This window comes from Cryptomeria japonica, chromosome 5 (genome assembly GCF_030272615.1).
Source record: "Cryptomeria japonica chromosome 5, Sugi_1.0, whole genome shotgun sequence".
NCBI lineage: Eukaryota > Viridiplantae > Streptophyta > Pinopsida > Cupressales > Cupressaceae > Cryptomeria > Cryptomeria japonica.
This window is the reverse complement of record NC_081409.1, coordinates 101676276-102252991: the sequence shown is the minus strand read 5'-3', so window position 1 is coordinate 102252991 and position 576716 is coordinate 101676276. Positions and strand designations below refer to the sequence as shown.

The 576716-nt window shown below is 37.6% G+C and overlaps 1 protein-coding gene and 2 pseudogenes across 10 annotated transcripts; 1 reads left to right on the top strand and 2 right to left on the bottom strand.

Annotated features, from left to right (window-relative positions):
- Positions 1 to 56485: 56485 nt before the first annotated feature.
- LOC131067880 (LIM domain-containing protein WLIM1-like) lies at positions 56486 to 57164 on the bottom strand (annotated as a pseudogene).
- Positions 57165 to 120610: 63446 nt separating this feature from the next.
- On the top strand, positions 120611 to 122398 carry LOC131067897 (carbon catabolite repressor protein 4 homolog 1-like; annotated as a pseudogene).
- Positions 122399 to 135426: 13028 nt separating this feature from the next.
- On the bottom strand, positions 135427 to 422861 carry LOC131067594 (probable LRR receptor-like serine/threonine-protein kinase At1g06840). Of its 10 annotated transcripts, none has more exons than XM_058002693.2 (22): positions 422621 to 422861; positions 421684 to 421730; positions 356980 to 357067; positions 356234 to 356348; positions 354851 to 354994; positions 344554 to 344625; positions 342830 to 342901; positions 273172 to 273243; positions 272924 to 272995; positions 233707 to 233727; positions 233350 to 233421; positions 233080 to 233145; positions 232865 to 232921; positions 232538 to 232632; positions 232144 to 232323; positions 231679 to 231980; positions 231431 to 231482; positions 214929 to 215020; positions 170873 to 171021; positions 169577 to 169721; positions 136183 to 136329; positions 135427 to 136073 (listed from the first exon to the last, which is right to left on the bottom strand). In XM_058002693.2, exons 2-22 carry the CDS (start codon positions 421711 to 421713, stop codon positions 135900 to 135902), a joined length of 2217 nt encoding a protein of 738 aa, XP_057858676.2. In that variant the 5' UTR covers positions 421714 to 421730; positions 422621 to 422861; the 3' UTR covers positions 135427 to 135899. The 10 variants fall into 10 exon arrangements, with proteins under 10 accessions (XP_057858676.2, XP_057858653.2, XP_057858657.2 ...); XM_058002670.2 differs by having other exon boundaries at positions 233656 to 233727; positions 422621 to 422859; XM_058002674.2 differs by having other exon boundaries at positions 233656 to 233727; positions 356980 to 357064; positions 422621 to 422859.
- Between the last annotated feature and the right edge of the window lie 153855 nt (positions 422862 to 576716).

Sequence of the window (576716 nt, the reverse complement as noted above, 5' to 3'; positions counted from 1 at the left end):
TTATTTCCCAACAAAACAAAGGGTGGGTATCATGCGTGAAAGTAAGGAAACCAAATGAATATTGAAACCTAGAGGAAAATATAGATACATGGAGCACAAATAGGAAATCAAACCCTACAATAATATGACACTAGGATAAAGCACTAAAAAATAGATCTAAAATCCTAACTTAGAAGATAACTCCCGAAGGTTGAATCCTAGATTGGTGTACAAATGTATACATTCACCAAATACGTAAATAAATAAATATGTTTTTTACGTAAACTATCTAGGCTAATTAGATAAAATAACAAATTAAGTACAAATTTACCAGGATAATAAAGATATGGCATATTATTAAAATAAATTTATGGAATTTAAATGAAAGGATTTGGTGTACTTGGCTTGAGGATCAATAATGTATAAGTGTCATTACTTTTTTGAGTCAAATTTGCATTGCAATTTTTTTCCCCTTGGTTTGATGAATGCATGAAGGTTTGAATTGGCACAAAACGATGCAACCAAAGTTTGATCTCCATAAATGTTATCCTAATTATCACCAAATTGATTTGACATGTGGAATTGATCTTAGTCGTGCATTGAACTAATTTGATTGAAAGTGCATTAAAAGATGTGCTCATCTTTACTTTCAATGTATCTAAATTAGTCAAGACAATTTGTTTAGAGACATGATTGAGGAGCATGTGTAATTGATAGGTGAAGGAGTTTTCCCAAGTCAAACCCCTTAGTGCATCAAATTAATGATGATATGGAAAATCAAAGGCAACATTCACAAACATGCAAATGACCTATATGATGATGGTACACATGTGATTACTTAATTACCCCTTTAAAATTGAAGTGTTTTAATTGTCTCCTTTTGAATTCTAAAATCACACGTGTTGAAGTGTAGAATGAATGTTTTTCAATATCATGTCATAGTAACATGATGCATGAAATGTATGCTAGGTTTGTTCATAACAACTTGTGGAAGAAAGGGGGGGGGGGAAGCAAAAATTGAATTTAATGACTTGAACTTTGGAGGTAAAAAATATGCTTCTTCAAGTTAATTTGGATAAATTACATGTCAGGTGTAATCATGCTTAAGTGCTTAGGTGGCTTGTCCATGTGGCAAGTTAGGTAGTGTGGTAGGTAGGACATTTTCCTTTATATACCTCCGTTGCTCTCCTATGTACTAACTCATTCTATGCAATCATTTTAATTTGTTTGCAATCTTGATTTTGAGGTGGGATGTGTGTGCAATGAAATGTGATGCTTAAATTGGCTGAAATTATAGCATTAAAAAACTTGAAATCACAAAACAATAAAACAATCAAGATTAAGCTAAAAAGAGGTCAAACACGCATATAATTTAACAAAATCAAACTATGTTAAACCTTTCGTTGAGTATATTCACTCATGATAGTCAATTGGATGTGTGCTCACTTGAAAATCTGACAACATAACAATGCTAGAATGCAAAAGTAGTGAGAGGTAAAAAATGGCTAAGTTATGTATATATAGGATTTTGGACGATATTGAATGGATGGTTGAGATTGGAGGATAAAGATAAAAGGTGGAGGATGGAGGAGAGGAATAAAGGAATTAAATATTCCTTTTGAGTATTTGAGGAAGCAAGACCCATGTGCTTGTGTAAGGGGCCCATGTGCTTGATGTGATAGGAGGAGTTGACTTCACTTAATCAAAGATTAAGAGTGTGCACATGCTTAGTGGAGAGGGTTAGGTGAAGATTAGGATTAAGATTTGGAGGCAAGTGAGAAAAATTGGAGGATGTGGCATGTGAGGGATAAATTAAATAAATAGAATTATTTATTTAATGTATTTGGAAGGAGACTAAGGATGGGTAAATAACCTTGGGTCAAGACTTAGGAAGACGAGGAAAATGCATAATATTAATTAAATAATACGATATTATTTAATTAATATAGATAATTGGGAATTAGATGAAAAAATGGTAAATTGATCAAATGACAATGGTCAATTTTAGATGTGTACAGGATGAAATCTCAAAATTAGGGTGATTAAGAGTAAAATAGAAATAAGGATGAATAGTTGTGAAGATGTAAATGAAGCTCAATACAAGATCATATCCCTTGTCAATATATTATTCTTATTGCATTAAGATGTTCCGATAAAGATGACTAAAAAGTAAATAGAAAATGTTACAAATATGCTAACTTCCTCATTACGAAAATATATATTATTAATAAAAAGACAACCTTGACTAAATAATCTCGTTTCAACATTGATATTTCCACAATCTATCATAATTATTAAAGAGCTTCTAATATAAAAATATAAGTAAAGTTTGAATCCATATATTTAGGTTAGTCAAAAGGAAAAGAAGAGAGAACCCTAGAGGGTCAATAGTCAAATTTAACATAGAGCATCCCAACCGGAAGTAGCAAATCAAATTTGCTTGCAATTTTAGTGACAATATTTTTTTACAATAATTTTAAAAGGTAGAACGTACCGTACTGAAATTCTTTAGAGGGGAAATTGCTTTTGAAGCAACTATTTTATTTCGAAATCTCCCATGGGACCACTTGGCTGGAACGGTTCAGATTTGTTCCAGACAGTTTGGAATGAATATACGCGGTTGCTATAAAAGTCCAAGGGGCGACAAATACACGTAAGCAAACGTGTCGTAGGATCCAAGCAACGCGATTTATCGACATTATCGAGCCGTGTTCGACATAATTTAACTACCTCGGACAGGTGGCAACAGTAATTCCGTACTGGTGGGGGTCACTGAGTTGAATAGTCCTAGGGATTTAAATTTGATGGTAGTATGATCATATTTAGTAATTGAATGATGATGAAGAAGAATTTTTTTAATGTTCATGAAGCTAAAGATTGTCTATGGAACAATCGTTCGTTCGATCAAACTGACTTCTTCAATTCAATCTTTTTCTTACACAAAGTGATGATAAGCGTCTCCAATTTTCTAATGGACGTCTTGTTGAATAAATTATACAAGGAACCAACTATTGAGATGTTTATATACTGGTCATTGAGTCTTTGAAGACATTATAGTCTAAAATAAAATGTTTTTCTATTTCTACTTTTTTGGAAGTGCAAAAGATATACACTCTTTCCAATGAGATTAAATAGTCTAAGGAATGGAGAATATAAATCTTATATTATCTTCAAACTCTAAAGATTGGCAAGATTGCCCTAAATCTAATAAAGAGACAAAAATAATTAGGTGTTGGAAAAATTCAGGATTGTCACGTGGACAAATTAGAATGGGATTTCATCATGGGGTGTGCAGCTTATGAGGATATTGTAAGTAGTTTGAAAACAATTTGAAGGTGGACAATCTGAGCTGCACGACAACTTTCTTAGTCAAAATTCATAATAACAGAGCTGATCCGAAATTGTGTTGTTTCTGGAGCTCTTGATCCATTAGACCGTTTGATTTTATAGACGTTAATTCTACTCTTTTTGATACCATATCTTTTAAGATAGAAACTTAATCGTCTTGTCAATCTTTGTTTCCTCACATAACTCGTCTGTAAACTAGTATGAATATCCTCATAAACTATACATTCTATGATAAATTTTGCTCGACAGAACAAGTTGACTGTCAAATTGAAACCCTTGATGAGACCTGCGGACAAAGAAGCGGTGGTCACATGAGAAAGCGCAGGCGCCATTGACCGTATTCATCCTTCAAATTGGATGGTCGTCATTCGGTGGGACAGTTCAATTAAATTCTATCCCAACAAAGGGAGTTTACGCGTGATAAACACTGTTATCTATTTTCCGTAGTAACAACAATACTCATGCGCTCTAACTTCTTCTTCCTTCTCATTATGATGAAATAATTGTGGTCGTTTACTGCCCTCTTTGTCTGTGTGAACAGATCTTGTGGGTCTGCTTCTTTTCTTCTATATAAGCAGGGGCGCTGCAGAGTTATGAGGAGCAGGAGTTCACTCATAATAATCAGTTAAACTCTCTCTCAGTTTTGTGAGGATTCTCCATGCAAAATGTGGAGCAGGAGTTCACTCATAATAATCAGTTAAACTCTCTCTCAGTTTTGTGAGGATTCTCCATGCAAAATGTATGAAGATGGAGAATCTTTAGGATGTTTGGCTAAGCTGATAGAGAGTTTTGCGGATTTCTTACTTTTGTCAATCATTTTTATCTTTTGAGGATTCTCTGTCTTCATATAATATGAGATAATGGATGATATGAAGACGGAGAATCTTCAAAAGACAAAGATGGTAAAACTGAGAGAGCGCTTTGCAGATTTTCTGGGATATGAAATTGTTTTGTGGGGAGATGTGCAGATTTCTTACTTTCATCAGCATCTTTATCTTTTGAGGATTCTCTGTCTCTATATAATATGGGATAATCAATGGTATAGAGACGAAGGATCTTCAAAAGATGAAGATGGTTGGTGAAATTGAAAGGAGCATTACAGATTTTTTTGGAACGAGTGAAATTGTTTTGTATTATATAATGATTGAAGTTAATTTAGATTTATATTTCTGATTTGATATCTTTAATCTTTACAAATTTTGATATGATTGAAATGTAAAATTATTATTGATTATTTGATCTCTTGGATGCAGTGAGCTGCTCCCAGACTATCTGATTAGAGATATTAAATTTCCACAATCCATGTTGACAAATTTGTACTGTTTTTGTTTCTAAATTATGAACTGTGAAAATATAATTGCATTAACATTGCTTCTGGACTGATTGGGTGTTTGAGAATTGGGCAGATTAGTGGATCTGATGATGCTGAGAAATTTGATATTTTAGCTGAAATGTTGTGAACATCAATGCTGTGATGGGATATATCTGTAAGAGGTTCAAGGCACAATCTGCATGCTGCCATTAGCTTAGTTTTGGGTATCATTTTTTATTGCTATGTAAATGAAATTAGTTTAATGGTGTCAATTAATGAGATTATTTGCACTACAAAAATGCTATGACGTATTTGTTTACAATTTTTTGATTTCCACTGCATATTGTTTATTCTTGTTTTCTTAATTTTCTACTGTTTATTGTTACTTCTTTCTTAGGTTAAGTGATTGTTGGATTAATAGAAATGTTAATTTTTAATTCTTTTGGAGAGAAGTGTAGGAAAAAGAAGACACTTTTATCATAATGTCAAAGAATATATTAGGTAGAAAAGACGGTGGAAAAAAGAAGTCTGATAAACTTGTAATAGAAGCAATGTATATAGAATTTGAAAACTTAATAGAATGAATGAGAATAAACGTGAAGTACACAATATTTTATCTAGGGTAAAAAGTCATGTCCAATAACCTTCTTCACTATTGCATAAAAACTCCCAATACAATAATAAAGTTCTTACTTAACTCTTATGATTGTGCAAATATTGATGGACACATCAAAAGTGGTTTTCTAATTTCAATGTTATTGTAAAACTATAGGTGAAAATATAAAACCCATAAAAACACCCAACTTTTCTCCTTAATGTAACTATAAAATATGAAAAGTATACAACACATTTCCAACATTTTGTACTATTTAACCAGGGAAAATGTTATTTTTTTATTCTATTGTGATAGGCTCTCAACTTTGAATTCTTATCATTTTCTTAATTTCAAAGAATAATAAAACTAATCATTTCAACACCTCAGCTCACAAAAAATTGTATACACAAATTTCAACGACATATTTTATTTTACACTTATATGCTTTCACCTATGCAAAGCGAATAGGTGGCAAGTTCAAATCTTAAATGTTCTTTTCATAGCAAGACAATGCATCATGAAATAATAAAAAGACCTGGTGAACTTAAGTTTAGTGCTTGTAGTAAATAATGGCTAAAATCAATGACAAATGTTGACCAAACCTAAGATCAAAGTGTTAGGATGACAAGAAGGATGTTGGCTAAGGGCCTAGCCAATGGGTTGTGGTACAATATATAATTATGCCATGCCATCTTCAAGCCTTGATGTGCATTAAGATTTGAGAATGTAGATAAAATGCACGAGCACACCATATTGACATGGTTAATGGGACACATGGAGGCATTTGATTTAGCCCTTCCATAATGTGAATACACAAGTGTACCCAAATAAGAATCAAATAAGAATATTACACCAACATGTTAATTTTTTTCATGATCAACAACTATCATTACATGGTATTAAAATCTAGAGTCATAGGATAATTTGAGGGTGAAAATTTATAGGCTTATAGCTTGATCAATGAGTTACAACCAAATATAACTAACCACATCATACTTAAAGAGCCTTGGAGCATTCAACATACCTAAATTAAAATAAAAGAATATGTTCACTATTGATGAAATTAATAGGACACATGGAAAATGAAAATAAATGCTTAATGTATTGACCAAATAAACATTACCACAAATACCTATGGCCTACAAGATCTTAATAAATTAGCTCCATAGAGGATCAAATGAATCATAATAGCATTGATTTGTTTGTTATTAAATCTATGGTTGTGGAATAATGGGAAGTTGATGAAGGTGTAAGGCATAAATTGGGTGATGGGCTATGATGAATAAAATGTTGTGTCACCTTAAGTCTTTTGTGAGGCACATTAAATATTAAAGTTAAAAGGTTTGAGCTCAACAAAAATAAAAAGATGACATCCAACTAACATGATCATGACACATAACACCTAGGATGAAAGATTAATTGCAATAGGATAATAGAGGGGAGATAAATACCAAAAGAGAATAGGTGAATTGACAACTTGACACTAATTTATGGTCACCTTCCATGCTTTGAGAAATGATTCAACCCATAATTAATTTGTTATCTTAGGTCAATGTAAGAAAATATATAACATAAACAACAAGGATTATAAAAGGAAAGGCTCTTAACATTAAAATTAAATCTAAACCATGCATATAGTTTTGAGTTCATGCACCCACCATTGGAATATGAATTGAACACATACGATTTAAAAAGGGATTGTGGCAATAAAGTGAAGAAAATATAGAATGTGTAATATTTGAAAAAAGAGATAATGAACATGACATGTGGAACAACTTTATGGTTTATAAAAATGAGAGATTCAAGTAATCTTGATTATCTTAGTATAATTGTCACCAAAAACATAATACAATATCCAAAATAAATATCAACAAACATGAAATTTGAGTTTGGAGTCCAAGTATATAGAGCTAAGAGGTCTTAACACAAGGTTAACATATATATGAACATGAAATCTTGAAATAGGGTCAATCATGTACATGAATAAAGAGGTTTGTGACATGGCCAATCATATGCGATAAAAAGAGTCGATAGAGCCATACAAAACATATAGATTATAATTTAAGTCCATTTGTGCTAATTTCACAACTAGTACAAGCACACAAGAACAACATATATGAACTCTTGCACTCATTAACTTGAACATGGGCTAGGAAATCAAATTTGAACCACAAAATTATAGTGAATGGATTTTGATTGATAACACAATAATTATGCTAGAGTTTGAAAATTCTGATTATGAATAAAGAAAATCATGATGCAAGAGTATTAGGGATTGGATAATCTTGCATCATGAAAAAATTCCTTTCTATTTTTTATTTGGAAACATTTTAGATTTCTACATGCATAATACTCTTTCTATTTCCAAAACAATTACTAGAGATTTTTTTTTTATCTCTATTCCAAATATATTGCACATTTATGTAGTTCTTTAAAAAATTCACCAAAATGTTTTAATAATTGAAAACATTGATTTTTCTAGTAATTCAATTCAAATAGAAAGTTATAATCCTTTTAGGATTCATCACCACATCTCTATTTTTTGATCAGTACTTAAATAAATAATTAATATAGTGAATTCAAACCTAATGCCTTTTGTAGATATGGTTGATAATATCTATATTTTGGTAGTTTGGATGACATATCTCCATCTAAGTTGAGAACATAGTATTAATTTACTCTCTAGCTTTGATTCTTTGTTTAGCCCTGTAGCATCATAAATTGTATCCCTATACAATTTCATCCTCACCTAGGCCTCACCTTGGCGTTCTAGCCTTTAGTGCTCAATGCCTACTTTGATGCTACTCACGACCTCTTGAAATCTGCATTTTTAACTCATTATCGAGCCTCTATCCAATTTTGAGTCCTGATTGATGGGACCAAAATGCCCTGGATGCCTTGGTCTTGGCTCAAGACCAAGGCACCCTGACAACCCTGGTTCTCCCAAACAAAACCCAAAATAGGATCTCACAATGGTTACTTCATGTGGGCAATAAATTTGGCTCCATGTTAGCCTGCTTTGAAAATTTAAAAAATTAATGCACAGTTGGGTATTTTAGGAAGTTTGCCCCTCCTCATTTGGTAACCTCTAGATACATGTAACCTTAATCAACATCACAATGGCACTCTAGCAAAATCCATTCAAGTTTATGTGAGCAAGCATTCAAGCATTCATCAAGCATATAAGGAGATTGAGAATTCAAGTTCAAGCATTCATGATCATCAGTTTATGAAGACATTCTACATGATCTACTAAACCCTTGTGTGAGGATTCAAGCAAGCTTCATCAAGGTATCAAGTTCAATTTCAAGCATTTTCAGATCAGATCTAGCCCTTCCCTTAAAAGGAAAGCATTCTGGCATTTCAATTATCATTTAAATTTCAAGGTTATTTCCCAAACTGGTGTTTGACCTAAGTCAAACCCCTATTGAAATAAACCTATTTCCTTCAATTTGTGTGTAGGGTATTGTCTCAGGAGCTACGAGTGAGGAATTTGACAGTGTAGATGACAACAATCAAACTCATCTTTTCAAGGTGCAAAATCAGAGGACTAAGATGACCGACTCCACTTGGTCCTGGGAATTTTTGACGACCTTCTGATAGTGAATTCTGCATCATCCTAATCCAAAAAACATCAAGTTTCTCTGTCCTTGATATTCGAAGGACCAAGGCGACCTACTCTCCTTGATCTCAACAATTTTGCATGAACTTTTTGTCATAGGTTTTGATCTATTTTCCATCCTCAAATATAGGTTTATAACTTTTCATGATATCTCGAACATTCTATTATTGATATTTATGTCAATTTCTAATTGTTTGAACTCGATTTAACATTGCAATTTAACCCTAATTAAATTTTGTTTCAACTTAAACAAGGGAGGAATTAATTTGATCTATATTCTATCTTTTGAGGGTTGGATGCATCAAATTCAATCTCCTCCCTAATGTGAGGTACTCCCAAGCAAAATTAATAGCTTTAACAATTTAGGTGTTGAAGCCCTAATTTTCAAGACCTTACATTTTGGAGATCTTGTCATAACTCATGTTTATTTTTTATTGTTTATGCTTAGATCTATTTTTTTAGGCATTTAATTCAATTTACCTTTTATTCATGTACTTGAATCACATCAATTTAAAGGTTAAATTGACAAAACCCTAGATATTGTGTTAAAATTGATTTATGGGTTACATAATTTTTTAAATTATATGCTTAGATATGATTTTTATTATATATCCTTTTTATTCTTAGAAGAATTTCATTTTCAAATTCATAATTCACATTGCTTAATTCATTGGTTAATCAATCATTTTATAAAAAAGTTGCATTGTTTAATCACACATATAACTTTCATTATCAAAAAATTTACGATTTCAAATCTTTGTATTCAATATTTCCTTGTTTGTGCATGAGTTTTGTTACCCTTAGTCCTATTCCATGTGACCATTGGTACTTCCTCTAGTCCAACACATGACATATCTAACATCATGGAGCCCCATTCACCTCACACTTCTCATGATTAAGATGATGACTCACTAAATAGGGTTACTAATGCTCAATTGGGGAAGCTTGACATAGAATTTGACAATCTTCAACAATGGATGGGCCAAGAACACCCGAATAGTGAGGCAATCTCTTTTATTGAAAGGTTGAAGTGAATGGTTCAAAGTGATAAATTAGGTTTGGAAGTGTTACATGGAATTTCTCATATTGTTGATACCAATATTATGCCTATCAAAAGTTGCATTCAAGCTCTTGTTTATCTCATCCTACTAGTCAAGTTGAGCATTCCATTCCTATGACTACATCCTTGCCTAGTGTGCCTACATATACATCTCCTATCATGCCCACCTCTACACAAAATAATAATCCTACACATGTTAGTAATGGGGACAATCCTATTAATTCATACTCTTACATACCTCCTTCTGTGAGTCTTCCATTTTTTTCCCGACCATCTCCTCTACCAACATATCATAATGTTCCTCCTCTGTATTCTTAACCTCCAACTACCTACAATAACATTACTCCTCCATCACAATCTAATATGTCCAATTCTAACCCATTCACCAAATCCACTATCAATAACCTATCTCAAAGTGTTTCATCCTTACAACAACAATTGGATTCATTAACCCAATCCGAGTTCAATTTTCCCACTTATGATGTAGCAAGCTCACTATCCGATGAGATTGTTCGTGTAGTTTCTCTTAAGAATGTGGAGATCCCTTAATTAGAGTTATACAATGGAAAATGTGACCCCTTGACTCAAGTGAAGATATTCCAAACCTTGTGTAGTGATTTATCTCATGACCAAAGACTCATGAAAAAATTATTTACCCAAACCTTTAGAGATAAAGATTTGCAATGGTATTGCTCTTTGCCTCCTTATTCCATCAATTTTTTCAACAATTGGCTAATGCTTTCATTCAACAATTTCAAAATAACATTGGTCCTAAAAAGACTTTGACTAATTTGATTCATTGTTAGCAAGGAGTTAAAAATTGCCCGATTTCATTGGTAGATATAAATATTTGCATTCACAGATTTCTTATCCTGTGCCCGATCACGATATTCAAAGAATTTTATTAGTAATTTACAAAAGGATATTAGAGTTAAGATTCTATTTTTTGAATCCACCTCTTTTACACAATTGTGTGTATTGGTTCATAACTATCAGCTTCAATTGAGCCAATTTGAATCATCCCCTTCAATGACTCGAGTTGATAAGAATGAGAGCCCTCAACAATCATTTCCATAATTTAACAAGCACAACAAAAGTTTCACTGAGATAAAAGATAACTCTTCTAACAACATCAACACTCAAGTGATAGCCACAACATAAGGTGTAGCCCCTTTATCCAAATACTTTGGAACATAATTAACTCCTATTTTTTGAGTCTTGGCATAGCATAATGTTGAGGTTGATTAATTCTTATGTGTTGCAACTTCCTCCCATCAAACTTATAGATGACTTTAAGCATCTAACACCTTCCTTTGACCACAAAAACTTTTTGCCAATACCATCACCAAGAAGGTCATGATACTGAGAAGTGTTATAAGTTGAGGTATACGATTCAACACCTTATTAATAATAATGTTATATCTATAGCTGGTGTGAATGATAAAGGGAACAAATCTGTAGCACCTCCTAATCAAAACCTCTAAATCTTCACCAACCCTTTGCCTTCCCACTCTACCAATGTTGTTGAGACTAAGCCACTTGCATTATTTCCCAATGAATTTGGTGTTGAGTTCAATAATGTTGTGAACCTCATTGAAAAACCTTAACCTAAAGATGAATCATGCATCACCTTTGATCCTAGTGAGACTATTGTTGCACTTGTTGAACCATTATAAATTTTGCAAAGATTAAAGACAAAATCTCACGAGGGGTGCTCATTGATCCAATATGTATGGTGAATGTTATTACTAAAGAACATCTTTTTATTTAATAAGTGCATCAAGTTACATATGATAAATTTGATGTTATGATCAAGGTGTATGATGGTTTTTATTGTTCTACTATTGTTTCTGTTACTCTTCTTGTTGAGGTTGGTACTAAGTGCTGTAAAGGGGAAAATTTGATTTGGCAATTTACAACATAGAAGGAGAAATCACCAAATCAATTTTCTCTTTGGGGGAGGATTCCTTTACATTCAAAAGAGGGAAGGAATCCACTAGATTCAATCACAAATCAGATAAGGACTGAATACTATGTGGATTGAGAGAATATGATGTGTTTTTCCCTCTTTTGTAAGTTAAAATGCTGATTTAGGGTAAAGTGCTGAAATTGAAGACAAAACTGAGAAAATACTGAGCTATAGGCTTAGAATTTTTTTGTGCAACTGGATATGAGAAATATGAGCTTATTCAGATCTGCCTTGTGAAAATTCCCTGAAAAAGCAGGGACCGTGGCACTGCCTCTTGGTCCTTCGAATTTTTTGCATGTCGAAAAGGGTTTTTCCATCTCTGTGTCTAAAGCTTATTTCTAGAAGTATAGCTATGTACTTGTTTCCTGCACACAAAAAAGAAAGGGAAATAGGTTGGGAATAGGGGCTTTCCTTTGGTCAAACCCCAATTTTGGAATTAACCATGAAATTGAGATAAATGTAATTGAAATGACTGAAAGGAAATGTTCTTTTGAGGGAGATGTTGAATTATGACTGAAAATGAAATGATTATACCTCCTTATATATGTCGCAGTCCCACCTCCCACCTATTCTAAATGAAAATTCCTAGCATCCTATATCTCTTAACCTAATGTGGTTTCTTCCACTCCCCCCCTACAAGGGAAGAAAAGAAGCCTATGTTGATTGATCCTCAACCTTTGCAAGTCTTGTGTAAAACTAAAAGAAACTGTTGTGTGAGAGAACACTAATAGAGATGTCATGCCAAGGCTCATGAAATTTATTCTCAAACCATTTACTCCTTGAAGATACCAAATGTTGACTTAGTCCTATTTGTCCAACCTTCACCTAACCCTAGGGAGGAAGTTCAACTGAAATCACCAAAGTTAAAGATGCTTAAGAAAAATGATGGTTCAATTTTTTTACGTGTTTTAAAGATCCTATTGTGATTAATTTAGATGATGATATGGATGATGACAATAATTTTGTTCACGCTAATAATGTTGACCCTAATATTTTTGATGATGTGTATGAACTTGTTGAGATTAATCATGAATTATCTTCACATCTTTCAAAAGTATTATTCCTAGCTCCCAGTGACAAAGTGACACATCATTAGAGAATGGTCCTTGTTTGGAACTTGTAGTAGCTCTATCTACTATGCTCACTATTTCTCCTCTTTCATATTGTCCACCATTCCTAAATGATGTTAAGCAAGATTAGGAGAAGGTTGATTTTCTCGACTAGCTTCATCTGTGCCATAGATTCTTATTTGTTTTTGCTTGTACGTAATGTGCTTCTTGATATACCTTTATGTTGTGTTAGGTTCACTTTAGATGACCCTTGTTTCTTTTTTGGTGCAAGGTAATAAGAGGTTGAATCTATTGTGAAATTCCTTTATTTGTATCTCAATTGTTCTATATATTGTATCAATCTTATGTCATACATGTGCTATTGTTTTTAAATGTGCCTTTGTGATGTCTACTTGGGGACAATGAAAAGTGTTGAGATCTCTTTTTTGACTCTTCCATGTTGACTCAAAAAGAGATTTGGTTTTTTTAATCTTACGTGCTCTTCTTCTATTGTGTTTGTAGTTCCACCACCTTTGGGGGATGAGGTCAATTTAATTTATTACTGATATACATTATTTATCAAACCCAGCTAGTGGATCTCTTATGTGCTTTTTCTTTATGTTTTTTTGACCATTTACCTTTGATTTGTCCTTTCTTGGGGGCATCTCATTGTGGTAACGTGCTTGTTTTTTTGGATGAATGCACGCCACCTTAAAGCAACTGCTCTCGGTAAGGTGTACACAATCTCTTTAACATGGGGGCATACACTTTGATCAATGTTACACTTCATGAACACACCACAAGACTTGGTTTATGCACTTTGTTCACACACCATGACATGTTTGGTGCATGTTGCAGTACCCGTTTTCCAATTAATTTGATTCAATGTTCAAGTTTCTTTGCAAACTGAGCCTTTTTCTTTGTAATATTTTTCAAAATTTTCAACTTAACATGACTCATAGTGAGCACAAGCCTTGCTAGGCCAAGAATAGTTATGCTCTTTCTATCCTCTTTATGTGTTGCTCATTTTATCTAGATCTTATATTTATGAGATCCTAAGTCCCTAGGGGCTTAGTGTGTCTTGTCTCTTTGGTATCTTGATGAAAGTTTTTCAATGTGACTTTATACTTTACCGTGTGTATGGGCATAAGTAAATACTCCCACAAAAGTGGGGGCTAAATGTAGCATCATAAATTGCATCCCTATACAATTTTGTCCTCACCTTGGTGTTGTGGCCTTTAGTGCTCAATGTATGCTTTGATGCTGCTCACACCCTCTTGAAATTTGCATTTTAAGCTCATTATCTAGCCTTTGTTCAATTTTGAGTCCCGATTGATAGGACCAAGGTTCCCTTACCACCTTGGTCCTCCTAATCAAGACCCAAAATAGGACCTCAGAATGATCACTTCATGTGGGCGGGGAATTTGTCTTCATATCAACCTACTCAAAAAATTTAAACATTTAATGCATGGTTAGGTATAAAAGGAAGCCATCCCCCCTCATTTGGTAACCTCAATCAAGATTCAATGACATTATAGAAAAACCAATTCAAGTCTATGCAAGCAAGCACTCAAGTATTCATCAAGCATTGAAGGAGAAGTCAAGTTCAAGCATTCATGATCAACATTCTATGAAAACATTCTACATGCTCTCCTAGACCCTTGTGTGAGGATTCAAACAAGCTTTATCAAGGTATCAAGTTCAATTTCAAGCATTTTCATATTAGATCTAGCCTTTCCCTAAAAAGGGAATAATTCCACTTCAATTCCATTTCAATTATCATTTCAATTTCAAGTTTAATTCCTAAATCGAGGTTTGACCTAAATCAAACCCTCATCAACAAACTGTAATGGTGAAAATTAAGGTTTCACCAATTAAGATAACAAAACCACTAATTTTACTTGAGAGACCGCCATATTGAAAGAGGGATGGACCTAATAGATCCAGGCTTAATCCGAATTGGAAAAATTCTAAAATTTTGATTAGGTTCACTTGGTTAGGGTTTAGTTCCTCTTTCTAAGTTGAATTGTGAAAATGCTGAATTTAGGGTAAAAAAAGTGATTATTGAAGAGATTAGACATAATTAGTGAGCTACAGTCATCGTACAAAGACACAAACATGGATAAGGGTAAAATAAAATGTTTTGGATCTGTTCCTAAAAGTTTGGCCTAATTTTTCTGGACTAGGGCTCATCAATTCGCCGTGGTCCTCCGAGTTTCTCACCGTCAAAAGGTGAACCTGTTCGTCTCTACGAATCTTGTCAATCCTCCCGGACATAGATCTATACCTATTTACTACACATAGAAATAAAAGGGAAATTGTTGGGAATAGGGATTTGCCTAAGTCAAACCCCAGTTTAAGAATTAACCTTGAATGAAATAATACAAATACTAGAATAAATGCTAGATAGATATACCCCAGATCTACAATTGTTGATGATGATGCTTTTCTCTTTGAATGTAATCACAAATGTTATATGAAATGGCATGGACATGAAAAAACCCTAATCACACACACATGATTGCGTAGGAATGATGTAATTTTTCTCCAAAATGGTTGAAGAATGAATATGCAGCCTTGTAGATATATAAAAATTCTTGATAATGGATGCTTCACGGATGCCTGAATGATAGGAATGGAGACTTATATTTCTTAGGTTAATTTAGGTTGATAAAATGTCTTTATATAGGGGTTTCTAGGTAAATTATTGATTAGGCCAACCTCCAATGGTCATGCAGAGCCACAAAGATCAAAAGTTAACATTGAGATATAGCCTTGAACCCATTTTAAATTGGGGCTTGATTGAGCTAGACCATGGCATTTTGGGGCACTATGTTCTAGACCAGGGCATTGGTCCCACCTCAAACATGACCAAAACAAAGCTAAAATGGGATGGGTATCCCATGGTAGGACCCACAAAAGGTTGTTCATGGCCTCAAAGTTGGAAAATAGACACAAACAAACCTAGAAAGGTGATGTTGATAGGACACATTAAAGTAGGGGCACAAACATGAGATGTAAATTGGCCCAGTGACAATTTACAATGCTACATTTATCCCCCACTTTAACGAGAGTATGAGCCTATGCAAATACTTGTGGTAAAGTAGATGAAAGATGAAAGAGAGGAGCAATTAGGAGTGCAATCACAAGGAGATAAGACATAACAAATTTTGAGGAACTAAGCCCCCAATCTTAGGATCTTAACTCACACAATCACATGGAAGGGCACACAAAACAAGACAAAAATGAAAAAGGCAAACAAAGACAAAAGGGAAAAGACTCACAATGCAAAAGATAAAAAATTAAAAAACAAGACCTCAAGTCAAATAGCCGAAGAGACCTTGATAATAAAATGTATCAATAACTAATATCATTCTTGAAATGTCATCACAAAGACATAAGCAATCACATAAAAAGAGCAAGAGCACACATCAACCATGAACTACAAATAGAAAATCTATGAGCTCATGATGAGAAGAAAAGAGAGAAGACATGAATATCACACTCTAGAGTTGTGTTTTTTATAGGTGATCCATGAGAAGAAGAGTGAGAGAAGACATGGATACACATTCTAGTTGTATTTTTCTGGGTGATCCATTTTGGGGAGGAGAATAGATATAGTCTATCCGTGTTTTGCTAGTTCCACTCATCCTATTGTGTGTCCAACTATTTGGTTTCATGTATTAAGAATCTCATGTAGACATTTGTTTTCTCTGGTTTTGATCATGCAACAACCCATGTAAGACATGAAAGGAAAAATGCAAACATGTGTCTGGTATCGAGAACATATCGTGTACAAGTTTGTTTGCTCTGATTTTGAGAGTGTATAACCCTGTGTAAGACAAATATATGCTTGGTTTCAAGGAAATCTTATGTAACTCTAGTTTCAAGAATGTGCACCCCGTATAAGACATATATAAATTCTATGTATAGTTTTAGGCATAAAAGATTTTATGTAAGCGTTTGTTTTCTCTAGTTTCGAGAATGAACACCACATTTAAGACATGCAAAAATATAGTACAAAGAGGGCAATATGTATGCCTCGCCTTCATATGTCAATATAGCCCAATGTTGGTGTTTTAAGAAATCTATAAACAAGGATACCCACCTCCAACATCAAGGAGATATCCTTTGAAACAACACTGTTCATAAATCCAAGCTAAAGAGGCAATACTCTTACAAGCGAGGATAGGATAGTTGAAAAATAGATATCTTGCAACAAGTGTAAAGAGGATCCTTGGAGGAGATGAGATCTTTTCTCAAAAGACATCTACCTCCAAGAGGAGATTTTGAACAAATATAACATCTTCTACCAAAAGAAGGGAAGGAGAGTAAGAACACCTACCTTTCTCCTATTTTTGGGTAAAGGGATTCTTGATGAAGGATGACACACTTTTGACCCAATGTGAGGGGTTTGTTTATAATGCATATACATGGCCAAGTGAAAAAGAGGTTGTAGTCAAGGATACACACCTCTTGCATAAGAGAGAATCCTTGAGAAAACAACTTCACACAAGGAATGACATCAAATCATAAGGAAACATTTCTCAACATTGGAAAAGTGGAGCCTCAAAAAGGATAAGAAAGATCAATGTCCCTAAGTGTAGGGACAATGAGACGAATTACACAACCTCCAAAGAGATATTATACATAAACAAATGCATAATATACTCATATAGATCCACTTGGTCTTGGAAATTTCTAATGACCTTTTGACAGTGGATTTTGTGTGTCATCCTGAAACAAAAAACATCAAGTGTTTGCCCCCAATATTTGGAGGTGTTGAAAGTATGCATTGATGTAGTGTTGTGGTTGTCATTGATGTCAAACTTGTTGTTGTAGATTGGTCTGGAATGTCTATGGTTTGGAGTATATGTGGTGCAAAGTTATATTGTTGTGTTGTTTATGTTGTGATTGTTCTATTGGTTGTTTCGAAAGTGTTTGGGTCCAGAATTTGTTGCTAGTGTCGAGTGTTGTTGTTATCTTCATTGGATATGATTTTGATATTATGAATATGCTAGTTTTGTGGTCTAGAAACATCTTTGTGTTCTCCAGGTTTTGTGGCATTAATCATTATTGGTTGTGAGATTCTATGTTTGACCTATCCTTAGGTTCGGATATGATTTATGAAAGTATGTTTGATATGTTATGGGTCTCACCATAGCGTGTGGAGATTTGAATTTGAGTTATTTACATTGTAAAGTATGTTGTTAACTGTTAATTGCTTATATGGATGCGTAGTGTGTGGATATGTTGTTGTCTATATTTTGATGATTGTGGATTGGTTAATTGATCTTTGGAAGATGTGTTTTGGTTCCCTGTTTCTCTTGGAGTGGATCAATGTGTATACTTTCAGTTCGGAAAGTGTATCTTGATTCAAGCTGACCTAATTTAAGCTTTGATGATCTATCTTGTATATAAGGATGAGTGTGATTGTGTTAGATGATGTGTATGATAGAGTGTGGTGATGATGTTGAGGTGTGGAGTGTAGATGTATGATGCAGAGATAATCAATGAGGTTCAGTAAAGAGCAGAAGAAGAGTTGTGTTCCAATGATATGCAAGTCGTGCTGAGAATGTAACAAATATTTGAGATAGAGTGTTGGTAGTTAAGATTAGAGTTGTGAGTGTTGATGTTGTTCACTTGATGCATAGTTCAAGGACAACTTCATGATTGGGATATCCTTCTTGTCATATCATTCTTGTATCTTGCCAAGAGTACAATTAGCTTCAAGTTTTGCAAGTCCTCTTTTGTATCTTGTCCCATGAGTAGTTAACCTTGGTGTGCAAGTCCGGAGCAGTTAGCTCTTTTCTTTGTAATATGATATACACAGTGGATATATTTTTGTGGGCTGGTGCTCACCGTGATTTTTCCTTGTTTGGTTTTTCCACATATAAATCGTGGTGTTCATGTGTTGGATGTGTGTTGAAGTGTAATTATTTATGTGGTATATTCAATATTTATTATAGATTGATTCACCCCCCCTCTCAGTCCTACCTTGGGTTCACCAATTGGTATAATAGCAAGATTCCTCTTGAGTAATCTTAACCACACTAGGTAGATTCGGTATGGTGTAGGATGTGCACTACAAAGTTCCTATATTTAATGGTATAAATTTTCCATACTAGAAGGAGAGAATGGAGTCACATTTGGAGACATTGTAGAATGACATTTGGGAAATCATTTAGACTAGATATACACCTTTGCAAGGTGGTGCTCAGACTGAAGATGAGATAAAGTTGAAGGAGGCTAATGCAAAGGATAGAGTGATAATCCTTAGTTGTATAAGTGACTCAGTGTTTGAAAGAGTAAAAGGATTGAGGGAAGCAAAAGATGTATGTGAAAAGCTATGTTCGGCATATGAAGGAGATCCAAAGACAAAGCAAGCTAGGTTGATGAATTTAAAGTAAAAGTATGAGTACCTGAGAATTCTAGAAGATGAAAGCATTGGGAACTACATTCATAGAGTGACTGATCTTGCTAATGGCCTTAGAGCTGTCGATTGGCATTTAGAAGAATGTGATGTTTTTCATAAGATCTTGCCAACTTTGCCTAGTTCCTACAAGTTGTAAAGATGTGATATAAAAGAGAAATTATTTGAGTAAATATACTATTGATTAGCTTATTGGTACTTTAGCAACCTATGAGATTTTAGAAATGGAGAAAGAGAAGAGAGAAAAGAGAGAAGCATCATTTAATGTTTCAAGACTTGATGATCCAGAATGCAGTGGAGATCTAGATGAAGCTGAAGCAGATTTTGTGACAAGATTGAAATGAGGCACTGGAAAATACAAAGGTAAGTTACCTTTGAAATTTTTTTCTTGTTGTAGAATTAGAAATTATGCTTCTAGTTGCACTTACAAAGAAGAATAGAAGAAATCAAATGTTGATGACAAGAAGAACCTGTTTAAGAGACACAATTTTAATAGAAGAGAGAAGAAGGGCTTATGTTCTATTAAGGACCATACATCATAAGACAAAGTTGATGAAGATTCAAATGAAGAATCCCTATTTCTGACAATTGAAAATAAGGAGAACACTAGAGAAATCGGAAGAAGAGAAATCAGTTAAGACTACATTGCATGCTAAGATAGAACCAAATATATGGATTATTGACTCTAAATATTCAAATGATATGACCAATGATAAAGACAAGTTTATTAACCTCGAGAAGTATGATGGAGGATCAATGAAGTTTTCTGGAGAAGATGGTATAGCTATTTGAGGTATTGGAAGCGTTTCTATTGATGGTAAGGATAAATTGACAATGTTTGTTATGTTGAAGGATTAAGACACAGTTTGTTAAGTGTTAGTCAAATGTGTAGAAAAGGATATGAAGTTTTGTTTAGTAGCACTGAATGTGTGATAAAAAAGGATAAGATTGGTAAAAGAGTTGTAGAAGGAATAAGAATAGGTGTAAATGTATATGATATCAAGGATAAAGAGGAGAACAAGTATTTGCTAGTGTAGAAGGTTGAGATTGTTCTAGTTGTTCCAGAGAAGACAATTGATCCAAAAGAAAACAAAGAGAAGGAATCAAATGAAGAAGAAAAAGAAGAAGAGGAGGATTCAAAGAAAGTTCTTGCTAAGTATGTTCAGAAGCATCATTCAAAGAATTAGATAATTAGAGATAAGGCAAAAGGTGTTCGGACAGGAAGGAAGATTGTAGAAGCTCAACGTCAAGCTAATTACTATTTTATATCTATGATAGAGCTGAAGACTTATGAGGAAGAAAGCAAATATGAGATTTGGGTAAAAGCAATGGAAGAAGAACTAAATCAAATTCAAAAGAAAAAGACTTGGGAATTGGTACCTAGACCGATGGACAAGAATGTAATAGGAACTAAGTGGGTATTCAAGAATAAGTTGAATGAGCAAGGATAGGTGATCACAAGGAATAAAACAAGGCTGGTATGTAAAGGATAAATTCTCAAAGGTATAGACTTTGAATAAATTTTTTCTCTAATAGCAAGAATGGAAGCTATTCGTATGTTTCTTGCATTTTCTTCTTACAAGAACTTTAAAGTTTATCAAATGGATGTCAAATACACATATTTGAATAGAGATCTAGAAGAAGTTTACATTGAACAGCTGGATGGATTCAAATTGATAGAAGATATGGATATGGTATGCAGACTAAAGAAGGCATTGTATGGACTTAAACATACACCCAAATCTTGGTATGCAAGATTGGATAGGTATTCGTTTCAACAAAATTTTAGGAAAGGTACAACAGACGATAATCTTTATTTCAAGATTGATGGAGATAAATTGTTAATTGTTATAGTTTATGTTGATGACATTATATTTGGAGGAGATGATAGTCTATGTAAAGAATTTTCTAAGAAGATGCAGAATGAATTTGAAATATCAATGATTGGTGAGTTGTCTTTCTTTCTTGGGTTGCAATTCGTTTAATCAAAAGATGGAATTTTTATTTCTTAGAGCAAGTATGTGAAGGAAATGTTCAAGAAGTTTGGTTTTGATGATTGCAAACCAGTTACAACTCCTTTAACTATTGGATGCAAGTTGAGAAAAGATGAATAGTCTCTGGAAGTTGAATAGAAGAAGTACAAATTAATGATTGGTGGATTATTGTATTTGACTACGTCTAGACTAGATATCATGCAGGTCGTGTGTCTGGTAGCTAGATTTCAAGAAAATCCGAAGGTAACACATGAGCAAGCTGTAAATAGATTTTTTCAGATATTAGAAAGGTATTGTGAATTATGGACATTGGTACAAAAAAGGTGGATATTTTATTTTGAAAGCCTATAGTGATGCAGATTGGGCTGGAAGTGTTGACGAACATAAGAGTACTAGTGGTAGTGAATTATTTTTAGGGGACATATTGGTCTCTTAGTTCAGTAAGAAATAAGATTCAATTTCCCTATCTACTGCTGAAGTAGAATATATTGTAGCAACATCTTTTTGTACTCAGGTAATGTGGATGAGACAAACTCTTAAGGATATCAAGGTAACATATGATGAAGCAGTTCCTATTATGTGTGATAATACTAGAGCAATAAACATTTCAAAGAATCTAGGTATGCATTCGAGAACACAACAGATTTCAATCAGATATCATTATTTAAAGGAGAAAGTTGTTGAGAAGGAAGTTAGATTAGAATACATCTCTATGAAAGAGTAGGTTGCAGATATTTTCACTAAGGCATTGACGAAGGATAGATTTGAGTTTCTTCGGGAGAATCTTGGGGTCATTGCCCCTCTTTCTTATAGCTACATACATTATGGGGATGCATCTCTCCAGTGGGAGTTTTTATGCCTATTTTTTTTCTTGGATTGATGTTGTGACTACTCTCAGGGGGAGTAGTCGTGTGTGTAGTGTTGCTATGACCTTTGTCCTTGATTGAAAAGGGGGAGAGATTGAGTAAGTCTTGGAAAATGGGGAGAGATTGAGTAAGTTATGAAAAAGGGAGAGATTGAGTAAGTTTGATATGTTGGGAGAGATTGTGATTGAGTTAGTAGTTTGGAGATTGAGAGAGATAGTGCAAAAATGTGATGTATATTTTTGGAGAGATATTGAGCAGTATTATTCTTCTTTGAGGTGCATGTGTCATCAAGTCTTGCTATCAATGACAAAGGGGTAGATTGTTGATAGTATGCATTAATGTGTTGTTGTGGTTACCATTAATGCCAAACTTGTTGTTTCAAATTGGTTCAAAATGTCTATGGTTTGGAATGTTTGTGGTGCAGAGTTATCTTGTTGTGTTGTTTTTGTTGTAGTTGTTCTAATGGTTATTCTATAAGTGCTTGGGTCTGAAATCTATTATTGTTATTGAGTGAAGTTTTTTATTAAGGCAAAAATAGGTTTTTTAGGGACCCGAAACCCTTTTTGAATGAATATGGAACCCTCAACTAGAATGTTGTCATAAAAAAAGGAACATGAAAGCACCAAACAACCATGGGTTATTTTGGCTCCCATAGCCATATACATGGGTTTTAAAAATAGGCTCCCACAACCTAAAATAAAATTTGCAAGAAGAACAACCAACAACCAGCCTAAAACCAGCCCCCAACCTAGAACCATCAAGATTTACATTTAGAGCTACTCTTGTGGGAGCGAAGAGTAATGTCAAAAGAGGGCTTAGATAACTTAGATTTCTTACCCTTAACAAAAATCTAGCTCTCTTCCACTTGCACTGCCTTACCATGCCAAGCCAGCGAAAGACCACCATTATCCTGAGACTGAATGCCTGTAGAAAGAGTCTCCACCGTCTCAGAGATAACATCATATTTCCTCCCTACAGGCATGACATTGTCAGAAAATCCACCAAAATTGATAGCCCGAATGCTATCACAAGAAATTGCAGCCTAAGGCCCATTCCCTCTCTCTTTAGGGGTTTCAACATGAAAATCTTGCACAACTTCAACAACCCCACCATTTGTGACATCTAGAGAGGATGCCACAAGACCCTATGAATCCATCGCAACCACTTGAGAAAAAATCCTATGTTGCTCAGATTTCTTCTCAACCATATAATGTTGTTCAAAAGCACCTTTCCACCATGTAGCCGTCATTGGTTTTTTATCAAATGCATATTGTGCGGCCGAATGACCTATTTTAAAACCTCTTCTACACCAGAAGGGTATCCCTTCATAGTCCAAAGATTGAAATCAACAACCCTTAGAAGATTTAAGTAATATCTCAGCAGACAACCCTTTTGAAACATCCATTTCAACTAGAATGCGGGCAAAGGTGGAGCGAAAAATATCAGATGATTCATCATCCACCATCAAAAAATCTTCAAGGGCTTCACCCACTTCCTCTAAAAGAGAATCAACCCATAAATGGAGGGCAAGATCAAGAAGCCGAACCCAAATCGAGATCTTGTTAAACGTTTCAAGAGAAGGGTTGAAATCAAAGTGTCACGGTTTAATGATCAACAAAAATATATCCCCCTAGCTAAAATAATGATCACATAAGATTTTATTTCTATTCTGAGCATTCTCAAACTTTACAATAAAAAACCCTTTACGCATGAGGTAAATATGAAATTTACCAGTAATGAGAGGCTCCCAATGTTATGAGATTCAAGTATGCAACTGGGGGAGGGTAGGCCAAAAACCCCTAAATCGACATATCACACCTTGTGTGGAAAAACAAGGAAACATTATAATCTATTTCCTCTTTTGTCTCCACTTTCAGTGTAATGGAAATGGAATTTGCAACAAGAATGAATCCACCATCAAACAGTCGTCTCCCTTGCCGTGAGCTCAAAGCCTCACTAGTCCACCTCTGCCTGACATACGTAGCTGCACTAGAACTGGTGGCGGCATTTGGAAAAAACCTAGCATCGGTAGATGACAAATTCTTCAAACCCCTTTCAGAGTAGATGACTGTGTCTCCTCACTAGAAAACTATTGTCCTTTCCCCTTCTTATCTAGCATGTTGCATGCCCTGCGAACTACTAGCAACCTGAGTTGTAGACTTCCCCAATCGATCTCTCTGCCCAAAGCTCCCACCTAAACTCCCCATTCGAACTGGTGTTGAGTGTTATTGTTATCTTCATTCGATATAGTTTTGGTATATGAATATGATGGTTTTGTGGTCTGGAAACATCTTTGTATTCTCTGAGTGTTGTGGGATTAATCGTTGCTGGTTGTGAGATTCTATGTTTAACCCATCCTTAGGTCTGGATATGATTTGTCGAAGCATGTTTTATATGTTATGGGTCTCATCGTAGCGTGTGGAGATCCAGATTTGAGTTATTTGCATTAGAAAGTATGTTGTTAACCATTAAGTGCTTATATGGATGCGTAGCATGTGGACATATTGTTGGCTATGTTCCGATAATTATGGATTGGTGAATTGATCTTTGGAATATGTGTTTTGGTCCCCTCTTTCTCCTGGAGTGGATCAATGTGTGTATTTTTAGTTTAGAAAGTATATCTTAGTTTAGGCCGACTTGGTTTAAGCTTTGATGATCTATCTTGTATATAAGGATAAGTGTGATTGAGTTAGATGATGTGTATGATGGATTATGGTGATGATGTTGAGGTGTGGAGTGTAGATGTATGATACAAAGATAATCAATGAGGTTTAGTAAAGAGTAGAAGAAGAGCTATGTTCAAATGATATGCAAGCTATGCTAAGATTGTGACAGAGATTTGAGATAGATTGTTGGTAGTTGAAATCAGAGTTGTGAGTGTTGATGTTGGTCACTTGATGCAAAGTTCAAGGACAACTTCATGATCATGAGAGCCTTCTTTTCATATCATTTTTGTATGTTTCCCTAAGTGCAGTTAGATTTAGTTTTGAAATTCCTCTTTTGTATCTTACCCCATGAGCAATTAGCCTTGGTGTGCAAGTCCAAAGTAGTTATCTCTTTTCTTTGTAATCTGATATACATAGTGGATATATTTTTGTGGGCAAGTGCTCATCGTGGTTTTTCCCTGTTTGGGTTTTCCACACATAAGTATTGATGTTCACATGTTGGATGTGTGTTGAAGTTTAATTATTTATGTGGTATATTTAATATTTGTTTTAGATTGATTCACCCCTCTCTCAGTCCTACCTTGGTTTCAATAGGAGGACTAGGATAACCTGCTCCTCCCAGTCCTAACAATTTTGCTTGAACTTTTTCGTCATAGGTTTTGATCTATTTTCCATCCTCATATCTAGGTTTATAGCTCTACATGATAATTGGAACATTCTTTTACTATTATTTTATGTCAATTTCTCATTGTTTGTCCTAGATCTAGCATTGCAACTTAATCCTAATCCAAATCGATTTTCAACTCAACCAAGGGAGGAATTAATTTGATTTGTATTCTATCCTTTTAGGGTTTGATCCATCAAATTCAATCTCCTCCCTAATGTGAGGTGGTCCCAAGCAAAATTAGTGGCTTTATGAATCCAAGTGGTGAAACACCAATTTCAACACCATACAAGCCCCTTCTAGACATTTTTTGTATTAAAAAAATCATGTTACAACTATGTCAACATTTGTTATCATTGCTTCCAATGTTGTGGAAAGGGATACATGATGTTGGCTATATATTGAAGTCCTCAATCATGCCACTAACTCAAAAATTCTAGCTTTGTTATCTTCTAAATGCCCTAATAGATCATCTTGGCTAGCTTGTTGAGGGTTTCTATGAGGGGCTGGAGGGTCGGTCATCCTAGGGTTTTTTTTGGCCATATCTTCATTCAAATTTTGTTGAGGATCAAGATTCACATGATTTTCTTGCAATTTTAAAAAAAAAATGAAATTGATAAAAAAAAATCTTTTTTTTGAAAATTCAAATCAAAATTGAATATAATGGATAAAATCTGCCCCTTACCTCATTTGTGGCTTGGTATATTTGCAGGGGAGTGAGATCTTCTTAGAACATGATTATGCTTTAGGGTGTTTTGGGTGAGAAAATCTCGCAGAGAATTGTGGGGCATGAGTATAAAAAAGACCGGATCATTTTTTTAAAAAATAAAATTTAAATCAAAATAACCTAATCAGGTTATTCTTATTAAAGAAAAGCAATTAAGTTTTGTTTATTTTGATTAACTTGATTGCGTTTTTTTAATTTTCAATAACCTGTTTGGGTTTTGTTTATTTTCAATAACCTGATCATGTTTAGGCTTAGATTTTTTGAGTCTTAACACATATGCAGTTTTTGAATTTTCTAAAACCACATACGTGTTTTGTTCATTTTAGGTATTTTTTTTATGAATGGTCACTAAATTGTCTATCATCTTGGTGCACTTACCCAACACACGTGGTTTATATGTTTCATTCATTTTAGGCATTTTTGATGAGTGACCACTAAATTGTCTAGCATCTTGGTGCACTTACCCTTACCTATAAAATTACTCAATGGAAAAGATGTAGAGATTTTTTTCGTCAATATATATGTATTGGGATTGTCATACAATATTATGAAAAGTGAAGAGATAAGAAAAGAACAAATATGTGCTCTTTTTACTGATCCTATAATCAAAGACCCTCTTCTCTCAAATTCAAAGAGGTTTCCAACACATTGGTGTAACCATGATGCTATAAAAAGTTATTTTTGGAATAGGTGGTGGATGGTATTTGACAAACCTTCTTGTAATAGGTATGACGTGTCACTCTATTTCCGTAGAAAACTATACTATGAGTTTATCCTTAATCAAATGCCCAGTTACTTTGATATGATGGTCTTCCAAGGTAGAGGTGAAGGATTTTCCCAAGATAGACCACGTGCTCAGTAGGTTGATAGTGTCAAAATTGAAGACCACTAGCACACAAGCCTATTCATCAGGTGATGGTTCCAACAAACGTCAGGGAGAGTATAGACATACAAACTTTACATACAGTTTTCAGCTTGATTGACACCATCATCTAGCATGACACATGGTTATCCCAACCTCCTACCTTAGATGATGGCATAACAACTTGTAGACACCTAAATTTGACTAATTAATTTAATCAAATGTAAATCTTATTCTTCCAATTAATTAATTCCTAACTGATTAATCCCCCAATCCTATTCTTCCAATTAATTAATTTCAAATTAATTAATCCCCCAATCTTTTTCCTCTAATTAATTAATTCCCCAATCCCTTTCCTCCTAACCTATTAATCTAATTGATTAATTACCTTTTTTAACCCTTTTCCGTTAATTGATTTAATTAATCAAAATCCCCTTTTCCCAAGTTCATGATTTAATTAATTTCATTAATTAATTAAGTTCTAATCCTACTTGAGCACTTGGCTCCTCACCTTAACACCCCCTATCTAACCTAACCCTCGTCCTAACCCTAGAGTGCTAATGAACCTTATCTATCCAAACCTTCCCTAGCCTAGTCATCCTCCAAACCTCCCAACCAACCCTATCCTATTACTCCTAACCTCCATGTATGCACATCCTAACCAATTTCATAAATATTAAAAAATATCCCTTATTTTGGGGTGACTTCCCCCAAAACAGACATGTATCCTTAGGGACACATGTCACTCCCTTCCTAGATATGTTTCCTTTGAGAAACATGTCATTCTTCTTTGAGACAAGTGTCCCATCCTCCACCCTTTCTCCTTCCTCCTTTCTTCTATTTAATCCCCCGTTTTTAGACCAAAAGGATGCACTTTTCATGTCAATGCACTGTTACGCTGTTGCAATCATTACTCACATCACACTTTTCACCAAATCATCCATCATCATTCACATATACCATCATGGAGAAAAATTGAGCATTTGTTGACGTTATGAGCACACATCGAATCGAGGAATAATCAAATTAAGGCGGGAATTATGGTTTGCATTGTTTATCATTTTGTTCTCCGTTTTAGTTTTATCATTCTAACCTTGAGGTGTTTGAGTTTAATGTCTTGTTTGGTTGTTTTCTTCATTATTTCAATTTTTTAGTTTAGCTTGCACATTTTACCTCACACATTTTTTGGCACACTCGGTGGGACCCACTTCACGGGTCTGTAGCGTCATAAAATTGCAACCTTCACAATTTTGACCATGTTTTAGGTCCTCACCCTAGCGATGACATTTCCCTACCCAATTGGGGACCCCTTTTTGCCCTATTTCCTCAAATTTGCCTTTGTTTTAACCCTGATATCACCTCAGGACCCTATCCAGGCCCCAAAATAAGGCAGGATAGGGGCGTGGCGCCCCTGTCCTCCCTCTTTGGGTGGCCCTAAAATGGGTCCATCTAACCCTTGACCCTAATTTTCTCTTCTTGACTCAATTTCCCCTATGTCGATCTTCGGTGAGATGAAAATTAATCCTCTTAGGCAAGTATAAAAGGGGATCTAATCCTCTCATTTGCATAAGCAAGATAAGCGAAAAATTGGGTAAAGAAGCGAAAGGTCTCAATTATCCTCATCAAGTATTCAAGTGTTCAAGTCTTTAAGCATCCATCAAGTCTTCTTCCTCATGTGTCTTCTTCATTCATCCATTGGAGAAACATTACAACACTAATTTGCAAGCATGTGTGTGTGTTAGGGTTTTTTCATGTTACATGCCATTTCATGCAACACTTGTGATTACATTCAAGAAGCAAAGCAATCATCATCAACAAATTGCAGATCTACAAGGTACACATTTTCATTGTCCACATTTAAGCATTTGAAATTACTTTCTTTCAAGGTTGATTCCTCAACCGAGGTTTGACTAAGGCAAACCTCTATCCACAACCCTTATTCTCTTCTTTACTATGTGTAGGTTGTAGGTGCGTGACTGTAATTGCCGGTTTGAGCTTCATTTTCAGAGACGGAAAAACCCTTTTCGGTGCGCGGATTTTTTCGAAGGACCAGGTGCAACTTCAACTTGGTCCCAATGACTTTTCTCTAAATTTGTAGGGAATATCTGTATTAGTCTTAACATCCCAAATCCAAAGTTACAATGCGATCCCAAATCGGTAGCTCTTTATTTCATCCATTTTGTCTCCCTTTTCTACATAGTCAACAAGTCAACATATCTATTTATAGAAGACGGAAAATTGCATTCCAATCCTTACAATCCACTTGGTATTCACATCCTTATCTCCCTTGGATTTGGATCTATTCAAGCCCCTCTTTTGAATGTAAAGTTTCTCCCAAGTGAAAATCATCCTAATGGTTTCCTTTCTCTCTCTTAGGTGGGGAACTACTAGAATCCAATTTTCCACTTTACAGGGTCATTTAAATTTTTTCTTGTTGTTTGAGTGTGTTTTTTGGTATATTTTGAGCACTTGTAGGCAAAAAAGTGAAGCTACACTTGGATTTCCTCCACGGTGGAGGTCTACTTTCTCAATCCCACGATTTCACGAACTAGCGAGTTCACTTCCTGAAGCAGTGAGTTCGCCATTCAAACTAGTGGGAATGCAATATCATTTCCAAATGGAAGATAAATTTGGCCATTTTTGTGCTCAGGAAAAGTCATAAATGTTTTTTAACTTTTTTTACATAGCAGCGGGTTTGCAATTAAAACTAGTTGGTTTGAAGTCTAGGATAGCAAGTTCGCATCCAAGCTTTTGGGGAAGTTTTTTAGGCTCTGTTTCTCAAATTTCATATATGATTTTTTAATAAACTAGCGGGTTCATATCTTGTTATAGCGGGTTTGTCACTTGAAATAATGGGTTTTATACTTAGTATGACGGGTTTGCATATAGTTAGTTTGAAATAGCGGGTTTGTACTGTGATTTAGTGGGATCGTGTAATTATCATTTACATAAATTTTCCATAATGCTATTTTTTGAATAATCAATGAACTTGTATGTTTTTGTATGACTTTGCTAATGTTTGTGTAGACAATCGAGTGATAAGTAGACCCCTATGCGTTCAACACTAATTGTTTATTGTAGGTCTGCTAAAGAAAAAGGGGCGTCGTTGAAACAAATTTTCATTTCCTTTATCACATTTCAATTATCGCATCTTGTGACTTTTGAGTAGTTAGGCACACTTCAATTCAATTAAAGGAATGGACATGTGTCTTTTGGGTAATTAGGCACACTTCAATTCAAGTAAAGAATGAATCCCATATTTTTTCGTGTTTTGTACGTTTGTGCATCTATAGAGTGGTCCTACTGCTAACACACACTATCCTCTCCCTCTGGCTCTTGTGGTCATAGGTGCAAGAGATAAGTATTAGCGATGCTCGATTTTATTTTCTAAGAGGTCATGTCCTCTCGAGTAGCCCATAAGGCGGGTGAGGGGAGAACGACCCAAGGGGTAGTTTCTTTTGGTCCACTATATAAATATTTGTTATTTTAGCAAAAGCTATAAATCAACTGGTGATGTGTTATACTAATGGTTTCCTTCAATATCGCCTTACAAATACCTCTGTGATCTTGATGAAAGTTAAAATACCTTGGTGCTTGTGTGGTAGATGTGTAAAAACCTGTGTTGTATAGGCTATGATATCTCTTAAATGAGATAACCACCGCATGTATAACCACCTGATTTACCCCAAAAGTTCCTCCACTACGAACCAAACTATTTTTAGTAGCTCCAATCCTTCTATGTGTTGACCCAGGTGTTGTGATATGCGCATACTGAAGATACTCCTCATGTACCCCTCAATTTGAGATAGAAAATTCACTGGGAAGTGATTACCCAGGAATTCAAAGCTTGGCATGCTCGAGAAGTGTGTGCTAAGGGTGGAGCCAGTGCTATGAGGCTTCTATCTATCCGGTTGAATATTGTATTTTGGGCTAGGAGATTCAACACCTAATGTCTTTTACTATCCCAGGGAAGTACTTGACTGATTTTAGTTGTTTATGGTCATATCTTTATGCTTGTTGTGTTTGGTGTCAAAGTATTTTATCGAAACATCAGTCCAGCGGGTTAGCAGTCTATTTTAGCGAGTTTGTAGTTTGTCTTAGCGGGTTTGACATATTGTCTTAGCGAGAATGCTATCATATGTGAGTCAGACTTGACATACTTAGTACAGTCAATATCATTCTATATTTCCGTGAGTTTGCATCTCAAACCAACGGGATCACTTTCTGTTTCAACGGGTCTGTCTGTCTATCTGTTTTATATTGTGGAGTCTTCCTATAGTGGGTTTTCATCCTTTGTGTTGTCCACCTGTTAGTTTCATCTTATAGCGGGTTTGACGTCTATTTTAGTGGGTTTTCCATCTATTCTAATGGGTTTGCATTTCTCAATGGTGTTATGCTACCCGATTATTTTTTAGTTAGTCAAAACATAGCTTGAATAGTCATAGAATAGCGGGTTTCTACCGGTTATAACAAGTTTTCTACCTCTTATAGCGGGTTTGCATTGTCCTATAGCAAGCTTGTCATTTTTGTCTCGTTATGCTGTCAATTTTTGATCCTATCATTTTGCATTTCTCAAATTTTTAGTTGTTAGGGGTTTTACCTGTGTGATTTCAATTTGAGACGTCGTCAAGCTGCCAAAATGTTCTCTGCATTGCGTTAGAATTTCTTGATTTTTCAGCAGTCGTTATCTATCCTTACGTGTTCTCAGTCGTAGGCATTATTGAGCTAGTAGAGTGTTGTCCCTATTTCTTTTATTCACTCTTTATTGATATCTTTGATCATTCACTTTGTGTGTGAAATTGAGTCATAGTATCTCCATTTGTGTCCAGGTGATTTTGGTTTTTAGTTAGATCACATCTCTTTCATATATCTTAGCATTAGGGTCATCATCCCTAGCATCACTTTTCTTGTGGCAATTGGGCATCTCCTTGTATCCATTTGGTCTATTTGTCAGAGTAGTTGTCTTATACCGCTATCGATCTGATACTATCTTACTTACATGTGTCCTTAAGCTGTCTTTTGTGATCTATAAGCTGATTTTTAATCACATCGCTCTTCGGTCTTGTCCATCCTCCATTCATCGATCTAGGTTTTATTGGTCTTGATTCCAATTAGGTTAGTCTGTATCTCTCCTCGTGACAATTATCATCTTTCCTTGGGCTATATCGTGTCCCAAGGTTCGCATCATGAATCATCTTGTGATCTTATCACCTCAAGCCAGAGGTTCGATCTACCCTATTGGGTTTTGTTTTGGTGTATCCTCTTGATCTATCCCAATGTCACTTTGTTCTTCATCAGAAAACATTTGGTCCTTGTCTAGGTCTTCATTATCGCTTTTGTTTGATTAGATCATTCAGATAACGTAGTCTCTTGTTGCTCTTGTTCACAACATCTTTCTTTCGTCCTGTGCGGTTCATGCCCATCACTACTCGGTCCAAGTATAGGCAAACTATGGAGCAATCATCCCAATTGGGATTAGGATTTTAAGACCCACAACAAAACCATGAGTTTTTTGTCAATCCCACCATGGCAGGAAATATTCCCCTCATGTATGAGACACTTAATCTAACCATCTTAGATGACTCCATGGTAAATCAATCTGATGACACAAACCCCCAAATCAATCTCATTGACCAATTCTTAGCTAACACTGATAATGCCCAAATGATTGATGAGATCACTAAAGCTCGTAAGGACCTCATATTTGCTAACATGGTCGCTAGTGGCATGACTATCGCATCACCTAATGTCCCTGTAGCTGCTAGTCAACGAGAATCACCTCAGCAAGTCACGTTACCCTCACTGACGTTGTTGCAAAATGACATATCCACATCCTATCTGCAAGTGCCTATGGATTCCCTTGCACGACACTATCAACCGTTTTATGCTAAGTGGCAAGGGCCTGCATCTGCAGGAGGTAGTGTTTATAATGCACTGGTTAATGTTTTGTCCACACAACTCCCTACCTCGCTACCATTGGTAGGACAAACACCCATGACATCAAGTGTGATGCAAGTCACACCTTTCGCCAATCCAGTCTCTCAACCCATAAATGTGCCTTCTGCCCAAATGCCAGTCTAGACCACCAGAATGCTAGGCTACGCTTCCTCCTTCACCACACAAGTCTTGACTGGGGGCATGAATTAGATGATGCCATCATCATCATCATCATCATCATCATCATCATCATCATCATCATCATCATCATCATCTATACCCCCACTCGTTCAATCAATGCCACAAGTTGTAGGTGACACCATAGGGATGTCAGGCTATCCCCTCACATCCGCTACACAGGTCTTGACTGGGGGCATGCATTCAACAATGTCGTTATCATACATACCACCACCTATTCAATCGATGCCACAAGTTGTTGGTGTAACCCAATATCAACCTAAAGTAACTGTCCAACCGATTGTTTCACAATCGTGATTCAGTTAATTACAAGCGTCACCTACCTCCTATGTGGTCACGAATGTCCATCATGTGCAAAGTGGCACAAACCAAAATCCCCCAATAGGAAATTCTCAATCTAATATATATCCCAATTATATAGGGGGAGGTTATCCACAATGTAGTATGCTATAGATTCAACAGTTTCATAATCTACAATACCAACAACCACTTGGCACCCCGCAACAGAACACGGTGACCTATTCATAGATACCTCAATACCAACAACAATCGATAGGTCAACAACAAATCCTGGGTTATCAAAACATGACAAGTTATCAAAATCCACCACACTAGCAAGACTATCATCAATCTCAACAAATCACCCTCAACTCATTACATGAGAATAGCTCTGAACGGGTCTTCAAATTTGAAGAAATTTGTCCATATCCATTCAACAAATCTATCATAGCTATGCCTTTTACTAAACACTTTGAAACACCAAGATTAGGTAAATACAAAGGAAAAGGAGATCCACGACATCATGTCAAGGAATTTTTCATGGCTTGTCAAGAAGTATCATTGTGTGACAACTATCTTTTGTGGTTGTTTCTTAAGATCCTTAGTAGTCCTTCGTTAGAATGGTTCTCCAAATTTCCATTTGGTGTCATCACCACCTTTGCGGACTTTTCCAAGCATTTCATGGCTCAATATCATTATAACATAAAAAATGACACCTCCATGCTTGACTTATGTCAAGCTAAATAAAAAGGTGGTGAAAATATTCTTGATTATACCCAACAATGGAGAGCCCTAGCTTGTTGCCTCCCATGCATAATACCAAATAGCCAATTGATACCTATTTTCATCATTAATCTCCATCCTAAACTGGGGTATCACATTCGATTAAACTATGATAGGACATTCAAATATATAATGTCTAAAGGACCATTGGTAGAACAATCTCTAATCGATGAAGGAGTCATCAAGCTCTACAAAAAGTATTCTGATAAGTCTAACAACGATAGGTCATGTTATTGAAACATGATCAAGAATGTTGTTAGTGATGGGGTCACTGATTCCAAGAGAATGCAAATGATCGTGGTTGCCAAGCCGCCACTCACACAAACATATAATAATCCCTCACCATAGGCATATGCTAATCCTCTCCCACAAACACAAACATTAAATGTTTAGGCTAGTAGGACTAACACAATCACGATATCTCAGGATCCCCCCAGTCAATCAGGTAACAATGGTCCTCGACATCATTTCACACCTATGGTTGAATCATTAGATATCATCTTCAAATGTATGGAACAACACAACATGGTTGTATATCCTCAAACACAACCTTTTGATGAATCTAAGCCTAAACCTAATTGGTATAAGGAAAATGGATATTTCACCTATCATCGCGTCAAGGGTCACAAAACAAACAAGTGCATGAAGCTAAAACACCTAGTTCATGACTTCATTGATCAAGGAAAAAATGTTGTTGACCTTGCCACGGGAAAATCACCCAATGCCAATCTAGGAATGTATAAAAATGCTCTTCCCAAACATCAAGGGGAAGAAAGCACATCCACTGCAAATCAAGGTGACACTACCAATAACATTAATTACAACAATGTACCATTCGAATATGGACCTACCATAGGGTGGATTTCTTAAGTAGATTATCATATTTACATGATCCGTGTTAAAGGAGGTGATACTCATTGTGCAGTCACCACTAGAAGAGTTCACATGTTAGTCCAAGGAGCTCCTACATATAATGTTCCTCCTACAACGTTAGTGTCCATGCAATACAATATCCTCCAACACTTAGGAAAAACCCCTGCACATATCTCCATTATTGACCTCTTAAAAGCCTCACATACTCATCAGAAGCTCCTTACATGAACCTTACAAGAAGCTCACGTTCCAAGTAACATTAACATCACCCAGTTTCAAGCTATGTCAGCCCATTTATCTTCTGCTTATCACCTCAGTTTCACACAATCCGATGCTATGGTCCTAGATCTCGATCACATTTTCCCATTGAACATTGAAGCCATAGTTAAGCTACACAAAATGAAATGAGTCCTAATTGATAATATTTCTACCCTCAATCTTTATACATTAAGATTTGTCACTCAAGTGGGGTACACTATCTTAGACATGCACAATCAATGCATTACTATCAAGGCCTATGACAATGCCGAGAGAAATTCAGTAGGGATGATTAATCTCCCTATCTAGGTGGGCCCAGTAATACAAAGCATATTGTGCCACGTCATTGACCTTGATCTCCCATTCAACATACTTCTTGGTCGCCTATGGATCCATGCCATGTAGGCTATCCCGTCCACCTATCACCAATGCCTAAAATTTCCATTTCAAGGATGTGAAATCACTATCCATGGAAACACTTAACCCTTTGAGTATCGTCACATACTCAAGGCTTTATCTCTATATTCCCATCATTGTCTTGGCATCAATATTGGAGCCACACCTACCGCCACTTCATCCTCATATGTTGACCCTGATACCATACTAGTTGTTGTTAAAGAAAATACTTCTATCTCTTCCTCCTTCTCCCAACTCAAGATCAATGACGTTGGGTGTGGTGAATACTCCTTGCAAGGTACCTTTGCAGTGGGCACTCTACCTTTAGATCCACATGCCCATGAGAAACCAACTAGAGAACAAAAAAATAAGGAACCAGTGATCCGACAATGTGGCTCCACCACATTCCAAGCTCAAGGGGAGCTTAATCATGAGATCATAGAAGGAGACATAAATTAGTGGCTATACAAGGAAATCTTTACAGATAATGAGACTCGTCTCCAAGAATTTAGAGAGAAATACCCGACTGCTCATAAGTGGGCTACTCAAAAATGGAATTATCAAGGTGGTGGATTAGGTCAGGAAGAGCAGGGAATCAAAAGACCTATTGATCTGACTCCCAATATGAATCATCAAGGGCTTGGTTTTGGACGTCCCTCCCATGAGGCCTCAAGTTTGGTTGGCACTTCTAGAAAGAATGAAAATGCTTCACTCGATATCGATGACATGCCTGAAGAGGTTGTTATACAAGCGTATGATGATATAGATAGCTCCTCTATGTTTGGCACATTTAACCTATTCGATACATCCATCCTCTTAATTGACCTTCCCCTTTGCCACCCTAAGCTCATTGATTGGGACCAAATTGTTGCACATCTAGACACATTTCAAGATGATACAATGCTCCTATAATTTCTAGGGGCAACTAAAGCTACACCATATCATCATCCTAAGCAGGATACCGTTTGCAAGCTTGATCCTAAAGGTTACTTTGGGGAAGAAGGAATCCTTAACTACAAAAGTGACAAGGAAATAAAAAATCAAAGGTCTTGTGGGAAAAATCTCTTAGAGGCACTTCTTGACTAAAAAATAGTAACAACAAAGGGTGTATCTTTTGGTGAAAACCTCATTGAGGCGCTAGAGGATGAGGATTCCATTCTTCCCCTCACCAATGATTATGTTCCTAAAAGGTTGTCGATTCTCATAGATCAAACCACATAAATCAATTTGGGCACAACAAAAAACCCACACATCACGCATATCATTACTTCCCTAGCTGAAGATGACTTTAAGGCGTTCTTTGACATTCTTCATAAGTGGCCTATCAACTTTTCATGGTATTATGCAGATATTCCCGGTCTCGACCCTGAGCTGGTAGTTCATCACCTAGTTGTTGACCCAAATGTCAAACCAGTCAAACAAAAACTACGCAAGATGCATCCTAGAGTAGCACTATTAGTCAAAGAAGAGTTGGAAAAGTTCCTGGAGGTTAAGTTCATCTGACCGATTGATTATTAAAAGTGGATTTCTAACATGATACTTATTTCAAAGCCTAATAGTGATATCAGAGTATGTACAGACTCTAGGGACCTAAATAAGGCATGTCCCAAAGATGATTTTCCACTTCCTAACATTAACATCCTTGTCTATCTAACAAACATGAAATGTTATCCTTCATGGATGGATTCTTAGGATATAACTAGATAAAGATAGCAAAAGAGGACCAACATAAAATTGCCTTTACAACCCCATGGGGGACTTTCTGTTACCAAGTCATGCCTTTTGGTCTTAAGAATGCTGGCGTCACATATCAACGCGGTATGACAATAATCTTCCATGATCTAATGCATAGGATATTAGAAGATTATGTGGATGATATAATTGGTAAATCAAAGACAAGAGTAGAACATCCAAGTATCCTAGAGAAGATATATGAGGGTCTAGCAAAATACAAGTTGCGCCTAGATCTTAAGAAATGCGTGTTTGGGGTTACATCAAGTAAACTACTGGGATTCATAGTCTCTAGACGTGGAATTGAGGTCAACCCCAAGAAGGTCAAAGCAATAATGAAGATGCCTCCCCCCTAGACACTAAAAAATCTACGTAGCCTACAGGGAAAATTGTAATCTGTCAGGAGATTCATTGCACAATTAGCAGAAAAATTCCAACCTTTTATACACTTAGAAAAGGTGTTGATTTTAAATGGGACACCCAGTGTCAACAAGATTTTGACAAGATCAAAGAATATTTGTCTCATCCACCAATTCTAATGCCACCCATTTCGGGTCATCCCTTGATCTTGTGCATTTTAGTAATGACAATAGTTGTGGGGGCATTGCTTGCCCAATAGGATGATCAAGGTAAAGAGAGCAATTTATTATATCAGTCACACTCTAGCTGGCTACAATCTTAATTACTCCCCAATGTAAAAACCATGCCTAGCTGTCATTTCTTTGTTCTCAAAATTTGCAGCATTACATGCTAAGTCATACAACGAAGCTCATCTACAAAATTGATCCTCTTATGTATCTAATCTCCAAGACTACCCTAGCAAGACTCATAGCCAAGTGGGTTATGTTACTCAGTGAATTTGATATACACTATGTAGATCGAAAAGCTATCAAGGGACATGTCATTGCTGATCAGTTAGCGGAAACACCATTGGTTGATGCATATCCCCTCATCATAGAATTTCCTGACGAATATGTCTGCACAGTTAGTGCACAATTTCCTTGGAAATTGTACTTTGATGATTCTCATACATAAAAGGAAGCTAGGGTAGGGTTCTTATTTGTAATTCCCCAAGGGGATCTCATCCCAAAATCGTTCAAACTATCATTCTCATGCACCAACAATATTGTTGAGTATGAAGGTTTAATCACTAGTTTAAAGACACCCATTCAGTGTAACATTTCAGACCTCTTGGTTTATGGGGATTCACAAATAGTCATCCACCAAACTAATGATGAATACCAGACTAAGGATGATAATATTCTACCCTACAAAATGCTGGTTGATGATCTTAAGAGTAATTTTCAGAATATCAAATTTGTTCTGGTTCAAGAGCTCAGAACAAAGAAGCTGATGCAATGGCCACCATTGGATCCCTCCTGGCTATTAGCTCAGATAGTCCCAGGTATGAATTCTTAGTTGAACAACTTCTTCAACCAACCTTTGAGACATCACACATAGAAATGGTGTGCAACATTGTTGGATCCCAATCTCCTTGGTACCGTCACATCCATGCCTATCTTAAAGATGGTACCCTCCCTCAAAACATAACCTGTAACGACCACTGAAACCTTATCCATTGTTGTGCCCAATTTACCCTTATAGGATAAAATCTATATTGTCGTGGCTATCATGACATACTTTCTTAGTGTTTAGATTTGAATGAAGCTAATATTGCGATGAGAGAAGTGCACGTCGAGACTTGTGGTGCTCATACGAGTGGATACGTTCTTGCCAAACAACTCTTAAGAGTCAGTTACTACTGGCCCACTATGGAACATGATTGTTGTGAGTTCGTCAAGAAATGTGTGCCTTGTCATCAACAAAAAGGCTTGATTCATGTTCCAGCATAGGATTTGCGACCTATTGCAACACCATGGCCTTTTTCTATATGGGGCCTTGACCTTGTTGGTAAGATCCATCCTCCCTCCTCAGATGGACACAAGTTTATCATTGCCGCCATATAATATTTAACCAAGTGGGTGGAATCCATTCTCCTCACCCTTACTATTGGTGTCCAAGTTCATCCTATATCATATCATTTGCCACTATGGGATTCCCTCCACCATCATTATCGACAATGGAACCCCATTTAAAAACCAACACATGCATGATATTTTCTCCACATTATATATCCAACATCGTTGGTCTACACCATATTACCCGCAAGGGAATGGCCTAGATGAGGCAACTAACAAAACATTGCTCTGTATCCTAAAGAAAGTTGTCAATGACACTGGTCATGATTGGCATCTCAATCTTAATTCCTCCCTTTGGGCTTATAGTACCATCATTCAGACTCCCACAAGAGCCACCCCCTATTCCCTTGTATATGGTGCAAAAGTGGTCTTACCAATTGAGGTTGAATTCCCATCACTGCGCATCTACCTAAAAGATTTTGTTTCTAATGAAGACTATAGAGTAGCGAGGCTAGCCTAGCTAGATCTTCTTGATGAACAATGTCAAAAATCCTATGATCATTTGAACATATATTAGATTCACTTGAAGAGCCAATATCAAAAGAATGTCCACCACCGTGAGTTTGAAGTGGGTGATCTAGTCCTGAGAGAAAATCAAAGAAATCAAGAAGCCCGAGAAAAGAAAGAAAAGTTTGAAGCTAACTGGCTTGCTCCGTTTGTGGTCATAATAAAATATGGTTCAGGAGCATATCAATTATCTACTCCAGAAGGGGAGCCACTCACTAATCCCCTCAACATCTCGCACTTGAAAAAATTCTATGCATAGTCTGTGAAAGTGTATCTCATGTTTCAAAAATTTGAAAACGCCAAAAAATCTTAAAAATCTGAAAATTCAAAAAAATAAATAAAAAATTATGTGTCTGAATGGTGAAAACTTGACAAACAGGCGCCTTGGACACGTACATAGGGTGAAAACCTGGAAACATGCGCCATGTGTACAAGAGGGCAATCCCATTATCTTTTGGCCCTTGCTTTTGACTCTTCCTGGTGCGGTATTTGTCACTAGCCACCATCGTCTATCTTGTTCTTGCATGATATCTTATGATACCCGCCCTTCCATCTTCATCTCTATCACATCCATCTCCTTTCGGTGCAGTATCTTATGGTACCCACATCTCTATTCGCCACTATCCGCTTCGCTTGTACACAATCCTTGTGAATCCCTTTTCCGCACTCGATCCTTTGTGCAAAGTGTCAGATGTATATAGGTGTTTATGGTCAAAATGGAAACAACAATATTGAAAGACTAAATGAATTCAACCACAAAACCCTAGCCTAACAATCACAAAGATCCACCATAACATATGAAGATTACCTAAGACAATGCAAATCAAATAAAATCACAAAGATTATACCATCACATGTCCAATAGGGTTTGAATCTCCATCGATCTTGCTTGATATATTTGCTCTCAGATTTTATGTGTGCACAAGAGCTCAACAAAGAACGGAAATGTGGTTGCAAGTAGGCTTGATCGCATATGAAAGTTTGAATGCTAGAATGCTTGATTAGCTGATTAGAATGATTAGGATTATTGAATGATTAGGGTTGATAATTAAGGAAGCATCCTCTTATATAGAAGACACTATAAGAAATGGAGGGATAAGATTGATAGGTGTAAAACATAATGGTCGGCTAGGATTAGAGGGTAGGTAGAGGAAATAAGAAAATAATGAGAGGGTAGGTAATGTAGGAATTAAGAGATGAATGACATGTGCCATGGGTGGAAAAGGCTAATGAATTAATTAAATAAATAAAGATTTATTTAATTAATAGAGGAAGTGGGATCAATTAAATAAATAAGATATTTATTTAATTTAGGAAAAGGATAATTTAAATAAATAAATGTATTTATTTAAATGAGAAATAAGGCTAGAAGAGGATAAATGAATTAATTAAATAAATAAAGATTTATTTAATTAATAGAAGAATTAGGCTTAAATAATTAAATAAATGAAGATATTTATTTAATTAGACTGGACAATTTTAGGTGTCTACATTTTGCCCCTCTTTGAGACAATGCAGCTTGTCGCGGTGTTTCAAAGAAGATAAGATAAACTGATACAAAGTTGCCCAAAGATGGGAATGATATGCCCCCTCGAGAGATTGGATGAAAATGTCTAAAAGGATTGCAGACAATCTCTCGATAAGAAAGAAAGGCTGGAATGGACTGACCAGATAGGATAGAGTGACAGAGTCATGGGATAAAGGAGACCGACTCAAGAGACTAGGGCTAGGGTAGTCTATAAGATAGACTACTAGGGAAAACATCCTCATTGTCATCCAAACACCTAAGAGATCAGAGTGTGGAGAGAGCAAAGAGCAATCAACAACGATGGCATTGGTGCACAGATTCGATCGCGTTCGTCAATATCAGAGGCTAGTAGATGCAGGAGAGCCGGTAAGTACCGTAAAAGCTCCTTGTACTTTGGTCACATTAAATGTTGTCATAAATGCATGCTAGGTAGGGTAATAAATGCACATTAGGTATGTCTAGAAAATGTCAAGCAGGAGGAAAAATATTAAGGCGTGTCTATGTTGGTGCCAAGCACATCTGAGAAGGCTAGGCGCGTTTGTGTCATGAATGCGCATTTATGTCTTCAAGGTCGAATCGACAGTTCTGTGATAAACATACACTGTCGATTGGATAAGATGCTGAGAGGATACACTCAAGCAAGTCCTCTGGGGAAGACTAGGATAGAAGATAGGGCTAGGATTGACAATTCAATGATAGAACATACGCTGCCAATCAGGAAACTACTCAAGAGGATACACTCAAGCAGAGGCCCTAGGATAGGATAGAACAAGGCACTTTGTGATGAATAGGGAGTACCAAAAAGATTGACAATTCTATGATAGAACATACATTGCCAATTGGATTAGGCTGGAATTGACAATTCTGTGATAGAACATACATTGTCAATTGGATAAGCTACTCAAAAGGATACACTCAAGTAGGTGCCCTAAAAGATAGGATCAAAGCAGCACTTTGTGATGAACATGGAGTACTACTAGGACAAAAAGCAGTACTTTGTGATGAACAAGGAGTACTAAAAAGAGTAGCACTTTGTGATGAACAGGGACTACCACTAGGATAGAAAGCAGTACTTTGTGATGAATAGGGAGTACCACTAGGATTGACATAGTTGATTTGCTTGACTGTAGGAGGACCTACCGATGTTGGAGTCACAAGAGAGATTCCCATCAACTCAGAGTTTGTGAGAAGAGCTGATAGTCGAGGAGAGAGCAACAATTCAGGCTATGGGCTTGCGATATATTCTGTATGTGCCTGAGCTTCGGGTGAACATGGGATTGCTGATTGTGTTAGCTGGGAGATGGCACTCAGATACTTGTATGTTTCATTTTCCAATAGGTGAGATGACAGTCACCTTAGAGGATGTATATAGGATATTGAGGATACCGATCGATGGGGATTTGGTTCCTTACGATTGAGACAAAGACAAGGATGCACTGAGATGACTGTTTCAGGATCCAGGACTGGAGATGAGGGCTGGACATGGACAACCATAGGAGCAACCATAGGGAAAAGGGGAGGGTGGAGGAGAGGAGGATGAGGTAGAATCCTTGAGGGAGATCTGCTAGGGACATGCAAATGAGATCCAGGATCTAGAGAGGGATACAATTGAGGGACACTAAGCGGGAGAGGGATCAAGATATTCAATGCTATACAGAGGCTGAGACAACTTTGAGGGTAGGGAGGCAGGCAACAGAGGACACAGGGGCCAGATACACCTATGTTTTGTGGGCAAGGGAGGAGATAGCCTACTGGCGAGACCTGTACTATGGAGTGGTGCCACCAGATCAGCAGGCTAGGAGCTTCTGAAGACCATCACAGATGATGACGACCACTGGAGGGAGAGACAGGAGAGATGCGTCTAGTGGTGGGGTCATGGGTCCTCCACCACCACCAGATAGAGGGGGCATGAAAGATGATCCTGGGGTGGGTCCTTCCAGGACTCAGACTCCATCGAGGCCAGCCGGCTCCGAGGTAGGGAGTTCATCATAGCCTACCAAAAAGATTGACTTCGTCGAGGCCAGCTGCCTGCGAGGGAGGGAGTTCAACATAGCCTTGGAGGGCTCCCTATGTATCCATTTTGTATGATGACACCTTCAGGTGATTTTGTAGCCATATGTATTTTGAAATCATTATATCATGACACTTTTATTTTATATATATATGTGAGATGATTCATCCTTGTGGAATCTATATGCATGTCTACTTATGTGATGCATGTTTCTATATGATGCTTATGATATGGATGCAAATATGTACATGATGAAATGCAATATTTTTGCTCTTTTATGTTTTATATGTTATGGAAATACAAATGTGAATGTATAAAATATAGATGAATATGATAATGCAAATAACTATTTACATAATGAAAATTTAAAATGTGCTAATATGTGTTGTGTGCAGGATGTGATGCAATCGTGATATCTATATGTATGTATGAAATGCTAATATGTGGTAATGCAAGTGCAAACTACATGAAATGCAATTTTTTTTGGTGTGTCATTATTCTTAGTCATGTGATAGCAGGCTACATGGACTCAGGAAGGACGATGGACGTCAAACAAGAAAGGGGGATGGAAGATAGAAGATATGAAAGTGAAAGAGCTTCTTGTGCGTTATCATCATTTAACTTTTATTATGGAAAATAGGTTATGACAATCTAGATATATGTTCGACCCAGAAAGTCATTGTACCTGTTTGCATGGAGATCAGACAGTTGCAAACAAGGAATTCCCCAATTCATACTAGACTCATGATGTCCTCATATCCTTGGACAAGTCATAGCATTACTAAGAGACAATCCACATACAACAAAGAAAAATAGGTGATGATACCCCATCCTCACCTTTATAGTCAAAGACATCCTGGAGATAAATCTCTAGTCAAAGACATCCTGGAAAAGCTAAAAGATATGTCACCAAAAAAATAAATCAAAAGAAAACCAAGACTCGACACCAACATCCACTGTAGTCCTCAAGTTTAGTGTCTCTTGTCACTTGTATAAGTCTTATTTGATTGTGGTCACAATGTTTACTTTCACAAAAGGATAGATAGCATTGAACCATAATGTTGTCTGAGTCTGTTGAAAGATTTGATTTGTTGAAGCCCATTATTGTTGTGTCTCATCTGAAACTGACTGAATCCATGAAACTGATACTTTATTGCGGAGAAGATGAAACTTTATTGAGGATTGGTGATGCAAATTTTGTTTTATTGTGGATTGTGTGCGGATAGATTGAAGAAGGTTGGAAGAAACTATACTCCTCGAAACATGTGATGCTCTCAGTTCCACACCCATCACTAGACGTAGGATTTGCCTTAGCCACAGATAGGAGCTGATTTATTATGGATGGAAAGGGGTGAAAAGGGAGGTTTATTATGAATGGCTAACCAATCTTAGGAAGATCAGTAACAAGCCATGATGGGAATGGGTAAGTTTATTATGGATGGATAGGTTGTGAGTGTGTGCAAAAGTGAAAGGATGAGATGGAATCCTGAAGGAGGGAGGAGCAATGTCTCTACGCATGGTGTCGGTGACCCAGTTTTCACCATGGTACTTGCCCAGGGCACCACCAAAATGGTTTTCACCGTTGGACGAAATGTTTTCCTTTACTTTTTTTAATTTTTTAATTTTTTTGTGTCACAAGGCGCCTGTTTGCCAGGTTTTCACCGAGTAATGATTTTTTTTATGTTTATGATTTTTTTGTATTTTTGAAATTTTTGATACTTTTAAGAGCTATGTGTAAAACCTGCGAAGGTGCATGTTGTTGATTGGATCTTCCAAAGGTTCACCATCTGGTGTTGAGAGCTGATATGCACTGGATCCATAGAGTGTTGTGATGATGTAAGGACCAAGCCAATTTGGTTCAAACTTGCCCTTCTTCTCTTTGTCTTGCTGATTTTTTAGATTTTCTTTGAGAACTAAGTCACCCACCTCAGATGTACGAGGCTTAACCTTATGATTGTAGCTGTATTGTTCCTTGACTGAATAATGTGTAGCTCGAGTGACTGTCTTCCTTAATATAGGAGCTGAGATAGAATTACTAGTGTGTGGACTACAATGGCCCATATGAATGTCACCTAAAGAAGTTTGGGCATCTCTGATAACAAAGTCCTTTGAGGAAGATCCATTAAAGGTCCATGATGTATCGCCAAAAGGGAAAGGATGTGCAGAACAAGTGGATGAGTGATGAAGGCTTATGATTGTGAAAAGAAGTGAAAGTGGGATGGCATGATGGAGACTTAGGATCAACAAGTATGCTTTTTGACTTAAAATTGTAGAACTTTTACCCCCAGTTATTTTGGTATTAGGGGAGATCAACTCTTGTTCTTTTTCTTTCATAGGATTTTTATCCTTGACCTTTATTTTTTCAGACTCCAATAGCTTTTGATTTTGATTTGGACTAAAGGACTTCTCTTTATTTTCAACTTTTAGATTTTTCTTTTCAAAGCTTGATTTGTGATCCCCAGTGAGTAAGGGATTTTTTAATTCTTCTTGATCCAAGTCTAGGAGAGGATTGGAAATGGAAGGAGTGGATGAAATGGTAAGGCTATGTGAGTTCTCAAGAGGGATAGTGATATATTCAACAGATTCTTTGTTGGAACCACTCTTAGGACTATTGATATCAAGAGATGCTTGCACCACTAGAGGATATTTGCATTTAGACTACGTAGCCACAACACTAGGTGGTTCACACCCAGTTCCTTGGCATTGCAAATTGTTTGTAGATTGTTCCTGTCGACTAAATGTGTTAGGAGATAGTGGAAGTTGATCAACATGAAAGATATACTCACCACATCCCATGTCTTTAATCTTGAAGTTTTCTTTGATCTTTGTTTGTTTTGATGTAAAAGCTTTCAAGGATTTTGGATCAACATATGCTGAAGAAGGAACAACTTCTTGATTGACTGGGATTGTTATTTCTGATCTAGGTCGCATATTGTTGCAATATATGAATGGCTTTGGGTCAACTTTGACTGTCATTTCAACTCCATTGTGTGGGAACTTGATACATCGATGATATGTTGAGGGAACAACTCTCATTTCATGGATCCATGGGTGTCCCAAGAGTATGTTGTATGTGAGATCTAGATCAAGGACTTGACATACTACATCCTTCGTAACTGGCCCAACTTTGAGAGGTAAAGTGATTGTGCCTTTGGATGAACGCTCTTCATCATCATATGCCTTGATGGTAATTGCATGTGTAGAATTCATACTCTTTTTAGAATATCCCAGTTGTTTAAGAGTATTCAATGTACATATATTGAGACCAGCTCCTCCATCTATCAGGACTCATTTTCTTTGATGTTTGTGTAGGAAGGCTTCAATGTCTAAACATGCATTATGTGGTTGGCTTATGGAGGCATCATCAGCTTCTGTGAATGTAAGAGAATGTGGAATGGAAAGGTATCCCACCATGGATTGAAATTGGTCCACGTTTAGATAAGTAGGGATGGAAGTGTCTGTCAAAGTTTTGTCAAGAATGGCTTTATGTGCAGGGAATATGCGTAAGAGCTCAAGGATGGAGATAAGCGCGAGTGTCTTCCCTAACTGTTCTACAAGGTCATACTCAAGTTTGGTTGATGAGGAAGTGGTGTTTTTAGCTGGAGCACATTGTAAAGTGACTTTACCTCGATGAGTTGTATGAATTTACCTCGATGAGTTGTAACATTACATTCAGAGGTAGGTTCAGAAGAAGGTCCAATGCCTTTTAGGACAACCTTGGGTCTCTGGGTAGAATTTTCAGGCGTTTTGTCCTTTATGATAATGGTAGAGACATAATTGTCCATTAAAATGTGATTGACAGTTGAATCATAGTTAGAGGATGCTTTGGTATAGTTGGTCTGGTCATCTGTGGCTTTAGCTTTTCCCTTGTCATGTTTTGGGAATGGTTCTTTAAACATTTCATGTTCCTGGTTAGATGAGTGTCGCTCGATCTCAATGTCACCTCTATCAATAAGATCATGTATAATGTTCTTCAGTCGATGACAATTTCCTGTTTTATGTCCTTTGCTCTTGTGATATTCATAGTATTCATCGTCATTCCACCAATTTGGTTTGACCTTGGGCTCATATGGAGGCATATCTAGAATTATTGTTATTTTGTTTGCCACTAGCTTCTTGAAAGCTGACTCAAGTGGTTCTCCCACGGGGTGTACTTCCTTCATGATTTGGAAGTTGTTTGAGTATTCACTTGATTGTTTGTAGAGCTTGATCCCAAAAAAATGATTTTGGGTCATACTATATTGGCATCAACAAGACCATCATTGACTGTGTTCTTGTTTTTATTCAAAAATCTTGGCTTGTCTTTTCCTTTATAGTCCTCTTTATTTCCTTTGAATATTTTGATGATGCCTTGCTCAATTAGGACCTTCTCTATTGCTAAGGATTTTTCAATGACGTCCTTGAAAGTGGACAAACAAGCTTTTCTCAGGTCATAACCAATTTCTCTATGGACATTCTGGGTGAACATATCTACCATTTGTTTTTGTGGAATTTTACAAGAGCATTTGCTGGCTAGATTTCTCCATCTTTGTAAAAATGATGAAAAATATTCTCCATCCTTTTGCTTGGTGTTGCACAAAGTGGTGACTGATATGTCTGTCTCTATGTTGTATGAGAAATGCTGGATAAATGCCTCTGCTAAGCCACCCCATGACTTAATTCCAGGTGGGAGTTGGGAGAACCATTCCATAGCTTGATCACCTAAGCTTTGTGGGAAGAATCTCATCAAATATGTCTCTTCTACTGCTACCTCAATGCAAGCTGTGAAAAAATGTCTTATATGTTCCTTAGGATCCCCTTTTCCTCTGTACTTATCAAACTTAGGTGTCACAAAGTGTGTAGGAAATGGAGGCATTGGAATGCTTTTGTCAAATGGATAGGGACATATGTCTCTCATTGTGTAAGTTGGCTTCGGTGTATTTATGTCCTCCATTTTCTTTTGTAAGTCCTTTATTTGTTGTTCCAAATTGTTCTTAGGTGGAGACCGACTTCTTGGAACATACCCCATGCCTAAAGCAATGGGTGAAGGAGGAGCATGTTGCATATATGGATGGTATTGATCATACACATGTTCATATGGAGGAGGTCTATAGTGATGTTGTGTGTAAGAACCATTTGGTATAGAGTCATGATGAGGAATGGAATATCTGTTTTGTCCATGTATACCATACTCTACAGGTATGTCATGAGTTTGTTCTAATGTGTTGCCCCCAAATTTGATGCGGGGTTTCCTTGTGTCCAAATTTTGAACATGCCTTTGGATATCCAATTGCTTCGGTGGTTGGTCATTAGCATTGGCATGCGATTGAGTATATTTTTTTGTATAAGACTTCCATAATGGTCTGCGAAGGTGAGTATCATATGCTTGACCATGTGTATGTAGGACCTCAGTTTTTTGAAACAAAGATGATGGTGATTCAGGCAGCATATGTGGTTCTCTATTGCCTCCACTATTAGGCCTCCTTTGATCCATGTTGAGTTGAGGTTCTTGCAAAGGTCGATGTTCCATTATTTGAGACATGTCAAAATCATCAGGGATCTTGGCTCCACTTTGTGCCATCACTTGTAAGAAATATTGTCTATCTCTCCTCATTATTTTCTCAACCAATCGATTAAAACGGGGATCCATAATGGAGTCTTCCACTTCTGCTGAATGTACGGAAAAGTTGTCCATATTGTCATTGTGTGTATCATTGTTGTTTGTAGTGTCCATGTTCTCAACATTTGGAATGTTTCTATAGGCATCCATGTTAGGTAATGTGGTATGATCAGAATTGAAAAAGACATCATTGTCATACTCATAGGCACTCATGTTTGCAGACTCTTGAGCCTCTTTAGCTTCTCTCCTAGATTTTTGGGAATATGTATGTAGTAGAGTAGGCATGACTTCCAAAAAGATGATAGTTTCTCTTGACGAAGTAAGTTGACCTTGATTCTAAGTAAGACCAAATGAGACCCAAAGGTGATAGACCTTGATGAGGGACCACTTAGCAAAATGTTGTTGTATGTAGTGTGTTGACAAAGCAAGATGAGGACAAGAAAGTGACCTTTTGACTCAAGTTTAGACAAATGTGAATGTAATGTAAGGTGTAAAGCAATGATGAAATTTGTGAGACCCAAAGATAGGTTGAATGCTAGATGAAAACCTAGAGAAATAACTTAGGAAGCTCAAGAATTTTGAAACTGATTGCTCTTGTTTGGTGGATTGTAAATTTTTCCAATTTGTGAAGTTGTTTGTTGTTACCAAATCTAAATTTTTGACTACTTTTCTATGACAAGAGGACACAATGTTGATGAAGACTCAATGTTTGCAAGTGTTTAGACTCAAAATAACTCAAAGAAAAGTGTGTTGTTTGATGTAAAAATGTTTTGCATACACTTGAAGACACAAAAGACACAATGTTATGATGTTTGGTCTTGAATGTTTGAATGTTCAAAAGAAGACAAGGACAATTCTTATGGCTGGCCAGGACAATAGTTGTTGATCCCACATGGGGTTTCTCCCGAGGCTACGCTATTTAGAGTGGATACTTAGATGCTTGACCCCACTGGCTCCACCCTCGATACTCACTTCTCCAGGGCAGCCAAGCATCAATCTCCACGAAAACTCCCCGTGGTGAACTTTGTATCTCTACTAAGAACCGTATGTGTGTGAGTCGCTCCAGAGGTCCGACCTCCTGACCCAACAACTAGAAGGATTTTGGCTTTCTAAAACAAAAAGGTGCTAGTAAGGCCATCCGCTCGTGTGGCCATACATGCGAGACTTTTAGCTCTGTAAATACAGAAGGCTCCCAGCCGGTAGGGGTTATGCCCTACAACTGATCAAATAAATTTGATCAAACGGGTTTATGGGGAGACATAGTGTCAGTATGAACTAATCAGCACACGTTACCCATGGTTTTCACCATGGATACAATTGTTTATAGTGGTTCAGAAGAGGTGGGTTCTCCTCGCTACCACTTGGGTCATTCTCTTCTCACTAGTAGCCCTAATGACCACACAGAGAGACAGACCATCTAAAGATGAAACAAAAAGAGCCTATTGACCAAGACACAAAAGACACTAGTTCAATTTTAGTGCACCAATTGAACTGTTTGATAATCTACGAAAACAAGGTGCACAATGAAGATCAAAACCCTTGCCAAAATTTTGCACAAAGATTTGTTATTAGTTTTGCAATAATACCCCTCCTGCAAGCACACAAGTTAGGTAAATTTTAGATCCAAAAGACTTTGTGACATAGGGGCCTTCAACAATGCATTTATTTTACCAATTCAAAGATCTGATTCATCATAAAAAAAGACCACCTGTAAAATTTCAATAAATTTCTAGAAATGTAAGAAAATTTAAAAAAATTGCTAATTTGCTCCAAAAATTAATTTTTTATGAAATATCATAAAAAATTCATATAAAATGCAAACTTGATCCAAAAAATCTTTAATTTTTATCGGACACTCCTTATGGTCTTCCAAACTTGCATAAAAACAATTCTGTAAAAAATCCAAGCAGTTTGTGAGATATGAGCAAAATAATGCAAAATCCTAATTTTCAAAGATCCAATTTTTTTAGGAATTATTTTGCATCAAATTTAAAATAACAAAGAATAGATCTTGTGTATAATTCTGAGAGATTTCCAAACATGTAAGAAAATCCGAAAAATTCGCTAAAATGCTCTCAAAATTAAGTTTTTATGAAAAAACATAAAAAATTCATATAAAATTCAAATATGTTCCAAAAAATATGATTTTTTTACTGAGAATTTCTGATAATGTTCTTGACCTGTAAAAGTTTTTTTTATATCAAAATTCAAACTAGTTTGTGAGATCTAATCAAAATAATGAAAAACCCTAATTTTTAAAAATACAATTTTTTAGGACATATTTTACATCAAAATTAAAATCACAAAGAAAAGATCATGTGTATAAATTAGAGAGATTTCCAAATATATAAGAAAATCCAAAAAAATCTCTCATTTACTCTTACAATTAATTTTTTTATGAAAATTCATAAAAAATTCATAGAAAATTAAAATATGCTCCCATAGATCTGAATTTTGGTTTGAGAGCTCTTGATACTGTGTTGAACCTGCAAACAAAATTTGATGCAAAAATGCGCCGTTTGTGAGATCGGATCAAATCTCTCCAAGATCTTGATTTTATGTCCGAACCCTAGTTGTGCAAGGTTATTCTCCAAATTTTTTACAAAACAACAATATAGGGTTAGAAAAACCTGCAAAAAACAAAGATCTAACAAAAATCCATGTCCCACCAAGCGTGCCAAAATGTTTATGGTGAAAATGGAAACAACAATATTGAAAGACTAAATGAATTCAACCACAAAACCCTAGCCTAACAATCACAAAGATCCACTATAACATATGAAGATTACCTAAGACAATGAAAATCAAATAAAATCACAAAAATTATACCATCACATGTCCACTAGGGTTTGAATCTCCATTCTTCCTATCTCCATTGATCTTGCTTGATATATTTGCTCTTAGATTTTATGTGTGCACAAGCGCTCAACAAAAAACGGAAATGTGGTTGCAAGTAGGCTTGATCGCATATGAAAGTTTGAATGCTAGAATGCTTGATTAGCTGATTAGAATGATTCGAATTATTGAATGATTAGGGTTGATAATGAAGGAAGCATCCTCTTATATAGAAGACACTATAAGAAATGGAGGGATAAGATTGATAGGTGTAAAAGATAAATGGTCGGCTAGGATTAAAGGGTAGGTAGAGGAAATAAGAAAATAATGAGAAGGTAGGTAATGTAGGAATTAAGAGATGAATGACATGTGTCATGGGTGGAAAAGGCTAATGAATTAATTAAATAAATAAAGATTTATTTAATTAATAGAGGAAGTGGGATCAATTAAATAAATAAGATATTTATTTAATTTAGGAAAAGGATAATTTAAATAAATAAATGTATATATTTAAATGAGATATAAGGCTAGAAGACAATAAATGAATTAATTAAATAAATAAAGATTTATTTAATTAATAGAAAAATTAGGTTTAAATAATTAAATAAATAAAGATATTTATTTAATTAGACTAGACAATTTTAGGTGTCTACAATAGGTTGTCGTGTATATATGGTTTCTCCTGTGCATAGTTAGTGTCCTTGTCCCGCGTGTCGAGATCATGTCCTCTTAGCTAGTTCTTCAACATGTATTTTGGTATCCTAATCCTTGCTTGGTTTCCAGGTTCTTTTGTTGGTTCTATTTTTTTTACCCATCCATCATGTAGTTGTTACTTTAAGATATATCATTCTCACATCTGCAATAATTGTCCCTCTGTCTGCACAAGATGTATCCTTCCTCTAGTTAGACATCATCATTAATCCTCATCCATCTGTCGTCCTATCGACAAAAGACATACGTGACACCTTGTGTTGGTTTTGGATTATTTTCTATCTTTATTTATCTTTCAAATCTCCTTGAGTCCTGTTTCCTCTTGGTCGCCACGATCTTTAATATCATGGTGCACTAGGAATAACAAGGCTTGGGATGTTATCTTGTTACTTTTTGTTTTTTCCTGGCGTGTCTTTCGGATATGTGCCTTTGTTGTTCCTCCTAAGTTCTCTGTTATCTCATGTTACATTGGGGCATATCTTCTTGCTTGTGGTTGATCTAGCATCATTTCCTGCAAGGTCTTTGTAACTTTGTGTGATACTGGACTGGCCTGCGTGTCTGTTTATAAGTGTCAATCCATGCATCGGTTGTTAAATTCCACCTTGGTTAGCTCACAGACAATCCTAAATCAAAATAAGTGCTCACTACATGGTGTTTCATTTTACCTAGATGCTCGCGCTCCATGATATCTTCATCTTCATTGCATCTCATTCGCTTTTATTTCCTCATGTCCTCTTTGGGATGTGCATATGTGTCTTTGTCTCATTCCTCCCTCACCATCCCGATCTAGTCTCCCTGAAGGATTATCCATTTGCATCCTACATCACATATGGGTTAGCACATAATCCATATCTACCATCATATCACATACATTGCATTGTCCACAACATCCTGCATATCACACATGGGTTATCACATCATCACTACACCAAATCACATCATCTATACATCAAATCACATCATATGCATCCATAAATCACATCATCCATACATCAAATCACATTATATGCATCCATAAATCATATCACCCATACATAATATCATCACATCCTGCATCACATCCTGCATCACAAGTGCATCAGTCTATCATATGGCATGGAATCATACATCCATGTGTTGTATCATCCTATAGCATAAGTCATCCATAACGGAAATCATAAATCCATACATACATGCATCATAAATCACATAAAAGTACTATATGTCAAGAACAAAACATAATGTGTATCATAATATCATCATGGTCCCCAACAAGTATGTAAATACAAGTATACAAGTATCAATGTGTACATCATTTGTTGTATATGATCAAAAAAAAATGAATCAATTATACATACAATATCCAAATGAATGATGATCACCTACCATGCTCATGAAAATTGCATGAGGTGCCAAAAAATGGATACAAGGAATATATGTGTGTGTGTGTGTGTGTGTGTGTGTGTGTGTGTGTGTGTGTGTCCGCTGGATGGTAAATAAAAAAATAGCACTCATTTGCACTCATCTGCACTCATCTGCATGGTCTGCACCTAGCCTCTCAAAATGTTGTAGAACGTCTGGGTTGGTCAATGTCCCTGTCCCTATCCATGCCCTTGTCTCTAGGATCCCTATGCGAATCTTGATGCTAACCCTGTGTTGTCATGTGTCTGGGTCCTCCTACTAGATCCACTTGTGCTATAGATGGATCTTCTTGAACTTGTACCCCCATTAGATCCTCCACTGCGTGAGGAACTACATGAGGAACTAGATGCTCGAGCTCTAGGAGGCGACACATGCTACTCCCTTTGATCTATTGGTACCGCCTACTCGTACCTGGCCCGATACCAACCTACCTGATGAGATAAGGCCTCTATCTTGGCCATCCATCTCTCCAACATCCCTACCAGTATCTCTCCCCCTCCACTATTGGACTCAACCTATCTCTTGGCCTCATCCCTCTCCCTTTGGCACCAGGCCACTGTCTCCTCCATCCTCCACCGTGCGTGCTCTAGGACATCCCTAGATGCTACTGCTGCATATCTCTTGTTGGAACCCTAAAATTTGAAAATTTTAGAGTTATAGATTCATGCCAAAAAGCGGATTTCTCAATACAATTGTATGCTCTACCTATGACCAACTCCTGAAAACTTATGAACACGTTAAGAGGTCGATTTCTAGGTATGTATATGTATTCAAAAGTTGAATTTTCAGGTATGCCCTTCTGAACCATAATTCATTTCATCTGAGTGTAATTATGTCAAATTAATGATTTCTTTGCATTTAGTGTACATTCAAACACTACCATGTCAGATTTTAGAGCCTTATGATATTATTTATTATATCATTTTTAAATAAATTTAAATAAGTTCATTATGTATGATTTTGAATTTTCTTTAAATAATGGCATTTGGATATTAACAGTTCTCTTTCTTGCAGGGTCACTACACTAAGCCAACCATTTCCTTGAAATGATTATGATTTAATCAACCTAATGCAAAATTTTGGAACCATATGTGTTCATGTCATATGAGAGTCATTTTATTCACATCTTATTTTAATTTTTCCTGCATAAAATTATTAATTTAGATATTAGTTTTTTTTAAATTAATATAATATTGTTATAACATATTCATTTATTTGTGTTATAAGATTCCAAATGATTTTTTTTTTATTTAACACAAAATTTTAATTAGCATTGATGTGTTATATGCAAGATTACTATAAAAGTAAATAAAAGTTTATTTTCAAGAAGGTAAAATATGAATGCTCGGATTTCGATCTTTACAAAATATATAACAAGTTTTATGCAGAGCCTATTTTGTAAATCTTTTAAATACAAGATTTAATATATTTCTAAAAGAAATAAAAGTTTTTCCAAAAAAATAAATCATTTTAATTAAAATGACATTTGCACAAGGTGGGGCCCGATGGGTGCATAGGTGTTTCTGGCCTTCCCGATCACCTGAGGGATTCCCGCCTGTGGCACTCAGGAATTATCTGCAGCAGTTTCAAAGGAAAACACAGAAGTCCCGTTGTCAGATCCAATAAAATATCAATCCATTGTAGATGAAGAATGGAATGATATAAATTGGGTAAATGTGATATGGCTGGAGCATCTGCAAATTCAAGTTTTAATAGAGGACGCAGACAGATACAGATTTCTTGGGAACAAGTGCATGATGCACGATATTTTCGGGGCAAGTTTTGTCCATATATTCTCCCGATAATTCAAGGAAATATCCAATACAATGGAGCAAAATTATGTGCTCATTTTGCAGAACCACACATTGGCGAGAATCAACCCAGGTTACTGTTCAATTGAACAACCGATAATGGGGACCTTACTTCAGCACATTGTTCTACGGGGTGGGTTCTCCGATCGATCCTATCTTTTTGGTCCATAGAGTAGTAGGGGCCTTCGGAGCATGAATCCAACCTTCCATCCGGATCCGAGGACAAGGAGAGCTACTAGTATTAGTTACTCCTTGGATCGGAGCATATTGCTATGAAATGATCCTATGAATGAATCAGAGAAAGAATAATACTCATTCGAAGCTGTCGAGCAGGTACTCATATGTGGCGACATTCATGGTCAATTTCATGATCTAACAGAGCTTTTCCGAATTGAGGGAAGGTGTCCAAACACCAATTACTTGTCATGGGCGGTCATGTTGATCGTGGATATTATTCAGTTGAAGTTGTCACTCTTCTAGTAGCATTGAAGGTCCGTTATCCTCAACGAATCACTATCCTAAGAGGAAACCATGAAATTCGCCAGATTACACAAATACATCCCTTGGCCAAAAGAAAGGCTCTGCTGGCTATTTCTTCCATTGTGTTCTCAGTCACCCCTTTTACGGGTGTACTTATCGGTGTACCTTTTGCAAGCTGACTGAAGTTACCTTTCTCCCTAAAGAGTTGAGAATGGTGGTGTCTACAGTAAAGTTTGTCGTCATATGCAACATAATTTGAGGGGCTTATGACACAACCACCACGGCTGCACTTAAAGCAAAGGTTTGTGGTATGCAGTGCCATCAACTGCAACCTTCTTGAGGGGATACATAGTCTTCTTGCAGGCAACACATTTATCCTGTGTGCCTAAAAAAAGTGCAGAGATCCTAGATGGTGTTTTGTTCTCACTGTCAACGGACTTGTCATTTCTTGATGGTTCAGGAGTCCCTTCAAAACTTTTATTCAAACTTCTCATTCTCTTAAAAAGTTGGTCAAAGTGAAACTTGCAATAGAGAACTCCTTCAAATGATGAGTAGTTACTAAGCTTCAATGTGCCCTTGCAGTGATGACATCGAAAGCATGCCTTGTGATAAACAGAATTATCAGCTGTCAATTGATCGACCAAGTACACAATCTTATCACATGCCTTACTTTTTTGTGGTGTACCAACAAATGACATGCCTGCTAATGTGAATGAATCTCCACAAATATTTTATAAAACAGAAGAAATTTGAAAGGCTAGATTGTGAGCAAACCGATAAAACCCAACTCAACAAAAGTATTAAACAAAAGTATTAGAGGATTTTATTTTGGCCGAAAATAGCCTTCCCCGATAGCCAAAGTTACCCCGATGAAGACATGGGAGATATCATATTTTCATTTTAAGTCATCGGGCATCGGGGTAATAGAAAAACACCTATCCTGAGAGTAGAGAGCTAGAAAAACACCTATCCTGAGAGTAGAGAGCTACGTCGATGGATAACCAACTATTGAGGTAATATTGTTTTAATTTTTGCAAAAGAGGGTAAGTTAATATATTTTAATGTTTCACTTTTGAGTTAATGTTTGAGAGTTAGAATTTTAATTTTTTCAAAGAGAAGATTAATAAGGTATTTTTATTTACTTTGGGAAGTTTTGTGACTCAAAAGTAAAAATATTCTCAAATGATATATGCTTGATATGCTTATGTCTTGAGATTTTTTATTATCAAAATGATTTTTTTGTCACTTCTCTTGGTAAAAAGTATTTTTGTTCCAATGATAAATGGCTATACTATTATGGATTAAAATCAATTTTAAGGGCAAAAGTTTTTTTTTTAGGGATTATATTACTGAAGATTTTATTTCTCTAAAATATCCCAAATGCAATTTTTTGATTTATTACAAATGTCTAACTATACCATTCTTGTGCAGATAAATAAATTATATTCCCTTGGCACATATTGCATAGGAAGTGGTTTTTACCCAAAGACTCAATATAATATTTGGAGATATAATGATTTTTATTTTTGCAAAAAAAACTTTAAATCATTGTCTCAAATATAACATTTTGCAAAAAATTCTTTAAATCATTGTCTCAAATATAACATTTTCTTACTCATTGTTATTTTGTAATATTATTTACTAGCGAGGAATATTTTGTCAAGGGAATTACATTTTATTTATAAAAGCCTTTTGACATATAGTGAAAATAATGAATAACATTTGATTATCAAATGGTTGATATTTTCTTTCATCAAATATATTTACCCTAAGTAAATAAATTGAACATATGCATTAGGGTAAATCATTTATATCATATGGATAATGGTTTGATTGGTTTTTGCAAGTATATATTTCATATGATAAAATACTTCCAAAAGAATTGAAGTTGCCCTAAAAGGTGAAAATGTATTCTTATGAATGTTTGTCCATGGATATCATTTCAAAAGGGAAGTATATTCTTTTATGAATCATATTAGATATGATATTTTTTACCTTATGTTATTATTTGAAAATCTATACTAGGGTAAATTAATATTTTCCAAAAGGCTTGAAATACTTTGATTACTCTAACCAAGTATTTATATGCAAGAAAACGTTATTCATTTTTTGAAGGCAAACCCTAATCAAGGGTAGAATAAGATTGATTCTTAAATCAAGGAATTTGATTGGCTTATCTTATGTGCAGGAGATCTTTGGGTAATAATGAATATTTAAAGAACTGCATGATCAAGCCGAGGAACTTTATCAAGGCGGAAAATAAAAGAACATTATTTCATTTGTAATTATTTCATAAACCAAAGGATGTGTCCTTTGGGAATGAAACTGTCTGCAACTATCCCTTATGTTTATAAAAGGGAAGTCACACAGAACAAATGGGGGGACAATTTTTCCATCTTTCAAAGAACCCACTAGAAGGGCTGCAAGTGTTATATTTTAGAAAGGTCTAGTAGGAATAAGAAGTTTATTTTGTGCAAACTGAATGTATTGGAGTATTTGTAAGTGTAGTTATTGTGTACATTCTTATTCCAAAAGTTAATATACAAGATTTCATGGTTTTATCTTCAGATCGTTATGTGTAATTTTGTGTTTGATGAAATTATATGTCCTCTTGATAAATCTTTAAGATTTTCTATGATGTGTCATCACATGATGTTGTATTGAATGTAAAATTGGGTTTTTATTGTTCATGCAACACATAATGAAACCTTCACAGTGATGGTCTTATAATTGTCTCTTGAGTTGATAGTGATTCTTGTCCACAAAGTTGTTCATTAACTATTAGATAAAGGCACTGGTTTGTTATTAATCTTTGTTGAATAAATTTGTATGCATTAGGTCCTTATCAGAGAAACAAATCTTCTAATTTCTATAAGTACTGCTCTTTTTCATGATTGCTTAAAGTCCTAACAACAATCTTTTGCACAATACAACTATACTCACACTTATTTTATCAGTTTTAAAGGCATTTATTAAAAATCACTTCTGTTAGCATAGTTGCAGAAAAACCTTTTGCCATCCCCGCAATTGCTAATTCCCACAGTTTAAATTCACTCAAAACAAACCTCTTTTGTGCTTGAGAGTGTCAGGTACACCCATCTCGGTTTAGTGGAGCCTAAAGTGTAGAGGGATTTGGTCTTTGACCATCCCTGTTCGTTGGCCAAGGCTGATTGGATCAACTCAGGATTAGGCAAGTCTTTGGTTTTCCAATTTGTGGTTTTGGGCACCAACACCTCTCCTGAAGAGGCCTGCCCCTCTCTACTTGTAGCTATGCCCTGGAACCCTCCGCTGCATCTCTCTCCCTCTGTAATTTGTCCCTCTCTGTTGTGACCTCCTGTAATTTGTGCTCTGCCCTGGTCATTGCATCCTCGAGTGAGCGGATTTGAGCTGCTAGATCCTGTGGTTCTCTTGAACCCTCTCCCCTCTCTTCTCTATTGACTCTCCTAGTCGATGGAATAGGTCTCATCGATGTCTTGCCTTATCCCTGTCCCTCCTCTTCATGTCCCTCTACTTGTGGGCCTACCTCCATCGTTGTTGCCTCATCTTCTTTGTCTCCTCCATCCCCCCTCTCTCCTCTCCTTTCCTCCTCTCTGGCCCTATCTGCTCACAGTTGATCTGGATCTTGTTTGAGCCCCTGCCTCTGCTACTTTCTCAACTGACCGCTTGACTGGCTGATACTATCCGACCCTTCCTCCCTTGGCCTGAAACTGTACCCTCCTAACACCGAGGGGTTCCAATCCTGCACTGCCAACTAGCCTCGGTCTCACCTCTGCCCACCAAATGTCATATGCTAATGTGACTCTGCATTTGCAGGTCCCCCTCGTGGATCCTATTGTATTGGAGCCAATCAAGTCCACCCATTAATAATACCCTCCCTGTCTTGTAATGAGGGCCCAAACTCTGTCACCCTCTCTCAGGTAACCCACTGAAATCTGTGTGGTGCATCAGACACATCCTATACCCGACTAAATTGTATTTGCACCCGGTCTGGCTAATACATCTCTATCACATACTCCCATCTGCCTATGATGTAACCTGTAGTAAGCATGTAGAGAATGTTCCTCAGATCCTTTGGCCATGCTAGGATCTCCATATATGGTCTTCACACGATCGCATCCATTGTCAACCTGTCAAATATGACCCTCCAGTGATCAATATCGTCAGTGACCTCATATCTCAAGGCCCCACGCTAGCTGAATACCACTAGCTATGTTGTATCTCTATCCTGCCTACCCACTAGCCACATGACAACAATGGTCTCCCACACCCGTACCTATAGAAGTGTAACAAATCCGAAGCTCAGGCCAGGATGATAAACTGTGTCGTGCAACTCTCTATACAACTCTGCCAGCACCAAGGTACCCCAAACCATCAATCATCCGCTGTCTACTACCTCAATCACCACTAGGATCATCCCTAGTATAGCTAATCTCACTCTGTGGTTCAGTAGAATGTATCCACTCACCAGTGCATAGACAAATAAGTAGATCCACCTAGCAGGTGGTGCATGTGCCAATGCCTTCTCTAATGATAACTGACCATGATGAAGAGGCATGTCTATGCCAACTAGCCGTCTCACAACCTCTAGGCTATGCATCGTGCCCCTCATATTGACAATTTGAAAATCTGATACACATCCTTAGGAGTCACTGTGATCTCTCCTATGGGCAAGTAGAAGGTGGTTGTCTCTCTCCTCCATCTCTCTACTAGATCCATGACCATCGCCATATGAGATCCAATGTGGGGCATCCGCGCACATATCTTAAACCAATCACCTCGGTGTGTGCCCAATCTGTGGCACTCAACTCTACTCCTAGCCTCAAGACAAGAGATTGTATCTCTCAACTCACCAAGATATCCATGCTCCATTGCACAACAAAACAACAAAAACTTGTCAGTTTTTGGGCCTCTTTTCTTCCCCAGTCGTCTTTCGACAACTTATCTTACCCCTCTTTCTTCTATCTTTTCTTTCTCCCCTCCCCTAGTCAGTGGGTTTGCTAACCCGCCATTTATTCTTTGGTGGGAATGCATTCAGGCCACTTTGTTAAGTGATCCCACCATATTGAGATCGTGATCCAGAGGGTTCTCGGTGAAAACCCTCTTCATTTTTGGCAGAAATGTGTACCCGCTTGAGCAAGACCGCCTTCCCACCCCCTTCCCCAAACCAGTATCTCTTTCATGATCTCTCCATAGCGGGATCAGGTTCCCAAGATTTCTTAGTGCGAACCCATCGGATACAATCCGACAGGAACACGTTTTCTATGGCAATAAATGATAAAAATGTGAATGAAATAAAAGCACAAGGACGTTTTTCAAAGCATACCTCGCAATCTGGCACCTGATGTTGCTTGACGTTATGTACCACGTCCACTCGGTGCCTTGATCGTGCTCCCTCTGCCATCTTGACTACATGCACTATGAGATCTGAAATGCACTAAAATAGCTCAAAATCTCTCTTAGAGATCTAATTTTTCACATTCTACTCACATAAATGAGCATTCCTAGGGCCATTTTTAACCTTATATGGTGCCCATATGGCTCATTTTGATTGTCTTGAGCCCTCTCGGACTATTTTTAGTATATATTCTTCCTTGACTCTCTTTTTTGGATGTCGTCTTTGCCTTTCACTACCTTTTTTTAATCCTCCTTCCTTTTGTCCATTGGGGCAATGTTTCTTTCAAGCTGCCGCCCAGGCCCCTTTTCTTGTGCACCCTCTCGAGGGGGCATCCCTAGCTGCTCTGTCCGTCTAGTGCGTTTTTGCTTCGTCCCCCTTTTTCTTCCAGTCGCAGGTGTTTTATTTTCTTCGCAATGACGCTATTTTAGTGCCAGTGCGAAGAGGGGCAAAATGTAGACACCTAAATTTGACTAATTAATTTAATCTAATTTAAATCCTATTCTTCCAATTAATTAATTTCTAATTAATTAATCCCCCAATCTTTTTCCTCTAATTAATTAATTTCCCAATCCCTTTCCTCCTAACCTATTAATCTAATTGATTAATTACCTTTTTCACCCCTTTTTGGTTAATTAATTTAATTAATCAAATTCCCCTTTTCCCAAGTTCATGATTTAATTAATTTTATTAATTAATTAAGTTCGAATCCTACTTGAGCACTTGGCTCCTAACCTCAAACCCCCTATCTAACCTAACCCTTGTCCTAACCTTAGAGTGCTAACCAACCTTATCTATCCAAACCTCCCCCAACCTAGTCATCCTCCAAACCTCCCAACCAATCCTATCCTATCCTTCCTAACCTCCATGTATGCACATCCTAACTAATTTCCTAAATATTAGGAAATATCCCTTATTTTTGGGTGGATTTCCCCAAAATAGACATGTGTACTTAGGGACACATCTCACTCCCTTCCTAGACATGTGTCCCAAAGGACACATGTCATTCTTCTTTGAGACAAGTTTCTCATCCTCCGTCGCTTATTCTTCCTCCTTTCTTCTATTTAATCCCCCCCTTTTTAGACCAAAAGGTTCCACTTTTCATGCCAATGCATCGTTATGCTGTTGGAATCATTACACACATCACACTTTTCACCAAATAATCCATCATCATTCGCATCTACCATCATAGAGAAAAATCAAGCATCTGTTGATGTCATGAGCACACATCAAATCACAGAAAAATCAAATTAAGGTAGGAATCATGGTTTGCATTGTTTATCATTTTGTTCTCCATTTTAGTTTTATCATTCTAATATTGAGGTGTTTGAGTTTAATGGCTTTTTTGGTTGTTTTCTTTGTTATTTCAATTATTTAGTTTAGCTTGCACATTTTACCTCATACACAACCCAACTATCCAACTCTACCACCCCTATCTCTCATATTTGTTCAAATTGTTACCATCTATGCTTTAGGAGAGATAGCGATGTAGAGGGTATGGATGGTTTGACCTCCCATGTGTGTTTGCGTTATCATTTTAGATGTTATAAGAGTAGCAGGGGTCAACAAGGTGGTACATCTGATGATGTGGCATTGAGAAGTGACTTGCTGGATTAGGTGTACTATGGTGTTCAAATGCTTAACTAAGTGCTCTTGAAACTAGGTTAAAAATAAAATTCCTAATATATGATAGAGGAGGAGAGTTCAATTCAAATGCATTTGAAAATTATGAGAAAATGAAATAAGAAGACAATATTTATCCACAACTCCACATCAAAATGGTGTTGTTGAGAGGGAAAATAGAACAATTCAAGGAATTGCAAGAGCCATATTAAATGAATCCAAACTATCCAACATTTTTTGGAGAGAATTAGTTAATACAATCCAATCTAAATTTTGAATTGAGCACAAACAAGAGTGAATAATATAAAAACACTATATGAATTTTGGATGGGAAGGTCAACATCATTGAAGTATTTGAAATTTTTTCTTGATAAAGAACTATATAAAAAGAGATGGTGAATATCTGGTAAATTTTGATTCTAGGAGCCACAAAGACTAAAGCTTACAAATTCTATAATAAAATATTGCACAAAGTTATTGAAAGTGAAAATGTAAAAGTTAATGAAGAGAAGCATTATAAAAAAATGAATCAAGAAGATCATCAAGAAGAAAAAAAATGCAAATAAGATGGAGTAGAGGAAGAAATTGAAAATGTAGAAGTTGAGAAAAGAGAACCAAACACACCATCAAGGGCACCATCCAAGAATCCATCAAGATTAATCCAAAATAATCATCCAAAAGACTTGATTATTGGGGAAAGATACATAAATTCATACAAGGAGATTTTCTAGTACATCACAACATGCAAATTTGTGCTTTCTCTCCAAAATAGAATCAAATTACTTTACATAATAAAGTGAATGCAAGCATTGGATAAAGGCTATGGAAGAGGAATTGGATCAAATAAAGAAAAATGAAACTTAGGAACTTGTCCCAATACCCAAGGATAAGAATATGGTTGACACTAAGTGGTTATTCAGGAACAAGCTAAACGAGGATGGCAATTTTTTGAGAAACAAGGTAAGATTAGTATGCAAGGGATATGCTCAAGTTAAAGGAAGTTACTTTAAATAAACCTTTTTCCCTATTGCTTGTATGGAGGCAATAAGGATGTTTTTATCTCTCGTCAGTTAAAATAATTTTAAAGTCTACCAAATGGATGTGAATTTCACCTTTCTTAACAACAATCTAGAGGAAGAGGCATACATTGAAAAACATGAAGGATTCATCCTTTTAGAGAATGAGGACTATGTTTGCAAGCTAAATGTTGCCCACCTTTTAGTTTTTGAGTTTAGCACATCTCAATTCAAATTCTTTAATCCACCAACCTTTGGTTGCTCAATTGGTCCTTTTCACCACTTCGAAACCAAGTCCTCAACCCCCTTAGTTCTTGAGACATCCAATCGACCAATCTGGTGCAGTCAGTGGTTAGGAGAGACCTCAAAGAGATCAATCTGGGTTGGTCAGCAAGAGTAAACACAATAGAAACACAAGGATATGGTGGAGGTAATGCAAAACTGAATGAATTAAATCATGAAAACTGTTTACAATCAATCGGTAGCAACTGGGTTACAGAAACGGTTCACTGACATGCTCAAACATACTTAATTACAAAACAGGTTACAACCAGGACCTCAAATCTTTAGATCTATCTTCTATGTTCTATCCCTTAGTTTATCTCTACTTATCTTCTATTGTAATGCTCAATTACAATGATTTATATAATCCAAAGGGATCCGGTCGGCCCAAAAGGGATCAAATGCCGAAGAACAAGACCTAACATGTAAGAACAACAAGGTCGGCCTCCGCCAAAGAATTTCCTCTAGAAAATCCAAAGGATGAAGTGTAGATCAAAGGGAAGGTTGACCACATGCCAAGGAACATCGGAATCAATGCTTAGGGCTCTGCAAGCTACGAAAGGGATCTGATAGATCCTGGTAGATTGCAACCAGGCAACTGGTACCAGAAAACTGTCTCAAAAACCGGTAGCGATATCTTGTCGGAAAATGATCCAAATGCTCCACAGTTTGGGAATAAGGTAGATGATCAAGTCCTTAAGAAAAATCCAACTCCATGAGATCCGGTGAGCCAATTCCAAAAAATGCAAAATGAAATGCAAAACATAAAGGAAATATTTTTGGTTGATGCAATATTGCCATGAACTGGGGATGCTCCTGATTAGACATTCAAGGTTGTTGAAAAAGTGAGTCTCACTTTGCTAGGGTCAGGGGAAAACCAAGGCGGTCTACCTCTTCCTGAGAAATCCAAGATGAATCTTCAACTAGTTTGTCCTTCCACTTCACAAGATACTCCTTATGCTGACTGCTCCAGGTACTATGCACAATCCTACTGTCCAAAATGTCTTCAATTTGATCTAGTTCCTTCCAAGGAAACTGTTTCTCCAAGTCTAAAATACTATCCTCACTAAATTCTAGTTCATGATACTGATATAGATCTGCAATGTTAAATAAATGTGAAATACTCAGACTATCTGGTAACTCCACTTCATATGCATTTCCAGAACTGAGCTTTCTCAAAATTTTGCAAGGTCCAAACTTCCTCATCTACAACTTGTTATAAGATCCAATCGGGAATATTTATTTTCTCAGATACACCATCACTTCTCATCAACTTCAAATTCCTTATGTCTCCTCTTCTCATCTTCTTTCTCCTTATACTTGTTGTTCATGTCCTCCAAATGTTGCTTAACTTGAATATGTAAGTCCTTCATGTGATCTAAAAATTCTTCTACTTCTGCACTTCTCTAGTCTTCACTTCTTATATCTCTTAATTCTGATATACCTCTAGGGTGTGCTCCATTAACAATATCAAAAGGTGTCCTTCTAGTACTCTTGTTTACTAAATTATTGTAGGCAAACTCTGCTTGTGTAAGAATCAAATCCCAACTTCCAGTTTTGTCTCCAACTAAGCATCATAAAAAATTTCCCAAGCTCCGGTTAATTACTTTTGTCTGTCCATCAGTCTATGGGTGAAAAGTAGAATTGAACTTCAAATCCGTCTTCATCTTCTTCCAAAGTGTTCTCCAAAAACAACCAACAAACTTAGTATCTCTGTCTGTAACTATTCTTGTAGGCAATCCATACAATTTGACCACTTCCTTGAAAAATAGGTCTTCTATATGTACTACATTTAATGTCTTCTTACAAGGTATGAAATGAGCCATCTTCAAGAATCTATCCACTACTACAAATATAGAATCATTCCCTCTCTATGTTTTAGGAAATCCAAGTATAAAATCCATGCTTATATCTTCCCAAGGTATGTCCAGTACTATCAAAGGTTTATACAATCCCACATTCTGACTACTACCCTTTGCAACTTGACAAACTCTACAACTTTGCAAATATTTCCTAATATCCTTATGAATCTGGGGCCAAAATTAATACTCACTCACCACTGCTATTGTTTTATCAACACCAACGTGTCCGACTAATCCTCCACTATGTTTCTCCTTTATCAGATTCTCCCTCATAGAACTCTTAGGTATGCACAACTGAACTCCTTTCAATAACATCCCATCCTAAATGAAGTTATCCAACCACTTGCTTCTGTCTACTGTCACCGGTTCTCTACATTCTCTCCAAGGTTCTACAAAATCTAGGTCATCATCATATAAGGTTTTCAACTCCTCAAATAATAATATTGTCACTCTGATCTCTATCAGTAAATTCCTCCTCCTACTAAATGCACCAGCAACTTTGTTATATTTCCCACTTCTATGCTTCAACATAAAGGTGTAACTTTGCAAAAATTCTACCCATCTCATATGTCTCTTATTCAACTTACTCTAACTTTTCAAATACTGCAAAGCTTGATGATTCGTGTACAACAAAAACTCCTTAGGCAATAAGTATGTCTCCATTTCTTCAAGGCTTGAACTATGGCATAAAACTCTTGATCATACATTGAATATCTCCTCTGGGAATCATTCAATTTCTCACTAAAATAAGTTGTTGCACTCCCTTCCTGACTCAACACTGCTCCTATTGTTGTTCCACTTGCATCAGAATCCACTTGAAATACTTTATCTAAATCTGATAAAGCTAACATAGGTTGCTCAGTCACTTTCCGCTTCAACAGTTCAAAACTTTTGTTTGCTCTGGTGGTCCACTTGAATTCCTTCCTATCTTCCCTCATTGTCTCAGTCATAGGGTTACAAACTGAACTGAAATTTTTGATGACAATCCATGAAATGATCTTACCTCTCCAATGCTTTCTGGTGTAGGCTATTCACCAATTGCTTTTACTTTCTCAGGGTCCATCTTCAAACCATCCTCAGATATCACAAATCCCAAATAGACTAACTCATCCTTCATGAAAGTACACTTCTTAAGATTTATCAGCAACTTTTCTTCTCTCAACCTCTACAAAACTTGTCTCAAATGCAACAAATGCTCCTCTTTTATCTTACTAAAAATCAAAATGTCATCCGAATATACAATAACAAACTTACCCACTCATCTCCACTCATAGTCCTTCGTTTGTCTTGAATGTTGTCTTCCACTCATCTCCTTCTCTGATCTCGATCTGATGATATCCACTCTTCAAGTCTATCTTTGTAAAGTATTTGGCTCCACTCAAACAGTCCATTATGGCATCCATCCTATGCAAAGAAAACCAGTATTTCACTATGATTTTATTTATTGCTCTGGAATCAATACACATTCTCTACTCTCCATTCTTCTTAGGTGCTAATATTGTTGGTACTGCACAAGGGCTCAAACTTTCCCTGATCAAACCTTTCTTCAACAGATCTTGCACTTGTTTATTCAGTTCTTCATTCTCTGCCGGTATCATTTGGTGTGCAACTTTGTTAGGCAAACTAGCTCCAAGAACCAGGTCCATGCAATGACTGATACTTCTCACAAGTGGCAATCCATCAGGTACATTATCTAAAATGATGTCTTCATATTCTGTCAGCAAGTCTTTTATCTCTTTTGGTTGTTCCTCTTCATGTTCCAGATTCTCAGTCTTCCTAGGAATTAAGGTAAAACACACATTCTCATGTCTCAATCCATCCAGGAATTTCCTTCCATCTACCAAATAGATTCTAGCATTCATACAAACTTCATTCTTCAAAGGTTCCTCCAAGGACAACAAGGTTTGCTTCATCCCATTGGCCACAATAGTGTACATATTCTTCCTCCTATCATGTACTGCCTCTCTATCAATCTGCCAAGGTCTACCCAACAAAAGATGACAAATATCCATAGCCATAATATCACACAAGACTTCATCATGATAATTCCCAAATTTCAATTTCAGCAAACATTGCTCACTTACTAACAACTTATGTTCATGATAAGGTTTAGGGTGTTTCAATCTCTCCAAATTCAACTTATTCACAATCTCTTCTGAAACAAGATTATTTGAACTACCAATGTCAATAACAACTTTACAACACTTACCAGATACCTTACATCTAGTCTTGAACAAATTCTTCCTTGCAAGGGCTCTTCATCTCTCTCGGTATGACACAAAGCTCTCCTCATCATCAACAGTTCTCCATCTTCTGGTTTATTATTTGATTTGGTGGGGTTTTCTTCCACCACTTATTCTCTTCTGGTATTCTCTATCTTCTTACACTCAAAAGTATGATTTCCTTCTCCTCCATACTTATAGAAAGTTCCTCTAAATGTTCTCCTTTCTTGTCCTCCAAAATTCTCATTCCAATAGCCATCTGGTTCTCTCCTCTGGTATAAATTTTTGTCATCTTTTCAGTATGAATTACCTTCTTTGCTTACTTCCTTGTCCCTTATCCTTATTCTGATTTGTATAGGTTCCTCTACATTTGGTATATCCTCTTCCTCCTTGAAATCTTCCTTCAGTAAACCTTCCACCTCTTCCTCTCTACCTCTGCTCATGTCTTTTGTTTAGCTTCTCTTATGCCTTTAGGGCATATTGGTAAGCCTCTTCAACACTCTATAATTTGATCAAACTAAGTTCATCTTGTATAGACACCCACAATCCATTCAAATATCTTACAACTTGTTCAACTTCATCATCAACATGTCCAGATTTGATATTCAACCTATTAAATGTTTCGGTGTATTCCTTCACACTAGATTCCTTCTGTCTCAAATTTTGCAACTTCTAGAACAAGTTCACTTGATAATCAGCTGGCATAAATTTTGATTTCAACTTAGCAATCATTCGATCCCATGTCTTGATCTTCTTTTTACCTCTCCTTTGTCTATCAACCCGCAAATGTTCCCACCAAAGAGATGCATGACCTTTCAGCTAGGTACATGCATATTTCACCTTCCTCTCTTCTGCAGTGATTTCAAAATCAAAATATTTCTCCATCTCCAAGATCCAATCCATCAATTCATCTGAATCCAACTTTCCATCATATTCTGGTGGGGTAAAATGAGGTTTAGTATTCGCCCTACTCAAAACCCTCAAAAACCTTTCCTCATCCGGATCAACCGCTGGTGGGTTTACTTGTTTTGCCCAGTCTTCTTCTCCTTCATCTTCACTTACATCTTCAATGTGTCAGCCTCTTCTCTGGGTTGTCTCCACGGCTTCCAAACGGGTTGCCATCCCTCACAACATTTCCATCACAGCAGGGTCTACATTTCCATGGGCTCCACCATTCCTAGTTCCTTTTCGCTCCATCGTTTACGCCAGTCCTCTAAAGTTGTAGGTCGGATCCATAGTCTGCCACACTACAAAAAAAATTCTTAGGACAACGCAATCTCTGGAATGAAAAATCGCTCTGATACCACTTGAAGCAGTCATCGGTTAGGAGGGACCTCAAAGAGATCAATCTGGACTGATCAGTAAGAGTAAACACAATGGAAACACAAAGCTATGATGGAGGCAATGTAGAATAGATTGTTTTATTTCATGAAAACCAATTACAACCAACCGGTAGTAACCGGGTTACAGAAACCGACTCACAGGCCTACTAAAACATACTCAAAGTACATAATAGGTCACAATTGGGACCTCAAATCTTAAGATCTATCTTCTATTCTCAGTCTAACTACTTGATTACATTCTAATACTCATTACAATGATTTTTACGATGCAAGGGGATCCGATCAGCCCAAAAAGGGATCAAAACCCGAAGAACAAGACCGAACGTGTAAAACCGACAAGGTCGGCCTCTGCCAAGAGATTCCTTCGAAAAACCCAAAGGATGAAATGTAGATCATGGGAAAAGGTCGGACACACACCAAGGAACATCTGGTATATCACAAATGCAAATAGATCCAGGAAACTGCTAACAGGAAATTGTCAACTGGTAATAGGAAACTGTCATGGAAACCGATAGTGATAACTTACCAAAAAATGATCCAAATGCTTCATGGTTTGGGAATAAGGAAGATGATCAAGTCTTCAAGCAAAATCCAACTCCACAAGATCCACTGAGCCAAATTCGAGACACACATAAAGAAATGTTGAAACTACAAACAGAAAGGAAAATATTTTTGGTTGATGCAAGATTGTTATGAACCGGGGATGCTCCTGCATCAAGGAGGCAGGTTCGAAGATGCAACTTGTTTCTTAGTGAATTTGTCAATTACCATAGCCATAGGGCACACTAGGGTATGATTGGGTTCATATTGTGTTTACTCTTGGTTCCTATAAATAAGCGCCCCATGACAATACATAGGGTTGATGTAAGTTTCATGTAAGTTTTGCCAACTTTCATGCACTGCCATAAGTTTGACTCCTAATTCCAGGTTTTACCATGGCCAACACAAGGTGACTAGGAGTCTATAGGAAAGAACTATGATCTTAATGTAATGGAACTCATTAGTCAGTTTTCCATCTTATCTAGCTTAATGAAACATGAGCAGTTTTTGCATGTGGAGTTTACCAAGCATGGTACAGGTTTGAGTCTTGGCCTGACTGGCAATAGTGGATTCCTCTACCAAGGACTCCCAAAAAAGGGAATTGCCCCTACAAAAATGAAATATGAGTATTTTAGAGTACAATATATTTTTTTTGCTATCTTTCTTGTGTAATATTTCTCATTAACATGTTACAGTACGATATTTTTTAGATTAGAGCAGAAATTATAATCTGTATTATCTTGTAATAATGCCCAATTTTTTTTGACTCCTTTAGAGTGACTCAGATGCATTGATTGTAATTAAATATGAGCATATTTATTTCTTCCAATCAGTGCAAGTACATAAGGGCAAGTATGCTACCTGCTATGAGGTACACTTATATTTGTATTGAGCATTTTCTATGTGTTATATTTTCCTTCCCCAGGAAGAGTACATGGACATTCAAACTTTGGAAACACGATTGCAGGCTTTGGCCAAGTGTTCCCAATGTGGTAATTGTAACCAAAGGTTTGTCCCACATTTTGTTTCTTCCAATGGCACTGTGGGAACAATGATTCCAACTCCAGGTATGCCAAATAATGGATTTGAATATCTAGTGATGGCAACTTCCATTGGGGATATTTCCATGATGCCAGTTCCTAGCTCAAAATCTTTGATTTCTAATCCTTCTGGCGTGGGATGTATGCTACCTGTTGGTAGTGGGTCTGATCATGTACATTCTAACTCATTTATAACAGCTGATGGTAATTCCAATAAAATGAATGTTTTTGTTGATTCTGGAGACAACTTGTCATCTGTTCTAGGACCCCTAAGCAACATGCCTCAATGTCAACAGGGAGTTGGAGGCATGTCCATGGGTGTAGAAAATCAGATAATTCCTACAATAGGTTTCAAGAGTCAGATGATTCCAACATCTGGGTTAGGAAAGTATCCCTTTGGTGGAATGGGTTATTCAAGTGCTAACTACATAGGTTCCTCTACCTCCGATATATCCTCTTCCTCCTTGAAATATTCCTCTAGAAAACCTTGCACCTCTACCTCTCTATCTCTGCTCATGTCTTTTGTTCAACTTCTCTTCTTCTTTCAAGGCATTCTGGTAAGCTTCTTCAACACTCTAAAATTTGATCAAACTGATTTCATCTTGTATAGACATCCACAATCCATTCAAATATCTTGCAACTTGTTCAACTTCATCATCATGTTTGGATCTAATATTCAACTTGTAAAATGCTTCGATGTACTCCTTCACACTAGATTCCTTCTGTCTCAAATTCTGCAACTTCAAAAATAGATTCACTTGATAATCAGCTGACATAAATTTTTATTTCAACTTAGCAACCATTTGATCCCTTGTTTTGATATTCTCTTTACCTATTCTCTGTCTATCAATCTGCAAATGCTCCCACCAAAGAGATGCATGAACTTTCAACCGGGTACAGGCATATTTCACCTTTCTTTCCTCTACAGTGTTCTCAAAATCAAAATATTTCTCCATCTCTGAGATCCAATCCATCAATTCATCCGTATCCAATTTTCCATCATATTCTGGTGGGGTAAAATGAGGTTTAGTATTTGTCCTACTTAAAACCCTCAAAAACCTCTCTTCATCTGGATCAATTGCCAGTGGATTTACTTGTTCTGTCAGGGCTTCTTCTCTTTTATCTTCACTTACATCTTCAATATGTCGGCCTCTTCTCTGGGTTGTCTCAATGGCTTCCAACCGAGCTGCAATTCCTCGCAACATTTCCATCACAATAGGGTCTGTATTCCCACGCACTCCACCATTCCTATTTCCTCTTTGCGCCATCTTCATGCCAGTCCTCTGTAGTTGCAGGTCGGATCCACAGTCCACCACCCTACAACAAAATCTCTCAGGATAACGTAATCTCCAGAATGAAATCTTGCTATGATACCACTTGGTGCGGTCATTGGTTGGAAGAGACCTCAAAGAGATCAATCGGGGCCGGTCAACAAGAGTAAACACAATAGAAACACAAGGATATGATGGAGGCAATGCATAATTGAATTAATTAAATCATGAAAACTATTTACAATCAACCGGTAGCAATCAGGTTATAGAAACTGGCTCACTGGCATGCTAAAATATGCTTAATTGCAAAATAGGTCACAACCGGGACCTCAAATCTTTAGATCTATCTTCTATGTTCTATCCCTTAGTTTATCTGTACTTATCTTCCATTCTGATTCTCAATTACAATGATTTATATGATCCAAAGGGATTCGGTCGGCCCAAAAGGGATCAAATGTTGAAGAACAAGACCTAACATGTAAGAACAACAAGGTCGGCCTCCACCAAAGAAATTCCTCCAGAAAATATAAAGGATGAAGTATAGATCAAAGGGAAGGTCGGCCACATGCCAAGGAACAATGAAATCAATGCTTAGGGCTCCACAAGCTACAAAAGGGATCCGATCTATCCTGGTAGATTGCAACCAGGCAACCATTACCAGAAAATTATCTCGGAAACCAGTTGCGATATCTTGCTGGAAAATGATCCAAATGCTCCATGGTTTGGGAATAAGGTAGATGATCAAGTCCTCAAGCAAAATCCAACTCCACAAGATCCGGTGACCCAAAGCCAAAAAATGCAGAACATAAAGAAAATATTTTTGGCTGATGCAAGATTGCCATGAACCGGGGATGCTCCTGCATCACAATCAATTTGAAGTGTTTAGATGTTAGTGATGTCCAAATTTGTTTTAAATTCCTATCCCCTTCATAGTCGACACATTGTAGCCCATTAGAATGCACTCACTCATAGTATTTGTGGTTCCCAAGTTCTATCTTTCCCTGATTTCCCAACATACCAATGTGGGTGAGTCATTGTAGTTAGTAAAGGGCCTTCACTTATCTTTGTAATCTATCGATCACACCATTTAGGAAATTTTGCGCACACTTTAAATTGTTCCATGGTTTCGATTTTTGCTGATGGCCTGACAACTAGTAGTTCTTGCTTCCAAGGAACGTTTCCAATTGTGATGTCAATGAACATAAAGCATTAATGAACCTTGAATGCAAAAATAAAATCACAATGTGGGAAAAGTGTTGGCACTCTTCACGAAGAGAATATCATCTCATTTTTGCAAGTTGGACCTTACAATATGCCGCCCCAATCAGGAAAGTTTTAAATGCTCTAGGCATGTATAGAGCTACCACCTTTTGGTTGAAATTTTATTGCCTGTTTTGGGTGGCGAACAAGAGATAGTCTGAAAGATCATATTAATGGTGAATTCGCGTGAACGTAAATAACAAGTTTGAGCCAATATTTTTCCTTCTCCCCACTACTTTGTTTAATATTTAGGGCTTCGTGGGTGAAATTAGGAAGGGGTCTCCGTGACCATGCTCATGAATTCATATCTCTACCCCGCTCTACATATTCTACCAATGAATTCAGTCCCAATTATAGTTACAAAAGACCTAGCCTATTTTCTCCTATGTAGGATGAAACCCGAAATGTCTCCTACTATAGACCGTTTCTTAGATGATGTGAGAGACATGGACATGGGGGATACTTACCTTCATGAGGTCTTTAGAAGATTGTAGCATCATGATAGGTCTCACATTGCACAAAAAATCTTGGATTGAGGGCTCTTACAAGATGAAAGTTTCCCACCAACTATTGCCTATCCGGAGTTAGTCCTTACATGCACTCAAAATTATCACCCAGATTCTTGAGAAATCAGGACTTTAAATGAGTCTGTAATTTTGAGAATTGATATTGAATTCGTAGCCTTGGCATTATGAATTCCAAGAAGGGAGCAATATGTAGACATAACTGTACAATCTAGGTGGGAATTCTTTCAAAATCAGATAGATTATTGTTTCAGTTATATTGCTCAAAGCTGGTTAAAAATAGAAAGGAAGGGAAAGTCCAAGCTTCCTACCAAGATAAAAAGATACTTATTCAAGGAGGATATCTCAGACATGATTGTACTTCTGCACCAAGTAGCTGGAAGGACTTATTCCGAATACTTTAAAGAATGGATGTGCCAGTTTGTGTTGACCATTTGTGATGAGAACAAGTATGTGGATTGGGTGAGATTGATTAGCAAGTTCACCTACATAAGAAATTGGTAGGTAATTAGAAGAATCCATGATTCTATTTGTGTTCTCTATTGTTCTATGTACTTGTTGGTCGCAAGCTGGTTTGGCCAGGCCTAAAAGTTGAAGGCTCTCTTGCGACGGGCTGACCTATTTACAATCGTTGCCCTCAATTGCAAAAGGATGTAGGTAATAGAAACTTCTCATGCATACATGACACATTCTTCATGACCTTGGTGGAAAGGATTAAAGGGTCACTAGAGAAGAAATTTTGCAAAAGTTGTGTCCCTGGTCATGCAATTTGGCAGCTATTACATCAAGTTCAACACATTCACTTATATAAGAATTGCGGGCTATTAAAAGGTACCGCTAAATTATTGAGGTATGCATCACACAATCTTGTTTTCTTAGAGCTTTGTCTCCAAAAGGCCTTTGTCAATATCAAATATGTGAATTCGAAGAAGAAGGGGTATTCTTTTCCCCTAGCTCTATCTAGTTATTCTTGTAAAAACAATGAGTCCGCCAAGAGTACTGACAAACTATTGAATGAGTTTGGTTTTCACTCCTTTCCTCTGAGATTTAATTTGGATAGAAAGGGTTTCATCAGATACAATATCTATGGACAGAAATAGTATCTTCATGTTCCATAATTGAAATATTTTTGGGAAGATTGTGTAGACGAGAGAGAAGTCCAAAGAAGAAATTTGATGAGGTTAACCATATTCCAAGTTACAGCCTTTGATTTTCCTTTGCTAGTCCCAAAAAATATAGTTTATGATAGTTTGGAGCTGATTGATGAATCATATCAAGATGCCACTATTTCTCTACTTTCCCAAACCCAACGGCAAGAAGAAGAAGAAGAGGAGAAGACAAACATTAAGTTTAGGTCCTCAGATATGCTAGAAAGAACAAGTGGTTGGAAACAAAAAATGAGGGAACATGTTGGCTCTTCCTCACAGAAAGGTACACCTAACGTAGAGAGTAACTCTTCCCAGAGTTCCCAGATCATATAAAAAACATCTAATACGGGGGCAACTTCTCAAAGGGCTGGTTCACAACCCAAAGGCAATGAAGAACTGTTAGAAGAAAATAAGAAGTTAAAGTTCATCCGTGAAGGAAGCGTGTCCAACTCACCATAAAGGAAAAGAGATGGGAGACCACTAAAACTCGTATCTCCACCCAGACAACAATTGCCAATTCCCACCATGGCCACTCTTGATAATGAATCTTTCATCTTCGCCCAGATCGATGGAGATAATATTTCAAATTTCTTGTTTGAAAATCCTAACCCTTAGACCCTAGTTGAACCAATACCCTTAATTGTTCATCCTACAACCAAATATGGTACCATTACCAATGTTGTAGAAAAGAAGAAATGGTATACCCCTATGGAAGAAGTCCATGTAGACATAGTAGCCAAGCTACTAGGGGATACACCAAAACCAAAGAAAGCCAGGCATATGTCTAGGATGATTGTCGACCTGAATATCAAAAATCATGTATTGGAGATTGTTGATCCTTTAGTGAGAAAACATGAGCATGAGATCATTGAAACACATTTCAAGTTGATTCAGCTTGATATGGTCCCTCCACCACTAAAGGGGATATCTATCATGCAAAGTTATCAATAAGTAATTTGTCAAAGAGAATAAAGGTAGAAGAATAAAAAAACCAAGAGCTGACACAACAATTGAGTGCCCTAACTACCTTCATTCAACCTATCCTGCAAGCCTACACTTCACCTACAGAAGAAACTTCAAGAATAACAACATTGGAAGGTATTACTTCCGATAAATTAGAACAAATCAAGAGATGTAGGGTTGTTACAAGGGTAGTTGATGCATGGGCAAGCAAAGTTATTCTAAATGACATGATATTTATTGAAAATGGTTTATAGGCTTACACCCTTCTCACAAAGAAGATGAATGCCCTTTGTACCGATTTGAAGAATGTGAAGAGGGAAAGGGGAAGCCTGGGAACAATTTTTAAGGAGTTCGAAGTTATCGCAAAGAGGCCTCCCAACCTTTTGATAACTGAGGAAATTATCAGTAATCTTGTAGAAAACAATTCTACAAACTGGAAGGAAATATTGGATTGGAAGCTGAATGTGCTCAGAGATTTGGAAGCAAATATTATCAAATCTATTACCCAACATTCCACAAAACTTAAGGATTTGAGGGGTGACTTCTTCACATTGGGGGTAAACATTTTTAGAGAGGGCATGGAGGAGTTATTAGAAATTAACACTATAAAGAGGGATTTCAGAAAAAGAATTGACGAAGAGTTTTCAATGGCGAATGTATGAGTTGCGGCCTTGGAATGACTAAAGGATGCAATGCTTTTTATCAATACTGTCAGAGATAGTGCCAATGATATATTGGAGATAATAGTGGAAGTAGATTGTGATATCAATGGGTGGAGAATCAAAGTCAAAATTATTGGCACTCCAAATGTAGACATGTTATCCCTGATCATCGTAAAATTTAGCGCATACAAGAAAATGAAGACACAAGTAACACAGGAAGCTCAAGAAACACCAACAAATGTGGAGAGAGAAGAGGGATCACCGGTAAGAGACAAGGTGGAAGAAGCTGACATTACTCTTTAGATTGACTTTTTTATGCTTTAATCTCAAAACTATTGGCTTTGGGGAGCTATTTATTTATTTTAAATCTTGTTTGAGACTCATGTTTAGTCAGCCATTTTGATGTGATCATTTTGGTTTTAAAATGGTTATGCTAAGTTTGGCTATAAATGTTAGAAGCCAATATGTGTATAGGATCTTTTGGAAAACTTTGTGTTCTTAGAAGTAAATATACTATTTAAATTACTTTCAGTTACTTCTAAAACTTCAATGAAAACTATTCAATTGGTTTCCAAAGATCAGAGACTTTGTGCTATGGTGTATGGATGTCATTCTTCTTATGTTGAATGCATAGCTATTTAGATATTTTTGGTCGTGTGTCTCTAAGTGATTGAAATCTATTCATTAGCCCATTGTTGTGAAATATTTATCTTTGTACGGATGTTGATAACAATCGTTGTTTTAATCATGAAGATGTTAGATTCATTCTTCTAATCCCCATCATCCTTTGTAATCAAAGAAAAACTCAATTGGAATATTTAGTTTTATTTGTTATTATTTTAAATTTTTTAAGTATTAGCGATCCTTTAAAACTTTTTGAGTAAAAGTTACACCTTTTGATTGCTTCTTGTTTAAAAGAACACTTGGATTTAATTCATTGTGTATCATCAAAAGGTTGCTGCTCCTTGTAAAATAAGCAAAGAGTAGGTATAGAAGGTCATCATATCTATCTCAACTATCTGTTCAGATTGTTACCTATGTGGGTGTCAGAATATAGAGCTAGGTAGCAAAATCTGTAACAAACACTAAAGAAGGCACTTTATGGACTCAAGCCTCAAGGGCTTGGTACTCAAGACTAAAGAAGTATCTTCAACGACAAGTCTTCAAAAGAGGAATTGTTGACAACAATATATATTTCAAGAACAAAGGAGATCACCTATAGATTTTTGTGGTCTATGTAGATGATATCATTTCTGGAGGAATTAGTGACAATATGTGTTAATAGTTTGTGATGGAGATGCAAAAAGAATTCAAAATGTCTAGGCTTGGTGAGTTATCTTCCTTCCTTGGGCTACTGATTTCTCAATCGAATAAAGGGATATTCATTTCACAAACAAAGTATGTTAAAGAAGTTTAGAATGGAGGATTGCAAACCTATGAGTACACCTGTAATGTCCTCTTACTGGTTTTTACATCAGATTTGATATTCCTTTTTATTTTTAATGCAATACAACAAAATTTCCACCAGATAAAGATTTCTTTGAAAACCGCCAAATCGGGTATACCCGAAACAATGCCAAAAGTAACACAACTTTAGATATTCTTCATAAATATGAGAATAAAAATTTCCAACAAAATTTTGGTAGCATAACGGCCTATAAAATGACACTTCTAGATCTTCAAAAGAGTTTTACAAAATATCTCCAAAAATGGAGTTCAATACAAAGCTCAACGGGCTCCAAAACAACACAAAAATAGCCTGGAAACACCAAAATCACTATCAAACTCACACAGAAAAAAGAATCATGACCCAACACACTTATTCCACTCTATTTTAAAATCAAAATGGCTACAATACAGCAGCAAACCAAACTGATACATTAAACTTAACTAAAAACACAAACCCTTGCTGAAACACACTTGCGAACACACCCAAAACACACACAAATCTGCACTGTTTGGCACAAAGGCAAACTCTGCATGAGCTTGCACATGGAAGAGCCTCAAACTCCCATCCTTAGCCTTCCTAGAAACCTGCAAACTCCCATCTTTGGGTCTCCTTCTCCACAGGTTTAGCAACCTCTGAAGAACAACAAAGCAATGAGCAAAAATCAAGTCCCAGAATGAGCCCAAAATGTTTCCAAAACCTCTAAAAAGAGTGCATAACCCTAACTCACGACCAAGAGGGTAGAATAATTATATTTTCAATGATATTTAATTCCTCTCATCCCATTGGTTGCCAAAAATTAGACACTTTTCCCAAAAATTTATTTAAAACACCTCACCGCCATAGGAAAAGTTATTAATTTGAATTGTTTTGAAAAGGGGACATGACAAGTCCTCCCTCCCAAATATTGCTTGTACTCAAGAAATGAAGGTTGGGATGTTCAAGAATATCTACTCCTTCCCAAGTTGCATCCTCTAATGGTAATCCCTTCCATTTGACTAGATGCTCTGTGATGTTTCTATTTCTCAATCTTCTTTCCCTTGTATCCAACACCTCCTCTAGTATTAAAACTAATTTCCCTTCATCATCAAGGGGTGGTAACTCTATAGATACCATGACCTACTGTCCAATAACCTTCTTTAGGCAAGAAACATGAAAAACATTATGTATTTTTCTATTAGGTGGAAGCTCCAATTCATAAGCTACCTCTCCTATCTTTCTGATGATCTTATAGGGCCCATAAAACCTTGGCTTGAGCTTCTCTACCCCACTCCTCTTCAAGGTAATTTGCTTATATTGCTGCAACCTAACAAATACCAATTCTCCTACCTCAAAAACTCTTTCTGTTCTCTTTCTATCTGCATACAATTTTTGCTGATTTTGTGCATGTTGTAGATTATCTTTGAGAGACCTGAGTATGTTTTGGCTTTGCTCAATAAAATCATGTGTTGTGGGTACTCTACTATCTGAAAGTAATAGATCAACAAAGGAAAGGGCATCATAACCATAGAGAGCACATAAAGGAGGCATACCAATAGACATATGATGAGAGGTATTGTAATAATACTCCCCTAGATGCAACCATTTTACCCAAGCATGTTGCTGATTTGAAACATAGTTCCTCAAGTATCCCTCTATCCATTTATTAACTATTTATGTTTGTCCATCTATTTGAGGATGATAGCTAGTACTAGAAGTGAGTTCTATCCCTGTCAAATGAAAGAGTTCCTTCCAAAAACAGCTGAGAAATCTACTATCTCTATCACTAACAATGTTCTTAGGCAAGCCATGTAATCTGAAAATTTCTTTGAAGAACAATTCTGCCACTTGTGATGCCTCGAAATCAGATGCAATAGGAAAGAAATGTGCATACTTGGTTAGCCTATCTACTACCATGTATATGCAATCCTTACCTTGAGCCTTAGGCAAACTAGTAATGAATTCCATGGAAATACTTTCCCATTTTTGTTCAGGAATGGGAAGTGGTTGCAATAACCCAGCTGGAAAAATCTGCTCACTCTTGTTTTGTTGGCATACCATGCATTCCTTAATGTGTTTGAGAACATCCTCCTTCATACCCTTCCACACAAAATTCTCTCGGATCTGCCTATATGTTTTGAAATATCCTTGATGACCAGCCAATGGTGTGTCATGAAAGGCCCTCAATATCTTTTCCTTAATCTTTGATCCTGGCACCAAAAATATCCTATTCTTGTAATAGATCAGCTCATCAATAACTTTGTATCCATTATCATCCACTAACTCATGCAATATATTAGTGGCAAAGGAATCTTTAGCATACTCTAAAATTATGGAAACCTTCCAATCAGTAGAAATAGATGTTAAAGAACATAGAGTGGGCTTCCTTGAAAGAGCATCAGCAACTACATTTTTCTTTCCTTTTACATACTCAATCTCAAAATCATAGGCTTGCAATTTACTCACCCATTTTTGTTGACGGTCATTCAAATCCCTTTGGTTTAAAAAGAACTTGAGGCTATTATGATCTATCTTCACAACAAATCTCCCACATACCAAATATTGTCTAAATTTGTCAAGTGCATGCATGATAGCTAGCATTTCCTTGTCATCGATGGAATACCCTCTTTCTAGTTGATTCAATTTTCTACTCTCAAATGCTATTGGATGTCCCTTTTGAGTTAGGACAGCTCCTATACCTTCTCTAGAAGCATCACATTCAACAACAAAAGGTAAGGAGAAATCTAGAATTGCAAGTACGAGGCATGAACTCATCACCTCCTTAAGTTTATCAAATGTTTTCTGTGCCATTTCTATCCATACAAAGGCTCCTTTCTTAGTCAAATCAGTCAAAGGGGCAGCAAGCTGAGAAAATCCTTTGACAAACCTTCTATAGTAGCTACACAACCCAAGGAACCCCCTCAATTGTGTAAGACTGGTGGGTGGTGGCCAATTCAAAATTGCTTGAATCTTTTGTTGATCAACTTGTACTCCCTTGTAGCTTATAACATGTCCCAAGTATAGAATCTCAGTCAAACCAAACTCACATTTGGATAATTTAGCATAGAAGGATTTCTGCTCCAAGATGCCCAAAATAGTATCTATATGCTCTAAATGCTCTTTCCATGTTTTACTATAAATCAAAATATCATCAAAGAACACCAAAACAAATTTTCGAACATGCTTGTTGAATACCTTATTCATACAAGATTGGAATGTTGCTGGTGCATTAGTAAGACCAAAGGGCATAACAAGAAATTCAAAGTGCCCATAGTGACATCTAAAAGCAGTCTTTTCCACATCTTCCTTCCCATGCGAATCTGATGGTAACCTGATCTCAAGTCAATTTTTGAAAAGTATAACGCACCATGTAACTCATCAATGAGCTCATCTATACAAGGTATAAGATACCTATTTTTTATGGTCTTCTTGTTTAGGGCCCTGTAATCTATGCACATTCTCATTGTACCATCCTTTTTCTTCACAAGTACCACAGAAGATGCAAATGGGCTAGAGCTTGGCCTTATGAATCCCATGTCCAAGAGTTCCTTAATAGTCTTTTCTATTTCCTCTTTATAACCCCTTGGATGGCGGTATGGAGTAGTTATAACAAGTTTTGCACCTTGTTCTAATTCTATAACATGCTCAAATCCCCTATCTGGTGGTAATCCTGGGGGCAAATCATTGAAAACTAGACTATGCTTATCAAGAATTTTCTGAATTTCAAAATGGAAATTACCTTGTCCCTTGGAAGAGCTCGTGGGATGGATTATGATTCCTGCTGCCCATGCTACTTGTCCTCTTCAAAAGGTCCTCTCCATCCTCTTTGCAGTGACCACCCTGGGTGCTCCATTTGATAAGCCCCTTAATAGGACTTCTTTCCCATTGGACTGGAACTTGAACTCCATTGTTTGATGGTTCATGTAATAGCCCCCAATAGAGTGTAACCATTGAACACCCAATACAATATTTGTTTCTCCAATTCCAACAACATAGAAGTCATCACAAAGCTCATAGTCTCCCAAAGTCATCTTGAGTTGCTTTACCACACGTGTGCAAGGCATAGTGAATCCATCAGCTACAGTAACATTGAACCCTTCAAAATCTTCTTCTTTAAGTCCTCTTTTTATGACAAACCCCTCATCTATAAAATTGTGAGTTGCCCCACTATCTAGAAGGACTGTCATCCTCTACCCTACTAATACCCCTCGGATGCGAAAATGATGATATCTCGGGACTCCTGATAATGCTACCAAAGTGCCACCCTTGCTGATTTCTTTTTCTTTCTCTTCTTCTTCTTCTTTCTTAGTGTCATGAAATTCCTCATGCTCATCTGAATCAGATTCTGAAGCAACCTCAATATAGTGCACTTGACCTTTTCCCAAACACCCATGTCCTGGAACCCATGGCTCCCTACAGGTAAAACAAAGCTTTTTTCCTTCGAAGTTCACTCTTAGTATCGTCATCTACCTTCTTGTTTGTTGTATTTGTCACATTCTTTGCTGGTGGTGGTGGAAAAGTCTTTTTCTGAAAATTTCCCTTATGTTGCCAAAGATTTGGAGGCTTTTGATTTGTCACTGGTTTCTTAGGCATGGAAGTTGCAAGCTACAAACTTCTTTTGATAGTTTCCTATAAAGTTGAGGGTGAGAAAGCCTTAACCAAGCCCTTAATTGGATCTTCAAGACCATCAAGGAAAAGATAAATGATTCTCTTTTCAGATATATCAAGTACCATAACAACCACCTTTTGAAATTCTTCTACATACTCATTAACTGATTTGGTTTGTCTCAACTTTGACAATTCTTTAAAATACTCTTCCTCATCCTTGAGATCAAATCTATCTATCACTCTTTGACTAAACTCATCAAAAGTAGTTACCTGACCATGGCCTTGAGTAGTCATTCCATGATACCACCAATCATAAGATGCATCTTCCAAGTGCAGTGTTGCAAACTGAACAACATCATGCTCCTTCATAGGATTAAGAGTGAAGAAGGTTTGTAACTTTTGTAACCATGCTCTAGCAGAAATTTTGCTTGTTCCATCAAAGGTAGGGGCTGCGAATTTTCTTATTTTATTTTTGAGTTCTCTTCCACTTATGTCCTGCTCTCTCCTATACTCTTTCTTGGGTAGCAAAGTGTTCATCATGTCCACATATTCTCTGAAAGGAACTGAACCCTTAAAGTCATCATCCAAGCCATTATAAGTGGCCCTCAATGCAATTAGATTTCCGGTAACCTCTTCCATAGGATTAATAGTTGCATTTGATACTGGTGTCTCATCTGCAGGTAAGAATATACTTTTTTCTGATTTAGAGGATGTAGGTTTCAAACCTTTTGGCCCCTCTGAAATGCTTCCTCTCTCATTAGTAGACCCTACTTCTTGAAGTTTTTCTGTCAATAACCGCAGGGCTTCTCTAGTCTCAGCCAAACTATCTGCAGTTTTCTTTTGGTTATTCTGGAGTTCTAAGAAAAATTGTTTATGCATCTCATCTGGGTCAGCCATTATTATCTTTTCTTTAGATTTTATATTTTTATCCTCAACCAAAGATTTGTACAAAATCTCCTTGTTCTTCTATCGCTGCAAATACCTTTTTTCTCGTTCACTTGGTTGCATGCAAAATGGTATAAACCCTCAGGCTGGCAAGATATTGGCTCTGATACCACTGTAATGTCCTCTTACTGGTTTTTACATCATATTTGATATTCCTTTTTATTTTTAATGCAATACAACAAAATTTCCACCAAATAAAGATTTCTTTGAAAACCGCCAAATCGGGTATACCCGAAACAATGCCAAAAGTAACACAATTTTAGATATTCTTCATAAATCTGAGAATAAACATTTCCAGAAAAATTTCAGCAGCATAACGGCCTATAAAATGTCACTTCTAGATCTTCAAAAGAGTTTTACAAAATATCTCCAAAAATGGAGTTCAATACAAAGCTCAACTGGCTCCAAAACAACACAAAAATAGCCCAGAAACACCAAAATCACTATCAAACTCACACAGAAAAAGAATCACGACCCAACACACTTATTCCACTCTATTTTAACAAAAAAATGGCTGCAATATAGCAACAAACCAAACTGATATATAAAACTTAACTAAAAACACAAACCCTTGCTGAAACACACTTGCTAGCACACCCAAAACACACACAAATCTGCACTATTTGGCACAAAGGCAAACTCTGCATGAGCTTGCACATGGAAGAGCCTCAAACTCCCATCCTTAGCCTTCCTGGAAACCTGCAAACTCCTGTCTTTGGGTCTCCTTCTCCACAAGTTTAGCAGCCTCTGAAGAACAACAAAGCAATGAGCAAAAATCAAGTCCTAGAATGAGCCCAAAATGTTTCCAAAACCTCTAAAAAGAGTGCCTAACCCTAACTCACGACCAAGAGGGTAGAATAATTATATTTTCAATGATATTTAATTCCCTTTCATCCCATTGGTTGCCAAAAATTAGACACTTTTCCCAAAAATTTATTTAAAACACCTCATCGCCATAGGAAAAGTTATTAATTTGAATTGTTTTGAAAAGGGGACATGACAACACCCATGGTAAGATGATGTAAATTGAGTAAATATGATAAATCATCTGAGGCAAATCATATTCTTTACCGATCAACGAATGGAAGTCTATTATATAAGATAGCTACAAGGTCTAATATTATGCAAGCAGTTGATTTAGTGACATGATTTAAGACAACACAAAAGGAAACTCATGCACAAGCTATTAAAAGAACATTCAAATGTGGATTTTGGGTTGTGTTATTGAAGAGGTGAATATTTCACTCTTACATCATATACAAATGTAGATTGGGCTGATAGTGCTTATGACAAAAAAACACTAGTGGAAGAGAATTTTTCCTTGGTAACAATCTTGTATCTTGGTTGAGTAAGAAACAAGATTAATTTTCTTCATGTGTAACAAAGAAATAATATATTGCAGTAGTAGCTTGTTGCACACAAGTTCTATGGATGAAACAAACCTTGAAGAATATCAAGGGTGAGTATGAGCATCCCATATACATATTTTGTGACAGTATGAGTGTAATCAACATATGGAAGAATCCAATTATGCACTGTAAGACAAAGCATGTTCCAATTAAACATCATTTCTTAAGAGAGCAGGTGGTTGTGTTACCAGATTTTGCTACACCTAAATTTGGTGGCCTGTTACAGACCCTATATATTGCAATTAAAAAAGTAAACAATTTTTTTTTCAGTTCCTCTATCTTTACATCATGGTTTGAAAGTCAAAAGTTTGTTTCAGATATGCAAGGATTTTAATGTAATAACATCAAGATTGCATTGGATACATGTGAAAAATATAAAATTTTTGATTGCATTCATAAATAAACATGTATGCTATACAAAGTACTCATTTTCAGATATGCATTTTTTTAAACCAAGAACAAGAGACATTCAAGTTTAAGATTGCATAAAATACATCTTTATTTATGAAAGAAAACTATTCACAAGATCCCACACAAGCTGTGGGAATAGCTGAGAGAAGTACATCAACATAGAACTGTAAACATATAAGAAATAAGAGAGGTATGTGAAGAAGAGATAAGGAACCCATCATTGCCTGAAAAAGTTGACAAGTTCCTTTTGATAGTTGATCGACATCTCTTGGAATCCAAGTGCCTCGTTGTCCGCTCCAAGGAATCACCTGAAAAGTGAGAGAAGAAAAGATTTGCTAGAGCTCAGGGTTACTTGCCTTGACCTAACATACATACTACTATTCCCAATATGCTTACAATGCTACATCAGATTTAGTTGACAAAGGAATCAATGCAGAAAAGAGTGCCAAGAAATAATAGCATGTACTATGTTTTATCTAACTTGTTTGTTTCATGTGCAGATATAGATTTTAGGAATATCAGGTATGTGGGTTAAAATGGGCTCCCACAAGGGTTGAGCTCAACATACCAGTCATCACTCATGAGGTGACTCTAATCATCTTGTTAAACAAGGAATACAACATTATCCATGGTCCCATGTATTGTCACTCAATGACAGTATAAACTGCCATTCAATGACAACACATACAACAATGAATAAGACTGCATTCGATATCCAACGATTGACTAGAGCCATCACAATTGTGAAAGAGAAGCCTTTGAGTAGAGCAAAAACAATCACAGGACAATACAAAGCAATAAATGAAAATAACAATCATACAATGAAGATACAATCAGAACAGTCAAAAGAGTTTCAAAGCCAACTTATAAAGCAAAGTTCAGTGATCATAGCAACATTTATAATATGATTGGGGCCATATGAGTGAAAGCAATCAAATCTTTCAGTGATCATAGTAGCATTTAGAATATGACTATGCCCAGATGAGTGAAAGCAATCAAACCTTCCACAAAGCACATAAAAACAAATGATTCTCATGAATTTCTTGATATAAAAACCATTATATTGTTAGACTATAGTTTGAGAGGAGAAAGTAACAGTAACCTGCCCTCAATGCAAAAAAATAGAAAATAGTCTATATCACTACTTCAGTCAAGAATGATGATACCATGAAGGCATCATCTGTAGCCATCAGACCAATGAGGATATTGACAGTGATATCATTTGCAGCTAATGAACAATATACATGGTCATAAGATAGGATGTTGCAGTCCAAAAATGGGGTTTGACAGTGACAAAAATAAAGAGACAGAGGCCACTACTATTGAAAATGAAAACTTAATGACAAGAGTATAGTATTTCAAATAGAATGAAATCATGGAGCCACACAATGACCATATGACAGGCACAATCCTTATATGCCTAAAAGATACATTATAATAAATCTCTACCATAAGAGTTCATAGTATAGTCCAAGGAGGGTGTAAATGTATTGCAATTTCCAAATTAATGGACAAGTTATATGCAGGATGGTGTATTTACGTTTTGATATTATGACTATGACGCTAATATTGTTATATTTCTTTTACTGCTAGTAAGGAGGATGAACATGTATCGATTTCAATGTCATCTCCTTTAATTTGGATGATGTATAAATAGTAAGATAGCCACCATCAAGTGGCACCTTGATCGGACATGTCTTTTAGACATGTCCGACCAAGATGTCACTTGGTCATGACTCTTACAACCATCAACTGATCCATAATGATAACTAATCAGTGCTATAAACATACCCGACAATGCATCGGTATCATTGTTAATGGTAACAGATCTATAAGCATACCCGATAATGAATCAGTATCAAAGCAAATGATAATGGATCAATATAAACACACCAATAATGAATTGGTTAAAGTAAACAATAATAATAACTGTTAGCATTATATGCTATCGGGTTAATACCCCGATAGTATATTAATGCCGATTCATATATGAATAGACATTAATATGTTATCGGGTTAGTAGCCCGATAGCATTTAGATTGACGCTTAACATAGTTAAGTAGATCGTCAATCTAATCCATCATTATCCAATATCAATATTATAATTATGATCAATGTTATAGTCTGATAAACATAAAGCATGAATGAGTAAACTAATAACAGAATAGAGGAGATTAATGAGTTAGGAGAGTCTTATCTTGCAGAAGCTACTAATGCATTAACACTCCCTCTTAGCTTTTGGAAGATAGATAAAGTAACCCGCATCACATTTCTTTTCCATAATGTCAATCTCCAAGAATATATATCATCTATACATATGATATGAAGTATCATCAGGACATAAGATACAAATATAAAACATCACTCTAAGTATGTGACATAGAGTATCACCCAACCATGTGATATAAAAGATTCATCATTTTATTATGACAAGATATCACCTAAACACGTGATATCAGTATTGCCTAGACACGCAATACTAAGGATAAACATATGAGGATGGTTAAATTCTCATCTTATCCAGATTGTGATATGTGCACAAACATTTTATACAAATGTTTTATCACAACACCATCATGGCACATCCATGACATACCAGGGATCCAACATGATGACTAGTTTGAGAATCATAAGATCGTCACCTTATGATGTTTGCATACAAGTGTTCATAATCTGAGAGATCGTCACCTCTTAGATATGAACACAGGGGGCAAAACCCAAAATGTCTTAACATGACAAAAGAAGTTTACATTTTCAACATCTTATTTACAAAGCAGATTACCTTTCTATCATACCTAAACCCTTTATGAAGTGATCAACCTTCACTCTGGAAAGTGGTTTGGTCAGAATATCTGCAGTCTGATCTCCCGTACTAACATATTCTAATTTGATCACATTTTTGTCTACCATGTCTCGTACATAATGGTATGGGATCTCAATATGTTTGGATCTATCATGGAACACTAGATTCACTGAAAGTTTTATGCAGCTTTGATTGTCACAATGGATGATAGTAGGTTTCATCGTATTACCAAACAATCCCATAAGTAACTTTCTAAGACACACCGCTTCTTGGGCAGCCATGGAGGCTGCAATGTATTCGGCCTCGGTGGAACTTTGCGCTACAGAAGACTGCTTTCTGCTGATCCAGGATATCATGGCTGATCCCAAACTGAAGCAGCACCAAGAGGTGCTTTTTCGGTCAGTCACACTTCCAATCCAATCTGAATCTGTGAATCCATGTAGATTAAGATCAATTTTCTCATACTTGAGACCAAGATTTAAGGTGCCTTGTAAATATCTCATAATGTGTTTTACTGCTACTAGGTGTATCTCCTTTGGCTCACACATAAACTGACTCAAAGCATTTACTGCATAGCAGATATCTGGTCTTGTATTTACCAAATACATAAGAGACCCAATCATTTGCCTGTATGGAGTGGGGTCAGTAGAAGGTGATTCTGCTGCTGCTTCTTTAATTTTATGAAGATTGGTTTCCATTGGAGCGGTCATGGGTCTGCAGTTTAGCATTCCAAATCTCTTCAGGATGTCCAATGTATACTTGCCTTGGTTTAGAACAATGTTATCAGAATTCTGCCATCCCTTTGTTGCTGCAATGGCTAGTACAATCCTTACTGAGGTATATTTGGCTACAGGAGCAAATGTTTCTTCATAGTCTATTCCTTCCTTTTGAGAAAATCCTCTGGCTACAAATCTTGCCTTATATTTTTCAATGCTGCCATCTACTGCATGTTTGATCTTGAAAAGCCATTTAGAAGAAACAACAGATTTCTTAGTTGGCCTAGGAACAATTTTTCATACATCATTTTTCATTATGGATTGATACTCTTCAGACATAGCATCCTTCCATACTTGATGTTTAAGGGCATCTGTTACATTGTCAGGTTCATTTTTAGATAGATCATTCATAAGAACAACATAGCTAGTAAATTTATTAGGTCTTTTGCTTTCTCTGAAAGTTCCAGAAGGAGCACCAAACCTCTGAGCTTCTTCTACTGTTTTGGTGGCCCATAGTGGTCTTTTCTTGAGATTTCTAGGTGAATGTTCATTTTCATTTTTAGTTTCATCTAGATTCTCCCTCTGAAACTCAAGGGCAGGATTTTCATCTAAGTTAAAGTTAGGTACATAGATTTCGGGTTCTATGAAGTTCTGAGCTCTTTTGAAAGCCAGGTCCTCTTCAAAGACTACATCCCTACTTAGTTTAATATTTCTTTGACCAGGTACATAGATTCTGTAGGCTTTGGAGGTTTCACTATATCCTACAAGCAATCTTCTTTTTCCAGAAGGCTCTAGTTTTAGTCTCTTTTCTTTAGGTATATGGATATAGACAAGACATCCAAATATCCTAAGGTGGCTAATATCAAGCTTAATTTTAGTGAATACTTCCTAAGGAGTTTTGTCCTCAAGATGGGAGTGAGGGCATCTATTCTGTATATATACAGCAGTGCTGGATGCTTCAGCCCAGATATTTGTATTAAGGTTTTGATCTAGGATCATGGCCTTGGCAGCTTCAACTATAGTCTTATTTTTCCTTTCCGCTACCCCATTTTGTTGGGGGTTATAAGGTATAGTGAGCTCCCTCTTAATCCCATTATCTCTACAAAATTATTTAAACGAATCTGAGGTGTATTCTCCCCTATTGTCGGTTCTTAGGGTTTTAACTTTGTTTCCTGAGTGGTTTTTAGTTAGTGATTTAAATTCTTTAAACCTAAAGAGGATCTCTTCTGATTCTTTACTTTTCAGAAAGTAGATCCAAGTCTTCCTAGAGTAGTCATCAACAAATATTACATAATACAAGAATCCCCCTAGAGAGGATACAGATATAGGTCCACATACATCAGAATGAACTAATTCTAGAATTTTACTAGTTTTCCTAGTACTATTTTGGAATGCACCTTTGGTATTTTTACCTAGGGCACATCCTTTGCATGCCCCTGAATGATCTTGCTTTAACTTGGGTAGACCTGTGACAAGGTTTCTCATTGAAGATAAAGCCCTAAAATTTAGATGGCCTAATCTTCTATGCCAAACTTCATTTGCATTAGTGGCTTCATGGATTAGGGCTAGGTTGGGTTCCGTGCACACCTCATACAAATAGCCCCGTCTCTGTCAAATGGTCATTGCCTTCTTGATGGAGGAGTTCCTTGGCTAAGCCAATACTCTGTTGTCCATGAATGTCACTCTGTATCCGTTATCTTCCAGTGCCGATATAGAAACTAGATTTCTTTTGATGTCGGGGACATATAGTACTCCTTCGAGCTGCAAGGTTATGCCTGTCTTCAATTTGATGGTGTAGGTTCCTACTCCTCTGACTAGATGTGTGGAGTCATCTCCAATGGTTACGTCCTCATCACTCTCCTCTGTCATGGAATCAAGTACTTCTCTAAACCCAGTGATGTGCCTAGATGAACCACTGTCAATCACCCATGAGTTGATTTTGTTAGAAGCTTGGCTTGTGAGTGCTGAGTAGAATACGTATTTCCCAGAGTCATCTTCCCCTTTAGTCTTTCCTGCTTTGACAAATGTAGCATGTTTCTTGGTTCTTTCCAGGCACTTTGTAATAAAGTGTCCGAATTGATCACATCTGTAACATTGAATGTGAGATAAGTCCTTCTTTGAAGTATTCTTGCCTTGACGACCTTTTCTCTTTCTAAACTGCCTTTTCTTGTTTTGCTTGGTGGAGTTGGTTTTTAGAACTTGTAGGTCTTCATCTATATTCTTATGTTTCATTCCCATCTTGTTCAATCTTGATTCTTCTTGGAGACAATCATCCCTTAATCTTTCAAACTTGGGATATTTGGACCTTGCACTGATGCCTTGGACGAATGTGCTCCATCCACTAGGCAACCCATCTAAAGCAATGAGTGTTAACTCTTTGCTTTGGATCTCGTAGTCCAAAGTTGCTAGTTCATCTTTTAGAACTGATATCCGCATAAAGTAGGCATTGATTGTCTCCCCTTTGTTCATGGTGATATGATTTATTTCTCGTTTTAATGCGAGAGTTCGACTTGCATTTGATATCTCAAATGTGCTTTCAAGAGCTTTGAACATTTTATAGGTTGTTTGATGTTTTCTTATGATGGGCATTATGTTGTTTCTCACCCCATCAACTATTATTTTTATTGCCTTTTCATTTCCCTTAGTCCATGATGTTTTGTCAGGTTCATTTTCGGGCTGATCATTTTTAGTTTGAACAAACGAATCCACTTTGTTCTCCTTTAAGATCATTTGAATTCTGAATTTCCAGGCTGAAAAATCATCGCCACCTCCGAGTCTGTCTTCGAATCTGATAGCACTGGCCATTTGAAGAAATGTGATGTAGTATATAAACTTGTTCTTAAATTTGTTTCACGAAATTGAATAGCCTCAAGTTCGATCAACTTGGCTCTGATACCATGTAAATGTATTGCAAATTCCAAATTAATGGACAAGTTATATGCAGGATGGTGTATTTATGTTTTGATATTATGACTATGATGCTAATATTGTTATATTTCTTTTACTGCAGGTAAGGAGGATGAACATGTATCGATTTCAATGTCATCTCCTTTAATTTGGATGATGTATAAATAGTAAGATAGCCACGATCAAGTGGCACCTTGATCGGACATGTCTTTTTAGACATGTCCGACCAAGATGTCACTTGGTCGTGACTATTACAACCATCAACCGATCCATAATGATAACTAATCGGTGCTATAAACATACCCGATAATGCATCGGTATCATTGTTAATGGTAACAGATCTATAAGCATACCTGATAATGAATCGATATCATTGTTAATGGTAACAGATCTATAAGCATACCCGATAATGAATCGGTATCATTGTTAATGGGAACAGATCTATAAGCATACCTGATAATGAATCGGTATCAAAGCAAATGATAATGGATCAATATAAACACACCGATAATGAATTGGTTAAAGTAAACAATAACAATAACTGTTAGCATTATATGCTATCGGGTTAATACCCCGATAGCATATTAATGCTGATTCATATATGAATCGACATTAATATGTTATCGGGTTAGTAGCTCGATAGCATTTAGATTGACGCTTAACATAGTTAAGTAGATCGTCAATCTAATCCATCATTATCCAATATCAATATCATAATTATGATCAATGTTATAGTCTGATAAACATAAAGCATGAATGAGTAAACTAATAACAGAATAGAGGAGATTAATGAGTTAGGAGAGTCTTATCTTGCAGAAGCTACTAATGCATTAACAGAGGGAACACACCACTGTTACAAAGGGTATGATCCTTATATGATCATTCATACCAAGGATTGAATAAAAAGAGAAAAATAATATTGAATATCCTGACAGAAATCAACTTCAAAGTACAGTCACCACTGTCATGAAAATAGCGATTTGCATGTCACAGTTGCACAAAAGTTAAAGGAGATCACAGTCATCACAGACATGAGCATGAATAGTTCTACATCACAGACATGAGCATGAATAGTTCTAGCCATAGTGCAACCCTTAAAAAAAACACAGTACAATCAGTGCACAATGATAGTAAATAGAAGACTTTCATCTTTGTCCAGACACAGTGAAATCAAAGATATAAAGTGACAAGGACAGTCTCCAAAAGGCAGCCATACACAATAGAGAGCAGTTTTTTTTGACAAAGAAATAGCAATCACAAGTACAATGATTTAATTCACTGTCAGAGAAAGAACAAATGGATCAGCCATGTCCAGAAGTTAAAGCAGTACCGAATTCATATGTTTATGAGTTTATGAGAGTATGCTCTTTTGCTATCTCTGCTACAATAATGCTATAACTCAGAGCAATTAAGATGTGTCAGCAGTTTTCAGCAATCTAATGGATGAAATAAACGATAAGCTAATGTATTCAAGCCAAAGGATCATCCATGAACACTCATCAAATCCACCACAGAGATACATTAAAGACAACCAATATGCATGAATCGGTCCTTTGAAGGACATTTGGTACTAAATCATTCACAACGTTTTTTAGAGCATAAAGGAGCATCTCATCTCACAAAAAGTACATATAAGACAGATAAGCATGTACAACCTCATTATCATTGTTGCAAAGTATCAAGATAACATGGACAAGCTTCTCAATAAAGATCTCAAGGGTGATGATAAAATAAAATACATAACACTCTGCAAAAAGAATATAAATGATAGTTACTGTTAATATCTCATGAGGAACAAGTTCTTTTGAGAACAAAGCACACTCATCAGCCACAAACAATGAGTTACTACAAACATGATAGGGAGCACAATCATTTCTTAATATGATGATAACATCAAGGTGAATGAGCTCCTCATCACAGTCAAGACTATCGCGAAAGAGGCAGAGTCTTGAAGATATGATGATTCTTTAAGAATCTATACATTTATTCCATGGTTGAAGGCAGAGATAAATGAATACACAGCCCATTGGAGACTGCAACAACCAAAAGATAATAAAGCATGACAGGTTTCAACTTGAGTCTCTAGGATAGTCCCAAAGTATTATGAACAAAGACTCCATATTCAAAAGGCTGTAGCAAATGACAAGACTTAAAGCAGTATTGAATAAACTCAAATCATCCAAAGGTTTGTCAAAACCAAGGAGTCATAGTCCATGATGCCTCATGAACAACAACCAAGGATCACAATAGAGGTGTATGAAGATTAATAACTCAGCTAAGTGTGAACCATCAAATCTGCTACAAAAGAATGCAAAAGAGACCACATTCAACAAATAAACAAGGTATCAAGAGCATCTAGGTGACTGTCCTACAATCAATAAATAGTGATATAAGATTTAAGAGAAGATGACTGTCTTAAGAACAATTAGAAGGCTATTAAGGAAAGAAGATACATTCCTTATGACAGATAGGAAAAGGACAATTCAAAGATTTCTATTCATGAGAACAAAGGTCTTCCAAAGACCAATACACAACTGACAAAATGGTTTCCAACAATAATGAAAAGGATATTCAACCTCAATGAGAAATCCTAGTGTTCAATAAGACAATGTTCTAGGCAGTGAAAGATGAGCAGCCCCGGAACAAAGATAAGGACAGTCTTAAAGGGTTTGATTAATAAAATGGACAACAACCCTCTCAAGAGCAATCACAGTCCAAAACATAGTGATCATGATCAAACCTTTGAGTTATATAAGTCCCAGTGATAGGTGGTAGTCCAAAAGCCAGCAATGTTAATGATCACAACATATATAAATGAAGATACAGTAACATGATAGTCACAAGCAGCCTATAAGAGCTTAAGACAGTGATAAAAGTAAACACACAGTATCCAGAGATGATTTGAGCATCAAGCATCAAAGTGCGAAAGGAGTACAAAAGTAATCACAAACAGAGAAACTACTATGTCGATCAACCCATAGTCTTCCATGACCAGCACACAGGAAGAACGGTGATAAGTACCATTCATGAGTAAAAGAACTACAATGATCATAACAAAGTCAAAGTTGCATGAATATAGTCAAAATAAGACGACAATGTGCAGAAAATAATAAAAAGGGAAACATGATAACAACATCATAATAGTTCCTATTGCAAATAGTGAGCAGAGAATATAATCTAAGGAGCATCAATGACCGTGAGCAGCCTATATAGAAAATCTAAGAAATTTTTTAAACATGGACAAAGACTCTGAAGGTATATCCTAAATCTTCATACATAGTAATAGCAGTGAGTTTCAGCTTGTAACAGTTAAAGACACAAGGGTTTTCAATGCAATCATTAATGAAGCATAATGATTACAATGACAATAGCACCTTAGCAATGCAAAGACAATATTCAAATAAGCTCATAAACACAGTGATATGCAACTATAGGCTATATGGTTACCATAAGCCCAGAAATACAGTCATACAAGGGTACAAACATTGTCGCAGTAGATGAAAGACCAGTCATAATACAGGTTATGCATAGGTTATTGATATCAAGGTAAATATTAACCATCAATAAGGCCAAGGCACAAAAAGGGAAGGATTGGAAGTTTCTTCACAAAGAACAACAAATCATTGATATGAAAGACAGTCACAGGTAATAAATCTGCCATCCAAGTAACAACAATCATAGTAGCTTCAATCACCAGCAAGAGGGTTTTTGCAGCCCACGATTACTGCCAATAAAATAAATAATTTATTTTACCTTCTAAAATAAAATGAATTGTTTTATTTTAATTGATAAAATAGAGTTATTTTTTGAGAGACAAAATGAAAAAAGGACGTGCAAATTGTCAAGGGAGAGGGAATATTTTTATCCTTGAGCTATTTTATGCAGTTTATGCAAAGACAGGGGGTTTTCTTTTTTCTTCAGAGCTATATTTGGCAGTGATCATGCAGTTTTCAGTGGAAGGAGTTTTCTTTATTCTTGGATCTATATTTAGCAAGAGAGCATGCAGTTTCAGCAGAGGGGGTTAATTTTTCAGTTCATCACCTATTTTTTTCACACAACATGGCATGCAAAATTTAGCAAGATGAGCTATTTTTGGCAACAAAGGTGATAGTTCCATTTTTAGCACAGCGTGGGTCTTTTTCATGCAGTATCAGTGGTAGACCTATTTTCAGCATTGAAGGCTATTTTTGGTAGGGTTACACATGAGTATTTTAGGCTATTTTGGGCAAATTCGCCCAAGGCTTTTTCTCATGTAGATTTTCATATTAGGGTTTTTGAAGGAGAATCTTCTATATATTCATTTCTCCTCTTTTTTTTCCCTCTGGTTCTTTCTTTTCTGCTACACACATAGCAGAAAATGCATTGTATCTCAACACTTTTTTCAGTTTTCAGCATTGTAATAGAGATTATTTTTCAGTATGCAATAGAGAGATTTTTGATTTCCTTGTCAATTATTCTTATTTTTCTATTGTCAGAGGAATGATTTGATAGAGTTATTGTGATTTAATTTCGAATCCTCTGCTCTGTCTTGTTTATGCTTTGCAAAAATAAGAAGATTTCATAGTGTTTCCAATTCTTTGCATGTTGTGAAAAATCACTTTTCCTACATGCAGAAATTGGATAACTTTGAGCCTTCGCATGAAATGTTGATGAATTTCATGATCTTATTTGATTTGTGAAATAATAATTGGTCTTTATTGCAATTGGATATAATTTTAGGACAACAAGTAGAACTGCATCATCTCGGTGTATCACCTCCATTAGGATAGGTTTTTCATTACATACAAGCTTTTAACCCTTTTCTCACAAAAAGTAAGTTGTAGGAGATTCATCAAGACAGGAAGCCGACCTAGTCTCCAGAGGTCTACTTTCACGATAGGCATACCCACAAGCCTGAAAGTATTCCCATGTTTCACAAGATTGCTAGGTTTCACACTTAGTGTTTTCAGGCGCAATCCTTCATGACAACAGGTTGATCAACAAGTGAAATTGGAGTACATAGCCACAAAGGAACAAATTGTGGACATTTTCATAAAGCCCCTTCCAAAATAAACTTTTGAGTACTTTAGGGAAATACCGGGAGTGATATCGCTCTGATCTAGTCACTAAGTTCTTTAGAAGATGCATGTGTTTAGGGGGAGCTATTCATTGTCTTATCTTTTGACCCTGGAAAGCCTTTTCCATTGATGTCAAAGAGGGAGGAATAGAGTAAGGGGGACAATTTTAGTCAGAGGGAGATGTATGGTCATATTGCATTAACAGTTTATTTTTTTTATAGGTTTGTCATCAATGAAAATGAGGGAGATTGTAATTTTTGTTATTGATGTCAAAGAGAAAGACTAAAATATTAAAGGTTAGATTGTGCACTATTATCCAAATTTTGTTGAGAAAGAAGGATATAATTAAATTGTGTATATAATAGTTTATTACTCAGATGGGTTGATCCATTCCTAGCACCCTTTGGAAGAGTTTAAAAATTTCAAAGTAATTCTTTTATTGATGTGGCAAACCCCCTCCTTGTGGTACCCAATTTGGGGTAATTTAAATTTAGAAAATAAATATAATTTAATGGAGTTATCCACTCCTCATGTTGGTAGCCACCTTGGAGGTTTTATAAATTAAAATTAAATATAAAATCTTTCTATTTGGGGTCGACCCTATCTAGGTGCCCAATTTGAAGGAGAAAATGTGCTTTTAAGTGAAGTGTTGCATCACTTTAAAAAAGGCATGTATTGTTTCATGAAATTGTAACCCATGGTGAAGATATTTGAAGAGGTTGAAAAGAGATTTTGAAGGTAAGCAATTCATTAAATATAATTTGTGTAAAGAACTAAATTAAAACACATTTAAGTGCATTTTTTTGAATATATATGAGCATAATTATAAGAGACATATGAGTAGATTTATCAAAGCTTTATGGAAAAACATATGAAGAAATTTTAAGATATTTTAAAAAGTCATATTTTGGTCAAATAGTGAGTAGATTTTTTAAGGTGATTTAGGGTAGATTCAAGAAGTCGCAAATAAATTTTCATATTGTTCATTACGAGGTTGGTGTCTTCTAATTAAGTAGATCGGGAGGTTGGTGCCTCTCATTGAAAGAGATTAATGTATCTTGTTGGGTTGGTACCTAGTTGTTGGGGATTGGTGTCTCCTCTAAGTTGGTGCCGATGAAGGAAGCTTTGTTAATGAAATAGGTTGGTGCCTACAAGATCTATATAAGAAATATTTTTCCATGGTTTTCTTCCACAAGGGTTTCCATGTAAATCATGTGTTTATCTTGTTTTCCTTATTGCTAGATTTTGCATGTGTGTTATTTATATGAATGATTAAGTTTTAAAATGGTATTGCTGTGGTTGATAGAGCTTTGAAAAAGTAAAAGATTTTTCTTATACTGATTTAGTACTCCCCTCTTAGTATAATCGAGTGCTCTTCAAAGCACTCAAGTTTTATTGAATAAGTTTGTTAGGAATAGGGGTGAGCTCTTTTGGTGAGTAAATTCTAATGAAGAAGTTAAGAACATTGTAACATTTGAGGGTTCAATGCTTTTGAAAAGAATTGTTTATTAAGGTGACTAAGTGCTTTAGAATCTCTAGATGTAGTGATGTAAATTTATTGATAATTTGAATGGTAAATAATACATTTGTGAAGCATTTTGAATATTTTTTTTGGCGAATATTTGGAGCTTGAGTTTCACTCTAAACATAGCTATACATATGTGTTACAAGCAGCTTGAAGGTTGGACACTATCGTTTCTTGAAGTTTTCAAACCATCCTTGACCAACTCAAGGTATTATTTTCTAGGTGAAGATAAATATGTTATTAGTTTGCTATAACAAGAGATTTGGATGTTTTAATCACTCATTTCAAGTGTTGCTCAAATTTAGAGTTAGTCTAGCATCTTTGGCATTCATCATTACAAGCATATTTGATTACATATTTGTAATTCTTGATTTTTGGAACAATGGCCTATTGTTCATTTTAATTGTTTCTAGATCTATAGAAAGATTTACCAATTGTTTGAAAAAATACCTCGAGTAATTAATGAATGATGGCATGATCTTATGATGTATATGATTTAGAATTTTAGTTACAATGGTTGTAAGTGATTGCAATCAATTTTTCTTCATAATAGATTGTATACAAAGTGTTCAATAAAATGTCTACAAGCTAAAATCATAAATATTACAAGTGAAAGACAAAATTTGTAAAAAAACTTTACATTTTTATGTGATATATAAATGACTATCAAATTTAAATTTAAAATATATTTATAAATTATTATTTGTAAATCCTTAATACCAAATAATAATAATAAATAAATATTTATTTAAAAAAGGATTTCAATCAAATTTCAATTAAATATCATCTAAATTATATCAAATAAATGAATATATAATTTATTAATTTTAATTTAACAACATTATATAATAATTCCTTATTAAATATATATCTTAATCTATAAGAAAATATAATTTAAACTTCTAAAATATAACAAGAATTCAAATTCATTGTTTATATAGCTATTTTAAAAGTTGTAATCATGAATGAATGAGGATTAGCTCTTATCTTTATAAAGATTTCTCATTTCTCTTAAAATAAAATCTTTTGATGTAAAAGTATCATCATTGAATTGATAATACTTATTTCTTCAATATTTTGATTTTTTATTGTGTTCTTTATTAAAATATTGATAAAATTTATTGAAAAAATCGAATAGAATTAATTTTGAGAAGTATATGAATATAATTTTTAAGCGATTTTTTATTAATTTTTCTTCTTGTTATATCAAATTTCTTGTATATAAATGTACTTAATATTTCATTAACAATATATTGATCTAGATAAATTTATGTGTGCAATTATTAGTGCAATTAAATATAAAAATAAAATTTATTAATAGTATCAAATATATCACTTCAATAAAAACTATCATATACCACTATTTTGAAAATGACAATATACATCTCTTTTATATTTCTGCTTGTTTTAAATTGAAAGTATCAAAACCCATACACCATCATCTTTATAATCACAATACAACTCTTTTATATTTTTCTTTGTTTGAACTGAAAGAAAATTATCACATATTGCAATTGTTATTCTACTTTTTATATTTATTATAAGGATAGACAAAGCCAATAGTAAACAAAGTAGAAAACATGAACATGTTTTCATTTAGAAGATTTAATTTTATATTAGATTTGATTTGTTTCTTTTTTTTTCTTTTGTTGCAAACATGATATTTATAAATTAATCTCAATAGTTTTAAAAATTTTATAAAAAAATTTAAGAGGAATATTAAAATATGATATTGTTGTATATATTAATATATAATAACAATCCTATAATAATAATAATAATAATAATAATAATAATAATAATAATAATGATGATGATGATAATGATGATAATAATGATTGTTAGAGTTATCTTTTATTAGCTAATAATTATTTATTTAATTATTAGTCTATTATACTCTATGCTTAATCTAAACTTTGGAATCTTATAATTCTTTAGGGTTTTCACCTTTAGGGTTTCGAGTATCCTTTTATAAGGATTCTCTCTTTGTATTTTTCATAACAATTGTAATTATTGAATTGCATTCTTGTTGCACAATCAATATGACTCCTCTTTTCCGGATCTCCGAATTCTGACCTCCATAGCTTTTTTGCTTCTCTCCTTCTGTGATAGGTTTGCATGTAGGTGATCTTTGGGAGTTGTAGAGTTGATTTTTCCTCAACTCCTATATGGTATAAGAGCTCCATATATGCATGCCCCTATTCTCTTTATGAGAGATTTTGGGCCTTGTTCTTTAGATCTATGTATTCAAGGGTTTGCGCAGTTGCTTTTTTCCATTTCTGGGGGTAGCTGATTTTGTGGTACATTTTGGTGCCAAAAGGACCTCACGGTTGGATTTAGGAGGCCGCTTCCACGAATTTTGATATAAAATTCGATATATTTTGGTGTCAGGTGTTCAGGAGGAAAAACAAATTTAGGCCCCAGGCCGTATAGCCTTAGGCATGCAAATTGAGGCGATTTTTTATCCAATTTCGTTTTATCAAAATTTGGCAAAAAAATTATTAAAACGTTTTTTGTTTAAAAAAACCAAAAACTTTGGAGGCGATTTTTAAAAAAAAAGTGGGCCAATTTTTGGTACCCGTAGGGTACAACCCTGTGAGCCCCTTGTCCCTTGCCATGCAAGTGTGGTCCCCAAGTGGCAGCGTTTGCAGGGCCGTACGACCTCTGCAGGCTCGTACGACCTGCATAGGCTGTGAACCCCACCCCGTACTCTATAGGCCCCACCTGTCGATCGCCTGCCTTCCATTGCCACCCTCAACCCCCGTGCCTTCCGGCCTTCCGCCCTTGGACCGCCGCCGCCGCCGGCCACCAAAGCGGCCCCACCGCCCGGAGCACCGTTGCCTCAGCGCCATCGGCCTCCACCCCTTTTTTGCCCCCCTGCATTTTTTTCGACGACTTGGTTTTTTCCGGCACGGAGATTTTTCCGACTATCGGATTCTTTTTTCGACAATTTTTTCCAGGTAGATTGGTTTTTTGGCGGTGAAGGCCATACGACCATCAAATTTATGCTCGCAGTCAGATGACGTCGGCACAGTGTAGGCAGTCTTAAGGCCTCTTCTGGGCCCATCTGGAGTACCTTCAGTCTTTTGGCCATATCTTGGGCTCATGAAGGCGTTTTCCGACAAATCTTATATCGTCAGAAAGCTCTTTCTGAGCTCTATCCAAATCTGGAGGTTTGATCTTCTAATTTTTCTTTTTTGATGGTGTATTTTTCTGTTAAAGCCAGAAGTTCCTTTTTGCACTCTAGGAGACATAACTTGAGCATCCAAACTCCATTTTTCAAAAACTTTATATCGTTGGAAAGCTTTTTTTGTGCAATTTCCAGTAATATGAGTTTTCTTTCCAGATTCTTCTCCAGGTACATTTTATTTAGTTTTTTGTTTTTCAACATTCTGGTGAATATCTTGGATGTTTCAGGTCCTGAGATCTCTTTCGTTGGGTAGGATGTCTCATCTTTGGATGTTCTTTCTGTATTTCCAGCCTTATGTCTCTTCTGATCTTTGGGAGCTGTAGAGTTGATTTTTCCTCAACTCCTATATTCAACACTCTAGTGAATATCTTGGATGTTTTAGGTCCTGGGATCTCTTTCTTTGAGTAGGATGTCTCATCTTTGGTTGTTCTTTCTATATTTCTAGTCTTCTGTCTCTTATGATCATTGTAACATTTTATTTATGCAAACGCACTGAGATAAAGTGCCAATATGCATTGTATACTTGGGATCTTGCACATCTTGAGCCTTATTGTACATGCACTCCATTATAAAATGCCATGGGGGGGGTTATGTTTACCTTTGTTTGCCATCTACCTTTGTCACATGAGTGTTCCTTCCACGACATTAGCCTCATGATGTGTGCCAAGTGAGTGTTCCTTCCACAACACTATGTACTTTCTCTGCACCTATGATGGTCCTCATTCTTCGTCATGCAGTTCTTGTTGGTCATCATTTTTAGTGTACCTGTCCCTCACCCTTGTCCGCATTATGGGGGGGGTTTCTCCTATTGGTTCTAATGCTTCCTTGGTTCGATTGATCAGCTCTTCAGGCTTTAGTGTTTTATGCCATCTATATCTTCGAGTTCAATTGTTTGCCTTTATTTTCCATCTGATTCGAGTAGTGTCATTTGAGGGCATTCATGCAGATTACAATCTTCTCTACCTGGTCATGTTCTATTTCAGTGGAGGTTCTTCAAGTCAGTAGTTACTCTTCGACGGTGTGTGCAGCTTCTTCATGCTTCAGTGGTGTTCTTCATGATCATCCTTTGTTCCTGTTTTCTAGGACATTCTCTTGTTTGGAGGCTTCTTCAGACCTTCACTAGTCTTCATCTCTTTTTGGAGTAGATTTTTTTTCACATGTGGTTTTCTCTATTTCTCCGCCTTACAGAGAATCTTTTGTACTTGGGTACCTCATTAGGTCTAGTTGTCGGGACCCATTGTTTCTTTCATGCATTTTTTACATGCTTTTTTAGTCCTCAGTTGTTTTTCAGCCACTCCCCAAGTTCATCTTAAGGGGGGGGTGTTAGAGTTATCTTTTATTAGCTAATAATAATTTATTTAATTATTAGTCTATTATACTCTATGCTTAAGCTAAACTTAGGAATCTTATAATTCTTTAGGGTTTTTACCTTTAGGGTTTCAAGAATCCTTTTATAAGGATTCTCTCTTTGTATTTTTCATGACAATTGTAATTATTGAATTGCATTTTTGTTGCATAATCAATATGACTCCTCTTTTTTGGATCTCTGAATTCAGGCCTCCATAGCTTTTTTGCTTCTCTCCTTCCATGACAGGTTTGCATGCAGGTGATCTTTGGGAGTTGTAGAGTTGATTTTTCCTCAACTCCTATAATGATGATAAATGATGATGATGATAATGATGATAATAATGATGATAATTGTAGACACCTAGAATTGTCATGTCTAATTAAATAAATATCTTTATTTATTTAATTATTTTAGCCTAATTCTTCTATTAATTAAATAAATCTTTGTTTATTTAATTAATTCATTTATCCTCTTCTAGCCTTATTTCTCATTTAAATAAATACTTTTATTTATTTAAATTGTCCTTTTTCCTAATCGTATTTATTTAACTATCCCACTTCCTCTATTAATTAAATAAATCTTTATTTATTTAATTAATTCATTAACCTTTTCTACCAATGACACATGGCATACATTTCTTAATTCATACACTACCTACCCTCTCATTATTTTCTTATTTCCTCTACCTACCCTTTAATCATAGCCGACCATTTATCTTTTACACCTCTCAATCTTATCCCTCTATTTCATATAGTGTCTTCTATATAAGGAGATGCTTCCTTCATTATCAAGCCCCTGAACATATACATTATAATCAAGCCTACTTACAACCACATTTTTCGTTTTTTGTTGAGCTTTTGTGTACATATAAAATCTAAGAGAAAATATATCAAGCAAGATCAATGGAGATAAGAAAAATCGAGATCCAAACCCTATTGGACATGTGATGGTATAATCTTTGTGATTTCATTTGATTTGCATCGTCTTAGGTAATCTTCATATGTTATGGTGGATCTTTGTTGTTGTTAGGCTAGGGTTTTGTGGTTGAATTCATTTAGTCTTTCAATATTGTTTATCCATTTTCACCATATACATTTTGACACACCCGGTGGGACTCTTGTTCCTTTTGCATTTAACATCTTTTGTTGTAGATTTTGTGTTTTGAAGTTGCAGATCTGACATTTTCGACAACATTTTGATATTTTCGCATTTGCGTGCTTTCGGGCCGCATTTTTGATTTTCTGCCACGTCTGTGACATCTGGAATCGCCTTTGCATCTTCAACAGTATTTTATTTTTTTGTAGATTTCGGGAAACGCGTCTGTGTTCCCTAATCGCGTTTATGAAGTCTTCAGGCGTGTCTGCATCCAGGAGCCGCGTCTGTGTTTTGGAACAGTGTCTGTGTCGGATCTAAGAACATCTGCAAAGTTATATAGCGTTTGTGTTTCTGATAACCACGTCTATGTGAAGTTGTTACATTTTGGGTTTCTTTGATTCGGTTTTTCGTCATTCATATTTTCAGATCTAGTTTATTTTGAGCTAACATCTTCAGATCTAGCTAACGAAATTGGTGTAGCTTGTCTTGAAAGCAAAATCGTTTTGTCGAAGGTCCCTATTTCACAAAGTCTTTTGGATCTAAAATTTACCTAACTTGTGTGCTTGCAGGAAGGGGTGATCATTTGAAACAATCCAAACTACTAATAAATCATTATTGCAGGACCTTGGCAAGGGTTTTTGATCTTTACTGTGTGCCTTGTTTTCATAGACTAGCAAACACTTCAATTGGTGCACTAAAATTGAACCATTGTCTTTTGTGTCTTGAGAAATAGGTTCTTTTTGTTTAATCTTTAGAGGGCCTGTCTCCCCGTGTGGTCATTAGGACTACTAGTGAGGAGAGAACGACCCCAGTGGTAGTGAGGAAAACCCACCTCTTCCGAACCAGTATAAACAACTGTTTTCATGGTGAAAACTATGGATAACGTGTGCTGATTAGTTCATACCGACACTATGTCTCCCCATAAACCCATTTGATCAAATTTATTTGATCATTTGTAGGGAGTAACCCCTACCAGCTGGGAGCCTTTTGTATTTACAGAGCTGAAAGTGCCGCATGTATGGTCACACGAGCGAATGCCCTTACTAGCACCTTTTTGTTTTAGAAGCCAAAATATTTCTAGTTGTTGGGGAAAGAGGTCGGACCTCTAGTAGCGACTCACACACATACGGTTCTTAGTAGAGATACAAAGTTCGCCATGGGGAGTTTTCGTGGGGACTGATGCTTGGCTGCCCCGAGAAGTGAGTGTCGAGTGTGGAGCCAGTGGGGTCAAGCATCTAAGTATCCGCTCTGAATAACATAGCCTCGGGGGAAACTCCATGTGGGATCAACAACTATTGTCCTGGCCAACCATAAGAATTGTGCTTGACTTATTTTAAACATTCAAACATTCAAGACCAAACATCAAAACATTGTGTCTTTTGTGTCTTCAAGTGTATGCAAAACAATTTTACATCAAACAACACATTTTTCTTTGAGTCATTTTGAGTCTAAACACTTGCAAACATCTTCATCAACACTGTGTCCTCTTATCACGAAAAAATAGTCAAACATTCAGATTTGGTCACAACAAGCAACTTCACAGATTGGAAAAATTTCACAAAGTTTGCAGAAATGCGTCTGTGTCTGACAGAACCACGTCTGTGTCATCTAACTGCGTCTGTGAAGGGCAGAAACGCGTTTGTGTCTTTTGAGCAACTTTGTGTTTGCAACATCTTAGAAACGCATCTGTATCTAACAGAATAGCGTCTGTGTCATTTAAACGCGTCTATGAAGTATATAGGAACGTCTGTGTTCAGAATTGAAAATCTTTTACAATCCAGCAAATAAGAACAGTCAGTTTCAGACTTATTGAGCTTCCTAGGTATCTCTCCAGGTTTTCATCTAACATTCAACCTGTCTTTGAGTCTCACAAAGTCCATCATTGCTTTACACCTTGCATTACATTCACATTTATTTAAACTTGAGTCAAAAGGTCACTTACTTCTCCTCATCATACTTTGTCAACACATTACATACAACAACATTTTGCTAAGTGGTCCCTCATCAAGGTCTATCACCTTTGGGTCTCATTTGGTCTTACTTAGAGTCAAGGTCAACTTACCTCATCAAGAGAAACTATCATCTCTTTGGAAGACACACCTACTCTACTACATACATACTTGGTCTTACACTTTGGACATTGCAAGTACACTTCAAATTCATTTACATTCCATCCAACTCTTGGTCTTCCATACTCTTTCCATTTTCATCTAGTCTCACACATCTTGGTCAATACCTAGTTCATGGTTGAAACCCGTTCCCAAAAATCTAGGAGAGAAGCTAAAGAGGCTCAAGAGTTCACAAACATGAGTTCCTATGAGTATGAAAATGATATCTTTTTCAATTCTGATCATACTACATTACCTGACATGGATGCCTATAGAAACATTCCAAATATTGAGAACATGGACAATACAAACAACAATGATATACACAATGACAATATGGATAACTTTTCCGTACATTCAATAGAAGTGGAAGACTCCATTATGGATCCCCATTTCAATCGATTGGTTGAGGAAATAATGAGGAGAGATAGACAATATTTTCTACAAGTGATGGCACAAAGTGGAGCCAAGATCCCTCATGATTTTAAATGTCTCAAATAATGGAAAATTGACCTTTGCAACAAACTCACTCCAACATGGATCAAAGGAGGCCTAATAGTGGAGGCAATAGAGGACCACATCTTGTGCCTGAAACACCATCATCTTTGTTTCAAAAACCAGAGGTCCCATACACACATGGTCAAGCATATGATACTCACCTTCGCAGACCATTATGGAAGTCTTATGCAGAAAAATATTCTCAATCACATACCAATGCTAAGGATCAACCACCAAAGCAATTGGATATTCAAAGGCATGCTCAAAATTTGGACACAAGGAAACCCCATGTCAAATTTGGGGGCAACACACTAGAACAAACTCATAACATGCCTATAGAGTATGGTATACATGGACAAAGCAGATATTTGATTCCTCACCATGACTCTATACCAAGTGATCCTTATACGCATATGAAACATCATTATAGACCTCCTCCATATGAACATGTGTATGATCAATATCATCCATATATGCAACATGCTCCTCCACTCGGTGCTTCAGGCATGGGGTATGGTCCAAGAAGTTAGTCTCCACCTAAGAATAATTTGGAACAACAAATCAAGGACTTGCAAAAGAAAATGGAGGACATAAATACACCGAAGCCAACTTACACAATGAGAGACATATGTCCCTATCCATTTGACAAAAGAATTCCAATGCCTCCATTTCCTACACACTTTGTGACACCTAAGTTTGATAAGTATAGAGGCAAAGGGGATCCTGAGGCACATATAAGACAATTTTTCACAGCTTGCATTGAGGTAGCAGCAGAGGAGACATATTTGATGAGATTATTCCCACAAAGCTTAGGTGATCAAGCTATGGAATGGTTCTCCCAAGTGCCACCTGGAATTAAGTCATGGGGTGATTTAGTAGAGGCATTTATCCAACATTTCTCATACAACATAGAGATAGACATATCAATCACTACTTTGTGCAACACCAAACAAAAGGATGGAGAATCTTTTTCATCATTTTTACAAAGATGGAGAAATCTAGCCAGCAGATGCTCTTGTGAAATTCCACAAAAACAAATGGTAGAAATGTTCACCCAAAATTTTAACAAAGACATTGGTTATGACTTAAGAAAAGCTTGTTTGTTGACCTTCAAGGACGTCATTGAAATAGGCTTAGCGACAGAAAAGGTCCTAATTGAGCAAGGAGTCATCAAAATATTCAAAGAAAACAAAGAGGACTTTAAAGGAAAAGACAAGCCAATATTTTGGAATAAAAACAAGAACACAGTCAATGATGGTGTTGTTGATGCCAATATGATACGACCAAAAATCATTTTTTCTGGATCAAGCTCTACAAACAATCAAGTGAATACTCAAACAACTTCAAAGTGATGAAGGAAGTACACTCCATTGTGAGAACCACTTGAGTCAGTTTTCAAGAAGCTAGTGGCAAACAAAGTAATCACTATTCCATATTTTTCTCCATATGAACCAAAGGTTAAACCAAATTGGTGGAATGATGATGAGTATTGTGAATTTTATAAGAGCAAAGGTCATAAAACAGGAAATTGTAACCGACTGAAAAATATCATACAAGATCTTATTGATAGAGGTGACATTGAAATTGAAGGACACTCATCCAACCAAGAACATGAAATGTTTAAGGAACCATTCCCAAAGCATGACAAGGGAAAATCTAAAGCCACAGATGAGCAGAGCAACTATACCAGAGCATCTTATAACTATGATTCAACAATCATTCACATTTCGATGGATAATTATGTCTACCATTATCATCAAGGACAAAATGCTTGAGAATTCTACCCAAAGATCCAAAATTGTCCTAAAAGGCATTGGATCTTCTTTCGAACCTACCTGTGAATGTAATGTCACAACTCATTGAGGTAAATTCACTTTGCAAGGTGCCCTAGCTAAAAACACTGCTTCCTCATCAACCAAGCCTAAGTATGACCTTGTAGAACAGTTAGGGAAGACACCCGCGCTTATCTCAATCCTTGAGCTCTTACGCATATCCCCCGCACATAAAGCCATTCTTGATAAAATCTTGAGAGACACTGTTGTTCCTATTGATTTGAACATGGACCAGTTTCAAGCCATGGTGGGATACCTGTCCATTTCACACTCCTTTACATTCACAGAAGTCGATGACGCCTTCGTAAGTCAACCACATAATGCACCACTACACATTGAAGCCTTCATACACAAACATCAAATAAAACGAGTCCTGATAGATGGAGGAGCAGGTCTAAACATTTGTACATTGAGCACTATTAAACAATTGGGATATTCTGATAAAGCTGTGAATTCTACAAACAAAATTACCATCAAGGCATATGATGACGAAGAGAGTTCATCCAAAGGCACAGTCACCTTATCTCTCAAATTTGGGCCAATTACAAAGGATGTGGTTTATCAAGTCCTAGACCTAGATCTCACATACAATATATTACTAGGACGTCCTTGGATTCATGAAATGAGGGTAGTCCCATCTACATATCACCAATGCATTAAATTTCCTCACAATGGAGTTGAAATAACAGTTAATGGAGATCCTAATCCATTCATATACTGCAATAACTTGAGACCGAAAACTGAGACGATCATTCCAAGTAATTGAGAAGTTGTTCCTTCTTCTGCATACATTGATCCTGAATCATTAAAACCTTCGACATCAAAACAAGGTGAGCTTAAAGGCAAATTCCAGGACAAGGGCATGGGTGAAGACACTTTGAATCAAACCATGTACTTACAACAAGTCATGAATTCACCAAAAGAATATGGACGACCACATCCTACTAAGCGGGTATCCATCATTACACTTAAATCGGATCCTACAATCTTCCAAAAATGGGGTGAAGTGGAAGAAGAAGACTTATACAAAATGCTTTACAAAGACCCTGAAAATGATACACAAGATCATATCAGCATACCATGTGAAAATTATGGCAAAGGGTTCAAGATCCTACAAAAATTTGGGTATGATGGCAAAAGTCCTCTTGGATTAAGAAAATAAGGCATCATTGAACCTTTACAACCTGAATTGACATTCAAAAAGGAACGTTCCAAAGGACTTGGTTTCATGAGTTCCAAGGTAAATGCTCAAAAGACAGGAGAAGCATTACAAATCAAAGCTGCCAAAATTCAACAAGAAAATCGCTATTCCACAGACTCCAATGAATGGGAATGGGGTTTAGACAAATCCACTAGTGACTATGAGTTCACAGAGACATTCAGAGAACTAGATGAACCCACAGAAGAAGAGGAATTTTATAGAAAATTCAAAGTTGGTCAAGAAACAACCCCGGAGGATCCCATACAGTCCTTGCCTCTAGGTCCTAGGTTGAAATCACATAGAATGAGAACACCTGTCCCAGAATGCGCTACTAGTGATGATAATTTGGATTCGTTCACGATCAAGACTGATGAGGAGAGTGCCAACAATGACCTTGATAACTACCTTGACATACCTGAATATAACTGCATCTTCACTCTTAACCCTGCTAACTTCGAAGACATCAAAGGCCTTCCCCTTGTTCACCACCAACTTATTGACTGGGATCATGAAGGACCTATACAGTTTGACACATTCCAAAATGATGAAGCTTTTATTGACTATCTTGGCACACGAGATGATCTTCCCCCGGGGACCATAAGGCAAGATACACTATAAAACTCAATAGCGTGGCATATTTTGGTGAGGGTGTCGGGCCTTCCAGTCGCAAAAATATAAAAATAAAAACAAATCAAGGGTCTTATGGCGAAAACCATGTTGTGGCGCTGTCTGACCCCAAAAAAGTAAAAAGAAAGGATGTATCTGAGGGCGAAAACCTCTCTGAGGCACCCAAAGATGGAAGGCTCGACATTCTCCCGACATCATATGAGGAAAAGTCATCCATGTTGGTAGAGGAGACTATCAAAATAAACATTGGCACATAAGAAGTTCCACACAACATATTCCTGGCTCAATCTTTGACAGAGACAGAAAGGTCAAAGTTCATAAGTTTCTTCATAGAATGACAAATCAATTTTGCATGGTCATACGCTGATATGCCTGGATTGGATCCGGATTTGGTAATGCATCATTTGACAGTTAAACCAGAGGCAAAACCAGTGAAACAAAAATTAAGAAAGATGCATCCACAAGTGGCATTATTAGTCAAAGCAGAACTTGAGAAATTATTGGATGTCGGATTCATACGCCCAATTGATTATCCTGAATGGATCTCCAACTTAGTGCTTGTCAGTAAACTAGATCGTAGCATTAGAATATGTACAGATTTCAGAGACATCAACAAAGGTTGTCCTAAGGACGATTTTCCATTACCAAATATTGACTTAATCGTCGATCTCACAGCAGGTCATGCGATGTTATCTTTGATGGATGGATTCTCTGGTTATAATCAAATAAAAATTGCATCTGAGGATCAACACAAAATGACATTTACTTGTCCTTGGGGAACTTTCTACTGAAATGTCATGCCCTTTGGGCTAAAAAATGCAGGCGCTACATATCAAAGAGCCATGACTACTATCTTTCATGATCTCATGCACGTTACTGTGGAAGATTATGTTGATGACTTCTTGGGCAAATCAATAGACAGAGATACACATTTGGACATACTTTCAGTCGTCTTTGATCGGATGGAAAAATATAAAGTAAGATTAAACCCCAAGAAATGTGTCATTAGAGTAACCTCCGAGAAGCTCCTAGGATTCATTGTCTCGAAAAGAGGAATCGAAGCTGATCCAACAAAAGTCAAGGCCATCCTAGAGATGCAACCACCAAAAAAATATCAGTCAACTTCGATCTTTGCAAGGGAGACTCCAGTACATACGAAGATTCATAGCGCAACTTGCAGATAAATGTAATCCTTTTCAGCACCTGCTACACAAAAACATTAAATTCAAATGGGATGATAATTGTCAATGAGCTTTCCAGACACTCAAAGATTATCTTTTGAATCTGCCAGTTTTGATGCCACCAGTTCCAGATCAACCTCTATTACTATACATATCAGCTACTTCAACAACACTGGGGGCACTCTTAGCATAACAGGTTGTCGAGGGCAAAGAAAAGGTAGTATACTACATCAGTCACACATTGGTGGGATATGAGCTAAATTACACATCAATTGAGCGTGCATGTCTCGCTGTGGTCTTTGCTTCGCAAAAATTATGACATTACATGCTAACTCATAAAACTAATTTGGTTGCAAGGATTGATCCATTGAAATACCTTCTCAATAAAGCAACGCTTACTGGACGACTAGCCAAATGGGTGATGCTCCTGAGTGAATTCAACATTGAATATGTGGATAGAAAAGCAATTAAAGGATAGGATATTGCAGATCAGTTAGCAGATGCTCCCATGATAGATTATGTTCCTCTAATTTTAGAATTTTCAGATGAATCCATTTTAACAGTGTCACATGCAAAACCTTGGCAGCTATACTTTGACGGCTCATACACACAGAATGGGGCAGGAGCTGGCATCTTCTTCATAACTCCTCAAGGGGATTCTATACCAAAATCACATCGATTATCATTTCCCTACACTAATAACATAGAAAAATACGAGGCATTAACAATTAGATTATGAATAGCAGTTTAGTGGAAGATCCAAGAACTTCGTGTTTTTGAGGACTCTCAACTTGTAATTCGTCAAGCAACTGATGACTACCAAACAAAGGATGAGAAATTAATGCCTTACAAAAGAATGGTGGATGACCTCAAACAACATTTCATGAAGTTAGACTTTGAGCAGATACCAAGAGAGCAGAATCAAGCCGCGGATGTCATGGCTACAATTACTTCATTAATCGATTTACCCCCGAATGAGACCCGCTATGAGTTCTTGGTGGATAACCTTTTGGTTCCCTCATATGAGATCACTCCTACTGAGACGATATGTGTTGTCGGTCCTGAGTCCCAGTTATATGGCTCCATTTTCACATACCTTCGTGACAATACCCTTCCTCCTGACCTATCCAATAACCAACGTCGCACTTTCATTCGCCAATCTTCTTGATACGTCATTTTAGCCGATATCCCATACCGTTGAGATCTAAATGGAACTCTTCTTAGATGTTTAGAAAGAGACAAAACTCAGATTGCATTACGTGAAGTACATGAAGAGATATGTGGTCCACATTCTAGTGGTCCTACCTTAGCCAAGAAACTCATCAGGACTGGATATTACTGGCCCAACATGGAAAAAGACTCATATTGGTTTGTCAAGAAATGTAAGCAATGTCAACTTCATGGAGACCTCATTCATTCGCCAGCACAAGAACTTCAACCAATTGCGACTCCTTGGCCCTTTTGTCAGTGGGGACTCGATCTCATAGGCAAGATTCACCCTCCTTCTTCCAATGGTCATAATTTCATTATCACTGCCACAGAGTATTTCACAAAATGGATCAAAGTCGCACCTCTCACACAAGTCACTAGAAAACAAATTGTTACATTCATCCTCAACTATATCATTTGTCGATACGGTATTCCTATTTCTATCATCACTGATAATGGGCGTCCCTTCAAAAATTAGGATGTTAGGGAACTCTGTGACTGCTTCCATATTACCCATCATTTTCCACACCTTATTACCCCCAAGGTAATGGTCAAGCTGAGGCGTCTAATAAAACAATCCTTAAAATCTTAAAAAAGACAGTCGATGACGCTGGCCATAATTGGCATATCCAACTTAATCCCGCACTTTGGGCCTACCACACAAGCGTCTGCATGCCTACATGAGCTACACCTTATTCACTTGTATACGGCGCGGAAGCTATCTTGCCTATTGAGGTTGAGCTACCCTCTTTATGAGTCTCTTTGCAAAACATTATCAGTGATGAAAACTACAGGGTCTCTCGCTTACAAGAACTTGAACTATTGGATGAACGAAGACAAACTGCTTTTAATCATCTCAAGGCTTATCAACAATGAATGAGTCATAGCTACAATCATAAAGTCAAGCCTCGCACATTTGAGGTAGGCTACTTAGTTCTTAGAGAAAATCCTAAGAATCAGCAAGACAGAGAGAAGAAGGGCAAGTTCGAACCAAACTGGCTTGATCCCTACATCATCACAGCAGCATATGGATCTGGTGTGTATCAGCTCTCAACTACAGAGGGTGAACCTTTTGAGGATCGTATCAATAGCATGCACCTTCGCAGGTTTTACACATAACTCTTCCGAGTATCTCAATTCAAAAATACAAAAAAATCAAAAAATTATTAAAAATACAAAAAAAAAAAAAAATAATAAAAAATACAAAAATAAATAAATAAGGGTTGAAAAATAGAAAAACATTTCGTCCAACAGTGAAAACCTCTTCGGTGGTGCCCTGGGCAAGTACAATGGTGAAAACCGGGTCACTGGCACCATGTGTAGAGACATTGCTCCTCCCTCCTCCAGGATTCCATTTCATCCTTCACTTTGCACACACTCACAGCCTATACATCCATAATAAACATACCCATTCTGGCTTATTATTGATCTACCCAAGATTGGTTAGCCATCCATAATAAACATTTCTTTTCATCCCTTTCCATTCATAATAAATCAGCTCCTATCTGTGGCTAAGGCAAATCCTACGTCTAGTGATGGGTGTGGAACTGAGAGCATCACATGTTTTGAGGAGTACAGTTTCTTCCAGTTTTCTTCAGTCTATCCGCGCACAATCTGCAATAAAGCAACATTTGCATCACCAATCCGCAATAAAGTTTCATCTTCTCTGCAATAAAGTATCATTTTCATGGATTCAGCCAATTCAAATGAGGCACAACAACAACAATGGACTTTCAACAAATCAAATCTTTCAACAGTCTCAGACAACATTATGGTTCAGTGCTATCTATCCTTTTTGTGAAAGTAAACATTGGGACCATAATCAAATAGACTTATACAAGTGACAAGAGACACTAAACTTGAGGACTGCAGTGGATGTTGGTGTCGAGTCTTGGTTTTATTTTGATTTTTATCTTTTGGTGACATGTCTTTTAGCTTTTCGGGGATGTCTTTGACTAGAGATTCTATCTCCAGGATGTCTTTGACTGGAAAGGCAAGGATGGGATATCGTCACCTATTTTTCTTTGCTGTCTATGGATTGTCTCTTAGTAATGCTATGACTTGTCCAAGGATATGAAGACACTGTGAGTCTAGTATGAACTAGGGCATTCCTTGTTTGTGAGTGTCTTATCTCTATGCAAACACGTACAATGACTTTCTGGGTCGAACATATGCCTCGATTGTCATAACCTATTTTGCCATAATAACGCTTAATGATGATAACGCACAAGAAGCTCTTTCACTTTCATATCTTCTATCTTTCATCCCCCTTTCTTGATTGACTTCCATCATCCTTCATGAGTCCGTGTAGCCTATTATCACATGACTGAGTATAATGACACGCCAAAAACATTTCCATTGCATGTAGTTGCACCTGCATTACCACATATTAAGCATTTCATACATACATATAGATATAACAATTGCATCACATCCTGCACACAACATATGTTAGCACATTTTACATTTTCATCATGTAAACAGTCATTTGCATTATCATATTCATTTGCATTTCATACATTCACATTTGCATTGGCATAACATATTAAAAACATAAAAGAACAAAATTATGGCATTCCATCAAGTACATATTTGCATCCATATCATAAGCATCACATAGAAACATACATCATGAAACATCTCATCACATAGGTACACATGCATAGTTGTCGCAAAGATGAATCTCATATATACATATAAGCATAAGTGTCATGATACAATGATGTCAAGATCATATGGCTGCAATCACTCGAAGGTGTCTACATCATCATACAAAATGGTACAAAACTGATACATAGGGAGCCCTCTAAGGCTATGATGAACTCCCTCCCTTGGAGCCACCTAGCCTCGACGGAGTCTAAGCCTTGGAAGGACCCACCCCAGGATCATCTCTCCTATCTCCCCTATCTGGTGGTGGTGGAGGACCCATGACCCCACCACTAAATGCCTATAGATCCACTGACTCCCTCCAGTGGTCGTCGTTGTCCGCAATGGTCTGTGGAAGCTCCTAGCCCGTTGATCTAGTGGCACTGCCCCATAGTATAGGTCTCACCAGTAGCCTATCTCCTCCCCTGCCTATAGAACATAGGCGTATCCGGCCCTTGTATCCTCTGTCGCCTGCCTCCCAGCCCTCAGTGTTGTCTCAACCTCAGTGTAACGTTGGATAGCCTGATCTCGCTCCTGCTCAGTGTCCCTGAGCTATCTCCTGAGTCGATCCCTCTCCCTCTCCAGCTCCTAGATCTCATCTGCCTGTCCCTGGCAGATCTCCTTCAGCTCTAATAGCTCATCCTCCTCCTCCTCGACCCCCTATACCTGTGGCTACCCCTATACTGGTGATTGTACCTATACCTATACATGTGGATGCTCATGTACCTGCCCCTACCCCTGTCCCCGTCTCTATACTTGTCCCTACACTTGTCTGGGACCCTATGCTGTTGGCACCTGTAGTGGCAACCCACCGCGACCTCTCACCACCCGAGCCTGTCTCTCCTCTCCACCCTCTCTCCGTGGAGCCACTCTCCTCTCTCCTACTGCACCCCGCCTCCTCCATCGGCCTCTACCCCCACCATCTCCATCATCATCCTCATCCCCTCTGCCATCTCCATCTATCAGCTCTCCTGGATCTGTCAGGCGTGGAAATGGATGCTCTGCCCAATATGCAGTATACTCTGCATCCATCCCTGCATCCTCAATCTCAGGCCACATATCCCATGGCAAGGGAATCATCTCCACCAGCTGCATCATGGCCTGATCATATGATAACAGTGGCCCAAAGTGTGCCTGGTCTCGCACTGTCCGCGCATACATACCGGAACCCTGTGGCATCCACTGGATCCTGCCAAATTGCCTGCATACCTTGTCTACCAACTGCCTCTCCAGTACATAGGGTGTTCGCCCAATCAGATATCTGCTCCTGAAGGTATAGGGTACCTCCGCCGCGTCATCCTCCCACTGCTCGCACTCTCGGTATGGCCTCCATATAACAGTGTCAATCTCATCAAGGACTCGACGCCAGTACTCCAACTTGTCAATCTGTGGCTGTGATGTAATCATATCATACAAGTGCACAAAGCTGCGTCCATGACCCCTGCCTCTGAAATGTATCGGTCGTGTCACTGGCAGATGCTCATATGCCCACACCTGTAGCAATGTAACTCTGCAGCCCAATCCTACGGATCCATGGTAGACGAACTGATGGAGCTCATAATATAAATGCGCCAGCACGCACGGTCTCCAGGCATATCTGGTATGCTGTGTCACTGGTGTCTCCAAGGTGCTCCCACAGCCAACCCTCGTGTCGCTCTATCTAGACACAGGAACCCATTGATCACTCCTCCTAGCACTGCTGGTAGCGCCAATCCTTTCCATGTCATGGTATCCCAAGCCACGTGTCCTGTCCTCATCTCCAGTCCCGGATCCTGGAACATTTGTCTCAGTGCATCCCGGTCTTCATCTCTATCGTAAGGTACCAACTCCCTATCGATCGGTATCCTCAATATCCTATATACATCCTCCAAGGTGACTATCATCTCACCCATAGCCAAATGAAAACTACAAGTCTTTAAGTGCCATCTCTCAGCCAGCGCAGTCAGCAATCCCATATTTGCCCAAAACTCAGACACATACAAAATATGTCGCAGGCCCATGGCCTAAACCGCTGCTCTATCCTCGAATTGTCAGCTCTACTCGCAGACTCTGAGTCGATGGGAATCTCTCCCGTTACTCCAGCATAGGTAGGTACTCCTGCAGTCAAGCAAATCAACTGTGTCAGTCAAAGTGACACTCACTGTTCATCACAAAGTGTTGCTTCTATTCTAGTGACATTCACTGTTCATCACAAAGTGTTGCTATTTATCCTAGTGGTACTCCCTGTTCATCACAAAGTACTACATGTTTTTGCACTCCTTGTTCATCACAAAGTGCTGCTCATATTTGTACTCACTGTTCATCACAAAGTGCTATTCATATTAGCACTCCCTGTTCATCACAAAGTGCTGCTCATATTTGTACTCCCTATTCATCACAAAGTACTTTATCTTGGTACTCCCTGTTCATCACAAAATGCCTTGATCTATCCTAGTCTTCCCTAGAGGACCTGCTTGAGTGTATCCTCTCAGCAGCTTATCCAATCGACAACGTATGTTCATCACAGAACTGTCGATTTAACTTAGAAGACATAAACGTGCTTACATACTGCATAAACGTGCCTGCTCTGCACAGACATGCCTCTGCTCTGCACATACGCACCTGTCTTGCACAGACGTGCCTACATAACATAAACGTGCCTGCACAATGCAGACGCGCTCGCATTTGGCACAAACGTTTTTTTCTGGCACAGACGCGTCTGGCACCAACGCAGACGCGCCTACACATTTTTGACATTACCTAAGCGTGCATTAAATGCGCTACCTAACATGCATTAATGACAACAGTTAATGCGACAAAGTACAAAGGAGGTTTTAAGGTACTTACCGGCTCTTCTGCATCTGTTGGCCCCTGAAATCGGTGAACGCGATCAAATCTATGCATCAAAGTCATCGCTGCTGACTGTTGCTGCTTTATTCTCTCTCTGCACTCTGATCTCTTGGATGTGTGGATGACAATAAGGATGTTTTCCCCTCGTGGTCTATCTTATAGACCACCCTAGCCCTAGCCCTCATTTCCCAAGTCAATCTTCTTTACCCCATGACTCTGTCACTCTATCCTATCTTGTCATTCCTTTCTAGCCTTTCTTTCTTATCGAGAGATTGTCTGCGATCTTTCTAGACATTTTCATCCAATCTCTCGAGGGGGCATATCATTCCCATCTTGGGGCAACTTTGTATTAGTTCATCTTATCTTCTTTGAAACAACACGACAAGTTGCATTGTCTCAAAGAGGGGCAAAATGTAGACACCTAAAATTGTCATGTCTAATTAAATAAATATCTTTATTTATTTAATTATTTTAGTCTAATTTTTCTATTAATTAAATAAATCCTTATTTATTTAATTAATTCATTTATCCTCTTCTAGCCGTATTTCTCATTTAAATAAATACTTTTATTTATTTAAATTGTCTTTTTTCCTAAATTAAATAAATATCTTATTTATTTAATTATCCCGCTTCCTCTATTAATTAAATAAATATTTATTTATTTAATTAATTCATTAACCTTTTCTACCAATGACACATGTCATTCATCTCTTAATTCATACACTACCTACCCTCTCATTATTTTCTTATTTCCTCTACCCACCCTCTAATCATAGCCGACCATTTATCTTTTGCACCTCTCAATCTTATCCCTCTATTTCATATAGTGTCTTCTATATAAGGAGATGCTTCTTTCATTATCAAGCCTCTGGACATATACATTATAATCAAGCCTACTTACAACCACATTTCCGTTCTTTGTTGAGCTCTTGTGCACATATAAAATCTGAGAGCAAATATATCAAGCAAGATCAATGGAGATAAGAAAAATGGAGATCCAAACCTTATTGGACATATGATGGTATAATTTTTGTGATTTCATTTGATTTGCATTGTCTTAGATAATCTTCATATGTTATGGTGGATCTTTGTTGTTGTTAGGCTAGGGTTTTGTGGTTGAATTTATTTAGTCTTTCAATATTGTTTATCCATTTTCACCATATACAATAATAATCATAATAATCATAATAATCATAACAATGATCATAATAATGATAATGATAATAATAATAATCATCATAATAATCATAATAATAATCATAATAATGATCATAATATCAAGCCTTCTTGCAATCAAACAACTTCACAACCACAATCCGTTTTTTGTTGAGCTCTTGTGCACATACAAAGTCTGAGAGCAAATATATCAATCAACATCAATGGAAATAAAAAACAATAGAAATCAAACCTTACTTGACATGTGAATGATACCGTATCCAAAGTGACAAAAAGGTTGTAGTTTGCAGTGTCCATCCATCTGAACTCGCTACTCTACAGTGTTTGGGTTGTGTAAAGGCCAAGATACCTGCTACAAAGAGTTATCACTGCTCACCAAAGTGCTTCTCAGACTCATAGCGTCACCATCGTCAATTACATGCACGTGCAGCCAGTGTAGTGCATGAAAATGGGGCGGAGGATGATGAACTATTTGGGCGTTTTGGCAGTACTGGTTCTGCCAGTATTGGTACAGGGGGTTTAGTTGGGTCAACCTCAAACGCAGGAGTTTAAAATGCAAGTCTAAGCAATGGTAATGCACTGTTAAACCCTGCTACTGTTTCAGAAAAGGGTGAGACATGGTATGAAGTGGGGCGTTCAAAGACACATACACCTACAGCTGATGATGTGGGCCATGTTTTGAAACTGGAATGTGTGGTAGTTGAAGCAAGCACAGGAACACCAGTAGGTCCTAACAAGACTCTCCTTACTTCAAGGGTCAATCCAGCTCCTTCACCTACTCCACGACGCATGGTCCCAGTAACTCAAGTTGATGGAGTTTTAAATCAGGAACTTGAAGGACGCACTGCAGCATCTGGAACTTTTACGGTTCTGTCATATAATGTACTGTCAGATTTATATGCAACTAATGACATGTATAGCTATTGCCCTCTCTGGGCTCTTTCGTGGCCATATCGTCGTCAGAATTTGTTGCGTGAAATTGTTGGATATCGTCCGGATATTCTTTGTCTTCAAGAGGTTCAGAGTGATCACATCGAAGAGTTCTTTGCACCCGAGTTAGAGAAGCATGGCTACACTGCTGTTTATAAGAAAAAAACAACAGAGGTTTATACTGGCACAGTATATGCAATTGATGGTTGTGCAACATTTTTCCGTCGTGATCGCTTTTCACTTGTTAAGAAATATGAGGTTGAATTCAATAAGGTTGCAGAGTCTTTGACAGAAGCAGTAGTGCCACCAGCTCAGAAAAAGGCTGCCCTTAGTCGCTTGCTTAAGGACAATGTTGCACTTATTGTTGTTCTGGAAGCAAAGGATGCGAATCATGGAGTTGATGCACCTTCACCAGGCAAACGGCAACTTCTTTGTGTGGCAAACACACATATAAATGCAAATCCAGAGCTCAAAGATGTCAAACTGTGGCAGGTGCATACACTTCTGAAAGGTTTGGAAAAAATAGCTGCCAGTGCAGACATACCCATGTTGGTTTGTGCCGATTTCAACTCAGTTCCTGGAAGTGCTCCTCACTCTCTTCTTGCCACGGGAAGGGTTGACAGTACACGTCCAGAGCTAGCAACAGATCCTCTTGGTATCTTACGTCCTGCAAGCAAGCTTTGCCATCAGCTTCCTTTGGTAAGTGCTTATTCATCATTTGTAAGGATGGTGGCAGTAGGCCAAGAGCATGAACGGCGACGAGTGGACCCTTTAACAAACGAACCTTTGTTTACAAATTGTACTAGAGATTTCCTGGGAACTCTGGATTATATTTTCTATACAGCGGACTCACTCACAGTGGAGTCTCTGCTAGAGCTTTTGGACGAGGACAGCTTACGTAAAGATACAGGTCTTCCTTCTCCTGAATGGTCATCTGATCACATTGCACTTTTTGGCAGAATTCCGATGCAAGCACAGGCCTCGACGCTAGCATAAGTATGTTGGCAGAGTATACATTTTCTTTGCCCTAGCAAAACATAATATGTGCCAATATGGTATTGATTGGGACATTTAGTGAGTTATCATTTGTCCAAGCAATGGTCTAAATGATAACAAGTCCACTTTTTCTTGTTTGTATTCAACAAATTACCTTTATCTCTACCTTGGCTGAGATGGTAGTACGATGTATCATGAAAAATTCCTGGCAACATTTTGCTTGCATGTTTTAAAAGTAGAATGTCCTTAAACCCTTTGAATTGCAAGAATACCACACGTGTACATTTTATAATAGAGGACGGGGTTCAAGAAAGATTGCAGTGATAATGTAGTGACAAATAAGGTCTGACCAACATTTATCTGCATGTATGACAGCAGCATTTATCAACGGAAGAGTAATGGGAGTTCCCTTTAGGTTTTCTGATCTTTTTTTGATGGATCATCATTCACAGTGTCTTGGAAGAAGGTTTCCATTTAGCAATTTTCATAATAGACGTCTAACACGTGCTCATTCGCATGTTAAGCCATTTAATGCATTTTAGAGGTTTAAAAAAATAAAATAATGATCATAATAATGATAATAATGATAATAATAATAATCATAATAATAATGATCATGATAATAATAATGATAATGATAATAATGATCATGATAATAATCGTAATGATGATAATGATAATAATGATGATAATGATAATCGTAATGATGATGATGATGATGATGATGATGATGATGATGATGATCATGATAATCGTAATGATGATGATGATGATGATGATGATGATAATAACAATATCCAATGAGCCATGCGAGATTGCCATTGATATCGTTGTGTGATGGGCTTTATCACGCATGCATACTTGATGTCTGAATATGAAGAGTAATCCAGGGCAAATTTATCTCCTCAATAGAATGTCTACAATATAAAATTCAAAGAAAATTCGCAAAGAAGGCCTTGCACTCCAGGAGTTTTTGAAATTGAATAGGCCCGAGGAGCAATCGGGGGTTTTCCGATCTCTGATATTTCGAAAGTGGATGCTGCAGAAAAGTAATGTAGTGTCGTGTGGGAATAGAATTTGTACTTGAGGTGTAGATTCAATCTCCAAACGTTGAGAGGAGCGTGCCCTAACGACACTCAAATTGCAGATTCAATCCTTTTTTTTATGAATAACTATCTAGATTGAGGTTGTTTCAGCAACTCACATTTTACAACATTGTGAATTTTGAAAGGTCCGTGGTTACACGCAATACCTTATTACTTGCTCTGCAGGTTGGCCGGTGCGCTATGGCTATTCCGGGGCTTATTTTGACTTCTTTAGGGTTTGAAGAATCGACCGAGGGGCGCATACACAGAGTAATGTGACTTCATGGAGAACAATTCTAGAGGAGAACCATCAACTCTTGATAAAAATGGAAGCAGTGGATAATGTGAAAACCAAAGGCATGAAGAAATCCTTCAAGGAAGTCGTTTCTTAACTGCTTTCCACTATCGCAGAAGGTGCTAGGTTTGTCTCTGTTGAACCCTTGGCAATAGCTGATAATGGCAACTCCAGTGGGAAAGGTAAGGAACCTAGTTTTTCCTTGGACTCCCTTTATGTCATTCTTAATGATTCAATGTGCAATGAGATTGCTCTTGAAAAGAGTAGATTAAAAGATGTTGCTATTTTTTTCGTTGGTGTTGATGTTGATAAATGTTCAGCCCAAAAATTCCTTGATGATTGGTTTAGAAATGTGTGGAATATTAAACTAGGGTTTCATGTTTCCTTCTGTAGATTAATTCAAAAAGGATTATTTGTTATTTTTTTCAAAGATCATAAGGCCCAATCTGAAGTTATTAATAAACAATATTGGACTGTTGGTAGATGCACATTTCGTGTCATAGGATGGTCTCCTGAAACCATTAATGAAGAAATCTTGGCACTATCATGCCCTAGGTGGCTTCTGGTTAAAATGTCCCTCCATTGTTGTGGAGATTCATACCCCAATTGATTGAGCCAATTGGCAAAACCATTCATATGGATAATTCGACCTCCCTTATACCGCATTTGGATGCTAGGGTTCTTGTTTCGATTAACCCTGCTTTAGATGTTCCTAAACTTCTCAATGTTAAATTAGGGGATGCCATTGTCTCTTGCTCTATCAAAATTCTAGGAGGAGTAATGCTTGCTTCCTCTACAGAAAAGGGGGGCATATTCGAAAGAATTGTCCCATTATTAATCGGAAAAAAGGTGTGGAGAAACCCCAAAAGGGTGCTCACGACTCCTCGTCTGCCTCCAAGAATCTTTTGCCTGTATCGGCCTCTGTGCCTCTTATTGATAAACTTGACTCCTTAAGTAAAAATCTTAAAAATGCTATGAGTGGAGCTAATAAAACGCTTCCCGAGTTTGACAAAAATGTAGATTTTGGGAAATTCAATGAAGCTCCCCTGCTCCACTCTGCAATTGCAGAAGCCCTAGAAAAGATGGATAAAGGTCAACAAGAGGGTTTTCAAATGGTTGGAAAAAACCCTAGAAAGAGGAGGAAAATTGCCCAGTAGTTGGCACTCGAAAAAATTAGAGTGGCTAACCCCAATAGCAATGAGCATAGTAAAGATAAAAATGTTGGGGAGAAAAATTTTCCTTCTCCTATGGAAGATGATGCGCAGGAGATGCCCCCCGAGAGGAGATTCTCAGGTACGAATGCAAAATGTTTGGTTAAGAATTTTGAAGGGAGAGACAGAAACAAGAGTGAACCAGGCAAGGGAGAGAGCTCTAGTGGGGCACTCATCAAGCTTGCTGCTCGTAGGGACTCTGGAGATATGGATGTATCCTATGAGATCTCTCCATCTAGTGACCTTGGATTGGATGAGGGAGCCCCCCCTCTTACAAAATTCACAATTGAGTTGTCTATAGCCCTTCCCCCTAAGAAGTTTATTGAGATTGCAGATAATTGCATTATAGAGGTCATTGTTGCTGACCCTAATAGAGATGACCCCAACCCTAGTGAGTCATCAATAGATGGTTTTGATGCCATAGGCAATAGTGATAGTTTAAACACATACGAACCCTATACTAGGGATGAGGTGGCCCCCAGTCAACCTGATCTCAACAAGGATTCAGATTGTGGAGATGACTCCCAATATGATGAAGACTTTGTCGAAGAAGGTGATGAGATGGTTGATAGTGAGAAAACTGATCATAAACCCAAAAGAAGGAGGGGTAGACCATTAGGGTCCAAAAATAAAGAATCTTCCAATAGAAGGAAGGCAGAAGAGAAAAAAGATCTCCCCAAATGCTTCAGTAGTTTTAAGACTGCCAAAGAGTTACAACAATTCTCCTAGATATGATGAAGTGCATTTCATGGAACATTAGAGGTCTGGAGTCGCCAGATAGAAAACAGATTATTAGGAGGTTTCTTAACCAACATAGAGATTCAGATTTTGTGATGCTACAAGAATTGAAGGCAACTAAATTTACTCTGGAGGTCAATCTTAATTTCATTTGGAGAGACTCTATTAAGATCTGCTCGGATCATGATAAAGGGAGAGGGGGAGTTGGGATACTCATCAACCTTAAGTGGAAAGATCACATTATTAGTCAGAGACACTCTTCATGCAATAGAACAGTTTGGGCTTCATTCAGCTTGAATAATTCTATCATAGGTGTTTGCTCAATTTATGCAACCAATGATTATAGGGAGAGGATTGAACTATGGGACTGGATTGCCTCTCTTCTTGACATTCCTTGGATTATTGGGGGTGACTTCAACATGATTGAAAACCATGAGGATAAGGTCGGAGGTGTTTCTATGGAGTGGAAAGGGGCTGAGAAATTGCATTGGGAAAGGATGAAGAATTGTAATAAGCTCTTTGACCCCTTACTTGGTAATAAGCAATCTACGAGAGGGATATGGTACACTTGGTGCAATTATCAGAAAGGAAAACACAAAATATATTGTAGGTTGGATAATTTTATGCAGACATAAATCATTTCTCCTTTACACCGGATGATCAGGGCAATGCAGTAACAGTTTGGCCGGTTTCCCTCTCTGATCATCACCTTGTTGTTTCTCTCATTAGGCTTGGAGACACACCGACCAAGAAGGGGAAAGGTGGAGACAAACTCATCCTCAACACCAATCTCCTTAAGGATCAGGATGTGCTAGCTGCCATTAACATTATTAGGTTGCTCAATAAAAGAAATAAGAACACACAATCTCATATCAGCAGATGAAATCAAAATATTAAGAGTTGGCAAAACGTACTTCAGACAATTAGGAAGAAAAGAGCTAAGGATAATAGATTTCAAGAAAGAGCACTTGCTGATGAGTTGCACCGGATTGAAGAGGATATTCAGAGCAATCCTAGTAGCCTTGAGTTATCTAGCAGAGTTGCACGGGCTAGGGATGCTTTGAGGAGGCACCAACAGGTTAAGATTAAAGGTGCAATGAATAGGGCCCAAAGTCAGTGGATGCAATTTGGTAAGAAAGGGTCTAAGTTCTTTTTCAATTTGCTTAGACAGAAGCAGAACAGAGAAAAAATTGATAGACTATGGGTTGATAACAAGGAGGTAGTGGAGGTAGAAGATATTAAAGAGGCCTTTTCCCTATTCTACAAGGACCTCTTCTCCTCTGAAGATTCTCCCAATTCACAAAGAGCTAGAGAAATATGCAGAGCACTTATTCCCAATAGAATAATTGATGAAGACTCCCATTCCTTGAAACAAGCTATATTTGTGGAGGAAGTGAAAAATGCCATTAGAGCCCTTAATAATGACAGCCCAGATGGATTGCCTATTGAGTTTTATAAAGCTAATGAGGAATGGATTAGACAAGATCTCCATGAGTTGTATGTTGAGGCTCTTGAGAAATGATCCCTAGGAGACATCATCAACAAAGGGATTATCAAGTTGTTACCCAAAGAGGGGGATAAGACACTTATCAAAAACTGGAGACCTATTATGCTTCTCAATGTGTCATATAAGATCTTGGCCAAAGATCTTGCTCTCAGACTAGAAAATGTGTTGCCTGAGTTTATCTATCCTACTCAAACAGGTTTCATTAAGGGAAGATTCATTCTGGAAAACCTAATAACCAGTTGGGAAGCGATGGATTGGGCTAATGCTTCCGGGCAAAATGTTGCTATGTTCCTCTTAGATTTCGAGAAAGCTTATGATAGGGTTGAATAGGATTTTATATTGATGATGTTAGAAGCCTTCGGATTCCTTACAAAATTCTGTCAATTTGTGAAGGTTCTTCTCAAAGATGCTTCCACATAGGTTGAGGTTAATAGCTCACTCACTCAGGTCATTAAACTTGGAAGGTCCATCAGGCAAGGGATGCCCCCTTGCCCCAACCCTGTTTGTCATTACTTTTGATGCATTGTACTACATATTGAGAGACTGCACCATTTCCCCTAAAATCGGAGGTGTTGTGCTTTTCGATGGGTCAAATTTGGTTAATATTCAGTTTGCAGATGATACTGCATTATTTGTAGAACTCACCAAGCAAAACATGGAAGCCCTTGAAAGAAAAATCAAGTTCTTTGGGGAGATCTCAGGGGCCAAAATCTCTCAAACTAAATCCACCTTGCTTGGGTGGACAGAGGACCCTGCGGATTGGTTACAACAATTGGGGTTCCAGTGGGGGGGTCCTAACAAGATTGTCAGATACCTGGGGATACCCTTCTCTATCTCCCCTTCTCTAAACGAAATGTGGATATAGGTTAGAGTTAAAATAGAAAAGAAAATAAATAAGTGGAACAATAGGTATCTGTCGCTTGCTGACAGAGTGCAAGTTTGTCAAAAGATTCTATCTTCATACAACATTTATTATTCATCTGTCTGGATATTTTGTAACTATCAGATCCTTGAAATCTAGAAAGTTATAAGAAAGTTCTTATGGTCTAATGGGAAAGGAAACAATAAGTTACATTCAGTTAAATGGGGTTGGTGTCATATTGAGAAGAGATCGGGAGGGCTTGGACTAAAGCATCTGAGACTCCAAGGGATTGCACTTGCTGCAAAATGGATCTTTTAGGCGTTTGAAGGCAATGAACCATGAAAAGTCTTGGTCAGAAGCAAAATTATGAGGGTTGTACCTAAGGGGGCTAAATCTTGGAAGTCTTTACCCTTTTGTGACTTGGTGGCTGGAGGTTTCCTAGTCTTAGTATAGGGTTCGTGTGTCTTTAAATCTATCTGAAGGGCCTGGGAATTAGTTAGACCATTCATCACCAATAGTAGGGCCAACAACAATGATCACATTCATGGAGAGAGATCTATTTGGTGGAACCTTTTCCACTCCTATAAACCTCTTGCGCTTACACAAGGCTATTCTGCCAAAGCATGGGCTAACAAAGGTATTTGTTGCTTTAAAGACATTATTGATAGTGATATGCTTAGGAGTTGGGAAGCACTTAGTGCTAAGTATGATCTTTCGGCTTCCCAAAAAAGAACTTACAATATAGTTAAAAATGCTTGTACTGTTCTTTAGTTGCTTGAAAATTGTAATGTGGATAATAACTGATTATAAATGGAATAATATCCTTATTTCTAATGTTAAGTCTATCATTGTTTATAATACTATCTCTTATGATGATTCTATTATCAATCATGCTAATACTTTGTGGTATGCAAATTTATCTTTAAAGCAGTGGCAAAAAGTATTCACATGATTATGGAATAGTCCTATCGTTCCTAAGAAAAAATGTTTTAAATGGCTGATGTTAATTAACATGCTTCCTTTCAAGAAAGATCAATCCATTATTGATATGTGCATTATATGTAGAGTGCATGAATATGTTAGACACATCTTCTTTGAGTGCATTATTGATATAGAAATTTGGTTGATGTTTGGTATTTCTATTCCTGACTAGGTTAATATTATGGAAGTTCTTACTGGTTGCATCCATGGTTTGAAAAAATATACTAATCTAATTTGGCATATTCTTTTTACTGATATCTTATGGTACATTTGGAAAATTAGAAATGAAGGTAAATTCCAAGGTAAAACTAGGGCCCTTACTGAGTCGTTTCGTGGACTCACTCTTCATTACATTATTTTGTAGGTCTCTGTAACTATGAGGATAGAGAAGAACAAACTTCTGTGGTTTCTCAAAGATGATCATGCTACTATGTTCATATATGAGTTGGAGAATGGATTTGAATGGAAGCGAGTTATAGGATGCCACACCTCTTTTGCCACTGCAATGGAGAATCTTGGTGCTGAGATTCAAAAAGTCAAAAACCTAACAATGAAACAAATCCATATGTTAACTCAACCGCATGAGGGAAGGAAGACAATTTGGATGGAAGGCCTTTTGGGGTGGACAACTTGGATGGAGCCCTATCGAGATCATCTTCATGAGTGTTGAGATGCTTTTTGGTTCTTTTTGTTCGAACATGATCATTATCTATGTATACTCTTTTTGCTTGGACACATCATAGAATAGGCTATGTATAGGATTATGTTGTTTATAATGTACATGCAGAATAGTCATTGATCAGATCTATGTAAGTCAAGATTGTTGGTTTTGAGACACAACCTCACATTACTGCTGAAGCTATACTTTTTGTAAGTTTACTCTATATTTAATATACAAATAATAATAATAATAATAATTTAATAATTATTTAATATTAATTACAATATCATAATATAATAATAACTTAATATTAACAATAAATATAATAATTTTTGAAACAGAATAATGAACAAATAAAATAATTACCTTAATAATGAAATCTATCCCCTTTTTTACATTTTTTCAATTCTAAATATAAGTATGCTAGTACCTTAATAATGAAATCTATCCCCCTTTTTACATTTTTTCAATTCTAAATATAAGTATGCTAGTAATCTTTCAATTTCAGAAAAATAACATTTTTCAGAATTATTTTTGTTTAAGTAGATAGATAAAATTACCACTTAATAGAGACTTTCACAATTATTATTATTTTTTGATAAAAGTGGATATACCACTAAATTATATTAATATTTTAATTTTTTACATGGTGCCTGGTTTAACGAGCACTGGAGGGAAAGAGCTAGTAAGAAAACCCTCCAATATTGCTCCAAAAAACTTAAGGCCTACCTACCCATTACAAAGAGGCTTTCTGGGCACAATTCAAAATACCCCACCCCATATTACATAATCTTTCCATTAGATACAAAAGAAGCTGCCATTAAAAGCATACAAAAAGATATCAACAACATAATCATCCTTTCAGCTCACTATGAAGAATACCGCAACAATGGAATATAAGAACTGCCAATTACAACTTTAGAACAACCAAAAAAGAACATCCTCGAAACACCCCTGGCTACATAGAACAATTCTCCAAACCATTTATTAGCATGAGACAAAAAAAAAATGAAGCCACTGTAAGTGAGCATGTCATAATAAGAACCGTGATCAAACAGAGAATAACCCAAATAAGAAGGAGAACGGGATGCTGGAATCCTGATGGAATCAATATGAGGCCAAGCCAAAAGATTACCCATAAGAAGAACCAAGCAAGCAAAAGAAAAATAAGAAACCACCACATATACCACAACACCTGTAGTTTCCAAGATCCAAAACACAACCACCACCTTCCAAACCTCAATAAAATCATCCGAATGAAGCAGATTGCACTCCCACCCAAAATCCTCATCTTAGAACGTATGAGAATGACAACCACCGGAAGGAAAGAAACACCAAGAGGAAGGAATGCTAAGAACAGAGATATAACAAACCCGTATATATCGCAAACCAAATGAAAGAAGACATCATAACAAATATAACTTAAAGCGATGCACAAAATCTCACAGAAGCTAAGATAAACAACTTGCTCGATCATAATTACCAAGCCAATGATCCAAAGAAATGATCAACAATCGAGATAAAGAGCACACACATACATAATAACCAAAACCAATCACCCAAGATACCATCCACGATAATAAGCAAGGCCAATGAACAATAATGATTACAGTAGAACCGAATGGAAAAAAGAGCATGATAAACAATCATATTCCAATAAGTAACCAGAAAAACCCGATCCGACTACCAAAGGAATCATGAAAGAGACATACCGCGCGGATAAACTCCATCAACACCACCTTTCGTAGAGAAAACACTTGACATGTATCACATCAGCAAAAATGTTACCACGAGATGAACAAGTGGACAACACCCTCCCTAATGTAATACATACAAGTATGTCCATGACGAAAAGGGTGTGTGATAAAAGTATCAAACCGTCAACTTTTAGAAAGGACACCACCAATCCTAATGAATAAATTAAACTGTCTAAGCTCAGATTTCACACCTACAAGACCAAAAAAACACATGCCAAACCAATTCAAAATTGAAAAGCACCCCCAAGCCCATGAATCAACATAATAAGCAAGAAATGTCGACCAAACAAAGCTAATATAGAATGCTAATGCAAGAAGAGGGAATATCCATAGGGGAGACCTCCAAATACTCCAAGCCCTCAATTGCTGCCTTGTTAGCAAGAAAATCAACAATACAATTAATTTCCCTATAACAATGAAAGATAGTAAAGGAGCTAAAAAAGTTTAATTGACCAAGAATTCAGTCTAAAAGGTATTGTAAGTGCCAGGAGGCACATTTCTTATTGGAAACCAAATTAAAAGTCAACATAGAATCCCCTTCAATTACAATATCCTTAATGTTCAGATAAATAGCTAAATCCAAACCGAATGATAAAGCACAGAATTCTATAGAATTGTTAGAACCAAAACCAATATATTTACAAGCAGCCTTGACAATTTTCGAATTATGATAAAAAATGATAGCTCCAATCCCAAATTTGCCCGGGTTGCCCTTGGTAGTCCCATCAAAATTTAATTTAAAAGAGAATTGTGGAGGAGGGGACCATTTAGCAAGCCTACGCTTGACAACATAAGATAAACCTAATGATACAACCCCATGAGAGGGAATGACTCAAAGAGCCTCCCAATTCCATGTCACCCAATTATCCCAGTGGGAAAAGGAACACAAATGATCCAAATTTTTATAAATATAGGAGAGCACCACTTCAGAAATGGAAGATTGAATCCTGCCTATCACATCCACCAATGAAGCAAATTTGTGTTTGAAAATCCTATAGTTCCTCTCAAGCCAGATATTCCAAATAACAATAGACGAAGCAACAATCTAGAGACATGAATAAAATGAAGTCAAATACAACAAAGACCAAGCCATGAATTGAGATAATAAATTCGAACAAACAACAGATGACTATCCAAGCTTACCAAATAGCCAATACCAACAATCCGAAGTATAAGGACATTGTAAAAACACATGGTCCAAAGATTCCATGAAGAAGCCACAAAACACACAAGGAAACACAACTGTAATCCCAAGTCTATCTAATGTCATCCCTGTAAGAACTCTATCTTGAACTGCTAACTAGGCAAAGGAATCGGCTTTAGGAAGACAAGCCGAATGCCAAAAGAGCTGAGAAGGCCAAGAGGGGAAAGAAGAAGGACGAGACAAAGCCTTATATCCCTCCCTTACTGTATAAGAACCTGATACATTCTTAGTCCAGATCAAATCATCCTCCATGTCCTAAAATACTAGCAATCTCTTCTTAAGCTCTTGCATATAAACATCTTTAAGTTCTTGGTCTATCAACACAAAATCAATGGATTTCCAAAGAAAAACGGGATAGGAACTTGAAACATCAACATAATAGTAATCAACAACAAACACACCCCAATGATCTTTGAGGATATCAGATAAAGGGGACCAATCCCAAATGGTAGTCATAGCAGCAAGGCCATTCCAAACTTCATCCCAAAATCAAGCCTTTCTCCCATTATGAATTACCCAAGAAAGATGGAGAAGGATAACCGATCTACAACTAGAAATAAAATTCCAAAAAACTGACCCTTTTGGAAGAGATGAAGCTGTGAATAACCGCTCTCTAGGAGCCCCCCTCAATACTTAGCAAACATAAGAGAGACCCATTTACTTGAGGGGTCCTTATAGAGTTTCCAGACTAGTTTCGCCCCCAAAGCTTTATTTTGAATAACTAAATTTCTGATACCCAAACCCCCTAACTCCTTAGGGAGACAAACCCTATCCCAAGCCAAGAGAGGGATCTTCTTCTTGCCCCCAATATTGTCATTCCAAAGGAAGGATCTTAAAGACAACTTAAGCTCATGAACAACCTTGGGAGGAGTTTTCAAAACAGACATCAAATAAATAGGAATAGCATTAACAACTGACTTGATCAGAAGAATCTTACCAGCTAAAGTAAGCCATTTATGGTTCCAAGAAGAAATTATGGAAGACACTGCATGAACCACCTTGTCCCAAAACATTGTCTTATCGGAACAAACAAAAAAAGGAATGCCTAAATACTTACAAGGAAAGGATTCCACCTCAAAACCCCAAAATTGAGTCAACCTATTCTATACTAAAAGGGAAACATTCAAAAAAAAAACCTTGCCCAAAAAAAGAATAGTCGTTTGCAGTAATTTTCATTAAGTTTCAAATATTAAATCATTAGGATTGGTGGTGTCCTTTTTGAAAGTTTCAATTTTTATATTTTCTTGGAAATTTCTGTTATCATTTTATAATTAGATTTAATTTTCTTGTAAATTTCTGTTATCATTTTATAATTAGATTTAATATTTGAAACTTAATTAAAAATATTAAAATTTATTATCAATGTAAGTTTAATTACATATAAAAATAGAATATCACTGAAATAATAAATATTTAAATAAACTTTAAACATATGTCATTCTAACAAAATTACGTAAAATCTTTATATTTCATCAAAAATGACCGATGAATTAATGGTAGTGTAACTCCACAACTATCAGAAGTTTTAAATCTAAATTGTAACCACCCCAAAGAAATTTACCTTAACCTGGAACTCCTATCATAAAAATGCAGATTGAAGTAACAGAGGAAACTTCCATACTTACTATTTATAACTTATCTACATAGATGAATTAATGACCATCAAAACTATTTATCAACTAAAAGTACAAGAGCAAGTTCAGAAATCTCACGATTTCCTGTTTAATAACTTGTTATGATGGGAGTTGATTTTTAAGGAACAAGTTTTACTCTTTTAATAAATTGAACTATTGAATAATGTGAAGAAGATTTAAGATGCATAACTAACATATCCATGATTTTTAATAAATTGAATTACGGAAAGGCACCATCACCATGGCTAATTTGCAAAAGATTTAAGATGCATGATTTTTTAAAATGCTAGCCTAGTCATTTAAAGTAAAATTTCTTTCGATTCTTGGATAGAGATTAGATTTTATATTAATTAATAAATAGTATCATTTTTTTCTCTATTCAATATTTAGAACTTTTGGGCTTTAAAAGTTCTACTGTACTTTCAGTTAACTTGGCTGCAATAAAATTTGAGAAATTAAATAAATTAAAGTATTTTTAATTATAAATTAATAATTTAATGAAAGATTTTAATAATATTAATGTAATTAAAGAGTCTATGGGATTAAGAGTAGTGATAAAAATGTTGCATGTTGACATATTTACAAAATATAAGAGTTGATAGTTTTACAGAACTTCTAATCAAAGTTTTTATGTTAAAGTTTCTATTGTGAATTTTGATCAAAAAGATTTTTATTTTGTCTAGTCTAAGACAATTAGATTGTCTACTCTCAAGTTATGTAAACTGTACTCTATAATGTAGTGTCATTCTGTGCCCAGCATCTTCTTGTTACAAAACAAACATTTTCTCATTTCACTCATATTAAATCATATAAATCACTAAAATTCACCATTGTATGTTTCAATCATTGAACATCATAAGTAATAATGTATATGTATACTTTATATATCCATCTATTAACTCAAGGTTGGAGACTAAAGACAGAAGAGTTAAGCGAAATAACCATGTTCAAAATCCTAAACTTCAAAAGCACTCAACAAAGAAAATGAGAAAACCATAATCATACCTAAGAACATTCTTTCCATTAATGAAGTAGGAGCATACCAATACGAAATTTGCTTGAAAATTGCATCCACATTAGAAAGCAAGAAATGAAAGTATACTAATAAGTAATATCCATTAATGTCTGAATCAGATTGTGCTCATTAATACCAGTCTTTTCCATGTAAGTTGTAAAGAAAACAGAAATTTCCAAGAAAATACAAAAATTGAATTGCAGAATTTTGATTATATTTCAATTTCATTACTTCTACATCATTTGAGGTTACTCACTAAATAGAATAAACTACACGAATATATCCAGAAACAGGTTACGAATAACATGATAACAATAAAATATGCATAGTTTGTGATAAAACTTCCTTGCATATAACTACGACAATATTTGAGGCCAATAACAGTAGGCTGTGATCGCAGCAAGCTTGCATTTAACCACTGGTTAAACCTACTAATATCTACGAGGATATGAATTTAAAAAGTATTGTTAGATTGCCTTTCATAGCTGATGACCTAAAATCAAAATTGAAACTGAATGAGAGATTTGTAACCTTGAATAGGACTGATTTTCGAAAGTTTATTTAGATACTAACTGTACAAATCAAATATTGAATGGTAGGAAGAAAGTGCTGAGATGAATATTTAAAGCAAAAGGGCTACTGCACATAGGGTTTTCTAATGAATGTCAACGCCCAGTGAGGGTGAAGGTCATATCATTTAATGTAAATGTTTCCTGCGTTGTAGAGCTTTGGGAATATGGTATAAGGCTACTTTCAATAGCTTCAATAACAGGCGGTTTGTTTTCTTGTTTAGAAGTAGAATGGTTCTTTAGCAAAGGGTTCAGTATTTGTACAACGTCCTGGAAAACATAACACTGTCAGAGGACCAGTTTCAAAAATGTGAAATAGAAAATTCATTCAAATTAACAATCAAAGCTCTTAAACTTACAGAATGGACTTACAAATTACCTTCATGGATGGACGTCCAACTCTATCAAATGTAGTACATTTCAATGCTAATTTAATCACAGGCAAAAACTCTTGGAGAGGATTGCCATGCAAAAGATGGCGATCTATAATTGATTCCAAGTTATCTTCTTGAAATTTGATCTTGACCTGATTACCAAAGGGATCAAAAGATTTCAAAAGATTGTGAGACTAATGAAACAGATCCACAATTAAACAAATGATATACTCCACAAGCAAAAGAGAGACATTGACAAGTGATAACGTCAAGAGACAACTGATTAGTATATTACACTGCAAATAGAAAATGAAATGTAATTATGAATTGATTGAACAGGTAGGAGGCTTTGCCTATTTCTACACTTAAACAAACACTTTACATAATGGTGACCAACAAATGAAAGCACAAACCTTAATACATATTAATGTGACTTTTCCAAAATTATTGGTAACTGAATGGGCCCAACAACATGGATTTTACACTCTAAACCTAACCGAAAGAACAACTTCGAGGGTTGAAGAAAGGTGGCATTAACAAGTTAGACCTTCCACGGAGGAAGCTCGTTGTCTCCCTTAATGACAGCTCTTTAAAACCCAAGCATTTCTAACAAATTAATAAGCTTGCCCTTGTAATTATTACCAACATAGTGTGAAATAATGTAATTACTGGAATGCATACTCGTTGAGGTTATCTCGAGATGAGTAAACATACAAGGATCAAATCGAACAAGAATTAAAAATGTCTATGGAAAACTTTGTTTAACATAAATACATGATTGAGTTGTAATTGGGTTAATCCTGCATCAGTAAAACTTGAGAGACAAGGGTGACTTATAAAGCATCGCATTTCCAAAAGCTTTGCCAATGAAGAAAAAAGCTTGAGGATGAAACACCAAGTGATGGATTACTTGCATACAACGTATGTTCCTTGTCTTCTAATTATTATCAACATAAATGACAAAAAATGTCAGTGCAATTTCTACTCATTGAAGTCATACTAGAAAAATCACTCCAGCCGATTCCCACAAATTTTCTGATCTGTAGGATTTTAGGAAATAAAATCATCTAATAAAATTTTGTTCCTGCTTATTTAGAGCTTGGGCTATTGTGTAGTGCTTCCAAAGTCAACTTGAGAATTTCTTTCCTAGTATCCCTTGGGTCCACCTGTGAAAGCTGCTAGCTAATCCTTCCCCTAGTCCTCTTCCATTAGTAATTCAAAAGGATTGTAGAAGGATGGAATTATATGTATTGGCCTGATCTTTCCCCTTCCTGTGGTAGTCCTTCCAAAATTTATTTGCTTAGCTATTGTCCTCTTGCATGTTTTGTAGACCTGGAGTTTGAAAACCCGTCTTCTTGATATCCTGCTGGGGTATGCACTTTTGGTCTTCTGTAAGGTTCTACTAATTTCTTGATAGATCAGAGGGGCACCCCCTGGTCTAAGTTTTTGTGCGCATGCCACAGTCTACATCTCTAAGGGTTGTTATCATACTCTAGTGGTTTCTCCCATCCTATAACATTCATGTTAAGAACGACCCAATCAGGAAATGGTTGATTCAAGTTTAGGCTGAAACAAATTCTACCAGAGTTCAAAATCCCTTTGTTCATGGTGAGCTTGAAAGAGACAATGTCTTCAGCTATGAGATTCTCAATATTTGGTAAAGAAGCTTGTGGCCAATGTTCACTAGGAAGAAGAGGGAGTCTAACCCAAATAGGCACTGTGCCAGGGAGATCTTTCATATGGTTGAACGTAGAAGCCCAATGTTTAAACTTTAATCAATGAACCTAATTTTTTGGTCAACCATGAACCTGATTAAAAATGCGATCTTTCTCTATCTTTGAGGCAAATACACCAGGAAATACCTGTTATGCATCATCACAGATCCAGTGAACCTGTGATTTTTCACTCTCTTGGATCCAGTACCTATGCATTTTCAGTCCTGGAAATGTTCCCATAAACTGCCATAGCAAGACACATTCTTTGGGAATGAAATTTTTGAGGGTTTTTTCTGAGATAGGAGCAATTTTCTTTGAGAAATGGTATGTTTAGTTTGGGGAAAGATCATTCTGCATACTTGGAGCTTTATAAAAACTTTGCATTGACACTTGATAGGGCCTGGGCTTCTGGAGAAAGCCAATGCCTCCTTTGGTGATGCTCACCCATTGTCATAGGGTAGAGGACAGAGTAACAGACGTGGTGTAGGTGACCTGATTGTGGTTTGTGGATGGAGCTTCAAACAAAATGAAATACACACTGAGGAACTTAAGCATTGAGAACTTGAGAGTCTTACAGCCTTTGAAGACAAAAATAAGAAAATAAAAATGTCAAGCTCCACTTGTGATCCCAAGAGTTCATAGAATTCCAGACACTCATATCAACAAAATGAACCATGCATAGTACACAAGGCAGATCCAAACCATCAAAGGGAACTTTTGAATAGCTCCTAAAATATGGATTCTTTCTTTCCATATTGCATGGCTTTTCTCTGTTCTAGTCTCTGTCTTTTGTTGACATAGTGGCCTTTCTGTAGTAATGGTTAGCTTTTATACTTTTGCTATTACTCTTGTCTTTAGCTAAGGCTTGGTTGATGTACTTACAATGTGTAATGTCCTCTTGCCAAGGGTTGTACAAAAGTTCTACCTTTTCCCAATTTCAGACAATAGACATTGTGACAAACAGTTTGTTTGCAAGCTGATAAAGGTTTCAGTTTGCTGATATGACACTGTATGCTGTTGGTATAAATATTAAATGCATGAAAGGCCATCTATATTGATCTTACATTCAAAGAATGGCGAATGCACGTGTGACAGAATTGTAACTAATTATTCCAGCCGTCAAACCATATACAAAACAGATTACAAGTATTTCAAAATACCTTAATGGAGCAACTATTCTGAAATTTGCAGTTCAATAACAAATTTAGATTGTTAATAGTCTTGCGCAGCAGCAACCAATGTACTCATCTTAGAATTAACAACAACAGAGGATGGGTATATCATGCTCAATCAATAACACTCGGAATTGCATTTTTCAATCCGGAGATTACTATTCCTGCTCTCTGCACTATGGCAGCAACTTGTCCCCCTTCTAAATTTTGTCCATTCTTCCACTTTTGGCCACACACCAGTAAGTGGAATTAATCAACATCACAACTTCATACCCAATGACCCTTTCTAGAGCATGCTAAAAATCTCTCTAATTAGGTTGCGGCCTTGGTTTGGGGCTTGGACCATTTCTTGACTTCCTCAAATTCATGAGATTTGTGACATCTCATTTTGGATTTTAACTAGAAGATTTACAAATTTTGCATAGCAAGCAATGATGTCATCTATCACCAAATTCTAAACCTCCAACTAACGAACTTCCTGCGTACAAAGGAAAGTTGGTTGTAAGGGTCTAACAACAGACCCAATATGGTTCTCTAAGTGTTATTGACAATATTAATGTGGTTGTTGACCCTTAAATTTATCCCTTCACCACTCTAATTTCTAGGCACATTCATATTATTCTGCATGGTATAATACTATAAAGGAACTAAGCACAACATATCTATGAGGTGCTCTTGTTCTTGGACAATTTTGTAGTACCGAGCTTTAGCTGAATCATATTTTGTCATGGTTCTCTTCTCCCTTTCTGCCACATGTAACTCTTTGGTCACAATCTTTGGATTTTGTTCTTCCCTTGGCTGATTTGTACCTTTCATTTTTTGAAATAATAACAAAGCTCTCTGTCACTGCCATGCATGTGGAATACACAACATGAAAATGATTAGCTTCTCAAAACAGGATAGCAAGAGCACCAACTCTCACACAATTGTAATGCCCTTAGCAAAGCATTAGCTCAAATCCATTAAAAAAAATTGCAGTCACTGAAATCCTGCCTCATTTTGATCCTCAAGTTCCCAATGTGGGCAACGTGAGAGCATATAGAGAGACTAAAATGAGGACAATGAAACTAACTAGCAAGATATTGGTGACTACCTGACCAAATTACAATAGAATCAAATTCATGAGATATGAATCAATGCCAGAATGGAAAATGTTGATATGCAAATTCCAATCAAACTGTAATGGCCGATAACAAGTGGAAATATCACTGCCAAAATGGTAGACTAAATCACCTGATTCTAATACACACCAAGCTGATGGATAATATATTGAAAATAAAATGAATCTGATAGATAAATCAATTAGGAATCTACAATGAAAGAAGGGATCTAGCAGTCAACCATTGAGGATATTGAATCAATTAGAATCAGCAATTGGTGATAAATCATCCAGTTCTTACAACATTTGAAATGACAAGAATTGATATTTCCATATGATATCAATAACAATAACCAGCAAAAATAAGTTTGAAAATGATTAATTTCCACAATATTATGACAGTCAAAATACTAGAATATTGAACTGTCGAACTGTCAAATTCCATTCGTAAAGCCATTCTACAAAAGGAACTAATGTTGACAAATATCCCTAAATTTAGGTTAACTGCTGAACTAGACTGATTGCAAATCGTACACCTTGATTGAAGAAGTATGGCCAACTTGGAAAGAAGTATAGCCAACATTATCTCTGATCAACTTGACTGAGTTGATAAACCTCCCCAGCATATAGGTATAGATTTATGGAGATTATTTGTTGCTGCCAATAAGAAAGATTTAGAACTATAGGACACTAAAAAATGCAAAATATTCAACTAGTAGAGCCTAGAAGATATAATACGACCTGCAAATAATGATAGGAATAGGCTATGATTACTTTTTTGGATTGTTGTGATCTAAAATCAAGGCTAGTTATGAACCAAATCAATGCCTAAACTCACAACTCTTGCAAGGAATTAATGACATTCTAAGCATGTACAGTTCCATGTGAAATATGGTATAACCAACGAACTTAGAATAACAAAATTTGTGCGACCAGAATTAAGATAAAAAAAATCAGATTAAATAAGTAAAACCTTTATCAACTCCATATGATGAGGATATCATGCACATGTACAACCTAAATATAGTACAGTCAAGCTGAAAAGGGTACGAACTTGAGCCAAAAAGGTATGACCTATGGAGGATAAAATCTCACCAGAACACTAAAAATAATACCAATTTTATTATATCATCATAAACCGAAAACTGAAGCCAATAACTAAATACTAGAAAATCACTGAAAACTTCACCAAAATCAGGAACCTAGAAACCGAGATCAATTGGAGCATGATGACAATCCCTATGTGGAAACACATTGAAAAGCTAGGAGAGTTTTGTTGGTTGAAAATTTTGTACACTAGGGGAAATATACAAAATTGTGGTTTCAACCATAGCGTGTGAGTAAAACTCTCTTGATTAAGGGAAGGCTCCCCCTATCTAACTACAACTTTGAAAATAAAATAGGATGGGACAACAATCTTTCTTCTTCTTTCAAGAAAGACAATATCTTTTTCTCTTCACAGAAAAGGATAGCGATTTGATATAAACAGCAGTAACCACTTTTAAAATGAAATGAGAGAAAGGAAATGAAGTTTCCAGAAGCGCAAAGACTTCCGTCACTTCCTTTGGGACGGGACAACAATATCAAGCTTAAAGACTTGATTATGTGAAGTCCTATCTACCCTTTTCTATACTAATGCTATAAAGAACAAATTATAACAGCTCAAAGATTGGGATATCTTATTCTTTTCTACTTAAAAGAATGGGAAGTAGTATAAGCTCAAAGACTTACAACTATTTCTCACAAAATCTACTCCTAAATTCTCCTAAGAACAAGTGAAAGCACAAAGACTTGCAGCTTTTCTCAACAAAATAGTTGTTTTAATCTATATTAACCTCAACTACTTGCAACACAAAGACTGCAAATCAAATGTGATCAAGCTCTCAAAGAAACACTTGCAAAGAAGGAAATATGGAACACCAACTCAAGAATGTATCACAAAGACTCAAAGCTTGAATAATTTTCTTCTATTCCTTTCAATCTTTCAATTTACACATAAAAGCTCAAAGACTTCTTTGCTGCAAATTTGATAGAGTTTTTGCTTGCTTTCCAAAAAGATAAAGATTACAATAGACCCCTCAAGTATTTATAGAAGAGGAGCCTTGAGAAAAAGGTGGGAGGATCCTAACTAACTTGAGAGATTCTCTCAACCACCAAGACTTATTCAATAACTAACTAAGACTTATTCCAACTACAATCCTAATTGAACACAACCTGTAGTTGCCTTACATGTAATTACAAAAGTGCAAGTTATGAGTTGACTTACATTTTACAAAAATACTTTTACATGTAACTTGTCGAAAGGAAAACTACAACTAAAGATTACAAAAGTGGAAAAATAATACTAAGTGTTGAAAAACACTTAAGTTGTAGCACGTGGAGATAGGAACCCTTTAAACTTCTGGATGATCATTTGTAGTTCCTCAAGATCTGGTTCATGGGTGTTCTTGGCAACAACCATGGTCTTCACGATAGTATCATGACATCGAAGGAGCGCAGAGCTGTTTTTATCCAGGATGGATTGGATTTCATGCAAAAAGACTTGGTGTTTCATCAACATTTGAATTGAAGCGGCCGAGAATTGTTCGCTCCTCCATTCATTATGGATCCTCATCTGTAAATTAGCAAGAACTTCTTCTTCTGGAATCAGCTCTCCATCCTGACTTAATATGTTGCAAGAGGTCCTTTCACAATGTGAGACAATATCTTGGAAAAATTCACCCCGGAATCTCTTTGCATCATCGATCTACTCAATGAGGGATTTAAGAACAAGGGCCTTGTTTTCCAGAAGCTCTTCAAATTCCAAGTACATGACCCTGGAAGAGATGATGGCATGCTCCTGTAAAACACTCAGCTATTGTTGGGGCATGGTACGCCAGATTATCAAACTTTCTTCAACACTTTCCAGATTCTTTTTGAAAGTATCATAAGTCTGATCCAGTTTCTCCTCAATGGTTTCCAACTTAGACATCATTTGAAAAATGTCTTTCATTACCTATGCACATAGATCATGAAGTTGATCAACCCAGGAATCCAGTGCTTGTACCTTTTGAGCAGCCCTTTCCACTCCACGAATTGATTCTTGGGAACCAGAAGAACCTATGGAGCTACTCCCTTCAGCAGCAGGTTTTGTGATTTTATGAACGACTGCCATAAGTTGTCGGTTTTCCTCTTCTAGCTTGTCTTTCTTTGCTAGAAGTTCATCACACCTTTGTACCAGTGAAGCTACAGAAAACTGAGCATCATGTTTAATGACCTCACGCGTTTGTTTGCCCAATTCTATCCTTGTAACCTTATAATCAGCAGCTGACATTTCTTCAAGTGGCTTATCTGCAATGGGTTCTACAATTTCAGCTACCTTCATCTTGTTGCTGTCAATAGTTCCTCTGGAGATAGTCTTGGCCTTCTCAGCAACCTTGGATCTGGACTGTTTTAGTTGCTAATAATCAAAGGCGTCAGGTGAGATTTATTGCTTCTTCCTTTTTGGAGTTAAAGAGCTAAGCCATGGGGGTAAAGTCATCAACTCCCCTTCAGTAGCAGCTGTAGGCAAAGGAGAAGCAGTTTCTGTTTGAATCACCGTGGTCATCCTTGGAGAAATATTTGTTTGGACAGCGACCACAGTTTGCTTAGTTACCAATGGGCATGAAGATTGCCTCATAAACTCTTCAAAATCAGAAGTGGAAGTATCAATTTCTGACAACTGGATGCAAGTAGGAATATCCTCAGGAACTTCCAACACACTCTTTTGTTGATGATCAGGAGGTGGTTCGTATGCTGAAATGGGAATAGCATTCTGAGGAGATTCATCCACAAGCAAATCAAGAGGAGAAAGAGGCGTCTCAATGGAAATTGGAGGAATGATTTCATGAGTCGAGTCTGAAACTGGATACTTAGGAGCATCATCAGATTGCTGCCCTTCTTCTGGATTATCTAGATCAACCATCTAAACATGAAAACGTGATTTTTCCTTCCCGTGAACTGTCGTCTCCTCAGGAGGAAGCACTTCTACCCGACTAACTCGCAACTTGATCCTTGTGCCTGAAGATGATGCACCTTCCTTGTTGTCAACCTGAATCTCAGACTTATGTCCAAGAGGCCCCATAGAATCATCTTCTTTTCCAATTTTGATTTTTATGAGTCTAACAGCATTACTTTTCAGCCATGCGTTGGTGTTAGCCAAGATAGGCTGAAATCTCTCAAGGATGGATATGCACTCTTTGTGTGACCATTGGATCAAAGGAAGTGGAGCTTCCTCAACCCTTCGAGAAATATATTCAGGATCAAGTACGTGCCCATCGTCAATCATCCCTTGTGGGATATCTACCAAGTTCAAATCAACAATTTGCTCAACAATGAGCCTGCAGTAATCCATCTTTAGAACCACGACCTCCGTGCGGAGATCTATCCAGATATCCTCAATGCGATGTAAGTGCACAAAGGATTTTTTTAATCTTCTCCTTCATACCCCTGTAATCAAAATCAGCTTTAGGTTTAAAACCTTTTGAGCTTAATTTCTTGCATTTCAGTTTCCATGGCCTTAGCTTTTACAGATGTGACGAGAGAATACCGGCCAATTTTTAATGGGTTTGTTGTAGAGATCCCCATTCCAACCTTATGTTTAGCAGACTGAAAAGTGTGGACAGCCATGATCTGTCTTCCCAACTCCATAAGAATGATCCTATCAGTTGGGTATCTAGGAAGCATATATGGCTAACCACTATAGCATCGAATTCTCATATAGGTGAAGGTGGGGAACTGTAGAAACAAGCATCCATACTCGCTCACCCTTTCCCATGCCTCATCTGATACCCTATTGTTCCTCAGAGTTCTGTCAAACTGACACATGAAGTAACCGAAGAATGCATCTTGGACTCTTCTGAAATGCAGTCTGCTGAGTCTCAACGACAACTGATCATAATATTCCCAAACTGGTATAAGTGAGCGATCACCCTTGGTAGAAAGACCTGGAAAGTGTCTAAGTGATGCTGCCAAGTATACCAAATATGAGTTCATGTAGAAAGTCATGGTGGAAGGGACTGCTGCAAGTTGTTCACACAAGGCATTGCTGATGACTTCTCCCCATGATATATGATGAGTCTGCCTTATGAACATGATGAACTGGTACATCTAGGGCTCAAAAACATTAGAATGTTCAAGGCCCATCATCCTGCTGAGAAGGGTTATGGTGTCTCCTATCTCCCATTTGAAATCACAGCGGTACAACTTAGCCCACCTTGAGAAGGAGGCTCGTGGCTTTTGGATCCACCTGTTGATATGTCATTTACAATCTTTTTCTCTCTTCACGTGATACTCAGCGGCACTTTCTTTGGAGATTTGCATGTAAATAGGTGCAAGAGATATTCTGAAGACCTTCTCGATTGTATCTGCATCAAGACGAATTATTGCTTCACCATCATCATTTTTCATGACTCTTGTCTCCTTGTCAAAACGATGGGCGCAAGTGAGATGTAATATCCCAGTTATTTTTTTTTTTGATTTTTAAGGCCAACAATAACATCAACAAGAATTGACCCGTTAAGGTTAGAAATCATAAACTTAAACCATGCTGGGAAAGTAACCCTTCCACTTTCTGATCACCAAGTGCCCAATGTGGGAAGGTGAGAGCATACGGTGTTGAGGGGATCATTAGCTTAAGAAACTGAAATACAATGCAATGCTTGGGTGGCAAGCCAGCCCCTTCCGCTTATCTAGCGGGAAAACAAGGAAACTTGGCGGTAAACCAGCCAAGTGAGATAAACAAAATAAGAATCACTGAACAACAATATTTCAGCGGGAGGACTGCAATTACATAATAACCTCAACTCGACCGCTTATGCAGCAAGAGGACCATTACACAAGCTATCACTCGACCACTTATGCAGTGGGAGGACTGAAAATTACAAAGTTACTGGATATTAGGCGGCAAGCCAGCCTCTTCCACTTTTTCAGTGGGATGAGAGTTACAAAATAGAACTGGTTAGTAGTACTACTACCTAACCTTACAATAATAGAGACGAGAGAAGGAGAGTAATGCAATTTATCACAATAAGAACATGAATTTTTTGCTACAACCAAACTGCAAGCTGGAATTACAAATCAGCAGCCTATGGAAATGCCAAAATGCTCATCACTCCCTCATTATACATCCGAATCAGTTCAAACCAGTCCCAAACCCACAATATATCACTCACAACAGCAACCAATCAAAACTACAACCCAAACAACCCCTTATAAATTTGGCATGCATCCCAATGCAAGAGCAGAAACCCACGCTATACCTAGGAATTTCGATTTAGCATAATAAATTCAAAACTCAATCAAACAAGCTGTAAACTCACAAAGTTTATCGCCAATGCTGGGAAGAAAGAAGGAGATGATACCCATAATCGTTCGTCGCTCTAGTAGAGAGGTATGATTGAAAAGGTACTTCAGCCACAGGCAAACCAGCAAGTCTCCAGAGTCACTCCAACACCAAAAATATATATGGAAAGCTCTGAGAATGTAAAAGCATACAATGCACAACTAGGTACTGTATTTCAAATACGAAACCGGGAAGCACTAGGGAGATGCACTCCGAAGCCTTAGGTTCTGTCGCCAAACTGGCAGCATAACATTACAATTTTTTCAAGATCTTGAAATGGGAGCCCAAGGCTCATATTTATAACTTCTCACCATCCAAATTCAAATGCAAATTCCACTCCCTTCATTTGCATTACATTTCATCTTCATGTGGACCCAAGTGTAGCGCCATATACAAGAGTCAAACCCCACGCCAAAGACATGGACCCACGTTAACCACTTTTGGCGAAATTAGAGATGCAATATGAAAATGATACTCCTACAAATATTTTCGATATCCCTTAATACACATGAATTTTGCCAAACTTAGAAAATAATGGACATTAATCCCAAATTCCATAAATCAGTAGCAATTAATCAAAATAATTTAAATATTAAACCTTAGGATAAGGAATTAATATTTAAATGCGTCACATGACTCCCGTACTGATTTAGGATAAGGAATTAATATTTAAATGCGTCACATGACTCCCGTACTGATTTTCTGACAAAACTATGATGAGATTGAGCCAGGAAGACCACTGAGCTGCTACAGGATCAGGACCCTGTCCACTGCCAGAAATAGAATTATGCCACACTGCCACTTACTAAAAATAGTAAGTCAAAACTAATGCTCCGAAAAGCATGATCATCGCGCCCAGTGACAAAGCATGGAGAGCTCAGTAGGACAGTATCGCCAAAATAGTCATCTCTTGACTTACTAAAAATAGTAAGTCCTCGCCTCATCAATGCTGGACCCTCATTCTTCATTCCACCTAGCCTACGGGTCTCAGGAATAGGCTAATGGACCACTGGAAGGTCATCAATGAGAAGGGGACATTACAGTCCGCCCTCCCCAAAATTGCTTGTCCTCAAGCAACTGCAAGGTTGGATGTAGTAAAATCTCTTCATTTTCCCATGTAGCATCCTCTGCTGGTAGATTCTTCCATTTGATCAAGTATTCCCTGATCACCCTTCTCCTCAAAGATCGTTCCCTGAATTCAAGGACAGCTTCAGGAACCAAAACCAACTCACCCTCCTCATCAAGCGGAGGTAACTCAGTTGAAGCAACAACATTATGTCCCAGAGCCTTCTTAAGGCGAGACACATGAAATACATTAAGGATCCTGCTGCTTGCTGGCAATTCCAGCTCATACGCCACTTCTCCAACCCTTTTGCTGACTCTGAAAGGCCCATAGAATCGTGGCTTCAACTTCTCAACCCCAATCTTCTTGAGAGTAGACTGTTTGTAGGGCTGGAACCTCAAATAAACCATGTCGCCCACCTCAAAGGTGCGCTCAATTCGCTGTTGATCAGCATACAACTTCTGTTGATTCTGTGCATGCTGGAGATTGTCCCTCAAAATCCTTAGAATATCCTGACTCTGCTGCATCATATCCTTTGCCTGAGGGGTTCGGCTATCACCAAATACCAAGTCCGTGAAGCTAGGAGCTTCCCATATAGTGCCATGAATGGTGACATCCGGATGGACATGTGATAGGAGGAATTGTAACAATATTCCCCTAGGTGAAGCCATCTCACCCATGTATTCTGCTGCTCCGAGACATAGTTTCTAAGATAACCTTCCAACCACTTATTCACTATCTCGGTTTGCCCATCAGTTTGAGGGTGATAACTGGTGCTTGGAGTGAGCATAGTACCACACAATTTGAAAACCTCCTGCCAAAAAGCACTTAGGAACTTGTTGTCCCTATCACTCACAATGTTCTTTGGTAAACCATGTAATCTGAACACCTCCCGGAAGAACACTTCAGCAACTTGTGCTTTTGTAAAAGAGCTGGTGATGGCGAAGAAATGAGCAAACTTTGTAAGTCTGTCCACCACCACATAGATACTATCCTTCCCTTGAGCCCGAGGCAACCCCGTGATGAAATCCATAGAGATACTCTCCCATTTTTGACCGGGAATAGGCAAGGGTTTAACAAACTAGCTGGTAGAGTGTGCTCATCTTTGTTCCTCTTGACATGTATGACACTCCTTAATGTACTTCAAAACGTCACTTTTAAGTCCCTTCCAAGAGAATCTCTCCTAGATGTGCCTGTATGTTTTGAAATAACCTTGGTGAGCAGCAAGGGGGATGCCATGGAAAGTCTTCAAAATCTTCTCTTTTAACTTAGATTCAGCTATTATGAAGATTCTTCCCTTGTACAGGATCAATCCCTCAACCAATTTGTACCTTTCATCATGAAAAGTACCTTCTATAAGGCTGGTTGCAAACTGATTTTTGGCGTAATCAGGAAGCAACAACTCTCTCCAATCAGTAGTAAGCTCGCAAAGTGAGCTTAAATGGGGTCTTTTGGATAAGGCATCTGCCACAACATTGTTTTTACCCTTAACATACTCAATATCAAAATCGTAAGCCTGCAGCTTACTCACCCATTTCTGCTGTCTCTCATTCAGATCTTTCTGATGCATGAAGTGTTTAAGACTATTGTGATCAGTCTTAACAATGAATTTACTCCCCACCAGATACTGCCTGAACTTTGCAAGGGCATGCATTATGGCAAGCATTTCCTTGTCATAAATTGAATACAGTCTCTCAGGACCTCTCAATTTCCGGCTCTCAAAGACTATAGGATGCTTATCCTGCATGAGAACTGCATCAACACCTTCTCTAGATGCATCACACTGTAGCTCAAATGGCTTGGTGAAATCAGGCAATGCTAAAACCGGGCAGGAACTCATGATCCTTTTAAACTGCTCAAATACTGTCTGTGCCTTTTCGGACCATTCAAAAGCTCCTTTCTTTGTAAGATCTGTGAGGGGGGCAGCCAAATGAGAATATCCCTTCATAAATCTCTGATAAAATCCACACAATCCCAAAAATCCCCTCAAATGTGTTATGTTTTCGGGAGTAGGCCAATCAATGATGGCTCTAATATTTTGAGGATCCACCTTCACACCACCTACACTAATAATGTGACCAAGGTAGAGCAACTCTTCAATCCCAAACTCACATTTGGACTCCTTGGCAAATAGGGATTTAGATTCCAATATGCTCAACACTTCATCCAACTGTTGTAAATGTTCTTTCCAAGACTTGCTGAATATAAGTATATCATCAAAGAATATCAAAACAAACTTCCTTAGCTGCTCTTGGAAGATTTTGTTCATGCATGACTGAAATGTAGCTGGAGCATTAGTCAAGCCAAAGGGCATGACTAGGAACTCAAAATGCCCAAAGTGGCATCTGAAAACAGTCTTCTCCACATCTGATGCTCTCATTCTAATCTGATGGTACCCCAACTTGAGGTCAATCTTGGAAAAGAACACTGCCCCATGTAGCTCGTCAATGAGCTCATCAATCCTTGGAATAGGATACCGATTCTTGATGGTTTTCTGACTCAGGGCTCTGTAATCTACACACATGCGCATGGTTCCATCCTTCTTTCTCACCAAAACAACAGCCGAGCCAAAGGGGCTTTTGCTAGGCCGTATGTAACCCATGTCAAGCAAATCCTGAATTGCTTTCTCAATCTCATCCTTCTGCTTCTTAGGATATCGGTAAGGAGTAGTCATGACTGGTTTAGCTCCTTCTTCAAGCTCAATAATGTGTTCGACACCTCTTTCAAGAGGTCTGCCAGGAGGTGGGTTTTCGAACACCTTGCTTCTCTTGGTTATCAAAGCTTGAATGTCTTCAGGATAGTTCCTGTGCTCTTTTTGTGGTTCTGAAGGCATGACCATGATCTTGCTTCTATCCTTGATCATTGCTGAAATATCTGAGGTATAGCTGCCCTTATCTACCAATGGATTGGAAGGCATTATCAAACACTCTGCTGCCCACTCCACCTGATTATGGCGGATCAGCCTTTCCATTCTTTTCAAGGATACCACTTTAAGTCCCCCATGCGACATTCCTCTCAACACTACCTTCTTCCCTTCAGACATGAATTTCAGCTTCATGGTTTGTAGGTTTAGTGTGATCTCACCAAGAGATCTCAGCCATTGAATCCCGAGGATTGCATCATCAGTCCCTCCAATGCTCACCACAAAGAAATCATCTCTGATTTCATGATTCCCCAAATTCAGAGACATGTTGGAAATCATTCGGTTACAGAATATAATGGAGCCATCTGCTACCATGACTTTGAAGCCCTCAACTTCCTCTGCCACTAGTCCCTTTTTTGCAACAATCCTCTCATCAATGAAGTTGTGTGTTGCACTTGTGTCAATGAGAGCAATGACACGATGCTCTCCAATCTTACCCCGAACTCTGAAGGATTCATTTTTGTGAATGCTCGAGCGTTGATCAACCACTCCTCTATCTTTTGACCCAAATTCAGGCCCTTCAGGAGCCTCTTCATACTCGCTGTCCTCAACTTCAGTTTGTTGTTCTGAAATTTCAGAATCTGATCCATCTACAGAATAGCACTCCATCTGATGCAAATTCCCCTTTCCATGACACTTATGTCCGGGGGCCCAAGGTTCTCTGCAAGAATAACAAAGATTCTTTCTCCGGAGCTCTTGATGGAGCCCATCATCCATACGCGGAGGAAACCTCTTGGTCTGATTCATGAACTTCTTCTTGTCCTTTCTGAAAGGGAAAGGCTTGGACTGAGTTTTACTCTTTGGGGCAGCCAACTCCATGCTTCGAGATTTTTTGATAGCTTTCGCCAGGGTGGGCGGATCAAAAGCTTTGACCCATCCTCTCAAAGGTTCTTCAAGTCCTTCTGTGAAAAGGACAACCAACTGCTTCTCTGAGATGCTACTTACCATGACTGACAGGTTTTGGAATTCAGTCACGTAAGTGTCCAATGAACCTTGCTGCCTAAGTTGTGCAAGTTCTCTAAACTTCACCTCTGGATCCCTAGTGTCGAATCTCTCAATCAACTTGTTGGTGAAATCAGCGTAGGTGGTGACTAAGTTGTGACCAACCCATGGTACCACCATTTGTGGGCCACTCCATCCAAGTGCAAGGTAGAAAACTTGATGGCATCCTCCTCCGGCATAGGTCTCAAGGACAAGTAATTGTCCAACTTCTATACCCATGCTCTAGCTGTACTCTTAGCACTTCCATCAAAGTGTGCTTAGGTCACTCTTCCAAGAGCTTGCTGAAAATCTCTTGGGGCAGCAGACTTATAGTCATTCCTCCTTCCTCTCTTCATTTTTTGATTCATAAACTGATCCAGAGTTAGGATATCTCGGATCTCACCAGGAAGAGAAACATACTCCATGTAGCTGTTTCTTATTTCATCAGCTGTGGGTATCTCTGTTTCAGCTTGTTGTACTTCTCTTGGCAGAAATACAGGTTGTAAAGGCCTTGGGGCTGAACCTCCATTGTTACTCCCGTTATTACTCCCATTTCCATTGCCTACAGGAGCGTTAGAAGTGCTGGCTTCCGGTCCATTGTTGGGCTGATTAGGGACCCCAACAACGTTCTGGTTGAGCTTGGCCAGCAGTAGAGACATCATGTCCATCATAGCATTGAATTGTCTTTCTGCCTTCTTATTGGGTGCCTCATTTGGTTCTGTAGTTGTATCTGCCATTGAATCTACTGAATCTGAAGTATCTAGATCCTTCCCTCTGTTTATCAGTACTTCTGAGAAAGTGTCCTCTTCTGGCACTATCGGAGTCTGAAACTGCTGTCTTTTCTGCTCTCTACTGTAGTATCTAACGTCTCTGTCACTCATGGAGACTTCTGAACCCACTGACTCTCACAGGCTGGTAGGAAAACCAGCTCTGATACCATTGTAATATCCAAGTTATTTTTTTATTTTATTTTTAAGGCTAACAATAACATCAACAAGAATTAACCCGTTAAGGTTAGAAATCATAAACTCAAACCATGCTAGAAAAGTAACCCTTCCATTTTCTGATCATCAAGTGCCCAATGTGGGAAGGTGAGAGCATACAGTGTTGAGGGGATCATTAGCTTAAGAAACTGAAATACAATGCAATGCTTGGGCGGCAAGCTAGCCCCTTCCGCTTATCCAACGGGAAAACAAGGAAACTTGGCGGTAAACCAACCAAGTGAGATACACAAAATAAGAATCACTCAACCGCAATATTTCAGCGGGAGGACTGCAATTACATAATAACCTCAACTCGACCGCTTATGCAGCGGGAGGACCATTACACAAGCTATCACTCAACCACTTATGCAGTGGGAGAACTGAAAATTACAAAGTTGCTGGATATTAGGCGGCAAGCCAGCCTCTTCCACTTTTTCAGTGGGATGAGAGTTACAAAATAGAACTGGTTAGTAGTACTACTACCTAACCTTACAATAATAGAGATGAGAGAAGGAGAGTAATGCAGTTTATCACAATAAGAACATGAATTTTTTGCTACAACCAAACTGCAAGCTGGAATTACAAATCAGCAGCCTCTGGAAATGCCAAAATGCTCATAACTCCCTCATTATACATCCAAATCAATTCAAACCAGTTCCAAACCCACAATATATCACTCACAACAGCAACCAGTCAAAACTACAACCCAAACAACCCCTTATAAATTTGGCACGCATCCCAATGCAAGAGTAGAAACCCACGCTATACCTAGGAATTTTGATTTAGCATAATAAATTCAAAACTCAATCAAACAAGTTGTAAACTCACAAAGTTTATCGCCAATGCTGGGAAGAAAGAAGGAGATGATACGCATAATTGTCCGTCGCTCCAGCAGAGAGGTATGATTGAAAAGGTACTTCAGCCACAGGCAAACCAGCAAGTCTCCAGAATCACTCCAACACCAAAAATGTCTATGGCAAGCTCTAAGAATGTAAAAGAATACAATGCACAACTAGGTACTGTATTTCAAGTACGAAACCGGGAAGCACTAGGGAGATGCACTCTGAAGCCTTAGGTTCTGTCGCCAAACCGGCAGCATAACATTACAATTTTTTCAAGATCCTAAAATGGGAGCCCAAGGCTCATATTTATAACTTCTCACCATCCAAATTCAAATGCAAATTCCACTTCCTTCATTTGCATTACATTTCATCTTCATGTGGACCCAAGTGTAGCGCCATATACAAGAGTCAAACCCCACGCCAAAGACATGGACCCACGTTAACCACTTTTGGCAAAATTAGAGATGCAATATGAAAATGATACTCCTCCAAATAATTTCGATATCCCTTAATACACATGAATTTTGCCAAACTTAGGAAATAATTAACATTAATCCCAAATTCCATAAATCAGTAGCAATTAATCAAAATAATTTAAATATTAAACCTTAGGATAAGGAATTAATATTTAAATGCGTCACATGACTCCCGTTCCGATTTTCTGACAAAACTAGGATGAGACTGAGCCAGGAAGACCACTAAACTGCTGCAGGATCAGGACCCTGTCCACTGCCAGAAATAGAATTATGCCACACTGCCACTTACTAAAAATAGTAAGTCAAAACTAATGCTCTGAAAAGCATGATCATCGCGCCCAGTGACAGAGCATGGAGAGCTTAGTAGGACAGTATCGCCAAAATAGCCATCTCCTGACTTACTAAAAATAGTAAGTCCTCGCCTCATCAATGTTGGACCCTCATTCTTCATTCCACCTAGCCTATGGGTCTCAGGAATAGGCTAATGGACCACTGGAAGGTCATCAATGAGAAGGGGACATTACACGAGAACAAATTCAGGTTCTAGGGCAGCCACTGGGAAAGAAGATGCATGATGGATATGGCTGTCCAACAGCCGTTGCATATTGTTATCTTGTGGATCTTCCACCCTCTTGACAAACTCTGACATATCCACGTGTCCTATTTATGTGTCTCTGATACGATCCAAAGGGGAAGAAACTTGCGAAGGTGCAACCTCGTTTTGATACTTGTCATATTTGTATTTCATATTTTTTGGAACTGGAGATGACGATAAATCTGACATTGATTGAAAACCTGGAATACTGTGATGAAGACTTAAAAGTGTTAAGGCAACATCATAATCAGCTGCAAATAACATTCTTCCTTCTTCAAATGCGAAAAAATTCGATTCTTGAACCTCACAATTTTGTGAGAGAAAGAGGGGAAATATATGGAAATGGGAAAATCTTGACTTTGACCAATTTCGGATCTTGGGGAAATTTTTGCAAGTATACAAGTTGGAAAGAATATACATGCAATCGGATTTTTAAAACCCGAATGCAAGTACACTTGTAAATTTGCAAATGGATAAATGGATGGAAAATGAGAATTTGACTTGCGGAAAATGACGAAAATGGAAAGTATGGAAATGGGAAACATGAATGAATAGAAATGGGAAAATCCAGGAATGTCATTTTCATGAAAATGGGAAGAACTTTTCAATATGTAATCCGGTTTTTAAAACCCGATTTTAAAAGGGGGGGTATTTCACATCTTTTCAACTTGGAATTTTAACCAAATATGGTTAAATTCTTTAACCGTAAGGGAAGAACAAAAATTTCGAGCCAACTTGTAATCGGGATTTAAAATCCCGAATACAAGTAAAGAGAGAAAATGGGGAAGAACAATGCAATTCAAAAATTGCATATCAAGAGGAAAAACACTCTCACAAAAACTGATTTTTGGGGGAAGAACAACAAATTTACAAAATTATAATTAGAAAGGAAAACTAAGAAAACAAGAAAATAAGGAAAAGAAAGAAAGAAAGAAAGGAAAGCATACCTTGAATAAAACTGAAAATGCTTCTCCAAAAATGCAATCAATCTTGGAATGAAGAAGAAAAACCAATAAATAGAGAGAATCCACAATGCCAAACCCTAGGCACGTTTTTGCAAAAACGCCTTATGTGGAAAAATGTGGCAGCAAATGCAATGGAAATGGCATGAAAGATGTTTGAATCTCCTTCAACCCTCAACGCCTTATCATTCCAAGCAAAAACGATTCATAAGATTGCTGATTCGTGGAATTCGAAATGGCAAAAAATGTGGTTGCTGTTATAGAGCTAAAAACTAGCAATCTTAACCTCCATGTGGCGTGAAAGGTGTTTGAAAATGCATGGAAATAGGAAGGAATCCTAAATGCCTTCCTCCAACAAATTCTCCACAAAATTTTGCTAAAAATCCTTAAAAAAGTTTTTCCTTGCAATTCAGGTTTTTTGGAACAAAGTGCAAGTTCGAAATGCATAAAATAGTGAAAATCGGGTTTTTTGGAGGATATAACAAGTTTAAAATTTCACTTTTTCAACATGTTAGGCAAAATCGGGTTTTTTTGACCAAATAGCAAGTTTAAAATGTCAAAAATGCACTTTATAAGCAAAATCGGGTTTTTGGAGACAAAGTGCAAGTTTAAAATTGTCACTTTTTCATTTTCAAGGCAAAATCGGGATTTTTTGAGAGAGATGCAAGTTTAAAATCACTTGCAAAGGGGAAATAAAATCCCCACAACAAGTTATAATTTACTTGCACACATGTAATAGGTGTTTAAAATCCCTATAACATGTAAAAACCATTAAAGTAGGGGTTTTTGGAAAGAATACAAGTTTACTTGTAACTTAACCAAAAAATCCCTATTTTAACTAAAAAAGGCCAAAAAACAATAAAAGCAATAAAGGGGAAATTTAAAACAAATTACAAGTTTTCATTTTTTTAATAAAGTGCACATGTAATAAGCTAAAAATTTCCCTACAAAGACCAAAACAATGGAAATCATTAAAACTTGCAGTTCAAGGAAAATTCGCCACCTGCAGTCAGGGAGAAAACACCCGAAATTGAAGGAAAGACATAGCAAACGAATCCAGAATGCGATGAAATTCGAAACGTAGTTCGAGGATGGACTGAGGATTAAGTCAGTCAAAGGATTAGTCGAAATTCTGCCTCGGGAAGTGTGCCATAGAGTAATTTTTTTCATTTTTTCACAATTTTTTTTATGTAATGGTTGTTAACGTATAGATAGCTTCGGTAAGATAAATGATTGAATGAGAGATAAATGAAGTCTCTCATTCAATCATTTATCATATTGATTATTAAAATGAATAAACTCAAGCATTCAATTGATAAACATTCCCTTTATATTAACTATTCATTATCATAGTATCCAAATTTGATAATCTATTCATATTCACCGATTGACAAATCGAGTTAACTCTTGCAAATAAGACTTAACGATTATCGGTTAGACTATCGTTTGATATTGAGATTAGTCTATGTTCACACCGATTATATCGGGTGTTAAGGATACACCGTTTGGCATACACCGATTATATCGGGTGTAAAAGATAATGTTAATATAACCATGCACCACCGATAATTATATCGGGTGTTAATATAACCATGCACCACCGATAATTATCGGGTGTTTTAATATGCACCGGTTGGTAAATAAAATGCCATGCACCATTATCGTGAGGGGGCACGATCAAGTGATGTCTTGATCGGCCATGTCCAAAAGACATGGCCGGTCAAGGCATCGCTTGACCGTTCCCAACCCACTATATATATACCAAATGAAATGTGTGAGAATGGACATTGAAATTTATAAATGCTCCTCCTCTCCTTCCACATAAAAGAAGACAATCAGATTTATATAATAATTCAGTAATAGAGAAAACAAAATAATAAGATAGAATATAACTTGCATATTGAATGTAAATTGAATATCATTTACATGGTATCAGAGCTATAGTTAAATCGAACCTGAGGCTGTTCAATTTTACGTAAAATTCAAATCAAGTATATATTCAACATCACAATCCTATCAATGGCTGGCGTTATCAGATTTGAAGACAGACTCGCAGGGGGTGACGACTTCTTCCCATGGAAATTCAGAATTCAAATGATTCTAAAAGATAACAAAGTTGAATCATTTGTAAAGACTGAAACTAAAGAACCTGAGACTGAACCTGACCAAGCAATTTGGAGAGAAGGAAATGATAAAGCTATCAAAATAATAGTTGATGGGGTAAGGAACAATATTATGCCCATTATAAAGAAACACGAAACAGCCTTCAACATGTCCAAAGCACTTGAAGACGCTTTTGAGATATCCAATGCCAGTAGAACCTTGGCTCTAAAAAGAGATATAAATCATATAACCATGATAAAAGGAGAATCAGTCAATGCCTACTTCATGTGAATATCTACCTTAAGGGATGAACTGGCAACCCTTGGATATGAGATCCAAAGCAAAGAATTAACCTTCATTGCTTTAGATGGGTTGCCTAGCATTTGGGAAACACCCGTCCAAGGCATCAGTGCAAGGAACAACTTTCCTAAATTCGATAGCCTAAAGGCTGACTGTCTCCAAGAGGAATCAAGGCAAAATAAGAAAGGGATCAAACAGAAGAATATAGATGAAGACCTTCAAGTTCTAAATACGAACTCAAACAAGAAAGGCAAGAAGAGGCAATTTAGGAAGAGAAAAGGTCGTCACAGCAAGAACTCCTTCAAGAAGGATCTCTCTCAAATTCAGTGTTACAGATATGACAAATTTGGGCACTATGTTGCCGAATGTCCAGAAAGAGCTAAGCAAGCCACATTTGCCAAAACAGGAAAATCGAAAAAGGAAGAGGACTCCGAGAAGTATGTACTCTATTCAGCACTTACAAATCAAGCATCAAACAAAGTGAACTCCTGGGTGATCGACAGTGGCTCATCCAGACACATCACAGGATTTAGAGAAGTACTAGACTCCATGAAAGAAGAGAATGATGAAGAGGTAACCATCGGAGATGACTCTACACACCCTGTCAAAGGAGTTGGAAACTGCACCATCAAACTAAAGTCAGGTGTATCATTACAACTTAGAGGAGTGCTATATGTTCTAGGCATTAAGAGGAATCTTGTCTCAATATCAGCACTGGAGGACAATGGATATAGAGTGACATTCATGGACAACAAAGTGTTGGCTTGGCCAAAGAACTCATCCATCAAGAAAGCTAAAACAATTGGTCAAAGACAAGGCTACTTATATGAGTTATGCATGGAGCCCAACTTAGCCCTAATTCATGAAACTACATATGCCAATGAAATTTGGCATAGAAGACTAGGCCACCTAAATTTTACAGCTTTATCATCAATGGGAGACCTTGTCACAGGTCTACCTAAGCTAAAGCAATATCATTCAGGGGCATGCACTGGATGTGCCCTAGGTAAAAATACTAAGAGTGCTTTTCAGAGTAGTACTAGGAAAACAAGTAAAATTTTAGAGTTAGTTCATTCTGATGTATGTGGACCTATGTCTGTAAATTCATTGGGGGGATTTCTATATTATGTAATATTTGTTGATGACTACTCTAGGAAAACCTGGATCTACTTTCTAAAATGTAAAGAATCAGAAGAGATCCTTAAAAGGTTTAAAGAATTCAAATCACTAACAGAGAACTACTCAGGAAACAAAATTAAAACCCTAAGAACTGATAATGGGGGGGGAATACACATCAAAACTATTTAAAGAGTTTTGTAAAAATTCAGTGATTAAGAGGGAGTTAACAATACCTTACAACCCTCAACAAAATGGGATAGTAGACAGAAAAAATAGGACAATCGTTGAAGCTGCCAAAGCTATGATTCTTGATCAGAATCTAAATATCAATCTTTGGGCAGAAGCAACTATCATTGTTGTATATATTCAAAACAGATGTCCTCACTCTCATCTTGAGAATAAGACCCCTGAGGAAGTCTTTACTAAATCAAAACCGGATATAAGCCACCTTAGAATTTTTGGATGCCCTATCTATATTCATGTACCTAAGGAGAAAAGATTAAAATTAGAGCCTTTTGGAAAAAGGGGAATCTTTGTAGGATATAGTGAAACCTCCAAAGCCTACAGGATATATATACCTGGTCAAAAGAATATTGAACTAAGTAGGGATGTGATCTTTGAAGAAAACCTAGCCTTCAAAAGAGCCCAAAGCTCTCTAGATCCTGAAGTCTATATCCCCACCCCTAGCTTAGATAGAGATCCTACTCCTCAGCTTCAGAGGGAGAATCCTGAGGAAACTATGAGTGAAACTCAGAGTCCACCTAGAGAAAACCTCAAGAAAAGACCACTATGGGTTAGCAAAACTGTAGAAGAAGCTCAGAAGTTTGTTGCTCCCTTAGGAACCTTCAGAGAAAGCAAAAGGCCTAATAAATTCACTAGCTATGTTGCCCTTATGAATGACCTCTCTAAAGCTGAACCAAACAATGTATCAGATGCACTTGAACATCAAGTATGGAAGGATGCCATGTTTGAAGAGTATCAGTCCATTATGAAAAATGATGTTTGGGAGATTGTTCCTAGGCCAACCAAGAAATCTGTGGTTTCATCTAAATGGCTATTCAAAATCAAACATGCTGCAGACGGCAGTATTGAAAAACACAAGGCCGGATTTGTAGCCAGAGGCTTCTCACAAAGGGAGGGAATAGATTATGAAGAAACCTTTGCACCTGTTGCCAGGTATACATCAGTAAGAGTTGTATTAGCCGTTGCAGCAGCAAAAGGATGGAAGGTACACCAAATGGATGTTAAGACAACTTTTCTAAATGGTGAGATCTCAGAAGAAGTCTACCTAGAGAAACTTGAAGGTTTTGAAATTCATGATGCAGAGTCTCATGTGTGTAGACTCAAGAAAGCTCTCTATGGGCTCAAACAGGCTCCTAGGGCCTGGTATGAAAGAATTGACACCTATCTCTCAGGACTAGGCTTCTCCAAAAATGATGCAGATCCTAATCTCTACTACAAAAGAAATAAAGGTGATATGCTAATATTGATTTTATATGTTGATGACTTATTAATCACAGGAAATGATCACCTTATAGATCAATGCAAGAATGATCTATCCAAAGAATTTGATATGAAGGACTTAGGACTCCTTCATTACTTCCTAGGATTGGAAGTATGGCATAATTCTGACAACATTATACTAAACCAAGGAAAGTACACCTTGGATATTTTAAAGAGATTCAAAATGCTAAATTGTAGACCCATGACCTCCCCTATGGAAACAAACTTACATAAACTTAACGAAGCAGTAGCAGAGTCACAACCCACTGATCCTACTCAATACAGACAGATGATTGGGTCCCTGATGTACCTAGTAAATACAAGACTAGATATCTATTATGCAGTTAATGCTCCGAGTCAATTTATGTGTGAACCGAAGGAGATACACCTAGTTGCAGTGAAACACATTATGAGATACCTACAAGGTACTATAAAACTTGGTCTCAAATACGAGAAGGTTGATAAGAACCTAAATAGATTTACAGATTCAAATTGGGCTGGAAGTGTGACAGACAGGAAAAACACTTCAGGGTGTTGCTTCAGTCTAGGTTCAGCCATGATATCTTGGATCAGCAGGAAACAGTCTTCGGTAGCTCAAAGCTCCACCAAGGCAAAATACATTGCAACTTCTATGGCTTCCCGAGAGGCAGTATGGCTAAGGAAGTTGCTTGTGGGGTTGTTTGGAGAACCTATGAAACCCACTGTTATACACTGTGACAACCAGAGCTGCATAAAACTTTCAGTAAACCCAGTGTTTCATGATAGATCCAAGCATATTGAGATTCCATACCACTATGTGCGAGATATGGTAGATAGGAATGCAATCCAACTAGAATATGTTTGTACACGAGATCAAACTGCAGATATTCTGACCAAACCTCTTTCCAGAGTGAAGGTTGATCACTTCAAAAAAGGTTTAGGTATGATAGAAAGGTAATTTGCTTTGTAATCTATGTTTGCATACCTATAAGATGTTTAATGTGTAAACCTCTTTGTCATGATAGGACAATTTTTGGATTCTATCCCCTGAGTTCATATCTAAGAGGTGACGATCTCTCAAGATAGTGAACACTTGTATGTGGACATTATGAGGTGACGATTTTATAATGTCCAAACCAGTTATCATGTTGGATCTCTGGTGGATCGTGGATGAAGCCATGATTGTGTTATGGTTAAACATTCATATGAAGTGTAAGTGCACTTACCATAACTTGGATAAAGGTGAGAATTGAATATTTTCTCATATGATTATCCTTAAGTATTACGTGATTAGGTAATACTGGTATCACGTGCTGAGGTGATATCCTGTCATCACAAGACTAATGTGATAGACATTTTGTATCACGTGGTTAGGTGATACTTCATATCTCATGAGTAGATGATATGATCCCCTAGAAAATTAAAATATGTAAATGAATGCTAACCATCAGTTGAATTGTGATGCTTGATACACTACTCTTATTTATCTTACCTAGCTAAGAGGGAGTGTTAACGTATAGATAGATTCGGTAAGATAAATGATTGAATGAGAGATAAATGAAGTCTCTCATTCAATCATTTATCATATCGATTATTAAATGAATAAACTCAAGCATTCAATTGATAAACATTCCCTTATATTAACTATTCATTATCATAGTATCCAAATTTGATAATCTATTCATATTCACCGATTGACAAATCGAGTTAAATCTTGCAAATAAGACTTAACGATTATCGGTTAGACTATCGTTTGATATCGAGATTAGTCTATGTTCACACCGATTATATCGGGTGTTCAGGATACACCATTTGGCATACACAGATTATATCGGGTGTAAAAGATAATGTTAATATAACCATGCACCACCGATAATTATCGGGTGTTTTAATATGCACTGGTTGGTAAATAAAATGCCATGCACCATTATCGTGAGGGGGCACGATCAAGTGATGTCTTGATTGGCCATGTCCAAAAGACATGGCCGGTCAAGGCATCGCTTGACCGTACCCAACCCACTATATATATACCAAATGAAATGTGTGAGAATGGACATTGATATTTATAAATGCTCCTCCTCTCCTGCCACATAAAAGAAGACAATCAGATTTATATAATAATTCAGTAATAGAGAAAACAAAATAATAAGATAGAATATAACTTGCATATTGAATGTAAATTGAATATCATTTACAATGGTCCTTCATTTTTGAAAACAAAAATGAGGACAACAAGTTTTTGTCCACAAAACCAACATTCCAAAGATTTTTCATCCTTGGAAAAAGAAATAAAAACTCACATTCTTTCTTGGAAAGTGAAATTGTTTGAACGAGCAAGAAGTCCTTTTGTGGACATATCTTCATTTAAAACTTTTGAAGGAAAACTATTTTTTCATTAATTTGGCATACATGTAATTAACCAGTTCTTTGGGCGATTCTAGCAACTATCGAGAGGGGTATAGTTATGAACTGCTCGCCTTATTCTAGCAAGCTGATTAATGGCAGAACTCTAGCAGGCTAATTAATTGGGGTGGGTGGGAGGACATGCCAGGGCAAGCTGCTCGCCCTACTATCTCTATCTCTGCTACTGGCTCTGCTGCTTCTGGATCTCCATATAGATAGAGGGCTGGATCATTTGCTGGATCAAAATAAACAACTGCCCATGCCATATGTTGGTTGAAAATTTTGTACACTTGGGGGAAATATACAAAATTGTGGTTTCAACCACAACACACGAGTAAAAACTCTCCTAATTAAGGGAAAGCTCCCCCTATCTAACTAAAACTGAAATAAAAATAGGATGGGACAACAGTCTTCCTTCTTTCTTCAAGAAAGACAATATCCTTTTCTCTTCACAGAAAAGGATAGCGATTGAAAATGAACAGCAGTAACTACTTTCAAGTGAAATGAGAGAAAGGAAATGAAGTTTCCTGAAAGCGCAAAGACTTCCGTCACTTCCTTCGGGACGAGACAACAATATCAAGCTCAAAGACTTGACTATTGGAAGTCCTATCTACCCTTTGCTATACTAAATTTTACAACGAATAAAAGATAACAGCTCAAAGACTGAAATAATCTATTCTTTAAACACAAAGACAAGAACTAATGCAAGCTCAAAGACTTGCTGCTATTTCTTATCAAACAGTAACTTTTCCTCAAGAATAGACGCAAGCTCAAAGACTTGCTGCTCCTTCTAGAGATTTTCCTATTTTAATTAATCTTCTCTACTTGCAGCTCAAAGACTTCAAATCAGATTGGACTAAGCTCCTTTAGAAATACTTTGCATAGAAGAAATAAAAAGATTCAAACTCAAACATGTAGCTCAAAGACTCAAAACTTGAGTAATCCTTCTTTATTATTCTTCAAAACCTTCAATTCACATACATAAGCTCAAAGACTTCTTGCTGTAAATTAGGCAGAGTTTTTGCTTGCTTTCCCAAAAAAGATATATTTACAATGGACCTCTCAAGTATTTATAGAAGAGGAGCCTTGAGAAAAAGGTGGGAGGATCCCAACTAACTTGAGAGATTCTCTCAACCACCAAGACTCATTCAATAAATAACTGAGACTTCATTATCTAACTAAGAGTTACTCTAACTAACTAAGACTTATTCCAACTACAGTCTTAATCGGACACAACTTGTAGTTGCCTTACATGTAATTACAAAAGTGCAAGTAATGTGTAACTTGCATTTTACAAAAATTACTTTTACATGTAACTTGTCAAAACAAAATTACAACTAAAGATTACAAAAGAGGGAAAATTCAACTAACGGTTGAAAAACACTTAAGTTGCATTTTGTGAAGACACGAATCTTTGAAATTTCCGGATGCTCGCTTGTAGTTCCTCGGGATTCGGTTCATGGGTGTTCTTGGCAACAACCATAGTCTTTACAATAGTGTTGTGACAGCGGAAGAGCGCAGAATTGTCTTTATCCAGGATAGACTGGATCTCATGCAAAAAGGCTTGGTGTTTCATCAATGCTTGAATTGAAGCTGCCGAGAATTGTTCACTCCTCCATTCATTATGAATCCTCATCTGTAAATCAGCAAGAACCTCTTCTTCTAGAATCAGCTCTCCATCTTGACTTACTATATTGCAAGAGGCCTTTTCACAATGTGAGACAATACCTCGATAGACTTCATTCCGGAATCTCCTTGCATCACTGATCTCCTCAATGAGGGATTTAAGAACAAGGGTCTTGTTTTCCATGAGTTCTTCAAATTCCAAGTACATGACCTTGGAAGAGATGATGGCATGCTCCTGCAAAATACTCAGCTATTGTTGGGGCATGGTACGCCAGATTGCCAGACTTTTCTCAACACTTTCCAGATTCTTTTTGAAAGTGTTAAGTCTGATCCAGTTTCTCCTCAATGGTTTCCAACTTAGATATTATTTGAAAAATGTCTTTTACCACTTGTACACATTGATCATGAAGCTGATCAACCCAGGAATCCAGTGCTTGTACTTTCTGAGCAGCCCTTTCCACTCCACGAATTGATTCTTGGGAACCAGAAGAACCTATGGAGTTACTCCCTTCAGTAGCAGGTTTTGTGATTTTATGAATGGCTGCCATGAGCTGTCGGTTTTCTTCTTCTAGCTTGTCTTTCTTTGCAAGAAGATCGTCACACCTTTGCACTAGTGAAGCAACAGAAAACTGAGCATCATGTTTAATGACCTTATGTGTTTGCTTGCCCAATTCTACCCTTGTAACCTTATAATCAGCAGCTAACATTTCATCAATTGGTTTATCTGCAATAGGCTCCACAATTTCAGCTACTTTCATCTTGTTGCTATCAACAGTTACCCTAGAGATAGTCTTTGCCTTCTTAGCAACTTTGGATCTAGACTGTTTGAGTTGCTGGTAGTCAAATGCATCAGGTGAGATCTCTTGCTTCTTCCTTTTCGGGGTGAAAGAACTAAGCCATGGAGGCAAAGTCATCAACTCACTTCCAGTAGTAGCTGTAGGCAAAGGAGAAGCAGTTTCTGTTTGAATTACCGCGGTCACCCTGGGAGGAATATCTGTTTGAATGGCGACCACGGTTTGCTCAGTTACCAATGGACATGAAGATTGCCTCGTGAATTCTTCAAAAGCAGAAGTGGAAGTATCAATTTCTGATAACTGAATGCAAGTGGGATTATCTTTAGGAACTTTTAACACACTTTCTCGTTGTTGATCAGGAGAAGGCTCGTATGCTGAAATGGGAACTGCATCCTGAGGAGACTCATCTACGAGCAAATCAGGAGGAGAAAGAGGCGTCTCAATGGAAATTGGAGGAATGACCTCGTGAGGCGAGTCTAAAACTGGAGACTTAGGCGCATCGTCAGATTGCTACCCCTCTTCTGGATTATCCAGATCGATCACCCGAACATGGAACCATGATTTCTCCTTCCCACGAATAGTCCTCGCCTCAGGAGGAAGCACCACTGCACGACTGACTCGTAACTTGATCCTTGTGCTCGAAGATGAAGCACCCTCCTTGTTATCAATCTAAATCTCTGACTTCCGTCCAAGAGGCCCCGTAGAATCATCTTCTTTACCAACCTTGATTTTGATAAGTCTAACAGCATTACTTTTCAGCCATGCGTTAGTGTTGGCCAAGATAGGCTGAAATCTGTCAAGGATGGAGACGCACTCTTGTGTGACCATTGGATCAAAGGAAGTGGAGCTTCCTCAACCCTCCGTGAAGTGTATTCAGGATCAAGTATATGCCTGTCATCGATCATCCCTTGTGGGATATCCGCCAAGTTCAAGTCAACAATTTGCTCAACAGTGAGCCTGCAGTAATCCATCTTTAGAACTTCGGCTTCCGTGCGGAGATCTACCCAGATGTCTTCAATGCGATGAACATGCACAAAGGATTTCTTGATCTTCTCCTTCATACCTCTATAATCAAAATCAGCTCTAGGTTTGAACCTCTTAAGCTTGATTTCCTGCAATTCAACCTCCATGGCCTTAGCCTTCACAGATGTGACAAGGGAGTATCAACCAATTTTCAATGGGTTTGTGCTAGAGATCCCCATTCCAACCTTGTGTCTAGCAGACTGAAAAGTATGAACAGCCATGATCTATCTTCCCAACTCCATAAGAATTATCTTACCGGTTGGGTATCTTGGAAGCATGTATGGCTGACCATCATAGCATCCAATCCTCATATAGGTGAAGGTGGGAAATTGCAGGAACAAACACCCATACTCAGACACCTTGACCCATGCCTCATCTGATACTCTTTTGTTTCTGAGATCCACATCAAATTGACACATGAAATATCCGAAGAATGCATCTTGGACTCTTCTGTAATGCAGTCTGCTAGGTTTCAATGGCAACTGGTCATGATATTCCCAAACTGGTATAAGCGAGCGATCACCCTTGGTAGAAAGACCTGGAAAGTGTCTAAGTGATGCTGCTAAATATACCAAATAAGAATTCATGAAGAAGGTCATAGTAGTAGGAACTGCTGCAAGTTGTTCGCACAAAGCATCGCTGATGATTTCACCCCATAAATGTGATGCGACTGCCGTATGAACATAATGAATTGATACATCCATGGCTCAAAGACATTAGAGTGCTCAAGGCCCATCATCCTGCTGAGAAGAGTGATGGTGTCTCCTATCTCCCACTTGAAATCACAACGGTACAACTTTGCCCATCTTGAGAAGGAAGGCCATGGCTCTTGGATCCACCTATTGATGTGTCGCTTGCAATCTTTTTCCCTTTTCACATAATACTCTGCTGCACTTTCTTTGGTGATTTCCATATAAACAGGTGCAGGAGGTATTTTGAAGACCTTCTCGATTGTATCCGCATCAAGACGAATTATAGCTTCACCATCATCATTTTTAATGACTCTTGACTCTTTGTCAAAATGATGGGCGCATGCAAGAACGAACTCAGGTTCTAGGGCAGCCACTGGGAAGGAAGATGCATGATGGATATGGCTGTCCAACAGTCGCTGCAAGTTGTTATCCTGCGGATCTTCTACCCTGTTGATGAATTCTGCCATATCAACGTGCCTTATTTCCGTGTCCCTGATGCGATCCAAAGGAGAAGAAACCTGGGAAGGTGCAACCTCATTCTGGTATTTGTCATATTTGTATTTCATTTTCTTTGGAGTTGGCGATGCCGGCAAATCTGACATTGATTGTGAACCTGGAATGCTCTCTTAAAAATGCAAAATGCTTCTCCAATAATGCAACAATTCTTGAAATGAAGAAGCAAAACCGGTGAAAAGGAGCAATCCGGAATGTCAAACCCTTATCACATTTTTTGTAAAAATGCCCCAAACTGATAAATATAGCAGCAATCTCAAACTTGGAGGACCAAAATGCCAATGAGAGTGTGCATCCAAGTTTATTAGAGCAAAATGCCTAAGGTAGAAGAAGAAGCAATGATGCCAAATGTTTTAAAACATTGCCAAAGGTTGAAAACCGTTGCCAAAGGGAATCACGTGGCCACCATTATAAACTCCAACGGCATCATTAAATGGTGCGAAAATCCTCTCACCCTCCACGCCTAGGTAGAAAGAGGCAAAACGCTTAAGGAGACTGTAGATTTATGGAGTAAAAAACGCCCAAAATGTGGATTAAAAGAACCACGTTTTTGCTGATTTAGCTCCAAAAACCAGTCAATATAACCTCCATTTGGCATGAAAGATGTTCATGATTGCATGAAAATAGGGTAGAAGCAAAAACGCCTTTCCTCCCTAGAAAATCTCCACAAAAAATTGCTTTGAAATCTTCAACAAATTGATTTTTCATGCAAATCGGGTTTTGGGAGACACATGACAAGTTTGAATTGCCCAAAATGAAGCAAATCGGGTTTTAGAGAGAAAATAACAAGTTTTATTTTCACTTTTTTCATTTACATGCCAAAATCGGGTTTTTTAAGACAAATGGCAAGTTTTATTTTTCACTTTTTCACTTATCAAGCCAAAATCGGGTTTTTTTGGACAAATGACAAGTTTAAAATTGTCAAAAATGCATTTGCAAGGCAAAATCAGGTTTTTTTTGGAGCAAACTGCAAGTTTAAAATACTTGTAAAAAGGGAAATAAAATCCCTACAACAAGTTAGAAACACTGCACATATGTAATGGGGATTTAAAATCCCTATTACATACAAAAACCATTAAAGTAGGGGTTTTTTTGACCAAACTGCAAGTTTACTTGCAGTTGAGCCAAAAAAATCCCTATTTTAACTAAAAATGACCAAAAAACAATAAAAAGATAAAAACATCAAAGGGGAAACTTAAAATAAATTACAAGTGACATATTTAAAATAAAAGTGCACATGTAATTGATCAAAAAATTCCCCTACAAAGACCATAACAATGAATATCATTAAAACTTGCAGTTTGAAGAAAATCCTCCACCTGTAGTCTGGGTTTTAAAACCCGAAATTGAAGGAAAGGCATAGCAAACGAACCCAGAATTGGACGAAATTCGAAAACGTAGTTCGAGAATGGACTGAGGATTAAGCCAGTCCAAGGATTAGTCAAAATTCTGCCTCGGGAAGCGTTCCATAGAGTAAATTTTTTCATTTTTTCATAAAATTTTTCATTTTTTCATAAAAATTTCACCGTAGTGGTCCTTCATTTTTGGAAACAAAAATGAGGACAACACCATAGAATAGGAGGGGCTGGTTTTTCAACAGATGCTTCCACAATCGAGAGCCAACTGTATTTTATTGGGGGCCCCCCAACAACTAATCTACTGAAGCAGGGGGGGGCACCCTGCAGGGTGGGTGGTATAGGCCATCATTGATGGAAACCTGGGCCCTTTGAATGCACTTCACCCTAAGGCCTTATCCCACCAATGTTTCGTTGACGAGGTTGGGTGGGGTTATTTAACTTTTCTTTCGAAGTTATGATTTCACTCACTTTTAGGACCTTGGGCATATCGACATTTTGCAAGTCAATTTCAACAACCTTTTTCAATAATTAAATACAAGTCATCTTTTAAAAATGTGAAGTTGTTTTTTGACAAAAAAATTAATTATTTAAGTACTTCCACATTTTCCAAAAAAAGGGGGATGTAACATCATTAGCATTGCAACAAGCAAAATTCAATCTCCATTTGTCTAGTAGATATTAACATTGTTTGAATGTATAATTTAAAGAAACACACTTATGGATAGAAATGGAATGAACTAAAGGAAAATATTGGAAAATAATTGTATAATAAAATATATAATGCTCTTTTATGAGTTACGATAGAAACTAATACCCATTCAACAAGATTAAATTCTTCTAAGCGATCATGATCGATGGCCTTTTGTCCAGTAATGAGTTCAAGTAAAACTACTCCATAGCTATATACATCACTAGATGGAGCCAAGTGACGCCGCAAAAAATACTGTGGGTCCACATACCTGTCAGAAAGCTCAAGGCAGAAAATAAGTCATTTAACATGCAGTCAGGAACCAAAAGGTGCAAATGAATACAGCTATTTTTTTGACAGTAGAATATTCATTCATCGCTAATAAGCAAGATTACAAATGCCATTTAGTGCCAAAATAGAATCATTTTCCCTTAATTCAAAGCTATTTGCAACTGTCATCATTTCAGCTATTAAAAGTCCTAGAACACCGTTCCTTAACTTTAACAAGAAAAGAGACAATTGATTTGATTGATTCTTATTTCTTCAAGGTTACTGGAATATAATTGGGATCTAGCTTTCGGATCAAATGCCTAGTTAACTAGATAGACTTACAGAAAAGCATGCAGGAGTAAGACCCTGCCTCACTTGTGTCCTACAAATGACTCTTCAAAAAACTGTTAAAAATCAAATTACAATAAAGAAATTACTGAAAACTCTAGCCAGAGTTTCATGCATAAATTCACAATTGTCTAAAAAAATGTCTCCAATTCACATAAACCTATGTTTCAATTTCCATTTCAATATGACAGTTGTGCAAGTATCCTAGCTAGAATTTGATACTAGTAGGTCATTAAAAAGTTATTCTAGTGTCGTATATTTGGCTTTTGTTTATATCATTAATCCTTTTTCAGTTTGAAAGTGAACAATATTCTACTATATTATCAAAACGTTTGGTTGTATAACTATTCTTCCTTCTAAACTATTCAAAACACAAGGACTAATACACATGGCATGAACATCATCTTATGGACAACTTTATCAAATACTGAATGATGGGCCAGCAAACAAGTTTTAACGTTCAAAGGAATTTCATTTTGAGGATGTATGGACACCAAGGTGACATGGCTAGACAAGTGTCATTATGCATGAGTTGCAATGCATGATTTTTCCACTTGAACAACCTTGGAGTATTTTATTTTCATGAAATTGCACCTATCATACAAGTAGCTTATAGTTCTTCAATTCAACTAGCATTCTCAAACAGAATTCCTTCCTCTTGTTCATATAAATTTGCTGAATGAAGGCCATTCAATTCTCTGCTACTTACAATCTTAGTGATCTTCAGTTCATATTTTAAATCAAAATCATGCCTTGGAAAAGGACATATTTGATAAATAAGGAACAAACAAAAAAAGTTAGTACCCCATAGTGCCTGCTGGTGCAGTTGAAATGTGAGTGTTGATTATATCTGGTGTGGTCCTGGAGATACCAAAGTCTGATAATTTAGCACTGAAGTGTTCGTCCAGCAAAATATTGCTTGGTTTGACATCTCGATGTATGATAGGAGGGTCCTGCATGTTGAAACATAACAAATAATATTAACTCATAGATATTCCTACAAGGTCCCTGGCATTTTATATGAAAAGCCATTGTCACTGAAGTAGCAATTATGTTAAAGCAGATTTACTAAAAAACAAGTTTTGTACTTACAATCAAATTTCTGTGCTGCAAACCCTATTGCACTAAATAGGAACCCATACAACTGAGCTCTATCCATAAAAGAAAATAATTACCATGCTTTTAGATTACTTGTGCATATGGAGAATGATATTTTTATTTACACTACTGTTAGATTCAAAATTAGCAGATATGGATTTTTTTATAGTACATTATATTTCTGCAATAGCAGCATCCTCATCTTCAATGTTGTAGCCATCTGTGTTTAAGCCTTGTAATGCTGGGTTTGGTGTATGGTCTTAATTTCAATGATACATAAAAGGAAAACCTTGGTTAAGAGGAAACTTTATAGCTCGTACAAGCTTTTGTTGATTGTTGGAGAGTTTTGTAGATCATATTCAAGCCATATTACAACGTACTTGGTTGTACTTGACTGTTGCATAGTGGAGTTGAGGAGTATTTGCTGCTCAAACTGGATTTTTCCCCCGATTTAGGGTTTCTCCAAGTGAAATATCATATTTCGGTCATTGTCACTTGTTTTATTACTATAGTTTCCATGTATCCATCCTTGTTTGGTGATGTATGATTGCAAATATATGACTGTTCCAGTTTTAGGACTGAAAATTCAACTGGTTATTTGTTGGAGGCACTTTTGAATAGTCACCCAATGTATATCTGTATTTGTTAAGTTGTTTGGGATTATCCCACTCAATTTATGGATCAATCATAAACCTTGAATGTTACACTAAAATAGAGTACTTTGATATCTCCACTTGACCACCTCAGCACCAGCCATTTTCTGAAAGAAATCATTGAACTCATCATTAGTGAATATTCAAGTAAAGAAAATTCTACATGATCTACCTCTATTGCAATAAAGACTACTTTTTCCTTTTTTTCTTCTTGTTGCGTTTACTTCCTCTCCAGTCACTATTATTTTCTAGGGAATTGATAAATCTTACCATAGTTGAACTACTTGCCAAAAGCAAAAACTCACCTAGGCTTGGAAAGAAAACTTGGCAACTTAGAAATTGGCTTAAAATTTTTAGAAATGCAATTTTTTTGCAAAATTCAGTGAGGAGATGCATCCAATGAGTCAATAAAATAGAACACAAAAGACCAGCGGGAAAAGTCAATAAATTTATTTCTGATTGGGAATAGGTAGGGGCTGCAACAAACCAGTTGGAAAAGTGTGCTCATTCTTGTTTTGTTGGTAGATCGGACACTCTATAATGTAGTGAAGGACCTCATCCTTGAGTCCCTCCAAGAAAATCTTTCTCGGATCTGCCGATGTCTTGAAATACCCTTGATGACCAGCCAAGGGGATGTCATGAAATGATTGAAGAATCTTCTTTTTGAACTTGGAATTAGGTACTAGGTGTGAGGCCCTACCCCGACTCATCCTAGCATTTCAGTGATTTTCATGTTGAGACTATTATGGATGCTTTATTTTTATGCATTATGGATTTAGAATTTGTATGATTCCATGATTTGGATAACATTGATGTATATTGATGCTTCATTTCTATGCATTATAGGTATAAAACTCTATATGATTCTAGAATAGGATAACTTTGAGATGATGTATGCCATTATTGGATTTGCAGGACTTTACTATGATGATAGAAATATGATGCATGTCTTATGTATGGATCAAAATTATGAGGATTATGATAATTATTTATGTGGATTTATTTGGATATAAGATATATTGATTTTGTTTAATGTCAATCGTATGCAGAGTGTTTGATGTATATTCTTATTCATGTGTTTAATTTTATATGAGGTTATTTGGAATTACTAATGTGTAATTGAGTTGCGCAGGAAAATTATCCATGTGACCATGGAAATACTATGGAGAACCAAACCTAGACTTATGTACGTTCGTAAAACCAGGGGTTGTCTATTTGGAGAGACAACACCCCGTATGTATCGTATTTTATTTGTGAAAGTAAATGTTGTGTGTGTGTTAAATTGAATTTGTTAATTTGTGTAAATCCAACAAGAGACAAATTCCATGTGTAATTTTGTAATGTATTTTATTGTGTCACTTGACACATGTGCTGATTTGTGTCTTGATTTTTGACTTGTCTCTTGGAGGGAGTTGGTTCAACCATAGCCCTTTTCAAACATTTGAATGTGGTCCCAAATTTTCCTTGGGTAGAGAGTCTTTGGAGTGGTCAACTCAGGTTTGACCCGAAAGTTAACTTCAGATGGGTTTCTAAGGGGTCAAATGGACTCCTAGGGGTAGTTTAAAGGTTTTTCCTAAAGTCCATAAAGTATACCTATGGGTTAGGAGTATTTTTAGGCATGTGACTACTCCCATGTGATTGTTTAGTCACCTCAAAAAGTGGGTTTCCTAAAGTGAGCGAAAATTCAATTTAGAAGGTTCCATCTAGGTTAGATAACCTTCCTTATTGATGTGAGATTTTTTTTCCCCACTCTCTCTTACTTTTTCCTTTTTCAGTTTTAGTAACCTGTGAGAACTCTCACTGAGGCCTTCTTAGGCAAGGATTAGGGACTTAGTGGGTAATCACCCACTCTCCATTTTTGGGAGATCTTGCAGTTTTGAAAAGAATAGTTTTGGGATAGAAATTTGGCTAAGTGTATAGAAGAAAAGATTATGGAATTGGGCTGCTCATCCTCAAACTAGTTCTAGCAAACCTTTGGACAAATTGAAGGTTGGTTCATCTTCTCCCTTTCACGTTGCATGTTTATGTTGGAAAGATTGTTTGTATGTAAAAGTTGTTTTCTTGTATTTTCCTTTGTGAAAATTATTATGCGACTTATCTGTTATTTCTTTTATGCATTTTCTTGTGATTTGGGAGTAACCAAGGCCTTCTACTCTTGGGAGAGTAGGATGGTCTTGTGGGTGGAAGGAGTTTGACAGCCTTCGAGTGAGAGGCTCTCATTATGAGAGTGATCTCAAGGGTTGTATATGTGACCCTTGCTGCATAGCCTTGTTTATGCATTTGGGGGTCATAAGGAGAGAAAGTATGGCATGAATGCCTTGGGGGGCATAAGGATGTGGGGTTAATGAACTTATGATATATCTTTGTTTGCCATGAGATGGCTTTGTGATCTACCATTCTTGCAGTCTGTAATGTCCCCTTTTCAGGCATGATGTTTCAGTTGATCGATGGCCTATTTCGGAGACCCGTAGGCTACTCAATGGGTGAAATTAGGGTTTCCAGTTTTGGAGGTTGTTGCTCGTGAATTAGAGTTTGGATCGCAGATTCTTTCTAGGTTTTCAGAGGGCTTCGCAGTGGTATGTCCGGCTTTGCGTTCTGAGCACTTTTTGGAATTTACTATTTTTAGTAAATTCTATTTTTGGCAGTGGTCCTGATTATTTTGGCACAGTTGGTTCTCTTCTTTAGTTGGTTCAGTTGGCTTCGTCACTTTTGGCCTTGGGATGTTTTTGGAGAGATAAGTTCATTTCATTTAAATAATGTTATGTTTTAATGTTATATTTTAAAGTTGACCCCTTGGCCTAGCTTCATCACTTCAAGTTGTTTTAAAAGGTGGTCTTCAAGGGTGGATGCATCATGGAAGGGATTTAATATTTCCTAAGGTCTAAAATCTTGCTTATGAAAAGGGGTGCCAACTTTATGAAGAGAAGTGAATTAAAATAAAGGTTAATTAAAGCTTTTAAAAGTGGCGCCATCTCTTGGAGGAAAATTCAAATGTGAAATTAGGGCACACTTTCTAGAAGCCTCTTGAGATTCCTTGTTAAGCTTATAAGTGGAGGCCTCTTCCCTTCATTTGGGCATCTTATGTCTATTATAATGTTACTCTGTCGAAATGGTATTGGGGTTGCTTCGAGGAATGAATGCCTCCTAGCCTTGGCATTGCTTCTTGCTTGAAAGATAGCAACTAGTGGTGATTTAGTGTAGTTGTGAGAGTTTGTAGTGAGGATTGCATTGTAGCTTGAGTTATGCTGGAAGTTCAGTTATTTGCATTTCATTTCATTTTCGGGAGTCGCGGTTAATAGGGCAGATTTGTAGTTTCACTCATATATTTTAAAACAAAAACATATTCATTCTGGGTATTGCATATTTCCTCTTGTTTTGGCTGGGCGCTCCTTTGTGCAAATTTGCAGATTCTAATATGAAGTGTTTTATTTTATAGAGAATAATCGCCATTCTTGCCTGGCATCATTGCTGGGAATTGCCTTGGGGTTCGTGTTAAATAATCTGTTGGGTTAATGTTTGATTTCTTGGTATTGGTTTGGTCGCCTCCTTCATAGGAAGCCATTGCTTTTGGTTTTGGGTCATTTAGACTCGTATTGAGAGAGTAATGAGCATTTTAGTGATTCCATGGTGTTGCTGATTAAGCATTTCAAGTGCAGGTCTGTCATAAATCAGAATATTAAGATTGATCCTTGAGAAGAATTTCTTGGACTTATCATTTTTGTTAAGCTCGGGAGAGTCTTCTATATTGTTGCAGCATTGTATAGTCTTAATCTTATGATCTTGGCAAGCATTCACTATCAAATTGTAAGCTGAACAGTAGTACTGGCAGCATTTCTTCTCATTTTCATTTCACGCTTTTTATTTACATTTAATTCCATTTCTAAGTTCTTAGCATCTCCGCCATATGGTAGCTCCATTCCCACCTTGGGTTTGAAAGCACATGCTTGGTGTCGAGTTTTCCTTTCAACAGTTGTAATTGTAAAGATCTTCTGACCATATGTTAGTCCATCTTGGGCACATTCTTGGTTAGAGTTGCTTTCAGCATGCACTAAGATCCTTTGACCATATGTTAGTCCATTTTGGGCACATTCTTGGTTAGAGTCACTTTCAGAATGCTTTAAGACCCTCTGACCATATGCTCATGCCTTGCCCAATCCGGGATCCTGGTGTACATTCTTGGTTAGAGTTGTATTCCGCATCGTTTTGGTTTAAGTGCTAACCCTAATGGATGTGTGTTGCATTACTTTTTGTAATTGAAAAATTGAAAAAATTGGTCTAGGATATTTCACAGTCTCCTCAGGGTATTTGGTCCACTTCCACCCTTGTAAAAACATCACATTTTGTGATGAAGTGTAGCCTTGGTTGGGAAAGTGTTGTCTGTTTTTCCCTTGCTTGTTGTGTTTGCTTGAGTGAATCTGTCTAGGGCTTGGTTCTCCAAGCTCAGGGGTGGCTTCTAGAAAGCCTAGGCTGGGAGGTGAGCTCTCCATGGTCATAGCCTTATGATTTATATGTAGGTTGCTTGGAAAGAAAAGAAAAAGACAAGCTAGGAGCTGCTGGTTTTACTTGATTTGCAGAAAAAGATTAAGGAATGGGATATTATATTTTAGTTGCAGCAATGTAAAAGAAAAGCTATATGTTGTATTTATTTTGAAAAAGAAATGTATCCATTTTATTTAAAGTCCTCATTTAATAGAGATGAGAGACTAGTTGGGTATCGCACCCATTTGTAATGTTGACTATATTGTATTCTAAATATGCTTTAAAGAAATGCATTATTTTATTAAGCTATTATTGCAAAAATGAAATGTTTATGTTTGGATTAAGCTCCTATATTTATTGAAATATTATATGTTGTATTCATGTTATTCTTTGGAAAATAAAAGTTCATTTTATCTCTTTATGCATATTGAAATAATGGAAATGAGAGAAGTAATAAGCTTGCATGTTAGTAAGAGAAAAGTAAGTATTTTATTTCCAAATACAAATTATGGTTAAATAGGTTTAACATGTCTATCTCTAAGGTTATTTTAAATGAATTCTAGGCTAATGAAGTGCTGTTAAAAATTATTAAATTCTGTCACTTTCCTTATTGCAGAAAACAAATCTAGACTTAATAGACTTTCTCTAAAGTTAGCAACTAGATTTGTCAAAAGAAAAAGAAATACCCTATTTAAAACTGCTAGTTTTGAAACCCTGCTTTATGTGATTTTAGCAAAAAGAAATATAAATAGATTGTTTAAAGTAAATAAAAGAAAAATTGCCCCTATTTCCATGCTGTCAGTATTTTAATAATTTTTGGCATGATTTAAAAAGTTAAGAAAATTAAAATATCTACTTAGATAAACCTGCGCTAAATCTATCCGTTAAATTACATATATATATATAAATATATACACATGTAAATATATATATATATACACATGTAAATATATATATATATATATATATTTATGTTGAAAAAAAAAAGAGATTTAAATTATTTCTTAAAAAAAAAAAATAATAAACAAAAATGGGGAGCCTCGGCCCCTGCAGAACCCCCACAGGGCGGCCCCCCCCCCCGCGCTGTGGGCGGCGACCCCCAGCAGCAGCCGCAGCCGCACTGTGGGCCGCAACCCACAGACAGGGTGGCTTCGGCCCCCCCTGTGGGCGACACCCCACAGCAGTGACGGCAGCCGTGCTGCGGGCCGCGTCCCACAGCGACGGCCAAGGCCGCCTCTGTGGGCTGTGACCCGCAGGCACAACTGCGGCCGTCCCTGCGGGGAGCCCCCATGGCTTTCCCCACCGCCGCACCAACATTGAAACCCCTACGGCCGCCCTCTATCGGCCTCTGCTTGCTCTCCCTTAGCCCTGCAAAAAAATTGAATAACATAGTTAAGCCCTAGCCCGAAAATTGGGTTAGGGCAAGACAATAAGGTGGGAAGAAAATAGGCTAGAGGGTAGGGGTATTTTATAATATTTAGTTAGGTTACATGGGGTATTTTTATAATAATGTTTGTTTAGAAAATAAATATCCTCATATATAAATATATATGTGTTTAATGAAAATATATATATATATAGTTAAAAATATATATGTATAAATCTAACTTGAGTTTAATTATTTTATTTAAACATTCATATTTTATATATGATTAGATAAACATTTGAATATGATGTTTAAATTTTAATTCTTTAAAGCTTTATCTTTTAGGACTTTATAACGATTTTTTTTTTGTAAGTTATTTGGCTATAGGGGGATTATTGTAGTCCACCTAAATTTAGGCTTGTCGAGATTAAACTTTATAGGGCAATTTTCATTATGGGTTTATTTAGCCCTTTAGTCAAATTTTAGACACATTATAATTATCATTAAATTAAATCATGGGATTAAAAATCCAGGTGCTAGAGTTAATATAATTAATTCCTACAGGCTACAACGATTAAAATATTAATTGAGGTTAATAATATCTCTTGTCAATTAATTTAGAGATTTTTGCTTAAATTTATTTATTTATTAATTGTTGAGATAATAATACCTTCTTTGGAAAATTAATATTCCGCTTTTAATTTAGAATATTTTCGCCTAATTGATTTAGCTGTTAGATTAACTCAAACATAGTTAAGACTAAACTTGTTATTGCAGTTCATTTTAGTAAATTTAGTTTTATTAGGATATGTTTTAAAAAAAAAAGTTTGTTGTTCCATTTGTGCCCAAAAGTTTGGGCATGACACTAGGAAGATTCTACCTTTATAGTGTATCAAATCATCAACCATTTGATATTTTTCATCATGCAAAGTGCCCTCCACTAAACTGGTAGCAAACTGATTTTTAGCATACTCTGCAATAATCTGTTGTTTCCAATCAACAGTGATCTCAACCAATGTGTTCAAATGTGGCCTTCTAGACAAAGCATCAACCACAATGTTCTTCTTCTCCTTGACATACTCAATATCAAAATTGTAAGCTTGGAGCTTACTCACCCATTTTTGTTGTCTCGTTCAAATCCTTCTGATGCATGAGGTGCCTAAGACTATTGTGATCAGTCTTCACCACAAACTTACTCCCAACTAGATATTGTCAGAACTTGGCCAAGGCGTGCATGATTGCAAGCATCTCTTTATCATAAATTGAATATGTTTTTTCAGCTATCAACATTCTACTTTCAAAAACAATTGGATGCTTGTCTGGCATTAACACAGCTCCAACTCCTTCTCCTAAAGCATCACACTGCAACTCAAAGGGTTGGGAGAAATCTGGGGTTGCCAACATAGGACATGAACTCATGAGCTGTTTGAACTTATCAAAAACCATTTGTGCTCTCTCTGACCATGCAAATGCCCCCTTTTTGGTAAGATCGGTGAGAGGGGCAGCCATTTGGGAATAACCTTTCACAAATCTTTTGTAAAAACCAGGCTTGCAAAACTCGGCGAGCCATTAAAAAACTCGCGAGTAATCGCGATCCATAATGGCGCGCGAGTTAATCGCGGAAATACTCGGCGCGATTTTTTCATATAGTCGCCGCGATTTTTTTGACAAATACTCGCCGTTAATCGCCAAAACCTGCCCGAAAACGCGGCACAAAACGCGAGAAAAATGCGACTTAAGTCGCAGGCAAAAAAAAAACCTAAGTCTTTATTCCATTTCGCGCGACTTTGGAAGGCAAAAAACGCCACGCGATTTCCAGTAGGGTTTGCATTTGCACGCGCGACCAGGTTTTTACTTGTTTATTCATGATCTTTTTGTATTGTTTTATTTCGAATTCACAGTCATTTTAAATTTTAATCGAATGACTGTGTAATACACAGTCATTTGAAATGACTGTGTATTACAAAGTCAAAATGACTGTGTATTGTTTGCATTTGCACGTGCGACCAGGTATCTTTTTGTATTGTTTTATTTCGAATTCACAGTCATTTTAAATTTTAATCGAATGACTGTGTAATGAATGACTGTGTATTACACAGTCATTTGAAATGACTGTGTAATACACAATCATTTCAAATGACTGTGTATTACATAGTCATCATTACACAGTCACAGTCATTTCAAATGACTGTGTAATACACAATCATTAGTAATTACAGTCATTTCAAATGAGTGTGTATTACACAGTCATCAGTCATTTGAAAATGACTGTGTATTACACAGTCACAGTCATTTCAAATGACTGTGTAATACACAGTCATTTCAAATTTTCAAATGACTGTGTATTACATAGTCACAGTCATTTCAATTTTCAAATGACTGTGTATTACACAGTCATCATTACACAATCACAGTCATTTCAATTTTCAAATGATTGTGTAATACACAGTCATTTCAAATTTTCAAATGACTGTGTATTACACAGTCATCATTACACAGTCATAGTCATTTCAATTTTCAAATGACTGTGTAATACACAGTCATTTCAAATTTTCAAATGACTGTGTATTACATAGTCATCATTACACAGTCACAGTCATTTTAAATGACTGCGTATTACACAGTCATCACTCATCATTACACAGTCACAGTCATTTCAAATGACTGTGTAATACACAGTCATTTTCAAATGACTGTGTAATACATAGTCATTACAGTCATTTCAAATTTTCAAATGACTGATGACTGTGTAATACATTAATCATTAATGTACATTGTAATTAATGACTGTGTATTACACAGTCAATTGTGAAATGACTGTGTAATACATACTCATAGTCATTTGAAATGACTATCAACTGTGTAATGTCAATGTGTATTAAAGTATTTCATTTAAATTTAAATTTGAAGTTAAAAACTTAAAAAAATACACAACCAATTAAAAATTTTAATTTTAGATAGTCATCTATTAATAGATGACTATAAATAAAATACAGTTATACAGTCATTGTAATTTTTGGATGTTCGTGATTTTTTTTGGTAACAATGTTATTTATCTCTAAATGTTGTCTCTCTTTTGCTAGGTTCTTTTCCACATCTTTTTGAAAGAAAATGGATTCAGCTTCTACAGTTAAAGTTGGTGGCAAAAAGAGAGACCCTTGTTGGAAACATGGGAGACCAGGTCCAAAACGAGGAGATGTTTTTTGCAACCATTGCAAAAAAATTGTAAAAGGTGGCATTAATAGGTTCAAATATCACCTTGCAAAAATTCAATGCCAAGATACCACAAGCTGTACGGAATGTACTGAAGAGGCTACAAGAGATGCAATAGCAACGCTTGAAGCATATGATCAAAGGAAGGCAACAAAAAAGAGAACAGCAGAGGCAATGGCAGCCCCAAGGGCAGATTTGAGTTCCATAGGGTCACATACAGATGTGGCGACATCTGGTTCTTCCCTTGGGCCACGGATACGAGCAAAGGGAACATTGGACAGCAACATGGAAAACTTCTTTATTCCACGTAACACTCCTGGTGCACAACCTGGATTGCTTGGCACTGCATGGAATAAAGAGGCTCACCAACAAGCCAAGGTGGCGTGTGCTAGATTTTTTTATCTATAACGATGTTCTGTTCAATGCTATTTCTAGTCCATCTTGGGACCAATTGGTCACCACGTTGACTGTGGCAGGTAAGGGGTTCAAATCCCCAAGCCGTTACGAGGTAAGTGGACCGTTATTGCAGGATGAGGTCCAAAACACTCTTGCATTAGTGGAAGAGCAAAGGACTATTTGGGAAAAGAATGGCTGCACCATTCTTTCTGATGGATGGACAGATGGTAGGAATAGGACACTCATCAACTTTCTAGTTGCTTCAGGAGGACAGTTAGTATTTTTAAAATCAATTGATGCCTCCAATGAAGTGAAGAATGCGGAGACCTTGTGCAACATGTTGGATGAGGTGGTGATGGATGTGGGAGTGCAGAATGTCATCCAAGTTGTGACTGATAATGCAGCTGCATATGTGGCAGCCGGCAAACTTCTAATGGCTAGACATCCGACATTATTTTGGAGCCCTTGTGCTGCCCATTGTCTTGACTTGCTCCTTGAGGACATAGGGAAACTAAGTTGGGTAAAGAAAGTGGTTGAAGATGGAAGGAATATCACCAAATACATCTACAATCACACATGGGTCCTGAATCTTATGAGAGAGCACACTGAAGGTAAGGATCTTGTGTGGTCGGGGGTCACACGCTTTGCTACCAATTTCCTCACCTTGCAGAGCATAGTTGCTACATTGCCCAACCTGAAGCGGATGTTCGTGAGTGAAAGATGGTTGGGGAGTCCTTATGCTACAAAGCCTGAAGCAGAGAAGGTTGTGATTGCCATTTTTGATACTAATTTTGCCAAGATAGTGGAGGAGATCATCAATGTAAGTTTTGAAACTTTAATTGATGATTTATTATTTAATTTTCTAATATTTCAATCTGCTGATTTTGTTAGATTTTTTATATCTAGGTGTCGGAACCGTTGGTGAGGGTGCTACGAATGGTGGATGGGGATCATAACTCCATGGGGTATCTATATGAGGCCATGGATAAGGCCAAAGAGGCGATTCAACACTTGTATGGGTCAAACAAGACCAAGTATGAACCCATATGGCGCATAATTGATCGGAGGTGGAACCATCAACTCCACCAACATATTCATGCTGCTGCCTACTTCTTGAATCCCAAGTTTTTTTACTCTCCGAGTTTCAGAGCAGATGCAGAGGTTAGAATTGGCCTTGACACATGCATTCAGAGATTAGTTGATGATGAGATCCTTCGAGACCTGATACTTGATGAGTTGCAGAGTTGTAAGAAGGCCTTAGGGGAATTGTTTTCTTCACCTGATTGCAAACGTGGGAGAGCCACCTTACGACCAGGTAAAAAAAAACATATGTTTAATTTTTACCATTTATTTCTCTCTTTAAGATTATTGAAATCTTTACAAGTTATAAATCACATTTTGTATCCTTGCAGATTTGTGGTGGGAAGATTATGGTGCCACAACGCCTAATCTTCAAAAGCTTGCCATCCGCATATTATCACAGCCTTGTAGTGCTTCTGGTTGTGAGCGCAACTAGAGTGTTTTTGAGAACATCCACACAAAAAAGCGCAATAGGTTGACTCAACAACGCTTGAATGATCTTGTCTATGTGCGGTACAACATTCGATTACATGAGAAGAAGGTGCTAGGGCAAGATTCACATGAAGCACTTGACTTGGATGACATTGATCTATATGCAGCAGAATGGGTTGCTTCTCCTGATGATGTTGATAATGATTTGGATCCATTCCTTACTAATGAGCAGCTGAGTGAGTTGGAGAGGGCAGGAGAGGAATGGGATGCGGAAGTGGCAGCACGTGAGGAGGAGCAGGAGGTTGATCATGCAGCAGAGGCACCTGTTAGTGTTGAGGATGTTGCCACTACTTCAGCACCACCCACCCAGCGGCCACAATCTGTTTTGAGCTTTAGTCGTAGACGCAATTTATGATTTCTTATTTTCATTGATACCAAACTTTGAACTTGATATGTAATCAGAATTTCAGAGGTTCTTGTTTTGTGGTCTATGACTCTATAACTCTATGAGACTGTCACTATGATACGTTGATATGTATTGAACTCTTATTCATATGTTGCACTTGATTTTTGGTTTATGCTATGATACTTGCATTTGTTGCTATGTATTACCAAAAAAATTTGATTTATATATCATGGAAATCATATATGTTATACAAATTTGGTGTAAATGTGTGTTTTTGAATTATATATAAAAAAAAATGTATTTTCAAATGTTCGATAAAGTTGCCGAGTTTTGGCGAGTCCCGAGTTTTTAAAATTTTTTGGCCTTGCCAAGTTATTGCAAAATCCGAGTTTTTCAAGCTTGGTAAAAACCACACAAGCCCAAAAAACCTTTCAGCTAGGTAAGGTTCTCTGCAGGAGGCCAATCCATGATCGCCTTAATCTTCTCAAGATCAATACTAACTCCCTTAGAGCTGATCACATGTCCAAGGTAGAGCAGCTTGGTCATTCCAAATTCACACTTGTACTCCTTTGCGAACAATGATTCTAACTCCAAAAAGCTAAGCACTTCCTCCAAGTGCTTGAGATGCTCCTCCCATGACTTATTGTAAATGAGGATGTCATCAAAGAAGACAAGCACAAACTTCCTCAATTGTTTTTGGAATATCCTGTTCATACAAGATTGGAAGGTAGCAGGTGCATTAATCAACCCAAAGGGCATGACTAGAAACTCAAAATGCCAAAATGGCATCTGAAGGCTGTCTTCTCAATGTCTGACTCCCTCATTCTAATGTGATGGTACCCTGATTTGAGATCAATCTTGGATAAATAGATAGCCCCATGTAGCTCATCTATGAGCTCATCAATCCTGGGTATGGGATATCAATTTTTAATGGTTTTCTGGTTTAGAGCTCGGTAATCTATGCGCATGTGCATAGTCCCATCCTTCTTCTTGACTAGAACTACTACAGAAGCAAACAGGCTCTTGCTTGGGCGGATGTACCCCATATCCAAGAGTTCTTTGATGGCCTTCTCTATTTCATCCTTCTGCTTCTTCAGATACCGGTATGGATTAGTGATGACCGGTTTAGCTCCTTCTTCAAGTTCAATGATGTGCTCGATCCCTCTCTCTGGAGGTCTCCCAGGGGGTAGGCTACCAAAAAATTTACTCCTCTTGGTGATCAATTCTTGAATATCTGGATGTTAATGCCTATTTTCTTCTATTGGATTGGACGACATGACCAAACATTTTGCTGCCCATTCAACTTGACCATGACAAACCAACTTTTCCATCCCCTTTAGAGACACAATACGAGGGCCTCCATTTGACATCCCTCTCAACACTACTTTCCTCCCCTCTGATGTAGATTTCAACTCCATAGTTTGCAGATATAGAGTGATCTCTCCAAGAGATCATAGCCATTATATGCTGAGTACTGTATCATCAGTGCCTCCAATGCTAACAACATAGAAGTCATCCTTGACTTCGTAATTTCCCAATCGCATAGACATATTGGAGACCATTCGGTTGCAAGAGATAGTAGAACCATCAGCTACCATTACTTTGCAATATTCAACTTCATTGGTTGTAAGGCCTCTCTTTGCAACAATTCTCTCATCTATGAGGTTATGAGTTGCTCTAGTGTCAATAAGAGCAATGACTCGGTGCTCTCTAAGCACTCCATGAACTCTAAATGATTCAATTTTATGGAGACTAGAAAGTTGGGCAACTGCACCCACACCTTCTTGGTTTTCTTCTGCGTCTTCCAAAACCTCTTCATACTCACTTTCCCCAATATCAGTCTGTTGTTCTGAATTTTCAGATTCTGATCCATCAGCAAAATAAGCCTCCATGTGGTGCATATTGCTTTTTCCATAGCACTTATGACCTAGGGCCCATGGTTCCTTGCAGGTGTAACACAAATTCTTCCTTCAGATCTCTTTTCGGAGCTCATCATCCATCTTAGAAGAAAACTTCTTTGTCGGATTTGAAAACTTCTTCTTGTCCTTTCTATAAGGAAAGGGCTTGGACTGAAATTTCGACTTTGGGGCAGCCAACTCCATACTTTAAGATTTTCTGATTGCTTCAGTCAAAGTTGGTGGATCGAACGCCTTCACCCAATCTATCAATGGTTCTTCTAGCCCTTCACAAAATAGGACTAGAAGCCTCCTTTCAGTGATGTTAGGCACCATCACAACAAGTTTCTGAAAATCAGTTATGTAGGCATCAAGTGAATCTTGTTTTAACTGCACAAGTTCACGAAACCTCACCTCAGGATCCTTAGTGTCAAATCTTTCAATGATTTTATTGGTAAACTCATTATAGGTGACAATGAGGTTATGGCCAAGAGTGACTAGACCGTGATACCACCAGTCATGGGCGGCTCCATCTAGATGCAAAGTGGCAAACTTGATAGCATCTTCTTCAGGCATTGGCCTTAAGGACAAGTAGTTGTCTAGCTTCTAAACCCACAATCTAGGAAAACATTTGTCACTTCTGTCAAAGTGGGCTAAGGTGACTTTTCCAAGGGCTTGTTGATAGTTGCTTGTAATAGGAGGGTGATTCTCATATCTTCCACCTACTCTTCTTTTCTTCTGACTCATATATTGATCTAAGGTGAGAATGTCCCGAATCTCCCTAGGAAGAGAAACATATTCCATGTAGCTATTTCTCACTTCATCAGCCATTGGTACTTCAACTTCAACCGAGGGTGCTTCCTTGGGTAGGAAGGTAGGTTGCAAAGGTCTAGGAGCTGATCATCCAAGTGTTATCACATTTGATCCTCCATTCCCTCCATTGATACTTCCATTTCCGCCATTGGTATTGGAAGTGCTTGCTTCGGCTTCGTGGGTTAGTTGATTAGAAATCATATTTTGATTCTGACTAAGCTTGACTAGCAATTGTGACATCATATCTAACATAGTATCAAACTTTCTTTCTACTTTGGCTTCATGAGCCTCATTTGTGTCTGCCCCTTTTCAGCCATGTTTCCAACTGTGGCTTCTTTGTTTCTAAGAACTTCTGAGAATGTCTCTTCAATCGGAATTGGTGGAATCTAAAACTGCTATCTCTTCTGCTCTCTATTGTAATACCTAATTTCTCTATCACTCATGGAGAAATTTATCAACGAAAGTCATAGGCTAGTAGGAAAACCAACTCTGATACCATTGAAATAGACCCCTTAGTTTTTTTCCATTTTTGAACACAACACTAGCACCCATTAGCGTTAGCAATAAGCAACGTAAACTGTATCGACCACTTGTGTAGTGGGAGGATAAGATATAACATGGAAAGAGCACTACATTTGGCGGTATGACCAGCCACTTCCACTTATTCAGTGGGGATTACAAAGAATAACTGAAGGCTTATTGAAAGCAATACTTGGCGGTGTAACAGACCACTTCCGCTTTGCAACGGGCAAAATAAAACTAAACTCAACCACTTATTCAACGGGAATGCTAATAGAAAATGCTCGAAAGTAATGAAATAAGAAATTGGCGGTGAACCAGCCACTTCCACCTGTTCAGTGGGTAACAATATTAGCTTCAAAATATGAAAATTAAAGAATGCTGTTTAGTACCACTAAATCAGCGAATTACAATAAGGCTAACATTGAAGCATCATGAGAAAACGCTGCTACTATGATTCAAGAAGTTAGAGAAACAAATCCAAACTCAATGCTAATAAATTATGATGATAAATCGGAGTTTAGAAAAGCGATACCCAATCTGATATGCAATAGCTGCAAACTGATTTTTTTAACCAGCAATCCAAGAAAGCTTCAAATGATCATATCTCCATCGATTCTTCTCTAAAATAGCTCAAACTGAAAGCAAAGACACCATAAAGGTTAGGCGTCCAACCTCCATCCAATCCCAAGTTCCAACCAGCAACTATGGAGATGGAACGAATCCCAATGCATCCAAGGCAAGATGGTACAACCAACTAAAAGGTATGACTAGCAGCAAAAATCAACTTTCTCATAAAAAATCATGAAACCTTAGTCACAGGAGTGCCCAGATTTGTGGAAAAGAATGAGCCAATACCCACAAAAATCAAACCAAACCTCTAGACAATATGAATATAAACTTGAATCAGCAATTAGGGTTTTACACTCCAAAAACAAACACCACTCACACCGCCAACTAGAAAACATCAAATCCACTCAAAACTAAAATTTCCATTGGAATACCCTAACAACCTCTGAATGAAGCTGCACCATAATCAACTAGGAGTCATCTTTCAAACTCGAAAATGGAAGAAGCTAGGAGTCGCACAACCCCGAGTAAGAGTCTTTGAAAATATTTCAGCAGCACTTTGTTATTAAGGATTAAACGTTTTAACTTCCTTTTTCATGTGCACTAATAACTTAATAAAAATTATTAATAATTCCCAACTAGGAGGACCACATGAGAACATCTTTTAAAAATAACTTAAAGTCACTGAGCCTAGGCGTGGGGGTAAAGCAGCAACTTGGAATTATAAAATCACTTCAAATATTACCTTCCAAAAATGGACTCCAAGAGAACTGAATGAGCCACTCCTCAAATCGGATTGCCAGAAATAGAAACCAAGTGTTGTATTGTACCGCTAAAAATAGAAAGCGACTCCAAACACCTTTTAAGCACAATCCGGGTAGCTATCAATATTTACTAAAAATAGTAAGTTCAAAAATCTCCTCTGACGGAAATGCATGTCATACCACTTGGAAGCTCTCGAGAAACCCCCCCAAAAAAAAAGGCAAACTTCCAAACACCTGCAAACACCCCTCTAAAATCCACCCGGAGAGAAATCTCCTTTGACGGAAATGCGTGTCATACCACTCTAAAGCTCTCAAGAAACCCAGAAAAACCCAAGAGGCAAACTTCCAAACTCATGTAAACACCCCTCTGAAATCCACCTGGAAGATGGAAACCCTAATTTAGTCTTTGATTAGCCTATGGGTTTCTAAAATAGGCTAAAGATCCATCTAACAGTCTAGAGATGAGAAGGGACATTACAAAGGGATACCTCCAAAATTGTGCATACACAGGATCCCTATTGTTGGCGGCATATTGTATGTACGAGAATAATAAGAAATTAAGTAATTAGGAAGTACTTTGTTTAAGTGATGTAACTGAGGGTAGGTAGTTACGTGTGCGGCGGTTGTCCCTCACATCCCCTCAGTACCTTTATATACCATGTGATGTAACTTGCCATTATTGCGATTATGAATGGAATGGTATCGTTTCTGTTGGCTAGCAATTGATATACATTGTGTGCCTTAATACATTCTAACTGTGTTTATTTGAAATCTATGGCATTACTGTTCTTTGTTATGTATTCTATCTACATGCATTAAACTGTTCGCCTAGCAGGCAAACATCTGGCACCGTTGTTGAGTTAAACCTGGGAATGATGGGAGTATACTACATGGCACAACGATAATGGGCCAACCATTGAATAAAGGGAGGAGCAACCTTGAGGAAGAAGAACCCGAAGAATTGTTTGAAGGGGAAAGGGCATTCACAGTGGACTTTAGGTGCATACTGCAAGCGTCCATTGAAACTCACGTATGAAGGGAAGTAGCACGAGAAGACGTTCCTGAGAGTGTTGTGTGGACTTCCCTCGGAGTGAGCCCTGCGGTGAACCAGTTGATGAACAACCTACCCAACCTATTGGCACAAGCTTTCCTTGCCCTTCAAAACCGCCGAGAGGAAACATACCGTGAGAACCGGCGGCAACAAATCTTACAGTAGTTCGAAGAGAGGAGTCGGTGCGAGGAGGAAGAACGTGAGGAAAGCCGCTGGCAAACCTTCAATCCCATGGAACGAAGGAATTGATGCCCGTGATGCTGAATAAGGACAATAATCATGTGCCGAAGGGAAAAGAAGAAGATGGGCACGAGGAAGCAGTGAGGGCACTAAGGTTGGAGTGACAAGCCGAAAGTCGGAGACGACTAAAGAAAATTGCTGAAGAAGAAAGTGGGAATGGCAATGATGGCTCGAGTGGCGAGGGCCAAGTTTCTGTGTTAATAGAAACCACTAGGAAGCAGTTGGGGGACCTTTCCCTCACGTTGGAGGAGATTGGCGACGGGAGTACGATAGAGCCGTACACGCCATTCAGAGGTGACGAAACTAGGAGAGAAAAGGAGACTGAGATCGAGAACAGAGAAGTGGGAGATATCCATGCGACCGAAGGTGTCAAGAGGACACAAGGGCATGGTAGTAGAAGCAATCTGTTCGGTTCAGGCTCATGACACCCTGGTAGTCAGAGTAACCTGGTGGGACCCAACGTACCAAAACTCAACGGACCACTTTCTGGATGACTAGTGTTTGGAGGACCAGTTTCTGGAGGGTCGAGTTCTAGAGGGCAGTATGGGCCACAGCCAAGGAGCATAATGGTGAACAAGAAGAAGTTGCCTAAATTTACTAGAGACGGGAAGGAAGATCCTATACGGCATTGTTGGACATGTGAAACGATCTAGTTGGCCAATGGAGTAGTCGAAAAAGCTGAATGGGTGGTGCAGTTCCCCACCACCCTACGCGGGGTAGCCATCGACTGGTACTTCGATACAGATAAGACAAAGGTAGGAACTTGGGACGAGTTACAGAAAGCCTTCGAGATGGAGTTTCGACTCCTTCGGGGCGACAATGAAATCATCACAGAAATCCTAAGTACGAACCAAGGAAAACACGAGACAGTCAGAGCATATAGCCGGCTATTGAAGGAATTGCTGGGAAAGATGGACAACAAGTCGACTGATGGATTAAAGAAAAGGTGGTTCGTGAAGGGTCTGAAATCATCCCTCAGGAAGAAATGAAAATTGTACCACCCACGTCCTATGAAGATGCCTACAACCGCGCGATGGACCTGGAAAGTGAAGGCAAGACAACTAGGAAGAAGAAAGACAGGTCCTCTGGTGACAAGGAATCCTCAGATGGAAGTAGCAGCGATGAGGGATCCAGCAAGAAGGTGCAAGGCCTCTAGAAGGACATGCACCACATGATGAAAGAATTTAAAAGTATGAAGGGAAGCACGAGCAAGAATGAGGAAGTGTGGTGCACCGAGTGTAAGGAGGAAGGTCATACAAAAGGTACCTATCCTAAAAAGGCCTTCTGTGAAATTTACCAAGTGTTGGGACACTCCACCAAAAGTGTCCCTACAATATGAAGACATGAGGGAATCAGGTGCTCTTCACCCAAGAGCAGCCGTTGCCATCCATTGCGGTGGGCACATCCCAACACCACGACATCATTCGACGGTTACAGAGGTAACCGAAGGGGAGGAAGAGGCAACAATAACAACAACAATAACTGGAGCTGAATGCAGTACAACGCTAAAGGACGACCAATGATTCAATGTCGGGCCTGCAACCAGTGGGGGCCTTTTCCGCAAGATTGCCAGAAGGCTGAAACCCCTCAGAACTTGTGCAGATGGTGTGGTCCTGGCGACCACGACGATACAAATTTCCCCAAGCCCGAAGTGAATCTATTAAATATTGAGAATCCTGGTGAGGAAAAGGAGGTGTTGGCACAAGCATAGAAGGCCACCTACCCGAACCCTCATACAGAAAAAGAAAGAGCACTGGAGGCAAAGGGTGAGATTGAATGAGGCATGATGACAAAACGATGGGCAACGACAGAGGCGACGAGCACCTCACCCCGTACGGAGGTAGAGAAAAATATTATGCGGCAAGTCTTGTAGATGGAGGTACTGGTAAAGGTGCAGGACCTTCTCGAAACAATGCCACAACTAAGGACTGCCATCCTGAGCTCTGTGCATAGCACGACCCACACATTTTCCTACACATCTTCAAACCAACTAGAAGTCCCAGTCAACCCTTCCGCTAACCCAATAGTGCTGGCCGTCAGTAGTGGTCAACACCCCACGGTGGTAGAGATGGGTATCCTTGGGACCATTCTTACAGATACCATCGTGGACGGAAGATCCAGAGTGTTGGTTGAAAATTTTGTACACTTGGGGAAATATACAAAATTGTGGTTTCAACCACAGCGTGTGAGTAAAACTCTCCTAATTAAGCGAAGGCTCCCACTATCTAACTACAACTTTGAAAATAAAATAAGATGGGACAACAATCTTTCTTCTTCTTTCAAGAAAGACAATATCCTTTTCTCTTCATAGAAAAGTGATAGCGATTTGATATAAAACAATAGTAACAACTTTCGAAATGAAATGAGAGAAAGGAAATGAAGTTTCCTGAAAGCTCAAAGACTTCCGTCACTTCCTTCGAGACGAGACGGCAATATCAAGTTCAAAGACTTGATTATATGAAGTCCTATCTACCCATTTCTATACTAATTCTATCAAGAACAAATTATAACAGCTCAAAGACTGGAATATCTTATTCTTTTCTACTTAAAACAATGGGAAGTAGTATAAGCTCAAAGACTCACAACTATTTCTCACAAAATCTGCTCTTAAATTCTCTTAAGAACAAGTGAAAGCACAAAGACTTACAGCGTCTCTCAACAGAATATTTATTTTCATCTATATTGACCTCAAATACTTGCAGCACAAAGACTGCAAATCAAATGCGATTAAGCTCTTTAAGGAACACTTGCAAGAAAGATAATATAGAACACAAACTCAAGTATGTAGCACAAAGACTCAAAACTTGAGCAATTTCCTTCTATTCCTTTCAATTCTTGAATTCACACATGAAAGCTCAAAGACTTCTTTGCTGTAAATTTGGCAGAGTTTTTGCTTGCTTACCGAAAGATAAAGATTACAATAGACCCCTCAAGTATTTATAGAAGAGGAGCCTTGAGAAAAGGTGGGAGGATCCTAACTAACTTGATAGATTCTCTCAACCACCAAGACTTATTCAAAAACTAAGACTTATTCCAACTACAATCCTAATTGAACACAACTTGTAGTTGTCTTACATGTAATTACAAAAGTGCAAGTAAAGGCTTAACTTGCATTTTACAAAAAGGTTTTGCATGTAACTTGTCAAAAGAAAAACTACAACTAAAAGATTAGAAATTTGGAAAAATACAACAAAAGTTGCGGTACGTGAAAACATGAATCCTTCAAACCTCTGGATGATCATTTGTAGTTCATCAGAATCCGGTTCATGGGTGTTCTTGGCAACAACCATGGTCTTCACAATGGTATCATGGCATCGGAGGAGCGTAGAGCCGTTCTTCTCCAAGATGGACTGAATTTCATGCAAAAAGATTTGGTGTTTCATCAAAATTTGAATTGAAGCAGCTGAGAATTGTTCGCTCCTCCATTCATTATGAATCCTCATCTGTAAATCTGCAAGAACTTCTTCTTCTGGTATCAGCTCTCCATCCTGACTTATTATGCTGCAAGAGGCCTTTTGACAATGAGAAACAATATCTTGGAAAACTTCACCCCGTAATCTCATTGCATCACCAATCTCCTCAATGAGGGATTTAAGAACAAGGGCCTTATTTTCCAGAAGCTCTTCAAATTCCAAGTACATGACCCTGGTAGAAATAATGGCATGCTCCTGTAGAACACTCAACTGTTGTTGGGGCATGGTACACCAGATTGTCAAACTATCTTCAACACTTTCCCGATTTTTTTTGAAAGTATCGGAAGTCTGATCTAATTTCTCTTCAACGGTTTCCAACTTAGACATCATCTGAAAAATGTCTTTCATCACTTGTGCACATAGATCATGAAGCCGATCAACCCAGGAATCCAATGCTTGTACCTTCTCAACAGCCCTTTCAATTCCACGAATTGATTCTTGGGAACTGGAAGAACTTGTGGGATTACTCCCTTCAGCAACAGGTTTTGTAATTTTATGAACAACTACCACAAGTTGCCGGTTTTCCTCTTCTAGCTTATCTTTCTTTGCTAGAAGTTCATCATACCGCTGTACCAATGTGGCTACAGAATACTGGGCATCATGTTTAATCACCTCATGCGTTTGCTTACCCAATTCTATCCTTGTAACTTTGTAATCAGCCATGATTTGTCTTCCAAAACAACACATTTGCTCACGTCCAAGGCTGGAAAGATCTTCTCTAGTGACTCCAACTCCGCATGGAACCATCCTTTGCTCAGAATATCTTCCCAATCCACTAGTTGATGAGCAAAAGGAACCATCAAATGGCTGGTAAAGAAGGGAACAAAACCATCAAGTCTGAAAATTTGTTCCTTATCCCTCCAAAGATCCTTCTTTCCACATGTAATAAGCTCCATAAGACCATGTTGACGATCTCGAGCCTGGACACCCAACTGATAGTGATCTTCAACATACTGAAAAGAAAACTCCAAACATCCCCAAGTGCTAGTAAGAACCAAGAGCATACTTAAGAAATTGATGTCTCCTTTAGCAACCCCTTGAATCCTAACCATGAAAGCTTCAACAACATTGGAGTATGGAACAAGTGTTGCCCTCAAATCCAACTCCCAAAATGGACTAGTATGAGCCTTATTATTATTCAACCCAAGAAATGGGTTATCAAGCATGCAATCACCACGTTATGGTCCTTTCTCCCCTACTTTGTGAGTAACAAATCTGAAATCTTCACTCCTAGCTGCTGCAATGAAACCTTGGACGACTTCTAAACTGTGTTTAGACAACATCTTGAGCCAAAGATGTTGAAATCATCCAGCACAAAGAGAGGGTTTTCAAGAACTTGGAAGCCATCCCTTTCTTCTTGCTCACTTCCATCTTGCTGATCCAAATCTACACATGCAACCTTTGTTTTTCTTGTGAAGTTCTCAAGATCAAACTCTTCTTGAAGACTATCAAGCTCACCAATAACTTGCTTGATTTCTTCAGCTCTTTGTGCATTCTCTTGCTCCTTGAAAAGTTTGAAATCAGCAAATTGGTCTTCTAACTCCATTAGAGCCAATTGAGTATTTCCTAATGTATCCTTCGTTGAATCAAGCTCAAGAGTAAGCTCTTCAACTTTCCTCTCTTCCCCTTGGAATGCACTAGTGGTCTTCCAATAGAGTTCTTCAATCAGACTATGTGTGTGATCAAATTGGGATAGAGCTTGCATTTCTTTTTCAACAGACACCTTGAATTGACCATCCCACTCATAAGAATGCAGAGATGGTGTACTGCTGATAGGCAGCAAGAAAAAATCAGAACTTTGTTTCTTGCAATTGCTGCCCCCATAGCTGCTCCAAGACTCTTGTCTAACTCCACCAACTAGCTGCGATTGCTCAATATCATGAAGAGGATCAGATTCTACTAAATCTTCAACTTTTTGCTTACTACCAACTTCATGGATAGGTGAATCAGATTTGCATTTCAGAACCTCTTTAAACTTTCCATCATCAAAAACCATATGGTCCTCTAACTCTACAACACAATCTGCTTTTTGACCTTCATCAGGATCAAAGGGAAATTCATCCCACACAGGTTCCTTGTCATCGCTAGGTGCCATCGCACCCGGATCCCAAGTGCTAAAGGGCTGATTACTTTGTTTAGTTAAAACGTGCTCACCATAGCTCCAAGTATCATCCAACTTAGATCTTGAATCTTCTCTTAATTTCCACACATTGCTATTCTCACCAAGAGCAATGCTAGAAACAAGTGATGTTTCATCTTCCCACTCAAAAAGTGGATTGTCATATGTTTTCACTATACCCATCTCAAACAATGGGTTATCATTGGAAATCACAAACTAATCTTCCAAAGAAAGTGAACTGCTGCTATGATTAATACCAAAATAAGAATCTTTGTCATACCTATCAGTAGTGATTCCATGGCTGCCCCAAGTCTCATGTACCTCCTCTTCATAGCTCGTCTCATCATTATTTTTAGTTAATCGGTCAACATCATCATAATCATCAAATCCCAAACTATGGTTTGTCTCCTTGCCAGGATGAGGTGAAGGTGATGAAACAATGATAGACTCATTTAGTGGGTAACCAAAAGAATTCACATCTCCTTGTGGCTGATCTATCATAGCTGGTTCTATAATCTCAATGACAGTATCCTCTTCAATCTTCATTTGCTCTTCCTTAGCAAACTCAACCCGCACAATATTTCTACTTACATCTTCTGTGAAGTCATTAGTCTCAAGACCTTCATTGGATAATTCCAAATGAGGTTTCTAGATTGCTGTTTTGTTCTTATTGCCAAACTGATCCTTATCACTACCAACCACATGCAAGTCTAGAGGAGTAATTTGGGGCTCTAACACACACTCCTCATGTCTCAAGGTTTCTCCTTCAAGCTCACGGTCATCTTGATGTGTCATGTGCACTTCTCCATTAAAACCTTTGGATTTCACAATAATCCTTGCATATGCCCTTTTATGTCAAGATCTCTCATGAGCGTGGTCAATTCTTGTATCAACTCAAATATAGACTTATCTGTTGTAGACAATCTACCAAACTCTGATATGCAACCCCAAAAAATCATGAACCAATAGGATGGCAGGGAGAACTTGTGCTCTGATCAACTGAACACACAAGCTGGCAAGAAAACCAGCTCTAATACAATTGTAATATCCCAAATAATTTTTTTTAATTTTTGCAATAAGATTTAGAAAGAAAACATAGTAACCCGTTAAGGTTAGAAAAATGATCCTGAATAACTAAAAGGAACCCTTCCACCTTTTGTTGACCGAGAGCCCAATCTGGGAGGGTGAGAGCATACGGTGTTCCGGGGATCGTTAGCACCATAAACCAACTGAAAGCTGAATACAATAATGGGCAGCAAGCCAGCCCCTTCCGCTTATCCAACAGGTAAACAAGAAACTTGGCCGTAAACCAGCCAAGTGAACAACTCACCAAGACACAAATCACTCAACCACAATGTTTCAGCGGGAGGACTGAATCACATCAAAAGCTCAACTCATCCGCTTATTCAGCGGGAGGACCATTACAAACATAAAATGACTCAACCACTTACTCAGTGGGAGGACAGAACTTCATAATTGAATTACAAAGCAAATAGGTGGCTAAGCCAGCCTCTTCCACTTATGCAGTGGGCAAGCAATGCCAGAAATGGTTAGTAGTACTACTACTTAACCTTACAATTCAGAAAGAGAAGATAAGAGATAATATCCAATGCAGATTACAGCAAGAAACAACTAACAAATTAACTCAAATCATGCTACTATTGCTGTACCAAAAATCTGAAGTCAAACAAGCATGACTAGTCTCAAACGGCAACACCAAAATGATCATAAGTCACTCAAATGAAGTTGGAAACACACCAAATCAAATGTGAATGAAAGATATAACCTGGAAGATGAAACATGAACACAAAACCTGCAATCCAGTCGCCTCAAAATAGCAGCACGCATCCCAATGCACCTCTACAAAGGTACGACCCAGCTGAAAGGTACGATTTGCCACTAAAAATCCAATTCTCCAAATCAGTGGCTATAAAATTGCAGACTATATCGCCTCCATGCCACATTTTGATAGAGCCAATACCTAGAATGAAGGAATCACTTGGTCAAGAGGTATGAGCAAAATAAAGTTTCAACAACTCCACGACCAGCAGCAAGAAAACACTCCAAAAACCACACAAAACACTCCACACTCAGTAAAACACTCTCTAACAACACTGGAAATACAAGAAACACAGCTAGGCACTATCTCCCAAGTACGAAACTGAGACTTAGCTAGGAAGCTACACTTCGAAACTCAAATTTCAATTGCCAAACCGACAACATAACAATGCAATTTCATAACATATCCAAATGGGAGGCCAAGCACCTGTATTTATAGGTTTTTCCTTTGCAATTCAAATGTAAATGCTCCCAAATTTACCTCACCAATTTGCATTTCATTTCACTCTCACATGGCGTCCAAATGACATTTCTTTTCATTTCCCAAGGTGGGTGCCTGTTGACGTGTATTTTGTACACAATCATACACAGAATAAAATACCCAAAGGCATCTTATCCTCTCTTGAATAAAGTCGCTAACTGCTGAAGATATCGCAAGAAGGATCAGTTAGGATGACTCCAATGTTCTTTTTAGTAGGGTCTCTACGTGTGGATAAGCACCAATGGTCGTTGTGATTGCTATGTCATCAAGGGGCCTTACGTCGCCGAAGATTTTTATGAACTAAACAAGCTTTTCAAAAATATCAAAAGGATAGGGTTTGCAAGAGGTCTAATCTAGTCTAACCCTAAGAATGACTCAATGCGGACAAGACTTGGCAAGATTCTACCAACTTCAATATTGCCATAAATTAACAACTCAATTGAAATTGATGCGATCTTCTAAGGTAACAAATGATTTTTCAATACATCAAAGATCAGGGACACTACCACGAAGGTACATATCCAAGATACAATAACGATTGAAGATTTAAGCGATTCAAATATCTCCAGTCAACCACGCAAGGCGTTCCTACAATCAGCAAGAAGCTAGTGGTTTGGAAAGCGAATCCTACCAAAGATCAAGTCCAACACTTTGTCCTTCGAATTAACACACTACTTCGATTGAGAATGATTCAAGGAAAATGAACAACCATGAAGATAACCGAGAGAATTGCAACAAAACAGCATAACTTCAATATTTCATTGATCTCAAAGCCATCATGTACAACAATTGCTTGAATTCCTTTCTCAAAGCTCAATCTTGCTACAAAAGTAAATTGCTTCTAAACTCTAATCTCTCTAATACATCAATAATTTCTAACTCTCTGATTTTCTAGTTACAAAATGAAATGAAATGAGGGTATAAATAGCATCCTCAATTACAATGAACGGTCCAGATCAAAAAGCAGATCAACGGCCAAGATTATGACACCTAAACCCTAATTAGGGTTTATTACAAATAGCCCCCTTTTTACTGAACAATATTAAATGCATAGCCAAATATTAAATTTGGCACAAAAATCTAGGAGACATAGACCAATGACAATTAAGGTGCCATGTCATCTATAACAACCTCTCATCTAGAATCTTATTCCCTTTCCAATGCTCCTTTTTAGCATATGCAATGAATCTTGATACGATTCCTTCGATCTCAGCAATTGGAATCTCGGGAAGATTCCTCATTCTTTCTTCTAAGTGGATGACCTGATCAAATGCCTTGAGAAGAGCAGCGTCCCACTCAGGTTCGAGTTCCTTAGTCTTTTCAATCAGAAGCATGGTAGCAAACATCTGGTCTCGTTGCTCATCTGTGATAACATTAGCTTCCTTGCAAAAGATGACCTTGACTCTATCCTCCAATTCCTGCAAATCCACATCTGTCTCAATCTCGATCCTCCTGCCAAGAATGGTACGAAGTACCTCAAATACTCTGTCCTGGATCGGGTTGATCACCTCCTCAACATGATTGCACCTAGTACTGATGTCCTCGAAGAGAACTTCCTTCATCTGGAGTAAGGATGACCACTGAAGTAAACTGTGAGGTCCCCCATCCATGATCTTTTCCTGCGCTAAGACCTTCCTTGATGTTTGTCTGATTACTTGCAAGACAGGAATGATAACATCTTTGGTATGAGCAAAAGCGGCTACCGTTATCATCAAATTGTGGATGATCTCAAGAACCTGAATAGCCCTATGAATGGTCTTCATCATCCCTGTTGCAAATTCTACGACAACTGTATGAGATTTGTCAATCCAAGTGCTCATAAGCTGGACCATACTCCTGAATCTCTCTGCCTCACTAATGGATTGAAGGGGAAGTGCCTGTACGGGTGATCTTGCTGGATCTTGACGTCCCAAAGGCTGATTGAGATGACTGAAATATGCTCTCCATGCACCGACCTCTCTTTCAAGCTTCCTATTTTTCTCCATTTCTTCTCTAAGCTTGTCCTTCAATGCCTCAAATGAATCGGTGGCATCATCCATTGTCTGCTCGGCTGTGGATGGACCTAGCTCAAATGTCTCTATATCATATTCCTCTGCTAGGATCTCACCTTCATACTTGTCCACTGCCGGTGTAGCTATCTGCAATTTTCTGGATCCAGTCTCATCTCTGATCATCTTGGACATCTTAGTAGCCTTCTTCTTTTCTGTCACTTCCTGGGAATGTCCAACAAGGCTCTCTAAATCAATCACATTGTCCTCGTCCTCGATCACAATTACCTTTGTTAATCTTTCCTTCAACCAATCTGGAATGGCCGATCTTGTTTCTCTAACCTGTATCTCCTTATGCAATGTTTCTTCTTGTCTAGGAGGAGATGTTACCTCGTCATTGTTCTTGTCTTCATGTAGCTCATAATCTTGGAGAGATCCACTTGATGACCTTTGAGGTGCCTGTCCTTCTTTATCATTCTGTACCATCGACTCCATAGACTCTTCCACTTCAAGTGTCCTTTTCTCTTGTCGAGAAGATGTGCCGGATGAACGATCTCGGTTGACCTCTTGCTTCTTCTTGGAAGATTCTCTCTTTTCAGGTCTCTCTTTCCTCTTCGAGCTTCTCGGATGGAGATTGCCTTCACTTGCACTTCGAAGATTGCCCTCACTTGTATTTCTAGGATTAGGATTGCCTTCGCTTACACTTGCTCCTCCTTCAGCTGGTCTCTCCTCCAAGGTGAAAGTCATAGCTATGCCCTGTTCTCTCAACTTCTGATGCTGCACATCAACCCATCTGCGAGTACAAGACAAGACTGGAGCCATTAAAGCATCTAGATCCACAACCTCGGGCTCATTCCAATCTAACCTTACTATTTTGCTTTCTCGATCATAGGATGATTGGAGATGTCTGCCACTGTCCTGAGCTTGGTCGGCCACTCTGTAAATCTTGCATTTCCTGATGAAATCCAAAGGCAATCTAGAATGCATCTTTCTTTTTACTTCAAGATCATCCAAGAGATTCATCACAAAATCCTCTATCTGAAACCCATGCTTAAATTTCCTACCGACTGTCTCCTCTATATATCCATGTGGATCAAAGCTTTCTCTCAAGGCAAAGAATGAAAAAGAATACAAAGCTAACTCCTTCTCTGCGTCATCCATGGCTAAAGCATTAGGACATACCTCAACTGAATTGCCCAATATGATAGGTACAGGAACTCCATTTCCATGTCTGTGTCTGAATGCCTTCGCATAAGCTGCCAACTGTCTTGTTACCTCAAGTAACACTATTCTGTCTGTCGGATATCTCGGCAACATGTATGGAGGTGAAGGGCATCCATGAACTCTGATATAAGTAAATTTTGGAAATTGGATAAACCAAGCACCGTACCTCTTTACTAGTTCCTGTGCATCCTAAGATAATCTATTGTGAATCCCGCCTTGCAACGTCCTTGTGATGTTCATTGTGAAGGTATCATTAACTAACTTGTAGTTGCTTCCTGGTGGATGATGCAAGTGAACATAGGAATCACAAACTCTGATGACGCCGGGTCCTCTTCCAATCACTCCTCTGTGAGGTAGTCCTGCGTACTCAAAACTCCTGATCAAGGCATATATGGCGTATGAACTCATGTGGAAGGACTTGGTGGCCTTGAGTCTCCTCAACTGTACGTCCAAGCAATGGCTAATCATTCTAGCCCAATGAATTGTTCCTTTTCCCTGAACTATCACCTGGATGAAGTAGAACATCCACTTCTCAAAGTAGAAGGCCTGAGAGGCTCCTGTGACTCGGTTGAGCATTGTAATCAAATCTCTGTACTCCTCCTGGAAATCGATCCTATGTGGTGTGTTCGGGACCTTGCTCAGGCGAGGACGACTCTTGAGTAGCCAATTCTTGTTGATGATGCTTAGGCAAGCATCTGGATCGTCTTCGTACATGGACCTGGCTCCTTCTATGCTTTTGTAGACCATATCTCTGTGCTCTGGAAGATGGAAAGCCTCACTTATAGCTTCCTCTGAAAGATAAGCTAAAGTGTTTCCTTCCTTGGACACGATTGTTCTGGATTGAGGATCATAATGACGAGCACACTCGATCATCAACTCATGGCACTGAACTGCTGGAGGGAAGCAGGCCGCCTTAATGATGCCACTCTCAATTATCCTCCTGGCGACAGGTGATGGCTTGCCAATGTAAGGGACCTCTCGAAACTTCTTCGTACTGAAGTTGCCCAAGTTGGTATCTCCAATGTTGTTCCACTTTGACACGATCTTGGTCTCCACTTCCTCGTTCTTTTGATCTTCCTTCATGAGAGCTGGACGACTGGTGGATGCTCCCGTCTTCGGGGTTGCCATTGTAACACCTACACAACATTTCATAATAAGTAATAGATTTTGCAATGTATAACTATAGATTAGAGATTAAATTTAGGAAACTTCATGATAAGTCCTTGAGTTATCATTTCCTAAATACGATCAAGCTACTTGAAATTCAAAATTTCAAAATTCAAAATTTAAGGCTATGACGATCATCATTCAAAATTCAAGACAAGGGATCACATCGCCATACCTCTCTTGAGAGCTAACTCTAAAAAGCAAAACAAGGAAATTTGCCTAGGCAAAATCAAAATTTGAAGCTTTCCCACGTGATCTTCCTCAAGCGAATGTCCTCCCTAGCAATTCGCCACCTTTGGGGGGTCTTCTTGCGATATCTTCAGCAGTTAGCGACTTTATTCAAGAGAGGATAAGATGCCTTTGGGTATTTTATTCTGTGTATGATTGTGTACAAAATACACGTCAACAGTGCCCAAGTTGCATTTTAACCAATAATTTAACAGGTTTGAACTTGCCTAAGTCTTCAATAATAACTTAATGCATTCTTCAAATTTCAACGCCTAACTTTGGAAAATATAACATTGATATTAGATTAAAATATGTCTTTTCCTAAATCGCCCAATATATCATTAATTAGTAATAAAATAATTAAATATTAAATCTCAGGATAAGGAAATAATATTTAATTAAATCACTTATGACTCCAATACTGATTATCAACAAAATCCAGGATGAAGTTGAGCAATGAAGACCACTGAACTGCTACGGGATCAAGACCCTGTCCAAACTGCTAAAAATAGAATTGCTCAATACTGCCACTTACTAAAAATAGTTAAGTCATGAAATAATCCTCTGAAAAACATGATCTTCACACCTGGAGAAAGAGCTTGGAAAGCTCAGTAAGACAACATCATCCAAATAGCCAAACCCTAACTTACTAAAAATAGTAAGTTCTCACATCACCAAAGAATCAAATGCAAGTTATACCACCCTGGAGCTCATGAAAAACCCAGAAGGAAACCATAGACAGAACTAAAGAATTCCCTCCTAGTAAACCCTAAAAAGCTCGAGCAGAACTCCACAAAAGTTGGGAACCCTAATTCTCCTTTCCAAATAGCCTACGGGTCTCCGGAATAGGCTTGTGGACCACTGAACTAATCACTGCGAAGAAGGGGACATTACATGGGGAATGCAAAAAGCCTAAGTGAACAAGTTTTGAACCTTGCAAAGCTGGACGAATGGTGGATGATGACACAATGGGCTATAGAGGTTGCTCAACAAAGGTGAAAGTTCTAGCACAACAAGCATCTCCAACAAATGAATTTCTGACTTGGGTAGTTGGTACTGAAGTATAACAACCGTAACGAACTTCGGCCAGGGAAGTTCTAAGTTTGTTGGTTAGGGCCATATAAAATCAAAGAGTTTGGCAAGAATGGTGCAGTTAAGCTATCTACTCTTGATGACAACATATCTGGAATCTTGTAATGGATCAAAGTTAAAAATCTACAGAGAAAGACCTCCTATAGCCATCAACATGTTGGGATATGCTACAAGAGACCATTGGACAGTGGGGAGGAACAAAGCACCAGAGGAGGTTCTGATGATCAAAGAACAACCATATAGACCCGATGAGAACTGGGGCGACCCCATAACACTTCTCAAAGATAGGATGGTGTCAAAGCATGTGGAAGGTGTTGCACTACCAAGGGTGCATAAGCACCTAACGGATGCCTAATTTGATACTCCAACTTTATGGGTAAGGATCGGTGGGCACTAGCAACGAAAGGCTCCATATGAAGGGACTTGTCAAGCCTACCTAGCCTACGAGATTGACGGAGAAGCCGAAGCAAGGAAAAAGGAGGAATAGGATGCAAAAGGAAAGGAACCAGAGGAGAAGGAAGAGGAAATTGACTTGGAAGAGTATGGTAAAACTCTTGACCCGTGCTTGAAGATGATTGTAAACGCTGATGACATGTTTATTGTAGAGAGAGATGGCTATAATGAAGAACTGATTAAGTAGTGCATAGCCAAGGGGAAGGAGCCTCCACCCCTACCAGTTTCCAACTCATTGTGGAAAGTCATCCCTAATCCAGCCGAACCTCCAAAGATTGACGACAAGGAAGCAACATGGTACCAACAGTACGAAGGTCGGTATGTGGATAGATGATATAAGGGGATTGGGCCGACACCCCTACTTGACAAATTTTTTGACTTAGAATATGTTGGAACATGTTGTAAGCATGAGTGTTACAAGATGCCTTTGGGAACATGTTGGTGGAGATATGTGTTGAAAATCAAAATACGATCCCAAGAGGAACCTTCAGGGACAAAACGGAGGGGAGGGATTGACCCTGATGAGGAGAAGTCTAATAAAAACCAGAGAGAAGTTGGTAACTTGTTAGAACCAAGAATGACAAGACAACGACTAGAGAAGAAAATAAGAAGGGAAAAAATAAAGGTGAAGAAAGCCATTGCCATACTCGTGACGAAAATTCAACCACGCGCACAAGGAAAAAGCAGTACAGAAAAATTAAAGGCCATAAATTTTCAAAAAATATTAAAGGTACAGTAAATAAAATTAATAAACCTAGGTGTACGAAAATAGTTTTTGAAAAAGATGTTAAAATTAGCAAAAGCGAGGGTGGTTGTGAATATTAAAAGTGTAAGGAGGAAATTTGCTACCTCAAGGATGATGACTCTAGAGAACAAATCCACCCTCCGATACCTCACTAGTCAAATTGGCGCTAAGGTGAGCTAGGGGATGAAGATAATGAAACTATGCTAACAGATTACATAGAAGACTCTCAGACAGCTCTGTTAAGCCTCTGTCCCTAGGACAAGCACAACAAAGCGTGTTGTCCTGTACGGACAGGGCACAAAAACCGTATGAGAATAATAAATGTACTTATAATATTAAATGCCCGTGGAAAGTATAACAGAATAAACTAATAACACGAAACAAGAAAAAAATATTGATAAAAGGGGAAAAAGGAAATTTCACAGATGGTCCACGATTGAAGCCTCCCTCTAAATGATCTTCTTCCTACAATCAAGAACCTACACACAAACAAGAAGGGAAAATGTTGGGATTGTGTTTTGGAGCTTGCCTAAGTCAGACCGTCGTTTTGGTGTTTCCACCTCCACGGACAACCCAAATAGAACCATGGGGAAATAAATGATAAAGATAATTGGAAGAGAATGCAAGATGGGAAAAAAAAAGATAAAACGTAAAGCAAATGAAAAAAAAAGGAAATGAGTGAACTCCCCTTTCGAAATGCTGTGAAAGTGGTGTCGTGAGCTATCCGGAAAGATGCAACATCAATGGTTCTTGTGATGAAAGTTGTGAATGTTGTCCAAAAGGAATGCTAAGAGCTTCAACCTGCAAAGAGTGATCTATGTATGTGAATTGAAAGTTTTGAAGAATAATAAAGAAGGATTACTCAAGTTTTGAGTCTTTGAGCTACATGTTTGAGTTTGAATCTTTTTATTTCTTCCATGCAAAGTGTTTCTAAAGGAGCTTAGTCTAATCTGATTTGAAGTCTTTGAGCTGCAAGTAGAGAAGATTAATTAAAATAGGAAAATCTCTAGAAGGAGCAGCAAGTCTTTGAGCTTGCGTCTATTCTTGAGGAAAAATTATTGTTTGATAAGAAATAGCAGCAAGTCTCTGAGCTTGCATTAGTTCTTGTCTTTGTGTTGAAAGAATAGATTATTCCAGTCTTTGAGCTGTTGTCTTTTATTCGTTGTAAAATTTAGTATAGCAAAGGGTAGATAGGACTTCCAATAGTCAAGTCTTTGAGCTTGATATTGCTGTCCCGTCCTGAAGGAAGTGACAGGAGTCTTTGAGCTTTCAGGAAACTTCATTTCCTTTCTCTCGTTTTCATTTGAAGCTGTTACCATTATTATACATTTTCTTGCTATCACTTTTCTAAGGAGAGAAAAGGATATAGGCTTCCTTGAAGAAAGAAGGAAGACTATTGTCCCATCCTGTTTTTATTTCAGTTTTAGATAGATAGGGGGAGCCTTCCCTTAATTAGGAGAGTTTCATACTCACACACTGTGGTTGAAGCCACAATTTTGTTTGCTTTCACGAGTGTACAAAATTTTCAACCAACAAGAGGAATCCGAGAGTGGAAGTGGTGATGACACCTTCAGACTGGCACCACATGGTAGTGATACCGAAGACGTTGAAGAATCTGAGGGCAAGGGAGAAGCAACCAAGGGAGAAAGAGCCGAGGGAGGAGCAAATGAATCCTCAGCCATGGAGGTCACTAAGGCCATGCCAGTAGGTACACCACCTACAATCGAGAAGAGCATGGGCACAACACCTACAGATAGGATCACGACAAGGGTTAAGTTCGCACCAGCAAGATTGTCCCGTACAACACACTTGGTGGTAGCAAGCCAAGTCCATATCACTACACCGTTTGAAGAGGCAACTCTTGTTGCCTTTTTGTTATAGCTCACAAGGCCTCCAAGAGGTGTTGCCGCACCATTTCCGCTGAAGGGAAGCCTAGTCCTTGAGACCGCCATGACTACACCTGGAGATGAAGGGACCACAACCGAAAGGATGGTACATGGAGATGCCCTACCTGAGGATGATACACCTATGGCTGAGGGGGTGGCAAGAGATGTTGATGTCAGAGTTGATAATTTCTTGAGTAGATTCCATATAGGTACCATGGATATTCCTCCACCGTCACCAAGTCTTATGATGGGCATATAGGTGGAAGAGTCACAACAAGTAGAGGTTTCCCCATGTGCACAAAAGGAAGCCACTCGGCAAGAGGTTAGACTGGAGGTGATAGAAATTGATGAGGAGAGTGCACATCTCGGTGGTAAGGGGAATGCATCTAGTTGACGGATGGAGATGGTAACTGATGCCTCTAGTGGAAGAGCCACACAAGAGGGACACTTTTGGGTTTCTAAACCCGACCAACAGGATGTCCTCAGTACCATTTACAAGTACCTCTCGGAGATGGGGGATATTGCTATGGTCACTTAGGAGGTGGCTAAACTGGCTGAGCAGGTGGACATCGGTGTTGTACCAGTTGAAACTGAGAAACTCGTGACATTTATGGCGAGTGGATGTGAGGAGTTTGGGTGTCACTTCCGAGCCCAAGGGTGGTTAGACACCAAAATGCTCGAGATGGTGGGATACTGACTCCGCCCACATGTTGATGAGGGACTGAGTGGGGTGGTGGGCACTCTTTGGAGCATGGAGAACATGGTTCGTGTAGTTATATGAGTTGCAGAAGGTCACCCACTTGGCTGTGGAAGCCAAAGCAGGCAACCTAGCCGGACTTGAGTAGGAGAAACAAAAGCATCTTACCACCAACGAGAGGAACCGATGAATGATGTTGGAAGTAGAAGTCGAACAACAACAAGTGGCCATGGTGGGGAAAGATACATCATGCAAATTCAAGTTGTTATGTGATGACATACTTTGCTTCCCTTTGATCAACACCACATACTTTGATTCCTTTTATGCTCTAAAAATCCTACAGAAAGTTTTATTTATGTATTTAGTGTTTGTGTTGTAACTTCTTTTCTAAAATAAGAGAAACAATATCGTCTGTTCTAAAGAAAGAGAATAAGATGTCATCCCACCCAAATTAGATTAGTGTTAGTAGTAGTAAAGGGGGAGCCTTCCCTTCGAATTAGGAGAGCTTTTACTCACATGTTGTGGCTGAAAACCACAATTTTGCACGCCTCCCTAGGTGTACAAAATTTTCACCCAACATCTTCAAAATTGAAAACTACAAATATCTTATTCTTTGAATGCACATGTTGAGACTCTACACAAATCCCACAACACCAACCATGATGGATCTCTCACCACCATAGTTGATCTTCTTCAGAAGGGTTTTCGTCCTCTAGAAGGCCAAAACAATCAATCCTCCAAAATCCCCCAATGTTTTCTCCGGAGAATTATATTCTTCCGCATAACAAATGAGCTCCGCAAATGACTTTTTATACTTATTCCAGAAAACTTTCAGACAGCTCCATTTTAGAAACACTTTATTAATTTAAAATCCCTTTTAACTCCATAGATTACCTTTTCATTAAAATAATTAAAATTTGACACATAAGGTCACTATTAAATGTGCCCATGATTTAAAACTTTTCAGCTCGGATCTAACAAGCTATAACACTAAGGTGCTCATAAAATATTTTAATGTAATTTAAGCATCCTTAGTAAAATTAATTAAAATAAATCATTAATGCACCAAATTAGTGAAAAATTGTCAGAACACATCGGAAACGAAATTTGATTGCATTGGAGTGATCCTGATGAATAATAATGACAAACAGAGCCAACCGAGTGGCTTATTAAAAATAGATGGCCTCTCTAAAAATCTTGGAGACCAAACTGAAAGTCGAAAATGACATCTAAAAGATGCATATGAGTCTTCCAAATCACTTGAGCTCATTGGAAACATCAAATAACTCATTTGACCATACAATCACCCACCGAGAAATTCAAAGTCAATTTCAGTGCAAGAGAACCTTAAAATTGGGACATTACAATATGTATATTCTGACTATAATCTAAAAGTTGTATTACAATGCTCAAGAACAATATCATTCACCTCTATTTCTATCCCAACTAACTTCTCTTGTATGAATTAACTGAATATAACCCTGCACCATTCATAAACTAGTAACAAGTCTTTAATGCATATGACAATCTGAGAAAGAAAGAACAATGCTTAGGAACAAATTAACAAGAAGTAAAGTAAGTATTGTATAACAACAATACTTAGAAGGTTAGTCCACACCTAGAGATATCACCAACAAACTACAGATCCAAAGTCTTCTTTCCACACAAGTTATAAATGGCTCAGACTTGCAAAGAGGCATCCAAAATCACCAAGCAGCAAATGCTAAAAGACCAACGATTTATTCAATTAACACCCATGCATCTAAAAAAATGCTCAAAGGCTCGTGTAGAACAAGAGTATGTTCCACGAGTGGCAAGAATACGTCACGACTTGCTAAGAAGATGAATCAGCTCTATAATCTTGTCTCTTGTGTAGAATGATATTAAGCTGCTCTTGATTTTTTATGCACAAGTTGTATTCTTTTAACACCCATTTTGTCTTTGTTTTGATGAATCTTGTCTCCACGATTTTTTCCCTTTTGCTTTCCTAGTTTCTTGCGGCTCCCTCTAATTACTTTGCCTAGCCAACCAATACTCTTGAAAATCAATTTTCAAATTAATTTCAAGACGTTTCTTTAGTGCACAGATTATTTTGTCTTATTCAAGCTGCTTGATTATTTTTTGGTATTAAAGCCACAAACTATTTTTAGAACCCACACTAGGGATATAATATCAAATGTTTCCTTCAAATCCTCTAAATGATAAATCAATATCTACTGAATCCTACAAACCTGTCACTGAAGAAAAACCTCATAGAAGATACTTTCAAATCTTTGAATGCACCACGAAATGGCAATAAGATATCTCCAACAAATACTAGCTAGAGTAGATCTTACACCACCAGAGCTAGTCTTCTCCAAGGGGGATTTCAACCTTAGGAAGGTTGAGTTGAAGCAAGTCCAACTCTAGAAACCATGTAGGGTTTTCTTCTCATTAGAGAGAATTATCAAAAATAATAAATTCAACATATGCAAATGAGCTTCAAAAGAGGATTGTTATTCTTATTGTTAATTTTGTAACGTCGGTCGTACTATTTCATGCTTCCGATATATACATACATATATATATATATATATATATATATAAATTTGATTACATATACTAATATGTTAACGTTAACTAATGATAAATAAAACCAAAGTTAACTTATCGCGTTTGACCAATGGTTACACCGTTCATGGTATCGGGTGGTAAAGTGATTCGCAAACAACTCGCACTCCTTCCGATCGGGTAAGTAAACGGTGACTAGTTTATATACTGTGGTGAGAGGTACGTAGGGAAGAGATGTGTCTTCCCACGTGGGAAGACATATCTCTTCACTATGTAACCCCTCATCCACTTATATAGCATGCTTACATTGAGGAGGATGTACACATCGAAATTGATAAGTGTGGTGCATCTTTAAAACACGCTATAGCAGATAAAATACAACTTTCAGATCATATCTCCATCTCTTCTATTTTGATCACAGAATTTTGAAAGAACTTAACATGGTATTAGAGCGAAGTTAAGGAAGATCATATTAAAATTCTGTAACGATCTCATAAACTTTCACCAGGCTCTTACGAAGATCACATTCCCATAATCCTAATGGCAACTGGAGTTAGGTTTGAAGATAGATTAGATGGAGCATCAAATTTTGTATCTTGGAAATTCAGGATCATGCTTGTTTTGAAAGAAAATAAAATTGACTCCCATGTCAAAAGTGAAATTCCTGAACCATCTAATGATACAAAGAAAATTCAGTGGAGCAAGGACAGTGAGAAGGCCCTTAAGATAATTGTAGATTTAGTAAGAGACCACATTGTACCAGTTATTTCTAAATATGAGACAGCCTTTCAGATGTTCAAAGCACTAGCTGACATTTATGAAATCAACAACACTAGCAGGTCTCTCACCCTAAAGAATCAACTACACCATATAAAGATGAATAAAGGAGAAACAATTATATCCTATTTCTTGAGGATCACTGAGCTTAGGGATCAACTATCCACTATTGGACATCTAGTAGACAACAAAGAACTTGCTATGATGGCCCTAAATGGACTTCCTACCTCATGGGAATCGTTCATTCAAGGAATCAATGCTCGTTCTAAATTTCCTAAGTTTGATAGATTGAAAACCAATTGCATTCAAGAGGAATCTCGGCCTGTCACAAGAGGAATAAAACAAAACAATGGTAATGAAGACATTCAAGTTCTAAACTCTAATTCCCACAAGAAAGGAAAGAAGAAGCACTTTAAGAGAAAGAGGGACAACAGCTCGAATGGGAAGAGGTCTTCAAAGAAGAAGAGAGACATTTCTGAAGTACAATGTTTCAGATGTGACCAATATGGGCACTATGCAATGAAGTGTCTAGACAGGATCAAACAACAAGCTTCAATGGCAGAAATTAAGAAAGGGAGTAATTCCAAGAAGCTAGTTTTCTACTCAGCCCTCTCTAGTCAAGTCACCTCCAGTTTCAACACATGGGTGATTGACAGCGAAGCATCTCGACACATCACTGGATTTCGTGAGCACCTAGATACACTTGTGGAAAGTTCAAATGAAGAAGTGACAATTGGTGATGACTCAAATTATCCAGTTATGGGAATAGGAACCTACAATATCAACCTAAAGTTAGGCATATCCCTATAGCTGACTGGAGTTCTATTTGTACCTAGTATAAAGAGAAACCTTGTCTCAGTTTCTGCACTTGAAGATAAGGGTTACAGATTAACCTTTATGGAAGGAAAGGTACTTGCTTGGCCAAAGAACTCCACCATCAAGAAAGCCCACACCATTGGAGTAAGACAAGGGAGCCTCTACACACTTTGCACCACTCCACCTCTAGCCTTGATTCATGAGACTCCAGATTCGAATGAACTTTGGCATAGAAGATTAGGGCACCTTCATTTCCATGCCCTACCTAAGATAGAGAAGATGGTGACCTGCAAAGGGTGTGCCTTGGGAAAGAATACTAAAGGGTCTTTTAATTCTACCAACAGTAAATCCAAAAATGTATTAGAATTAGTTCATTCTGATTTATGTGGACCCATGTCTGTACCCTCATTAGGGGGATTTTTATATTATGTAATATTTGTAGATGATTATTCTAGGAAGACCTAGATATATTTTCTGAGGTACAAAGAGTCTGAAGAAATCTTTCTAAATTTAAGGAATTCAAAGCTCTTGCAGAAAATATGACAGGTAAGAAAATCATAACTTTAAGAACAAACAATGGGGGGAATACACTTCTAATATGTTTAAAGATTATTTTATAAATGTTGGGATTAAGAGGGAGTTAATTGTACCTTATAACCCACAACAAAATGGGATAGCTGAAAGAAAGAATAGGACTATAGAAGAAGCTGCTAGGGCTATGTTGTTTGACCAAAATATAGAAACCTCATTTTGGGCTGAAGCATCTAGGACAGTTGTGTACATTCAAAATAGATGTCCTCATTCTCTTCTTGACAATAAAACCCCTGAAGAAGCCTTTACTGGCAACAAACCTGACATAAGTCATTTCCGGATCTTTGGGTGTCTAGTCTATATTCACGTCCCCAAAGAAAAGAGGTCAAAGTTAGAACCTTCTGGAAAGAAAGGAGTATTTGTTGGGTACAATGAAACCTCTAAAGCCTACAAAATATACATACCTCGTCAAAGACAAATTGAACTAAGCAGAGATGTCATCTTTGAGGAAGATAGCATTTAGGAGGTCCAAAAGCTGTAATGAATTATAACACCAAGATCCTCCTACAAGCTTGGATGAGGATTCCACCCTTGAGATTCAGAGGGAGACCCCTGAAGATGTTGAGCATGAAGTTCAAGGCTTACCTTTAGAAGAAAATTATCCCAAAACTAGGAAGAGACCACTTTGGGCTAAAAAGATGCTTCAAGAAGCTGAAAATTATGCTGCTACAAAGGGGACCTTCAGAGAAAGTAAGAGACCTAACCTATTTTCTAGTTATACTGCCTTGATGAGTGAGATCATTGATGCAGAACCTTCCTGTGTTGGAGATGCGCTCAAGCATCAAGTTTGGAAAGATGCTATGTCAGAAGAGTATCAGTCAATTTTGAAAAATGATGTCTGGGATATTGTGCCTAGGCCTAAAGGCAAATCTGTGGTATCTTCTAAATGGCTCTTCAAAATCAAACATGCAACAGATGGCAGCATTGAGAAGCACAAAGCAAGGTTTGTTGCCAAAGGTTTCTCACAGAAAGAAGGTATTGACTATGAGGAGACATTTGCTCCTGTTGCCAGATACACTTCTGTCTGAGCAGTTTTGGCTATTGCAACATCTAAAGGATGGAAAGTCCATCAAATGGATGTCAAGATTGCTTTTCTAAATGGTAAGATTGAAGAAGTTTATTTGGAGCAACCTGAAGGTTTTGTGATTCATAAGGCTGAATCACATTTCTGCAGATTAAAGAAAGCTCTTTATGGACTGAAACAGGCCCCCAGAGCATGGTATGAAAGAATTGATCACTATCTCTTGGAATTAGGGTTTTTCAAGAATGAAGCAGATCCAAATCTCTACTACAAGGTAATCAATGGTGAATTATTAATTCTTATTCTTTATGTTGATGATCTACTAATCACAGGAGAGGATAATTGTATTTCTCGATGTAAGAAAGAATTAGCCTCTGAGTTTGATATGAAAGATTTAGGAATTCTTCACTACTTCCTTGGATTGGAAGTTTGGCAGCAGATAGATGGTATAATCCTTAATCAAGGAAACTAAACCATTGATATACTCAGGAGATTTAGAATGTTAAATTGTAGATCCATGACCACACCTATGGAGACAAATTTGCACAAGCTAAAGGAAACAGCTGCAAAATCAGAGTTTGCAGATCCTACTCTCTACAGACAGATTATTGGATCTCTGATGTATTTGGTAAACACAAGACCTGATATATGTTATGTTGTAAATGCACTAAGTCAGTTCATGTGTGAAGCCGAGGAAATACATCTTGTTGCTACAAAGCATATTCTGAGATATCTTCGAGGAACTATTGGTTTTCGTTTGAAATATAAACATGTAGAACTTGACCTACATGGATTCACTGATTCTGATTGGGCTGGAAGCATAGTTGACAGGAAAAGCACATCAGGATGTTGCTTCAGTTTAGGATCAGGAATGATCTCATAAATATGTAGAAAACAATCTTCAGTTGCTCAGAGTTCTACAAAAGTTGAATACATTGCAGCCTCCATGGGAGCAAGAGAAGTTGTATGGCTCTGGAAATTGCTTGTAGGACTGTTTGGTCAGCCCTTAAATCCTACTGTCATCTACTATGACAATCAGAGTTGCATCAAGCTTTCAATGAATTCAGTATTTCATGACAGATCTAAACACATTGAGATTCCTTATCACTATGTTCGAGATATGGTGGAAAGGAATGTGATCCGACTGAATTATATTAGCATAGGTAATCAGATTGCAGACATTCTTACCAAGCCTCTCTCTAGGATCAAGATTGAACACTTTAGAGATAAACTTGGTATGGTTGAAAATGTTATTTAATTTTGAGAGTCTCATTTATTCTGATATACTAATATATTTAAAGATGTTTAGTGTGTAAACTCTTTTATTTGTCATGTGTGTGACTCCATGACTGCATGGGCCTTTTGTGAACATTATTGAAGGGTGACGACTTTTCAATAATGAACACTTGTTTCAAATTGATATTGTAAGGTGACGATTTTACAATTATCAATTTCACTATCTTGATGGATATCAAGTGACTTGATGTCTGTGGACATGTCATGATAGTATATATATCTCTGAGACATTATGGTAGATATCTGTTGGTTGATATCATTAAATAAACCATAATTATGATAGAGATCTTCATGGTGAATATTATGAACATAATATTCATGGACATGCCATGAAATCATTATCAGTATGGTAGGCATCATGTGACTTGATGCCAGTGCACTTACCTTACTTGATAACTATGAGTTATGGTGAGTATCATGAGATTTGATATTCATTGTTGAACCATATCTCTGAATATCACTATGGTATGATATCTCCTCTCTTCACAATCAATGGATGAATTGTGATGTTTTCTCTAACATGAAATGTGTCCTAACATCGATCGTACTATTTCATGCTTCCGATATATATATATATATATATATATATATATTAATTTGATTACATATACTAATATGTTAACGTTAACTAATGCTAAATAAAACCAAAGTTAACTTATCGTGTTTGACCAACGGTTACACCGTTCATGGTATCGGGTGGTAAAGCGATTCTCAAACAAGTCGCACTCCTTCCGATCGGGTAAGTAAACGGTGACTAGTTTATATACTGTGGTGAGAGGTACATAGGGAAGAGATGTGTCTTCCCACGTGGGAAGACATATCTCTTCACTACATAATCCCTCATCCACTTATATAGCATGCTTACATTGAGGAGGATGTACACACCGAAATTGATAAGTGTGGTGCATCTTTAAAACACGCTATAGAAGATAAAATACAACTTTCAGATCATATTCCATCTCTTCTATTTTGATCACAGAATTTTGAAAGAACTTAACACTTATCTTATAATCATCTAGCATATTTTATCATATTGCAAATACATATAAAGTGATAATTCCTTAAAAAGAATATTTTGAGAACAACACAAAATCAAACATTATAATAGCATTAGAGCATTCTTCCATGAACAATTCTATTATGGAAAATAATTTTTTAAGCTTTCTTACAACTTAACAATAAGATTTTATCTTTTATTTTTCAAACAAGTTACAGCATTCTTGACTCAAACTCAATTTTTAGGTTATTCTTATTCATATTTATAAATCTGTATTTTTGAAATGGTGGTAACAATATTTATCGTATAGGATGTACAAAATATATAGGAAAATAAACTATTGTAGAAAACTTTAACAAGAAGGTATATAAATGAATAATGTAATTCTAATCATCTGCAATACAACCCATATAACTATAATCTTCCATATAAATGATAAACTTACAATATTTGAGTGCAAGTAATCAAGTCCTTGTGCAATTGCAATAGCAATTTCGATCCTTTTGTCCCAACTTAAACTCTCTTGTAATTGTTTGTCTGAAAAAAAATGATAATTCTAACATCTGTAGTCAACACTATAAAACAAATACCATAGAAGAAAGGGATTATAGTACATGCAACTGTTTAATCTGGGAAAAATATACCATCATGACAAAGCATTTAATACATTCATATATAACTAATTGTAACTGCAGTTCAAGAAATACTAGCATTGCTCACAGGAATCAAAAAATAAAGAAAACAATCAGAACAAAATGATAACAAATGTCATTTCTCAGACAACTTCAATTAATACCCCCATGTTTTCTTGGTCTCAAAACCCAAACATATCACTTACAAACTAGCTTTGCCTATTGAAGCCCAATCCTAAAAAGCAAAACGAAACAAAGTCAAATTTAGATATCTCGATATGTGCAAAAGATACAAAATGAGAGATAGGTTACAGTAATGTAGCCATTTAACTGGAAAGGAAAATAAGATGCACACAAAATACCAAACAAGAATGATAGAATATCACATTACCATATTCCCAAAAGGCTATCTTTATTGGAGCATGAAAGTTATGCAACTTAAAGTCAAGGCAATGGTTTGGACTCAAGAAGTAAAATGACAACAAAGTGGTAAAAATGGAATGTCTAAAGGCTATAAGGGGAGGTGAAAACTTGCATACTTGATTCATAAAAACTGCTTCAAGCATGAAGATGAAGGATCTAGACTAGACTTGAAGCTTAATTTCTAATGCAGCCAAAGAAGTAAGCCTCAGCAATATGCCAATATACATATAATTCATATGTTAGTATTTAAATTTGCACCTTTTAGTGCAACACAAAACAAAACAAATGTTTAGTATAATTGCTCTTCAAATTAGAAGGTGAAGCTCACTATAAACAAAAAACTAACCTGATCTGTTCAATATGTACTTCTGGATTGCATTTTACAATATTTTTCCCAAGGATCTCAACATTTAGGCTAAATAAACTTTAAATGTATATCTTTTTTGGTTTTTGTAAAGTAAAAAGCTACAATGTTCTTCAACACAAGACAAAGGATTTTATATTTTTCAACTGAAAATAAATCCTTAGACTAGAAACTTGCACTATTAAGTTAAAAATAAAGAATAAACAATGCAAGTATATAGAGATTGTATAGGTAAAAACACATCTGCACAACGTGATAAATTAAAACATGACCATGGCATTCAAAGCTATAACTACACATACTACAATACAAAGCTTTCAGTAATTGTTAAGTTTTAAGTCATAAAATCAAATAACATGTTGGAGAAATTATGAGCCCATGAAGTTGCGCATACTTCAATGGTTCAACCAAGAAACTATCCAACCACACATGAGAATGTTGCAACTTGAGCAATGTTGTCCTCATTTTTGTTTTCAAAAATGAAGGACCATTACATAAAAAAAAATTTGTCAAAAAATGAAAATTTTACTCTACGACACACTTCCCGAGGCACAATTTTGCTTCGCCCTTGGACTGGCTTAATCCTCAGTCCATCCTTGAAGCACTTTTCAAATTTCATCTCATGCTGGATTAGTTTGCTATGTCTTTCCTTCAAATTCGGGTTTTTTCTCCCTAACTGCAGGTGGGAAATTTTCGTTAAATTGCAACTTTTAATGATTTTCTTTGTTTTAGTCTTTGTAGGGAAATTTTTAGCTAATTACAAGTGCACTTTATGAAAAAAGAACTTGTAACTTAACTTTTTATTTCCCCCTTGATGCTTTTTGGCTTTTTAAGTCATAATAGGGATTTTTTGGATAAGTTACAAGTTAATTTTAAATTGCATATTTAAAAGTCACTTGTAATTCTTTTGTAAATTCCCTATTTTAGTGTTTTTTTCTTGTAATGGGGATTTTATTCCCTTATTACATGTGTTTAGTTATTAAAACTTGTTGAAGGGATTTTATTTTCCCTTTACAAGTTATTATAACTTGTGTATCTCTCTCAAAAACCCAATTTTGCTTAGAATGGAGAAAAGTGACATATTAAACTTGCAATTGAGTTTTAAAAACCCGATTTGCTCCATAAGTGAAAATAAAAGCATTTTAAACTTGCTATTGTGTCTTAAAAACCCGATTTTGCCTTGTGAAGAGAAAAGTGAGATTTTAAACATGTAATATGAACTTCAAAACCCGATTTCCACTATTACATGCAAAATCGAACTTGTTCTTTTTTCCCAAAAACCAGACCAGCTAAGGAAGGCGATTTTGTTGGATATTCAAGGCAATTTTTGTGGAGATTTTTTGGGAAGAAGAGGCGTTTTGGATTCTTGCCTATTTTCATGCATCTTCAAACTCATATCACGACATTTGGAGTTTGTTTTTGCTGGCTTTTGGGTCTAAAACAGCAAACACGTGTTTGCCAAATACCACGTTTTGGTGGATCCAAACTCCATGAATCTCTTCTTCCCTAAATCGTTTTGTCTTCCTTCACCTAGGCATTGAAGTTGGAGGAAGATTTGACCGGTTCTTGTGCCAATATACTTGCATTTTGTGCCACGATTTTCTGCTTAAGATGTTTTTTCAAAAACGTGGCAAGGGTTTCAAGTTTGTTTCTTGCTTACTTAAGGGGTTGTCTTCTTCAATCAAATATTGATCATCTTTTGACGAAGCATTTCGGATTGACGCAAGGTATGATTTCTTTTTTTCTTGTTTCATTTTCTTGTTTTCTTGTTTTTCCATTCTAGTTGTAAATTTGTGTATATGTTTGTTTTGCCCCAAAAATCGGTTTTTGTGAGAGAGATTTTCCCCTTTGCAAAGCAATTTGTGAAATGCATTGTTCTTCCCCATTTTCTCTCTTTACTTGTATTCGGGATTTTAAATCCTGATTACAAGTTGGATGAAAATAATCGATCTTCCCTTATGGTTACAAGTTACAACAATTTAACCATCTTTTGGTGAAAATCCAAGTTGCAAAGATGAAAAATACCCATCCTTCTAAAATTAGGTTTTTAGAACCGGATTGCATGTCCAAAGTTCTTCCCAATTTCTTGAAAATGACATTCCCAAAACCTTCCTATTTTTATCCATCCATATTGCTTATATCCGTATTTTCCATTCACGTCATTTCCCACAAGTCTAAATCTCATTTTTCACTCATTTCTCTATTTTTTGTTTTACAAGTATACTTGCATTCGGGTTTGAAAAGTCCGATTGCATGTTCATTCTTCCCAACTTGTATACTTGTAAAACTTTCCCCAAGATCCAAAATTGGTCAAAGTCAAATTTCCACCATTCCCATTTGTTTCCCATCTTTCTCTCACACATTCATGAAGTGCAAGGGTTGGAGTTCTTCCCATTTGAAAAAGGAAAAATGTTGGTTGCAATTGATTATGATGTTGCCTTAACACTTTTAAGTTTTCATCACAATATACCAGGTTATCCTTCAATGTCAGATTTACCATCCTCTCCTATTCCAAAGAAGATGAAGTATAAATATGACAAGTACCAGAATGAAGTTTCACCTTCGCAAGTTTCCTCTCCTTTGGATCACATAAAAGACACGGAGATAGGGCATGTGTGTTGTTGTCATTTTTGTTTTCAAAAATGAAGGACCATTACATGAAATTTTTGTGAAAAAATGAAAAAAAATTACTCTATGGAACGCTTCCCGAGGCAATTTTTTGACTAATCCTTGGACTGGCTTAATCCTCAGTCCATCTTCGAACCACGTTTCGAATTTCGTCGCATTCTGGATTCGTTTGCTATGTCTTTCCTTCAATTTCGGGTTTTTTCTCCCTGACTACAGATGGAGAATTTTCCTTGAACTGCAAGTTTTAATGATTTCCATTGTTTTGGTCTTTGTAGGGAAATTTTTAGCTTATTATATGTGCACTTTATTGAGAAATTAAAACTTGTAATTTGCTTTTTATTTCTCCTTTGTTGTTTTTGTTGTTTTTGTTGTTTTTTGGCTTTTTCAGTTAAAATAGGGTTTTTTTGGTTAAGTTACAAGTAAACTTGTAATTCTTTTCAAAAACCCCTACTTTAATGGTTTTTACATGTAATAGGGATTTTAAACCCCAATTACATGTGTGCAAGTAAATTATAACTTGTTATAGGGATTTTATTTCCACTTTACAAGTGATTTTAAACTTGCATATCTCTCAAAAAATCCTGATTTTGCCTTGTGAATGAAAAAGTGACAATTTTAAACTTGCATTTTGTCTACAAAAACCCGATTTTGCTTCTAAAGTGCATTTTTGACATTTTAAACTTGCTATTTGGTTAAAAAATCCCGATTTTTGCCTAACATGTTGAAAAAGTGAAATTTTGAACTTGTTATATCTTCTAAAAAACCCGATTTTCATTGTTTCATGCATTTTGAACTTGTTATTTGTTCCAAAAAACTCGATTTGCAAGGAAAAACGTTTTTTTGAGGATTTTTAACAAATTTTTGTGGAGAATTTGTTGGAGGAAGGCGTTTAGGATTCCTTCCTATTTTTATGCATTGTTAGACACCTTTCACGCCACGTGGAGGATAAGATTGCTGGTTTTTAGCTTTATAACAGCAAACACGTTTTTTCTAGAACCACATTTTTTGCTATTGGAAATGCCACGAATCTTCAATCTTATGAATCGTTTTGGCTTCGAGTGATAAGGCGTTGAGGGTTCAAGGAGATTCAAACATCTTTTATACCATTTCCCTTGCATTTCCTGCCAAGTTTTTATACATAAGGCGTTTTTGCAAAAACGTGGCTAGGGTTTGTCATTGTGGATTCTCTCTATTTATTGGATTGTCCTCTTCATTACAAGATTGATAGCATTTTTTGGAGAGGCATTTTCAGTTTGAATCAAGGTATGTTTTCCTTTCTTTCTTTCTTTCATTTTTTTTTATTTTTATTTTTTCTTGTTTTCTTAGTTTTCCTTTCTATTTATAATTTTGTAAATATGTTGTTCTTCCCCCAAAAATCGGTTTTTGTGTGAGAGATTTTCCCCTTGATAAAAAATTGCATTGTTTTTCCCCATTTTCCCTCTTTACTTGTATTCGGGATTTTAAATCCCGATTACAAGTTGGCTGGAAATTTTTTGTTCTTCCCTTATGGTTAAAAAATTTAACAATTTTTGGTTAAAAATTCCAAGTTGAAAAGATGTGAAATACCCCCCCATTCAAAATCGGGTTTTAAAAACCGGATTACATGTTGAAAAGTTCTTCCCATTTTCATGAAAATGACATTCCCGGATTTTACCATTTCTATCCATTCATGTTTCTCATATCCGTACTTTCCATTTTCGTCATTTTCCGCAAGTCAAATTCTCATTTTCCATCCATTTCTCCATTTACAAATTTACAAGTGTACTTGCATTCGGGTTTTACAAATCCGATTGCATGTATGTTCTTTCCAACTTGTATACTTGCAAAAATTTCCCCAAGATCCGAAATTGGTCAAAGTCAAGATTTTCCCATTTCCATATATTTCCCCTCTTTCTCTCACAAAATCGTGAAGTTCAAGAATCGAAGTTTTTCCCATTTGAAGAAGGAAGAATGTTATTTGCAGCTGAATATGATGTTGCCTTAACACTTTTAAGTCTTCATCACAGTATTCCAGGTTTTCAATCAATGTCAGATTTGTCGTCATCTCCAGTTCCAAAAAAGATGAAATACAAATATGACAAGTATCAGAACGAGGTTGCACCTTCCCAAGTTTCTTCCCCTTTGGATAGTATCAGAGATACAGAAATAGGGCATGTGGATATGTCAGAGTTTGTAAAGACGGTGGAAGATCCAAGAGATAACAATATGCAGCAACTGTTGGACAGCCATATCCATCATGCATCTTCCTTCCCGGTGGCTGCCCTAGAACTTGAATTTGTTCTCGCTTGCGCACATCATTTTGACAAGGAGACAAGAGTCATAAAAAATGATGATGGTGAAGCAATAATCCGTCTTGATGCAGATACAATCGAGAAGGTCTTCAGAATACCTCCCGCACCTGTTTACATGGAAATCTCCAAAGAAAGTGCAGCTAAGTATTACGTGAAGAGAGAAAAAGATTATAAGCGACATATCAATACGTGGATCCAAGAGCCACGAGCCTCCTTCTCAAGGTGGGATAAGTTGTACCGTTGTGATTTCAAATGGGAGATAGGAGACACCATAACCCTTCTCAGCAGGATGATGGGCCTTGACCATTCTAATGTCTTTGAGCCCTAGATGTACCAGTTCATCATGTTCATAAGGCAGTCGCATCATATATCATGGGGAGAAGTCATCAGCGATGCCTTGTGTGAACAACTTGCAACAGTCCCTTCCACCATGACTTTCTACATGAACTCATATTTGGTATACTTGGCAGCATCACTTAGACACTTTCCAAGTCTTTCTACCAAGGGTGATCGCTCACTTATACCAGTTTGGGAATATTATGATCAGTTGCCTTTGAGACCCAGCAAACTGCATTTCAAAAGAGTCCAAGATGCATTCTTTGGTTACTTCATGTGTCAGTTTGACAGAACTCTGAGGATCAATAGGGTATCAGATGAGGCATGGGAAAGGGTGAGCGAATATGGATGCTTGTTTCTACAGTTCCCCACCTTCACCTATATGAGAATTGGATGCTATAGTGGCTAGCCATATATGCTTCCTAGATACCCAACTGATAGGATCATTCTTATGGAGTTGGGAAGACAGATGATGGCTGTCCACACCATAGATGAAAAACTCGGATTTTGCAATAACTCGGCAAGGCCAAAAAATTTTAAAAACTCGGGACTCGCCAAAACTCGGCAAAAAACTCGGCAAAACTCGGCAACTTTATCGAACATTTGAAAATACATTTTTTTTTATATATAATTCAAAAACACACATTTACACCAAATTTGTGTAACATATATGATTTCCATGATATATAAATCAAATTTTTTTGGTAATACATAGCAACAAATGCAAGTATCATAGCATAAACCAAAAACCAAGTGCAACATATGTATAAGAGTTCAATACATATCAACGTATCATAGTGACAGTCTCATAGAGTTATAGAGTCATAGACCACAAAACAAGAACCTCTGAAATTCTGATTACATATCAAGTTCAAAGTTTGGTATCAATGAAAATAAGAAATCATAAATTGCGTCTACGACTAAAGCTCAAAACAGATTGTGGCTGCTGGATGGGTGGTGCTGACGTAGTGGCAACATCCTCAACACTAACAGGTGCCTCTGCTGCATGATCAACCTCCTGCTCCTCCTCACGTGCTGCCACTTCCGCATCCCATTCCTCTCCTGCCCTCTCCAACTCACTCAGCTGCTCATTAGTAAGGAATGGATCCAAATCATTATCAACATCATCAGGAGAAGCAACCCATTCTGCTGCATATGGATCAATGTCATCCAAGTCAAGTGCTTCATGTGAATCTTGCCCTAGCACCTTCTTCTCATGTAATCGAATGTTGTACCGCACATAGACAAGATCATTCAAGCGTTGTTGAGTCAACCTATTGCGCTTTTTTGTGTGGATGTTCTCAAAAACACTCCAGTTGCGCTCACAACCAGAAGCACTACAAGGCTGTGATAATATGCGGATGGCAAGCTTTTGAAGATTAGGCGTTGTGGCACCATAATCTTCCCACCACAAATCTGCAAGGATACAAAATGTGATTTATAACTTGTAAAGATTTCAATAATCTTAAAGAGAGAAATAAATGGTAAAAATTAAACATATGTTTTTTTTTACCTGGTCGTAAGGTGGCTCTCCTACGTTTGCAATCAGGTGAAGAAAACAATTCCCCTAAGGCCTTCTTATAACTCTGCAACTCATCAAGTATCAGGTCTCGAAGGATCTCATCATCAACTAATCTCCGAATGCATGTGTCAAGGCCAATTCTAACCTCTGCATCTGCTCTGAAACTCGGAGAGTAAAAAACTTGGGATTCAAGAAGTAGGCAGCAGCATGAATATGTTGGTGGAGTTGATGGTTCCACCTCCGATCAATTATGCGCCATATGGGTTCATACTTGGTCTTGTTTGACCCATACAAGTGTTGAATCGCCTCTTTGGCCTTATCCATGGCCTCATATAGATACCCCATGGAGTTATGATCCCCATCCACCATTCGTAGCACCCTCACCAACGGTTCCGACACCTAGATATAAAAAATCTAACAAAATCAGCAGATTGAAATATTAGAAAATTAAATAATAAATCATCAATTAAAGTTTCAAAACTTACATTGATGATCTCCTCCACTATCTTGGCAAAATTAGTATCAAAAATGGCAATCACAACCTTCTCTGCTTCAGGCTTTGTAGCATAAGGACTCCCCAACCATCTTTCACTCACGAACATCCGCTTCAGGTTGGGCAATGTAGCAAGTATGCTCTGCAAGGTGAGGAAATTGGTAGCAAAGCGTGTGACCCCCGACCGCACAAGATCCTTACCTTCAGTGTGCTCTCTCATAAGATTCAGGACCCATGTGTGATTGTAGATGTATTTGGTGATATTCCTTCCATCTTCAACCACTTTCTTTACCCAACTTAGTTTCCCTATGTCCTCAAGGAGCAAGTCAAGACAATGGGCAGCACAAGGGCTCCAAAATAATGTCGGATGTCTAGCCATTAGAAGTTTGCCGGCTGCCACATATGCAGCTGCATTATCAGTCACAACTTGGATGACATTCTGCACTCCCACATCTATCACCACTTCATCCAACATGTTGCACAAGGTCTCCGCATTCTTCACTTCATTGGAGGCATCAATTGATTTTAAAAATACTAACTGTCCTCCTGAAGCAACTAGAAAGTTGATGAGTGTCCTGTTCCTACCATCTGTCCATCCATCAGAAAGAATGGTGCAGCCATTCTTTTCCCAAATAGTCCTTTGCTCTTCCACTAATGCATGAGTGTTTTGGACCTCATCCTGCAATAACGGTCCACTTACCTCGTAACGGCTTGGGGATTTGAACCCCTTACCTGCCACAGTCAACGCGGTGACCAATTGGTCCCAAGATGGACTAGAAATAGCATTGAACGGAACATCGTTGTAGATAAAAAATCTAGCACACGCCACCTTGGCTTGTTGGTGAGCCTCTTTATTCCATGCAGTGCCAAGCAATCCAGGTTGTGCACCAGGAGTGTTACGTGGAATAAAGAAGTTTTCCATGTTGCTGTCCAAAGTTCCCTTTGCTCGTATCCGTGGCCCAAGGGAAGAACCAGATGTCCCCACATCTGTATGTGACCCCATGGAACTCAAATCTGCCCTTGGGGCTGCCATTGCCTCTGCTGTTCTCTTTTTTGTTGCCTTCCTTTGATCATATGCTTCAAGCGTTGCTATTGCATCTCTCGTAGCCTCTTCAGTACATTCCGTACAGCTTGTGGTATCTCGGCATTGAATTTTTGCAAGGTGATATTTGAACCTATTAATGCCACCTTTTACAATTTTTTTGCAATGGTTGCAAAAAACATCTCCTCGTTTTGGACCTGGTCTCCCATGTTTCCAACAAGGGTCTCTCTTTTTGCCACCAACTTTAACTGTAGAAGCTGAATCCATTTTCTTTCAAAAAGATGTGGAAAAGAACCTAGCAAAAGAGAGGCAACATTTAGAGATAAATAACATTGTTACCAAAAAAAATCACAAACATCCAAAAATTACAATGACTATATAACTGTATTTTATTTACAGTCATCTATTAATAGATGACTCTCTAAAATTAAAATTTTTAATTGGTTGTGTATTTTTTTAAGTTTTTAACTTCAAATTTAAATTTAAATGAAATACTTTAATACACATTGACATTACACAGTTGACAGTCATTTCAAATGACTATGAGTATTTCACAATTGACTATGTAATACACAGTCATTAATTACAATGTACATTAATGATTAATGTATTACACAGTCATCAGTCATTTGAAAATGACTATGTATTACACAGTCATTTCAAAATTTGAAAATGACTGTATTACACAGTCATCAGTCATTTGAAAATGACTGTGTATTACACAGTCATCAGTCATTTGAAATTAACACAATCACAAGGATAAAAGACATCACTTGAAACTGCATTAACACTAAGCACACAAAAACAAGGAAATCTGAGGAGGCAAAATATTGTATTACTATCAAAAAGGTGTTACAATGCTGTCAAGCTCTCTGAAAATGGTTACAAACTCCTTCCTTTCTGCAGAGAGAACTCAAAAAAATTACAGTATGCAAGAAGCAAAAGGTAAGAACCCCTAAAATAATGAAGTCTTGTAGTATATATGCTTTCCAAAAAGCAGACAATGAATAAAATAATCCACCTCCTCTTGGGCGACCAGACACAAAAAACCACCTTTACAAGACCTAAAACATGTCTGAAAGGAGAAAAACTTGGGCCAAAAGTCAAGCCCCTCCATACCTTGCCATAAAAGCTCCTAAATGCATCATAAATGGCTCCAAAATATCCCTGACATGCCTGCAAGCCTTCATTAATGCAAAAAATATCTCCTTTCTGACCTTATCAAATAAAAATTAAAAAACACATCTCATAAAGTGACTTTTTGAAATTTATTATTTAATTAAATATGTGTTTTATTTCTTGTTTATGTTTAAAGGCAAAAATGGTAATAAATGTAAATAATAATAAAACAATTTAATAAAGTGACCTATATCACTTTAACAAAACATTTTATTATTTTGATTTTAATTATAAACATGAAGTAAAATAAATTATTTAATTAATATAATAAAAAATTTTTAAAATCACTTTAATTAAAATGTGTTAAATTTTATTTTATGCTTATTTAAAAGTCTTCATAAAAGACATTTATTAAGTGATTTATTAATATCACTTGATAAATATGTCACTACAAAAACACCTATTAAGTGATATTAATAAATCACTTAATAAAATGTTCCACCCCTTAGGCATTTTACAGGGGTAATTAGAAAGGAAAAGAAGAAAATAAAAAAAAGGCAAAAATGCCTATGTAATCGATGATATTAGGGAAAAGAAAACCCTAAAAAGATCATTTCATCTCTCATTCGATATTTTTGTCATTCTTCTTCTCTCCTGAACGCCACCAATGAGGGTTTGTTGTAGGTTCGAGCTGCTGGAAATGATGATTTGCAAACTCGAAGGGTGCATTTTTGACGATTCCCTTTGCCATTTGAGAGCCGCCATGGGAATTCTTTTGGTTAAAGCTGTGAAATCTATCAATTTTAGGTGATTTTGGAGCCGCCATGGATGGTTTTCTGATGGTCCGAAACTGCAATTTGTAGATTCTGGGCAAACTGGGGCTGTCGTGGACGCCATTTTCTGCACATTCCTTCGCCATTAGCGAAAACTAGGTGTGATTTTCCTGGTGCATATTTTCTGAGTGTTGGGTGCCACCATGAGAGCTTATTCTTCTTGGATCTTTCTCTTCGAATTCTCAAAAGCAATAAATATTTTTAGGTGCATATTTCCCCTTAATTCTGAAAGTCATTTCTCTGAAAATATTTCCCATTATGACTGAAAGATAACTTGATTTTCTGCAAAAAAAATATTTGCAAATAACTGTAAAAACTTGCTGCCGTTTGAAATGCCAAAAAATCAACATGGCTCCCCCGCAAATTTGAATCTATCTGCACTATTGGGGTTGCATACTTGGATTTTGTGATCATGCCTTGGAGGTCATGGAATACTCCCTATGCGTTGGATCTCCAACCTTGGTGTGTCTTTGAAATCTTTGTTGGTTTGTTCATTCATGCCCTGACTGTTATAACTGCTGCATTGTCATCTTTAGGCTGCTATTCCATTATTTTTCTGAGCTCTTAGACCGTATTCATCTTGACAGTAATCTAGTCCATGGATGTGTTACTGTATTTTATCTGATTGGCATTTTCATAGTGATCAAAGCTGCGAAGTCCCCTCTGAGAAGTAAACAGGACACCATGACCATCCCTGCTAATCTTTTAAAATCAGCACTGCATTTGTCCTTTCCATAACAGCTCAAGGGCACCATTACCTTGATAGTCGATGTGACCTTTTAATTGTGCTAGCTCTTAGAAAAAAGACTACATTCTTGGATTTGAGAGGATAAGACATTTTTAGAATGTTGCTACAAAATTATGATAAAATGAATGGAATAATTGATACCTTAGGCTTTGATTTTTATCCAAGACAATAAGACTATTTTGCTTCTTCCATGCATGCTCTCTGTGACTTTCAATAATTGGACTGTCATTGCATCTTTATAGGCTCTCCATCATGACAATTCCCCCTTTTATGGTTGTTCTTCAAATGCATCATGACTACATCTTTTGTTAGGGACTATATGCCTTTCTTTGATGGCACTGATTAACACTGTTGTTTGTAACTTAGCATGCCGGGCTCAACCCTTGTGGGAGCCCATTTCACCCCACATGCTGAAAATGAACATGATCAGATTTGTAGCTGCACATGAAGCAAACATGTTAGAAATAATATGCCTATGTATGATGATTTTCTTGATCTCTCTTGGACACCTAAAATATGCATCTCCTTTCTTCGCACATCAAGACTCGACTTATAAATGTATAAGTGAATACTCATATATAGTGTATGACCTTTCATTGCTTAGAACACAGTTCTAACCTATTGCCTATTGAATCATGCAGGAAAAAGGAGCACTAAGGATCTGGGAAGCAAGGAGGAGCAGGATGACGCTAGCAGATTTATGGATCAGCCAACAAGCGCCAGTCATTCAAGCAATGAATGGTCACCCTCTAGACATGCATTCTTAGCATTTACTTATTCATATATAATTTAGCTTTCATGTGCATCATGCATATTGAATGAACATGGTCAGTCTCACAGCTTATTGTGTGAGACATGCATTCTATCATTTTAATAAAGATTACATTCTTTCCGAAAGACTTGCCTAATCTTTCTATGCTTCGTACATTTATATCAATGAAATGCTTTTACTTTGCAATCTTTGCTTTCTGCATTCTTTTGAGGTTATTTCATTTGTAAAGAAATGCAACATAGAGAGGCCATTTCTTACCACTTGCTCAAAAAAAAAAAAACTTAGTGGCTCTACCTGATTGAGCCTGTAGGTGAAAATCTGGTAACAACAACTACAAGTTGTGTTCAATTAGGACTGTAGTTGGAATAAGTCTTAGTTAGTTATTGAATAAGTCTTGGTGGTTGAGGGAATCTCTCAAGTTAGTTAGGATCCTCCCACCGTTTTCTCAAGCCTCCTCTTCTATAAATACTTGAGGGGTCTATTGTAATTTTTATCTTTTGGAAAGCAAGCAAAAACTCTGCCAAATTTACAGCAAAGAAGTCTTTGAGCTTTCATGTGTAAATTTAAGAATTGAAAGGAATATAAGAAAATTGCTCAAGCTTTGAGTCTTTGTGCTACATACTTGAGTTTGTGTTCTATATTATCTTTCTTGCAAGTGTTCCTTAAAGAGCTTAATCACATCTGATTTGCAGTCTTTGTGCTGCAAGTAGTTGAGGTTAATATAGATTAAAACAAATATTTTGTTGAGAAAAGCTGCAAGTCTTTGTGCTTTCACTTGTTCTTAGGAGAATTTAGGAGTAGATTTTGTGAGAAATAGTTGTAAGTCTTTGAGCTTATACTACTTCCCATTCTTTTAAGTAGAAAAGAATAAGATATTCCAATCTTTGAGCTGTTATAACTTGTCCTTCATAGCATTAGTATAGAAAAGGGTAGATAGGACTTCATATAATCAAGTCTTTGAGCTTGATATTGCTATCCCGTCCCGAAGGAAGTGACGGAAGTCTTTGCGCTTTCAGGAAACTTCATTTCCTTTCTCTCATTTCATTTGAAAGTGGTTACTGTTGTTTATATTCAATCGCTATCCTACTCTGTGAAGAGAAAAGGATATTGTCTTTCTTGAAAGAAGAAGAAAGATTGTTGTCCCATCCTATTTTATTTTCAAATTTGTAGTTAGATAGGGGGAGCCTTCCCTTAATTAGGAGAGTTTTACTCACACACTGTGGTTGAAACCACAATTTTGTATATTTCCCCAAGTGTACAAAATTTTCAACCAACAATGTGGACATGTCAAAATTCGTCAAGAGAGTGGAGGATCCGCAGGATAGTAATATGCAACGGCTGTTGGACAGCCACATCCATCATGAATCCTCTTTTCCAGTAACTGCCCTAGAACCTGAATTTGTTCTCACTTGCGCCCATCACTTTTACAAGGAGACGAGAACCATTAAAAATGATGATGGTGAGGAAATAATCCACCTTGATGCGGATACAATTGAGAAAGTCTTCAAAATACCACCAACACCTGTTTATATGGACATTTCAAAGGATAGTGCAACCGAGTACTATGTAAAGAGGGAAAATGACTGCAAACGTCATATTAACAGGTGGATTCATGAGCCACAAGCTGCCTTCACAAGGTGGGCTAAGTTGTACCATTGTGACTTTAAGTGGGAAATTAGAGACATCATTACTCTCCTCAGCAGGATGATGGGTCTTGAACACTCTAATGTTTTTGAACCCTGGATGTATTAGTTTACCATGTTTATAAGGCAATCCCATCATATATCATGGGGAGAGATTATTAGTGATGTTTTGTGCGAGCAACTTGCAGCTGTCCCAACCACCATGACTTTCTACATGAATTCATACTTAGTGTATTTGGCAGCATCACTCAGACATTTCCCTGATCTTTTTACCAAGGGTGATCGCTCGCTTATACCTGTGTGGGAATATTATGATCAGCTGTCTTTGAGACCCAGTAGATTACATTTCAAAAGAGTTCAAGATGCATTCTTTGGTTACTTCATGTGCCAGTTTGACAAAACTCTAAAGAATAGAAGGGTGTCAGATGAAGCATGGGAAAGAGTCAATGAGTATGGGTGCTTATTTTTCCAATTCCCAACTTTCACTTATGTGAGAGTCGGATGCTACTATGGGCAACCATACATGCTCCCTAGATACCCGACTGATAAGATCATTCTTATGGAGTTGGGAAGACAGATCATGGCTGTGCACGCTCATCAATCTATCAGACATAAGGTCGGAATGGGGATTTCTACAACAAACCCATTGAAAATTGGCCGGTATTCTCTTGTCACATCCGTCAAAGCTAAAGCTATGGAGACTGAGATGCAAGAGATTAAACTCAAAAGGTTTAAGTCCAGGGCAGATTTTGATTACCAGGGTATGAAGGAAAAGATCAAAAAGTCCTTCGTGCACGTGCATCGTATTGAGGATATCTGGGTAGATCTTTGTACAGAAATGGAGGTTCTCAAGATGGACTACTGCAAGCTTACCGTTGAGCAGGTTATTGATCTGAACCTGGTGGACATTCCGCAAGGAATGATTGATGATGGTCATGTGCTTGATCCAGAGTACGTCTCACGAAGGGTTGAGGAAGCCCCATTTCCTTTTATCCAATGGTCGCATAAAGAATGCACATCCATTCTTGAAAGACTTCAGCCTATCTTGGCTAACACCAACACTTGGCTCAGAGGTAATGGTGTTAGACTCATTAAGATCGAGCCATTTTCCACCTGGTATTTCTGCATCAAAAAAAATGTCTCCCGTGGCAGCGTAAATTGCTAAAAAAGGCATGTAAATTTTAGGGTTTAGAAATGCAATTGTAAAATCACCTCCATCACGACTGGGAAAGGGTCCAAAATGAGTAATGCAATTTAGGTTTTGCGAGTTAACGTTTTTGTTTTGTTTTTACTGCCAATTTTTCGCCCAAAACCCTGCAATTTTTTGCGACTTTTTGCTGTTATACTCGCTATGAGTTAGGGCAAAACTTGTCCGCGAGTTTTGCAGCGAGTGACTCACGGCCGAATATGGCTCGCGAGTACTCATGAGTCTGCTAAAAAATCATAGAGTTTTTCAACCATGGCATAAAGGATCATATCCCATGTATCCATGTGCCCATGTTTAATTCCATGTCTGTCACACCAAGCATTATAAAGTATAGTCCATGTACTTGTGAATAGCACGAGTATGCCTGGAATGGATGCTAATTGAATTATTAGTGGCTTTGAGTCTTATGTACTCCAACTTGTGAATAGCATGAGTGTGCTTGGGGTGGGTGGATGCTTTTTGACATATCGGTGGATTCAAATCTGATGTACCCCTTGTACTTGTGAATAGCATGTGTTCTTCAGATTGATGCCAACTGAGTTACTGGTGGCTCAGATTTTATGTAACCTTTGGCTTTGACACATCACCAACCTATCATGATAACTAGGAGCATTGGAGACTTTATCATGAATTTTTCCAAGGATTCGTACAATTAATGAACTTGATTAATCCTCCTACCTGGTGGTTAAACATAAATCTTATCAAATGGTATATTTTATATGTGGTAATGCTATAAACATAAGTTTTCTGCCAGATGATGTTAAATAGTTTTCTGATGCTCCCAGGAAATTTATATATTTGATATAATGAAGCAATGTAAGATATAATACACACGTACATGATCTTAAATATCAATAACAGAGAAATGCAGATCAAGGAATAATGTAACCATACTTGATATCAAATTGTTCAGATTGCCATTTTTCATGAACTCGTACACCAGAATCTGCAAGATACACATGTAGATCATGAGCAATAGCAGCAGGCAAAAATGATAGAACCCAAAGTGAACTAGCTATGTCAATCTGGTAAGAATTATTGTATAAATACATGAAACATTTATTATGGTGACATATGTTTAAGATGGTTTCATCCTCACATGTAGACAAGGAAAATAGCACTACAGCTAAAATTAGACAAACCTGCTCCATGCCTTCCTCACAGAACCCTTCAAGCTTCACCAGACAGCGGTGATGTAATCTACTAAGAATGACTATTTCATTCTGAAACTCTTTGTGTCCTTGAAAGCTTGAAGGAGATGCCCTTTTGATGGCCACCATGCATCCATTGTCAAGATAACCTTTGTAGACCCTACCAAACCCTCCAAAGCCAATTTCATTGGTTTTACTAAAGCCTTCTGTGGCTTTTACAATCTCATTCAGACTAAATCTTCGCATTCCATTTGGGACCTCCCATGGCTCAATATTATCACTTCCCAAAGTATCTATTTCATCCCATAGGGAATGTAAATTGGTACAAAATCAAATAATGAGCATTCTTTTCTTCTTAAGTATGCATAAATCATTTTAAAAAACCAGAAAACAAATTGCAAATTCACTCCATAATTTAAAAAGAAACATATATTTTTAATTTAAACAAGGGAGCACCTGTGCTTGACTGGGTACCAACAGGAAGCAATTGTGAGTTTCCTGCCTGCTTGATTTTCCTCTTCAATACATAAAATGTGACAACAAGAATCACAAGCAACAAAATACCAGATATAGAAGCCCCTAAGACAATCCTTGTGTGCTTCTGTTTGTGATGTTGAAGACGGTATCCAGATTGAGCTTCATTTTCATTAACAAAAGTATGATTGATTTAGACAAATGAAGAACGTGGAACACATGAATGAACAGAATACAGCCCAAATAACTCTTAAACACCATAAAATATGGACTAGCCCAGGTTTAAAAATTGAAGGTTAATTTTGAGTTTAAGAATGCAGGGGTTGTTAACATTTATTTTCTCATCATGGGCATAACAGCAAGGAAGCATGCATACCATTTTCAGGTTGAGAATAAAAGGAAACACAACTGGATGAACCCAAGCATTTTGCATGACTATCCAGGTCAGAATCCAGACAATTTCCTGCAAAACTAAACATTTAGAGTTCTTTCAGTACAGATACCTTTATATTATCCCAGAGCACTCAATTTATCATTGGATTTTTAATGAAGGTATTAACGTAACAACTAAGAAAGACAACAATGGAATTAATATCTGTAGATTGACTTCCAATATAAATTACATCAAACAGTATTTGTCTAGTTCAAACTTGCAGATTATAGTAACATAGATATGATGAAATTAAAGAGTATTGTAGCTTACGTAGTCTCAGGAAAGCCTCTTGGACTTGGCCCAAAGAAGTAGTTACAACCTAAATTTCTAAAGATCACATTGAATAGACACTGAACGTCAGCATTCAGAACTTAAGGCATAGAAAATATGTAATACAATATACTACATCTTTGAGAAGCCAAATAATATCTTTGTGACAATTTCGCAAATCAAGAGTTAGAGTTGAAGGTTTCCACAATGCTCACATTCTGGTACTGAATCTTGAAAGCCAGGTAGGAAAGGGTCCACTTAATCGATTATCAAAAACATTTCTGCAATGCAAGTATGATCAATTTTAACTTTTAAGATGAAAGACACAAAACCAATTGAAAAAAAAATAGAGATATGCCAGACTTTGCATCATTCTAAGTTCTAACAATTCATTACGTAATATGAATATTGTGTGATTGATATAAAGAAAATAAAATTTAGAATTGCTAGTCACAAGGCTTGTTTCCAATTTATCTGTAGCATACAGGTGTTTAATATTAACCATAGAAATCCAGGAATCGGGAACAGTCCCAGTAAAGAGATTGGCCTGAAGTGACCTGTTTAAAGAAAAGTTGTTAGAATTGAGATGCTGTTAGAGCAGTAAACCAATTCTTACTATCATTTGCTAACATCCAATGCAAAATTAATGACTGTTCAGGTTTTAAATATAAAATTGAACATATACTTGTTCAGTAACTATTTTACATGTCTTCAAAGATTATTAACTAATTTCCAATTGTCAAAGAATTATTAAGGGCTTCAAAAAATTAAATACAGTATGAAATATGTACAGATTTTTCATCTTGTTAAGGCTGCCAAATTCTGGAGGCAAGCTACCATACATGTGAGTGTCATGGAGATTCCTGTACCACCAATCAGATATATTACTTTCTTGAATTCTAGCTGAACATCTTACTTCAAGACTTCATTCATTAAGTAATTTGGGCAAATCCAAACGTAATTTCTAGTTTATTGATTTTGAGTGTAAAATATCTACAATCGTATCAGTGGCTTCCTAACACAAGAAGATAAACTTAGATGAAATCAAAAGCAAATCTTATAAATGAGAATACAATATTCAATAGATGAAAAACATAAAATCAGTATTTCACCAAAAAGGAACCAATATGTTAAATTCAACATCAATGTTGACATGCATCCAGAAGGCTGTGACATGCTTTCAGGCATTTCCCTCAAATGGAATATTTTCCAAATGTTAAGAACAATAGTTTCAGTTAAAAATAAACTTTACTTTGGTAAACACATCTCTATTTTTATTGAATACATTAGTATTTTAAAGTTTCAAAATTATAAACCAGTATGTAATCACTTGATGAATATCATCAAGATTGCAAAATTACAAGTAATTCAATCCATTGAACAGAAGGAAAGTTAATAAAACTGAATATACTCCCTTAATGGTGCTTTAATGCAAAAAGCATGTGTGAAATAAATGCACTGATGCAACATATTTAATGGCGATTGCCATTTCCATTCAATCCTGCAGTTCCTTATATTCTACCCTTTGGTAGGACTTTAATCAAAATTAATTACAACATGTGATTAATCTCAGTTTACATAGCTATTAGTGCTTACCCATGGCAAGTATTAAAATGGCACTTGGGCTGTACAAATCTTTCAAGGCTATGTTGTATGTTGTGTCAAGCAATGTTTTGCGCTATGAGGCTTTTGTTGAATTAAGCACTTAAAGTCAAGCAATAGTCCTCTGTAGTCACTTGGGTCTAGATAATTGCCTATAAAGCCTCAATATTCTTCCACTTCATGAATGTTTAGATAAATGCTCAAAAGTATGAATGTTTCAAGGGAATGAATCACAGGAAAAATATCATCATACTTAAATATATGTTGCTAACCAGGGAAGGAATTTGTGGACTATTCAATTTGGGCATTAATATTCCCAATATGTGTCTCTACAATTTGACAATATTATACTATAGTATGCTGCCCTGTTTTGCCTTTGTTTTTTTTGTTTTTTTTTGTGTTTTGTAATGGATTTGAGATGATAAACAAAGTGCAGATAATAAAGTAACTCGCAGCAATTTAACAACTTAGAAAATTGACAAAACTTAGAAATATATGAAGCTGAAAATTTCAGGTTTTATTTCTGATCTGAAAATACAGTTTTCCACAAAAGTAAGAGCAACATAGATCATTAAATAGCATTACATATCTAATTCAAACATACCCAAAAAATGCAGCATTAAAATAGCTTGAGTTGTTCATGAAATTTGCAAACCATCTCTCCCAAAATGGACGCCAAACTCCAAAATACTCCAGCAATGATAAAGCAAAATATAACAATGTAGTTTCCCACTCTAGACGCCCCCAAACTACTGAAGAAGACACCAAAACCCTAGTTGATCAGCTTGAGAAAGCTCACATTCCTCCTTAGCAATGTATGGCCAGCCTTGAGGAAGGTATGGGCAGTAAAAAGAAATGAATGAACAACAAACTCTCCTCTTTCTTGTTGTGCGAATCGCACACCCATCCCCGTCTTGGACAGGGACCCCCCAGTTTGTGCCTTTTTGTCCTGATCCTGAAATTTGGCTAAGTCTGGAATTCCCTGATCCTGAAATTTGGCTAACTCTGAAAACTGAGGAAACCTCCAAAAACTAGAATTTGCAATATAACTCTTGGAGGGCCGAAACCACTCTCAAACATCCTGAAAGTATATATGGAATATAACTTAAAGTATAAGAAAGGAGAAAGACATATGGAAATGTCACTTATACTTTAATGTTATATTCCATTAAATGATCCTCCGGGGAGATCTGGGCAAACTTGCCCAAGTGCCCAAGCTCGCACTTCTTGAGGAAACGTTTAAAATCGCCCAAAATGCCCAATTTCGGACCCTGGGGCCAAAATGTGAAAAAGTTCAAAAGTTGCGAAAATGCCCCAGAGGTCCGAAAATCACTTAAGTTGTCCAATTTCGGACCCTGGGCCAAAAAGTGAAAAAGTTGATAAAACTGGCAGGAGGTCCGAAAAAGTGAAATGTTGCAAACGTGCCTTCAGGTCCGAATTTCACTTAAAGCACCAATTTCGGACCCTAGGGCCGAAATTCGAAGTTTCTTCTAAATTTCCAAACGCATTTTTAGGTTCGAAAAGTGAAAACGCGATTTTGCGAAATATGTTACAAGGTCCGAAAACCACTTAAGCGCCCTCATTTTCGGACCCTCGGAGGTAAATGGAAAGTGCGTCGAGTTTAGGAAACACAAAAAAAAAAAAACGCGTTTTAGATCCGAAATTTACCAAAAGCGCTTCAAGCCCCGAAAATCGTTTAAAGTGTCCATTTTCGGACCCTGGGGCCAAAATTTCTAAAACCGCGATTTTGCAAAAGTGTTCCAAGTTCCGAAATTCGCCTTAGATCCATTTTCGGACCCTAGCTCCAAAATGAAAGGTAAAAGGAAATCGCGAAATGTTTAAAACACGCCCCAGGTCCAAAGTTTAAAACGCAAAACGCCTCCGCCCCCCAAAATCACTTAAAACCTTATTTTCGGACCCCAGGTCCCAGGTTTTTTGACAAGGGCGAAATGTTTTTTTTTAAAAGGACGCACTAGGTCCAAAAGTCCGAAAAGGCACTTAGGTCTATTTTCGGACCCCCGAAGAAAAGTTTAAAGTGCAAAATCTTTTAAAAGCAACTCCAGCTCCGAAAGCGTGAAGTCCATTTTCGGACCCCTGGGAAAGGTAAAACGTGAAGAGTTGCAAAGTGGCCCTTAGGTCCGAATTTGCCTTTAGAATTTGTGAAATATATGTAAGCTCCGAAATTTGCAAAAGAACACCAAAAGGTCCGAAGTTTTTGCAAATTTCAAAAGGTGCCCTCCGTTCTCCGAAATTTACCAAAAAAGCATGAGAGTTAGAGTTTTAAAATTTGCAGAAGTTCTCCAAACCTCCAGAATCGCGCCATAAACCCATTTAAAACGTCCAAGACTCCAAAGGTAAAATACGCAGAAATAAAAAACCAAGGATCAGATTTCACAATCGAAGAGAAAGAGAAGCATTTTCAAGATACATCCCGCAAAGAGCTTCTCAAGCCAGACGTCGTAACTAAATTTAATGTTTGTTAAAATTAAATTATTTAATTTTTTCAAATTAATTTAATGAAATGAAGTTGGTTGATCGCAAGACGTCATCGAAGAACCAGGAGAAAGACCTCAAATGCAAATCAAGGAAGGATTGCAATTCAAGGCCAGGCGCTGAAGATTGGAAAAGAAAGATACAGGAGCGCAAGAGCAACCGAGCATTGGGAACCGTGCCGTTGAACAAAGATGAAGTCCACCGGCGAAATTGGAGGCAAAGGGCAAAAGAACACTCTGAATGCTGCAAGTTTATGCATTCTCAGAAGGCACACAGTTGGATTTAAATCCAAAAATTCAGTCTTAAAGCTGAAACTACTTTATTGTAAACTGCCTATGGGTCCCGTGCAAGATATTTTTGTGGATAACTATTCCCAACCACCAAAAAGACCGGATAAACCTGAATTAAAGCCAAAAGTGGTTGGTAGTTGAGATATTTGTTGGTTGGATAACTGAGAATTAATTCGGCATGGATCAAAGCTGTCAGCTTCTGGAAGACAGATCAGGACCCTTCGATGCAGTCCATCCTGGCCTCTGATTCAAAATTGTAATATCTATAAAAGGCAGAGGCCTTTCTTCTGTAAAGGGTTAGATAGTTAGATGGTTAGATGGTTAGATTGTTAGAGATTGTTAGAGATTGAGAGATGGTTAGATAGTTAGATTTTAGAGTTAGAATAGGTTAGATCTTAGCGGTAGCATAGAGATGCTGCAGAAATTGTTGTAATAGTCAGTTGAAATCAATATATAAACATTGATTTGGTGTTTATTGTCTTGTTTTCATCCTGTTTGCATGGTTTCTTTCAGCATTTTAGATAGATCTTTTTATTTTGGGTGTGCAGGTATTTGATAGATTCAGGCTCATACCACTGAGGATATGCTGATTGTGTATCTTTTTGTGTGGTTAACCTGAGCCTTCGATTGTGCTTAGTTCAATTGCAGGTGTCCGTCCGAGCTGCGCCAGAATTGGGTGCTTAGCCGTGCGTCTCCAATCTGAAAATCTTCCAAGTTCCTTTGAAGATTGCACCGTTCCTGCAAGGTTGTGAGCCATTCTGGCCAAGCAGGAATTGGTTATGTTGAATCTGTCTACCCGCATACCCGTGTTGTTAGTTTTAGATCTCCTAAACCTTTCCTTTTGCTCTTTATTGCATAATTCGAGAATCACAGCAGACTAGCTTGTTGCCAGTTAAACGTAAGTCCCCCTTGTGTTTCCAGCATAAACACATCAAGCCACTGAGAGATCCCGCAGTCAAGACCTGACAAAAGAAACCTTGAGGTAGTCTCCTTTGATCAAACTTCGAAAACAGCATTAGAGACTTCCTTATCTCAAGAGAGAGTAGGATAATCAGTCGGCTATTCTATTCTGCGTTGGCCGTATGAAGTTTGCAGCAATGCGATTTCAGACACGTCAACATTTCTTCAATCAGCCTCTAACAAATTGATATGCAATAAATCCCTGTCAAAACTAAAATAAACTCCATAAGTATGCCCAACTATGACCTCTGAGATGAAATCACCAAGATAATCTCTAGATTGTCACCTACAAGGGTTTTCGTCCTCACAAACCTGAGAAGAACAAACTCCAAAGAAAGAAGCAATATCCAACTTAGCATAAGTGAAATGAGCTCCAACTTTATCTTTTATATTTTTCCTAATGTCCTAGCCCCTCCCAAATAGTCTTTTGAAAATATTAAAATAAAATCAAAGACTTTATAAAGTGCATTTAAGTCACCAAAAGGCCCCCTTTATTAAATATTTGCATTGTACTTTATTCTTGGCATCCAAATAGTCTTTATTTTATTTATATTAAACAACAATAAAGTTAAATTTTTAATTTTTCTTTATAAAACATTAACTTATGATTATTTAACATAAAAGCACCAAATTATACCAAATATTGGGCCAATAATATTCACTGCTCCCACCAACATATCTAAAATTAGAAATACTGACAACCGGCTCAGTCAGTGCCCCAAATTGACTTACTAAAAATAGTATGGGGAAACTCATGCGAAATTACTCCAGAAAAGGGCATTACGCTCATCTTAACTATCGAAACCCAAATAATCATCTAATACTTACTATCCTACTGGATCAACTGCCTCCAAAGTCCCCTAAACCAAACTCATTAGCCTACAAGAACCCAACTAAATAGGCTAATGAGCAAGTTAGGAAGGGGACATTACATATACTTGCCCATAACTTCCTGCAGTTTCTTTTCTAGGCCTTCACAAAGCTAGCCATAATCCTTTCTCCTTTATTGTGCATACATTTCAAGTATTCATCTATAGCAAAGATCAATCATATCCTATTTAAAACATTATAAACATTTGTATGTAACCCAAAAAAATTATTTGCACAAGTAGCCCTACGAGAACTATTGTAGCCATACAAAAAATTTATAGTGTAAGAAGTTTCAGCTTAAAAACTTTGTTGTTTTCCCACTTGCAAGTCATGTTTAAAAAACTTGTCTTCTATGACGGTTTCATCTTTATTGTCTTTTTCTATATGCCTATATAGATCATGAAAGGAAGCTATAAAGTCATTTGTCACAAAGAAGAAAGGTATCTTTTGTTGAAATACCTTACAAGGTAGGAGATCTGTGAAATGTCCACCCTGAAATTGAAACCAATTTTTTTTTCCATATCTCACAAAGTTTTTCTATCGTTTATCATGCAGGCATTTCGTCAAACACTTTGCATAGTGATGGTTTCCAATATATTTTCAATGTGTTTTGGTATGGGATCATTCATAATGAAATTTGAGACAATATTTGTTCATATAGTAAATCCACAATGCATAGAAATTTCATTGACATTTCAACAAACACTTTGCATGCATTAAAGAGATAACTAATAACGACAATTTGGCCTCAAACTCCAACAATGTATTGGTTGTTAAAAGGTATGCTGGCTGCTACAAATTTCTGTTTACAACAGCAGTGTTATAATTTCAAAAGATGATGACCCGCCAAGGAAATATGCTGCTATTATACAAATAGACATTGATGTAACATGCCAAAATGCATCTGTAGCTGTAAAGCTCCTAGAACTTCCTGGTAACAGGTTGAATCTGTTCATAACAGCAAATGCTAACTGTTATAGCTTCATTTCTGTTGTGCGTTGCACACGCTCCCTGTCGCCGACAGGGTCCCCCTTCCTTTTTTGGGCCTTTCCGTCTTCGCCCTGTTGAGTTCCGCGCAGAGCCTCTCGCGTCCTTTCAAGCGAGTCTGCAATTAGTCCGTGAGATGGTGATCTTGAGCGAAGGAGCCGGTGATCCATATGGTCAATTGAACCCTTGGGCATGAATCCCAAGAGATTGTTCAAGCTTGTGAAATCGCCTTAAAAGGGCATGGGATGATAGAAACTGGCGAAGTCCGCCAAGTAAAAGAACAGAGCATCTGAAGGTCGCATGAGAACCCAAAGACGCCGATTTTCGCATAATAATAATGAGAGGGATTTCATGGTGTTTTCAAAGGTTTGCAGGACTTGTATGAATGTCGATTTTCGCCATCCGGAAGGTAAAGGAGGGGCGAAAGCCTCAAAACTCACCCAAGTGCCGAAGCTTATGCCTTTCAGCCAAAAGGTCCGAAAAAGAGCAAAGTTGACAAAGTGACCAAAAGGTCCGAAAAGTTAAAAATTGGCAAAAAGGCCAAAAGGGCCGAAATTCGGACCCTTTAAGTGAAATGTTAGAAAGTTAAAAATTGGCAAAAAGGCCAAAAGGGCCGAAATTCGGACCCTTTAAGTGAAATGTTAGAAAGTTAAAAATTGGCAAAAAGGCCAAAAGGGTCGAAATTCGAACCCTTTAAGTGAAAATGCTGAAAATTAGAAAAGTTGACAAAATGTCCAAAAGGGCCAAAATTCGGACCTTTAAGCCGAAATGAAAGAAAAGTGAAAACTTGTCAAAATGGCCAAAAGGGCCGAAATTCGGACCTTTAAGCCGAAATGCCAAAAAGAAGAAAGTTTGCAAATAACTAAAAAGGTCCGAAAATATTGAAAAGTTGACAAAGTGTCATAAAATGCCAAAAATCGCGATCCAAGCGATAGGTGAGTATTTCGAAAAGTTTAAAAAATCATCCCAAGGCACCGAATTTCGCATAAAGACGTAAACACGTGAGAAATGAAATTGACGAATTGCCCCAATCCGCTGAAGTTCGGATGAAGTGTGAAAATCGCAAAATATGGAACCACACGAAAGTTTTCAAAAACTCTCATAGCACTGAAAATCGCGATTTGGGGTAAATATGAAAGAAAGTTTGAAGTTTTAAATGGTTTTCAAAACTCTCCAATTCACCGAAATTTGCCATCCAAGCTTGAGGAAGAACCGCAAAGTCTGAAGTCCACAAACCCTTCCCCCCATTTTTCAAAATTAGCCCACAGTGTCGTGAGTGTTGAAGTGTAAGGTCTGAATAGGTCTTCGAAAATCAAGATTGCGATTTCTTAAACATTGCAGCCCCTTTTCAGAATCGCGTTTCAACTAGGTTACCCAGGTTAAACTTGCAAATCACCCAAGGTAAATTGCTAAGTCTGTATAAAAATTGCAAATTCTTTTCAAACCATGGGTGCGAAAATTTGGATTAAAGTTAACCGTTGAAATTCAAAATTGCAAAACCCTCCCATTCAAATTTGCAAATCGTGCAATTTCTCGCCATTCATTTTCACCAGGTAAGTACGCTTTACCTCTTTCAACCATCTGAAATATTTACAAATTGGATGGATGTCTGTGCAAAAATTGATTAAAATGCTTAAGTCTTCAAAATCGCATCTTTTTACGTTTGTAAGGCGTCATGCAAAGCGATTGAAATCAGAGCTTACTCCTAAGAAACAGCTAGAAAATGCATTTTTTTAAAACTTAGGAAAATTTCTCAAGCTTTGTCCATTTTGAAATTAATGCCTAAATATAAATTCACAATCGAAAAGCTTCATAACTATTCATGTTTAAATCAATCAAGTTTTTGGCTAACAATATCATGTTGTTCTTTCAATTCGATTTTTGAATTAATCCTGGTATGCTGGTATGTCCTATATCTAACCCGCTTTACTTCCTTTATCGCCTCGTAATCCGCATCCAGTTGTGCAAGATAAATGCCTAAATCAGCGGTAGAATCATCAAAGATGCCTGCTACAGCCGAGACATCGCGAGCATCCAAATCTAATATCCCTTGCCGAGTCGAAAGGATGAAGTACCAATATCAAAGAGGGGGATTGAGGGAGTCAAAAGTTCAGAGTGTCTGGGACAATGTCGGTGATACTGACCTAGGCCATATCGATATCCAAGATTTCAGGAGCCGAGTCTTCTCCCCTAATGCCTACGGCGGGCCTAGGCGGATGATGGAAAGTGGCATCGCCCAAGTAGCAAGATTTCCCCCAGCAGTGCAAAACTATGAGTTAGTAGTAGAGGCTGCCTGGCATTACCAACCAGGTTCTAGATTGGTGCTCCTCAAGGACATGGTCCTCGCTAACTTCACTCCTGAAGCCATTGGCGACACATTCGACATTCCCTTCCCAAACAATCCCACAGCCACAACTATAGATGAAGCGCAAGGGGCATATGATATGAATCCTGCCAGATGCAGAACACTGATCAATGAAGAGTGGTACAAGGAGAGAAGACCTCCAAACGTCAGAATTGGGAAAAAGACCCCAAGAAGTGACTTTCACAATGAGCATGTGGACATGGTCACATTGCTCAGCAGGGTTATGGGACTCCCCAAATCCAACTACTTTGAAGAGTGGATGTTTTATTTCACAGAGCAAGTCTTCGCTAGGAAGTCCAAGTTTGACTAGGCCTAGATCATAAGCGACAACATCCACACTAAGCTAATCAAACTCGAGACAAAGAAGTACTTCACTATGACCTCCTATTTGGTCTATATGTTCGCCAGGAACCAGCCACTGCTAGGTTTAATAATGAAAGGTGAAATTGGGAATGGACCTGATCAGGTAAAGGTATACGATTGTTACCCACAGCTTCACTATCAGGATATAGCTCAGAGGGAAAAGAACAGCCCGGCTAATGTAGTTGGCCAGTATGAGCGCGTCAATGACGCCTTCACAATGCGCTTGGTCAAACTTATGCAGGGAGGATTACACATAAGGCTCTCGGAGCAAGCTACTATTCTAGTACAGAGATACAAAGCCTGGTTCATCCAGTTCCCAAGGTTCTCCTATATCCGGATAGCTGACTTTGATGGTGCCCCTCTCCGGCTTCCACGGTACCCAACCGACAAGATAGTTCTTATGGAGGTCGCAAGGCAATCACGTCTGGCCGGCAGCTTACTCAGAGATAGCAAGCAGGCTGGATTCGCATTCCCCATGATTATAGGCAACCAAGATGTCCATCTGAAGAACCCCTCCGAGGCAGAGGAATCCTTCGCAGAGCTGGCCTCCTATGGCCTACAGGAGCATTTTCCAAGGAAATGCTTCGATCACGACAATCTGGCAAAGAGAGCCTATGGCAGGCGGTATAGAGCAAAGGAATCAGTTGAAGATTATTGGAAAAATTGCTCTAATGACTATGAGGTCCAGAGGCGTGAATATTCGAGGCTGAGTGTGCAGCAAATGCGACTCTATGAATATCGTCGGGTCCCAGATCAACTCACAGATTCAAGAAATTGCTTGCAGGTCCGAGAATTTGAGGCAGTAAGACATCTTTTACCAGGCATTGATTGGTCGCAAGACCCAATCACTGATTTTGAGGTAGTCATGGCAGCCCTAGGAAGATATACAGACCAATGGTTGCATCAGCAGATTGAGCGACTAATTCATGAAGGAGTCCAGTTCACTTACCACTTAATGGGTAGCCTTGATTCTCAGTCCTCCGAAGATGAGGGAACTTCCAGTGCACCTAGGGAAGAAATTGAAAAGCCTGAGAAAAGAAAGAAGGCTAAAGCCAGCAGAGGAACTCGGACATCCAAGAAAACAAGAAGGGAGAAGATTCCCATTAGGAGACCAAAGGTCACTTCATCGTCAAAGGACCCCAGTTCGTCCGACAATGTAGTAGAACTAGATTATATACCTGCTCCGCCTTCCCAGAGCGATATTGATGCATTTGGAGTTGATGATCCTCCCGCACTCGACATGCTAGACGCCGAGCTAAGAGTCATTGAATCAGCCGAGCCGGGTAACCAAATTGAGGAAGGAGAGATTCCATCCATTCAGGGGATCGAAGTACATGAACCCACCAGCACAGAGTTGCCATGAACTGCTGCTCCAGAACACTACCAAAGATGACTCTACCGTTGAAGGAGAGCAAAGGACAGAGGAGACCTGCGAGCTCGAAAAGACTGAAGAGCTACCATCACACGAAGGCACCAGACAATTGTTCAGTGAAGTGGGAGGAAACTCTGCTGCAAGCAAAGAACTTGACACCTCCTCCACTCCTCCCGTAACCAAGCAGCTGCAAATTTGTGATGAGACGGCTGAAAACATCAAAGAACAGAGTGAAAATTTAACCATAGCATCAGCCCAAACTGTACCTCAAGAATGGTTGATTGCCCGAGCCTAGTGCAAGGCCACCACAAAGCCACCCATTGACTTGGAAGACATCTTCTCACGTATAGATCAAGCTAAAGCCAAGGGGGAGAAAAGGCCCAAGGCATATTCCAGGATGACCAAAGATGAGCAAAGGAACCGTACTCTTCACATCGCCACCCCACCTGTAGACAAGCCAGTAGATCAAATCACACTGGCAGATTATAGCATCACAACCATCCCCATCGAACGAGCCACTAAGGAACAAGAAAAGGAGGAATTCAAGGATTCAGTATAGAACATGCTCAGGCAACTTGAAGAGATAACAGCTGAAAAGGACATATATCGAGCTCGCACCGAGCAGGCCGAGGGATACATCGATCAAATGCTGAGACCATTACACAATGCTTCCGAATCCCACATTCCCCCGACGGCCTTGGCCCAGAGGACCACAACAGAATTTGAAGGAGTACGGGATACTGCAAGGGCCGTCAGAGAATGGATACAAGGCATCAAAGGGAGGGGAGAATGAATCCTCGAAGAAGTAAAAGAGATGGCTCACCATCGAGAGACCACCCTGGTCCGGCTATTAGAGGTAAAGAGGGAATCCCTTAGAATGCATGAAGTGGCTGCCACTACTCTTCCCCTCATGAGAGCTCTCTTCTAGACCCATGCACAGATTCCTACATTGTCCGCCATCCTAGATCCTTATAACATCAACACTCTTTAGGAATGGTACTTGACTATCACTATGAAGAATGACATGAGAAATCATTGATAAAGAAAACGATGCATGTGAGCCAATTCTGAAAGGCATGCAAGAACTCGGCAAGACGACCCTCCAATCAATGGTCTCAGGATGGCGAAATGACCTATCAGATGACATAATACAGCTAGACTGGGAAGAAAGACTAGAGACGGATAGGATCACCTATTCCACTAAGGACCTGAGTTTTGCTGGTCAATTCCATTCAGACATGTTATACTTTGAGCGTAATCGTTCCAACTGGAAAGATGGTTTGAAGCACTTGGACCAGTACCTTGAGGGCATGCAGTATAAAATCTGCCATCCTCCTATACCTCCATTTTGTTTGCTATTCCAATTATGCATCAGGTTCCAAGATTATGTTTATAAAGAACGTGCAGCGGGTCGAAACCTTTGGCAAGAATATTTGCATGGTGAGGATGAATTTTTGGAAAAGGGGTGTGACGCTGAAAAAGAAAAAGTGCTCTCCTAAAGTGTTTTTTCCTTTTTAATTTTGAAAAGTGCTCTTTTTGGCCAAAGGGTCATGTCTGACTTCCAAGTCAACTAAATGTAAAATTTTATGTGTATGCATCTTTTGGATTATTTTGGATAAGTTCTAATTACCTTTTGGGGTAGTTATTAATCCCTTTGGGGTAGTTGCTGATATTTGCCTCCCATTTATGGGTATGGGCAGCCATGTTTTATGGATGAATCTGGGCCTCTTGTTTAGATTAGATCTTGGCCATTCATCCATTTTTGAAGCCCATTTAAGGGACTTGTTTTCCCTCATTTTGTAAGAAGTTCTTGGATTGTTGTTGAAGCTCTGGCGAAATTTACAGGATTTAATGCAAAGTTAAGACTGTTTCAAGTTTCCCTGTGAGTGCATGGTCTCCTTCTTCATTAATTTAGAATTTTCAGTTATATTTCTTTCCTTTATATAGCATTTTCTAAGTAAACATCCGATAGAATCCTCGTTGTTCATACCGTTAGGGAATGGCTGATTGTCTTTCCTTCTGCACGGTTAATCTGAACCTTTCATATGCTTAGTTTGGTTATTGAATGCCCACTGAATGAATGTCAAAGTTCTGATGTTGTATTTAATAGCATGAAAATTCAATTTTCCCTTGAAGATCGCACTAGATTGATGCAAGTATTGTCCTTAAATGGCTGGTAATGCTTAATCTAGTTATTTGGAGGTGTCTGTCTGTTTACTGAATCTGCTATCTTAGTTAAATAATTTATATTTTTTGTACCTCTCTCTCTCTCTCTATCCCTCTTTTTCCTTTTTTTTTACCAAGAGAATCCACAGTCCCGCTGAAAACAGTATCAACCCAACTTAAACCATTCAATAAGCGAGACTATTGAAGTCCTCGGGAACTCATCCAGCAATTGCCTATTTCACCGTAAGTCCCCTTGTGTTTCCAGCAAAAACGCATCAAACCACTGAGTAATCCCGCAGTCAAGACCTGACAAACGAAACCTTGAGGTTGTCCCCTTTGATCAAACGTAAGAAATAGTATTAGGGATTTCCTTATCTCAAGAGAGGATAGGATACTTAGCGAGTACATTCTATTTTGCGTTGGCCGTATGGAGTTTGCAGCAATGCAACTTTAGACACGTCAACAATTCCCTACTTCAAACAAAATCGCTTGGCTTCTAGAGTTGACACATCCCATCTTGGAGTTCTTTTATGGTTGCACCTAACTCCTTGTGTCAACAAAACCTCACATTCCAACCACAAAACAATACAAACTCCTACATGCCCCCTTTCTAAATTTTATTCACTTCCCAAACAGCAACAAGGTCTTTATTCAAAGCATCGTGTAATGGACACCCCCTGTTCGGTACTAAATTTATGTCCTTTTTACTTAGTGTAATTTTGTCAAACAGTTGGCGTGCAAGCTGACTACTGGATTTTTTTTGGTTCTTGATTTGCTATAGGATAAATTTGGTAAACTGATATTTATTGTAAAGCTTTCAAAGTTTATTCAATATAAAAATAACCAGACATATCAAATACCAAAAACAAGAGGATTAATGTTGATGGTATTTATTTAATTCCAACTCCAAGCATACAAATCAGATTTGAAGAATATTACAGACCATATGATAATAAACAAATTCAAACCTGGACTCCACAAGTATAGAACCTGCTGAAAACACTGTTCATGCACTGTAGCTGCACTATTCACGGCACTGTAGCATTTTTACTATTCACGCAGCACTGTAGCAAAACACCATTCACGCGGTACTGTAGCAAATCACTGTTCACGCGGTACTGTAGCAAAAACACTATTCACGCGGTACTGTAGCAAAAACACTATTTTCAAATCTGCACTTTCAAACCCCTGTAAAAACATCATGCGAGAGCACCAAATGAAGCCCAATGTGTTTCCTGAATGAAAACACCATTAATCCTCCTGACTGTGTCTTTCAACAGCGAAGAGAATGCTAGCAAAGAGGGATTCCGTCCTCCAAGCCCAATAATCAGATTTCTACGAAATCCAACAGCATAACATTAATTCATCCCAGCATATCCCAAAAGAGAGCTCTCAACCTCCATTTATATTTTCTCCCTGGATGCAAACACTTCATTTCCTAAATGTGGGATAATACAATAAGAAAAAAATATTATTTCCCACAATGTACCATTAAAGGAAACTTTTAATATTTTAAACATTACTTTATATTCCCAACCTTATAAAATAACGATAAAGTTAAATATTTAATTTAACTTTACACTTTATCGTTAAATATTAAAACATTGTTGATAATCCCTTTAAATCATTGTCGCCTTCAAATATTTTTACTGATAGTTATGCCAACCAGGGAAACACTAAAAATTTCAAGTCACTGCTTGGAGACTAACTTTCTATAAATAGTAAGTGTCTAGAAACCCTGTCAAAGCAGCACCGATTGGCCTGAAATCGAAAACACCTAGGCCAAAACACCTCGGGATCCCATCAATGTCCTTGTTAGCCTTCGGGACCATGTCAGAATAGGCTAACGACACCCCATATCATGTTGCGCTAAAAAGGGGACATTACAGTCCGCCCCCCTTGAAATTGCTTGTCCTCAAGCAAATTCGGTCCTGAATGTTGCAATACCTGCTCATTCTCCCATGTAGCATCCTCATCTGGCAAGTCTCTCCATTTCACCAAGTATTCCTTAACGATTCTGTTCCTGAGTGTCCTTTCCCTGATATCCAGAATAGCTTCGGGTACTAACACAAGCTTCCCCTCCTCATCCAAAGGGGGTAAATCTGCAAAAGGCACTACACTCTGACCAATGGCTTTCTTAAGCCTAGACACATGAAACACATTGTGCACCCGACTGCCCTCTGGAAGCTCAAGCTCATAGGCGACTTCGCCCACTCTGCGAATCACCCTATAGGGACCATAAAATCTAGGCTTCAACTTTTCAGCTCCGCTCTTCTTGAGTGATGACTGTCTATATGGTTGTAGCCTCAAGTAAACCATATCCCCTACCTCGAAACTGCGCTCTATTCGGTGCTGATCAGCGTACAATTTCTGTTGATTCTGGGCCTGCTGTATATTCTCCTTGAGCACTTTCAGGATGTCCTGACTATCCTGCAATAAGTTTTTGGCTTTGGGCACTCTGCTGTCCCCCAAAACTAAATCCATGAAGCTAGGTGCATCATAACCATAGAGTGCCATGAAAGGAGTCATCCTAATGGACATATGATAAGTGGTGTTATAACAATACTCTCCCATATGCAACCATCTGACCCAAGCTTTTTGTTGTGCAGTTACATAGTTCCTCAAATATCCCTCCACCATTTATTCACAATCTCTGTTTGCCCATCTGTCTGCGGATGATAACTAGTGCTAGGTGTAAGATCTGTACCACACAACCTAAACAACTCCTGCCAAAAAACACTCATAAACTTACTATCCCGATCACTGACAATGAATCTGGGCAACCCATGTAACCTGAATATCTCTCTAAAGAAAAGATCTGCCACCTGTGCTGCTGTGTAAATGGACGGAATAGCAAAGAAGTGAGCGAACTTCGTCAAGCGGTCCACCACCACATAGATGCAATCCCTTCCCTGCACTCGTGGTAAACCAGTGATGAAGTCCATCGAAATACTTTCCCATTTCCTATCTGGAATGGGCAAGGGCTGTAATAAACCTGCAGGAAATGTGTGCTCTCCCTTATTCTGTTGACAAACCGCACACTCCCTGACATACCTCTGAACATCATCCTTGAGCCCTCTCCATGTGAACCGCTCTCGGATCTGCCTATAGGTCTTGAAGATCCCCGGATGCCCAGCTGTGGGTGCATCATGAAATGCCTTAAGTATCACCTCTCTCAAATGTGATGACGGAATCAAATAAACCCTGTCTTGAACTCTGATCAATCCATCTATCACCTCATAGCGATCATCCTATATAGTACCTGAAATCAATCCAGAAGCCCAAGCATCTCCGACATACTCTGCTATAATCTGATCTCTCCAATCTCCTGAAATCTCTGCCAGAGCACATAAGTGAGGTCTCCGAGATAAGGCATCAGCCACCACGTTTTTCTTACCTTTGACAAACTCTATGTCAAAGTCATAAGCCTGCAATTTAGTAACCCATTTCTGTTGCCGGTCATTAAGATCACGCTGGCTCATGAAATATTTTATGCTATTGTGATCAGTTTTGATCACAAACCGTCCACCTACTAAGTATGATCGGAATTTGGCCAATGCATGCATTATGGCCAACATCTCCCTGTCATAGATAGAATAGCTCCTCTCAACACCTCGAAGCTTCCTACTCTCGAATGCAATGGGATGTTTCTCCTGCATCAATACTGCCCCTATCCCATCACCTGAAGCATCACACTGAAGTTCAAATGGCTTCGTGAAATCTAGTAGAGCTAAAACCGGACAAGATGACATCACTTGTTTGAAGTGGTCAAAACATCGCTGCGCTGCTTCTGTCCATACAAAGGCTCCCTTTTTAGTGAGGTCTGTCAACGGTGCTGCAGTCTGTGAAAACCCCTTAACAAACCTCCTGTAAAACCCGCATAAACCAAAGAACCCCTTAAGCTATGTGAGGTTTGTGGGAGTAGGCCAATCTACTATAGCGCTAATCTTTTCGGGATCAACCCGAAGACCATCCGCACTAATAATATGCCCAAGGTATAGTAATTCTGTCATACCAAACTCACACTTAGACTCCTTGGCATACAAAGACTCTCTCTCTAGGAAAGATAATACCTCCTCCAAATGCTGTGAATGTTCCTCCCAGGTCTTACTGAAGACCAAGATGTCATCAAAGAAGATCAAGACAAATCTCCTCAACTGCTCCCTGAATACTTGGTTCATACAACTCTGAAATGTAGCGGGTGCATTGGTTAGTCCAAATGGCATAACCATAAACTCAAAGTGGCCATAGTGACATCGGAAGGCTGTTTTCTCAATGTCCTCTGCTCTCATCTTGATCTGATGGTATGAAGATCGCAAATCAATTTTGGTGAAGAAGCATGCCCCATGCAACTCATCAATCAGCTCATCAATCCTAGGAATGGGATACCTGTTTTTAATTGTTTTCTTATTCAATGCCCTGTAATCGATGCACATGCGCATCGTCCCATCCTTCTTCTTTACCAAAACTACAGCTGAAGCAAAGGGGCTTTTGCTAGGCCTGATGTGCCCCATTTCCAACAACTCCTTAATTGCCTTCTCTATCTCATCTTTATGTTTTTTAGGATGACGATAAGGAGTGATCATCACTGGTTTGGCTCCCTCCTCGAGCTCAATAACATGCTCTGCACCCCTGTTAGGAGGAACCCCGTGAGGAATATCACTGAATACCTTGGCATGCCTGTCAAGAATCTCCTGTATATCTGGTGGATAACTCTTCACCCGAGGCTCCGGTGAAGTTGGCATAACTAAGCACTCTGTCGCCCACTCTATGTCATTATGTCGAAAAAGTTTCTCCATTCTCCTCAAAGAGACTACCCTGCAACTCCCATCTGAAAGTCCCCTGAGTACAACAGTCCTACCCTCATGCTGAAACCTCATTTCCAACTTCACTAGGTTGAAAGTGAATTCAACCAGCGATGCCATCCATGTCATACCGAGGATGACGTCGTAATCTCCCATGTCCACAACATAGAAATCATCCTTCAACTCATAACCATCTCCAAATCTAATGTGAAGATTTGAAACCTTCTGAGTACATAATAGCTTTTGGCCATTAGCCACCATGACTCTAAAACCATCATGCTCCTCTGTCTGTAAACCTCTCCTGGCTACCAACTGTGTATCTATAAAGTTATGTGTAGCCCCAGTGTCAATGAGAGATATCACTTTCTGCCCCTGGATAGTGCCCCTGACCTTAAATGTGATTGCCTTTTGGGCCCCTGTCAAGCGTGCCAACGATCTATCATCCTTAGGAATGCTGCTCTCCTCTATCGTGTTACCCTCATCTGAATCGGAGTGCTGATCCTCCCCCTCTGACTCTGACTCCTCTGCTGAAAAATACTCCATTTGATTTGCCTTAGCCTTGAGAGGGCATTTATGAGATAAGTCCCAAGGCTCTCTACACTGGAAGCACAATTTCTTCTTTCGAAGTTCATTCAAGGTTTCACTGTCTAGTCCTTTTGATCCTTCTTTGGGTTTGTTATACTCTTTCTGAAATGGTTTTTTGTCTTTGTCCTTGCGGTAGGAAGAATCTGTTGAATGGTATTTTCCTTTGTATACCGAAGGGGCTAAATCTCGTGCCTTTTTAGTTGCTTCTGCTAAGGTGAGTGGATCATGTCCCTTCACCCAACCACGTAATGGATCAGCAAGCCCATCACAAAATAACACCACCAATCTCCTAGGAGAGATATCAGTAACAAGTACAGACAAACGCTGAAACTCGGCGATGTAAGCATCCACTGAACTTGACTGTTTTAACTGTGCTAGCTCCTTGAAATGTAACTCGGGATCCCTAGTGTCAAATCTCTCAATCAATCTTTCTGTGAATTCCTCATAGGATGTAATCTGATTATGCCCCAGAGTCACCATGCCATGATGCCACCATTCATGCGCAACGCCGTCCAAATGCATAGCCGCATACTTGATAGCCTCATCCTCAGGCATAGGATTTAGCTGCAAGTATGTATCTATCTTCTGCACCCAAGCTCGTGCAGTCATCTTCCCTGAAGCATCATAATAAGGCAAGGAAAGTTTTCCAACTTTCTTCCTCAGCTCAAAATTCTGATTCCTCCCTCCTGCTCTAGGCATATGTCTCATCCTCAAGTCCATATAATCTCTGAGGGAAATATCTGCCTGAAATTCGGGTCCACTGGCCTCCCAGTCCCTCCTGAACTGACCCTGTAACTCAGTAATCTGCGGTTCGTTCACTGGTTGAACCGGATCCCTAGGTGGAAAGGTGGGTAGAAGAGGTCTCGAGCTCGCTGTTCGAGCTGGGCGTGCAATGTGTCTAAAGTTATCCGCCTCATTCCCATTGTTGCCATGTCCATTATTACCATTAATATTATTCTCAGGGCCATTGTTGTTGCCTCGGCCTCCATTATTATCATTGCCCCTATTGTTATCGTTTCCATTGTTGGCATCACCTGGATTAATATTAACGCCCATCTGTCTAGCCATAAGCTGCAACATCATGTCCATTCGCCTATTCTGCTCCTGCTGCATACGCTGCCCTTGCTCTAACGTACCCAGCAACTGTCTGAACATTACCTCCCCCTGATCTGGAACGATATTCCTCTCATCTCGGTCACCCATACTGCTGTCCTGCTCGAAGAATATTTCCTCTATGTCTGTATGACTGGATTCTATGTCCACCTGCACGGATGAACTAGACTGCTCACTCTGACTATCCGGATTTCTATTTTGTCTGGCCCTGGTATTGCGAAAATTATAATGCCCCTGTCGCATGCTCAATCATACATTCTGGACCTGTTTTATTTCTGCAATATGTTTTGGTGAAAGTTTCCCACAAGATGGTAGAATCTTCTGCTCTGATACCACTGTAATGGACACCCCCTGTTCGGTACTAAATTTATGTCCTTTTTACTTAGTGTAATTTTGTCAAACAGTTGGCGTGCAAGCTGACTACTGGATTTTTTTTGGTTCTTGATTTGCTATAGGATAAATTTGGTAAACTGATATTTATTGTAAAGCTTTCAAAGTTTACGCAGCACTGTAGCAAAACACTATTCACGCGGTACTGTAGCAAAAACACTGTTCACACGGTACTGTAGCAAAAATACTGTTCACGCGGTACTGTAGCAAATCACTGTTCACGCAGTACTGTAGCAAAAACACTATTTTCAAATCTGCACTTTCAAACCCCTGTAAAAACATCATGCGAGAGCACCAAATGAAGCCCAATGTGTTTCCTGAATGAAAACACCATTAATCCTCCTGACTGTGTCTTTCAACAGCGAAGAGAATGCTAGCAAAGAGGGATTCCGTCCTCCAAGCCCAATAATCAGATTTCTACGAAATCCAACAGCATAACATTAATTCATCCCAGCATATCCCAAAAGAGAGCTCTCAACCTCCATTTATATTTTCTCCTTGGATGCAAACACTTCATTTCCTAAATGTGGGATAATACAATTAGAATAAAATATTATTTCCCACAATGTACCATTAAAGGGAACTTTTAATATTTTAAACATTACTTTATATTCCCAGCCTTATAAAATAACGATAAAGTTAAATATTTAATTTAACTTTACACTTTATCGTTAAATATTAAAACATTGTTGATAATCCCTTTAAATCATTGTCGCCTTCAAATATTTTTACTGATAGTTATGCCAACCAGGGAAACACTAAAAATTTCAAGTCACTGCTTGGAGACTAACTTTCTATAAATAGTAAGTGTCTAGAAACCCTGTCAAAGCAGCACCGATTGGCCTGAAATCGAAAACACCTAGGCCAAAACACCTCGGGATCCCATCAATGTCCTTGTTAGCCTTCGGGACCATGTCAGAATAGGCTAACGACACCCCATATCATGTTGCGCTAAAAAGGGGACATTACACATCGATTTACCCTTCCTTGCCAACATGTGACCCTCACAAGTGCACCCAGATTTGGTAGTATGACTTGCTTGCATATGCTTCAGTAAAAACAAAAAATCTTCTCCGACATCACCCTTCATCAACGAGGAAATATTCATATTACAATCACAATATCCATACAAATTTATTATTTATCAAATCTCCAATAAATTTGTAAAAACCTTCAACACTAGAAAAATTATGGATGTGCAACACACATACCATTAATAGCAAACAATCAGCACACATGCAATCTCTATACAAAATTTATCCAATACTCCAATATTCAGCACAAGCATAGATTTCAAATAAATCTACCCACAAAACCTTTCTTGCACAAACTATAACTCTAAATAAGTCACATCGTATTAGCTAGGGAGGATCTTTCACCACTGTGGCTAATCTTCTCTAAGAGGGATTTTGTCCTCCAAAAGGATGAGATGATCCAAGTTCAATCCCACAAAACCACAAGGGGTTTCACAAGAGGAAATAAAATAATCTACACATGGAAATGAGCTCTCTAAATGTCCTTTTGTACTTTCTCTACGAAACTTTCCAGAAGATATATTTTCAAATTAACTTTTAATAAAATAACCCCTTTTTGCTCCAAAAGACCTTTTTTATGAAATAATAATTATATTTGATATGCAAGGTTCCTTTTTCAAGTGTCCATGATTTCAAACGTTTAATTCCGTTTCCAATGAGCTATTACACTAAGTTGCTTTTTAAATTATTTTATAAAATTAAACAAACTTAGTGAAATAATCAAATTCAAGCTCAATGATTCACCCAAGTTATGGAAACCGTTGAACAATATCTAAATCAAAATATGACTACAGTGGAATAATACTAATGATGAATAATGATAATTAGGGTTGACCGAGTGTCTCTCCAAGAATCTTCAAGAATATGCCAAAAATTGGAAATTGCTTCAGAAAGTGTCATAGGAGTACTCAAGACCAACTGAGCTTACTACCAACAACAAGCATCTCTTCTGACAAGGTTGGTGCTCACCTAGAAAGTCGAAGCTAACTACAATGTTGGAGTGGCCAAAAATGGAGACCCACAATTAGGGGCACATCTATAAGTTGTAAAGCAATGTCAAAGATTTGCAAACTGAAGAGAACATTATTTCAATATCTGGATATAAATTTCCACAATCTCAAAATATTATGCACAGCTATGAATCCTATATGAATCTGTCTTTGAAACCAATATTGTCATACAGTTTTTGTTCTAAGGAAAACGATAAATAATTTCTCACTTCCAAAGTTGGGGTTTTTACAAAATGAAACCAGATATAAATTTCCCCAACTCGATTCTCCTTTTAATATGCTTTTATAAAACAATAAAATATTACTTTCCATAACTTTTTAATTTCCCACCTAAAGTGACATTATAATTTAACTTTATGTTTTGGGCCCATAATAATCACTTTTAACTTAAACTATTTAACTTCAAGAAAATAATTAAATAAATGTAAGTTGTCCAAAGAGTGATTTTAATTGGGCAACTTAATTTAATTAATCGATTATTCCCTTTTTACCTTCCAAATAGCCTATGGGAATCAAAATAGGCTAAGGGTCTCCACCAATTGCTTATGCCTACAAAGGGGACATTACAATCCTCCCTCCCTGAAATTGCTTGCTCTCATGCAATTATAAATTTGGATGATGCAGTTTATATTCTCCTTCTTGTTGATGTGTTTTTATGCACATGCAAATATAGAATAAAATACCCAAAAGTATCTTATCCTCTCTTGAACAAAGTTACTCAAATGTTGAAAATTGGCTTAAGGATCACTTGAGACAACTCCAAGGTTCTTATATGTCAGGTCACGACAAGTAGATAAGCTCAATGGTTTGATATGATTATGCTGGAATCACAAAGGGGACTTACATTGAATTGTTGAATTCTTGAATCGCTGAAACTTGATCGTCTGATGTTGCAATCTTGTGATGCTTTTTATCCTAAACTAGCTAGAGTTTAAAAAATGGCAAAAGGAAAGGGTTTAGGAAGCCTATTGTAATCCTAAGAACACAAGAAAATCAGTGAATGATTCAATGGAATCCTACTGGGCGAGGTCTCACCATCAACTTGAACAATTTGATACAAGCTCAGTGCAATCTTCTAAGGGATAATTCAAAGATGTTCAAATCATTACCATCTGACATTGATTACCACTCAAGTTAATGCATAAACAATGGATGTATAACAATTCGAAGTTAAGCTCATATCATTTCAATTGACCACACAAGGCACACTTACAATCAGCAAGAGGCTAGTGGTATGAACTAAATGGATTCCACACAAATGCATTCAACAAATTCATCCATTCAATCTAATCAACATGAAAGTGAATTGAGAAGTAAAGACCATGCAAGTTGTTGAAGTAATAAATCAAATTCACCATAACTTCAATGAAATCAATTGCTCTTTACAACAAGGTTTGGCAACAATCTTTGTCTTCTCCTAATCTCACTTCTATTCAAATTGCTATTAACTATTCTATTCTTCTATTCTATTACTATTCTCTTATTCCATATTAACCTTTACAAATGAAGATCTTGAACTTTATATAGAGAGCTCATTACAATGAATGGCCAGAACTGAATCTCCATCAATGGCTAAGATTTTACAATGAAAACCATAATTAGGATTATGTTACAACGAACTCTTCTTAGCCAATGAAATAATTACAACATTTGGACACATGTCCTCTTTAGAATAGTTGACCAATAGAAGAGTGGGGGTAGGTAAATTGAAGTTTGTGCCCCCATGGGTGAACTTGATTCATTGAATCCAAACGTGCAAATGTGGAACCCTTTGATTTGTGGAGTAATGACTGGGATGATGACTCGACTTGTTTGTAGACTTGATTCATCATCATGAATGAGTATTGCAATATCTCTTGATACTCAACATTAGTCACTTACTCAAAGCTTGATGTGATGATGATGAGAAGCGAACTTTGATTAACTCTTTTGAAACTATCTGCTTCCTTCTTGATGTTTGATGTAGCCTGTGCGATGACCTTGATTGATCTTCCTTGCTCATGATACACTTGGTGGGATTAGACTCCTCAATGTATTGGCTTTGATTCTTGGATTCCCGACGGGAATTCAAGATTGTAAAACATTCTTTCATCATGGAAGTTATCTTTCCTTTTGACTAATGCCTTGACCTTGATTTCATGACTCGAGCTTGATCTTGATATTGTTTGCAGTTAGTATAAACAAAGATAGTACTAAACACACATGGATAGGTTTCACAAAACTACAATTTGGTATACCCTCAAAAACGATGATCAGATGGTGATTATGTCTTTCATTTCCATATCTGATTTTGAAGTGGTCCAAGGTCTGAGTCACATGTTTGGAGATCTCATTACACCTTTTATATGCAAATGTAGGGTTGATTATATACAGATTTTGATCTGAAAATGCCTTTAAAATCAGAATAATGATCCTCAAATTGAATTCATTCTCCTTGTCACTATGTGTTTGATTAATGAAATGATCAAACCTTTGTCCAAAATTGCCAATATAGATAACTTTGCTCCTCAAACTTGCTATCAAAATCACAGATTGTGGATGAACCTGTCCTTCAAAATAGTGATCTCAGGGATAAAGATCTGAATGTTGCTCTTGAAATCGATTTCTTCTCCCTTACAAAGATAGTGTGTGGCCAATGAAATGATCAATTTCGCAATCACAATCACTGCCGTGGGTGAATTCGCTCATGTATTGATTCAAATTCTCCTTGGAAATCTGAACATTGATCCTTCGATCGATGTCTTCTTCACAATTGTTGCTGTGGAGGGAGTTTGCCTTCCTTGGTTGCAAATCTGAATGTTGTCTTATACAGTTCGCTGTCAGATCGCATTAATTGATTGATTGATGTCTTTGTTAATGCATGGTAGCTTATGCAAGATAAGATCTTCCTAACCTTCCTTGTTCTGTTATTCATCTACATGCTTCATGTCTGATTTATATTACATATGATTATCGGATTGTACAAACATTGCTTATCATTAAGTTATCGGGTTAAATTAGCCGATACATACTTGCTATCGGATGCATAAACATTGGCACCGATTCACATCTGTTATCGGGCTTAATTATATCGAGCATATTTGTTATCGGGTTTAATGAATACACCGCTTCATTTGGCATTAAACATTGGTTAACAAATGCACCGGTTTGGATTATATTCATCGTGCACTTTGAATCATCGATGTTTATCTGAACCGATTCATTAAATAGATCAGTCATTATATTATGATATTACAATATGCTATCGGGGGTTTTTTAACCGATAATCAGCATTGTGTTAATGGTATAATTGTAAAGGCACCGATCAATGGGTGCATTGATCGGTCATGCCTCAAAGGCATGACCGGTCAATACACCAATTGACCGGTTGCCTAAATGATATATATGCCAATTGAATTCATTTGGAGAAGACATAGAAAATATTAAATGATCTCTCTCCTTCAGACCTGCAGATAAAAATCAGATTTATTAGATATTGACATAATTCCTCATATCCATATATAGCATTCATAGTTCATAACTTGTTCTTCAATTAAAATTGAAATAACTTTACATGGTATCAGAGCCAAGGTAATCGAACCTTAGGCTATTCAATTTTGATAAAATTCAAGGACTAAGTTACAAACTACATCACATTTCCATAATGGCCAATGCTATCAGATTCGAAGATGGAATCGGAGGTAGCGAAGATTTTTCAGCTTGGAAGTTTAGAATCAAAATGATTTTAAGAGAAAACAAAGTTGATTCATATGTCCAAACTGAAAGTGCACAACCAGAAGATGAAACCGAGAAATCCACATGGATCGAGGGAAATGATAAGGCTATTAAAATAATAGTGGATGGGGTAAGAAATAATATAATGCCCATCATTAGAAAGCAGGAGACGGCTTATAAAATGTTCAAGGCACTTGAAAGGACATTTGAGATATCAAATGCAAGTCGTACTCTAGCACTAAAACGAGAAATAAATCATATCACCATGAACAAAGGGGAGACAATCAACGCCTACTTCATGCGGATATCAGTTCTAAAAGATGAACTTGCAACTCTAGACTACGAGATCCGAGGCAAAGAACTAACACTCGTTGCTTTAGATGGGTTGCCTAGTGGATGGAGCACATTCGTCCAAGGCATCAGTGCAAGGTCCAAATATCCTAAGCTTGAAAGACTAAGAGATGACTGTCTACAAGAAGAATCCTGATTGAACAAGGTAGGAATAAAACAGAAGAATATAGATGAAGACTTGCAAGTCCTAAATACAAACATCAATAAGAAGTACAAAAAGAAGCAATTTAGGAAAAGAAAAGCTAAACAAGGCAAGAACACTTCTAAGAAAGACCTATCACATGTTCAATGTTATAGGTGTGACAAATTCGGACACTATGTTGCAAACTGTCCGGAGAAAGGGAAGCAAGCCACATTTGCAAAAGTGAGGAAATCTAGAAAAGAAAATGACTCCGAGAACTATGTCCTCTACTCAGCACTTACAAGCCATACTTCAAACAAATCTAACTCATGGGTGATCGACAGTGGTTCATCCAGACACATCACCGGCTTTAGAGAAATACTAGACTCAATGATAGAGAAAGATGATGAGGAAGTAACCATCGGAGACGATTCTTCACATCCAGTCAGAGGAATTGGAACCTGCACCATCAAACTGAAGACAAGCATGTCACTACGACTTGAAGAAGTACTATATGTTCCAGGCATCAAAAGAAATCTAATCTCCATATCAGCACTAGAAGATCAAGGATACAGAGTGACCTTCATGGAAAACAAGGTGTTGGCTTGACCAAAGAGATCCTCCATCAAAGACGCTAAGGTCATTGGTCGAAGACAAGGCTATTTGTATGAGCTATGTACAAAGCCCAATCTAGCATTGATCCATGAAGCAACTAATGCAAATGAAGTATGGCACAGGAGATTAGGCCATCTGAATTATAGAGCTTTGTCAACCATGGGAAACCTTGTCACAGGTCTACCTAAGTTGAAGCAATATCATTTAGAGGCATGCAAAGGGTGTGCCTTAGGTAAAAATACCAAAAATGCATTTCAGAATAGTACTAGGAAAACTAGCAAAGTTTTGGAGTTAATTCATTCTGATGTATGTGGACCTATGTCCGTACCCTCGCTAGGGGGATTTTTGTACTATGTAATTTTTGTTGATGACTACTCTAGGAAGACGTGGATCTACTTTCTGAAATGTAAAGAATCAGAAGAGATCCTAAGTAGGTTCAAAGAGTTTAAAACATTAACAGAAAATCTCTCTGAAAACAAAATTAAAACCTTAAGAACTGACAATGGGGGGGAATACACATCAGGACTATTTAAAGACTTTTGTAGAAATTCTGGGATTAAGAGGGAGTTGACAATACCTTATAATCCACAACAAAATGGAGTAGCTGAAAAGAAAAATAGGACCATAGTAGAAGTTGCCAAAGCCATGATACTAGATCAAAATCTAAACTTGAACCTTTGGGCAGAAGCAACTAACACTGCTGTGTACATACAAAATAGATGTCCTCATTCACACCTTGAAGATAAAACTCCTGAGGAAGTCTTTACCAAGACAAAACCAGATATCAGCCATCTTAGGATATTTGGGTGTCCGGTCTATATTCATGTACCTAAAGAGAAAAGACTAAAACTAGAACCCTCTGGAAAAAGGGGAATACGTGTAGGATACAGTGAAACTTCTAAAGCCTACAGAATCTATGTACAAGGGCAGAGAAATATTGAACTCAGTAGGGATGTAATCTTCGAAGAAGATTTAGCCTTCAAAAGGGCCCAAAATACAATAGAACCTGAAATTCATAATCCTACTCCTAACCTAGAAGAAGAACCTACTCCTGAGCTTCAGAGGGAGTATCTTGAGGAAACTATAAGTGAAACACAAGACCCACCTATAGATAATTGCAAGAAAAGACCACTATGGGCCACCAAAACTATAGCAGAAGCTCAGAAGTTCGCTGCTCCTTCAGGAACCTTCAGGGAAAGCAAGAGGCCTAATAAATTCATCAACTATGTTGCACTTATGAATGATCTCTCTAAAGCTGAACCTAATAATGTTTCAGATGCACTCAAACATCAAGTATGGATAGATGCCATGACTGAAGAATATCAGTCCATTATGAAGAATGATGTTTGGGAGATTGTTCCTAGGCCAACCAAGAAGTCTGTCGTGTCTTCTAAATGGTTGTTTAAAATCAAGCATGCTGCAGATGGCAGTATTGAAAAACACAAAGCCAGATTTGTAGCTAGAGGGTTCTCACAGAAGGAAGGAATAGATTACGAAGAAACATTTGCACCTGTTGCCAGGTACACATCAGTAAGAGTTGTCCTAGCCATTGCAGCAGCAAAGGGGTGGAAGGTACATCAGATGGATATTAAGACAACATTCCTAAATGGCGAGATCGTGGAAGAAATCTACTTAGAGCAACCTGAAGGGTTTGAAATTCATGATGCAAAGTCTCATGTGTGTAGACTCAAGAAAGCTCTTTATGGGCTCAAACAGGCTCCCAGAGTTTGGTATGAAAGAATTGACACCTATCTCTCAAAGCTGGGTTTCTCTAAGAATGATGCAGATCCTAATCTCTAGCTCAAAAGAAATAAAGGTGATATGTTAATATTAATTTTATATGTTGATGACTTATTAATTACAGGAGATGATCACCTAATAGATCAATGCAAAAAAGATCTATCCACAAAATTTGATATGAAAGACTTGGGGCTTCTTCATTACTTCCTAGGATTGGAAGTATGGCAAAATTCCGATAATATTGTACTGAACCAAGGGAAGTACACCTTGGACATATTGAAAAGATTTGGAATGCTAAACTGCAGACCCATGACCTCTCCTATGGAAACCAACTTCCATAAACTTACAGAAGCAGCAGCAGAATCAAGACCTACTGACCCCACTCAATACAGGCAGATAATTGGGTCCCTGATGTATCTAGTGAATACAAGGCCAGATATCTGCTATGCTGTTAATGCCTTAAGTCAGTTCATGTGTGAACCTAAGGAGATACACCTGGTTGCAGTAAAGCATATAATGAGATATCTACAAGGTACCCTAAAGCTTGGTCTTAAATATGAAAAGGTTGACATAGATCTACATGGATTTACAGATTCAGATTGGGCTGGCAGTGTGACTGACAGAAAGAGCACTTCAGGGTGCTGCTTCAGTTTAGGGTCAGCCATGATATCCTGGATCAGCAGAAAACAATCTTCAGTAGCTCAGAGTTCCACAGAGGCTGAATATATTGCAGCTTCAATGGCTGCCTGAGAAGCAGTATGGCTAAGGAAATTGCTCGTGGGATTATTTGGAGAACCTATGAAACCTACAGTCATTCAGTGTGATAATCAAAGCTATATAAAACTTTCTGTAAATCCAATATTTCATGACAGGTCCAAACATATTGAGATTCCATATCACTATGTATGAGATATGGTTGACAGGAATGTGATAAAGTTAGAATATGTGTGTACAGGAGATCAAACTTCAGATATTCTGACCAAACCACTTTCCAGAGTGAAGGTTGATCACTTCAGAAAGGGTTTTAGGTATGATAGAAAGGTAATCTGCTTTGTAATCTATCCTTACATATATTTAAGATGTTTAAGGTGTAAACTTCTTTGTCATGTTTGGACTATCTCTTGGCTTCTTGCCACCTGTGTTCATATCTAAGAGGTGACGATCTCTCAGATACTGAACACTTGTATGTAGACATCATAAGGTGACGATCTTATGATAGTCAAACCAGTAATCATGTTGGATCACTGGTAAGTCATGGATGTGCCATGACTATGTTGTGATACAACATTTGTACAAATGTTATTGCATTATCACAACTTGGATATGATGAGAACTTAGCACTTCTCATATGGTTATCCTTGTGTTGCATGTTAGGCAATACTGATATCACGTGTAGGTGATATCTCAACCATTGATCATGTTGGATCTCTGGTAAGTCATGGAGTGCCATGACTATGTTGTGATAAACATTTATAAATGTTATTGCACTTATCACAACTTGGATATGATGAGAAACTAACTTTTCTCATAGACTTATCCTTAAGTATTGCGTGTTAGGCAATACTGATATCATGTGTTAGGTGATATCTTGATGAATCTTACAGATCACATGTTTTGGTGATTTCTCACATGATCAGGTGATGATTCTCTTACTTTTATCACATGTTAAAATAATACTTTATGTCACATGCTCAAGTGATGTTCTTCTATTTTGTATCATATGTCTTGATGGTACTTCTCATGTATAAATGATTTTTGCTGACTGACATTATCTTAGTTATGAAAAGGAAATGTGATGCAGGTTGCCTTATCTATCTTCCAAAGCTAAGAGGGAGTGTTAATGCATGGTAGCTTATGCAAGATAAGATCTTCCTAACCTTCCTTGTTCTGTTATTCATCTACATGCTTCATGTCTGATTTATATTACATATGATTATCGGATTGTACAAACATTGCTTATCATTAAGTTATCGGGTTAAATTAGCCGATACATACTTGCTATCGGATGCATAAACATTGGCACCGATTCACATCTGTTATCGGGCTTAATTATATCGAGCATATTTGTTATCGGGTTTAATGAATACACCGCTTCATTTGGCATTAAACATTGGTTAACAAATGCACCGATTGGATTATATTCATCGTGCACTTTGAATCATCGATGTTTATCTGAACCGATTCATTAAATAGATCAGTCATTATATTATGATATTACAATATGCTATCGGGAGTTTTTTAACCGATAATCAGCACTGTGTTAATGGTATAATTGTAAAGGCACCGATCAATGGGTGCATTGATCGGTCATGCCTAAAAGGCATGACCGGTCAATACACCAATTGACCGGTTGCCTAAATGATATATATGCCAATTGAATTCATTTGGAGAAGACATAGAAAATATTAAATGATCTCTCTCCTTCAGACCTGCAGATAAAAATCAGATTTATTAGATATTGACATAATTCCTCATATCCATATATAGCATTCATAGTTCATAACTTGTTCTTCAATTAAAATTGAAATAACTTTACAGTCTTCGAATGGAAGTCACCATTCTTCTTATATAGGCGCTAGTGACTAAAGGTTGTGTCTCTTCGTTTGAAACCTTCCTAGGCCTACTTTCATCTCAAAAAATACTTCTAAATTGTTTCAAAGGCCGACTTTGCATCATCATTAATTTCTTAATTTTTCTTTGATCTTTGAACCTTGGCGGCTTCAAAGAAAGACTACCTATAGAGATGCAACCGCAAGAAGACCAAGTCACCAACTGCAAGAAGACCAATATCACAAAAATGATGTGCGCCATGGACCTTGTGAGGGGCACTGCCCCTCGACCCCACTAGGGCACTGCCCCAGACCCCCAGTTTATTTTTGAGCTACAATACACTTTTGAGTTGGGCGAAGGCATCAGAAAAGTCACGGTAAGTGTTGGGGTTGTTCCGTACTGTGAGAAAGAAGGCTGAAGCTAAGCGTTGGTGGGGAAGCCATAAGCTGTAGAGGGAGACGGATTTGGAAGTTGCGAACAAAGAGAGTTTGAAGGAAGGCATTGCAAGAACGCGAAGTCATACGACACCAGGGAGTTATTCAGTTCAGTTATCAGCCTTTGGGGAGTGTGATGGAGGATTTGAGGCGTCTCCTAGCCTTTGTGCCAGAAGGCTGTGGCCACTTCCAGGCATGAATGGTACGCTTTGAGGAACTCGGAGTATGTCTCGACTAGACGTGAGGTTGCCTTAATGGATGCATAGAGGGCTCGGGAGGAGCTGACCACCAGGTTGGAGGCAGTAGTAGCTCAAGGTACCCAGGAGTTGGATGCTACGAGGGCAACGCGGGTGGCTATCGAGGACAAATTGGCTAGGGAGACAATATCATTTGAGTAGCAGTTGGTTGAGGCTGAGACTAAAAAGCGTGTTTTGCCGACAAGTTTGATGGTAGTAGAAAAGGGTTTTCAGGCGAGGATGCAGCAGGTCTATGAGTTTCGGGCTCGACTGGCATCGGCAGTTCTTGCAGGTCTCTACCTTGGTTCTGTTTAATGTCATCTCTATTTTGTATTAAGTCGTCTCCGGACGACTTCTTTTCTTGAGGGGGATGATGTTGCCGGAATAATCATTATGTCATGTTGTCATATTATGTTATGTTGTCGTCGGTAATTATGAGTTACGGCAGTCAGTTAGTCGTCCCGAAGGGCAGTTGGACGCGATGGTTGGTCGCACCCCTTCGGAATTATATATTGCATACCTTTCCTTTGTAGTGGCAGCATCATAGTCGATTCTGGGTGTAATGTTATAAGCACTTGATGTACATGGACTGTTGAATTAATACAGAAACTGGTTCTTTAATATATTTCCATTATGTTCTGTACATTTACTTTCTGCCCTAAATCTCTACCCACCATTGTTATTGTTAATGCAATCATTGCTATTTTTTTTATGTTTATAACTAATTTTCAAGTGTTATATGTATTTGTGCCACCCCCTCATCACACCCCCCAGCATCCCCAAAATTAGGCCCTCGATTCCCTTATCATGAAAACTCATCCCCTCATCAAGAAACTCCATGGAGCTATGATTGGAACAGTGCTCACTAAAATATAAACACTTGATCCATGCCTTTTGTTGTCTTGCTACATTCTTTTACAAGTATCCCTCTACCCACTTGTTGACAAACTTTGTTTACCTAGTAGCTAGTTCTTGGAGTCAACTTAATACCTATTAATTTGAAAAACTTCTACCAAAACATACTAAGAAACCTACTATCCCAATGACTAGTAATGTTCTTGGGTAGGCCATGGAGTCTGATCACCTCCCTAAAAAACAACTCCGCAAATTGAAGTGCTTTCAAACTTGCAAGATATAGCATAGAAGTGGGCATACTTAGTCAACCTATCTACTATAACAAATATACAATCCTTATCATGTATCTATAGAAGACCTATGATAGAATCCATTGATATGCTTTTTGTTTACTACTATATCTAATAAATTAATTATAGGAAACAATAATACAAATGATAATGCATACCAAACATAGAAGTAAAATAAATCTTTATTCACACATGAACTTATTACAGAGAAGAAGACCAGAGATGGTTGGCCAAGGATTACAATTAATTTGACTATACCATACTACCCTCCTTGGCGGTACACAACATATTTAAAGGACTCGAGGATTGTCGAGAGGAACAAAACCATCAACCAACTAACACATTAACTACCCGAGAGTGACAACCCACTTAATACAAACAATTAATACATTGGCAAACAAAAAATATTATCAATAATAACAATAGGCATTTTATGCTGATTACACTTTCCCATTTCTGCTTTGGAATGGGAGGGACTACAAAATCCCATTGAAAAAGGTGTGCTTTGACTTATTTTGTTGACATGTCAGACACTCCCTAACATGTCTCAAGACATCATCTTTGAGTCCCTTCCATGTAAATATTTCCTTGACCTACTTGTAGGTCTTATAGTAGCTAGGATACCTTGCTAAAGGTGTGTTGTCGACAACTCTCAATATCTTCTAAGGAATATGAATTTTAGTAAATACTTGTTCCAAAGTGCCGAAGTAGTTCTAAGGAATATGAATTTTACTAAATACTTGTTCCAAGTGCCCATCATTTCTATAAAATTGAGGTCAAAATTTTGGCATTTTTATAGAAGCTCAAGGACCATGCATTTTAGCCAATATGAAATATTGGGGAACAAAAATGAGAATTTAACCAAGTTAAAAGGAGAAATTGGAAATCAACCAAGTAAAGGTAGAATTGAGAAGAAAGGTTCACTTGGTGAAGAAAAATGGCTTTACAATATGAATCGAAGGAAATTTAGGCTGAAAACTTTCTAAAGTTAAACACAAAATATCACTACCCCACTGGAGGACACCATAGGTTTCTCTCAAAGTTTGATTCATCTTTGAATTCTACGTATTCATACAACTCTATGAAAAATAAGGTGATGAACAAACAACAATTATCAGTGAGCCTATTCTAGAAAGGACTACTACCAAGGGTGAAGAATATTAAAAAAGTGGCAAGGAAAGAGAACATGAGGTTGTTATCCTTTCTAATTATGTGCTACAGCAGAAAGATTACAAAAGATATATTCAAAAGGGGAAAAAAAATGTCTTCAAAAGATGCAATTGAATTACAATGAGATGGGAAACTATCCTAAATTAGGAAGCAATGATCAATCCTTATCAAGGCTTTCTTTGCATGAACCTCAACTTGCCTCAAATATTTTTTCACAACATATCTTTCAAACCATTTGCAAGTCTATGTGCTCCCATGACTAAATTCTTATCTAACAAGGAGAGTTTCTTATTATTAAGGTGGACCTTTAGGTGAAGAAAGATGATCACATTACCAAATTATAATGAAATTCACATAGGATTTTGTGAGAGTTAAGTTGTGTTCATCATGTTGGGCAAGAAAAAATGACAATTGAGCCAAATGGCAAGCGTACCCAAGCAAAAATTGTCTTCAATGTTGACATTATTATCCTTGGCAGAGATTCAAGTAGAATTTGACAAGAATTAAGCCATTTTACTTGAAAATTTGGCCAAGATTTGAGTGGCTTAGTGTTGACGTGTTTTTTGTACACTATCAAACACAGAATAAAATACCCAAGGGTACCTTATCCTCTCTTGAGTAAAGCCTCTGAATGCTGAAGATATCGCGAGAAAGGATTAATCAGGGTGACTTCAAGGTTCTTCGTTATAGGATCTCTACGTGTGGATAAGCACCAGTGGTCGTTGTGAATGCTATTTCTTCAAGGGGCCTTACGTTTTCGAATTGCAGGAACAGGATTCTCCTAAAGCTAACAGGTTCTCAAAAAGATCAAAAGATAGGGTTTGCAAGAGATGAATTATAATCCTAATCCTAAGAATGACTCAATGTAGGCTAGACTTGGTAAGATTCTACCAATTTCAGTATTGCCAAGGAATTACAACTCTACTGGAATTGATGCGATCTTCTAAGGTGATTAGTGATTTTTCAAATCATCAAGAATTATAGACACTACCATAAAGATACATATCAATAGTTCAATAATGATTGAAGGTTCAAGCAATCTAAATATCTCCAGTTGACCACACAAGGCGTCCTTACAATCAGTAAGAAGCCAGTGGTTTGGAATGTGAATCTCACCAAAGATCAAGCCCAACACTTAGTCCTTCAAACTTAAATACTACTTCGACCGAGAATGATTCAAGAAAGTAAACAACCATGAAGATAGCCACAAGAATTGCAATAAAACACCATAACTTCAATATTTTATTGATCTCAAAGCCAAAATAGACAACAATTGCTTGAAATTCTTTCTTCAATGCTCAATCTTGCTACAAAATAACTTTCTTCTCTCCAAAAGCTCTAATCTTCTAATTTCAAATTGCTTATGACAAAATGAAAATGAGTGAGGGTATATATAGCATCCTCATTTACAATGAACGGCCTAGATCAAAAGAAGATCAACGGCTGAGATTTTGACACCTAAACCCTAATTAGGGTTTGTTACAAAAAGTTCCCCTTTTAGTTGAACATTATTAAATGCATAGCCAAATATTTAATTGGCACAAAAATCGAGGGAATATAGACCAATGATAATTAAGATGCCACATTATTTTATAACAACCTCTCTTCTAGAACCTTATTCCCCTTCCAATGTTCTTTCTTAGCATATGCAACGAATTTGGACACAATTCCTTCAATCTCAGCAATAGGAATCTTGGGAAGATTCCTCATTCGTTCCTCTAAATGGATAACCTGATCAAAGGCCTTGAGAAGAGCAGCTTCCCATCCAGGTTCGAGTTCTTTGATCTTCTCAATTAGGAGCATAGCAGTGAACATTAGATCCCGTTGTTCATTTGTGATGACATTCTCATCTTTGCAAAAGATGACCTTGACTCTTTCTTCCAACTCTTGAAGGTCCACATCTGTCTCAACTTCGATCCTCCTGGCAAGAATGGTACACAACACTTCAAACACCTTATCCTGAATTGGATGGATGACGCCCTCAACTTGATTGCATTTGGTGCTGATGTCCTCGAAAAGAACCTCTTTCATCTGGAGTAGAGTTGACCACTGAAGTAAATTATGAGCTCCTCCATCCATTATCTTTTCTTGTGCTAGGATCTTCCTTGGTGTTTGCCTGATCACTTGCAGAACAGGAATAATAACATCTCTGGTGTGAGCGAAAGCGGCTACCGTTATCATCAGGTTGTGGACGATCTCAAGGACCTAGATAGCTCGGTGGATTGTCTGCATCATTCTTGTTGTAAATTCAACGGCTACTGTGTGGGATTTGTCAATCCAAGAGCTCATAAGCTGAACCAAGCTCTTGACTCTTTCTGCCTCGCCAACTGATTCAAGGGGAAGTGCTTGCACAAGAGACACTGTTGGATCCTGACGTCCCAAGGGCTGATTGAGATGGCTAAAGTAGCCTCTCCAAGCACCAACCTCCCTTTCAAGCTTTCTATTCTTTTCCATTTCTTCCTTAAGCTTGTCTTTAAGTGCTTCAAACGAATCGGTTGCCTCATCTAGTGCCTGTTCAGCAGTGAGTGGACCAAGCTCAAATGTTTTTACATCATACTCTTCTGCAAGGATTTCACCTTCATACTTGTCCACTACTGGTGTAGCAATTTGCAATTTCCTAGATCCTACCTCATCTGTGATCACCTTGGACATTTTGGTGGCCTTCTTCTTCTCTGTTGTCTCTTGAGAATTTCCTATAAGGCTCTCTAAGTCAATTACATCATCCTCATCCTCAATCACAATTACCCTTGTCAATCTCTCCTTCAACCAATCTGGAATGGCGGATCTTGTCTCTTTAACTTGTATTTCCTTAAGCAATGGTTCGTCTTCTTGGAGAGGGGATGTCACTTCATCATCATTCTTCTCTTCATGTAGCTCATTGACTTGGGGAGATTGACTTGATGAATGCTGAGGTGCCTGCCCCTTTTCAAGTTTATCATTCTGTACCATCGACTCCATAGATTCGTCAACCTCAGGCAACGTCTTCTCTTGTCCTTCAACTTGACTTGTCCTTTTCTCATGTCGAGAAGATGTGCCTGATGAACGATTTCGATTGGCTTCTTGCTTCTTCTTGGAGGGTTCCCTTTTCTCAGGTCTTTCTTTCCTCTTTGCGCCTCTAGGATGAGAATTGCCTTCACTTGCGCTTGCTCCTCCTCCTATTGGTCTTTCCTCCAAAGTAAAAGTCATTGGTATGTTCTGTTCTCTTAACTTTTGATGTTGTACATCCACCCATCTGCGAGTACATGACAAAACTGGGGCCATCAAAGCTCTCAAGTCTGAAATCTCAGGCTCGTTCCAATCTATCTTCACTGCTTTGTCTTCTCTGTCATAAGATGACTGGAGATGTCTGCCACTGTCCTGAGCTTGATCGGCCACCCTGTAAACCTTGCATTTCCTGATGAAATCTAAAGGCAATCTGGAATGCATCTTTCTTTTCACTTCTAAATCACTTGAGAGATTCATCCAAAAGTCCTCTACCTGAAATTCGTGCTTGTATTTCCTACCAACTGTCTCTTCCATATACCCATAAGGATCAAAATTCTCCCTCAAGGCAAAGAACGTGAATGAATATAAAGCCAATTCTCTCTCTGCATCATCCAAGGCTTGAGCATTAGGACATACCTCAACTGAATTCCCCAATATGATGGGCACGGGAATTCCACTTCCATGCCTGTGTCTGAATGTCTTCGCATAAGCTGCCAACTGCCTAGTCACCTCAAGTAGCACTATCCTGTCTGTCGGATACCTCGGCAACATGTAGGGAGGCGAAGGACACCCATGAACTCTGATATATGTAAACTTTTGAAACTGGATGAACCAAGCACCATACCTCTTTACAAGCTCTTGTGCATCTAGAGATAGTCGATTGTGAATCCCGCCTTGCAATATCCTAGTGATGTTCATCGTGAAGGTATCATTGACTAACTTGTAGTCACTTCCAGGTCGATGATGCAAATGAACATAAGAGTCACAAACTCTCACTTCTCCGGGTCCTCTTCCGATCACTCCTCTGTGAGGTAGCCCTGCATATTCGAAACTCCTGATCAAGGCATATATGACGTATGAGCTCATGTGAAACGACTTGGTAGGCTTTAGTCTTCTTAACTGCACGTCCAGGCAATGGCTAATAATTCTAGCCCAATGAATCGTTCCTTTCCCTTGGACTATCACTTGGATGAAGTAGAACATCCACTTCTCAAAGTAGAAGGCTTGAGGAGCCCTTGTAACTCGATTGAGCAAAGTTATCAAATCTCTGTACTCCTCCTGGAAGTCAATCCTATGTGGTGTGTTGGGAATCTTGCTCAGGCGAGGACGACTTTTGAGTAACCAATTCTTATTGATGATGCTCAAGCAAGTGTCTGGATCATCTTCATACATTGACCTGGCTCCTTCTAGGCTTTTGTAAATCATATCTTTATGCTCTGGAAGATGGAGAGCTTCACTTATAGCCTCCTCTGAAAGGTAAGCCAAAGTGTTCCCTTCCTTGGATACGATTGATCTTGAATGTTGAGTACTTGTGATTTACACAAAGATCGCAAGTAACTCATGATTTTGATGGAAAAACTTGGCCACCATTGAAATAAGATAGTCCACTTCCAAAAAAGTTATTTTATCAGTTTTTACATCAATTCTTCCAAGCATTTGTGCTATCTTCTTTCAAACATTCAAGCATGCACCATGAAGGTTTGTGTCGTTTCAAAGGCCTAGTTATGGATTGTCAGCAACCCTACCCTGTAATGTTTTGGGGCCATGTTTTCCACAAATGAAATTCCTAAATATTAAAATAGATATGTAATTTATTATCATATGACATTGCGTTATGAATTGAACTCATTTTTTAATCTATAAGTGAAGGAAAAACTACTTACAACCTTTGAAAAATCATTTTTATGCATGTTTTTAAGATTATTTACAAATTTGAGTTTTTTAATATTCAAAAAATTTCCCAAGTTTTTGAATTATGGCTATAACAAATGGATGCACTTTTAAATTAAGGGATCTTAGGTCAGCTTTTGTTAAATGTTATTGGACTAACCTTTAATGTTGGGTATTTAAAATAAAGCGTTTAGTATATCCAGAAAATTAACAACTAAAAGCATGAATGCAAATTACTATATATGCCTTTTAATTAAATAAGCTTTTCATTTTTATTACTTTGTATCAATTTAATCATAAATTTTTTCATTGCCTCTGATAATTCATATTTTATTGCATTTGGAGACGTTGTTTTCCCAAAATTTAGGATCATAGTCATGATTTAAAGCAAAAAGCTCATGAATAGTTAAAAGTTAAAACACAAGGACAAAAATCTGGATAATACACTTTGATGAAAAGATGGATATAATGCATCCAAAAAAAAGTGGCATTTTAATGAGTACAACATGAAAATTCCATATGCTTCTGGCTTCCATTCCTAAAGAACGTAAGGCATTGTTGATTTTATATTTGTACATTTTCTTGAAATCATCTTTATTTATTCACATTAATAAAATTACTTGCAAAACACCCCTGCTACAGAGGTCATTATTTTAAATACATGAATAAAAGGATAATTCAAATCAAAAGTAAAAACACTTACAGTATCTCAAGATTTGTCAATTTGCTCAGCTCAACTGGAATTGTTGTATTGATAAAATTGCCCCATATTGACCTGATGTCACCAAACGTATTGTTTGGATGATATTCTGAGCAAGTCTTTCATGCTTCCAAATTATTAAGCAAGTTATCTTTATTACTTAAATGTATGCTCATCTCCAGTTTGTTCTACACTATCAATTCACGTTTTAACAAAAGAATACAACCTTATAAAAAATGTAAAATACTTACAAGACTTTGAGATTATAAAGCTTTTCAATCTCAGTGGGGATGCGCCCAGAGAAGGAGCAATTGCCCAAATACCTTAAACATTGAAGATGATGTAAGTTAAGAACATATGAAAATAGATAATTAAAACATGTGTTGCCTAAATCTTGAGATGGATTTTTAACCTCGTAGATAAAATATGAATTCTTGGTTCTCTCTTCTAAATTAACCAAACAACTGACCTCAATAATCAATTTTATGTATTATAATGTAAATGCTGCACCATTCAAGATAACTGTAAGTGCATAGAAACAACTAAGTTCAAAGTTAAATATGGAAGAAAACCTAATAAAATAAAAATACAAATCTAGCACACAGTTCTCATCCAAAGTAGTCATCAAAAGTTCAATTTCAAGAGTTGGAACTATAATGAACTATATAATATCTGAAAATTTAATCCTAATATTTTTAAATTAAAATACCAATCAAATTTTTCCCAGATTAAAAGTCGAATACTTTGAGCTTACGATGAATGGGAAGACATTAGAAGTTGTTATTTGTATGCTTCATCCAAGATTAGATCTGAAAACAAATACAATTATATAGGATTAATCCGATTAAATGTTTGAAGTGGCATGTATAAATTTAGTTCTGCTTAAACAGTAAAGACACTGCAAAGAACTTCCAATGCAAGAACTTTCCATTGATAGACAATTATGGTATTTGAAAGAACATATCCGACTTCCGGGTAAACGCACAAAGTTGGGTCCCAATCCCGCGGAAGTATGCGCATTAGAAAATGAGCCCGCTAACATTTTCATGTCCTAAGCAATTGAGTTGGACACCATGGATTAATGTTCCTTAACTATTATTGAGGTTTGATAAGGATTCTATTAAGGAGAATTATAAGTTTTAAATATAAATGGTTTTAATTTCATTAGATTAGTGTTCATTTTGTAGAATGCTAATTTAATGGATTAACTTAATAAAGGTGGTGCTATAACATTTGAAGGAGTGTTATTGGTGCTTATGGTATTAAATGGTGCTTAGTGATCAGTGTTTTTCCTAGCAGTGTTGTATCAAATGGAACATATACTTAGTTTTTAATTGGAGCTTTTAGAGTTAAATTTAGTTTTTTTTGGTTATAGGAGAATATATTTTTCCATTGGATGGATGATAAGTATAATAAACATAGAGAAAGGACAGGATCAAAAACCCTGTAATAATTTATTTTCCAAAAGCTTTAACCAAATCTTTATTTACAAATCAAAATAAACTCTAGGATTCATGAAAGTTGCACTAGAAGAGATAAGTATGGAGGTAGGTAACATCACAAACAAAATTTATCTAAGAGGGGTTTTTCTTCAACCTAATTATGTTCATTATTAATGTAGGCTTATGAAAATGGATCTTAAGACTCCTTTTAATTATGGACATGAAAATTGTTAAGGGAGAATCAAGGTAGGGTTGTCTAAGAAATGTTTGTTGATTTCTCGAAAGGATTGGACTTAGTGACCTACTTGCCTCAAATGGAAAGCAAGAAAGTATAAATAGAAGGTGTACATCAAGAGTTTGAGGTATTGCAATCTTATTGTAGCAATATTAGTAAAGTGTTGTTGGTTTGCAAAATGCACATGAAAATAGTAGAGTGTGTGTTGGAAGTGAATGTATTATATTATGTGAAAGCATTAATTGAAATAGTAAAATAAGAACCAACAAGAAGGGAGAGTTGAGGGTGGTGTCTATATAGGGTAGATGAGTTATGTATTTATTTTCCATTTGTATCTTATAGGAAATTGTCCATATCTTTTCTTTTATAAAGAAACATGTTTTTTATTAGTACACGTATTTTACATATTTTGTTTACAACACAGATATATAGCAATCTTGTGAGTCATGATCCTTAATTTATATGGTAAGATAAAATATCTTATTCTAATATATGACAAATTTTCTTGGATAGGTTTCATTATAAACCCCACTAAATTACTTAAAAATTTACACTTCTATATAAATTTATTTTGCCAAGTATATATTAAATTAAAAAACTGATTATATATTTATGTGTATGTATCATTTTACATTTAGAATGAATTGATTCTAAATTTTTTATGATAATTGCTTGTATTTCAAATTATAAAAATGTTTATTCTAATTGATATAATTGATGTATATAATTAAAATATATTTTGAAAATTATTTAATATGTAAATAAAAGTTGATCTTAAGTAAATAAATTATTTAATATCATATAATAAATTTCCTCTTAAGTATCACCATTGAAGGGCATGTGATCTTCATCTACAAAGGGAATGAAACAATCTACAATAGGATCCTCTAGGAATGGAGAGATATGTGGGTCTCCATGGATCTCCTAAAGTATATTCCAAAGTGTGTGGGGGAAATCAATATCCAATGCAATACACATAGAATCATGATCTTGATACTAGATCAAATCACTCCTACATGGTCAATGATTAAGATGTCCAAGTAAATGACTAGAATGTGAAATCACAAAAAATAAAATATAAAATACGAGGGAATATTCTAGAAAATAATTGTGTGATCTATGAAGATTTATGAACCACCTTTTCAATGCCACATGAAGCATGAAAAAATATGCTCTCTATCAAAAGTTACGAGGCTTTAAATTTACATAGCTTGATTTAAGTTAAGAGGACAATAAATCACACTAGTGGCAGATTTAATAAAAATAACAATCAAATATAGATCAATACAGTTTTTTTTTGTTTTAACTCCTCCAAGAGTAGAGAACCTACTATTTATTCAAGCTTCAACTTAGTGTAGTACTACTAGTTATGATCACTAACTCATCCAATGATTCTAGAAAAGAACACAACAAAGTAACTTACATGTATTGACAAGTTCATAGATATAACTTAAATGACTTTAAAACTTATGATTATTTTTATGATTTTGATGAAACTTATCCTAATTCATCTTTAGATGTTAAAAAGTATTGTTTGAGTTGCATGGGCATTATGATGTTTTATTTTGTAGAATTTTTCTTATACTTTGATTTAAGTGGATAATATTTCTTAAATGATGCTTATTATTACCCACCTATTAATAATATTATAAATCTATGTGAGTTTCCTTTTTTTAAATTTAAGTTGCTAAATTGTATTTAATTATAAGTTTTTTTGGAAGGTGAAATGTAAATTAAATAGTTTGTAATTGTATTTGTAAATTTTCATGTTTGTAATTGTAATTGTAAATTTTCATGTTTGTATATATATGCAGATTATTTTCACATGATGGATGAGTTTGAGATAGATGAGCTATTAGGTCTAGTACCACCTCCACCTCCACCTCCACCGGATCAGTTGAGACAGACAATTAGGATGAATATTGATGCTTTGATTAGAGATATTCATACTATTAGGCGTGAGCCTCATCCACCACTTCAGTTGTTATGCCTTGCAGACAGCATGCAAGGCATTGTACAGTCTGTGCAGGCATTAGATAGCGAGCTAGATAGCTATCGTAGTTGGCGTGATGGATTGCGTACATTTTACGCTGATGGCCTCACATACAAACAAGTTAATGAATTAAAAATAACGAAAGTGGATTTGAAAAAATATTTTGTGAACCCTAAGACAGGTGAGGAGATAGATCCGAAGAAGCCATAGATCTCTATTCGATGGTGTAGGCACCCGGGCATTGCTAGCCACTTTTGGGAGCGGTGGTGGATGGTCACTACACTCCAATCATGAGGTCTCGATGTATTTTTTGAAGAAGTTATGGGCCCAATTTGAATTGGGCAAAAAGCCCAATTACTTTGATATTCGATCATTTTAGGGGATTGGGAGAGGCATGCCCCAGGATAGGCTAGGAGAAAAATTGAGCGACAGGGTTAGAAACTGTGTGCGCGATGATCCATTGGTTCCTCTTCCATCACCAGTTGTTCCAGCACCTGCCCATCATTGAGCAATGGATTCTGCTCTAGGTTCATTGAGTGCCCTGTCAGGCAATTTGGTACAGCAGTTGCGGGAGGTGAGGGCTGCCCCCAGCTTAGCACATGTTTGCACGAGCTGTGGGGATGTATGTAGAGGTCCACAGAGTGAGGCTGCCCCTGGAGGAGATGGTGATTTTGATGATGCCGAGGAGGCTGCACATGCTGATGCCATCTCTTCATATGTTGATCTCCCGTGGGCAGACGATGATCAGCCTTCAGAGGTACAAATTTATTTGTATAATTTACAGTGCAATATTAAATTCCTTATATATACACATATGAACCATAACATGAGTCATTTTTTTCTGAACAGAGGATGGATCATACCACATCATTGATCAACCGACAGCATATTACCTCAATACCTAGAGATGTTGGCACCCCATTTACGGTATGCACTTTCATCTAGATACATTGTATTGATATGTACATTTAAAATAAACAATAATTTTTTTAATGTAATGATGTATATGATATGTTTTTTCAATTTTGTAGGGTGCTTCGTGTAGCACTGAGGTGGGTAGTTCTTCACGTGACCCGTGGACCACTGAGGCTCAGCCTCATATACCACTAGTATGTTTTTCATCCATTAATTTGAAGTGTTTACATGCTTACTAATTTATGTACAACTTTGATTCATGTTCGTTATTTTTTGCAATTGTAGGCTTCTGGATTGTTTGATGGCGCATCACATGTACATCTTTGACCATCAATTACTTTGCCTGCATCACATGTATGCTTTTCTGTGATAATCTTGTAGTCTCTATATATACTTTATAATTTATGTATATATAGAAGTTTGATTCATTTTTTATATATGTTGTTCAGGTCGATACCACTACCAGTATTGGTATGGCTATGGGATTGAGCTAGATGCAACCATCGACATTATCATTTGAGGTGACGATTAGAAAAATAATTTCTAATTTGTTTATACTGTGTACCTGGCTTTTATAGTGATTATCAAAATTGATGTACAATGTTTTTTTTTGCAGGACTTGACTACGACCACTTTTCTTGTTCATGATAGTGGACCTCCACGTACCAGTGAGGGCATTGTAGAGCACAGTCGTATGGTAATTTATTTTAAATTTTTTAGTATTTAATTACTTTATAAGTGAATTATGCAAGTAACTTCTTCTCATGTTAAATCTTCTTCTCATGTAAAATGGGTGCAGACACTGATACTGCACAGGAGGGTGGAGTCACTGATACTGCACACGAGGGTGGAGACACTAATACTGCACAGATACATGATGGTGCATCTCAGGACCACGTGTAGCAGGATGATTCATCTCAGCCACCTTCACATGGACTGAAGAGGACTGCAGATGAGATGCATGCGAGTTCTTAGATTGTATATTTTAGATCGTGTCATGTTATTGTATTGAGGACTTTTTATGATGACACTTGTTATGTTATCCTGGGACTTGTTATTATGTGATTATATATAGGACTTGTTGTTATGTGATTATATATAGGACTTTTTATTATGTCATTTCCTTGCTATTATAATATCAGGTTGTGTTATGTGATTTGGCACACTCTAGTGATTATATATGTGATACATTGTTTTGTTATTATGTTTATGAAACCAAAATTGTATCATGCATATAAATTTAAAAGAGTTCACACAAGTAACACAAACTTACATGCATATAAATTTAAAATAGTTCACACAAACTTACATGCATATAAATTTAATATGAAAATTATAAAAGGATTATTAATTATAAATGAATCTCATAAAGGAATCCAATAGATTGATGGAACTAAGGCTAACCAAATTATTAGGAAGGTTTGAAGAACATTAACACAAGTAACACAAACTTACATGCATATAAATTTAAAAGAGTTCACACAAATAACACAAACTTACATGCATATAAATTTGATATGAAAATTATAAAAGGATTATTAATTATAAATGAATCTCATAGAGGAATCCAATAGATTGATGGAACTAAGGCTAACCAAATTATTAGGAAGGTTTGAAGAACATTAACACAAGTAACACAAACTTACATGCATATAAATTTAAAAGAGTTCACACAAGTAACACAAACTTACATGCATATAAATTTGATATGAAAATTATAAAAGGATTATTAATTATAAATGAATCTCATAAAGGAAGCTACAAACATAGTATTGACTTTCCTCTTAAGTTGACCACACTACTTTACTAGTGTATTGATGGTTTATTAGTACGGATAGTAGTGGTTTACTAGTTGACTTTCCTCTTAAGTTAACTTACAATTAATCTATGAAGAGATTACGATAAAATAAATATATCATAAAAAAATAGAATTCAATTGTAACACAATTACAATGTGCACAAAATAACATTCAGAAGAAGATAACTAATATCGAAAGTATCTTGTGGTGCAAGCGTGTAGTTCTCTGCAAAGTCAACAACCAAAAGTATACTACCAACAGGAAATGTATCCTTACATATTCGAAACTGACCATCGAGACATCTAGCATTTTGAGTGTGTTTAACATATTTAGATACGATGTTACTCTTGAATTCATTCATAAATGCATGAACACTAACTTTTTCAGTGATTAGATCACATCGTTTTCCAACCTTTCCATCCTTCAGTGGATACTCAACAGTTTTAAATCTTTTAACATCAACTAATTGTTGTCCAAAATCATTTGAAAGATTTTCATGCAAACATTCATCCAACAATGCAAGATTGCCACATATATCACATACACCAGAAACACATGCATTGAAAATAAACTTTTGTTCATTTAGTGGGTTGCAAAACAAACTTGAAATAAACTCCTTAATAGTTTCAGGTGGTATATTTATACCACATTCTTGGAACATTCCATTACTATGCATGGTAACACGTATATATCGAAATACATCATAATGGTAGCGAAATTGAACACGAGTTTTGCAACAACATGTGACTCTTTCCTTGTTAATTCGAACATACCAAGGTTTACACTTTTCAAAAGACCTTTGACAAATGCTAATAGTCAACACCTTATCATCCAAAAAAAATTTATACAATTCAGTTTGAGTCATGTCCAATAGGTGTTTTGGATGTGGATCACGAATTTTTGACCCAACTCTTATTTAAGAACATCTCTAACATTAGGCAATACTCTCGTATTATCGTGCCAGAATTTTTCGATCAAATTTTTGACTCCACCAGTAAGTTTCATATCAGACCTTGGTAGTCTACCACTAAAAGTCCACAATTTGTTTGCCGGATCAATTTCAAAATTACATCTTCTTTTTACAGCTCTTGACAAAGTTTTGCGATGAATATTAAGATATCCACTTATGTTACTCATCATTCTTTTATTAGAAGTTGTTTGGCTTACTAAAGTTGTTGTTATTGCCCGTCGTGCCGCATTTTTATCTTTAGAACGACTTTTCTTTCCAATTGTATCAAAGGCGCTAGCAACAGTCGATACAACTTGTTTTAAAGACTCGTCCTTCTTCTTGGGTTTGACATAAAAGCCTAACTTCTTCATCACTTTTCGCATTTTAGTCATTTTAATTAGTTGTACCATTAATTGACATTGAAACCCAAATTTCTTATTATACAAAAAATGTCTAAACAATCTATTTGCATGTGTCCTAATCTGTCTCCATGAAACCAAGCCACGAAGGTTGTCTAGTACATCACTTTTAATTTCAAAATTTTCAAGAAGATGATTATCATTCAAACATGTTTCATTTTCAATTGGTGTTTCCATGTCTACATACACATTATTGGTTTTAGTTGCAGATGGATTTTCAATTTCATTTGGAGTTTCAAATTCGGTTTCAATTTTAGTTTCAAGTTGAGATCTAGTTTCATTTGGGGTTTCAACTTGGTTTTTAATTTCAGTTTCAACTTGAGTTCTAATTTCATTTGGGGTTTGATTTTCAATTAGAATTTCATTTAATAAGTAACCTGCTTCTACTAAATCACCAATTTCTTCATGAGAAAAAACATAGGGCTGTGAAGACATACATGTATCCAATAATGCATTAGAAAATGCACCTGAATTAAATGGTTCTATTGTGTTTCCTTCGTCAGCATTTATGGTCTCATTGATGTTCTCCTCTTCTAAAACGACTGTGGAACTTGAAGCTCCTTCTCTCATTCTTGATCTTCTCTCTCGTTGATGCATTGCCTCCTTCTCCCTATTTGTTGCAATCTCCTCAGTTGTCAGAACCTTCCTTTGCCTCTTCTTGCGTTGATTTCATCTCATGGCTACACCAAAATTTGAATTCGATTCGATTTCCTTACCAAATTGACAATAAGACAAACAAAGAGAATGATTAATCAAAACATTCTCTTTGTAGATCGTAACTATCAGGCAATGATTGAAAAATCATTCAATCATTGGGATTTGTGCTTGTGGGTCAGATTCTGGCCCAACGGATCTTTTCAGAAACGGGCGCCCGTTATTGAATGAAACGGGTGCCCGTTTCGCTTTCAACGGTACAAAGCGAAACGGGCGCCCATTTTTTGAATTTAAAAAACGGGCACCCGTTTATTAAAATTAGGGGCGGGAAACAACCCTCACCTTTGTTTTTTGCTTCGGGATAGGCTTGGTGGGACAAAGCCTATGCTTGGACCTCCAAAAAAATGACTAAGGTAAAACGACATTAGATTTCTACCTTGGCCTAATTTTTTGAGGGTCTTTCTAATTGAACTTTTTGACGAAACGAAAACCCATTAGAGTTTTCAGCGTCCTGATTTCAGAAATGTAAATTTCATAGTGATAAGATTACTTTTATTATTTTTGTATTATTTATTAATCAAAAGTGGAACCTAAACCTAAAATACCAAGGTTCACTAAAACTTTAATAACTTTTTTGTTTTTAGGATTTTAGAAAAAAAAATTATGACATCAATCTACATACAATTCTTTTGAATATTAAAAAAAAAAAATTGAAAAATATGAAATTTTCATCAAATTATGGTAGTCATGCACCCGATGTTTTGAAAATATACTTTATTGTCAGTTAAAAATTAATAAAAAAAAAATATTCAATAAATAAAAAGCAAAAATATTCTCATCAATATTTGGTGTCTTAGGTATCATTTCCTAGAACGATTTGCAAAAATTCATTTATTTGCATCAAAAAAGGGTGGTCGTACACGTGTGGTATGGTCCTGAAACAGGCATTTTGAAATATTGGTTTTTAAACATGCCTACTAAAAACAGATTTCTAGCATGTGGGTATTAAAATAAATTATATATTTGAAAAGTAGACTCTGAGCACTACATTTTCTATTACTGAATTTTTTTGAGATTCAATCTCTAAGTGCATCAAATTTTGACATCAATCGATAGAAAATTTGAAAAACAAAGAAAACACTTCCACTTTTTGCCCAAAAGTGGGACTCAACTTCTTGCAGCCACCCTTCCTTCTCTCCACATTACAAGTAAATTTACTCTGATTTGTCACTGATCGATACAGAAAACCTCTTCTGCTTTGCCACTTACTATATACAGAAAACTTCCTCCCCTTTGTTGCTTATAATACATAGCTTATTGAAAATTTGCAACATCAATAAGCCCCATAAGGTAAATCTGCTCATGGTTAACTGTAATATCCCCTTATGTTAACACTTAGGAAATAGGGACAATTAACTTGCAAAACCAATTACTTCTTCCCTCAAAATCTTACTTAGCACTAAGAATGGCAATCTAAGATACCACTTATGAATGTTTATATTAAACATTTGATGACAATTTCACTGCTATCTCTAATATAACAATTGGATATATGCAAGGTGATTAAGTCTATATATATAGATAATACTCTTTCTAACTGGCATTCACCTAAACCTAGATTTTGCTGAGAAAAGGGAAGGAGGAGAACATAAAAATGAAACTACTATCTAACAGGTGATACACCAAAAATGAATATCAGAAAACTTGGACAAACTGATTAACACATGAAATAACCAGTAATAAGAAGGAAACCTTGCACAAATCAGAAAGTTCATAACCTTTGCATCAACACTTCATAAGAAGGGTGTAAAAATTATAATCTCAACAGGAGAAAAGATGTTTTTCTCACAAACTGAGGTTACTCTTACAACTAGCACAACCTATGACCTGCAACTGATTAGAAAATATTCCTGCATAAAGGTGCTAACAGCAACACAATCATCACTTGAAAATGCATTAGGACTAAGCACACCAAAACAAGAAAATCTAAGAAGGCAAAATATGTATTACTGTCAAAAGGTTTTACAAAGCTCATCAAAAATCTTCTGAAAAACTGGTTACAAACTCCTTCCTTTCTGCAGAGAGAACTCAATAATTACAGTCTGCTAGAAGCAAAAGGTAAGAACCCTTGAAATAATGAAGTCCTACTCCATATATGCTTTTCAAAAAGCAGATAATGAATACAATAATCCACCTCCTCTTGGGCGAGCAGAAACAAAAAACCCACTTTAAAAGACCTGAAATAGGTCTGAAAGGGAGAAACCTAGGCTAAAAGTCAGGCCAACCCATGTTGCAACCATAAAAGCTCTTAAAAGCACCATAAATGGCCCAAAATATCACTGACAGGCCTGCAAGCCTTCATTAATGCAAAAAAAATATCTCCCTTTTGACTTTATCAAATAAAAATGAAAAATAATCCTATAAAGTGATTTTAAAATCTTTTACTTAATTGAATATTTGTTTAATTTCCCTTTTAATATTTAAAGTCAAGATTTAATAAAATAAAGATAATAAAGTTATTTATTTAAAGTGATTAATAATTTAAATCACTTTAATAAGTAATTTTATTATTTCTATTCATTAAATCAATAAATGTAATAAGAAATAATATATTTATTAAAGTGTTTTAAATTAATCACTTTAAATCAATATTTTCCTTACTATATGTATTAAATTTGATGACTTTTAAATATAAAAATGAAATGCAACAAATATTTATTTAAGTAAATAGATTTAAAATTCTTTAATGAATTATTTTTAATTTTACAAAGCATGCCTAAAATCTGTATAAAAGATATATTTATTAAGTGATTTGTTAATATCACTTAATAAACAATAGTCATTACAAAACACTTATTAAGTGATATTAACAAATCACTTAATAAGGATATACAAGGGGAATGTAAAAAGAAATGACCCCCTAGGCATCTTTGCGTGGCATTTGGAGTTTGAAAAATAAATAAAAGACAAGGCAAAACAAATGCCTTAGGCCATCGATGCATATTTAGGGAAATTGAAAAACCTAAAAGTCATTTCCTCTCTTCATGCGATATTTTTCTCCTCTTTTGTTGTGGCGTGAAGCTAGGGTTCGTGAAAAAATGAAGGGCATTCTGGAGATATTTTGCACATTCGTTGACGTTGGGCATGATTTTGTTGATGCCGATAGTCGAAACTGTGAATTTCTTTGCACCCCCTTGGCATTTGACACTTCATTTTCTGCTGTGGCGTGACTTTGCGAGCTGGGCGCTATTTTTTGAGTGTAGGGTGCCTGATTTCTGCATGCTCTTTGCCGTAAATGATAAACTAGGCATGATTTTTTCCTATTTCTGAACAATTTTCTGATCTCCATGCATATTGGGGGTACCGCCATTTTTTATTTTCTGTGATATGCGGCGAGGCTGTCTTCTAAGAACGAAAAAAAAGAACTGCAGCTCCTTCCGCCATTAATGGCTACTACAGGTGCATATTCTCTGAGTTGTTTACATAGCAATTCGATTTTTGAACAATTATAAGGACTGAAAAAGTGAAAAAAGTTGTAAACCCTCCTTTTGCTCTTCTAAATTTGTACTATGTTGTGCATTAAAAGATGCATTTTCTGAAAACTGTAGCTGCATATGAATCTGGGTTTGATACTGAAAATTGGTTGATTTTATGAAAGTATTTTCCATAAAAGTTGATTTTCTGAAAAATATCTCTGAAAATACTGATTTTTCTGAAACTATGAATTGCTATGGGGCTCTTGCGTGTGGTTCTTCTTTTCTTCTTTTGAACCTGTGCTTCTTTGGAGGTCATTAGTGGGTTTTCTGAAAAATAAACTCGATTTCCTCCACTTCGCCATCAAATCTGCTCTTGAATGGCCTAGACCGCATAATATTGCATATCTTATGATTTGAATGCTGTTGCGAATGGTGATTGTTCTGAAACTTGCATTGAAGTCTGCTAACTTCACTGCTGCATTCTTTTTGGTTAATTCTGAGTGCATTAACTCATGACTGCATTAAACTGTCTTTATGTCTCCTGTAGTTGCTTCTTTACATGTGCTTATCATAACAAAAACACTGTGATTAGGGCTGCCTTATCACTTACTCTGAAGAATATTAACTTGATCCTTCACTTAATAGCAATTCTGAAAATTACAATTACCACTCCTAAGACTTTGAACTTTTCCCAATAATACTATGATAAAGATGATTGCAGCTCTCATAATTCAAAACCTTCAACTGATATGTACGATGTCACCATGCCGCGACTATGGCTGTATCTTCGTTGTAAAGTTTGTGCCTTTCGATGTTGAGATTGTTAATGAACATTCTTGATTTTGAAACTCACTGCTCTATTTGATAAATGCTTGGTGAATGTCAATGTGCCTTGGTTCATGACTGTATAGTGTCTTTTATTATCCCTCTAAATCTGACATTGAAGAGCTGGAAAATTGCTTTTTAAATGATGTAACACTATGACTATTGAGTAGTTTTGTCTCTTAACCTTGGTGATTTCTGATTGGTATCAAAAGACACATAGTAACAAAAGCTCCCACTGTTGCTCCAAGCTAAGAAAGAGGTGACTGCAACTACTATCATTAACCACCATAGATCATTAGACACTATATGCTGCACATCTTTATTTCCCTGTGCATATGACTGTCCAGGCTGCTCATAGTGGCTTCATGACTGTATATTGGACATGGCACTCTACTTCTATACTATAAATACTTTATTCATCATACTTGGGCTAAGCTATCCTGCTGCTTTTGCTTGTAAATGTTGAACCTGATTGGGGTTCGCTCTAGCCATTAGATCTGGACGTCATGGCTGTTCATGACAATGGTGCACACTATTTGCTCTTTTAACTTGGCTTAGAGAACAACAATTGCATGGACTGAACTGCATGTATCATTGTTATTTTCCACCTTTCTTTTGATTGAGTTGGCAACTATATTAACTGCTACTTTGTCCTCTATGTGGACACTGCATTTTTGTTTATACATACTGCTCTGAGGACTGCATTATTAGATGTAGGCTTTAGATCTTTGAGATTGCCACTATCTTGCCGCCTCATGCCTCGTGTATACTGTCATTACCCTATCTTCCACTATGCATGAATGGTCTCTACAAGGACCCTAAGCTCATATGACTATTATACCCCTCATATGGTGAATCTGAATGTTGCTCCTAAATGTACATGAAGCTTTTGCTTTTTTAACTTTGAGTTGCGCTCGACCCTTGTGGGAGCCTCATTTACCCCCACTCATTTGTGAAGTTTATGACCAGCAAGCTGTCCTTTTCCTAATCCTGCACATGAAGCAAACATGTTAGCAATAATATGCATATGTATTGTGATTTTCTTTCGATCTGATATTTGTTTTTTCTGAGATCTTCCGTGATGCTGACAATATGCACCTGATGCATGTAGGGACTATATATACATGCATGCATTAGTATACATGTTAGGAATGTAATCAGCCATTTCTTAGAACAAAATGTTCTAACCCATTGCATATTTAACTCCTTTGCAGATAGCGGAAGGAAAGCAGATGCAGACAAGGACGAAGCAGCAAGATGAAGGCAACATCAAGGCTACTCCAACCGTTCCAGTCATTCGGGCAATGACTGGTTCCACTCTCAACATGCTCTCTTTATTTTTATACTGATGTATACATGTATATGTATTTCCTTCCTGCATCTGATGCATGTAGCTAGTCTCACGGCTCTTTGTGTGGGACGCATGTTTGAATATCAATAAAAATACTTCCCTTTTTTTATGAGATGTCTCTCTCTTTTGCTGTTACAAACTAGAAGTATTAAAATGTAATCTTTAGTTCATTTTTCTTAGTGCAGTTGGAATGCAATATAGCAAAAGTAATATGTACTTGTTCCATTTTGTAAAAACAAGCATATCTCAAAATATTTTTCAACTAGAAGTGAAAAATAGGTAACATTTTTGGCAACATCTGCTATATGTTTGTCTGCTAAACATCTTGACTAGCTGCCTTGAACTATTCATTGGGCATAGAGTCACTGAAAACTGCTGAAAACTGAAAAAACACGTTCACAGTACTACAAAAACTTCCTTCCAGACCTGTCCTAACCTATTGAGTATAGGCGTACGGTTTATGGCAGTGAGCTTGACACCTTACTGTCATGAATCCTACAAGTGTAATTTATAGATTAGGATATGGCAGCAACAAAAAACTTCTCGGAAAACACCTAGAAAACTGTTGAGAGTGTTAATGTTTTGTGAGGCAGACATGCATTATGTGTGATAGTGACTCCCTGATTCACACTTTCATATGATGGGTGCCTACTTTACGAAACTGTAGCACCCTACAACAGTTTACCACCACAAAAACAGAAACAACTAACAATTAACTGCACACGAAGCGCTTAGGGAAACCAAAACAGCAACTAATCTATTGTGCAGCAACCCTTATTTAGCACCAAAAACCTACTCTACTATATAGAAGGTGTTGATCATACCTCAAAAGCAATGCTTGAGGTGAATCCCGTTGACTGGGATTGGCTTCATATTGCCGTACAGCTTGGAAAGCTGGAGAGCGTTGTGTTGTTTACATTCAGAAATAATGTAAGGCCCGCTCCAAACTGCATCGAACTTGGAATGCTTTCCAAGTTTGCTTTTGAGGGTGTCCCATTTCAGCACTATGTCTCCTCCTTAAAAATTTCTTGGAGATGCTCTTTTGTCAAAAGATCGCTTCATCTGAGCCTCATGCTGCTCTATCTTGTTCATAGCATCATTCCTAGTCTCTTCTAGCTCAAATAACTGAGCTAATCTCACTGTTAGAGGGCCTTCCTCCAGTGTGTCCAGCTGATTTGCCAAGTCAAGTGCTGGAAGCTCGAATGAGATAGGAAGCCTTGCTTCCCTACCATACACCAGCATAAAAGGTGACTGTCCCCTGGACCTTTTTGGGGTGAGCCTATCAACCCATAAGGCTGACCTCAATTAACTATGCCAAATCCATTGGTTACCTTCCATGGTCTTCTTTATGATCCTGATCAAATTTTTATTGGTTGATTCTGCCTGGCCATTGCCTTGCGGATAGTAGTTGGAGGATGTATTTAGGTAGATCCCTTTCTTGACAGCCCAATCAGAGATTTTAAGACCAACAAAAGCGAGGCCATTGTCTGAAATGATGGACTTAGGAACCCCAAATCTGGCAACCAGATCTTCATAAAAATTTAGAACAGCAATCTCATTTGCCTCTTTGAGTGCCACTGCTTCAGTCCATTTGGTGAAATAGTCAATGGCTGTAAGTATCCACTTATGGCCAGCGTTGGACGAAGGGTTTATCACCCCAATAAAGTCCAAACCCCACCTCATGAAGGGTTGTTCCACCTAGATTGGCTACAAAGGTAAAGCTGCCAATCCCATTTTGCCGGCAAACAGGGCACATTCTTTGCACTTTCTAGCCCATACATGCGCATCTCTAAATAATGTGGGCCAATAATAGCCACCCTTCATCACCTTAAGAGCTGTTGCTCTTGGTGAAAAATGGCCTCTAGCTGATCCCTCATGAAAATCATGCAGCACTCTCTCTACTTGGTTAGGCCCGATAGACCTTAGCAATACACCATTAAAATCCTTACGAAACAAAACATCATTAAGAAGCGCATAAGGTATGGACTGTAGTCTAAAATACCTTCTTTTAGCTCTGTCCAGGAGCTTAGGACACTCACCAGTTCGCAGAAAATGTGCCATTTCCTGCACCCAATCAGCAGTAGGAGTTAAAACCTCCACTTGCTTGTCATCTTGCAGTGTTAGAACAGCTTCTTGTACATGCTTTGGTGTGCTAGAAACGCCATCAGCAAGCTGCTTGCACAAACCTTTGCCTCTAACTAGCTTGGTAACCTTAATCTTAACGTCATATTCCATTACCTTGGTAACCCAGCCAACCCTCTTATCATTGAGATCCTTGCTCAACAGAAACTCCTTTACGCTCAGATGAGCAACCATTGGATTAATGCTATTGTTAGACAGCATGTGTTTGAACTTCTTCAAACTCCTGATAACAGCAAGTACATAAAGGTTGTTCCGAGCCTTCATCGTTTTGTTGTACCACCATAGCTGAAATAGAATCAACATTACCATAAGCGTACAAAGTGAAATCCTTAGAAAAATCAGGATTCAGAAGGGTAGGAGCAGCAGCCAATGCTTCTTTAATTAGCTCAAAACTTCTCTTGCCCTCCTTGGTCCAGCTATAAGATATATTCTTTCTTAACATAGCAGCTAGAGGATTCAACAAATCTGCAATATCAGGGATATATCTTCTGACAAAATTGATCCTTCCAATGAAACTTTGCAGACCCTTCTTGTGTGCTGGTAAAGGAAGGGCCAGAATGGCACTTATCCTCTCAGGATCAATAGTAATACCGTGTTTGGATACCACGTAACCAAGCAATCTGCCCTCATGGACAGCAAATACACACTTTTTGGGATTAAGTGACACCCCAAAATCCTTGCACCTCTTGAGAACCTGCCTCAAGTGGTTTAGATGGTCTTTAGCTTCTTTGGAAAAAACTGTGATGTCGTCAAGGTATACTAAAATAGATTTGTACATTAAACTTTGAAAGGCCATATCCATGGCTTTCTGAAAAGTTGCCCCATCCTTAGACAAACCAAATGGCATCTTTTTGTAAGCCATAGTCCCCCATTTTGTGGTGAAAGTTGTCTTAAACTGATCTTCCTCAACCAATATCTGGTTGTAACCAGAATAACCATCTAGCAAGGAAAACCTCTCGTATCCTGAAACAACTTGGAGGATCTGCTCCATGGAAGGCAAAGAGTGACGGTCTTTCAATGAAGCTCTATTTAGATCCCGGAAATCTACACACAGCCTAATCTCTGCATTCTTTTTTCTAACCGGCACAAGGTTGGAAACCCATGAGGTATGTTTGATAGGAAATATTATGCTACTCTCAATCAACTTGTTTAATTCTTTCTCCATAAGAGGCTCAAGCCTAGGGTTCTTACCTTTTGCTTCTAGCAGACTGTAATTTTTGAGTTCTCTCTGCAGAAAGGAAGGAGTTTGTAACCAGTTTTTCAGAAGATTTTTGATGAGCTTTGTAAAACCTTTTGACAGTAATACATATTTTGCCTTCTCAAATTTTCTTCTTTTGGTGTGCTTAGTCCTAATGCATTTTCAAGTGATGTCTTTTGTCCTTGTGATTGTGTTGCTGTTACCACCTTTATGCAAGAATATTTTCTAATCAGTTGCAGGTCATAGGTTGTGCTAGTTGTAAGAGTAACCTCGGTTTGTGAGAAAAACATCTTTTCTCCTGTTGAGATTATAATTTTTACACCCTTCTTATGAAGTGTTGATGCAGAGGTTATGAACTTTCTAATTTGTGCAAGGTTTCCTTCTTATTACTGGTTATTTCATGTGTTAATCAGTTTGTCCAAGTTTTCTGATATTCATTTTTGGTGTATCCCCTGTTAGATAGTAGTTTCATTTTTATGTTCTCGTTCTTCCCTTTTCTCAGCAAAATCGTTAGGTTTAGGTGAATGCCAGTTAGAAAGAACCAACTTACTCTCGAGGTCCACTTCACTCTTAGGTTACCCACAACCTAGAAGTGTTCCCATGTTTCAAAAGGCAGTTGAAGTTCACAGCTTTAGCAAGGGTGCAGGCTTCATTGATAACAATGACTTTAGGAATTATATAAAGTTAAGATATTCCAATCTGCGGATATATAGAGATCTCCGCTCTTCTTGGTATATCGATGAAGTTATGCAATGAACCTCTTTCTATTGATAGCAATGAAGCTATACAGTGTCGTGTCTAATATAATGATATGATTGCATAATTAGGAATACACTGCTATGTCTATTATGACAATATGAGTGTGGAATTTAGGAATGGGCTGCAATGTCTAATACTTCAATATGTATATGTAACTAAAAAGGGTATTGTTGACATGCTTTTTACGCACATGCAAACACAGAATAAAATACCATAAGTATCTTATCCTCTCTTGAACAAAATCTCTCGAATTCTAAAGATTAGCTTAAGGATCATTCGAGACACCTCCAAGGTTCATGAATGTAGGGTCATTACGTGTGGATAAGTTCATGATTATGTTGGAATCACAAGGGGACTTACATTCGAATGCCTGAATGCTTGATTTACTGGAACTTAGATCATTTGATGTTACAATATGGTGATGCTTTTGATCCTAAACTAACTTGAGTTTGAAAAATGGCAGGAGATGAGGGGTTGAGAGGGTCTATTCTAATCCTAAGAATGTGGGAAGATGGGTTGTCATGTCCCCTTTCTAGAGTGGACATCAGAGATGGAAGAGTTGGCCTATCATTGGAGTCTCGTAGGCTAGCAGAGGTTGATTGGGACTCATTCAGTGCATATAGTGACTGGATTTTGGCTTTACAGGTAGTTTGGAGCCAGTTCGGAGCAGTTCCTAGATTTTAGGGGATATCCCTAAATTTTAGGAGGTCGTGACAGTTGTCAGTCGTGAGGTTATTCATGACCTTTTAGATGGTTTCAGTTTCAGGAGATTTGGGTGTGTTTCCTAGTTTCTAGGAGCATCCCTAGATTTTAGGGATAAGACTGCCAGTTGATCCATGATTTCCGACATCAGTCACAGACAGGTGACAGGTTTAGTTCCAGGCTTTTGGTTTGTTTCGAGCTTTCTGTCGCTATTTGGGTTATATTTTTAATATATTTAAATATTTCTTAAGTTAGCGTTTTAATATTTTAAATAAGGCTATGTCTATAGCCATTTCGGAGTAATAAGGGGTTTTTGGCTTCATCTGAATTCGTATGCCCATGTGTTATAGCGCGTTGGAAAGGTCTTGAACTTTTCTAAATGATTTTCACTTGCCAAGGTCCTTTTGGCGCTTGGAGTTATTTTATATTGAAAAAGTGGTGTTTTTTCTATACTTGGGCGCCCAATATTGGGAAATATGACTTTATATTAAAGTGCACTTTTCATGTATCTTTAGGGTTCAATTTGGAAGGAAAGAGATATAAGGAGAAGGAAACCTAATTTCTCATTATCTTTTGCATATTGAAAACTTGTTTGGTGCGATATTGCTCTAGTAGAGCAATTCTTCAATCTGGGACGCAAACCTCATGATTGATACTGGCTGGGACGTAGCCCTCAGCTATTGTTTGGCAGTGGATTCTTTTGGCATTGGCATTATTGGTCAGAGTGTATGCGCTATTCCTTGTGGAGATTCAGATTGCTTGGTGAGGGTTTCAGCAGGGTGGTTGAATTTCCCAGCTGGGGCGTGATTGTTTCAGCTTGATGCCACCATTACAGTAGGTACACTTTACACTGGAAGTGGTGAAGACTTTCATTCAGCCATAGCTGGTGTTCTTGGTTTGTGTTCATCATCTACCCTTCTGTTGGCGCCATTATTGGATGTAAGCACATCCCCAATGCGTAGGGAATAATCTGGATATTATAAATCAGAAATCTGCCTAGTACGATTTGTATCAATTCTGATTTAATTGAATGTTCTTACTTGTTTCAACTTCCTTCCTTATTTGTTGTTATTTATTCATTACTTGCTTATATATTCAAAAAAATACAAAAAGAAACCAAACATTCTGCAACTTCTCTCTATTCTGTAAGACCATCAGGAAAATCACAGGAAAATATAGTTTATTATTTTAAAAATTACAACAGATCAGCAGGGGGATCCATCAGGGATCTTTCAGTGGTATCAGAGCCTACATCCTGCCAGCCAGTAGGGTTTATGAGAAATTGTCACATCTGGGTATTGGATAAAAAGTTTTGATAATTCATTTCAGCATCTGGGTAGTTGATAAAAAGTTTTGATAATTCATTCCAGCATCTGGGTATTTGATAAAAGTTTCTGATAATTCATATCAGCAACTGGATAGTTGTTAGCCTACACATTTATGCTTACAGTTGACAGCTGGTAAGACAATATGTTGGCCAAAGTCCCAAAATTGTGAAGAACAAACTTTATTTCGACCTCCGGGATCCTTTGGGATATCAGTTTAGTTACAGGTAAATACCATGGCTAGAACTAAAATTGGGCACTCAAAAGTTTCATCTTCTCCAACACGTAAAAGTAGGATGCCTCCCTCCAAGATATTTAATGATACAGTTATGAGCAGCTATCATCAGTATTGTTCTCTTCCTAAGATGATACGTGAGCTCCTTTCCTTGACACAATTTATGGGTGTACCCAGAGCAGACGAAGATAACTTGGTAGCTACTGTTGTCCTCATTTTTGTTTCCAAAAATGAAGGACCACTACATAAATTTTTTGTGAAAAAATGAAAAAAAAATTACTCTGTGGCACGCTTCCCGATGCAAAATTTTGACTAATCCTTCGACTGGCTTAATCCTTAGTCCATCTTCGAACTACGTTTCGAATTTCGTCGAATTCTGGGTTCGTTTGCTATGTCTTTCCTTCAATTTCGGGTTTTAAAAGCCCAACTGCAGGTGGAGAATTTTCTTCAAACTGCAAGTTTTAATGATATTCATTGTTTTGGTCTTTGTAGGGGAATTTTTGGTTTATTACATGTGCACTTTTATTTAAAAGATGTTACTTGTAATTTGTTTTAAATTTCCCCTTTGTTTGCCTTATCTTTTTTATTGTTTTTGGTCTTGTTTAGTTAAAATAGGGATTTTTTGGCTAGATTACAAGTAAACTTGCAGTTTGGTCTAGAAACCCTTACTTTAATGGTTTTTGCATGTAATAGGGATTTTAAATCCCCATTACATATGTGCAAGCAAGTATAACTTGTTGTAGGGATTTTATTTCCCTTTTGCAAGTAATTAAAACTTGCATTTCTCTCCAAAAAACCCGATTTTGTCTTGCAAGTGAAAAAGTGACAATTTTAAACTTGTCATTTGTTCCAAAAAACTCGAATTTGCTTAGTAAGTGAAGAAGTCAAAAATAAAACTTGCTATTTGGATCAAAAAACCCGATTTTGCCTTGCAAGTGAAAAAGTGACAATTTTAAACTTGTCATTTGTTCCAAAAAACCCGAATTTGCTTTGCAAGTGAAAAAGTGAAAATAAAACTTGTATGTCTCCCAAAAACCCGATTTTCACATGCAAATGTAAATTTGAACTTGTTCTTCTCTCCAAAAAACCCGATTTTCAGTTGAAAGCAAATTTGCTGAAGTTTTCAATCGATTTTTGTGGAGATCTTCAAGGAAGGAGACGCGTTTTGGTTTCTACCCTATTCCTATGCATTTGAAACCACTTGTCATGCCATTTGGAGGTTGTATTGACTGGTTTTTTGCTCCAAATCAGCAAAAACGTGTTTCCAAAATGCCACATTTTGGGGGATTAAAACTTAATGAGGCTGCATTCTTCTAAATCGATTTGAACTCTCCTACCTAGGCATTGAGTTTGGGATAAGTCTCAAGCTATTTAATGAGCCATTTAAGATGCATTGGTGGCCACGTTTTTCACCACGTAATTCCTTTGGCTGCGTTTTCAAAGGATTTGACACCATTTCTTCATCTCCTCCTTAGGCGCTTTGCTTTAACTCTCTTGGGTGTGCTCTCTCATTGGCATTTTGGCCCTCCAAATTTGGAATTGCTGCCACATTTTTCAATTTGTGGCATTTTTGCAAAAACGTGACAAGGGTTTTAGCATTGCGGATTGCTTCTATTTATTGGTTTTTCTTCTTCTTTCCAAAAATTGGTTGCATTTTTGGAGAAGCATTTTCAGTTTGAAGAAAGGTATGTTTTCTTTCTTTTCTTTCCTTCATTTTATTATTTTCTTGTTTTCTTAGTTTTCTTTCTTAGTTGCATTTTTGTAAATATTTTGTTCTTCCCTCAAAAATCGGTTTTTGTGAGAGAAATCTTCCCCTTGGTATGCAATTTTTGAATTGCATTGTTCTTCCCATATTTCCCTCTTTACTTGTATTCGGGATTTCTAATCCCGATTACAAGTTTGCTGGAAATTCTTGTTCTTCCCCTACGGTTAAGGAATTTAACCATTTTTTGTTAAAATTCCAAGTTGAAAAGTGTGAAATACCCCTCCCTTGCAAATTCGGGTTTTGAAAACCGGATTACATGTTGAAGAGTTCTTCCCATTTTCATGAAAATGACTTTCCCGGATTTTCTCATTTTTATCCACTCATGTTCTCCATATCCGTACTTTCCATTTCCGTCATTTTCTGCAAGTCAAAATCTCATTTTTCGTCCATTTCTCCATTCGCAAATTTACAAGTGTACTTGCATTCGGGTTTTAAAACCCCGATTGCATGTATGTTCTTTCCAACTTGAATACTTGCGAAAATTTCCCCAAGATCCAAAATTGGCCAAAGTCAAGATTTTCCCATTTCCATATATTTCCCCTCTTCCTCTCACAAAATCGTGAAGTTTGAGAATCGAAGTTTTACCCATTTGGAGAAGGAAGAATGATATTTGCAGCTGACTATGATGTTGCCATAACTCTTTTAAGTCTTCATCACAGCATTCCAGATTCACAATCAATGTCAGATTTGTCGACATCTCCAACTCCAAAGAAGATGAAATATAGATATGACAAATATCAGAATGAGGTAGCACCTTCCCAGGTTTCTTCTCCTTTGGATTGCATCAGAGACACCGAGATACGGCACATTGATATGTCAGAATTTGTTAAGAGGGTAGAAGATCCACAGGATAATAACTTGCAGCGGTTGTTGGACAGCCATATCCATCATGCATCTTCTTTCTCGGTGGCTGCCCTAGAACCTGAGTTCGTTCTTGCCTGCACCCATCATTTTGACAAAGAGTCAAGAGTCATCAAAAATGATGATGACGAAGCTATAATTCGTCTTGATGCAGATATGATCGAGAAGGTCTTCAGAATACCTCCTGCACCTGTTTATATGGAAATCTCCAAAGAAAGTGCAGCGGAGTATTATGTGAAGAGGGAAAAAGATTGCAAGCAACACATCAATAGGTGGATCCAAGAGCCACGAGCATCCTTCTCAAGGTGGGCGAAGTTGTACCGCTGCGATTTCAAATGGGAGATAGGAGACACCATCACTCTTCTTAGCAGGATGATGGGCCTTGAGCATTCCAATGTCTTTGAGCCATGGATGTACCAGTTCATCATGTTCATAAGGCAATCTCATCACATTTCATGGGGAGAAGTCATCAGCGATGCCTTATGCAAACAACTTGCAGCAGTTCCTACCACCATGACCTTCTTCATGAATTCATATTTGGTATACTTGGCAGCATCACTTAGACAATCTTTCTACCAAGGGTGATCGCTCACTTATACTAGTTTGGGAGTATTATGACCAGTTGCCGTTGAGACCCAGCAGACTGCATTTCAGAAGAGTCCAAGATGCATTCTTCGGGTATTTCATGTGTCAATTTGATAGAAATCTTAGAAACAAGAGAGTATCAGATGAGGCATGGGATAAGGTGTGCGAGTATGGATGTTTGTTTCTGCAGTTTCCCACCTTCACCTATATGAGAATCGAATGCTATGGTGGTCAGCCATATATGCTTCCCAGATACCCAACTGATAAGATCATTCTTATGGAGTTGGGAAGACAAATCATGGCTGTCCACACTTTTTAGTCTGCTAAGCACAAGGTTGGAATGGGGATTTCTACCACAAACCCATTGAAAATTGGTCGGTATGCCCTTGTCACATCTGTGAAGGCTAAGGCTATGGAGACTGAATTGCAGGAAATCAAGCTCTAAAGGTTTAAACCTAGGGCTGATTTTGATTACAAGGGTATGAAGGAGAAGATCAAGAAATCCTTTGTGCATGTACATTGCATTGAAGACATCTGGCTAGATCTCCGCACGGAAGCCGAAGTTCTGAAGATGGATTACTACAGGCTCACTGTTGAGCAAATTGTTGATTTGAACTTGGTGGATATCCCACAAGGGATGATTGATGACGGGCATATACTTGATCATGAATACATTTCACGGAGGGTTGAGGAAGCTCCACTTCCTTTGATCCAATGGTCGCACAAAAAGTGCATATCCATCCTTGACAGATTTCAACCTATCTTGGCCAACACCAACGCATGGCTGAAAAGTAATGCCGTTAGACTTATAAAAATCAAGGTTGGTAAAGAAGATGATTCTACGGGGCCTCTTGGACGTAAGTCTGAGATTCAGGTTGACAACAAGGAGGGTGCATCATCTTCGGGCACAAGGATCAAGTTGCGAGTCAGTCGTGCAGTAGTGCTTCCTCCCGAGGAGACGACAGTCCGTGGGAAGGAAAAATCACGATTCCATGTTCAGGTGATCAATCTGGATAATCCAAAAGAGGGGCAACAATCTGATGATGCTCCTAAGTCTCCAGTTTCAGACTCGCCTCATGAGATCATTCCACCAGTTTCCATTGAGACACCGCTTTCTCCTCCTAATTTGCTGGTGGATGAGTCTCCTCAGAATGCTATTCCCATTTCAGCATACGAGTCATCTCCTGATCCTCAACAAGAGAGTGTGTTGAAAGTACCTGAGGATATTCCTACTTGCATCCAGTTATCAGAAATTGATACTTCAACTTCTGGTTTTGAAGAATTCATGAGGCAATCTTCATGCCCATTGGTAACTTAGCAAACCGTCGTCGCTGTCCAAACAAATATTCCTCCTAGGATGACCACGGTGATTCAAACAGAAACTGCTTCTCCTTTGCCTACGGATGCTACTGGAGGGGAGTTGATGACTTTGCCTCCATGGCTTAGTTCTTTTACTCTGAAAAGGAAGAAGCAAGAAATCTTACCTGATGCCTTTGATTACCAGCAATTGAAACAGTCTAGATCCAAAGTTGCTAAGAAGGCCAAGACTATCTCCAGAGTAACTGTTGACAGCAACAAGATGAAGGTAGCTGAAGTTGTGGAACCTATTGCAGATAAGCCACTTGAAGAAATGTCAGCGGCCGATTATAATGTTACAAGGATAGAGTTGGGAAAATAGACGCATGAGGTCATTAAACATGATGCTCAGTTTTCTGTTGCTTCATTGGTGCAAAGGTGTGATGATCTTCTAGCAAAGAAAGACAAGCTAGAATAGGAAAACCGACAGCTTATGGCAGCCATTCATAAAATTACAATACCTGTTGTTGAAGGTAGTAACTCCATAGGTTCTTTTGGTTCTCAAGAATCAATTCGTGGAGTGGAAAGGGCTGTTCAGAAGGTACAAGCACTGGATTCCTGGGTTGATCAACTTCATGATCTATGTGCACAGGTAATGAAAGACATTTTTCAGATGATGTCTAAGTTGGAGACTATTGAGGAGAAACTGGATCAGACTTCTAATACTTTCAAAAAGAATCTGGAAAGTGTTGAAGAAAGTTTGACAATCTGGTGTACCATGCCCCAACAACAGCTGGATGTTCTACAGGAGCACGCCATCATCTCTTCCAGGGTCATGTACTTGGAATTTGAAGAACTCCTAGAAAACAAGACCCTTGTTCTTAAATCCCTCATTGAGGAGATCGGTGATGTAAAAATATTTCGGAGCGAAATTTACCGAGATATTGTCTCACATTGTGAAAAGGCCTCTTGTAACATAGTAAGTCAAGATGGAGAGCTTATTCCAGAAGAAGTTCTTGCTGATTTACAAATGAGGATTCATAATGAATGGAGGAGCGAACAATTCACTGCCGCTTCAATTCAGACATTGATGAAACACCAAGTCTTTCTGCATGAAATCCAGTCTATCCTGGATAAAAACAATTTCGCGCTCCTCCGGTATCATGACACTATTGTGAAGACCATGGTTGTTGCCAAGAACACCCATGAACCAAATCCTGAGGAACTACAAGCAAGCATCCGGAAATTTCAAGGATTTGTGTCTTCACGTGCTTCAACTTAAGTGTTTTTCAACACTTAGTTGAATTTTCCCCCTTTTGTAAATTTTAGTTGTAATTTTTGTTTTGACAAGTTGGATGTAAAAGTATTTTTTGTAAAATGCAAGTTACACATTACTTACAGTTTTGTAATTACATGTAAGGCAACTACAAGTTGTGTCCGATTAGGACTGTAGTTGGAATAAGTCTTAGTTAGTTATTGAATAAGTCTTGGTGGTTGAGAGAATCTCTCAAGTTAGTTAGGATCCTCCCACCTTTTTCTCAAGGCTCCTCTTCTATAAATACTTGAGGGGTCTATTGTAATTTTTATCTTTTTGGAAAGCAAGCAAAAACTCTGCCAAATTTACAGCAAGAAGTCTTTGAGCTTATGTATGTGAATTGAAGGGTTTTGAAGAATAATAAAGAAGGATTACTCAAGTTTTGAGTCTTTGAGCTACATGTTTGAGTTTGAATCTTTTTATTTCTTCTATGCAAAGTGTTTCTAAAGGAGCTTAGTCCAATCTGATTTGAAGTCTTTGAGATGCAAGTAGAGAAGACTAATTAAAATAGGAAAATCTCTAGAAAGAGAAGCAAGTCTTTGAGCTTGTGTTTATTCTTGAGAAAAAATTACTGTTTGATAAGAAATAGCAGCAAGTCTTTGAGCTTGCATTAGTTCTTGTCTTTGTGTTAAAAGAATAGATTATTCCAGACTTTGAGCTGTTATCTTTTATTCGTTGTAAAATTTAGTATAGCAAAGCGTAGATAGGACTTCACATAATCAAGTCTTTGAGCTTGATATTGCTGTCCCGTCCCGGAGGAAGTGACGGAAGTTTTTGCGCTTTCAAGAAACTTCATTTCCTTTCTCTCATTTCACTTGAAAGTGGTTACTGTTGTTCATATTCAATCGCTATCCTTTTCTGTGAAGAGAAAAGGATATTGTCTTTCTTGAAAAAAGAAGAAAGATTGCTGTCTCATCCTATTTTATTTCCAAAGTTGTAGTTAGATAGGGGGAGCCTTCCCTTAATTAGGAGAGTTTTTACTCATGTGCTGTGGTTGAAACCACAATTTTATATATTTCCCCAAATGTACAAAATTTTCAACCAACAGCTACAAGTTCAGATCAGTGGCAAAGAAGGAAAGAAGAATCAAGGGTGCAGGAATCTGGAATGGGCAGAGAACTTTCATTTAGAGGTAATATACCTCTACATAAAAATGTTTTGGTGCCCTCAAGTTCCGATGAGTGGGACAAGAATTTATGTGATGGTTTTGTTAGACATGTGGATTCAACTCAAGGAGACATTAGGACAGCTTTGGATAATGAATTGTCCTCACCTTCCGTGCAGGGGATTTCTCAAGAGGCAACTGATTTAGAGGTTAGCAATTCTGATTTTCATGACAGCAGTGAGGTACCTTTGCATCAGCTTGAGGTATCAATGTCTACACTTGTACAAGATAGTGCCAATGGACTGTCACATGAAGGCTAAGTTACCGGTTCCGGTTCAGATTCAGGTTCGGATTCGGGTACGGATTCGCGGATTCGGCAAAAAAAGAAATTCTTGGGTACGGGTTCGGGTTCGTCCATACATATATATATATATATATATATATATGTTCAAACTTCAAACATCAAAATTATATATGTTCACAGTTCAAACATACAAATATGAAACATACAATGTAACTTTCCCATACAATGATACATAAATGATAACAGATAAATCATAAATCATAAATCATAAATCCATAATTGCCAATGCCAATAAATATTCTGATATTAATATATCGTAAATCATAAATGTAATATCATATTCATAATTTGCAAAAAAGATAATATTCAAGTTTCAAGTTTCAATTAATTCAAGTTTCAAAATGTTAAAAGAAGATTAAAAAATTTGTTTTTTAATTGTTTTTCTTTGTTTTCTAACCCATGGGCCTCGTTTTTGGGAACCCACGGGCTTGGGTTCACCTGGGTCCCCCTTGGTTCGACCTGGGTCCCACCCGGGTCCTGCCCAGGCGGCTGCTGTGGGTCCTGCACACAGGACCCACGGGGAACCCAGCCGCCTGGGCAGGACCCGGGTGGGACCCAGGTTGAACCAGGCTCGGACCAGGACCGGGCATGAACCAAGACCAGGACCCGGCCATTTTTGGCAAGAACCGGTAACTGAGCATGAAGGTATTCAAAATTCAGGTACCAATGATGCTTTGAATGTTGAGAACTCATATCATGGTGATTCTGATTTTGTAGATCAGACCTTAGAATCCAGCCCAGTATGTTCTCTTAGTAGCACTGGACCCCAGGATTGTGAGCCAGTGGGTTGTGCAGACACATGGGATGCAGAAGAGAGTGATGACAGTGCATTTTCAAACGTATCATCATTGACAGATGTGGTGTTCTCAGAGGCACAGAGCAGCAGTACTTTGGATGAGGTTGTATCCATGGCCGAGTGCATACACAATGTTGACTACAAAGAGGTACAGGATACAGATACAACTTCTTTCCACAATGTAGATTTTGAGTTTGTACAGTTACAGGAGAGCCAACATTCTCGGACTCCTCATCACCTGATTGGACAACTCAAGGTTGATGACAGGAGTATAGACACAGTTATTGAGCATTTCGATGTCACTCGCCAGTTGTTGGCTACACATAGTTGGACCACCCTCATGATTGATGAGCAGGGAAGCAATGATTTTTCCTTACCAGAGTTTCATGCTCTTTATGGAGCCATTGGGATACTGAAGCATGAGTATTTACAGTTAGTGGCTGACCGAGATTATCTCCTTCAGAGGGATTTTATTAGTTATGGTGCTTTGTTGAGGGAAGAGGAGGAAGTTGATATCCTCTCTCAGGAGCTTGAGGCGACTGTTGTTGCATGGGAGGATACCCAGTTGTCCCTTCAGGAAGCGAACTCCAGATTGGAGGAGCTTTCTGATAGATTGAGAGTGGCACATACATCATCAGCGACAGATACAGTAAAATGTTCTACTGTGACACTGCGAGATTCACCAGAGAGTTGTGATTTGACTCATGATATTACTCCATCATTGTTTTCACAAGCGACTAGCAGTTTGTCAGCTGGTTGGGAGTATGATACTCCTGTTGACTTGTTTCCTTCTCTGAAAAGCGAATCTTCTTTTACACCTCTTACAGCTAATGAGGGAAACCAGTATGTTTCACCGCAGAGCCACAGTGCTCAGTTGAGGTGTATTTTGGATTTTGGATCTCAGACATATGAGTTGTCTTCGGATTCATGGTTTGAGAGTAGTGGGAGTGATGATGAGTTTGATGGACAATATTATGACACAGAGCCATTGAGTGAGCCTACGAGAGTTCATTTAGATTATCTCGTGAGGAGTGCACTTCATTTCTCTTTTAGTCCAATTGTAGATGATTGGATGGCTCGCAAATGTGAGTTGGTTCGGGACTTATACTATCCGTGTTGCGATAGTGTTCTCCCATCTTGTAATGTCCCCTTCTCATTGATGCTCTTTCAGTGGTCCATTAGCCTATTCCTGAGACTCGTAGGCTAGGTGGAATGAAGAATGAGGGTCTAGCATTGATGAAACAAGGACTTACTATTTTTAGTAAGTCAAGGAATGACCATTCTGGTGTTACTGTCCTACTGAGTTCTCCATGTTTTGCCTCTGGACGCGATGATCATGCTTTTCTGAGCATTAATTCTTGACTTACTATTTTTAGTAAATGACTGTGTGGCACAATTCTATTTTTGGCAGTAGACAGGGTTCTGATTCTGCAGCAGTTCTGTGGTCGTCTGGGCTCAGTTTCATCCTAGTTGTGATAATAATCAGTACGGGAGTCATTTGCAACATAATTAAATATTATTTCCTTATCCTAAGGTTAATATTTAATTAGTCTGTTTATTGGCTACTGGTTTATAAAATTTGGGATTAATGCCTATTTTATCCTAAGTTTTGGCGAAATTCAGATGTACTATGGGATGTAGAAATATTTTAGAAGAATATTATTTCACATTGCATCTCCATTATTTTCCTAAGTGTTTAACGTGGGTCCTCCCCCTTTTTGGGCATGAGTTTTGACTTAGGAGAAAGTGGCACTACATTTGGGTCCACATGTAGTGGAATGAAATTCAAATGCAAGGCGTGGAATTTGGAGGAATGGCATTTGAATTTGAAGAGTGAAGTTATAAATAAGAGGCTTGGGCTCCCATTTGCACTATCTTTGAAAATTGCATCGTTATGCTGCCGGTTTGGCTACTGAAAATCTGAGCTTCGAAGTTGGCTTCCTAGCTGAGTCTAAGTTTCATACTTGCAATATAGTACCTAGCTATGCCCTTGTGTTCCCATTGCAGATTGGTTAATGAGTTGCAGATTATGGAGTGATTGATGTTGGATTTGATTGTTTCTGGTTGCTGGTCGCGGGACTGCTGAAAGTAAAATTTGCTCATACCTCTTAACCAGGCGACTCCATCCATCTGGGTACCGGCTCATTCTTCCTTCCATGCCATGGAGATACAATGTGTGAGTTTTTAGCTGTTTTGATTGAGCAATGATTTTATTAGCCAAAATCGAACTTCCTAGGCTAGGCGTGGGTTTTTCTATTTGCATTGGGATGCGTGCAAAATAAAAATGGGTTTGTTTGGGATGTGGCTTTGATTGGTTGTCATTGCATTTGATGTACGGTGGGATTGGGATTGATTTGAGTTGATTCGGGCAAAAAATGAGTGAGTTATGAGTGTTTTGATGTTTCCATAGGTTGTTGAAACTGTACTTTCAGCCTGCAAATCAGTGTAACAGAAAATTACAGTCATGTTGTAGAAATCTGCAATTATTCATCTCATCTCATCTCTATATTGTAAGGTTGTTTCAGTAGTATTGATCATCCCCTTCTTTGTGCTTTCTTTTGTAATTACCCACTGCATAAGTGGAAGAGGCTGGCTTGCCACCTTCTAAGTTTTGTAATTCAGTTTTGTAATCAGTCCTCCCCCTGAATAAGTGGTCGAGTGATAAGTTCAATTCAATGGTCCTCCCGCTGAAATATGCGGTAGAGTGATAGCTTAATGTACTGTCCTCCCGCTGAAATACGCGGTAGAGTGATTGAACTTCAGTTTATTGTAATTTTCCCTTGGTCGGTTTACCGCCAAGAGCTTTGGTTTCTATCCTGCTGGATAAGCAGAAGGGGCTGGCTTGCCGCCCATGCATTGTAATTTTCAGTTTGATCATTATTGCTAACGATCCTCGGAACACCGTATGCTCTCACCCTCCCAATCTGGGCTCTCGGTGAACAAAAGGTGGAAGGGTTCCCTTTCAGTTGTTTGGTTTATTCCTCTAACCTTAACGGGTTATTTGTTGTGGATGAATTGTTATCGGTCTAAAAATCAAAAAAAAATTAGTGGGATATTACACATCTTTAGAGGATAGAGTTATTGATTGCAGGCACCTGATCCAGCAGTTTGGGATGGATTGTTTGCGGGATCAGCAAACAATCAACCGTTATGATGAGCAGCGACCATCAAAGTTTTTCATCTCCTTGACACAGAGACTTCATCCAAGATCATGGGGGAAGGATGATGTATGGATTAGCAGGTGTGTTGTTGTGGATGGTTATCACAAGTGTGAGAGTTTCACAGTGGCTGTAGAAGACACGGTATCGGGGATGCCTCTTACTATCATTGTCTCTTCATGACAGATGGATGTGGATTTAGTTTTATTTGGGATCTAGGTGTTGATTCATTTGATACAGCATCTTATAGGGATTATAGTATGTTGCTCCAGATATTAAGATTATATGGCACTTATATCAGAGGAGAGCAACGGGAGCAGTTTATGTCCTACAGGTGGTTTGTGTGGGATCATGGTATAGACATGTGTAGTACCTTTCTTTCATGGATCCTACATGGGTTGCTTCACTTCAGATGTATAGATGTAGTCGTGGGTGTACAGTGGTTGTTGACACTTGGACGGTATGTTCGGAATTTCACGAGGATGGAGCTGGAGTTTACCCACTATCCATCTCAGTTTATCGAGCAGAGTGGGACAACAGTTGATCCACAGGTTGATTGTCATCAGATAGCTGACATGGATGAGTTATGTGATGTTACTCCTAGTGAGTACTTTGAGCCAGTTGATGTGGCAGTTTCACTTGATTCTCTAGACAGGGTGATTGTTTCATTGCTGGTTGGTGATTACATATTTTTAGATGCCAGCCTGGACAGTGATGATTTTAGTCAGTATTATATATTGTCTAGTGAGTTGGAATTAGATCTTCCGGCACATCAATAGCAGTGTGTGGCAGTTGTGTGTCAGATGGGGTCAGATCACAGAGGGTCTTCCATGGATTGGCATTCATTGGATATTATGACGGATGTTATGCATGTTGGTGATCACAGACACACTAGTGATCTTGGCATTTATGGATATTTGATCTATGGAGATGATATAGTTTTCCATTGCTCACTTGCGGTATTCAACGAAAGCTATGCTTCGCTCTGGGACCCAAGCAGTGTTGATTTGACAGCACGGGTGCTTCAGTGTTTTGAGGAGCCATTCCAGACTGGGGTATTGCATGTTGTTTATATCAGAGATGAGCAGCAGATACATGCAAAGATTTGTTTACGTCTTATTTGGGATGGTGGAGGATTGGTGTTTCAGTTGCTTGTGGGCAAGCAACTCCGAGAGGGGAGGATTGTCATGTCCCCTTTCTAGAGTGGACATCAGAGACGGAGGAGTTGGCCTATCATTGGAGTCTCGTAGGCTAGCAGAGGTTGATTGGGACTCATTCAGTTCATATAGTGACTGGATTTTGGCTTTACAGGTAGTTTGGAGCCAGTTTGGAGCAGTTCCTAGATTTTAGGGGATATCCCTAAATTTTAGGAGGTCGTGACAATTGCCAGTCGTGAGGTTCTTCATGACCTTTCAGATGGTTTCAGTTTCAGGAGATTTGGGTGTGTTTCCTATTTTCTAGGAGCATCCCTAGATTTTAGGGATGAGACTGCCAGTTGATCCATGATTTCCGACATCAATCACAGACAGGTGATAGGTTCAGTTTCGGTCTTTTGGTGTGTTTCGAGCTTTCTGTAGCTATTTGGGTTATATTTTTAATATATTTAAATATTTCCTAAGTTAGCGTTTTAATATTTTAAATAAGGCTATGTCTATAGCCATTTCGGAGTAATAAGGGGTTTTTGGCTTCATCTGGATTCGTATGCCCATGTGTTATAGCTCGTTGGAAAGGTCTTGAACTTTTCTAAATGATTTTCACTTGCCAGGGTCCTTTTGGCACTTGGAGTTATTTTATATTGAAAAAGTGGTGTTTTTTCTATACTTGGGTGCCCAATATTGGAAAATATGACTTTATATTAAAGCGCATTTTTCATATATCTTTAGGGTTAAGGAGAAGGAAACCTAATTTCTCATTATCTTTTGCATATTGAAAACTTGTTTGGTGCGATATTGCTCTGGTAGAGCAATTCTTCAATCTGGGACGCAAACCCCACGATTGGTACTGGCTGAGACGTAGCCCTCAGCTATTGTTTGGCAGTGGATTCTTTTGGCATTGGCATTATTGGTCAGAGTGTATGCGCTATTCCTTGTGGAGATTCAGATTGCTTGGTGAGGGTTTCAGCAGGGTGGTTGAATTTCCCAACTGGGGCATGATTGTTTCAGCTTGATGCCACCATTACAGCAGGTACACTTTACGCTAGAAGTGGTGAAGACTTTCATTCAGCCATAGCTGGTGTTCTTGGTTTGTGTTCATCATCTACCCTTCTGTTGGCACCATTATTGGATGTAAGCACATCCCCAGTGCATAGGGAATAATCTGGATATTATAAATCAAAAATCTGTCTGGTACGATTTGTATCAATTCTGATTTAATTGAATGTTCTTACTTGTTTCAGCTTCCTTCCTTATTTGCTGTTCTTTATTCATTATTTGTTTATATATTCAAAAAAATACAAAAAGAAACCAAACATTCTGCAACTTCTCTCTATTCTGTAAGACCATCAGCAAAATCACAGGAAAATATAGTTTATTATTTTAAAAATTACAGCAGATCGACAAGGGGATCCATCAAGGATCTTTCATGGGTGAATGATCGGATGGAATCCTATTGGGCATGGTCTCACCATCAAATAGAACAATTTAACACAAACTCAGTGCAATCTTCTAAGGATGTTTCAAATATGTTCGAATCAATACCACCAAACATTGATCATCATTCAAGTTAATGCATAAGCAATGAGTGTAGGATGATTCGAGTTTAAGCTCATGTCACTCTAGTTGACCACGCAAAGCACACTTACAATCAGCAAGAGGCTAGTGGTATGGACTAAACGGATTCCACATAAATGCATTCAACAACTTCTTCCATTCAATCTAATCAACATGAAAATAAATTGAGAAGTAGAACCATGAGGCTTGTTGAAATAACAAATTTCACCATAACTTCAATGAAAAGAATATCTCATTTACAAGTCATACCAGCAATTTTTCCCTTTCTTAATCTACTCTAATTCTAATTGTTATTCTATTCTCTCCTAACTATTAGCTATTAACTATTAACTATTAGCCTTTACAAATGAAGAGACTGAGCTTTTATAGAGAGCTCATTTACAACGAATGGCCAGGATTCTACAATGAAAACCCTGATTAGGGTTTGTTACAACAAACTTTTCCTTAGCCAATAAGAAAATTACATTCAGAAAGTGTGGACCAATAGATATCAGGGGTAGGTGCCTCGGAGTTTGTGCCATCATTGGTGAGCTTTATTCATTGAACTTGGATGCGTTGATGTGGACTTCATTGATTGGAGGAATGGTGACTGGAATGCCACTTCACTCTTGCACTTTGTAGACTTGAGTTGATTCATCATGGTGAAGGGATGTTGAGAGGTATCTCTTGATACTCAAAATTATCTAGCTCGCTCAAAGTAGTTGTGATGGGAGTTATTGATGTAGCTGAATCTTTGCTTGCTTTCTTTTGAGTGATTGTATAACTTCTCTTTCGCACTCCCTTGAGCTCTTCATGTCTCCATGGTGCAGTGAAGGTTGAAATTCCTCCTAGTCGTGAAGTTTCTCCTCTTGCACGGTGGTGTAGGTCTTACAATTTTCCTCCTTGCTTTGCAATCACCATCCTTTAAGCCCTCCTTGCATTGATTAGCTCCTCATAATGTTAACTTGCCTCCTCGATGTCCTAAAATCCTGACTTCCTCTTGAATATGCTAATGTTGTTTTCTTCAATCTTTTTGAGATGTTGATATGTTGAATTGTAAACCTTGCCATGAATGTGCTAGCTCCTATGATGTTGACTTGCATGGGAGTGTAGACCCCTATCTCTATGCCCCAGGTACTTCATTCCTGGCCTCCATCCTAGAAAACAAACACATTTTGATCAAAACACTAAAAGAGATTAATGTTTTTCAAATCTGGAAATGCATTTCAACTTTGACTTTTCCTTATTTTGTAAGAAGTTCATGGATTGTTGCTGAAGCTCTGGCGAAATTTACACAGGATTTAATGCAAAGTTAAGGCTGTTTTTATTTCCTTGTGAGTGCATGGTCTCCTTCACCATTTAAATTATTCTGTTATGTCTTTCATTTTTCTATAGCATCTTCCAAATAAACATCTGATAGAATCCTCACTGTTCATACCATTAGGGACTGACTAATTGTCATTCCTTTTGCATGGTTAATCCGAACCTTCTCATATACTTAGTTCGGTTATTGAACACTTAGTGACTGAATGTTAATGTTCAGGTGATCGATCTGGATAATCCAAAAGAAGGGCAGCAATCTGATGATGCTCCTAAGTCTCCAGTTTTAGACTCACATCATGAGATCATTCCTCCAGTTTCCATTGAGACGCCTCTTTCTCCTCCTAATTTGCTTGTGGATGAATCTCCTCAAAATGCTATTCCCATTTCAGCATACGAGTCATCTCCTGATCCTCAACAAGAGAGTGTGTTGAAAGTTCCTGAGGATATTCCTACTTGCATCCAGTTATCAGAAATTGATACTTCAACTTCTGGTTTTGAAGAATTCATGAGGCAATCTTCATGCCCATTGGTAACTTAGCAAACCGTCGTCGCTGTCCAAACAAATATTCCTCCTAGGATGACCACGGTGATTCAAACAGAAACTGCTTCTCCTTTGCCTACAGCTGCTACTGAAGGGGAGTTGATGACTTTGCCTCCGTGGCTCAGCTCTTTTACTCCGAAAAGGAAGAAGCAAGAAATCTCACCTGATGCCTTTGATTATCAGCAACTGAAACAGTCCAGATCCAAAGTTGCTAAGAAGGCCAAGACTATCTCTAGAGTAACTATTGACAGCAAAAAGATGAAGGTAGCTGAAATTGTGGAACCTATTGCAGATAAGCCACTTGAGGAAATGTCAGCTGCCGATTATAAGGTTACAAGGATAGAGTTGGGTAATCAGACGCACGAGGTCATTAAACATGATGCTCAGTTTTTTGTTGCTTCGCTGGTGCAAAGGTGTGATGAGCTTCTAACAAAGAAAGACAAGCTAGAAGATGAAAACCAACAACTTATGGCAGTCGTTCATAAAATCACAAAACCTGCTGCTGAAGGGAGTAAATCCATAGGTTCTTCTAGTTCCCAAAAATAAATTCGTGGAGTGGAAAGGGCTGCTCAGGAGGTACAAGCACTAGATTCCTGGGTTGATCAACTTCATGATCTATGTGCACGGTGTTGTGACAATTTCACACATCGCCCCATTAGAATGGGGACCCCCTCTTTTTTGCTTTTGTTTTGCTTTCTCTCTGCTTGTTCTTCTCTCTGCTTTTAGGGTTTTGAGTGAGTGAGTTGTCGGTCTAGGTTAGGGCTAATCCTTAGGGGTTCTTTTTGGCATCATTCAAGCTAAGTCCAGTCAAATTTTGGAAAATTGCTAAGTGTCTTCCTGAAGAATTGGGATTGTTGAAATGAGGTAAACCTTTCAGGGGAGTCAAATAGGTCTCAGGTTAGGTATAGGTCTAATAGGGGTTTTTAGGGTAAGGTCCAGTTTGTCCTTAAGTCTGAGTTAGCTGAGCATGGTCAGTGAGGAAAGTGAGTCTAGGGGGCTAAGTTAAATAGGTAAAGAAATAGATCAAGACCCTGATAATGTCAAATTTGCTCCTGACCCTTGCTGAGGGCCCAAGGCGAAATTCCTTGTAGACTAGATTTCCTTCGCAATTTTGGCTAAGTGTTAACATATTTGAAGGAGAAATTGTGTATTCTTGCCCGGAGGGGTTTTTGATCAATTTTTGGAAAGTAAGATGATGCCTGAAACAGAAAAGTCGTTCCTGACCCTTGCTGAGGGTCCAGGGTGAACTTCATCCTAAACACAATTTCTTGTTTTTTGATGGACTTGCTAACTGGTTCCTGGCCTTGAAAATGACCTAACTTTGCCTTGTGAAGTGGTTTGAGACTTAAATTTTGAGTAGTTTAGCCTAAAATGAGGAATTCGCCCCTGACCCTTGCTGAGGGTCCAGGGCGAAAATTGATGTTTAAGCTTATTTGGTATTAATTTTGGCTAGCTTGTTTTGTGTAGGGTTTCCCGGAAGGGGAGATTGGACGTAACTTGATGCATTTGAAGGTTTGAAAACGTGAGGAATGATGGATTTTGGGCACTAAAGACAAATTCGCTCCTGACCCTTGCTGAGGGCCCAGGGCGAAATTTTGATTTTCCTCATTTTGCAGTGAAAAGGGACCAAGTTTTGAACATGAGTGGAAAATGAACAACTTTTTCCACCCGCCTGAAAGAGTTTTAACTTGAAATGATGAAGGATCTTGTTGAAAACCTCAAAATCGCTCCTGACCCTTGCTGAGGATCCAGGGTGAAAAATCCTATTGGGGTCATTTCTGGCCTTGTTTGGTCAAATCGAGATATCAAAGGTATGATGAAGGATGAAATAAGTGTGATGAAGCCTCCTAACTTGTTTGAAGATCAAATGTGAAGAAGTTTTGCCCAGAAAAGTCAAAATCGCTCCTGACCCTTGCTGAGGGTCCAGGGCGAAATTCTCTATAAAAGCATTTTTTGACCTTTTCTTGGACATGAAAACCTATTCATAGCATATTGCAAGATGAAATCTTCCTTGGCAAAGAGGTTTTAAGATGAAAAGTGAAGCATTTTTGTCACAACTGCAAAATTCACTCCTGACCCTCTCTGAAAGCCCAGAGCGAAATTTTCAAAAGCACATTTTTCTTGCAAAGTCAAAGTGACTTTTATGATTGGAATGGATGAAAGGAAGTATGTTTTACCCATTGAAGATAACTTGGATGATCAACAAAGAAGCAATCAAGCTAAGTAGGGAAAATCGCTCCTGACCCTTGCTAAGGGCCCAGGGCGAAAAACATAATATTGGACCTTTTTCTCCAAGTTTGAGCGAAGCTAAGCCTAGACACAAGCTTGAAATGATGTTTAAATTGCCTTGAAGTGAAGAAAGATTGTCGAGAGTGAAGGTTTTTGAAGGCAATTATGAAATTCGCTCCTGACCCTTGCTGAGGGTCCAAAGCGAATTTCCAAGGTTCTCTCCTTTTTTAGTGGAATTAAGACAAAATCTTGCTTGGATAAATGAAGGACGTGATGTGTTTGCCTTAGAAGTGATTTGAAGCCTAAAGAATGAAGGAATATGCCTAAAACCAAAAGGTCACTCTTGACCCTTGGAGAGGGTCCAGGGCGAAAATCATAAAATCAACATATTTTCTTCAAGATTGTGCTAAGGCGAGTTTAGGCTAAGGTAGAAAAGACCTTCAAAAGCATGATTAATGATGATTTGCCTCGAAGAATTGATGATTCTAAGCCAGGGAACAAAAATCGCTCCCGACCCTTGGAGAGGGTCCAGGGCGAAAATTTGAAAACCTCTCATTTTACCTTGCAACAACAAAGCAAATTTGGATGGAGTGGATAAAGGAAGGACATTGCCTAGTGGTGAATAAAGTTTCAACGAAAAATGATGATGGATTGAGCCCAATTTGCAAAAGTCGCTCCTGACCCTTACTGAGGGTCCAGGGCGAAAAACTTGGAAGGAGGATTTTCTTGCTTAGTTTGGAGGCATAAACATGATCTTGCTTGATGGAGAAGTTCTTGGATGAGGAAGTGAGAATTTTTATTCAAAATTGCAAAAATCGCTCCTGACCCTTACTAAGGGTCCAGGGCGAAAAACACCAAAATAACACTTTTTCTCCCAAGTTGGATAGAGCTAAGTCTGGAATTCAGTGAGAAGACCTATTTGAGATGCCTTGAAGAAATTTTGAGCTTTCGAAAATGCCAATTTTGAGTCAAATTAGGAAAATCGCTCCTGACCCTTGGAGAGGGTCCAAGGCGAAATTCCTCTAAAAGGCATTATGTCCTTCAAGATTTTTGATGAAGTAACTCAATTGTGCAAGGAAATAGATCTTTGAAATTGCGTTGAGGGTTCAACAATCAAGCTAAGGGTGGATTACAACCTAAAATGAAAAAATCGCTCCTGACCCTTGGAGAGGGGTCCAGGGCGAAATCTTCATTTCCACCTAAATTCCTCATGCAAAATGTCAAAATTTGAAGTGCAACGCCTTAACTGGATATGAATTTACCCTCCAGGAGATTTTGGAGTCAAGATACGAAATATTCAAGGGTAAAATCGGAAAATCGCTCCTGACCCTTGGAGAGGGTCCAGGGCGAAATCATCATGAAGTTTCACTAAGCCTTGTTTGGACATGGATATTCCCCAATTTGCACTAGATCGTCAAAATTGCTAAATTTGAGGCGTGTGGAAAATTAAATTTAAATTCGCATTAATTTAAAGGCATTTGCATTTAATAAATTAATTTTAAGCCTTGAAAAAATCAAAATTTTATCTTGGAGGCATTTAAAATTAATTTTTTGAATTAAAAATAAGCGCTCAAGGCATTATTTTGCCTATATTTTGCAAGTCGGCCACCCTTTTTGGAGATTTTATTTATTTTTTACCCCTTTTTTTTGCCAAGTCGGCCTTGTAAGGGAGTAGGGTGCTCTATATATTGGAGGAGTGTTGCTTCACATTTCAAATCATTCAATCATTCCTTTAAGTGCGAAATTGGAGAGCAAATTGGAGGTGCGAAATATAGCTTGTTTGGAGCGAATTTCTACGAAGTGTTGAAGGCTAAGGAGGGTGGAGTTTATTCTTTTTGAAGCTAGACGAGTGCGCAATTCATCCAAGGGAGGGCTATGATTTAAACTTTGCCTAGCGAAATCCATTTTTCTTGCATCATTTTCAAAGGTTTTAGAGTTAGTACTCAAGAGGAGGTATGGTGAAATTATCCTAATATCCTTGTGCAAGACATGATTTTTTGGACACTTTTTTAGAAAAGTCTTTGATTAGTTAATTAGGAAATGATAACTCTAGATTTATCATGAAGTTTCCTAATTAATATCTTAAATCTTCCTTTTAAGTCTTATTTTCTACCCTTTAATGCCCAGGACTAATTTTGAAATGTTGTGTAAGTATCAAGATGGCGACTCCAAAGGCAGGAGCATCTACTAGTCGCCCAACTCTCATCAAGGAAGATCAAAAGAATGACGAATTGGAGACCAGGATCGTGTCCAAGTGGAGTAATATCGAAGACACCAACTTGGGAAACTTCAATGTGAAGAAGTTTCGAGAGGTCCCCTAAATTGGCAAGCCATCACCTGTTGCGAAGAAGATAATTGAAAGTGGCATCATCAAGGCGGCAGGTTTCCCTCCAGCAGTCAAGTGTCATGAGCTAATGATCGAGTGTGCCCGCCACTATGACTCACAATCAAGGTCGATCGTATCCAAGGAGGGGAACACCTTAGCTTACCTTTCAGAGGAAGCTATAAGTGAAGCTCTTCATCTTCCAGAGCATAAAGATATGATTTACAAAAGCTTAGAAGGAACCAGGTCAATGTATGAAGATGATCCTGACACTTGCCTGAATCTCATCGATAAGAATTGGTTGCTCAAAAGTCGGCCTCGCCTGAGCAAGATTCCCAATACTCCGCATAGGGTCGACTTCCAGGAGGAATATAGAGATTTGATAACTTTGCTCAATTGAGTTACAGGGGCTCCTCAAGCCTTCTACTTCGAAAAGTGGATGTTCTTCATTCAAGTAATAGTCCAAGGAAAAGGAATGCTTCATTGAGCCAAAATTATTAGTAATAGTCTGGATGTGCAGTTGAGAAGGCTAAGACCTACCAAATCATTCCACATGAGCTCATATGTTATATATGCCTTGATCAGGAGTTTCGAGTATGCAGGGCTACCTCACAGACGAGTGATCGAAAGAGGACCTGGGGAGGTGAGAGTTTGTGACTCTTATGTTCATTTGCATCATCCGCCTAGAAGTGACTACAAGTTAGTCAATGATACCTTCACGATGAACATCACTAGGATATTGCAAGGTGGGATTCATAATCGACTATCTCCGGATGCACAGGAACTTGTGAAGAAGTATGGTGCATGGTTCATCCAGTTTCAAAAGTTTACATACATCCGAGTTCATGGGTGTCCTTCACCTCCCTAAATGTTGCCGAGATATCCGACAGACAAGATAGTGCTACTTGAGGTGACTAGACAGTTGGCAGCTTATGCGAAGGCATCCAAACACAAGCATGGAAATGGAATTCCCATGCCCATCATATTGGGGAATTCAGTTGAGGTATGTCCTAATACTCAAGCCTCGGAAGATGCAAAGAAGGAATTATCTTTATATTCATTCACATCCTTTGCCTTGCGGAGAATTTTGATCCTTACGGTTATATGGAGACAGTCGGTAAGAAGTACAAACATGAGTTTCGTGGAGGACTTTTGGATGAATCTCCCAAGTGATTTAGAGGTTAGAAGAAAGATGCATTCCAGGCTACCCTTAGATTTCATCAAGAAATGCAAGGTTTATAGAGTGGCTGATCAAGCCCAAGATAATGGCAGATACCTCCAGTCGTCTTATGACAAAGAAGACAAAGCAGTGAAGATAGATTGGAATGAGCCTGAGATTTTAGATTTGAGAGCTTTGATGGCTCCTGTTTTATCATGTACTCGCAGATGGGTGGATGTACAACATCAGAAGTTGAGAGAGCAGAATGTATCAATGACTTTTACTTTGGAGGCAAGACCAAAAGAAGGAGAAGCAAGCGTGAGTGAGAACACTTCCCATCCTAGAGGTGCAAAGAGGAAAGAAAGACCTGAGAAAAGGGAATCTTCCAAGAGGAAGCAAGAGGCCAATCGCGATCACCCATCAAGCACATCTTCTCGACATGAAAAGAGGGCAAGCCAAGGGGAAGGTCAAGGGAAGATGGTACCTGAAGTTGACAAATCTATGGAATCCATGGTACAAAATGACAAGCTAGAGAAGGGACAGACGCCTCAACATTCATCAAGCCAATCTCCCCAAGTTAATGCTAATGAGCTACATGAAGAGAAGAATGATGATGAAGCGACATCTCCTCTCCGAGAAGATGAACCACTGCCTAAAGAAATACAAGTGAGACAAACAAGATCCGCCATCCCTGATTGGTTAAAAGAGAGATCGACGAGGGTGATTGTGGTTGAAGAGGAAGAAGATGTATTTGATTTAGAAAGCCTCATAGGAAATTCTCAAGAGGTAATGGAAAAGAAGAAGGCCACAAAGATGTCCAAGGTAATAAGGGATGAAACGGGATCCAGGAAATTGCAAATTGCTACACCAGTGGTGGACAAGTATGAGGATGAGATTCTTGCAGATGAGTATGACTTGGACACATTTGAGCTTGGTCCACTTACCACCGAACAAGCGATGGAAGAGGCAACTGATTCATTTGAAGCACTTAAAGACAAACTTAAGGAAGAAATGGAAAAGAATAGGAAGCTTGAGAGAGAGGTCGGTGCTTGGAGAGGCTATTTTAGTCATCTCAATCAGCCTTTGAGACGTTAGGATCCAGCAGTATCTCCTTTACAAGCACTTCCTCTTGAATCAGTTGGCGAGGCAGAAAGGGTCAAGAGCTGGGTTCAGCTTATGAGCTCTTGGATTGATAAATCCCACACGGTAGCCGTTGAATTTGCAACAAGAATGATGAAGACAATTCATCGAGCTATCCAGGTCCTTGAGATTGTCCATAATCTCATGATAACTGTAGCCGCTTTCGCTCACACTAGAGATGTCATCATTTATGTCCTACAAGTAATAAGACAAACACCAAGACGGATCCTGACACAAGAAAAGATAATGGATGGAGGAACTCATAACCTCCTACAGTGGTCAGCTCTGCTCCAGATGAAGGAGGTCCTTTTTGAAGACATCAGCACCAAATGCAGTCAAGTTGAAGGTATCATCCATCCAATTCAAGATAAGGTGTTCGAGGTGTTGTGTACCATCCTTGGCAGGCAGATCAAGATTGAGACGGATGTGGACATCCAAGAATTGGAGGAGAGAGTCAAGGTCATCTTTTGCAAAGAAGAGAACATCATCACAAATGAGCAACGAGATCTAATGTTCACTACAATGCTCTTGATTGAGAAGATCAAAGAACTCGAACCTGGATGGGAAACAACTCTTCTCACTGCTTTTGATCAGCTTATTCACTTGGAAGAACGAATGAGGAATCTTCCTGAGATTCCTATTGCTGAGATTGAAGGAATTGTGTCCAGATTCGTTGGATATGCTAAAAAGGAGCATAGGAAAGGGAATAAAATTCTAGAAGAAAAGTTGTTATAGGATGATGTGGCAGCTTATTTCCTATTGGTCTATGTTTTCTCGATATTTGTGCCAATTAAATATTTGGCTATGCATTTAATAATGTTCATCTAAATGGGGATCTTTTTGTGACAAACCCTAATTAGGGTTTAGGTGTCAAAATCCTAGCCATTGATCTTCTTTCGATCTGGGCCATTCATTGTATTTGAGGATGCTATATATACCCTCACTCATTTTCATTTTGATATAGAATAGTAGTTAGAAGTTAGAGAAGAGAGAGAGCTTAGAGAAGAAAATTATTGTGTAGCAAGATTGAGTAGTGAAGAAAGAATTTTGAACAATTGTTGTCTATTTGGCTTTGAGATCAATAAAATATTGAAGTTATGGTGTTTTATTGCAATACTTGTGGCTATCTTCATGATTGTTTATCTTCTTGAATCATTCTCAGTCAAAATAGTATTTAAGTTTAAGTTTGAAGGACTAAGTGTTGTACTTGATCTTTGGTGAGATTCATGTTCCAAACCACTAGCTTCTTACTGATTGTAAGGACGCCTTGTGTGGTCAACTGGAGATATTGAGATTGCTTAAACATTCAATCATTGTTGAAATATTGATATGTATCTTTATGATAGTATCTATATCCTTGATGATTTGAAAATCACTAATCACCTTAGAAGATCGCATCAATTCCAATAGAGTTGTAATCCCTTGGCAATACTGAAATTGGTAGAATCTTACCAAGTCCAGCTTACATTGAGTCATTCTTAGGATTAAATTAGCATTCATCTCTTGAAACCCTTATCTTTTGATCCTTTTTGAGAATCTATTAGTATTAGGAAAATCCTGTTCCTGCAGTCAAAAGAGCGTGACACGGACAAGCTTTCTCAGAAAGTGCGTAAGACCCCTTGAAGAAACAGCATTTACAACGACCACTGGTGCTTATCCACATGTAGAGATCCTACAACGAAGAACCTTGAAGTCACCCTGATTGATCCTTTTCGCGATATCTTCAGCATTTAGAGGCTTTAAATCAAGAGAGGATAAGGTACCATTTGGGTGTTTTATTCCTGTGTTTGGTTGTGTACAAAATACACATCAACACACGGGTAATGAAAGACATTTTCCAGATGATGTCTAAGTTAGAGACCATTGAGGAGAAACTGGATCAGACCTCTAATGCTTTCAAAAAGAATCTAGAAAGTGTTGAAGAAAGTTTGACAATCTGGCATACCATGCCCCAACAACAGCTGAGTGTTTTGTAGGAGCATGTACTTGGAATTTGAAGAACTCTTGGAAAACAAGGCCCTTGTTCTTAAATCCCTCATTGAGGAGATCGGTGATGCAAAGAGATTCTAGGGTGAAGCTTTCCGAGATATTGTCTCACATTGTGAAAGGGCCTCTTGCAACATAGTAAATCAGGACGGAGAGCTGATTCCAGAAGAAGTTCTTGCTGATTTACAGATGAGGATTCATAATGAATGGAGGAGCGAACAATTCTTGACCGCTTCAATTCAGATATGGATGAAACATCAAGCCTTTTTGCATGAAATCCAGTCTATCCTGGATAAAAACAACTCTGCGCTCCTCCGGTGTCATGACACTATTGTGAAGACCATGGTTGTTGCCAAGAACACCCATGAACCGAATCTTGAGGAACTACAAACGAGCATCCAGAAATTTAAAGGATTCGTGTCTTCACGTACTTAAGTGTCTTTCAACACTTAGTTGTATTTTTCCACCTTTGTAATCTTTAGCTGTAATTTTGTTTTGACAAGTTACATGTAAAAGTATTTTTTGTAAAATGCAAGTTACACATTACTTGCACTTTTGTAATTACACGTAAGGCAACTACAAGTTGTGTTCAATTAGGACTGTAGTTGGAATAAGTCTTAGTTAGTTATTGAAGTCTTAGTTAGTTATTGAATAAGTCTTGGTGGTTGAGAGAATCTCTCAAGTTAGTTAGGATCCTCCCACCTTTTTCTCAAGGCTTCTCTTCTATAAATACTTGAGGGGTCTATTGTAATTTTTATCTTTTGGGAAAGCAAGCAAAAACTCTGCCAAATTTATAGCAAAAAAGTCTTTGAGCTTTCATGTGTAAATTCAAGAATTGAAAGGAATAGAAGGAAATTACTCAAGCTTTGAGTCTTTGTGCTACATTCTTGAGTTAGTGTTCTATATTATCTTTCTTGCAAGTGTTCCTAAAGAGCTTAATCACATTTGATTTGCAGTCTTTGTGGTGCAAGTAGTTGAGTTTAATATAGATTAAAATAAATATTTTGTTGAGAGAAGCTGCAAGTCTTTGTGCTTTCACTTGTTCTTAAGAGAATTTAGGAATAGATTTTGTGGGAAATAGCTATGAGTCTTTGAGCTTACACTACTTCTCATTGTTTTGAAGAAGAAAAGATTATTGTGTTTCAGTCTTTGAGCTGTCATAACTTGTTCTTTATAGCATTAGTGTAGAAAAGGATAGATAGGACTTCACATAATCAAGTCTTTGAGCTTGATATTGTCGTCCCGTCCTGAAGGAAGTGACGGAAGTCTTTGCGCTTTCAGGAACTTCATTTCATTTCTCTCATTTCATTTGAAAGTGGTTATTGCTGTTTATATTCGATTGCTATCCTTTTCAGTGAAGAGAAAAGGATATTGTCTTTCTTGAAAGAAGAAGAAAGATTGTTGTCCCATCCTATTTTATTTTAAAAGTTGTAGTTAGATAGGGGGAGCCTTCCCTTAATTAGGAGAGTTTTACTCACGTGCTGTGGTTGAAACCACAATTTTGTACATTTCCCCAAGTGTACAAAATTTTCAACCAACAAACTTGTTGACTTTGTTTGACTTCCAAGAGTAGGGCGGAGTTTTGAGACTTCAAAACTTGATGCTTGGGTGGAGTTTTAGACTTCCTCTTTCATGTTTGAGGATGGCGGACTTTGAAGGCATAAGAAGGAAGGTGGACTTTTGTGACCACTCCCAGGGCGAACTTTCTCATGTTTACTTCCTATGCCTTCCTCCTAGGGCGGACATTTTAAGCATCTCCATAGGGCAAACTTTAGCTCTCTCCATGGCAGACTTTTGGAGGCTCTAGGCAAGGCGGAATTTCTTCACTTCACCATGAGGGCGGACTTTGGAAGGCATGACCACCAAGGCGGACTTTGGAAAGACACCAAGGAGGGCAGAGTTTGAAGGTATCTCAAGTATGGCGGACTTTTGAATGACCTCTTCAAGCATAGGGCGGAGTTTTGTGCTCCCTCCAAGGCAGACTTTTCGACTTCCACCAAGGATGGCGAAGTTTTGAGCTATCATCCCATAGGGCAGATTTTTGGAGACACCTCATCATTAGCTCCTTGGGCGGAGTTTTCATTACCTGCCATAACACTCAACATCATTCATTAGCCAAACTTAAAAAAAAATTGGAAAATTTCAAAATTTCACAATTTTATCAATTTTAACTAGATTAACTTGAAATTTGAAATCCATACTCAGGCAAACCATCTGAAGCATCATGACCCCTAAAATGTAGGAACCTAGCTTTTTTAGGTCAAAACTTGAAAACTTTCGATCGCGATCGAAGCAGGTCAGTGGTATCAGTGCAAACCCTCAGTCCCCACTCTGAAAAAGCAAAAAAGAAGACATCCCTAGAAAATAGGGAAAACTTTCTAAAAATAGCCATACCGGGGATTGGGCTAAAAATGCCAAAAACAAAACTTCCTAAAAAATAGGAAAAAGCAAAAAGAAAATTGCGATCTTTGTCCTTTGGCCTTTCTAGGCACTTTGATGGTATCCAGACTTTGTTACCACTTGGCTTACAAAAACTAACTTTCAATCTCTAGGACTCGAACCGTTCAAAACTGAGCAAGGCTTGGCAAAACTGAAGCGGAAGGCCACGGGCACTAAAAAAAAACCCTAGAAAGCAGGAAAAAGGGAGGGTCCCCATTTGCAATGGGGTGATGTGTGAAAAAGGTCACAACACCTCTACACGTACTACGTGACCAACATGTCCCACAACTCTACCAAGTATGTCGTCAACTGATCCTCTCGTGCCTCTTCCGCGGTACTTTTCTTCGTGTGTGTCGCTGTCTACGACAATTAATTGTTGGTTGAATGGCCGGCCCATTAATTCCTTCCGACTGCAGCCATAGTTATCTCCAAGTTCGTTCAGGCAACAGCGCCAAAATGTTTAGTCCTTAATGTGAGGTTGGTAAACTCACGGATAAAACAAGGATTTCCCACACGTACCAACTATTCATGTAACGGAACATTCATATATCAAAGCATAAGTAACAATAACAAACAGCTATACCAGAAGAATGATATCTTTATTGAATTCTCAAGAATATATCAGTACAATACCACCCTTGCCGAGGCTCCATCAGAATCATATATAGACTCGACGGTTGGCCAAGTTGCCAACCGTCACTAACTACCAACTACCCCATAGGAACCTTTCGGTGACTCAAACATAACCAAACATAAACACCCATCCCAACTACAAACTAACATGTGTTATTGACCCCTAACATTCATCCATGGATTATGTCGGGTGATTTCAATGCCATCTTAGAGTTGAGTGAGAAGAAGGGTGGTGTTATGCAGTTGGAGCCTTCTTCCTTCCTTCTTCGGGATAGTATATCAACCTTGAATCTTGTTGACATCAAGCCCGGTAATGGTGAAAGATCCCAAATGGATCCTTTTGCTGTTGCTGCTGTAAATTCTTAATTAAACATACTATATTTTTGTAATTTTCCGGTGATCTTATAGAATAGACAGAAGTTGCAGAAAGGGATTGTTTCTTTTTGGGTTTTGATGTTATAAGTAAAGTAATCGATAAATAGCAACAACTGTGAAATAAAACAGTAAACAATGCTCATATATAAGAACACTTAAGCAATCTGAAAATACTGCAAATCATACTAGGCAAATAACCTAGTTTTGTATTCAACAAGAATCCATACATTTATTTGGAGTTGTTCTCAATCTAGATTGATGCCAGATGGAGGAATATTACTAGCAACGAACAAGGAAGACCAAATAAGCTGAATACAACCTTTCAAGCCAACATACAAACAAGGCGTGGTTGCAAAGGAGGCGTGGAAGCTGCTGCAAATCACGTGCAAGCTGAAATAGACTAGCCGCCCTGTTGAAACCCCCAATATGCACGCTGAATCTTCAGGACAAGAAGATGTGTCTTCTACCTCTGACAATCTCTGTGCAATCCTGGATAAATCCACTATCAACTCCTGCTGAGGGCTACGTCCCAGCAAGCTCAGACCTGGGGTTTGTGTCCCAGACCAAAATCACTCTTCCAGAGCAATTCCCAAATTCGCAAGTTTCAAAATGATCAGATGCTATCAATTAGGTTTTCATCTCCTTATAACTCCTTTCCCTTTGCAAATCGAACCCTAAAGAATAATAAAGCTTGCGCTTTATAATTAAAGTGACACTTTCCCAATTATGGCGTCAAACTATAGAAAAATATCACTTTATTGCGAATAAATAGCTTCAAGCATCCAAAAAGACTCTGGGAGGTGAGAATCATGTAGCAAAGTTCAAGACCTTTCCAACGAGCTATAACACATAGGCATATCAAACCAGATGAAGCCAAAAACCCCTTATTACTCCGAAATGGCTACATACATAGCCTTATTTTAATTTATTTAATCGCTAACTTAGAAAATATTTAAATATATTAAAATATTTCCATAGATCCAATAATATCCCAAAATAACCAACCAAACATGAATCTGACTTTGTCACCTGTCTGTGACTGATGCCGGACAAGATGGGCCAACTGGCAGTCTCATCCCTAAAATCTAGGGATGCTCCTAGAAACTAGGAAACACACCCAAACTTCCTGAAACTGAAACCATGGTATGGTCCCGTGGTACCTCAAATATGGAAACTGCCACAACCTCCTAAAAAGTAGGGAATCTCCCTAAAATCAACGAACTGCTCCCAACGGCCCACAAACTGCCTGAAACACCAACTCCGGATATTGAATACCCTGTGTGAGTCTCTATCCACCACTGTCAACCTACGAGATCCAAATAATAGACCATCCCACTACTCTTCTCCTATCACCTAGAAAGGGGACATTACAAATGGTCCGTTCACTTGGAACAAGAGATTAGGGGATTATTGGGTTGCAGAGAGGCTGGATCACTTTCTGGTTTCTAGTTTTTGGGTTGGTGGGGGATGGTCCACATGCTCTGAGATTTTAGAGTGGAAAGGTTCGGACCACTAGCCCATCAAATTGGTGTCCTCTTCTGCTCGGGTCGCTCGCATTCATTCATTCAACTTCCAGCTTATGTGGTTGCGAGATTCTTCTTTGCAGGTTCAGGTTGCAGGGTGGTCGAAGAAAGGGAGGCCAGCCTTTGGCACTGCCATGTACACTTTTGCCAAGCAGCTGCAATTTGTTAAGTTTCAACTTAAACAGTAGAATCATCATTGTTTTGGTAATATTTTTCATGCTAAGACACCTTCTCAATTAGAGTTGAATGGCATTACTAGAGAGATAAGAGAGCATGGATTGTCAGAAGCCTTGCTTAGGGAGGAAGTCAGGGCAGTTAAGGTTTTAGAGGAGTGGGAGCTTAGGGAGGAAATCTACTGGAAATAGAGAGCTCGTATTGATTGGCTTAAATCGGGGGATAAGAATATTGCGTTCTTTTTCAATTCAGTGAAAGCAGGAACACATGGCAATTTCATCGCAATAGACCAGCTAGTTGCAAAATCGTAAGTCCCCTTGTGCTCCCAGCAAAACACATCAACTACTAAGATAACCCACAATCAAGACCTAACAACTGAAACATTGAGGTAATCCCCATTGATCAAAATTAACACAGCATTAGGGATTTCCTTATCTCAAGAGAGGATAGGATTCTTAGCATTTCTATTCTGTGTTGGCCGAATGAAGTCGTAGTTCCACGACCTTAGACACGTCAACAGAATTGGCGCTAGAAGGAGGGCCCTATCAGGTACCTTGCAGCAAGTTGTGTCCATTAAGACCTTTTAAGTGCTATATTCGGGATATGCAAGATCCCTGTTAAACCGAAAAAGCCAAAAAATCTAAAAATCTGAAAATACCAAAAATAATTCTGAGTCAATATGTTGAGTCAGCTGCTTCATGAAGATTGTCCGCAATCCGACGTTTTTCAATTCCAGCAGAGGTTGAGTTTGCAGTTATATCCAAGGCAGTTATCTGAGTTCACATTTGCAGCTCACTGCAGAATTCATGGCACCACAACGCACAAAGAACTGAATTGCTTGAAATTTTTGTCAAGGGTCGAGCTCGCATTGCAAGGGTAGATATTTTTTTGGGATATCCCCAAACGGAGGAGATCGTACAGTCGAATATCCCTTGTCCTCCGTCCAGCATCGAGGAGTATACATGATTTAGAGATCGGATTGAGAACCAGCTTGGTCTCTAGGGGAATTACGCTTGGAGAGCGTGTTGTCACCTTGGTAGTGCAGAATTCACCGCACCCCACATTCAGAGTTCACCTGCTCGCTATGCATGGAGGCAGTTAGTCAAGTCAAAGCCTAATATGGACTGTCGGAAGAACCAGAGGAGCCCATCACCAGCAAAGAATGGAGTGCCTACCTTGTTGCAGACGAGTACAGAAGATCGCAAAATCAATGCAGCGTCCCACTCCCCGATGATGAACCTGATGATGAAAAGATGGAGTTGCCAAGTGTTGAGCAGGGTGAACCAATCAGTCAGACTGTGGCAGCAAATGATTATGTTGTCCTAACACCAAAAGGTGATGTGACAGCAGGTGACTGTGTTGTCTATGCACTTAATAAAGACAGGGTTGAAGAGGGTGTTTTTAAGAATGAACCATTGAGCTCCATAGATCAGCCCAACACCGAGGAGCAATTTGTAGCAGCCCCGCTAATAGACGATGCAGTCCAAGGGTCTGTTCGGGGTGTTTTTGAGGACTGAGCTATCAAACAGTCCCTACTATTCGAAGATGTGCTGACAGAGGTGCCTAAGGCTGCATTGTTCACACAATTTGAAGATACACCGATAGACGATGCACCCCTCTTTCCAGAGTTCGAATTCAGTTTTGAGACTGATTTTCAGCCTGCGCAACCTAATGTGGAATTTGATGCTGATTTGCACACACCGGACGCTATCGAGATTTTGCACCACCAATTGTGACCTCCTGAGGAAGCTGCTAAAGATCTTCTCCCACCGCATGACACTCTACATGACTTGGAAACTTGTCAGGTTGTTTCTTTCCCTCCTGTTGTTAATTTTGAAAATTTTCGGTTTAATTTTGAATATTCTGGGAAAGCAACTTGTAAATGGATTAATCACGGACCTAATGAACTTCCCCAACTCATAATTTTGCCTGAGGTCTTGGTTAAACCTGAGAGTGGCCAACTGAAAATTTTCTTTTCAGAATACAAAGACAAACAAGTCAAACTGAGAACTATTCCCACTACCCTATTACTGTTGCACATACTCAAAAATCACCCCGGGTCAAGAATGCATGCATATAGTGCGCATTTTGAACACTCGATCTCTTCCTGTACATAGTTAGTTTAGGTTTTTGTTTTCTGTTTTAGTTCATTTTCTATTTTTAGTTTAGTTTCCCTGTTTTTTTGCTTTAGTTTAGTTTGGCTTGCCGTAGTGTAGGTGTCCTTTCGGAAGGGGTTGTCTCCCTGTCAATTTTGTAAGGGTTTGTTTGCTTTTCGCAGCATTAGTGTGCGAAGTCAAGATGTTTTCCAGTTTGTTTCTTGGATGCCGACTTTGGTAGAGCACCTAATTGACAATTGCCCCCGTAGTCAGCTCATTTGGTCTAAAGGCTTAGTCATTCTAAAAATTTAGTTGCTTACTGCGTTTTGTCACCAACGTTGCAATCACTGCACTTTTAAACGTTTAAGATCACTTAAGTCTGTCGTTTTATCAAAGGGAGGTCATTGCAATTGAAAAATATGAAGCTCTACTTCAGCGGCCACTGTAACGCTCAATCCCACGTAGGCTTCACTGCTTACTAGCCAATGTGAAAAAGTGAAAAGTAAAAGAGAAAAATCAAAAGAAAAGGAATTGAAAAGCAAAGAAATTTAAAAATGCTTGGCTTTGGGAATGCATACACCACTGCCGATTTTCAATACGAAAATTTATCGGAAATAGAGCAATCTCTATGAGCTTATAGGCGATAACCTCGTCGGGGCTATGGACGCTTGCTGGCAGTGAGGCAATATCCAGGTTGCTTTTGAAGTATCAGTCTGCAAGGTAGCTTGCATTAACTAAACAATGATATTTCAACTTTCTCTAAGCTGGAATGGACTTCACTGCACACACTTGATTCTCATGTTTGGTGACTTAATTCAGTTTGCGACCTCATTTTTACTTTGAACCTGTTTTTGTCATTTGGGTTGTTTTGTGGGGTATATACCAAAGATTCTGGGTTCGATCTAGATAGTCATCCTTCAAATGTTCAGGAACATTTCCCAGCTGAGTCGCCATTTGTTGTGCATATAGCACACACGCCCCCTGCCTCAAGGGACTCTCGTTGCGCTAGTGGAGAGAAAGTCATCATGGTTGGGCTTTGTTGTGCGAATCGCACACCCATCCCCGTCTTGGACAGGGACCCCCCAGTTGTGCCTTTCTGTCCTTGCAGAAGAGGAAGGGGATATGAAGGGTCAAGTGCCGCTAAAACCAAATTCGGCCTTGTTGTGACGTTTTCACACATCGCCCCATTGCAAATGGGGACCCTTGCTTTTTTGCTTTTTAGGGTTTGTTCTTTAGGTTTTTTAGGGTTTTGTTAGTTGGCCTTTGCATTTTGAGTGCTGTCGGGGAGATCAATAGGGTAGCAAGTCCGGCTTGAGTGAGGTCCTGATCCTGAAATTTGGCTAAGTCTGGAATGTCCTGATCCTGAAATTTGACTAAGTCTGGAAACTGAAAAACCTCAAAAAACTAGATTTTGCAATATAACTCCTGGAGGTCTGAAACCACTCTCAAACATCCTGAAAGTATATATGGAATATAACTTAAAGTATAAGAAATGTCACTTATACTTAAATGTTATATTCCATAAAAATTATCCTGATAGAGAGTTCGAAAATTCAAATTTCGCTCCTGTCCTTCACTGAGGATCCAGAGCGAATTTCGCTCCTGTCCCTCTCAGGAGGACCAAGGCGAAGGGCTCCTGTCCCTCACCAAGGGACCACGGCGATAATACTTATTTGAGCCATTCCTGACCATGTTTGGACGAATTGAGACATCAAAGGCATGGTGAAGGACGAAATGAGCATGATAGAGCATCCAGACTTGATCAAAAACAATGAAATGATGAAGTTTTTGCCTAGAAGGTCAAATTCACTCCTGTCCCTCACTGAAGGACCAGAGCGATTTTCTTTATATGCACAATTTTAGACCTTTTTTGGACATTAACTTTTATTCATAGCATGAAGTAAGATGATATCTTCCTTAGCCAAGACATTTTTTGATGAAAATTGTAACGATTTGGCCTAGAGAGCAAAATTCGCTCCTGTCCCTCACTGAAGGACCGGAGCTTGAATTCCAATTTCGCATTATCCTTGCAAGATTTAAGTGGTTTCGCGATTTGAGGAGGTCAAAGGGGATACATTTCATCAGTTGAATATAACTTGAAGTGCCTTCGTGAAAGAAAAATGGACCAAAATGAAAAATCGCTCCTGTCCCTCAGTCAGGGACCAGGGCGAAGTTCAGTGATAGCTCTCGTCCCTCTCCCAGGGACCAGAGCGAAATTCCTCATGAGGCATGTTTTGGGCAAAAAGCAAGCAAGTTTAAAGTTTGAGGCAAGCAAGGACGATGTAACGGATTCGTTGAAGACAAAATTGAAGATTGAAGGACACCAAATGAGACCTATATTGGCCTGGGCGCTCCTGTCCCTCACTGAAGGACCAGAGCGATTTTTGTCTTAGATGAATTTCTTGCCAAGTTTGAATGATTTCCAAGCCAAAGGTGAAAGAAAGGAGGGTGAAACTAGACCGTTGAAGATAAATTTGGAAGATGGCAAGGTGTAGTTGAGCTTGAAAGTACAAATTCGCTCCTGTCCCTCAGTCAGGGACCAGGGCGATAATCATCATATCACTCAAATCCTTCAAAAATCACGCCAAGTCAAGGTTGTATAAGGTTGCATAAGGTCTAAGGTGTCTTAAGAAAATGATATGCAAAGAAGTTAAACGTCGAAGGGTGATCAAATTGAGTCCAGAGCCTAGATCGCTCCTGTCCCTCATCAAGGGACTAGGGCGATTTTCATTAAATCATTCATTTCCCTTCAAAATCATGACAAGGCAAGGTCGCACAGGATCAAGATCGTTGTTTGGAAGGCAATGAACGAGGAGTTAAAATCAAGAACGAAGAATTTCAAGTAAGAACATAGGGATCGCTCCTGTCCCTCTCCAAGGGACCAGAGCGATATCACCTCAAGAGGTACTCATTTGCAAGGTCAAGTCACCCAAGTTTGAAATTCCTAGCAAAAATGCCAATTCCAACGTAAGGATGGAGATTTTAAACGTCAAAAGTGCAAGAATCAAGACCAAATTGAAATTTCGCTCCTGTCCCTTAGTTAGGGACCAGGGCGATGAGGTTTGCACTTTTCCATTTTCAAATTTTGGGCGCTCAAACATTTTTGAATTTATTTAAATGCTAAAAATCGATAAGGTTTAAAAAATTCAATTAAAATAGCATTTAAAATTAGCGCATGGGCCTTTATTAATTAATTTTTGCCTTTTAAAAATCGAGTTTATTTAAAATTATAGGCATTGAATTAATTAATTATAAGTAAAAATGGGGCGCTTGATTTAAAATTTGTTTCATTTTACAAGGGTCGGCCTTTAAGTTTATTTTAAATTTGCCTTATTCACCAAAGTCGGCCTAGGGTCAATATGAAGGTGAGCGCCTATAAAGGAAGGTGTTTATTTCATTTTTCACATCATCATTTATCATCTCTCATATGCGATTTGGAGAAGGCAAAAGAGGAGCGAATTTCATAAAAAAGAAGTGCGAGTTTCTATCCAAAGGTGGTGCGAAACATCTTCAAAGGGGAGTGCGAACTTGAAGTTTGAATTAAGGCGAAAGACATTGAAGAACACATCAAAGACCCCAAGGGTGACGAAGTTGATAGGAAGGACATTCGCTTGGAGATCACATTGAAAGTTTCAAACATTAATTTTTGCCTAGGCGATTTTCTTCATTTTGCATTTTTTGAGTTAGCTCTCAAGTAAGGTATGGCAAGATCCCTTGTTTTAATTTTAAATTTTGATCGTCATAGCCTTAAAGTTTGAATTTTGAAATTTTGAATTGGGATAGCTCAATCGTTTTTTAGGAAATGATAACTCAAGGACTTATCATGAAGTTTCCTAAATTTAATCTCTAATCTAGTTATTCATTGCAAAATCATGTTACTAATTTTGAAATGTTGTGTAGGCATCAAATGGAGATCTCATCAAGGAAAATCAAGCCGGATCAAGGATGGTCTGCTCCGGGACGATCAACCAAGGACAGGGGTGACCTCTTTCAATCCAGCGTTCCAAGGCGAGGTACATCATCATCCTGCACATCAAGGACACAAGGAGTTAGAACAAGGGCTCGTTGAAGAAGTAAATAGTTCCAGATGAATTAATTAAAGCAAGCTTCTCAACAACATCAAGTTGAATATCTACCAAGTTACAAGTGTCAAATGAGGTGGCATCCTAGTCATCATTTCTCCAATCAGTGAGGTCCACCTCAGCATGTCCAAATTCAATGTACCTAACTCATGGAAGGTGGCACAAACTCCGGTGTACCTACCCCGGCTATCCATTGGTCGATTTTTCCAGAGAGGACATGTGTCCAAGCAATACAATTTTATCATTGGTTGAGCATTAAATGTTATGTAATGGTTGTAACAAACCCTAATTAGGGTTTTCATTGTAAAATCTTGGCCATTGATCTCGAATGGATCTAAGCCATTGAATTGTATTGAGGGCACTATATAAGCCCTGGCATTTCATTTTGAAAAGGCTAATTTAGCAATAATTAGAGAGAGTTGTAAATAATAGAAAGCAGTTAGTAGATAGAGAGTAGTTAGAAATTGATAGAATAGTAATTAGAGTAGAATAGGAGGACAAGGCAAGAAATTGTTGCCATTGATTGTAAACAAACTCCATTTTCATTGAAGTAATGGTGAAGTGTGTCGTTTCTTGCAATTTGCATGGTTTCTTGTTGAGTCTTCAATCCTAGATGGTAGATGATTAGATGAATGGAGGAAATGCGATTGATTAATGGTGGAATTCGTATATCCATACTACTAGCAGTTTGTTGATTGCAGACTTGCCTTGTGTAGTCAACTGGAATCATTCAGCTTAAGCTCAATTTCAATTTGTCGCTTCTTCATTGATATGCATCAACTTGATGGTGTCTATGTCTGCGGTGATGATTTGAACATCATAAAGCTTCCCTTAGAAGATCGCACTAGCCTTGTGGAGATGGTCCATTGATGTCAAAACAAGACCTAGTTAGAGTTTCATCAAAAATCAAATCATTGCTCCTACATTCTTAGTATTAGGATTAGATCTTCTCTTCGCCCTCATCCTTTTTCCATTTTTTCAAAATCTAAGCCAATAAGAGCCTGTGTTCCAGCAGAACAGATCGGAAGTTCAATCATCAGATGTAAGTCCCCTTGTGATTCCAGCAAATCACATCATACCACTGGAGTTTATCCACACGTAGAGACCCTACTAACCAGAACATTGGAGTCATCCTAACTGATCCTTCATGCAAATCTTCAGCAGTTAGAGACTTTATTCAAGAGAGGATAAGATGCCTTTAGGTATTTTATTCTGTGTATGATGGTGTACAAAATACACGTCAACAGGCCTCTAAGGCCATATTGCGAACTTAAAACTCCCCAATTCTCACAAAATCGCCTAAATGTGAAGAAAGACTTAAGGCTTGCAATGACGTTGAAATGCCGATTTTCGCCAAGGGATACAAAGGAGATAAAGAATGCAAAGTGCCAAGGTTGACAAACTCGCCCAAGTGCCAAAACTCGAACTTTTTGAAAAAAAAAAATGTTAAAAAGTGAAAGTTGGCAAAAGTGCCCAAAGGGCCGAATTTGGGCCTTTAAGTGAAAATCTGAAAAGTGAAAAGTTGGCAAAAATGCCCCAAATGCCCAAATTCGGACCTTTTAGCCAAAATGTTAAAAAGTGAAAGTTGGCAAAAGGGCCCAAAGGGCCGAATTTGAGCCTTTAGTGAAAATCTGAAAAGTGAAAAGTTCGCAAAAATGCCCCAAATGCCCAAATTCGGACCTTTTAGCCAAAATGTTAAAAAGTGAAAGTTGGCAAAAGTGCCCAAAGGGCCAAAATTGGGCCTTTAAGTGAAAATCTGAAAAGTGAAAAGTTGGCAAAAATGCCCCAAATGGCCAAATTCGGACCTTTTAGCCAAAATGTTAAAAAGTGAAAGTTGGCAAAAGTGCCCAAAGGGCCGAATTTGGACCTTTAAGTGAAAATGTGAAAAGTGAAAAGTTGGCAAAAATGCCCCAAATGCCCAAATTCGGACCTTTTAGCCAAAATGTTAAAAAGTGAAAAGTTGGCAAAAGTGCCCAAAGGGCTGAATTTGGACCTTTAAGTGAAAATGTCAGTTTTTAAAAACTTTTCGAATGCCCCTCTTGCTCGAAATTGCCAGGAACAACTAAATTCGCGGAAGGAGTAAAAGCGTTAAAACTTGGGAAATTTTCAAATGACCCTCCAGGCGTTAAATTTTAATATTTGTTGAATAAAATTAATTAATTTTTCAAATTGATTTATTGAAATGAAATTGATCTTTCGCAGGTCGCAAGACGTCATTAGAGAACCAGGAGAAAGACCTGAAACGCAAATCGAAGAAGGATCACAATCAAGGCCAGGCGTTGAAGAATGGAAAAGAAAAAAGATGTGGGAACGCGCTGCAGGAGCGCGAGAGCAACCAAACATTGGGAATCATGCCGCCGAACAAAGATGAAGTCCACCACCGGGACCAAAGACCAAAGAACACTCTGAATGCTACAAGTTTATGCCTTCTCGAGAAAAAGCACACAGCTCGATTTAATTCCAAGAATTCAATTTCTAAAAAGCTGAAATTGTTTTATTGTAAAACTGCTTGTAGGTCCCACTCAGATATTTTGAAACAAAGGGGAAACAAGTCAGTTGTGGACAGTTATGTCCAACTACCGGATAGACTCAAATTGAAGCCAAATAGTGGCAGGTAGTTGAAATTGTGGTTGAATGGATGAGTGAGAATTTAATGGGCATGGGTTAAGGCTGCTAGTTTCTGGAAGGCAGATCAGGACCCTTGGATGCAGTCCATCCTAGCCTCTGATTCAAAATTGTAAAAAACTATAAAAGGCAGAGGCCTTTCTTTTGTAAAGGGTTAGATAGTTAGAGATTGTTGGATAGTTAGACTCTATTGAGAGAGTTAGATTTTAGAGTTAGAATAGGTTAGATTTTAAGCAGTAGCATAGAGATGTTGCAAAAATTGTTGTAATAGGCAGCTGAAATCAATATATAAACATTGATTTGGTGTTTATTGTCTTGTTTTCATCCTGTTTGCATGGTTTCTCTCAGCATTTTAGATAGATCTTTCTATTTTGGGTGTGCAGGTATTTGATAGATTCAGACTCATACCATTGAGGACATACTGATTGTGTATCCTTTTGTATGGTTAACCTGAGCCTTTAATTGTGCTTAGTTCAATTGCAGGTGTCCGTCTGAGCTGCGCCAGAATTGGGTGCTTAGCCGTGCGTCTCCAGTTTGAAAATCTTCCAAGTCCCTTTGAAGATTGCACCGTTCCTGCAAGGTTGTGAGCTATTCTGGCCAAGCAAGAATAGGTTATGTTGAATCTGTCTACCCGCATACCCGTGTTGTTAGTTTCAGATCTCCTAACCCTTTCCTTTTGCTCTTTATTACGTAATTCGAGAATCGCAGCAGACAAGCTTGTTGCAAATCGTAAGTCCCCTTGTGCTCCCAGCAAATCACATCGACCACTGAGTAATCCCGCAATCAAGACCTGACAATCAAAACCTTGAGGTCATCCCCTTTGATCAAACAAAAAACAGCATTAGGAATTTCCTTATCTCAAGAGACAATAGGATACTCAGCGAGTACATTCTATTCTGCGTTGGCCGGATGAAGTCGCAAGTTCAGCGATTTTAGACACATCTACAGGCTTGTCAAGCCTTCCATGGCCAGGAACGCATCAAGTGTGGGTCATATGAACCAAAAGTTTGAATGTTTTCCTCATTTTGAAGGGAGTAAATCCAAAATTAGAGAAACTTGGCATTTTCGTGACTTTTGTGAGGTGCCTTTTCGACTCAGATAGCCTGAAGTCATCATTTTCCCACTGCGTCTATCCTCAAGCCTTCAAAGGCCACAAGCGTCTAGGTTTGCAATTTTGCTTTGGGGGCCGAAGTCTTCATTCAGGCCGAAACCATCTTCTAAGCCAAAAAACCAAGTCTAAATCGCCTAGGTTTGCAAAGTGGCCTTCCAGGCCGAAAATGGTTGAATCTCGCATTCTCCCCTCTTGACCCAAAAATGCGAAATAGATGAAAAGTGTTAAAACTTAAACTTTTCAAAGACCCCTTTTTACCCCGAAAATGACAAGGCGTCAACTTTAAAACTTTTCAAAATACCTTCCCAGCCCGAAAATCGCGAAAATGAGGATTAGGGTGTTCTTTATAGAGTTTGCAAAAGGCCTCTTTAGGCTGAATTTCAAAAATAGAGAATGAAGTATAGCGTTAAAACTTAAACTTTTCAAAACCCCTCTTGACCCAAAAATGGAAATTGCATGAAGTGAAAAGCGTTAAAACATAAAATTTCCAAAGGCATTCACAAGCCGAAAAATCGCTTGATAAGGTAGAGCGTTTAACATAAATTCAAGTTTGCAAAAAGGGTCTCTTGGGCCGAAATCGTGAATGACAAAGAGAGGCGAATAGCTTGAAACTTAGCAAAAGGGCCTTTTAGGCCGAAAACACCTAAAACGCGTAGAAAGGAAAAGGAACCCGAAAACCATCTTGCAAAGTCATAGTTTAAGTCGAAAATGCCAAAAGGTTAAACATTGCGCATTTTAATCATTTCGCCCGAAGTTCCAAACCAAGCTAAACCATAGGTTTTGCGTGAGACTTTCAAGCCAAAAATGGAGTAAGAGATAAGTTAAGCATCGCGCATTCAGTTGAAAATAGCCGAAAAACTCAACAAAAATCGTGCATTCAGTTGAAAATAGCCGAAAAACTCAACAAGGCTCTCAAAATCGGCTTAGAAGCCGAAATGTCAAGGCCATGAAGTTTGCAAACATGTCATTTGGGCCGAGATTAATAAAGAGGTAAGACTTAGATATTTTGAAACAAAGGCCGAAACTCACCAAGTTCACAAATCGTGCCATAAGCCAAAGTTGAAAGTCATTTAAGTAAGTCTCTGAATCGTGCAAAGAAGCCATCAAGGCCAAAAAAAAAATTCAAAGGGGAGTAAGCTCACAAAACCAACTTATAGGCCGAAATTAAACAATAGGGCAAAATCACTATTTCACCAGTAAGCCAGGAATCTTCAGTAGACTCAAATCACCCAAGCGTCATCAAGGCGAGGTTAGGATTTCATGTTTGAAGAGAAGCATTTCAAAAGATACATCTCACAAAGAGCTTCTCGAAGCCAGACGTCGTAAATAAAATTTAATGTTTGATTAGTTAAATTATTTAATTTTTCAAATTGATTTATTAAAGTGAAATCAATGGTTTACAGGTCGCAGGACGTCATCGGAAGGAACCAAGAGAAAGCCTGAAACGACAAGGCCAGGCGCTGAAAGCTGAAGAAGAAGATGCAGGAACATGCTACAGGAGCGCGAGATCTGAACCAAGCATTGGGAAGCGTGCCACTGAACAGCAATTTGAAGTCCACCACCAAGACCAAAGACCAAAGAACACTCAAAATGTAGCAATTATGCACTCTCAGAAATGCACAGCTGGATTTAATTCCAAGAATTCAATTTAAAAAATTGAAACTGTTTTATTGTAAAACTGCCTATGGGCCCCACTCAGATATTTTGAAAGAAAGGGGAAACAAGTCAGTTGTGGACAGTTATGTCCAACTACCGGATAGACTCAAATTAGTGCCAAACAGTTTTAGGCAGTTGGGATAGTGGTTGAGAGGATAACTGAAAATTGAGTGGGCATGGGTTAAGGCTGCCAGCTTCTAGAAGGCAGGTCAGAACCCTTGGATGCAGTCCATCCTAGCCTCTGATTCATATTGTAAAATCTATAAAGACAGAGGCCTTTGTTTTGTAAAAGGGTAGAGAATTTTTGGTGGTTAGACAGTTAGATTTAGAGGGTTAGATTTTAGAAATTAGAATAGGTTAGATCTTAGCAGTAGCATAGAGATGTTGCAGAAATTGTTGTAATAAACAGCTGAAATCAATATATAGACATTGATTTGGTGTTTATTGTCTTGTTTTCATCCTATTTGCATGGTTTCTTTCAGCATTTTAGATAGATCTTTTTGTTTTGGGTGTGCAAGTATCTGATAGATTCAGGCTCATATCATTGAGGATAAACTGATTGTGTATCCTTTTGTATGGTTAACCTGAGCCTTTGAATTGTGCTTAGTTCAATTGCAGGTGTCTATCTAAGTTGCACCAGAATTGGGTGCTTAGTCGTAGGTTTGCAGTCTAAAAATCTTCCAAGTCCCTTTGAAGATTGCATCGTTCCTGCAAGGTTGTGAGCTATTCTGGCCAAGCAAGGATTGGTTATGTTGAATCCATCTACCCGCATACCAGTCTTGTTAGTTTTAGATCTCCTATCCCTTCCCTTTTGATTTTATTTCGCAAGTTTGAGAATCGTAGCAGACCAGCTAGTTGCAAAATCGTACGACACCTTGTGCTCCCAGCAAAACACATCAACAACTAAGCTATCCCACAGTCAAGACCTGACAACCGAAACATTGAGGTAATCCCCATTGATCAAAATTAACACAGCGTTAGGGATTTCCTTATCTCAAGAGAGGATAGGATTCTTAGCATTTCTATTATGTGTTCGCCACATGAAGTCGTAGTTCCGCGACCTTAGACACGTCAACAATATGGCCCTTATGGGACTAGCTAGGATCAAAGAAGCTATAAATCTGTGTAAAATCTTAGATGTCTATCTTGTTGCTTCTGGCCAGTTGATCAATGACAATAAATCTTCCATTCTCTTCTTCAACACACCTGGAACTATTTAGTTGAGGATTGCTCATATCTTGAGATTCCAGGTCGGTTCTCTTCCCTTGACTTACCTAGGTATTCCTATCTCTGTTGGTAATCCTCACAGGGACTCTTGGCAGGGTATTATGGACAAATTTCGCATGAAGGTTGAACATTGGACTCATAAATGGTTATCCTTTGCTAGGCAGGTTCAACCGATCCAGTCAATGGTTCATGCTCTTCCGATTTATAGGTGTATGCTCCAAGTGGCCCCAAAGTGGTTTGTGAAGGAATTAGATTCTTTGGCAAGGCAATTCTTATGGGCAAGCAACCTGTCCTCCTATAAATGGAGTCTTGTCAAATGGGACTTGGTGTGCAGCCTAAAACAGTTGGGTGGGCTTGGCTTAAGGCAGTATGCTTTATTTGGGGAGGCTTTGGCAGCTAAATTGTACTGGAGGTGGTGTGTTGAACAATTTCGAGGTTGGGTTAGGATTTTGTCTTTCAAGTATATGCAGAGGATCCCGAAGGAGGAAATCCCAGGATATCTACTTGCTGGAAAAGGTTCTACGATTTGGAGTACTCTCAAGAAAGGGGTTGCACTGATAAAAGGACTTTTTTAGATCTGTAAGAGGGGGGAAGAGGTGCTTTTTTGGTTCGATTCTTGGGATGGCTATCCCCCCATTATTGATCAGTCTCCTAATTTAGTGAATCTTTGCCAGAGGTTCCTGGAGGCAGGGTGGTCTAGAGTGAGCGACTTTAAGTCTGTTTATAGGTGTGGGCAACTGGAGATGGTGCGGTGGAAGGTTCCTAATGAATGGTCAGTTGTTGATATGAAGGAAGACTACGCTGAGCTTCATAGCATTTTGGCTAGTAGACACTGTAATTCCATTAAGGATAGGGATAGACTTGCTTGGTCCCCGAATCCTAAGGGTGTTTTTACTGTTGCTAGTGGGTACCAGGAGTTGTTGTTCCATCCCTTGGAGGGGAGGGAAGTGCATTGGTGGAACTATGTTTGGAACAATTTCTCTTACCCGAAGTGTAACTGTTTTTCTTGGACTTTGGTTTTGAATAGATGTCTAACCTGGGACAATATTCGCAAGCGTGGGTTCCACGGGCCTTCCATCTATGTTTTGTGTGGTAATGGTGAGGAGGATTCCTCACGCCTGTTCTTCAGATGCCCTTTCTCGTTGTTGCTTTGGCATTACTGGTGGGGGGCGTGGAATAACCCCTCTATTCACGCGGATTCTTTAATGGAGTTTTGGAGCAGTTTGGGTAGGCCTCCTATTGTGTCCTCTTTTCTCCAGACTGTCTAGCACATTGGGCCCATTTTCATACTTTGGCAGATTTGGCTAGAGAGGAATAGGAAGATCTTTAGGGAAGTCAGACTGTTAGTTCAGCAAGTGTGGAATAGAATCATTGGAATGATCCAGGAGACTGTGGAAGCTAAATGTGAGGTCAATTTTCCTCTGGATAGAGTAGAGGCTGATATTGTGAGTAGTTTGTGTTTGCAAGAGATGTCTCTTGTCTCACCTTGTGTCAGGAGAGGTAGACGTGCTAAGCAGAAGGTTCAAAGGGTGGGAAGATGGTTGCCCCCTCAGGATGATTCCATTAAGATTAACACCGATGGCTCTTCTCGGGGTAATCCGGGTCCTGTTGGGATTGGGGGTGTTGGTAGGGATTGTATGGGGGATGTGGTTTTCTTCTTTTCAGTACATAAAGGGCAAGAGTATAATAATTTTATGGAGGGACTAGCAATTTTCTATGCCCTAGAGCGTGCATATGAGCTGGGGTGGCTTAAGGTTATCTGTGAATCGGATTCGCAGATTATTGTTAATCTGTTGATTGGGTAGAAGGTGAGTGGGATTAATTGGCAGCTGGCAGGGATTGTCCACTAGATTTTGCGAATTAGTGCTATGATGGAGAGGGTGTCTTTCATCCACATTCCTCGTGAATGGAATAGAGCAGCTGATTGTTTGGCTAAGTGGGCTTCGGATCATGGTGATGATTGGAAAGTTGAGGATTGGGAGCATCTTTCCTCTGATTACTGTCAGGACTTGCATAAGATCTTTGCTGAGGATATGGATAGTTATGAAGCTGGATGATTTCTAGTTGGGTTTGTTGTTCTCTTCTGGAGCCTTGTAGCTCTAGTTTTCTTATGTAATGTTGTTTTCTGATTATTAATAAAGTTTTTACCCCTTTATTCAAAAATAGTAGAAAAATGTGGGTGTATTTTCTTCATCAGAAATCAGAGGTGTTTGCTATGTTTCAAAAATTTCAAAGCATTACTTGAAAAAGAGTCTGGTAATCATATTATTACTCTTTGGTCTGACAATGGGGGAGAATTTTGTTCTTCTCCTTTCTCCCATTTCTATAAACAACATGGCATCAAGCTCCAACTTACTACACCTTACACTCCTTAGCAAAATGGTGTTGTTGAGCGAAAACACCGCATGACTAACAAAATGGCCCGGTCTATGCTTGAGCACAAGAGTGTTGTGAAGAAGTTTTGGGCTGAAGCAGTTAACACTGCAGTCTATCTTCTGAATCGGTCTCCTACTGTAGCTATGAAGAAGAAGACTTCGAAAGAGGCCTAGTCAAGTCGCAAGCCCAAAATCAGTCACTTGAAATTTTTTGGCTCCGCTACTTTTGTTTGGATCCCTAATGCTAAACGCACCAAGTTGGATGCCAAGAGCCAAAAACTCATGCTCACTAGCTACGGTGATAATCACAAATCCTATCAACTAGTTGACATCAAGACAAATCGTATCATCTTCAGTCGTGACGTGGTTTTTGATGAGGAACAAGGGCCATTTCAGCTCTCTCCAATTATGGATTCTGAGGATCAGCCTTTGAAGGCTTTAGACTTGGGTGTTCGTCTTCCATTAGGGCTACCTAATGGGACGGTTCCAGCTGTTTCAACTCCTGCACCTTCACCGCTTCCTTCTCCTGCAGGATCACCTAGACACGCAGTTGGTCCACCTGACTTTCCTCAGGATTCCTCTGATCTTCTGTTTGATGAACTTGATCCTTTTACACCTCCTGCATCTAATGTTGTAACTTCTACTCTCCAGCCTAAATGGTGGGCTAAGACAATTGCTGATCTTCATGATGATGAGCTCATCGGGGGTAGAACTTCTCGGAAGACGAGAAAGCAGTCTGATTATGTCAATTTTGCTCTCATATCCAACATTCACTGTGTATGAACCAAAAACATACAGAGGCGAAAGGGATACTTGAGTGGGAACAAGCTATGGCAACTGAGCACCAAAGCTTGCTGAAAAATAACACTTGGAATCTGTCAGATCTTCCTCTAGGGAAGAAGCCCATTCGATGCAAATGGGTTTAGAAGGCCAAATACAAGGTTGATGGTACTTTGGATAGGTACAAGGCTCATCTCGTTGCCAAAGGCTTCTCTAAGCATGAAGGAATTGATTATGAGGAGACCTTTTTCTCCGACAGCAAAGATGAGCACCATCAGATTAGTCCTAGCCATGGCAGCTCGGTGTGGCTAGAAGGTCCATCAAATGGACTTCAAGAGTAATTCCCGAATGGTGAGTTACAGGAAGAGGTCTACATGACGCAACCTCCTGGATTCAAGGTTGTAAAAAAAGAACACTAGGTAATCAAACTAGTGAAAGTACTCTATGGCCTAAAACAGGCTCCTCGAGCATGGTACATGAAAATTGATAAGTACCTCACAGATCAGGGTTTCCACAGAAGTCCTTTAGACTCAAATCTATATGTCAAAACTACTGGCGATGATATCATCATTCTGGTTATTTATGTTGATGATCTGATCATCACTGGCAGTACGACATCTTTGATTCAAGGAATCAAGCAGAACTTACGCCAGTCTTTTGACATGACCAACCTTGGGCTTCTGCACTATTGCCTAGGTGTTGAGGTTTGGCAGCAGTCTCATGGCATCTTCATCTCTCGGTCCAAATATGCCAAGGCTCTATTAGACAAGTTTTGAATGCAAGACTGCAAACCTGCATCTACACCTATGGAGAAAGGCCTGAAGTTGTCGGCCAAATCCGGTTCTCTAGTTGAGAATGAATCCGATTTCAAGCAACTAGTGGGCAGTTTAATCTATCTCACCTCCACTAGACCTGATCTGAGCTATGCAGTGAGTTGCATATCTCGCTTCATGATAGCTACTACATCAGATCATTGAGGTGCAGCGAGGTGGATCCTGCGCTATGTCAAGGGCACTTCGGACTTTGGTATCCTTTATGGACAAACCAAAGATCCCAAACTCATCGGTTTCACAGATTCGGATTGGGCAAGTTTTGTTGATGACAGAAAGTCCACATCCGAGTATGTCTTCAGTTTGGGCATCGATGATATCACTTGGACTGGTAAGAAGCAGCAGGTCATAGCTCTTTCCTCAACCAAAGTTGAATATCGAGGAACAGTCAAAGCAGCTTGTGAGGCATTTTGGCTTCGATGGATGCTTTCAGACATCCAATTGTCTCAAGTTGGTCCTACACTCCTCTTCTGTGACAATCAAGGGGTGTTGAAACTCGCTAAAAATCTAGTCTTCCATGAGCAGACCAAGCATGTTGAGCTTCAATGTCACTTCATCCGCAAGCTAGTTGAAGATGGATCTGTGGATTTGTAGTATGTTCCTACTAAGGACCAAACTGCAGATATCCTCACCAAGTCCCTACATCCGAATAAGATTGTTAGGTTCAGGGTGCAACTTGGTGTCATAGATAGATTGACCATTAAGGGAGGGTATTAGAATAATATCTTTATTCAGCTAATTTAATGGTCAATATTGTAAGATATTGTAAATATTAGAAGTTTTTAATTTAGTGTCTATTATCGGTTGTTTCTTAATAGAACATCAATCTCTTGTAATTCTATTTAATGATCATTTGATCATTCATTAATTTAATCAGTTTTTTAACAAATACTTTCGTATTAGTCTAAACACTCCAAAATCTTTATTTTCCTACTTTGTTAGCATTGCTTTTGGCCTCTTAAAAAATCACAAAAATGATGTGCACCATGGAGTTCTGTGTGGTTTCGAAGGTCTTAATTTGGGCTTGGTGACATGGGTTTTGCCCCTCAATCCCACCCTATATCACGACAAAGAGTGCACCAAGAGTGCTACCCCTTAACCCCACTAGGGGAGGTGCCCCTAGAATCTCACAAAGGGCACTACCCCTTGACCCCGCTTGCAGACCCCACCGCACGCATTTGATTTTCCAAGCACAATCCAAGTTTGAGTTTATAAAGTACAAGTCATTGTCTACACTACCGTTATCAATCCTCCCTCATCTTACATGATGTTTACTTGTTGTTTGGAAGACAATTTTTTCTTTGGGGGGATGATATAGTTAGCATACAATGTCTATTGTTATGCTCAATAATATTGGTTATCTGACTATGTATTAATTGTTTGTAAAAGTGTTTGTCAGCATCAAGTAGTTATAAGCATTGGTTGGTTGACGGTTGTGTTCCTCTTGGAAACCATTTGTTCCTTTTAATATATTGTGTATCATTAAGGGAAGTATTATGACCTAGTTGGATCGACTCCAATCTTTGGCTGATCATCTCTGGTCTTCTTCTTAATCTCTTGTGTGAATAAAGACATATTTTACTCATGTATCTAGTAAGCATTGTCATCTTTATTATCAATTCATCTATTTAATTTATCAGATTTAGCAGTAAACAGTTCAAAAAATGAAAAGCATACTTATCATAATCTCAAGACTAAATCCAATTTTCACTCGTACTTTTAGGTAGATACCTAAGGGGAGTCTTATTGATAGATCAAATTCTACTAAAATGTTTCAAATGATAAACCAATAAATTTACCTATAGCACCTCCTATAATTTTCAGAGTTGTAGGCAGCCAAAAATAAAGGGCTAAATTATGCAACCTCACCCAAATACAAAAAAACATAAAAGATTTTGTAAGAGGATTGAAACTTGGGGAGTATGGCTTCAAGAAGAGAGTTGTTATTTCCCAATGACCAAGCACCCATCTCTAGAATCTTCTTCTTGCCTTCTAATTATTCACAAGCAACCACAAAGAAGCCCTATGAACATTGGGAAATCACCACCAAGTCATCCAGAAAAGGTTTCCAGTTCTACACTAACCATGAATTCAAATATGAAAACTAATACCATATTGAGCAGGTTGTACCTATTAAATGTCATTTCTTTGTAGCAATCCATCTCATCTGACATCTCTTCTCCAAACTCCAGCATAAGCATTTCTACAAACTTAATTTTAAGATAACTTTTTTTTTACTTTTCATTTCCTGAAGGTAATTGCAATACCTCAGTTGTATCAGACAACATTTCATTTCCCAACCACATCCACATATGAACAACCATTCCAAGCTTTCGGTTGAGATATTCTCACGTGCCTTCCCATCCACTTTAGTTTGTGCAGCAATTTCTCTTTAATTTCTTCTGGATGGAAAGCCAGTCCTCAACATGCAATATCACTCTTCCAGCTGCATCCTGAGCCAGATCCATCTGTGTCTCCTTTGCATTCAAACTAGGGTCCCCTTTCATCACAGCCATCATTCAATTCATTTAGTTTTTCTTTATATCTAAACAATGGATCTGATGGCAAGTATGAACCAAATACAAGTTTTGTATAAATAACGTGTTCATCATGTGCAATATAGAAAGGTCAGATGTAGTTCTACTCAGTTATTATACAAGAGATTTGGGAAAATTTGCAGAAAACAAATCGCCAAACCACTAAAAAGACAGAACATTAACATTAATAAATAAATTATTAAATTGATATCATAGGATAATTTGGCAAATATGATTATTGACATATCCATTTAGAAACATATTTTCAAAGATAAGGCCAATCAAAACACCTAAGAGGAAGACAATTTTCTCTAAATTGAAACTCAAACAAACAAGAAATTTGCATACAAGTTAAAACTCTGTGACTACTTACAAGTATTCTAGTGAAGATAGTTGCTGAATATCTGAAGGAATTGGCCCTGACAAACGGGTGTTATCAAGCCTCCTACAAAAGATGGAAATTGGAACCATTTAGCATGCAGGGTGTGCTAGCATATCTCACTTTTTTCAAACATAGTAAGTTTTATTCTTGTCATAAACTATTCTATCCTATCCACTTAGTTAAAAAAAAGGGTTTCTCAGTAGCACGGCATTTTTTATCTTTGATAAACAGTAAGATACTTTTTAAAACACTTACAAACAATTTTTAAAAAAAGATGTATCAAAAAAGGAAACTGATAATATCCTCTACCAGCGGTGCTTTTCAAGTTAGGAACAGTCATCCTTCCTTAAGGGATTAATGGCATGAAAAATGACAAATAATTGCTTGACTGAGAAGAACAGGTATTGCATTTGATTGACTTGAGGTGAAGTCATATATAATGAAGTATTTCAATTTTGCTTCTACTGGACAGGATCTTAGTTTGTTGGCAGTTCTTAAGTTGTTGTAGATCTCTTGCAACAATTTATCCACTTTCTACAATCATCCATTGCTTTACCTTATTGTTATATGTAGGCATCCCTTGCAAAAAAATTGTCCACTCTCCATGATCATCCATTGCTTCACCTTATTGTGTTATGTAGGCATCTTTCTCCATTTTAATGGAGTACCTTTGATGCATTTCTATGTTAGGAAGAATTAGTTTACGAAATATATGGAAGACTAGACCATTTAGAATTCACATATTTGCTGCATATTTCAGTTTTATCGTTGGATAAACATAGGTAACTCTTGGTTCACTATTTAGGTATTTATGAAACATTAATCTATAATTCTCAAAATACAACTATTGGTAGTATATCTCAAACATTAAGAGATAAACATGTTGACGATGATTAGAATGCCTAACATCAACCTACAAACAAGGAACAATTTATAAAAAAATGAAATAAATTTGAGAAGGCTTACAATAATAGTAAACAGAAACTTCTGCCTCCATTACTTTCAACACTTACAAATCTAGAAATATCTGAGACATAAAGCACATAAATTTAATAGCATGCGATCTTGATAAATCTTGTTCATTTTTGGCCTTTTTGAATCACTGGTATCTGTCAATGTTCAGACAGAATATTGAAAAGTAATAGAGTCAAAAAGAGTATTTTTCTGGCCCTATTATTATATTACCGACATCTTCTAACAGCCTTTATCCATTATCTACAGTTGTGGAAGAAAAGAAATACAAAAAATGGTAATCTACAAAACTAAATAATTGTAACTAAACAACAAGTGCTATTGCATTACCTAAAACACGTATGCAACCAATTGCAGCTAAGACTCGTAAAATATTTTTTTTTCTGAGAACAAAAATGCAGTTCAAACATCACTGACACACTTTTCCAATAGGACAGCAACAATTGCAAAATTATATTTAATAAAATGTGTTTGAAAAAGCTAAAATGCTCATATGCTATCCTTGTAGATTAAAATATCAACGTGAAAACAGAGGAAAGTTCTAAGAAAACTTAACACAAACCCATGATAAAATTATATACTCGCTCTATCCAGTTTATCATTGGATAGAAAAAGATACACCTATTCTAGCATTTCCCGATTTAATTTTAGTTCATTACTGAAATTAACTATTGTATATCGATAACTAGCGGCTAAGTGTCCTTACAAAGCAAAAATATAGTTTCCAAGCATTTAAAACTTACAAAACTACCAGTTTTCTCAGCTTCAAGATAACCTGTGGAAATCCCCCTGTTAATAAATTGTATCGGAAACTCCTGCAATATTGGAAAAAATATTACAACAATTAACCAGTTTGTCAGGACAACAAAATAATAAACATACCAGCAAACAATTTGATTCTTCTGCCATTTTCATAAGTTACAACACTAACAGGTAAAGATATTAAGTTAAATGTTTTTATATGTCAATGTATTTGATCACCTGCATAGACAAGCAAGCAATTTGTTTAAGAAGTTATAGTCTCATTACTTCATGCATTACTAATTATTGATACAAGCAAGCAACTCCATCAATGGAAACAAGGTAGAATGGTTTAAACCAGCTCAAGAAATGAGATAAGGAGCTCTCCTAAGCCCATACCTTAGGATCCCCATACCAGAAAATCTTTTGTGACTTTTAAAAAAGGACAAAAGAGGAAGTACAACTTTAGGGCTTCCGGCCACTTGTAATGTTCCCTACTAAGTTTAGGCCTATTTTAACCATAATTATTCCATCCCAATATACTTAAGACATAGAGCAAATTGATTGAGACAAAACTATCTTAACATGAATCCAATCAGTGATATTCCACAGTTCAATCAGTAAATTGTTCATTCAAATTACTATTATATATTTATTATATATATATATTTTTTCAGATAGTATTATTATATATATTTTACTGCAGAACAGTTCTTATAAAATATTATAATCATTATATTATTTTCTATAAATATATTGTTATTAAGTTCTGCATCTTCATATATTAAGCACATCACCATACATACCACCAAGAACAAGGATGTTTTACTACTTCTAAGCCTTCTAACTGTTCCCCCTTGGAAACAACTCAATTCTATCTTCTTAAATACTCACAGTAGTAGCAAAACGAATAATATATACATATTCTCTTTAATGTTTATTTATGAATTCTTTCTGATTTTACAATCTAATATAGTTGTGTGAATAATAATAATAATATGTAATGGTATATTAATAATCTGTTTATTATTTTATGAGTCTGATTATTTAATAATAAAGGGGTTATATCTTTAATTTGAATTAACAATAAATTACATATATATATATGTGTGTGTGTGTGTGTGTGTGTGTGTGTGTGTGTGTGTGTGTCCTAGGTAATGGATTTTGCTTTGAAAGAAGGTACATTTGGACAATTTACCATAGAGCTTATGTTCCCTTAATCTCTGCAACACTAGCCTCAAGTGCTTCGCATGCTCCTCTATGGATTTTGAGTAGATAAGGATATCTAATTTGTTCACCTAATTTGTGAAGTCTTCTTTCGAAGACAAATTTGCAGCTGAGAGTGGAGGATAAGTCAGTCCTTCATATTGTGCTTATCAAGTTTTGTTTCATATCTATGGTAGATGGGGCTCATGGAATTATCAGATTTTCAGATTAAGGGCACATAGTATATCAATTTTGATTGGAGCAGTGAGGTGATTTTATTGGAGAACATTTTGAAGAGGATTTGTGAGTTTGCTGTTGTAAGTTGTAGGTCTGAAGACAAATTCGTATTTTACATCCTTACCCACGATTTGGGTCAGACACCATTAAGTCATCAAACCTTTCCACTAAGGCCAGCAATATCATTGTAGGAGTTAGGCAATGCTGTTGGAAACAGTTTGAAGGTGTTTGTAGAGGGGTTAAGTGCCATATCAGTCTGAAATTAAAATCGTGCCAGCCAGCCCAAACCCTCGATTTTGCCTCTATACCTTATTTGAGCATTAAAAGATTACCTTGAAGGACAGTGCTGGCATCGGGGGTTTAGGGCGATCCTTTGGAGGCAAATTTGAAGGTTGTTGGAGAAGGTATCAGTGACAAACAAGGTCTGATGATAAATTTGTATCAGACCTCCATACCCAGCAAATTGGTTCATAACTTTACATCTTGGCATAAAAATTCTTCAAAGGAGATAGCAACACACTTGAGGGTTGAAGACGAACTTTTTAGGAGGGAAGTGTTATCACTTGAACCTGCACCCCTGTTTGCTAAGCTATCAACTCAACAGGCTTGTGACACATGGGAACCCTCCTAGGCCTGTGGGTCGCCTAAAACTTGGAGTGAACCTCCAGAGAAAGCTGGTTCTTAACAAATTCTTCACCTAAACTAACAATTTCTTCAGGGAAAAGACTAAGGAAGAGAAACATGTAAAACTGAAATCTAAACCTAAGGTGATTGCACCAGATGATATGTTGAAATTCAACTAAGCAAAAGATACACAGTATAACAGTGATAATAAAGCTCTTTTACACTAACCAACAACCCATAATCTTTGCATCAATACTTCATAAGAAGGCTGGATAATCACAGTCCTAAGAGAAAAAAACTCCTTTCACAACCTAAGACTAATAATTACTGAAAAAAACACAGCTTATGACCTGCAAGAACATATGTATTTCTGTATAAGGCATCCACAGAAAGTGCAATTTTAAGGGGGGCAAAAGCCAAGCACAAAAAACTGACTAACACTAAAGACACAATAACAGAAAAAATGAGAAGTAGAGAGGTAAGCCAAGCTATTATCCCTGCCAAAAAGGTATCAACAAGCTTTATAATTCCTGAAAATGTGTTACAAAAACATTCCTTCTTGCAAAGAGAACTCAGAAATTACAGTCTGCTAAAAGATGAATGAAGAAGAACCCCTGAAAAAAGATAGACCTGCAGTATATATGCTTTTACAAAAGGTAGTCAAAAGGACTCCACCTTATCCTTTTTTGGGTCGAGCAGACTCAAAAAGCCTATTTTTTGGGGGTCTAAACATGTCTAGAAGGGGATGGGTTTGATCCAAAAGTCAAGCCTCATCAACCCTTACCATAAAAGCTCTTAATTATGCATTTATGACCCCTTAAAATATCTCTAAAAAGGCCTGCAAGCCTTATTAATGCAAAAATATCCTCTTGACTTCTAATAAATGCAATAAATATCTAATAAAGTGATATTTCTTTTATTAACACTTTATCAAATATTCACCTGTTCATTTGTATAATAAAGTCAAGACATAAAAATATTTAAAAAGTGATAAATTAATTTCACTTTAATAAACATTTCTATCATATTTTTACATTTAAAGTCAAATCTTCTAAATCTAAATAATCAAGTTATTTAATAAAGTGACAAAAATAATTAAATCACTTTAATAAATAATTTTATTATTTAGATAAAAAAAAACCTATGAAAAATATTTAATAAGTGATTTACTTATTTTTGTCACCTTATTAAATAATTTCACATGCTAACCTTTTTATTAAGTGATAAAAAAAATATATCACTTAATAAGTCTTTCTTACATCATAAAAAAAAACCTCTCAAGGCACACCATCATTTCATGGGGAAATAGATGAGAGAACAGAAAAAAGAATGAAAATGAAAGGCAAAAAAAATGACTAAGTCATCGATAGATATTTTTAGGGGAAATATAACCCTAAAACTCTTCATTTCACTCCTCATTTTGCATTCAATATTTTCATCTTCGTGGAAGCTTCACTTGGAAGCTCTGCTGGGCGCCACTAGAGTTTGGACTGGGCATGAAAGGAGGAAAATTGGTCATTTGTTGTGTGTTGGGCGTGATTCTGAGTGCTGGGCGCCATGGGGCTTTTGCAGCCTGATCTCTTTTCTTTGGCATTTTCCGATTCTGGGCGCATAGGGCTGAACGTGGACTAATTCCTGCATACTCTCACATATTCTGAGGGCTTTTTCGGAATTCTAGAAACGATCTTCTGATTTTCAGGTGCATTTCTCAGGCACTTCACTTTTCGATTTTTTTTTGTTGTAGCGTGATCCATAGTTGAAAAACTCGAACTCATCACGGACTCGGCAAACCAAAAATTTGGACTCGGACTCGGACTCGTGAAAAACTCGGCAAGGACTCGGCAAAAAAAAAAACCATAGTTTTACAAAAAAACATAAAGAAATTAATGCATTTAGAGAACATGAGAGCCATAATTGAAACATTACACATGTCACATACTCATAGTTTCAAACTTTCAACTCTAAAATGTATAATACCAAGATTTCTTCAATGCTAATTATGCTTTTATATGGAGCCTAATCAGACTCGGAGGTTAAATTTTCCCTACTTCCATCGGCGCAATTTCCCCTTATATTTTTCGACGGGGGTTTGGGGGCAACGCCCCCAAGTTGGGGTCAAGGGGCATCGCCGAAGGATCCTGAAATTTGACTAAGTCTGGAAAATTGAAGAATCCTCCAAAAACTAAATTTTGCATTATAACTCCTGGAGGTCCAAAACCACTCTCAAACATCCTGACAGTATATATGGAATATAACTTAAAGTCTGGAATGTCATCCTGATCTTCAAATGCCCTGAAATTTGGCTAAGTCTGGAATGTCTTCCTGATCCTGAAATCTGACTAAGTCTGGAAAATTGAAGAATCCTCCAAAAACTAGATTTTGCATTATAACTCCTGGAGGTCCGAAACCACTCTCAAACATCCTGACAGTATATATGGAATATAACTTAAAGTATAAGAAAGAAGAACTTATACTTAAATGTTATATTCCATATATGAATCTTGACTGAGAGACCAAATTTTTTCACATGTTAAACTCAATTTTAAAGCTTGCATGACTTTTTTTCTGGGTCGCACGAGTCCATGCAAAAGACTCGCGAGACTTTCAAATGGACTCGCCTCGTGGCTCCCATGGACTCGCGAGTCCGTGGCGAGTCCACGAGTTTTAAAACTATGGCGTGATCTTTCCTCTTTGGCATGATTTTCCGATTCTGGGCGGATTCCTGTTCTGATCTTTTCTGTTGGTTCTGGGTGCATATTTCCTACCGAAAATAATGGCTTTATCAGATTTTCTTAAAAAATACTGAATGAAAAAATGTGAAAACAATGCTGCTGTGTGCTAGCCATTAATGGCTGCTTCAGGCAACTTTCCCTCTGTTTTTAGCAATTCGATCTTTTCTTTGTTGAACACTTCTAAGGACTGAAAATGGTGAAAAAAAACATTACAAACCCTCCCCTTGTTTTTCGAAATTTGGTCTATACCTGAAACTGTTTACAAAAAAAATATATATCTTCTGAAAACTGGGCGGATTTCTGGGGATACTTCACATATTCCTCTAAATCAGTTGCCTCGGGTTTGCTTCATCACTATATTACAAACAAAAATCGATCTCTGCATTCTGAAAATTGACTGTCATTAGTCTGTTCTCTATTGGACTGCTGCTCTGCTTTGAATCTACTCTTAGATCACTGTGACTGAGTGATTAGTGGACTATCTCATGCATTTATGTGCCACACGAACTCTAGCTTAATTGAAAATGAAAAAAGAAGATGTAATCCAAAAGATTTCACCTAGGTTTTTTTAATCGAAAATTTGCATCTTGCATTTCAATATGACTGTCTGTATGTTCACTATTTGTTAACAAATACCCCTCCATTTCTCATATGACTGTGATAAAAATGGGTCTTCGCTGCTGTATACCCTTGCTTGAATATAACAGCAACTTGCTCATTTACTGTTCTTCTGCATTCTGAAGTCTTTAACATGAGATTAGAAAAGTGTACACCTCCTTGTGATGCTTGTCATGCTTTCATGATAGCCATAATGTTATGTGATGGCTGAGATGTTCCTTTCTGTTACTTATATTGCAAGGCATTCTTTTCACGATTGTAAATTGACTGTGACTATGCACTTGTGGTTTATAAAAAAAATCTGACCTTGCGCATTGTGGTATTTGTCAGACTTCTGACAATATAATCTCCACTATGTTTTACTGAAATATTAATTCCTTTGACGGCATGACAACACTCCTCATGCGTGAAAGCATTGTCATCATGTTGTGCTACACTACTCTGCTCTATTCACTGCATAATGGAGATTACTCTGACATGTATACATCCTTGCATACATCCTCTAAGACACGTGACATGTGGCGTGAATGATTGCTGTCCATACTGATTTTGATTCTTGTCTGTATCATTTTCTGAAATATGATTGCATGCCTTTGAAAATTGATCACCGTGATTGTATCTTTGATTATATGCATCCCTTCTATAACTGTGTTTAATGGTATCTTGCATTGCGTTAGAAATTATCTTCGTTATGATTCTGAAAATGCACTGTGTTCTTTACTATTTGCTGCCCACTGAGTCTGAAAAACTGAATGTTGCATTTTCTATACTTAGTGTACAGCTTTATGTATGCACTGCATATCTCATTAACATGCACAAATACCTTGTCCACGTCCTTTAGAAAGGGCAGCCTTATCATGCTTATTGGCTGATCATGCGATCGCATACTTGCGTTTTGCTACTCTTTCTCTATCATCAGTTCTGATATAACTTAATTGTATGAGACCTCGCTATTGTGGTTCATATGAGCTAGGCTCAACCCTTGTGGGAGCCTCATTTACCCCCACTCATTTGTGAAGCTTATGACCAGCTAGCTGTTCTTTTCCTAATCCTGCACATGAAGCAAACATGTTAGCAATAATATGCATATGTATGATGATTTCTCTTGATTCTGATATTTTCTTTTCTGAGATCCCTCTGTGACGCTAGTTATATGCATCTGATGCATGTAGGGATTATATATATATGCATGCATTAGTACACATGTTAGGAATGTAGTCAGCCATTGCTTAGAACGAAATGTTCTAACGCATTGCATATTTTAACTCTTTTGCAGATACCAGAAGGAAAGCAAATACAGACCAGGGTGAAGCAGCAAGACAAAAGCAACATCGAGTCTACTCCAACCGTTCCAGTCATTCAGGCAATGACTGGTTCCATTCTCAACATGCTCTCTTCATTTTTTTGTACTTATGTATACATGTCTGTGTATTTCCTTTCTGCACCTGATGCGTGTAGCTAGTCTTACGGCTCTTTGTGTGGGACGCATGTTTGAATATTAATAAAAATACTTCTCCTTTTGATGAGATGTCTCTCTCTCTCTTGCTATTACAAACTAGAAGTATTTAAAAATACCATCTTTAGTTCATTCCTTAGTGCAGTTGGAACACCAAAATAGCAGAATGTCATAACCCCTCTTTGGACATTGGATTAAATAAATACGATAATTAAAACATTTATTAATTAACATTTAATAATTTTGGGAAATCGTCTCATTTATGAGACTTCACGATTTTCCTCTAATATATAATTATTAATGTTTATTATTATTTGTTATGATTATTAATTATTATTATTGTTATATATGATTATTATTTATTATTATTTATATAGTAACTATCAAACAATTATAATGCAATAAGTGTTGGAATAGATTGAGAACCCATTAGCAAAATCGAAAATATCTCTTGAAACCAAACTTTAATGTTTACTGTGATGAGAACAGGTAAACACGGGAATCATTATAAATATCGATAAATCAATTATCGAAAGTGTTGACTATTAATTTTGTCATATCCCCTCCTTGATCGTTATATATATATCCAAAATGAACCAACTATTATTATATTAATTACCAACAAATAATTATTTATTTATTAAATATTATTATTTAATTAATATTAATTAATAATAATATTCTTGGAATATTAAAATTAATAATAATATAAATTTTACAATTATTGATACTATCAAGAAGTAAACAACGGCTGAAGAGGCCCTTAAAAATATATATAGGCATAAATCTTATAGATCGCCATTGGTAAACCAATTGGTCAACAACTGCAAGGGATAGCCAACATGCTATTAATCAATATCACAAAACCAATCGATAACACATGAAGAACACGACATTGACCAAACATTGGGCGATAACAATGATTATGTTATTAATGATTAGAATTATGAATGAATTGTGAGGGGTCACAATTGTATATCAGCGATTATCCTCATATCGACAAACAACATCCAACCAAGGGATGAGTATAGAGGAAGCAAGAATGATTAGGATAAATTCCTAAGTGTTATTAAGTGGAGGTTAATGTTACATATGGAGAGTCAATAGTGAAGCATTGAATAAGGGTTAGTCTTCCCATGAAGACGTTCATGAGCATCAATGTTAATAACGCTAGTATCGGAACTATACAAACCAGAAGAAAATAATATCTAAGACATAACAATTACCTTGAAGAGACGAGTTATCATATGCGATATAGATCAAAAGGAGTAAGGATATCATGAAGGATAATATTACATTATAGATAAATTGAAGCCAAGCATCAATGACTTGTAATAATGACACCGATCACATTATCATAAGCAAGTCAAAATAATACACTAATTGATATCTACTAGAAGACACAAGAATCGGGGTGGCTAAAGGCAGCGACTATAATCACAAGCAACCACTACCAAGTTAGATTGAATAAGATAACCTATGCGCCTATCATAAGATTAAGATTGGTTAAAGGCAATTGATAACCAAATTAGTAATGAAGTGGTGCGTTAACATAAGACATGTCTCTTGGCAGCATAACTTATCAGTCCCACGAAGATATAAGAAATCATTCACAATCATCCCAGGAGGCATCGGGGGGGAACCTTATTAGTCAGACGTAGTAATGGAAATAGGGAAAAAGCTCAGATAAGGAGATGTACGGCAGAGAATAGGAGGGAGGATTGGATCAGATCAAAACTATTATTAAATTACAGGTGGAACATCCTTGTTCCTAATGGTATGCATGGTGATGTGCTTAATTTGTATGCTTGGTATATGAAACCCGATAATGTCTTAATGAAGAATTTCAATAATAGTATTAACAAAGTCTGAAAATATGTATTATAGTAATATATAATTTCATGACAGTGGCAGACTAGATCTGACATGCGTCAGATCTGTCTGCCATTACAGCCACTAAATATACTCATAACTAATAATGTACTAAGCACTAGTAGTATTAATAATAGGTTATTAGCAAATATATAAATAATTGATAATATTGTTTAACTTATTTATTTATTGATTTATATGATTAAATCAGAATAAGAATCATAAATTATTGTAAATAAAAAAAAGAGTTCATAAGATAATAAACAGTAAGAAGAATATGTTTATATTTAATTCTTGTTAATACTGTCAGTGTTTAAGAAGTTAAGTCCCAAGATAGGGTGAGAATCAGCAACCTATAAATCTTGAGGGAACCTATTTGATTGGTATCCAAGCTCGTTAATAACAAAGACAATCCTCTTTGTCTTCAAAGCTAAAGCAGTGATAAAAATTGACATTCACATTTAGCATTATGAATGATTACACTAACTACCTAGTATAGTGAATGAACAATTTAATAATTGATAAATCAATTGAACTATGGAATACCAGTGATTTGATTCATGTCAAGATGGAATTATTATTTTATCAATCTAGTTAGGTCATAAGCTTGTTGAGATGGGTTAATTATGGTTAAAATAGGCCAATTCCTAGTAGGGGACATTACACAGAAGTAGTACACACTTGTTTCATTTTGTAAAAACAAGCATATCTTTACCTATTTTTCAGCTAGAAGCGAAAAATAGGTAACAGGAAGATTGATGGTTAACTGCTGATCATCATTAATATCAGACCACCTTTATTGCTGCAGGGGCGATTTTGGAATTAGGTTGATTTGCCAACTTGGAGGCATCAAAATACTCAATATTGCTTTCTCTTTCACACATCAACTTGGGCAATTTACTTCAGGTTCTCTTTTGACATTGTTTCAATAAGTTTTCAATGTTATATGAGTGAGTTTTTGCTGCCATTAATACTCAGTAAATTCTGAGTTATGCTTCAATTGTAAGCTAAGTTTTGGGCCATTGTTTTGATATTGTAATCAGTCAATTATCTATAATTAAAGGTTGGAATAAGGTTGCATTTATTCCTTATGTTGTGGCTTCAATCTCTTTGATGCATACCAACTGTTTGATAAAATGACAGTCATCTGTTGATGCACATTCTTACTATTTCAGTCATGTATATGCATTGGAAGGGTCAAATAGAAGTTGTTCATGTATTGTGCTTCTAGTTCAAACACTATTGAGGTAATTTTGCAATCTTTATTGGTGCTGTGGTGTCAATAACATGCATTGTATCAGACTGAAACTCAAACCAGCAGATTGTGACTTGTAAGTAAAGTATTAGACTATTCCTTGCGTCAAAAACAACCATTTCTACACCTATATGTGCAGGGGATATTACACAGCATATTATCCATCCATCCTACCATCCCAAATCATCAATAGCCACTAGAAGTGCTGGAAAAATCAATTTATTGATATTTCAAATTGTGAAATAAATTTATTTCTAGTTTTGAAATTTTAAACAGCAGATAAGATCATGAATACTTACAAATTATGAAGATTTGTCAAGTTAGCTATTTCAGTTGGAATATTTCCTTCTATAGAGTTACTTGTCAGATTTAAGGAATTTAAGTAGGAAAGTAACCCAATTTGTGCAGGCAGTTTACCATGAAGGTTCTTTTCCGAGAGATTTCTGCAGAACAATTCAATCATGGTAAGAAAGAGTATGGATAAGAATTCATCAAATGACACTGACAGCCAAAAACAACTTGTGATATAATATTCTTCAACAACACCCTATGTTATGTAGGGTATATATAAGGCAACCTTATTTATATTGAATAGAGAAAGAGCTGCAAAACGTGGAAAACCCTATTTTAGAGTATCATGTTGACTTCATTTGACCGGCAACAATGTCAAGGGAAGTCATCAATACTCTCTACTTACTGATTTGTAAGCACAAGACAAACGTATCAAATTCAAATGTCACAACTGAAAGAGAATCAGTTTCCTTTAGAGAGGCTTGTTTTAAATTTGGAAAAAATGGAAATATTATTCTGCAGCATCGCTATTACATAAACATCTTACATGTTAATATAATGTAACTTTTATATTCGACATTAATATATGGAAATTTATAAGACAATCAAAATGAATTGAAAGATGATTAAGGGTGAATATTCTGGAAAGAAAAGAAAACTTTTGGGCTATTTTTCAGTAACCTTTAATCGTTCGTTAATGAGAATGTGATAATTAAATACATCAACAACCAGAAAAAACACTTACTAATATTTTGATGTCTGGGATTTGAACTGTCTTTTATGAGTTGGTTTTATTGCACATATATCAATCTTCAGATTTGTTACTTCAGTTTAAATTTACTAATTCAAGTGTTAACTTCCAACTTTCATTCTCATGAGATCAACATGCAAATGTGATGTAATGATTAACTGTATTCAAATTTTTGTTAGGTTTGAATTATTAGTTAATGTCAAATGATGAAATAGAGAAATTAGAAGTAGAATTAGTTGTATTTAGATTTTAATATATTTGACCAAAAATAATGCATGATGATTCTTCTGCATTGAATTAATCATTTAGCTTTTCATTGTTCAATAATTAAAAAAAAAGCAAAGTTTCCATTTCTTTGTTTTCCTGCTTTATTTTATTTTGTTCGAGTCTAGGGCCCCCCTTTTTAAGCCTAGTTTATTGATATTGTAACTGTTGTACATTCCAGTCCTTTTTACCTATTCTTGGTCATTCATGGACATTAATAATATTTCTTTCTTTCTAAGATTTTAAACATTCTGGTAATGTGTCTCCACATCCTACTGTCATGGGAGCTTCGTGTAACACTATAATATTTTTATTTTAGAGTAAAAGAAAATTAGAAGATACAAATTGATAATAGATGTTGATAAGATGAACTCACAAGTCAACTACATGATTATCGGAGCAATTCACACCTTCCCAACCTTGGCAGGGATTATTCCCTATCCAGTTTACTTCTGCATGAAGCATTTCTTTTATTGTTTGGAGTGCATCCCCTGGCAGAAGAAAAAATATTTAATATGCAGTATCAAATAAATGAATTACTAAAATACATCTCATCAGGTCAACTTGAGTAACTTGCAATATCAAACTTGCCCTCAGAATTTGTAATTCTTTAGACTAGTTAAAGTTTAGAAAAACTGGGCTGTTGAAGCAATTTACATCAAAAAATGGCTGAGCAGCACTTTTACAGTTGTCCGTTTTAGTAGAAATTTCTGGGAAAAGATGTGAGTCAATTACTTCTGAATCATTGCAAGTGACAGTGATGTCTAATCGATCCATTTCTATTTAAAAACAAAGATGCAGATCTTTGGACTCAAATCACACTCAAGAATCAACGAGATGTACTAATAATAACTTCAAGGAAAATAAATAAATTGTGACAGTAGATAGCCTTATAATAACCCAAATTGAAAATAAATAAATTTTGACAGCGAAAGGATACATATAAGATATTAGAATGCAATAATTTCAATAATTAACAGTAACTTAATCTAAGTAACAGTAGATAGCATAAGAATGAAAAAAATGAAAAAAAAATATTGTGAAAGTCAATGGATACATATTTGAACACAAGGATTTAAATAATCCAGACTAAGTTAAATTAAGTAAAGAATTAATTCAGACCTTCAGGAGTAGCTTGGATGAGATTGGAATTGACATAAATTGAAAATAGTGCTATCAATATAACAAAGCACCTTTTTCTGTTAACCTGCTGCATCAAGTAGTATTATTGAGTTAGATTGTACGCTCCGCATGAAACCAAAAAAATGATAATTTTGCATTTAGCCATATGCTACGAAAGAAGAAATATGATTTGCACTCGTATGTTTTAAAAATGTATAAGTTTACATTTAGCTATATGCTAGGAAAGAAGAAATATGATTTGTACTCAAATGTTTTAAAAAATGTCACAATTTCTAAATATCACAGTCTCAATATGGTAACCAAAGAAACAGTGAAAGCAATATATACTCAATAATATGTGGAACCAGCCTAGAAGAAATATGGTATTTATTGTCTATACTTTTTTAAAACCTCCTTAAGCACAAGTTTAATTGTGGATCTTCATTTGAATTGCACCAGTCTTGGGTATTTGATGAATGTCTACAATATGAAAATCCTTCGTTATCCTTTGGAGATTGCATCAGTTTTTGTGTAGTTGTTCTTGTATGGCGAAGCAAAGCATGGTTATGGAATCCGTCTATGAAAGCATCATCCTTTATTATTATTGTTTTTAGGATTAGATTAGATCTCTCAACCCTTTATCACTTTTGTCCTTTATTTTTTCAAGTCAATCAGTTAGTTCCACATTCCAGTGGTGTTCATAAACGTAAGTCCCCTTGTGATTCCAGCAATATCACATCATACATCACTAAGTCTATACTGAGCATTAAGTCGATTGTTTGCATTGTAAACCTTGGATTTGTCTCACTTGATCATATTATTTAGCATGTGAGGTTTCTTTGTTCAAGAGGGGATAATACTTAAATTTTATTTTGTGTTTGAGGTGTCCTAAAAAACACATCAACAGAATTGGCGCTAGAAGGAGGTCCCGAACACGAGCACTTGAACATACGAACAATTGAACTTGTGAACAATAAAGCTTATCAATTCAGTGGAGAATCAGTGGAGACTCATCATACGCTCAACAAAATTATCACAAGAGGGAAGGTGAGAACGCTAGATCAACAACTGGACTTGCACAAGAAGGGAAGCAGTTCATGTTCAAATCAACCTTAGTTAGACTGGAACCAATAGGAGATTCCAAGCTACATTTGAGATTTGCTAGATCTCTCTTATTTCAAAAAGTCTAAAAAAAGTAGAAAAGTTGGAAAATCCAAAAAAAGTGAAATTTTTTAAAAGCCAAAAAAAATTTTTAAAAATCAGAAAATCAAAAAAGGATTTCTCAATGGAGGCATAGCAATTCCAAGATGGGCAACAAGTTGATATTCTTTAATTTTGGTGGACTTTGAATACACAGCTACACCCATGTAGTTTATTTGAATTTGCAATGACAAGAAAGTGTAGAATCCAGAAGACAACTGAACATGACGAGTTACACTGCTTGACATTTTTGTCAAGAGTGGAGTCAACACTACAAGGAAAAATATTTTTGGGGGATATAGCTAAAGCCCAAGATGTTTGTAGAACCCAGTGTTACAAGACTCGAACTTGGCTCAGACTCGGAAAGCTCATTTTTTACTCGGACTCAGACTCAGTGCCCGGACTCGGCAAAAACTTGGCCAAGACTCCGCAAATTGAAAAACCCAAGAAATTCAATTAATTTTAAGGATTTAAAACTTTGTAATGTCCCGCCCCCAAACTAAGATTAGTTCCCATAAGCATTACCCACTGAGATCATTCAACTTCGAGAGATTCCCCATGGAGACAAAGTTCATGAAGACATGATGGAAATCGTCTTATTCCATAAGGCTTCACAAGAATCCAAGCAAAACATGGAAAATAAGATACAATAATGAAAACAAGAAATTGGAGATGATATCCACATTCTTGTAATCAAGGAGTAAAGGCATTAAGAGCATACAACAAACTGAAGCTATGATCATGATACATAAAGATCTCTTATCCACCGTTCATGTATGCATCCATATCGGCTGTCATACGAAGGAAAGATAATGAGTAAAATAGACTGATGATTGTTATCATTGTGTGATGGTCCCAACGAAGATGGTCAAGGGATTCGATAAGGGTCAGTAAGTGGATCTATATTATCGCAATATGATTATGATCGAGTATTCATTCGATATTCCATATCAAAGGATAGGGCAAAACATCGATACTATGTCTGCAGTGACATTCAATCAGCGATCAGCACCACTATTAGTCAGCAATAATCAAGAAGACATTGACATTGATAATATATTAAGAAAATCCGATCAAATGAGATTAAGACATCCTTATCAGACAAGTATTGGTTAAGACATTTAAATCAGCAATTAATAACTAATATTCGTATTAGGGTGCAAGTAGACAATAACAATTATTTATGAAGAGATACGATCAAGGGAAAGACATGACTATTCCCAAACAAAGGGGTGCAACTGTTCCATATCAAAGACATTTAAGGAGAATCGAAACTCGTTCCTAGGGGGATCGTCGGACATCTTTATTTCTTATGCATCCTTTGTGAATTCTCCGACCTGGAGCAAGCAGCCTTTGGCTTTTGGGATGCACATTTACCAGTGAAATATATCAGACACAGCACCTATCAGATTTGCTACAAGTCACAAGATAAAATAGGCAACCATCCATATCTGAAGATCGTATAGAATCATACATTATCATACATACCAGGCAAGCATTCATAGATTGAAGGTCTTATCAGACCAATATGATACACCATTACAAACATTAACAGTCTTAATTAGAAACAGCAAACCAAGCAACATAGTTTACATTGTCATATCAGAAACAGAAAAGTAAACTTCCCCCCTTGCTGATCAGAGATCATCCTTGCATTGTCATAGTAGATCCGATATAAGATCATCTCGGCATACATCTAAGTGTTATATCAGAGATAGCAGTGATAATCTATCTTATCAATTAGTAATACGTATTATATAAACATATTATAAGTTATATTATTCTTGCAAATGGTGGGTACCAATTATCATTCTAGTGGGCATTGATTATCAAGATTCATAAGAAATTTGGGGTTTGATAAGAAAGAAGTCCCTTGCAATTGATTTCCAAGTTAATTGTTCCCTTATTCTTGAGTATTAATGTAAGGGGACATTACAAACTTGTTTCATGCATCCTTTAATAAATAAACCTTAGAGAAACAAAAATCTCATCAAATAGAAGCTACTTTGAAGTTTGAACACATACACAAGTTTACATTGATCACATAAGTATAAATGCAAATTTTAGGCTTTAGCTGAAGGAAATAAATTTACATTAGAAATACAAATAGTGTCAAATGTCTACAAAATTCATGGAATATGAAATCCATGGCATCAAAAGTTCAAAACATATATCAAAATAAAAGCTAGAGCCTAGAAGTCTAAGGCTCAGGGGAGCCAATATCAGTGACCACTTGACCCCGCAACCCTCCTACGTGTGTGCCTAAGATAGGTCCTGGATGATTCTGCAGTCATGATATCTATCTGTGTCTTAGGCTCAGCCTCAATTACATCCACATCATCCTCAGGGTCCTCCAATGGGTCTCTTTGTGCTCTAGCCTCCTCCTCTGCCATCACTACTACCTCTGCCTCTCAATCCACATGATCAACCCATTCCATGTAAAATTCCTTATTAAACATTTATTACACATAATGCATATATCCAGATTATGCCGAAAAAGATCCCAGACAATGTGTATGATCAGTTTATACAGTAGAATACTGTATAGTTTTGCCAGTTGATTCTTGTCACGCATATGAAATTCTTAAATTTACTCTTACAGTATCAATTCAACCCCTAAACTTGTTATTCAACACAATGAGATTAACAGTCTTTATAATTATCAGGTAGTTAAGTTTTCAGTGTGCACCTTCTAAATTGCGATGACATCAATGCCAACTTGCTGGCTGTGATCCCCTGGTAACGTCAACGTTCGCTCCCTGGCTATCCGTGTGTGAGACCTTTGTTCTGAACCGTACCACTGCTTCCCTCCGAAGTGTCTTTGTTAAGTCTTACGGATTCTGCCAAGGTTGGTCCACGGTTTTTGTAAGATGATTATAGTCTCCCGCATCAGTCATTGTGACTTGATCGCCATCCTTCACGAAATGTTGCTATAAAATACTTGACTTCTCACTGGTTCACATTCCCGATATCGGCATTATGTCTGTCAATACGTGATGTTCGTATTCTCTGTCTCCTCGTCCAAGACGTACACCCTATTACAAGCATTGATAAATTCCCTGGTCTCCGAGCACTCCTTAATTGATTATATAAAATATGAAGATTACCATCCCTGCAATCTTCGATCATGCCCGATACATTCCTAAGGAATTTGAAGGTGTGCTTTGGTCTCCGTGTCTATATCCGCACCCGATATGTCTTAAGAAATTATGAAGATTGTATTATGTTCTCACAGCAATCCACGATAACATACCCGCACGACTTCCACCAGATTGCTATCCATCGATCGAATTGCCTCTAATAGGTCAGTCTTCACTGACGAAAGGAGCTTGAAATCTATTTGCAGTCCGCCAAACAGAAAGATGACCTTCACGTCTCCAGATTTTATTTTATAAAATTGCCTGCCTTCCTCTCGGATGTTACCATCCTTTTATTATCACAATTTGGTTAGGAATCCCGTACTAGTTAGGACTAGTTACGGTGATAAATAAAATTAAAGATATTATTGCAGGTATTTAATTATTTATATTTAATTATTTATATAAATGGAGAGGAAAATTTATATAAAATAATTAATACATTTTATACTTCCCTTTTTAATGTTTATTAGGGGGACATGACATTCGAAGTCTCCATCTCTAAAGACAGGATCATCAACCTCAGTGTTCCACTCTGCATGTGGATCAATCTCCTCCTTTAACTCCTTTAAATGCGTGAATGCAAACTACTAACTTGCACAAAAAATCAGCAATCGCTACCTCCTCTCTTCAATCGATTTTCTGGTCTGCTCTTCAATGCATCTATATTTTTGCTCAAATGCCTCTTTTTCTCTCATCCTTGTGTTTGCAAACAATAAAAATGAGCTTTCAAGGTAGAGGGGCAAATATAATGACCTTTTGGTCAGGTGAAAACACTTAACTTTTTTTTTCTTTTTATTATAATTGGGCACGATAACTTTTTTTTTCTTTTTATTCTAACTAGGCACGACAAAGTTCGACCCTAGGCTAAGTTCGAGTCCAGAGCTCACCTGGCTCTGAACTTGCAAAGTTTGGGCTGAACTCACGGAGTCTTGGAACTCTGGTAGAACCAGATAATTTCAATGCTCCACAATGTAACGACGAATTTACAAGATTTAGAGGGTTGATTGAAAATCAATCAAGTCTTGATAAGTAATTATGCTTAGAGAGTATATTGCTACATTGGCGATGTAGGATTCACAACGCACCTCATTTCGAATTTACTTGCTCGTTATGTCAGAAGGCTATCAATCAAATCAAGTACCAGTTTGGATTGCCAAAATCACCAGTTGAATGCTTCACAGATAAAATGTGGAGTGTGTGTCTTGTAGTTGAAGAGTATAGAAGAACAAAAGGAGAGTGTATTACAACATTATCCGATGATGAAGGGATTCAGTTGCAAGAAGATAGCATTAATGAGCCTAGTGATCAATACGTTGAGGTTGGGAGCAACCTGTTGTGCGTTGCACATGCTCCCTGTCACCGACAGGGTCCCCCTCTTTTGTGGTCTTTTCACCTTCGCCTTGTTGAGTTATGCGCAGGGTGTCTCACGTCCTTTTTTGAGTGTGCCCGTAATCAGTCCAAGAGATGATGATGTCATGAGTGGAAGCCTAGGACTCCGCAAGGTGAGTTTTGTTGGGTCTCAAATCAATAGATTGGATAGGTTCTAAGGAAATGCCAACTCCTATGATCAAACCCTCCAATTGACTTGGCCAACTTATAGAGTGAACCTATTTGGTTACTAATTCTCTCACTTTAGGCTCTGCAGGACCTAGGTGGGTATACCTACTCACTAGTTGTTCCTTCAACTAATGCTTTTTATAGCAGATTTAGTGTCTTAATCTGATATCTCCTAGTCTCAGAATGGCATAAGTTTCTTAAACAAACTGATTTCAGATGTGTGTATTGATCTATGTATCTTACAAAAGTATATATGTTACACTTTGGCTAAATTACCTACTATACCTACTCTACTAATCCTAATGCTTAAAAGTAAAGGGTGATTGGTATGGTTAAAGGGTTTGTTTACAAATGATCAGTGCCTTTCCTCTTATTTGGGCTACAGAGTCTTATATTTCTTCAGGACTTATTGTGTAAACTTATGAGACAGTTTTTAAACCCACCCCCTCTCGACGAGTCTGTCAGTTATTGTTTCTTATGAGCTCTACTTCAATGTCTATATTGTAAACCGCTTGAATGAATTTAACCCTAACTTTAAGAGACCATCCAAGGAAGAAATACAGGGAACAATTACAATTCACAAGTAAATCTTTTTTGATCCAAATCTACAATATGAAACACAAAATTTCACTGGAAGAACACAAATAACCTTATCTCCTTTAGATAATATCACAAGCAACTGCCTTCTGAAAATATGTTAACTCTCAACACATATGAGAAAGAAAATGCAACTGGTTATTTTTGATAAAAAGTTTAAAAGTACAAAATTGCCTCCACCTCTTGTATCTCTATTCTCCCCTCTTTACATTTTACATCACACATATATATGTGGTTAAATGGTTTTCATACCCCTTTGGGTGAAAAGACACCCCCCTTTTAAATAAAAATAATTCCAAATCCCGAAATTGCCTTAGTCACTTTACAAGTTGTTTAGGCATATTAGAGGTGTTTTAAGGCTATTTTATGGGTATATAATGGATAAATGGTCTTTAAATGATGTAAATACCCCCTTTGGTGCTTCACAATCCATTTTTTATGCCCATTATTGTGTTTATGTTATGGTTTCATATTGTGCAACAAATTTAAAACATATTACTTGTACCTATTCAATGTAAATATATATGTTTATATATATATATTTAGAATTTTTCTTGTTCCTTGTCTTGGAATCTGGAATTCTAAAAATTGCAAAATTTAGGGTTCCAACAAGTTTAACGCTCAGGCGTTGAAATTCCAAGAGATCACTTAAACTTGTAAAATTGCCTAAGTTAGGTAAGGAATGGCAGAAGCTTGCAAAATTCCCAAAATGATGAAACGTCTAAAGGTCGCAAAAGGACCCAAAGTGCCGATTTTTGCAAAAGGGAGATTGAAAAGAAGAAAAGTGTTAGTAGTGTCAAAAGTTTGCAAAATGCTCCAAAATCCTGAAATTCGCCATAAATGGGTAAAGTGCAAAATATTTTAAAGTTGGCAAAACCTCCCAAAATGCCGAAGTTCGGTAACTATGGCAAAAATCGCAATGCTTTAGAAGTTTGCAAAATGGGCTAAATCTTTGAATTTGAAAAGGCCATCCAAACCCCGAAATTCGCCAATAAGGCGTAAATTGCGAAACTTTTAAAGTTTGCGTAGGCCACCAAATCACCTAAACTCCGAAATTTCCATTAGAAGGGTAAAGTGTGAAATGTTTAAAGTTTATGTCTAAGTTAAAATCGCCGAAGTTGAGCTAAGGAAATCGCGATTTTTGGTAAGTGTTAAAATTTTAAAATTTTCAAACCCCCTCAATCTCCGAAATTTGCTATAAAGGGCGTGAGTGTTAAATTTTAAAGTTTTCAAAAGCTCTCAAAAGCCCGAAGTTTTAACTAAGGGGAAGGTCGCGATTTTTATTAAGTTGAAAAAGGACTCCAAAACCCCGAAAGTCGGCATCCATAGGCAAACATCGTAATGTCCCTACTTTGAAATATAATTTAATAATAAATAATAAAAAAATTAAAATACAAAAGAATAAATATAAAAATTAAAATTAAAATATAAAAGAATATAATTAAATATAATTAAAATTTGATTAAAGCTAATGAAAGGTCAAAAGGCATGAAATGATAGGATGTGACTCCCTCAAACGTGAGATATAAAAGGGAGAAGAGAAACTCATTTGAGGGGGGAAGAATTTGGAAATAAGAAGTGCACATCTGATTTAAATAAGAAGTGCAAACCTGATTATGAAAGGTTATGTCCCTTTCAAAGGGCAGAAATAATGTAGAGTTGCACTCTTTCAAAAGGTGCTAATGGTGAAAGGGTGTGACTTTTTCCAAAGGGCGTGCATGATGAAGAGGTGTGACCTCTCCCTCACATTGAGAGATATAAAGGAAAGGAATCAAAGCATCCAGCAACATCACCATGCATTGGATCAGATCAGAACTAGTATTAAGTTACAGGCAGTAGCATCTTTGTTCTTGGTGGTATGCATGGGGATGTGTTGAATATGTGTGCTTAATATACGAAGCCTGATAATGTTGTTATGCAGAATTTAATAGTAATACTAATATAGACTGCAATATGTACGACAATCATACTTAATTTCATATATATTTATTATACATGAGAAGTTAGTGTACTTATAGTCTAAATCATGTTAATACTGTCAGTATTTAAGAAGATGGGGATGAGATGTTCCAAAGACGGGCAGTCTAAATCCAAGCAATAGGGTGGGGATTAGCGACCCATAAGCCTTGAGGGTATAGACCTGTTGTGACCATTTCACACATCGCCCCATTAAAATGGGGACCCCCTCTTTTTGCTCGGTTTTGCCTGTTTCTCTCTCTGCTTTTAGGGTTTTGAGTAGGTGAGTCAGTCGTCTGGATTAGGGTTAAGCCTTAGGTTTTCCGTTTCGATGTTTTTAAGCCTGAGTCCAGTCCAATTTTGAGTAATTGTTGAGCTTCCTCTCGTAAGATGCAATTTTGAAGTAGGGTGAATTGTCAGGGGTCAGGTGAGTTTGTCTAGGTTCAGTCAGATTTTTGAATGCAAGTCCAAATTTTGCCTAAGTGTTGATGATGGAGTTTTGAAATTTTGTTTGAGTGATTTTGGCCAAATTTTGGAAATTTTGATAATTGATCCCAGGCATTGGAAATGGCCTAATTTTACCTTGTGAAGTGACTGAGGTCCTAAAATCTTGATATTTTGGCCTATGGAGGTAAAATCGCTCCTGTCCCTCAGCTAGGGACCAGGGCGAAAATGATATTTTATGCATCTTGATTATTAGTTTATTTCATTTGTCTTGTGCAGGGTCGCCAGGAGATGTAGTTGAACGCAAATTGAAAGTTTTGAAGATTTTTTGAGACTCAAAATGGCAAATTTTTTAAGTTTAAGGCCAAATTGCTCCTGTCCTTCAGTCAAGGACCAGGGCGAAATGACTCACTTAGACCATTTTGACCTCATTTTGATCAAATTGAAGCATCAAGGACGTAATGGAAGGTGAAATCAACATGATAGAGCACCAGGATTGAATCGTTTGCAATAAAAGTTGAACTTTTGCCCTCAAGGACAAAAATCGCTCCTGTCCCTCACTGAAGAACCGGAGCTTGAAATCCAAAATTGCCTTGTCCTTGAAAGATTTGAACGATTTCGCGATTTGAGAAGAACAAGGGAGGTACATTTTACTCATTGAATATAATTTGATTGTACCTCGAAGGAGAAAATTGGCCCTAGAAGCAAAATCGCTCCTGTCCCTCTGCCAGGGACGAGGGCGAATTTTAATGGTAACTCCCGTCCCTCTCTCAGGGACCAGAGCGATTCCTCCACAAGACAAGTTTTTGGCGAAGTGAAATGAGTTTTTAAGTTCGAGGCAAGTAAAAGGAGGCATAACGAATCTATTGGAGATCATTTGAAGATTGCAAGACACCAAATGAAGCCCATATTTGCCTAGGCGCTCCTGTCCCTCTCCAAGGGACCAGAGCGATTTCTTCTCAAAACAAATTTCCCTCCAAGTTAAAGCAAGTTTCATGTCAAAGATGGATGAGGGGGAGCATAATGAATCCGTTGAAGACAAATTTGAACGTTGGCAAAGAATGATTGAGCTTATAAGTGCAAATTCGCTCCTGTCCTTCAGTCAAGGACCAGGGCGAAATCAAGGCTATCTAGTATTCCCTTCCAAGTTTAAACCACTCCAAGCCAAGGTACAAGGCGGCAATGATATTGGAAATGTCTCGAAGAGAAACAATGTTGCTAGGACCATGAAAAGTGATGAAATTACACAAGTTCGCTCCTGTCCCTCAGTCAGGGACCAGAGCGAAATATGCAAATGTGCTTAATTTTGAGGTATCACTTCCATTTCAAACGCTCAAGAAGGAATAAAGAACATCATTTTACGCCTTGAAGACAATTTGATATCAATATGATGAAGGATTTGCACCATAGACTAAAGTTCGCTCCTGTCCTTCAGTCAAGGACCAGGGCGATATTCACTAGACTGGTCATTTCTTTCAAAAACCATGTCAAGGCAAGGTCGCACAAGGTCGAAAATGTCTTTGGGAAGATGATAAGCAAGGAACCAAACGTCAAAAAGTGACTAACTTGAGCAAAGAGGCAAGTTCACTCCTGTCCCTCAGTCAAGGACCAGGGCGATATTCATAAAATCAATCATTTTTCTTCCTAGATCACATCAAAGCAAGGTTACACAAGATCCGAAATGTCATTTGAAAGGTGATGAACAAGGAGTTGAGGTTAAAAGATGACAAATTTGAGCTAGAATTCAAAGTTCGCTCCTGTCCCTCACCAAGGGACCAGGGCGATATTCACTTGAACATCAAATTTGCCTTGTAAAGGACAAGTAAACTATGCGTGGAATGAATGAATAAAGTTGTTACTTAAATTGGTGATTAAAGAGGCGAAGACCAAAGAGCAAAATGCTAAATCGCTCCTGTCCCTCTCCCAGGGACCAGAGCGATATGGTTTGTATCCTTTATCTCTCACGTGTTTAGCGCCAATAAATTTTGAAATTCATTAAATGCTAAATTTCGATAAACCTTGATATTTTTAATTAAAATTGGCATTTAATGGGTGCGCACAAGGCATTTAATAATTAATTTTGCCTTTTTTAAAAATCGAAACAATTAATTACAAAGGCATTTTAATTAATTAATTAAATAAATAAAATTGGAGCGCTTGGGTTTTATTTTCTATATTTTACAAAGTCGGCCTCCATTTTTATTTGAAATTTATTTATTATTTGCCTATTTCCAAAAGTCGGCCTATGGGGGATTAAGGAGGTAAGCGCTTATATAAAGGGGGTGTGATATGACATTTTAAATCATCATTTAATCATCCTTTGCATGCGATTTGGAGAAGACAATTACAAAGTGCGAATTTCATCAAGGAGAGGTGCGAAATTTCCATTCAAAGGGGGGTGCGAACTTGGTTTGTGTTCAAGTGGAGCGAATTTGCCTTCAAGGCGTTGGAAGACCCCAAAAGTTGGCGAAGTTGACAAGGAAGGCGCCTTTGCTAGAGGAGGATCGCATTGATACTTCAAATTTCGATTTTTGCCTAGGCGATTTCCTTATTTTGCATTTTTAGAGTTAGCTCTTAAGTGAGGTATGGCGAAGTCTTCCCTTGTCTTGAATTTTGAATATTGATCTTAAATTTTGAATTTTGAAATTTTGAATTTCCTGTAGCTCAATCGAATTTAGGAAATGATAACTCAAAGACTTATCATGAAGTTTCCTAAATTCAATCTCTAATCTAATCTATGTTTATACATTGCAAAATCTATTACTTATTATGAAATGTTGTGTAGGTGTTACGATGGCGACCCCGAAGGCGGGAGCATCCACCAGTCGTCCAGCCCTCATGAAGGAAGATCAAAAGAACGAAGAGTTGGAGACCAAGATCGTGTCGAAGTGGAGCAACATTGGAGATAATAACTTGGGGAACTTCAGTACGAAGAAGTTTCGAGAGGTCCCTTACATTGGCAAGCCATCACCTGTCGCCAGGAGGATAATTGAAAGTGGCATCATTAAGGCGGCCGGTTTCCCTCCAGCAATCCAGTGCCATGAGTTGATGATCGAGTGTGCTCGCCATTATGATCCACAGTCCAGATCAATTGTGTCCAAGGAAGGGAACACTTTGGCTTACCTTTCAGAGGAGGCTATAAGTGAGGCTTTTCATCTGCCAGAGCACAGAGATATGATCTACAAAAGCATAGAAGGAGCCAGGTCCATGTACGAAGATGATCCAGACACTTGCCTAAGCATCATCAATAAGAACTGGTTACTCAAGAGTCGTCCTCGCCTGAGCAAGATTCCGAATACACCACATAGGATCGATTTCCAGGAGGAGTACAGAGATTTGATAACACTACTCAACCAAGTCACAGGAGCCCCTCAAGCCTTCTATTTCGAGAAGTGGATGTTCTACTTCATCCAAGTGATAGTTCAGGGAAAAGGAACAATCCATTGGGCTAGAATGATTAGCCATTGCTTGGACGTACAGTTAAGGAGATTGAAGGCTACCAAGTCTTTCCACATGAGTTCATACATCATATATGCCTTGGTCAGGAGCTTTGAGTACGCAGGACTACCTCACAAAGGAGTGATCGGAAGAGGACCTGGGGAAGTCAGAGTTCGTGATTCCTATGTTCACTTGCATCATCCTCCAGGAAGCAACTACAAGTTAGTCAATGATACCTTCACGATGAACATCACTAGGACATTGCAAGGCGGGATTCACAATCGGCTATCTCAAGATGCACAAGAGCTTGTAAAGAGGTACGGTGCATGGTTTATCCAATTCCAGAAGTTTACATATATTAGAGTTCATGGATGTCCTTCACCTCCCTACATGTTGCCAAGATATCCGACAGACAGAATAGTGTTACTTGAGGTAACAAGACAGTTGGCAGCTTATGTGAAGGCATTCAGACACAGACATGGAAATGGAGTTCCTGTGCCTATCATACTAGGAAATTCAGTTGAGGTATGTCCTAATGCTCTAGCCATGGACGATGCAGAGAAGGAGTTAGCTTTATATTCATTTTCATTCTTTGCCTTGAGAGAGAGTTTTGATCCTTATGGGCATATAGAGGAGACAGTCGGAAGAAAATATAAGCATGAGTTTCAGATAGAGGACTTTATGATGAATCTCTCAGATGATCTTGAAGTGAAAAGGAAAATGCATTCCAGATTACCTTTGGACTTCATCAGGAAATGCAAAATTTACAGAGTGGCCGACCAAGCTCAGGACAGTGGCAGACATCTTCAATCATCTTATGATCGAGAAAGCAAATCAGTGAGGCTAGATTGGAATGAACCCGAGATTGTGGATCTAGATGCTTTGATGGCTCCAATTTTGTCTTGTACTCGCAGATGGGTTGATGTGCAGCATCAGAAGTTGAGAGAGCAAGGCATATCTATGACTTTTACTTTGGAGGAAAGACCAGCTAAAGGTGGAGCAAGTGTAAGTGAAGGTAATCTTAATACCAAGAGCGCAAGCGAAGGCAACCTCCGAAGCGCAAGTGAAGGCAATCCCCATCCCAGAGGCTCAAAGAGAAAAGAGAGACCTGAGAAAAGAAAATCCTCCAAGAAGAAGCAAGAGGCCAACCGAGATCGTTCATCCGGCACATCTTCTCGACAAGAGAAGAGGACACTTGAAATGGAGGAGTCTATGGAATCAATGGTACAGAACGATAAACAGGAAGAAGGACAGGCAACTCAACGCTCATCAAACCAATCTCTCCAAGTCAATGAGCTACATGAAGACAAGAATGATAACGAAGTGACATCTCCTCTCAGAGAAGAAGAAACATTGCTTAAGGAGATACAAGTTAGAGAAACAAGATCTACCATTCCAGATTGGTTAAAGGAGAGACTGACAAGGGTGATTGTAATTGAGGACGAAGATAATGTGATTGATTTAGAAAGCCTTGTCGGAAATTCTCAGGAAATGACAGAAAGGAGGAAGGCCACTAAAATGTCCAAGATGATCAGAGATGAGACAGGATCCAGGAAATTACAGATAGCTACACCAGCAGTGGACAAGTATGAAGGTGAAATCCTTGCAGAAGAGTATGATGTAGAAACATTTGAGCTTGGTCCACTCACAGCCGAGCAGACATTGGATGAGGCCACTGATTCATTTGAGGCACTTAAGGACAAGCTTAGAGAAGAAATGGAAAAGAATAGAAAGCTTGAGCGAGAAGTCAGTGCTTGGAGAGGCTACTTTAGCCATCTCAATCAGCCTTTGAGGCGTCAAGATCCAGCAGTATCTCCTACGCAGGCACTTCCCCTTGAGTCAGTTGGTGAGGCGGAGAGAGTCAGGAGTTTGGTCCAGCTTATGAGCTCTTGGATTGACAAATCCCATACAGTTGCTATGGAATTTGCAACAAGGATGATGCAGACTATTCACCGAGCTATCCAGGTTCTTGAGATCATCCACAACTTGATGATAACAGTAGCCGCCTTTGCTCATACTAAAGATGTTATCATTCCTGTCCTGCAAGTAATCAGACAAACATCAAGAAAGGTCCTAACACAAGAAAAGATAGTGGATGGTGGACCTCATAGTTTACTTCAGTGGTCGACTTTACTCCAGATGAAGGAAGTTCTCTTTGAGGACATTAGTACTAGATGCAATCATGTTGAGGAGGTTATCCACCCGATCCAGGACAGAGTGTTTGAGGTACTTCGTACTATTCTTGGCAGGAGGATTGAAGTTGAGACAGATGTGGACTTGCAAGAATTGGAAGAAAGGGTCAAGCTCATCTTTTGCAAGGACGCGAATATTATCACAGATGAGCAACAGGACCAGATGTTTGCTACCATGCTCCTGATTGAGAAGACCAAAGACCTTGAACCTGAATGGGACGCTGCTCTCCTCAAGGCTTTCGATCAGGTCATCCACTTGGAAGAACGAATGAGGAATCTTCCCGAGATTCCAATTGCTGAGATCGAAGGAATCGTATCCAGATTCATTGCATATGCTAAGAAAGAGCATTGGAAAGGGAATAAGATTCTAGAAGAAAGGTTGTTATAGATGACATGGCACCTTAATTGTCATTGGTCTATGTCTCCTAGATTTTTGTGCCAAATTTAATATTTGGCTATGCATTTAATATTGTTCAGTAAAAAGGGGACTATTTGTAATAAACCCTAATTAGGGTTTAGGTGTCATAATCTTGGCCATTGATCTTCTTTTGATCTGGACCGTTCATTGTAATTGAGGATGCTATATATACCCTCATTTCTTTTCATATAGAGAAACTAGAAAACTAGAGATTAGATATCAGCATTAGTGATTAGAGATTAGCAATTTGATAGAAGCAAGTATTTTGTAGCAAGATTGAGCTTTGAAGAAGGAATTTCAAACAATTGTTGTTCATGATGGCTTTGAGATCAATAAAATATTGAAGTTATGGTGTTTTATTGCAATTCTTGTGGTTATCTTCATGGTTGTTCGTTTTCTTGAATCATTTTCAATCAAAGTAGTGTTTTAATTTGAAGAACAAAGTGTTGGACTTGATCGTCGGTGAGATTCACTTTCCAAACCACTAGCTTCTTGCTGATTGTAGGAACGCCTTGCGTGGTCAACTGGAGAAACTTAAATCACTTAAACCTTCAATCGTTGTTGTATCTTGGATATGTGCCTTTATGGTAGTGTCCATAATCCTTGAGGACTTGAAGAAATCATTTGTTACCTTAGAAGATCGCATCAATTTCGATTGAGTTGTTATTTTATGGCAATATTGAAGTTGGTAGAATCTTGCCAAGTCTCGTCCACATTGAGTCATTCTTAGGATTAGATTAGACTTTATCTCTTGCAAGCCCTACTCTTTTGATCTTTTTTGAGAACTTGTTAGTATTAGGAAATCTTGTTCCTGCAGTTCGGATTTGGCGTAAGACCCCTTGATGAAACAGCAATCACAATGACCACTGGTGCTTATCCACACGTAGAGACCCTACTTAAAAGAACATTGAAGTCACCCTAACTGATCCTTCTTGCGATATCTTCAGCAGTTAGAGATTTTATTCAAGAGAGGATAAGGTACCCTTGGGTATTTTATTCTATGTATGATTGTGTACAAAATACACGTCAACAAGACCCAAGATAGGTAAGGGCTTGGATCTGTAAACTTTGAGGGAAACTATTGTATTTGGTCTCTAAGCGCTTTGGTAACATACATGGACCCTTCTCCCTTAAAACTGAAGTAGTAGCAGGGTCCGATATCTATATTAAGATCCATGAATAATGAAATTAATCATTTAATGACGAAAATAAATAAGAACTTGTTAATAACTAATTGAAGAATATCAATCAATTTTAGTATATTGAAATAGATCAAGTAGGGGACATTACACAAACCATCTCCAAATGCCGAAGTCACGAACTAAGGCGAAGTCGCGAAGTTTATATAGTTTGCAAAAAGCATAGAATCGCCGAAGTTCGGCGACTAAGGTGAGGTTGCAAGAGTCTAAAGTTTGAAAACCCCCCGGCATATCCCGAAATTCGCATGCAACAGAGATCACGTGAAGTTTATAAACCTTGCGAAGTGTAAAACGCCACAAACCCCATTTTCAACATCTGAAGGCGAAATTGCGATGCTCTAAGTTTGCATAAAACCCCTCATTTGCCGAAGTTCAGCATCCATTTGAAAATTGCGATTTCAAAACTTTGCAAAAGGCATAGAAATCCCGAAGTCTGGCATATCGCGCGCTATAAGAAGGTTTTCAAGAGATCACAAACCCATTTTTAAATGCCATAATAAAACGGAGGAGTATGAAGGTTTGTTTGCTGAGAGAGTAAAACACCCAAGACGCCATAGAGGAGGGAAAAAGCAGAGGTTAAAGTTTGTAAAACATTTCAAACTCCCGAAGTTTGCCATTAAAAAATTGAAAAGTAAGAGCTTACGGCAGAAGCAAAATCGCCAAATTCCAATCAAGGTAAAAAAATTGCTGAGTCTAAGTCTTCAAAACGGTATTCTTCTCCCAAACTTAGGCGTGAAACAAGAAATAGGGAGTTAACCGTTAGATTTTGAAATTGCAGAACCCTCCCATTCCAAATTTGCAAGTTGTGCATTTGTCTTTTCAAAAGCATAGGGCATAAGAGGTCATTTTCAAATTTCAAAGGAAATTATTCTTGCAAGCCAGATTGTGCGGATTGGCACCATTTATTTTGCCAGGTAAGCTTGTTGCGACTCCCTTGGAATCATTCAAAATTTATGCAAAATTGATTAAATGATTAAGTCATTAAACCGAATCTTTTCCCATTTGAAAGGCATCAGGCAAAGCAATTAAAATCAGAGCTTGTCCCAAAAGTTAACCAAGAATGCATTTTCAGACTTAGGGAATCTTTAACCTCATCCATTTTTGAAAATTGATCTCAAATGTCTGAGTGCAAATTTAGCAGTCAAAATCGCCTAAGTCCTTGAACCGCAACCGAATAAGTAAATTTTTAACGAAAGAGCTTAATAATGTTCATGTCCAAATTAATCAAGCTCTTTCGTTGAAGTATCATGCTTTCTTCAAATTCGGTTTTCAATTAATCCTTGTGCGCTAACATATCCCTTTTATCTAACCCGTTTTGTTTCCTTCATCTCGTCTCGTAATCTGCGTCTGGTTGTGCAGGATAGATACCTAAATCTGCGGTAAAGTCCTCAAAGACACCTAGTGCAGCCGAAACGTCCCGAGCATCCAAATCAGACATCCCTCGCAGAGGAGAAAAGATGAAATATCAATATCAGAGGGGAGGACTGAGGGAATCAAAGGTCCAGAGCATATGGGAAAATGTAGGTGATACTGACCTAGGCCACATTGATATTCAAGATTTCAGAGACAGAGTATTCTCCCTTAACGCCTATGGCAGACCTAGGCGGATGATGGAAAGTGGTATCGCTCAGGCTGATACAAGGGGGATTACACATAAGGCTTTCAGAGCAAGCTACCATTTTGGTACAGAGATATGGCGCCTGGTTCATTCAGTTCCCAAGATTTTCCTACGTCCGAATAGTTGGCTTTGAGGGTGCTCCTTTCCGACTTCCACGATACCCAACCGACAAAATAGTTCTTCTGGAAGTTGCAAGGCAGGCACGTCCGGCGAACAGTGTACTCAGAGACAAGAAGCAGTCCGGATTCGCCTTCCCTATGATTTTAGGTAACCTCGATGTCCATTTGAAGAATCCAGCTCATACTGAAGAGTCCCTTGCTGAGTTAGCCTCCTATGGCCTACAAGAACATTTCCCAGGGAAATATTTTGATCATGACAATCTAGCGAAGAGAACCTACAACAGGCACTACAGAGCAAAGGAATCAATTGAAGATTATTGGAAAAATTGTTCTGATGACTATGAGGTTCGACGGCGCGAATATTCAAGGCTAAGTGTGCAGCAAATGCGACTTTATGAATACCATCGGGTCTCGGATCAGTTAACGGATTCTGGAAATTGCTTACAAGTCCCAGAGTTTGAGGCAGTAAGACATCTCTTGCCAGGCATCGATTGGTCACAGGATCCAATCACTGATTTCGAGGCAGTTATGGCAGCCCCAGGAAGGTACACTGATCAGTGGTTACACTAGCAGATTGAGCGGCTAATTCATGAGGGAGTCCAGTTCACCTACCATATGATGGGTAGCCTTGATTCTCAGTCCTCTGAAGATGAGGGAACCTCGAGTGCACCAAAGGAGGAGGTTGAAAAGCTCGAAAAAAGGAAGAAAGCTAAAGCCAGCAGAGGGACTTGGACATCTAAAAGGACAAGAAGGGAGAAGATCCCTATTAGGAGACCGGAGGTCACTTCATCATCAAAAGACCCCAGTTCATCTGATGATGTAATTGAACTTGATTATATACCTGCTTCGCCTTCCCAGAGCGATGTTGATGCATTGAAAGCTGATGATCCTCCTACACAAGACAGGCTAAATACAGAGGTGAGGGTCATTGAGTCTGGCGAACCTGAGAATCAAGTTGAGGAAGGAGAAATTTCGTCCAGTCAAGGGCTTGAGGTGCATGAACCCACCTAGGGGAGCCGCCATGAATTGCAACTGCATAGTACTGCCAAGGATGACACCACTGTTGAAGGAGAGCAAAGGACAGACGAGACCCGCGAGCCTGATAGAACCGAGGAACAACCATCACATGAAGATACCAGACAGTTGTTCAGCGAAGTAGGAGAGAATTCAACTGCAAGCAAAGGACTTAACACTTCCTCCACTCCCCCTGTAACAGATCAGCTACAAATATGCAATGAGCCAGCTAAAAACATTAAAGAGCGGAGTGGGAATTTAACCATAGCATCCGGGCAGATCATACCTCAAGATTGGTTAGTTGCTCGAGCTCAGCGAAAGGCAGCCACCAAGCCACCTATCGACTTGGAGGACATTTTCTTGCACATAGGCGAAGCAAAGTCCAAGAGGAAGAAAAAGCCAAAAGCATATTCCTAAATAACCAAGGATGAACAAAGGAACCGTACCCTCCATATCGCCACCCCGCCTGTCAATAAGCCAGCAGATCAAATTACACTGGCTGATTATAGCATCACAACCGTCCTAATCGGACGAACCACCAATGAACAGGAAAGGGAGGAATTCAAGGACTCCGTGCAAAACATGCTCAGGCAACTCGAAGAGATAACTGCTAAGAAAGACATGTATCGAGTTCGTGCTGAGCAGGCCAAGGGGTACATTGATCAACTACTGAGACCATTGCATAATGCCCCTGAATCCCATGTTCCCCCAACAGCATTGGCGCAAAGGACCACCATAGAATTTGAAGGAGTACGAGATACCGCCAAAGCTGTCAAGGAATGGATGCGAAGCATTAAAGAAAGGGGAGAGCTAATCATTGAAGAGGTGAAGGAAATGGCCCACCACCGAGAGACTATTTTGGTCAAGTTGCTCAAGGTAAAGCGAGAATGCCTCAAAGTTCATGAGGTCGTTGCTACAACTCTTCCTCTCGTAAGAGCTCTTTTTTGGACCCAAGCATAGATTCCTACATTGTCCGCCATCCTAGACCCCACAACATCAACATTTTTAAAGAATGGTACTGGACCATCACCATGAAGAGCGAGACAAGAGAAACCATTGACAAAGAGCAGGTGGAATGCCACCAAATTTTGAAGAACATGGAGGAACTTGGCAAGACAATCCTCCAATCAATGGTTTTGGGTTGGAAAAATGATCTGTCCGATGACGTAGTGCATCTGGACTAGGAGGAAAGATTGAGAACGGATAAGATCGCCTACTCCACTAAGGACCTGGATTTTGCCGGTAAATTACATTCAGACATTTTGTGTTTTGAGGCTAATCGGTCCAGCTGGCAGGATGGTTTGAAGCACGTAGATCATCATCTGGAGGGCATGCAATATAAGATACGTCATCCTCCTATGCCTCAGTTCACGGTGTTGTTCCAGCTGTGCATCAGGTTTCAAGAGTATGTTCGTGAAGAACGTGCAGCAGGTCAGGATCTTTGGAAAGAGTATTTGCATGGCGAAGATGAATTTTTAGTAAAAGGATATGCAGCTGAAAAGGAAAAAGTGCTTTCATAAAATGCATTTTTCTTTTAAATCTGAAAAAGCACTTTTTTGGCCATAAAGTTCATATTTGACTGCCAAGTCAGCTGTAAACTTTAAACTCTGTGCATGTGCACTTTTTGAGTTGTTATGGATAGTTATTAATTACCTTTTTTAGGTAGTTATTGCTCCCCTTTGGGTGGTTGTTGATATTTACCTTCTATTTATGGGCATGGGTACCTTTTGTACAGATGAATCTGGGCCACTTGTTTAGTTTAGATCTTGGCCATTCATCTATTTCTGGAAATCTATTTAAAGGGACTGGTTTTCCCTTATTTTTGTAAGAAGTTTAAAGATTGTTACTGAAGCTCCTGCGAAATTTACACAGGATTAATGGAAAATTAAAGTTGTTTCATTTCTTTGTGAGTGCATGATCTCCTTCTTCACCATTTAAATTATTTTGTTATGTCTTTTATTTTCAAGTAGCATTTTTTAGGATAAACATCTGATAGAATCCTCGTTGTTCATACCATTAAGGACTGACTGATTGTCACTCCCCCTGCATGGTTAATCTGAACCCACTTATATGCTCAGTTCGGTTATTAAACAGTAAGTGAATGAATATTAAAATTCTGAATTTATATTTAATAGCATGAAAACTTATTTTTCCTTGAAGATCGCACTAGATTCTTACAAACATTGTGCTTAAATAGCTGATAATGTTAATGTTATCACTTGAACCTGCACCCCTGTTTGCTAAGCTATCAACTCAGCAGGCTTGTGACACATGGGAACCCTCCTAGGCCTGTGGGTTGCCTAAAAATTGGAGTGAACCTCCAGAGTAAGCTGGTTCTTTTCAGATTCTGCACCTAAACTAACAATTTCTTCAGGGAAAAGAGTAAGGAGGAGAACATGTAAAGCTAAAAATTTAAATCTAAGGTGATTGCACCAGATGATATTTTGAAATCTAACTAAGCAAAAGACACATAGTACAACAGTGATAATAAACCTCTTTTACACTAACCAACAACCCATGATCTTTGCATCAATGCTTCATAAGAAGGCTGGATAATCACAGTCCTAAGAGGAAAAATCCTTTTCACAACCTAAGACTATTAATCACTAAAACATAGCTTATGACCTGCAAGTAGTATATATGTTTCTGCATAAGGCATCAAAAGAAAATGTAAATTTTAAGGGGGGCAAAAGCCAACCACAAAGAAATGACTAACCCTAAAGATGCAATAACAGAGAAAGATGAGAAGTAGAGAGGTAAACCAAGCTATTATCCTTGCCAAACAGGTATCACCAAGCTTTATAACTCCTGAAAATGTGTTACAAAGACATCCCTTCCTGCAGAGAGAACTAAAAAATTACAGTCTGCTCCAAGATGAATGAATCAGAACCCTCCACCAAAATGAAGGCTTGCAGTATATATGCTTTTTTCCAAAGTTATCAAGAAGACTCCACCTCCTCATTTTAGGTCGAGCAAACTCAAAAAACCTACTTTTTGGGCCTCAAAAATATCTGAAAAGGAATAAACCTGAGCCAAAAGGTGAAGTCATCCATTTTGTAACCATAAAACCTCATAAATGCATCATAAATGACCCTGAAATGTCTCTGACAGGCCTGCAAGCCCTCATAAATGCAAAAATATCCCTCCCTGATCTCCAAACAAAATATCTGATAAAGTGATTTTTTTAAAAAATTTATTATTATCTGGTCAGACATTTGTTTGATTTTATTTTTATTTATATTTAAAGGCTTTAATAATATAAAAATAATAGAATTATTTTATTTAAAGTGATAAATAAAATAAATCACCTTAATAAGACAATTTTATTATTTTTATTTATTAAATAATAAAATGTAATAAAAATATATTTAATAAAAGTGTTTGATTTACACTTTAATAAATAAAATTTTTTATTATATTTTATTATTTTTTAAATATAAAATAAAATAAAGTAAAACCTATGTTTGATCAGCTAATGATAAATAATAATAAAAAAGAAAACTTTAAAAAACATTTGCTTACATTTATCGGAGGGCGTATTTCCTAAGTGTTTTAAAATTACTTGCTAAGTAATTTGCAAATGAGGACACTAAGTGATATAAGATCACTTAGGAAGCAAAAAGTTTACAAAATTTTAAAGTGATTTAAAATCACTTAGAAGAATATGGCGAACTTTACCATGGCTTCCATACATCTTGCGTGGCATAGAAGAGAAGGGAATAGAATGCGAAGGAAATAGAGATGATTTTTTATTGAAGATATTTAGGGGAAACATAACCCTAAAAGTTTCATTTGCCTCTTCACTTTTGATGTTCGACACTTCTAGAAACTTCGCTCTGCATCTGGGCACCGCTAGGGTTCGAACTGGGCATGGAAAGGAGAAAAAAACTCGGTCTCTTCCTGTTCTGGGCGCCGAAATGAGTGCTGGGCCTCCGTTTTTTGCTTACGGCCTGCTCTTTGTCTGTGTCTTTGCTAGCTTCGGGCCTATTTATGGAGCTGCCGTGGAAATTTTTCTGTGTTTCTGAATATTTTCTGGGCGTTCGAAATGAGTGCTTCCTTGCTGGGTGCGATCTTTTCACCTTCCATCTGTTATACTGCTCACAGGTTCGCTATCTTTACCGTTTCTGAAGTAAAATCGCCTTTTCTAAATCATTTCATGGCGTTTGAACTTGTTTTCCTGGATATTACGAAAAACTTGAAAAAATAGATAAACACATACATGCTGTTTGAGCTTCTCTACGGTTTCGACCTTTATTCCTTTCGTCCTCTGCTCTGGTTCTGATTTTATAACATCTTTAGTTACACACTTCTTGCTTTTTGACCTATCACAAAACAATTTATAGAGTTTTTTATCTCAAAAAGAGACGTTTGAGCATCCCAAAACTCTCTACCAGGAGCTAAAATATTGATCAGAGGTTTCCTTGTGCAGTCCCTCAAGACCCTTACATACTGCGCTTTCTCTTCCCCTTACATCGATGCTCTTATTCTTGAACCTGGCTCTATTTGTATTGTTTGGTCACTTGGTGTTGCTTGCCTTTGTGTGTCTGTCCCGCACTTTTGGTATGTTCCACTTTGTCTTTTCCTCTTCCTGATGATGGATTGCTGAGTGCAATCCGAAATGCTGATATAAAAAAACACAGGATTTTTCCAGAAACTTTTGCACACATATATACTTCAAGATATTCATATCAAAAGACTAATATCAATGTCATATGGTGACCTCAACACTATGGCTGTATTATAATGCATATGACAACTGCTCCTGGTTTGCTAGCTACATAGCTCACAGTCCCCCATGAAAGACCACCGAAAGTCATATATAAATGCCTTCTAGTAGACATGACTTTCTTTTGGAAAATTCTCTCTACAACAATGCATTTTAGTTGCAGTACAAAATTGAATCCAATGTTTCCTAGAAGCAAAGTAACCACTGCTTTTGGAGCACAATATAAGAGCATATCCCTTTTTGTTCATGAAATATCTCTAGAATATGATGGATTGAATTTGAGAATTTAGTGACAACTTTTGGTTTTGGGTAGCAGGTCTTCCTCTTGTAATCTTGCACCTAAACTCATGAAACCTTTTTCTGTTTTGCTTTTGTTGAGCATTTCCACCTCTGCCATAAAAACTGAATAAACAGGCCGGTGATCAGAGAACTTTGATTCTCCACGGACATAAGAGAGTTGCCTTAAGCCTTTACCATACCAAAGTATACGATCACACATGCTGTTTGAGCTTCTCCACGGTTTCGACCTTTATTCCTGCATCTGTTATATTAATAAAAGCATATGTTCCATACATTTCAGACTTAAAATATGCATTGTCATCTGCTTTCATTTTAACATTGGGCCCATCCATGATACAATTTCCATAGAACTCCGTATTTGGGAAATGACTTATCAATGGATGCATGCGATACTGTGTATTTAGAATATGGACGGGATGTCCAAGCTATTGTAATCTTTCAAAGAGACTTCTACCATAACCTAGTTCTGCTGGATAAATGCCTTTTCAGAAGTCTGATACACTCACTTCTCTTTAAACAAAGAACAACCTTTAAATTTTCCTCATTTTTAAGCATATTCTCATTAAATGTACCTGTTAACCCTGGTGCCTCCTCCAGGCATTTGCTGTCACTGCAAAAGCATTTTCTAATGATTCTATCTGTGACACTATATTTCTCAATAAAATTTACAAAAGATTCAACAACATTGATCAAACATTTCAATTCCTGTTTTCCTGATAACACCCCTGGTAAATCATTTAATAATATTCCTGCAACCTCACAAAATTCTGAAGCTAAAAATTTCAGTCTTTGTCTGGTGTACTTTGATAAACCAATGTCTGTTTCTTAAGGCGTTTCTTGAAAAACTTCATATTGGGAAATAGCTGGTTCATAATATAAGCCTGCTGCAGTCCAGTACTTGGTAAAATTCTTCTTCACCCTTTTCATAAGCTCCAAAATAGGATCACCTTTATGATTGTATTTGACACAATTGTCCCAAACAAGCTGAACGTCATGGAAAACATCCTTAGAAGTTTTATATTTTTTGCCTTTTATGCAATGCATTGCATATGGTGCCCAGATCCATTGGCATGTTAATAACATCAAAAATAATCAGGAATTCCAAGAGAAACTGGATCCACTGGAGTATTAAAAGGCTCTGCTGCTTCCATTTTCATGATCTTCTTCAAAACCATCAATGCAGCCTCCAATTCTTCTTTGTTATTATAGTCTGAAAAATCTTCTTCCTCTGCATGAACAGATGGAACATGAAAGAGCTTAGCAGGAGAAGTCTCATATTTTTTGCTCCTCTCTCCTATACCCATGTCTTTGTGCTTGCTTCCTTTTGAACCTTCCAGTTAAAATTGGAAAGGAGCCATTTCCATGCTCTGAAGTTGTATTAGAAACCATGTAACCTGGCAATGATTCTGACATTACCCCTAATTGACCATTCTCTGTTGCTTTGCTTTTAAACACAGCCTTCAGCTTTATTTTAGGTCTCAAATTCTCCATGACTGCCTAGCTCCTTTTTGAAATATGGAGGTATCCATCCTTCTAGTAGAAAGATGCTTTTGCAATCGACCTGCTGGAAATCTCGCTCTGCATCTTTTACTTTAATTGCTTCTATCAGTGACTCAAGACGTTCAATCTCTGATTCCAATTTTTTCCTATCTGCTAACTTTTTTGCATGTTGGCGAAGCTCGATAGACAAGTCCCTTTTTCTTTTACCCACACCACTTGCATGTTGAAGCAGGTCATTGTATCTGTAATCCTTCTTTTTTCTTCCCTCTACAGAATGGACATCTCAAAGTCCCATCCATATTCTTTATGACATGATCTCCCTTCACTAGATCCTCATATGATTTTTCTTCATATTCTTTAATCTCAGATTCACTAATATCACCGTCACTTTCACTGGACAAATCCATTGCAACACCAACCCAGCTCAGAATAAAGCAGAATGGTGCCAATTCCTAGACCCTATTAGGTGCTCCACAAGTCTTTTGATGGATTTCATTGCTGTGTGCATCTCTGAATGACTGTTTGGACTGAAAATGGTAAAAAAAAAAAACATTAAAAACCCCCCTTTTGTCATCTGCCATTTTAATGCTGCACATTAAGGTATGTATTTTATGAAAACTGTAGCTGCCTATTTCTGCAAAATACTCTTAAATCTGAATATTATTTCCCAAGGACGCAGCTGTCTTGAAATTATCGAAATGTCTAATCAATAACGCCTTTTCCAGTTTATCATAAAAAAAAATCTTTTAGGCTTGATGCACAAAATGTCCTCTTGTTGATCATTTGTAGATGTTTGCACATCTTATTCACGTCCTAAAGAGAAAGAAGTCTCATCATGCTTATTGGTTGATAATGTGATTGCATACTTGTTTTTGTTACTCTTCTTCCTTTTATCACCGGCTCTGATATGATTTGATTGTATGAAACCTTGCCACCGCTTCACATGAGCTGGGCTCAACCCTTGTGGGAGCCGCATTCATCTCCACTCATCTTTGTGAATTTCACTGACCAGCAAGCTGTCCTTTTTCCTTTTCCTGCACATGAAACAAACCTGTTATCAAAATATGCATATGTATGGTGATTTTCCTTTGATCTGATATTTGCTTTTTCGAGATTCCTTTGTGATGCGAGTTATATGCATCTGATGCATGTAGGGATCATATATATATATGCGTGCATTAGTACACATGTTAGAAATGCAATCAGCCATTGCTTAGAACAAAATGTTCTAACGCATTGCTTGTTTCAACTCTTTTGCAAATATCAGAAGGAAAACATATACGGACCAGGGTGGAGCAGCAAGACAAAGGCGACATCGAGCCTACCTCAACTGTTCCAGTCATTCAGGCAATGACTGGTTCCATTCTCGACATGCCTTTCCTCATTTTTTCCTTTGTACTTGTGCATACATATATGTATATTTCCTTTCTGCACTGGATGCATGTAGCTAGTCTCACGGCTCTTTGTGTGGGACGCATGTTTGAATATGAGTAAAATACTTCTCCTTTTGAATGAGATGTTTCTCTCTTTTGTTGTTACAGACTAGAAGTACTTAAAAATATCATCTTTAAATCATTCCTTAGTACAGTTGGAAACACAAAAAATAGAGAATTAGTATACACTAGCTTTCTTTTGTTCATGCTAGCATTTCTTAACCTATTTTTCAGCCAGGAGCGAAAAATAGGTAACAGTTAAATCTGGTTATTTGGAGTTTTCTGTCTGTTTTTCTGAACATGTTATCTTAGTTAATTAGTCAGATTTTCTATATCTCTTTTCCCTATCCCTCTTTTTCCCCTTTTTTTTACCAAGAAGAAGCCAAAGTCCAGCTGAATTAATATCAATCCAACTGAAATCAACCGATAACGAGACTGTTAAATTTTAGGGAACTCGCCCGAAAGTTGTTCATCTAACCATAAGTCCCCTTTGTGTTCCCAGCAAAACACATCAAACCACTAAGTTATCCAGCAGTCAAGCCCTGACAACTGAAACATTGAGGTAATCCCCTTTGATCAAATAAAAAACAGCATTAGGGATTTCCTTATTTCAAGAGAGGATAGGATGCTTAGTATTCTATTTTGCATTGGCCGGATGGAACCGTAGTGATGCGATTTCAGACACGTCAACACAACCTTGCGCCCAAGGAAGTTGAGGAAACAATGGAAGATGTTCAAGTCAACGGGATGGTGGCAAGTAAAGATCAATGTGTGGAGATATCAAGGCATGAAGTTCTACAAACCATGGACACTTGTGAAGATCATCAAGGAATTGAGAAGGAGAAAGTAGTAGAAAGAATAAGTGACTTGAAGGGTTATCTATCACTTGATGGTTCACCATTCAAGAACAAGGAATTGAGTTCTATACATTTCAAGAGGAAGAACACCTGGATGAAGAGTCAAACCAAGATTTATCACAACTTCAAGAGGAACCAACCCTTGGTGAAGATTCAAAGGAAGAAATTTCAAGCATCGTTGAGGAAGATGATCAAATGAACATTTTGAAAAAACCATAGAATGATGAGCAATTCGAAGGGGCACTACCACTTGAGATTGTACTCAAGGAACAAATTGGGAAAATATTTGAAGATCAACTTATCAAGGAAACTCTAATTTTCGAAGATATGCTTATAGAGTTCCACAAGGATGCATGGTTTATGCAAAGTAATGAGCCTGTTGTTACCATGGAGGCAAAGTATGAAAGGCAATTTGAATTGGTGCTAGGTCCAATACTAAAGATTCAAGAGGAACTAAAGGTGAAATGTTCCATGTTTACAATTTCAAATTTCCATTTGAATTCAATTTTCACCACCATATGGTCACTAGTGAAGACAATTTTGATTTACATGATTTGACTGCCCGAGGGATGATACATCACCAGTGACGACCTCCAAGAGCTATTGAGGATCCTTCTTCATACAATGCATTTGTGAATGGCATGCAAGGATCTCCATTCGAAGATGAAGCACGCCAGGTTATCTCTTTCCATGCTTTTAATTCTCAAGGTTATGATTTTGATTATAAGGGTTTAGGAAGAACAACTTGCATTTGGATTGATCATGGTCCCAATGAGTTGCCACAACTACTTTGCTTGCGCGAAGTTTTGATTAAGTATAAGAGATGCATTGTGAGAGCTTGCTTCTCCGAGTTTAAAGATGAATTTGCAAAGCTTTGAACCATCATGTTTGCCATCCTCTTGCTCACATTTTGAGAAATCATGTCAAGTCATGTACATATGTCGCTCCTCTGAGTCGTGTCCAATCTAGGGCATTTTGTATATAGTCTTAGGGTAGGTTTCCTTTTTTGTGTGTTTTAGTTTAGTTGTTTTGGGTGAGCTAGGCTGTCAATTTGCTTTGAGATTTGGCTCAAAATTGATCGTTTTCTTTCTTTGGTTTTAGTTTGCTTTGGTTAGTTGGTTTGCATAGTTTAGGTTTCCCAAGTGGGAACTTCATTTGCGAGAAAGGTGTTATGTTAATCTTTTCATGCGCTAGCGCAATTCCTATCTTATGTTTGGTCCATTTCCTAGATAACTATTTATGAAGTGCTTTATAACTCGAGGTTATTCTTCTTTGATTTTATTCTTTTGGTTAATATTTGTACTTGACTCAGAAGAGAATCACCTATTATGTCTTGATACTGAAATCTTTCGATTACTATATATTTACACATTTAATCAATTACTCTAAGTCATTGTGGTTTCTTAGGTGAAGTTGTGGCAAGTGAAAAATCTTAAATCCTACTTTAGCACCACTATAATTCTCAAACCCCTGTGAGCTTCATTTCTTATGAGCCAAAGTAAAAAAAGTATGTAAAAAAGTTAAAAAAAAGAGAAGAAAATCAAGAGGAAAAAAATGAAAAAATGAGGTATCAAAGTATTTGACTTTGGGAACATGCGAGTAACTCCATCAGGGCTATAGATGCCCTACTGGCAATGGAGCAATATTCATGAGGTCACAGTGATAACCTTGTCGGGACTATGGATGTTCACTGGCAACAAGGTCTATCCAAGATGCTTTTGAAGTTAGGACTACTCACGTAGCTCGCCACGGCTGATCCTAAGGGTTATGTTGGTCTTTTGAGTTCAAATGAATACGTTTGCACACACCTAGGTAATCAAAGACTAAGTGCCTTGATCCAATTTGGGATTCTTCTTCCCTTTGGACTATTTTTCCTAGTCATTTGATAAGTTGGGTTGAATTTTCCAGAGGTTCTAGGATCGGATCAGGTCTTTATCTTTGAAATGTTCAAGAACATTTATTCGAATTGGTGCTAGATGTTGTGACGTTTTCACACGTCACCCCATTGCAAATTGGGACCCCCACTTTTTGCTTCACTTAGGTGTTCTAGTTGAGTCATCTTGGCCTTGTACTAGTCGTAGTTGTTAGCCTTTGCTAGTGAGAGAGAGATATATTGTGTGAGTGTCAGGGTTGAGAGATGTTGCTAAGTTGCTAAAAGGACGATGTTGTCATGTTGTCAAAAGATGTCAAGGTTGTCGATGTTGATAAAGTTGCTAAACCTTATTGAAGACAAAAACACACCCAACAAAAAAAAAAACAAGCCAAAATTGGAAAGCAAAATGGGTTATTTACAATGGCAGGAGAGAAGAGAAAAGGCTAAATATGACCATTTACAGGATGAACAAAGTATGAGCCTCTTCTAGTCAATTTTTTGTAAGATGGAGGAAGAAAAGAAATGACCAACAACATCAGTATAATACTTATCCCATCTATGAGAGAGGTACAAGGCATGTGTGGGAAAATAAATATGGATTCAAGATATTCCTCATTGTTTACATCCATATCATCTTTCACAAAGAGAGTCCCAATGTCAATGATTTTTGTCATACCTTGAATATCTTGATCTTGTAACTGCTTATATGAAAAAATTTGTGCTGATTCTCCCAAAGGTGCATTTGATATGAGAACTTTAGAAGTCTGAAAATTACTGGAATTTTTTTCTTCTTCTTGCTGACTATGACTTGATTTTGCTTCAAGATCATTGCCTTGTTCATGCCTGATGTCACCAACTTCTTCTTCTTTGCTCAAGTCTTGAGGTGGAGATTTATTTCTTTTCTGGATTGGCACAGCACCATAAAAATCTTTCAAGAATTGTGCTTCTTTTATTAAATCTCCTACAACTTCAATGATTGGATTCTCTTTAAATGATGGTATAAAGAGTGAGATATCTGTTTCATTCTCCTTTCTTGCTGGAATCCAATCTTTTAGTACTTCTGGATATCTCACAAAGGCCTTCTGGTATTCATCTTCAACAGAGCTGCCAACCTCCATCCTAGGGGAGGTACCTTAAAAATTTTGAAAATCGAATGCACAAGGCACTTCGATCCACAGCAGAGTCGCCAAAAACTGTTAGCAAATGAATTTGTCATTGTGCTTTCTTTACCAATTTGCCCAATGGACAGCAACAAAACCTTGCAACATTGGATAAACCATCACGAAGAAGCATGATTTTCCTCTACTTTCAAAGAGGAGCCGCTCCCTCAAATGTTAATTTTATAATTCAAAATAATCCCTCCTTTCCAAGAAATAAATAATTGTGACCAGAATAAAATATGAACATTTATTAATAGCACAAAGTCTATTAATAATTTTGGTATAATTAATATGGAAAATGAAATAAATGCTTGTACATAGAAACATATAAATGAATATTAACAGCACACGGTCTTTCAATATTCATAAAATCCTTCAATGAATAATTGCAAATATTGATAAAACATAGTTTATCAATATTTCTCCAAATCGGTGATACAAAGCCCACTCTCTTTGATCAGCACAAAGACTTTCAAAGATAAATTCATGAGAGAAAGCAATTATTCTTTTATCAAGCCTGTATTTCAACTATGAGTAAAAACAATAAACTCTGGTTACAAATCTCCTTTTTTTTCCGTAGAGGAGAGAATCCCTCAACAATAAAAATAATCCCCTTTTAAAGAATTCATCCATACCTAAAGTAGTTGGGTAACTACCCGTAACTTCCCTTTTACCCAACTTTCTTTTTCAACAATTTTTCCTCCCAATTTTGGTTTACCCACTTACATTTCTTTTTCACTTTCATTAGATTTCTACATATTTGTGTACAATAATTCTGCACATTACAATAAAAATTAATTCTTGAAAGAATTAATTTACATGAAAGGTAAAAATCTTTGACTGAATTTCACCTAATTTTCACTTGACATAATTTGATATTTAACTATTTTGCACAATATGATAATATTTAATTATTAAAGAATTAAATATTAGTACAAAATAATTTATTAAGCCCTTATTAAATGAAAATATTAAAAATTTATGTCCATTTTTCATAATTAGCCAGTGAAAGGGTTACCTAAGATTTTTTTTAAAAATCATAAGGTAACAGATACGAAGGATCCAGAACTCCATTTCAAGGAGTTAGCCCAGTTGAGACAGTGGGGTCCTATCAACAATTACATCTCAGATTTCCAGAGTCTATCAGTGTTGGTTACAGACATTTCGGAGAGGAGGTTGATTATACTATTTGTGGATGGATTGTCAGAACCTCTTCGTGGTTGGGTGAAGGGACATGATCCCCTTATTTGCCACATACGGGTAAACGATTAAACGCAGAAAGTAAATGCACAGAACATAATTGAAATATATTAAAGAACCAGTTTCTGTATTAAATCAACAGTCCATGTACATCAAGTGCTTATAACCTTAAACCTAGATACGACTATCATGATGATACTAAGAAGGAAAGGTATGCAATATATAATACCCGAAGGGGTGCGACCAACTGTCGCATCCAACTGCCCCTTCGAGACGACTAACTAACTGTCGTAACCCATTATTACACACGATAACATAACATAATACGACCACCTATAATGATTATTCCAGCAACATCATCCCCCCAAGAAAAGAAGTCGTCTCTGGACGACTTAATAGAAAATAGAGATGACATTAAACAGAACCAAGGTAGAGAACTGCAGGAACTGCTAACGTCAGTCGAGCCCGGAACCAATACACCTGCTGCGTCCTTGCCTGAAAACCCTTTTCTGCTACCATCCAATGCTCAAGTGCGGATTTCACCATTAGTGCTTCCTTTGACATCACAGTCTTCCTGTGCCTAAACCAAACTTGTCAGCAAAACACTCTTTTTAGTCTCAGCCTCCACCAACTGCTACTCAAATGATACTGTCTCCCTAGCCAATTTGTCCTCAATAGCCACCCGTGTTGCCCTCTCGGCATCCAACTCCTGGGTACGTTGAGCTAACTCTCACGCTACTACTACCTCCAAGCTGGTGGTCAGCTCCTCTCGAGCCCTCTGTGCATCCACCAAGGCAACCTCACGTCCAACCGAGACATACTCCGAGTTCCTCAAGCGTACCATTCATGCCATCACATGCCATCACCGCCTTTATCCTTGTCGTGTCGTGGTATTTTTCCTTTCACCCTCTTTTAAACCACCGCCATCGTGCTCCTTCAGGCCTACGGACTGCCGGACGATGGAGTGAACCCGTACGGCGACTAGGGTCACCCGAAGCTTGGTGTCGTACGGTGGATGAATACCCACCAAGTTCCACCCTAGGCCGGTGACCTCTGTCGACGGTGGTGCACCGTACGGGGTCGAAGTCGACCGTGGTGGTTCCACCGTACGATGGCCCCCCGACGGTGGTTCCACCGATTTTTCCTTTTTTTTTTTTTTTTTTTACTTTTCAAATTTTATTTTTTTTTTCCTTTTTCAATTTCCTAATTTATTTGTCCAGAGAGTCTTCAGCTCGGGTCTCGTGTCTTTGGGATCGCCCTTCATCCTTCTCGGTTTTCCTCGCCCGAGAGTCTCCCGCTTTGGTCCCGTGCCTCTCGAGTCTCCTGCCTGGCCAGTCGGGTCCCCCTCCGGACTCTCGGGTGTCCTTTCGACCTCTTGGGTCCCCTGCACGCTTCTCGTGGTAGGGTTTCAATTTGGACCCGTTGATGGCAAGTCTATTTTCAATGGCCATCCGAAGACCTGGAACCATAAATTCTACAGGAACCACGGTCTCCTTCCTGTACATAAGAAGAAGAAGAAGAATAAAGATTTTGAAGGCTGCGGCCTTCCACACAGGGTTCCAATCGTTGCCGACACGAATGATCTTGGGATTATCTACGTCACCGAGGTTTGGGGCGTCTCCCTTCCGATATTCTATGTATTCCAGCAGGCACACCTCCTCCGTTACTTGCTCTCGTTCCTCTACTTCGAGCCTGTAGCTCTGGAACATTTCGTAATCCTCCATCTACCAGTGGAAGAGCCCGTTCAATGACCCTGTCTCATCCTTGGAGCACTCTCCTAGTTTGAGAATCCCTTCGTCGTTGGGCTCCCTGCAGCCCCGTCCTTCATTCCTCAGGTCGCCTTCTCCTTCACCCTCCGATTCCGAAGATGATGTCAGTTCCTCACTAACCAACTGTGTCCCGAGGTCTATGATAAACTTCCTTCCTCCATTCTCCATAGACAGAGTCTTCTTCTTCCAGTTGTGGGTGGCCTTGGCTGCCACCAGCCATCCTCTCCCTAAGATCGCATCATACCCTTTTTTCTTTAGTGGGATTACCACGAAGTCCAGTATGAAGGGTTGCGTCCCGATGGTAACTTGTTGGCCCATCAGTGTCTCGATGGGTTTGATTCCATGTTGATCTGCTCCCAGCAGATTAAATGTAGATGGCCACAACATCGGCTTCCCCAGCTTCTGCCAGGTTTCTTCTGGAAGAACATTCACTCTTGATCCACCATCGACGATGGTATCGGTTAGAATGGTGCCAAGGATACCCATCTCCACAATGGTCGGGTTCCTTCCAGTGTTAACTGCCAACAGCATGGGGTCTATTGCAGACCCCCCAGGAACATCAGTGCAGTGGTTGCTATTGGTGCATGGTTGGGAGAGATTATTCAGCAACGCCGTTCGTAATTGAGGCATCATCTGGAGGTCGTGTACCTTCACAGGCACCTCCAGTTTTAAAATTTGATTTAGTATAGCCTCCTCCGCCTCCAGTCAGCTGGAAGTACCCGTCGTACCCTTCGCCTTCGCCCTTTCTCGTATCTCTTTCTCAATTTCTTCCCGTGCTTCCCGTACCCTTCGCTTCTCCATCTCCAGGTCTGGGCACATTGCTTGTCTAGCTTGGGCGCAGGTTACAACCAGCACTTCCTCTTCTTTGGTTTCCTCAATATTGAGCAAGTTAACGCCGAACTTCAGGCAAGTGGTGTCTTCGTGGTCTCCCAGTCCCAACCATTTGCACAAATATTGTGTGGCCTCTCCCTTCGGGCAGTCTCGGGCGAAGTGCCCCCACTGGCTGCACGCTCTGCATTGTATCATCGGTCGGCCTTTGGAGTCATATTGGATCCAGCTCCTTGTATTGTTATTGTTGTTTCGTCCTCCCCACCGGTTATCTCGATAGCCTCCCGATGTTGCATTGTTGTTCGCCTGGGAGCTGTCGATACTGCCCGACGTAGTTGGTTGTTCCTGTGTAAGCAATACTTGTTGGTTTCGTGTTTTCATGTTGTAGGGCATTCCCTTGGTGGGATGCCCCATTAACTGGCATATATCACAATAGGCTTTCTTTGGGCAGGAGCCTTTCGTGTGGCCGTCCGTCTTACAATCTGTGCACCAAAGCTCCCCTTCGTCAGTCTTGCTCGGACCTCCCTTCATAACCTTCAGCTCTTTCATCATCCTCAGCATGTCCTTTTGCAAGGCTTGCACCTTTTTGTCGGACTCGCCATCGCTGCTGCTTCCCTCGAAAGAGTCATCATCCTCGGACGAGCTATCCTTCTTCTTTTTCTTCTTGGATGTCTTGGTCTTGCTCTCGAGATCCATCGCTCTATTATATGCATCTTCGTATGAGGTTGGTGGAACAATTTTCATCTTCCGGATGGAGTGTTTCAGTCCCTCCACGAACCATCTCTTTTTCTAACCATCCGCTGGTTGACTCTCCATTTTCCCCAACAGTTCCTTGAGCCGCTGACTATAGGCTCGGACCGTCTCGTTCTTGTTCTGCTTTGTGCCATAGATTTTGGCTACTATTTCATTGTCGTCTCAAAGTGGGCGGAACTCCTTCTTGAAGGATTTCCGCAGCGTGTCCCATGTGGCCACTGCAGTTTTATCGATATCCAAGTACCAGTCGATGGCAACTCCCCGTAAGGTTGCTGGAAATTGTGTTACCCATTCGTCCTGGTCGGTAACACCATTCGCTGACCATATGGTTTCGCAAGTGCGTCAATGGCGGACGGGATCTTCCTTCCCGTCGCCGTTGAACTTCGGCAACTTCTGCTTACTTGCCATCCCACTGCTGGGTCTCGCTCCTTTGGTGCCTTGTGTGCTTGTACCTGGTGATCCTCCGCCTCCACCTCCTGCACCTGACCCTCCACTCGTGGGTCCTCCGGAGAAGGTCGTTGACCCCAAACCGAACAAATTACCTCCCGTACAGTACCCTTGTGCTCCCCCGGCACCGTCGGCCATACCGTCACCTTCGGTCGTCTCCCTCCGGTTGTCCTCCGAAATGGACAAGTTCTTTAGTAGATCTCTGGTAGCGTCGATCAGGTTTAGACTTCGCCTTGTTTGTTCTGCCAACTCTTCGCGACTTCTTACCCTACGGTGGTTTTCTAGCGAACTGTAGAGTTCTCCTTCGGCACCCTCCATGACTCCTAGGTTCCCTTCGGGCAACCCTACGACAGTGTAGAGAGTGTAACTCTCTCTGTCTATCTCTGCCTCCGCAACCTCCGTGACACCTCCTAGGTTCCCTTTGAGCAACCCCTCGGTCGGTCGTCCCTCAACAAGCTGCCTTAGCCTACGCCTTCATTCTATTTGTTGTCTGAGATTCAAAGCTCTTTGTGCCACTTCCTATTTGTCACTTTGTATCTTTTTATTTTTGTCCTTATTTAGTATATTGGGCATAAATCACTTCCGCACATAGCAAGCACACACCATGTACACAAAAAAAACATTTATTATTTCCCTTTCGGCCACAATTTATGTCAACATTGCGTCGGGATTATTACAGGGTTCAATTTCCCCTTCGCCTCTTGCCATTGCGCTCTACGCCCCAACGACAATTGTTTTCTGCGTACTGTCGGAGGACTTGTTGGCATCACTCCTCGCGGTCAATCTCCTCCAAGCGGGTTTGTTGTGCCATTGATGCATGTGCAAGCAACCGAGGGAGGTGGTTCATCAACCGATTCGTTGTGGGGCTACTTCCAGTGCGGTCCACACTGCACTTGTTGGGACATCAGCCTCCGTGGCCTCCCTTCGGACGTAGGTCTCGATGGCCACCTAAAGCAGGATTGAGAATTCCCTCGTTGCAGTGTCTTCTCCGTTGTAGAGCTCTGTTTGCGCGTCGTTGGCCTCTAGGTTTATCTCACCAACGGGTAGGCCCATCGTGTTTGTGTGCCATCCGCTCCTTCCTTTCTCGAGTATGTCTAGGCAGCGGCGCCAAATGTTTGCCACATACGGGTAAACGATTAAACGCAGAAAGTAAATGCACAGAACATAATTGAAATATATTAAAGAACCAGTTTCTGTATTAATTCAACAGTCCATGTACATCAAGTGCTTATAACCTTAAACCTAGATACGACTATCATGATGATACTAAGAAGGAAAGGTATGCAATATATAATACCCGAAGGGGTGCGACCAACTGTCGCGTCCAACTGCCCCTTCGGGATGACTAACTAACTGTCGTAACCCATTATTACACACGATAACATAACATAATACGACCACCTATAATGATTATTCCCGACAACACCCTTCACATTGCATGATGCCATTCGGAAGGCGAGAGATCTTGCACCTTCCACTTCTAGGAGTAAGTTCACTCCTAAGAATCCACACTTCAAGAAGGATAAGGATAAGAAACCTCTACATAAGGATTCTCAGCCTCAGAAAAAAGAATCAAAGAGGTTAGACGATGAGACACTGAACGAGTTGAGGCGAAAAAAACTATGTTTTTAGTGTAGGGAACCGTGGGATTTATCTCCCAAGTGTCCTTTGAAGGCTAAGGCCAACCAGATGGAGTACTTCTCTGCTGAGGAGTCACAGTCAGAGGATGAGGAGCAGCAATCAGAGTCTGATGGTGAGAGCAGTGCCACTGAGGAGGGTTCAAGGAATGAGAAGTCCCTAGCTAGATTGTCAGGTGCTCAAAAGGCAATTACTTTTAAGGTGCATGGCACCATACAGGGACAAAAGGTGGTTGCTTTGTTGGACACTGGGGCCACACATAATTTCATAGATTCACAGTTAGTGGCTAGGAGAGGGTGGCAAACTGAAGAACATTAAGGATTCCGAGTCATGGTAGGTAGTGGTCACAAGTTACTATGCACGCAGAAGATTACAAATCTTCGCATCAGATTGGGAGATGGTTATGAGCTCCAGGATGAGTTTTATGTTGTGGACATGGATGATTATGACGTTATCTTAGGGATGACTTGGATGGCATCGTTGAGAGAGTTTACTCTCAACATGGAGAGAGTAGAGATGAGGTTCCAGCATGAGGGCAGGACCGTGGTACTCAGAGGACTATCAGATGGCAATTGTAGCGTAGTTTCTTTGAGAAGGATGGAGAGGTTGTTCAGACATGATGATGTTGAGTGGGTAGCGGAGTGCTTGATTATGCCAGCATCACCAGAGCCACAGGTTAAGAGTCATCCGCCTGATATGCAGGACATCCTAGATAGACATGCCAAGGTATTTGGCAGTATTCCACATGGCGTTCCTCCAGATAGGGGGATAGAGCACGTCATTGAGTTAGAAGAGGGGGCTAAGCCCATTATGATCACGCCCTATCGTCATCCAAAGAAACACAAGGATGAGATAGAGAAAGCCATCAAGGAGTTGTTGGAGATGGGGCACATTAGGCCAAGCAAAGCCCTTTTGCTTCAGCAGTTGTTTTGGTTAAGAAGGATGGAATAATGCGCATGTGCATTGACTACAGGGCCTTGAACAAGAAAACCATTAAGAACAGGTACCCCATTCCGAGGATAGATGAGCTACATGGGGCATGCTTCTTCACAAAGATAGATTTGAGATCAGGGTATCATCAGATCAGTATGAGGGCAGAGGACATTGAGAAGACAGCTTTTCGGTGTCACTAAATTGTAGGCTTATGACTTTGACATTGAGTTTGTCAAAGGGAAGAAGAATGTAGTAGCTGATGCCTTATCCAGAAGACCTCACATTTGTGCTCTTGCAGAGATTACAGGAGATTGGAGGGATAAGATTATAGCAGAATATGTCAGAGATACTTGGGCTTCTGATTTGATTTCAGGTACTATACAGGATGATCGCTATGAGGTGATAGATGGATTGATCAGATTTCAGGACAGGGTTTATTTGATTCCGTCATCACAATTGAGAGAGGCGATACTGAGGGCATTTCATGATGCGCCTACAGCTGGGCATCTTGGGGTCTTCAAGACCTACAAGCAGATCCGAGAGCGGTTCTCATGGAGAGGGCTCAAGGATGATGTTCAGGGGTATGTCAGGGAGTGTGCAGTTTGTCAGCAGAATAAGGGAGAGCACACGTTTCCTACAGGTTTACTACAGCCCTTGCCCATTCCGAACAGGAAATGGGAAAGCATTTCTATGGACTTCATCACTGGTTTACCACAAGTGCAGGGAAGAGATGGCATTTATGTGGTGGTAGACAAATTGACGAAGTTTGCTCACTTCTTTGCTATTCCTTCTACTTACACAGCAACTCAGGTGGCAGATTTGTTCTTCAGAGATATTTTTAGTTTGCATGGGCTACCGAGATTTATTGTTAGTGACAGGGATAGCAAGTTCATGAGCACCTTTTGGCAGGAGTTGTTCAAGCTGTGCGGTACGGATCTTACACCTAGTACGAGCTACCATCCTCAGACAGATGGGCAGACGGAGATAGTAAATAAATGAGTGGAAGGTTATTTACTGAACTATGTGACTGTGCAGCAGAGAGCTTGGGTCAAGTGGTTACACATGGGGGAGTATTGTTACAATACCACATATCACATGACCATCAGAATGACTCCATTTATGGCATTGTATGGGTATGAAGCACCAAGCTTCATGGATTTGGCTTTTGGGGACAGCAAAGTGCCCAAAGCCAAGGATCTATTGCAGGATAGTCAGGATATCCTGAGAGCACTCAAGGAGAATATACAGCAGGCTCAAAATCAGCAGAAGTTGTATGCTGACCAACATAGGGTAGAGCGCAGATTCGAGGTGGGGGACATGGTGTATTTGAGGCTACAGCCATATAGGCAGTCATCGCTCAAGAGGAACGGAGCAGAGAAGCTGAAGCCTAGATTTTATGGTCCCTACAAGGTGATTCACAGAGTGGGCGAAGTCACCTATGAGCTTGAGCTTCCAGAGGGCAGTCGGGTACACAATGTATTTCATGTGTCTAGGCTTAAGAAAGCCATTGGTCAGAGTGTAGTACCTTCTGCAGATTTACCCCCTTTGGATGAGGAGGGGAAGCTCGTGTTAGTACCTAAGGCTATTCTGGACACTAGAGAGAGGAAACTCAGAAACAGGATAGTGAAGGAGTATTTGGTCAGATGGAGAGACCTGCCGAAGGAAGATGCTACATGGGAGAATGAGCAAGTGATACAGTAGGTTGGACTGAGATTGCTTGAGGACAAGCAATTTCAAGGGGGGCGGACTGTAATGTCCCCACTTTAGCAGTTGACCACATGTATGTACGTTAGCCTAGCTCTACATGGTCCCGAGGGCTAACGAAGGGTTTAAGGGGATCCTGGAGTGTTTTGGCCTAGTCATTTCCAGTTTGGGCTAAAACAGAGTTGATTTACTTAGTTTCAGGTATACTTACTATTTTTAGTAAGTCAGCAGGACACAACGGAGGCTAGCTTTGGTGATTGGATTCAATACTCCTCGGCGAGAGCTTTCTGACGAGCTATTACTCGCGCTATTCAAAGTCCGATTGCTAATATATTTTAATGCCTAAAGTGTTATTAAAGTAACATTTAATTTAATTGTAAAATATTAAAGTGTTACTTTAATATTTATTTTTATGGGGATGTGTACAAATCAAAGGGGCACCCAAGGGAGACATGAGTGAATATTTTAATATGTTTTATATTGCACATCTTTTATCCCACATTGCTCAAGTGAGTTGGGTCGACCCTTGGAGAAAGAATAAAAGGAAGCTTTTGTGGCTTCATTCGGCATGTTGAATATGAGAAGAAATTGATGTGTGAGTTGCAGATCCATTCTTGGCATTAGGGGACGTCTATCCTCTCTTGTGACATTCTAGATGTCATTCCTTTGGGGTTTGACCATTGGAATCCATTGCTATCAGCTTCATTAGCAGGCAGATTGGGTGCATCTCCGGCTACAGGCAGATTTGGTGTTTTGCTCATACCCTCTTCACTTCTTGTCCAAATGCTTATGCCATTCTGAAGGGATGATTTTATGAAGATATTGGACTGATTGAAGACTAATTAATACTGTAGCAGCACTATAGCGCAGCACTATTCACGTTACTGTAGCACGACACTATTCATGTTACTGTAGCAGCAAGATGGGAAGTCATTGTTGGAACATTATGTCAAAAATGCTGGAGTATTTAGTGAGTTGAAAAATCTGCTATGTATTTGATTTTATTAATTCTGGAAATAATATCATATCAGCAGTAGTTCAATCTTCATGTTGCATATTATTGTAATTTCCTTCTAGAGTTCATGTTATGTGATTTCAAATCTATGCAAAGACTTAAAAACAAACAAACATTTCATTTCTGAAGCCATAAGGGGGTTTGAACATTAAACGGAGAAATAAGGAGTTGGATGCAAACTGTTTGACTAAATTCCTATCAGCAGTTGGTTTAGATTTTGGGCATTCTAGGGTGTCCATTACACATTGTCATGAGACCTCTATATAAGGTTCAGTTCTCTCATTTGTAAAGGTTAATAGTGTCTAGATAGTTGTTAGATAGTAGTTAGCAATAGAGTAGGAGGAGGAAACTCGAAGTTGTTGTCAAGACTTGTTGAATCTAATACATGGTTTTCATTGAGGCATGGTGGATTTCTATGTGTTGTTTTTACATGTTGCATGGTTTCTTGTTACTTCTCAAGTTTAGATAAAGTTCATTGATTATAATGGAGAAGTGTTATGATATGTGATGGAATTCCGGGTTCATACTTTTTGTGGTTTGCTGATTGTAAGCTACAGTGCAGAGTTAGTCTAAACCTCGTTAAGCACAAGTTCAATTTTGGGTCTTCATTTGAATTGCGCCAGTCTTTGGTATTTGATGAATCTCTACAATATGAAAATCCTCCATTCTCCTTTGGTGAGTGCGTCAGTTTTGTGGAGTTGTTCCCACATGGCGAAGCAAAACTTGGTTATGAATCCATATATCAAAGCATCTTCCTTTATTATCATTTTTCTTAGAATTAGAATAGATCTCTCAACCCTTTATTCCTTTTGTCCTATATTTTTCCAAGTCAATTAGTTAGTTCCACATTCCAGTAGTGTTCATAAACATAAGTCCCCTTGTGATTCCAGCAATATCAGATCATACATCACTGAATCTATCTTGAGCATTAAGTTAATTGTTCGCATTGTAAACCTTGGAGTTGTCTCACTTGATCATATTATTTAGCATGTAAGGTTTCTTTGTTCAAGACGGGATAGAATACTTAGAATATTGTGTTCGAGGTGTCCTAAAAAACACATCAACAATAACCTTATTTGATCATATCTTTAGCATATGAGGTTTCCTTATTCAACAGAGGATAGAATACTTAGTATTTTATTTTGTGTTGGAGAGTGTCACAAAGAACCCGTCAATAGTGGCCTCGTTTACCCATTGAATGAGTGGATGCTTATAATTACACACGCTAAACAAGCATGTTGCTTTTTTTCAATATTGCATAAGTACTCCACTGAATAAGTGGTATTGATTGGCTTGCTGCCTAGAACATTTCCTTTCAGTTGCAGCATTTCAATTAATTCTAAGTCCAAAATACTGTATGCTCTTACCTTGCCCATCTTGGGAATTAGGTGATCAAAAAGTGCAAAGGACATTGCATTTGCATCTTATTTTCAGTTGGTGAAAACTAACAAAAAAACTTACTGGTGCATATTACACAAACAGGTGTAGTGCTAACAGCATGCACCAACAGCAATCTCAATATGACAATACCAATTGTGCCAACAACCCATATTGCAAACCAAAGAAGCCCAAAAAAGCTGCCTAATTTTAATGCTTTTCATCCATTCAAGGCTTTATTCTCAAATGAATGGCAGCAACCATACAAAGGGGCATCCTCAGCATTAAACTCTGCCACCCATAATGCAACAAACAAACTAGAAATATCACAAATGTGGAAGTGTGTGATCGTGTAGAAAAACACTTTTCATGCATATGCCAAAGCATTCTAAAATTCTGCAATTAACTCATTGAGATATGATACTGCCATAGAAAAAACTTCCTTCAAGATTTCAAAATGTACAGACTGGGTAAAGAGTACATGTGTGTAAATTATTAAGTCTATAATTCTCAAAATGACAACTAAAACAAAATCCAAGGAAGTGGGAAGAAGCTGAGGTTTCAAAAAGGAGCCTGGTCCCCATTGTCCAGCCCAGTAAAAGGAAAGGATTCAGGAGGTACAACTGTCATAATCAGCATAACACCACTGAAAATATCCATTGCACAAAGGCATACTGGTATTTCATCAGAAAAAAAGTTTTCTGATCGGATGGAATTTCATTATCCATGAAAACACATACTTAACTAGATATATCATCCTTCAAATATTTCAAAATACATATTATTCTTAGCAACTGATTGCCTTCACTGATAAACATGTGCAATACGCTTGTAAGATATGAGAGAAAAAGTTCTCATGCAATCCACCAATATCCAATTAGCTTGCTAATGGGGACAGACACCTTTAACCAGTTCATCTATAATCATCTTGGAGTCCCCTTCGACAATTATTTTTCCACTGTTTATGTCTGAAAAGAGTTCACTAAAGAGAGCACTAGCTCCAGCTACCTTATTTGAGAAAATAATCGATATAGACAAAAAAGATTAATAGGAGCAAGTCTGTGTGTATCAATCACAGCAGTAAAGTTATGTACTCCATCATCATAATAAATGTAAAGACCCATTGAATCTACAACAGATCCCAGCTATTAGAATAAACAACCTGCTAGGGCCCTGATCAGATGTAAACCTTGTTGAATTTCTCTCAAACTCAAAAAACAAATGTTTATACATAAATAGGAATTAGGAACCTCTATAATAACCTCGCCAAAGACTTTGCTATGAAAATATAATTTGCTGATCCAAATCAGAGAAACACACAATTTGATGGAAAAACTTTTAAACAGCTAAAGTCCAACCAAGAGTACAAGAATGAAACCTGTTCAATGGGATCAAAAAGTTTCCAAGGGCGTATAGCAGATTTATATAAATATATGTCAAAATCCTAAGCATGACATTTTCTCCATATTTTATTGGCTATCCCTGTTGATAGCAGTTGTATACACTTAAAAATGGCTATGATTAATTAAATAAATTTTTATTATTTATTTAATGATTATTCTTCTATTAAATAAATAAATTGAAAAGATTATTTATTTAATTCATTGGTCCTTTTCTTCGATGTCAATCAATTTATTAATTAAATATCAATTATTTAATTATTTCTATAATCTTTCTAAAGTCCTCTTTATTTGCCAACTCATTTCCATATGGCTAAATAAATTAATTTTTCTTAATATTTAAATTAGCTACATTTATCTCCAACTTCTAAGTCCTAGTCAAGGGGAGGAAGAAATCAAGTTGTCCTCCTACTCCCTATATTCTCTCCACTACTCCTACCTCTTTAGAGGAGGTTTTCTCCACATCACCCTAGTCAGCATCCACTTGTCCTGCATTTCCTAGATAATCTCCAACCATCCTATATTTTGGGGGTTTCCAACTATGGTCAATGTGAGCATGCTGCCACTTGGACTCCTCTTCCACCTTTTCCTCCATCCTGCATGTGTAGGAGGAACATCTTCCTCCTTTCTCTCTCACATTCTAACCAATCATTCATAGCCATTCATCTCTCAAGATTTACTCTCAACCCTTGATCTTTGCCATGTAGGATTTTGCTCATGCAAAGTCTATAAAAGATGCATTTCTCCAGCAATTTGAATCTAGTCGTTATCTTGCAATCAAGTAATCTTAGAGCAAATCACAGAGCATTTAGCAATTAAAGTGTGCCTTTGGCTTAGCATAGGTTTTGCATAAATCATATAGCTTGCATTTAGCATTCAAATACCACTGTCCGTTCATCTATTGTCATCTTGAAAACCAAAATCAATGCAATCTGAGAGCAACCACATCAGCAAGCAAGATCAAAGGTGATAGGACACAATGAGACAGCAATTAGAGGTTTTCCTGTTTTAGTTTACTTCTTTTATTTGTTTCATTTCTAATCTTGGATATCCTGTAGGATTTTAGAGTTTTGTGGTAGCTTAAACATAGCCTTGCAGTTTTGCATTCATTTTTCCAGGTTACACAGCGGTAACGTAACACTTAATAACAATTGTTGGTGAGACAAAATGATGACTAAGCTGAAGACTGACACTAAATTAACACATAACATGTATAAATATCACTTATGACCCTTACACATGCATTATTCCATCACTTTCTAGCTTTCTTTTGACCTGTTTTTAATTTAGGAGCAGAAAAGTAAAGGCCCAAAGAACAATCCATGCTGTTTACCTCACTGGGTAAACAGGAAAAATACAGAAATCGAACAGTAATGCACAATGCAATTACAAAAGAAGTACCAGAATAATCTTTCCATTAATGTCAAAGGATGTTCATATTATATCTGTCGTACATATTACATGTCACACGACTAACATTACATTCCTCAACACCCGAAGGTGGTACAATATATGACTGCCGAAGGGGTGCGACCCAACCGTCGCGACTCTAACTACCTACCCGTCGGCTAACTAACTATTGATAATTAACATTACTAACTATACACTTTTTCCCGATAACATCATCCCCCCCAAAAAAGAAGTCGTCTCCGACGACTAACAACAAAATGGAGACAATGTAATATAAATATACAACCAAGTGAAAGTCAAGGAGGGGGCTGAGGAAGCGTCCCTGAAGTCGAAGGGTGAGATGTGGGTGGCTGGGCCGCCAGGCAGGCGCGGAGCTCATAGACCTGCTGGGTGCGTGCCGCCACATCCCGCTCTGCTACCAACACCTTCTCTAAGGCAGTCTTCACCATAAGCGCAGCCTCCAGTAGCTCCCTCTCCTTGGTATCGGCGGACTCCGTCATGCGAACCAACTGAGCCTGAACAACATCTAACTCCTGCTGGATGAGACTCCGCGCACCCTGTTCCTCTGAAAGACGGGCGTCCACCGCAACCTTCTCTGCACGGGCTGCCTCAAGCTGTGCGACCAACTCTGATCTCTCGGCTGCCCACGAGGCTTGTTGCCTGGCCGTGTCCCGCTCCAACTCCACTCGAGCAGCCTCGCGAACCGCGGACTCATGCTGTGTCTGGCGTAAGGTATAGTAGGCCTCCCTATAAACCTGCTCAATCTCCCGGACGAGAGTCGTCACCCTACTCTCCACGACCGGCTGAGGCACACGCCAAGCCTCCAACATCGCCTCCGTCTGGGTAACTGGCCACCCTCGTGCCTCAAAACATGAGGTAAAAGCTGCGGGACAGCCCTCTCGCATAAACTGGAGGACCTGCTCTAATTCCTCCACAACCTGCTGTAGAGACCGTGTCTGGGCCGCGGCCACCACTCGCCGGCCCCTCGTCACCATATCTGCCAGATAAACCTCAATGTCCTCTCCCTCTAGCCCCGATGTAGGTACAGGAGGCCCACGTGGTAACTCAAAAGTCTCCTCAACCACACCAACTGCATCCTGCTGGCCCAATGGTGTGTCTCCCGCCCCCTCAAGTGTAGCAGTCGCCTGCTCTGAGCCGGTAGGGACACCCTCTCCAGGGACCTGTCGCTCTGCCTGCGTCTCCGCCGAGGAATCCTCCAGATCCACCACCTCAGTGGGAGGCTCTCGCCGAGGTGAGAGTACAGCTGCTCCTACGGGTGGCGTCACTGTCATCTGGAATCTCCGGGTCAGCCAACTCCCCATAGCCGCCACTGATGGAACTGCACTCAACACCTCCGACCCTCTCGCCCCCGTGGAGACATGTCCCGTGATGGGCTCCTCCAACAAGGAGGCCGCAACCGTCACCACTGCATCGGATCCTACGACATCCAGTCGCACCTGAGGCTCCGTCTCAACTATCTCCTCTGCCAGGCCTCCCTGCGGTGGACCACACAACTCCGCCGCGCTGTCAGTACATGCCTCCGCGGGAATCGGTCCTGCGGCTGGTATGACGGAAGGTGCTGCGGCCGGCTGCATGGGCCTGAGTGTAACGGGCGTGCGGCTCTGTCCAAATGCCGGAATCGAAGTACTACCCGCGGACGGCCCCACAAGTGTGCCAAGTGGGAGTGTGAGTGGTGCAAACAACACTCGCTCTCCGGCGGGCTCCATCCTCCCCTCGTCTGTGGCCCTACTACTGTCGTCCTCATCCTCTGAATCCTCGGAATCCTCTGCACTACTAGAAGTTTATCGCCCACTATCTGGTTCTGCTGCGGTGGTCTCTAACACCCGTTTCCGCTTCGCGGAAGAGTGTCCAATATCCAGATGTCGCCAATGCATGATAGGAGGCTCACCCTCCGCCAAGGGTCCCTGTGGCCGTACCTCCAACTCAGCCTCTGGCACTGCTTCTCGCGTAGCCTCCAAGAACAGTCCAATGGCATAGTGGGGCATGTAAAAGGTGCGCTGCTCCATCATCAAGAAGGCGCACATCCGCTCGGATAACAAGGTAGCCCAATCATAGACGACTCCGTTCATCAACCCGTTCATCAATACTATCTGTGGTAGAGCGATGTCTGATGCCCTACCCGACCCTGTCAACCTGCTTTTGATGACGTCCATAATACATCGCCAGTGACCCTCTGCGACAAAGGACCTGCGCATCCCACGACCCTTCGTGGCGTCTACGATGCTCGCCAACTCTGCGGGGGTCAAGTCTCGGGACACTCGCTTAATCCAATGTTCTTTTTCTTCCCGTGTCATCTTCTTCGGTTTCAAGTCCACTTTCTTGCCATGTATGCCTGGGATGCCAAATACTCTGGTGAAATCTGCAGGTTTGAAGGATATGGTGATATCCTTCTCCAAATACTCAAATGTGCTCGTCCGTGAGCGGCTATCAAAGGTATCAACCATATACCGCAATGCTCCCTCGTACTCGCGAATGGCGAACACAGGCATCCGTATAGCCCATTCTACCCCTGCTCGGCGGAGACTTGTTTTCACCAAATTATCATCCGGCGTGTCTTGCCACCATTTCCGACATTCCACCCCATTCAATCCCTCAAAAGTGATATTCTGTGAAGTGGAGGTGTTCTTCCCTCGTACAGTGGACTGCTGTGGTGTCTTTTTCTTCTGCCTGGCTTCCATTGTGCCACCTGCTATTCGAACACCTGAAGGGAGAATACGTGCATCCGGCTTCTTATGGCTGCTATCCTGCAATTGTTTTTTCCAGTTTCTTTTTCCCGCAGACTCCATTGACCTGCTAACCGCTTCTTGATTTGCCCTTGTCGGATGGAAGGCACCTAACTACCTCCTGGCAGGTAGGCCGTACGGCTGTAATCCTCAACTACCTCCGGCTAATAAAATGCTCAAAACAAATCTTCGTCCACCTCCCGCACTACACCGCACGGTAATTTTGAAAAATCCTTGCGGCTGCCAAGTTCGGTTCAAGCCCTTTGGGCTTATTCTGGTTCAGCGACTGATACTAGCAGCTCGCGGGGTGTAACATGCGAAGGTCGTTTGCCAAAATACAACACGCCCTAAGCCTACCGTAACTCCACGGGATACCCCTTCGGTAGGCGGCGTTGTTTCTCCCTTCGGTAGCTTCGTTTTATTCCCCTTCGGTTCGGCGTGGCTGTTCGGTAGGCGTGGCTGTGCGGCGTTTGTTTCCCTCCCTTCAGCGTTTTATCTCCCTTCGTTCGGTAGGCGTGGCTGTGCGGCGTTAACCCTGTGCGGTGCCTTTGTCTCGTGCGGTGCCTTTGTCTTCATCCGGTGCCTTTGCTTCGCGTTTTGTCTTCGTTTTGCTTTGTGCGGCTTTTATAAATCTCCGGACTACCACCGCACGGTGGCTTCCACCTACGGTGGTGTCCACCGTCGGTGGTGCCACCGCACGGTGGCTTCCACCTACGGTGGTCCCGCCGTCGGTGGTGCCACCGCACGGTGGCTTCCACCTACGGTGGTCCCGCCGTCGGTGGTGCCACCGCACGGTGGTGTTCACCGTGGGTGGTGCCACCGCACGGTGGTGTTCACCGTGGGTGGTGCCACCGCACGGTGGTGTCCACCGTGGGTGTCCACCTACGGTGGTGCCACCGCACGGTGGTGTCCACCGTGGGTGGTCCCACCACGTGGCCACCGCACGGTGGTGCCACTACGTGGCCACCGTGCGGTGGTCTTTTTCGCCCTTTTTCTAACTTTTTTTTCATTTTTTTTTTTTTTTCCAATGTTTTTCAATTTTTTCCTTTATATATTTTTTCAATTTTTTTTTTTTTTGAATTTTCTAATTATTTTTTTTTTTCCCTTCTTTTTTTTTTTTTTTTTTTTTCATTTATTGGCTGACTGCGACTGTGCACCTCCTGTCGGGCTGCTCCTGTGCGCTTCCACCCTCTGGTGATACACTTTCAGTTTCGACCCATTGACGCCCTCTGGGATTACCTGTCCATCGAGGGTCGAGAGTTTGACGGATCCGTTGGCGGCGACCTCTTGGATCCTGTAAGGGCCTAGCCACTTCACTTTGAACTTGCCGGGCTTAATCTCGTTCCTTCCGTTATACTTTAGGACTAATTGGCCCGGTGTGAACCTCGCCCGCCGAATGTGTTGGTCATGCCAGTATTTCCTGCGTTGTTGGGCCACGTCTGTCACCCACTGTGCCATCGTCCGTCTTTCATCCAACTTATTTAAGGCGTATAGTCTCTCTCAAAGGCTTTCCATGTCACCCAGTTTGTTGTCAATGGCGATTCTGAGACTTGGCACCATGAATTCGATCGGTACCACAGCCTCCTGGCCATACATCAATTGGAAAGGTGTCTGCCCGGTGGTTACTTTGTAAGTTGTGCGGTACGCCCAAAGTACCGAAGGCAGACGCTCTTCCCAGTCTTCCTTTTCCACCCCACAGGACTTATAAATTACCGACACGATGATTTTGTTGGTTGCCTCGGCCTGACCGTTTGCCCTGGGATAGTACGGACTCGATAGAGAATGAAAAATTTTGAACTCGGTTGTCAGTAGTCGAACAATATGATTTACAAAGTGCCCTCCTCTATCACTTGTCAGTTGAATCGGTATTCCGTACCGGGTGATAATCTGTTCATAAATGAATTTCGCCGTGCTGACGGCGGAGTTGTCTGCCAACGCCCTGGCTTCAACCCATTTGGTCAAATATTCTGTCGCCACGACAATGTATCTACATCGTCGGGCGCGACTCGGTTTTAATGGACCAACGAAGTCTAACCCCCATCTTTCGAACAATTCTTGAGCATGCGCCGGGTTAAGTGGCATGAAATCTCTTTTTAATGGTCGCCCAGCACGCTGACATGTATCACAACTTGTCACCCATTCTCTGGCGTCATTATGCAGTGTCGGCCACCACAAGCCAGCTAGTAGGACCTTCCTTGCTGTCGTATCCGGTCCCATGTGCCCTCCAGCAGCCCCTTCATGGGCTTCTCTCAATACTCCTGGGATTTCCTCTTCCAAGACACATCGTCGTAGGATCTGATCAGGTCCCATTTTGTAGAGAAGACCATTTATAAGTTGGAATGTTCGGCTTCTTAATGCAAGTTTCCGTCTTTCACCTGGTGGCATTTCCTTCGGAAATTTTGATGTTGACAGATATTCACCCACACTGGTGTACCAATGAGGAAGGATGGCAATGCGGAAAAGATGGGTGTCCGGAAAATCCTCGCTAATGCCTTCGGCCGGCTCTCCCGACTTGATCCGTGATAGCTGGTCGGCTATGACGTGGCTCCTGCCAGGTCTGACAATGATGTTGAACGTAAATTCTTGTAACAGCAACAGCCATCGACTAATCCGCCCCTGGATGATTGGCTTGTTCACCAAATACATCAACGCCTGGTGATCCACATAAAATGTGAATGGTGTCGCCAGTAAATAATGTCTGAATTTTTGGACGGAGTATACCATGCCGAGGGCTTCTCTCTCCGTCGTGCTGTAGTTCCTCTCCGCGTTTGACAAGAGTCGACTTGCAAAATATACTGGGTGGTCCAGCCCGTGGCTGCCGACCTGTGCTAGGGTGGCCCCTATGGCGAAGTTGGATGCGTCGACATGTACATGGAACTCTTTGTCCCAATCTGGGTATGTCAAGATTGGCGCACCCACCAATCGTGATTTTAACTCTTGAAAAGCCTCTTCTTGGGCCGTCCCCCAGACGTAGGGCTCCCCCCTTCGTGTCAGCTTATCAAGTGGGTATGATACTTGGGCAAAGTTCTTAATAAACCGCCTATAATACCCGATGTGTCCAAGAAATGACTTGACGCCGGTAACATCGTCGGGCGCCTCCATCTCCACGATGACTCGTATTTTGTCAGGGTCCGTCTTCAGTCCAGCCTTGCAGACGATGTGCCCTAGTAACTTGCCCTGAGGCACCATGAATCTGCATTTCTTGGGATTTAGGGCGAGGCGGGCTCGTCGGCATCTCTCCATGCATTCGCCAAGTGCGGCCAGATGTGCCTCCTCCGTGCTGTAAATGGACCAATCATCCAAGAACGCTTTGAAGTTTCCCACGGACATTTTATCGAAGATATGGAGGATTATCCGTTGAAAGGTAGCTGGCGCGTTGCACAACCCGAATGGCATCCGGTTGTATGCATAGACGCCATCTTCTACGATAAAGGTGGTCTTCAATTTGTCCTCCTCTGCAATGGAAATTTGATTATATCCGGAGAATCCATCCATAAATGAATAAATTTCGTGACCCGCGACTTCCTCGAGGATGGTGTCTGTGAATGGTATGGGAAATGGGTCTTTAATTGTGACAGCATTCAAACACCTGAAGTCTACACAGATTCTTATCTGATCGGCCTCCTTTTTCAAAGATATTACAATGGGTGATACCCATTCACTCGTCTGGACCTTGAAGATAATCCCTGCTTCCAGCATGCGGTCAATTTCATTATTTACCCTGGCCGCATAATTTTTGTTCATTCTGTATGGCCTCTTCCGTACGGGCACGGCCCCGGGAACCAAAGGGATCCGATGTACACAGAGTTCTTGTGGTACCCCCTTGAGGTCCTTATATGTCCAAGCGAACACGTCTTTGTATTCTGTAAAAATTTTGAACGCCGCCGTCTTTAAGACGGGATTCCAGTCGTCGCCGACTAGAATATTTTTCTGTTCTGAAGGTTCTCCAAGGTTTGTAACTTGAAGTGCGGATTCTTCATACCTTATGGGCTTACTTTTGTCAAACTTGTGCGCTAGTGCGTCATCCACAGGGACATCCCCTTCCTTGTATTGTCCGTACTCTGGCGGAAACTCGTTCATGTCAGGTCCTTCGATCCCCAACATATTGCACCCATACAATAATTCATAGTCTTCCATTTGCCAATGGAAGAGCCCTCTCAAAGAATCCGTCTCATCCTCAGAACAGGCTTGAATTCCTAAGATGCCTTCATCATTTGGTTCCCTGCCCTCCTTCCCTTCGTCGGTATCGTCTCTGTCGGACTCTGACTCCGACGCCAACTCTTCACTGACCTGTTGAGTTTTGAGGTCAATGGTATACCTTCGGCCAGCCTTTTCCATGGACAAGGTGTTTTTCTTCCAATTGTGATTTGCTTTGGCCGCCACCAACCAGCCTCTGCCGAGGATGGCGTCGTACCCCTTCTTCTTCAATGGGATGACCACAAAATTCAGGACGAATGGCTGTGTTCCGATCGTCACCTGTTGCGCCATGAGTGTGCCCAGCGGCTTGATGCCGTGTTGGTCTGCTCCCAATAAAGTAAAGGTGGACGGCCAGAGAGTAGGTTTACCCAATTTTTTCCATGTTTCCTCTGGCAAGACATTTACTCCCGACCCGCCGTCGACAATTGTGTCGGTCAGGATGGTGCCCAATATACCCATTTCCACCACTGCTGGGTGTCTACCATTGTTGATCGTCAGGGTTAATGGGTCTGCTGCTGTCTCGCCAAGGTTGTCCTTGCCATGTATTGGTTGGCCTACTGGGGTTACTATTGCGGATTGCAACAACGTCGCTCGCAAGTGCGGCATACTTTCTAGGAGGTCCTTCATTTTGACAGGTATCTCGACCTGTAACAGTTGGTTTATAATGTTTGTTTCTCCTTCAGAGCGAGAAGTACCCGCCAGCTTTTGTGCACCCTTGCTCCTCAACATCTCCCTCTCCAATTCCGCTCGTGCCTCCAGTGCCTTTTGTTTTTCCGTACGGGGGTCTGGATAAGTGGCTGCTTTCGTCTTGGACCTTGTTATGGCGAGTGCATCCTCCGTTTCTACATTCAACAGGTTCACGCCAGATTTGGGACAATTGCCATCATCATGGTCCCCGGGACCGCACCACTTGCAAAGTTTTTGTGGTGCTTCCTCCACCGTACAGTCTCTAGCGAAATGCCCCCAGTGATTGCAAGCTCGGCATTGTATCATCGGCCGCCCTTTAGCGTCGTATTGGATTCGGCTTCTATTATTCGTATTGTTATTATTGCCTCTTCCTCGCCTGTTGTTTCGGTAGCCGCCAGACGAGGCGTTGTTGCTCGCAGGCTGGGACGTGCCAGCTGACGCAGATGGTTCTGCAAAGAGGACCTGTTGGCTACGAGTCCTCATATTGTACGGACACTCCTTGGTAAGATGTCCGGCAATCTGACAAATATCACAAAATGCTTTTTTCGGACAAGACCCCTTGGTGTGTCCGTCGGTACGGCAGTCCGTGCACCATAACTCCCCTTCGTCGCCCTTGCTTGTGCTTCCTTTCGTTGCCTTTATCTCTCTCATCATTCGCTCCATATCTTTTTGGAGAGCCCGTACCTTCCGATTAGAGTCGTCATCACTACTATCACTTTTGTCCGAGGAGGAATCATCGTCCGTCGAGGATTTATTTTTCTTCTTCTTGGACGTCTTCTGTTCACTCTCTAAATCCATTGCCCTGTTATAGGCGTCCGAATATGAAGAAGGGGGTACTATCTTCATTTTTCGTCTAAGGGATTTCTTTAGGCCTTCCACGAACCACCGTTTTTTCAATCCGTCTGTCGGCTGGTTCTCCATCTTTCCTAGCAGCTCTTTGAGCCGCCGGCTGTAGGTTCGGACAGTCTCGTCCTTCCTCTGTTTCGTGCTGTAGATTTCGGCTACGATCTCATTATCGTCTCTTAGGAGACGAAACTCTGCTTGAAATTCCTTCTTTAGGTCTGCCCATGTGCCAATTTTGGCCTTGTCCGCATCCGAAAACCAGTCGATGGCTACGCCCCTCAGTGTTGCGGGAAACTGTGTTACCCAATCGTCCTCGTCGGTAACACCATTCGCTCCCCAAATTGTTTCACACATGCGACAGTGGCGGACAGGGTCTTCTTTCCCATCCCCATGGAACTTTGGAAGTTTTTGTTTTTGTGCCATACCTTGCCTTTTTACCACTGGTGGTGGCTGTTGTCCTACTCCTGATGGGTCAGATCCTATAAGGGGTGCTTGACCGCCGTGCCCCGGTGTCCCTCCGACACTCCTGGCAGCCCCGGTGTCTTCTCCCTCTACTACCTCCTCCCCACTCCTTGGAGTTTTGCTAGCCTCTGGTGTGTGTGGCAAGTCCCTCAACTCCCTCAACTGAGTTTGGGTACACTCTATCCTGCGGCGGGTTTCCGCAAGTAACTCCTCCCGACTCCGTGGGTGGCCTCTGGCCTCACCGTCCCCTTCGGAGCGTTCCTCCTCTCTTCGCTTATACCTCTGTCGCCTTTCCACTTGCTGTTCAAGGATCAAGGCACGTTGGGCTACTGCACGTTCATCTATATATTGTTGCTTATTTTTGTCTTTATTCAGTGTATTGGGCATTAATTCCCAGACCGCTTTGATGACATAAAAAGTAGAACACTTTTATTCATTCATAATGTGGAAGACAAGTTTATGCCAACAATATGACATAATTATTACAGTAAGTGTTCTTTATTCCGTCCCGTATGGGTCACGATTCAAATGCCCCTCGCGCCATCTCGTTCTGCTTCCCGTTCCTCGTACTGTTGCAAAATTTCTTGGCGTCGGTCCTCCCGGGCAATCTCCTCCAGGCGAGCTTGTTGTGCCAACGATGCTTGTGCTAGCAGTCGAGGGAGATGGTTCATCAACCGATTTACCTCCGGACTCACTTCCAACGCTGTCCACACGGCACTTGGTGGGACTCCTGCCTCCGCCGCCTCTCGTCGCACGTGGGTCTGAATGGCTACTTGGAGTAGAATCGAAAATTCTCTCGTCGCAGTGTCTTCTCCTATATAGAGTTCTGTTTGGGCATCGTCGACCTCGGGATTCACCTCACCAACGGGTAGGCCCATTGTGTCTGTGCGCCATCCGTGTCTTCCGGTCCTGAGTTCGTGTCGGCAACGGCGCCAAATGTTTACCTCACTGGGTAAACAGGAAAAATACAGAAATCGAACAGTAATGCACAATGCAATTACAAAAGAAGTACCAGAATAATCTTTCCATTAATGTCAAAGGATGTTCATATTATATCTGTCGTACATATTACATGTCACACGACTAACATTACATTCCTCAACACCCGAAGGTGGTACAATATATGACTGCCGAAGGGGTGCGACCCAACCGTCGCGACTCTAACTACCTACCCGTCGGCTAACTAACTATTGATAATTAACATTACTAACTATACACTTTTTCCCGATAACACATGCAAAGGGCATAATCACTAACATCAGCCAGTCACAACTGCTGAATGACCAGCCAAACCCACAACCCTTGTTTAGCTGCCCAGACTAGGGCATATACCCAAAAAGATAATTTTTTACCATGTTGACCAAAGAAGACTGGTGTGTCAATTTAGTTGACTGCTGTAGCAGCTGGCTTGACCATCTCAGCTATACATATAAAGCAATGAGTGAATTTTATTTTTTTGACTCGATCCGATTTCTCAAGACCAAAAAATTTGCTAAAGAAAATTGAATTTACATGTATCAACAACCATTTATTATTTGTAATTCAAATATGATGATGAATTAGACTAATCATGAATTTGTTATGCTGTAAAATAACTTTATGTTACTGATCATGAATAATCGGTTATAATTTCCTCTCCCATGAGGGAACCCAGATCTAGATCATTTCCCTATCCTTGGACGGAACCTAATTCTTATAGTATATTTGTGTTTTGAGAGAAAGCCCAGTTCTGATATTATTTGTTGTTTGAGATCCAACCCTAGCAACATTCTGGGTATGACAATTTACCCAAACCCCCATAGCAGGAGAATTGAAAGATGCCGCCAAATCTTATGCAAATCCATAGTCATAGGACGATTTACATATTCATAAAAACATGAGAATTTTAAAAAATTATGCACAACTACTTATAGCATCAATATAGGGTAATTTACAGAGTCCCAATAGGAGGATTTATACACATCATCCCACTGATCAAGCATTCCTCACAAAATAACTTACAAACCCCCAATAGTAGGAGGACTTAAAAAGCATTTCAATTAGGACCTCCACTCAAAGAAGATGTGTATGTTAAAGTAAATAAAAAACAGAAATGATAATCCAAATAATCAAATTAAAGCTTCATGCTTGTCTAACTAAGTCTGTGAACATCAACAAACAATCCCTCATCCCACCTTTGAATGCATGTACATTGATGACCATATTGCAGCATCTGTTTCTCTGTGGCAAAGAGAAACCTGTATATAGTGGCAAAGAGTCTTACAATGCCATTTAGTGTTCCTAACTGTCTTCCTACTTGTTGTTTGCATCAATCTACCCTTTACAGATGTTACAGTTGTCCATATTACCTTTACAACTGTTCCAGCCATCCATTGCCCTTTTTATTATCTTTTGCAGCTGTTCTAACAGTCCACTAATATTTTCATTTATTTGTCTATCCTTCACAGTTGTTTCAGTTGTCAAACAATTTATATCTAGCTATATATATAGCTGTCTGTCTATTTTTATTGCCCCTTTTGCATGTGGACTATGGTCAACTATTTAACTACACGGTATGTCCTCATAATTTCCTCCCTGCTAAGAGAAATTCTGCCAACTTCACCAGATAAATCAAAACTACCTTATAGCTGCAAGCCTGCAAGGATGCACCATGAGAACATTGAATCTGTTGTGGTGTGAAGTGCATGTAAGCCACTAACAGTAACAAAGTAACAAAGTAGTCCTCAAATGGATAATCCAAATGTTGAATGAGAGGAGTTGGAACACCTAGGATTGAAATATCCAAGAGACTGAAACTGTTTGCCAATGCCAAGAACATCCTTGCATGAGGATGCATGCCTTGAAAACTTGGTTATTTGCACTAGAGGAATTTGTATTGAGGAGATGTTCATGTACTGAGGGCAGCATTTGATATGGACAATGGAACTGAATCACAAGAGTTGTCGAAAAAAATGCAAAAGTGTCCCCCCTTGCTTAAGAACGGACCATATGGGAGGCAATGAGACACGAGAAGATGCCTATACTGAAGCTATGAAGAGTTCATTATAAAGCTGTGAGGAAGGCCTATTAGGATCAAAAACCACTGTCAATGAGGAATCGGATGAGCAACATGAAGTTCATCAGCAGTATGCTGAATCGAAAACTGGCCCAAGGAGTGGATTATTGTTGGAGCAATAGGAACAAGGTTGATGTGGTGGTAATGGCCTTATTCTACGGATGCAACCACTAGAGGAAGTAGTAGGGTCGTGAAATGATGGTCAAAAGACTTGCTTACAACTAGAACTCGTACTAGAACAGTTATGGTCCCAAAAACAATATCTATACTATGGATAATGTAGACAACTACTTGAGGAATGCATGGTGTCCCATGATTAGGAATTTAGGATCACAAGGAACCTATAGAGAGGACAACAAAGTGAGATCACCCATTTCCAAGACAACTTCAAGAAGTGAGGGCAACAAGCTTGGTAGTGTAGATGAAGCCAAGTTGCTAGGCAAAACCATTAGTCTGATTTTGTATGGTCATGTGGGAGGTGTTCCGCCAACCTTTTCATTTCCTTTCAGCTGTCAAGTACTTTACATCTAAATACCTAAACCTCCCTCTCAATAATTCTCAATCCTCAAGGATTAATGAGTTCCAAGGATAGGACTGCCACTCAATTCTCAATAGAGAAAAGAGAGGAAGTAATATGGCCTCCCATGTGAGAATGAGTGTGGCTTAGTCAACTCTGCATTCTGCCTCGTACTGCTAATCTCACTTGGTTCTAGTTATTTCAAGACTAATTTAAGATGGCTATTGTGACCTTGGTTTGGAAATCCTTGAGATTCATTCCTACTGTAACTGCTCTGTGATGCATCTTTTTAATTACTAAAATTATTTTAGCCTGGTTTCTTAATAAAGGGAACAGCAATAAAATGAAATTGAAGCCAAATGACCACTTTATTATAAACATGCTCTGATGGTATGAATCGATAAACATGTGGGATGGTTTCTTTTACCATTGATTGTTTTATTTTCAAGAAACATCTTAGCATAAATAAAGCTATCGATAGTGGTTTTAAACAGCAGACAATTGGTAATGCCCCCGAAGCAGAGAGGCCAAGGAAGAAGACTTTCAGCCAGGCGGTGGCGAGAAGAGCGTGTCCTCTTCCCGTGGATGCAAGGTTCCTTCCAGAGCAGAACAAAGATGATGGCGCCCATCCCTCAGGAGAAAATGGTGAGGTTCTTCCTCTTGCCGGTCGCATCACCATTAAACCTAATGATTCAATGAACGTTGCTATTTCTTCTGAGATTAATAGGCTTAGAGATGAAGCCATTTTTTTTGCCGCCTTTGATATTAACAAAGTCCCATCTCGTCAATTCCTTAACAAATGGCTGCAAGATGTATGGGTTAATAAATTAGGGTTCCAATTTTCGTTTTGTAGAATGATACAAAGAGGGCTTTTCTTGATTTTTTTCAATAATAAGGAAACCCAAAATAAAATAGTTGATAAACAATACTGGACAGTAGGGAAGTCGACTTTCAGGGCTGTTAGTTGGGACCCTGAGTCATGTAATGATGAGATTCTGGCCCTTTCAAGCCCCAAATGGATTACAGTTAAAAATATCCCTCCCTTTCTTTGGTCGTGTGTAGATAAAATTGCTGAACCATTGGGTAAAGTCATTAAAATTAACTCCTCCCCCACGGTGCTCCCTCACCCTGATGCTCGGTTGCTTATTGCCCTAAAACCAGGTGCTGATTACCCTGTTGTTATTGACATTAATCTTGATTCTAAAACAGTTAGCTGCCCTGTTGAATATTTAGGAGGTATTGATGCCTGCCATTATTGTAAGCAGAGTGGTCATTTTAAAAGCAGGTGCCCCAGACTTTCTAAGAAACCCTATAAAGGTAAATCTTCTGTCCCTGGACCACCTTCCATTGAACCTTTGAATGATCCCCTTGCTCCTCCTCCGTCCTCTTCCTCTTGCCCTCCTTCATCTCCCCCTTCCGCCCTTGTCCCCCCCCCTCCACCTCCTCCCTCTTCCCCTCCTCCTGCCCCCCCTCCCTCCTTCCCTACCCCCTCTGTGGCCAATTTTGTTTCCTTGTACCAGGCTGCCCTCAATGATGCCCTTCTTGCTGATTCGGCCCCGCCCTTCGTTCCTCCTGGTCTTCCTGATCTCTCTGGCTCTTCTAGAGGTTCGAGATCTCTTAATGCTCAACAGATTGTTCTTGAAAAATTAAAAAAGGCCGCCGAGGCCAGAGAAGTTCTTACACATGCTCCTAATCAGCAAAAACTGGAGCTGGAATCTTCCACTTGGCATATGCCCTACCTAGAAGATTTAGGTAGGGTGGTTAAGTCTACAAAAGATGCTACTATCATTGCCTCTGAACAAGGCCAAATGGTGGTGGTCTCTAGGGATCTTCCTAGGGAACTTGATTGTATTAGTGGCTCTCCTTATGTATCTCGGGATGAGACATTGAGTATTACCAATGGAGAGGAGGCGCCTATGGGAAACACTGACAGTGGTACCCCTTGTTTTCTTGATCAGTCTACCCCTATCTTGAAGGTAGAGCAATCTGCATCTCAGGAATGTGGGCTCAATAAAGAACCATTCACCCCGGGTTGCTCTATTTTTGAGCAAGGCTCTCTTTCCACCCCAGATGACCTCTCTTTGATGAAAGTTAGCAAAAACAGGAGGAAGCGGTCCCCTAAGAGTCACGAGGACTCACCCTTGAGGAAAGAATCTATGGGACCTGAACAACTCTCTGAAACTAGGAGGAAAAGAGGAAGACCATGTTCCTTTATTGCCTTTGATGCTAGCAATATCACAAACAAGGAGGACTAGCCCAAATGCTTTGAGGGTTTTAAGCCCTCTATGGATACCTCTCAATAATCATTATTATGCTGAAAACAATTTCATGGAACATCAGGGGATTAGAAGCCCCTGATAGAAAATATATCATTAAGAGGTTTCTCAATAGTCACAAGGATACAGATTGCCTCCTTCTGCAAGAATTGAAAGCTACAGGATTCACCTTGCAGATTGGCCTTAAGTGCATTTGGAGAGAGGCTTCCCCCTTCTTTACCAATCATACCAAGGGGAAGGGTGGAACTGCCATATTACTTAGCCCAAAATGGGCTAACAAAGTTATCAATTGGGGACAATCCCCTTGTGCTAGGGCGGTATGGGTTTCACTTCAGATTGATGGCCAAAAATTTGGTATTTGTTCTGTTTATGCTCCTAATGACTATAGGGAGAGAGGAGAATTATGGAACTGGTTTACGGGGATGGAAGACATTCCTTGGATCCTGGGAGGGGATTTTAATATGATTGAGCATGCCTGTGACAAGAAGGGGGGTAACAAGTTTGAATGGAAGGGTTTGGAAAGAACTCAGTGGGACAGGATGATCAATAAACTGAACTTGGTAGACCCCATTGCTGGTAGAAAAGACCATCTCAATTCTGTGTGGTACACTTGGTGTAATTATCAACAGTTAAATAAGAGGATTTATTGCAGGCTTGATAGATTCTACTTTAACAAGAATCACTTTGACATTTCCAAAGGGTGCAATGGAGATCAGTACTCTGTTTCCCCTTTCACTCTTTCTGACCATCATCCTGTTCTCATGGGTATTGACCTCCTTGCCTCACTCCCTTCCCCTTCAGTCAAATCTCACTTCTTCACCTTAAATTCCAGACTTTTGAATGATGGGGACGTATGTTCAGCTATTGCTTTTACAAGGTTGTTCAATTTGAGTAGACACCCTTTGCTTTCCAATGTTGACAGATGGATCCTTAACATTAAAAGTTGGACCTCTATCTTCTAGACTGTTGGGAAAAAGAAGGCCAAGGATGCCAGGAAAGTTGAGTTGTCCCTTCAGCAAGACTTGTGCACCGCTGAAAAGGATCTTCAGGATTCCCCTAGTGATGAATCCCTGACGTTCATTTTGAACTCAGTCAAATCTCAACTCAGAAAGATTCAGAATGTGAGGGTCAGTGGCCTAAGGATTAGAGCCAAATTGAATTGGCTTGATTCAGGTGATAAGGGTTCTAAGTTTTTCTTTCATTTACTCAAGGTTAAGGAAGCTAAGGATAGGATCAGTGCTATTTGTGAAGATGACAGACATATTACTGCTCCAGAGGAGATTCTTAACTGTTTCTCAGAGTTCTATAAGAAACTTTTCACTTCTGATAAAGGGAATGAGGATCAAAGTGCTGCCAGAGCCCTAATAAAAAATTTGATTCCTTCCAAAATTGAAGCATCTGACAAAATTATGCTAGACTATCCCATCTCTAAGGAGGAGATTGAGGGAGCAATTCTCTCGATGAGTAATGACAGATCTCTTGGACCTGACGGATTTCCAGTTGAGTTTTACAAGAAGAACATCAAATGGATAGTGGGAGACCTTTATGATCTATACAGTGAAGCCATCAGAAGAGGCTCTCTGGGCAAAGAGATAAACCAGGGGCTGATTAAACTCATCCCTAAGGATGGGGACAACACCCTCCTGAAAAATTGGAGGCCCATCACATTGCTTAATGTTTCTTACAAGATTCTGGCTAAAGTTGTGGCCAACAGACTGGTTAAGATACTTCCTAAGATTATTAGTCCTACTCAGACCGGTTTTGTTAATGGCAGATATATACTGGAGAACCTGATCACATGCTGGGAATCTCTTGATCGGGCTAAAAACTCTGGACAAAATGGTGCCATGCTTCTTATAGACTTTGAAAAAGCCTATGACAGAATTGAGTGGAACTTCATTATACAAATGTTGCAAAGTCTGGGATTCCCAGAGTCCTTTACTAAATTAGTACAAACTCTGCTCTGTGAGGCAAATGCTGTGGTAGATGTTAATGGCCTCAAATCTGAAAATATTGTCCTCTCCAGATCTATTAGGCAGGGATGCCCATTGGCCCCGGCACTGTTTATTCTAGCTGCTGATGCTATGTATTATATCCTGAAAGACCATTCCTTGACCCCAAGGGTCAAGGGTATCGAACTTCCTAACAAAGAAGAGGTCCTTAATGTGCAGTTTGCTGATGATACAGCTATCCTCCTCTCGTTGGATGAGAATAACTTATCCTCTCTGCTCCAGAATATTGATCTCTTCTGCAGAGCCTCTGGAAGCAAAATTGCCCTTCACAAATCTTGCTTACTAGGGTGGTCTGACTTACCCCCTAATTGGATGTCTAAGTTTGAGCTACAGTGGGGTGGTCCACATCAAATCACTAAATACTTGGGCATTCCCTTCTCTGTCTCGCCAAACCTAAAGGAAATGTGGGACTGATTTAGAAAAAAGATTGACAAGAAATTGAGTAAGTGGAACAGGAATTACCTCTCCCTGGCTGGGCGCTTTCAAGTATGTCAAAAAATATTATCTTCCTACAACATTTATTGCTCTTCTGCTTGGCTTTTTAGCAACTACCAATTTGAATACCTTCAGAAGCAAATTAGGAACTTCCTATGGTCTGATGGGAAAGGAAATAAGAAGCAACATGCAGTTAAATGGGAGTGGTGTACTAGACTCAAGATCCATGGACGGATGGGTCTTAAAGATCTCAAGATTCAAGGCATTGCACTGGCTTCCAAATGGATTTTTAAAGCACTAGAAGGTGAGGAACCTTGGAATGTCCTAATCAGACACAATATTTTGAGATCCCTCCCTACAAAGGCAAAAAGATGGAAAAATCTTCCAATGTGGGACCTCCTAGTTGGTGAGTTTGAAATCTCTTCGGCTGGCTCTGAAGTATTCAAATCCATCTGGAAAGCTTGGAATCAAGTCAAACATCTTATTAAGGGCAAGCATATTCTGGACTGCAATGGGGTTTTCAATCTTGGCAGATCTGTTTGATGGAACACCACTCATAATGGGAAGAAGCTAGCCTGCCTCCAAGGATGCTCTGCTTTGAAGTGGCACAATTCTGGCATCACTACCTTTGAGCATATCTTGACTAATGGCTCCTTGTCCCCTTGGGAATTCCTGCAAATGACCTTCAACCTCCCTTCCTCGCAGATCCGTACCTACAATGTCCTCAAAAGTGCCCTTGATCCCCTTCTCGCCTTGGCCCTGTCCTTTGCACTTCCCCTGGTCTCCTCCCTCTACTGGATTGATGGTTCCTCTCTTCCTCTCTTGAAATCCAAAATGGTCTATTCCTTCCTTACTGAATCTGGAGATATACTTGCTCATATTAACAAAATCTAGAATCTCTCCTGGGATAATAAGCAGCTGCAATCTATTCTCTACCGATTCTGGTCTGGCCCCCCTGAGCCTAAAAAGAAATTCCTTGCTTGGAAACTCCTCCTCAATAAGCTCCCTCTTAAGGATTCTAATGGCAATCCCCTTATGTGTAAGCTCTGTCGCTTCCCTGAGTCTGTTGTTCATATATTTTTTGAATGTCACTTTGCCAAAGAAGTATGGAAATTGTTTGGTCTTACTATTGGTCCCAACCGTGTATCGATTGAAGAGGTGATCTTTGGTTATATTAAAGGTGGCAAAAAATATGTTAGTCTCTTTTGGTCTGTTCTTTCTTTAGAAATACTTTGGATCATTTGGAAATATAGAAATGATGATGTGTTTAATGGTAAGAGTAGATACCTCACTGAGTGTCTTAGGAGACTCATTCTCTATCTTGTCTCCATGCAGGTTACAGTTGTCCTCCGCCTTGATGAAGGCAAGTTTGATAGATGGCTTCGCGATGGTGTCACTCCGGTCTACATGAGGGAACTATCTTATGGATTCACTTGGGACCGCACGGGAAGTAATAAAACTCATTTTGAGCAGGCACTCATAAATTTCATGCATGAGATGGAATCCAGGCAGCAGAGGCTCGACTTCATTCAGAAAGAGATGGATAGGCTCCCTGTTCATCCGTTCAGAGAACAGTTCATTGATGGCTGTATCCCGATTTGGAGTGAGGGTGATTTAGGATGAACTTCGTGGATCACTCCTATGGGGGACAACTCTGACCCTGATGCTGTTTTCTCCTTTTGATTTCCTCTCTGAATCTGAACCATGTACAGCTGAACAATCTTATTATCTCTGTTGATTTGCACATACTATATGTTTTGTAATTTTTGTATCTTTTGTGATGCTGGGATTATATGTTGGTCTCCTATGCAATCTCTATCTCCGTCTAAATGTAAGTAAAGGTCATGCGGATAGGACTGTCTGTTCCAGCCTTGGCCTATTGGGTTTTTTGCTGGGGGACTTCTGATTCTCGGCTGTAGTCTTTCAGCCAATATTTTGTAACTGCTGTTTATGATACTTAATCAAAAGAAACATCTTAGCATTCTAATCATAGCGTTGACTATAGGTGTCAAATAAAAAACAACAACAACAAGAACTCGCTCAACTTGATCCAGCTTCCCTACATGAACGGTTGGGGTTTGCTAATGTGCCAAAAGTTACTACAGTTCTTTAATTTTCTCTAGTAAACTCCAATGGCAGTTCAATAAAATGATCAACGTACAAAGTTAACAAAGTTCACCATAATGCAAATAAATTCAATTCAGCTTGCCCTGAAACAAACACATTTAAGTGAATTTACTTCAAGATAAACATTCTCAGACCTCACTCGATTCAATCCGCAACCAAGCCATGAATGAACAGTTTGGTTCTGCATGATGCCAAAATAAATATACTTAAGTTATTGACAGTTCTTTAGATTGGTCCACAGAATTTACTTAACACAAATAAATTTACCTGAATTTACGTTAACATAAACAAATCTACCAGATTTTATTTTAACAAAGACAAACATATCTGAAATACTTTAGCAGATAAAAAATCAACGATATATAGTTTAACACAAATAGATTCAAACGGAATTTACCTTTAACACAAATTGATAAAATGAAATAACGTTAGCACAGACAAATCAAAGTGAATTTCCTTCAACAAAAACAAATTCGTCTAAAATCACTTCAGAGAAAACAGATTAAACTGAAAAACTTTCAACGCAGAACAAACTACAACACAACATCAAAGTCGGACTGAAAAGCATAGGAAATAAATGATTAAAATTACTACTTAACACAAATAAATTTACCTGAATTTACTTTAACACAAACAAATCTACCAGATTTTATTTTAACAAACATATCTGAAATTACTTTAGCACATAAAAAATAAACGATAAATAGTTTAACACAAACAGATTCAAACGGAATTTACCTTTAACACAAATTGATTAAATGAAATTATGTTAGCGCAGACAAATAAAACTGAATTTCATTCAACAAAAACAAATTCATCTGAAATCACTTCAAAGCAAACACATTAAACTTAACATATTTCAACACAGAACAATATATAACATAACATCACAGTCGGACTGAAAAGCATAGGAAATAACTGATTAAAATCACCATGACGTGTTGAAAAATAAAGAATCGGACATTTAGAGTGCTCTGTCATTCATGGCTACATTTAGTTTAAAATAGCCTAAACCAGCTACCGAGGTAAAATGAAAAAAGTAAAAACACATTCAAAAAAGTGAAACCTTACCATTTTTAATCCACCTGCAATAACCTCGCTATTTTCAGTGCAAAACAGGGAATCATCATCTAATGCAAATCATCCAACCTTGTGCAGTTGTAAAGATTGTGCTTTAAGCAAAACCGCTGACAATTTCTTAGCATTTATGCATGAGGATTGTTCTATTGTTGAATTTATTTCGTTCTCGACTCTTCCCACTACGGCAATTGGATTAGCTTGTACAAAAGTACATGACCTTTTGTCCTTAGGTGTAAGAATTTATGTTCTTTTTTCTTTTCTTTTTTATTATTTGTTGAATGAAGAATAAAAAGTTATGGCTAGGCTTTCTAGGAACTAAATGTCAAAAGACTATTAAAAAGGATCGAAGATTTAAACCAGTTAAGGTAAAAGAAGAATTTAATAAGAATAAAATAAAAAAGATCTTTCGCCGCGGTGAAGTGGAACTATTTATATTTGAAAATGACAGAGTTGGATTTTTATAGATATTATTTTACGGACATACTGTCATTACTAGAGGCGGCCGCACAGTCCTCACAACCAAGTCAAAATATTATTATTGGGGAGTCACATGGACGTCATTAAATTAATGGTTGTGAGAGTATTTTTTTGAAAATTGTGCTTAATTTTTAATACAAGTTTGAATATCTATAATACATTTATAATTGACAAAATCTTGTATAATAGGGAAATGTGAAAAAAGAAAGTGTTTATAGATAAATAAATAAAGTCAACATTTTTTGTTTTTTCAACTTCAATATTTTTTTAAAAAATGTCAATAAAGTTTTATCATCATCAAAATGGTCAAAGGGCATCTAGACATCTATTAGCTACTATAAGGCTGACTAACATGTATAAATGCATCCTTGCTTTATAGGGTTATCCTCAGGATAACCCCCTACAAGGCTTAACATACAAAGGCAACTGGGTGGCAATTTGTTCCCATTCTACGTGGGCATTCTAATGTGCACATAAGACGTTCCCATTTTGGGAATGGGCTAAAACTCTCAAGGATGCATGCTCAGGGTACATTGAATATGTGTTTTTAATAAGTTGTGTGTATATAGTTGGAAATTAGTCTTAGTTATCAATTTTGAGTCATAAGTAGATTTATTTTTTTAAGAAAATTTCTACTCAACATTTTTCTCTAAATTTGGAGGGAACTCTTTAGATTGACAGGTACAGAGTTAACTCCCAACATCAATTATCACCCCTAAAAGGATGGACGAATATAGATTGTTAATAAATGGGTGGAAGGATACTTGTGCAATAATGTTTATGGAAAGTAGAAAGCTTGGGTTAAGTGGTTACATTTAGAGATATTTTATTACAATACTGCTTACCACATATCCATTGGCATGTCTCCTTTTAGAGCATTCTACAATTATGATGTATGACATTTGTGGTTTTGGTTATTTTTTACAACAAGATTCCCAAGACCCATTATTAGGTCAAAGAAAGTCAAGATATCCTTAAGTCACTTAAGGATCACATTCAACAAACACAAAATCAACAAAAAATATATGCAAATAGGTGAAGGACAAAGAGGGCATTTGAGATAGGTGACTTAGTCTTTCTCAGGTTGCAACCATATGGGCAGACTTTTTTGAAGAAGAGTGGTGCAAAAAAATTAAACTTCAAGTATTATGGTCCTTACATAGTTATGAGGAGAGTGGGAGAAGTTACTTAGGAGTTGGAGTTGCTTAGAGATTGTGGAATCCATAATGTGTTACATGTATCATCCCTCAAGAAGGCATTGGGATAACACATCATGCCTTCTTGAAAGATACCACCCTTGGATGAGAAGGGGAAAATAATTTTAAAGCTTGAGGCCATATTAGATGTTAAGGGGAAGAGGATTTGGATTAGAGTTATCAAAGAATATTTGGTTCAATAGAAGCACTTACCACCAAATGTTGCCACATGTGAGGGTGAACAAATTCTATAGCATCCAAATCTTTAATTGCTTGACGAAAAGTGATCTCAAGAAAGGAGGACTTTAATGTCCTCTTCCACTAAGTAGTTGGAAATGACCCTTTTAGCCTATTTAATTCTCGTAAGCTAATTTCAGGCTTCGTTAGGGAATAATTTAATTAATTAAATAAAGTTGCCTAAAAAGGTAATTTATCTGGATGACTTTATTTTAATTAATTAAAAAGGGTTACTTAAGTGATCTAAAAGGATAAATATTATAAATTCACTTTATAAAGTGCTTAATTGATTTATTTTAATGTGGAAAATTAAAAAGCACCTTCATGAAGGTTCTACAAGAAATTATAAAAGGTGAATTGAAAGCTCATTTGTATATGTCAAAGTTTATTTTCTTTGTCAAGTTTTGAAACTTTTAGTGAGAGAAAACCCTAGGATGAAAACCTTAAGGGAATTGGTTTCAATGGTGAGATATCTACCCTAACAGATTACAAGTGGAATCACATAAGTTTCAAACAAGTGTTGGATGGTTCAAGTAATTAAATAATTTGAGATGTCTTGTAGGCAAGTCAAATTATCTTATTTATTTGTAGGATGGAGGGAGGTTTTTTATAAGCTGGTACATGCTAAAGTTGAGGGTATCCAAAGAAACAAAATATATATATTCCTATGATGGTTGTGGGAAATCTTCTTGTTGGGTGTTGCAGTTTATGCTATTAGATGTGCTAATACAGGAAAATTTGTAGGTGTTTTGAATGTCATCAAATAATGAGTTTGGATGATTGCAACCCATTTTGGGAATCATTTGTTGGGCACTCTACACTAATAAGGGTGATGTGGGGATTGTTTAGAAAAATTAAAGGAAGCAAAATAATCTAAAATCGCTTGTATAGTTAGTGCACTCTATAAAGATATCCCATTGCTAATCGAAGATACCTAGAGGTGATTGACATTGTTTTAGAATAGCATTGAAGAGGTCATGGGTATTTGTGAAGTTATTTGGGATGTTTGAGGATATCTTTTGAAGCTCAAAATTTCATGGGAGGGTTGACATTAGGGTTTACACAAACCATTGTTTGAGCTACAAAATAAGGTCAGATTATATATTTGTTAATATTGCGTAAGCTAAACTCAGAACAACAATTTATAAACTTGCTCCAATGTATGCCATAAATTTGTAAGATAAATGTTTGATGAATTTCTTTAAGGTTAATAAATTGGAAATATAATGAAGACTTGTTTCAAATCATTAAAAAAAAAAAACATATAAGAATCAAAACAATCTCTTAAAAAGGTGTGCACATGAATTGTTTGACAAAATTATCATGTAATAAAACTATGAAAGATGGAAAAAACATAAATAATTGGGTCAGATCATTACAAATTCCATGAAGCACAAGAAGTTGTAAACATTGGTGAAGAATAATTGATATACAATTGGAATCAAAGAATATCCACTAAAACTAAGATGAGGATTAGGATCAAGGAAATAAAATGTTTGCATGAGTAACCCCAACAAAAATACTCAAACAATGCTCAAATGATGATTTAGAGCAATATATTACATCAAGGAAATAATCTGAAAAATGAAAGTACAAGTAACAATAATATCAAGAATATTAAAACCGATTGATGAAAGTAGAAGGTGATTCTATTACTCCACTAAAACATAGAAATCATTAACATAACTATACCATACACCCTATATTGTTAAAAAGGGAGAGGTGTGACAAATCCAATTGAAAGTTTGTGTCATTAATGTAGTGCATGAATAGGAAAAAGCAACATAAAAAATACCAAACATGATGTACTTGCAACTAAAAGAGGGTGTGTAAATAAAATCACACATGCTAGAGGAGAATAAAGTTTGTGATTTCAAAAAACAAAGAGTTCACAAAACCTCATGACACTTTATAAGTAGCACAAGTGCAAGTGACATGGCACAATATGTTGTGCAAGATCTTCCAAAACACAAAATACAATGATGAAACTTTATTTTGGTGTATTTACAAAAGTGCATACAAATGAAGTTATAAAATATTCATAAAAAGACTATAAAATAGAACAACAAGACTCATCATGTCGTAGTTCCTACAAAAATAAAAAACATCCCTTGAATTATTCATTATCATGGAGGGAGACTCAACAAATTTGGAAGATAAAGTGAATTACTTGTTTTATCAGGAGTGATTCTCATGTCTTGAAGTATATTATAATTTAGAGTGTTGTGAATTATATGGGATTAAAGATTTAGTTATCCTTATTTAAGCGCTTATGACTATATTAAAAAATAAATGGGCGCTTGAAATCATGCTTTAATCCCCCATAATAGAGTAATGTTGAAAGTAGAGCCCCCCCATAATAGAGTAATGTTGAAAGTAGAGCCCCCCCAAAATTACAAGGTTTACTCAATGTAAATTTTACAAGGACAAAGCTTAAATCAATTATAACACATGATGATTTTAATTTTTTTTTAAAGAGCCTTGTTATAATGCATTTCTAATATTAAAAATAAAATCCTTAAAAAAAATTATATAAATTTAAGAAAAAATATTTGTTTTTGATATCGTGAGAAAAATTTATTCCTTTTCAAAAAGAGCAAGAAAATTGGAGATTCCATTAACAATTATAGTCACAAATAACAAAACAATAAAACCTTATACCACTATTTAGTGCTCAAAAAGATCTTTTTGAGGCTTATAAGAAGTGAATTTTTTGAGATATTGGGTGAAATTTATGGCCCATTAAAAAGAACCCAACATTGTTGGCTTGGTTCTCAAGTTGTGTTACCTAGATAGGTGAGCTAAGATTGTGCTAGGGTGATCCTTCGGTAACATGAAGGTTGAAGGTGACCAAGGTGGTGTGTGGGATGTAGTGGTGATCATGAAGTCAACATTTCACTTGTGGTAGTAGATAGTTGTGTCACTCATGGAGGTGTGTTGTGATGATGAGATCAATGGCACTGCAATATTTAATCCCCCCAAGAGCTAGATGTGATCAAGAGTTGATTCCCCTAGGTCATTCAACCTCATATCAAGGCATCAACCCTATGTAGTATTGTACCTTGCAAATTTTTATTTTTAGTTTTCAATAAAAAAGGTAAATTAAAATTTATGTCATACCAATGTTGATCCACATCTGCATTGGAATAGAAAATAGGAGAGCTTAGATGTAGTTCGATGGCATAATGATCATATTACTATATGGATCTATATGATTGCCAATGGATAACCTCAAAAACCTCTATGCAAAACTATGAGAAAATCCTTTCAATTTTACTATTGATCCATACATTTTTTAGGCTTTTCAATTGTGACAATGAGGTTAATTTTTCTCTAAGATGCATTGCATGAAATCGGCTTATGTAAATCTCCCAAATAAGAGAAGATATTTGTATATTAGAGATGATGATACCATATTGGAATCAACAATAGATTCACAAGAGCTAAAGGATCCTTGTAGAACCAAATGACCATCTACAAGAGGCATAAAGAAAAACAAGCAAGATTTCAATGCTCATATAAAATGTGTGTGAAATATACATAGAAGCCCTTGTATATAAAGGCAAGGGTGAGGAGACAAGGTAATTGAGTTAAGCGACTACCCCACATGTGTAAATGAAAAGTGTGAAGACATGTGTAATGTACACATTACTTGAGATGAAAAAGAAAAAGTTTCTAAGTAAGATTTAAGAAGTAAGTTTGAAAAGGAGCCATAAAGTGGCTAGATAAACAAAGACACTTTTTACACCATCAAAACATTTGCATTTGCAAATATGTGTGTAGATTTGAAATTAATATGTTTTTCAAAATTAATTTGTCAATACCATTGTTGTAATGTTCCCTGACCGTACTGGTGAAGGAAGCAAGGGTGTACGATGGAGCAGTCGTACGGTGCTTGAGTAAAGGTCGTACTGTGAAGGAGACTTGGCGTACGACTATCAAGAAAGGGTCGTATGGTAGTGTCAAGGAGGTCGTATGGTGGTGCCAAGGCTGTGCGGTGGTGCAAAAATAGGTCATACGGTAGTGTGAGAATGGTCGTACAGTAGTGTCGAGGAGATCGTACGGTGGTGCCAAGGTCGTGCGGTGGTGCAAAATAGGTCGTACGATAGTGTGAGATTGGTCGTACGGTAGTGTGGGAGCATGTCGTACGGTGGTGGGGAGGGAGTGTAACCGTACGGTGAGGGAAGGGTACGATAGACTTCAACTTGTGAGGGAGTTAATCTCCTGCAGGTGTATTGAATGATGAATTCGAAATATTAGGAATCCTTTATGCATGTAAATCAGAATAACGAATACGCAACTGCAGAAGTAACAATGATGAAATTAAAGATTTGCCAGATCCAGAACAAGAACACTGAACAGAGTAGGGTGAGGGGTGAATCCCACCGAAACTGCAAGTACCAAATAGGGAGGGTCTTTCACCTCCGAAATGGCGGTAACCAGAACTCCAACAGGAATTCACACAAGACAGAAAAATATCAAAATTCGCATACCCCCAACAATGACTAACACAGCCAAATATATGGGCTCCGGGAAACTTCTCGAAGGGTTACAAATGGGCCGACATGACCAACCAAAACTTGTCTAATCTAATTAAATAAAAGGGCCCGAAATATTTGTTATCAAATTTGGGCCTTACAACATAGTAATTAGATTTATTATTTAATTACATCGGGGATATCACAGTCCTCCCTGGCCAAAAATTGCTTGCCCTCAAGCAATTGCAAACTTGGATGCTCCAGAATTTGTTCGCCTTCCCAGGTGGCATCCTCAATGGGTAGATTCTTCTAGTGTATAAGGAACTCTTTGACTGTGCGTGTTCTCAACCTCTTTTCTCTGACATCGACGATCTCCACCGGTTCCAAAATTAATTTCCCTTCTTCGTCGATGGGTGGCAGATCCCTAGACACTGTGACGCACTGCCCAATGACCTTCTTCAGACATGACACGTGAAAAACATTGTGAATCCGACTTCCCTCAGGAAGCTCCAATTCATAGGCAATTTTGCCCACTCTCCGAACCACCCTGTAGGGTCCATAGAAATGCGGCTTCAGCTTCTCCTTACCACTTGTCTTCGAGGAGGATTGTCTGTGCAGCTGAAGTCAAAGGTAAACCAAATCACCAACTTCAAAATTTTGCTCAATCCGGTGTCGGTCAGCATACATCTTTTGTTGGTTCTGTGCCCTCTGCAGGTTTTCTTTGAGAGATCTCAGGATGTCTAAACTCTCCTGAAGCCAATCTTTGGCCATTGGTGCACGACTATCTCCCAATGCCAGGTCAATAAATGAAGAAGGTTCATAACCATACAGTGCTTTGAAAGGTGGCATGCCTATCGACATGTGATAAGTGGTGTTGTAACAATGTTCACCCAAATGTAAGCAGCAAACCCAAGCCCTCTGTTGTGCTGAGACGTAGTTCCTGAGATAACCCTCCAGCCATTTGTTCACAATCTCGGTTTGTCCGTCTGTCTGCGGATGGTAGCTCATGTTGGGCGACAACTCGGTTCCATCCAACTGAAATAAATCCATCCAGAAGGTACTCAGGAAATGGCTATCCATGTCACTGACTATGTTTCGCGGTAAACCATGTAGGCAGAACACCTCACAGAAGAACAACTCGGCTACTTGAACTGCTTGATATCTTGTGGGGATGGCAAAACAATGTGCATACTTGGTCAATCGGTCGACTATGACAAAAATGCAATCCTTTCCTTGCACTCCGGGGAGTCCCGTAATGAAATCCATCGAGATGCTATCCCATTTCTGGTCGGGAATTGGCAGTGGTTGCAGCAGTCCGGCCGGTAGGTTATGCTCAGATTTGTTCTGCTGATAGGTGGAGAATTCCTATACATAGTGCAGAACGTCATCCTTAAGCCCCTTCCAAGAAAACCTTTCACGGATCTGTCTGTAGGTTTTCAAGTATCCTGGGTGTCCAGCCAAGGGGGAGTTGTGCAATTCCTTTAGAACCTTTTCCTTCATCTTGGATTCGGGTACCAGATAGATTTTGTCCTTGTAATAAATGATGTCATCAACCACCTTGTATTGGTCATCATGTACTCCACCATCCATTAGTTCGCAGGCAAAAGTGTTCTTAGAGTATTCAACCAACAGGTATTCCTTCCAATCTGCCGAAATCTGAGATAAAGAACATATGGTGGACCTTCTTGACAGGACATCAATGACCACATTATTCTTTCCCTTCACATATTCAATGTTGAAATCAAATGCCTGGACTTTGCTCACCCATTTCTGTTGTCGTTCATTCAGATCCCTCTGCTCCAAGAAGTATCGCAAGCTGTTGTGATCTGTTCGCACAACAAACTTTGCTCCGACGAGGTACTGTAGAAACTTCATCAGTGCGTGTATGATGGCGAGCATCTCCTTGTCATAGATGGAATATAACTGCTCAATTCCCGAGAGCTTCCAGCTCTCGAACGCAATGGGGTGACAGTCTTGCATCAACACCGCTCCAATGCCTTCACCCGAGGCATCACACTCCAGGATGAAAGGGCGAGTGAAGTCTAGTAGTGCCAGAACCGGACACGTGCTCATCACTTCTTTTAGTTTGTCGAAGGTTTGTTGTGCCTGTGCATTCCAATGGAAGGATCCTTTCTTTGTAAGATCTGTCAGTGGTGCCCCAAGTTGTGAAAATCCTTTCACAAACCTTCTATAATAACTGCACAAACCAAAGAATCTACGCAACTCCGAGAGAGTCTTTGGTGGAGGCCAATCCAAAATGGCCTAAATCTTTTCCTGGTGAACTTGTACCCCCTGGGAGCTGATGACGTGACCCAAGTATATGACCTCGATCATTCCAAATTCACATTTGGATCTTTTGGCATACAATGATTATGATTCCATAATCCCCAATACTTCATCTAAATGCCCCACATGTTCCTCCCAAGTCTTGTTGTAGATGAATATGTCATCAAAAAATACCAATAGGTACTTACGTAGCTACTTGTTACAGATATGGTTCATGCAAGACTGAAAAGTGGCCGGAGCATTGGTTAATCCAAACGGCATGACCAAGAACTCATAGTGTCCATAATGGCAATGAAAGGTCGTCTTTTCCACATCTTGATCCCTCATATAAATCTGATGGTAGCCGAAGCAGAGATCAATCTTGGAGAAATAGATTGCGCCATGTAGTTCATCCAAAAGCTCATCGATCCTGGGAATGGGTTACCTATTCTTGATAGTCTTCTTGTTTAGAGCATGATAGTCGACACACATTCTGAGAGTTTCATCCTTCTTCTTCACTAGAACCACCAACGACGCAAAGGGGCTAGAACTGGGCCGGATCCATCCTTTATCTAGGAGCTCCTGGATCATTTTCTCTATCTCATCTTTGAACTTCTTTGGGTGGCGATAGGGTGTGGTGATAATGGGTTTTGCTCCTTCCTCCAATTCGATGGTGTGCTCGAACCCTTGGTGTGGGGGTATACCAGGTGGAATGTCAGAGAAGACCAAACTATGCCCATTCAGAACTGACTAAAGTTCCTCATCCTGGTAGTAAGTCGGTTGCCCTTTCACAGGTTTTGTTGAGATCAAGCAATGTGTTGCCCAGACTACTTCATCATGTTTGAAGATGGCTTCCATTCTTTTGGCGGAAATCTCCCTCGGTCCGCCATTCGACATTCCCCTGAGAACTACCTTCCTGCCATCAACCTCAAATAAGAACTCCGTCTATTTGAAGCTCTGTGTGTACTGGTCGAGGATCTCCATCCATTGAATGCCCAATATGACATTTGTGTCATCCAAATCCACAACAAAGAAATCATCGGTCACCGTGTAATTTCCCATGGTGATACTCAGTTGCGGAACTAGGTGAGTGCATGATAGGAGATTGCCTCTTGCCACCTTGACATCGAACCCTTCATTTTCCTTCGTACACAAGCCCCTACGGTTGACGAGTGATGAGTTTATGAAGTTGAGCGAGGCTCCACTGTCGAGCATAACAAGAACTCGTTGCCCTTGGAGTGTACCACGTACTCTAAATACACTGCACCTCGGGGTACCCACTAGTGTGGCAATGACGCCCCCCTTTCATACCAATGTGGAGATTCTCTCCATCGAGCTGGTTTCATCGGTCGATTCTTCCCTTGGGGTTTTGCTTTCTTCATGCTCCTCTTCTCCGTCAGACATTACTTCAATATATTGAATCTTTCCTTTGCCCAAACATCGGTGGCCTGGTTCCCATGGTTCTTTGCAGGTAAAACACAACTTCTTCCTTCTGAGTTCCTGTCTTGTGGCTTCATCGAGTGAAGACCCCTTCGAATAGGGTTTATTATCCTTCTCCCTCGGAACAAAAGGTGGTTTGGTAGGTGCAAAACTTTTGGAAAAGGAAGATGTTGCCATGTTGCGGGCCTTTTTTATTGCTTCTGTGAGTGTGCTAGGGTTGAACCCTTTTACCCAACCTATCAGTGGTTCCATCAATCCATCTGTGAACAAGACCACCAATCTCTGCTCTGAGATGTCGGTCACCAACAAAGATAGTCTCTGGAATTCTATGATGTAACTGTCCACAGATCCCGACTGCTTTAGTTGCACCAACTCCTTGAAATTGAGTTTTGGGTCCTTCCCGTCAAATCGATCTATGAGCTTCTCTATGAATTCAACATAGGAAGTTATCTGGTCATGGCCAAGAGTGCCCATTCCATGATGCCACCATTCATGTGTGACCCCTTCCAGGTGGAGTGTTGCAAACTTGATAGCTTCTTCTTTAGGCATCAGGTTGAGTTGGAAGTAAGTATCTGTCTTTTGAACCCAGGCACGTGCCGAGGTCACTCTGGCCCCATCAAAGGATGACAGGTTGATCTTGCCAACCTTCCATTTGATGTCATTGTTATAGTGTCCATAATGGCCCCGACTTCTGTTGCCCGAGTATTTCATCCGGAGCTCCACATAATCCTTGAAGGATATGTCCCCTTCGAGATTTGCATCCCTCCAATCTTGACTTGACTGTGCTTGCATCTCCTGAAAGGTGGGTTCTGGCTGCCCCCGTGGTGCTTTGGATTTTTGAGGAAAAGTCGGTATCAGCGGCCGTGAATGTGATTGTTGGACGTTTGACCTTCCCGTGACCGAATCATCGCCCTGTCCATTCTGTTCTCCATTTGTTTTTCCCAAGGCCAATTGTCGTAAGGTTTCCTCCATGATTTGTTGGCGTTGCTCTCCTCTGGTTAGGGTGTTGTTGAGTTGAGCTTGGCTTTTGGTTAGCTCCCTTAATAGTGCCATGACTTCTCTTGTAGGGTCCTGTGGTTCGCCCATTTGATCGGCTGAAAAGTACCTCCTTCTAGTGTACACTTGCATCTGCTACACGACAGGCTAGCAAGATCACAAGCTCTAATACCATTGTAATGTTCCCTAACCGTACTGGTGAAGGAAGCAAGGGTGTACGATGGAGCAGTCGTACGGTGCTTGAGTAAAGGTCGTACGATGAAGGAGACTAGGCGTACGACTGTTAAGAAAGGGCCATATGGTAGTGTCAAGGAGGCCATATGGTGGTGCCAAGGCTATGCGGTGGTGCAAAAATAGGTCGTATGGTAGTGTGAGAATGGTCGTATAGTAGTGTTGAGGAGGCCGTACGGTGGTGCCAAGGCCGTGCGGTGGTGCAAAATAGGTTGTACGGTAGTGTGAGACTGGTCGCACGGTAGTGTGGGAGCAGGCCATACGATGGTGGGGAGGGAGGGAGTGTAACTGTACGGTGAGGGAAGGGTATGGTAGACTTCAACTTGTGAGGGAGTTAATCTCCCGCAGGTGTATTGAATGATGAATTCAAAATATTAGGAATCCTTTATGCATGTAAATCAGAATAACGAATACGCAACTGCAGAAGTAACAATGATGAAATTCAAGATTTGCCAAATCCGAAACAAGAACATTGAACATAGTAGGGTGAGGGGTGAATCCCACTGAAACTGCAAGTACCAAATAGGGAGGGTCTTTCACCTCCAAAATGGCGGTAACCAGAACTCCAACAGGAATTCGCACAAGACAGAAAAATATCAAAATTCGCATACCCCCAACAATGACTAACACGACCAAATATATGGGCTCCGGGAAACTTCTCGAAGGGTTACAAACGGGCCGACATGACCAACCAAAACTTGCCTAATCTAATTAAATAAAAGGGCCCGAAATATTTGTTATCAAATTTGGGCCTTACAACACAGTAATTAGATTTATTATTTAATTACATCGGGGATATGACAATTGTTCTTGCCAATCAAAATGCATATTTTCTCAATTGCGCTCACCACAACATGATTCTTAAAATATGGACTTCAATGGTCTACTAGTGTTTTGTTTGTTAAACTTTTATCCATTTTATATCAAATTAGTGTAGGATTAAAAAGTGAGCAACCATTTCATTAAAAAACTATCTTGTAAGATATTGAATCATTTGATGAATTCTTTACTTCCATATGCAAGGAATAAAGAATTCCATGATTGTGCAACCCTTATTTACATGCTTTAAATAGTGAGTAACAAATTTTCTTTTATCTTCTCTTTAAACTTAATTTGTGAGATAAATATAATGCTCATGAATTTGAAATAATAAGGTAGTTTTTATGAATCTCATTTCAAACCTAGAACGTGATGGTCTTTCTTTTCCCTTAAAGAAAAAAATTCATTTTGGTAGTTTATATATGATGTTTTATGATATACGACCCCCAAAAAATCTTGCAAATGAATCCATGGACAACTGAAAGGTTTCTTTTAGCCATATATATTTTAATTGTGAATCCCTTCATAGATACCTATTTAAAAAATTAAGAATATAGTCCATGAGGTGTAAACCAAATGGTTAAGTTATTCAAAGATAGATATTTGTTGCATGTTTGAATTCCTTCCTTTAACCATTATATGAGTAAGGTAACTCATGTGGATAGAGGATATAGTGGTTTGATTATTCAGATTGGGTCATAGATTGGTTCTTAGATGTTGTCAAAAAATACATACAAGAATGCTTAAGGCAAATAAATTGTTTGATATTATACCTCAAAGAGGTGTAATATCATAGATTTCAATGAGTGTAAGATATGCATAAATGGGTGTGTTGAAAAGATATTGAGAAATTTCAAGTAAATTTAAGGGACAAGTATAAAATCAAATTCCATGATATTTGTTAATATTTAACTAATTTATGCTAAAACAAGAGCTTTGGAATATGACACAGATATCCATCAAATCACAATAGAAGGGGATTTTGGTCATATTTTTTAGTTGCAAATGCCCTTGTAGATATATGTGTCAAAAGTGTAGGAAAATACAAAAAGGCACATGAACTATTTATTAAAATTCCTAAAAATGATGTGGTGTCATAGAATGTCATGATTGTAAGATATGTATTTAATGGTGTTCATGATAAGATTTTAAGGATTTTCAATGAAACTCCCCAAATAAATGTGCTCTTATAGAATATGATGACTGTTGTATATGCACAAATTAGTTTAGTTGAAAAGGCCTTGGAAATTCTTTTATTTATTTTTAATCGATAACCAGGTTAGATTTATATTGCTTAAAAAGGAAAGTATACATACTTAAAGTTGTTAAGCAACAATCTACAAAATGGGGTCTAGCCCCTACAAAACCAAAAGAACCCGAGACTGACACCACACCTACATAGCCTACCATTCCATATGCAATCCTTACAAAAAAGCCTCCCCACCCAAAACCCGACAACCCCCATGGAACCATCCTACCGAAACCAACCAAGGGCCTCCTCTCTAGAGAAATTAGGAATGCCCTGACTAGGACCTGCCTTGGGTATCTCCATTCCACCACCTGTCAAGGTTTCCAGCCTGCCACCTTGAAGAAAACTGCGATCCACCACCTTCGCACTCTTCCGCGAGATTTGGTCACGCACCAGCGACCGCCCATCTTCACCTATTGGAGCCTGCGACTTCACTGGGGTCTGCTTGCCATGCATTTTCGCTCTTTTCACCGGTCTTAGTTCCTGCACAAACTTCACGACATCCCTCCACCCATTTCTTGCATCCTCCATCTGAGCATCCACAGAACGAGAAGCCAACCACACCACCAACGGCTGCACAACTCCCATTTCCTCACCAAGATGTCGCCACGACCCTTGCACCACTCCCAGACCCTTGCCAATCTCCGCATGAGCTACCTCCTCCACCAGACCACCCGACCATTTAGGTCTCAGCACAAGGGTCGTCACCCACAACACCTCATCTATCGAACCTGTAAGGCCCTCCCCAAACCAAGCTTTGATTTACTTAGTTGACCATGTTTGACCTATTAATAAATGCCTTATAATTCAATAGAATGGACTGTGTTAGGCAGATAGGTTTGTGAGAAAAATAATTGAACCAAGTTATAGAGTTATCGCACCTAGTGGTGTACTTTTGATGTGTTATGAAGTTGAAATCCTAAAAGACCCATTGATTGGATAATCTTGATTTCACGTATGTCAGCTATGTCTGGATGAAGAACTTATATGATTCTGTGATTGGGTAACATTTATGAATGTAGATGCTTCATTTATATGCTTTATAGATACAAAACTCTAGATGATCCTAGAATAGGATAAATTTGAAAGGAGGTATGTCATTATTGAAATTGCAGGACTTTACTATGAATATATAATTATGATGTATGGTTAAGTTTATGTGAATTGGGATGAAACTGCTTATGTGAATTTGCTTGATAAAAGATGTATTTAATCTGTGCAGATGAAAATTGTATGCAAGTGATGATGTGTATTGTTATTCCTTTGAATTACATTATATGTGGATATTTGAAAGTACTAATGTGTAAGTTGAGATGCGCAGGAAATTTACCATTTGACCATGGAAATTACGGAGAATCAAACCTAGACTTATGTATGTTCGTAAGCCAGGGTTTGTCTATTTGGAGAGACAACACCCCGTTTGTGTTGTATTTTATTCGTAACAGTATATGTTGCATGAGTGTTAAGTGTTATTTAAATTTATTGTGTAAAAACCACAAGAGACAATTTCATGTTTTATTTTTGTAAAAGTGTTTTATTTGTGTCACTTGACACATGTGTGGATTTAAATTTGAATGTTTTATTTTGCCTCTTGGTGGGAAAGTGTTTAATTATAGTTTTCTTAAATAAAATAATGTGTTGTCATAAATACTTTGGGAATATAATATTTGGGGTGGTCAACTTATGTTTGACCCGAAAATAAACTTCAGAGGGATTTAAAATGGGTTAAATGAACACCTAGGGGTAGTTTAATAGGGTTTCCTAAAGCCCATAAGGTATACCTAGGGGTTAGGGGTAATTTTAGGCAAGTTTCTACTTTATAATGATCTTTTTAACGCTTTAAAAATTGGTTTTTTTGAGTTGAGCGAAAATTGAAAATTAGAAGTTAAATCTAATCAAGATTTTTCCTTTTGGAATGAGAGTCTTTTTGCATTTTTTGCTTTCTTTCCTTTTTGGTTTTTAGAAACCTGTGAGAACTCTGAGAGTGAGCTTCTTAAGCAAGATTTTTGAGAATTGGAAGGTAATCACCCACTCTCCATTTTTGGAGACAAGAGAAAATTTTGAAAAGAAAATAATAGGATGGAATAGAAAAATTGATTAAGGGTAGAAGGAAAAAGATTCGTGGATTGGGCAGCTCTTCATCAAATATCATAACACCTTTTGGGCAGATTAAGGTTGGTTTCAGTTATTCATTATAATGGCTTCTTCTTGCTTATGTCTGGATGTATGTTGGTGTAGGAAATCTGTGTTCTTAAATGTTTTATTTTGAAATCCAGTTGGTATATTTTTGCATTTTGATTTCTGTGTGTTTTGGGAGTTTTCTCAAGACCTCTTACTCTTGGGAGAGAAGAGGATCTTGTGGGTGGTAGCAGTGACAACCCTCGAGTGAGAGACTCTCTTTTGAGAGCGATCACAAGGGATCTTTGTGTGACCCTTGCTGCATGGCCTGTTTGTGCAATGGGGGTCATAAGGAGGGATATAAGGCTAGAATGCCTTTGGGGGGCATAAGGAATAAGGGGTTGAGATTCTTGATATATTTATTGTGCCATGAGGTGGCTTCTTGTTTATTTCATACTTGCAGTTCTCCTCAGGGTATTGGTCCACTACCACCCTTTGAAAATGTTCATCACCAAAGTGTGGTGCTGTGAAAGCCAAGTTGAGAATGTGTCTGGAAAATCTGTATGTATTTGCCTTTATGTGTTTGCCTGTTTGTTACCCATCTAGGAATTGGTTCTCCGAGCTCGGGGGTGGCTACCAGTTAGCCTAGGCTGGGAGGTGAGCACTCCGTGGCCATATTTGTGTTTTTCTATTATGCAGGAAAGTCAGGAGAAAGAGAATAGGAACCATGAAAAAGACACAGAAGATTATTATTGAAGATACTTAAATCCAGTTGCAGATATTTGTTTTAAATTTGTTATAGAAGTATGCCTCATTCATAGAAAAGAGAAGCAAGTTGTAATTATTGAAAATAGACTTGAAGTTTTATTGTTGTGGCTATACAAAGAAACATCCTGTAAATTGGTAGAATATCTTAGAGTTGTTAAAAAAAAAAAAAAAGCTTGTTTTATTTCTACTTCTGGTTTTTAGTAAAAGAAAAGTTATTTTGAGTTGCATGCAAAAGCCTCTTTATATTATAAAAAAAAAAAAAAAAAAATAGATTTCATTTAAATTTTATCTATATTTTACTTATGGCAAAATAGGAGTTTATTTATGCTGAAAGATCTTAAGTATTTTAAAGAAAACAGATGTTTTATGTAAATATTTTATTAGAGGAAAAATCAATGAATCTTTTTATTCTAGAGAAGTATATTGTATTTCTTAAAATGTATTTCTAAATTGTATTTTTAGTTAGTGTTGATTTAAAAAAAACACTTATCATATATATATGTTTCTGAATTAACTTAATGCTTTTCCTTTGTTATATTATTTTAAAATTGTTGCATGTAAATCTTTTAAAATATATATATATATAGGTTGGAATATTTTCACCCTTTTAACTATGATTTTATATATATATATATATATATATATATATATATATATATATATATATATATATATATATATATATATATATATATATATATATATATATATAACATATTTTAAAAAAAAAAGAATTAAAAAAAAAAGGGGAATTGTTTTTTTTGGGTCCACGCGGACCCCACTGTGTGTACGCACAGTGAGGGCCGCGCGGCGCCCACTGTGTGTGCACACAGTGGGGGCCGCGCGGCGCCCACTGTGTGCACACATAGTGGAGTCGCTTCGGCTCCCACTGTGTGGACACACAGTGGACGACCGCGGCCGCCACTGTGTGGCCACACAGTGGGGGAGCCGCTAGCGGCGCCCACTGTGTGGACACACAGTGGTGCCGCGACGCCCACTGTGCGCCCACACAGTGGCGCCATGGCTCTCCCCTTCTCCTACGCCTTCTTCAAAACCCTGCACAAAAATATGGCCGCCGCCGTTGTTCGACCCTGTGAAAAAAATAAATAGTGGTAATAAAAAAAAAGATTAAAACCTAGACCGGGTAGGGCTAGGGCAAAGGAATTTAAAATATTATGATAATTTAGAATTGTTAATGTATATATAAAAAAAAAATAGAACCCTAAATAGGGTTGGAGAAATGTAGATTTTTATGTTAGATAGTTATTGTGTTTTTTTTGAAAAAGAATCAAAATATATATAAAATATATGTAAAAATATATATATATATATATATATATATATATATATATATATATATATATATATATATATATATATATATATATATATATATATATAATTCTGGTTATATTTTTGGAGTAAGTATTTAATAGAAATTTAACTATTTAAATACCTCCGTATTGATTACTAATAGGTAGTAAAAATAAAAGAAATATACAATTTTTATGAATAAAGCCTGGTCTTATAATTTCAAATGTATTTGGGGTATAAATACTTAATTATGCCCTAGTTAATTTAATTGGGCATTAAATTTTAAAATGGTTTATAAAAGGAGGAATTTAAACACTTTCCATTTGAGGATTGAATGGTTAAATTTTAATCGACATCCTAGAGACGAGTAATAGCTACTCGTAATTAATTTTACCCTTGTGGATTTAATTATCCAAATTAAATGTCACTGAAAACGATTATTATTATTTTCTAAATAAAAATGGATGTTTAGACTATATAGTCTTATTGGAGATTGATTTAATCTCCCTCTCCTATTGCTTTAACGTAATTGATTTAATAAACTTTAATGACTAGGCATCTCGTGGAGATCAAATTAAACCAGTTAGTTTTTCCGCAAATAGAATTAAACAAATTATCGATGCTTGATTCGTTTCAGAATTAGCTCGAACATAATTATGGAAATTTCTATAACGCTTGTCGTGTGAGTGAACTTGTTAATCCATTAGTATGTTTTAAAAAAAAAAAATTTGTTCCGTTTTTGCCCTAAATTTTGGGCATGACAGAACCTCCCACCATAAGGACCAGTACCACAAACAAGGATGAGATATCCAGGTTTGTTCGCGGGCGACAGTCAGAGTCCAGAAATTCTTTCCCAAACATCAGGCGCACAACCCTCCAAAAAACTTCCTCATCTACCCTGAAAATGTTCAACAGTCGATTGCTTGAAATTGAACCATGAAATGCAGACATTTGACCATCTGTAGACAATGAGAAGTTGGCTTCCATCCTTACCCACACTCGCATCCGAAACTTGCACTCACGAAGCCTAAATCGTCCACTGCGAAATGCCAAAACACAAAGAGACGAGGCCCTAAAATAACCGTAGCCACTCCAAGAAATAATTACTTCACACACATCACCTCAAACCTTGCATCATCAGCTGAATAGACTGCCAATCGCTGACATCATCACACCTACACCACCATTACAACTTACAACCAGATCAAAGATCACTAACCACGTGATTCATCCCTTCCCCTCCATCATGTGTATCAAAAAAAATCACACAAATCTCATCACCACGTCTCAGATTCTCCTTTCACTTCCTAAGCACTATCAACCAAACTCTAGAGGACACACATTCCTTAGGTCCTCAAATAAATTAAAATGGTCAGCCAAAGAACCATTTGCACCAACGTTTGAAAGCTTATCAGCCTCAACATTCGCTTCCCTGAGAACATGCAATACCTTAAAATCATCAAACCCAGTCAGAAGGTAATTCATCCTTCTGATATGTTTGTCTAGGTGCTAGGCCTCCATCCGTCCCCTAGCAATACCATTCAACACTATCTGGGAATCCCCCTCAAGATGGAGTTTTTTCACCTGCAATTTCTTAGCCAAAAGAATGGCTTCAATTGTTGCCCGACACTCGATTTCATTGTTCGTACCATCCATCAGTCTCTTAGCTCCAAGAGCAAGAATACTTCCACTCTCATCACGGGCTATGACCCTTGCCCCGGAGATCCCAGGATTCCCCCTTGAAGCCCCATCAAAGTTGATCTTGGTCCAACCCTTACCCGACAGAACCCACTCCTGACTTTTGTCACCCTTCCTAGGAGGATTAGCCCTCAAAAGCCCATTAACAGACAAGGCCTTGGAAATTTTTAAACAAATATAATTACAAGGTATAAAGTTGGTATCCATGCATTTTTTTAGCATCCTTCAAGCCTATACAAAAATAGGAGATTTAGAATAGGGTGTGGAAATCCACCAAATTGTGATAAAAAGGGGGATTTTTTTTATATAGTAGTTATAAATGCCTTAGTAATATGTAAAAATTGAAACCATACGTGAGGCATATAAACTATTTGACAAAATAGCTCAAAAGAACATGATTTCATGGACTACAATGATTAAAAAATATACAAAATAGATTAATTAAAGTACCTTGGATAATTTAAAGCAAATGTGATTTGAAGGAATAAAGTTGGGTTCCACAACCTTTACCAATTGTATATGCCAAATTTGAACCATAATATTACAAACCCTAGTTCCAACCACAAAACCCTAGATCTACAATAAAATTCAACAAAACATCAATGAAAAACCATCAAATATGCAAAATCATGAAATAAACCAAATGATACCTTTACACATTTAAATGGGTTTGATCTCCATTGTTCTCATATCTCCATTGGTCTTGCTTTGATATGATTGTTCTCAGATTTTTATGCTTGCATAAGAGCTCAATGAAGAATGGATGTGGATGTGATGATGTAGACTTCATCGTGATGATATAGGCTAAAGTCAATTCGGCAGAATGTAAGTATGCTCCAAGATTTGATCTGAAAGAGAGAGGAGGAAGCCTCTTTTATAGAGAACATCCAAAAAATGGAGGGATAAGATAAAGAGGTGAGACAAAAAATGGTCAACTAAGATCGAAGGTGGGTAGAAGAAATAATAAAATAAGGGAAGTGGTTAAGATGGATAAGGCTCCACTTGTCATTTAGATAAATGGAAGGGGAAAAAGGTAAATGAATTAATTAAATAAATTAAAGAAGTTATTTAAATTTATTTTTTTTATCGATAAAGAACTTATTTAATTAATAGCAGAAGGGCCACACAAATTAAATAAATAGCATATTTATTTAATTTGGGAAAAAAGAGGAATTTGAATAAAATAATATTTATTTAAATTAGAATAGAAAAAAGATTTAGTGAATTAATTAAACAAATAAATATTCATTTAATTAATAGAAGAAAAGGGGATAATTAAATAAACAAAATGTTTATTTAATTAGCTTAGGATATTTTTAGGTGTCTACACCAACATCCTCCCCTCTCATGCCAACACGGGGTCTTTAGAACAAAGGATGCACTTTCATAAAAGTATTATCAAAAGTAAATTTTTATCTCAAGTTGTTACAAGTGCTTTCATAGATATGCATGAAAATGTGAAACTATATGCAAGGCATTTGAACATTTTGATAACATTTCTTAAAGAGATGTGGTATAGATGGACTGAAATAGTTATAGGATATACATGAAATGACCCATTAATGAAAGGTCCTAAAAAATTTAAAACTATAATTACAAAGTGTAAGGCTTGACTCCACTTTAACATTTTCTATCCTCCTCCTAGCCTATGTCAAAAATGGAGATTTAGAATGAGGTATCAACATCCATCAAGAATATTCAATAGTCGATTTTTTTTTAATGTTGCATGTGCCTTGATAGAAATGTATGTAAAATGTGAAAACATACACAAGGGATGTGAACTATTTAATAATTTATCTCAAAGAAACTTGATCTCTTGGAGAAATATTATTATAATCTATTCTCAAAATTATTTTTTAAGGATTCTTTCAAGCTCTTCAAACTAATTGAACATTTTAGACTTGTTCATGCAATCTTTATTTTTGTTTATTAGTGTAGACATCTGAAATTGATCACTTATGTTTGATCAATTTATTTCCATTATTCATCTATTTTGGCTATTTTTGTTAATTAAACATCTGACACCCCCGATGAGATCCATGTTATGGGTCTCTTTTGATCATTTTTGTTGTTTTTAGTTTTCTGAGCTTACAGGTCGCAAATCTGCAAATCTTCATTCGCTTCAGCATATTTGCTTCCAGATTGGCAGATTTGTTGCTTAAACCCAAAAAACGACAAACTTATAAAATAGTGGATCTACTCTATTAACCAGTGGATACACACTGTAAAATGGCAGATTCACCTTTCTATTTCAACAAATACGCTTTGTCTTTTAGTGGATACAAAGCCTCTAAACCAATAGATTCGCTCTGTTAACCAGCGGATACACTCTGTAAAACGAAAGATTCACCTTTCCATTTCAATAAGTACGCTTTGTCTTTTAGCGGATTCGCCTACGAACAAGTAGATTCACCTACAAATTAGCAGATTCGCTTACGAACCAACAAATTCATTTAAGAACCAGCAGATTTGCCCATGAACCAATAGGTTTGCCCAAGAACCGACAGATTTGCTTATGAACCAACAGATTTGCCTAAGAAATAGTGGATTTGCCCAAGAACCAACGAACTCGCCTACAAACCAACGGATTTTCCCAAGAGCCAGCAAATTCACCCAAGAATCAATGGATTTGCTTAAGAACTAGCAAATTTTCTCAAGGACCGGCATGCTTACTTCTATATCAACGGATCCACTCTATAAATTAGCGGAAACATTCTGTTCTTTAGTGGATTTGCACTGTCATACAATGAATTCACATTATGTTTTAGTGGATTCACACTATGCTTCAACAGATTCACAATCAGGTATAACAATATGTTTTAAATCAATTTTTCTGCAATATTTCCTTATCATTTTGGGGGTCTAACAAAAAAATCCCCTGGACCCTCGCCAATGGGGGATCAGACCGTCCCCCCACACCCCCATTATAATGGGCTAACATATCGCTGTCATTAAGCTTATTTTTTTGGCATCTAATCTATTTTTTTTGCAGCTTGCCTCTCAATTGCCAAATACAAAATCCAAAACTACTAACATATCTTCTACAGGACCGCAATAAAAGACAATACTTTTATCACTAATCTATTTACACTTCAATTTATTAATGGAAAGTATAATTGTCTTCTATCTTTGGTGTGCTTTCACATCTTTTGTCATCCGAGCTAGAGTGGGTGCAGGCCTGGAATTTGACGGTCACCCCTACTTGTCATATGAATTTTTATGACAGTTTAGTCATTTCAATGCCTTTCATTTGGCATTTTAAGAAAAATATTAACTGTCAAAAAATATAAAAGTAGAAGATTGAAGCAATGACAATCAATGCACATCTTTCTTGGGAAGAAATGAAAATCATTGTCTTAAGAAAACAATGATAAATTAGTAATATATGCAAAAATCTTAAATTTACTAATTAAGTTTCTAAATTAATACACTAATATATATTATATATTAACATTAAATGATAATCAATTAATAATTACTAATTTAGTAATAATAAACATTTGAATTTTAAAAAATTATATATTATGACAAGTTTCTATAACAATCTTATTAAATATATTTAAAAAATTAAACTGACTAAGTTTCTAAATTCATATATAAAAAAATAGAATATATTGTAAAAATTCATATTAAAATATTTTATCAATTATATTGTATCATTTCAATTATGACAAGTTTCTAAATTCATATGAAAAAATAGAACTATTCTAAAAAATCATATTAAAATATTATAAAATTAGAAACAACTACATCCTTCCATATTCTAAATCCTAATTTGAAGTGTCATCTATATGGTTTTAGAAAAAAATAGCATGTCAATGCATACGTTCTACTAATTTTTTAAGCTGTCAAATACGGTTCAAAAGTGAAAAAACGGCCATTTTGCCTGTCAAATTTCAGGCTTGAGTGGGTGTATCCTCTCCCCTCGCTTTCCTGGACCTTGGGTGTAAGAGAAACACACACTAGCTCTTTTTTTTATTTTGATAGAAGGCTTGTTTGGGGATTTTATCACCCCAAAATATGACCTCAACAACGTGTATCAACAAGGTATATAAAGGGGTGATAACTAAAGTTGTAGCCCAATCCATCTCACGTCGTGTTTAGCAAAATCTCAAAGCTTGGGTGATACCAAGATAGGGGTGCAAGGCTAGTCTGAAGGGCTTAACTAACCTTCCTGACCCACGCTTGTCATGAAGTGGTGTTCACGGATGTGCCTCACATACCTTATGTATATCAAGGACACCCCTAGTCGCTTGTATCAGCCTAGATAGAAGAATTTACCCATTTCTACATTGGTGTAGGGGATGCAGATCATAACCCAAAGTTACTCATGGTATACTTATTTGGGTTGAGATAGGAATCTCTTGGTTGGGCTTATCTAGCCTCCTTTAGAGAGAGCAAAGGGAAATTTCTTTATAAGCCCAGAGCTCTAGCTATCTGCCCTCTATGGTATTCGCACTTGCGTTGTGAGCCCAGTGTAGTAGGTATTCCTACTTGTCTAGCATAGGCATGTGAGCATTTCTAATGTGTATTATTATGCTCATCTAGTATTTACCTCCTGTCAGTCCAATACGAATCATATTTTTTCTTCTTGTCTACTATCTTCAAAACCTTTTGCCATATTAGTCAATCTAGTTTGTCAGTTCCTCCTTTAGCAAATTCGCTTTGTAGTTTGACAAATTCATTGTCTTTCAATGGATTTTCTCCCTAGTTCGGCAGATTTTTCCTTCCTAGTTAGTCCATCCTTCAGCGGATCTGCTTTCTTGTCCAGTGGATTTGCCTTTCTTAGTCAATCCCTTATTTAGCAAATTCACTTCCTAGTTTGGTGGATTCGCTCTTCTAAATCATCTCTATTCTCTAGTAGATTCCCCCCCTAGTTCAGCAGATTCGCCTTTCCTAGTCCATCCATCCTCTAGCATATTCACCTCCTAGTCTGATGGATTCACCTTTCCTAGTCCATCCATCCTTCAGCGAATTCATTCCCTATTTCAACTAGTTCACCTTTCTTAGTCAATCCATTCTTCAATGGATCCACTCTCTAGTTTGGTGGATTTGCCTTTTTAAGTCATATCCATCTTCTAGTGGAATCGCCCTATTGTCTGGTAGAATCACTTTGTCATTTAGTGGGCTTCAATATACTTAGCACAGTCACTATTCAACTATTCTAGTAGGTTCGCCATGTATTCCAGTAGGTTCATCCTATCTTTTGGCAGACCCGCGTCCATCCACAAATCGAAATCATCAATCCAATCAATCCTCATTAGAGCTTGACCTCATGTCTTTGGGTTGATTGTGCATACATCTTAATCTACCATCATCCTTTTTCCTTCTCTAAGACCAATCTTGTCTAGAGTAGGCTAATTTGTTGTTGTTGTCGAATCACCGAGCGGTCTATAGATTTGGTGGACATCAACTATCCCATTGCTTGAGAGAATAAGTATGTCTTAGGTAATAATCCCATCCATCATTAGTCAATCAGTCCATCCTTAGCTAACTAAGTCATTCCTGTTATCCCTCATTTGTCTTTCCCTCATCTTTAGAGTCAGTCCTCACCCTAGTTTGAGCTTAATCCAAATCCTAGTCTCATCTTATCACTCATTCTAATATGAGATTTAGTCTATCATCTGTATTCATCCTTCATCCCTATCTAACTCATCAACTAATCATCATGTCACAATTTTATTATGATGAGTTTGGTCATCCTTCGTTTTCTTTTACTCCACCCCATTCCAATGATGATGAGTCTTGTTGATCAAGATGAATATGAAATTGAAAAACTTGATGCCATCATCCTTACCAAGCTTGCACCAAATGTCTTCCAGTTTGTCTATCCTAGATATCCCATCATTCCATCATGCACATCCACTCATCATCCTTATCACACCTTTAACAAGGGAAATCCACTATGTCAGCCATCCACATCTCCCTCTTATATCACACCCACATATACCCTTTATGCAACATCCATACCTCCACCTTTTCTCATGTTCATATCCCAACCCCCATCTTTTCATAACAATACCTAGTCCTCTAGTCCAAATCCATTGTCTCACTATCCACCAATCCAATATGTAATCCTCCATCAAATCGCACTCCATCCTATCTCAATCTGCCATTCCCTCCATCCTATCTCAATCCACCATCCACTTTATCATATCTCAATTCATCATCAAATTCCACTCCATCATACAACAACCCACCTTCATCCAATCCATCATAAATTAATCCATCATCATCCACCCCATCCTACCTCAATCCACCACCCTCCCTTCCCTCATCCATTTATGTAAATTCCCTTCCACAATCCACCTACATTTATCAATCCAATTCATATGGTATGTCCCAATCTACTACTTCTCCACCATCATTCAATCAACCAGGTTCACAGGATGCTTCCCCACCATCATATGTGAAATATCTTGTCTTCCTACCATCCATGAATGCTAACCATTCACCTCAACCTCAAATATCCAAATTCCATTGCATACACAAATCTCTCACTCCAAACACCTTCTAAGGACAAATCATAAAGGAGAAATCAAAAAACCCAACTCCCAAGTTTGATGACTCTTGTCACCCCACTCCATCATGTGAGGACACTATTGATGAGGCCCTTCCACCTCCCACACCTATCATTCCTCTTCCACCTTCTAATGCCATCAAAACCCTCCCATCCATTAACACCATACAACCATAATCCCCATCTCCTACTACTATCATCATTTAAACTCAATCCAATGAACCTCAGATCCTTCCATCCACTCCATCTACCCTAGTCAAAGAACCTCTCATCCTTCCATCCATTCCATCTGAATCCACTCATCTTCTATACCACCATCCATATCAATCCCATCACGCCAAGATCTTGTTCCATAGTGTGTTGAAATATCCATTTATCTGAATGAAGATCCTACTATTCTGCCTCTTCCACCTCAAGATCCATTATCCTCCCCTCATCCACATCATGATCCTACCATCTTGCCCCATCCATCTTATGGCACTTTACCATCCCCTCATCCAAGTCAAGATCCTCCCATCCTATCAAACCTATTACATCATCCTTTATCACCTCTCATCCAAACCATCCCACCATTGTCACTATATCCCCTTGGTTCACTTATATTCATCCATGGCAGTTCACTTGCAACAAAAGAATACCTCATATTCACCACCCATCCTCCTCCATCTAATAGTTGACTCACATTTTGTTTCCCTAATAACAAGTATCCTATTTTGGATAAAGTGCTAAAAAAATGAACTATGAAGGTAAAGGGTTAGGCCTACATGAGCAAGGTACTTTAGAGCCCATCCATGTCAAGGGAAATCCAATATCTCATGGTCTTGGTTGCAAAATCCCAAGGCACTTCATCCAAAAATGTTGGTACAAATAATTGTAGTGTCATAAAATTGCGACCCTAGCAATTTACGACTGCATTAGGATCCTCACGCATGCAAACTCGAATCCTCTATCCTGATCGGAGATCGAAGAGTGCTCGACTTGTGAAAACAACTTCTTCCTTGGCCTCTGCATCACCCTGACTGCATTCTTCCCTAGAGAAAGGGGTAGGACAGGGGCGTGGCACCAGTATACCCCCTTGGACAGGGGCGTGGCACCCGTGTCCTCCCAAGATAGGGGCGTGGCGCCCCTATCCCTGCCTTATTTTAGGGTAGGACCCTTCCTAGAGCATGTCTTGTAGGTTGTGCCTTGGGCGAGAAACCTCCCCAATGTCGTCCAATGAGGAAATTCAAATCCACCAACATGTATTTAAGGGAGCATTCGCTCTCTCATTTGCATAAGTTGGATAAGTGGAATTTCGATAAGGTCATGTTGCATAAGCGATCAAGCATTCAAGCATTCAAGCATTCTTTTCCAACATTGAGCATTCTCAAGTCTCCCTTCAAGGCTAGGTGTTGCATTCAAGTCAAGGATCCAACCATTGAAGAGGAGATTGACTCCAACATACAATTCCACACAAGCATTTCTATCAACGTTGCTACTACAATCTCCCTTGAGGTGACTTACAATTCAATCTTTCATTTACATCTACTTGCAAGTACTTTCCTTCATTACTTGGTTAATTCCAAAACTGGGGTTTGACCTAAAGGGAAACCCCCAATCCCAACCCCTTTCCCTCTCTTTTCTGTGTGTAGGTTGCAGGTGCGTAGTAGTACTTTCAGATTCGGGCTTCATTTGTAGAGGCAGAAAAACCCTTTTAGTTTCGCGGATTTTTCGAAGAACCGTGTACATTCCAAACATGGTCCAGACAACTTTTCCTCAACTTTGCAGGGTGACTTCGTCTCAACATTTTACTGCCAGATCCAGGTGCACAACTTCATCCCATATTCTGATCTCAAGTTATAATCGATTCTTTGTCACTTTTGCACTACATAATCTAATCAATTCCTTTTCAAATCAAACAAAGGAAGAAGGGATCATCCTAACATTCTTAATTCATCCAGAATTCAATCTATCATCTTTGTGTGGAGATTGAATCTAGTGAATTATCCCTTATCTTCCTAATGTAATGGTGAAAAATGCTTGAAGGATAATCAAAAGTGAAACTCTCATCTTTCTTTGAGATAAAGGGTTAGTTTTCCTCTTGATCTATCACTCATCATTTTCCCACCATTACATTTTGGTGAAGCCAACATCTTGCATGCTTTCCTTTGAACAACATTGCATATTTTTCATTTACAAGTTTTAAATTTCTGCAAACTTAGTGGTTAAATCATTACAAACCCTAGTTTTTAAAATTAAAATTGAACTTGTGATTTGTAAAAATTGCTTGTGGTTATCTTAGATCTAAAAATTGTTTTGTTTGTCAAATTCAATTTCCTCATTGTCTTGTTCAATTTGCAATTAAAATTTACAAAATTAAGAGGTTACTTGATAAAACCCTAATTTTCAAAAACTATCTTGAACTTGAGCAAAATTTGGATTACAGCTTAATTTTCAGATTTATGATTGTTCTCAGATTTGTCTTCACTCCTACAATTCAAATTTTCAATTTTCGCCCTTTTTCCCAAAATTCAAATTTCAAGATTAAGTGGTTAGGTCATCAAACCCTAATTTTTAAAATTAATTGGATTTTGAGTAAATTTCAAATCAATTTCATTTACATTCATATTTCTAAACATTTTCCAAGGTGTCCCTATCTATTAGGTTTGACCTTTTTCAAAATTGCAATTCAATTCCTCTTTTTCTTCAAAACCCTAATAGGGTCCTATTTTCACATTTGTGTCGTCATTTCGCCCATCTAGAGATGGTAAAATTCACCAATTTTTTGGGGTTAGCTTTAAAATCATCATAATATCCATCCCTGAAAATTTCAAAAAAAGTTGGTTGGACCATGTGCGTTCCCGCCACGGTCCTCGACTTTTTTTTCAAAGTTTCGGGAGATTGTTATGACTGTGTTTACTAGCCTAAATCCGAAAGATTGGTTGATTTTATCAATTTTTGATCCCTCTAGAATCGGAAATACCTTCAAAATTAAACATTTCAACTTTCAAGAAATTTTTTTAAATTAAGAGGTTTATTATAGTCTGCCCTGATTTTAAAAATTCTAATTTTAAAATTAAGTGGTATTCCCTTGGCCCTAATTTTAAAATTCCAATTTCCTTTCATTTTTTTGGAAATTGTGTCATTCCCTTTCTCAACAAAGTTCAAATTGTGTAATCATTATTTTCTTAATTTCTGCATTACTCAATTTTGTAAGCTTTGTCCTACAATTCAAAATTCAAATTTTCCCTCTAGTGCATGAGTTTTACCACTATTAGTCCTACCTATCCTATCCCCGTTAGACAAAGCAATAGAATTAAGGCTTCCCAAGGTTTAATTACCAAGGAGATGTAGCCTAATTTGGGTGACTTCTTTAATGAGGATCGTGCTATTTCTTCGCATCCTAATCATGTGCCTATTCACCTTATTGATGGATCCCATGATGAAGAAGAAGCTTTAACTAGGGTTTCTTTAGATCAACTTTCTACATTGGACAATCAATTTGATAGCTTTCAACAATGGATGTCCCAAGAATACCCTAATAGTGAAGCTCTTCCATGAATTGAAGGTCTTAAGCACATGCTTCAAAGTGATAAGAATGAAATTGATATATTGTGTGGCATTACACATATTGTTGATTCTAATGTCATGCCTATCAAGAGTTATGCCGAAACCCTAGGTTACTCACAACCTCCAACACGAGTCAATTCCTCTATTCCTTTGACTAATCCTATGACTAGTATTCCTACTTTCGCATCTAACATAATGGCTACTTCAACTCAAAATGTCATTCCTACAACCATGGGTCATAGGGGCAATCCTCTTCTCCATTTAATCCTCCATTGTTTTTTTTTAGTCACCTAGGGTATCCCCGCGACTTAGCCCAGCGACACTGGTTTCCCATTATGGAGTGAGTTGAGGCGAGACTAGTCCCTGGAGATGAGCTAAGCAACTCGTCAGCCAAGCCCATCAATTGAATCCAAGCCTTAGAGTTGAACTTGAGACCAATGGGGAGCAAATTCATGGTCCAAGCCAACTCTGCTACCTATCCGGGCTGATTTAATCCTCCATTGTTACCCATGCCTTCCATGAGTATTTCTACTATTCCTCAACCAATCAGTGTGACACAAGGGGGCAATTCCTTCAACAACTTTATTCCTCCTTTAAGTGTGCCCTTTTCCTATCCAATCATCACCTATGCCTACTTATCATAATGTTCCACCACCTTATTCTCAGTCCATGCCTTCTTTCAACAACATCACACCACCTTCTCAATCACCTATGTCTAACATGAATTCTTCTACCGAAATGACAATTAACAATCTTGCTCAAACTATGTCTTCTTTACAACAACAAATTGCTTCCATGAGTCAATCCAAGTTTAGTGTACCCACCTTTGATGTTGCGAGCCCACTTTCTCTTAATATTGTTAAAGTTGTGCCACGTGATCCTCTTACGCATGTCAAAACATTTCAAAACTTGTGTACTGATTTTGCTTATGATCAACGATTGCTTGCAAAACTGTTTACAAGAACACTAAGAGATAAGGCTTTACAATGGTATTTCTCTTTGCCTTCCTATTCTATCACTTCCTTTCAACAACTAGCAAATGCTTTCATACAACAATTTCAAAATAATATTGGTCCTAAAATCACTTGCACTGATTTAATGCATTGTAAACAAGGTGTTAAAGAGAAAGTGACTAATTTCATTGGTAGATATAAGCATTTGTGTGCTCAAATTTCTTTTCCTATACCTGATAATGATATTCAAAGAATTTTTATTTCTAATTTACAAAAAGATATCAGGGAAAAGCTTCTTTTGTCTAAGTTTACTTCCTTTTTGTAGTTGTGCGCAACACTCCACAATTATCAACTGGTTGTGAGTCAAATGGAGCAATCCACTCCTATGGCTCCAAGTGATAAGGGGAAGAGTGTTCAACAACCGTTTGCAAAGTTCAAACCAACAAAAAGATTCATCAAGTTTAATGATCCAATCAATAACAACCATGTGAATGCTACAACAGGTGTGCCTCCTATTTCTAAATTTTTCCAAAGAGAAAGACAATTTACTCCTTTGAATGAATCTTTGCATAGTCTTATGTCTCATTTATTGCATAGAAATGTTATCAAACTTCCTCCTATAAAACAAGTTGATCCTTCCAAACTTGCATCTCCTTATTTTGATAACAATTCCTTTTGCCAATTTCATTGTCAACCTAGTCATGATACTGAAAAAAAAATTGCATTGAAAAATAAGGTTCAAGACTTGATTGATGATAATACTATATCTGTGGCAGGTGTGAATGATAAAGGGAATAAATCAGTTGCTCCTCCTAATCAAAATATTAAGATTTTCACTGATCCCTTGCCATCTCATACCTCTAGCGTTATTGAGATTGTGCCTAATTCTCTCAATTCTGAAGCATTCATCTGTATGGCTCCCAATTTGGTTAATATGGTAGAAACACAAGATACGCCTAAGGATCCTCGTATTACATTTGACCCTAGTGAGACCATTAGAGTGCCCAATGGCCCTTTATACATAGTTGCAAAGGTTAAGGATATCCCTTGTTGTGGTGCCCTGATTGATCCCTCTTGCATGGTTAATATCATAACTACAGAGTATCTTTTCACTTTAAAATTGCATAAACCACTATATGATGCTTCTAATGTGGCTATGAAGTTATGTGATGGCTTCTCTTGTCCTACCATTGGCTCTATCACCCTTCTTGTTCAAGTTCATGCTAAATCCGTGGATATTGACTTTGTTATCATACCTTCTTTTGAGCAATTCTGTGTGAAGTTGGGCTATCCTTGGCTATCTTCCATGAAGGCTATTGCTTCTCCAATCCACAAGTGTCTTAAATTTCCTCACAATGGAGAAATCATAACCATGAACCATAGCTTATTTCGTCCATCCAAAAGAAGCCTTGACGTTTCTATCGATCTCTTTTGGCCTCAACAATTTCAATCTCTTACATCAAGGAGCGATGCTCTTTTTCAATCTTATCAAAAATGGAAGAATGATATGATCTTATCCTTAAGTCAACCTAGATTGCCAACACTTGACATTTATATTATTCTTCAAGATGAGGTTCTTCCTGTCTCAGATAGAACTAATCTTCCTCCTAAGGAAAATTGTCCACCTACTCCTATGGATGTGACTTTACCTTCTCTTAAGGAGAACACCAATATTCTTCCTAAGGTTAGACCTATCCCTTCTCCCCATGATGGACTTGGTCTCCTCCCTACACATAATATTCCTCCTTTCTATGGTGCAATTCCACCTCCTTCCTCTTATCGAGAGAAGAGGCATGTCTCTCCTATTGTTCAACCAAAAAGATCTCAACCTAAACCTTCCACTATTAAGGAGAAAACCAATCCTACTTCTTCAAATGTTCCTCCTCCTTCTTAGGCTTCCACTAAGACTCGATGGAATCGTTGTGTGAGAGAACGCCAACAAGACGTCATGTTCGAGCTCGTGAAGCTATCCCTCAAAATACTCAATCTCCTTAGACTCCAACAATTGATATTGTAGACGTATAAAAATGACCACTTTCCTAAGTGAATATTTAATATTCATTTTAATCTCATTCCTCTATTTAATTAAGTTCTTTACATTCATCTATTTGATTAAATGAATTTCTTAATTTATTTAATTTAGTTCACCTAAGCCTTTTTCTAACCTTTGATTAAATAAATCACTTTATTTAATTATGTGAGATTTTGCCAAGATCAAGGGCACAATGAAAAGCATAAAAAAAGAGACAATAGAATGACAAGAACAAACTGTATTCTCATCAATATGCAAATGATCAACTGGATTCACCAATACAATGAATATAGGCCTGCTTATATAGGCAAGGCCATATGGATGTACGAGCACACAATCATGACATGTGGCTCAATGAGAAACAAGGGTAGGTAAGAAATACTAGGGGTATGTAGGAGAAATAATATAATATTTGACAAGAGGTGGATGACCCACCGAATGTGGAGTGTAACAGCAAAACAAGACCACAAAAGGTGGAATTTCTCCTACAAGCTTTATCCCTATGTGCACACTTCCCTAAGTGTCTCAAATCCAAACTACGAAGAGATGCGTTATCCTAAGTTAACTTAAGTAAAGTGTAATAATATCCATAATTAATATTTATTTACACCAACACCCCCCCTTAAGTGCAACTTAGGGGAATGAAGACTCAAGTCAACAATGCAAGATGGGTCCCAGCTACTAGGCCATGATAGGTACCCATGTACAATATGCAAATGCAAGTAAAACTATTCAATGCAATCTCTCACAAACAGAGAAAGGGAGAAAACCCAGTGGGAAAAAACTCCCCCCCAAAAGAGAGATGAATGTACAGAATAACCCTCAAAGAAGAAGGACAAAACCTCAAAGAGGAAAAAGTTCCCCCCCCCCCCATAAGAGAGGAAGGAGAAGTCAGCTGATCCCCCCTAATGAGACATCCCGCACCCCCAAGAGAGCTCGCAACTGCTGGAACTTACTCTCGGTGAAAGGTTTGCTGAATATGTCTGCAACCTACTTCGTTGTAGGACAATACTGCAAATCAATGACCTACTCTTGAATTAGCTCTCGGATATAGTGCATATGAATCTCGATGTGTTTGGTCTGCTGGTGCTGGATTGGGTTCTTCAAGATTACAATGGCACTTTGATTGTCTCAATGTAGAACTATCAGTCATGGAGTGGTGAACCCGAACTCAGTGAGAATATGCTGAAGCCAAATGGTCTTAGTCGCTATGTTAATAGCTCCTCGATACTCAGCCTCAGTCAAAGAGAGAGAAATAGCATGTTGCTTCTTGATTTGCCAACAAATGGGGCCTGAACCAAGGTGAAAACTGTAACCTGAAGTAGACTTACGATCATCAAGATCGCCAGCCCAATTGGAGTCTGTGTAATCAACCAAGCGAAGTCTTGTGCCTGCTGCATAGTGAACCCCATAGTGATGTGTACCCTGGATGTAATGAAGGATGCGTTTATCAGCTTTCCAATGAAGCTCATGTGGTTCCTGCATGAAGCGGGAAACCATGCCAACCGCAAATAAAATATCAAGGCATGTATGAGTCAAGTAGATGAGACTACCCACAAGCTGACAATACAATCAGGCATCAACTAGTGGAGAAGAACATTAAGCCTCAAGCTTGACTCTGAAAGAAAGGGAGTTGGTGCAGGCTTACAATCAGCCATATGAAAGTGTGCAAGTAGATGAAGAGCATACTTGGGCTGCGATAGTATAATCCTAGAAGGTGACTGTGAAATATCTATCCCGAGAAAGTAGTGCAAAAGACCCAAGTCAGTCATAGAAAATATGTCATGCAAATCAAATTTGACCCTGATAATGATGGATGCGGTACTCCCTGTAATGATCAAATCATCAACATAGAGCACAAGTATCAAGTGAGAGTTATCCTGTCGCAAAATGCAGACATTCGGATCAGAATGACACCTGGTGAACCCTGCTGAGAGAAGAAAGGAATCCATCTTGGCATACCAAGCCTTGGGGGCCTTCTTAAGGCCATAGAGAGATTTCCTTAGTCTGCAAACCAAGGAAGTATCCTAGATGAAACCCTTTGGTTGCTCCATATAAATCTCCTCATCAAGATCACCATGAAGAAAAGCACTCTTCACATCCATCTGATGTACAACCCAACCATGAGCTGCAACAATAGCAAGTGTCAAGCGAATGGAGTTCATCTTTGCTACGGGTGCAAAGGTCTCAGTATAGTCAGCACTTGTAACCTGTGAGAAACCTTTCGCAACAAGCCAAGCCTTATACTTATCCACACTACCATCCACTGCAAACTTGGTTCGATAGATCCACTTACATCGAACCATCTTTCTCCCCTTAGGGAGACGGACTAAATCCCATGTGTTGTTCCTCATCAAGGAACTATACTCTTCCTCCATAGCGTGGTCCCACTCAGGAACCCCTGATGCTTCCCAAAATGTCTGTGGATCGAAAGCGGTAGCAATGAATGCATGTGGAAAATCCTGATGTTGTGATCGAGTCCTCCGTGTATCTGAAGGATCCCCAATAAGAGAACCTGCAGACTCAAGTGTTTGTCGAGCCCAACGAGGTCTAGGTGGAGGTGGAGCTGCAGTGGACCTTGCGGACGTGTAACCCTGCGAGTTGGAGTTGAAGGAGTCTCATCATCTGAATCACTAGCATCACTATCCACAATGGAGGAAGGTGGAGGAGGTAGAGAGGCTAAGCTAGGAGAGCTTTCCTCAAAGTGAACACTCCTCTCAATGAACACCTCATGTGTCTCAGGATCCATCAATCTATATGCCTTAACACCCTCAGGATATCCAACAAATATGCAAGGCTGACTCTGAGGTTCCAATGCCTTGCATTTCTACAGAGATATGCAAGCCCATGCTGGACACCCAAAGACTCTGAAATGTCTCACAATCAGTTTCCTACCAGCCCAAGCCTCAAATGGAGTAATACCTTGCAAAGCTTTGTGAGGAACCCGATTCTAGATGTGTGTGGCACAATCGATAGCTTTTGCTCAAAAGGTGGGATCAAGAGAACGTACATGTATCATACAACTAGCCATTTATTTGAGAGTTCTATTCTTGCATTCTGCAACTCCGTTCTGCTGTGGAGTGTATGCAATAGAATGCTGAAGATCAATCCCCTCAAATGTACAAAAATCCTCAAGTATCTTGTTCACATATTCCCTTCCATTATCTGTATGAAGAATCTTGACCACTTTCCCGGATTGCTTTTCCACACGAGTCTTGAAGTCCTGAAATCTATCAAATACTTCACTCTTATGAATGAGAAAGTAGACCCAAGTGAAGCAGGAGTAGTCATCAATGAAGGTGAGGACATAGCAGGCCTTGCTAAATGAAGGTGTTGGAAATGGACTTGCTACATCGCTGCGAACAAGTTGAAGAACTTCTAAAGCTCTCCAAGCTTTCCCCTTATCAAACTTCTCCTCGAGATGCTTGCCCATGGAACAACCTGAACATACACCCTTTGAAAAACTGATTTGAGGTAGACCTGTGACCATGTCTTTAGTGTGGAGCTGTTAAAGATAGCGGTAGTTGAGGGGACCAAACCACTCATGCCATAGCTTACTTTCTAAATTTGAATGAGTAAGCAAGGCCTTGGAAGGAGAACTTGGCACAAAGTGGGAGAATGAATAAAGCCTCCAGTTGTCATTGACTTGTCCCACTGCTACCAAGGCATCATTATCAAGTTCCTTTACCACAATTAAATCTGGTTGTAAACTCAACCTTTTTCCCATTCCCATAGTGAGTGATTTGGTAGATAGAGAGGAGGTTGGTAGACAAGTTAGGAACATAGAGAACATTCTCAAATGTTCCATCATCCATGTCAACTGAACCTTTCCCTTCAACCTCTAATTGTGTATCATCACCTATGTAAATGTGAGGTACCTTAAATGACTCCAATGAAGAAAAATGCTCCTTTGTAGAACCCATGTGATAAGAGGCACCTGAGTCAAGTATCCACTGCTGTGAAGAACCTGTTGTAGCCACAAATGCTTGCCCTTTTCCCTTAGACTGTGAGGAAGAGGAAGGAGATGAATCCTTATTTGTGTAGGCAGATGGCAAGTTGATGTTGTTTTTCTTGAGAAGATTTGTCAACTCATCAACTTGATTGGTGTGGCATCGATGCTCATCATGACCATACTTCTTGCAATATGCACAAGTTAGTTTATCCTTCTTAGGTGGTGTCCCCTTCTTGGAAGAGGATGAAAAATCACCTTGTGATGGAGAGGATGATTGTCCTTTTTCTTGTTGTGGCTTTGACTTAGATTGCTTCTTCTTCTTGTTGGAATCTTTGCCTTGACTTCCTTGATTCCCTTGATTAGCCACCAAAGCCTAGGACTTTGAAGACTTGAGAAGCCCCATGTTCAACAACTTAGATTGTTCCAATATCATCATTTATGTGAAAGCATCAAATGAAGGCATATCATAGGAACTCCCCACAGTCAAATGATGAGTTTGGAAGCTAGACACAAATGTTGCATATTCTGGTGCAAGCTTGTCCAACAAGTTGAATATCAACTGAGCATCCTTTTTGTCAATTCCACAATCCTTAAGCTTTGCTCTTAGCTCATTTGCTTTGGTGACATAATCTTGGATTGTATCAAAACTCTTGGGATCCAAGTTGGTGAGCTCATTGTCAATCTTACAAACTTCGATTTCATCAACTTGACCATACAATTTCTGAAACATATCGCAAGCATCTTTGATTGTAGTACACTTCTCAATATGAAAGATGAGGTCATCTGATACATACTTGCGCAAAGTTCCAAGAGCCATGCAATTCTTAGTGAGACATTCTAACTGAGCATTAGGATCAGTCTTAGGATTAGGTGGTGTTGTTATTGTTCCATCTATGTAATGCGTGAGACCTTTTTCCATTAATTTGCTCCATACTTTAATTTTCCATGATGCATAATTATGTGGAGTTAAAGGTGGAAATTTATGAGGACTCATTGCAACAAAAATGATAGAGCACAAGGAAAGAGAGGCATAATCACACAAGACACCCCCCCAAATTCACTCAATCAAAGAACCCCCCCAAAAGTGATGATTTGACACTTTATACTTAGTGTGTGTACAATGGGCCACTTGCAAAAAATGGCAAAGTGGACTTTTGATTTCAATTTTACAACTACCTCAATAAGGCCAAAAGAAACTCAAACTAATAGTGCAAGAGATCTAAACCATGATCCAAGCAATTTACAAGTACCAAATAGGCCAAATAAGACCAATATCTGAAAGTACAATTTTCACTCAAAATCTCTAAAATCTGATCATAGATTATGAAAGTAGAGAAAAAAACATGCACTTAAAAAAAAATGGCACCTGGAAAGGACGTCGTATGAGCTCAAATGAGGCCTTTGAAGTTGTAGAATTGAGGATTGGATAGGTACAACTGAGAGAATCCAAAAATTCCAAAAAAAGTATGCACCAAAATCAGAAAATAACCACACCAATGCAAAGAGCACAAAAAATTAGCCCAAATAAAAAAAAATAATGCTCAAAAAGGAACAAAATTGAGCAAGTTATGGGCCTCCAAAGTTGACCCAAAAATCAAACAGCTCAACGGAGAGGGGTTTGAAAATTTCCAAAAAAAATGTTGACTATGCACTGTTGACTGGGCGCTGACTGTGTGTTGTTTACTGGGCATTGCTGACTTGGCAGAAGGTACGGACCCAAAAATAAATAAAAAAATTTCAAACTGGAAAATAATTTTCAGAAAAAAAATAAAATATATATATATATTTTTTATAAATCTGAAAATTTTGTACCGTACCGCCCAAATTGGGCAAAAAATTCCTCCACCCCCAAAAGTCGATTTTCACAAAAAATGGTCGAGTTTATACACGATTTTTATGGAAAGGGCCTCCCGGACGCAATGGTGAGGTCGAAAACGCTCCAAGATGCCTCCAAAAAATGCTTGTTCCTCATATCCGAAAATAGAAGCCTTCCAAAATATCTCCAAAAACTAATCAATGAAGCCCTAATGGCTCTGATACCATGTGAGATTTTGCCAAGATCAAGGGCACAATGAAAAGCATTAAAAAAGAGACAATAGAATGACAAGAACAAACTGTATTCTCATCAATATGCAAATGATCAACTAGATTAACCAATACAATGAATATAGGCCTGCTTATATAGGCAAGGCCATATGGATATATGAGCACACAATCATGACATGTGGCTCAATGAGAAACGAGGGTAGGTAAGAAATACTAGGGGTAGGTAGGAGAAATAATATAATATTCGACAAGAGGTGGATGACCCACCAAATGTGGAGTGTAACAGCAAAACAAGACCACAAAAGGTGGAATTTTTCCTACAAGCTCTATCCCTATGTGCACAATTCCCTAAGTGTCTCAAATCCAAACTACGAAGAGATGCATTGTCCTAAGTTAACTTAAGTAAAGTGTAATAATATCCATAATGAATATTTATTTACACCAACAAATTAATTCCCCTTTCTCCCCTTTTAATTAAATCTACATTTAATTAAATTATTCATTGCAAATAAATAAATCTAATTTATTTATTTAAATCCTCCACTTGTATTTATGCAAGTTGCATCTATTTTTGTTGAAATAAAGTAATTTATTTTAATTAAAATTCCTCTCCATCCACTTGCATTTTCCTACATCTCCCACTTGCCTCCCTAAAAAACTTCTACATTCTTCTAATCACTTCTAATTTAGCCTAATCCATCTCCTAAATATTGTCACATCCCTAAGCAAAGGGAAGTCACTTCTCAAACCCTCAAAGTCTTTGAAAACCATTAAAGGTTTTATGTCCTCAACAAGTTAACCCTCAAAGTCTTCCAAACCATTAAAGGCTCTTACATAACCCTTAATGGTTAACTCAACCTTCTTGCATGATTAGAGACTTTCTCTCTAACTCAACCCCCATCTAACCCAAGGGTCTCATCAAGCATTCATGGCTTTAACCTTGGTTATCCCTTTAACCCTTGCACAAGAGTTTATCCTTTGGGTAAAAGCTTTATCAAATGGATGACCCTAACCTAACCTTAACCCTTACATCCTAAGTTAACCTCCATGTCTTCTCAAGCATTTAATGCTTCTTACATCTCCTCTCAAGCAACCTCTTGTTTACAATTGTCACCATTTCATTGGTGAGAATTGTGAACATGGATTGATAACTTTCAATCCTGGCCCTTGTTAAGATTATCCAATCTTGACCATCCATTGCCCTATTTTTCCTATAAATAGAGCTCTCATTCTCTCATTTTGATATCCAAGTTTCATGCATCTAATCTATAGTCCTTTTACTAAGCATTTAGCCTCTCTTTGATAAAAAACATCTTAATAGCTTTTAGATATAATTTTAAATATCATAGCATATCCATGTTAGACTAGTATATATTGTTAGGAGAGGATTACTAATCTTTATCATAACATCATATTCATACTAGTTTAAAATCATCATAAATTCAATATCATACATATCTAGGAATGCATTCATGCTAAATTAATTAAACATCACTCATTCTTGGAGTTGTCATTCCTAAGTCACTTTGCTCAGTGATTTGAGAGAAAAGACATTGACTTGAGGGATCCCGTGAGATAGAGAACAATGGAACATCCCTTGGGAAGTTGAGCTATTCAATATAGCTCCATAACTTGCACCAAGAGTCCCATTGGTGTGTGGATCTTTTGGAGCTTGAATTTTACGTTTTTGTACCTCACATTTCCCGCACACATTTTTGGCGCCCACCGTTGGGCAAGACCCCATTAATCTTATCATTTTTGATGTAGGAGCAATATTGCAAGCATGCAGAAAAACTGGTTTAGCACATTGGGACCTTTCTTTAGCGCTTAGAAACCTTTAGTTAGCACTTTTGGTGTACTGTTTAGCACATTAGACCTCTTCGCTAGCGCATCTAGCCTTTTTGTTAGCACCTAATATTCTGGCTTTATTCTATATCATCATAGCGCATTCGACAAATAGAGTAGCGCATTAGGTAATCATCTTAGTGCATAGGAAGCTTTTTGTAGCGCATCTGTGCTGCAGTCTAGCACATAGCTGTAACAGGAAAAGACACAAAATTGTAACCGAGGAAAAATAATTTTAGGCTTGTGTAAGCCCACATCAGATTCTGGTTTTATTAACTTTCTGCTTGTAGGTAGCTAACTATTTTCTTGTAGGTTTAGATTAAGTTAAGATAGAAATTTTAGTTCTTTTGACTTTCTAGTTAAAGTAAAAAGAATTCACTTTTCTATAAATTTGGAAAGAATCTCACTTGTCCTTTTGGGTTTAAAATCAACTTCATTTTCCTTTGGGCTTAAAAAGAACTTCATCAAAGGATTAAAAAGATCAACAAAGCAAAATCTTTCATTCCTGCAAGCTAGGAGAACACTTCGTTTGGGTTTAAAAGGAACAACAAATTTACTTTTCAGTTAGCAAAGGTAAAAAGAACTTCACCTTCCTTTGGTGCCTAAAAGGATTCATTTTAATTTATTGCAAAAAGTAAAAGAACCTCATCTTTATTTTGTGCAAGGGAAAAGGGAAAGTTTTTGCTTATCGACTTTAATTTTGTTGACCAAAATCGTGATTTCTTTTGTTGACCAAGATTTCCAATATTTTAGATAGAAAATCATTATTATACAAGGTTAAAAAGAACACCATGCTTTTTGGAGAAAAATCTCCAAGGAGAAGTTAGCAAATCATTGCTTTGAAAGGTTAAAAAGAACACTTGTGTGCCTTGTTTTGAAAGTGGAAGTTATATGCTCTCCCCTTAATTGGGTGACCAAAAAGCCAAACCACTCTTTCATGCTTTCTTCATTTCAAGCAAATAAATTTTTTTGGCAAAAGGCAAAAAAATGGGTGCCCCCTAGGGGGTGACAAGGTTGTTTGAGCTGACGAAGTATCGAGACTAGTGGGCTATGATATTGTTGATGACCCTTGAATAAAGAGTCTATTTGATTTGTCTTACTTGTTATCTAAACCTGTGAAAACATCACTATTTGTCTAGCATAGGCAAAATTTGTTATCTATTTCATGTTGTGTTTGCAATTTATTTTTCTAAAAATAATCCATCAAAATCACGTGTTAAAAATCCAAAAACAACAAAAATAAAGAAATGAGGGTAGCTTAGCACATAGGAGCAACTTCCTAGCATGTATCAACCATTCTATAGCGCATCTACACCAAAACTTAGCGCTCTCAGCCTTCAATTTAGCGCATAACCAGTTTTAGACTAAGAAAACTTTCAGTGGCGCTTTGTGATACCAGCTTAGCACATTTTAACATTAGCATAGTGCATTCAAGATATTTCATAGCGCTTTCAATCCAAACTACAGTGCGTAATCAGAACATATTAGCGTGTAACATTTCCAGTCAAAACAGTTTCAAACAATCTTAGTCAGCATGTAGAAGAGGTATTTTAGCACATAGAGAACTTTTTGTGGCGCATCTAGACCATTTGTTAGCGCATCCCGTCTCTATTTTAGCGCATATTCAAAATCAGGAAAAAATAGATAGCAAACCAGGCATTTCGGGAAAATTTTATCACCAGTTGTGAGTACCCTTTTTGGTCCTATGTCAAAATCAGTAGTCAAAATCTGAACCAGATTATCAGAGAAAACAATTCCAAAATCAAACAAGCATCCTTAGAACAAAGTTTTCAAATCTTAAACTAGCTCGAGATAAGACTTCATCCGACCAAAATCAGGCACTACCATCACATTGATCAAACTTCCACCATCTAACGGATCCTATCACAAACAACATACCAAGTTTAATTCTTAAGTTGTCAAATCTAGTTTCCATATTGGGAGACTTTTATCCATATCATTTGACACACTTTGTCATGGGGGCGAATCTAACTAAACCTCTACTTGATAAAGTAGGCTTGAGTTTTTCAAACAAAGTAGCACAATCCAACATCAACTAAAACCATTCATCATTCGTTAATGACCACTCCTCATATTTTGAGAAGAACAAGTTTTGATCACAAAACTAAGTTGAAGAAGAGACAACCTAGTTCTAAGACACTTGCAAAAAGGAATAAGTTTCTCTATATCAATCGCCAACTTTTTAAATCACATCGCGCATTCTTGCATCACATGCGATTGTATATTCAAGGAAAATCAAACGAATTTGACAAAGAACCTTTAAGAAGAAGAGCTTATATTCAGAAAGCGGCATTCAACCAACACTTAAATCGTGGAGGAAGGATCAACCTCGCTTTATTCCCATAGTTCTATATCAATTATAACGAAGCTTGACCTGAACCACCAACCCTTGAGAGAGAGAAGAAGAAGAAACTCCCTTTGTAACCTAAAGTTTTTATTAAGGGACATATTCTATCCACCAAACACCACCAGGAACTCTGATAGAAATAAATGTCCATTGTCACTCACTCTCAAAGAAACAAGCAAAGCGAATCACAACCAAAGTCAAGTATGGGTCGTAGATTATCCAATCCTTTTGAGTATACTAATCTAGGAGATACAAGGATCACTGAGGAACTTCTCCAAGAATGTGAAGAAAACCCCTCATCCCAAAGGCTCATGGAAAGACTTATTGAAGCAGACAAGGAAAAATATATACTCATGCTAACTAGCAAAGGAGTTACGCTTCCTGAAGATTTTGATAAATAAAACTTAAGGAATGTCGACGAAAGAATTTTCAGAACAAGGTCTAGAAATTACGCCTATCAAGACCAACAAAGAGAAGAAGAAACACATGACCCTAAAATCATACATGAACAAAATAACACACCCAAACACAACCTTGCCCGAGCTTGGGATAATCTTAATGAAAGGGAGGAAGCTCTCCCTCGATGTACAAATGCACCCATGGTCTCTCTTACACAACAAATCCAAATGTTGCAAAGGCAAATGCAGGACATGCAACAAGGGACCACAGTGCGATACTCCTTGGATGAAATCTATCCTTACCCCATTGATAGGATATTAAACATGATACCTTTTCCCCTGAATTCAGATATACCAAAGTACGACAAATACGATGGTAAAAGTGATCCCCATAATCATGTTCGGGAACTTTGTACCATAAGCCTAGTGTTTTCTCATGATGACACTTATTTAATGAGGCTATTCCCAAGAAGTTTGGGAGGGCAAACAATGGAGTGGTTGTCTAAACTTACACCTCCCATCAGATCATTTGATGAGTTGGTAAACAAATTTATCACACAATACTCCTATAATATTCAACACACAATCCCCATGTTGGATGTATGTAACACCAAACAAAAGAACAATGAAACATTCATGTTGTTTCTTCAGCATTGGAGACGTATGGTTTCAAGATATCCTCAAGATGTACCTGAAAAGGAAAAGATGGAGATCTTTATCGATAATCAAAATAGTGAGATGAGTTATCAACTCAAGATCCAATGCATACCATCTTTTGCCAAGTTGATAGAAAACGAAATCTAAGTAGAGGAAGCCTACATCAAGAAAGGAACATTGAAGTTCTTTAAGGAAGGAACTAACTCATCCAACACTCACTCCTTTAACAATCAAAACAACAACAACACTTTAGACAAATCCAGATTTTGGACAAAAAACAAAAACTTTGTTAATGATGGAGGAGTTGATGCTAATGATATGAAGTCCAAACAACCAGTATTAGCTTTATCAGGTAATCCACAATCTAACAAAAATAAAAAAGGTATTAATAAAGGCACTAACACTTATCCACAAAATACCAATCAAGGACCTTCAATTTCAAACACCAATAACAATACCCAAGGCAATAACAATATGTAAAACAACAACAATACCCAAGGAAACAATGCTAACTGAGGGAATAATACAAACCAGAGAAGTAAAACCAACACTTTCCCAAATAGATGCATCTACACACCATTGGGGCAAACCTTAGAATCAACATTTTGAGAACTCCTGGTGAACAAGATTATCACATTGTCGACCATAAATAAATTTGAACCCCAGGTCAAACCACCTTGGTGGAATGACTCACATTTCTGTGATTTTCATCGAAACAAAGGTCATCAAACAAATGATTGCATGAGGCTTAAGAACATTGTTCAGGATATGATCGATAGAGGTGATTTAACGGTTGATGGTCTCAAAACAAACAGTGACCATGATGCTTTTAAAAATCCTCTTCCGAATTACAACAAGGGAGGAGCTTCATCATCAAATGATACTGGAGGAGCTTATATAAATCACCTATACAACAACATCGTAAATCACATATTGATAGATGACAACCAAATAAATGTCATAAAAATCTAAGACAAACAAGACCATGCATCAATCAATGTGACAATTAGAGCTCAAAAATACGTCTTGAAAGGGCATACATCAACATCCACCACTATCCCCAAGACTCAATATGATTTGGTTAATCAACTGCGGAGAACTCCCACTCAAATATCCATACTTGATTTACTCAAACTCTCGCCAAAACATAAGGACATATTAGAACAAGATTTGGTTGAAACAAACATTCCTCGAGATCTGGACATTGATAAATTCCAAGCCATGGTGGCTCATATGATAGGACCTCATAACCTCACCTTTTCTGAACATGATAATGTCTCTTTGAGTCATCCGCATAATACTCCCCTTCATATCGAAGTCTTAGTCTACAAACATCAAGTTAAAAGAGTATTAATAGATGGAGGAGCTGGTCTCAATATCTGTACTTTGAATCTTATCCGTGCATTAGGCTTATCTGAGCAGTCTATTGCTCCAAACAAAAATATCACCATCAAGGCCTATGATGATGAAGAAAGGTCATCCAAAGGAACAATGATACTACCTATTCAAGTAGGACCGATACAAAGGGACACTATATGCCAAGTCTTAGACATAGACTTAACATACAATATTCTATTGGATCGTCCTTGGATACATGAAATGCAAGCAGTGCCTTCAACATACCATCAATGTGTCAAATTCCCGTATAATGGACAAGAAATTTCCATATTTGCCGATAATAACCCTTTTCAACATTGCAATGCTATTGGGGCAATTCAAGACAACCTGGTTCCACACAACAGGGAAGCTCCAGCTTCCTCAGCATTAGATCATCATCAAGAAAAACTCAAGTATTTATCCATGGACTTCAAACAAAAGATGAAAATCAAAGAGCAAGGCATGGGAGAATACTCTTTTGAACCCATGTGTCTATCAAAATTGCCAACATTGCCAAAATCTCATGGACAACCTTCTGCATCGACACATCAAGGAACACAACCCATCACCAAATTTGATGGCAAATTTATCCAATTGGGCACACTAGCTAGCTATACAAGGATGATGAAGAGGTAAGAGATGCTACTCTGGAGGTGGCCATACCAACACAACAATATGGAAAATGATTCCTGATCATGCAACTGATTGGATACAATGACAAAGGACCTATAGGCAAACGTCAAGAAGACATTACAAAACCGCTAGAACCTCCTTCACAATTTTCATGGGACAAAACAATACTAGGATATGGACACATCATACCACCTATGCACAAACAAAATAAGTATCAGAAACCTCAGTGGAAAGAAAAGAAGAAATACAATGAGAACTCATGGCAAGAGGCACTACACTAAGCAACAGAAACAACAAGGAAAGAACAAGAACACCAGGAAAAAGAGAAACGACAAGAGGAACTGGCCATTCAAAGGGAAGAAGCATCTTATGAGAAAGTGAATCATGTGCAAGAACCTATTCAAAACAAGGTAGAGTCACCACTCAAAGAAACCATTTCTCCCCAAGGAGAAATAGTGTATGAATAAATGCAAAGGGTACAAGCAGGCTCTGATTCTAAATCAGAAAAAACTACAAGAGTGGTATCAATTATCAAAGATCTTTTCTCACCCTACAATGTACTTGTCAGCAACACTGAAAGACTCTGGGACAGTACTTCTGAAACTGATTCTAATGACTATGAATAGGGTAGTTGTGCAAATATTACCAAGGATGATGAGGAAGGTACTATCCATTCACACACACCCCTTTCTGAGGAGGGACAAGGCACAAAGTCTCTATTACTTGAATTCAGACCACGAAATATCTATGAGGCTAAGGAGAACGAGCAACAACACTACAAACAAGTCTACATCGAAGATGATACCATCGAAGACCTTGACAATATCATTACCCTAACTGACATCTCAAACAACTATAACGGTACCTCTATCCTGACAATTACCGCAACCAATCTCGATCCACCAAATGATTCTCTACCACTTGTATTTCTTGATCTCATAGACTGGGAAGAACCTGAATACCATGATATACCCATTTTCCCAGATGATGAATCCATTGTCCATTACCTATGTACAGTCAACTTGGAAACATGCTGTACCAGTGAACAAAATAACGATATCTGCAATCAGGAGAGTGCCAAGTCTCTCAGTCACAAAAATAAAAGAAACAAAGGATCTAATGTTGAAAACCAGTCAATGGCAGCACTAGATTACAAAAAAGTCAAAATAAAGGATGCATATGAGGGTGAAAACCTTTTTAAGGCACCCAAGGATGGGAGACTTGACACTCTTCCTGAACACTATCAAGAGAGATCACCCATATTGATTGAACCAACTCAATCAATAAACATAGGTAAAAAAGTAGCAGCTAAAAACATACACCTAGCATAATCACTGATATAAGAAGAACAACTAGAGTTTATCAGATTCTTCAAAGAAAATCAAATCAATTTTGCTTGGTCCTATGATGATATGCTCGGAATAGATCCGAACCTGATCATACATCATTTATCTATTGCTCCAGGAGCTAAGCCAGTCAAACAAAAATTAAGAAAAATGAATCCGCATGTGGCATTAATGGTTAAAGATGAACTAAAGAAGTTATTAGACGTCGGATTCATTCGACCTAGAGACTATGCTGAATGGATTTCCAACATTATACCAGTTTCAAAACCAGATGGAAGCATCTGAATATGCACAAATTTTAGAGATGTCAACAAAGCCTGTCCAAATGATGACTTTCCTTTCCCCAGCATTGACATTATTATGGACCTAATAGCAGGCCATGTGATGCTATCATTAATAGACGGTTTGTTTGGATATAATCAAATCAAAGTTGTCCCAGAGGATCAAGATAAAACTACGTTCACCTGTCCTTGAGGAACACATTGTTGGAACGTCATGCCTTTTTGCTTAAAGAATGTTGGGGCAGCTTATCAAAGAGAAATGATGACAATATTTCATGATATGATGCATACCTTCATGGAGGACTATGTGGATGATTTACTGGCTAAGTCATTCACCTAGGCAGAACATCTGGGCATATTAGATAAAATCTTTCAAAGATTGGAGCAATTCCAAGTCAGGTTAAACCCTAAGAAGTGTGTCTTCGGGGTCACATCAGGTAAACTATTAGGCTACATTGTGTCGGCAAATGGCATTGAAGTAGATCTAGTGAAGGTACAGGCCATCATGGAGATTCCACCTCCTAGGAACATTAGTCAACTTAGATCTCTACAAGGATGGTTGCAGTCTATCAAGCGATTCATAGACCAACTTATAGATAAAATTCTACCATTCAATCATCTACTACATAAAAACATACCATTCCGATGGGAAGCCAAGTGTGTGGAATCATTTTATCAACTCAAGTAATATCTAATGAATCGACCAGCTTTGTACCACCAATAAAAGGGAACTGCTCATTCTCTACATATCAACAACGAAAGTATCATTGGGGACACTGCTAGCACAAGAAGATCAGGAAGGCAAGGAATGAGCTATATATTACATCAACAGAACATTAAATGGATATGAGCTAAATTACACATTCATTGAGAAAGCTTGTTTAGTTGTGGTATTCGCCTCTCAAAAATTCCGCCACTACATGCTAGCTCACACAATCAAGCTAGTAGCAAAAAATGATCCTCTCAAGTATTTACTCAGCAAAGCAGCTCTTACAGGTCAATTGGCTAAATGGGTCATGATTCTCAGTGAGTTTGATATCCAGTACACAGAGCATCGGGCTATCAAAGGACAGGTAATTGTAGATCAACTAGCTGAAGCACCATTACTAGATAAACAACCAATGCAGGTGGAATTTCTAGACATGGATGTCCTTACTGTTACACTCAAACAATGGACCCTATACTTTGACGGTTCCTATACCCAACATGGATCGGGTGCTTGCATCTTGTTCGTCACTCCCGAAGGACACACTATTCCAAGATCTTATAGACTCATGTTTCCATGCACCAACAACATCATTGGATATGAAGCACTGGTGACAGGAATAAAAATGGTTGTGGAATGGAAAATCACAGAATTGAGTCTATGGGGATTCTCAATTAGTCATCAATCAGATCAAGAATGAATATCAGACAAAGGATGACAAGCTTCTTCCATACAAAAGAATGGTGGATGATTTCAAATAGTACTTTATACACATCACCTTCGAACAAATACCAAGGTTGGACAATAGAGCAGCTGATGCAATGGCCACTGTCGCTTCACTGCTATAAATTCCAGAGCAACAAAGTCGTTATGAGTTCCTGGTAGAGCAACTATTTTCCCTAGCCTATGACAATTCTGCATCCCACGTCATATATGCCTTAACTAGTTCAAACTCCCCTCTATACAAGACAATCTATGAATATCTTAAGACCAATACCCTATCACTCGACCTATCTCGTAACAAAAAATGCAGCTTTATCTGGCAAGCCGCCCATTATACCTTAACTGCTGACACACTTTACCGTCGAGGTCTAGATGGTACTCTTCTTCATTGCCTTGATCATAATGAATCTGACTCTGCTTTACATGAGCTTCATGAGGGTATCTGTGACATGCATTCAAGTGGTCCTACTCTCTCTTAAAATTTTTTGAGAATGGGATATTATTGGCCAACAATGGAGAAAGACTCTTATCAATTTGCAAAGAAATGTCTTAAGTGCCAACTTCATGGCAATCTTATCCATGCACCGGCACGAGAGTTGTAGCCATTTACAACATCTTGGTCTTTTTGTCAGAGGGGACTTGATTTAGTAGGGAAAATCCATCCTTCCTCCTCAAATGGACACAAGTTCATTATCACTGCAACAAAGTATTTCACAAAATGGATTGAAGCAGTCCCAATGACCACTGTAACTAGAAAACAAATTGCCTCATTTATTCTCAATTATCTAATTTGCAGATATGGCATTCCCAGTTCCATCATCACAGACAACGGGCGTCCCTTCAAAAATTAGGATGTGCGAGAACTATGTGAGCAATTCAAAATCCAACATTGCTTCTCTACACCTTACTACCCACATGGGAATGATCAAGCGAAAGCATCAAATAAAACAATCTTGAAAATCCTAAAGAAAACAGTAAATGATGCGGGCAAGGATTGGCATGTACAACTCAATCCAGCACTCTGGACATACAGGAATAGCATTCAGACACCTACAGGGTCTATGCCATATTCATTGGTGTACGGATCAGAAGCAATTCTACCTCTTGAGGTAGAAATTCCATCACTCATAGTATCTGTGAAAGGCCTCATACCAGATGAGGAATATCGGGTAAACAAATTGCATGAACTAGATCCTCTCAAATAACATGCCTATGATCATCTCAAAGCATACCAGTAGTACATGTGCAAAAGCTACAACCACAAAGTCATCCCTAGGGTTTTTTAAGTCAGTGATCTTGTACTCAAAGAAAATCCCAGAAATCAATAGGATCGAGAAAAGAAAGGGAAGTTTGAACCTAACTGGTTGGGTCCCTATCTCATCATATCAGCCTACGGATTAGGTGCCTATCAGCTAACAACTTCAGAAGGAGACATGCTCGACGAACCAACCAATAGTATCCATCTGAATAAATTCTACACTTGAGTAATCTTATGCACGAAAAAAGCAAAAAATACAAAAAAAATTAAAAAATACAAAAATACAAAAAAATCAAAAGTAAAACAAAAAAGTTCAATAAAAACAAATGGTGAAAACCTAGCAATAGGCGCTATTTGTGAGAGAACCGCTCCTCTATCTATCATTACTCATATCTTTTACATCTATCCAAGTCAAAGCTAATGGCCATCGCCCAACACTATTCACGCAACATTATCCCAGATATACTTAGCATAGTCACTGTCCTTGATTATTTGAAGATCAGTTCATCATATCCCACCATGGCTTGGTGATCATTGTGTATATCCACATTGATAGATATTTGTAACTAGGGGTAGCATCAATTTCCGCCGTCCATTTACCAGTTTCTTTGTCATTGTTCAGGTGAGCGATGGTCTTGAACCTCTTTGGCTTTGGATTCTTCTCGGAGTACTTAGCAACCATTTCCTGAATTGGAATGGTCACAGAAAGAAAGCTCCTTTTCTTGTTCACTGAGGTTGTTAACCATTTAGGAGTCACAGCGGAATGAGTAGTTCCTTCAATCATTTTTGGTGGTGGCATCATAGCCACAATCACCGTTTGAGAGTCCAGAGCACAAGCAAGTTCACCATCCAAATCTTCAATTTCAAAGATTTGAGCCTCAAGCACGACATCTTTTACTCCCATATCCTTGACCTGGTCCATCTTCCTCTGGGTGACACTACGTGATTGAGTATGCCGAGGGGTACTGAAATCCAAAGTTGGGCTAGACCTGCATCTAGGCTGAGCCGACTTGATTTCCTTACCTGCACGAACAGGAGCACTATTAGAAGGACGTTTTGGTGAAGATATATTTCTTGCAGAAAGGGACTTGGCACCTAGCTTCATTTCTTTCTTTTTAGCCACCCATGCCACGGTTCTTTCCAGAACTCATTCGGTTCTCAATTGTATGTCATCATTTTCCTCCTCATCCCAATTAATTGGGGGCATTTCAGTCTCTGCATGGGATAAATACCCTGGTTCAAACAATTCAAGATAATCCTCTTCAAGCCCTTTAATGTCTAACTTTATTTGCAAAGAGATAACCTGTTCCAGCACCAATCTCATGTTTTCCCTTTTGAAGACTTCAAGTTCATCTAAACAATCTTCCCAGAAATCTTCTAACTGTGGCATGGGAAGATAAGGCATTAAGCCAAGGCTCTGAGAAAATCCCTTATTGTCAAACCCTTTTCTTTCAAAATACAGAGAGAAATTAAAATTTCTAAGGTCTGCTCCTATACTTAGTGCATCAGACATTGAATTACAAGATAACACTCCCAATTGTATTGGAAAATGACCTTGCCATTTGTCCTTAGGCTGTGCCTTCTTGACCACAGAGGTTAGTTGTCTACATACTTCTGCTAGAACAAAACAATCAGAACAAAAGTGCGGAAGCTTGAAGGGTTCCTCTTCAAAGCCTCCTACCCATATATAGCAAAAGTGTGGGAACTGGATGTAAAAACTACCGAACTTCTTAATCAAGGTCTGTGCATCATCTAAAATCCATTTAGCCTTTGTACCCTTTAGTTCATGACACATATCACCCAGGAATGCATTGTGTACCCTTCTGAAATCTTGTAGGGCATTGTCTTTTTGCAGCATTGGATAAAACTCATACACCGGAACATCTTCCTCAGTGGGCTGCTTGGGTATACCCGTTAACTCTTTAACACAGGCCAGATAATACAAAAGATAAGAGGACATGAAGAAGTTTTGTTGAAACTGCTTGGCTAGACTCAACTGCTCTCTCATTGAATCAGCAATTAACTCTGCCCAATCTAAATATTGTTTTCCTTCTAGAACTAATTGCACATAGCAATATATCCAATCATCAAAGCTATAAGCTTCGGCGGAACCTTTGGCTCGATGCAACAGAAGCATCACATCGTGGATATGTGGCAACATGTGGTTCTTGTTAGGATTTTTAGGTAGCCTAGAACCACCTCTCTGAGGGACTTTCAACCAGAATTTCGCCACATTATTCCTGTGTCCGGCTCTACCTGCATTGAACTCACTAATTGACTGGGTAGGAGAGAAATTAGAAAACTGGTAATCCGGTATCTTGAAAACTGAAGCAATCACCTCACGGTTAATGGCAAGAAGGGTTTCGCCATTATCCCTTTTAATAGTTTTAGATACAAGGTCATATCTGGCAATACACTCCCGAACCAACTCTGGACAAGGAATTGCTGGAGGAAAGGCTGTGGCTTCTAAAAGTCCACTACTCAAAATCTCTATACAAAAAGACTTATCAACACCCTTGAACACCTTTCTTTCAAATCTTCAAGGTTCTCTCCTTTCAGGTCAGTATCACTAACTATGGCTTCTGTGGACGCCAAGCTAAAGATGTTTCCAAACAAGTGCAGGGTGGACTTCATGATTTCAAAACAAGAAACCTAAATTTGATTGCAGTGAAACCTTATGTATGAGAGAAAATGCAAGGGAAAACACTATAGAAAATAAGGAAAGACTCACCTTCATAGTTGCATAATCGGACAACGGCTAGCATCAAGAAAGACTCCTATCCAGGGATAACATAAACAAAAGTCCAGCAGCAAGTAGCAAATGTAGAACGCAAATGATTTTCATACCTTATTGAGAAAGGTAATGATACAGACACATTAAATGCAATGATTTCGCAATTTCATTCAGAATGCGGCAAATTGGTAGATTAGACCCCCGCACGCATGCATTGAATGCATGGCGACATACTTTAAGAAACTGCCAGTTCCCGAAATGTTCACTTATTTCGAAAAAGCCAAAGAATGACATAACTTTACAATCTCGTTCTACCTCTCCGTATTTAGCAATAAATGCACTTCTCAAAACATTAGAAACTGCGGGACCCACCAATATTGAACCCAGATGAACATCTTGAACCTACTTCTTGAGTGTTCAAGTAGTTCAAGATGTACGCTACGTTAAACTGTTGACCACTTGCTGTGTTGAACACGTTGAACTCAGTTCAATAAGTTCAACACAAATGTTATATCACCGAATAGGAAAAAACTTTATTAAAGAGCCGCTGCAAAACATTTAGAGAAAATGTTAGTACGAAAAACTTTTTCTGAACACCTTGGAACCTATTGAACCTAAATGAACCTCTCAAACCCAGTTCAGAACGGTTCGACGTGTTCAAGGAGTTCAATCGATTGTCTGAACCTGACTTAAATGACTAGAAGAAGGATTTGAGGCCCCATTAAGGACTTGAACCAAGGTAATATGGCATGAACTAAGACTCCAACATAAAAAAAAGGAAAAGATGACCTACTCTTGCCATGAGGAATAAATGACGCAGTAACACAAACATGTCCTCCAAGACGCAACAATGAAAACATCAATGTAGAAAAATGTAGAGAATTTTTCGGACTAAACCTGATTGACAACCAAATTGCCAACAAATTGCAATCACCAACCATGTCAATTGCAACACCAAAGACATAGAAAGATAGGAGTGCAATATCCATAGAGCATACATTGATGTTCAAATCCACAAGACCAAATCATTAAATGTAGAGGAATGCAAATCATTCTTCCAAACTATCTTTGGCATACATTCTACAACTACTTACACCATCAATCTTCCAAAAACCAGAATATCCCAAAAACATCATTTTCTCACTCAAGAGAAATAAACCAACATCATGTAGCATACACAAGATCATCACAATCATATCCACTTTATTGGCATGCTTCTAATGCTCATTTAAATGCATCTTACCCTCATCTTAATATTATATGATCAATATACTATCAATGTCATCATGCTAAGTGTAGACATCAAACACCAAGAAGGTGGACATCCACAACACGAAGCATCTACAAAAAACATCCATCTATACGGAACACCTACCAACAATGTTTCCTTACTCAAAAAATCATCAATGAAAGCACAATAGTTGTAGGTTGACATCAAGGACAACACATATTATGTGATATGATGGTCATTTTAGATCAAGCTAGTAAACTAGAAATGACATAAAATCAATTAGAACATTAGAATTTAGATCATGTAGAAGGAATTAAACCGAGTTGAGAGAAATATTTAAATGGAGGTCATGGAAACTACAAAAGTGAAACAATATTAAAAGGCATCATACATATCATGCATATGGTTCTATCTAGAAGGGAGTACTGTGAATGATTGCATCCCCAATGTTTGAAGTGTGGATATTTTCCCAATTCTTATGCTAATTTTTTGCTCCAATTTGCACTGGTATTTCTTCATGTGCTCAAATGCCCATAAAAAGTCACAAAAACTATTTATTAAACTAAATTATAAATATGATTACAAGGAACATAAACAAGCATGACAAAAATATTAAGTAACATTAATCTTTAAGATAAAAAAAAAGGAATTGTGAGGCACCATAGAGGCTATTTAGGTCATTTTTAGACCATATATCCATTATATACCCCTAAAATAGCCTTAAAGCACCTTCAATATGCTTAAATAACTTATAAAATGGTAAATAATTACAAAAATAAAGGCAATTTCATGGGAATGAGATAATTAAGAGTTATTATGAAAAGAAATAAGTGAAAATGCATTATGAAGAGGCATTAAGAAGATATATAAAGTGGTAGAATCAAGAGAAGTAAAGAAAGGAAGAAGAGGAGAAGAAGTGAGAGTGTGTAGAGTGATAAGAAGAGGAGAAATCTAAATTCATAAAAGAAGATATTTTGTAATATATTTTTTTTAACATTATTTTAAATTTTCCTAGGGTTTTTTAAAAGAGTGTACAAAAATCAATATACTTTTAGGGAACCAACATATTCTTCATATTTTTTAATATATACAATGCCTCTTCGGTTATTAACAAGTAAAAAAAAACAAGAAAATACTTATTTTAAATGGTTACACATTTATGTTTCATCAACAAGGCATCAATAAAATGATCTGGCATTGTTAGGAATTTTTTACAAATAAATGTTCAAGTTGGTGCTCTACTATGACACAAACAGAATTGGGTAATGTGATTAGCAGTAAAAAACATAATCATGCTCCAAAACCTGAGATAATCACTGTCAAACACAAAGTGAATGAAATGAAAGACATGGCATGCTCGACTCAAGATTCTACAAGAAATATCATTGCTGCTTCATATTATAATATTCATTACCTGTAGTAGGAGCAATACCATCAACCAATGCATTATCCAAAATGATTCGAAGAAAAAGATTAAGATTTGAAGCACTGCCACCAAATCCTCAGACATCGACAAATCTTATCTTACCAATTGAATATACAATTACCAATAGAGGGGAAAAGTTTCTTTTTCATGACAATATTGATGAGAATTGTTTTTTAATATTCACCACCACACAGAATTTGCAATTACTGAAAGAATCTGAAAATTGGTTTAGTGATGGTACATTTAAAACAGTGCCAAGTATTTTTCAGCAGTTGTACACGATTCATGGCTTGAAAACTGATGCAATATTTCCACACATTTATATTCTTATGACCAACAAAACAAGAACCAATTATACACAAGTACTTGCATAATTAAAATGGCTTCAACCTGATCTAAACTCGTAAAATATACTTATTGATTTTGAATTATGTTTCATGGGAGCTATTTCTGAAAATTTTCCAAATGTCACTATTTGGGGATGATTTTTCTATTTCTCTTAATGCTTGTGGAGGAAAGTTCAAGAAGAAGGTCTACAAACACGTTACAGTGTCGATGAAGTATTTGCATTTGAGATCGAGAAACTTGTTGCATTAGCTTTCGTGCCTCAGCTAGATGTAATTTATGCATTTGAAGCACTTCTACAATCTCCTTATTATACAGAACATGAAGAGACTTTGCAACCCATAATTGTTTATTTTGAAGACACATTGATTGGCAGACTAACCAGAAGAGACAACAAATGATCACCCAAGTTTCCAATGACAATGTGGAATTGTTATTCAGATATTCAAGATGGTCTTCCCAAAATGAATAATACTATTGAGGGATGGCACTGAGGATTTAGTGAATTGCTTCAAGCATCACAAAACTCAGTCTATAAATTCATCAAAGTAGTGAAAAAAGAACAGGGTCTCCAAGAGAATGAAATAGAGAAATATATGGCTGGATACACAAGGCAACCAAGCAGGAAAAAATACCGTGAACTCAAAGAAATACTAAAAAGACTTGTTGATGGTTATGACAACCATAACATTTTAGATTATATAAGAGGCGTCACTCATAATTTGACACTTTAATTGAAAATTTGAATAATAATTTTTCTAGCAACATACATGTAGTTTATAAATTTTATTTTCCATTCTCTATATTTTTACAGGGATATTTTGTCCATGGGTTATTCTAACCACGAGTTATTTTGGCTTGGGTTATTATGACCCTAGGTTATTTTGTCCTTGGGTTATTATGACTGGGTTATTCTATCCAGGGTTATTTTGGTCTGGTTATTATGTCCTACAACCCTTGATATTACTCGATTCTATTTTCATCCATTACACATTCTTATTTATCATTTTCATTTATCGATTTCAATTATAAATTCTATTTTATATTATCTATTTAATTAAATATGATTTAATTTTCGTGCTCACTCCTCACTTAACTCCACTTACCTCTTTAATCCATTCTTCTTCCACTCATCACTTAACTCTTTCTCTCTCAACACTTAACTTCGTCTTGCTTTAGAAGCTTGTTCAATTTCCTCCATTCAACTCAGTCTGGAAAAGGAAACCTTGTGTGCACAAATATTTATTGATTAAATAAATAATTTAACAAGCTTTTGAAATGGAAAATTTCTCCTCATGTAGCTGATTTCTCTCCTCTAATTCTTCACTTAAATTCATCTTCTAGTTTATAAATATAAGCCTATTTTCATCATTTTGGATTTCAATCCATCATGCAAAAGACAAATATATTATGTCAAATATATTACTTGTCCATTTATCATTGTTATGTTGTAGAGTTTAGTGCCCACATACCTTTAAAAAGCATTAACACATCAATCATTTTTTAAGGTTTTCAATGTTATTCATAGGCTAAGAGGTCTTATTTGATTTTGTTTTATGTTTTCAGTTTCCTTTCGTTTTCTAGCTTCCAAATTTTGTTGCTTTCAATTACGATAGAGTTTTTATATTTACAATTTACACATTGGTGTCTAAAACAAAAGGTATGGCTTAAAATTCATCTATCCACGGTCCTCCAAAGAGAAGATATTTTTTTTAAAGATAGGCATCATGTGTGCCAACATTTGGGTATGCCTAGGACGAATTTAGATAGTAATAACAATATTGCCTAAAGTCTCTATGGACATCCCATTGTAGCATTTATGCTCACTCTTGAAAATGAATACGTGTAATGATGAGTGGTTATGTTGTGAATGTATTCCTTTATTACTATGTTGAATGGTGAATTGGGGTTTATAATGATACCTTCAAAATTGTTTACATTAATCAATCTAGTGAAGTATAATGGGTTGTGATAATTATTCGCTATAATTTCTTGTGATTGGAATGTAATGATAGGCTTACATGGGGTTGGGTCTTCTATGAAAGGATTTATACACTATAGAAGAAATGTTTCAAAAAGTATTAATTTTAGGTCTTTCATGAGGATATTTTTGGAGGTCTGTTGGTTTGGTATTGTTTGACTATCAAGGTAAAGGATTTGTATATATTTAAAGTTTTTTATTTATTAGGGCTATATAGGATTTCCCTTATCATTAATATCAGTCACTTGAATGATCTTATTTTCTCATAGATCTTGTCATTTATGTTTGAGGATTATGCACATTTTGGTCGTTGATTGGGACTCTATAGAATTGACGAAGGGAATTTGGGTCATTGTTTCTTGGAAGGACAATTGAAGTATCTAGGGAGCATATTGAGGGTAATTAGAATGAGTTATAAGAACAAGATTGATTCATGGTATTTTTGTAAAAATTCATAAATCTCATGTTATCAAAAAGTTATTATTCTAAATAAACTAAAAAATCAAATTCATTTATATAGAATGGAGCAAATGCAAAATTCGGCAGAAGGAAGGTTTGACAGGTGGGGAAACCCAGGAGTGTTTATCCCAACATTCCCAACTAAGGTGAATGGAATTCCGTTGGGAGGAAGACCTCATGGTGGAGGCCCTCAAAAAAATAATCTATCTCAATAAAAGATGTTCTAAGAGCCAATTATCTTTGGAAATGCCCATAATAGGTTTTGGAGGTAGAAAGGAAACACAAAGGCTAGGGATCAAGGGCCTTTGTCAACTCACAAAAGTATATCAATTTTCATGCCATTGAGGGTTCTTCCCCCTCAACAAAGCATCTAAAGGAGAGGGATATCTTTACCAACTAATGTAGAAAAAGTTGCCCTAGGGTACGAATTGTGAAGTGGTGAATCTAAAATGTCAACCCACGTGTAGCTTTTACATCTCTTTGTCTACAAGTTTTAACCAACAACTAGTCTACAAGATGAGGAAGTTGTTTTGGCAAGGTCTTGCTAGAAAAAGATAAGATTTCTCTAGTCTCTTGGGAGAAAGGATGCACACTGAAGGAGTGCATGGGAATGGGCTATGTAATCAATGATGGAAAAACAAAGTGTTAGGTGCTAAGCTTATGTGGAAGATGTATAAAGAAGCTCACTTGAAATGGGTCAAAAATATCTAGAAGAATCAAATCCAAATAGCATCTTTAAGATCTCCAACTCCCCTCAAGGCTCAAGGGTTTGGAACTTTTTGTTTAAATGTAGCACTATGATATCATATCATCTTTCTTGGGACATTTTTATGGAAGTTCTACTTTATTTTGGGAGGACTTTGGAGGTTACCCAAGTTTGGATAGTATTCTAGTGATTGAGCACACTAAGGTTTTCTTAAAACAAAGGTGGGTTTGTTTTGCCAAAAATTATGTGGAGTTTGTAAATGGGGACAACTCACTAGGTTGGCATTGGAAGGACTTCAATTTTGATAACCTCTTAGTTGTTGTGGTAAACATTGTTAAGGATATCTTGGGAAATAGAGCTCTTGTGTTCTGATAGGGGAGAGATAGGCTGATTTGGGTCGGGTCTAACAATGGGCAATAAAATGCCAAAGATGGTTATAGTGTGGTAGCTTGCTCGAGTCTTTTAGTCAGATCCCAACCCATCGTTGCTGGAGCAATTTTTTCTTGTCAAAAGTTGAAGTGTTCACATGTGTAGCTCTACGAGGTAAGATTCTAACCATAGATAAACTCACGAGAATGGATTTTGACGGTCCCCCGAGATGTGCATTATGTTTGAAAGAAGAAGAATGGGTTGATCATTTACTGTTGGGTTGTCCCTATTTGCAAGAATTTTGGAGGTAGTTATGTGCCAAATTGGGTTGAGTTACAACTCTCTCCAATGATATAGTCAACTTATTTAATGGGTGGCCAATCCTCCATAGGTATGCTCTTTTTGTTTGCTTTTTTATTGTGAGTCCATCGTTAATGATTTGGAAAATATGGAAAGAAAGAAACCAGAAGATCTTCCAAGACAAAAAGATGTTGCTTGCCTCCATTTTAAATAAATTGGAAGCAACTTTAGTAGAGATCGTGAACAACAGATCAGCTTTGTATCTGAAGAAGCATATGCTGTGTGCACAGAGGGGGATGGAAAAATGAGTTTTGTGCTGTCGACGCTGATAATACCCCCATTTGTTGGAGGCAAAGAGACAGACTCAATTAGAGCCCAAGTTGTTTGGAAACCTCCACAATTAATTTGGTTCAAGCTAAAGTTTAATGATGTTTCCAAAGGTAGCCTAGGTCAGTTTGAGGTTAGATGTATTGTGACGTTAGATTCATTTCCAAATTAGACATTTCCATACGGACTATCCTTGGCATTGGGTTTCCATCATACATTCCTCTAAAACTGAGAGGAGATTTATCGGTAGCTATGATGTTTAGTCAAGTTAGGAATCTGAGATTTGGGTAATCTTAGCATTGTTGATCGGGGTAGATGTTGGAGAATGTGGCATGTTCTTGCCTCTGGCCGGACACCACATTTATTGCCTGACTTCATTTCTGAGTTGGTCGCACATGAGAGTTGCCTTCTTCCTCCTATTTATAGGCTAGCCTTTTTGGGTGGTATATTATTTTGAGATGGAAACTCCAATTTGGCTTAGAAGTGAAAAATGACAAATGTCTTTCTTAGGACACATATTTGATCAGAGGTTGTAAATGGTCTGCCAGGGATTTTTTGCTTCGTTGGTGGGCACTGAGGTGGTAGAAAATACGCAGTGGATGGCTAGATTTTCTCAGGTGATTTGCTCACATACTTTTTATGATGAGGGGTGAAGAATAGGAGCTCCCTTTTGATTTTTTGATGGCCTCCTGTGCCTGCTTGGATTGGGTTGTTCTTTGGTGGAGGTTTTTGGCTCATCCCCTAACACTCTCGAGGCTTAGTTTGCTACTTTTTGGTAGTAGCTACTCGGCTTGAGCATTGTCTAGTTTTATCTCTTGTGGCTGGGTATGTTTGCAGGTTCTCACATATGTATTCTTAGGGGATGGGTGGTTTGGGTCTGGGGGTCGTTCTAAGATGGTTTTGGGTTATGTGGTTGAGCCCCTTTTGCTCACCTTCCTAGTTCTGAGTGATCAAAATGTTTTGGTTGGAAAGTCTTGTAATTGCTGATGTATTTTTTCTTCAAATTTATATATTCTCTTGCAACTTCGGTTGTGTATTACATATTAAAAAATAATTATGTAAGTCTAACAGAATGTATTTTTAAAAGGTGGTAATAGAAGTAAAGATACCAGGTAGTGGATATTGGGTTTTTTTTGTTACAAGCATTAGAGTAGTTACTATTCTTATTGTTATATAAATTCTTATAATTCTTCATATATTTTCTATTTGATGTGCCAATTTGTGATGTCGTTGTAGGTGGTTTGATTTTACCTATTTTTGTTTTGAAATCCCTAAGGATATCACATATATAAAAAAATAATTTATACTTTTAGAACATGATATTTCCTAAGATGGTAGGAATGATATTGTCTACGAATATCCTTTAGATATCAATATTAGGAATATTGATGTAGAGGATTCTAGAGGTGTATCAACTCGCCAAGACTCTGGTTTCAAGATTCAAGCACAAAACTACACATGAGGGTCCTCAACCCAATGTTCTCAAATCAAGGCTATATCCCACAACATGACAACTTGAGAAAACAAGGCAACGGACCATTGCAAGGGTAAAGGCAAGAATCTCAGAGTGTCCACAAACCCAAATTCCTTCAAATCAACCAAAACTACCATTGGCACAAGCCCTTTAAGCCACTCCACACCATTGGCTTCCTAGAGGAGACTAGGTCCTTATAGCCCTACACAGAGATACTTTTGACCATAAATTTCAAAATACCAATCTTGGACGAAAACCAAAACCATTTGCAGATACCTTTTTGGAAGACTCAAAACATATGTCAAAATCAGGTTATGATGCTTTGGACCAAATTGACCAAAATCTTACTGTAGCAGTCTCCTAGGAACCCAATTAGGTCTCCTATTACACTATGGGTATAGCAAGAACATCTCATTGGCTTAAAAAATGACCATGGAAGGCAAGGACATGTCTAATATAGATGGATTCAATAGGTTTCAGAATCCCTTTTCTTGTTTTGGTGCCAAAACCCCAAGTGGTTGCTCTAACCATGCTTAACCAGCTTAACACATAGAGATATTAAGCCCTCAACACCCCAAACCAATCTCCAAACTCCTCCTTTGTAAAAAATGGTAAAAACCCATCTAGAGAACCACAAAATCTACCATTCCACCAAGTCTTGTGTTGAGTCGTTGATGGAATGGTTAGATATTCATTTTTATTCCTCAAAACCCCAAAACCATGGGTTTCAAACCAGTTATCAGAAAAATGATTGTAGAATGATAAAAAATCAATGAAATCAAGTAAAATTGGTGTAAAATGGAAGGTGACTCAAAGACATTTCCAATGCATCCACTCTCACATTCCAAAACGTTCGTACAAAAGAGTTATGAAAGAATTAGTAGCATTGTAGCAGGAAATTACAGAGAAATAGTTTCAAATTTCATTCAAATGATGAGATCTTCATACGTACAAAATGTGTCAACCAACCCCTCCTCAATTATTTAGGGGCCTATTTAAACACAACTCCAATGGATCTAACGAAATTTTGAAGTGGTTAGTCGTTAACTACCCCTTTGTTGTCCAAGTTGCTTGACAACTTTGAAAAGTTGTTAGCAACTTTTACATCTTTTACTCTACTTGCACAAATGACCCAAAGATCCCCCAAAAACCTTGCAAACATGTTAACTAATACATAAAAGCACCAAATACATCATTTTCACTCCCTTGCCACACATTGGGAGGTGTTGACCAACTTTGACCCACCTAGGACCTCTAAGACCAATATGAATCCTATGGCCCTAAAGGCCTTACAAAGAATTACAAACTAATTACAAATGCTTGGAAATGACTCAAAATGGCCAATGGGGCTTATTACAACTTGACTCCACACTAAAACAAGATAACCAAACAAAAACCTTCATTGAGACAACATAGGGACCCCAGGTGCTCCTGCACCAAATATGATAATGTATTTTAGCCATGATAGATTGAAAATATAGGATAAAATCACTCACTTTATCTTATGGCCCTTAATTGTAGTGTACAAGGTTGGTTAAGACATTTCATGTGATGTTTAAATATGGAAGTAATTTATGAAAACTTTTGAGATTACTTTAAACATGGTTATAGACTTGTGTGGTAATGAATAAAACTAGTTTAATGCATGTTTTGTGAGTGAATGTAGAAATAAATTATATATAATTCAATGGTCATACACACAATCTAGATAGGAGTAAATATACATGTATATGAATAATAGGATATTTTTTCCATCATATAAAGAAAGACGAGATGACTTGATGTTTATCTAGAATGGATGTGTGAGGATGCCATGGGACAATAGGTAATGGTGTAGATCTAATGTGATTTATCTTGAATTGGTTAGTATAGTGCCTTATTTTTATATTTTATTTGAATTAATGTAGAACGTGTGGCATGGTAATATCAAGGGTAGGTGATAATGGTGGAGTGGAATATGATGGAGTATGATGAGATGGGGAATATGGTGGGTATTGGTAGGGATCGATAAAGGGTGGGGAAATGGTTGGGATGTGATGGATGTTAGATGATAATAATGTTATATGTAGGAATATCAAGGTATGTAAGGGTATGAGAATTGGTAGAAGTCATGATAGTTTTAACATTGGGAAGGGATAAAATGATATTAATTAAGGCTTGGGCATATGAAGGAATATTGATGGGATATTGATGCAGAAGCATCTGAGTAGTTCATCCGGTTGGAGCAGTTAGCAATGGAGTTGCTTGGAGATTGTTGTGTTTCCTCATGTTTGACAATTTAGAGCTGCAGATTTGGATTTAGCACCTGGAGATCATTGTCTTAAACATATTTGAGATTCATGGCATTTGGGTTTGATTCTAGTGAGATATCGATTATGGTATTGGTCTAATATTGGTGTGTTCTTACTGGTTGGTCTTGCAATGTGTGGAGCGAAGAAGAATTGGGTTGCGGATGGTTTCCGTAACTTGCGGATCATTGGGAGATGTTGTTTTGGACCTAACCGATGTTCTTGGAGGTCTGCGCGAAGTTCTAAGCATTATTAGAGGCATTCTTGATGATTTGGGTCAACATTATTATTTGAACGTTTCATTATGAACTGGTGGATCTTTGGATGACTTGATCGAGTTGTTGTTTCTTGTGGATGGTAAAAAGAGGAAGATATGAGATTGATTTGAGGGGATGGAGGTCCACAAAAGAAAAGATTCATAACAAATGTAGATCCAAAGAGATTCTGGTCCGGGGGGACTGAAGTCTGAAGGGATTGAGGTTTGGATCAGTGCAGATAGTGTAGACTATTATCGGAGGCCGAATTATCGAGCAGATGATTTGTGGATCATAGATTTGAGTTCTACAAAAAAATTTGTAATCATGGGTTGCGGTCCAACATGTGTAAAGCCTAAGGACATATGTAATTCATTAAATTATTATAAGGATTTCTCTTTCTTTCTTCCCTGGTTATATCTTGTGTCGTGTCAACCAATTACCGGTATCTTTCATGGTGATTGTGTTATAGGCTGCAAGGTGGGGTTATCCTTCATTGGACCTCCCCACCTTGTCTGCATCAAGCAGTATCAGAGCTAGTTATGAATCTGTTGATGGAGGAAGAGTTGGTTGTGAACTAGTTATATGAAAAGAACTTGAGGCAGCTTGAAGACTTGTTCAAATCGCCGAGCATCGAGGTAGTACAAGGCTTGTGAGAAGACTGTTGAACCTAGGAGCATGAGCTTGAGGCAGTTGACAGGTGGACTTGAACAGATCACTAAATTGAGGTAAGCTGCAAGGTTGTTTGGTAGATCACCGACGAGAGGCAACTGGAACTTGTAGTCATACCACCGAACTTGAGGTAATTGCAAGTATCTGTGAACCTATTGCCGAAACAAATTTGATGTAGCATTGGTTATCAAGTTATGGGACTCACTTTTCAATTAACCCTGAGAGTCTGATGCAGGAGCATCTGAGTAGTTCATCTGGTTGGAGCAGTTAGTAGTGCAGTTGCTTGGAGATTGTTGTGTTTCTTCATGTTTGATCATTTAGAGTTGCGGATTTCGATTTAGCACCTAAAGATCATTGTCTTAAACATATTTCAGATTCATGTCATTTGGGTTTGATTCTGGTGGGATATGATTCTGGTATTGGTCTGGTGTTGGTGTGTTCTTACTGGTTGGTCTTGCAGTGTGTGGAGTGAAGAATAATTGGGTTGCGGATGGTTTTCGTAACTTGCAGATCATTGGGAGATATTGTTTTGGACCTAGCCAATGTTCTTGGAGATCCGCATGAAGTTCTAAGCATTATTAGAGGTATTCTTGATGATTTGGGCCGACATATTATTGTTTGCACGTTTCATTTTGAATCGATGGATCTTTGGGCGACTTGATCGAGTTGTTGTTGCTTGTGGATGGTATAAAGAGGAAGATAGGAGATTGATATGAGGGGATGGAGGTCCGCAGAAGAAAAGGTTCAGAACAGATGTAATTTCTGGAGAGATTCCGGTCCGGGGGGACTGAACTCTGGAGGGACTGAGGTCTGGATCAGTGTAGACTATTACAGGAGGCCGAATTGTCGAGCAGATGATTTGTGGATCATAGATTTGAGTTCTAAGGATTATTTTGTAATCCTGGACTACAGTCCAGCATGTGTAAATCTCGAGGGCATATGTAATTCATTAAATTATTATAAGGATTTATCTTTCTATTTTTCTTGTTTATATCTTGTGTTGTGTCAACCGGTTACCGGTATCTTTCATGGTGATTGTGTTATAGGCCGCAAGGTGGGGTCATCCTTCATTGGACCTCCCTACCTTGTCTGCATCAGATATAGAGTTAGAGGAATGGGTAAAGTGGGAGATGGATTGACAAAGGATGGAATGAAATGTGAATGATATAGTATTAGGTTGAAGGAAAGGATGGATGATTATAGAAAGGGATTTTGATAGGATGGTGTTGGAAATCGATAGGACATTGGTAGGAGCAACACTAGGTACAATAACCTCAATGGAACAAAAAAAATTGTGGAGTTTACATTTGCAAACACAATGTGTCCTCTATTTTGCAACATCTCTTGGCTAACTAACTTATTTAAGATGAAGTTTCACAAGGAATCTATAAATTTGGTGGGAGTTGAGTATCATCACGGTTAGTTACATAATTAACCCTTTAAATTATATTATAGTTTTGAATTAGTTTTATAGTTATAGGGTTTATTGATTAAATGTTTTTGTAATAGAGAAAAATAAAGTATTATCATTGATAGAGGTGAATGACAAAGATCATTTAATCATTAGGTTATTTAAGCAACCTAACTAATTGGAGAATGGATCTAATAGTATAAGGATTTATCCTATGAAAATAATTAATGGAGGGCATGAGCCAACTTTAATATAAAAGAATATTTAAGCATATAAAGATCTATATGCACTTCTAAGAATGCTAAACTGGTACACTTGATGAAAGTGAACCAAGTACTATTGAGTCTCTAGGAATTTTTAACTATTTGGATATGCTAGGTTCATAAAATGAAGGTGAAGATAGGAGGAATTACCTAGAAAGACTAAGTTATAGGATTGATTAGGTTTTCCAAATACGATAACCTTAAAGATGAATTTTTTATGTTTAAGGTAGGTAGGTTCTTGATCATGGTTGAGTGTGGATACAAATTTATAAATTAAAGTTTCCTAAGCCTATCTCCAACTATCCTAACCATTATTTATAACCACAAGAGTTGAGACTATCAAGAGGACTAGAAACTTGAAAATCTACACAAAACTAGAACATGCAAGACTTAGAAATTAGCAAACAATAAATTAAATATAATTGGAAATAAAGAATAGTGAATAAGTTGCTTCAAATTCACCTATGAGATAAATATGTCCAAATGAAATTTTCTCAAAGTTATCTCTTTATGATACCTATCAAATTTGAGAGTCACTTGACCAGAAGGATAAGGCTACCCCATGCAAACTATCCTATATGATAACATTAACCAATCCTAACAATCACCATGAAAACATTATCCAAGTGATGCAGTCTTGGCCAAAGAATAGGTATATACCTATAATTTGTTAAGGAGATTCCTAACAAAGTACCCTGAATCCTTAATTTTTCTCACCGATTAGTGACCACCAAAATTTATGTAATTTATAATAAAACTCAGGGTATGTGCATGATCATGGTGGGCCAAAACAAGCCCTTAAGTGGCAATGAAATTTTAGAAAATCAGAGTTATGCAACTAGACATGAAAATTTGAATGTAGTTTGTAAGCTACTAGTTGTTTTTTGAAAAAAAAAAATCTATTTGACGAAAATTTGAAATTTCAATGGAGTACTACTAAAATTTCAGGAAAAAGATAAGAAGCAGGTGTATGTCTGACCACCCTAACCACAATCAAATCATAATATTTTTTTATAAGATTTTTAATATAAGTAGTAGACTCATGTCCGGATGTGACACATATTTTTTTATAAGTTTTTTGAAGTAAATAATTAATTATGAGTTTTTTACTACAACTTTTCATAAAGTCAAAAACTCATACATCTAACCACCTTAACTTGGTCTAAACTTTATGAAATTCATTTTTTTAATCCTATAATAGATGAAGCATAGAATGTGACGCATGTTTTGGATTCAAAAAATGTGATACCGAACATTTGAAAGTTATGGGTGTTTTTCAACCAGCCTATCAATCAAGACTTTAGTCAGAACTCAATTAGAAAATAAATAATTATTATTTATTAAAGTTAAAATAGAAAACCTTATATTGTTGGAAAGATGAAAATGTCCTTAAAAATCCCTTTTCGTTTTATCAATTTTGGTTTAAAAAAAAGTCGTCAGCCACCAGGGCAAAGTTTGGAAAAACAAGGAATACTCAAAAACACGTTTTTTCTGTTGACTTTCTAGGCTTGGCATTTCCTAGCCAAATCTGATAGCAATCCCGAGCCAAATTTTAAGATTACAATTTTTTGTCAGTGAAATCGGATATCCGATTTTAATAAGTTTTTATTATGAATAAAATTAATAATATTTTGTATGTTATTGTATATTAATATACAATATTAATATAATAAATTTAATATATTAATATACAATATTAATATAATAATATTTAATATATTAATATATAATAAACATTTTATATATTAATACTATAATATATAAATCTATATATTAAAATATATTATTAATATTTTTGTTAGGGGTCATATGGTGTCGTAAGGGGTCATATGGTGTTCTAAGGGGTCATCTGGTGTCGTAAGGGGTCATATGGTGTTTTGAGGGGTCACATGGTGTCGTTAGTTGTCATTTGGGGTCGTAAGGAGAAACACATGTGTTACAACAACATATGACCCCTTAGGACACCATATTGACATCATATGGTGTCTTGAGGGGTCATATGGTGTCTTAAGGGGTCATATAGTGTTGTTAGGGGTCATATGATGTCCTAAGGACCCACACATGTGTTAGAACAACATATGACCCCTTAGGACACCATATGACCAGGGTTATGTCGTATACTAGGATGTTAAAAGGGGTCATATGGTGTCCTAAGGGGTCATATGGTGTCCTAAGGGCCCACACATGTGTTAGGAACATCATATGACCCCTTAGGACACCATATGAATGAGGTCATGTCATGTGCTAGGATGTTAAAAGGGGTCATATGGTTTCCTAAGGGATCATATGGTGTCCTAAGGGCCTACACATGTGTGATAACACCATATGACCCCTTATGACACCATATGACCCATTAGGACATCATATTGTCCTAAGGGGCCATATGGTGTCATAAGGGGTCATGTCGTGTACTAGGATGTTAAAAGGGGTCATATGGTGTCCTAAGGGGTCATATTGTGTCTATAGGGTCCTAAGGGCCCACACATGTTTTAGAACACCATATGACCCCTTAGGACACCATATGACCCATTAGGACATCATATTGTCCTAAGGGGTCATATGGTGTCATAAGTGGTCATGTTGTGTACTAGGATGTTAAAAGGGGTCATATGGAGTCCTAAGGGGTCATTAAGATATGATATTGTCTTAAGGGGTCATATGGTGTCATAAAGGGTCATGTTATGTACTAGGATGTTAAAAGGGGTCATATGGTGTCCTAAGGGGTCATACGGTATTGTTAGGGTTCATATGGGGTCATTGGGGGTCATATGGGGTCCTAAGGGCCTACACATGTGTTAGATCACCATATGACCCCTTAGGAAACCATATGACCCCTTACGACACCATATGACCCATTAGGACATCATATTATCCTAAGGCGTCACATGATGTCACAAGGGGTCATGTCATGTACTAGGATGTTACAATGGGTTAGATGGTGTCCTAAGGGGTCATATGATGTCGTTAGGGGTCATATGGTGTCCTAAGGGACCACACATGTGTTAGAACACTATATGATCCCTTGGGACACCATATGACCCATTAGGCCATCATATTGTTCTAAGGGGTCATATGTTGTCATAAGGGGTCATGTCATGTACTAGGATGTTAAAAGGGGTCATATGGTGTCCTAAGGGGTCATACGGTGTTGTTAGGGGTCATATGGGGTCCTAAGGGTCCACACAAGTGTTAGAAAACCATATTCAACCCCTCAGGACATCATATGACCCCTTATAACATCATATTGTTCTAAGAGGTCAAATGGTTTCATAAGGGGTCATGTCGTGTACTAGGATGTTAAAAGGGGGTCATATTGTGTCCTAAGGGGTCATAGAACACCATATGACCCCTTAGGACACCATATGACTTGTAACGACACCATATGGTGTCCTAAGGGGTCATATGGTTTCACAAGGGGTCATGTCATGTACTAGGATGTTAAAATGAGGTTACAGAATTTACCAGTCATACTTAGAATTTAGGAAAAAATAGAGATGCCCTATTTTTAATTACAACGTACATAGAATACAATCAGTCATATGGTATCCTAAGGGGTCATAGGACACCATATGATCCCTTAGGATACTAAATGACCCCTAAGGACACCATATGGTGTCCTAAGGGGTCATATGGTGCCACAAGGGGTCATGTCATGTACTAGGATGTTAAAAGGGGTCATATGGTGTCCTAAGGGGTCATAGGACACCATATGACCCCTTAGGACACGATATGACCCCTAACGACACCATATGACCCCTTAAGACACCATATGACTCCTAATGACACCATATGGTGTCCTAATGGGTCATATTGTGTCACAAGGGGTCATGTTGTGTACTAGGATGTTAAAAGGGGTCATATGGTGTCCTAAGGGGTCATAGAACACCATATGACCCCTTAAGACACCATATGACCCCTAACAACACCATATGGTGCCCTAAGGGGTCATAGAACACCATATGACCCCTAACAACACTATATGGTGTCCTAAGGGGTCATAGGACACCATATGACCCCTTAGGACACCATATGGTGTCTTAAGGGGTCATATGGTGTCATAAGGATATACTAGGATGTTAAAAGGGCTCATATGGTGTCCTAAGGGGTCATAGGACACCATATGACCCCTAACAATACCATATGACCTCTTAGGACACCATATGATCCCTAACAACACCATATGGTGTCCTAAGGGTTCATATTGTGTCACAAGGGATCATGTCATGTACTAGGATGTTAAAAGGGGTCATAGAACACCATATGACCCTTAACGACACCATATGGTTTCCTATAACTCCCCACTCTCTCTCTCTCCCTCTATCCTTCTCTATCTCTTTGTCTCTCTATCTCACTCTCTCCCCCCTTCCCCCCCTCTCTTTCTCAGTCTCTTTCTCTCTCCCTCCCGAGACCACCCCCCCTCTCTCTCTCTCTCTCTCTCTCTCTCCCTCAAGTATCTCTCTCACTTTTCCTATATGTAAACAAATCAGATATCAAATATTAATCCGATATCCGATTTGTTTCCATTAGGGTGCAAACGGGAATTTTCGGTAGCATAGAAAAAATATGTATATAAAAATCAAATATCCATCTTTTATACCTCACAAAATAGGTTTGTGGGCCCATTTTGTGCATTCCAATGGCCCACACATTAGTGTTGCAGGCAACTATCATGGGTTTTCAGATAGATAGTGACAAAATTCTGCTTTTGAGAGATTCTTGTAGATAAATTTGTCATTGCCAATCATTTAGGAGCATCTTTGTGGATGTATAATGGGGAGCAACAGTCATTGAAAGCATAAACATAAAAGAAAGCTTTCAAATGAGAAAATTGAAGTATAAGACAAAGAGATAGAGAAGTTCATAAGAGGAGAAGACAAGGTGTGTCAAATATTGGTGAAGCCGTCACAAATGTTACTTCAAGTGAAGAGGAAATTGAATTTGAAAATGTTGAGCAAGTTATTGAAAATAAAAATGAAAATGTAGATTTTGATATTGGAAATGTTGAACATGATATTCAAATTGGGAATGACAATGTTGAAATATATATTGAAAATTTTCAACATGATATTGAATTTATGAGTGAAAATGTGGGAATTGACAATGAAGGTGAAATTTTGGGTGTTGACATTGAAGGTGAAAATGGACAAATTGACATTGGAGGTGAAAATCTGGGAAATGTTGACATTGAAGGTAAAAATTTGGGAAATTTTGACATTGAAGGTGGAATTTTTCAACCAAGTGAACAATATATAACACCGAATTACATGAGAAATGAAGACCCTCTCATGGATGAAAGAAAAATTCCAAATTCAAGACCTTCAAGAACCCCAAAATGGTTACTTGAAACTGATGAGAACATTACTGCCAATATTGAAGGCAAGAGTTCGACACGAACCATTTGATTGTGGGCTACACAAATTTTCAACCAATATTTTAGCAATAAGACATTGACCAAGCAATGCCAACTTTTTGTTCAATTGCTAAGGATGCAAAAGATGAGACCATTGAAAGCCAAATTGAAGATTTGTATGAACAAGAAGATGGAGAAAAATTCTATTATTGTCAAAAATCTTTTTAATGCTCTCAATTCTATAGGAAATAATAGCAAGGAAGAAGATAAGAGATCCACTCAAAGAGTGATTACAACCTCATTAGTAAGCCATCATTTGAGTAAGGCTCTCTTTATGAGACAAACTTGTGTTGATTTGAACATAAATCATAAAACTTTGGATAGGGCACTTGCAAGAAGAGAAAGACTCAATGATCCCCTTGAACATGATACATGGGATTTTGGTGGAAGGTTTCCACATGTTGATAAGAAGTTGACCAACAATATGAATAAGGAAATTCAACAATTTTGGCATTATAATTCTAGAATATCACCCAATGTAAAGGATGTTTTGAAGTTAAGAATCGACAACCAAGACCGCACATGACATCCCAAACATTTATTGGAATCAAGCCAAACAATTTTGTACAAAAAAATTTGTGAAACACATCCAACTTTGAAAATACTGCAAAGGGCCTTTGAATATTTGAAGCCATTTTATTGTGTACTTATTAAGATTCGTAATACTTGTTGCAAATACCATGTCGAGTTTTCAATGTACCATGAACTTTTATGCTATATTTGTTCTACAATGCATACTAATGATATGTTGTAGAAGTGCGGTACAATGCAATTTCCGAGATCATCAAGAGACTTGCTAGATCTATTTTTTATGTCTTAGAGATGATGGATGCTTTTTTATATAGAAATAATTGTTTGAATGAGAAGTGATTGTTGGCATTGTGTTGTCATTGATGTCAACCGGTATGGGATGACTACCGGTATGAGAAATGTATGTGCAACATTGCCATGGAGGAGCATAGGATGAAATATCTTTGATATCATCCTATGTTGCAGAACACTGGTAAGGTAAGGATGAATGACCACTGGAGTCACTGGTACACAAGTTAATGCCTAACATGTGTGAATGGAATGGTAAGGTGACTGGTACCGGTATAGTATATCACCAGTAAGGAAATGATGTCAACTGGTAAGTGATGTGTTGACATGGAGAAGTCAGATCAACCAACTGAGTGGTTGTCAACCGGAAAAGCTCATGACCAGTGTACAAGCAGGATGAGCAAGGTGCTTGGATGTTGTTTGTGATCAAGAGGCATAATGTTACCTAATTCACATCAACACTGGAGGAGAAGAAAGAACATATCATAGGTATGTTGTAAGGTTGCAAGACAACAAGACTCCCACCTGATGAAGATGCAGTCATCATGAGAAGCCATGACTGACAGTGAGTGTGCTCACACTGGATCTATCGATGAAACAAATGAAAGTGCATGAAATCAGGGTTATACACTGACCAATAGAGAAGGCATGTTGAGATGCCAGTACAGATGAAGAAGTGATGTGTTTTCCACTTTGAAAAACCAGTTGTGATATGGTCAGAGTTGATTAGGGAGAAGGCAAGGCTAAGTAGATGCATTCAGAGGAGAATGGCTAGATTGAATATGGAGTCTAGTGAAGGTTGATGACATGGTGTCATCAAGAGTGTTTACCGGTATGTAAGTCCACTAGTACTATGCGCAAGGTGTAGATGCAGATGAATTCCTAGTTTGTGGGAATGTGCATGTTTTGAATAGACATGTCTGATGACTGGTTTAGGTGTTCACTGACAGTTCAGCAAAGTGCAGACATGAGGAGTCAATCGGTACAGTGTGAGATACCAACAAGGTTAGTAAACCGAATGAGAAGAGAAACCAGTTGAGTGTTTGGTCGGTGATCCTATCTGGACTGACATGAAATATCAAGTTGGCAGTTGGTCAACATGGATGCCACATGGAGTCAAGGTGGCAGACCTGCATTTGAATGAAGAAGGAATGTACACTGATAGGGTAGTTGCAAAGTTGGTCGACATTAATCGAAGATCCCACAAATCATGAGACATGTTGCAGAGGTTTGTGGCTCGAGGTCCGGAGGACAACTTAGAGACAGTTGAGAGTGATTGAGAAGATCAAGGTCGATGAAGGAAACAACAAGACCGATCTTGGTGGTTAACCAAGAAATCAGTCGATAAGGGAAAAATCAGATCGCCAGAGATAGAAGGCATGATCAAGAGGGCGCGCTAATGGCAGAGCTATATAGTTGGCTATCAGAGAGATCAAATCAGGGAAGATCTAATTGGATTTGGTTTGTCTCGAGGATGATGAGGAAACCCTAACTGCCTAAGATTTTGAATTGGGTTTTGGCAGGAAAACCAGACTATAAATATGTAGGCCAAAGACATAATTACTTTATTGTTGAATAGAAGAGGATAGTGCTACTATGAAGTGATTGAGTGTTACTTTTGCATGTGAGAGAAAATCAGCCAAGTGGTCAACGAGTATCTAAGAAAAGAGGGAGAGTGAAGAGTAGAACCAGTAGTGGTTATACTGATAGAGTAGAAGAGAAGAGAGCTGCAAAGAAGGAAGGTAGTGGACTGGTAGAGTATAGCACCGATAAAGTGAAGAATAGTGAGGAGGAGATCCGATAGAGAAGACGAAGAGGAGAGGTGTACTGGTAGAGTTTGTTGGCCGTAGAGAAACATAAGTATAAGTCAGTGTAGCAGAGAAGGTATCTCACTGGTAGAGTAAGGTAAATGAAATGGTTACAAGATGAACTTGTAACAAGATAAGTACTTTTGTAATTGATGTTTTTATTATGAACATTGAGTTGTAGCTTGGTGCAGGGGTTGTAGCTCCTTTGGGTTGTATCCCATAAACAAGTTAGGGGTTGGTGCTCCTTGGGTTGGTACCCTAAATCAGGGGTTGGTGCTCCTTGGGTTGGTGCCCTAAACATTGTAACAGAGTTTTCATTGTGAGGCTGGGTTGGAGTAGTAGACTCCAGCAACATTGATCACCGAGGTTTTTCCCACCTTGGGTTTTCCTGGTATATATTAGTGTTATGTGATGTCCCTTGTGTGATTGTATTTGTGTTGGTCTCTCCACTAACCGATAAGTCTGCATTGTGTTAGATCCCATAATTGGTATTCACATCTAGGTTGTTAAAGGGAAAAGATTGAAAACCACTGATTCACCCCCCCCCCCCCCCTTCAGTGGTACATTGTGTCTAAAAATTGGTATTAGAGCATAGGTTCCCAGCTAGATGAGCTTTCTCCAACTTGGGTAGATTTTATCTTAAGGACACAATGGTTTCTTTAGTATCAATCCCTGCTCCTATGTTTGATGGTTCAAACTATTCTATTTGGAGTTGTAGAATGGAAGTCTTCCTATCCTCTCTAGGGTTTGATATATGGTTGTGGGTTATTAATGGTCTCCCTAAGAATGTCAGTCCTCTCTTCGAATCTGAAGATGAAAGAAGATGCATATGTAACGAAGAAGCCATGAAGGCCATATTCAGTGGGCTCACCGGTGATGTCTCATCACAGGTGGATAAGTGTAAATCAGCAAAGAGTCTATGGGATATACTAAGGAAGCTCTATGGAAGTGAACTCTACACCACTAGATCAGTGTGTGGAAGTGAGAAGAAAAATGTTATAGATACATGTGCAGATGATGAAGGTAGATCCACTAGCAGTCACAACATTGATGAAGAAGGAACCCACCTCCTCATGGCTCAAGGATCTGAAGATGAGGTGCACACATCTGAAAATGACAAGGCAAATAGATCCCACTGACAAGATGTGTTTGGCAGTGATGATGAGGAAGGAGATAAGACAAATAGATCTAGCCATTAAGATCTATTTGATAGTGAAGGAGACGAACAAGAAGATACAAAAGTAGATCTTAAGTGTGAACTGGGAAGTTCTCTAGAAGAGCTTCAAAATGTTAGAAATGATTTTAAAATCTACAAAAGATAAGTTTATGAGGATTGCAGTCAATTGAGAACCTGCCTTAATGTGTCAAACCAAAAGATTGTCTTATTGACCTCTCAACTAGAAGAGACAAATAGATTGACTGATGATTTGAAACCAGTCTTGGACTCCAAGGAAAGTGAAAGGGAGAACTTGAGAAATGAATACAAGCTATTCAAGAATGCTGCTATAGTAGAGTAAAACCGGTTTAAAAAATGACTTGAGGAATCTAAGAAATGCATCTCAGAGTTGATGTCTCAGGAAAAGAACACCAAGGTGTGCTGGTGTGAAGATCTAGCATCTGGGCTAGAAATTAAAGATAAAGAATATCAGAAGCTAATTGGAGAAATGGAGACTCTCCAAAATTGCCTTGAGAAATGTTAGGATGATCTCAAGGTAAGAATCCGACTTGATGCCAGTAGTGATGTCTTGGACAAAATGCTGAAAAAGAAAAAGCATGCCAAGGACATTGAATGATTAGGAAGTGGTGCCGGTGAATGCTCCTCTAGCAAGAACGGTAAATCCCCCACAATGACATTTTGTTTGTCTCCTCCAATGGAGAAAACAAAGGCCAAACCTTCACAGTGAGAAATGCTCAACGAAAGAAGGTTGATCAAAGTACAACCAGTGAAGATTTGCACACAAGAATGAAGACCGGTGTTGCAAGAGGGAGGAACAATGTAGATCCCAAAGGTAAAGGGAATATGAGAGAAGATAGCTTCACTAGAAGCAAGAACATGAGAAGTTAGCAAAGAAGACCTCCTACCGGAGGAGGACAAAGAAATTCTACCACTCACAGGGCAAAGCAAGTGTGGGAGAAGAAGAGACCAAATGGAAAAGCTACACAAACTGGACAACAAAGGATCCATTCTCAAAGAAGAAGAAATGGAGAGGCTAAATCGGTAACATATCCTCATGCATGGCAAAATAAATTTGTAAGTCATATGCCATCCTTTACCGATTACTTCTTTACATGTAATGCTTATGGCCATAGGGAAGAGGAATGTAGAAAGAGGTCTATAAATAATAATATAGGATCTCATGGACATCATGCATATGAGCAAGATGTATCCAGGAGCAGATACATGCATGTCCCCTCTCCTGGTTATGCAAATGTTGTCTATCATAACTGCAATGGATTTGGACATAGAGAGTTTGAATGCAGGAAGAGGAACCTGCAGTCACATGGAGGTTGGTATAACTATGCTCTATAGAAAGGTGAATTCGGAGCATTTGGAATGTAGAGACCTACATGGAACCAAAGGAGGAATGCCCCTACTGGAGCAAGAAGTCCACCGGTTTCGATTGCCAGTCACAACAACATGACTAGAAGGAGATGATCAAACTGGTATGTCAAGAGATTCCCCAAACATGAAGTTGGGATGGATGTTGTGTGCTACTTAGCACTACTTCTTGTTGTGATGGAGAATCAGGAAATGGAAGGACCCATCAGCAAAAAAAGGAAAGACCTGCTCCCAAGCCTGAAAATGGGAAGAAGAATGAGACCAAGCAGGTATGGAGGAAGAAGACCATGGACCAACACTGTGCACCCATTTCATAGGTGATATCTCCTAAGGCCTAAAGGAGATGCATGATCTTAGGGGGAGTAGCACATTGAATTTATCATTCACCCCCTCAGTGAAGAAGGCAACATGGAAGAACATGATGTTGCCGGTGTGAAGGATGGAAATGATATGATAAGTGTGTGTAGAGGTTGCCTTAACTACACACTTATAGATTAGTGTTGGATCACTACTGCATGTGTCAATAAGTGGAGGTTAACAATTGTTATCAGATGTTAACTAGTATGTGTAGGATGCTACCAGCATAGATGCCTACAGGTACTTGTAGGTTATGTAAGACAATGAAGTTGAAAATCATTTCATTAGCCTCGGTAGCATGGAATGTGGAGTTCATATCTCAGGTGGTATTGGAAAATACCTGAATGACATATGTTGGCCCAATGGTTGATCATGCAGGCATGCATATTTTTAGGCTAACCGGTTAGAATTATGACTTGATGATGACATTGTATGACATTGTCTTCATCCAGGATCATGTCATAGGCTGTGGTGGATATAATGGAACTAAAAGATCATCAGATGATCACAGTTGCACAGCTCAACCGGTATGAAGACAATTGGAGCCCTGATATTAGTCCTCATCGGAGATAAGGACCTGAGATGTATGACTCAAGGGGAGTTCAAGTGGATATGATGCAAAACTGGGATGCTTGAACTTAGAAGAGTAAGTGCACTGACTGCCAAAAACTGCAAGATGAAAAGTCATAGTAGGAATACCCAGGAGAATTTCATTGCAAGGGGTATCTACCTATCATGTGGTTGGTTGTATTCATAGTACAATCACATTTGATTCCTACTTGTCAGTTGGTTGGTTGTATTGGTAGTACAATCACATTTGATTTCTAAAGAATTTTAGGATCAAACAGGAGGTGACACAGGTTAACTAGCAAGTGAGTAGTGTTTACTGGCACATCCCTCTGAAAAATGAGTAGTTTAAAAAAATGATATAAAATTTGCATGCTTAATTGGTGTCAGTTGATGGTTGTGTCCTCCATCTCAAGTATTGTGACTTGAGAAAATGTAACAAATGCAACAATTGGTATCAAAGAAGGAGAGATATCCGATAAAGACAAAGGGGGAGAAAGAATTCTGTTAGAACCTCGCAAATACAAGGAGGAATGACACCATGAGAGTGCCCTTTGTCATTTTGTCAAATGGGGAGAAGGATTATGTATTATACAACATACTACATGTGTGAGAATCCATTCAATCATACAAAGGGGGAGAAATATTATATAGCATGTCAGATACTACATGAGTTGACATCAATGCCAAAGGGGGAGATTGTTGGCATTGTGTTGTCATTGATGTCAACCAGTATGGGATGACTACCGGTATGAGAGATGTATGTGCAACACAACCATGGAGGAGCACATGATGAAATATCTTTGATATCATCCTGTGTTGAAGAACACCAGTAAGGTAAGGATGAATGACCATTGGAGTCACCAGTACACAAGTTAATGCCTGACTTGTGTGAATGGAATGGTAAGGTGACTGGTACCGGTACAGTATATCACCAGTAAGGAAAGGATGTCAACTGGTAAGTGATGTGTTAACAAGAAGAAGTTAGATCAATCAAGTGAGTGGTTGTCAACCGGCAAAGTTCATGACCAGTGTACAAGTAGGATGAGCAAGGTGCTTGGATGTTGTTTGTAATGAAGAGGCGGAATGTTACCTAATTCACATCAACCCTGGAGGAGAAGAATGAATAGATCATAGGTATGCTGTAAGGTTGCAGGACATCAGGACTCCCACCTAATGAAGATGCAGTCATCATGAGAAGCAATGCCTGATAGTGATTATGCTCACACTGGATCTATCAATGAAATAGAGGAATGCCTTAAGTGCATGAATTTCGGGTTATACACTAACCAATAGAGAAGGCATTTTGAGATGCTGGTACAGATGAAGAAGTGATGTGTTTGTCACTTTGACAAACTAGTTGTGATATGATCAGAGCTGATTAGGGAGAAGGCAAGGTTGAGCAGATGCAGTCAAAGGAGAATGGACGGATTGAAGATGGAGTCTGGTGAAGGTTGATGACATGGTGTCATTAAGAGTGTTTACCAGTATGTAAGTCCACCAGTACTATGAGCAAGGTGTAGATGCATATGACTTCCCAGTTTGTGGGAAAGTGATTTTTTTGAATAGACATGTCTGATGACCGGTTTAGGTGTTCCACCAACAATTCAGCAAAGTGCAAACATGAGGAGTCAACCGGTACAGTGTGAGATAATGATAGGGTTAGTAAACTGGTAGAGAAGAGAAATCGGTTGGGTGTTTGGTCAGTGATCCTATCTAGACCGATATGAAGTATCAAGCTGGCAGCTGGTCAACATGGATGCCACATGGAGTCAAGGTGGCAGAGCTGCATTTGAATGAAGAAGGAATGTACACCAACAGGGTAGTTGCAGAGTTGTTCGACATTAATGGAAAATCCCACAAATCACGGAACATGTTGTAGAGGTTTGCGGCTCAAGGTCAGGAGGACAAATTATAGCTAGCTGAGAGTGATTGAGAAGATCAAGGCGGATGAAGGAAACAACAAGACCGATCTTGATGGTTGACCAAGAAATCATTCGATAAGGGAAAAAGTAGATCACCAGAGATAGAAAGCATGTTCAAGAGGGCGCACTAATGGTGGAGCTGTACAGTTGGCTGTCAGAGAGATCAGATCGGGGAAGATCTGATTGGTTTTGGTTTGCCTCAAGGATGATGAGGAAACCCTAACTACCTAAGATTTTGAATTGGGTTTTGGCAGGAAAACCAAACTATAAATATGCAGGCCAACAACATAGTTACTTTGCTGCTAAAGAGAAGAGGATAGTGCTATTGCAAAGTGATTGAGTGTTACTTTTGCATGTGAGATAAAATCAGCCAAGTGCTCAATGAGTATCTGAGAAAAGAGGGAGAGTGAATATGAGAACCAGTAGTGGTTATACCGGTAAAACAGAAGAGAAGAGAGCTGCAGAGAAGGTAGACAATGGACCGGTAGAGTATAGCACTGGTAAAGTGTAGAGAAGTGAGGAGGAGATCCAGCAGAGAAGAAGAAGAGGAGTGGTGTACCAGTAGAGTTTGTCGGCAATAGAGCAGCAGGTGAGAGCAGCAAAAGTCTGAGTCGGTGTAGCAGAGAAGGTATCTCACTGACAGAGTAAGGTATATGAAATGGTTACAAGATTCACTTGTAACAAGACAACTACTTTTGTAATTGATGTTTTTATTTTGAACACTAAGTTGTAGCTTGGTGCAGGGGTTGTAGCTCCTTTCGGTTGTAGGCCATAAACAAATTAGTGTTGGTGCTCCTTGGGTTGGTGCCCTAAACATTGTAACAAAGTTTTCATTGTGAGGCTAGATTGGAGCAGTAGACTCCAACAACATTGCTCAAAGAGCTTTTTCCCATCTTGGTTTTCCTCGTATATATCAGCGATATGTGATGTCCTTTGTGTGATTGTATTTGTGTTGGTCTCTCCACTAACCAGTAAGTATGCATTGTGTTAGATCCCATAACTGGTATTCACATCTATGTTGTTAGAGGGAAAATATTGAGAACCATTGATTCACCCCCCCCTCAGTGGTACACTGTGTCTAACAATTGGTATCAAAGCGTAGGGTCCCAGCTAGACGAGATTTCTCCAGCTTGGGTAGATTCTAGCTTAAGGACTCAATGGTTTGTTTAGTATCAATCCATGCTCCTATGTTTGATGGTTCAAACTATTCTATTTGGAGTTGTAGAATGGAAGTCTTCGTATCCTCTCAGGGGTTTGATGTATGGATGTCAGTTATTAATGATCTCCCTAAGAATGTCAGTCCTCCCTCTGGATGTGAAGATGAAAGAAGATGCATATGTAATGAAGAAGCCATGGAGGCCATATTCAGTGGGCTCACCGGTGATGTCTCATCATAGGTGGATAAGTGTAAATCAGCAAAGAATATATTTGATAGACTAAGGAAGCTCTATGGAAATGAATCCTGCACCACTAGATCAGTGTGCAGAAGTGAGAAGAACAATGCAGTAGATACATGTGTAGATGATGAAGATAGATCCACTAGTAGTCACAACATTGATGAAGAAGGAACCCACCTCCTCATGGCTCAAGGATCTGAAGATGAGGTGCACACATCTGAAAGTGATAAGGCAAATAGATCCCACCGACAAGATGTGTTTGGTAGTGATGATGAGGAAGAAGGAGACAAGACAGATAGATCTATCCATCAAGATCTATTTGATAGTGAAGGAGAAGAAGAAGAAGAAGATGCAAAAGAAGATCTCGAGTGTGAACCAGGAAGTTCTCTAGAAGAGCTTCAAAATGTTAGAAATGATTTTAAAATCTAAAAAGATCAGTTTGTGAGAATTGCAGTTAGTTGAGAACCTACCTTGATGTGTCAAACCAAAAGGTTGGCTTATTGACCTCTCAACTAGAAGAGATGAAAATATTGACTGGTGATTTGAAATCAATCTTGGACTCCAAGGAAAGTGAAAGGGAGAACTTGAGAAATGAATACAAGCCATTCAAGAATGCTACTATAGTAGAGCAGAGCCGGCTGAAAAAATGCCTTGAGGAATCTAAGAAATGCATCTCAAAGTTGATGTCTTAGGCAAAGAACACTAAGGTGTGCTAGTGTGAAGATCTAGCATCCGGGATAGAAATTAAAGATAAATAATATTAGAAGTTGATTGGAGAAATGGAGACTCTCCAAAATGGCCTTGAGAAATGTCAGGATGAGATCAAGGGAAGAATCCAACTTGATGCCAACAGTGATGTCTTGGACAAAATGCTGAAAAAGAAAAAACATGCCAAGAACACTGAAGGATTAGGAGGTGGTGCCGGTGAATGCTCCACCAGCAAGAACGTCCCCCATAATGACATTTTGTTTGTCTCCTCCAATGGAGAAAACAAAGGCCAAACCTTCACAGTGAGAAATGATCCCTGGAAGAAGGTTGATCTAAGTACAACCGGTGAAGATTTGTAGACAAGAATGAAGACCGGTGCTGCAAGAGGGAGGAAGAATGCAGATCCTAAAGGTAAAGGGAAGATGGGAGAAGACAGCTTCACCAAAAGTAGGAACATGAGAAGTCAGCAAAGAAGACCTCCTACCGGCAGAGGACAAAGAATTTCTACCACTCACAGGGCAAAGGAAATGTGGGAGAAGAAGAGACTAGATGGAAGAGCCACACAGAATGGACAACTAAGGATCCATTCTCAAAGAAGAAGAAATGGAGAGGCTAAACCAGTAAGATCTCCTCATGCATGGCAAAATAAATTTGTAAGTCATACGCCATCCTTTATAGGTTACTGCTTTGCATGTAAGGCATATGACCATAGGGAAGAGGAATGTAGAAAGAGGTCTAGAAATAATAATATAGGATCTCATGGACATCATGCATATGAGAAAAATGTATCCAGGAGTAGATACATGCATGTTCCCTATCTCGGTTATGCAAATGTTGTCTGTCATAACTGCAATGGTTTTGGATATAGAGTTTGAATGGAGGAAGAGGAACCTGCAGTCATATGGAGGCCGGTATAACTATGCTCTACAAAAAGGTGAATTCAGAGCATTTAGAAGTCTGATACCTACATGGAACCAAAGGAGGAATGTCCCTGTAGGAGCAAGAGGTTTGTCGGTTTCGATTGCCAGTCACAACAACATGACTAGAAGGAGATAATCAAATTGGTATGTCAAGAGATTCCCCAAATATGAAGTTGGGATGGATTTTGTGTGCTACTTAGCACTACTTCTTGTTGTGATGGAGAATTAGGAAATGGAAGGACCCATCAGCAGAAAAAGGAAAGACCTTCTCCCAAGCCTAAAAATGGGAAGAAGAATGAGTCCAAGTAGGTATGGAGGAAGAAGACCGTGGACCAGCACTGTGCACCCATTGCACAGGTGATATCTCCTAAGGCCTAAAGGAGATGCAGGTTCTTAGAGGGAGTAGCACATTGAATTTATCATTCACGCCTGCAGTGAAGAAGGCAATATAGAAGAACATGTTGTTGTCGGTATGAAGGATGGAAATGATATGATAAGTGTGTGTAGAGGCTACCTTAACTACACACCTACAGATCAGTATTGGATCACTACTGCATGTCTCAATAAGTAGAGGTTAACAATTGGTATCAGGAGTTAACCGGTATGTATAGGATGTTACCAACAACATAGATGCCTACGGGTACTTGCAGGCTATGTAAGACAATGAAGTTGGAAATCATTGCATTAGCCCTGGTAGCATGGAATATGGAGTTCATGTCTCAGGTGGTATTGGAAAAGACCTAAATGACATATGTTGGCCCGATGGTTGATCATGTAGGCATGCATATTTTTGGGCTAATCAGTTAGAATTGTGACTTGATGATGACATTGTATGGCATTGTGTTCATCCAGGATCATGTCATAAGCTATGGTGGATATAATGAAACTGAAAGATCATCTGATGATCACAGTTGCACAGCTCAATCGGTATGAAGACAATTTGAGCCCTGATATTAGTCCTCACTGGAGATAAGGACCTAAGATCTATGAATCAAGGGGAGTTCAAGTGGCTATGACGCAAAGTCGAGATGCTTGAACTTAGAAGAGTAAGTGCATCGACTACCCAAAACTACAAGATGAAAAGTCACAGTAGGAATACCCAAGAGAATTTCATTGCAAGGGGTATCTACATGTCATGTGGTTGGTTGTATTCATAGTACAATCACATTTGATTCCTACTTGTCAATTGGTTGGTTGTATTGGTAGTATAATCATATTTGATTCCTAAAGAATTTTGGGATCAAACAGGAGGTGATGTAGGTTGACCGACAAGTGAGTAGTGTTTACTGGCACATCCCTCCGAAAAATGAGTAGTTTAACAAATGATATAAAATTTGCATGCTCAATTGGTGTTAGTTGATGGTTATGTAATCCAACTCAAGTACTATGACTTGAGAAAATGTAACAAATGCAACAATTCGTATCAAAGAAGGAGAGACATCTAGTAAAGACAAACAGGGAGAAAGAATTCTATCAGAACCTGGAAAATAGAAGGAGGAAAGAAACCCTGACAATGCCCTTTGTCATTTTTGTTAAAGGGGGAGAAGGATTATGTAGTATACTACATACTACATGTGTGAGAATCCATTGAATCATATCAAAGGTGGAGAAAGATTATGTAGTATGTCGGATACTACATGAGTTGACATCAATGCCAAAGGGGGAGATTGTTGGCATTGTGTTGTCATTGATGTCAATCGATATGGGATGACTACTGGTATGAGAGATGTATGTGCAACACTACCATGGAGGAGTACAGAATGAGATATCTTTGATATCATCCTGTGTTGTAGAACACCGGTAAGGTAAGGATGAATGACCACTGGAGTCACTGGTACATAGGTTAATGCCTGAGTTGTGTGAATGGAATGGTAAGGTGACTGGTACCGGTACAGTATATCACTAGTAAGGAAAGGATGTCAGCTGGTAAGTGATGTGTTGACATGGAGAAGTCAGATCAACCAAGTGAGTGGTGGTCAGTTGGTAAAGCTCATGACCAGTGTACAAGTAGGATGATCAAGGTACTTGGATGTTGTTTGTGATGAAGAGGCAACATGCTACCTAATTCACATCAACACTGGAGGAGAAGAATGAATAGATCACAGGTATGTTGTAAGGTCGTAGGACAACAAGACTCCCACCTGATGAAGATGCAATCATCATGAGATGAAATGATTAACAATGAGTGTGCTCATACCAGATCTATCGATGAAATAAAGGAATGCCTTAAGTGCATGAAATTAAGGTTATACACTGACCAACAGAGAAGGCATGTTGAGATGCCGGTACAGATGAAGAAGTGATGTGTTTGTCACTTTGACAAATTGGTTGTGATATGGTCAGAGCTGATCAGGGAGAAGGCAAGGCTGAGCAGATGCATTCAGAGGAGAATGGCCTTATTGAAAATGGAGTCTGGTGAAGGTTGATGACATGGTATCATCAAGAGTGTTTACTGATATGTAAGTCCACCAGTACTATGAGCAAGGTGTAGATGCAAATGACTTCCCAGTTTGTGGGAATGTGCATGTTTTGAATAGACATGTCTGATGACCGGTTTAGGTGTTCCACTGGCAGTTCAACAAAGTGCAGACATGAGGAGTCAACTAGTACAATGTGAGATACCAGCAGGGTTAGTAAACCGACAAAGAAGAGAAACCAGTTGAGTGTTTGGTTGGTGATCCTATCTAGATCGACATGAAGTATCAAGTTGGTAGTTGGTCAACATGGATGCCACATGGAGTCAAGGTGGTAGACCTACATTTGAATGAAGAAGGAATGTACACCGACAGGGTAGTTGCAGAGTTGGTCGACATTAATGGAAGATCCCACAAATCATGGGACGTGTTGTAGAGGTTTGCAGCTCATGGTCTGGAGGAAAACCTAGAGCCAGCTGAGAGTGATTAAGAAGATCAAGGTGGATGAAGGAAACAACAAGACCGATCTTGGTGGTTGACCAAGAAATCAGCCAATAAGGGAAAAAGAAGATCGCCAGATATAGAAGGCATGATCAAGAGGGAATGCTAATGGTGGAGTTGTATAGTTGGCTATCAGAGAGATCAGATCAGGGAAGATCTGATTGGATTTGGTTTTCTTCGAGGATAATGAGGAAACCCTAACCGCCAAAGATTTTGAATTGGGTTTTGGCAGGAAAACTAGACTATAAATATGCAGGCCAAAGACATAATTACTTTGTTGTTGAATAGAAGAGGATAGTGCTACTGCGAAGTGATTGAGTGTTACTTCTACATGTGAGAAAAAATTAGCCAAGTGCTCAACGAGTATCTAAGAAAAGAGGGAGAGTGAAGATTAGAACAGGTAGTGGCTATACCGGTAGAGAAGAACAGAAGAGAGCTGTAGAGAAAGCAGGTAGTGGACCGGTAGAGTATAGCATTGGTAAAGTGCAGAGTAGTGAGGAGGAGATACAACAAAGAAGAAGAAGAGGAGAGGTGTACCAATAGAGTTTTTCGATAGTAGAGCAGCAGGTGAGAGCAACAAAAGTCTGAGTCGGTGTAGCAGAGAAGGTATCTCACTGACAGAATAAGGTATATGAAATGGTTACAAGATTCACTTGTAACAAGACAACTACTTTTTTAATTAATGTTTTTATTGTGTACACTGATTTGTAGGTTGATGCAAGGGTTGTAGTTCCTTTGGGTTGCAGCCCATAAACAAGTTAGGGGTTGGTGCCCTAAATCAGGGGTTCGTGCTCCTTAGGTTGGTGCCCTAAACATTGTAACTGAGTTTTCATTGTGAGGTTGGACTCGAGTGGTAGACTTCAGCAGCATTGCTCACCGAGGTTTTTCCCATCTTGGGTTTTTCTCATATATATCAGTGTTATGTGATGTCCCTTGTGTGATTGCATTTGTGTTGGTCTCTCCACTAACCGATAAGTCTACATTGTGTTAGATCCTATAACTAGTATTCACATCTACGTTGTTAAAGGGAAGATATTGAGAACCATATATTCACCCCTCACCCCCTCCCCTCAGTGGTACATTGTGTCTAACAGTGCTCACAATGTGGTGGGTTGTCAAAAAAAAATTCATGTTTTCATGAGGGCAGCAAACACGAGTTTGGAAAGAATATTGTTGAGAAAAAAATATATGAGGCAATGAAATATACTTTGAAGAGTGGAGGTGAAGGTTCTAGATGCGATTTGGTCTCTAGAGAAGTTAGTGTTGCTGATTTTATTTTGGATTTTAAGGAAAATATTTTCTAAAAGTATGCAAGGCACACCCATAGGTCTCAGTGGTTGGATCAATAGTTTAGGATGTGTAAGAAATCTTTCCCGATTGGCACTATTACATTGGTGGTCTATTCTACAGATTACTATACATTGTAGCCACAAAATGAGGTATAGGCGCAATATTACAATTTAATTCAGATTGTTGCTTTGTTCATATAACATATAGGCATGCCCCTGATAGTACAGAAGAGGATAGGAAGATAATCAAGGAATATCATTTTTATATGAGTGATGATAGATCTCACTCATCCGAGTATGTGCAATATCGTTTCAAGATTTTTTTTTGGTTCTTGCAAGAGAAAGGTATTGCAATATACCGACATCTCATATGGTCAGATAACTACACGGGTCAATTCAAGAATGCATGTAGAGAGGTGTGTACCTCATATTTGGAGCTTTTTTGAAACAAGGCATGGGAAGGGGGAGCATGATGGAGGAGGTGCATGTTTGAAGAGAGCTCTAGTTAAGGAGAAATTGAGGATTTCAGGTGCAAAATTCTCTAATGCATGTTCTATTGTTGATTGGTGTAGTTCAGTAATGTCACAGGGAGGGATTCTTGATTTAGTAGTGTACAGATTCTTTTGGTTGGTTGAGGAGGTCACAGTGGGAGACAAATTGGATTGACAAACAATTAAAGAATCTTTAAAGATGCATTCATTTCGTAGATCAGATGCAAGTACATGGACCATTTGGACACGAGAATTGGCTTGTTTTTGTCAGAGTTGTGTTCAGTGTGATTGGAATCAGTGGGATTCAAGTGAGTGGGTTGATATGTGGGTTCCACAATATCTAACTCCTTTATCTCAAACAATATCCATGTCAAATGATGACATGGAAAGTTCAGTTGAGTATGACTGTCTTTTAGATCTCTTACAACCAAGACATATTTCTGCAGTGGTTGCATTGTAGGGGAATAAAGAGAGATCAGAATATTGGTTTGCACGGTGTGTACAGGGAAACCAGAAGCTAACATAGTCAATGACAGATGATGATGGGTTCATGTATCCTATAAGTTCAGTTGTTGTAGGAACTTGGTTGCGGACATACATGATTAGAAAGAATGACATACCAACATTTGAATACTACGAGAGACACAAAAACTTTCTCATGTATTCGCACCTTATTATAGCTACAAATTTTAAGTTGTTGAAGTATCAAGAAATACCGAAGATAAAAGAACTATGGACAGTGACTAGTGCTGATCATGAAGCAATGTTGGATACTCTTAAGAACAAAGATGACCCTTTAGGAACACTTGAGTTGCAAGTATTTATTATGTCTTTATATTTTTATCATGCATTTCATCTCAAATAATGATCATAAAACCTTTATGTTCAAATTTTTAATGTGTATATGAAGGATTCTTAAACATACAAGTTTTTTGATGAACAATACTATTGCATCATGATTTTTGCATCGATGTAGTGGGTACACTCGATATAATTCATAAGGATATATCTTCACAACGTATAATCTGACCTCTTTGTTTATTATCATGCATTGCATTTCAAATAATGATCATAAAACATTTATGTTCATGTTTTTTATGTGTAGATTAACCATTCTTAAAAATCAGTTCTAAGAGATTTCCACAACCCATCAAATTTATTATCAAGAGTGCATTTATGGATTTGATTGTGTGTAAGAATTTTGTATCTAAATTGAATCTAGAAATGCACTCTTGATAATTCTTAAAAATACAAGTCTTTTTGATGATATACATTACTATTGCATCAACATAGTGGGTACACTCGATATAATTTGAAGGGACATATTATCACGATATATAATCCAACCTCTCCATTTATTAACATTCATTTCATTTGTAATAATGATCATAAAACCTTTATGTTCATGTTTTTTGTGTAGATTAACAATTCTAAAAATGTAGGTATTTTTGATGATATACAATACTATTGCATCACGATTTTTGCATCAATGTTGTGGGTACACTCCATAAAATTTGTAAGCATGTATCTTCACAATGTATTGTCCCACCTCTTCATTTATTATCATGTATTAAATTTCAAATAATGATTATAAAACCTTTATGTTTTTATTTTTTAATGTGTAGATTAACAATTCTTAAAAATGCAGGTCTTTTTGATGATATACAATAATATTGCATCACAATTTTTGCATCAATGTTGTGAGTACACTCTATATAATTCGAAAGGACCTATCTTCACAGTATATAATCCCACCTCTCTATTTATTATCATGGTTTTTTATGTGTAGATTAACAATTCTTAAAAATGCAGGCCTTTTTGATGTTGTTCACATTGCTTATATTGGTCTTCATGTATATGCAGGCATTTCTCTACGTAAGCTTGGCACTTAGGATGTGAGGATATCAAATGCACATGGCATGGGATGTTGTATTTGTATGAGTACATTTATGTAACTTTGTTACGATGATATATAATAAATGTGTACATCAGTACAAATATATACAATGTATTTGCACTTGAGCACATTGGTGTAGTTGTATTGATGATAAATTAATGTATTTGTACACGAGCACATTGGTGTAGTTGTATTAATGATATATAATGTAAGTGTACATGAGTACATTAGTGTAGTTCTATTGATGATATGTAATGTATTTGTACATGAATACACTGGTTTAGTTGTATTGATCATATATAATGTATTTATACATGAGTATACTGGTGTAGTTGTATTGATTATGATGAAAAAGGATGCATAGACTAACAAATCTTATGTGTATGGCCCACTTATGTAACTTTATGGATGTCATATGTAAGTCTAATGGTAATTATGTGTCTAGAATGTATTCAAATATTGATGATCATGATCATTATTGCTTCCCTAAATTCATTACAACTTAATATAGGCTTGTTAGTATATATTTATCCTTTTCATCCTCATTATCATTTAATATAGGCTTGTTTGACAATTTTTCGCACTTAGGGCGCTCAAGGGACGACATCAGTGGGTATGGCCTTGAGTGTTCGATTGAGTGGGGGGGGGGTGAATAGGAGCATGCCTAGGGTAATAATTCCTAACCAGATATGTTGAAACTGATAGTTCACCCCCATCATGAGCAGAACGAGAAATTGGGCTCCGTGACAACTTTTCATTGAATGCACATGATGATTTTTTCGTCACGTGAAAAATCACTACCCTACAAAAATCGCTTTGAATCTTGAAAATCCAAGACAAGATATTGTAGGAAGCCCTCACATGACCCTGTAGGTTCAAATGGATCATCCACAAGTGCCACAAATTCTGAGATAGAACCTGTCAAATTTTGATAATTTTTCGCACTTAGCACGCTCAAGGGACGATGCCGGTAGGGTATGGCCCTGAATGTTTGACTGAGTGGGGGGGGGGGGGATAGGAGCATGCCTAGGGAAATAATTCCTAACCAAACATGTTGGAACCAACGTTTCACACCCACGACGAGAAGAACGAGAATTGGGCTCCGTGGCAACTTTTCATTGAATGAAATTGATGATTTTTTCGTTAAAGGAAAAATCGTTGCCCTATGAAAACCACTCGGAATATTTAAAAATCGAGATAGGCTATTGTAGGTAGCCCTCACATGACCCTGTAGGTTCAAATGAATCATCTATAGGTTCTATAAATTATGAGATAGAACCTATCAAAATTTGACAATTATTCACACTTAGGGTGCTCAAGGGACGATGCCGATAGGGTATGGCCTTGAGCATTCAATCAAGTGGGGGGGAGGGAGAAAAATAGGAGAATTCTTAGGGTAAGAATGCCTAACCAAACATGTTGGAACTGACAGTTCGAGTCCACAATGAGAAAAATGAGAATTGGGCTCCGTGACAACTTTTCATTGAATGAAACTGATGATTTTTTTGTCAAGTGAAAAATCATTGCTCTATGAAAACCGCTCCGAAACTTGAAAATACGAGATAGGCTATTATAGGCAGCCCTCACATGACCCTTTAGGTTCAAACAAATCATATGCAGGTGCCACAGATTCCAATATAGAACCTGTCAAAATTTGACAATTTTTCGTACTTAGGGCGCTCAAGGGACGACAGCGGTAAGGTATGGCCCTGAGCGTTCGACTGAGTTGGGGGGGGGGGGTAAAAGTATTCCAAGGGTAAGAATGCCTAACCAAATGTGTTGTAACTAACTATTCATGCCCACGATGAGCGGAACGCGAATTGGGCTTCGTGGCAACTTTTCATTGAATGAAACTGATGATTTTTTCATCAAGTGAAAAATAATTGCCTTACAAAAACTGCTCTGATATTGAAAATACAAGATAGACTATTGTAGGAAAACTTTGTGTGACCCTATAGGTTCAAACAGATCATCCGCGGTGCCACAGATTATGAGATAGAACCTATCAAATTTTGACAATTTTTCACACTTAGGACGCTCAAGGGATGACGCCGGTAAGGTATGGCCCTAAGCGTTCGACCAAGTGGGGGAGAAAAATAGGAGCATGCCTAGGGTAAGAATTCCTAACTGAACATTTGGAACCGACGGTTCACAACCATGACAAGTAGAACAAGAATTGGGCTACGTGGCAACTTTTCATCAAATGAAACTAACGATTTTTTTGTCAAGTGAAAAATCACTGCCCTACTAAAACCACTATGAATCTTGAAAAACCAAGATAGGCTATTGTAGGTAGCCCTCATGTGACCTTGTCATTCAAATGGATCATCCGTAGGTGCCATGGATTTTGAGATAGAACCTATCAAATTTTGACAATTTTTTGCACTTAGGGCACTCAAGGGACAACATCGGTAGGGTATGGCTCTGAGTGTTCGACCGAGTGGAGGGATAAATAGGAGCATGCCTAAGGTAATTGTTGGCAATATAACAAGGATATTGAGAAGGTTGTTGATGATTATGGACATAACTGATTAAAGATGTTTTATTGTCTTGATATTATTATTTTGTCATTGATGTCAAGAAATTGATTTTCTAATTCCGTATGATGTTGCCATATCTTAAGAAATATGATATGAAGATCATAAAGAAGTCGATAAAGACACAGGAAAGAATATGATGAATAAAGGGATAAGTTATTCAATGGGCAACTCTACCGAGTCAGACAATGATGAGATCTTGATGTTTTAGATTGTTTTAACATCATACATATGTTGTAAAATGTAAAGGTTAATACTACACTATGTTATCAGCCAAAGGACCTAGTTGGTAAACCTTAAGGCTATCGTAGTCAGTTAATGAAGATAGAATGTCTACCGAGTAAAGTTTAGTATTCACCGAGTTGTAACCGAGCTATAACAGAATGCATTAAATGTTTACATGTGATATTTAATGAAAGAAGCTGATGAGCTGGAGCGGATCAATGATTGGCAAGCCGTGGAAGAAGTTTGTTAACAAATCTAAGGCAATGGAAAGTCGGCAAGAAGATCTACAGCTTAGATTGAACCGCATTACCCTAACACAAGTTCCAAGATGATTGTGCAAGTTCCGAGGCAGGGTAAAATGTTTTTCAGATTGTAAGATACAGTGAACCTGGACAAGATTGAAGATCTGATGGCTATGATTGATCATGGGAAATGTGATCAAGGAGATTAAGCGGTTAGATGATTGTTTATAAATAAGGAACTGTTGATAAATAGTGTATGCGGGCAAGTGTATGCACAGGGATGCTACATAGTGATCACCGAGCACAGAAGCTTGAAGACTTGTTGGAATAATAGAGTATTGATGCCCAGTAGATAGACAAGATTAGTTCTATGTCTAGATTGTGATTGAACAAATAAGAATCTGCTTTAGCATTTTAGATGTAAAGTTGCAGATAGATTGTATTACTGTTAGCTTGTGAAAGTAACAGAAAATCTCTTAACCGAGTGGACTTAACAGTCTTATAAGTAAATCCTCTAACAAGGTGACATTCTAAATGAGTGTTTGAAATCCTTTGACAAGGTCACTTCTAACAAAGTGAAGATCCTAACAGATCTGAGGGAAATCCCTTAACCGGGTCACATCTAGCAATGTGTTTTGTAATCTTTAATAGGATTGGCTTTTAACCGAGCATACTCTAGAAGAGTATATTTCTTAGTGGGTCCGAAATCCCACAGTGGTTTTTCCCTATTTGGGTTTCCACATTAAATTTGGTGTTATGAGGTTTATATAGTTCATTTGCTTTTGAGTTTGCATGTTTGACAATTTTATTCTATGACTGATATATGTTACCGAGGTTGAATCTGATGTTTTCATTGATGATTAAGTTTGTATGATTCACCCCCCCCCTCTCATCTTGTTGGCTATTGGATCTGTACTTATATTAAGTATCAGAATTATCAGTAATAATATCTGGCTAGATGTGTTGGAACCGGATGTTCGCGCCCATGATGAGCAAAATGAGAATTGGCCTCCATGGCAACTTTTCATTGAATGAAATTGATGATTTTTTCATCAAGTGAAAAATTGTTGCCCTATGAAAACCACTTTGAATCTTGAAAAACCAAGACATACTATTGTATGAAGCCCTCACGCAACCTTGTAGGTTCAAACAGATCATCCGCAGGTGCTACGAATTTGAGATAGAATCTGTCAAATTTTGACAATTTTTCACACAGAGGGCACTCAAGGGATGACGCTAGTAGGGTATGGCCCTAACTGTTCGATCGAGTGGCAGGAAAAATAGGAGTATGCATAGGGTAATAATGCCTAGTTGGATGTGTTGGAACTGATGGTTCATGCCTATGACGAGCAAAACGAGAATTGGGCTACGTGGCAACTTTTCATTGAATGAAATTGATGATTTTTTCATCAAGTAAAAAATCACTACCCTACTAAAACCACTTCGAATCTTGAAAAACTAAGACAAGCTATTGTAGGAAGCATTAACATGACCCTGTAGGTTCAAATGGATCATCCGTAGGTGCCACGGATTTTGAGAGAGAACCTATCAAATTTTGACAATTTTTCACACTTAGGGCACTCAAGGGACGACGTCGATAGGGTATGGCCCTGAGCGTTCGACTGAGTGGGAGGGAAAACTAGGAGCATGCCTAGGGTAACAATGTCTAGCTGGATGTGTTGGAACTGATGGTTCACACCCATGACGAGCAACATGAGAATTGGGCTCCGTGGCAACTTTTCATTGAATGAAACTGACAATTTTTTCATCACGTGACCCTGTCAGTTCAAATGGATCATCCACAAGTTCCACAGATTCTAAGATAGAACCTGTCAAATTTTGACAATTTTTTGCACTTAGGGTGCTCAAGGGATAGCGTCGATAGGGTATGGCCCTGAGTGTTTGACCGAGTGGGGGAGGCGGGGGATAGGAGAATTCCTAGGGTAATAATGCCTATCCAGATGTGTTAGATTTGATGGTTCACTCCCACAACGAGAAAAACAAGAATTGGGCTCCATGGCAACTTTTCATTGAACGAAACTAACGATTTTTTTGTCAAATAAATAATCATTTCCCTACAAAAACTGCTCAAAATCTTTGAAAAAATGAGACAAAAACCACTCAGAATCTTGAAAAAATGAGACATTCTATTGTACACAACCCTCACATGACCATGTAGGTTCAAACAGATCATTCACATGTGCTATGGATTCTGAGATAGAACCTGTCAAATTTTGACAATTTTTTTGCACTTAGGGTGCTCAAGGGATGATGCTAGCAGGGTATGACCTTAAGCATTCAACCGAATCAGGGGGCAAAATAGGAGCATGCCTAGGTTAAGAATGCCTAGCCATAATTTTTGGAACCGATGTTAGAATGCATTATGAAGCATAATATGCCTACATTCAGTGGGGGGTGGACATATTTTGCACGTGATAGTAAAAGAAAGGAAGATAAAATTTGTTTTGTTTCAGTAGCTCACTGATAATCAAAACAATTTTATGTTTAGAGTTCATATATTTAGGCCTTAAATTTAATAGGAAACGTATGGAAATGGACCTCGTCACAATATCTCCTTGCTGAGATGGCTTTAATGATGGGGGATTGTTGCTAAATGTAACCAATCGATTATGAAAAAAATGCATTTTTTTGTAGAAGATGCTTTGCTACTTTTCATTTGTGATTACAAAGTATCCATGTTATGATTAATAACAATACCAATATGGTCATTAAATTTGGTGAAGTTGCCAAAGGCAACCAAATTTAACAATTAAGATTTAGATGGAACAAATTATATAAAATCTCAAGATTATTCAAACAACATTGTATTGTTTGTTATTTAACCATTTTTAATTATTTAATTGAAGATTGAAGTTTAAAATAATGATGCCATGCACATGAGGAACAAGTTATATTGAATCTCACCTTCTATATATATCAAAATGTCGAATAATTACAAGTGTATGTCCATATACAAAAATGACATAAATGCCAACTATAATAAAATGTATGTTGATATATGTAAATGTATGTCCATATACAAAATATGCATGCCAACTAGACATGTAAGTATCCCAAAATATTCTATAACATCCTAAACTACTAATGGATCATCAAAATCGATCCTCTTTGCAACACTGCTCATCTCTGAAAGATCCTGCACAAGAAAAATCAAACCACAATTAAGATTAGTTATATTATATAATTTACATTTGAAAAGTTAACATAAAAATCAATATACATTGAACTATAATTGAAATCTCAAATTGAATTCTTGATTACCTCTCTCCATGCTTTGTCTTCATCTTGGGAGGAACCCTGGAATATGTCTTCACTAGAGCAAGTATGCCATCAAGATTTTCGTATACAACCTATATATGTTCACAAACATAACATTTCAATACAAGTTAGCATATAATTGTGGATGATAGGAACAAATTATATCTTATAAACACAAAATAAAATAAACACATGTACCTAAGGCGTCTCTTCTATTTCTTTGCGTATAGTGGTTTCAATCAACAAGGATGTGAAACCAATAATTCTTTGTACATAAAGACGACAAGTATGTGAAACTATCAATCTATGTAGACATCTATAATCATTATAAGTTATTTAAACTCTTAATTCAATCATGTTTGCATTCAATTACCTTTCCCTTGTCTCTGACTGCACTACCAGAGCCTGAATCGTGCAACATTGCACTCACGCTACTTGTGTCCTACAAGAGTAAAATATGATAAACATGCAAGTTACTATATAATTTAATTCATGACAATTTAAATGATGAGCATGTATGTACAATAAAAAATGTAAACGACTAGGTGCAATAATATATGTATCGTATATCTGTCAAGGCCAAACGAAATGGTCGTCAAGGTGCCATCATGGACTTGTGTTAACTCCTCCCCAGTCATAAACTATTAAATAGACCATTTATATAAACATTAGTACTTAATACTATCTCTAATAAATATTCATTTAAAATAAAATGCACTATGAAATTACAAGTCTTACCACTACATCGTCAGTGTATGATGAAGTTACTTGCTCACCTCTAGCATGCGAGGACTCTCTAGGGTATCCTCTGATTCCTGTCAAATCATGCACCTCATAATCAGGAGTGTCTATGGGAGGATCAACAGGATCTCCAATAGGACCTAAGCATACTTTCCCACACATAGCACAATTATGCGGTACACAAATATGTGGAGTCGAAGAGGACGTGTTAGTGCCATCGGATCCACTGCTACCATCACTAAAAGGCTACTTAAAGAGTGAATAACTGATATAGCCTATGACGTTGCCTCAACAATGATATCTAAATGTTGTACAAGAGGTGGAGGATCAACGAGAGGAGGGGGAACATATGGGCCCTGTAATACTCGAACTGCCCCAGATCTATCTTGAGGCATACCTAAACCCACACCCTGGAAAGGCTTGATGTCAAAGTAGTTGACATGCTTTCCCAAAATAAACTAAGCATATAATTTTTTAATGAAATAAAACGAGACATCAAGATTATTGTTGGGGGTCTATCAAAAACCATCCACCAACAATCCCAAAAGTTATTTACAATATCATCATTTGTACAACATTTGATGGAAAGTTTTTTTTTCACATCTATGGGTTGTCTAGTGCGGGGATTGATGAACAATGCAACAATATCAGCTTTCAATATCTCAAACTCCTTGACTTGATCATAGGTCAAGCCATCCACATATCTAGCCCTCATGGAATCTCACCACAAAAGAGCAGCATTGTGCTCTGTGGTCATAGTCTCTATATTGTTTACTACGACATTAAGAGCATCTAACATTAAGGTTAGACGAGGGATTCTATTGTAGACATTTTCAATGCCCCTCAATTGGTTCAAGTTTTGACCGATTAGATCTTCAATTGAGAGGGGGTTTGGTAATGGAGGGTTTGCTAACAGAGGGTTTGGTGGTTGTGGTTGTTCAGGATTATCATTTTTAATCCCCATTTAACCTAATTGAATTTGAAAATTTGAATTTAATCAACAAATTTGAAAGAACAATGCATTTCCAATGAAAAAACCTAGATTCTATAAAAAAATTAAATTTTTTTTTAAAAAAATGCGAAAGAATTGATAAAAACAACAAAAGTGCAATAAAATCATACCTTAGATGACAAATTCACAAAAAAATTGCCCCCAAATCGGATATCCACTAAATTCAATATCGGATTTCAATCCTTTTGTGCAGCCTGTGGGTAAAAAATGACCCACAGACTGTCATAGTGGGTATAAAAATACCCACAGGAATCGGATATCCGATTCCTAAAAGTTAATATATAATATATAATATATTATATATTATATATTATATGTATAGTATACTATATAATATGTATAATATATTATTATAAAAAATTATATATTATATAATATATGTATAGTATACTATATAATATGTATAATATATTATTATAAAAAATTATATATTATATAATATATGTATTATATTATATATTATATCATATATAATATAATATATATTTTATTAATATAATATTTTATTAGTATTGGATATCCAATTTGGTTGGGTTTTTGCCATGGCTAGATGTACTGACATCCAAGCCAAGCAAAAAGTCAACACATATTTTTTTGTGTTTTTAGGCAAGTGGAGAATGCAATTTTTTTCATATTTCCGCTTTTTGGCCCCTCATGATCCTACACATACCCCTCAAGAAGTCTTGATATAAATAAATGACTAATATAATGCAAGTTGAATAATTAAAAATTATTTACCTAATAAATAGAATGGAAATATTTAAAAATAAGTGTATACACCTAAAAATGGTCTAAAGATAAGTAATTAAATACGCAGTTATTTAATTAATCCCCCTTCCCAATTAATTGAATTCACAAGCAATTTGATTAATTTACCTATTCATCTACTAGTAAATAAATCCATATGATTTATTTATATAGTTCATTTCATATCCCTTTTGATTAATTAATTCTAAATTAATTAATTTCCAACCCATCGGTGTCATTCTTCTAATCCCATAATTAGTTAAAACAAATCAAATTATGTTTTGCTGAAATTAATTATCTTTTCCTAATATTTGAATTTTAAAATTCAAATATGAGCACATGGCTCCTAACATCTAACCACCTAGCCTAACCACCCCCTAACCTAACCCATTCTATCTAATCTTGGGTTTAACTAACCCTATCTTATCTTGCACATCTTAACCTCTTTGATTCTAACCTCCTGTGGGTTGGATATCCCTTCCTTGAGACACATGTCACTTTTGCCACATGTCTTCTCCCTTGGACACTTGCCCTCTCATGAGAAAGGTTCCTTGACACTTGTCACCACAGAGATGACATGTGTCCCTCTTCTCCAACTTCTTCAATTCTAACCCTTGATATCTTCAGATCGAATCTAGGCTGTTGATTCCTTCCTGCCACCTCAACTTTGGCCTTGTAATTCCTATAAATACCCCTCATTTTGGAGCAATAAAGATCCCTTGCATTCATAATTTTTGCATACTTACTATAGGCATTTTACATCTTGATCATATAGCAATAATTGTTAATTAGATTAATCATAGTTTATTTTCATATTAATCTAGTTGCATTTTATCAATCATGTAGCTTGAATAGATCATTCTAGCTAAATCATCCATCAATCATCATGCATCTCATATCATTTGCACAATCAATCATGATCAAGTAGCTACTCAACTCTTGAGTTGTCACTATTGGAGGTCATTGCTCCACTGAGAGCCAACAATTCTACAACCTTCAAGCTCCTCAAGAATAGAGGAAAATGGGACATTTGAAAGGAGGCTATGGGTTTGCATTTTTAATTTAGCTTTTGTATTTACTTGGACTACTTATGTTTTATTGTCTCATCTATGTGTATGCTTGTTTCTATTGACACACATTTTTAGCATCACAATAAGTACTAATAATAACACCATGAGGAATCATCCAAATATATTTCAAGTCATAATTTTCAAGGAATACATAAAAATAAACTAAAAATGTAGTGGTTTTTATTCATTGGGAAAAGTGAGATAAAAGAAAATTTGAATGGTTCTAAGTAATAAAACTTTAATTTTTTACAATAAGACCCATACATTGGATTGAAATAAATCTTTGACAATAAATTTAATTAAAAATAAACAAAATCAAATCTATTAATAATAAATAGTAACTTATAGGGTAGCCTTGACCTCCTAGGGAAACCTCATCCTTATCAAATAGTCTTTTGCAACTTCTTTGATTGGTTATTTAGATGATTTAAAGGGTAATTTTATTTTATGGATTTTTATTTTTTTAATTTTGTACATCTTTCTTAAATAACCTAAATTTGCATGTTTTTAAAAGGAAACCCTAAAAATATTTATATAATTTAAGGAGTCTACCCAAGTTAGTACTTTTGTGATATTTCAAGCTTGAATTCATATTGAAATAATAAAAAAATAAACTATGTTAAAATTAGTTTATTCTAGGAAAATAAATCCATATCAAAATATGACCATGAAAATGTTGAATATCCGAAATACCGAGAGGGGAGGGGTGAATCGATATTCCCTTGAACTTATTAAAACTTCTAACTAACCAATGACATAACATAATTTTAATGCAGTAAATGAAATCAACACAAAATACATAACACTAAATTTTATACGTGGAAAACCCAATATGGGAAAAACCACATAGAGAGTGTTCTCTCAAGAATGATGCAATATGTAATCGGTTACACTGTATAAGAGGGTGGCTCACTACCGGTTTGGGCTCATTGCCTAGAGGGCTCATTTCCTGAATACAAACAGCTCCCAGTGAAAAAAGTATACAAGATTGAACTGTTAGAGGTGCATCTGACATATGCATAAGTTATAGTTCCTTTGAATTGCACAAATATGTCTCATACATTCATTGTACTTAATCCGCATAACAGTATTTACATCTACATAATTTTTTACATATACACATTGTACGCACAATAGTTGTTTTTCAACAACCATACCATTAACATGCAACATTGATAGCAATATATATCTGCATCAATTATTTTGATGAGTCGGCTCATACAAAAAGGGTGAGTCCAGACTTATCCACATGCTACATTAACCAAAATATCTTCAAGTGGTGTCGAATTTAAATTTGAATCATAGAACACCTTGAAGAACATGCATCCAACACATTCGGATAGGATCAAACCAAAAGCCTTTGCTCACATCCCATCTGGATGGGACCGGACCCAAAAATCCTTCTTGTAAGAGTAAATACCGGACCCAAAGCTGCATGGAGTGATTTAATACATGTATTGCATGATAAAGAAACATCATATACAAAAGCAAAACTTCCAGACTGGATCACATAAATACATGTCGGATCAAACCATATCCATGATATCGATGACAACAGACCAACAATGTCCCCCTTTGTCATTGATGGCATTATGAAGTTATACATTACAAGTTTGTTGAAATAACAACTAAAGTATTGAACCAAAAACTGTGTGAGAATTTGTATAGATAACATAAAAATACTACTATCATTTAACACTACTCCCCCTTTAACAACAATGACAAAGGGTCAAAAGAAAAAAAAGAAAAAAAGGTTAGAAATAGTGCATAAATAACTGAAAATTTGAAAAAAAGCCCCCAGGGAGACAACTGTGGTCAACCGGAGAACTGCTTAAGATTCTGAAAATACATGGTCTAGGCATCCTTGTGCTTATCCCAGTGAGAAATGGCCTCAGATAGAAAATCAATGTGACCTTGCATGGATGTGTGCAACTATTCTTCCTCATGAATGGAGTCAGGTAGAGAATATTGGAATTGAGTGGATTAGAAGAGGGCTTTGTTCATGATGGAAATACTTTCATTGCTCAAATCTCTTAATTTTCTTAAAGGAATAATAATGCTATCCCTTTGCTACTGAAATTCATAATATTTTTCATGAAGCTCTTCAATTTTGGATCTACTAGAACCGGATAGGTCCTTAGACAACTTGAAGTTTGTATGAGCTTGACGGATCTTGTCCTCAATAATATTCATTTCATCTTTGATGTTCTTTGTAGCATTGGGCCACTAAAGACTATAAGAAAAGAGTATTTCACCATTTTCCGGATATGATTGTCCTTGAGAAATACGTTGTGAGAGTTGATAATGAGATGACTCACACTTAGCCTTGAATTATTGCAATAGTTTATCTCAGTCATTTGCTTTATCTTTCTCAAACATATCTTTCAGCTTCTCATTATGACTGCTCAATGAACTAATCAACATTTTACATTTATCTATATTAGGGATGTCAATATCTAGCTGACATTCTAGCATTGCAACATGAAGTGCTTCCAACAGGTCCTCAACAATCTTATCCTTTTTCTTAAAATCCTATCTTGCAGATGATAGAAATACCTCTCCAATTTCAAGCTTCTGAACTGGATCAGCATTAGAAAAATCAATAGATTGCACAGATGAGGTGATAGGTTGAATAATTAGAGGTGCAAAAAATAGCTTCTAGATGTCTTTAGTAGTACCGGAGTTGGTATGTTAGAGTATTCGGGTATTTACTTGATTAATTAAACAATATTTGTTTAATTATTTAAGTTCCCTTTATCTCTTTTACACTTAAGCTAACTTTAGGTGCATAATAATTAATTATTATGTGCAAACCTAGGTTTTCCCTTTTAGGGCTTCTTGACCTATTAAAGGTTAAGTTCTTTCTTTTCTTTGTAACAAGAAGGAGGATTATTACATTACATTTTGTGAATATTGAGCTCTCTCTTTTTGAGCATATTTTTCTGTGTATTTCTTTCTTCTGCGATTTGCTTCCTTGCTTCTCCTTGTAACAGGTTTTTCAGCTTGCAGAGATCATTTGGGCTCCTGTGGTATTGTATTTTCTCAACTCCAACATGGTATCAGAGCTTTGGATCTGCAGCTATCTATTCTTGTTTTGAGAATTTTTGCATTGGAAGTAGATCTGGGGTTTCATAAAGTTTTTTTATGCACCTAGGGATAGGCCTTTTTTCTGAGCACTTTGGGCCTAAACGAACCTCACCATCATGCTCAGAAGGCCCAAAAACCCCTATGGTCATTTAAAATTTAACCTATTTTAGTTCCTGAGCCTCGAGGAGTATTTTTTCTCCAGATTTAGGTCGTATGACCCTGGCACATAGTTCGAGAAAAAAAAATTCAAAAAAAAACTTATTTTTTGCCTTTTTACAGCATGCAGGCCGAAATTTGATTTTTTGTTAAAAAAAAGGAAAAATTCAAAAAAAAAGGTACCGTGGGACCCCTGCAGGCTTTCGTAGGCCTGTCAGACTGGGCCCCGCCATCCTCCTGCCACCGCTGGTAGCCCTCCGGTTCCCTGTGTGCTCGGTCGCCGCTTCCTGGCAACCCCAGCTTCCCGGCCCTTCACTCGCAGCTCGTAGCCAGCCTGCCAGCGCTGCCCGCCTCCGCAACTCCCTGCACCTGTCGGACCTGCCACCGCAGCTCCCTGCTGGCTCCCGCCACCGCCGCCCGACCATTGCCATCACCGCCGCACCTGCTGGCCCTGCCGCTGCTGAAACCCACCAACCTCCCTAGCTCTACCGCCTGACCACCAAAGCACCACCCCACCACCGGGGCGCCACCATCCACCACCGAAGCACCGCTCACTGGCCACCTTCGCTTGCCAGAGCCACCAGACCTACCCCTTCCTCTTGTTTTGAAGGGGGGTTTGGTTTTTTGGTCATATCTTGGGAATACGGAGTCATTTTTTTGAAAATGAATAGGCGTCGAAAACCTGGTTCCGAGCCAGACCTCGTCATGTTGGTAATTTTTTCCAATTTTTCTGTTTGACTATGTTTTTTTCCAGTCAAAGTGAGGTCTTATTTTTGCACTTCGGGAGCCATATAATGAGCATCCGACCTCCATTTTTTGAGAAGTTTATACTTTTGGAAAGCGTGTGCTGTGTAATTTCCATCCATATGAGTTTTATTCCTAGATTCTTCTCCATGCATATTTTATTCAGTTTTTTGCTTTTCAGCACTTTGGTGGATATCTTGGTTGTTTCAGGTCCTGGGATCTCTTCTCTAGGTAGGATGTCTCTCGTTTGGTTCTCCTTTCTATTTCCAGTCTTCTTATCATTGTAGCATTGTATTTATGCAAACACACTGAGATAAAGTGCCATCATGCATTGTTTACTTGGGATCTTGCACATCTTGTGCCTTGTTGTACATGCACTACTTATAAAGTGCCATGAGGGGATTGATGTTTGCCTTGTTTTCCATATACCTTTGTCCAGTGAGTGTTCCTTCCATGACATTAGCCTCATGATGTGTGTCAAGTGAGTGTTCCTTCCATGATACCATGTACTGTCTCTGCGCCTTTGATGTTCCTGGTTCTTCGTCATGCAGTTCTTCTTGGCTATTTTTTTTAGTTTTCCTGTCCCTCTCCCTCTTTAGCATTATGGGCAGGTTTGTCCTGTTGGTTCTAATGCTTCCATGGTTTGATTAATCAACTCTTCAGGCTTTGGTTTTTCATACCATCTGTATCTTTGATTTCAGTTGTTTGCCTTCTTTGCCTTCTGATTTGAGTAGTGTCATTTGAGAGCACTCATATAGATCATATGCTTCTCTACCTAGTCATGTTCTATTTCAGTGGAGGTTCTTCAGCTTAGCAGTTATTCTTCGATAGAGTTTGTAGGTTCTTCATGCTTCAGTGATGTTCTTTACCATCTCTTTTTGGAGTAGAGTTTTGTTCCCACGTGGTTTTCTCTATTTCTCTAGTTCATAGAGATTTCATTGTATTTGGGTACCTGATCAGGCCTTGTTGTCGGGACCCATCTTTCTTGCTTTCAGTAGTTGTTCTAGGTTTTAGCTTCTCCCTAAGTCTAGCTTAAGGGGGGGTGTTAGAGTATTCGGGTATTTACTTGATTAATTAAACAATATTTGTTTAATTATTTAAGTTCCCTTTATCTCTTTTACACTTAAGCTAACTTTAGGTGCATAATAATTAATTATTATGTGCAAACCTAGGTTTTCCCTTTTAGGGCTTCTTGACCTATTAAAGGTTAAGTTCTTTCTTTTCTTTGTAACAAGAAGGAGGATTATTACATTACATTTTGTGAATATTGAGCTCTCTCTTTTTTAGCATATTTTTTGTGTATTTCTTTCTTCTGTGATTTGCTTCCTTGCTTCTCCTTGTAATAGGTTTTTCAGCTTGCAGAGATCATTTGGGCTCCTGTGGTGTTGTATTTTCTCAACTCCAACATGGTACCAACTACTGTTACTGAACCATGTACCTACACACCAAACTCTTTAACTGGATTGTGAACATTATCAACTGATGGAGCCTTGAGCTCAGGTTCATCCTTTTTGGGCTCAACAGATACTTGCTTATCTATGCAATCTTCAATGTCCTTTCCTTTAACCGACTCAACATTGATCAGAGGAACCTCAGAGGTTCTAGGAATATCCATAACATTGTCCATAGAAGATGAATCATCAACCTGGTTATCATTAGTATTATCAACATGAGTGTTATAGGATTATTTGATACATTTTCAAGTTCACTAGTAGAAGTAACAAAATCGGTAGAAGGGGACAAGCCAAGGTTCTTAGCAACTGTCACTACAGTTTCAATGATTTCACCTTTAACTTTTTCTTTAGCATTAGCCTCTCCTAATATGAGACTACCTAGACTTCTATTGGTTCTTAATTCAATTTTTGCAAGCTTCAATAAGACTAGCCTTGTTATCTTGGGATAATGCAAAACTGACTAACTCAAAGACTTGATCCTTAATGGATTGTTCCTCTTCCCTAGCAATTTGTATGATCCTAATTAATTCACCATACAATTCTTTTAGAATATCATTTCTAAACTAATCAGCCGCAACTTCAAATTTCACACAATATAACAGAAAATCTTTGATAATACTATTTTGATCCTCAACATTTGCTTCAAAATAGAGATGGCTTACCTCATTTGGAATTTTACCCTGCGCCATATCTTCACATAGACTCTCCGCATCGAGTGGCATCTTAACTTTCTTTCCTTTTGACTTTTGAACATGTATCTGGTACTTCTTTGCATCTTCCTCTTCTTTACATTCAAGACCTATTGTCTTTATTTTGGTTTTAGTTGGTTTCTTTTGGGAACTAGAAGAAGGGAGCTCCTTTTGAGCAACCTTAGATGCTCTAGATGTGTTGGTGAGCCTTTCGGAATGCCTAATTTCATTGATATCCTCCTCAGTCAACTTAGATTTATCCAAGGACTCTTGAATAACTTTCTTTACAACCTTTTCACGATCCTTCTTGGTATGTTCCATGCGGACCTTCAAGGACTTTTCAACTGCTGTGCCAAAGCGTTCTTAAGAATCGTCAACCAAACTCTGCAAAAGAACTTGTGCTACTCCTTTAAGCATCTCCTGAGTAGCTTCATATCCAATTCGAGGGACCCAGACCTTTCTCAGCACAATAGCCTCCATGAAACATTTATCAGCTGTGAGTACAAATGTAATGTCATTCTTGTATTTGACAACTACCTCCTTCGAGATTATGTCCCTTCTTTGCATTTTCAGCTGAAGGATGGTGAAGAAGGATGCAAATGATTCCTCTCTAGAATTTTCATTGATGAGCCCTTTTAACTTATCCTCAATTCAATAATCCACCAAGGTATCTGGAGACCAAAAAACCCTACCTCATTTGGGTAACTCTTCTAGGAAGTAAAATAGAATAAACGACACTAGGGTTTGAAATTTGAAATAATGCTTCTTCTTCCTACATTGTGGAAGATTCTCAAGGAATTGCTGCCGCAAGATCTCACAAAGATCAAAAATTTGTTCAACTCTTCCATTCATATGCCATATTGACCGTCATGGCCAAAATAGTGTTAGGCCCAATATGGAAAGCTAATGTATTGAGAGGGGAGGGGTGAATCAATACTTCAAATCTTTTCTTTAACAATAACTTTACTGTTAAGCATAAACTAAATATTGCTGAAACATAATATAATGCTAAAACATATAAATAAAAATCATACATGATTCACTCCATAACACATATATTTTGGTTACGCAGAAACTCTTGGTTAGAGAGAAAAATTGTGGTGGGGATGGCACCCACAACTTCACTACTGCAATAATAAAGGTTGCTCGGTTAGAGCTACATGTTTAGCTATTTCTGATAGCTTACCCTGTTAGGAGTATCAAGATCTTTAGATCTACCTTGCTAAAGGATTTTACAACACTTATTCTAAAATACTACACCTGGTTAAAGGCTTTACAATTTATAGGCTTTGTTAGAGTCTTTTATCCTATTAAAGGTCTCTCTTATAACTCAAAATATTACAATCAAAATCTTACAAAATATTTGCAACTTCACATCTGAAATGTTATAGCATATTCAAATGCTCAAAATGAGATTACCTTGCTTATAGCATACCTCGGTAACCCATAAATTTTCTCGGTAAACCTTTATGTTTACTTTGTTCCTTGACTGTTCTCTTAAATCCTTCTTGGTGACCTCTGTGTATCTCTGTCAATCGTAACAGTCATAACACTCAGTGCTTTCCCATGATTTTGCTTTTCACATATGTCTTGCTTCACAGATACATTTGATCTTTAATTCATGTTGTATAAATAGATCTCTTGTAATGGTGATCTTGTTCATGCTTTGATCTTACAAACATGATTCATTAAATGAATAACCATACAAAATTATTTCATTGGATAGATGTTCTCAAAATCATACAAAATCTTAAGTGCAATTTCCAATGTGTTAACGGTTCCTTGTTCCTCGATCTTTGTAACACGTTTCCACATATGTGTCTAGGTTCAATGAATCTGGTAACACATTTTACTCGGTGTGTTTGAACTTGGTATACCATCTTTGTTGCTCGGTAGTCATAGAACGTTACTCGGTAGACAGCTCGGTGTATACTAAACTTTGTGACTCCTTTATTCTATAACCGACTGCTCTGTGCTTACCGACTTAATATTTCAGTACTAATAACCGACTAGGGTATATAGAATGACTTTGGACATAAAACTAATGACAACTTAGTAAATAGTAACAATCTCCCCTTTTGACATTAGTTTTGAAATGTTTGACAAAACTTCTTTCAAAGTCATAACTCAAAAAATCTATATACTTACAAAATTTGACTATACTAACAATATATACAATTGTCAATAAAATAGTATACTCAGATATACTCCCCTTATCAATATATTGTACATAACTCTGATTATGCATGCGTTGTGATCAATATTATGTATTTACTCCTCGGTTCACTGCCCAGTTCACTACTCCCCCTATCAAAATTATTTGTATACTCGAATATGCTAATCTGCTCGGTATACTCCTCTTGTATACACTATACTCCCCCTTTTTGACAAACATCAAAACTAGTTACCATTCGGTGGAGGCAACTGGTCAAAAATGGATTTATACTTTGTTCTTGCATCGGTGAGAGCGGCGGAGAGGGCATCCTTGACACTATCCATGAGTGAATTCTGAGCTGTAATATCAGCTAATAGTGAAGTCAGACCATCTAAAGTGCTTCCCTCTAGCTGAGTGGATAAGGAGGTGGCCTTGTTGATCTGTTCTTGGATGGAGGACAAGTGTGGAATGAATAAGGTTTGAAGAGTCATAATGTCCATCCTTATTTTGTGCTCTTCATTCCTAAGTTCCAAATGTTGAGCCATGAGAATTTGTAACTTGGTATAGAAATTCTGAATAGAATTTGGCTCAGTGGTCAATTTATTGGAGAGATCAGTGATCTCTTTCTCAATCACTTCTATTTTATTCTTGATATCTTTAATGAATAAAGAAAATGTACAGAGTTTCTGAAATAAATAAAGAATGTGCTTGAGTTGAGGGGACAACTCAATAATAAATTTGACAAGTTTTACTTTACCAATAGCAATGTCTTTCTGTACCTCTTCAATCATTTCGGCAATGAGCTCTTTGTCCTTCAATTTGCTCAGGTATTCAGATGTGTCTACTCCAGATGCTTCTATTTTAGTGAGGAGTTCATCTAGTTGAATATGGATGGCTACATCTTTTGTTACTGTAGCTTCAGGTAGCATTTCTGTTAAGAGTGCTTTGACCTTCTAAAGTACTTTGTTTTTCTTTTGAATAGCCATTTATTTTTCTTGTTCGGCTTTGGCTTTGCGTAGTTCACCGAATTCAATAAGTGCTTGCCCCTTTAATTTGGATATGTCTACATTCAGCAACACAATTGGTTTTGACAAATCTAACTTGAAACTATGCTTTTTCATTTTATTTTCTTTAGAGGAGGAGGCTTTCACTGGCTGAACTAATACAATGGCTTGGGAGGCTTGTTCACCTTCGGTAGGTTGCTCGGTAGAGGCAACACTTTTGTCAATTTCTTTAGCCTCAGATGTAGCCTTCGGTGAATCCTTGCTCGGAGTCTCAATTGTAACATTGTCAGTACTTGAAGGGGCTTGAAAAGTATGTTCCCCGGTGGCCTGAGATGTAGCTTATCCTTTTGTAGACTGGTGACCCTCTTTTCCTTGTGCAGTATCCTGAGGTGTCTCGGTTGAAACATGTTGACTTACCGGAGGATAGGACTTGACTTGTTCCAAAACTGACTCACTTGATACCAGTTTGGCATAAGCATTCCCTTCTATCATTTCATGTTCCTGTTCCTCGATATCCATGACATCCTCATCAGGTTGTATAGTTTCAGCAGGATTTTGCTCGATGATATCCACTATTTCAACTTCACCTTGCTCATCAGCACTCTTCATTCGAAAAATTCTTGCCATTTTTCTTTTGTCTCTTTCTCTACTTCAAGGTAAAGGCCATTCATCAGTTTCAAGGCTCTTTGCTTGACTAGGAAGTTTGTGTGGTAGTTTTTCAGATGTTCACTTATCTCATCTACCGACATGTCTGGAAAGAGATGCACTAGACTTCTTTCTCTCATCTTCTTTTCCGAGTCCATAGCATATTTCCACCTATTATCAATGTGTAAGTACAATGATTTTGGAAGAGAATTGGTTACTTCCAATGGGACCAATCAGAATTTAAGAAGTGTGCATACAACTAACTCTTCTATTTGCCTCTTTTCTTCTTCTGTCCGAGAGTCATATTTGACATACCTAAATGCTCCAAATCCACCATATTGTTTCAAATTGGCACAAAAATTATCAACTCTATGTACATCTTCCTTTTTGCTTTTGACAATCTGAAATTTGTTTTTGTCTTCAGATTCGGTGTCACTTGACTCTTTATTCAAAATGAGTCTCCGAGTAGACTTCTTATAAGTTTTTGTTACCTTTGGAACTGTAACATTTTTTTGTTTCTTGCTCGGTGACACTGCACATGATCTAGTATTGGGGCGCTTCACTGGAGGAGTCCGTGATACTTGTGATGTATCCTATTTCTTCCTTTTCAAAATTTTGCCTTTTGGCAACTGGGTGCTCAATGTAATAGCTGCTTCTTGGGCTTCAGATTCCTCCTCGGTGATGATTTGAACGCTCTTGATAGGAGTGGAGGAAGAACCTTCTCCAAATTTCTCTGTTAATGCTTTAATCATTTTTGTTGCTTTCCTAGTAGCCTTTGGTACTACAATGCTCATTTTGAATTTTTCTTTAACTTCTTCATATGTACTGTATCTGATCTCGGTAGCATGCCTTGGTAGTGCAAGAAAAGCATCTATCTGCTGTTGTGTAATGTCAAAATCAATCTCATAACCCATAGGTGGCAAAGATTGATTTCTCAGATCTACAACATTGACATAGCAGTAGTCGGTGTCCACTTCAAAACATATATTGTCCTTATATTTCTCAACTAACTAGGGTGGTATCCTGTACCTGTTATGCATCTTTTCCTGAAACTTGCTAAAATAATCATCCATAATCTCATTGAAGTTATCACCTAGCTGTTTGATGAAGTCATTGATTTGATGGGTGAATGGTTGGTGTAGCTCCCAAACTACATTACTGACTGATGGAAAGAATTTCTCAAAATAGAAAAACATGCATACCAAAAGTGATCCAAACTTTAGTGTGTTTGTCGAGTTGTTCTTCTTCGGCTTCCTTATGGTATTGAGATTTTCAAATAAATTTTTCAACAACACTTCGCATAGATCAATCTTCATACCTTCACAATTTTATAGGCTAAGTCAACAGCAACATAGGGTACACTGTTTTCCCTTGCTGATTGAAATAAACAATAACCTATGACTCTAATTGCAAACTTCAGCTCTACATCTGTGACATTGTTCAGTTTCAGACCTCTGCAATCAAATTCAACTCTGGTTAAAGTGATCAGTTCCTTTTGTGAAATCATTTTCTGATCTCGGGCATGGTCAAAAATAGGGTAACCAGTGATCAAGTGGATGATTTCCTTGGTGATCTTGAATGGTTGCTCTTCTAACCACATAAAGTCATCATGAACTCTGCTCAAAATAAATTTAACCCATTGGGGTTTGAAGACTTGCGGGTAGGTTAGGGCTTTGGTCAATCCCTTGATTTTAATATGTTCAAACTTGCTATCTAGTTTTCCATCAGTACACAATTCATCATATGTGTCCTTGATCTCTGTGTGACCTAGTTCCTCAACACGACACTTAGTGAAGAATCTAACATCCTCAACTAATAAAACTCTATCCGGAATGAGTGAAAATGCAGTTTTATCATCCGGTTTAGATGCTACTTTGGGAGGTAGTGAGTATTTTAGTGAGGGCTTCTCAATGTTCTCAACAACAATGGGTTTCTGAATCTTAGGCGCCATTTCAAACTTTGGATAATCACTAACGAAAGAGCCTTAGGGTTTGAAAACTTTTAACCAGAAGACGCTTTCCACTTAGTAAATATAAAACAGATATTCACAACTAATATGATCGGTTAACTTGCTTGACAATGCATTGTGATTGATATAAATACCTTGAATTTCCCTTCGGAAGAGATTTGATCGCATTTGAATTGCTTAGCTCTGCTTTCTGAAAACTTGGTAAGTGTTAAATAACCGCACAAAAGCTTTAAGTACACATTTTACCTTATCGAGCTACGTGCAATTAGGTCATAAAACATTAAATGCACTTAGTTCCACTAAACCGATTTACCTTCCTTTTTATGCTTTTACCGAGTAGCCAGACTTTTTGCATTTACCGACTTGACAGGCTTCCTGCATTTACCGACTTGACAGGCTTCCAAAAGACTTGATAAAATTTCAAACTTGCTAATGCATCTTAGCTATGCAAATTTTGGAATTAAGTACATGATAGAATAGGAACTGTTTAAGATTTAACTTTGAGAGAATGGAGTCCCTTCATACCTTTACCGATTAATTTGGAATAATGCACCTAACTCGGTAGGTAAGGTGCTTTCTTCATTTGACACAATTTCCTTCTTTTTCCAAATCATCTGGAATTTGATTTTTATTTCATCAATATCTCCTCTAGGTTGATCTCTGCAATCTCTAGCCAAGTGTCCAACTTTGTGACAATGAAAACATGCCATACTAGGATTTCTCCATGATCTTCGGTTGTTTATTTCAAACCTTATAAAGCAGTTGGCACTTATATGTCCATATCTTTCACAACATTCACACCATATCCTTGTATTATAATCCCATGGTACTGCAGTATACTGTCAGTTAAGATCAGTGTGAGTTCGGTAGCCTCTAGTATTTGCTCGGTGTGCAGACCACATATAGTTATTCTTCTTAAACCAACACTTCTTGGTACTGTGTCCATATCTATTGCAGTTTTTACAAAACCCTTTGAATTTTGCCTCCTGATAATTGCTAGCAGACTTTGTCCTACATTGGTTAGATGTGTGACCATATTTATTGCAATTGTTACAATAACCATTGGACCTAGTGACATTCAGTTGCTTACCTTTTCTGATTTGGCACATGTTGGCAGTATGTCCTTGTTTTCCACAGTAGTTGCAAATAGGCTTCTTTCCTTTGATGTTCTTCTTGTTTCCAACTTGCTTTGATGATTCTCCTCTCTCGGTAGTGTGGATTCCCTTCTCAGTAGAGTCTTTTCCTTTGTAACCGAGTCCTGCATCTTTGTTGGGTCTTCTTGTAGTTAGTTGCTCATCCAACATCCTTGATGCTTCATAATTTTCTTTAGTGTTTCTTTTGACTTCTTTTCTGCTTTAAGTTCATCGGTCAACCTTGATACTTCAAGTTTCAATGCTTGATTCTCATCATCTTTCAGATTTGCTTCATGATGTGCATAACCAATTGATCAGACAGTTTCCTTTGAATTCCAGTCATCCTTGTGATTTCATCATTCTTTTCAGATACTAATGCTTCAAGCTATTGTTTTTCTCTTTCTAGATCTCTTATGTTATCCTCGGCTGTCCTCAATGCATCAAGGTTTTCAGTCATCTGTGTGCTGAAATGTTCATGTTCTCTCTTCATTGCTTTTAGCTTATCAGTCAGTTCTTTGTTCTTTTCTTTCAATGCTCCAATCATTTCTTCAGTCTCTTCAGATATACTATTCTCATATGATGTCTCAATTTGTTCCACCAGCTCTTGAGAGTCTTGCAAATCATCAGACAATCTTCTTCTAACTTTCAGTGATCTTTGCATTTATTTCTACATGTCTGCAATCACTTGATTAGCATGATCCAATTCATTTTGAAGATTCATAATTCTCTGAGATTGTTTGTAGCCTTCCATTGATAAGATCTTTCTCTTTAGGCAGTTAAACCCTTTTCCAAGATTCAAGCTCTAATACCAATTGTTAGGCCCAATATGGAAAGCTAATGTATTGAGAGGGGAGGGGTGAATCAATACTTCAAATCTTTTCTTTAACAATAACTTTACTGTTAAGCATAAACTGAATATTGTTGAAACATAATATAATGCTAAAACATATAAATAACAATCATACATGATTCATTCCATAACACATATATTTTGGTTACGCAAAAACTCTTGGTTAGAGAGAAAAATTGCAGTGGGGATGGCACCCACAACTTCACTACTGCAATAATAAAGGTTGCTTGGTTAGAGCTACATGTTTAGCTATTTCTGATAGCTTACCCTGTTAGGAGTATCAAGATATTTAGATCTACCTTGCTAAAGGATTTTACAACACTTATTCTAAAATGTTACACCTGGTTAAAGGCTTTACAATTTATAGACTTTGTTAGAGTCTTTTACCCTGTTAAAGGTTTCTCTTATAACTCAAAATATTACAATCAAAATCTTACAAAATATCTGCAACTTCACATCTGAAATGTTATAGCAGATTCTATGTGCTCAAAATGAGATTACCTTGCTTATAGCATACCTCGTTAACCCATAAATTTTCTCGGTAAACCTTTCTGTTTACTCTGTTCCTTGACTGTTCTCTTAAATCCTTCTTGGTGACCTCTGTGTATCTCTGTCAATCGTAACATTCATAACACTCAGTGGTTTCCCATGATTTTTCTTTTCACATATGTCTTGCTTCACACATACATTTGATCCTTAATTCATGTTGTATAAATAGATCTCTTGTAACGGTGATCTTGTTCATGCTTTGATCTTACAAACATGATTCATTAAATGAATAACCATACAAAATTATTTCATTGGATAGATGTTCTCAAAATCATACAAAAGCTTAAGTGCAATTTCCAATGTGTTAATGGTTGCTTGTTCCTCGATCTTTGTAACACGTTTCCACATATGTGTCTAGGTTCAATGAATCTGGTAACACATTTTACTCTTTGTTTATGAACTCAGTATACCATCTTTGCTTCTCGGTAGTCATAGAACATTACTCGGTAGACAACTAGGTGTATACTAAACTTTGTGACTCCTTTCTTCTATAACCAACTGCTATGTGCTTACTGACTTAATATTTCAGTAGTAATAACCAACTAGGGTATATAGAATGACTTTGGACATAAAACTAATGACAACTTAGTAAATAGTAACAAATAGAATTTTCCCTATTAGTGAAATAAACCTTGTTTCCGACCATCATTGACAAATACTTAATCACTTAATTCTAGATGGAATTAATTGCCAAAGAACATTTTTTGAATGTTATTCAGTTAGCTCCATGAATTTTTTATTCTTGGTGGATTTCAGAGTTGGAATACTCCCAAAATCACTCAAACTAGTGATGAGTTTCATAACACTCTTAGTAATGAGATGAGTTTTCTCTAACCAGATAAATTCATCATAAAACCCGCTCATGGCTATCCGAATCCATTTCTCATAATAAAAGAAGTTGGGAAATTCATTCCATGTGTCAAGTTTCCTCTCTGCTAGGTTAGCAAATTTGGATCTTGCCTGACCATGCTCATTGATCATCTTCCTTGTCCCAATTCCAATATTTTCCCAAGATAACTGAATCCTTCTAGCTTCACATGAATGTAGGACCAGATGTCCTCTTCCAAAACCACACCAATGCGAATATTTGAGAAATATCCATTTGGGTCAATTTCCATTGCCTTGTATGGAGTCTTGACAAATACAAGGCAAGGCTCGGATGCAACATCAACTACAGTCGGGGTAGCCATGATCGTTGAATCAACAAATTGATAACCCTGAGAAAATTCACCAAAGAAACACTAGGTACACTGATCACCTTCAATACTCTTAACACTTCTTTAATTTTTGATGAAATGAATTTTATCGAAGTGTCATCCTTATATTCTTTCAAGTAATGCTTTCACATTAAATGCACGTGAGTTGTCTCCCACTTTCTTGAGTTTCGTAACATCATACCAAATCTTGTGATGAGTTATGACTACGACGATCGGACTTCTTCATATTCTTCTCTATCCATAGTATGGCCTCACACTCTTTAGTAGGAGATAAGGATATGATATCTTTTTTATTTATCCCCCTGGGCCAAAGCCATAAATTCTTTAGTTTTTGGATGAAGTACCTACACCGAATTAGGTACTGATGCATCTATAGTCTCTTTCTTTCTCCAAATATTTTTCATCTCTGCTTTCACATCCTTCACATTGATCTTCTTTGTTGGTTTGATCTGATTTTGATCCTTATATTTGTATTCTCTTGCCATATGTCCCGATTTGTTGTAGTTGTAGCACCTGATGTTCGCTAGATTTTTCCTTGACCTGCACTAGTTAGTTTTGTGTCTAGAAATATTGTATGTATTGTTAGCATTACATTATGTGGTGTCATTGATGTCAAATCCTTTGGTCCGGATTAAGTCTGGATGTGGTATGATGGGAAAGAGTATTTGACTTAGGTATATTGTGTGCTTGGAGGTTTCTCAGTTTCACCGGATTAGTTTGGTATCTTGAAAGTTGTTTCTTAGTATTATCTTTGGGTCCGGATTGATCTAGAGCTCAAGGCCTTGGACTAGACATTACGGTTGTCTAATGTGCAAATGTATTTTAGGTCCGGCTTTGGTAATGTATGTAGTGTGTTGATATGTTCAATGAGGAAAGATGTGATATGGTCCACTTCTCATTCCTTACCACCACTAGAATATTTAGTGGAGACCTAGTTTAGATCTCTCTCTTATCCGACATTGAGAAGTATGATTTTCGGAGACAATATATATTGGAGTTTGATTTGATGAATTGATATATGGATTATTGTGTTGAAGACATGCGAGGTTGAAAGAATCTAGTACTTGTGTGAGTATAGTGTTACGGATTGTTACCGGAAGCAGTTCTACTAGTGCATACTGTGTTTTTGTGGTGGATTCTCTTTATCTTTCTTACTTCATTGACAGTGAGCCTTTCAAGGCAGTGAGCCCACCAGCAGTGAGCACCTTGGCAATGAGCCACCCTTTGTTAAAATCACCTTAATCGATGTCACCTGAACTGGTTTTTATATTTTGAGAATTATCATTCTCTGTGGTTTTTCCCTTCTTGGGTTTTCCACATAAAATCTGGTGTTTTTTGTGTTTGATTCTTGGATGAATTTTCAAGGTCAGCTAATTTACCCCCCTCTCAGTTGCCTAGATATTCAATATGTATAACATCTTTATCTAAATTGATTATATCTATTTTGATTCATAACTGGATTTCTACATTGATTAGCTCTATGATCAAATCTATTGCATGCATAATATCTACCAGAGAATGGGTTAGAGTTTTGATTTATGCTGCTTCTACATTCTACTTCTCTATGTCCTACCTTATTGCATTTAAAACAAGAACCATTAAAGAAGGTGGTTTTATTATTTACTTGCTCCTCAACCGAAGACTTACCTTTTTCTTCCTTGGTAGTTTCTACTTGTACCGGAGGTGAATCTTCTTTGTGATTGGTTTTAGATTGTGAACATTCACCAAATTCATTTTTCTCTTCCTTCACAGTTTTTAGAACTTTCTTTGTGTCTGTTACCTTGTCAGACTTACTAGATTCGGTTTTACTTTCTTGTTTCTTTATTTTCTCTAGATCTATCTTTAGAGAAGTTACTTCTTTCTTTATCTTCTCACACTCTTCTATTTTGCATTTCATCATTTTGTTCAATTATTTTACAGTCTTCTCATTGTCTTCACTTTTGGCTTTCAGATTTGCAAGTGTTGTTTGCTTACTTAAGCTCCTCACTGACTTCTTTATGCCTTATTTTAAAATTTTGGATCTACTCTCTTAGCTTCTTGATACATTCATTAGTCAACTGGATATTTTCTTTCAGATCTTTGTTTTCAATTTCTACCACCTCAAGATCCTTAAGAGAATTTCTATGATCTTCGCTTAAGTCCATAAGTTCAAATGTTCAGATCTCCTTTGAGTGGTTAGTCTCTTCCAAAGGACTTGGCTCTGATACCAATTGTTGCATATCTGGAATAATGAGAGGGGGGGGGGGGGTGAATCAGTATTCCCTTGAAGTTATTAAAAATTCTAACTAACCGATCACATAACATAATTCTAATGCAGTAAATGAAATCAACACAAATACATAACACCAGATTTTGTACGTGGAAAACCCAATATTTTAAAAACCATGGAGAGAGTGTTCTCTTAAGAATGATGCAATATGTAACCATTTACATAGTACAAGAGGGTGGCTCATTGCCAGTTTGGGCTCACTGCCCGGAGGGCTCACTGTCTAAATACGAACGACTCACTATCAGTGAAAGAAGTATACAAGATTGAACTATTTGAGGTGCATCTGACATATGCATGTTATAGTTCCTTTGAAGTGCACAAATTTGTCTCATACATTCACTATACTTAATACGCTATTAGTGAATAGATTTATCCTTCTAAAATAACTATACAAATAAAATCAAAATGCCCAGAATGAAGGACAAAAAGAACTAACAGTTGGATAGATTATCATTGAAGTGATAATCTTCCTTTGAATTGAGAGGTACAGCTCCCTCTTAGAATATATAGAAGGAATTAAATTGCTAATATGATTTTAACCAAAAAGCAATAAAGGAAAATAACATTCATCCATAGCAATGAAAATGAATGCCAAAGATTTACAAAATAGATATAAATGAAGACCATTAAATCAAAGTTTAATTATCTGCACTTATGGATAACATTTGGACTAAAAACTAATAGAGAAAGTTGTGGCTCCAATATGGCTTACTTTCAAGCACACAGTCTTGTAATAAATCCACATACACAATCGATTATAGCATAAAAGACATTACTAAACAACTACAAAGGCTCAAAGTCTAGCTACAGTCATGAGAAGAATATCAACAACACAAAGATTGAAGATATCATCTGCATTCTATTCATGTCTGAAAATCAACTCAAATATTGATATTTTCTGTACAAAACATTGCTTAGAAAATCTTCAACTCCTCCCTTACAAATAAAAATCTACTCCCTCTCACCCACAGGCTGCTGGAAGAAAAGAAAAAGAAGAAGAACCCTACCTCCCTCAATCCTTTTGCAATACATAACTACATGAGATCTTTATTTAGTTTTATAAATGAATCTTGAAAACCCTTTTAACTTATGCTTTTCACTTTCCCCATTACTCTTATTTATAACATCAAATATTTATAAACATTAGAAATATAATTCTCTAAAGTTTATAAGAATATTTGGACAGGTAGCACTTCAATATTTTATCCCAAAATGAAAATATTCTTTATGCTGGGCAGACTGAAAATATTTGTGACAGTCAAAATCTGTCTCGGTGTAGGGGACGTAACTTTTGTTTGCATCGTTTGATCTTTCTCAATTTTGGATATGTTGGTCATAACCTAGTTTTTTGCATTCTGACTAGAGAGATTTCAAAAATAATGTCTAAGTAAAAATATATCTTCTACTGTGTGCGGGTCTATATGACTGTCATAAAATCAGACTTGTCAAAATAATGTTCTCAGTGATTTTAACATCTTCTGCTCTCAAACACACTGATTTCTTTAAAATTAGAATTGACCTTCTATAGATTCTGATAATTATAGATATAGTTGAGATGAACAATGATAATTCATATGGGATTTAAATCCATCTGAAGTATTTGAGTTGTTTTATCATGACAACTTTTGAACTTGGCCCTGTCAAACCATTTGTACCTAGGGAACAGTTAAACTACTTGAACTTTGAACCTGCAGAGCTTGAACCTTGAACCTTGAACCTGTGAGGTTCAAAAATACAAATTGCACCCATATGCTTCATTGATTGCTTTGCCTTTCCATTTTGGTTGTGCATTGAACCTTTGAATTTCATCGAACATTTTGAACATCACTGAATCGTTCAAATAGTTCACAGTCTAGAGAAAGAGTATATGAAACATCATCCGCGACCGTGAAATAGAGCTGCTGCAAAACACTTGATATGAATGTTAGCCTGAAAATGTCTTAGACACAACTTAGAACCTGTGGTACCTAAATGAACACTATGAACTCTTTTCAGGATGGTTCTAGGGGTTCATGAGGTTCAAACCGACCATTGAAACGTAATGCTAAGGATTTAGAAATGATTTACAAGAGGATTAGGGATTGAACCAATGAACTTTTAACAAGATTCCGGAAAAAGAGGGAGAAAAGGACTCAACTAAAAATTTTGCAAGGTGACTCACTCTTGTTATGAGGGACAAATGACAAGGTAACGTACGCATAACATTATTTAAATCCGTGGACTTTTTTGTATATACACACTGTATGCAAAATAGTTGTTTTTCAACAACCATATTATTAACATGCAACATGGATAGCAATATACATCCGCATCAATTATTCTGATGATTCGGCTCATTTGGAAAGGGAGAGATCATACTTATCCACACGCTACATTAACCAAAATATCTTCAAGCAGTGTCGGCTTTCAATTCGAATCACAAAACACCTTGAAGAACATGCTTCCAACACGTCTAGATAGGACCAAACCAAAAACCTCTACTCAAATCTCGTTCGGATGGGACTGAACCCAAAACGCCTTCCAATAAGAGTAAATACCTATAAACACCTAAAATTTTCCTATCTAATTAAATAAATATCTTTATTTATTTAATTATCTTAGCCCAATTCTTCTATTAATTAAATGAATCTTTATTTATTTAATTAATTCATTAATCCTCTTCTATCCTCTTTCCCCATTTAAATAAATACTTTTATTTATTTAATTGATCCCATTTCCTCTATTAATTAAATAAATCTGTATTTATTTAATTAATTCATTAGCCTTTTCTACCCATGACACATGCCATTCATCTCTTAATTCCTACACTACCTACCCCCTTTATTATTTTATTATTTCTTCTACCTACCCTCTTATTATTTTCTTGTTTCCTCTACCTACCCTTTAACCCTAGCTGACCATCTATCTTTTACACCTCTTAATCGTATCCCTTCATTTTCTAAAGTGTCTTGTATATAAGAGGATGCTTTTCTCATTATCAATCCTTTGAAGCATTCTAAGCACTCCTAGCATTCTAATCAATCTTATGCAATCAAGCCTTTTTTGCGATCAAGCTATCAACCACATTTCCATTCTTTGTTGAGCTCTTGTGCACACATAAAATCTGAGAGCAAATATATCAAGCAAGATCAATGGAGATTCAAACCCCAGTGGACATGTGATGGTATAATCTTTAGGATTTTGTTGATTTGCATTGTCTTAGGTAATCTTCATATGTTATGGTGGATCTTTGTTGTCGTTAGACTAGGGTTTTGTGGTTGAATTCATTTAGTCTTTCAATATTGATTGTTCCATTATTCACTTTTCACCATACACAATACCAAACCCAAAGCTGAATGGAGTGATTTCATACATGTATTGCATGATAAAGAATCATCATATAAAGAAGAAAAAATTCCAGACTGAATCACATATATACTTGCTAGACCAAACCATATCCATGACATCAATGACAACAATGGCAATAGGCCAATTAGAAAATATGTAAGATAATAGGAAATGGCACATGGAAACTCAACAAGACATCTAAAGTAGGAAAATAATTTTTGAAATGAGGTAATCATTCAATAAAAAAGGGCTTGGGCAATTAAAAGAAAATATAGCAATGGGAAAATTTAGCTATAAATCACTCAAGTTATTTATTCATATGTTAATGGATCATAATTCCAAAATGTATCAAATAAAATCCTTGCATTCACAAAGGGTTGATAAGAAACACAATAAAATAGAAAAAAACTCCATGATGGATCAAGGGAAATGAAAGAGGATGAGATAAGCTATAAAAATATGAGTTATTAAGGTGGTTTGATGGTGGATATGAGGATAACCAATTTTAAATAGTAATATAATAATAAAAAGGCTTCAACAATATAAATACATGGTGATGGCTTCAAAGGGTGTGGAGGAGAGGTATAAATAGGATCCTAAAATAATGTGGAATAACAAAATCATTTCAAATAAAACCCAAAAGTACAAGTGTCTTGTCCTATTGAAAGCTTTAGAATCAAGCCACCTATTATGAAGGTCTTGTTGCACCATTATTCAAAAGAAAAATAAAATCATTTGAGACCTTGAGGATGGAGATAGATTACTCCTATAATTTCCGAAGTAATTTTTAAGTTCATACATGAGTGTAAATATATAAGGTCATGAAATAATTTCAATTCTATTATTTTTCTATATGAAAAATAAGATAAATTTAGTCTATATTAAATATATTAATTTAGAAATTTGAATGCGAAAAGTTAGTAGGTGGGAATCCCTAGAAATTAATCATCTTTAGTTCTTAAATTCTAGAGGGAGAATGGAAATTGAAGGCTTTCCCTATTAAGTGACAAACTATGGACATTGTTTGCAAATAAAATTTAATCTTAATTTCCTAGGGGGCCTTAAGCTCAAAGTGATTCATTCAATGGTGGGTGGTTATATTGATTTTAAGATCATTGATGAAAGATTTAGGAAGGATAAAGGTGAGGTTTTTCATATGATGGGGCTTGGAGTAGTAATTAGTGGTTTGACAAGGGGTAAATGGGGTTAAATCACAAGAAAATTAAATGTTGGATTAGGACATGGGGATAAATATAAATCAAGGGGGGTCCATGGACTATAAACAATTTTAAGATTAAAGCATATGGAAGGGGATATAGATAGTTAGGGGTGACACAAGCTAGGAAAAAGGGGTTAAAATGATACATGATTCGCATAAATAGGCTATCTGTTGAACTATAAAAGAACATAATAAAGAAGTTGTAATGTAAACAAATTTTATTATTACAATTATAGACACCTATATTTATGCACTTTGTCAATTAAATTCATCATCGTTGTAAGTTGTGTAACTTTAGCATTCTAATTAATCAACACCATACTCATTTATCAATCTATTAATTCTATTATCTTCATCATCTCATCATGCTACCAGTTTATCAACTTTATAATGGATGTTGACTTACCTTATTGATTAATTGATTATGTTATATAAATTAATTGATATAGAAGATTTGTGAAGACTAGAATAAAACTAAACATGGTTTTGTTTACCATATATCTAATATTTATGAAAATTCAACTAAGACCATAATCGATTAACCACTTTATAAGACTTATTTTTCAACATCTTGAGACCCTTCTTTCTTATGTGGCCTATTTGTTGGTGCCATAACATTATTTTATATATAATTAATTTTATCTAAAGGAAGAGCACCCTTAGGTACCTAGGAAACATGATCATCCAAAGTATGTGCACCACTTACCTTTGTTGATAGTTCCAATAGTGAGGGTGTAGATGTTTCAAATATCTTCACTACAAGAATAAAAGAACTATTTCACTAGACTATGCATACATCCAGTTGAAATAGAATTCCAACATAAAAACACTTCAAAATCACCATAGCTCCTCACACTATCTTACATCCTACATTGGAGAAAATAACCAACAAGCTCATATCATTAAGCTTGCTAACTAAAAGTAAGTTTCATACTAAACTAGGGATATATAGTACACCATTGATCCTCTTCATATGTTCACAAGGAAACTATTGGCAAATGCACACTCCAATGAGAAATTGTAGGTGATTGAAGGTATTGTCATTGATGGAAACCTTGCAATCCTATGATATCGGCAGGCACCGGCACCGACAGACTCAACACCAGCACACAGATCATCGGCACTGAAAATATTGATCATTGACACCATGGTTGACAGGAATTTTGTTTAAAAGTATTTTGCATTTAATCATAAAATATTATGTAAGATGACTTGGCGGATTGTAATATGAATCATATAACTATGAGATCATTGTAGATAATTTAGATGTAGAAGATGAAAGGACTAACGTAGACCTAATATGTGAATTGTTAGGTAGATATTGGATAAGGGTTTATGTATATTGCAGAGCTTAAACCGGTACTGAATCTAGCATAGTAGATTCTGATCTGAAGCAATACAAGACATTGGATTTGTATAATCCAATTTTGTAAGTCAGAGTGACTTCTTTTGTAACTGAGCAGTGAGCTCTAGGCACTTGGCCTTCCTGCATGTGCAGGCCCCTATTGTAAATAGTAATATTCCCTTATTGGCTAGTAAGTGAATATTGTGGGTCACAAATCCCACCGAGGTTTTTCCCACACCAGGTTTCCTCATTAAAAATACAGTTTTATGGTGTGTCTCTTATGTTGTGGTTATTTCTCTTATTTGCTGCATTATTTTTGGTTTACCGGTACACAGTTTTGATATGCTTTTCATGTTATAATTCAACTAAATTCTTATACCAGTCAAATACTGATTCACCCCCCTCTCAGTATCTTTGAGAATCCTAACAATTGGTATAAGAGCCTAGTCCTCTATTTTCAAAAGCCTAACAGCTTGAGGAAGATCTTGACACTGGTAGAGATGGAAAACTTGAGAAAGCAATTGGAAACAACTCTTTCAGACTATGATGTAGAAAAAGTGAAGAATATCAAACTTGAAGATGATCTGAAGGCTGCACAGGATATTATTTGAGGACTTCAAGAAAATTTCACTATTGCAAGGAATAAGAGAAGAGAAATTTGTGAAAAGATGCAGAATGATGAAGATGAAAAATAACTCTTAATGATCTGGTAAACAAACTGAGACAAGAAATCAGTACAACGAAGAATGAGATGCAGGATATGACTATGAGATTTTTAAAAGAAAGTTAAGATAGAAAGAAGAATGAAGATGACTTGACTAGAAGAATCAATGATGCTGCAAATGAAAATTTATGATTCAGTCATGAGAATGACATGCTAAAGACAGATCTAATTCACTTAGAACATGATAAAACTGAACTCATGAGATAGAAGGATTTCTTGGAAAATGAATTGGCTACTGCAAATCAACACAAGGAGAAATTCAAGAAAAGTTCAGAGGAACTTGATGACATGATGAAAAATCAGAAACCTAATGGTGATACAAACGGCCTTGGCTTTGAAGTTGATGAAAGCTCCGATACTACAAACAATCATGAATATAGAAAACTGGTAAGACAACCTAATGCTTACAAATTTAATGGGAAATGCTTTAACTGTAACAAGTATGGTCATAGAGAAAATCAGTGCAGATCTAGAAATTATCAGAACACTAATACACCCATTGGTCAATGTTCTAAATGCAACAAAGTTGGTCATAATTCAGAAAATTGCAGAATGAATGTAAGATGTTATATTTGTGGAAGATTTGGAAACTTATCTAATCAATGCAGAACACATATTGGCATAGGATATAGGAAAGCTATTCAGAAAAACAATGTGACTTGTTATGCTTGTAAAAAGATTGGACATATTGCTAAATTTTGTAGAAGTAAGGCATCACCGGCAAATAACAAATGACCCAGCTTGAAAGGTAAAGAAAAGGTTGAAGAGGTAAAGCAAGAATTCTCAAAACAATGGATTAGAAAGTCAGATTAGAATGTTGATGGGAATACTCCTCCACCGGCAGAGCAGAGTAACACTCCACCAGTAGGAGACTCTTCATCTAACTGAAGGAAAATCCTTTGGGGGTTTAGCAACAAACTGAAAAACTTGCTAATATACTCTCGGTTGATGGTGAGAAGTTGAATTACTTCTTTACTGACAAATGAGGTAAGTTGTGACTTAACTGGAAAGCATTAAATGTGGTAGTTGGAGAAAATAACATTATAAAGTAAGTGTTTTGGCTCCTTTTTCATTCATCGAGCATTCAAATCTTCAAGAGCGCGAAAATTCTGAGCAAGGGCATCCATAGAAAAAGTGAATCAGTTCATCCAAGCACTCATCCTTAAGGAAGATTGAGGTATTTATAACTATGGCTTCCTCATCCACTCCTGAATTTATAGAAAATCCTATTGTGATTGAGGTTATCAAGCGCCCTAGACCCGTATTCAAACTTGTTCCTGAAACAACGAAGAAAGATGATACCCTAGGTGCATTCTCTCAAATTCCTAAAGGAGTAGTTTATGCAGAGGATCCTAGGATATACATACATTGTCATATAGAGGAATTAGGAGATGATGAAATCAAGAATATGTATCAGACCATTTTATGTGATGAATCTGGTAATATCAAACCGGAACATAAGATAGTGGAAACCCTACGTTTTACTGAAATCCTTAGTGTCCCGGATTTTCCCAAGGATGTTATAAGGATTGTGCTAAGAAGAGTTCATGGCAAATTATTTTGGTTGGATTCAATTCATAAGATCACAAAAGAAGCAGTTAGGGCAGTGCCAGGGTTACCTTCCACCGGTAGCAGGCCTAACAGAACTAAAAAGATCTCTAATGACACTATAATAGACCTAACCGGTGCAACATTTGACAAGAGGTCTCTAAGAGTCAATGATGTAAAGGACATAAATGTTAGATTTGTTAGTATGATCCTTGGCTATAAGGCTACACATGCTAATAGGTTAAACTCAGTATCTAGCCTATGTATTAAAAGTGCTTATGACTTAGTAAACAACAATGCTAAGATTGACATCTGTGAATGGCTTAAAGATGAATAGATAGACAATCTAAAGAAGATCAAAGGAGACAAGAAAGAAACTTATAGATTTGGAAATTAACTTGTATGTTTGATGTTGTACATTACTAAGGAAGTGCCCGGTATTGGTAGAAAAGACTTTGGCTTTGATATACCGGTAGGAAAGCAACTATTGGATACATTAAACAACATGGGAGAAAACATAGAGAAAAATATAAATGAACATTTTCAAGCACTGAAGGCCGAATGAAGACAATAATTAGGTTGTCTCAAGCAATTGTAGACAAATATCAAAAGGAAATATGTTTTGTAATTAAGAAAGATGAAATCTGGATGGAGGCAGTTGTCCCTAGAACTATCTGGGTAACTGAAATAGGATATGAAACAGATGATAACATCATTGAAACTTATGCAAAAGCCCTCCTTGAAGCACCAAAGGAACCATCTGAGAAAGTCTTTGGCAATGCTGAAACAATTGAGAGTGGCATTCAATCTAAGAAAAGAGTTAAGAAAGTTGAACAAACAGTAAGGAAAGGCACTAGACAAGCTAAATCTATTAAGGAAGATGTATTGAAGCAAACTGGTATCAAGGAAAGTGAGTTGGAAGGACTTCAACTGGAAGCTCATCTTTCATTGTTTGCAACTTCTTCTGAAAGTGATATACCGATGGTATTCAAAAGGGTAGAAAGGAAAAGAAAACCCTCACCGGCACCCTCACCCACACCTAGAAGAACAAGACAAAAGCAACAGGCAGTGAGGCCTCCCGTTAAGAAGTTAACTCCAAAGAAGAAGAAGGTAAAACAAGACATTTCTCCACTGGATAAACTTTTAAGTGAAATAACAGAAGATGGAAAGTTGAAAAACATTAACAAACTGTATAACACACTTTCCACTGATGATAAAGAAAGCGTATAAAATAGTGTAATTTTACACTTGGACATATACAATAAATTTCTGATGGAAATTGTTGATGAAATACCCACTTATCTATACAAAAGACTAGAAGCTAGAAGGGTAGCTATTGTTGAGCTAGATAAAAAGATAAAAATTTGAGAAATTACTTGCAATGCACCTTGTAAACTCACTTGAAGAAATAGACAAATTAATCAGTGAAGCTAACTGGAAAGTATTTTCAACCGGTCACAGGCATGTTGCACTTATGGCAGGAAGAATGAATGAAATTTTTGAAGAGACTATGGATCAATGGGACACATTCTTTGTTGAAAAGGAGAAACAGGAAGAACTTAAAAGACCTAAGACTATCAGAGTCTATCAAAAGGATAGGGATAAGGGGAAAGGTAAGGAAGGTGGACCTCTAAACCTAAAAATAACTGATAACTTACCCCCACCTCTTTCTAATACTCCATCGGTAGAAACCATTGACACACAACTGGCTACAGAGAGTATGGAGACTCCTCAAGAGGATACAAATCCTGAGTCTGAAATTTTGTACACTATGAATACAGACACCCAAGAGGTAAACATTGTGGTGGACAAAGAGACCACTGAGGATAAGAAGAAAGATATGGCTATTGAGCCACCGACTGTAGATGTTGAGATTGGAGTTAGTGATACTAGAAATATAAGCACAGAAAAACCTATTCAGATAGAGAAACCGGCAGAGGACACCACTAGGAAACCATTAGAAGCACCAATAGATAAAACTGAGAAACAATCAAAGAAACCAACAATGGATAGTGCAAAGGTGAATACAGAGAAACCGGCAGTGCATACCAAGACTTCATTAGAAAAACCTGCAGTAGAGAGAACAGAGAAACCCTTTGAGGCACAGATTGAGAAACAAGAATAGAAACAGGCTGAGGTACAGGTTCAAACCGAGACAGTGCCACCAATAATAGTTGAAAAGCCTAAACCTTTGCTAGTAGAAATGCAAACACAAACTGACCTACCAGAGGTCGAAACAAGCAAATTTATTACTACAACCGACAACATGGAAATTGTGAAAACAGTTGGGCAAACATTTGGTACTTCAATGACAGAATTCAGACCAACGAATGTAACAGAAGGGTGAATTCACAAAGTTGGTTCCCACTTTTGCCAACGAAGGAATTTGGCGAAAGTGGGAAGTTCGATTTTCTAGGTGTTTGAGTGAAATAGGGGTCTTCGCTTGAACTACCCCTGGGAGTTCGAGCGAACCACGTTGCGGACCTGGATTCACTTGAACCGTGGGTGAGTTTTGGGTTCGAGCGAAGGGGGGGGTTGCTCGAACCCTTTTTCAGTTAGGATTTTTTAAAACATTTATAAATAGCGAAAGTGGCAGTTAAAGGGTCGTTATCAAAGTTGTCTTTTTCTGTCTAGTGGGGGTTGGATCGAACCAGTCGTCAACATCACGTCATCGAGCTTTGTCTGTAGTAGCTAGCGTCTTTCATATTTGAGTTTTCAACCTTTATTATATCAGGTGCACAAAATAACCCTTTGTTTGGTTTAATAATGTCTTTTTTTATTAAATTAATAAATAATTTGTTTGTTAATTTATTTTTTTAATTAAATAATTGTATATAGTTATTGTTTTTCAACATTTTATAAAAATGTTTGATAATTTATTGTTTTTCATTATTTTAGAAAAATGTTTGATAATTTAATGTTTTGACTAAAATGTGTCAATTTGTTTTTAAAATTACATAATTGTATATATGTATTTTTTTTTCAACATTTTAAAAAATTGCTATGAAAAACATATAAAACTAAGGTAGTAAATCAGAACTTAGAAAAACATTAGCAAAAAAAGAAAATTAGAAAAATGTCTCAAACGTAAATATAATAAATTAGACATTAGAAAAATTAATAAATTTTAATTTAAATAAACATTAAAAAATTTAGATAACAAATTTAAACAAATTAGACAAAATAAATCCTCTACAATGTGACCCTTTTTCACATCCTATTACACGCACAACATGACCCCTTAAGAGCACATATGCCCTGATGACACCATATGTTCCCTTAGGAGGTCATAGAGGATCACATATAACATACTAGTGTACATATGACATTTCCTTTAGGATCACATAGTGTCCTAAGGGGTCATATGTGGTCCTAAGGGGTCACGCATGTGTTATAACACATGCGTGACCCCTTAGAACCGCATATGACCCCTTATAAAATTGTAGTGTGAACGACATACCCCTTAGTCCATCAAATAGTGTCTTAACACATGCGTGACCCATTAGAACCGCATATGACCCTTTATAAAATCCTAGTGTGAACGACATACCCCTTAGTCCATCACATAGTGTCTTAAGGGGTCGTATGTGGTCCTAAGGGGTCATGCATGCATTAACACATGCGTGACCCCTTAGTAGGTCACATAGGACCCCTTATAACATCCTGCTGTACATATGGCATTCCCCTTAGGATCACATATGACATTCCTACTGTACATATGCCATTCCCCTTATAACATCCTACTGTATATATGACATTCCTACTGTACATATGACATTTCCTATGTGTCCTAAGGGGTCATATGTGGTCTTGAGGGGTCACGCATGTGTTATAACACATGCGTGACCCCTTAGTAGGTCACATATGACCCCTTATAACATCCTACTATACATATGACATTCCCCTTAGGATCATATAGTGTCCTATGGGGTCATATGTGGTCCTGACCCATTAGAACCGCATATGACCCCTTATAAAATCCTAGTGTGAACGACATACCCCTTAGTTCATCACATAGTGTCTTAAGGGGTCGTATGTGGTCCTAAGGGGTCACACATGCATTGACACATGTGTGACCCCTTAGTAGGTCACATATGACCCCTTTTAACATCCTACTATACATATGACATTCCCCTTAGGATCATATAGTGTCCTAAGGGGTCATATGTGGTCCTAACCCATTAGAACCGCATATGACCCCTTATAAAATCCTAGTGTGAATGACATACCCCTTAGTTCATCACATAGTGTCTTAAGGGGTCATATGTGGTCCTAAGGGGTCACACATGCATTAACACATGTGTGACCCCTTAGTAGGTCACATATGACCCCTTATAACATCCTACTGTACATATGACATTTCCTATGTGTCCTAAGGGGTCATATGTGGTCTTGAGGGGTCACGCATGTGTTATAACACATGCGTGACCCCTTAGTAGGTCACGCATGTGTTATAACACATGCGTGACCCCTTAGTAGGTCACATATGACCCCTTATAACATCCTAATATACATATGACATTCCCCTTAGGATCATATAGTGTCGTAAGGGGTCATATGTGATCCTGACCCATTAGAACCGCATATGACCCCTTATAAAATCCTAGTGAAACGACATACCCCTTAGTTCATCACATAGTGTCTTAAGGGGTCGTATGTGGTCCTAAGGGGTCATGCATGCATTGACATATGTGTGACCCCTTATAACATCCTACTATACATATGACATTTCCTATGTGTCCTAAGGGGTCATATGTGGTCTTGAGGGGTCACGCATGTGTTATGACCCCTTATAACACATGTGTGACCCCTTAATAGGTCACATATAACCCCTTATAACATCCTACTGTATATATGACATTCCCCTTAGGATCATATAGTGTCCTAAGGGGTCATATGTGGTCCCGACCCATTAGAACCGCATATGGACCCTTATAAAATCCTAGTGTGAACGACATACCCCTTAGTTCATCACATAGTGTCTTAAGGGGTCATATGTGGTCCTAAAGGATCACGCATGCATTGACACATGTGTGACCCCTTAGTAGGTCACATATGACCCCTTATAACATCCTACTATACATATGGCATTCCCCTTAGGATCATATAGTGTCCTAAGGGGTCATATGTGGCCCTGACCCATTAGAACCGCATATGACCCCTTATAAAATCCTAGTGTGAATGACATACCCCTTAGTTCATCACATAGTGTCTTAAGGGGTTGTATGTGGTCCTAAGGGGTCACACATGCATTGACACATGTGTGACCCCTTAGTAGGTCACATATGACCCCTTATAACATCCTAATGTACATATGACATTCCCCTTAGGATCATATAGTGTCCTAACATATGCATGATCCCTTAGAACCGCATATGACCCCTTATAAAATCCTAGTGTGAACGACATACCCCTTAGTCCATCACATAGTGTCTTAAGGGGTCATATGACATTCCCGTTAAGATCACATATTGAAAATTTAATACTTTTATAATCATATGGGCCCAAATATAATCATATCCAGGCCCAAATGTTATATATCATGTTCTTGAATTTTGTATGTATGTCAAAGATTTAAATATACACGTGTTAGATCTCACCATCTCTCTGAAATATATGTTATCTCTCTCTCTCACTGAAATATTTGAAATTTTTACATGTATTTTTTGAAAATGAAAATGATCTCTCTCTCTCTCTCTCATGAAGATTTAAATGTATAATCTCTCTCTCTCTCTCTCTCTCTACTTACATATTTATTTTAACTTTATGACATGTATCTAGATAGATGGCATCCCAGGATATACCTTCGTAGGCTCTTGATTAGGATCCACCTACGTAGGCTTCACATCAGGAGCCACACATTGATGATGTTGATCCTCCACAGCAAGATCCTCCACAACAGGATCCCCCCTTGCCTGACATTGCTACTATTTTTCAGTACAGTGATAGGGAGTTGCATAGATTGAGGGCCATATTAGATGACCCTCGTACTGATGGTGTGTACAAGAGTACATGCACGTCCATTTTTGATAGTTTGCGGACATTGAGGGACCGCTTAGTTTCTCATACCTCATTCTCACGTAAGGTTATAGAGGATATATATAGACAGTTGAGGAGTGAGGTGAGGGGTCCTCATTCTTTTGCTGATATGGTGGGGGTGGTCTCGAAGGAGACCATCAAGGAGAGATTATTTCCACAATATCAGGAGAAGAGTAAGGTGAGGGGATATCAGGTTACCAGATGTATCGACCCACAGGTTGCATCACTGATTTACCCACACTTCTTAGCTGCCCATGGTCGTTATCCTAATAACGACCAGATACCATTATACTTTGCACAACAGGTATATGCTGAGGTTCATTGTCAGATGAAACCAAACTACCTTGATATTCTAGGATATTATGGACAGGGGAGGGGCAAGATTGCTAATTGAGATGCATATCGTAGGCATGATAGAGCTCTGCCTAGACACATGGACCTTGTTGGCTAGAGATTTCTTGTAGTAGTCCCATCCATGGCACCCATAGTGGATCACGTCGTGATTGCTTCTCAAAGAGAAGCAATTGATAGGATTGGATAGATTGCATCAGCAGCAGCCACCATATCTTCTGACAGGGTGGGCAGATATATGATGAGTTGACCACGTTCGCGATCATCCATAGATCTTGCATCTTCTAGTCATGGGGGGATTCAAATTCAGATGATCGGTATATTTTTGCTGGCATCCCCTCCCCAGATGAGGTAGCAGCTATAGTCGGAGGTAGTAGACATGTACAGATGTCACGGTATTTAGCCGAGGACATACTACATGCTTATAGTTTTATTTCATCTCGACTTGGGATACCATTAGCTAATGTTAGAGAGGAGATTCTCAGAGATGGTCAGACTACAACGGCATCGATGCATACCCTGAGGTAGTCACAACATTCTCATCACTCTATGCATGCTCCAGGCACTAACCCACCTACAGATCACTATGTTGCTATAGAGGAGGAGCTACGAGCTGATTAGGTCCGTATCATAGATGAGGGCCGCTTGGATTCATTTGAGGAGAAGATATGAGTTGATCAGGTCCATATCATAGATGAGGGTTTGGATTCATTTGAGGATCAGCTGAGAGATTTGAGCCATACTGGATTTATGGACATGCTACTATAGTCAAACACTTCATCCACGATGCCCACTCATCTAGTTAGCCCCTTGCACTCCTCAGTGATACGTACAGCTAGAGAGAGATATGCAGGCACGAGTGATGTTGTTGATATGATCACGTGATAGGATCAGACTATACAGCCTACTCCAGGTGATACACAAGTATGTACATGTACATGTGCGTTTAAATTTTTAGAAGATATGTATACATGTTGCAAATTTGTAGGATAAATCTATATATATATAGATCATATTTAATAAATAATCTAGAGTTCTAAGTTTTAATTTGTAGATCATTTAAATTGATCGTGGACTAATCCTTAAATTGACAGTTAGCTCATGTCACTCCTTCCTTGAGCTCTGAGCGTGTGCGTAGGAGAGATTCTTTAGATGTTGTTAGTGTACAGGTTAGTTATGGTTTTTGGTACATATATGTACATGTATGTATACATGCACGTTACAATTTATATTTAAATTTTTATTTAACTCTACTTGGATTTGATGTACATGCATGTCTAGAGAGATAGATATATTATATTTAATATTTAAATAAATTCTACTTTTGCAGGACTCCCCCTTAGATGGTCGCTCAGTTCGTAGCTGACATGATCCCTGTTGATTTGCTCTAGACTTTATAGCTCATTTACATTTATCTTTTTATAGACTTTCATATTATATATATTCATTCACGTACATGGAGTTTAGACTAGATTATACTTTATACCTGGTTTGTGTTTGATCAGATTATACATGTTTGATTATATTAGATTTAAACATGTTGGATTAGATTAGATTTATATATGTTTGATTATATTAGATTTATACATGTTTGAATAGATTAGATTTAAATACATGTTTGATTAGATTGTATATTTCACATGCATGTACAATGAAGTTTAGACTAGATTATACTTTATATCTCCATTGTGTTTGATCGGATTATATATATTTCCACCGCATCATGTGATATGAAGTTTAGACTAGAGATTATATATATTTCATGCACATGTACATTTGTTAGATTATGTATTCCATGTGCACATGTACATACATTTTAGATTATATATGTACTTTATGTTCGATGGACTGGACTGGATTATATATATATCACGTGCACATGTTAGAAATACAAGTAGATATGCATTAAAATTTAAAAGAACATGTTCAAACAAAAGAGTATGTATGAAATGAACAAACTAAACTTAATAGGTCATGTATTGAATAGTTCACATGGTATGTGAGCTTCTAGGTATGTATACTGTAGTTAAATAGTCGACAACATGTACATGTCCTAATTCCATATTATATCAATTTTACAAATGTACATATTACATTCTAATTTAAATATGCATTTTTTAATTAAATTATTTTAACTAGTGGTCCTTACAAATTAGATGCATTTAGAATTAGATATAGTACCTTATACATACAAATTAAACATGCATTTAAACATGTACATGTACTTGAATTAACTTTGAATACATCCTAATTTGATATAATGTATTTAAACTTTAAAAATATTTATCCTTTAGTTTCAAAACAAGTTAAGAGATCTAGAATTTATCTTGAGTATTAATTCAATTCATGTGGGCTGAACCACGTGTACTTTGGATTACTAAATATATATATAGTTCATACCACATCAAGTGGTTCAGAACGCTCTTCAATAACACTTAATATTTTGTCATGATCTTCACTATCTAGTCTCCACTTTTGAGACTACCCTCGATGTGGAACTGTTTGAAGAATTAGGCCAACAACAATGACCAAGTGACTATACTGATATACCTTGTTGTCAATTTGGTATTCAGTGAAATGAATCCCATGTTGAACAATTTTAACTTGTTTGAAATATGTCCCTTGCACTACAACTAATCCTGCATGTACATGTATATAAGAAACATGAGAAATTAAAAATTTCCATGTAAGCGATTTGTACATGTACATATTCAAATCAGAACTCAAACCTGTGGGAAATAAAATTCCATCACTCATCTCAGATTTCGATAACTTCTTTCTCTCTTCTGTGCAATGCAATAAATAATAACTAACACCTTCTATATTTCCATCTTCTGCTATGACTGCAAAAATATCTCCTACAATTTGACACAAGTTAAATAAATTCTAAGTTATATGTCATTTTTAAGGAAATATTTACATGTGTACGCCATGTATGTACCTTTTTTAATCAATCCTGAAATATGATCGTAATCACCAGAAATCAAAGGAATGTCTTCAAAGTTTTCATCCTCATTTGAATCCTCGTATGTGTCAGAAACATCTAGTGGCACCATTTTCCATTCACTAACATATCCAAGCTCTTGGTTCTTGCAATCAACATAGTTTTCAAAAATGCATTCAGAACAAAAATATGAATAATCCCTAGTGTATAATGTCCATGGGTGATTATCTGTACTCATGACACAATGCAAAGATCTTGTCCTCTCCACGCTCTTGCATCCATACATTGATTTTCTATCCACATCTGCAAAATGTACATGTGTACAAGAATGTACATGTAGATCAAGTTGTTAAATTGAAACATTTAAACTAGGAACATTTTTTTTTAAATTAAAAAAAATTAAATAAAATACTAAAAGAGAACACATACCGGTTATCTCCCAAAACACTCTATATGGATTGGGTTTGTATGTTCTCGATGATGATTCCCCAAGATAATTAGGTTGCTCAAAGTGTTTCTTACACCATTCAACAACATCATGTGCATCTTCTATATGTTCTCCTGTGTACTTTATTTGATGCTTTCTTAGAGCACGTTTGATACAAGCTCCTGCACCATCATGTTCACCCTTTCCATGACCACTCTCAAAAAAACTCCAAACATGTGGTATTTTGTCATTTCGATGATATCTACATAGTGCATAAAATGGCCTCGAATATTTGAATTGTGTCGCACATCCATCAGACCAAACAAAATGTTTAACTATTGTTATGCCTCTATCTTTCAAATATTCAAAAAACTTCTTAAAGCAATGTTGTACAAAAAGTGTGTCATGCTCCTTATCATCACTGATATAGAAGTGGTACTCTTTCTTAATGACATGATTTTCAAATGTACTATCAACACCATCCAAATTTATCTATGCATGTCGATAACACACATGCACCAAAATAGTGATTTGCTTTGAAAAGTAATACTCTGATTTAATCTCTTTTTGATGTGCAAAAGAGTAGTTCTCTGCGAAGTCAACTATAGATAGAATAGTTCCAAGTGGGAAAGTGTCTCTTAATCTTTTAAATTGTTCTCCTTGCCACTTGCCAAAAAAAACCAGGGCATATGTATGGTTTTATCAACTTACAAAAATTCTCCAGAAATGTTCCAATAGGTATTTCCTCTTCTAGATAATCTAGCCTTGTAGATTTCTTTCCAAATTTTGTTTCAAATTTTTTGTACTTGTAACTCTTGCAATTTACCATCTTCCTTGTGTCAGTATCTTCATCTCTCAAAGGCAATTTAGCCAAGTCCCTGCATGTTCCACAAATTCCTCTTATGCAATTTATTTGACCAGTTGCATTATCATCTGATTTATCACATAAGATGGATGCTATGAATTGACTTGTTCGTTTAGGAGGAGCATTTTCAAAACCATCACTATCTTCTCTAATCTTTCAAAACACTTGATAGTACAAGTCAAATTCGATGTGATAACGACAACAACAAGTTTCGAAAACTTTGTTTAACTTCACATAATATGGCCTTAACCGTTCAAACATGGTTTTTCCAATCTTTATATGAGGGTTTGTTTTAGTAAACAATATATACAATTCATGTTTTGTTGTGTCTATCCAATGTTTTACATGGAGATCATAACGATCAGGACCAATGCTTTCCTTGATAACATCTCTACTATTTGATGAAGGACGAGTATTATCATTCCAAAAACTTGTCACAAAGTTCCTAACAACATCTTCAATTCTATCAGAATGAGGAGCTCTACACATAATTGCCCAATTCCCTTCTGAGGTAGTATCATCCAAAATCTTTCTCCTTTTAACATATTTAGATATTGTCCTTCTACTAAAACCAAACTCAAATGATAGTGAAGAGATTTGTCTTTTTTGAGGCAATCTTTCATTTACTAAAGATGTCAACATCACTCTTCTTGAAATGGTCTTATCTAGTTTTTGAGATTTTTTACCAATGTTCACCAAACCTTTCTTAACATCATCAACAATAGATTTTCGTAGCTGAGAAGTTTTCCTCTTTTGACTTGTTGTATCTATACCCAACAATTTCATTGGATCTATTAAGTCTTTATGAGTAAGTACAATTGATAACAATTGAGCTTTTTCTAGTGTAGTATCAAGATTGTTGAAATGAGACATTATTTCTTTTCCACTTTTATTCATTGACCTCCTTTTAGTATGTCTAGGTTCTTCACTGAGACGTTTCAACTCATCCACATCCATTTCAAGTAAATGATCTAAATTTTTATAAGATATATTTCTCTTCACCTATTTAGCTAGATCCACAATATGCTCATCCATATCAGTGGTAGGAGGTAAGGAGCCTGACCCCTCTCCTTCAAAGGTCTCCATTGGTTCAACTTGGACAATCTCCTCCCTATGTTCATCAACTATATTGTGTTCTTCAACAGGTTCATTTGCCTCGACTCTCGCTTCAGAACTCCCTTCTTCTCGAGCCCGTTCTGCACATAATTTAAGAGTTTGTGTAAGGTTCTTGAATTATTCAGAGATTATTCAATTATGTTTAAGAATAGGGGTGAATTTGGCTTAAAGCTTTACATGTTAAAATTAGCCCGTTCAATTTGGTTTATTAAATTTAATTACTTTCAGGACCTTATTGTTATAACTCTAATTAAATTACATGTTTAGGTTTAAAGTTCAATTTGTTCTCAGGTTAGGATTAAAGTTCAATCTCTAATTTTGAGCACTAATTTAACACATAAAATAAAATTTTGATAAATTAGAAATTCCAATTTTGAAAATTAAAAGTACAAATATTTTGATGCATGCATACGATAAAGGTGACCTCATATTAATTTGTTATGGACCATAATGTAGGTGGACTATAATTTGTCACATCTGTGTATATTTAAGACCTATTATTGCATAATAGACCTCCTAATCTGAAATGTTTTTGCATGTACGTGAAGTCATATAAATAGTTCACCTAAATTATTCAACATGTTTAATAGACCTTATAAATTTATGTCACATTTAAGACCTATAATCAATGTAATAGTCCTAATAGGCCTTATTATTAAAATCAATATGACCACGTATGAAAAAACATTTCACAATTAATATACTTAACTCCCCTTAAGACAGATATATTATGTGATATTAAAGGACCTATCACATGAAATTACTTGTACATGTAGATTAAATATTCAATATATATAATTTAGAACCTAGAAATTATGACATAATAGGTCTTATTAATTTTATGACTTAATAGGTCTTATCTATTATAAATGGACTTAATTATATAAGAGAAAAATGTAATTACACAACAAGCAAGTTGATGGAATTTGAAATTTGCAAATACACATGTATTATCTCAAATTAATTATGCTTTCCAATTAAAACAAGATTATTTTTAATCCTATTATTTCCAATTAATTTAATTAAGAATTTTTAAATTAATTTTCATTAAAAATATTAGATAAAAAATATTGAACTAATTAATTGTTACGTAATACATATTAAATTAAATCGAAACAAATTAAAAATACATACTTGCATCATGATATCTTTGTCTTCTTTGTTCTCGATATCTTTCTTCCATTTCGGGAGAATAATTCCTTGAAGTCCTATTTTGCCTTCTCTTCTTGTTCCCCATGCTTTTACATAAAACCTTCAAATTATTGCCCTCAAAATAATTTTCAAATGTCTTCTCTCATCCAAAAATGCGAATTATTTTAATCATTTGTGTGATAAAAAATGAAAAAAATTATGGACATTTATACAACTCCACAAATGAAAAATGCATCGGTTAGAGTTCGAACGAAACCCAACAGTTAAAACATGGTCGGGTTCGTTCGAACATGACCGTTACAAAAAAGTATGGGCCAAAATCAAGCCCATTGGTTCGAGCGAATGGGGGTTTTCTCGAACCCCTTATGGTTCGAGTGAACCCAATTCACTTGAAGTATTGTTCATTCGAACCCTCCAATTAGAGGTTTCTCCCAAAAAATTTCAGAGTTCTGAAGAATTAATGACTTCGGAGCTCTAGTTCAAAGCACGAATGAAATAATCTTGATAACCCAAAAATATTAGATGGTAGTACTCAAAGCAAGCTTTCCAACAAGTATAATTTTGTTATATTTTGAATTTATTATGTTCTTGTTTTTTTAATTTTATGGAAAATTGGTTTTTCACCGAACATGAACTTCTCTGTTCATAGCATTGGGAAAAATAAGAAACTAATTCAAAAAAATTCTGAAAAATATATATGCCCTTGGTATTGATGTCTTCTTTCTAACAAAATAAAATAAAATTGAATTTCGATTTATATAGAACAAGTTATGTGTTCAAACGTAAACCTATGTCTGAATTATGACTAGTCGAACTTCAAAACTTTATAAAATGAAAAATATTGAACATATCACTATAAAACCAAATGCAAGCCCTGGATATTGATGTTACAAACCAAAATTCGAAAGAATTGAGTTTTTATCATTTATAGAAAAAAAAGTTATGCGTTTCGGGAGGCACATCACTCTTTAAAAATGTAGTTTGTTGTAAAAAACTACTTTTCGAGGGAGATGGAATTTTTTTTAAAAAATCCTTCAAAAAAATTTGAAATAAATGTATATAGAATCTACAAATAAAATTATATAAATCACTAATTTACATCATCTTCAAATTTTTAATAGTTTAAAAGTTATAGTTCTCAAAAGTTGAGGATTATTTTAAAAATGTACATCTCAGTGTCAAAAGTGGCAAAAAAGTGGGAAATTATTGTGAGTTCACCCAGAAGTCTTATTGGATTCTATTAAGAAGATCACTGAGCGTAATGCACAAACCTAAAAGGCTATTGATGACACAATTCCTATTCTTAAATTGATAGCACCCAAGTGCATTGTGGGAAGTAAATATTCCTTAGGTCAACTAGACACATTGTCTAAATACATCACCAGTACAACATTTTGATAGTTGATCAGCTAAATGAGGACACATTCAAAGAGAGGATGAATAAGGAGAAAGAAAAATTCTTTGAGGATATAGTGAAGAAGAATAAGGAGAAAATAGAAACCTTATTACCAGCACTAGGAGAAACAATTTTGGATTTCAAGAAATTGTACAGAGATACCTGCAAAACTAACATTTTGATAGAAGACATAGATTCAAAGATCAGCAAAGCACAAGATGAAATCAACAAAATTGCTAACAATTAAATAGGGACATTAGATCCATTTTTGGAAATTGAAATGAACATTGCAGATCTTGAAGAGAAAATTGAGAAGTTACAAAACAATAAAGAAAAGATAAAGGTTACGACAAAGAACTTAAAATGCAAACTAGGTCCTAAACTAGATTACCTCATTTCTTTGAGAAAATAAATTTTTGAGGCTCTAGTTCTTGGACTTAAGACACCGGAAGAGAAAATGCACATACTCACCGGTACAGTTCAGAGAACAGAAGCGACATTACAGGATAGCAAAAGATTCAGCGACAGTCAGAATTTTGCATTGGCGGATATCTATCATATTGTAACCCACCAGTTACAAGGATCTAGGCAGGAACCACACTCCACTGACAGTGAATGACAACCTTCATCATTGATTTCAAAGGGGGAGTAGTGGAGATGAGAAAAATGATCAAAAGAAAGACATCATCAGCTCAGGGGGAGCACACAGTTTTGGTAAGACAATTTTGGCAAATTCTTTTTGGACACTTTTTGGATTTTTCTCATGAGTGTTGCCATCAATGCCAAAGGGGGAGATTGTTGGAAAATGCACACTCCAATGAGAAATTGTAGGTGATTGAAGGTATTGTCATTGATGGCAACCATGCAATCCTATGATACTGGCAGGCACTGGCACCGACAAACTCAACACTGGTACATAGATCACCGGCACCGAAAAGATTGATCACTGGCACCATGGCCGACATGAATTTTGTTTAAAAAGTATTTTGCATTTAATCGTAAAATCTTTTGTAAGCCGACTTGGCAGATTGTAATATGACTCATATAAGTATGAGATCATTGTAAATAATTTAGATGTAGAAGATGAAAGGATTAATGCAGACCTAATATGCGAATTGTTAGGCAGATATTGGATAAGGGTTTATGTATATTGCAGAGCTTAAACTGGTACTGAATCTATCATAGTAGATGTTGATCTAAAGCAGTACAAGACATTGGATTTGTATAATCCAAATTTGTAAGTCAGTGTGACTTCTTTTATAACTGAGCAGTGAGCTCTAGGCACTTGGCCTTCCTATATGTGAAGGCCCCTATTGTAAACAATAATATTCCCTTATTGGCCAGTAAGCGAATATTGTGGGTCACAAATCCCACCAAGGTTTTTCCCACATCGGGTTTCCTCATTAAAAATATTGTGTTATGCTCTTATGTTGTGGTTATTGCTCTTATTTACTGCATTACTTTTGGTTTACCAGTACACAATTTTGATATGCTTTTCATGTTATCATTCAACTAAATTCTTATACCAGTCAGATACTGATTCACCCCCCAGCACCCCCCCCCCCTCTCAGTATCTTTGGGAATCCTAACAGAAACCGAATCAAGAGTATTATATGACTAATAATCTTCAAGAGAGGATCATCTTTAAGATACGCCTTGCCACCATCATATTTTTCATACTTACAAAACCAACTCCGATGTGAGGTCATATGGATGGAAGCTCCAAAGTCCATCAACCATGCACATTTTGATGCATGTGTTAAGAAGTCTATGATAAAGGCATCACCATTATCATAATAGCATTTCTCAAACTCATCAAATGAATCATTTTCTTTTTCTTTTTCTTTTTTTCTTTCTTGAAATCTCTTCTAAAATCCCTTAGCTAGTCATAGCTCTAATATTTATCCTTGGTCAGTTGCAAGATATTTGGAGCTCCCATAGGATTTGGATCTTTACCTGTCTTTCTTCTTTCCTTTGTCCTTTGATATTCCATGAGAATCTAGCACCTCCTTTTTAGATTCAGAAGTATTTCTCTACTCTTAAAGTAATGATGTAACTAGGTCATCCATCTTAAGTTTAGAGGTATTTATCTTCATCTTTATCACCACATGTGATAAAATGATCATCCTCCACTATCTTGACTCCAATAAAGTGCAACTAGGTTAGAATATTATTGAAAACATTTAGGCCGATGTCCAAAAAACACCATCCTTGGTCTTAAGGGTATACAATTTATTGCTCAAAAATAGTTCATTTTACCAATAATTTAACCTAATAAACCTCTTTGAACTTATTTCAAAGATTTTCCATGGTGTCTTCTTCATGTACATTCAACAACATAGAGTTTTAAAATAAAGTCTACTAAGACCTTTTCTTTTTTGTCCAATATGTCCCAATCCTCTTGTGATGTTACAACAAGTTTACATATAGATACCACATCCCATAAATCTTTGTCTATGAGAATATTCTCCATCTTAAGCTTCCAAAGCTCAAAATTAGTTCTCATGAACTTTTCCATGCCTATCTGTGATGTGTTTTCTATTTTGTTTGGGATAAGATCTCCTTTTTTGATATCCCCCACTCAATCCAATATTAGTTTAAAATCCTTGTCCTTAATACCTAGGATTTCAAGTGATGAGGATTGGATGCCAAATGAAGGAATTAAACATATATAAAACATTGCCTACACTAATATATGAGGAAATTTATGTAAAAATAAGTTTTTAATATTTGTAGTTACAAAAAAAAAATACATGATAAAATATGTCATAACATAAGGTTTACATTGGTAAAACCCTTTCAAGAAAAAATCCCACACTCCAAAACAAAGATAAACTATATTATTCATAAAAAATGGTTACAATATAATATCCTAATTATGCCTATACATGAGTAGCTTTAACATGTAAATATAGAGTAATTTTAGTAGTATGACACTACCTCAAAAATAGCCATCCAACCCATACACCACTTCATCCTCAAGAACCAATATCTAAATAAAACACAAACTAGAAATCATCAAATGGTTTTGCAAAAAATGTATAACCCCAAAGGAAGTATGTCACAAAAATCCCATGGAACAAGTTCTAACACCTCCCTTGTTATTGCTCTTCTAGGCTATTTTTACATAAATTCTTTCATTTTTCTAAAACTTGTTGTATTTGACCACTCAAACTTGGGTGCCCCAAGATGTCTTTATTTTTTATTCAAATGTTTTTAATGAGATACATCATAAGACTATTTTAATAATTGTAAATGTTCCAATGTAATCCCCTATAATCATTTTCTTACACATCATAAGAATGTCATAACTATCACCTTATAATGTCATAATTATATTTAAATGCTCTTAAAACCTCTTGCATACATTGGTTAATACATGGAAAAGAGTGCAACCTCACTATGGGATACTCAATTGCTTGTGTGAGGTAAAATAATAAATAAATATGCATTGATAATGCAAGGTATGACACCTTTTTCAAACATTTTGAAAATGAGTATATCATTTAGAACTTTAAAGCTAAGAAGATCTAGAAGTGAAATTACATTTTTAGCAAGATAAAACTTCAATTTGGGACAAGAAAAAATATTACAACAAATATAATTATTAGTTCCTACCAAAAAGGATACTAATGCCTATACAATTCATTTTTTTTTTTAAAATACATTTTTCTGCTTTCAAATCATCATATGAATAGAATATTTTGTTAGCATAAATGTCATGTCACTTAGACTATCAATAAATAGATGTCATATTGATTTTTAAAAAAAAGTTTATAAAAATGATTTCATAAATATACAATTTAATATTTTTAATAATGCCTAGAACTATAGCAATTGTGTTTTATTAATGCACATTTTTTCAACCAATCACGTTATAGAAAACATTGATTCATATGAAAGATTAATGTGCTAAATGGATCATTCCAGACAATTATTCTTGAACATGCAAATTGGATATCATTTTGAAGTCAAGCATAGGTAAAAGAACATACAAAAATAGTTAGTGGGCAGACAGCTGGAAGCAAGACTGTAGCTCGAGATAGAGAGCTCGAATGCAAACCACGGACATGTTTCATTCCATAAAATCTATGCTTTAACTTATTTCTTGTGCAAACAAAATCAATTACAATCTGTATATGTTCTAGCAATAGATTGCTGGATGTGAAGTACAATAATATGAATTTTATCTGCTATTATTCCGTTGGGAAATTGTTCAAACATATTCATGTACATTTTAATGATTTAGTAACAACAAGAAAGTGTGCATTCAAAGGAAATGACGTGAATATTAGGCAGTGCTCTGCAAAACTGAGCCTTTAGGTGCACTTATAATATTTATAAGTTAAAAAGAATTATTTAATATATTTATAAACCACACTGGGAGGTGGTTTTCCTTCCAATGATATGAAGTTCGGTCCCACATGAATTAATTTTCAATGTTTTAGCTGCAATTTCTTTTTGTTGCTCCCCTATTGATCCTACTTCGCCATCTCTTTATCTATGAAGATATTGCTCTTAAAAAAATCTGTTTTAATTTCCATCACAGAGAGATCTTAAAACTAGATCTGCTCTAATTTTATTTTCGATATCCCAAGAACAATTTAAAATAATAACTCAAAATTCTAGAGAGAGAGGAAGATTTAAAATGATTTATTTGCACCATTCAATGCCTTAAATTCATAAGGATAAACAACTCTAGTAATATACAAGTAAATAAGTAGAGAGAATAAGATAGCAAGTGGAGTTTTTTCGTTCAAGTCAATTTGTTCATCACTTGGACTATGAGATGTGGTTACAACGATCGTTTGAATATTCATTTTGATTTTTTTTTTTTAACAAATTCATTAACAGGTTGGTCAATGAATCTATTTATCTTTTAACTTTATCTATTGTCTTACTCCTTTATCTCTAAGTATTATTTTGGTTGCTCTTAAGTTATATCGGTTTGATGGTAATCACCAAATACAAATGTGGCATATATAACTATAATCAATGAATTGATTATAGCCAGGCACTTGGGTGCCATGTTATAGAGTACAGACCACTGTCAAAAGGAGACGTTAATTTATTTGGAAAAACAAGTTCTTTCCCAGTAAGGAATGTCTTTGTGCAGTTGACCAAAAACAGCTTTATATAGCATTAGGCCTACTTAGGTTTTGTGGGTTGTCTTCTACTTTTATACTGTTAAATCCCTGCTCGCAATACGATTTCACATGAAAAACCCAATTAAAAAAAAGTTGCACATCGGCAAAGTCTTCCATTTCCAAGTTGTCTCCTTTGCTCCATGCCTGCCAGATGTAATCCTCCTCACACTTGCCTTCTTCCATACATCCACCACTAACTATATTTTGCAAAGGAATCTCTATATCTCTATGCTCACCCTCTAATTCAAAAAAAATTCCCTTCTCAGCTTCTAACCAAATCCACATGGCTGATCATGGCAGTTTTGGCCATCATAGATTTTTCTATATTCCTATCACAACACATTATAAATCAACATTGATGGTCTCAAAAATGTCATTAAAATAAATTCATTCATTAACGATGTTATCCATAACAAATGTATCAGACAGCCCCTCACCTTCCCTCACCTGCAAGCCCTAAATCCTAATCATTCATTCCTGAATAATAAATTCTCCCTCCAAAGTTAAAACCACCACTTACCAACCTCTTGCAACAAGTAGTTTAAGCCAGGTAGACTAGCCATGTCACCATGTGTGATGCTTGCGTGGCAATCCTGCACACAATCTGCCAATATAACCGTTTAACCGTTTTTATTTTTATTTTTTCTTTGGCATTGGATTTAGCCATTTCAATCAAAAACAGTTGTCAATCCACCTTATTTTATACCAATATATATATTTTCTGACATCCCACTCACATTTCTTCTAGTCATTTGAAAAGAATGATAAAGTTGCACAGCTGGCATCCAAATTTAGAATGCATTTGGCTGAAGTTCCTATTATCAAGTCAAATTTGTTATATAACTGTTACAATTATGTAATTCATAAAGTGAAGATAAAAAATGGCATTTAAAAAAAAAATCAGATGTTTAAATAGTTTTTATTTATCAGATTTTTTGTGATTTAGCAGCAATGAGAATGTAGAACATGACGATTTCACTCTTTAAAATTTTACAAAAATCTGTTATATTTTGCAGATTTTAAAAAACTATACAAAACATTATTTTGTGTGAAATTTAACAATGCTTATCTCTTTAAACTAAATAGATAAAACAGAAAAACTAAATCTCAAAATTACTAAAATGAAGACAATGCATATATCTTTAAACTAGGTAAAACAGAAAAACTAAATCATAAGGTTACTCAGGTGTATCTACCTAATCTGCCAGGGTTACGAATTTGCTCAACTACTCTAATAAACTTTACTGGTGTTTGGTACAGGTTACAGAGATATTCTTACATATAAGTCTTTGTGAGATAATTAAAACTGGTACAGATTACAGAGATACTACAACATTAACAACGGACTGTTGGAGATAAGGTAAGATAAGGTTTTCAGAAAATGTTTAAATATTAGATTTTCGATTTTGAATGCATGCATTCAGAATAACATAAATTAAATTTTTAAAAACTTTTTATTTTTAATTAGATTTAATTATCCATTGGATATAATCAGGGATTGGTTTAAATTATTAAAATCAAATCATTAAAGCTAAATTAATTAAAGTTCAATTTAAATATAATCTGAATAAAATTATTAAAAATCCAGTTAAATTTGCTAAAATTCAATTGTTAAATAAATTTATTAAAGTTAATTTTTCAAATTAAATAAAATTTATTTCTTTTCTATCACTTACATTTAGTGTAATTGAATAAAGTCATACATTTATTGTGTTATATTTTTAAATTTATTTATTTTTTGTTTGTTTATATGATTTTGGTGTAAGTGAATGAAAATGAGAGATAAAAAATGGTCATTTGTTTTTTAAAATTAATTATCTTTAAATATGAATGTAGAAATCAAGATATTTATAGTTACATTTTGAAGATGTCATTATAATAAAAATATAGCTTTTTAAATCTAATTTTTAAAATATGAAGTCATTTTAAAAATTGTTAAGATTAAGAGGGTAAAATGTTGACTATATATAAAACTATTGATACTATCACCTTGCAAGCTAAATTACTTTATACATGTTCTTTTTTTCAATTTATTTAAGTGCCAAGGCCATACAAGAGTGCACTTTCTGGATTTTGATTGTGTGTAAGATTTTGATGTAAAAATCTTACACACAATCAAATCAGAAAACTGCACTCTTGTATATGATGGATTGTGGAAATCTCTTAGAACTGCCAAGACCATGTTAGTTAGATTGATTTTTTCCATTAACTATTCATTCATCACAATTAGAGCATAAATTATTTTACATGGTAAATATGTACAACACTTATTTTCATCACAATTAGAGCATAAATTATTTTCATACCCCCTTTTCCATTAAATATGTACAACAATTAGAGCATAATTATTTTACATGGTAAATATGTACAACAATTATTTTCATGCTAGTTCAGCCCCCTTTCCCTGCCTCCCACCCTTTGGCAGCGTTTGCTACTAGTTTTACCCCGTCTAAGTTCTTTCAACTTTCTAATGAGGCATTTGCTTCCCCTGTGTTGCCCTCCTCCTTTGTTACCATCACTAAATTGAGAACTCCCTCTTGTCCTCCTCCCTCCTTGAGAGTGGACAAGAAACCATCTGGCTCTAGAGACAACAGCAAAATGGGAAAACGTAACAGAATTGTCATCAATAATTTTAGTTCTAAAGGGTCAGAAGAGGAAGACCCTATTGATGAAATTGTTGGAAGACGGAGGTCTCGTAGGTTGGCTTCCAAGGGCTCCATGGAAAAAAAAAGGACAAAAATTGCACTAATATTGCTATTGAAGAAGATCCTAATGAGGGTGATGAGGCGAAAATTGAAAAAGATCCCAAAAGGAAAGATAATATTGCCGCCAGCATAGATTGTATTGATTTGGAGGACCCTGGAGCCTTTTTGTGGGGCCTAAGGCTTCTCAACCCACCAAGACTCAGATAAAGGAGATCCTAGATAATATCATTGAGGGATTGGAGTCAAGTATTGTTCTGGCTTCTAACCTGGAAGCCCAAAAGAAAGATGTGGGTACCTCAAAAGGCACTGGTAAAGAAAGGCAGATTGACAAAAACAAGAAGAAAAAGAAAAAGGACAAGGACAAGGACCCCAAGGAAGATGAGAACATTGAACCCATGGACCCTAATGTGGGTGAGCTACATAACCCCTGCATTCATAGCTCTAGGCCGGATGAAGAAATCCAAAAATTGAGAGAGGAAATCCAGGCAATTAACAACAAGTTGGATGACACAGACAAGCAAAAAGTCAGCATTAATAAGTTTCACATCCAGGTTCTGCACAGTTCGGCGCTGACACTTTCCCTCCTCCACGACCGAACTACTGAAGAAGAAAATGACAAACAAGTTGTGAGGGAACTTTACAAGTTCCTTTCTAATGACTGGAAGAAGATCATAGACATGATAGGAGTGTGTAAATCAGCCCCTTAGTTCTTAGGTTTTTTTGCTAGATTTTTATTCAAGGTATACCCTTGTTGTTTATTTACTACTAAAACTCTTATATGTGTATTTCTAGCCGAACTTTCATCTGGTTTTTTGTTATTGATGTATTGTGGATAGTCTATGACTATGTTAAAGGGTTGGCACCCTAGTTAACACTGTTTTTTAATCAAAAATAGTTATTTTCATACTATCACTATATTACAAATATGGTAGGTATGTATGGATTAACAACTATTAAATTGTGCTTCAAATTTCATTTGATTTCAAACTATCAAACATAACTTATATTTAAATCTTACCTTAACAACAATTGAACTAGACTCTTTTTATGTCTTACTAGCAACAATACTAGGATTTTGTGGAGCATAATCAAGAATCCAAGAACTTCCAAGAGCTCCTAGCATTTATTTTTTCGATACCAATTAATTTTATAAATAATAAATTTGGTCCATGTAGCCTATCACTAAAATTCATATAAAAATGATAGCTTAAATATACAATTTAATATTTGTCACTAAAGGGTTGGGGGGCTAGCTCAATTGGTGAGAGCTTCCAGTGGTGAAGCAGGAGGTCATGAGGTCTAGTCTCCCCTTATTCCTGTAGTCTAAAAAAATAAAATATTTGTCACTAAAATTCAAATAAAAATGATTGCATAAATATACAATTTAATATTTTATATATAAGTTACTGTTAAAGTGAGAATTCATTTTCAAACTCTCTAAAATTAAATTAATAATTATCAATATTAAACAAGAACACTTTAATTGAAATTTGGTAACATTCATTTTTAAAAGTTAACTTTTATGTAACATTCATTTTCAAAAATCAATATTGTTGGTAACGTTTGTTTGTTTGTTTGTTTGTTTTTTGTGAAGTTTCACCAATAAAATTTAATAACATACTTTCAATAATAAATAAAAATAATTATCAATGTCAATAATAAATAAACAAGGTCCTGTTGTTGCAAAGTTTTGTGAAATTGTTGCAAGATAGTTTTGTTTTTTATTAAAATAAGCAACAAAACAAGGGTATTGACCCTATATACAAAAAACCCATAGGTGGAAAAAAATAAAGGCAACAAAACAAGGGTGTTGACCCTTAACAAATCTGTGTTAGATAGTCCTTTAACAACAAGTCAACAGACCACTATTAAAAGCCTGCCAAACCATCAACAAACCAAAAACATAACTCAAGAGTGGGGAAAGACACCTAAAACTTGACCCAAAGGAGTTTGCGGGGGAGGACTTACCCTTCGTCCTACGACAAACAATAGTCCAGACATTACTATAATTATGAACATCATAATAAGAATCAAGCAGGGAGATGTCTGCAAAGTTTTTGTTCGCAATGGGAGCAATTTTTTGTTGCAGAATAGCATTAGAGGTAGATTTACCAGAAGCAGAACATGAGCAATAGGTGTAGGAGCATCAAGACCAGAGGAGGCGACATCAGTAGCAATGAGAGGTCCAGCAAGGGCCTCAACAACAATAAGAGGCATAACCACATCTCGGGAGGATGAGTCATCCTCTTGTGAGGAGTTATCAGTATCATCAAAATCGAAAGCCTTGATAGTCAAGTGATCATCAGTAGCATCTTTCCACCAAGTAGTAGAACCTCTGTGGCGTGAGATAGAACAGTCCAAAGATAAGTGACCTGTTGATAAGCATCTCTGAAAGGAGAGGCCCTCATAATCCAATAATTGAGTCCATGGCTTATCCCAATCATAAGAACCACATCCCTAGAGAGGGACATAGAGATGTCAATATTGATTAAAATGCAAGCAAAGGTATATTAACCCATGGTCAACGTGGAATCAACAATCTTCAATAATCGACCTATAGAGTTACCAATGGCCTCGTAACAAGAATGCTCCCAAAAATGAAGGGGAAGATTAGAAAGATGAACCCTTACCAAATGCACATTGAGTGGTTTGGTAAGAGGGTTAAAAGAAGTTGTCCAAGGTTTGACAAAGAGGGAGTTAACACCCCAAGCCCACAAGTTTCCTAGCACCAAGTCAGGATCATAAGAATAAAAAATGAAAAAGCCTTTATTACAAGGGTAAATCTCAATGCTACCAGTAACCAAGGGCTTCCAGGAATCACTCACCTAACAATGGAGGTTAGGGAAAGAAGGCCAAAACCCAACAAATATGTACACCAACGCACAATATTGGTAGAAACCAACATTTTCCAGCACATCCTAGCCACAAACCACCACACGGGAGGTCTTAGCACAAGGAAGAGGATGATTCCCCTTAGGAGGATCAGTAGAAAATTTGGCCATGTGAGAAAAGCTTTTCCCACCAGTAAAAGAAGAAGATCTAGGAGGGACCTTAGCACCTGCATAAGTCCTAATAAGACCATTTCATCACCAGAGGCAACGACAACATCACTAGACGGAGCAACCACAACACCAACACCCATAGGTGGAGGTAGGGCACCATCAGAAGCACCCATAAGTGGAGCAACCACAATGGAGTGAAACATAAGGGGGGAGCGTCATCCCCCAGTGCAACAAAGGAAATCGGAGCGACAACATTCAAAATCTATTCGGTGAGAGTTTCAGGCTACAAATAGTAAACAATTTATTTTTGGGGGGTTAATATGATAATAGTATTGGTTGGCTAAGAAATCTAGTGTCTTAATGATAAATTTATAAATTTAATTCATTTTTTAAATAATATTTGTTATAGTTAATGTATTGATTTAAAAATAATTTAATTTGATAATTTAAAAACATAAAATGATAATTTATGTATTATGTTGATTGAGTTTATATGTGATTTCATGGTTATGAATTAAGTTGATTTAATTATTTTTTAATTTTTAAGTTGAGAATGAGAAGCTATTTTGTTGGTGTTATTTTATCATGTTCGCTTTAGTTAACAGTTTTTTTAATAACTTTAAGTAATAAACTTACTTTCAAAAAGTAAATATATTTATCAATATTATTTTGGACAAGAATACTTTAATTGAAATTTAGTAACATTCATTTTTAAACACTCAAGTTTATAAGGAAAAATATTTCTAAACCTTTTAAACTTACATTTTAGGATTTGTTTTTATTGTACCATTATATATAAAAATTTATTACATATTTAGAAATTTTAAAATATTATTTTTAAATTAAATATTTTAATATTGATTATATTATAAAATATATAATATATAAATAATAAATTTTAATATATATAATATGAAAATTTTAATAATATTTTTATTTGAAAAAAAAATAAAATTAAACAAGCAATATTTTTAACACAAGGAAATGATAATTTATATCCTTCTAATGATTTGTCATAAGAGATTTGTGATGGTGAAGAGAACAGGTCTAAATTTTTATTTATTTTTATTGGAAGAAGAAACAACTTGCCTAACACACATGCATGTGTGTGTGCACACACATACATACACACAAGTGCACATGTGCACCAACACGACAGGGGCTTCACTAGCTAGGCAATATTATATCACATGGATTCATATTGGAGGGTTTAATATCCCAAAAATTGAAAACAATATATTGCCTATCTGGTGAAAAAGGGGGGTTTTTAATTCGAGCTATGCAAAAATACAATATCTAGTGAAAATGGGGGGTTTTTAATTTTGGTTGTGTACTGGATGGGGTGACAACAAAGGAGTTTAGGGCAATATTTTTTGAAAATAGGGGGATTCTTTAGTATGTCATGAATGCATGTGATATAACTCAGGTTCCCTAAGTGAATCCCCTGTGGCCCAAACACACACTACACACAAAATCTCTATTTCTATCTCCCAATATCTATCTCTATATTTATATCTCTCTTTCCCCCTCTATTTATGATGTAGGAGCATCCCCAGTTCTTGGCAATCTTGCATCAACCAAAAAATTTCATTTTATGTTTTGCAGTTTCAGCATTTCATTCTACACTTTCTTGCATTGGCTCATCGGATCTTGTGGAGTTGGATTTTGCTTGAGGACATGATCATATTCCTTATTCCTAAACCGTGGAGCATATGGATCAGTTTCCGGCAAGTTGTCGATTCCAGATTCCGAGACAGTTTTCAGGCACCAAAACTATTTGGACCTATTTGCGTTGGTGAATCTACCGGATCCCTTCCATAGCTTGCGGAGCCCTGTGCATTGATTCCGATGTTCCTTGGCATGTGGCCAACCTTCCCTTTGATCCACACTTCATCCTTTGGATTTTCTGGAGGAATCTCTTTGGCAGAGGCCAACCTATTGGTTTTACATGTTTGATCTTGTTCTTCGGCATTTGATTACTTTTGGGCCAACCAGATCTTCTTGGATCATATATATCATTGTAATTGAGCATTAGAAGTTAGTCAAAAGGAAATCAAATAGAACATATTAGATAGATCTTAGGTTTGGAGATCCAAGAGTGACCTATTATGTAATTAAGAATGTTTGTAGTAGGCCAGTGAGTCGAATCTTGTAACCCGGATGTTAACGGTTATCTGTAATCAATTTTCATGATCTAATATATTCAGTTATGCATTGCCTCCATCATAACCTCTTGTTTCCATTGTGTTTACTCTTGCTGCCCAGTCTAGATTGATCTCTTTAAGGTCCCTCCTAACCGGTGACTACACCAATTTATGTCTTCAAATCTTCATTCTCCCTCTTTATCTATATCATATTATCTATATATATCTCTCATATTCACTCTATTTATCACCTCTCTATTTCTCTCTCCCTCTCTCTACATATATATCTACCTCTCCCTATCTCTCTCTACCTCTCCCTATCTCTCTCTACCTCTCTCTACTTCTCTCTTTATATCACCTCCTATGTCTTTACCTTTCTATCTTTCCATCTACCCCTCTCTCATTATCTCTCTTTCTATATCTATTTCTCCATATCCCTCTTACTCTCTCCTTTTTGACAGATTTCCCTCTATATATTTATAACTCTCTCACACCTCTTCTATCTTGCCCAAGTCATATATATACACACACACTCACTCTATCTCTATCTCTATCTCCATCTCTATCTCTATCTCTATCTCTATCATTTCCCCTCTCTATCCCTCTCACCATCTCTCTCAATACCTCTCACTACTACTTGTCTCTATCACCTTCTTTCTCTCTCAAATTTTCCCCCTCTATCTCTAAACTAACCAAATCCTTTTTTGTTTTCTACTCTAAACTAGCCACCCTAGTGGCAATAACTTGACACATTGTGTCTCTTGTTTACTTCAAGGATTTGAATTGGAGGATTAGAAACAAACAAACAAAATATTCTTCCTAGCCTATCTAAATTAATTTGTCTTTTCTCATTTCTATAGATCTTATTTAACCTTCTAATGTAAATTTATGTTGGGATTTATAAACCAATTCACTAAATTTTCTACAAACACAACATGTTTATGACAATAAAAAATTAAGTCACTTAAATCTAATTAATATATTATTAATAAAAAATTAAGTCACTTAAATCTAACTAACAAAAATAATTAATATATTATTTTTATTATAGTTGTGAATTTCCTAATAACACAAATATCCACTTTTCATATTCCTCAACCCCTAATCTTGGTGTTAATATTGATTTTGCATCACACTATTATTAAAGTTGGATGTTGTACATTTGGTGATGTGACCACACTATTAATATTGTTATAATGTTTTTGCCAATTTATCTCTCCATGATTTTTTAAATTTGTAATCTTAGTTCTTTAATTTTTTTGTTTCTACTTTTCTTTAAGGTAAAAACCTCTAATATTTTATAAATATTAATTTACTAAAGATAAAAGTGTTGAATTTGTTATTGATAAAAGATTCATAAATAGATAACCATTAATCTCCCTAATCACAACCCTCAATAGCTTCACAAGGCTTCAATGTTGAGCATTTATGTATCATAGTTGGAGTAACTATAATGCATAATATAACTCAAACTAATTGTCCCTTCTATAATGCCTTTGCATAAGTCATTCCAAAATATTCCCATTAATAGAATCACAACATAGTGGTTGGGCCCTCATTTTGTGTTGCTTGATGAAAATGGTTGTATATGGATAAATTAAAAATTGTATTTCTAGTTTCACAACTACT

Excerpts from the sequence above, each read along its gene's own strand:
- LOC131067594 (XM_058002670.2), bottom strand. The coding sequence starts at position 421,713 with ATGGCTTGGTTGCGGATTGAATCGAGTGAG. Across the intron at positions 272,996-273,171 it reads CTTTATAATCTCAAAGTCTT|GTCAATATGGGGCAATTTTA; the intron begins GTAAGTATTTTA and ends TGGTGACATCAG. Across the intron at positions 215,021-231,430 it reads TCTGAACAATTTGATATCAA|ACAAACAATTACAAGAGAGT; the intron begins GTATGGTTACAT and ends ATTTTTTTTCAG.